We start from the raw sequence: 416,765 nt of genomic DNA, 5'->3' as shown, positions 1-416,765 counted from the left end.
CTGACTCCCTCCCGGTGCCACAGGGCCCCTCCCGAAGCAGATCTCCAAAGGAAAAGTGAGCTAAGGCTGCCCCTCCTGCCCCCGTGCACCTTGCCTACCCACCCCAGCTAATACGCCAGATCCCCAGCACCACAAGCCTGGCAGTGTGCAAGTAGCCCAGACAGGCCACGCCACCCCACAGTGAATCCTGCCCCTAGGAGAGGGGGAGAGAAGGTACACAACAGTCTGACTGTGGCCCCAGCGGTGGGCTGGGGGCAGACTTCAGATCTGACTGCGGCCCCGCCCACCAACACAAGTTATCCAAGACAGCACAGGGGAAGTGCCCCGCAGTCCCACACCACTCCAGGGACAATCCAAAATGACGAAACGGAAGAATTCCCCTCAAAAAAACCTCCAGGAAATAACGACAGCTAACGAACTGATCAAAACCGATTTAAACAATATAACAGAAAGTGAATTTAGAATAATAGTCATAAAATTAATCGCTGGGCTTGAAAACAGTATAAAGGACAGCAGAGAATCTCTTGCTACAGAGATCAAGGGACTAAGGAACAGCCAGGAGGAGCTAAAAAATGCTATTAATGAGCTGCAAAATAAAATGGAGACAACCATGGCTCGGATTGAAGAGACAGAGGAGAGAATAGGTGAACTAGAAGACAAAATTATAGAAAAAGAAGAAGCTGAGAAAAAGAGAGATAAAAAAATCCAGGAGTATGAGGGGAAAATTAGAGAACTAAGTGATGCACTAAAGAGAAATAATCTACCCATAAGTGGTATTCCAGAGGAGGAAGAGAGAGGGAAAGGTGCTGAAGGTGTACTTGAAGAAATAATAGCTGAGAACTTCCCTGATCTGGGGAAGGAAAAAGGCATTGAAATCCAAGAGGCACAGAGAACTCCCTTCAGACGTAACTTGAATAGATCTTCTGCACGACATATCATAGTGAAACTGGCAAAATACAAGGATAAAGAGAAAATTCTGAAAGCAGCTAGAGATAAACGCACTCTAACATATAAAGGGAGACCTATAAGACTCGTGACCGATCTCTCTACTGAAACCTGGCAGGCCAGAAAGGAATGGCAGGAAATCTTCAATGTGAGGAACAGAAAAAAATATGCAGCCGAGAATCCTTTATCCAGCAAGTCTGTCATTTAGAATAGAAGGAGAGATAAGGTCTTCCCAAACAAACAAAAACTGAAGGAATTCGTCACCACTAAAACAGCCCTACAAGAGATCCTAAGGGGGATCCTGTGAGACAAAATATCAGAGACTATACTACAAGCATGAAACCTACGGACATCACAATGACTCTAAACCCATATCTTTCTATAATAATACTGAATGTAAATGGACTAAATGCGCCAACCAAAAGACACAGGGTATCAGAATGGATAAAAAAACAAGACCCATCTATTTGCTGTCTACAAGAGACTCATTTTAGACCTGAGGACACCTTCAGATTGAGAGTGAGGGGATGGAGAACTATTTATCATGCCACTGGAAGTCAGAAGAAAGCTGGAGTAGCCATACTTATATCAGACAAACTAGACTTTAAATTAAAGGCTGTAATAGGGGCGCCTGGGTGGCTCAGTCGGTTAAGCGGCCAACTTCAGCTCAGGTCATGATCTCGCGGTCCGTGAGTTTAAGCCCCGCATCGGGCTCTGTGCTGACAGCTCGGAGCTTGGAGCCTGTTTCGGATTCTGTGTCTCCCGCTCTCTGACCCTACCCCATTCATGCTCTGTCTCTCTCTGTCTCAAAAATAAATAAAAACGTTAAAAAAAAAAAAAAGGCTGTAATAAGAGATGAAGGGCATTATATAATAATCACAGGATCTATCCATCAGGAAGAGCTAACAATTATAAATGTCTATGCGCCGAATACAGGAGCCCCCAAATATATAAAACAATTACTCATAAACATAAGCAACCTTATTGATAAGAATGTGGTAATTGCAGGGGACTTTAACACTCCACTTACAGAAATGGATAGATCATCTAGACACATGGTCAATAAAGAAACAAGGGCCCTGAATGATACATTGGATCAGATGGACTTGACAGATATATTTAGAACTCTGCATCCCAAAGCTACAGAATATACTTTCTTCTCAAGTGCTCATTGAACATTCTCCAAGATAGATCATATACTGGGTCACAAAACAGCCCTTCATAAGTATACAAGAATTGAAATCATACCATGCATAGTTTCAGACCACAATACTATGGAGCTTGAAATCAACCACAGGAAAAAGTCTGGAAAACCTCCAAAAGCATGGAGGTTAAAGAACACCCTACTAAAGAATGAATGGGTCAACCAGGCAATTAGAGAAGAAATTAAAAAATATATGGAAACAAATGAAAATGAAAATACAACAATCCAAACGCTTTGGGATGCAGCGAAGGCAGTCCTGAGAGGAAAATACATTGCAATCCAGGCCTATCTCAAGAAACAAGAAAAATCCCAAATACAAAATCTAGCAGCACACCTAAAGGAAATAGAAGCAGAACAGCAAAGACAGCCTAAACCCAGCAGAAGGAGAGAAATAATAAAGATCAGAGCAGAAAAAACAATATAGAATCTAAAAAAACTGTAGAGCAGATCAACGAAACCAAGAGTTGTTTTTTTGAAAAAATTAACAAAATTGGTAAACCTCTATCCAGACTTCTCAAAAAGAAAAGGGAGATGACCCAAATAGATAAAATCATGAATCAAAATGGAATTATTAAAACCAATCCCTCAGAAATACAAGCAATTATCAGGGAATACTATGAAAAATTATATGCCAACAAACTGGACAACCTGGAAGAAATGGACAAATTCCTGAACACCCACACACTTTCAAAGCTCAATCAAGAGGAAATAGAAAGCTTGAACAGACCCATAACCAGTGAAGAAATTGAATCGGTCATCAAAAATCTCCCAACAAATAAGAGTCCAGGACCAGATGGCTTCCCAGGGGAGTTCTACCAGACGTTTAAAGCAGAGATAATACCTATCCTTCTCAAGCTATTCCAAGAAATAGAAAGGGAAGGAAAACTTCCAGACTCATTCTATGATTCCAGTATTCCAGTATTCCAGTTTGATTCCTAAACCAGACAAAGACCCAATAGAAAAAGAGAACTACAGGCCAATATCCCTGATGAATATGGATGCAAAAATTCTCAATAAGATACTAGCAAATCGAATTCAACAGCATATAAAAAGAATTATTCACCATGATCAAGTGGGATTCATTCCTGGGATGCAGGGCTGGTTCAACATTCGCAAATCAATGTGATACATCACATTAATAAAAGAAAAGATAAAAACCATATGATCCTGTCAATCGATGCAGAAAAGGCATTTGACAAAATTCAGCAACCTTTCTTAGTAAAAACCCTCGAGAAAGTCGGGATAGAAGGAACATACTTAAAGATCATAAAAGCCATTTATGAAAAGCCCACAGCTAACATCATCCTCAATGGGGAAAAACTGAGAGCGTTTTCCTTGAGATCAGGAACACAACAGGGATGTCCACTCTCACCGCTGTTGTTTAACATAGTGTTGGAAGTTCTAGCATCAGCAATCAGACAACAAAAGGAAATCAAAGGCATCAAAATTGGCAAAGATGAAGTTAAGCTTTCACTTTTTGCAGATGACATGATATTATACGTGGAAAACCTGATAGACTCCACCAAAAGTCTGCTAGAACTGGTACATGAATTTAGCAAAGCTGCAGGATACAAAATCAATGTACAGAAATCAGTTGCATTCTTATACTCTAAAAATGAAGCAAGAGAAAGATAAATAAAGAAACTGATCCCGTTCACAATTGCACCAAGAAGCATAAAATACCTAGGAATAAATCTAACCAAAGATGTAAAAGATCTGTATGCTGAAAACTATAGAAAGCTTATGAAGGTAATTGAAGAAGATATAAAGAAATGGAAAAACATTCCATGCTCATGGATTGGAAGAATAAATATTGTCAAAATGTCAATACTACCCAAAGCTATCTACACATTCAATGCAATCCCAATCAAAATTGCACCAGCATTCTTCTCAAAACTAGAACAAGCAATCCTAAAATTCATATGGAACCACAAAAGGCCCCCGATAGCCAAAGTAAATTTGAAGAAGAAGACCAAAGGAGGAGGCATCACAATCCCAGATTTTAGCCTCTACTACAAAGCTGTCATCATCAAGACAGCATGGTATTGGCACAAAAACAGATACACAGACCAATGGAATAGAATAGAAACCCCAGAACTAGACCCACAAACGTATGGCCAACTAATCTTTGACAAAGCAGGAAAGAACATCCAATGGAAAAAAGACAGTCTCTTTAACAAATGGTGCTGGGAGAACTGGACAGCTACTTGCAGAAGATTGAAACTAGACCACTTTCTCACACCATTCACAAAAAATAAACTCAAAATGGATAAAGGACCTGAATGTGAGACAGGAAACCATCAAAACTCTAGAGGAGAAAGCAGGAAAAGACCTCTCTGACCTCAGCCATAGCAATTTTTCTTACTTGACACATCCCCAAAGGCAAGGGGATTAAAAGCAAAAATGAACTACTGGGACCTCATCAAGAAAAAAAGCTTCTGCACAGCAAAGGAAACAACCAACAAAACTAAGAGGCAACCAACGGAATGGGAAAAGATATTTGCAAATGACATATTGGACAAAGGGCTAGTATCCAAAATCTATAAAGAGCTCACCAAACTCCACACCCGAAAAACAAATAACCCAGTGAAGAAATGGGCAGAAAACATGAATAGACACTTCTCTAAAGAAGACATCTGGATGGCCAACAGGCACATGAAAAGATGCTCAACGTCACTCCTCATCAGGGAAATACAAATCAAAACCACACTCAGATACCACCTCACGCCAGTCAGAGTGACCAAAATGAACAAATCAGGAGACTATAGATGCTGGAGAGGATGTGGAGAAACGGGAACCCTCTTGCACTGTTGGTGGGAATGCAAATTGGTGCAGCCACTCTGGAAAACAGTGTGGAAGTTCCTCAAAAAATTGAAAATAGACCTACCCTATGACCCAGCAGTAGCACTGCTAGGAATTTACCCAAGGGATACAGGAGTACTGATGCATAGGGGCACTTGTACCCCAATGTTTATAGCAGCACTCTCAACAATAGCCAAATTATGGAAAGAGCCTAAATGTCCATCAACGGATGAATGGATAAAGAAATTGTGGTTTATATGCACAATGGAGTACTACGTGGCAATGAGAAAGAATGAAATATGGCCCTTTGTAGCAACGTGGATGGAACTGGAGGGTGTGATGCTAAGAGAAAGACAGATACCATATGTTTTCACTCTTAGGTGGATCCTGAGAAACTTAACAAAAACCCATGGGGGAGGGGAAGAAAAAAAAAAGAGGTTAGAGTGGGAGAGAGCCAAAGCATAAGAGACTCTTAAAAACTGAGAAGAAACTGAGGGTTGATGGGGGGTGGGAGGGAGAGGCGGGTGGGTGAGGGGTATTGAGGAGGGCACCTTTTGGGATGAGCACTGGGTGTTGTATGGAAACCAATTTGACAATAAATTTCATATATTGAAAAAAAATAAAAATAAAATAAAATAAAATAAAATAAAATAAAATAAAATAAAATAAAATAAAATAAAAAAAGGATGTATGTACTGTTATAATGTCTAATACAGCTGTGCCGGATACACTGATTTCTCCCCATGCCTCTTCATGGAATCTCTCTGTGAGGTAGCAATTACCTTTCCACCACAGAGCTGGCACAATATTTCTGTTCTCTCTATTCCTCCCACTGGCATAAAACCAATGAACAAGATAATGGAGGAAAGCCACCAATCCACATTCAAAATATTGCCAAGTAACCTGAATCCGTTGGAGTAGCCTAAGCTTGTGGGTGAATATATGCTATTCTTGTTTCCAACAGTGCTTTTTCTTCTAAAATAGATCTGTGAGCTTATTTTGAAGAAGACTTGAATTAAAAAATTTCAGGGGCACCTGGGTGGCTCAGTCGGTTAAGCGGCCGACTGGCTCAGGTCACGATCTCGCGGTCAGTGAGTTCGAGCCCTGCGTCGGGCTCTGTGCTGACAGCTCAGAGCCTGGAGCCTGTTTCAGATTCTGTGTCTCCCTCTCTCTGACCCTCCCCCATTCATGCTCTGTCTCTCTCTGTCTCAAAAATAAATAAACGTTAAAAAAAAATTTTTTTTTTTAAATTTCAAATTATACTATAGAGATAAAAACACAACATGGCAAAATATCCGAAGCTGAACGTATTTACCTGTCCTTGTTCGTACAAACATATCAAGAAGATAGACTATGTCTGATAGGTAATCAAAAATGAGCCAATATTCTAAGTAATCAGACTGAAGTTCATCAAAACATGCTCTGTAAAAGAAAAACATGTAAATAAAATGAACTGGGAGCCAGTTTAAGTAAAAGTCTTCTCTGTATACTTTTTATCATGGTAAGAGGTATAATGCACTAAGGCTGAGAGGGTCCTTAGAGTCCATTTAATCAACCACAGCTTTTCCGAATCTGAATGGTTTGATTTAGTTTTCTCATGCGTCTGAATTCCAACATTCTTTCGATTACACTAGTTCGCTTTGTGGAAACATCAAATAAGAATAAATGGCCTCAAGCTAATGTCAAAATATATTGGCTTATACACATTGATAACCAGGTTCTTATTGACTATCTGTACCCAAAATGCTTCCAGGAATTGTGCTTGGTCCTGGGTTGCTGAGATGTTTACTATCTAAAAGACAGAGAACCATAGACATACCTGAGAAACATACCTTGCTCTAAAACAACCTAAATTTTTTATCTTTTTCCACTCCTGGCAATGTTTTTTTCTTAGGCCACAAAAATAAAGTTTCTCCCAAAATTCTAATAAAACGACTCAGCAATCAAAAGTTTAAAACTATCCCCCCACACTTCATTCCAGTACTGGATTTCCAAGTATACTGGGAACCAATACATCTTCTCCTGATGTCAGGAAAACACATTGAGAATAACATAACCTCTCTTTACAACCTGAGGTGGAGAAAGGATGTATGTCCTGAAGAGCTCTGGACCAAACCATTAAGTCAGTGAATTCAGAAACTAGAAGCAAATTGAGATCCACAAAAATATATAGATACCTTGCAATAATCATAGTCCAGTTGTACATGACAGGTAAAGTGATGCAAAACAGCCAGTTGTAGTATGTGTTTCCTGAGGGATCGATAACTGTGACTTCTTTCTTCTCCCTAGCAGCAATTTGAAATGAAGTAGAAGGTTACCAAGAAACAAGAAAATCTTTATTTCACATATTAAATATGGTTATGTCCATTATCCACAATTAATGAAACAGAACTAAGCTGGAGAAGCTCACCCTCCAGGGAGAAGATTAGCTTGGCATGAGTGTATTAGACATCAGCAATTGCCTAGTGAGGGCTGGATAGATGGTCAAATTATTAGTCTTACATTAAACCTTACATTAGACTTTTATTAAAGCCTTGTTTTACTGCGATGCTGCAGATACTTCCATCAATTCAGCCACTGAAAAGGAATAATGGCACAGATCATGCCAGATTCTGAATATTCCATAGACTTCTTTGGTAGGTTGTAGGTGGTGAGAGAATGGTGGTGTTACCACTTTTCCTACCAGGTAACAAAATAATCAGGAACTACACTGTGAGAGGGAGCTCTCATCTGTGTGGAAAGAAGACTGTAACACAATCTAATAAAAGGTACTTGTTCATAAGCATCTATGAAGGATGAAGAGGCAATAGGAGGTGGAAGGAAGAAGGAAGGAAGGAAGGAAGGAAGGAAGGAAGGAAGGAAGGAAGGAAGGAAGGAAATATATCGTCAAATGGAAAATTTTTTTTAATTGCCTAGTATCAAGCCTCTATTGGGTTTGGGGGGAGGGGTTGGGTTTTTTTTTTTTGTTTTTAAAGATATTATTTTTAAATAATCTCTACACCCAGTGTGGAGCTTGAACTTAACAACCTGAGAGGAAGAGTCGCCCCCTCTACTGACTGAGCCAGCCAGGCACCCCAAGCCTATACTGCAAAGGACTTTTTCCTTTGTAAGAACTTCAATGGCTTTCTAGCAGGCACAAATAAGTGAATATTATCTGGTAAAGAAAAAGAGTTTTCTTTAAGCTTAGAAAACAATTTCCCCTTTAATAAAAAGTAAAAAGATAGTTTTGAAAATATCATTCAGCCTCACCCTTATGAAATTCTAACCCTCAAATGTTTGCTTACAAAAGATCTTGCAAATGGTTGGAGTTTTAATAAGCATTTGTACTGAGCTCAGAATTTTTTTTTAATGTTTCCTTATTTTTGAGAGAGAGAGAAAGACAGAGAGAGAAAGAAACACAGAATCAGAAGCAGGGTCCAGGCTCTGAGCTGTCAGCACAGAACCCAATGCGGGGCTGGAACTCAAAGTCTGCGAGATCATGACCCAAGTGCAAGTCAGACCCTTAACTGACTGAGCCACCCAGGCGCCCTGTCCTGCTCTCAGAATTAAGCATGGCTTTTGCAAGGAGACTAGCTTACTTTGGAGTATTTGCCATACAGTATTTATTACTCAAAAATGTTAGTAAAATTATTAAATTTTTATTTCAATTTAAAAAAATTAATGGTAAGACCCTAGAAACCTAATTCTCTTGAAATCCAAATATCTCCAAATGGTAAATTTATCTTCACCAGGACTTGAGGAAGTCAGTTAACCATAACATTGAAAAGTCTTGATGAGAAAAGTAAGAATAAAACTACCATTGATCACTTTAAGGAAGTAAGAAAAAAAAATTAATTCCCATTAGATAACAATCTATTTAGTCTTTTACACAAGGTTTCATAATTATAAACTTTTAGGAAATTATCCTTGCCTCCAAAATCCATTACAAATTCATTCCTAATTTCAATGCCGGTAAAAACACTTACTCTTCTTTCTTATCTTTGCCTTTCTCCTCTTTCTTTTTCTTCTCTTTTTCCTTTTCTTTCTTCTTTTTCTTCTCTGAGTCCTTTTTATTTACATTTTTATCATCTGACTTGCTGAAAAGTGAGAGATGTAGTCAGTAATAAAATATGAAAATTTTATGGGCCGAAAAATCTGGGATCATTCATGCCAAAGCCTAACTTACCTCTTCTTTTCTTTCTTCTTTTTCTTTTTTTCTTTTGGTTCTCTAAAGAAGAAATAATATCTAAGTCACACAATCAAATTACATCCTGACTTCCATTCTTATTTACTTCCCTCTCTATTGAGCAAGAAATCTGAACCTTGTCTTCAGAGACCTGCCTGCATGCTAAGAACTAGAAATCTGGTCTTCTTATGGAGAGTTATACAAAAACTAGGTGTAGGTCTACACCTAGATAATAAAACAAACAAACAAACATTCCTGGGTTAGTACACATGGAAAATTGAAGACAAGGGAGGTGGATAAAGGCATAAACCCAACAAGGGAAATTTAGAAAACAACAACCCCCAAGAGTGTACTTTCAAAAAGTCTCCATGTGTACAAAAAAAAATTATTATTTAAAATGTAAGCTTCTTGATATCACTTGTATTTATTATTGAGTAAGAGCTTGGAGAATTTCAAGAAAATGCCATCAATTTTCTTTAGAAGGGTAATCCTGACTGAAGCAATTTTTTATGAGTAGTCAAAAAACTCCACACAGTGGAATCCCAATTCTTAGAATCATTCACTGAGTTTGAGATCACCTTTTCTCTATATACAATTTCTTCTGCAGTGGAGATTATGCGATTTGAGGCTCCTTCCTCCAGTTGGTTCTATTAGCTGAAGAATGGATTCTGGAGTCAGGCAGACCTACGGTCAAAACAGGCTGCCATTGTTGGCTCAGATGTCTTGGGAAAGTTTATTATTCAGACATGAATGAACAGGCATTGCACTACCACTAGGGTAGTCAGAGGATGTTAAAGGGAGATAGGGCTAGGCCTCAAAGCATGGGTAAGAGTTGGAGTGGTTGAGAAGAGTGAGGACACTAAAAGGAAGAAAATTTTCAGGTGCAAATGTACAAGTGAATTTAGTCTGCATATCAATAGCCCAGGAAAAGTAGAATGCTGCTATGAAGAGAAATATGAAATAAATTAGATAAAGACGTGGGGCTTGGCACCTAAGACTGTCACGTACAAAGGGGAACAAAACATAAAACTGGACAAGGGAGAATTTATTGCCATGACAGCATATTCTTGTGTTATAGGCTTCAACACCCTAGCCCAGATCCATGGAAATGGTGCCAACACACTGCTGGGATGGCTCTCAGAAGCTCAGAAAAAATGATGATTTGTGCTAAGTGTAATAGAAATTACAAAGTGCCATGACAGACGGTGGAGGAAGGTATCAGGGAGACTGAGAGAAGTGATGTGCTGAAGTGGACATACCAAGTAAGGAAGATAACCCACCAACTGACTATGGTCCCTAAGAGGGCTCAGAGGACACAAAAATGATAAGGAATATGCTGGTGAGAGGTGCACCAGCATCATTAAGAAACTCAGTGGTATTGTCCTCTATAAGCCAGAGCTGGTAGTGGGAGATGCTGAACTGGGTGCAAAACTGGGTTCCCTGAGAGCAACTGAGATGACAGAACCTGGGAATAAGAGATCGGTGGCAGTGCTTACACATCAGAGGAGAGATGGGTCCAATAATTATAATTACCATGAAGGTGAGCATGGTAGCCAGAGGGCTTAACTCATAGACAGCTATAGAAGAAGTTAATTGTATACTGTATTCCTAGATAGATGGGCATCCTTTTGGTTTGTTGGGGGTACTGTTTAATGTATACAATGAAAACATATCAGGTATGGATGATTAAGAGGTTGAAGGCAACTTAACCGGATAAAAAGTCACAACCTTATGAGTAGTTTCTAAACCTGAGCCAGTTCTCAGAAATGAAACCACTGACTGAAGAGGGAGCCAAGCCCCCATAAAGAAAGACTCTGCAAACACCATGACCAGTATACTCAGTAATGATTTCCCCAGTCTTTCCCCAGAGAAAACCCATGGTCACTTACATAGGTGACTATACGCTGGGAGAAGAGGGAGTACCTAGATACATTAAAGACTGTTTGGCAAAAGACCCAAGCTGTTATTGAGACCCAGGGATTGAAGCATCATCATGCCTCCCATTAAAGTGGGGGGCAGCATATGGTGACCTACTAATAACAGAATCCTGTATGATTTACAATTTAGGGGGTTTCCACTGGATCTAAGGACCCCTATTGTGGTCATTTCTCCAGTTCTTCAATGTTAACTGGAATGTAAGTGGATGCATATATTTGGACATTGGCAGAACCCTTATCCCTACTAGTTCCTTAACTTGTAGAGTAAGAGCTATCATAAGGGGGAGGGCCAAGTGAAAGCTCTCAAGCTGCCTCCTACCTGCTGGCCGAAAACAATATTGCATCCTAAACAGGAGGGAAAGAAAATGAGACCCTTAAAGACCTAATGCATGCAGGCGTGGTAGTCCCCACATTTAATTCAATGTCTTGTCCCTACAAAATTCACATGGATACTCATGAATGGCAGTAGACTACTGAAAATCAAGCACATAGCAGCCCCAATTGTGGCTCCTGCGGCAAATGTGAAAAACAATGCATTTGTGCTATCTAAACCATACACCTAAAGTTCTGGGCCAGTCACAGTGACTGTGTTATTTTTTTTTTTATCACTATCAGGGAAGAGGATCTGAAATGGTTATGGGATGGAAAATGGCACATTTATAGTCTCTTCCAGGGCTATGTTATCTGTCCTGCTTAATGTCATGACACAGCCTAGAGGGACCTGGACTATCTGGACATTCCTTGGAGCGTCACATTGGTCCACTATATCAATGGCATCATGTTAGTAGGGCCTTGAAAGAGGACTGACTAACCATGGAACAGAAGATGACTGTTGACCATGAGTTGGATTCTGTCAGAACTAACAAGTCATGAGGTTGTACAGCAATCTATCACATGATGAAGTGGTATATCTGGGATTGAGCAGGTGCTCACTACCCTTCCGTCATGTCATCTACCACCATTGCATCAGCTCCTACTCTTCAACTCTCCACCAGGGCCGTATGTGTGGGTCTTACAGGACAGGTCATCATCAATGATCTGGTCGATGAATGGGTCAGCTTGACATCAGGATACAAGCCAAAATGGGCTATGTCTATACCATAGCCCTCCTTAGAAGTGACCTTGAAAGACAATGGTAAAGTTAATCTTTCTAATGTCACAGCTCCAAGCAGTGCCCAGTCATCCCTTTTGTGTGGAAAAGGAAATGGCCATGCATGGGTCTGGGAACCAAGGAGTTGAAGTAGGAGTGATTCACATAGGAAATGTGTGCTTCTCATCCTCACAACTTTCTGCTCTGTGGATCTAAAGGCTTCCAGATAGGTCACGTGTCTTCCAGGGAACACGGTAGGTGTCCCATTAAACATTAAGCTATGACTGCTCCCCAGTCACTTTAGGCCCCTCATGCAAGGCATGAGGCAAGTTCTTTAATCAGAACTAGATAGTGTTGCTGTGTTAGAGTGGGCGAGGGGGATGTATTTGGCACATAGATGATCCACTCTGGTGCCTTTGGTGTTCTCCAGCCAAGTTTTAGTGGTAAATGGACAAATACGGCAGCTATAACTCAAGAAAGGCACAGTGACAAGGGGCTGAAATCCATCGGGAATAAGGGTGACTATGACTACAGTGTGCATGAGGGTAAAGGCCCGGTCCTACTGCCTAACTATGACACAACTCTGAAGGGCCATCCCTGCTCTAGAGTTTCCCATGGGATCGTATGGCATATCAACTCTATTCTCTGAAGTTCAACTTCTCCCTCTGCCCCGTTCTGCTCCCCTAACTCCCTTCTCAGAGATCGTCTCCTGAGGAATCGACCTAAGGCACACTGGCTCAGAATGGAAAGGATTACTGATATTTCACTTATTTTTGTCCACCAGGTGGGGCAACTGCATTTACACAGGAGACATGGTTTTCTATATGTATTTAAACACACATACATACATAAATACATGCTGCTTTTAATATGGGTAGCCACATTTTTCAGAAGTAAATAACCACATGACAAAATAATAGAATACCATTGCCATTGCATTAAATAGAGTTTTCCTAATAAAGTTCTCCTCTATAGCAGATTCAGATATATTCCTACATTTTACTGGTGTTCTTTAAGAGCAAAGCTTTGGTTTTCTATTGTAAATGTACTTACTGCTCCTTATTGCTGCTGTTGTTAACGTTGAAAAGTGCAATGGCACCAGGCAGGTAGTGCTCCCTGGAAAATGAAAAAGTACAGTGAAATCATAATAGTTACCATCTGCATAATGCCATTAAAGAACAGTCTTTTTTAAAAAATTGTTTTTTTAATGTTTATTTATTTTAAGAGAGAGAGAGAGCATGAGCAGGGGAGGGACAGAGATAGAGGGAGAGAGAGAGAATCCCATGCAGGCTCCATGCCTTCAGTGCAGAGCCTGACGTAGGGCTTGAACTCACAAACCATGAGATCATGACCTGAGCCAAAATCAAGAGTCAGATGCTTAACTGACTGAGCCACCCAGGTGCCCCAAGAAGTCTTAAAGAACAAATTATCAGGGCATCTGGGTGGCTCAGTCAGTGTAGCAGCCGACTTTGGCTCAGGTCATGATCTCTCTGTTCACGATCTTGCAGTTCATGACCTTGCGGTTGGTGGATTCGAGCCCTGTGTTGGGCTCTGTGCACACAGCCCAGAGCCTGGAGCCTGCTTGGGATTCTGCATCTCCCTCTCTCTATGCCCCTCCCCCATTCATGCTCTGTCTCTCTCTCTCTCTCTCAAAAATAAATAAACATTACAAAAATTTTTTTCAAGAACAAATTATCTTCAGTTACTAACTATTGTCTAGACAAATTTTGAAAATATAGAGCCTCCATGAAGCGTGAATTGCTAAATATCAATGCGATGAACCAAAGTGATTAGTAAACACCTATCAATCAATGCTAGCACCAAAAATTAGCATCCTCCATGGCCTCAAGTGAGGCAACTTGGATGCCAGCAAGACATCTAAGACTTAGATTGTCAGAGAAGATTGGAAGAGAAGAAAAGACAAATAAAAAACACTGGGGAAACTGAAGGTTGTTGGTGGAAGCAGAAATAAAGAGAGAGGAAAAAAGGAGGGAGAAAAAGCAAAGAAAAAGTAAATATGTCCCACAATATGGGAACTCCTGATCCACACCAAAATCACATTCGTGCCCACACCCTTAGAGGCACGTGTGTGAAGTTCTCATGAGTGCTTCATTTCCTACCTAAGGATTTTTAGCTTTTCTGTTCTAGCTACTCACTCCTGTGCTCGACTTCCCTGAAAGTAGGGGCAAATGGGATACAGCATTTCAGAGGATGACAGCCAACCCTTCCCACATACCATTGCCTCAGGGCCCTGAAAGAAGGATCAGAAAGGCGGAGGAAGTCAGAGAGGACTGAGGCATCAGGTTCTAAAGGGGCAGAGACCAGTCTCAAGGGAAATGATCAGCAAGAGTGTTTGTGACTCAAAGCCCCGTGGGCATCGATAATCATCAGCCTGTGCTTTCCACGAGAGGAAAAGAATAAGTAGCAAGTTACTCCTGAGATCCTGCACAGTGGCTGGGTAGCAGGAGCATTGCCAAGCCCACTAAATGGAGGATTAGAATACCATTCTTTCCTCTAAATAATAGCTTAGAAAGAGATACGGAGGGATAGATTATACTGCTCACCTCTGTGTTGGTCCCCTTCTGTGTGAGTTATTTCTAAAGGAATCCCCTGCATGGGGGGTTTCATTCTCTGACTCTTCAAACATGGAGGCACTGTCGTCATCATCATCATCATCAGAAAAGGAGCTACAGTCCAATAGGAGGCAGAGGTGAATTAGATCAATGTTTTAAATTATTACGAAGGAATAACGTTTCTCATTAGGAGGACCACTGCCTCATCTTTTCTCCTTCCCTCTCAAATTAACATATGACGCTTTTTCTTTTTTTTTAAGTGGGCCTCACACCCAGCACGGAGCCCAATGTGGGGCTGTATCCCATGACCCTGAAATCAAGACCTGAGCCAAAATCAAGAGTCAGATGCTCAACCAACTGAGTCACCCGAGTGCCCCTACCCCCATTTTAATTAGAGGGAAATGAGAACTTCTAGAATACATGGAATTAGATAGAATATATACATAATTCAGTGCATACTACTGAATTGTAGTTGAGAAACCACTTTCTAGGTCTTCCATATTTCTATTACTTGACGCATTGATTAACGTTAATATTTATCAAATAAAAAGTATGATATCTATGTTTTTAGGTCACATTATACATTTGCATGGACTAACCTGTAATAACATTTCTTTCCACGAAAAATAAATGCAATATATGTGTATAAATGTCTATGCATTCATGGGGTGGCCACTTTAAATTATACTTCTAAAACATTCAGCATATCACACTATTATTTTCACATTCATCTATGGCAATGCCACCCCTTTAGATTTGAAATGTCCCATGAGAAAAGGCCTGGCATAAGTGCTTCTAAATAATCACCACAATAATATCTCTGTTCACTTGTGAGACAAGTTATGCTGTTCCAAAGTATAAACACATTCACAAAATCAAATAAATTACAAAGGGTAAAGTCACAAATTAAAAGTTAAACTGAAATCAAGCCTAGTTAAATTTATTTGCGGTGGCTGGTATTAACAATGCATGGATTTACCTGCATGCTCCATTTTCCATCCTCCTTATTTCCTTTTCAATATCTGGAACAATCACATTGGGAACGTTTATAAAAGAGAACCGTGTATTGATAATATTTTTCTTCATGGTTAGTTGAATATCTGGGGAGAAAAAAGTCTTCTTAGTAGAAAGACTATATATTTACATATACAATCAAAAGTTTCACTCTACCATTCATCTAAGGCTCTCATCATAATTTTATTTCCAGTTATATATAGGACTTATTCTCTAATAGAATATAGATGTGGCCTAAGCCCTTCATTACCACTAGCCAGTTTTTTTGTGTATTTTTTTTTTAATTCAAGAATATATCAGAGGTGTAAACTTTTTTTTCTTAATTTTGGATTTACCACAGCTTTTTCTTTTAATGTTTATTTTTATTTTTGAGAGAGAGACAGAGCACAAGCAGGGGAGGGGCAGAGAGAGAGAGACAGACAGACAGACAGTCAGAATCCGAAGCAGGCCCCAGGCTCTGAGCTGTCAGCACAGAGCCCCCCACACGTGGCTCGAACTCACCACCGGTGAGATCATGACCTGGCTTAATCCACTGAGCCACCCAGGTGCCCCTGAATTTACCCCAGCTTAAAAATATTCAGGCAGTGTCGTCAGAGAACAAAACTATAGGGACCTCACATACACATCAAACAAGTAATAATAAAAAGCAGTAAAATAAAATACCAAAATGAATGTAATCAGCTATGAATTTCTATAAGCATTCCAAAAAAACAGAGCGGGGGCGGGGGGGGGGGGGGGCGGTTCTTGAGCGCTATTTAAACTTCGGAGGAAAAACTGGATGTGACACACTTAGCAAGGCCCCTAAATGATTACATATAGTGCTCGGCTGCTCGTGCAACCATCTCAGGCATCAGGAGAATGCCCAGAACGAAGGGATTCTGAATTCCCCCAGGTACGTCCTACCCTGCGGCAGTTGGCAGTTCGAGACCAACCTCTGGCTCTTGGACAGACGCGATGAATGGAGCGCAGGCGCGCTGCGCATCACCTTCCAGGCGAGGCTCTGCAGTCACCCAGAGACCACGCCACTGCCCTCAGCGACCTCAAACGGTCGTCCGCTGGCCTCCGGTGTGCTGCAACCACGTCGCCTGGAACCTCGGAGAAGTTCCTGGTGGGCACGAATGGTTTGCCTGTGGGGAGATACAGCCGCTGCTTTGCGACCATTGACTTGGAAGCCCAGCCGGGCCACCGGGCCCAGCTGTGCCTGGGGCGCCTCTCCTCCACCCCGCTTGCTTGGCAGTTACCGCGCTGCCCTCTGGGCTTTTCATCCACGATGGTGTTTCCCCCAAATCTGCCTGGAGGCAAATCCCTCGAGATGGGTGCTGGGTGTCCATCCCAGCCTCCCCTCTCCCAGACCAAGTTTCCTCACTCTAAAAGCTCCCAGTGTCGGCAGGAAAAAAAAAAAAAATCAATATCTGGTCACTCCAAGAAAAGTGCCACTGTTGACCGGCTCTTGTATTGAAGGTGTGTGCCATGGTCTGGGGATGAAGACCCAAAAAAGGTCAAGGCGGTGAGAGGAGGACTGTGGGGTGCTAGACAACTTCAATACCTCCCATACCTCTACCTTCCCAAGATGGCGGGTCATCTATCCATCCCCTACACCACAACACACACCTAGCCTGCACTCCCAAGTTTTTATTGCATGACTTGGGGATATTTCCTTTGTTATTTTTCTACCACTGAGTTCTAGGTTTGGGCAGCAAATTTGCCTTTGTTATTAATAACATAGAAAAGCAAAAATAAAAAATAAAAAGAGAGAGAAGGAATCATTTGATATGGGAAAAATGTATGAAACACTTCATTCTTTATAGTAAAATATGTTAAGGAATGATTTGCTTTTTGGGGCGCCTGGGTGGCTCAGCTGGTGAAGCATCGGACTTGATTTCAACCCAGGTGATGATCGTAGGGTTCATGAATTCAAGCCCCACATTAGGGGCTTATTTATTTTGAGAGACACAGAAACAGCATGAGGGGCGAGGGGCAGAGAGACAGGGGGAGAGAGAGAGGTGCAGAGCTGGACATGGGACTCAAACTCACCAAACTATGAGATCATAACCTGAGCGAAACCAAGAGACAGCTGCTTAACTGACTGAGCCACCCAGGTGGCTAATTATCTTGACTAAAAAGTTCCAGAACATAATACGTATCTTGATATCAACATTGTCTTAACAGATACCTAAGTGTGGTTTGAGCTTTATACAAATATTTTTAGCATTGGGGCGCGTGGGTGGCTCAGTGGGTTGAACGACAGACTTCGGCTAAGGTCATGATCTCATGGTTTGTGGGTTCGAGCTCTGCATCGGGCTCTGTGCTGACAGCTCAGAGCCTGGAGCGTGCTTCTGATTCTGTGTCTCCCTCTCTCTCTGCCCCTCCCCAACTCATGCTCTGTCTCTCTCTGTCTCAGAAATAAATAAACATTAAAAAAATTTAAAAAACAAAACAAATATTTTCAGCATTTTACCCTCAAGCATGGTGACAACCCTTGGTTTGAGAGAAATGTTTGATTCGTGTTAAGGAAGTCTCCATTTATTTTTATTTTATCAATTTTTTAAAATTAGAAATAGGAATGAATATTGATTTTTATTAAAGAATCTCTTACTTTTATAGAAATAGTATTTTTCCTTTTAATTTTTTTCTATTAACATGATGAACTATATTAATGAATTATTTTAATAGTTATGAAGTAAACTCTTCTTGATTATGGTAAATTCCTCTTTTCGTATGCTATTGGAACCTAGCTGCTAATACTGTATTTTATTTTGCATTTTTACATTAAAATGTTTTGCATTGTATTAAAACACAAAATTAGTCTGTTGCTTGGGAAAGGGTTTTTAACAGTAAATGTTGACGTTTTTCATATACTTTTCAACTCTTTTTGGTATCATATGATTGTTAAGAAGGCATCTGAAAAGAACGAAAAGATTCTTCTTTTAGAGAATTCATTGCTTTGCTGGTTTTCCCGAATATGAATTTTAAATCAAAATTTGTGAATCAAAGAGAAACAGCTGCTTTTAAAAATAAGTTTCAGGGGTGTCTGTGTGGCTCAGTTGGTTGAGCATCCGACTTCAACTCAGGTCCTGATGTCACAATTCCTGAACCCGAGCCCTGTGTCGGGCTCTGTGCTTTGGATTCTGTGTTTTCTTGTCTCTCTTCCCCTCCCCGAGCCGTACTCTTTCTCCCTTTCAAAAATAAATAAACTTTTTTTTTAACTTTTCAAAAAATAAAGTAAGGTTCAGTTTTCATGTTTAGCTGAATCACAAAAAATTCTCACTTAAATGAGGATGTAAAAACCCGAACAAAGATAAAGCAAAGCAAATGACAGGGAAAATCTTATGGAGAGTTCAGGAAAAATTAATTTGGAATATAAACTATGAATTCCCAGGAAGTCATCTATTCTATTGGTTGACATCAGGCTCTAACTTGGGTTCAAATCCTGACTCCCTCACTAGCTGAATGAACTCAAGTGAGTTTTTTTTAACCTTACTGAACCTCAATTTTATCATCTATAAAATCAGAATAATAAAATCTCTTTTATATCCAATAAAGATGTTGTGAACCCCCAATCTCAAATCCACACATCCAAACATAATTTAGTATGCAGCAGTGATTCTCTAAATTTAGTAGGAAGGATACCTGTGAAACTTGTTTAAAATGCAGATATCACTGCCCTGCTCTCAGAGTACGAATGAAGTATGAATTCGAGTAGACACGAATCTACAATTTCATCAAGCACCATAAGTAATTCTGTTTCAAGGGGTTCCTGAGTCACACTTAAAGGAACATTACTCTATGCTATTGATCTTGGCGCACTACCCCAGTCATATCTGTATTTCTGATTATAGTAGCGAGAGACATGAATTAACTATCAGGAAAGGCTTCAACGTCGCTGTTACTTCCCTGACATTTCAGATCTACAAATCTGAAAACTTTAGAATCAATTCCTGAAGACAAATTTCACAAACAACTATTGTAACAAGAAGTCAATGTCATAACAGAATGTAAAAAATATAGACTTTGATTTGAAAAATGGTCTGTAAAATTCACTATGTTAATAGAAGAAAGATGAGAAAAGTCATATGATAATTTCAACAGATGAAGAAAAGGCATTTGACAAAATTCAACACCTATTCATAATACAAAATCTCAGCAAATTCAGAATAGAAAGGAACTTTCTCAACCCAATAAAGAACATGTACAAAAAACCTATAATTAACAACATACTTAATGATAAAAGACTGAACATGTTCTCCCTAAAGTCAAGAACAAGGCAAGGATATTTTAGAGGTGTTCAACATTGTGCTGTCTCTTGCAACAAGCCCCCCAAAATATTTAAATATAAAAAAATAAAAGATATCCATATAGTGAAGAAATTAAACTATCTTTATTTGCAGATGACATAATAGTGTATTAGACAACCCTAAAGAATCTACAAAAAAGGAAATTGAACAAATTAGTAAACTTGGCAAGGTCTCAGGATAAAAATCAATGTAAAAGTTTCATTTTCTTTCTGTATGTTAGCAATGAATAAGTAGAAAATGAAATGAAACTGAATATGTACATAACAAGCAATTAATGTCTATGTCCAATTCAATAAATAAGTACTGTATACAAAGTTCTCTGCCAGATGCTGTAAAAAAGAAGCCCAAAGAGGGGCACCTGGGTGGCTCAGTTGGTTAAGCGCCCAACTTCAGCTCAGGTCATGATCTCGCTGCTCGTGTGTTTGAGCCCCATATCAGGCTGTGTGCTGACAGTTCAAGCCTGGAGCCTGCTTCAGATTCTGTGTCTCCCTCTGTCTCTGCCTCTCCCCTGCTCATGCTCTCTCTCTCTCTCAAAAATAAATAAACATTAAAAATAATTTTTTAATAAGAAGACACTTCTATATGAACAGGTATTGAAAGTCCTCAAAGATATAATATAGTACCATGTGCAGGGAAAAAGGATATATAATTTCCTGTGTGTGTGTGTGTGTGTGCACGTGCGTGCACATGTGTAGACAGAGGGAGAGATGCCCCAAGAAATTGGTACCAGTGATTACCTTCCTCTAAGAAGGGGAACTATGGATGGGACTAGATGACAGGAGAGGAAGAGGGAATATTTTGTACTTTTTAAATTTTGTATCATATAAATTAGGTACTTAGTGGATACACGTAGTGACCCTTATTTCAAAATGCAAAACAGTACAAAAGTGATATCATCCATAGTTCTACCACCGAGAATTATCATTACCTTTTGCCTTTTGTCAAATTTGCATCCACACCTTTTATGGTAAGTGAAAAACAATAAAACTTTATGCCTAAAGTTACAGCCCTTTAAGAAATTGCCACCTCCCAGTGCTGTTCTTACTGTCCCGTTCCCTACCTCCCAGAAGCAACCACTACTGTAAATTTGGGGTGTGTTCTTCCAGACCATTCTCCTTCCTACCACATGCCTACATATGCATCCATCAGTGTATAGTTTTGGACGTGTTGTTTAAGCATGTAAAGCTTCACCTGTGTATAATTTTGCAACTTGCTTTTTTCACTCAAAATTATGTTTTGAAAAGTATGCTAATATACAGAGCTTTTTCCTTTTATAATATTGTTTGTAAATATTGCAGTCTACGTGTATCGTATTGTGCTCCTTTTCTCTATGTGTATTTCTTCTCTCTAATCACGAAAGATTGGTTCTTTCTAGTGTTTTGCAATTGTGAGCAGCGCTGTAGTAAAATTAAAATTCCTCTGCATGTCTCCTTAGACACATGTGTGAGAGTGGTTCGTATGTACATATCCAAATATGGAATGGCTAGTTCTAGTTTTAGGTTATTAGAGCCAGCCAGATCACTGCCCGAAGTGGAATATCATTTTATGTATCCTGCCAACCCTATACAAATGTGCTATATCCCAACATCCTCACCAACCCTTCCTGCCGCCAAATTTTAAGGTTTTCCCCAATTTGATGAGTAAAAACTTTTTTGATTTGCATTTACTAGTAAAGTGGCAAAAGTCACATGTGTCCATTGGTCATTTGGATTTCTTCTTTGTGAATTAGATGTTCATATTCTTGGCTAATTTTTCTTCAGTTGGATTCTTTCACCCATTCAACATGGAACATGTGTTTAATAAATGGCTGCTAGGCATCAGACATTATTACTATCCCCTAAGTGAATATGCACCCCGATTCTCTATTAATTGTACTTTACTTTGCTAAAATAAACATAAAATTCTGCCATCAACTAATGTCATTTGTGTACTTTACTAATCTGTAAGTCCCTTCAATTACATAGCAATACGTGTTTACCGGTATATGGCTTACAAAGCAAACTGACTCCTCTAATCTCAGTTAACTATTATCTCTACTATGTCGTGATCCATAATGGGCTGTATTATGTCACCCAAGCACTTTTATACCACTTCTGGATAAAATTGAAAACTGACCTGAGAAATTCATTTTGCAAGGCCGGCATAGTACACAGACTTTGAATAATCATCTTTACTTTTCTTTTTTTGAGAGAAAGGAAAAGAGAGCATGTGGGCACACAGGGGCAGAGCAGAGGGAGAGGGAGAGAGAATCTTAAGCAGGCTCCATGACCAGTGTGGAGCCCAACGAGGGGCTTGATCCCATGACCCTGGAATCATGCCCTGAGTCAAAATCAAGAGTCAGATGCTCAACTGACTAAGCACCCCCCCCCCCGGCACCCAAAAACATTATCTTTAAAAGAGGATAGTTACATATTAAGCAGGTCAGAGCACCCACACCACCTAATTATTTGAAGAGGGCCAAGGATGATTCAGCTTGTATAAGGATTGCTGTGTGCTGGTGCTTTCTGGAGTAGATTTCTTTGTGAATGTTCCAAATGATTATCATAAATGATGTGTTTGTTTTTCGGACATTGTTATATTGGCTCTAATAAGTAAAATATGTACCTTCTAAAATAAATGATGTGCCCTTCTCCAACAGGGCAAAGCTTTTCTAAAGAAGGCACTCTCATCTGCCGAGGCAACCAGTAAAATTCAGCCTCATAGAAGAGTGCAGAACTATATGCACTACACTGTAAACAACAGTTTTGGAGCACTCTCTATTGTTCTCTGTATTATTCAAGTTTTATACAATAGGCATGTATTAACTTAATAATAAAAGGATAAATTTTGATATTTTTTTCTCTAAAGAGCATAACGTAACAACTTGTAAAAATGTTCACGCTACTGTGTCAAGCAGGAAAAAACAGATTGTTCAGCAATATTTATAATATCATCCCATTTTATTAAAAATTGTGTATATGTGCATACAAAGGGTAAGCACTTAAATGTTAAACATGTTTTCAGTGGTGAGATCATTAGCGTTTTTACTTTCTTCTTTGCGCGCTTCTGCATTTTCTCCTAATTTTTTTTTATTTATTTTTATTTATTTTTTTTTAATTTTTTTTAATGTTTATTTTATTATTTTTGAGACAGAGAGAGACAGAGCATGAACGGGGGAGGGGCAGAGAGAGAGGGAGACACAGAATCGGAAGCAGGCTTCAGGCTCTGAGCCATCAGCCCAGAGCCGGATGCGGGCTCGAACTCACCAACCGCGAGATCGTGACCTGAGCTGAAGTCGGACGCTTAACCGACTGAGCCACACAAGCGCCCCCTAATTTATTTTTTTAACGGGAAAAAAGGTAGTATTCTTAAATGGAATTTTGTTTCATAACAAGAATAATTAGTGTCAGCACTTTTTCTTTAAAATAATGTTTCCCGGTCCTTGCCCAATCTCAGTATTCAGTTGCAGAGTTAAGGTTGTTGCTTAATATTTAATAATCCTCCCAGAGTTGTGTAACCATCCAGAACAGGCTTTGCTGGCTGTACCAGAGACAGGCAGCCAGTGCCTGGAAACAGCCACTACCTGCTTGGCAAAGATGTTGGTTCTGGCCCCAGCTTTTCCCCAAATTGCCGGTGAGATCTTGGCAGAGAGATCTGAGCTTCAGTCGCCTCTGCTGTAAAGTGGAGATGATAATACCTGCCCTGTCCATGGTAATGATTGATTCTCTATGGGGGGCTAATGAAAAAACTCACATAAATACCTCGAAAGCAATATTGAAGGGCTATATAAATGCAAATTGATGATACTGTTATGTAATCCCCAAGCTCAGAGAAGTGACCATCAACTTTCTCATGGAGACAAAGAGAGTTAAATGATTAAAATAATCTTTCTTTAAACCCTTCCCCCTTGAACTATCACTTTAAGAGGTCAAATTGGTCAGAGCAACTATTTAATAATTATCTTTATAGGATTATAAACAACCTGGAATTCCCATGAAAACGAAAACAGAGCTGGCACAACACTGTTGTTCTATCTGCCTTTAACAAACATTGGGACCCGACAGGCTTGCTAAGTCACTTGTTACCAACTTATGAAGAAAACATGATTCTTTCTCAGGAAGAAACAATTTCACCAAGGAGGCCGTAATTATTACAATCATTACCATCCCCTTCAAAATCCACAAAAAATTTATAGAGTGACCATCATAGAATAAAATCTTGATTGATCAAAAGCCAATGAACAAAACCAGCAAGTAACCAAATAAATACATCTTCCAATATTCCCTTTTTTTTGGCTAAAACATTTTACAAGAAAACACAGTGATAGAGAGTGGTTTAAATGTCAGAAAATGTAAGCGCATTAGAGCAAAAAATTGTGTCTTGTTCACTCCTACATTCCCACTGACTAGAGATCTTTCAAATAAATTTAAAGAATTGATTTTAACTATAAAGTCATATATATTATGACATCGGGGTATTGCAAAACCCTATATCATTGAAGAAAGTTTTCTTTAAAATCAATACATTCTACCGATCAAGGGTAAGAACAAGGAATTTTTTGCAATGGTCGGAGGCTTTAATGTGTTATCTTTCTACTTTCTCCTTTAAATCAGAAAACAGTCAGAATTCTAAAAACTGACCCCCCCCAAAATTAATAAATATATTAATAAATTATGAATTATATATATTATACATAAAGAGAGAGAGAGAGATGAAGAGAGAGAGAGGGAGAGAGAGACAGAGAGAGACTATATATTAAATCATTTCTTTAGCCCCAAGCATTTACTTCTTGGTACGTACATCTATGGTTGCATGTGAATGTCCCACTTTTCCAATATTCTCTAAGCTACTTAAGGACAGAGAACTTCCTTTTTCTCTGTATATGCCCTGGGACAACACAAATACAAACTTTATGGAAATAACAAAAGTGAGGAAACATAAAAGTCAAAAATACTTAGAACTCAGCACTTAAGGTCCCCTGGACTCTAATTATATGGAGATTTTGTCAGTCACAATGAGTATTTGAAATTTAGGATAATTTTTTTCCTGTTTTTTTTACAAATTTATACCTGTACCCAAAAGAAACACCTTAAGACTACTGACATTTTTACTTGCAAACCATTTGCACAGAACGTAATCCAATCTGCACTCAATATTTTTGCTTCTCAACATTTGGTGAGCACAGGCCGTGTAAACAGCAGCACCGCGTAACTCGCTGAGTTGCGAAGGCGAGAAACAAAAGAGGATGGTTGTTGATGAAGACAGGCTTCCGGGCCAAGAAAAGTTAGTAAGAGAACCAGGTACGTAATAAAAATCCAGTGGGACAATTTTGTGCGTGTGCAACACCATACAGCAGGGAGATTCACAAAAAGTTTTCCAAAGCAGGGGATATGCACCTGGATTTTGAAGGATGAGTAGTTTGCCAGACAGGAGAGGAAATGAGCGTTCTTGGCAGAGCAAACAGCATGTGAAAAAGGTAAAGAAAGAAGAAAAGAGTAAATATTTCTAATGGCTGGAAGAAGATGCCTGGGTGTGTGTGGTTCCCCTGAGCACTCAGATAATGGGGAGCACTTATTATCAGAGTGTGGATCTTTTATGATGATCCCTTTACAGAGGTGTCTTTCCCACCAGCCTTGAGAGCAGGTACCAGTGAGCTCTGATTTTTATGTCTGCAGCACTTTATATAATATCTGGCTCATAATAAACAACCAAAAAAATTGTTTTACTTTCGTTACTTATTGTATTGCACAAACACCACATCTACACTACATGTAGAGGTAATAAACACCTACACCCCATCATCATGTTAAAGACTGCACTTAAATAACTATTTCTACGTCACTACAATGTGTACATTTATTATTCCCAGTTGCCTTTAGAATAATGTTCCCTGGAACACAATGTGTTTTAAAAAGATATTTCATTAAATGTATGAACTAATTTTGGGAGAATCAACATGCTTAATATATTAAAACTTTTAAAATTACATGACAAGGGGGGCACTTGGGTGGCTCAGTCAGTTAAGGGGCCAACTTCGGCTCAGGTCACGATCTTGAGGTTTGTGAGTTCAAGCCCTGCATCGGGCTCTGTGCTGACAGCTCAGAGCCTGGAGCCTGCTTCGGATTCTGTGTCTCCCTCTCTCTCTCTCTGCCCCTCCCCTGCTTGCTCTCTGTCTCTCTCTCTCTCTCACTCATAAACATTAAAAAAATAATAAGAAAATAAAATCACATGACAAGGGACATCTCATTTATTGATGGCTTTAAAAATCTACTTTGTAAGTCTTTATAATTTTCTTTCTTTTTTTTAAATTTTATTTTTAAGTAATCTCTACATCCAACATGGGGCTCGAACTCACAACCCTGAGATCAAGAGTATCATGCTTTTCCAACTGAGCTAGCCAAGCGCCCCAAGTCTTTATTATTTCCTTTAAATAAGCATGTACATTTCCTATTAAATGCATTATACATAGTTAAATTTGTATTTGTAAATAAGATCTATTTTTATTGTATTGACTAGGAACTATTAATTTACATATTTATTTTGTAGCCTATTATCTTATTGACATTTTTATTAGTTTTAATAGTCTTAAATTGATCCTTTGGAGTACTCTGAGTAGACAATTGTATCATCCATAGGTAATGATAATTTTATCTCTGAAAACTGTATTTATTTATTTTTCTTGTCTTATTGTGTTGAATACAAGTCACTGAACAATGTTAAATAATAGATACCCTGGCACTCCTTGTTTTATTTCAGACTTTGGAGCTTCTCCTATTTTTGCCCGTTGATTTCGGATAAATTATTTATTATGTTAAAGAGTTTTATTTTATTATTAATTTGCTATCATATCAAAAATAGATGTTGAATTTTATCAGTTACCTTTTTATCAACTAAAACTATATGAATTAAAGCTAAATTTGTGTACCATGGAACGTTTGTTCATGTGAGAACAATTAGGCATAATTATAACTATTTGTCCCACATGTAGAGTGGACAGAGAATGTAGCCTGTATACTTTTTTTGCCTAGATTAGCATAGTTCACAGCATAGTTCAAAATCTTCGCACAACGGTTATCTGCTGAAGGGAAGGTACATTACATTTCTCCTTTAAGGGGATGTAGCTGTGGGAAGTTTGGTTAGTGCCATAGCCAAAACTTAAAATATGCTATCCAAGTTCTTGTGTACTTTTACCTAAGGTGAAAGGTTCTGGCATTATGTGGATTTATTCCTTAGACCTATTGATGAGGACACAGTAAGAAACAAACCAAAGTTTCTGGCTAAGACAATGCCTTTCACATAATAGGTACTAATTAAACATTTGTTGAACAAATTATTGAGTAAAAATTTTTAAGTTACAAGTGGCTTTTTTTTGGAAGAAGTTCTTGGACTCTTTTCACTTTTGCCCATAATTTTTCATCAATTGAATTTTTACTTCCTAAATTCAATGTAGACATTTGTTTTTATAGAAAATAATCTATTTTATCCAGATCTTTTACACATATTAACATCACAGCCTAAAAAATTACCTCCATGAAAAGGAAAATCTATAATTGCTGTTTTTCTATCTTCAATTAAAGAAGTTTTTGATGATTCTTCCCCCACCCCCAAGTTTACCCTCAGTATTTTTTTTTATTCCTATGGGTAGGGTCTTTAATATAAACTTTACTTATTAATTTCTAACTTTGACTGTTGGCAGAGATTATAGCCTGTATGCTTTTTTGCCTTACCGAGATCATTTTGTGACCAATTTATAAACATTCCAAGTGTACAGAAAAGAGGGTGTACCCTCTATGATATATAAAGTGTAATCAATAACTATTAGGTCTTTTATTTACAGTTTCTCTCTGATGCTTCCCCCCCCCCCCACACACACACACCATCCTGTTTCGTTTGCCTGCTTGATCTAACAAAGACATGAGTGAAAGATGTTTATGGAAAGAATGTTAAGCAAAACAATGAATGTAATTAAATGAATCAATTAAGGGTTATATAAATGAAAAAAACCAAAATGTCAGAAGCCGTGTGTTTATTAATAAGAACATTTTAAAAGCTTAGTTTAACAACACCTCGCTTTGTAATACATAATGAAATGACAAGTATTTATAATCTTGTATTCTTGGCACAACAAAAATGATAAAGAGTAGTTTTTAAATTTATAAAAATAAAACATGACAGTAAATAATAATAGTTTTTAAAAGTCTAATTAAAATATACTGACTATCATGGAGAATTAAAAGAAGGCAAGGTGATTTCAGTTCTGTCTCCATCACATGATAGTAATATTTTACTTGAGGAACCCTCTTAATCTCCTTAGAACACTTATTTATCTCTAAAAGGAAGTGTGCAGGTTGCTATAATAATGCTTAGAAGTATCTAACACTTAAGAAGCTCTCAATGAGTTGAAGCTCATGTTTTCAGGAATTAATTTTTTATTAAGATATATACGAATTTAATGGTGCTCAATCTTCAAACATTTTAAAGAGAAAGAAAACCCGGCATAAGACACTTCCTTTGAAAAAAGACACATCTGCCAAAGTTATTGTTTCTGACTTCTAAAAATGAACTTGAAATTTGCAAAAAGCAGGTAGTATTTACTGTTGTGATATTCCGATTAACAGATCATATTACCAGGTATTTATTTATTATTACTTTTAACTAAAAATGTATTTTAGTGTAATATTCATTTATCTGACAAAACTACAGAGAAGTCAATAAAGATACAAGCAATCGTTGCTATAAATAGAAAGCACGTAACAGAAAACAAAGCAAATGCTGATACTTTAATAAATCAAAACAGAGGTGTAAACATATGTGAAAATACAACAGTAATTACTACTGGGTTCTTACCTTTGGTTGCTTAAGCAATGTATCTGTGTCTTCTAGAAACAGAAGTCAGTAGTATATCCAAAACAAACAGGGAGATAGTGCAAATCTTGACATTGTCAAAAGCCAGGTCCTAATTTTTTTTAAATAATAAATATACAGATCTTTTTCCTTTCTTTAAACATGTGAAAACGGCTAGTTTTCTTAATCATTCCCAAAGAAAGAAACAATTCTGTGGCATTGCCAAAGGAGGATTTTCATGAGTCGGTATTGGATTTGCGGATTTATATACGGATGAAAATAACAGCAACCAAATCACCATTATCCTTAGCTGGAGCTGGAGCTCATTAATATGTATAAGAGTGAGGGATAAAAGGGGGTTTCTCAGAACTGCATACACCTCTTAACAAATCTGAAAGTAAAGTTAGCCAAAGGTAATACTGCCTAATGGATTTTATTAAAATGACACTATCAATTCATCCAGGGTGAATTCTTGAAAGAATTGTTTAGGTTTTTACAAAGTATGATTACATTTCTAAATACAGTGTCATCATATTAAAAACTATTAAACTGTAAATAGGGTGCATTTATTTATTCATTGATCTGTTTATTGTGTATTTTGTGAAATAATTGCACGTGTGAAATATACCTGGGCAAGAGATAAAAATAGGGTAAGTCTGAACTTGCCTGAAAGAGTAATTCATACTTCAGCTATGAAAAAACATTAAGATATGCCAGTTAGCATCTAAATGTTATTCTAATGACCCCAAAATAAATTTCCTTAAGAATTTTTAGTGCGACATTTGACAGTTTACACAGTTACAAAACTTTGGCTTTTGACTGAAAATAGAACAGCATGAAATAAATACTGTCTCTATTTAGCAAAACTGCTTTCATTTCAAACTATCAGCTCCAAAAATACATCATTCTTTTTCCAGTGCTTGAACTATTTGTCCTGCTGACTAATTAGCCATCGAACAACCCAGTAATGTTTATTGTTTCAGTTAAATGGCCTCAGCACCCAACGGACTTCAAGGCTCCCAAAAGGGGAAATACCCCACGATGCTTAGCAGAGAAAATGAGTCCAGTACTGAGTACTCTTTTTCTTTTGGAAAGTTGACTTTTGGGTTTCAGGATTTTTTAAATAATATTTAATTTCTAATCATAAAATAACATGTTTCATAAGATTTGGATATTATAGAAAGGAAGAAAAAATACTGAAATATATTCTTACCCTACTCCTATTGTTATCATAATCAATATTAACATTTTCATTTAGACATTCATATAGATAGTTTTTATATAAAATCATTCTGGTTTTCTTTAATATTATATTATTGTCATTTTTATGTTACTAAGTATGTCCTACAGCATCCTTTAGAAGACTGCATAATATTTTATCTTCCATTATTCCATAATTTATTGACTGATTTCCCTTTCATTGGGCATATTTCCTCTAGTCTAAATTTTTCAAAGTGAATGTCTTTATTTTTATTTTATTTTATTTTATTTTATTTCATTTATTTATTTTATTTTATTTTTATTTTATTTTTATTTTTTTATTTTATTTTATTTTTATTTTATTTTATTTTTATTTTATTTATTTTATTTTTTTATTTTATTTTAAAATATTTATATTTTATTTTATTTTATTTTATTTTTATTTTATTTTACTTATTTATTTATTTTTTTAATTTACATCCAAGTTAGTTAGCATATAGTGCAATAATGATTTCAGGAGTAGAATCCAGTAATTCATCCCCTACATACAACACCCACCCCAACAAGTGTCTTCCTTAATGTCCCTTGCCCATTTAGCCCAGCCCTCCAACCACAACCCCTCCAAAAACCCTCAGTTTGTTCTCTATATTTAGGAGTCTTCTATGTTTTGTCCCCCACCCTGTTTTTATATTATTTTTGCTTCCCTTCCCTTATGTTCATTTGTTTTGCATCTTAAATTCCATATATAAGTGAAGTCTTATGACATTTGTCTTTCTCTGACTAATTTCGCATAGCATAACACCCTCTAATCCCATCCACATAGTTGCAAATGGCAAGATTCCATTCTTTTTCATTGCCAAGTAGTACTCCAGTGTGTGTATGTGTGTGTGTGTGTGTATACGTATATATACCACATATTCTTTATCCATTCATCTGTTGAATCTGTTGATGGATGTTTGGGCTCTTTCCATACTTTGGCTATTGTCGATAGCACTGCTATAAACATTGGGGTGCATGTGTCCCTTTGAAACAGCACACTTGTATCCTTTGGATAAATACCTAGTAGTGCAATTGGTAGGTAGTAGGGTAGTTCTATTTTTAATTTTTGAGGAACTTCCATACTGCTTTCCAGAGTGCCTGCACCAGTTTGCATTCCTACCAGCAATGAAAAAGAATCCCTCTTTCTCCGCATCCTCACCAGCATCTGTCGTTGCCTGAGTTGTTAACGTTAGCCATTCTTACTGGTGTGAGGTGGTATCTCATTGTGGTTTTGATTTGTATTTATCTGATGATGAGTGATGTTGAGCATTTCTTCATGTGTCTGTTAGCCATCTGGATGTCTTCTTTGGAAAAGTGTCCATTTGTGTCTTTTGCCCATTTCTTCACTGGATTGTTTATATTTCTTGGTGTTGAATTTGATAAGTTCTTTATAGATTTTGGATACTAGCCTTTTATCTGATATGTCATTTGCAAATATCTTCTCCCATTCCGTTGGTTGCTTTTAGTTTTGCTGATTGTTTCCTTTGCTGTGCAGAAGCTTTTTATCTTGATTAGATCCCAATAGTTCATTTTTGCTTTTGTTTCCCTTGCCTCTGGAGAGGTGTTGAGTAAGAAGTTGCTGTGGGCCAGGTCAAAGAGGTTTTTGCCTGCTTTCTCCTCTAGCATTTTTAAAAAAAATTTTTTAACATTTCTTTATAATTGAGAGACAGAGAGACAGAGCATGAGCAGGGGAGGGGCAGAGAGCAGAGGAGACACAGAATCCAAAGCAGGCTCCAGGCTATGAGCTGTCAGCACAGAGCCAAACACTGGCTCGAACTCACAAACCACGAGACCATGACCTGAGCCGAAGTCGGATGTTCAACCTACTGAGCTACCCAGACACCCTGTCTCCTCTAGTATTTTTATAGTTTCCTGTCTCACAGTTAGGTCTTTCATCCATTTTGAGTGAATGTTTTTATTTTTAAATCATTATATATACTTGTGATTACTATTTTCTTAGAAATGAGATTACTAGATTAAAGTGTATTACCATTCTTATTACTTCCAATTTGTATTGCCAGTATAATTTCCAGAAATCTGTTTACCTGTTTGACCTCACAACATTAAGTAAAAGATTATCATTTGTAATTCGTTGACTTCCTTCAATTTTTCAATCAATGTGTTACCAAATATACTATTTTAACTTACGTGTTTGCCATCTTGTAGTTAAAAACAAACCCTTTAAACTGCTAGAATGGGTGTGTTTGATAAATCCACTCTGTTATAAACTTCCTCCAAACTAATCAATGTAGCCACTTTGGTCACAATTTAGTTTTATGCTAAAATGTTATTGGGTCAGTCTCTTTAAGTAGAGTTATATAATCTCCTTAGGAAAATAAGCCCCTTCTTTGAATAATAAGGCAGTATCTCAAACCCATCTCAGTGAAATTAATTGTAAACATTTCAAAAAGCATGAAATGGTAATAAATGTTAAAATCACCCATATAAAGGATAGTAAGTAATGAAGAGACCCACAAAGGGAAATTCTCAAGACAGAAAGGAATTTAACTTTTCTCAGTGGTAAATAAATGTTTTAAAACTTAACAATCCTGTGGGGTAGGTACTGTATCAACTTCATTTTACAGAGGAAGAAAGGAAGGCTGGGAGGTGAAGTAATTTCCTCAGGGACAAAATAGCTAGTATTGTGTCAGAGTTAGCTGGAATTTACACCCTGATAGGGTTCCCAGATTCAGCAAATAAAAATACAATATAAGTATATCCCACATATTACTTGAGACAGACTTATACTAAAAAATTATTTGATGTTTCTCGGAAATTAGAATTTAACTGGGTGTTCTGTTTTTTATCTGTCAAGCCTGCAGCAAGTCCTATCTGACTCCAGAGCACCACACTGCCCTAATATCTGGAAGGTATGAGCACTAAAATCAAATCAGGTCACCCATATCACCAATGTGTCTCTAACAGCAACAGCGAAAAGCATTGCATATGATAAAACACTATTATTTGCATGCACTGTAAACCCCTTAGCATTTTATCTGCAGGTAAGTGCTCAAAAATTATAGTTTTTAACTATCAGTTTTTGTATTATCGGTCTGCTCTTCACATCTAAGAAATTTTCTCCTTGAAATATTTTAAATGTCTTAATCAGCCAGTTTGGATCTATCATTCAGGAAAGGAGTCAGACCCTTTGTGGACTTTCTTCATATTCTCAGCTAGATCTTACTTCTTGGGACTAAGGGTTTTCAGAAAATTGCTACTCGTTGTCTAATACAGAAGACTCTTTCAGCCTTTTTTTAAAAATTTTTTTAAGGTTTATTCATTTTTCAGAGACAGAGTGTGAGTGGGGGAGGGGCAGAGAGAGAGGGAGACACAGAATCTGAAACAGGCTCCAGGCTCTGAGCTGTCAGCACAGAGCCTGCCCAGGGGCCCGAACTCATGGATGGCGAGATCATGACCTGAGCGGAAGTCCGACGCTTAACTGACTGAGCCACCCAGGCGCCCCAAGACTCTTTCAGTCTTAACGCTAGTGTTGACTTTGCCTCTGCCTGTCTTATGCCAATTATTGTTCCCCCATTTTGGGGGAAGGTGGTTTCTATGACACTGTGCTAGATTTAAGTGCAGAGGATTAGAGTCCCAGGCCTGAGTTTGCATCTCAGCTCCATGGTTCACTAGTTCTGGGACTTGGAGCATGGTAAGTGAACCTTCTGGGCCCCAGTTTCAGTATTCATGGAATGGACATGATAATATCTGATAGATTTGTTATAAGGATTAAAAGGAACTATATTAATATGAAGAATTTGTTTTACAGTCCCAAAAGCATAGTAAACACTTGACAGTGGCTAGTATTCTAATTTTTAAAAGACAAATAGCAGAATTAAGCTTCATTTATAATGAAATAAATTTGCCTGGTTTCGTTATTGTTTAATTAAAAAAAATTTTTTTGAGAGAGAGAGCAAGTGGGGGAGAGGAGCAGGAGGAGAGAGAGAGAGAAACTTAAGCAAGATCCACACTCAGCACTGAGCCTGACAGGGGGCTTGATCCCAAGGCCCTGTGATCATGACTCGAGCCAAAATCAAAAGTCAGACACTCAACCAACTGAGCCACCCAGGTGCCCCTGCCTGGTTTCTTTTAAAAGTTAAAAATGCATGTTTTGGTTAAGAAATATACTAGGTTTAATTAGAGCAATCTTTTTCTAATCCTATCTCACATGTGAAAGACATAATTAAAATAAATATACCTAAAAATAAAACAAGATGACCAGATTGGGAATTTGTTCCCATATATCTCCACAGAATATTCATTTTCTTATGGATTGTTTCTTACTTGAAACTTTATCAAATGACTTAATGAACTAAATAGTTGGAACAATCATTCTAACAAACCTTTCTTCCTCCTGCCAGCTTAACTCCTGGTTGACATCATGAAACTTCATAGAATTTGTTATAATTATAAAATAGCTCTTGCCCCAATGAATCTTAACGTGAGGTCATTGAGGGCAACAATCACAAACAATTCTTGAGACATTTATGGCTCAACTTAGTAAGTTTATTTAAGTAGTACAGGGACAAGACTTTTCGCTGTGTGAGGTTGGTGGTTATATACTTACTTAGTAACCAAAGGGAAGGAGGCATGCAGAGAGTATCAGATTACAAAAATGTCTTCAAATTTCTTTGCATTTCTACTCCTAAAACTACTTTTGTAAGATTCCTCTGGCACTTATCACTCAGTTCAATATTAACTATTGGTGAGGCAGTGGTGAGACCCTTAAAGAATGTAGCAAACAGAACATATTTGATCCTCATCCGAACTATGCAGGCTTTAGGTCAGCCTTCTGGGCAAAGGGTAAACATTTTCCTGCTTCTGTCCTCATCAAATGTCTCTCTCTCTCCCTGTCCCTCTCCCTCTCCTTCTTTCTCCTCTCTCCCTCCCCTTCCCCCCACACAAAATTCTTTACTCTTTGGAATGATTCATTTGTTTTATCTTCAATGCACCTTTCTTTTTACCAACTCTTACACTTCCTTCTTGTACCTTTCCACTCCAAAACTATAATTAAGGATGAAATGAATGTTACTGATTCTTGGGATAATGCGTAGTTGCTGTGTAGAGAAAATGACTTCATCTTTCTGAGCTTCAATTCCCTTATCTGTAAAATGAAAGTGTAATGCCTACTCCATTAGGTTTCTGTGAAGATAAATGGAGCATGGTTATAGCGCATACACCCGTTTGGTATACGCAATAAATGTGTGCTCCCGCTCTCTTTGCCTTTCCTCTAAGCCCTCAGACTGCACCTAAGCGGGAGCTTTGAAGCATTTTGCTTAAGCCTCACCTGTCCTCCATATGTTGTAATGGGACTTCGATAGCAAGGTACACGCAACCATTAAATAACTGCCTTATGTAAAGCTGTAGAACTATTATTTATACCTTCTTTCTAAATAATTTATTATATAATTCTAGTAAGTGTGACCAAATAAGTAATTCATTTTTTTTTAGTTTATTTATTTACTTATTTTGAAAGAGAGATAGAGGGTGAGCAGGGGAGCGGCAGAGAGAGAGAGGGAGACAGAGAATCCCAAGCAGGCTCAACACGGATGCAGGACTTGAACTCACAAACTGTGAGATCATGATCTGAGGCAAAACCAAAAGTCGAACGCTTAACTGACTGAGCCACCCAGGCGCCCCATTCTTTTTTTTTTTTTTTTAATAAAAAAAAAACTGTATTTTATGTGTAGAGCACTTAACAATGTGAAATAATAATCCTTCATAAAGGCATAGAATTTGTCCAAGTGTTTATTCGTTCATTGAACATGTAATTTCTAAGCACCACACTGTGCTGGGCACTGTTCTAAGGTTTGGGAGCATAATAAACAAGCCTTTTTCCTGGAGACAGTACACAGGAGAGAGGCAAAAGAAGAGATGCTTATAATACAAGGTGCTCAGGAGCTGAGGAAGCACTTACAAGGAGCCCTAAGATTTGGGAAGAAAAGGAGCTAGACTGGAAGGCTGCCAGGGGAAAATTATCTCTGCTGAAATTGAAGGTAAGTAGGAATGTTGTTTTCATATATAAAACATACGTACTAGGATATTTTTCCAATTTACTCAGGCTAAAAAGGGTAAGAGTGTGTTTGATTTTATTTTGTTTTGTTTCCCCCTCCAATGTGATTAGCTTGACCTAGTCTATCAATGGATTTCTCTTCCTGGGACCCGCAGTAACCTTGACTGGTGGAAAGAACATAGCCACATTGGATTATCTGTTTTAGTAGGCTACTTTTAGTTTGGTTCCCAGTCTTGCTTTGTCAGCTCCCTCTAATCTTTATAATCCTATTTAAACTGCCTCTAACCACAGCTGCTCATTTGCATGACATTGACTCTGGTATTTTCATCTCAAAAATCATGTGATTTGAGGGATCCTGGCTCTTGACCCCAAATTATTAAATATTTCATAGTCTGTCTTCCAGCACACCAAGACTTTTAGCCAGAGTGGTCAGTGATGTCTCTTCAACGTTTATAACCCTATACATTAAATGTCATGTAATTCATTGTTTAATGTGTGTCTTCCAAGAACTACGAATTCCATGGTGGCAGGCACTGTCTGTGCTTTTCATTACTGTGTGTCTCCTGTCTACCCTCCTTCTATAGTAACTGAAATTACAAGATCCCCACATAAATAATTATGCGATTTAAAATAAAGAAAATGTTTATTTTCTTTATGTTGTGTTTTATCAGCGGAATGGGAGGGATTCTTTTTATCAGGTTATGCTAATTTGAGGTAATCGCATTAAGACTTCCCACAATGTCTGGCATAAATAAGGTCCTCAATTATATAATTATTAAGATTGTTATTATTTTACTGAGAAATAGCTCCTGATGCTCACTATTAATTAGTACTGTCAGTGTCAAGTTTCTAGGTAAATGACATAATTAGATATAGAAAGGCTCAAAGAATTCAGAGTAGGAATGAATCTATTCTGGAAAAGTGAATGGTTGTACCAGAGGATTTTAAGTCTTTTAGGTAAATATGAAAACATTTCATATTTTCTAACTTTGTGCTTTAAATACGTCAGGATTTTTGCAGACTCTACAGTGGAAATATGGTTGCTTATTGCCCTTCCCACAACTGGCTTTGGATTCAGCTTTCTCAGATAAACCAAATCGTCTATATGACACCTAACTTTCTTTTTAAAGTTTTTTTCCTTATTTTATTTTTGAGAGAGAGAGGGAGAGTGTGAGCAGGGGAGGGGCAGAGAGAAAAGGAAACAGAGGATCCGAAGCTGGCTCTGCACTGACAGCAAAGAGCCCGATGTGGGGCTCGAGCCCAGAAACCATGAGACCATGACCTGAGGTGACCTGAGCCGACCTGAGGTGACCAGAGCCGACCTGAGGTGACCCGAGCCGACCTGAGCCAACCTGAGCCCAGTCAGATGCTTAACCATCTGGCTTAAGCCACCCAGGCGCCCCTGGTACCTAACTTTTTTAATTTGGTTGCTTCTCCCACAGGCCCACCACTACCATCAGCAGGACTGAGGAAAGAGAATAGAGGCCTACATACCACATGCCTAAATATCAAGTTAATGAAGTATTAAATAAAATGTGTTTTGTCTTCACCTTGAAAAATATACCTTTGTAACAAAAATCAAATCCATAGGGGCGCCTGGGTAGCTCAGTCGGTTGAGCATCTGACTTCAGCTCAGGTCATGCATGGTCTCATGGTTCATGGGTTCGAGCCCTGCATCGGGTTCTGTGCTGAATGCTTGCTCAGAGCCTGGAGCCTGCTTTAGATTCTGTGTGTCCTTCTCTCTCTGCCCCTCCCCAGCTCGCACTCTGTCTCACTCCCTCAAAAAAATAAATAAATGTAAAAAAATTTTTTTTAATTTGAAAAAAAATCAAATCTATAAAATGATTGTTATAATGTTACTGAAACTTGGCAAAATTTCAAAGACAACTAGATTTTTTTTTTTTTAACGTTTATTTATTTTTTTGGGACAGAGAGAGACAGAGCATGAACGGGGGAGGGTCAGAGAGAGGGAGACACAGAATCTGAAACAGGCTCCAGGCTCTGAGCTGTCAGCACAGAGCCCGATGCAGGGCTCGAACTCATGGACCGCGAGATCATGACCTGAGCCGAAGTCGGCCGCCCAACCGACTGAGCCACCCAGGCGCCCCCAACTAGATTTAATTATTGCACGTGTCTGGGTTGGTCTATTGATGGGCCAGGGATATTCATATCAGTAATAAAATAAAGATACACCTAAATGATAAGTTATTATATATTACACATAATTTATTTTCCTGCCTTTTCAGAAAAATTACTAAGTGCCTTATAACAATCAAGATTTTACATTATTTGTGTTCTATTGACAGTATGGCCAAATGAAATAACACTTTTTTTTTCTTTCTTTCTTACTTTGAGGTATGATGGACAAATCTTACAGGTACACAAGAAAAAGTAAGACATGATTGCAGTGAAAAGTGAAGACAATCTAACCAGAAAGCTTTCAGCTAATGTGGAAGCTGAAGTTCTGAGTGGGACATGCTTCAGGGCTGAAAGGAATGGTAATTAATATTCCTCCCCTTCTTCTTCACTCTCTCCTTCAACAAAATCCACACCCACTTCATAATCCTTCTCAGGGGCAGCCATGTCCTCACAGGTCTCAGAAAACTCTCCTTCCTTCATACTCTCACCCGTATACCACTGAACAAAAGCACGCTTGGCATACATCAGGCCAAACTTGTGGTCCGGACAAGATCAGACCTCAGCAATGGCTGTGATGTTGCTCAGCATGCACACAACTCTCTGTACTTTGGCCAGGTCTCCACCACGTACCACAGGCTGGTAATTAATGCCAACTTGGAAGCCAGTGCTGCACCAGCCCACAAACTGGATGGAATGCTTGGTCTTGATGGTGGCAATGGCAGCATTGACACCTTTGGGAACACATTGCCATGGTACAACAGGCAGAAAGCCATGTAGTTACCATGCCAAAGGGCACATTTCACCTGGTTGGCTGGTTCGAAGCATGCATTGTTGATCTCTGCTACAGAAAACTGTTCATTGTAGGCTTTCTCAGCAGAGATGACAGGAGTATTTGTGGGTAGAGGAAGTGGATGCGAGGATAGGGCACCAGGTTGGTCTGGAATGTTGTCAGATCAACATTCAGGGCTCCATCTAATCTGAGGGAAGCAGTGATGGAAACACACTCTGGCTAATAAGGCAATGAAGTTAGTGTAGGTTGGGTGTTCAATATTGCACTTTCTATGGCAGATGTCATATATGGCCTCATTGTCTACCATGAAGGCACAATCAGAATGCTCCAGGGTAGTATGAGTAGTGAGAATGGAGTTATAGGGCTCAACTACAGCTATGGAAAATTCAGGGGCTGGGTAAATGGAGAAATCCAACTTGAATTTCTTCCCATAATTGACAAACAGATGTTCCATTATCAGGGAGATGAACCCAGAGCCAGTTCCCCCTTCAAAGCTGTGGAAAACCAAGAAGCCTTGAAGACCTGGGCACTGGCCAGCTAATTTACCAATTTGGTCCAAGACAAGGTCAATGTTCTCCTTGTCAGTGGTGTAGTTCCCTTGGGCGTAGCTATAGGCAGCATTATCCTTACCTGTGATGAGCTACTTTGGGTGGAAAACCTGGTGGGAGGTGCCAGTGCAAACTTCATCAATGACTGTGGGTCCCAGGTCTACAAACACTGCCCTGGGCACATGCTTTCCAGCACCTGTCTCACTGCACAAATGTTAAAGGAGTCATCTCCTCCTCCCCACAATGGTCTTGTCACTTAGCATCTGACCATTGAGTTGGATGCTGTGTTCCAGGCAATAGAGCTACCAGCAAGCATTACCAATCTGGACACCAGCCTGACCAATGTCGATGGAAATCTAGTCATGCATAGTGGCTATGGGTTAGCAGGTTCAGGCGACAAGAGCAGATACCAGGTCCCAGTTACAGCCCCCAACAAGCTAAGAGTTGAGGTAAGTAATGCACTCAAGTTAGATAATACTTTTTGAGTCATGGTAGAGTTTAGATCATTTTGTTAATTTCTTATGTGAGCAATCTTTGTACTGTTTGTCAACACAACTCATAATATGATACTTAGATTCAGAAAGAAATAATAAATTTAAATATCATGTTCAAACATTGCATTTGGCTCCTACAAATCACCTATACTATAGATCTTAGTTTTTGCTCATGAAAAAGTTGCTTGACTCCAAACTGGACAAAAGATGTGAGACAACTATCTTCAAAATACTGGGCAACAGGCAGCACAGGAGTGTGATACTTGAGAGAAGTTGTGGGGGGGGGGGGGGGGGAAATGAGTTGAACCCTGCCCAGAGGCAATTTCAGAATTGTGACACGAGAAAAAGGAAATCAGGCACAGCCCAATGCTCTTGTTTAATTGAGGAGTCTGAATTAGGATCTTGGAGACCAAAGTGTCTAGAATATGCAAAACAGAGTACCAGTGAGAAGGAAGTTGTGCAGAGAAAAAGCTCCAGAAATTTGCAAAGGGGTCTTCTCAAGTCTTTGGTAGAATAAAATAAGATGCATCTTTATGTCATTTATAAACAATGTTGTTTGTTTTTTTTTAAGTTTATTTATTTACTTTGAGAAAGAGCACATGCAAGCTGGTGAAGGGACAGGGGGAGAGAGAAAATCTCAAGCAAGCTCTCAAGCAGAATCTCAAGCAGTCACGTTGTCAGTGGGGCTCAATATCACTTAACCCACTGAGCCACCCAGGCACCCTCTAACTTATCTTTATATTTAAAACATTTCTTCGGGCACCTGGGTGGCTCAGTGGGTTAAGTGCCGAAGTCTTGATTTTGGCTGGGGCCATGATCCCAGGGTCATGAGATTGAGCCCCGAGAGGGGTTCCATGCTGACAATGTGGAGCCTGCTTGAGATTCTCTTTCTCCCTCTGCCCCCTCACCCCACCTGCATGCTCTCTCTCTTTCTCTAAATACATACATACATACGTACATACATGCATACATACATACCTCCTCTGAGCTTAGTGTGGAACCTGCTTGAGCTTCTCTCTCTCTCTCTCTCTCTCTCTGCCCCCCGTTCCTCTCTCCCACTCGTACATGTGCGCTCTCTCTCTCTCTCTTAAAAGTTAAAAAAAAATTTTAACAATAAGTTAGAGATAAAGAGGCAGAAAAATATATAACATGTAAATTCTAGTAATAAAACAGATAGTTTAGCTATATTAATATCAGACAAAGTAAATTCAAATCAAAAATATTACTAGAAAAAACTGCTAGAATTGATTCATGAATTCAGCAAAGTTGCAGGACATAAAATTAATGCACAGAAATCGGTTGCATTCTTATACACGAACAGTGAAGCGACAGAAAGAGAAATCAAGGGATCAATCCCATTTACAGTTGCACAAAAAACCATAAAATAACTAGGAATAAATCTAACCAAAGAGGTAAAAATCTATACACTGAAAACTATCAAAAGCTTATGAAAGAAATTGAAGAAGACACAAAAAAATGGAAAAATATTCCATGCTCCTGGATAGGAAGAACAAATATTGTTAGAATGTCGATACTACCCAAAGCAATCTACATATTCAACGCAATCCCTATCAAAACAACACCAGCATTCTTCACAGAGCAAGAACAAGCAATCCTAAAATTTGTATGGAACCAGAAAAGACCCCGAAGAGCCAAAGCAATCTTGAAAAAGAAAACCAAAGCAGGAGGCATCACAATCCTGGACTTCAAGCTATACTACAAAGCTTTGAAGACAGTATGGTATGGGCACAAGAACACACACTCAGATCAATGGAACAGAATAGAGAACCCAGAAATGGACCCACAAACATATGGCCAAATAATCTTTGACACAAAGCAGTTAAGAATATCCAATAGAATAAAGACAGTCTCTTCAACAAGTGGTGCTGGGAAAACTGGACAGTGACATGCAAAAAAATTAACCTGGACCACTTTATTACACCATACACAAAAATAAACTCAAAATGGATGAAAGACCTCAATGCAAGACAGGAAGCCATCAAAATCCTCAATCAGAAAGCAGGCAAAAACCTCTTTGATCTTGGCCACAGCAACTTCTTACTCAACACATCTCTGGAGGCAAGGGAAACAAAAGCAAAAATGAACTACTGGGACCTCATCAAAATTAAAAGCTTCTGCACAGCAAAGGAAACAATCAGCAAAACTAAAAGGCAACTGAAAGAATTGGAGAAGATATTTGCAAATGACATATCAGATGAAGGGTTAGTATCCAAAATCTATAAAGAACTTATCAAACTCAACACCCAAAAAACAAATAATCCAGTGAAGAAATGGACAAAAGATATGAATAGACACTTCTCCAGAGAAGACATCCAGATGGCCAACCGACACATGAAAAAGTGCTCAACATCACTCATCATCAGGGAAATGCAAATCAAAACCACAATGAGATACCACCTTACACCTGTCAGAATGGCTCACATTAACAACTCAGGCAAAAACAGATGTTGGCGAGGATGCAGATAAAGAGGATCTCTTTTGCATTGTTGGTGGGAATGCAAGCTGGTGCAGCCACTCTGGAAAGAGTATGGAGGTTCCCCAAAAAACTAAAAATAGAACTACCCTATGACCCAGCAATTGCACTACTAGGCATTTATCCATGGGATACAGGTGTGCTGTTTCAAAGGGACACATGCACCCGCATGTTTATAGCAGCACTATCGACAATAGCCAAAGTATGGAAAGAGCCCAAATGTCCATCAATGGATGAATGGAGAAAGAAGATGTGGTATATATATATATATATACCAATATATATATTGATATATATATATATACCAATATATATATGTGTATATATATATATATATATCAATATATATATTGGTATATATATATATTGGTATATATAAAATCTCGGCAATCAAAAAGAATGAAATCTTGCCATTTGCAACTACGTGGATGGGACTGGAGGGTATTATGCTAAGTGAAATTAGTCAGTCAGAGAAAGACAAAAATCATATGACTTCACTCATATGAGGACTTTAAGAGACAAAACAGATGAACATAAGGGAAGGGAAACAAAAATAATATAAAAACAGGGAGGGCGACAAAACAGAAGAGACTCATCAATATGGAAAACAAACAGGGTTGCTGGAGGGGTTGTGGGAGGGGGGATGGGCTAAATGGGTAAGGGGCATTAAGGAATCTACTCCTGAAATCATTGTTTCACTATATGCTAATTTGGATGTAAATTTTAAAAAATTAAAAATAAAAATTTAAAAAAGTATTACTAGAAATAAACAAGAACATTTAATAATGATAAAAGTGTCAATTTATTAAGAAAGCATAATAATCCTATATGTGCACCTAATGACAATACTTCAAAAATTCATAAAATAAAAAGTGACATCACTAAATTTATAGCCAAGTTCACAATTACAGGTGGTTTTAACACTTCTTTCTCCGTAATTGATAGAACAAATGTAAAAAGCCATAATAAACTAGATTTTGAGCAACCAATTTAACCTAATTGACATTTATGTAACACTATACCCAACAACTGCAGAATACAAAATCTTTTTTAATTTTACTTGGAACATTTACCAACATAGGCTGTATGCTGAGCCATAAACCAAATCTTAATAAATTTCAGAGGACTGTAAGTATACTGAATATATTCTGTGTCCAAAACAGAATTAAATCAGAAATCAATAATAGAAGGATGTCTGGAAAATCTCCAAATATTTGGAAATCAAGCAACACACTCTTAAATACCCAATGGTCAAAGAAGAAATCACTAGGAAAGTTTTAAAATACTTTGAACTAAAGAGGCACCTGGGTGGTTCAGTTGGTTGAGCCTCTGACTCCTGATTTCAGCTCAGGTCATGATCTCAAGGTTTGTGGGTTTGAGCCACACATTAGGCTTTGAGCTGACGGCCCAGAGCCTGCTTGAGATTCTGTTTCCGTCTCTCTCTGCCTCTTCCCTGCTCTCTCTCTCTCTCTCTCTCAAAAATAAAATAAACATTAAATAAATACATACATACATAATACTTTGAACTAAATGATAAAAACACAACATACCAAAATTTGCTGCATGCAGCTAAACCAGTATTTGGAGGCAAATTAGTTTTAAATGCTTAAATTAGAAGGAATAAAGGTTTAAAATAAACGATCTATGTTTCCACCCTAGAAACTAGGGGAGGAACAGCAGATTAAAGTCAGTGTCGAAGGAAAGAAGTAAAAATAATAAATATATATAATAAACACAATATGAATACATAATAATAATAAAAGCAGAAGCCAATGAATTTTTATTTTTTTTTAATTTTTTTTTTAACGTTTTATTTATTTTTGAGACAGGGAGAGACAGAGCACGAACAGGGGAGGGTCAGAGAGAGGGAGACGCAGAATCTGAAACAGGCTCCAGGCTCTGAGCTGTCAGCACAGAGCCCGACGCGGGGCTCGAACTCACGGACCGTGAGATCATGACCTGAGCCAAAGTCGGCCGCTTAACCAACTGAGCCACCCAGGCGCCCGCCAATGAAATTTTAAAAATCAGTAAAGAAAACCAATAAAAGTAGCAGTTGGTTCTTAGAATGATTAATAAAATTGAAAACTTCCTAGATAGACTAATTGAGAAAAAAAATAAGGGACCACGAATTCTCAGCTGTAGGCTTGGCACAGTGCTAGGCAAGACACAACATTACTGCAGATAGTTGCAAGCCCCCTGCAGGGACACCATTCTTCCGGCCTGTCATGCCTTCCCTGCTCCAGAAACCTCAGATCTCTCCACAGTGTAGCAGCTGAGAGGTTAAAGCTTCACAGGATAGGAACCCTCTCAGCCCCTGCTGCTCACAGAACCTGTGTCCTTGTCCCTGGAAGCCTTGAGGCTCTACTGATGACTCATTATTTTGACCACCACTACTGAGTCTAAGCAACTTAGCACAAAGGTCAGTAACACAGGGGCGCCTGGGTGGCTCAGTCAGTTGAGCGTCCAAATTCTACTCAGGTCATGATCTCCTGGTTTGTTGGTTTGAGCCTCATATCGATCCCCGCATCAGCCCACGCTGACAGCTGGGGGCCTGGAGCCTGCTTCAGATTCTGTGCCTCCCTCTCTGCCCCTCCCCTGCTCACCCTCTGTCTCTGTCTCTGTCTTTCTCTGTCTCTCTCAAAAATAAATAAACATTTAAAAATAGTGGGGTTTTTTTTCCAATTTAAAACAAAAACCAATAACACAGGAGCTGACATTTTAGAGGATCTCATTTTCTTATCTTAAGTTTTGAGTCAGAAAAGGAATTTTCCCAGAGTTGTACAGTGAGCCAGTTGGAGATTTTTTTGATGTTCTTCTTTTGGTTACATAAACACCATGTTTTTTGTTGAGAATAAAAATCCCCAAAGTTAATGTCACTCAGGACAGCCCATGGTGCTGTAACTGCATAAATCCAAAATCATCTGGAAACAGGCAGTGAAGGAAAATATAAAGTTCTGCTAGGCAACAATTAAGCTGAGAAAACAAGGATCTTTAATAAGCTTAAATTTTTTTTTTTCTGAGTGTTTTTCTCCTTATTTTCAGAACTGAAAAGCGAGAAGTACAGCAAAGTGCCTCCTATCTAAAAGAGACCTTAATAAGAAACGAGAGGGGCGCCTGGGTGGTTGAGTTGGCTAGGCATCCAACTCTTGATTTCGACTCAGGTCATAATCTCACAGTTCCGGAGATTGAGCCCGGGGTGGGGCTCTGCACTGACCGCACAGAGCCTGCTTGGGATTCTCTCTTTCCCTATCTCTCTGCCCCTTTCCTGTTCACTCTCTTTCTTAAAATAAATAAATAAATAAACATTTTTTTTTTTTTTAATAAGAAACTGGATTTGATTTTCATAAGAAATCATCTTGGGCACACTTGGGTGGCTCAGTCAGCTGAGGGACCGACTTGATTTCACCTCAGGTCATGATCCCAGGGTCATGGGATCGATACCCATGTCCAGTTTCACGCTGAGCATGGAGCCTACTTAGGATTCTCTCTCTCTCTCTCTCTCTCTCTCTCTCTGTCTCTCTCTCTCTGTCTCCCCCTCTGCCCCTCTCCCTCCCTCACATGATTTCTCTCTCTCTCTCTCTCTCTCTAAAAGAAAAAAAAAAGAAAACTCAATGGTACATTTTTCAGTGTTTTTTTTTTTTTTTTTCAAAAAATATCCAATGAGCAAATGGGTTAAGAGCATAGGTTCTAAAGCCAGACTTCATTAGTTAGCATCTCATCTCTACCACTTATCAGTTACATATCCATAAGCAAGTTATTTAATTTCTATGTGCCTCCCTTTCCTTATCTATAATGTAGGGATTCATAATAGTATCTATGCATTGTGATCATTTAAAAAGCAAATATTTATAAATGCTTAGAATAGTGCTTGTTCACATAAATGCTATATTGGTGCTAGTTAAATAAATAATAATATTCTAGATAACAGTTACTATTATCATCAATAAAGGCAAATTTTTCAGTCTTATGTTCAAACAAAATGTTTAAATTAAAAAAAATTTTTTTAACATTTATTCATTTTTGAGGGCCAGAGCATGAGTGGGGGAGGGGCAGAGAGCGATGGAGACAGAATTCGAAGCAGGCATCAGGCTCTGAGCTGTTAGGTAGTACAGAGCCCAAGGTGGGGCTCAAACTCACAGACCTGGAGATCATGACTTGAGCTGAAGTCAAAAGCTTAACTGACTGAGCCACCCAGGCACCCCCAATACATATAAAACAATACGTTTAAATAGAAATCTAAGCTTTAAGGCTTGTTCTCCAAATTTGGCATAAATGTCCTTCCCTTCCAACTTTCCCCTATTCCCCTCCCTGTGCTATTCCTTCTCCACTAAGCCATCCACATGTGAAAGTGTGGGCCCTGTATTGATAAACTGATTGTTCTTAACTCTTCGTTCATCAGCCTAAGAACAAGAAAAGCAAGATTGAGGCCGCTGCTATAAAAGTCTGAGTCAATAAAAATAATAGTGCTGTTTACACTACCTAGGGCAAAGGCAAGGTGAGCAGACAAAAAGGACTTTTCTTCATTGCTGAAGTCCCCGAGCACAGAGGCACCCCATTTCTGTGGTGAGGGCTCTAGCAGGAATTATATCCATTTAGTGTTGCATAATGACTTGCTACCAAGCCTTCCAGTAACTAGTTGGTTAAGTTACTTAACTTCGCTCTTTGCATCTGATCCCTCATCAGTAAAAACTAGGCATTAATAGATTAGGTTGTGAGATATAATGAGTTAATGTATACACATGCATGGTAAAACAAGATTATCATAAATGTTAGCTATTACTATTTTGTGGGAATAAGTCTTTTCAGTTCGAACATTGCTTCTTCTTTAGCGTTTATTGCAAATAACTACACGACTTAGAAAACGGTGTTGGGGGGACCAGGAGTTTGTAGCCGAGGGACCGCAGGGAGAATTTGATAGCACCACAGGGCAAAATCTACTAGAATCAACTTTAGCATGGTGATTAGAGCAGAATCCCAGTGGCTAGCAACTTCCTTACAAAGCCTCTAACGTCCGAAGCAGGGCCCTCAAGAAGACATTTGTATCGCCTAGGCGGCCAGAAGGGGCCCTCCGCACAGCCTTTTCTCCACTAAATTCCGGGAGAGTTGGCTCGGCGGCCTCCACGCTCCCAGAGACGTCTTTACCCTGTGAGGTGTGTCTGTGCTTCCCGGCTGCGCGGCTCCACCCTCCGACCACAGCGGCAGGTGGCGTTCCCGCCAGCCACAGGGACCAGGATCTGCAAGCTAGGAGCCGGCTCCCAGCCTCATACCTCGGGGGCGTGGCTCGCGAGGAGACTCCAGTCACATCGGCTGAGGCTGCCCGGGGGCGGAGTCAGTGAGCGCCAGTTCCAGACCCTGCAGCTCCGCCCCATCGCGGGTCCAGGGGGAGGAGGAGAGGCCCAGGTGGAGGAGGAGCGACGCCTGCTCCGGGAAGCCCCGTCTGGGGGCCATGGGGGCACAGGTGAGGCTGCCGCCTGGAGAGCCCTGCCGGGAAGGTGAGTGTCTGTCCCCGAGCCGAGGGATCTGGCATCTGGGTAGTGATGAGACCGGGTGGGCGGTCCCGGGTACTTGTGGGGAAGAGACACGAATACACCCGCTCGTAACGCATTCATTCTTGAGTTTAGGCATTCGGTCTTTGAGCCAGTCAGCCAGTCAATAAATATTTATTGGTGCTTATAATAAGCCAGGCTCTGGGAAAGCCTGAGTCGAAAAAGACATAAACTTGGCTCTCCCTCTGGTCCAGGAGGCAGACCCACGTAAATTACAGCGTGCCGAGTGTCGGGACGGGGAAATTCAGGGTGCTGTGGGAAGATTCTCGAGTCTCGTCTGAGAAAGACTCTTCCAGAGTCCGCGGTCGAAGTCACCCGGTGGGCAGAGGGCGTGCCCGGGGACGGGACGGGAGTCTGGTGTGGCGCCCTGCTCTGGCTCCGAGAGGGTCACACACGGTGGAAGGTCAGGCGCCCTGGACCTCGGGGGAGGGCGCCGGACCCGCCTGGGCCGTCCACCTCTCTCCTCTGTCTTCGAGATGAACACTTCTGCAACCCTGCTAGCCTCGCGTCTGGCTCGCTGTGCAGCCACCTCTTGGCTGCATAAGGCGAGAGCCCAACAGAAGAGGAGACCGGGAACCGGGCGCAGTGATTTGTAGGCTTGTTACTGCTGGGGTTTCGGCCCCCACTCGAATCCTGAAAAATCGCTGGGCGAGGACGCCACTTGCCCTTTGCCAGCTGTTTACAACACTGGCAGGCTTTCTGAAGTCTCAGTACAGAAGGCGCGTGTGAGATGGGACAGAAGTAGGGACCGGAATACCTGAGGGCATGCCACAGGACAGGAAGGGTGTGCCTCAACCGACGTGACAGCTTTCAAGGTGTCTAGGGGAACGCGGATTTCTAAATTACCTGGTATGGACAGGAAGGGGGAGGATTGAAGGGCGTGGGAAGAATACCTTCCCAAAGTTGCTGAGCATTTCCCGGTTTTTCTCTCCTCTGGGCTCCTCCGGAGTGAGTATCTTTGATGTGGGAAGTTTGAACTAAAAAGACGTTGGGTGGGGGGAATTGGAGGGGGAGACACTGAGCTAATCAAAACTATGCCCGGCAAGAGAGAGAAGGGACACAAAGAGAAAACGCCTGAACAATTCAGGAATTACTCAAAAGGTGAGATTTTGGAAGTGGTTACTAAAGCAGCTGGATCTGGAATTATTTCCTAGATAGTCAGGTTGTGTGACCTTTGTCTGAATAATTCCTAAACCAGTAAGTCAGACTGTTAATAACACATCCACCCTTGTTTACCCAAGGATCTGTAAGTAAGAAGGGTATGTGAATTACACTTGCTCTAGGAACAGGTGTTTTTCCTGCTTTGCTCATGCCTTTAGTTCCAACAAGAAATACTCAAGCTCAATGCTTAATACCTGTGATGAATTATATTTGTATGGGAAAGACAAGAGAAATCAGAATCCTTGTCAATGGTGGGAAAAGATTAGGCTCTGGCATGAGTCTTCTGCGCTATGACTTAACCTCCTTGAGTCTTCATCAATAAATTGGGAATAATTCATACAGTTTACAGTTGTGAGATTACATAGGAAACACACAGTTCAGGGCCTGAAATGGAGTAGAGTCTCAATTTTTCATTCATTCATTTAGTCAGTCAGTCATCCAAATAACAAAAGTCCCATGTGCCAGGCACTGACCTAGGTGCTGGTACGAAGGGATTCACAAGACAGTCTAGTGCTAGACTCTAGTTATTTTTTTTATGTGTTTATTTATTTATTGTTATTATATGAAATTTATTGTCAAATTAGTTTCCATACAACACCCAGTGCTCATCCCAAAAGATGCCCTCTTCAGTACCCATCACCTACCCTATCCTCCCTCCCACCCCGCATCAACCTTCAGTTTGTTCTCAGTTTTTAAGCCTAGACTCTAGTTAAAGCCTTGCATGCAGCTTACTGTGTACAAGGCTGATACTATGCAAGAAACAAATGAATAAAAAAGGACATTACAAGAGTGGTAAGTGTCATGGATAATGTCTTGAGAGAGTAGGGGGTGTTTAGATTGGGGACTCAGGGAAGACCCCTTAGAAAAAGTTGTATTTGAGCTGAGGCCTGAATGACAAAGAGTCCATCATGAGATCTGAGGTTAGAATATTCCATTTGGACTTCCATGAAGAAAAAGTTGACCCCATGTCTTGGTTTTGACTCTTAAAACCATAGACGCTTCAAAAAACCTTCTAAGCCAAAATTTTCTATAAATAATAAGTAAGTACATAAGTAAATAAATAATACATATGAAGGTTTTTTTTTTATATTTAGGTTTTTGATATTATGTCACATATTCCACAGATCTCAATTTCAGTCCAACAGCCAATAGGGGCTTATTACTATGAAAATATGACACCATGAAAATAGAATGTAAGAAATATACCTGTCACCTATGAAGCACCAACTGCATGAAGATTGTGTACCATGGGACTGTAGAAGGTGATAAAGGAAACAAAGGACAGAAAGACTGGGCTGTAAGGAGGACAAACCATATATTCCAGGGCCTCTGCTTGAGAATTCTGAGCTGGTTTGGCAGTAGGGACAATAAGCTGGAGATAGAGAGGACCCAATGGTTTTCAAAGTTTTTACCAAGTGGACCACTTTTCCAGGGTGCAGCCGGCTAGCAGAATAAAAAAATGACATAGATGGTTTTTAGGGCTAATTCAGTTTGTCATGGTTCTGAGAAGAAGAAATTAAGGAACTGTATTCTTTGAGGACTGGCTGTATCTCTCTTGTACTGATTAGGATATGTCCCGTATTCGTGTATATAATCTCAAATTTTCAAAACAGGTTTGCATAAAGACGTATCAGTTTATCTTCACGCATAATTAAATTCTATGAATTTTATTACGTAGTAATTTTCTCCTTTTTAGAGATACAGAAACCAAGGCCCAGCCAATTGAATAATGTTTCATAATTAGCGATCAAACCAGGCACAAAATTATTTGGGCCTTTGTTTTTCTGCAGGTGCCCGACCCCATTTTCTGGCTCTGTTGGATGCAGTGGTATTCATTTTAATGATTCTGAAATCTTACTCTAAAAAAACTCTATGTTATAAACATTTCTCAAAATTTCACCAAGTGGGGGCGCCTGGGTGTGTCAGTTGGTTAAGCATCCAACTTTGGCTCAGGTCATGATCTCATGGTCCATGAATTCAAGCCCCACGTCGGGCTTTGTGCTGACAGCTGGGAGCCTGGAGCCTGCTTCAGATTCTGTGTCTCCCTCTCTCTGCCCCTCCCCCACTCACATGCTGTCTCTCTCTCTCTCTCTCTCTCTCAAAAATAAACATTTAAACAATTTTTCACAGTGGCTGCACCTGTTTGCATTCCCACCAACAGTACATAAGGGTTTCTTTTTCTCCACATCCTCACCAACACCTGTTGTTGCTTATGTTGTTGATTTTAGCCATTCTGACAGTTCTGATATCTCATTGTAGTTTTAATTTGCATTTCCCTGATGGTAAGTGATAATGAACATCTTTTCATGTATCTGTTGATGATCTGTGTATCTTCTTTGGAGAAGTATCTGTTCATGTCTTCTGCCTGTTTTTTAATTGGATTATTTGTTTGGGGAGTGTTGAGTTTTATAAGTTCTTTATATATTTTGGATACTAGCCCTTAATCAGATATGTCATTGTAAATATCATCCCTCATTCTGTAGGTTGTTCTTTTTTAATGTTTATTTATTTATTTTGAAAGAGAGAGCGTGCATGCTCATGCTGAGTGAGGGAGGGATAGTGAGAGGGAGGGAGAGAGGGAAAGAGAGAGAGAGAATCCCAAGCAGGCTCCATGCTCAGTGTGGAACTCAATGTGGGGCTCCATCTCAGGAGCATGAGATCATGACCTGAGCCTAAATCAAGAGTCAGTTGCTTCAATGACTGAGCCACCCAGGTGCCCTTCTGTAGGTTATCTTTTAGTTTTTTTGACTGTTTATTTTGCTGTGCAGATTTTTATTTTAATGAAGTCCCAATAGTTTATTTTTGCTTTTCTTTCCCTTGCCTCAGAAGACATATCTAGAAAGAACTTTCTATGACCAATGTCAAAGAAGTTACTACTTGTGTTCTTTTCTAAGATTTTTATGGTTTCACAGCTCACATTTGGGGTTTTAATCCATTTTGAATTTATTTTTGTGTATGGGTAAGAAAGTGATCCAGTTTTCCCAACACCATTTGTTGAAGAGACAGTCTTTGTCCCATCGCATATTTTTCCAGGTTTGTCAAAAACTAATTAACTATATAATTGTGCATTTATTTCTGGGTTTCTATTCTGTTCTATTGACTATGTGTCTATTTTTGTGCCAGCACCATACTGTTTTGATCACTATAACTTTGCAGTATAACTTGAAGTCCAGAACTGTGATACCTCTAGCTTTACTTTGCTTTGCTTTGCTTTTTCAAGGTTACTTTGGCTATTTGGGGTCTTTTGTGGTTCCATAAAAATTTTAGGATTGTTCTAGTTCTTAAAAAATGGTGTTGGTATTTTGATAGAGATTGCATTAAATGTGTAGGGTGCTTTGGGTAGGATTGACATTTTAACAATCTTTGTTCTTCTAATCCACGAGCATGCAATGTCTTTCCATTTCTTTGTGTCCTTTTAAATTTCTTTCATCAGTGTTTTACAGTTTTCAGAGTACAGATCTTTCCCCTCTTTGCTTAGGTTTATTCCTGGCATCTTACTATTTTGGTACAATTGTAAATGGGATTCTTTTCTTGATTTCTCTTTTTGCTGCTTCATTATTGGTGTGTAGAAATACAACAGATTTCTGTATGTTGATTTTGTATCCTACGACCTCACTGAATGAATTTGATTATCAGTTCTAGTAGTTTCTTTGGTAGAGTCTTTGGAGCTTTCTAAAAATTTTTTTTTTTCAACGTTTATTGATTTTTGGGACAGAGAGAGACAGAGCATGAACGGGGGAGGGACAGAGAGAGAGGGAGACACAGAATCGGAAACAGGCTCCAGGCTCTGAGCCATCAGCCCAGAGCCTGACGCGGGGCTCGAACTCACGGACCGTGAGATCGTGACCTGGCTGAAGTCAGACGCTTAACCGACTGCGCCACCCAGGCGCCTGGAGCTTTCTATATACAGTATCATGTCATCTGCAAATAGTGAAAGTTTTACTTCTTCCTTACCAATTTGGATGCCTTTTGTTTCCTTTTGCTGTCTGATATAAATGTACCTTATTGCAATATTGTCCTTTAAGTTCCTTTCCTACATCTTCATTCTTTAAGCCTTTTTTTAATTTCTGGAGGATTTTATCTTTAGTGCTTTAGTAACTTTAGTAATATACAGATTGTAAGGTGTGAAAAGAGCAGCGGGTTATGTAGGAGATTTGATGGACAACAGTCCTCCTACAGTACTTGGCTTCCAAACACACCGATGGTGGTAAGATCTCGGTTAATTTTTTTTCTTTCATCAAGAGTGTCTTCTCAATTTTACTTTGGTTAATTGAAATCATGGTCTTTGTACCCAGCCTTAATGGAGTTTATATGTAGATATATTACTATGACTTGCTTTCCATATCTGCACAAAATAATTTCTCATTCTTATTCTGTGCCAAATTTTCTCTAAATTATTTCTCATTCCTATTCTGCTCCCCTTGTTCCTGTCTGATAGTTCTCTCTCACTAAAGTTGTCAGTCAGCTTCAGGGGAACAGAGACCTGTTCACCTGTTTTGTTGATCACTATCTCCCCTGTTCTTAGAGCAGGGCCTGGAACACAGGAATTGCTTAATAAGAATTTGCAAAGTGTTGAATAAATGAATACCTAACATAATGCCTTGCATGGTAGGTGTTCAACAATTATTTTGTTGAGTAAATAGAAAGCGGTGCCTGGATGGCTCAGTCGGTTGAGCATCCCACTCTTGATTTTTTATTCAGGTCATGATTTCATGGTTCATGAGTTTGAGCCCTGCGTCAATCTCCACACCAACAGGGTGGAGTCTGCTTGTGATTCTCTGTCTCCCTCTCTCTCTGCCCCTCCCCTGCTTGCTCACTCGCTCTCTCAAAAATAAATAACATTAAACAAAAAAAGAAATAATTTTTAAAAAAGAAATAGATACATGAATTTACAAGGCTGTTATAAAGCCATAATGAAACTGTGAGAAGAAGTTTGTTTCATGGGCAGTAAGGTGATATGATGGAAAGTGAGAAGTTTCTTTAGAGTGGGTAGGCAGGAAGGCCTTTCTAAGGAAGTCCCATTTTCAAGTAAGAGCTCAATGAGGAGTAGTTAGCTTGCCAGCCACTACCCAGGCTAAGGCACACGTCACAAAGCTTTAAGGTGAGAAGGAATTTAGTTTATGAAAGAAACAGGACCAAAAAAAAAATTGCAGGGAATGTGGTTGGAGAGATAACAGGAGGCAGCATCCTGTACGCCCTGGTAGACTATGGTGGGGATTTTGGAGAAAGGAAGCCATTGTAGAATTTTACAGGGAGAATGACAAGTTTGGACCTACTAATCTAAAGACTCATTTCACCTGATGTTGCCCCCTACCACACTTTCACCTCATCTCTTGCCATCTCCCTTCCGTCATCCCAGTCAGCCTCAAGCATATCACTGCCTCAAGATTGCTGTTGCATTTATACATAGCAGAGAGGTTTGTCCACTTCATTAAAAAAAAAATTCCTTTATGCTAATTTTACTGCTTTCCATGGAACTCAACATATGTAGTTATTAGTTTACTTGTTTGTTTCCCCTCATTAGAATAAACATGAGAGCAGGAATTCTATGTTATTCATCATTGTATCCCCAGCTTCTAGAAAATGCCTCACGGACAGTAGATACTCAATAACTGTTGAATTAATGATTGAAAAGACAGCTAGTGTTATTTCAGAGAATGAATGAGAGAGAGAGATGCAATATAATGTCAGAGCATGTAAAGCTTTTAAAGAGTCCAGGATGAGAAGTTTAGATTTTGTTATAATAACAATGAAAAGTCATGGGGTGGGGGAGGGAAATTAAGCAGAGGAATGACATAATCTGATTCACACTGGCTGATATTTGGAGAATAAATTGTAGGGAATATAAAGAGATTCATTTATTTATTTATTTTTGTATGCTAATAGGAATAGACAAGTGTATCAGTCAGCTATTGCTATGTAATATATAGCCCCAAACTCAACGGCTGAAAACAACAATCATATACTCTTGCCAATGTGTCTGTAGATCAGCTGATGGTTGATTGAACTAACCTGTGTTCACTTGGGTGTCTCTGCATCAGGCTACATGTCCGTGCAGGCTTGGCTCCTTCCTGTGGGATGAACTTAGATCTGCTCCATGTATTTTCATTCTGGGGCTCAGGCTGAAGGGGCAGCCGCTCCTTAGGGAAGCTCTATTCCTGACCAATACAGAGGTAAAAGAGAGTAAACCTAAGCACATAAGTGCATTTGAATCCTGTCTTCATATCACCTCTGCTGTTGTCCCATTGACCACCAACTCACTTTCAGCCTGACCTCAGGGGAAGAATGCTCTGCCCACATCAGGAGGTATGAGGGAGTAAATATTTGCTGAATAATAAGCCAAACTAACACATAATATAGATGGTGAGACAATGATTTCCTCAAACTGGAAATATCTTGTAGTGATTAAAAATGCAGTTTTACGCAATCACTGACTTCTTAGGAACCAACTTCCTACTGTATGTAATAAACTGGACAATTTTAATTATTACTCTCCATAGGCAAATTGTACCTGAAAAAAATTATTCAAAGTATTTCATCTTTGTATAAACATTAATAACTTTCAACTGGCTTTATTTTTACTTTATGTTTTTACTTTTCTGAAATAAGAATACTGGCCTGGAAATTGGCCAGCCAAATACTTGGCTGTGATTTAGGCAATTACATGGCTTTGGCAAGTCACTTAATAATCTTGGCATCGGTTTCTTTAAAATGTCTTTCAACTCCAAGTGCCTGTGAATTTAAAGCTGGTGTATCAGCAACATTTATGAGCCACTGGGATTGTAAGTAAATTACTCTGGGAACAAAGATAGCTTATGATCAAATCACAAATCATAGAAGGCATCTTCAGAATCATTGAGTGAAACTCCCTCATTTTAGAGATGAGGAAATTGAAGTCAAGAGTGAATACTTAACTTGTCCATGTTTATAGATAGCAACAGAGCTCAAGGTGAGGAATGGTATACAATCCTACAGACAATTTAACTTTGTTTTTAAATTTTTAAGTTGTATGTGTATAAGTGAACTTTCACACTTGTACATAGAACATACATATCAAGTTCAACAATATGAAACTGCTATTTTCATGGGGTCAAAAATTGTCAGATATCATTAATTATATGTTTCAACATAACTAAGAACGTTAGCAGTACTCTTTGGAGAGCAAAAATGTTGTACATTACCCAAATGTCCACCAACTGTAAAATAGAAAAACTGTGAGATAATCATACAATGAAATTCAGTACAACTAGGCAAAAACAAACCCTAAAGCCAGGTGCACCAACACTGATAAATCTCAAAAACAAGCAAGTCCCCAAAGAACCTACTGTATGACTATATTTTATAAGGTGCAAGAGGTAAAACTAAATAATTTATTTTTTAAAGATATAGTCATATAAGGGAAATCTTTTTTTTTTTTTTTTTTTGGTAAAGAATAGGGATCTTTTGCAGGAAGTCAGAGATAATGATAGAGATAATGTTTTATTTCTTAAATTGGGTGGTTGACACATTGATGCATATTGAATTATTTTTCTTTATAACTGACACATATTTTCTAAATATTAATTACTCAATATTTACACAAATTAATAATAACAGTACCAAAGAATTAGTGCATGCTCCCTGCTTGTAGGAGTATGAATTGGTTCCATCATTTTAGAGGGTATTATAGTGTCTATTAAAATAAAATATAACGATGGGTGCCTGGGTGGCTCAGTTGATTAAACATCTGACTTTGGCTCAGGTCATGATTCCTCAGTTCGGTTTGTAGGTTCCAGCCCGATGTTGCTGCTCTGTGCTGACAGCTCAGAGCCTGGAGTCTGCTTCAGATTCTGTATCTCCCTCTCTTTCTGTCCCTCCCCCGCTTGCACACGTGTGCTCTCTCTCTCTCTCTCTCTCTCTCACTCCCTCTCACTCTCAAAAATAAACATTTAAAAAATAAAATATAATGAACGTAATAGATTTTCTCTGTGTTGAATAAAGTTTAGATTAAACTTACTTTGTTTACTAGAATCTTCAGAAGCCAACTCAGATATCTGATCCCTCTGAAATACTCCACAGGCTCTCTGCCCACACATTGTACTTCACCCATCTGTCTCCTTCTGCCCTACACCACCACACCCACCAACCCACCCTTCACCCCCCCACTTCCTCCTTCAGTCACATCTGATGTAGGCTCCTCTCATCAACATGCACTCAAAACATAAAGCCATTTCTCGAAGGTCAGAAACTAGACAAGATTTTTATTATTGTTCCTGCCATAAAACTTGCACATTAATATCTACTGTTCACAATAAGAACTTACAAAATACAACAAAGATTATTTGCTTTCCCTTATTGCCTTCTGCCCCCACACCCCCCTAAAATGTCGGAAACATTTTGCTGTGTCAACAGCTTAGAAAGAATATTGTTTCACTGGAATGAGACCTGCCCACACTGTTTTCCCAGATGAAGTTTTGGAATGGTTATGTTAATTACATAGTAAGTAACACCACTGCAGCCATGGAATTCACTGGAAAGTCAAGTCAGATGTTTCCTCTCTCAGGAATTAATGGAATGGAAACTCTTACTATGAAAATCATTTTCTATTCTTGAGGTTTAGATGAGATGAACAGTGACTGGAACAAGATTGCTAAGGGCTAGCTTGTTTGAAAATTTGTAGCAATTCTTATTAAAACAACCTGCCTGAAAATTCCTCAATGTTATAGACTATACCTATAGCCATAGAATTCTTCTTAGAATATTTAGCAATTTTGACTTAGAATTTATGCTGTATCTTTGAAACAGTTTATTCATTTTCAAATGATAAGAAATAAGTGAAATAATAATCATGAAAGGCTTGAATTCAATTATTTTACCTTTTTAAGGCCTGAATTTTATAGTTGTTTCTTAACTTTGTAAGTGGTAAATTCAGATAACTGCATAATGTCAAAGAGGCATTAATACAGTTACCAAAGTTTTATCCCTAAGACATCATTTGGTCAAACTGTTTTGCCTTCTTAAGATTTCTGAGATGTAAAAAAAAAAAAAAAAAAAAAAAATTGAGATGTAAAACTAATTTTTTTCATTGAACTCTAATATTGTAGTTGATTCATTTAGCTTTGCCTTCTTTGTTATAATGGAAAAAATATGCTTTTTAAAGACAAAAATGAAACTAACATAATACTGTATGTTAACGATACTTAAAATAAAATAAAAATAAAAGGAAAAAAGTTAGAAGAGAGTCAGAAAATCTAGTCACAATGTCACTTTGTTCGCAGCTAGCTTTTCAAGTGGAGAACAGATTAAAAGTTTTTTTACAGGGGCAGCTGGGTGGCTCAGACGGTTGGCTGTCCTACTTTGGCTCATGAGTTGGATCCCTACATTGGGCCCTCTGCTGTCAGCCTGGAGCCTGCTTGGGATCCTCTGTCCCCTGTCTCTCCACCCCACCCTCACTCATGTGCAGGTGCTTTCTGTCTCTCTCTCTCTCAAAAACAATCATTTAAAAATAAATAAAAAATAAATAAAAGTTTCTTACATTGTCTATCGTGGGTTCATTTGTGTTTTTGCGTTTAGCTTTCAAATTCCAAGGCACTTCTAATACTGGGTCTGGCTCAGTAGATTTACATGTTTATTTGAATCCCATTCTAAGAAAAGCTTACTGAGGTTTAATTCATTTTTTTATTAGATTCTATTTAATTTAGGAGAAGGGAGAGGAGTAGACCTGAAAAATCATTCTCTTCAGGGAAAGTAGTACAGAACCCTAAACCCACTTTTAAATACATTTTCTGAAAGGCACAGTTCACACCCCACAGAATGGGTTAGCTGCATTTCCTATAACATTCTGACCGATGGATTCCCCTGCCCGTCCCTATGCCCAGGCATCATAAACACTGCTCTCCAGGAGCCATGCTGATCATGAGGAGTGAGGTGCGTGTGGGGGACAGTGATGGATTAATGAGCGCAAGTCATGTTGCTGTTTTGCTAGAACGAAGAACCAAGCAAGTGTTGTCCAGATTCTCCAATTTATAAGATGAAGTCACACTTTCAGGTGAAATCTCTCATTTTTAAATGATGACAACTAAGCAATTTCAAAACATTTTTAAGAACCTGTGTGAGTCAAACGGAACGTGTCCACAGGACTAGGAACCACCTCCCGGAGACTTCCCTTCATGCAGTAAGAAACAGGGTTTCAGTACCATCCACTTGGGTTTCTCTCTCTTTTTACAGAAAAGGGGTAAACATTAATGTATCTCCCTTTTGTGTTTGTTGACATTTCCTTCTTTCCTTTTTTCCAGGCTACATGCTATCTCTCGTCTGTGCAAACTCCTCCCAGGCCTGGTGTGAGATCACAAATGTGTCACGACTGCTGGCTTCTCCTGTCCTCTACAAGGACCTGAATTCCAGCTACAGGGACCTGAATTCCAGCATAAGCAACTTGATCATTTCTGCAAATGTAGAAAACAGATACAGTCTGTATGTAGGCCTAATGCTGGCAGTAAGTTCCAGTATTTTTATTGGCTCCAGCTTCATACTGAAAAAGAAGGGCCTCTTGCAACTGGCAAAGAAGGGCATTACCAGAGCTGGTAAGAAACGGATGCAACTAGAGAATTCAAGTTTCTGCAGAAATAATCCTATTGTAAGACCTTAGTGCTACAGCAGTAATATTTTACTGTCTCTATCTTATTCCCTGTCTCTATGCTTAGCAAATCTCCTCTGTGGTGTCCAGGATTGAGCCTGCTGTGTCTCCTTCAGGGTAAAACTAAAATTCTTGTTTCCAGAGGTTGAGAGTGTGGAATGAATTCTTCTTTCATAGCTGTTGTGTGTGATTTCAGTGTTCAAGGTCAGATGCTGCTTTCCTGCTTAACACATGTCAGTGGCTTTTCTTTGCACTCAGAATAAAATCCAGACACCTTTCCACAGTCTTTGACCTCCTGCGTAAACTGGCCCTTGCAGACTCTGCAGCTTTATCTTCCGCTACTGTCCCTATCCCTTACTTTTCTCTGGTTCCTGGAATAGACCAAGTTCTTTGCCACCTCAAGGTCTTTTCCTTTTGCACGGAACGCTCTTCTCCCTGCTTTTCATTTGGCTGACTCATCCTTCGGACTTCAGCTTAAATATCATCACCTTCCCTGGTCTTCCTCTCTGGGAGATGTCCCTTACCACCTTCATCCCACCCTGTTACTCTCTATCATTGCCCTAAGGGTTTCTTTCATTGTACCTAAAAAATCTGTCACTGTACATTTAATGTTTATTTACTTGTTTATTGATAGTAGATTCACAAGAGCAGGAACCTTCCCTAGCATAGTGTTTGACACCCAATAAGTATTTGTTAAATCAGTAAATGGATAGCAGAATTAGGTTGCTGTTACTATAGTGATATTTCACATGCTAAGTAACTTAGCTTGACTACCCTCCATTAACCATGAATTTCTATTCTTATCAAGAATATCATAGAAGAGCTAAATAATATTCTAAGGTTCATATGGAAAAATGACTACAAATTGCACAAATAAGTTCATAAAAGTACTATTGGAGATTTGCACTATCAGAAATAAAACATACTATAATGTTATAGTAATTAAAACAGTTTGGTACTGGCACTAAAAAAGATAGACAAAAAAATGAAAGATAATTGAAAACTTATAAAGGGACCCAAGTACGTATAACAATTTAATACATGATTTTTTAAAGTGGCATTTCAATTCACTGGAGAAAGGATGACTTATTCAATCAAAAGTGTTAATGGGGCACCTGGAAGGCTCAGTAGATTAAGCATACGACTCACGACTCATGACAACGTCATGATCTCATGGTTAGTGAGACTGAGCCCCGCATCAGGCACTGCACTGACAGCATGCAGAGCCTGCTTGGGATTCTCTCTCTCCCTCTCTTTTTGCCCTACCCCAGCTTGCATGAGAGTGGATGCATGCACTCTCTCCCTCTCTCTCAAAATAAATAAACATTTTTTTAAAAGTGTTGAGACAATCGGCAAAAATTAGAGGAGAAAAATGTAAGAGTTTTACTTCATACTATTCAGCTATTTAAAATGAAATGATTTTTTTCAAAAAACCTAAAAGAAGGTCTTTCTAACCATACAGGTAAAGGAAGAAGCTATTCTATATGAAAGAAGAGATTACCTAAATTGATTTTTTAAAAAATCCTACATGGAAACACCTTAACTGAAACTAAAAACCAAATGACATGGGGGGGGGGGCATGTTTCCAAAATATATGACAGACAAGGGATATTAAGATCCATAATATATAAAGAGTGACTATAGGTGATAAGAAAAAGATTAGTACCCTAAGGTAAAATAGGCAAAGTACATAAATAAGAAACTCACAAAACAAGAAATGCAAGTGGTCAATAAACAGATAGAAGTAAATATTATTTCACTAGTACCCAAAGAGACACCAAGTATATAACAATGAGCTCCTGGGTTGTTGTCTACCATTTTAACAAGATTTCGTTTTTTCGTTAAAAGGCTGGTAAGGGAATTTGGAAAATAAATAGCCTTCCCAAACATTGCTGGAGGCAGCATATATGGGTACAAACTTTCCTAAGAGAAATTTGGTAAAGCTTAAAAATGTTAATGTCTTAAAACCTAATAATTTCACTTCTGGAAATGTAGCCTAAGAAGTGAACAAGAATGACACCTATAGTTACATAACAGGATATTTATTTAAAGGTTTTATGTAATGAGAACAAAACTAGAAACTCGGTGTGTGTGTGTGTGTGTGTGTGTGTGTGTGTAGTTGCACACAGGCTAAGTAAATAATGATATGCCAGATTTTGAAGTAATATTAAGCCATTAAATAAGGACATGAGAAAAATATTTGCAATATATTATTAAGTTTTTTAAAGATAGATTATGAAATCATATTGTAATATTCCAGTTTAATCACTTGCACATTTTATAAGAAGAAAATCCTAAATAAATAAACTACCTTGCAAGATAATCTTCACAGCTAATATACTCTGTTTCATTTAATTGTAACAAAATCAGGTCAAAGACACAGGATTAAGTATGTTGAATTGGTGAGAAAATTCCATTTTCTATAGCAAACATAGCAATGACTTTAGGTCACAGATTACAGTAAAGAAAAGATAACTCTTTGAATATCTCAGGAAAGCTTTTTATCCTTTTCAGTAAACTAGAGAGAAACTCAGTTTCATGATGCCAAGGTAAAGAATAAGGAGAGTCCTACTGGCTAATACTTGTTGTTCTCTGATTGACTATCCAAAATCTCAAAAGCTTGTATGTTAACCATCTTCTTCCCTTCTAGGTCCTCATTAGGTACTGATGTAATTTACAATATACAGTTTCTGTCTTTAATTTTAACTGTGGGTGAAGCAAAGTATTTAGAGTCTATGTCCACCTCTCTGGCAGGCATAAATACACTAAACATAATGATTAAATAAGATTTTCTTGCAAATGTAAAAACTTACTTTTTATAAAAATCAAAAATGACATAATCAAAAGCAATAGAAGATCTTTAGAAGTGACCAAGTAAATAAGCTAAAGACTAGCTATGCTGAGTTGACCTTACATCTTGCCTCTTCCAACCGTTTTCCATTACTTTTCCCAGCAGTCAGTTCTTTCAAACTTCTTCCTCCAGTTCCGAACTAAATTTTAATTGTTCTTATTTTCTTAGGACAAGGTGGACATTCTTACCTCAAGGAATGGCTCTGGTGGGCAGGATTACTCTCAAGTAAGTCCTTACTGCTGAGAATAGTGCATGCTTGTAAAATGATAAATAAATTACATGGGATTGCTCAAAAATGATTAGTTTATCTTCTTGGTAAGGATGGCATAAAAGTCTAGAAATTTTCATGTGGGTATATGTTGTCTTACATACAAAGTAAGTCATATATATTTAGAATTAATTTTTCCTCTTCTCTCCCTGCACCCCCATGTTCTCAATACTGTCATAGAAAAAAGTTAACATCTGAACTACTATATTTTATCACAAGCTTCCCCTTCTGTTATATTTTATTCCCCAGAATAATTGAGGAAAATGCCTTCTTCCCACATTTCCCTGCTCCTAATTCAAATCTGTGACTGTTCTAGCTGCATGTTGACTAACGAATGGCTGCATTTTCCTGGTCAGGCCCAAAACATGGGCAAATTAAAGTCCCTTCTGGGTGCTAAGCATGGAAGGAATGGAAAGAAGATGAAGGCTGTCAGCACTCCCCTCACCCCAGACTTGCTCTGAGGACTACATGAGACTGTTGGATGGGAGAGCACCTTGTAGATGCTCATATGCTGTGCAACTAGAAGGCAGTGTTGATGCTCACAGGCACATTTGCAGATTTCTATCTCCTCCCCTAACCCCTCTGAAATCCCAACCCTAAAACTTCCAAAGATAGGAGCTCATAAACTGTAGTTTCATACCTCCTGCTCGTCATCTCCCTCTGCAGAAAGAAGCCTTAAACTTCCATTTATTAGACCTGGACCGAGAAGATAGCAGTGTAGGAGGACGGTGGGCTCACTGTGTCCTGCTGATCATTTAGATTCCACCCACATCTGCCTAAATAACCCAGAAAACCACCAGACTAGCAGAACGGACTCTCCGGAGCCAAGCGTAGACAAGAGGCCCACGGGAGAGGGTAGGAAGGGTGGAGAGGCAGTGCATGCTACACGGACTGGTGGGGGGGGTGGGGACAGAGGGGCGGCCCGCCCAGCAAGGCAGAGCCCCCAAAGTATGGCTTGCAAAGGCGGAAGGGCCGGACTCCATGAGTTCTGACAGCCAGCAGGACTTAACATGTGGAATGTTAGAAGTGAACAGCTCTGCCCTCGGAGAGCAGCAAGGGCGAGAGGACATCGGGAAAGAGAGTTATTGAGCCCCAGAAGACAGAGCTCAGCTCAGTGGAGAACAAAGGCACTGGCAAGCGCCATCTCTCTCTCTCCCATCCCCCAGCCGAAATCCCAAAGGGAACCAGTTTCTGTCACCGAACTTGCTTGCACTGTGCAAACACCCAACGCTGTGCTTCTGTGGATCCATCCCTCCGACAGGTCTGCCTCCCTCCTGGTGCTGCAGGGCCCCTCCTGCAGGGGACCACCAACAGCAAAGCAAGCTAAGCCTGCCCCTCCCGCCCCTGTGCACCTTGTGGATCCATCCCAGCTAATATGCCAGATCCCATCAAAGCATCACCACAAGCCTGGCAGTGTGCAAGTAGCCCAGACGGGGGCCACACCATCCACAGTAAGTCCTGCCCCTGGGAGAGGGGAAAATAAGGTACACACCAGTCTGACTGTGGCCCCAGCAGTGGGCGGGGGACAGACATCAGGTCTGACTGCAGCCCCGCCCACCAACACAAGTTACTCCAGACAGCACAGGGAAAGTGCCCTGCAGTTCTGCACCACCCAAGGGACTATCCAAAATGACGAAACGAAAGAATTCTCAAAAGAAACTCCAGGAAGTAGCAACAGCTAATGAATCAATCAAAAACGATTTAAGCAATATAACGGAACAAGAATTTAGAATAATAGTCATAAAATTAATTGCTGGGCTTGAAAAAAAGTATAGAGGACAGCAGAGAATCTATTGCTACAGAGATCAAGGGACTAAGAAATAGTCAGGAGGAGCTAAAAAATGCTATAAATGAGGTGCAAAATAAAATGGAGGCGACCACAGCTCAGATTGAAGAGGCAGAGGAGAGAATAGGTGAATTAGAAGATAAAATTATGGAAAAAAAGGAAGCTGAGAAAAAGAGAGATAAAAAAATCCAGGAGTATGAGGGGAGAATTAGAGAATAAGTGATGTAATCAAACGGAACAACATCCATATAATAGAAATTCCAGAAGAGCTGAAGAGAGAAAAAGGGGCTGAAGGTGTACTTGAACAAATCATAGCTGAGAACTTCCCTGATATGGGGAAGGAGAAAGGCATTGAAATCCAAGAGGCACAGAGAACTCAATTCAGACGTACCTTGAATCGATTTTCTGCACGACATATCATACTGAAACTGGAAAAATACAAGGATAAAGAGAGAATTCTGAAAGCAGCTAGGGATAAACATGCTCTAACATATAAAGGGAGACTGATAAGACTAGTGACGGACCTATCTACTGAAACTTGGCAGCCCAGAAAGGAATGGCAGGAAATCTTCAATGTGATGAACAGAAAAAAAAAATATGCAGCCGAGAATCCTTTACCCAGCAAGTCTGTCATTCAGCACAGGAGAGATAAAGGTCTTCCCAAACAAACAAAAACTGAAGGAATTCATCACCACTAAACCAGCCCTACAAGAGATCCTAAGGGGGACTCTGTGAGTGAAATGTTCCAAGGACCACAAAGTACCAGAGACACCACTACAAGCATGAAACTCACAGACATCACAATGACTCCAAACCCATATCTTTCTGTAATAACACTGAATGTAAGTGGACTAAATGCTCCAACCAAAAGACATAGAGTATCAGAATGGATAAAAAAACAAGACCCATCTATTTGCTGTCTACAAGAGACTCATTTTAGACCTGAGAACACCTTCAGATTGAAAGTGAGGAGAACTATCTATCATGCTACTGGAAGTCAAAAGAAAGCTGGAGTAGCCATACTTATATCAGACAAGCTAGACTTTAAATTAAAGGCTGTAACAAGAGATGAAGAAGGGCATTATATAATAATCATAGGGTCTATCCATCAGGAAGAGCTAACAATTATAAATGTCTATGTGCTGCATATGGGAGCCCCCAAATATATAAAACAATTACTCACAAACATAAGCAACCTTATTGATAAGAATGTGGTAATTTCAGGGGCTTTAATACTCCACTTACAACAATGGATAGATCATCTAGACACAGGATCAATAAAGAAACAAGGGCCCTGAATGATACATTGGATCAGATGGACTTGACAGATATATTTAGAACTCTGCATCCCAAAGCAACAGAATATACTTTCTTCTCGAATGCACATGAAACATTCTCCAATATAGATCACAAAACAGCCCTTAATAAGTATAAAAGAATTGAGATCATACCATGTACCCTTTCAGACCACAGTGCTATGAAGCTTGAAATCAACCACAGGAAAAAGTCTGGAAAACCTCCAAAAGCATGGAGGTTAAAGAACACCCTACTAAAGAATGAGTGGGTCAACCAGGCAATTGGAGAAGAAATTAAAAAATATATGGAAACAAATGAAAATGAAAATACAACAATCCAAACACTTTGGGATGCAGTGAAGGCAGTCCTGAGAGGAAAATACATTGTAATCGAGGCCTATCTCAAGAAACAAGAAAAATCCCAAATACAAAATCTGGCATCACACCTAAAGGAAATAGAAGCAGAACAGCAAAGACAGCCTAAACCCAGCAGAAGAAGAGAAATAATAAAGATCAGAGCAGAAATAAACAATATAGAATCTAAAAAAACTGTAGAGCAGATCAACGAAACCAAGAGTTGGTTTTTTGAAAAAATAAACAAAATTGATAAACCTCTATCCAGACTTCTCAAAAAGAAAAGGGAGATGACCCAAATAGATAAAATCATGAATCAAAATGGAATTATTAAAACCAATCCCTCAGAAATGCAAGCAATTATCAGGGAATACTATGAAAAATTATATGCCAACAAACTGGACAACCTGGAAGAAATGGACAAATTCCTAAACACCCACATGCTTCCAAAACTCAAACAGGAAGAAATAGAAAACTTGAACAGACCCATAACCAGCGAAGAAATTGAATCAGTCATCAAAGATCTCCTAACAAATAAGAGTCCAGGATCAGATAGCTTCCCAGGGGAGTTCTACCAGACATTTAAAGCAGAGATAATACCTATCCTTCTCAAGCTGTTCCAAAAAAAATAGAATGGGAAGGAAAACTTCCCGACTCATTCTATGAAGCCAGCATTACTTTGATTCCTAAACCAGACAGAGACCCAGCACAAAAAAAGAGAACTACAGGCCCATATCCCTGATGAATATAGATGCAAAACTTCTCAATAAGATACTAGCAAATCGAATTCAACAGCATATAAAAATAATTATTCACCATGATCAAATGGGATTCATTCCTGGGCTGTAGGGCTAGTTCAACATTTGCAAATCAATCAATGTGATACATCACATTAATAAAAGAGAAGATAAGAACCATATGATCCTGTCAATCGATGCAGAAAAAGCATTTGACAAAATTCAGCATCCTTTCCAAATAAAAAACCCTCGAGAAAGTCAGAATAGAAGGAACATACTTAAACATCATAAAAGCCATTTATGAAAGGCCCACAGCTAATATCATCCTCAATGGGGAAAAACTGAGAGGTTTCTCCCTGAGATCAGGAACACGACTGGGATGTCCACTCTCACCGCTGTTGTTTAACATAGTGTTGGAAGTTCTAGCATCAGCAGTCAGACAACAAAAGGAAATCAAGGCATCAAAATTGGCAGCGATGAAATAACGCATTCACTTTATGCAGGTGACATGATATTATACATGGAAAATCCGATAGACTCCACCAAAAGTCTGCTAGAACTAATACATGAATTCAGCAAAGGCGCATGATACAAAATCAATGTACAGAAATCAGTTGCATTCTTATACAGTAACAATGAAGCAACAGAAAGACAAATAAAGAAACTGATCCCATTCACAATTACACCAAGAAGCATAAAATACCTAGGAATAAACCTAACCAAAGATGTAAAAGATCTGTATGCTGAAAACTATAGAAAGCTTATGAAGGAAATTGAAGACGACACAACGAAATGGAAAAGCATTCCATGCTCATGGATTCAAGAATAAATATTGTTAAAATGTCAATACTACCCAAAGAAATCACATTTAATGAAATCCCAATCAAAATTGCAGCATTCTTCTCAAAGCTAGAACAAGCAATCCTAAAATTTGTATGGAACCACAAAAGGCCCCAAATAGCGAAAGTAATTTTGAAGACGACCAAAGTGGGAGGCATCACAATCCCAGTCTTTAGCCTCTACTACATAGCTATAATCATCAAGACAGCATGGTATTGGCACAAAAACAGACACATAGACCAATGGAATAGAATAGAAACCCCAGAATTAGACCCACAAAAGTATGGCCAACTAATCTTTGACAAAGCAGGAAAGAATATCCAATGGAAAAAAGACAGTCTCTAACAATTGGTGCTGGGAGAGCTGGACAGCAACATGCAGAAGAATGAAACTAGACCACTTTCTTACACCATTCACAAAAATAAACTCAAAATGGATAAAGGACCTGAACGTGAGACAGGAAACCATCAAAACCCTAGAGGAGAAAGCAGGAAAACCATCAAAACCCTCTCTGACCTCAGCAACAGCAATTTCTTACTTGACACATACACAAAGGCAAGGGAATTAAAAGCAAAAATGAACTACTGGGACCTCATCAAGATAAAAATCTTCTGCACTGCAAAGGAAACAATCAACAAAACTAAAAGGCAACCAACGGAATGGGAATAGATATTTGCAAATGATATGTCGGACAAAGGGCTAGTATCCAAAGTCGACAAAGACCTCACCAAACTCCAGACCCAAAAAACAAATAGTCCAGTGAAGAAATGGGCAGAAAACATGAATAGACACTTCTCTAAAGAAGACATCCGGATGGCCAACAGGCACATGAAAAGATGCTCAATGTCGCTCCTCATCAGGGAAATACAAATCAAAACCACACTCAGATACCACCTCACACCAGTCAGAGTGGCTAAAATGAACAAATCAGGAGACTATAGATGCTGGAGAGGATGTGGAGAAACGAGAACCCTCTTGCACTGTTGGTGGGAATGCTAACTGATGCAGCCGCTCTGGAAAACAGTGTGGAGGTTCCTCAAAAAATTAAAAATAGATCTACCCTATGACCCAGCAATAGCACTGCTAAGATTTTACCCAAGGGATACAGGAGGGCTGATGCATAGGGGCACTTGTACCCCAATGTTTATAGCAGCACTCTCAACAATAGCCAAATTATGGAAAAAGCCTAAATGTCCATCAACTGATGAATGGATAAAGAAATTGTGGTTTATATGCACAATGGAGTACTACGTGGCAATGAGAATGAATGATATGTGGCCTTTTGTAGCAATGTGGATGGAACTGGAGAGTGTTATGCTAAGTGAAATAAGTCATACAGAAAGAGACAGATACCATATGTTTTCACTCTTATGTGGATCCTGAGAAACTTAACAGAAGACCGTGGGGGAGGGGAAGAAAAAAAAAAAGAGGTTAGAGAGGGAGGGAGCCAAAAAATAAGAGACTCTTAAAAACTGAGAATAAACTGATGGGTATTGAGAAGGGTACCTGTTGGGATGAGCACTGGGTGTTGTATGGAATCCAATTTGACAATAAATTTCATATTAAAAACAAAAAAACAAAAAAACTTCCATTTATTTTCCAATACCAACCAACACATTTCAGTACTTGTGTGGGCCTCCTATGCAAAGGAATTGGGTAACTTTCCTTTAGTGTTAGAATCTAAAAAGATGATAAATAAAAATCATTTAAATGTGTCTATAGCCCTTTCAGTTCTGTTTTCTTACTTCATTTGAACAAAAGTTGACCAGGACGTACTGGGGAGACTTCAGAGATTTGGATTCTTTTTTTCTCCTTCTCTCTCTCTCCTACTTGTGTCTCCCCACCCCTCTACCCACACAGTAGGATGAAAATATAAGGAGAGTGTTATGTGGCTACATTTACAATTTTATTCTCATCATGTACAAAGTTCATGCTAGTTTTGAAGAGAGAAAAGCAGATGTCTACAACATTAGAGATTTTATCTATTGACAAACATACAGCACTTCAATTATGAAATTAATATTTTCCTGGAAAGCTGTCTATAAGAGATACAAATATAAATAATATCAAGTATTCAAGAAAGCTTAATTTTTGAAGAAAACTGCCATGCCTCTTCCTAGAAGAGCAGTCTCCTAATTTATCTGTTCTGGAATTTTCTATGTGTTTTATGATAGTTTCCCTAAAGCTGAGTACTCCTGAAGTTTTGGCTGGGGTGGAGAGGGGGAAGGCCGGGGACATAGCAGCCAGATGGAAAAATGAAAAGTATTCTGGTGTCTTTTATCTGTTCCAGAAGCTCTGTCTACAATATAAGTGTTTTCTTGGCTTAGTTTGCCCTTGTGAAATACTGGCTTCTGTTGGCAAATGTTCACATGTGACGCATAAGAATAATTTGGCTCCCAGACAAGAGTGTAGTTCTTAGAGGGATTTCCCCTCACTATAGAAATCATTTCACAGAGATCTAGAGTTCCTCAGATGAGAGAAAGATTGCAGGAGCACATCCTTATGACTTTAAAACAGCCCTCTGGATCTCCTCGAGCTTCTAAGATCCTGTTCAAGTGTTTTTGGATCTTGTGCAACTCAGACACCCCTGGCTACCTGGGCCTGTGGTAGGCATTTCCGGCTATCCCCTGCCTGGTCAGTAGATCTCTGCAAAGCACTCTAATTTGCCACATTGCTTTTTGTTCATTTGCGTAACAGTAGGTATTGTTAAACAAATAGAAAAATTCTTTGCTTAGGTTAAAGCTACCTCTAATTAGATTTTATCAGAGTGACCGAATATGTTCTTGGTAGTGACGTAACTAAAATCCCTATTGGAAGTCACTTGAAATGTGTAATCATCTGTTACCACTTTTTGCATTGAGTTCATATCACCAGGTATTTACAGTTTATCTGCATCCCTTAATACCAATCCTCCCCCCAACCTCCATTAAAAAAGTTAAATTGTTCCTTTTAGCTAGATCTGTCAGTACCCTTGGCATAGAAGTCTACCATTTTGTTTGTGTCCTTGGTTTGTCTCTTCTGACAAGTCCATCTCTCATATGAATACTACGGCTTGCTTTCCAGTGGGAGCCGGAGAAGCGGCGAATTTTGCAGCTTATGCTTTTGCACCAGCCACCTTGGTCACCCCGCTGGGTGCTCTGAGTGTGCTCGTAAGGTATGTGAGAAATGAGCTTGGCTTCTGTAGAGATGTCAATAGCATGATGAGCTTAAACCACAAGAAATATATTGCTAGGCATATCTCAAAACAAAATATCACGCAACTAATTTGAGAAGACACAATCCAGCGCAATAGAAATGAGAAATAAATTATGTTATTGTTGTTATTTAGAAAAATATGAGAGGGGACCTAATTTCCTGCTAACATAAAATAATCACGTGTTATGTTTGTGTTTATTCAGTGAAGCCTAGGGGATTTTTTTCTCTCTCTCACCTGAACACATTGCCACGGCCCTTTTAGTCCTTTCTGTTGTCGTAGTGGTTAATGACCACAATTATCAGAGGGTCTAAAAGCAGAGTGTTTGGGTTAAACTTCAACTCTCACTTAAAGTCTTACATTATTTGCAGGATAGTTATGTTTGGAGACCTCTGAGTTTCTTTTAGTAATGGAAATGGGTAATTTTCATGTTCCCAGAATGTCCATCTCATTTTTCTGAGTTGGTCTTTATCATGATCCCAGATGAATGTGCTCAACGGGCACGTGAACTCTTACAGTTAAGCCACAGTTTTGTTGCGCTTGTCTGTTCCTTTTATCTATCCACCTCTAGTCGAAAGCTTATGGCTAGGCCTACCCATTTCTTTTCACCTTCTTTGTAGGACTGTTGTGAGAAGTAAATGAGTCAGTACACAGAGAGCACTAGAACACTGTCTGTGCAAGGAGCGGTAATCAGTAGTAGCAGCAGTGTTTTGGCTGAGGCTGCAGTCCTCACAAGTGGCCACATGACCACGACTCTAAGAAGGCACCGAGTAACGGTGCCACGGTCTCGCGTGCAAATTGGTACAGATACAACCCTGAGGGGAGTGCCAGGGCTTCAAGGGAAGGCTGGTGTGCAGGAATCACAACAGACCTGCTGGTGGAGCATCAGGATCCACTGTGTGGTGTCTGTGGTGAGGCCGACAGGACTTCCGGAGGCCATGACAACCAAAGCAGTGGGACTATTGGATAAGTGGAAGTATCAGGGCGGTAGCAGCCGGTAAGGAAATATTTCAATATTTTGACAACCCATATGGTTGTACTTGTGCATACTAGCCAAACATCAGCCCTGAGCAGAGTGATTCTTCTTTAGGCATGTATCTGTCTTTGAAGCTTTCGTGAGCACAGATCTCCTAAATGTATCAAGCCAGTATGATGTAAAAGATCTTCTATGTTGTTTGGCATTATAGGAGAAGATGGGGAAATTGAAAATGACTTCTCATAGGAAGATTACACGGATGTAGAATGTCTCTGAAAACTCTTTAGGTACAAAAGCAATTAAGCAGATTTGACTGACCATCATTTCTGAGTTTTAAAATTAATCAGGTTTTTCAGCGTCATGTAGCATATTCAGATCAGTTGATTGGTGACTGGGATACAGGGTGCAACATACCACAGTGTGACTTCTGAGCTGCTATGGGATCAAAAGCTAATTGAACGAGTGATTTTGTTTTTCTTCTCCTAACAGTGCAATATTGTCTTCCTATTTTTTAAATGAGCAACTGAACATTCATGGCAAAATAGGCTGCATATTAAGTATATTGGGGTCAACTGTGATGGTTATCCATGCCCCACAAGAAGAGGAAGTCACTTCTTTGCATGAAATGGAAATGAAATTGAGAGACCCAGGTCTGTGATTCAACCAAAAGAAACTCTTACTCAGATTCAGTTCCATTTTCTCTCCTCATCAAGTGAATTTGGGATAATACTGTAAAAGGCTGCAAGCCTCATGGTGGGTTGTGAGATACAGTAAGGTTTGACTGTATTACAAGTCTTCTGTAAAGGTGACACAACTTATTGTTCTGTCCATGCTTCCTCTCTATACCTGAAAGGAGGAGATGGGGATAGGAGAGGCAAAAGGCATATATTCCAACCCCAATTTTGGCTACTTTCCCTCTCTGAAAATAAAAAGTCAGTCAGACAATAGCTGCCATGCCCCATAGTGTTAGCTATGAAATTCAAAAGATATGTTTGTCATAGTCCATTGTAAAATATTGAGAGCCATGCAGTAAAATGTTGTTTTGGTTTTGTTATTTTAATCTCACTTCCCTTTCTGAAACACCTATGCTCCTACACTCCTAACAAGCTTTCATAAAGATATGATCCTATCAGCATTTTCTGAATTCTAATTCTTTTTTTCTTCCAAACAGGATTTATTTCCTTTGCTGTGATCATAACTGTGATCTCGTTGGTGCTGATTTTGATCGTGGCTCCCAGGAAGGGACAGACCAATATATTGGTCTACATTTCAATCTGTTCATTGATTGGAGCATTTTCAGTTTCTTCTGTCAAGGGCCTGGGAATTGCCATTAAGGAACTATTGGAATGGAAGCCGGTTTATAAGCACCCACTGGTCTTTGTTTTGTTAGGTGTACTCGTGCTTTCGGTGACGACACAGATTAACTATCTCAACAAGGCACTGGACACCTTTAACACATCTCTTGTGACTCCCATTTATTATGTGTTCTTCACGTCCATGGTAGTAACTTGCTCCGCCATCTTATTCCAAGAATGGTATGGCATGAAAGCTGGAGATATCATCGGGACCCTGAGTGGGTTCTTCACCATCATCAATGGCATCTTTCTTCTACATGCTTTTAAAAACACTGACATTACCTGGAATGACCTGACATCCACCACACAGAAAGAAGTCCTCTCGCTGAATGGCAGTGAAGACAAATACGTCTTACTGGAGCACACAGAATATTCAACCCCAGGATACAATGATGACATTACTTTGTTTAGCAGGATTGACGATCAAAGTCTCTAGAAACCCCAAACTTTAGCCAATGTAAGACACTTGGAGAGGACAAGAAATACCTAATTCTTAGAAGAACTATTAGGAAAGCTGACGTTTTTAAAGTTCTAACTAATAGTTTAGATGTGAGCCTCCCCCCACCCCCCCAAAAAGCCTCGATTTTAGCCATCAAATTTGAAAACCAAGGTTTGGATCCTCCTCCAGAGGACTTCCAGTGTTTTTCATTTCTACAAACTTGAAACATTCCCTGAGCACAAAAGAAGTTCAAGAGTTACATGGATCTCTGAGTTACTCTTCTGGTCGCAATATATTTGGCTGTGCCAGGTGGCTCTTCATTTCTTTGGCTGCTGTTCGTAGTAATTCATAGATAAACTTAGCTATGTGCTCATAAGCAGAACATCAGCCATCATTCTCTGATGAGTCATCGTTTCAAATTATTAAAACTGAGACGCGAGATCACTGATGCTCCCCCCGCCCCTTCCATACCTTCTTTCTTTCTAAACTAGATGAAGAGGGGAATGCGGAAGAAAAAATAGGCCTGCTTTGGAAATCCGCTCCTTGGTGGGTTAGAATGCACAAGACACAGTCCGTGAAGAGCTTATGAATTGTAATTTATTAGCAGATCATAAAAACTTACTACCAATTCAAAAGGGGAGAATAGAGGAAGGAGAGAAATACTTAAGTGAAACAGTGTTTTCTCTTTTCACAAAAACAAATGCAAACGATTCGTTTCAAGGGTTCTTTTAACTCAAACCTGAACAACGTGAGACAAAATTGAGTTTTTGGAGAAGACCAAATGATTTAAGCTTTGGAGTTCCTTATATTCATGTTGTCCCTTTCTCTTACTATTATCCCAAAGGTCATTTTCCCTGTTGACATAGAGACTTTTGTAAAGTCTATAAATGTGAATTGGCACATTATTTTAATATTATATTGTACACTTAGGTTTTTCTCAACTGTCTGATTCCCAAAGGGTAGGCTTTTGGAAACAACTAGAAAAATCTTTGTAAAAACCTGAATGAGTTATCGTAATTATTCCCTTGAAATTTGGCACTTTCATCCTTATCAAGAAAATTATAATTAGTTACTAATCTTTACAAAAATATACATATCCTACCACAATAAGTGGCAGACTGTCTTTTTCTGTTGAATTTCATCCTGATCATGTTTTCCATACATTTTGTTGACAAGTGTTTTGGGAGACTAGGAAAGGAAGTTAACTTCCTAGAAAACAAAATATTAAGACCTCAGGGACTACTACAGGAAAATACCTTTTGCTTATTAAAACTTACACCCAATTTTCCTGTCTCTAAGCACACAGCAGGAACAACATTTTTGGTAGCCTTTAATGTATATGGACAGGTATCTTATCACTCATTGATTTCATGGGAAAGAAATTACCTATTTCTAGACTAAACTTATTTCCATCCAAAACAAAACAAAAATCCTAACTAAAAAGTTACGATATTAGAGGGGGGAAAAAAAAGAACAAAAACCCTTCAGGTTGATTGGATTTTTCTGTTCCAACAGAATGTTTCATTTGTTCGTAATCTAGGTCAAGTCTACTCTGGGTCATAATGATAAGTTCTATTATTTAGAATTCTATTAGACGGACTTCAGCATTTCCCAGTTCTATTAGCTATGACTAATGTTCCCAGGAATGTCCAGAGAGGACTGCGAAGTTGTAAAGGGCCGTCACCTTCTCTTCAGCACTTTTCAGTGTTGAGTGCAACTCAGTGCGTTCTGATTTTTGAAAACTGATAATCCATGGAAGACACATGGGTTGATACCTCAGATCAAGTACGTGTTTACTCTGTTGATTGCTGTTTCACTTTAAATGTAGATCAGATGTATAAGCTATGAACAGAAGTTCGCAGGAAAAGTATTTTCTGAAAAGGTCGTGTTTAAAAATTGTAAAAATTCTTTTAAAGTTTTTTCCCCCCTGTTGAAAAACTGTATTGGTTTCTCTAGGACACTTTCTTAGTGAGGAAATGAAAGACATCCACCCCGAGGCTATGGTGGTTCTCTGCTCTAGTGAAATTCAGTGTCAGGTATTTCTTAATGCCACCTGTTACAAAGCTTTGCCCTTGGTGTATTGTGCCCAGGCTAAAGATTTTTGGAACGCAAGAACTCACGTGGATCTTGGATTGGAAAATGAACTGGTATTGCACATATACCCAGGAGAAAGGCTGAGAAAGATTTAATAAGTTGAAGTGTGTTGAGAACCATTGAAATATTTTAAAAACTCTTAAATAATCCCTGGTGGGCACTTGCATCAAAAAACTAAAATGTTATTGCCAATCTAAAACTAAGAATAATTTTTCCCAAATAGGAAGATATTGTCTAAGAAGGAATAAAATGCTGGAAGCCTATATTCAGACTATGTTAGTCTTGACTGGTAGTTTCATGTATGTATATATCTTCATATTTATACTTTATCTCACATAGATATCTTAAGATTAATTATATAACTATTGGCACATGGGTCATTAAGGATTACAGAGCTGTCTTCATGCAGCCAAATCGAAAGCTTTCCATAATTCTGAAAATGTAATAGTTTCATTTTATTTTTTGACTCCTAATTTTATTCTTAGGCAATGGTTAGTGACTTTTAGTTCAGATTGCAGAATGTTCATAGGACCCTTTAGATTTAGCAGCATAAAATTAAATTAATGCCTTTGTTTTTTAAGAGTATTAAATGAAATACTTGGAAAGCACTCTGCATTGTGCCTGATGTATGAGGCATTTAATAGAATTTAGTTCTCTCTGAATCAACATTTTGATTGTTGGAGTCGTATTACCAGATAGTTAAGTACCATTCATTGCCAATTCTCATACATTCTTCAACTTTTCTTAATTTGTGTCACATTATCTTGTTCTACATAATCCAAATGAAAATGAATTCCATCATTATACTATCTCAACACCAATACAAAATTATTCCAACAAAAATATTTTTTCTTAGAGCCACTAAAACTGAACTAAGTGCACTGCTCACATTCTAACAAAATTTTGTGGAAAAGTAATTTGTCTGAATATATATGAAATGTTGTCAAATATTTTGAATAAACTCTATAGCCCTGAAATTTTCTATTTTTCAAATGTTTATACGTACTGTTCATTTCAGAAAGTTTACAAATGTTAATGTTTCTGTATATTTTTCATTTGAAATAAAATGCATTTTAATTATGTTTGTTAGACTTCAATTTGTAGTTAATTGAAGTTAAGTGTATGTTAATGGCAAAAATACCCCCATTTAGATTTGAGACTTTTTTTTTTTTTTTTCCAAGTTTTGAGGTTAAAAGAAAAATCTGCACTTAGGTTAACTTTGCTTTCTCATTTTCCTTGAAATTGAAGTCTGTTTTTTAGAAGGCTCTCCATAAAACCATTTCCTGTATAATTGATTTGACACCTGAACCAAAGGTAGGAGAAACTGTCTTATCTTTCAATAACTGTATTGAACAAGATAGGAGTACAAAGCAGTCAGTATAATGAAATTGCTCAGGTCAGCAATTTAAAAGGAGAAAGCATTTTAAAAATACTTAGTAGCATTGCATTATATTAAGTTCACATTTGCAAACTCAGCAAATTAAAGAAACAGAGGAAGAGGGAGAAAGCATTATAAAAATATTTGGTACCATTGCGTTACACTACAAGTTGCATTTACAAACCCTGAGCAAATTTCCTTCTGGCCCCTGTAGGACTAAATCTTCGCTTCACGGGGGTGTCTGGCTGGCTCAGTCCAAAGAGCAAGTAACTCTTGATCCCTGCATCATGAGTTTGAGCCCCAGGTTTGGGATAGAGTTTACTTACAAAAATATTTTTACATGCATTGACCACATCACTATGACTTTATCAATTTGCCCTGTTTGGATTTGAACTCATGTTTGAGGACAACTCTCTCAGTTGTTTCTATGGAAATGAATTGTCTAGGATATAAAAGGCCTCTTTTTACAGTATCCCCTGCCCCCCCCCCTTCCCCGCCATTGTATAAACAAAGAAACAATACGCAATTCCTTAAATCACATGGTTACCAACACCTCAAAGTACTCAATCCACTGACTGTAAGAGATCCTAAGGAGGGCTTGGTGGAGTATGCCATGTATAGAAGCAGAACCCATTTTTCACAGCAAGCTGTGTCTGTGCTTAAACATTTCAGCCTCCTGGCTGCCGTATGCAGGAAGCCTCTAAGAGGTAAGCATAGGTTACAAAGAGGATTAAATTTCATTTATAACAATGAGCAACATATTTTTCCCAACTGAAAGCTTTGATTGGTTGCCAAAAAAACAAAAAAAACAAAAAACAAAAAAAAAACACCAAAAAAGCCTTTTGAGGGAGCTGACTGCCTGAGCCACCCTTTCACCCCTTCAGTTACAAATCATGACAAACCCTTCTTCTGGAGGGAAAACTGAATCTCTATAAATGCCATCGGTACAGGAGAAAATCTTTGAGTTGGAAGGCATTTTAGTTTCTTTTTATGTAGAACATCCCCTGTGGCTGAGAAGAGAGTAGAATTTTTGCAGGCCAAGCTCTACCAGCCTCAAGAGCTTTTTTGGCCCTCAGAAGACGAGTCCTGACACCAGTTTCCTGTACTGGGACACTCATAAGACCATGTGGACCTCCCTCCCACTCAGTCCTGAATAAGCCCCAGGAACTACTTGGGGGAGGCGGCGAGGAAGCAGATAGAGTTGGTAGTATAGATAAAGGAGCCATGGTCTGAACACCCTGTTCCCAGAATCCCCTTCCATTTTCTGCCTTCCGTGATCCAGTCCGTAATTCCTGGCTGCCACTAAACAGCCATCAACTCATCCCGGCCCCAAAGCTCGTGGACTGCTTTGCAAATGCCTTCTCCAGGGACTCACGGACCATAGAAAGCAAATTCGTCCCAATGGAGAAAGCCTCTGGATCTCCCCTAGAAGAGATTCGGGGCAATGACATGCGGCTCCTCCTAGAGTTAAGTGTACTTAACAAACGTCCGGATAGTACACTCAAAGACATCCACAGTCTAAGCTCAATAAAACAGATTGTTTCCTAGACCAGGAATGGGCAAAATAGCCCTCTGACTCAGAAAGTCTCTCCCTCTATCAATTAACTTTTGCCTTTGTTTTTACCACTAACATCTCATCGTATCACTGCAAGAGTTTTAAATAAAAGACATTGGAATAAAAGAGATTACTCTTCTCCTTAACTCATGAAACTATAAAGCTGGGTTATAATGGGCAAGCCTTAGAGGAGACAGAAAAATTCCTATTGGTAGAATTGGGTTTTATTTACCCCTGTCACCTTACTTGAACTTAATTCCTTCTGAGTAGTCTTGCATGCACAGAAAAAAAGGGCAAGTCTGTCCACCAGTTTGGAGAGACTGCTTTCAGGATCATAGTGTGGAGACTTTGTAATGCGGCGATTCAATCTTTCCAGAAAGCTGAGACAGACTCAGCAAAGGGAAGCTGCCGGGTTAAGTTTACACAGGCAGAAAGGAGAGTCAACATCAACGGCACCATGATGTTGTCTTACTGTGAGAACCAAACTGGTTTAGAATCAGACAGACTTAAGGAATTCAATGCAATTTAAGTCACACAGCGCAGGTCCCCTTATGGGGAGGTGCCTGCTGATTGAAGATTAGCCCGAAGCAAAAGGAAAAATAAAAAGCTTGGAGGAACTGGTCAAACAGGATCAAGTGTTACGCTTGTTTTGCCCGCACAGTGCGGAGTAGCTGGGGCTGGCTGAAGCAGGTACCACAATATGAGCACATGATCTATTTTCATAACATCGGGACGATTTACAGTCCAGCAGAATGAGATTAACTAGAGTCCAATGTCTCTGAAAGGCCATAACTCCAGAATGGTGAATGAGACATCAAGGATGAGATCTAATATCTGTAGCCATGCAGAAACACGTTCAATTTTGCTACCAAGCAGACAAGAAAGCCAGGCTTGCTTCAAAGTCAGAGGTAAGCTCAGCTGACTCTCATCTCCGCCATTTAAGGAGCAGGCTCCACAACAAACAACAAACTCCTTTTTAAAATATTCGAGGGGCACCTGGGTGGCTCAGTCGGTTAAGCGGCCGACTTCGGCTCAGGTCGTGATCTCACGGTTCCGTGAGTTCGAGCCCCGCGTCGGGCTCTGTGCTGACGGCTCGGAGCCTGGAGCCTGTTTCCGATTCTATGTCTCCCTCTCTCTGACCCTCCCCCGTTCATGCTCTGTCTCTCTCTGTCTCAAAAATGAATAAAGGTTAAAAAAAATTTTTTTTTAAACTTTCGAACCTCTGGCTCTTTCCTGGGGTTTCATGGAATTCAGCATGTAGGGTGGCCCCCTTCAGGGAGATGTACAGAGGAGAATCCCACCCGTTTCTGGCACCTTTTAAATTCTTCTCCAGCGACCCGCTAGGGTTGAAATCAAGCGAGGAGATGCTACCGAGCTCCCTGCCTTGGGTTTCTGGCTCCTTGTAAAAAGGCACTGTATTTCCTCCACTCTCCTTAGCTATGAATAGCATAGCTATTCTGATGGCTGGCGGGCAGGTTAGCTAAAGCATTTGTCAAGTTAGCAAGGGGACAGCTTAGTCATCAGGCATTGAGGGGACATCTTTGTTCCAACTTTTAAAAAACTTCATAAGAAGCCTTGATGCAGACTGAACGTGTCTACACATACATGAAGTATTTTATCCGTTGCAATGATTTTTGGCCCTGGTTGCACATTACATTCACTGAGGGAGCTTTTTAAAATTATCATGCCTGGGCGCAGCCCCAGACCAATTAAATAAAACTTCTGAGGGTGGATAGAGGCAGCAGTGTTTGTTAAAAGCTCCCCAGATGACTTTAATATGCAGCCAGGGCTGAGCACCACCTAGATCTAAATCTAAGGCCCCACCTATTAGAAGTCACATCCCAATTTCACAGTTGTTTTGTTGTTTGTTTGTTTGTTTGTTTTTTTTGAGTGCTGAAATATAACATCTGCATATTCTATGGTTATTTTCAATTCCTTAGACAGGTTTCAACAATCTTTGCAATAAGTTACATAATCCGTACCTAAGGAGAAGTACATAGTTCAATAGCTGCCAACAGAAGAGTCAGCATCATTTAGGACCGGGCTTGGCTTCAAGTCATTGAACAGCTAATAGTGGCTTAAATAAATGGGGGCTCATTCGTGTCATATAACAAGCAGTCTGGAAGTGGGCCATTCCAAGTTGGAGCAGTAGCCCCACAATCCTAGGAGGGACCCAGGCCATTCTTTCTGCTCCTCGGAGAGGCCCGCCAGATTTAACAGCAACAACAAAAATACAAGACAAGCAGTTAAATTTGAATTTCTGACAAATACATTTAGTATAAGTACGTCGCATGCAATATTTGGAAATACTCACTGCAACAATCTAACTCCAAGTTTGATGCTTGCCAACAGCTTTCAAGGTCCTTTCTGCCCCACACCTGAGCAAGCTGATAAGAAAGGCTGTCTGCTCCCTCCCTGGTACCAGCTGGGAGTTCAAACTCCGCACCCGCAGCCCCCTCATCTCAGCCCTACCCCTCATCACCACGAAACTCCAAGGCAGTCGCCCCATCTGGATCCCCTGGGGATATGCCCAGCAGATGTCTGCAGAAACCCTCATTTTGTGAGTCATAAACCTTTCGTACCTTCTTGCTATGTATTTGGTGTCAACAGTCTCAACCTCTGAGCCAAATTTGGGATGGGTCTCCATCCACTTCTGGGGCTGACGACCACAGGAGCGGTGACCACAGCACTTAACTCTAAAAACTTATTTGTTGCTTACCGGAAATTTAAACTTAACTGGACAGCCTATATTTTATCCAGCAACCCTATCTATGGGCCCTCCTCTTCGTGTCTGTTTCCCTCAGGTCTCAAAGCCACGCTCCAACAGGGAAGAGGAAAAAGAGTTCTCTTTCTGGTGAGTCTCAGCTTTTTATTTGGGAAGGGAAGCTCCCCTCAGGTGCTTCTGGCTGCATTTCATTATGTGAAATTTTCTGCGTACGCACGCTTGCTGCAAGCGAGCCTTGAAAGCTGAGTATTTCAACTTTGCATAAAAAGAAGAACAAAGGATTGTAGCTGCCTTTTGGAAGATTAACCCACAGCATCAACTATGAAGTTGTCTCTTGCCGCATGTCATGGGGATATTTTCAAAATACCTGTACTTACCCACAAGTCAATTTCCTTCTCTCTGAATCCTGTTAGCCTGCTGGGTATGGGGATGCAAAAGTCACCTGGGAGGAAGGATATCTCCAAGGACCTGCACCTTTGACATCAGCTGGGAGCTTTAAAAATGCAGAATGTAAGGTCCCACTTAGGACCTACTGAATCAGAATCTGCATTTTAACAAAGTCTGCAGGCGACTGTATGTACATTAAAGTTTGAGAAGAACGGAGATAGAAGAACACTGAAGAAGTGAAGAACATTTTCTGAGCTATGCTCAGTCCCCTTATGATATGTCTGGGACTCAGAAGTTTCCATATGTGCTCGAGTTGGGAGCGGGAAGAAGCTGAATCAAGCCCCGGAAATGCTGTCATGGCGCCCGCCATATGAGAAGCTGGATGACCGGCTGCACCAGCAGCCCAGCCCAAGGGCAAGTGGAAGCTATGGTGGAGCCTACAGTGCCAGAAAGCCCTGGGGTGAGGTCGAGTCAGCCAGGAAGGGCTTCTGTGCCCTGATCAAGTCGGGAGAGACCAACCCACACAGCCACCAACTTGGTCTGCAAATGCCAGCAGGGTGAGCCAGCCAAGTAGGTTGATAAGAAATACTGTTGAGACCAGAGGTGCCAGGGACCCTGTTCCAATCCAAGCAGCCCTCCCAGTCACGTCACCACTTCAAGGTCACCTTGCAGGGGCTGATGGTCACAGTCTGCATTGGAAGGGTTGGACTGATTACTGCCAGTCAGCTTTTGATTGGTCTGTGCCTGTGCCAAATCAGTTGTTAAATATTTTGAATATCGCCCCTGGATAAAGTCACCCCTCTCCCTTCTATACCCAGATACTACCTTGGCAGAAACAGAGGGATGGAAAGGCAAAATCTGAATGACTACCCTATTTACTTATGAAGAATGTTTTCATTTTTTTGTCCTGGGCAGAAATTACGAGATTAAGCTAAATTGGATTTTCCCAGCATTGGCAAGTGGGAAAACATGAGGAAAATAGGATAGTTACAGAGGAAGTAAATTAGCTACAGGTTGCCTGCATCTGGCAGTAGAGTGGCGAAATGTCCATCCTTGCTATAGACGCAAGGATACTCTACTGCCTCTATTAAACATTTATCTATCTATGTGAATTTATATTTTTCTACGGACTTATTCAGGCATCTTTTTTTCTATTAATATGGTGTCAGTCTTTAACGTGATGTATTTTTCTCTACGTAAGTAGGGAAAGGGAGATATAGAAAATCATGTGTACGTCAAATTTTTCTGGAAAAGGTGAGATCTCTACCAAAAAGAACTGATAACTACCTGAGGTTAGACAATACAACCAGAAGAAAAACAATCCACCATTGTGTGGAAATGTTACTGAAACCCAGGTTCAGAGGCCCACAGCTGGAAAGGGCAATACTCAAGAGACAGGTTTTTTATTAGAAAGGAATATGAGCTTTATTCAGGAGGCTGGCCACCTGGGGAAGAGGTGGAGTCTTGTCCAAAAGCCAACTCCAAGGTTTCTGCCTGGCCCAGAAATTTTTAAAGGGGTTTAATCAGTTAAGGGAGTACAGTGGTCCATGACATTTCTTGATTATGTGCACACTCTCCCTCCCCCTTTCCCCTTTCTACTTCCCCTCTCCCCCTTTCCCCCTCCTCTTCTCCCTTGCCTCCCTTCCCCCTCTTCCTCCTTCTCCTTCTCCTTCTCCTTCTCCTTCTTCTTCTTTTGAGAGAGAGAAAATGAGAATCTTAAGCAGGCTCCAGCCCAGCTCAGAGCCCCAAATGGGGCTCAATCTTGTGAACCGTGAGATCATGACCTGAGCCAAAATTAAGAGTCTGATGCTTAACTGACTGAGCCACCCAGGTTCCCCTCAGCTTCTACTTAAGAGCCTCATATATTGCTAAAGCTCTCTCTTTAATTGTGAGAAAGCTTACTCCAGATCACTTCCAAAACGTTCAGGTGCTGGAGAAAACTGGACCTTAACACAGAAAAATTCCCCAATTTACTAATTATGTTTGAGCTAATCTGCATTAAAGAAGCATGGATCATAGTTGAATGCCTCCAACTGGTTACTAGAAAAGATAGCAGATCACATGCTAAAGGGCCAGAAAGCAAGAGGAATTAGGAAGAGTAGAGCAGTGCATATTTGTTGATTATCATTCCAGCATCTGTTACTACCCTCCCTTCCCTGCCTCTCTAGAGCTCACCATTTCTATTTCCAAGTGGTTGTGGGTAAATGGGTTCCATCCTTGGCTCCTGTGAGAACATGTGACCAAGGCTAAGCCAATCAAAGCATTCCATACCCGAGCCTGCCGAGATTTGTTCAAGGAAGTATGTGGCTCTGATCCAGTAAGAGAGAATATCAGGACTCTGGTACGAATGCTGGGACAAAGATGTCTTCTCCCTTTGGATGATATGAAGTGTCAAGGTGAGGTATGTGGCTACAGCAGCCACTTTTCATCTGAGGATGGAGTGGGAAGGAAGAGGAGGCAGCCTAAGGACCAAGAAAAGGAGCTGGAACTATAATCACAGGGTGAATTTCTGCACCCCTCGACTTAACAGTCATATGGTCCAATAATACCTGATTCAACCTCAGCACTATTGACCTGGGGCTGGATAATTCTTCCCTTGTGAGGGAATGTGCTGTGTATTATAGGATGTTTCCCAACATCATTGGTCCCTAGTCACTAGATGCCAGTAGCACCTCCCTACCAGGGGTGATGGTCAAAAATGTTTATCTGAATTTGGCTTTTTTTTTTTTCTGCCTTCTTGTTTTGGAAGTGGAATGGAGCCACCCTGGCATCCCGCGAGACTTGACTCATCCCCTTCTCTCCCTCCAGCTAGCTAGGTGTGGGAGCTCCGGAGGAGAAGAGAGCCAGGAATACCCATCTGGGGTTGGACTCCATGCAGGTTGGAGGGTCTGATTATCATCCAGCCTCCCTCTCTGCTGCCAAACGTGGGGTCAGACTCATTGCACCCGCATCACACTCACCATGGGGGCAGAAGGTGGGTGAAAGAGAGGCCGTGCAAACCAGAACTGAGGACCATCCCCGGCAATGGGGACCAGCCACAGAGATGGCTCTGAGGATGGAAAGGGCCTGGATGGATCTTCCATTGGAGAATCAGCATTGGCCACACTAAATCCTCAAGGGGTTTCTGTTAATACCACAATAAGCAGCTGTTCATTGGTGTAGTCCAACAAAGACCTTTCCAGATTCAGAAGTTCTGTTCAACATGGAGGTTCTTAATTTTTTTCATGTTACAGATCACTTTGGAAATCTGGTGAAGCCTTTATATACCCCTTCTCAGAATAAGGCCCTTAAATGCATAAAACAAAAATATAGAGAATAAGGTAAGTAATCATCTTGAAAAAAGGTATCAAAATATTTTAAAGACACGTGTGCCTTAAGTAATATGTCTTTTTTTTATTTAGTAAAATGAAAAGATCTAGTGGCAGTTCTAAAAGTTTCATGTCTTTGAAGTAGTGATAAACGTAGATTTTTCTCCCCCAAAAAGCTGAAACAACTGTCACATGATATGAAAATAACAGTTTTTCACAATGCAACAAAGTCACAGAAACTGCTAATATAAAATACTGGATTCTATTGTTTTGTTTTACCTGTATTTGGAATTACAGAATATACTGACTTTTAGTTAAAGATCCATAAAAATAAATGTGTGATTTGTTGTTGTTGTTGCTCAAGTTTATGGATCTCTTTAATCCCAGGTCAAGAAGCTTTTGTAACTAAATCAGTGGTTCTCAACCAAGGGCTATTCTGCCCCCCAGGGGTCATTTGGCAAAGTTCCTGAGACATTTTTTTGTTGTCATACAATTGGGGCTGGGGTGTGCTGCTGGCTTAGTGAGTAGAGGGCAAGGATGCCACTGAATACCCTACCAAGACACAACATATCTTTCTACAATAAAGAATTATCCAGTCCTGGGGCACCTGAGTGGCTCAGGCAGTTAAGTGTCTGACTCTTGATTTCGGCTCGGGTCATGATCTCATAATTCGTGGGTTTGAGCCCTGCTTGGGGTTCTCTGTCCCCTTCTCTCTCTGCCCTTCCTGCCCCTCAATAAATAAACTTAAAAAAAAAAAAAAAGAATTATCCAGCCCAAAATGTCCGTAGCACTGAGACTGAGAAACGCTAAACTAGAGGAAGAATACTGGGTCTAGAAAAACTATGGTCAGGATGAAGAAGACTTTGTAGAGACAGCTGGGAAGTCTGCCCCTTGCCCAAACCACATAGTCCTTAGGAAGCCTGGAAAGTATATCATCCCCCAACTTTATCCTAAGTTCTGTCGTGTTTAGAAGAAGCTTCCCAGGAAACACAATTCAGGGCAGACACAAAGAAAGAGCAGGACAATATGGGCAAGGGAGCAAGGTGGGAAAGGCAACCGACTGGTGTAAGGCATTCATGTTCTGGTTTTGTTTTGGTTGGTTTCCTATAGGAAAGTTCTTGCTCCCCGACTCTCATCCCAGGAGAAAGAGACAGGATTGTGATTCTAAAGGCATGTGCTCCATAGGACACCCAGACTTCCTGGGGTGAAAGTAAATAGCATTTGAGGCTTAGATCCAATGAGGGCCATTATGCCAGATGGAACAAAAGGAGAGGAAGAAGAAGCTGGCCCCTAGAGATGAGGTATGGAAATGGGCTGTTCTGGGACTGAGAGGCTGAATTCCCAACACTGGGGCTAATGTGTTAGGTGGCAACAGAGTTCCTCCTTGACCAAACTTCAGTCCAGCTCCTCTGAGCCCTCTTCTTGTCTAGGCCTCATCATCGGGCCCATCCATGGTCTACCCTTAGTAAGAATCCTGTCAAGCCAGTTTAGCAAGAATCCCCCTACCCCTGATATCTCCATTGGTAACTGTCCATCTACTGAGCCCCTCACTCTGGCTGTACGTCCCAACTGTCTTTGCTGTATTTGGAGTTGAATTCCGTCTCTCTTCCCTATCGCAATAGTCTTGAATAAAGTCTTCCTTACTGTTTTAACACATGTTAAAATATCTTTTCTCAAATAGTCAAGGCCCAAGCTCTGCAGTGCTGAGAATGGGGGAGTGGCCACATGATATGGAGGGAGCTGAGCACTAATGAAAATGGCCCCCGTAGAGAGCGGGGCTGAGGTTCTCTGTGGCCGAGCCCATGTGAGCAGGGAGGACTCCTACAAGGGGAATCCGTATGCCTGACAGAAGCAGAGGACCAGGGACAGCTACAACCTGAAAGAGGAACCACTGAACACGTAGGGCTCAGGACAGCCCTCCCTCCATGCCTACCCCTCATCTCTATTTTCCATGTAGTACATAAGCTTCCACGGTTCCCATACTGCCTTGGGGAGTCAGGCACAGTGTCTTCTCACATAAGACATTTCTCACCAACCACAGCAAGGGAGAGACCCCAAATCAGGCTTAATTTGATTCAGAAAAATAATGTTATGCTTCTTACACTGAGTGTTGGGCAGTGTATTTACAGTGGCTATGTGTGAACATGTGTGTGTGTTATGAGGTCCTCTGTTTAACATCCAGTTCTTCTCTGGGCGTGGCTCAGGGACATGGCTCCGCCCTGGTCCGTACTTTCCTTCTTCCATTGTGTCACTGGCTGATACTCTTCTGTTACACATTCCCTTCTGTTTCCCATACCATTTATATTGGATTTTTCCGCTAACGCAGCTATCAACCAGAGAAGAACTCCTTGATTCTGCCAGTTACCCAGATTGCTATGAAGTCACATGTCTGTAGCCCAGATGTTAGGGGAGGTTCTTTTTATCTTCAAAACCAAGTTAAATCCTCAGTGTAGCTGTTGTACAACTGTACACAACCAAAGTCTTTCCCAAGATTTAGACAAATTCTCTGCAGGCTTATATGCTTAGAGTTTCTTCTGCCTCCCAGTTTCTTCTTCCCAGGCATGTTCCATATGGTCCCTGCCCTGCACCATGCGAAATACACACACACACACACACACACACACACACACACACACACTAAAATCCAAACAGCCTTCATGAGGCCAATTGACTTTAAGGAATAGCTGGGGTTATAGGGATAGGGGTGGGACAAACATAAGAAAACAAATGTTCCTGCTCCCCCAAGTCTCTTACTGCCATCAGGCAATGTCCTCCTCCCTCTAGCTCTTTGATCTGCTTCTCTCCTCCCCTTCTTTTTTCCAGTTTCTCTCCAGGTCAAGCAATGCATCTGGCTCTGATGCCTACACCCAAACTTATTTAGACAAACCTGTGAAATTTCTCATCAAATCATGGACTTCCATTTAATAAGACCCCCACTCCCTGGAAAGAAATGTGTGTGTGTGTGTGTGTGTGTGTGTGTGTACGTATTCATCCCACACATGGTGAGACACCCAGATCTTTCAAAATATCTCCAGATACAAGTTCTTGCTTCTATCAAATTCCCCTTCTCTGCATTTCATCTCTAATATTATCCTTTTGTATCACCCCAAATCACTTCCAGCCTCTCAAATACTATTTACTTTCGGCTGTGCACAGGGCATCCTGCTATGCTGACCACAAAGAGTAGGGGGCTGAGATTACTGCGGCTCAACAAACAAAAGTTAAGAGGAGACGTCCTTGCCCATACAAATCCTTTGGCCGTTGTAATGAGAAAGACAACTCCAAATACCGTTGAGGGTGTGAAGCGACTAGAACGTTCATACACAGCGGCTGGTTGTGTCCTTGGTAATGTGCATTTAGAACGCTGCTTGGCACTATTTCCAAAAGCTGAACATACACATACTTGTTGGTCCTGCAACTCCACCCTTAGGCATCCACAGAACAGATACACATACATATTTTTACCGTAAGACATGTAGGATAATGTTCATAGCAGCACCGACCCTAAGAGCCAAACTGGAAACAACCCAAAAGTCCATCAAGAGTAGAACAAATAATCAGCAGTATAATTATACAGTGGGAGACTATACAGAAATACGAATTGATGAAACACAACTACACACAACATGGATGGGGCAAATGAACATATTGAGTGGAAGAAGCCAGGCACAAGAGAGTACATATCACAGGATTCCATTTACATAAAATTCCGGAAAGCCCCTACCAATCCACGGTGTTGGAAATCAGGATATTGATTACTGCTGGATGAATGACTCGAATAGGGAATGAGAATGGATTCTGAAATTCTGGAATGTACCATTTCTTCATCTGAGTGCTAGTTACACGGATATATTCACTTTATGAAAACTAAGCTATGTACACATGACTTGTGCACCTTATGTATGTGAACAAGGTGTTAACAGCAGACCTGTACTCTTTTTATCCCAGACCTAGATCTGTCTGGATTTTAGGTTTGCGTTCTCCCAGCACTTGGATGGCAAATGAATGGCACAGTGCCTTCAATATGTCCCAAGATACATTTGGAATGTTGGGTCCCAGGGCCAGACATGTGTTTTGTATGCTGCGAAAATCTCTGCTCTGTGAGAAAGCACGTGGGCTGGGAAACCTGAGAATTGTAGGCCTACATGACAGATGGGAAACCGAGATAGAACCTTCTTTGCCTAAGGACAAACTCCACACACCATGGCCTTATCACCAGCAATCATACACACTCTCTAGGTGGGTGAGGAGGGACCCAAGCATCTATGCACACAAGCAGTTGATAGGCCCCCCCTTGAAACAGAAGGGCTGTGGGGCACCTGGGTGGCTCAGTCAGTTAAGCGTCATGATCTCACTGTTCAGGAGTTCAAGCCCCACATCGGGCTCTGTGCTGACAGCTCAGAGCCTGGAGCCTGCTTCGGATTCTGTGTCTCTCTCTCTCTCTGCCCCTCCCCTGCTCATGCTCTGCATGTCTCTCTCTCTCTCTCTCTCTCAAAAATAAATAAGCTTAAAAAAAGAACAAAAGAAACAGAAGGGCTGCGCATGCTCTTCCCTGCCCTTAATCCATCTTAAAAACTGAGCAGACATAGTGCTGAATGAAATGCTATCGGGTCCTGTGAGTTTGATTGTGGGTGGAGCATGTTACCCACACAATAGGACAACCATGTATTGTACTTCAGTAAAAAGTTTACTAAAGCAAACAAAAAAAGCCCTTTGGCTACTCTTGCCCGATGAGTATTTACACTGAACATATTTTGCGCTTGGCCTGCAGATTCCGTCTGTTTCAGAGCTTCCCTCGCTCCTTTGAGCTCCTGTCTTTTCTTGTTTAGGGCTCTCCTCGGCGACCAAGCCCTAACCTGCCTGTTCATTTGTTATGCAGAGTTGTTTGTTGCGCTGTCTCACCCCAAACTAAGCTATCCACAGAGAACTCCTCACAAGAACAAATACTACCATTGTTTACAAAACAGGGTTCCCTTCTAAGAGAAGTTCTGTGACTTCTTTAAAGAAATTTTTTCTTTCTTTTTTTTTTTTTAAGAAATTTTTTCTTTTGCTAGACAAAGAACGATGAATCTCTGTCTAAAAACATTCCAAATTCAGGGCAGCTGGGTGGCTCAGTTGGTTAAGCCTCCCACTTTGGCTCAGGTCACGATCTCATGGTTGGCGAGTTCCAGGCCCACATCGGGCTCTGTGCTGCCAGCTCGGAGCCTGGAGCCTGCCTCGGATTCTGTGTCTCCCTCTCTGCCTGCCCCTCCCCTGCTCACCCACTGTCTCTCCCTTTCTCAAAAGTGAATAAACATTAAAAACAAAAAGACATTCCAAATTCACCCATTATCTGGCACCTCAGTTACATACGTGTTATCTCCAGTTACTTCTGTTTCTGAGTATCTCACGCTCTGATGAAGTGTTAAAAGGAATAGAGCTTGCCTACCACCACCAATGATTGCTCATAGGAGAGCTGGTGGCTGCCATCACACCTCCAGGAAGGACTCCTCTCTGGACTCACTCCGTCTCTGAACTCCGTCTCCCTGCATCGCAGTGATCGTGACGGCGGGATGCCCTGTGGTCAATCCTAACTCTTCAGCATTTGGATGTCCTGTTCTGTTGCCATAACATTAATCTTGCCCCCGGCCTTGGCTTTTGCTGGTTTGATAGTCTCGCGCCCTCTTGCACGTAACGTCTGCGTTATCTTATTTGACCTAAGATCTCAGCAGTGGGAGCCCTGTCTCGCCTCCCAGATCATGAGGAAAAAGGGTCTGATAGTCTCAGAAACACCAGGGGATCTCACACAAGTATTTCCGAGACCACCACTTGAATTACCAAAGTTGGCCATTCTCGCGTTGGATGCTCATCATTTCAGTGCACGGACCAAGTACCACTGACACTCAAATACATCATTCTTGGAACAGGGAACTAGGACTTAAAAGTCACAACTGCTGCCACACGGCAACTTACAATCTACTGGGAATCCTAACGCAGAACCACGACGCAGGGTAGGGCGATATCAGACGACAGACTCCCAGCGCGAAACCTCACGATGACAACACGTGTGCCTTCTGCCACACCCTTCTTCCTACGCTAATTCTGAACCGCTCGCAATGATCAAGACACATTTCCAATCATTCCTACGAACAGCACCCGAGGAATTAAGATTTAATTATGACCGTGGTTATTTTTATCTTGAATCTAAAACCCCGGGCTTCAGAAATAATGGGAGTTGGAGGTGACGCTTGGCTCTCTAGTGTTTGCCTCCTCTTGTTCTTAGGAGAAAAGCAAGCTGTCTTCTAGAGAGGTACTGGAGGAATTTCCTATGACAAAATGAGGTTTCTTACAGAAGCCCTATAAATACAGAGAACAAATGGATGGTTGCTGGAGAGCGGGGGTGGGGGTGGGAGATACAGGCTTCCAGTTGTAGAATAAATAAGTCACAGGAATAAAAGGCGGAGCATATGAAATATTGTCAGTGATATGGTAATAACAATGTATGGTGACAGATGGCAGCCGCACTTGTGCTGAGCACAGCATAACATACAGAGACATTGAATCACTATGCTGTCTACCTGAAACGAATATAATGTCAACTATACACAAAAGAAATTGTTTGAGAATTTAACTCGGAAAAGATATGAAATCTTCAAAATGTGTCACTTTTCTTTACCCAACTGTGCAATAAGCATTCTTTGACACTGTAGGGAAAAGAAAATAGATCTATTACCCGTTGTATTTTATTTTTTTTTCAATATATGAAATTTATTGTCAAATTGGTTTCCATACAACACCCAGTGCTCATCCCAAAAGGTGCCCTCCTCAGTACCCATCACTCAGCATTACCCGTTTTAAAAGGAGGCTTCTTAAGTCGTCCAGTTTCACATGGACAAAGCGTGAAACTGCAGAATTCAAATTCAAGTTCTCAACTGACCCTGACAATGGATATTACTGGAAACAGAAATGTCACCGGGACCTGTTCAAAGAACTTTGCCTTCACAGTGTTTAAAACTGGAATACAAGGAACTGTCTCCAAAATAATCAGGTATGTGCAAAACCAAGTCCTTAAATAACATAGGAGAGATTATAAAAGACAGTTTAAGAATGTTCACATTCATGTGTCTTGTAAAGGTGCATCTTCCACAAAGGTCCGTCCAGCTCAAAAGGGTTGAATTCTGCAGGGGAGGCTCCTTTATTCCATGAGTTGGCAGAGTTTTTCACTCTCAGGGGCTCCCAGGGCTCTTCTCAGGAAGAGCAGCCACTATGAAGACCGCTATGGAGCATTTTCCCCCTCTTCACGTATGGGACACGGAGAACAACACAGAAAAATGAGAGTCGGAAAGTCCCTTTCAAAGACATCCCTGTAGAAAATATGACTGTCAGAGTATTTTTAAATTTTAAAGTTTGAAAAGCCTGTGATCTTTGCACTGTTTCCAACAGTCAGCAACTCTAAAGGAAGGTGTTCATCATCAGTGACCCCGAACAGGATTTCCTTTTGTGATAATTTTGCAAGATGATCCTCTGGGTTGGCCTCCCATTCGTGTCACCAGGTCTCCGCAATCTCTGTGAGAACCTGCAGCAACTCAGTGAACGTCGGGCGGCCTTTGGGTTTCTGGAAAAGGGAAATAAAGATGGTCAGCTCAGCGTAGAATTCACTCAGATACCGGCTCTGGAACGGGCTGGCAGGGACCTGGATCTAGGCTGGTTCTCCACGAATGGAAGAGAATGACACCGTGGCTGATGCAAAGGACAAGACTGGTAGTTGAATGAAGCATGAGTGTGAAAATATAAGAGTAGAGGGCTGCAAAAATAAAATAGCCTGAGCTGCAGACACCAGCCACAGGTGGCTATTTAAATTTAAATTAATTAAAATTAAATATATTTTGGAATTCAATTCTCAGTCACACTAGCCACTTTCCAATTTTTCAAGAGCCAGGTGTGGGTACCATATTGGAGAGGGCAGACATAACACATTTCCACCATCACAGAAAGTCCCACTGGACAGCACTGCCCTAGAGATCTTTTCGGGTGACATGATGTGCACGGGGTAAAAACAAGGGCTGGGAGAGAATGGGCATCCAGAGTACCAGGCTGTTACACTCTGCCCCAGTTATTTACTACATTTGGTCCCCTGTAGAAGGAAAGATTTCAGTCAGAAAGCACAAGCCATGTTTTCATAAAGGACTTTGCAGGTCCTGGGGCCTAGACTGTGCAGTCTTAAGGCTCAGTCAACAAAATCCACGGTCATGGAGACAAGGTCTGGAACATTTTTCCTATTTCACCAGGGGATGTGGTTTGGCTTTGGCTCCACGAGGGTAGAAAAGATGACCCTGTTGGCATCTTTGAAATCCATGGGAAATAGAACTACTCACAGTAGCTACATTCTCACCAAGATCGCTGCCAACTGGGTTCATGGGGAGCCCCCACTCTTACTGGTTTATAAACACATGGCATCGATAAAAAGGGTCAAGCAGAAGGATACATAAGCACACGTTCAAGTCCTCCTGGAGATTCCAGGAATAATTTGTGGAGTTTTTTGAGGAGGCTGACGTTCTGCAGGTAGAAGAGCCTATGAAACAGTTATGTGTGTATCAGTGTGTGTGTATCAGTACAAACATAATCATATTTGAATTTAAAGGGACCTAAGCACTTAGGACCTAAGCACTTAAATTTGAATTTAAAGGGACCTAAGGTGGTATTTAGACCACCTTAAAGAGTTGTGTGTAAATCACCTTTTGCAAACAAGTAAATCAGCATAACTAAAAACGTTGTTTTAATCAATGTTCTGACTACAATTTGAAACTGACATCACTTACGGGGTCCTCCTGCCAGCCTCGGATTTACTCTCCTTTTTCCTCTCCACCGATAAATAAAATCTCAATAAGAGTTATATTTTATGCCATGTACCTGTATATTGTTCCACATACGATATAGGTTTCTGAGCTATTTACATTGTTATTGCAGAGAAGCTCTTAAGGCAGCCATTGGCTACTAATAGCTCATTTAACATTTTCCGATGTTTTTCAAGATTCCTTCCAGAGCAGCTCATCATATGCATAATATTTTCATACACCAAGGATCTTTATAAAACTAATACATCTCTGGAATGTGAACAACATCACTCTTGAAATACTGAGTTTTTCAGTCATCATGGTTTCTCAGCCAGGAGAAAAACTCCTCATTTAGCTGCGGTTTTTCTTGACTAACACTGTCAGCTGGAGACAGAAAGCTGTCAAAAATCACAGAGGAGTCTGATATGAAGGAGAGAGGTGTGTTGAGTCTGTGCCCAGAAAAGATAGAATATGCCTGGTTTTATTTTTAAGCTCAGCATTTCAAGAAAAAGAAAACCTGGACCCCCACCCCCCCAGAGAGAATTTCCTGACTCGAAGTTTCTGACACACTTTCTGTCTTGATTCCTATTCTGGCTTAATCTATCAGGAGTCTTGAGTGCCCAAAAAAGAGCTGAAACCCATTAGCCTGGGGAAAACAAGACAAATTGCAGGAGACTGAAGTAAATAAAAACACCCTCCTTCTCTTTCAATGTGGAAATTTACCAAACCTGATTCACTCTCCGTTTCCACCCACCAGTTCTTAAAGGAGTAAAACACCTCATCGCTTAAGTTCTAGTAGCACCGAGAGCTTCTGCAGGAGCCAATCTGAGAAAAGTAAGACTTGAAAAATGCACTGAATTCTCCAGAGGAAAGACTGTTGCTAAAAACAAATGAACTCGGGGCCCCTGGGTGACTTAGTTGGTTAAGCGTCTGACTTCAGCTCAGGTCATGATCTTGCAGTTCGTGGGTTCGAGCCCTGTGTTGGGCTCTGTACTGACAGCTCAGAGCCTGGAGCCTGCTTCAAGTTCTGTTTCTTCCTCTCTCTGCCCTTCCCTCACTCATGCTCTGTCTCTCTCTCTCTCAAAAATAAACATTAAAAATAATTAAAAAATAATAATAATAAATAAAAACAAAATGGACTAACGATCTTATGGTGGCAGCTTCACATAGAAATAGTACTCCTGGGGGCGCCTGGGTGGCTCAGTCGGTTAAGCGTCCGACTTCAGCTCAGGTCATGATCTCATGGCCCCGCATCGGGCTGTGTGCTGACAGTTCGGATTCTGTGTCTCCCTCTGTCTCTCTGCCCCTCTCCTGCTTGTGTGCTCTCTATTGCTCTCTCTCTCAAAAAGTACAGAAACGTTAAAAATTTTTTTAATTTAAAAAAAAAGAAATAGTACTTCTGGCTCTTAGGGATCATTATCAGGAAACAACCCCTCTTCCTGCCATGCTGGAGTCCTCAGGTAACGCTTGTGACACTCAGGTCTGTTCTCAGATGCTGGGAATGCCAACTTCGTAGGAAAGCAGGGGACACTCACCTCATGCCAGCAGCTGTACATGACTTCATATATGGACATTGGTGCCAGTTGAGGACGGTACAGCCTGAAGCCTTTAGAAATGGCTTCCACAACTTGCAAATTTGACTTATTTTCAAAAGGCATTTTTCCTTCTGTAAAAACTTCCCACATCAAAACTCCTACACATAAAATGCACGTAAACAAGAGGTTACTTGAAACGGCAAGAACTGTTTCCAACCACAAGGCCTCCTTTTCCTCTTCCAGCCTCTGAATTATAATCATCCAGAATGAGAACGGTTCTGTCTAGGAATCAGACTATGTGTACTGGAGTTTTCGAACAGGCTTATCATTTGAAAACATTCCAAGTAAAAACAATGCCTTTCTTTCCCGTTGGTCTTGACTTGCCTCCCTAGTGAAAGCAAGTGCTGCCAGCACTTTTGTTTCTAAGTATTGCTCATGTCTTCACACCCTGAAATCAACATTCTGCCATTCCCTCTGCCATTCCATGGAAAATGACAGAATTGTGGGAGCCTCTGCTGCCTGCTAAGGCCAAGAGTTTCCCGACCAGTAGATGGCGCACGTTCCCCTCTTCCCACTGAAAGATGAGGCTGCTGGGTAGGGCGGAATATCTAGCAGGGGCTTGGTACCTAAGCAGATATTCTATAATCACCGATTGATTGATTGATCAGTGAAACTCCTTCAGTGCTCTCATCTGGACTTCATTTAATTATTCACTTATTCTAAGAATATGTATTGTGCATTGATTAGGGGCCAGGAGTCTGCTAGAGCCATAAGATTCTAAGAACGAGACCAGTCCGTGTGCTCAAGAAGCTCACTGTCCAGTGGGAAGTAGAGACAAGTGGTCAGGTAAAGCTCAGAAATTCTAACTGTTCTGCAGCCACTTGATGAGGTCCTTGTGTTTCTATCCATGAATCTCACAACTTAACTGCTCTCCCGTAGAGCTTAAAATGTCACCTGCCAAGATGACCACAAGGCAGTGGACAGCTAAAGAGATCAATGATACAAGCTTAACCTTACGTGGACAATAAAATTCACACCCTTCTGAGGGTTCAGATGTCTTTCCAAACCCAAGAAGCTATCGGGAGAGGTCTGGGCTAAAGAGAATAGCTTATTGCACATTTATTGCCACTTTTTGAAAACCAACTTGAAGAACAAACTCTACTGGACACGGTCTACAGTGTCTCCTCCTCAGTGAAGAACGTTACACAATATAAACTCCAGGTGACAGTTCCCAAGGAGGCCAACATCTAAATTCCACCAAGTTTGAAGGTAATGGAATAAATGAGGTGGAGTTGCTTCGTAGTCAGACAATGAAGTGTATCAGTTACACTCAAAATTCAGGGACACCTTAAGATTCCTTTTCCTTGCAAGTCTCTGTGGTGTAGGAAAGTTGGCTGAGTTTGTTTTCTAGATCAGTAGACTCTTTGTTATAGTTTTACAGCAAGTGCTCAATGGGAAAGGAAAAGATCCAAAAGTAGACTTCTGTAAGAAGGTGCATGACACAAGTTGCCAAAGACAGCCTGGATGTGTTTAGAACACCTAAGATAGAAGCACAGTTGCAAAAAGACCTTTTTCAAATGCCACATCATATTAAAAAATCAAACCTTAAAAAAGACTGGCCTTGTATTAAATCAGCCACCATCAAAAGAATATCAAATTTACTCACCAAACGACCAGACGTCAGATTTGCTGCTGTACTTGTTGAAGTGGAAAACTTCAGGAGGGGACCACTTGACGGGGAACTTGGCCCCAGAAGAACTGATATACTCATCATCCAAAACGTACCTAAGGTTATTAGATCCAAAGGTTATTAGGTCCAAAACACCTTGTGCTAAATACCTCCAAGTTCAGTTTAGTTTAACCCCCCTTAGTCTACTTCGAGTTCTAAAAGAGAAAGCATTTTACACCAGAAATGTTCCGCATACCTTCTCTTGTTTACCAAAGTGGGAAAGTATCCTATACAGTGATTCCTCCCCAAACCAAGCCTCAATTCTGTTTATTTGGGTTTCAGAAAACCAGAGCAATTCTTCAAAATCGATTGGAATTGGTAGCCCACTGACTACCTTAGTTACGACAAACTCTTAATTCTGCAAAGGAGCATGCTGATGCTCTAATAACCAAAGTTATAAAATGAAAAGTAACAAATAGGGGCGCCTGGGTGACTCAGTTGGCTAAGTGTCCGACTTCAGCTCAGGTCATGATCTCATGGTTTCTGGGTTCGAGCCCCGCATCCGGCTCTGTGCTGACAGCTCAGAGCCTGAAGCCTGCTTCAGATTCTGTGTCTCCCTCTCTCTCTCTGCCCCTCCTCTGCTCATGCTCTCTCTCTCTCTCTCTCTCAAAAAGTAAATAAACATTAAAAAATAATATATATATATATATATATATAGAGAGAGAGAGAGAGAGAGAGAGAGAGCAAAGAACAAATTCAAGGTTAGGTGCCTTATTTTCTTTCCTCATGCATAGATGTTTTGTGAGGCAGAAGAGGGGGAAAATAAAAATATTGAATATAATACATTTGTTGTAAAAAATTGCCAGTGCATTAAAATGGCCCTATATGAAATCAATAATAACTATCACCTCCTTTTAAAAACTACAAAAATATTAAACTTCTCTTTTTTTTTGAGAATTGTAGGCAGGAGCATCCAACTATGGGAACGTGGAGAGAAGAGATGATAACTAGGTCGTGCTGTGTAGCCCCCAGAGTGGGCAGCATAGTATTTTTGAATTATTTATTACTGCTTCCTCGCACTCTCTTTTTTTCCCCACATACCCTACTTCAGCCCACCTTTAAGTGCTTTCTTGAGCCAGAGGTCATTCCACTAAGGGAAAGAGTGGGTAATAGAAAACAAAAGGGAAAGAGCCATTTTTCATAGCTTTGGAGTGTCAAAGTTCTAAGCATTCTGGAGAAGGAGAAGGACTGAGTTGTTAACAAAATATTTGGGAGAATGGCCCATAAATAAGAGTGGTATCTCACCACCACCACCCATCCCTCCAGAAAAAGACCCCTGCAGCTGGGAGGTGGGAGAGAATAAAGGGAAAGGGAAGGCGTATTAGACATTAGGGGGAAGCAGAGACAGGGTCCTGTACCCTCACCCTACAAGGGCTGCCTCGATCACATTGCATGAGAAAAAGGCCCCACTTCCCACAATAGGTTGGTGGGATTCAACAGCAAAACAGAGCCTGGGCCTCTTCCCCAGGTCAAGCCCCAGGAAAAGCAAAAAGATTCCAGAAAATAAAGAGCTGTGGATGTGCTTAGGTAAATAGGGCCTTGGATAGATAGCTCCAGGGGGTTTTCTAATCATGGTGAATTCCAGTATGACAGCATCTTGCAGACAGAAATTTGGGATGAATCGACAGCCACCTGTGCAGATGTTCAGCCAAGGACAAAGCAGGAGGACAGTGGCTGCAAGGACACCAGTGCCAATGGATAACAAGGAGCAGACATGTCCTCTCCAATATATGGCCCCATGAAACATACAGAATTTGAATTTGACCTTGGAATCAGAGAGAAATCCTGAATTCACAGGAATTAAGTTTTTAGCAACCTGAAGGAAAGGGGGCTCAAAATATAAATTGCATTGAGTTGTAGAAAATAAGGTTAGATTTTCTACATTTGACTCGCAGTCTTAAAGTCAACTACTACATTGGATAATAGAAATACATGATGAGGGTGCCTGGGTGGCTCAATGGGTTAAGCACCTGGCTCTTGATTTCGGCGCAGGTCATGATCTCAGAGTTCATGAGTTCAAGCCCACATCAGGCTCTGTGCTGACAGTGCAGAGCCTGCTTGGGATTCTCTCTCTCCCTCTGTCCCTCCCCTGCTGTGTCTCTGGAAAAATAAATAAACTAACAACAACAACAAAAAGAAATGCATGATGAGGACACAGAAAAATCAGAGCTAAACAAATTTATTCTTTTTCTCTTTCAGAAATATACATGTATCAGAAAAGCTTTTTTTTAACCTTTTTATGATGATGAGTAGATTGAGAAATATTATACATTTTAAGATATGCCTGAAAATAACCTGAAAAAATATCAAAATAGTCCAAAATATCCATTTAACTCACAGCTAAAATTGGTTTATGTCCTAAAATTCAAAGCAGGGCAACAGGCCTAACAACCACATCAATACTTTCCTCACAGGAAAAAAAAAAATGCTATTAACATTTTCAGTTTGTCAGTAGACAGATATAAGATTCCCTCGTATGAGTAAACAAACAAACAAAATATATATATATATATATTACGTACCTCGTCATTCCAAAGTCTGATATTTTTACTATACTTGCAGCACTGACCAAACAATTCCTTGCTGCCTATAAAAAGAAGAAAGGAATCCAAGTTTGAAGATAGTTTTTTTCTTTCAAGAGTTTCTACTCTCCTTTTTCTTAGTTTATTTGGACCCCCACACTACTTTCCTGTATGAGCAGCCATTTTATTTTTATGGTGACACCTGTCAATGCCACATATGACTCAATATATCTGCCCTTACGTGATGGATTGTAATGACGCTTCAAAGAAATAACAAAAAGAAAAAGAAAAAGAAATTTTAATACCTTTTCTTCTAAAAGTTTTTAATTATTCGCAAGAAGTATCTTTGATAAATGGGAAGACTAAATCAAAGAGATGTTAAACTATGAATCCTGGCATTAAAATTAATGTGTATTTTTAAATAATGCAGAGACAATGTATTTGATGCCAAAATAATCCATTTTCAGAGAGCTTAGTCAAAGAAAATCACTGATTTGGTATTTAGCCTCATGTAAATCAATAACTGTTTGATCTTTTTTTTCTCTCTTCTAAGCTCCCATGTGGGTCAGTTAGTCCAAAAACAAAGGCAAGGAACTAAAAATGGCAAGCTAGGAGGAGTCAATTTGGAAGAGTTTCACAAATACTAGCAAGGATCTCAAAGCCAAACCACAAGGCAAGCCCTTGACAGGGAAAAGACTCCTGGTTAACTGATACATTTTAACTGGCATGAAGGTAAGTGGAATAGAACACAAAAGAAAGCAATCAAGGAAGAAACCAAGGACAGGAGGACCTGAGAGAATCCACTTTGGAACAAACAGAGTGACTGAGTTTTGAATTCTAATCCCTGTCAGAAAAGACCAACCTGCAGAGACTAGGAAAGTAAGCTAGGTGGAATTCATGCCATATCCATCCATTCCAAAATTTGCTCGATAGCTACTACGTACTGAAGATGGGGAAATGTGCCATGAGGGATACAGAATGATAATGTAGCTCTGGAATAGCAATAGTTAGCATTGCTGAGCTCGCTCTATGCCAGGAGCAGGTGTAAGGGCCTACACATATTAATGCATGTAATTCCCCCAACAAGCCCATAGGAGGAAGCTGCTATAATTAATACCACTGTACTAGTTAATGAGTTTGCCCAATCTCACACAGCTAGTAAGAAACAAAGGTGAGATATTAACCCAGGCAGTCTAGCTCTAGAGCACTGGTTGTGAATCTTGGCTACGCACTGAGCTCACCAGGGAAATTTTCAAAAAATATTTATGGCTAGATTCTACCCCCAGAGAGTCTGACTTAATTGGTCTGGGGCATGGCCTGGGTATCGTGATGTTTTAGAAGTTCCCAGGTGATTCTAAGGCACAGCTAAATCTGAGAAAACTGCTCTGTAATCTGTGTTCTTATCACACAGCTCAGAAGTCTAGGCATTGATATCAGGGAATTTAGAGTCTAATAGTTGTGTAAACAATGTGAACAATTAACTATTATAGGAAGTGGTAAATATTAAATGCCATGAGAATTCTTCGTCACCTGTAAATCCAGCAATAAGTGTGCTAAGGCCAATGAAATTATGCCTCCTTTCTCTCCCCAGAATGCTCTAGCCTGAATGATAGACAATAAAGTCCCCCTGGTCATGGGAGGAAGTACAGGATGACCCCCTCGGTGATGATACCAGTGACATCTCACAGATTCTCAAGTTCTCGTTGGGGTTAATTTTTGGACTTAGAAATGAGACATGGAAAGGCAGAGAAGGAATAGTGTGAACATCATGAATAAATATGGAGGGGATACAAAATGTTTTTCGAGGCAAGGTAGCAAGGCAGGAAAGCAGAGCCATTAGCATTTGGGGCAAGACAAGCTTTAATTTTTTGTTTGCTTGTTTTTTTAGGACATAATGTTCCGAGTATCACAGAACAGAATGATTTGGCATTTCTCGTCCTCCTCAGTCGTGCCGGCAATGCCACTGCGATACTGTGACAACCAAAGCACCTCCACATGGGGGCAGTTTCATCCCTGGCTGTTCTCCAGTGCCCGGCCGCGGGCCTGGCATATACTGCCATTCAATCCGTATTTGATCATTGGTTAAAGGAAGAAAAGTGGAAGCAATGGAAGAAGACAGGGAAGGCGACAGGAAAGAAAAGTAAATTCGCTTTGGTTGGTTGATCAGTGTGGTAGTTCATTAGTTCCAGGCATATTTAGAGTAACACCTTACTTGGCTGCAGCATTAATGAGTAATTAAAAAGAAAGCCACATGTCCCAGAGAATTACATCAATAGGAAAGCATTTAGAAATGAAGCCAAAGGTATTTTACTGAAAATATTCAAAGTACTTGGGGCACCTGGGTGGCTCAGTTGGTTAAGCATCCAACTTTTGATTTCAGGCTCAGGTCATGATCTCAGGGTTCATGGGTTCAAGCCCTTCAGGGCTCTTTGTGCTGACAGTGCGGGGGCTACTTGGGATTCTCTCTCTCCCTCTCTCTCTCTGCCCCCCCCCCCACTAACGTTCTCTCTCTCTCTCTCTCTCTCAAAATAAATAAATACACATTTAAAGATAAATAAGTAAAATTAAATATTGAAAGTCCTCAAGCGTCCTGATCTTCCGAAAGGCAACACGTAAAACATCAGCGAGTTTGCGGGGTGCTTACTAAATCCCGATGAATAAAGCGGCTCCTCTCCAGATACTCCATTCCCTCACAGACATCCTGGCACATGCTCAGCAGCATTTCCTTCCGCAGCGCTCCCCTCCTCTCTCGGAGATAGCTCAGCAGGCAGCCGTTCTCCATGAACTCCGTCACGATGTAGAGGGGCTTCTGCTGAACGCACACTCCGTACAGCTGGACCAGCCTTGAGTGCGATAATTTCCTGATGAGGAAGAGCACACGCGCCCGTGAGCGGATTCGTTTCCGCGATTCGAAGCGCTTAGACTCCGTTGGTGAAATGTACCAACTCTGCATTATTGTCAACAACGAGATACGCGAAAAACCCAGCCCCAGAGAACGTGGAAGTTTCCTTTCCACCGTGCGCGCTGGATAAGTGGGGTCAGGAGTTCAAGCGGTACTGCCCAAGTTCCTACAGAGTATTACGTGCTCCCATAGCGTTTTTTTTTCCTGCTTTCCATCCTGTAAGCCCCTTGTCTCCTCGTTGCTACTTTTCCTTGCTCAGGTCTTCCCAAGAGTTCCTGTTCCTGAGGTTTCAACTTTTCTAACTGCGGCTGCTCAGGCAAAATTTCCATACAGACAGAAGGGAGGAAACAGTGATTGATGCATTTAAGAAAGAAAAGAAAGAAAAGAAAGAAAAGAAAGAAAGAAAGAAAGGGAAAGAAAGAAAGGAAGGAAGGAAGGAAGGAAGGAAAAGAAAGAAAGAAAGAAAGAAAGAAAGAAAGAAAGAAAGAAAGAAAAAAGAAAATTAAATGATAAAGAATAAAGGCATTTAAAAAAAAAATTTCAGACAAAGTTGGAAACTGAAAAATACCTACCAACATGAAACCCTTCTCTGTGTTCAGCAATCCAGTCACCACACACACACACACACACACACACACACACCCTTGAAAGTTACCTATTAAAATACATACAGAAAAAATAAAATAAAATACAGAATTCTTTAGTCATCTAAACTTCAAAAGTTTACTGTTTCTTCTGGAGTATGTAGCATTCAATCGTGGAAAATAATATTCAAGTTAATGTTTATAATTTTAGAAGATGTGTAACAAGCCAATTTCTCTGTCACTCAGAAATAACTTGAAATGTTACCTCTTTTCATTTATAGAGGTAAAATAAAATCAATGACTCGGGAGGATTATTTACCTTAAAATAATGTATGTGAGTGATTGACATCTTACCATATAAGTAGCATGCAAAAACACTTCCAGTCAGTAGAAAAAAGGCATTCAGAGAATCTATACATGATTTTCATCTGTAGATATGTATCTTAAATACGTATATTTTGTCTGATTTATCTTTCTAATTCATAAAGCATACTTTCAGTTAAGGGATGCAATTTACACGTATGCAGAATAATGGCGGGAAAGTCGTTCTTAAAATGGAATATTGACTTGCCATGAGAAAACCACCACACTGATACCCACAGACAAACATCTGAGAATTGAAACATTACGCTATGTTTGTTTAGCAAGATCACTGGAGCAGTGACAAATACATTGATGAACTAACACAGGTGATACAGTAGAAAGCCAATCAAAATGGCAGGGGAGACATCCTGGAGGAGGTGACATTTAAACTACACACTTACAAAAAGGAGGTACTACTATATTACCAAGATGTGTATGCTTCACAGAGCTCAATGCATGTCAGTATGTACTTTTTAAAAGATGACTGTATTTGCAACAGGATGTTAGAAGGAAATTTTTCTGCCTCACTTTCAAAACATCAGGAAAAAACCGACTGTTCAAACCCAACAGTACATTGTGTTCACCTGAACTGACTTAAAAATAAGCCCTTAGCTTCATTCCTGCCTCTGTAAACTTCCTGGAGCTATCGTTATTTCCCCCACTCCATGGATCTTCCACTGTCTTCAAAACATCTTCCCCAGCAACCTGAACCCCAAATGCCCAGTAGGGCTTGAACCTTTCAAGAATCCTCTCAACGTGACATTGGACATCTCTAATTCTTTCATTTCCTAGGAATTCCAGTATAGGCTTCGACTTCCTCTGAACCACATGTCTCCCAGTCTTTCTTTTCTTATCACACCTATCTAATCAACACAGAGGAATATAATGTTTTGTCTCTCCTTTAGATACAGGAAAACTAGGGTCTGATGCCAATGGTATCAGGGAACACATTCCAGACAGATAGCTGCCTGGGATAATCTAGGGGCACGAAATCATCTTTGGGAAGCTGCTATAACTGGAAAATGTGTTTAATATAACTTCTCCTGAAATTAATTTTACTATAAGTGGATGGGAAGAATATTTCGATAGGACACTTGGGGTATGGGTTGAGAGCCCCAAGAGACAGCATTGCTCCGTCTTTAAAGGAGAATGGGTCCAGTTATCGATTCTGGTTTCTTTGTTTGTTTGTTTTCCATTGAGGTCTGCAAGTTTAGAACAGAACATAATTGCTTTGGAGAACAGAATCGAGGTGACACCATCTGGGGTTTTCATTTTTCACCACAATGCTACTCCCCATTGTTGAACAAATACTTTATTTATACCAAATTATCAGCTTGTCCTGATCCAACTCAGATTACAGACGTAAGACACATATTCAACTAAGTCAAAATGCTGATCTGAGAAATCACAGAAGTCAGGAACAGTGTCCAGTGGGCCACAAAGAGTCACTTCTGTTAGAGCTCAGGATTCTTAAATTCTCTGAAAGCAAATACTTTACCCTTATATTACCATTTAGACAAAATCAACATTTTTGCTTCCAGGAAAAGCAAAAAAGAAAGTCCTGTAAAGACTTGTCACTTTCATGGATTATCTCACTTAATTCACATGTTGATGCAGTAACGAAGGTATTGTTATCCCCGTTTTACAGGTGAAGAAACTGAGGCTCGGAAAGGTGAAATAACTCACTCAGGTCACACAGAGATCAAATAATTTTCTCAGGTCACACAACTAGCTTGGGCAGAGTTGTGACACAAATCCAGGTGTAACTGCTCCAAACTCCGTGTTCTTTCCATAACACCAGAATGTTGCATGAAATTGATCTGGGTGTTGCTTATACTTACGTCATCACTTTAGCCTCTTCGATGAAGTCCTCTTCAGACATGGAGCCTTCGCTGATGGCCTTGATAGCTACCTGGATGTGTGCTCGCCATTGCCCTAAATGGACTACCCCAAACTGACCGCTTCCAATCTCCTTCACAAACGCCAACTCAGCGGGATCTATCTCCCACTTTTCTAGAAAAGTAAAACATCCATGTTACAAGTAGGGTAAATTTTTAGAGCTGGAAACGATTTAGGAATTATCTAGACCTATTCTATTCTTTTACAAAGAGGCTAAAAATGTTATAAATGAGTGGAACAGAACAGTAAACATTTTTAATACCCTCACTGTGGTTTTCATGTGTAATTCCAGAATTCGAGCTTAAAGATATAAACTTGACTTACTTAGAGAGGAATTATGGATATCAAAACATACGTTCTCTTTCCAGAGGGACGCAGGATGAAATGCAACACTTTGCCTTTCTAAAACAAACCTACCAAAACTACACCTGGGCCCTAAAATATGTATGTCCCCATCTGGTTTTGTCCTGCTGAGTAAACTTGTGAGGCACAACATTTGGTCCCCCCCACCCGATACCCCCCATTTCACCTCCTTCTGTTGTTCCTCTGCCCACTCCCACCCCCAAAGGGCTTTTCTGCCTTGGTGTTTTCTTCTTAGGAAAAAGTCTAACATTCATCTAATAAGTCCAATGTTTAGGATTCTAACTCACATGTATCTATGTTTGAAGTGAAATTTGTGGTATGGTATATTTGACTTCCATAGAACTAAATGAAGAAAAAAGAACTGTTTTTAAATTAACCCTCTTATGGGTGGTGGGCATTGAGGAGGGCACTTGGGATGAGCACTGGGTGTTATATGTAAGCCAATTTGACAATAAATTATATTTAAAAAAATAAATAAAAATAATCTCAAAAAATTTTAAAAAAATAAAGTGAAGAAAACACACACACACAAATTTCGTTATCAATTAACGAAAAATAAAAATAAAATAACCCTCTTGACAATCCATTTTAGTATCTCCTTTTATATTGCAACACCGCCATCTGCTGGAGCTCTAGAATAATGCAGTTTAAAGAGTTGTAAAGGCCAACTTTGCAAAGTGCTCTCCCTCCGGATAGCAGGTGTTTTAAAAGTAACATGAGAAAAAAAATTTTTTTTTAATAAATAAATAAAAGCAACATGGGAGAATATACTTATGACCTTGATATTGGCAAGAATTTATTCAACATAATATAACCATAAAGGAAAATATTGACAAATTACACTTCGTAAAAATTCTACCAAATACACCCCATTAAGAGAGTGAAAAGGAATGGGGCACCTGGGTGTCTCAGTCAGTTGAGCATCCAACTTCAGCTCAGGTCATGATCTCTCAGTTCCTGAGCTCAAGCCCCTCATCGGCTCTGTGCTGACAGCTCAGAGCCTGGAGCCAACTTCGGATTCTGTGTCTCCCTCTCTCTCTCTGCCTCTGCCCCTGCCCCTCTCTCTCTTAAAAATAAATAAGTATTCAAAAATTTTTTTAAAAGAGAGTGAAAAGGAAAGCCACATATTGGGAGAAGATATTTCTAAAATGCGTAACCAGTAAGGAATTCGTATTCAGAATATGAAAAAAAAAATCAGAAAAAGGCAGATAATTATATTTCTAAGAGTTAAAAAACTTGAATAGAGTATGCTCTCACAAAAGGGTATACCCAAATGGCCACTAAATTGATCAAAATAATTAGTCATCAGGGAAATGCAAATTTAAACCACAATGAAATATGATTACTACACATGCCAGATTGGCTAACGTGAAAACCAAAGAAAAGAATCCACAGGAATGACTAAACATTAGCAAGGGCAAAGGTGTGGAGCACCTGGAACTCCCATACGCTATTGATTGAAGTGTAGTTTGGTATAAGCTGTTTGGAAAACTAACTAAATCTGAATGGGTACACGCTCTATGACCCAGTAATTCCACTCTTAAGTATATATCCAACATTGGTGGAGCTTACATGAGTACTGAACCTCATCAAAAGACATGCAAGAATGTTCATAATGATATTATTTATGTGGTAAAAATTGGTTACAAGCCAAATGGTCCTCTAAAGAAGGATGGGTAAATCCACTGTGGTATAGTCACGCAATGTCATACCACACCACCACGGAGATGAGCCAACCACACCCAACACCATGGGTGAAGAGGAAGAAGCCAGACACAATACACGGTATTGTGTATTATTGTGTATGGTGTCTTATTCCATTTAGATAAAGTAATCAAAACCAGGCAAAGCTAAGTGAGCTATAGAGTTATGAGTTTGTGCACTGTTCTATATGTTAAAAAAAAAATTGAGAAGTTTATTTTTTAAAAATTAAAACTTAACTTAATGCTTAACTTAAATAAATTGCTAATGGCACAGAACTTTTATGTACATTGCATTTAGGGACAGAGAATAACCTAGGCATCCCTAATGCCCTGAAATCACTCTCCCATCCCAATTAAAATAGAGACCCTGGGTCCTGGTTACCCGTTATGTGATATAATTATCTTGCCGGTTTCTCAGTACATTCTGATTCACACTAATGAGAGGAATGTAAGGGAACAAAGGGTCACCAAATTACAAAACAGAATTCGTTGGCTCTTATTTATTCTCAACAGATTTGCAAATACTCATTTGCTAGAAAATGGTTCGAATCAAACTTTCTACAAGTTCTATTTTTAAAAGGGGAAGAGGAGACATTTAGCAGGTCTTTTTAGCAGGTTCTCTTGGGGAGCAGTCATTTCCCAGCCACGCTTGTACCCAGAGAGCAATAACTCAAACACCCAAATAAAAAGAATTCTAATGTACCAAAAGAGCGCCGGCTAATGTACAGTGAAATTTGAAGTAAAATCAAAATGGTTCTTGCCAAAGTTCAAGTTGCTCTTAGGAGATGCATATACTTCACTATCTCAGAAGGAGGATTCCAACTTTGAGAAGAAACCTATCTAGGTATCTCAGAAAAGCTAAGAATTTAAAGAACGCCGAGGGAACTTGGGGGAGATTCTTTCCCAGATTTGAGGCTGCACTTGAGTCCACGTGCATACATTACCATAGCTGAAACCCGCTGTGGCTGGCAAACAGCTGCCCATCAGTCCAACCGGGTAGCGGAGACGGGTCATGAGACCTGGGGAGGAAGAGGAATCAGTATTTCAAGTCTAGTTACTAATATAAAAGAAAAAAAGAAAGCAAATATAGTAGAAGACAGTGCCATTCTTCAAATAAATTAGGCCAAAATAAAAAAGAAAACAGTATTTTACATCGATCTATTTGTTTATTTTCCCCATTTTCATAAAATAATATTTGGACACACATTATACATGATATACCAGAGATACATCATTATCATTCTGGTGAGCACCTTTGCAAAAACCTCCAAATTTGTATTTGAAAGCATATACGCACCCAATGTTTCACAGAAAAGTGAATGTTTTGCTATAAGCTTTTTGCACTCAATATATCATTGATATATATTAATAACTATAAACAGAGCTTAAAGTTATTTCTAAAATTTCACTATTGTAAAAGACGCTGTATGTTTTGAACATAAATTTTTACGTACCTCTCAAATTATCGTCTTAGAATAAATTCCTGAAAATGTGACTTCTTGATCAAAGCATGTATAAAAAAAAAATGCACTAATTCATTCAACCACCAGTAGTATTGAAGTGGACCCATTTCCCAACCCTACTTTTCAAGAATTGTTTTTTTCTAAAAAAAAATGGTAGAGTAAATGAGACTTCTTCTGATTGGGTCCGTGTGTAGTATTCTGTACCATCAATTTCATTTAGTTCAACAAGCATTAATTATTTATTTCTTTCACTAATATTTCTTTGGGGCCTGCTTTGCACCAACCATTAACTAACTGGTAGGAGACAGCAGTGACTAAGACAGTGATGTTCTTTGCTCCCACAGAGCCTACACTGTAGCGGGGGAAGAGAAAATAAACAAATGCATGCACACACAAGAGAAAGCAGAAGATGAGTACACGCAGAGTACCTGCAATAGAGCTTCTATCGAATGGGTGCTCACGGAAGGCCCTTCCGACAAGATGGCAGCTATGCTGACATTCATTGACAAGGAACCATCTTACAAAGATTAGGAGGAAAAACATTCCAGGCAGATGGAACAGCACGTGCAAAGGCTAAAAGAAACAAACTTGGCCAGTATAAGAACAGAAAGAAGTATCACTCAGTCCCTACCATGTGCAAGACACTCTTCTAGGTCGATCTCAAAGACAGACGGTAGCTAGATTTATTGTGGTGATCACTTTGTTATTTATACAAATGTTCAATCACTACATTACATAATCGAATATACTATTGTATGGCAACCACACTTCAATAAAACAAGTTTTCTAATGACTGAGAAGAAAGAGAAGGAGGAGAAGGAGAAGGAAGGGGAGGAGGAGGAGGAGGAGAAAGAGCTATCTATCAAGGAGAATGCAAGCATCTCTTGAGACTCCTATGTTTCCAGCCCCTGTAACGGACAGAATGATGACAGCATCATCTGAGACAGAAAACAGGAAGGGGAGAAGGTTTGGAGGGAAAGCAGTGATTAAGATGAAGAGTTCCATCTCATCACTGAAGTTCAGGGCCTGTGGGATTGCAAGTACCTGGGACTACCAGGCAGAAGAATTCTGCGAAGGTAAATGTCTAGGGTGAGAAGAGAAGTGATTGGGGACAGATCCCTGCAGACACCAATGTTTAAAGAAGAGTAGAATTAAGACTCATTGGGAAGACCCATAAGGAATATCTGAGCTCAAGAACAAGAAAGCGCAGGGTCAAAGTATCTGGGAAGTAGGGAGTTTCAAGGGGTGACACTGCCAAATATAGCAGAGAGGGCTTGAAAATACAAGAACTAAAAAGCATCACCCTATAGGTCAATATGGGGATCACTGGTAAAACATAGGGCAATGGAAGCAGAAGCTACATTGCACGTGTTTAAAAAGCAAATGGAGGGGCACCTGGGTGGCTCAGTCTGTTGAGCGTCCAACTCTTGATTTCGGCTCAGGTCATGATCTCTGGTCATGAGATTGAGCCCCACGTGGGACTTCACCCTGGGTGTGGAGCCCGCTTCACATTGTCTCTCTCCCTCTGCCTTCGGCCCCTCCCCTGCTCACACTCTTGCACTCTCTCTCTCTTTCTCAATCTCTCTCTCTCAAAAAAAAAAAAAATAGCAAATGGAAATGAGCAAGTGGAGACGGTAGATGTGGACATATTTTTCCAAAAAGCATGACTTAGAAGAGTAATGTCTAAAAGAAGAAGAAAGGACCAAGGGAGGGCTTTGGGTTTTTTGCTTTTTGAATAATAAAGCCTTAAGCACGTTTCCAGTCTAAAGGGAGAAGTTCAGAGGAAATGTAAGAGATACAGGAGAGAAAGGAAGGGGAGATGGTGGTTGGTCCCAGCAGGAGAGGAATGGAGGGAACAGGGGCACAGGCTTGTCCCGACCACTCCTGGAGGGAGTGAGGGGAGGAGGGTAAGCCTGAGGGAGCTCCTGTCTGCTGGCTTCAGTTTTCTTAGTGAAGTGGACAGCTAGGGATTTGCTGACAGGGCAGTGGATAATATTGGAGAAGGAGTCTAGAGGAGAATGGTAGAAGTTTGAAGAGAAAGCTGGAAAGGATATTAACCAGTGACTTTGAAGACCTAATTGAGTTTAGAGCCTCATCAAGCTGGGACTCTATAACACATTGTCCAAATAAGGAACATAATGAGGAATTTCTTTGCGATCCTAACACTTCCCTCTAATTTCAAGATGCTTATTTGCTAAACATTTTTATTCTGTGATTTACTACCAGTGGTTTAATGATAGTCTCTCTCTTTGACAGAAAGAAGTCTGTCACTCTCGTGGCATTGTCCCTGCTTCTGGCAAAGAGACGGATTGTCACGAACCAAACTGACCAGAAGTCAACAAGTAGACAGGATAGTCATGGGCTCTGATTCACAGCCTTTTCTGAAACTGGCCCTCCAAAGTACCCTCCAATGGTATGGTTCGTCTCTTTCTGGAGGATACAGCAGTCATTTAGTGCAGACTGTGGAGCCAGGGGGTTCGATGGTTCCAACTGTTTCAAAGATTTTTTTGAGTTCAAATCTCAGCACAATTATTAACTATGCAATCTTGAGTACAACTCATCCTCCGTTTCCTCATCTGTAAGATCGAGATACTAACAGAACCTACTTCATAGGGTTGTTCTGAAGATTAAATAAATAAATATACATGAAAGCACTCAGAACAGGGTCGGGTCCAAATTAAGTCTTCAGTAAATGCCAGCTATTTCTGCGTTCCCAGGGCTTTCCTCTTATCATCCTTCTTTTCTTGTTTTCTTATATCTTTTTTACTTTCTTTTCTCTCTAATAAGCAGCAGCCATAGTTGTAAGTTTTGCTTTTCTTGATGTTTCGCTTGATCTTTTAAAGATGATCTGTGTGGTATTTTATACATTATAAGAATAATTTATGTCCATGCAAACAAAAATACCAAACCTTAAAGCAATCTATACGGCAGAAAATCAAAGCTTCCCTTACCCCCAGTGTCATTCCCCAGAGGTAAGCATTAAGTTCGTAGTCTGTTATAATCTTGTTAGTTTAAAAATTATTACATAAAATTTAACAGACTTTTTCTATGCCTACATATTTTTAAATCTTTTGTTACAAAAGCAGCACTATATTCTCATATACTGCTTTGCACTTTTTTTCTCTTTACTAAACAACTTATCACTAACATCTTCTCATGTCAGCACATCCTGAGCTACCTTAGTATCTTTCTTTTAACCTCACCACCATAACCACTCTGTTTCTCAAATTTTGTCTTTGAAGGGAAGGGAAAGAGGAGTATGAAGAAAAAAACTCAGAACTGATCTCCTTATTCTAAGGGTTTTCGTCTCTAGACACAAATATGTCCTCCCTCGCCCCACTCAGACTCACTGCTACTTCCTCTCTAACCAAACCCCCAATGACCATCTGGAATATCCATGCAGACTCATCCCATAAGTGGATAAAAATTTCCTTGGACTTATTCTTGATATTTAGAACTAGTGTCAAGGAAAAGTGGCCACTTTCCAAAAGGGATTTTTTTTTTTTATTTGTCAACACAACTTTTCATGAGAGAAATCTTAAAAAGTATTGTATGACCAGAAGTCAAAACAACATGACAAGTTACAGTGGTTTCCAAATTCCATAACATTGAGGTAAGAAGATTCCCCCATGAGTTCAAAGTGGTCCAATACAGGTTGGGTGAGGGCTGAAGGCCAGAGCTGTGATTGAAATTGTGGTGGAACTTACTGGAATCCTGTATCTTTCCATTGATGATACGTTTGCAAAAATAACAACTATGGCAAACTACACCTGGGGACCGGGGTTCCATGATGCTTCTGCCTATTTAAGCCACGTTGTAACTTAAAGGCTGCATCCTATATAATTTTTTCTGTTCTCCAAATAAGAAAGAACAGAGAATGAGCTATTTAAGGGTACTTGTCTATACAACTGAAGTAGAGAGCAAACGTATGAGGGCAAAAAGAAGGAAGCATGATTATTTAGGATATTTGAAATTCTATTACATTTAGCCGTATGTAAATTTCAGAAACAAATGCACTGATAATTAAATTGCCTTTTGCTTCTCTGCCATCTATCATTTTTCTAACCTGGCGGAAATGTAAAGAATCAACTTACCTCTTGTCGCCTGACTATAAAAACAAAGAAGCATCAATAAGGAGAATTGTTCAGAATACCGGTTGTATTTCAGGCTCACACATATTTCTCAGGGGCATCCTGTTAAGTGTCTGAGACCACAGATGCATTGCCTGTCTGGGGCCTGGCTCGCTGACTCTCCCAGCCTGTTGCCCCTGACTTACCTGCTGCATTGTGTTGGTGATACCAGATCAACTCGGGGATTGACTGAAAGAGGTGTCTTTCAGCCACATACCACTGTCCTGAGTCGTTCTTTTTAATCTGATAATGTTTGATGGTAGCCTCCATATTTCTACAATCAATAAAATGTGAATTAGTAAATAAGCAAAAGATCCGTTTGGAACGAAGTCAGTTCATTAAGCAACAGGGACTCCGCCTGTAAAGCTCTTATCCTACGAACACTATACACTGCAGAGTGGGTTGGATTCAACAGATGCCTCACTACCCCTGGGTAAATGCCTTAGCTATCTAATTGGGGTCTTAGATTCGAACATAACTTCAGCCAAAGTTGTCTGATTGACAACTCCAATGTCCAAAAAAGTAGAGCCCACTAGGGACACTTATACGCATTTGCTGAATATCAAGTATCAGTTCAATGAATGAATGAACGCACTGTGAGGGATGCAAGGATATAGGAAACAAAGAAAGGGGGAAAGCCGATAGAGGGTGTATTGATGAGCAGGTTTACGATGAGCTCCTAGGGCTCTGGAAAGCTATGAGAGACCGTGGAACACATCTGAGAGTTGCCCCACTGAAGTGCAAAGCAGCTGAGGAGCTTATCTTCCGTTCCTCATTGATAGAGGGGCACTGCTAGGATGCTAACTCTCAGGCACTTCCCGTCTACCCATGGGGACCACGAGTTCCCGCAGCCAGAGAACATCTTCAGGCAGAAAGGCATGGGAGGCGTGCTGAGTACAGAACTCTCTACAGGTAAACGCAAGGTAAACCAGTGGATATGAGGAAAGCATCACCAGTGCCTGCTACAACTAAGCCAACTCCCTCACGGTTGAGAAAAAGAGATGGGAGAAGTCACATAACTTATCCAATGTCATACACAGAGCTGGTTAGGGACGTAACTTGAATAGATTGGTTGTACTAACTTCCAAGCCAGCAAAGCTTCTATACCAAGATTTCACCTTCTCCATGTGACGGTGTCTCCATAAAACAGTGTCCCAAGGACTGTTATCTCTAAAGTGAACAAAATCACACTTGCTTCCCTTCCAGCTCTAGGGTGCCTGGGTGGCTCAGTTGGTGAAGCGTCTGACTCTTGATTTTGGCTCAGATCATGATATCAGAGTTTGTGAGTTTGAGCCCCACATCAGGCTCTGTATTGATAGCACGGAACCTTCTTGGCATTCTCTCTCTCCCTCTCTCTCTGTCCCATCCCCCGCACACATGCATGTGTATGCACTCTCCCCCTCTCTCTCAAAATAAATAATTCAACATCAAACAACAATTGCTTACCTTCTGTCTCTTATAAACACAGAAATCGTGTAGGATCCCAAATGTCTCGAATCTCTGACAATAAATGCACCTTCTTTAGACTGCAAAACAAGACACTGTGTGTACAAATTTATTCCTCACTAAGAAGAAAGACAAACGTACATCTCAGGAACAAAATCCAAACTGTACCGACTTACTATAAGTGGATGAGATTGTTTTCACAAATATATGCAATCTTATCTCCCTTATCTGTGAAGAAGTCACACCTATAAAATAATTTATATTGTATACAAATACATACATCACCCCTATATAATTGGGACAAGAATTTGTAACGTATGAGTATTTTTACAAGTTTGCTCCTGATTGCTCTGAGAAAAATTCTGCATTTGACAACCTTGTACCCCACCATTTAGTTATTTTTTTTTGTTATATTGGTCAAGATAATAGATAAAAATAGCTGATGAATAGGAAGCACTCAAAGACAGATTGACAGGTGGTATTTTGGAAGAAAAAGAACAACATGGCTGATGGGGTGAGGGAAGCAGGGAGAAATACATCTGGAAAGGCAGGGAATGGGCAAAACGAGCAGAATTCATGATAGGGATGGAAAGAGAACAAACTTTGAGGGAGTCTGGAAAGAAGGGCAGGGGAGCCATTTTAGCTGCTGCCAGAGAGAAGCAACTCTCATGGGAGAGATGAGAAGAGAATCAGCAGGAGAGAAGAGTATCGTAAGGTTGATGTTAGGTTATGAATTGGATTCCACCTGACAGACATCCTCGGGGAAATTCCAATACAGCTGTAAATTGGTTTTCAATGACTTTGAATGTTGCACTGTTTGCTTTGGGCTGTTTGTTTGATATCGGGCTGTTTGTTTGATATCATAAAGAGTTTTCACCTTTACCGAGTGTTACCCTGGCGGAGGGGGAAATATCTCAGAAGCTTGCCAAACCTGTGAAAGTTTACACTTATGAAGTGTCAGTAAGTTGCTTGAGACCTGCCCAAACCAAACACTATGGTGTGACCCCAAGGTGAACACAATACATCAAACAGAGTCTTCTCTTCCTTCCAGATGCTTACCAAGGAACAAGTCTCATTTTCTGGCCAAAAGTTTCAAACCAAAACTCTCATAACAATTTAAAATAATCAAAATCTAGGGGCGCCTGGGTGGCTCAGTCAGTTAAGTGTCCGACTTCAGCTCAAGTCATGATCTTATGGTTTGTGAGTTTGAGGCCCGTGTCAGGCTCTGGGCTGACAGCTCAGAGCCTGGAGCCTGCTTCAGATTCTGTGTCTCCTTCTCTCTCTGGGCACTCATGCTCTGTCTCTGTCTCTGTCTCTCTCTCTCTCTCAAAAATAAATCAACATTTAAAAACTTTTTAAATAATAAAAATCTAGCTTTTATTGAATTCCTATCATGTCCAAGGATTGTGTTCCATACCACAGGGGACACAAATGGAAAAGACTAAGAGGTAAAAAGCAAAGTTGTATGTACAGTATATATATATGCATATATAACACGCATATAATAAAGTTGTATATGTAGTGACCTCTTCTTCAAAGTGGAAAGAGAACAAACAGCAACCATGGCAACAAAGCAATAAAAGTAGGAATTCATAACAAGTTCCAAAGGAGAAAGCTACTACTAGGTAAAGTTCTCTTTGATATAACTCAACGAAATCCAAATAAAAATGAAAACATCTAGAAAATAATAAGGGAACGCCACATATCGGAACCTCTGCTATTCAAACAGTACTCAGTCTAATTATTTATATCAATAAATGAAGGAAATACAAAAATAAATTTATCCACCTTAAGAATTTAGGATAAGAACCAAGTAAAGTAAAAGAAGAAAGTGAATAAAGACAGGAGCAGAAAGGAATAAATTATAAAGGCAACAGTGTAATTAAGATAGTAATTAAATACGAAATCTGGTTATATAGGGAAAAACAATGAAATACATAAATTGTTAACCAACCCAACCAATAAATAATGGGGAAAATCTATCAAAAAATAAGCCACAAGGATCCAGAAAAAAAATAAAAATAAAAGAATCATCTTGACTCCACACATTTGAACCTGAATGAAATGAGTAATTAAGTAGCAAAACATAGAATTTATCAAAATTGATTTCAGACTATCTAGAAATGTTAATAGACCTACTGAACGGGAAAACAGATGAGGTTTTAAAAGAGCTGCAATATTAAAAACATCACAGTGACACATTGTAGTATTACACGATCCCAGAGCACGTGGAAAGAAAGACCTCTAAATTTTTATATAAAGTGGGTTTACTATCAACACCAACAACACAGCAAAGACTGTGCACAAAAAGGGGAAATTGCTAACAAGTCTCACTCGTGTCCACACAAAAATCCTAGCCGAATACTAAGAAACTGAGTCCAATCACAGGGGGAAAGAATAACATACCATGACCAAGAGGGATTGCATACAGGAATACAAGAGTACTTGAATATCAGGGATTTTATTCATATAATTCAGCCTATTAATAGATCTGAGGATAAAAATCCCATAAACATCACCGTAGATGTTGAAAGGGCATTTGAAAAATTTCCATTTCTAGTATCAGCTGTCTTTAAATTCTCAGTAAAATAGTAATATATATGTACTTCCTTACCATAGCCCTTATTTACATTAGTCCCAAGTCCAGCATTAAGCTTTCTGTGCAAAATCATTCCAACTAAAATCAGGAAAAAGAAACACCTCACTGTCAGCACTGGTGTTTCATGTTGCTCTGAGATACCAGCTAATGCGATGAAATGAGAGACAAAAAAAGAAAAAAACAGACAAGATATACTGGATTAAATTGTAAAAGAGGAAGGGCACATAGGTGGCTCATTTGGTTGAGCGTCCACCTCTTGATTTCAGCTCAGGTCGTAATCCCAGAATCATGGGAGCAAGCCTTGTGTCAGGCTCAGACCCGAGCGTGTAGCCTGCTTAAGACCCTCTCTCTCTCCTTCTTCCCCTCCCCTGCTCACTCACACACGCTTTCTCCCTCTCAAAAAAAAAAAAAAAAAAAAAAAAAAAAAAAAAAAAAAAAAAAAATTGTTTTAATTAAAGTAAATTGTACAAGAGGGTTTGAAATTATCACTGTTTGCTGTTGATAAGATTCTCTACCTGAAACCCAGGAGAATCAACTAAAAAACTACTACAAACATTTTTTTTGAATTCACCAAAGTCATCAGTTACAAAATTAACACAAAACTCAAGTTTTTTCACAGGTTAAAAAAAAAAAAAAGATACACCCATTTACAGTAGCAACAACAAAAAATACCTTAAAATAAACTTAAAAATTTGCAAGAGCTAAATGAAGAAAAATTTTATTTTATTTAATTTTTTAAATATTTTTATTTATTTTTGACACAGAGAGAGACAGAGCATGAGCAGGGGAGGGGCAGAGAGAGAGGGAGACGCAGAATCCGAAGCAGGCTCCAGGCTCTGAGCTATCAGCACGGAGTCTGACGCGGGGCTCGAACCCACAGACTGTGAGATCATGACCTGCGCTGAAGTCAGATGCCCAACCGACTGAGCCACCCAGGCACCCCAATGAAGAAAAATTTTAAATGCTCCTAAAGAATACAAAGATGTTTCCTCCTCTCATTAGGTTTTCAATCCATCCAAGATTTATTTTTGCTTGAAGTAGGGACCTAGTTTTAATTTTTTCTATATGAATAATTAATATGTGGGTCCCAGAACAAATTGGTCCCCAAACTGCACTGATTTGTAATGCCCAAACAGTTTTCCCTAAATTACTCTGTAAATTTAGTGCACCAGTAGGAAGCTTTTATAAACTGGGCAAAGTAATTGTGAAGTTCATACGTATAAAATGTATCTTCAGAATATTTCTGAAAAAGAATAATGAGGGAGGTGAGCCACACTAAAGAAAGCCTCAGTATTTAAAACAGATAAAGGCATCACATAAATAGACAAGAGGATCAACGAAAGCAAGTAGTAAGTCCAGATGTAGTGCAACATAGGAGTTGTGTTTCTAAGGAAAGTGGCATCTCAAATCAATGGAGAAAAGATAGACACTTGGTAACCATCTAGAAAAACAATAAAATCGGATCCATACCTCACTCTGTGTCAGGAATAACTACAAATTATTCAAACATGCATACATTAAAAATAAGACCACTAAGGCTATCAAGAAACATGGGAAAATTTTTTACAATATTTTTATAGTATTTTTTATATTTTTTATAATTTTTATAATATTTTCTAACTTGACACTAAAGCTTCGCAAAAAATTGTCTGATAAATTCAAACACAAAAAATTCAAGTACCATTCATGGAAAAAGGTAGTATTAGAACTGAAAAATTGGGAAGAGTATTGCCACATATCACAAGAGCTAATTTCCTTAATATAGCTGCAGATGTCCTACAAATTGTGAGGAAAGCATTTTTTAAAAAACCAACTGAAAATTTTGCAAAGGATATGAACAGACAGCTTCCAGAAAAGGAGAGACAAATATATAAAATTTCATATATACAGAGATGCTTAACATTCCCAGGATAAGAGAAATGTAGCTGAGGGGTGCCTGAGTGGCTCAGTCAGTCAAGCGTCTGACTTTCACTCAGGTCATGATCCCATGGTTGACGGGTTTGAGCCCCATGTCGTCCGGCTCTGTGCTGACAGCTCAGGGCCTAGAGCCCGCTTCCAATTCTGTGTCTCCCTCTCTCTCTCTGCCCTTCCCCTGCTCATGCTCTGTCTCTCTCTCAAAAATAAATACATGTTAAAAAAAGTTTTTTAATAAAAATAAGTTTTTAAAAAGAGAAATGTAGCTGAAGCCTACACTGATATGAGATGTCAGAGAGCAAAGATCCATATGCTTCATTAAACACTTGCTGGGAAGGTTGTGGGGAAAATAAGCACTCTCTTACATTTCTAGTAGAAATATTAATTGTACAACTCCTATAGAGGGTACTTTAATGTCTACCAAAATTAGAAATGTACATTCCCTTTGACCCAGAATTTCTATCTTGGGTGATTTATCCTACATATATACTTATAAAAGTAGTATAGTACTTAGATTTCCGTTAAAAATTTTAAATAAATTGTGATACATCCAAAGTAAGAAATACTATGCATGTGTAGAATGAATGAGGACACTTTTTGTGTGCTGATGTGAAAAGATTCCTTCCCAATATATATTGTTAAATGAAACAAGTAATGTACACAAGAGTATATATATTACTATTTGTGTAAAAATAACACTATAAGAAAACATGTTTCTGTTTGTGTATGTATTAAATATTTCTGAAAAAGCACAGAATAAACTAATAATCGAAGTTTGTCTATGGAGAAGGGAATTGGTGGCCTGGAGACAAGGATGAAAGAAAACTTTAGAATCTTTTGATTTTTAAACCATATGAACATACCGACTATTGAAATATGACATAAATAAAATTATAAGATACCTCTATAAAAATGTATGCAATAAATTTGAAAATAAATATAAAATATGCAATTCTCCACATAACTATAAATTATCAAACATCTCAAAAAAGAAAAGGAAATTAAATCAGTAGTCGAATATCTGAAAAAGCAGCATGTCCAAACTATTTCATGAGAGATATGTGCAACTTCAAGAACAAATAACCTGCATTCAATATACACTATTTTCAAGACTGGAAAAAGAGACAAAACCTCACGTCCTACTTCATTTTATGATGCTAGCATAGCCTTTATACTGAAACTAGGCAAAGAGAGTGGGAAATTGGAAGCCAGGCTCCCTTGTGAACATAACAGGACAAATGCTAAATAAAGTATTAGCAAACCCAAACCAGAAATATAAATGTGGTAGGGTCCCCTTCCTAAGGAAAGGAAAAAAAAACCTCAACCTGGCTATATGCATACATGTCAACATCCCTCACGACCTTGTAACATGAGGCCACTTGATCAGACTCCATGTTTGTATGTTGCCGTATATAGGAGACAAAGAATTTTTAAAAATGCATTAAAAAACTACGCCACGTGGTGCTCGGGGCTCAGTTCTTCGGGTACGAACCCAACGGAGCGGTGCCGGCAGGAATAAAGTTGTTTCCAGGAAAGAAAAGCTTCAGTGTCACGACTCTGTGTGAGAATCCTGCCACATATATATTTTTTAAACGCCTCGTGACCGGAGCACCTGGGTGGCTCAGTCAAGCATCCGTCTCTCGGCTTCGTGACTTTGAGCTCCATGTTAGGCTGCTGCTGATGGTGCAAAGCCTACTTGGGATTCTCTCTCTCTCTCTCTCTCTCTCTCTCTCTCTCTCTCTCTCTCTCTGCCTCTATCTCTGCCCCTCCCCTGCTCACCCTGGCTCTGTCTCTCTCAAAATAAATAAATAAACATAAAAAAATTTAAATGCCTCATGACCGTTAGGTTTTAATCCAGGTACTTTAAAAAAATAGAAAATAAAGGGGCGCCTGGGTGGCTCAGTTGGTTAGGCAACTGACTTTTGCTGAGGTCATGATCTCACGGGGCTCTGTGCTGACAGCTTAGAGCCTGGAGCCTGCTTCAAATTCTGTATCCCCCTCTCTCTCTGTCCCTCCCCTGCTCGTTCTCTGTCTCTCTCTGTCTCTCAAAAATAAATAAATGTTAAAAAAATTTTTTTTCATAGAAAATATGTAAATTACAAAAATATTTTAAATACATGGAAAAATGTGTATATATTTTAAAATATCCACACACATAACACACATACACACACATTTTAGATTCAGACCTAAGAATGAAAAGCAAATCTTTAAAGCATTTAAAAGAAAATATAAACTTCCTTTATTACTTCAGAAGAGAGAAGGATTTATTATACTAAAAAAGGAAAAAAGGAGATCATAAAAACTGAAAAATTTGACATTAACATATTTTAAAGTGTAAAATAAGAGCATGAAAAAATTTTAAGCCAGAAATTAGAAGAATATGGTGGTAACCTAAAAGATAGGTTTTCAGAATATACTTTTAAAATACATATTAATCAGTTAAAAAGGCAAACAGCACTGCAATATAGAAAAGTGAGCAAAGGATATTAGCAGTCATGTAACAGCAGAGGAAGCCCAACTCGCCAACACACACATAAAAAGTCATTCCATTGAACTGTTGATCAAGGAAATGCACATTTTAAAATACATGCACAGGGGGCCCCTGGGTGGCTCAGTCGGTTAAGCGTCCAACTTCAGCTCGGGTCATGATCGCGCACAGCTAGTGAGTTCGAGCCCCACGTCTGGCTCTGAGCTGTCAGCACAACTGGAGCCTGCTTCAGATTCTGTGTCTCCCCCTCTCTCTCTGCCCCTCTCCCATTCGCACTCTGTCTCTCTGTCTCTCTCTCTCTCTCTCTCAAAAATAAACAGACATTTTAAAAAATTGTATTAGGAAAATAAAACATATATACAATTTCTCAGTGAATTGAAAAAAAGTATGAAGTTACCAACTGTTGGCAAGAATGTAAGGGGCCAGTTTTCTCATTCGTTGTGAGAGCGTAACTTAGGACAAGCACTTTGAATCATGATTCCAAAATATCTTTAATGTTAAATCCACACGTAGACTCTGATCAGGTCATTTCTGGGTTTAACAAGAAAAATCCTTGCCCTTGGGTACAAGATGACCTGTACAAGAAAGTTCTTGGCAGGCTGTTGGTAATACTAAGAAGTTAGAAACAATTTGAATGTTTATCAATACATTTTGGTATACTCATAATGAAACAGTATACAGCAGTTAAAGGAATGTGCTTGATCTTTATGTACCCATGTGAATAAAACTGAAATACAATGTTTCATTAAAAATTGAGGCTCCTGGGTGGCTCAGTGGGTTAAGCATCTGACTTCAGCTCAGGTCATGACCTCAGTTTGTGAGTTCAAGCCCCACATCAGGCACTGTGCTGACAGCTCAGAGCCTGGAGCCTGCTTCAGATTCTGTCTCCTCTCTCTCTGCCCCTCCCCCACTCATGCTCTGTCTCTGTCTCTCAAAAAAACAAATAATTAAATGTTAAAAAAATTTTTTTAGTCAACATACATATGATCTCCTTATGTGAAATGTTAAAACACATAAAATGCACATATATATGATAAAAATATAAGCACATGGACACAATGGGAACACACCCTTCTATTGTGATTGCCTCTGGAGAATGGGGGGCATGAAACAGATGAGAGAAGGGATAGGTTTCAATTGTATCTGCTGTGTTTTATCTTGTTAAAGAATGTTCCTGCCAAATGTTGCTATTTGTGATATCTGGGTTTTAGGTACATGGGGGGTTGTGCAATTTGCTCTTCTAGTCTTTGTAGGGCGGTGAGCCCCTGGCTCTGTTGTGACTTCCTCTCAGCTGCAGAACCTCTCAGGCTGACCCTGCACAGCCCATGTGATCTTGTGGCCATATCGCCTGTGACTAACTTGCTGGCTATGGGCCTGTTTGAGACCTTGCCTGTTCCAGTTCTGCCTACTTGTCTATTCTAGACCTACTAACATCTCTTTACAGAAGTCCACCTGCTGTCACCATGCCGGATGAATGCTACATTCGCTGCCACACCCCACTTCCTCCTAGCTAGAGAAGCCAGGCCTGACCTCCAACCTCTGTCCCCATCACCAGCTGAGACTGGGTCTGTGTCCCTCAAACTCTATCCCCCTGCTAGTAATTGGACCTTCTCTGTGTCCTGAGCCATTCCTGGCATTGACTTTTTAGTTACAGAACTGATTCTTTTTCGCTCACATTTCTAGATTTCCTCAACATCCGACAGCAGTAGAAAATGACACACACACCTTCCCTAGTTTCTAGGTTTGACTACTTTTACCCACAGTTCACACTTACCGTCCGTTGGAAACTGCATGCAGTTTTGTTTTGTTTTGACCTAAAAGAGCAGTTTTGATCTGACTTTGATATTTTGGTTCCCCCACTCTTCCTTTTGTTCCCAAAGAACAAAGAAAGTGCAGCACTGTGTATTTTTCTGTATTTGTGTTTTTAAGAAGACTTAGCTAAGCTCATAAAGACAGTGTATATTTTACTGCCTGATATGCAGAGGCATATAGGCAATTCAAATATAGACTCTTCTGGCAGAATGCACTTTGGAGTGAATGAGCAGTTTCAGTATGGTGGAATTGAAATCATTTCAGGAAAAAAACATTTCTCAAATGACAGTGAAAGTCCATGAAAAACATGATCTGATACAAATACATCTGCTTTACAACTTATCAGAAAATGTGCAGTAGACATAAAGTTGTAATAATATTTTAGAGCTATAAAGAACAGGAAGAAAAAACTTTCTAGTTGAGTCACGTCTTCATAATGCCCATCTCTCAGAAATTCTGAAAATATTCACAAGTTATTTGTTAATAAATTGAGTTACCTCTTGTCTCAAAATACGTTCTGCCTGATTTCTGGTGATGTTTCTATGGTACCACCTGTAAAAGCAATAAAAATACTTTAAAATTTTTATATTCCATTTTTTTTTTACCGAAAAAAAATCCCTTCATTTCCTTCATTACTAAGAGCTTTACTCCAGAACTGATTTTAGAGAGTTAATTCCAATAAACAACAATGTACTGTTATGTGTCATTGATTTAAGGTAATATAGTTCTACTAATTGTGAGCCAAAATCTAATTTCTTCTATCACATCTTAATTCCACTTTCTGAGGGGTATATGGTTTTGAGTGATTTAATCTCCTGAAAATTTCCATGAAAGGTATGTGATTAAGAAGGCATCATCTTCAATAAACATTTACTGAGCTTTGATAGACAAACTAAAAAATACCCATTTCTTTCTTTGTTCTCAGGAACTTCCTATTTGCACGCTTTTATATGTGCTGTGTTCCCTTTCCCGAATTAAAACTAACTCTGACCCAGTTGTTATGTTAACTGTATGTTAACTCGTAGTGAAGTTAGTGGTTTAATAACATAAACAGAACAAACTAGCATGTTGCCCTATTTCACACACCCTCTTGTTCCCCTCTCATACAAAGATTCGACCACACTGGGACTCTTGCCTTCCTCACCAAGCCCCTTTCTGCCTCCTGTCTTGCTGTTTCCTCTGTATGAAACACTACCACTAAATATATAAGAACCATTCACAGGAACATAATTAAGTAAGAGTATACATTGAGTCACAGTGGGTAGGCCAAATGGTGGCCACATGAAACTCCTATATCTGACCTTGAGGATGGAACCTACCATATCGTGGGACTTCCCCTAACCTGCAGTAATAAAAAGCTGCCACTAAATTAGAATGGTCAGGCATTAAGAATACTAACAGCCTTAAGTTGAAAATGAACTTTAAAAAAGATGAAGCATAGAGAATAGAGGATGATTACAGGTGATTCTAGAGAAAGTAATCGGGCTACTTATCACCAGTGGGAACAAAAGGTAATTGTGATGTTAAACTGTGAATATCATTCAGTACTTTTCAATGAATATTCATATTAGGGGAGGGAATTTCAGGATGAGTCTGAGCCCTCTTTTTGTAGAAAGATGAAATTCTCTCAAAATAAATGAGACAGAGTTAAAGACACAGGGGACTGGTTTAAAGGTGCTCCCACTTGCTAATTCATGAAATTTGGGTGCTAAACAGAAAATAATGATTATCGCTCACTAAAATACATTGAGGCTATGAAGAGCCAAGACTGTGTAATGACACTCCAAAAGGGAAAATTTTATAGAAATTATTTTTTTCTAAGTGTTTCTCACCTGCTATCACATTGGTGTTAATTTTGTTATTTCATACTTATTTATTATAGTGAGAAATATAAGCAAATATATTAATTTTGCTTAAATATAAATTAAAAATCCATCCATGTGTGGATGTCATTAGAATGACTTCAGGGCGCCTGGGTGGCTCAGTCGATTGAGGGTACAATTCAGCTCAGGTCATGATCTTGTGGTTTGTGAGTTCCAGCCCTGCGTCGGGCTCTGTGCTGACAGCTCAGAGCCTGGAGCCTGCTTCAGATCCTATGTTCCTTCTATCTCTACCCCTCCCCCACTTGTGCTCTATCAAAAATAAATAAACCCAATAAAAATTAAAAAAAATAAAAAGAATGACTTCAAAGAGGGGCACATGGGTGGCTCAGTTGGTTAAGCATCTGACTTCAGCTCAGGTCATGATCTTGTGGTTCATGAGTTAAAGCCCTGCATCAGGCTCTGCGCTGACAGCTCAGAGCCTGGAGCCTGCTTCAGATTCTGTGTCTCCCTCTCTCTCTGTCCCTCCCCTACTCACGCTCTGTCTCTCTCTCAATAATAAAATAAAACATTAAATTTTAATTAAAAAAAAAAGAATGACTTCGAAGTAGTAATAGAAGAGCCAGATAGAAGTATATGATGAATTTAAGATCCTTTAAAATAATGCAGAATTTTATCTGTCAGAAAAGAGATTAGATGGATGTGACATAGGAGAAGCAGGGGCGTGGTATTTCAGAATTTCATCTGGTTAAATCAGACAGTGAAACAAGAGTTTTGTGGAGTGTTTTTAATAGGTAAGTTTGCAACTCATATACCAAGACGACACTGATTGTAAAACTCATACTGAATGATGTGGACAGAGAGCTTGGGGTGGGGCTTCTACCAACATACAAAACCCATCCAAAAATAAAAAAATAAAAGCCATCCAGCATGTCCAACTGTTGCTGATTACAAACATCTTGTATACATGTAAGCCTCGTGTACCCCATTCCAATCTCTGATTCAAGTAACAGTGTTGTAGTCTTGAGTTTTCAACCTAGAAACCCTGTTAGACCTAAGAAGGGAAACCTGCTTCTCTTAGTGATTTTTTAACCCTGAGGAGAGTAAGCATTCAGGTTAGAGATAATGAGATAAATCAGACTCATACTTCTGTAAAATTCAGGATAAGCAATATGTTTGATATTTAAAGTACCTATAATTTTAAGGGGTACCTGGGGTGGCTCAGTTGGTTAAGCATCCAACACTTGATTTCAGCCCAGGTCATGATCTCACAGTTCATGAGTTCGAGCCCCACTTTGTCAGGCTCCACACTGATAGCCCGAAGCCTGCTTGGAATTCTCTCTCTCCCTCTGTCTGTCTGCACCTCCCCCACTCGCACATACACACACACACACGACTCTGCCTCTCTCTCAAAGTAAATAAATAAACATTAAAAAAATTTAAAGTATCTATAATTTTAAGAGAATCTGACATTATTAGGTTTTTGCCTCTAGTTTTAAAAGCATAATTAATTTTAAACTTACAATTTGAAATTTATGGGAATTTGACTTTTTAAATGATGTTTGTATGGTTAAGAGAACTTGGCTTACCACATTTAAGTTTAATTTATTAGATTTCCAGGGTCGTATATGGACTTACAAAGGGCTATTAAAAATTGCAAATTTGCCCTGTCTGGCATGTAAAATATTTAATCAGAAAATTGAATTTATTTAGTCTATTAATGCAAGTGAAATCTTTTGGGAAATTTCATTAACTGAACTTATAAAAGGGCTGATTGTTTAAGGACACTGTGTGTTGAGTTTGAATTAAAGTGATTGTTCTTATTGTTTTAGATCTGTAAACAGTATATCAAGACCTGGAAGTTAAATTTGAGGGCTTACTGAAAACCAGGTTTTCACACTGTAATGTTGATAATTTGGATATTAAGTTAAAACCAAAGCAGCCATCAATATTTCAAAGTATAAAGATTCCTGAGATGTCAAAAACCCACACTAACATGAGCATTCCTTCTCCCCTCCACCCCTAAGTACCTCCTACTACCTTTGGACCTCAAGCCACTTCCTTATAAGGTTTTCCCAATCCCACACTCTCATCTAAATTATATCCCCTTTACCACTGATTTCTCCCAGTGTGCATACTGTTCCTTACTAAGACCACAATTTAAAATTTTATACTTATTTGTGAATCTAAGATTGGTTAATGTCCATCTCCCCCACAAAGCTGTAAGTTCTGTGAACACACGGACTGCTTCTCCGTCTTCCATGGGCCTAGAACAGCTAACATCTGGTACATGAGAAGTGTACAATCAGGAAAGATTGAATAGGGTGAAGTGATTCAGGGCCTAAAGTGACTACGAAATGTAGTACATCTGTGATAGCCGGCAACCTGAAAATTCACTTCCTGTCGGCTTCACAGTTCTAGAATGTTTCAAATATTTACTACTCCTGTATGAGATAGGCATTACGGTCCCCAGTTTTCATATCATGTAGAGGTTTATAGATGTTCAGTAACTTTGCCCAGAGGCCAAGCACTAATCAGTGATGATGTCAGTATTTGAGCCGGAATTTCCCCAATTTAATTTCTTTTAACATTTATTCATTTTTGCGAGCAAGCAGGGGAGGGGCAGAGAGAGAGGGAGACACAGACTCTGAAGCAGGCTCCAGGCTCTGAGCTGTCTGCACAGAGCCCAGCCCAACACCAGGCTCAAACCCACGAACCGTGAGATCATGACCTGAGCTGAAGTTGGACACTCAACAGACTGAGCCACCCAGGTGCCCCATAGATTTCTCCAATTTCTCAACCCACACTACATTATTTCAAACAAAAGCAGTAATTTCTACACAGTTATTAGAACAGTGCTTGGCCCTTAGTAAGTAGTTGATATATTTTAATGACTTATATTGATAATTATTATATCTACATTTTAATAAACTCCTTTAAAAAGACACAAATAAAATTAATTTTCTCACAATTGGAGTAATTAAAGAACAAGACTTTTAAAGACACATGAATCAAAGCCAAGAAAATGAGATGACTATTCTAAGTTCAGAGTGGTTTAATTCAAATTACCCAATATCTATAGTATAAACAAGCTGCAGACTCCAAGCCTTGTGTAAACTAAGGAAGCAGCAAGCACATTTGTTAATCATAAAAGGAAGGAAAGTCACATTGTTGGTTACCGAGTGTCCATTCACTAACTATCCATCACTGTGTTAAGTACCTCCACACATAACTCCTTTAATCTCTTGGAAGGTCTGAACTGAGTTTACAATATGGAAAGAAAATCTTATTTTTTCTAATTTTTCTTGACAGGAGATTTACAAACAGAACTTCCCCTGACCTGGCCTTTCAAGAGACCTAATGTGTTGGGACGCTGCCCCCTGAGGGGTAGGCTGGACTGACAGTAGACAGCTGTGGAACTGTTTTCCTAGGACAGGTGTTCTGCCACCTGAGGGCTCTGTCCTACCGAGTGGAGACTAGAATTTCCGCGCAGAGCTACATGACTCAGGTCAAGAGAGGGGGCGTGACAAGCTGAGTGAAGGACGGAGAAGAGAGATCTGTGATGGCAGTAAGGTGGCTGACTTGCGAGAGAGAATAGAAGTAGCTAATAGAGAGGCCTGGTCAAGTCACGTGGATGAGTCATGTGTCCTGTAGTCATCCCTTTCTCCCTCTAATGAAGTCTACGTTGTTCACCAATGTTTTTAGAGTTGGATTTGCTTTAGGGGCGAGAGAGATGCTGGGTCTGGCCTCCAGGTGGGTTTACATTAGTAGCAAGGCAGACACCCTAGGAGCTGGGCGGGGGCTGTCGTTCAATTTATATTTACTGCCCCATTCTTGGAGAAGCACCAGCCTCAATGTCTCAACTCACAACCCCTACCGCCACCTGCTGGAAGCATGTGCTAATTATAAAGTGAGTATCTCGGTTGTGGGGAGGGCAGTCAAGGGTAAAATGCAAACCTGAATTTATAAAAGACCCACACTACTCCTAAGCCCACCACTCTCTACCTGTAAATTCCTTTTGCAACCTCAGTTTCTGATCTGCAGAATGAGGGGCTAGAAAAGTGATTCCTAAGATCTCCATCTTCCAAATCTATCATTGCAACAAAAATAGATTTCTAAGCAGAACCCTAGCGAACACACCACAAGCTTCCCCCCAAACTACAGCATTAGCCTACTTCTCGTCTTCAGCTATTTCTAAAATGTTTCCCAACATGAGCCAAAATGTAGTTATGTGTCTCCAAGTTAGGTTCATTTCACCACTCATTAAACAATTAACGTCATTTTTGAGATCATTATTTTTCCATTTAGGACATATAATAAGAACAAGATGAGTGCTTGCTTTCCATGCTGTCACTGTTAAAACAAACCAAAAAAAGTGGTCATACAAAACAAAACTGAAAAAGAAATTTAGGCAAAATAAGTTTCTCAATCAACCATTAAAAGGATCGAACATCGGGCAATTGGGTGGCTCAATCCGTTAAGTGACCGACTTCAGCTCAGGTCATGATCTCGCAGTTGCATCTGGCTCTGTGCTGACAGCTCAGAGCTTGGAGCCTGCTTTGGATTCTGTGTCTCAGTCTCTCTGCCCCTCCCCCCACTCACACTCTGTCTCTCTCAAAAAATGAATAAACATGAAAAAAAGCTAAAAAAAAAAAAAAAAAAAAAAAAGGCATCAAAGATCTCTCAAGCTAAAAGCAGCCAGATGTGTTCTTTAACTTTTGTAGACCAAAATCAGCATCGATGCTCGTAAACTGCCCAAATGTACCTGATTTTCGTAGATTAACCATAGCGCACATTTTGGAGGAGACTTACTCATATATTTCTAAATTGGTTGGTTTGTTTTCAGTCACATAGTTGCTTGGGATTAAGCCTTCATTCCTACAACAAAAGACAAGGCAACCATCAAAATGCTTGGCACGTGTGTGGCATTATGTGACGACAATCCTTTCAAAACCTCAAGGACACAGGGGGAAATCAAACTTGTTTTACTGATTAAATTGCTAACAGAAAAAAAAAGGGGTTTTCATTTCCACATTCAACCAAAGTCTCTGTATGATAAATACTAGAATTCTGACTTACAATGTAAGTAGTCAGGTGTTTTATGACACAAAAATTCTTCAAAGAGGAAAAGCGGCACTCACGCGACCACTGGGATGTCATATGACTCGATTTAAAACACAGCAATTACAAAGATATCAACTTAATTCTTTTTAATTGCTGCAGAATAGATAGAATGGATATTCCAGTTTAGCCACGTCTGTATCACAACAATGCTGTACAGAAACACATACACATGACTTCTTGTGCACCCGTAAAAGTATTTGTCTAAGACAGATACCAAGCAGGGAAACTGCTGAGTCACCAAGTACGTGCATCTCCCAGTAGATACAGCAAACTGCTGTTGCAAGAAAATATACCCATGTACACACCCATCAGGAGGGCACGGGTTTCTCTTTTTCTATACCTTCACCAAAAAAATGTGAAATTATAAAATTACAAAAAGATCTCCGTGACATTATTGGGAAACACAAGCAATGCGTGGAACAACGCATAAAGCAGGGTAAGGAATTAGGTAAACTGAGTCTGCAAACAATAACATATGTTTCAATATGTGCATGAAAGTGCATTGAAATCATCTGGAAGGGCACTCACTGAGTTAATAATGGTGCTTGGGTTTGGAGGTGTGGCAAAGCAGGAATTTGCCATTATTTATCATGGATGCGTATTATAAAAAACAATATTCACTTATTAAGTTTGAAATTAATTAGTTCATTTTTATTTTTATTTATTTTTTTTAATATAATTCATTGTCACATTGGTTTCCATACAACACCCAGTGCTCATCCCAACGAGTGCCCTCCTCCCTGCCCATCACCCACTTTCTCCTCTCCCCCACCCCCATCTACCCTTAGTTTGCTTTCAGTCCTTAAGAGTCTCTTATGGTTTGCCTCCCTCCCTCTCTGTAATTTTTCCCCCCTCCCCTCCCCCATGGTCTTCTGTTAAGTTTCTCAAGATCCACATATGAGTGAGTCATGCCAATGTCCACCTGCTGGAGGGCTAATTACACTGTCCTGAACCTACTCATACCTTTTTTCCCACTGAAAAGTCTCCATCACATGTTGAGTCTAAACTAAAAACTGGTAAGAGCCAAATCATCAGGAAAATACAATCAGAGCAGAGGTATATAATATAGATATTTCTAATACTTATATACTTATGGTCTCCAAATCATGACAAAGAATAGAATTCAAAGCCAGCACTCTCTCCCAGGCAGCCCAGATACCCCTCAGAATTGTGTACCTCAGACTCCAGTCAGGCATGAACAATCTATGAACCCCCCATGTTCACTGCAGCATTATGTATCATAGTCAAGATATGGAAACAACCTAAGTGTCCAATGACGGATGAATGGATAAAAGAAAATATTATTCAGTCATAAAATAGGAGAAAATCTTGCTATTTGCAACAACATGATGGACCTCAAGAGCATTATGCTAAGTAGAATAAATCAGATGGAAAAAGGCAAATACTGTATAGTCTCACTTATATGTGGAATCTAAAAAAAAATTTAGTTAAAAAAAAACCTCATAGATACAGAGAACAGATTGGTGGTTGCCAGAGGCAGGTGGGTGAAGTAGGTGAAGGGGGTCAAAAGATACAAAGTTTCAGTTATAAGATAAATAAGCCATAGGGATGTATTAAACCACATAGTGACTATAGTTAATAATACTATATTGCATATTTGAAAGTCGCTAAGAGAGTAAATCTTAAAAGTTCTCATCACCAGAAAAAAAAATTTGTAACTATGCATGGTGACAGATGTTAACTACACATATTGTGATCATTCCACAAATAAATGTTGAATTATTATGCTGTACACCTGAGACCAATATAATGTTATATGTCAGTGATACCTTAATTTAAAAAAAAAGGAAGGAAGGAAGGAAGGAAGGAAGGAAGGAAGGAAGGAAGGAAGGAAGGAAGGAAGGAAGGAAAAAAGGTAGGAAAACTCAGAGAGGGTAAGTGATTGCCAAAGGACACACAATAGTAAGTGACAGCGTCGGGATGTGAAGCCAGGCGTATGAAGTGCTGTGACTCTGCCTGAAATCCCAGTGCTGTAATGCTCTCTCATACAGATAAGAGGTGTGGGGACATGTTCTACTTCATGCAGAAGGAAATAAACCTAAAGAAAATGAGCCACAAAACAGTTTTTATGTTTCAGGAGTCTTCAGAGGATAAAAGAAGAATTTGGTAAGGACCATGGCATCAGTCTTACCCCAAACGGTCTCTTGCCTTCCACCAGTGAGGATTATACTTCTCCAATATCACGTACTCCTCTGCTCTCTTTAAGGCTAAATCACACGGCTCTCTGGGCACAAAATCATACAGGGCTTTTACTTGGATCTTCTCTTCAGTAACCTCAGAGGGTGGGAGGGGAGGCAGTGGCTTGCGTTTTGATGGTTGCATGTGGCCTCTGTTGGCCTGCAAAAACCAAGGAGTGATTTGTTGTACTCTTGTTTTAGTCATGTGTACTAAAAAAGAATAGGGCTATAATACTTTTGTGTGCTGCCCCAATTCTCCCAGCCGGTTGCATCAAAGCAAAAACCAGGGTGGGGTAAACATAGGAAATGATTATAAGACAAACTTTAAATCCGGCAACACACTCACCCTTTTGTAAATTTTCAAGATCATAAGTTCTCTTGCCAGGATTGCATTGGATATTTTTCTTTTTTAAAAAATTAGCTCTATGCTCAACATGGGGCTCGAATTCACGACCCTGAAATCAAGAGTCGTGTGCCCTGTGGACCGAACCAGCCAGGCACCCCTGGACATTTTTTAAGCCACAATTCTTAAAATTTGAATTCCACCCCAATAGTTCCACTTTGTTTATGGGTTTTTCTCTCTTGAAAAAAAGAAAAACAGCCCTTCCGTTTCACATGCTATAACCTTGTGTTTGGATTTATCACACTGCTTAAGAACGCTATTTCCCCCAACACCGAACGAAAAATTAATCCTGGGTTCACAAACGGCAGTAGCCAGAACACGTTTTTCCCCATTCACCGTCCAGTTTCAAGCTCTGCCGAAACATAGCTGCGTAGGCTATTTTAACTGGTCTTTTTTCCTTTGGCTTTCTTCTAAGACATTCACTCATGAAGCACTTGTTACGTGCTGAGCACTATACTAGATTCTGGGCATGGCAGCAAACAGTGTCTTGAGGACCATAGACCCTGAAACGCAAGCTTCCTCTCTTCCTTCTCCCTCAGCAAGATGATACTCACTCGCTTCTTACTTGGCAATTCGCTGAACCACAGCCTGCGACGCGGAGTGTATCTTTCTGAAAATTCTTCATCTTTGCTTAGGCTTATTTGTGTTCTTACTTGTCTGAGATTGAAAAACAACCAAGTTACAAATGATTGTTTGCATTCAGGTGATATTCACTAGATTTTTCTCAAAATTAGTAGGAAACTCCAGGTCTTTTTGCAACTTTTTTCTTATTTAGAAGACTTCCCAGCTCCATTTCCATGGGCGAGTGACTACCTCTCAGAACCTCATTTTCCTTATTGAGCTAGAGACGCTAAAAGCAAAAAGAGTTGCTATAGAATAAAACTGAAGAAAGCAGAGTCTGGTGCATATTAAGGACATAAGAAGACAATCGTGATAATGAAAAACTTACTCCGCATCAGGCACAGTGTTTATCATTTTACACGCATTACCTCATTTGATGGTATGCATTGTTCTAAACAGACACGGTGCTATGATTAAGAACAGGAGTTTGGATCCCAGCTTTACCATTTCATAGTGTGGCCTTGGGCAACCAACAGAATCTCTCTAAGCCTCAATTCCCTCATCTGTAAAACGGAGATTGTAAAAACTATAGGTGTTTTGGAGAGTTACTTGAGCTAATAAATGCAAACCTCTTAGCACAGTCTGACATAGAGGACCTCCCGTTAAATGCTAGCTATTACTATTATTAAGCTACCTTAGGTTTATTCTATATAATCATTTGCTGGGCATCAAAGCGTAAGACACCCTGATCATTTTGGGGAGATAGTCAAATAAATAAGACAAGATTCTTGTCCTTAATGTGTAAAAATTACAGAGTGGAACACAGGTATGTAAACAGCATACACAAAATAAATATTCAGTATGGAACCAAGGCATGCTGTGGGAACGCAAGGGAAGGAGCCACTAAAGTCAAAGGGATCCAGGACGGATCATGGAAGACCAAAAACTGGAGTTGTGCCTTTAAATCAGCGGGCACTCAACGGGGAGGAAATGGGAGAGGGGTTTCCCAGGCAAAGGGAACAGCAGATACAAAGAGACAAGGAGACTTAATAGACAATAAAGAAACAGAATGAGTTAATTTCCAAGAAGTTGCTCCCAGAAGTAGACTTACCGCTTCTGCACGGAACAGCAGCAACAGCAACAGAAAATCGACTGGATGGTATTATCTGAAAAGCAGATCATTGTGAGACAGCCCTTAGTCCATGATATTGAATAGATGAGTCAGGTGGAGGAAATTCCCAAGGGCAGGAAGGATATGAATTATTATAATGCATGTGCTAAGTCTTGACTATGCCCTCCTTTACTAGTGGAAGGGTGAGAAACTGTCACTAAAGCAAAAAAGAAGTTACTGGCACCCTGGCCAGTGTGGTTTCCCTTCTCAGGCTCTTCTCCCCGTTCTGGTTTATGCATTTCCTCAGTCTGTGAATGATAAGTGACCACTGTATTCTACTTGATCAGGCTAATGACAGCTAATAAGTGTAAAAAAAGAATGATTCAAAAAGCAGTGTTCTCCTAGAAAATATTAGCAGGGATTTTTCAATCAGATCCATCACATTTCTTTTAAAAATAGTTTTTAATAGTTTATTATTTAATATCTTATGTCCATGGAACCTAAATTTCCCAGTCATCTCCTTCTCACATTGACACCTTAAAATGAAGTATTAAAGAGCAGAATATGTTAGACATGAGTTTTGAGGTTAGACAGACCTGGGTTTGAACCCTCACTGTGGGGCTGATTATATCTGGGATGAGTCCCTTTGTTTACTCTTCTAAGTCTTTGCTTTCCTGTCTGCAAAACCAAGATAATCATACCTAACCCCGTTGAGAAAGCTTACAAGGCAGAGGTTAATCTCTAACTGTGGGTTTGGGGAAGTTACTGAACCGTTCTTTGCTTAAGTTTCCTCATCTGCAAGATGGGAGTAACAGGATACTCCGCATGAAAAACCTACTGTGAGGATTAATTGAATCCATTAATTGAATTGATTGAATTGAATCAATTCATGGAAAGCACCTGGAACAATGCCAGGTATATAGGAAGAGGGTAATCGAGAAGATCTATTATTACTATAGGGTTGTTGAGAAGATTAAAGTAGCCATCATCCTGGGAAAATAGACAAGGGGTACAAACAGAAGACACCCAGTATAGTCTACCCCCCAGCATCTGCTCTGTGCCCCCAGAACAGGGGATGCAATGGGGTCCCATAAGTCATCATGTTATCTCCAGGTGATGTCAGCGCGGTCATATTTCCACCCGAAACTTAGCACGCTAACCATTAGGATTCTTTTTTTTTTTTTTTTAATTTTTTTTAATGTTTATTTTTGAGACAGAGACAGAGAACATAGGTGGGGGAGGGGCAGAGAGAGGGAGACACAGTATCTGAAGAAGGCTCCAAGCTCCGAGCTCTCAGCACAGAGCCCGACAGGGGGCTCAAACCCATAAACCATGAGATCATGACCTGAGCTAAAGTTGGACACTTAACCAACTGAGCTACCCAGGTGCCTCAACCATTAGGACTCTTTAAGTGAGGTAGGGAACAAAATAAGGAGACAAGAACATAAAACATAAAACACAGCTGCTACAATTCCCACATCTATGGTTGTGCTGTCCTAAGTTGATCGTAGATACCCCCTATCACCATCCATTCCATGTTTCCCTTTGCCTCAGTCAACACTTTGGCTGAAATAGGTACTTTATCTGATGGAATAACCCAAATGTTCATTCCTGTGGGACTTGGGTCCTTAGTTGGTCTTGTCTTTATGGGCTGTTATAATTCTCCAATGACCAGGAATACTATGAATATTGGGAAATGACACTAGTAAATTCCTTGAGTTTTGAAGTCCTCTTTGTCTTCTCTGTGAAGCACCAACCCAATTTCTTCCTGGTAGTCAGGATATTCATCTCAGCTACATTGACCCCTTTCTGTGCCTATCAATTCCGTGACACGAGGAATCCCAAAGTGCCAGAGGGCAGTCTCAACTTTCAGGGTTCCCTAAGAAAGAGATGCTTCTCTTGGGCACTGAAATCTCCAAACCCACCAACTCAAGATCACAGATAAAGAGAACAATATTCCAGTGGGTTATTAGGTGAAATGGCGAAAAGGGCCACTCATACCCCCCTCCTTACTTCCCTGACTCATGCATTCTGGCTACACATTTGTTGTGATTTAAGACATTTATTGCACCCTATAGGATACCACTCCAACATTGTAAGATGTTATCTTCCAGATGTCAGAGTAACTGGCCCTTTAGTAGGCCATTCCTCTGTCCCATAAGCCAGCTGCTTCTGAATCATGGGACATGACGCTTAAGAGTATGCAGAGCACCACTGAGCAAACGCAAACAAAACTGACAAAAGGCAGCAGAGTATGTTAGACATGGATCATTTTCTGGACCTCTGATTTTATCTTTCCATTCTGTCCTCATTCCAAGAGTGTCAGCCATAATCCTCTCCCCCAGATCTTGTCACAAATCTCCTGACCTTGTTCTTTCCATGTTCCTGACTAGTTTTCTGCCATTGCCCATTAGTTATTGCAGATCAGTGTCTCATACTATCTCTTCCTAATGAAGTAAACAAATGGATGTACTTTTTGAAGTGCTGGGAGGATTGTATTTCAGCACTATCTTTCAGGAGTCCTCTGAACGTGGCTATAGCACAACAGCTGTTTATTTCCCCTTTCATATATGCTTAGGATGCAGATCTATCTAGAAGTAAGTCTTGATGACTACCTCCTCTAGGGGCCTCTCATGTGATTGAAGGAGAAGCAGAAAGAACAGGTACTATGTAAATATAAGTCATCTGCTCATGAAGCTATCTTGAGCCTTCTGGATCTACTGGGGCCGACTTGCAAATATATCACTTCCATATTATGATGGAATGTGAGGCTATTCATGCCTAACTTTATGGTTCAATGAATCAGATGACACTAAGCTCATGATAGGCAGTTTGAATCACCTAAATATCTCATGATCCATGGTTGACTGTTCAGTCTTCATCAGGAGCAAGCCAGCAGCTATTTTCTTTCTTTTTTAAAAAAAAATTTTATGTTTATTTATTTTTGAGAGAAAGAGAGACAGAGTGCAAGGGGGGAGGTGCAGAGAAAGAGGGAGACACAGAATCTGAAGCAGGCTCCAGGCTTTGAGCTGTCAGCACAGAGCCCGACATGGGGCTTGAACCCACAGACCACGAGATCATGACCAGAGCTGAAGTCAGAAGCTTAATCGACTGAGCCACCCAGGCGCCCCTAGTCAGCAGCTATTTTCAAATTAAAAATCAGCACAGTGTCAAGGCATTGCTCCAAACCCCTGGGGGATTGCTGATTTTCATCCTGAGACTTTACAGAAGCTCCATATAGCTAGCATTTTGCACTGCATTCCAGGCTACTGCCAATGATAATTCAAGTAACTGATAATTGACTTATTTCCCCCAGCTATAAGGCTATCCTTGGACCTCTAAATATATGGCCAAATAAATCTCAGATCCAATTTTGACTCTTTCCTGGAGCCCCTTCTCATATCTATTACTGTATTAGTCAGGTTTCCAATATGAAACATGACATATTTAAATTAGAATAATTTTAGAAGTGTTCATTCACAGTTACTAATTACAAAGGTGTGGATGGGAGTAAGGGAACTATAAAGGATGTACAGGAAACTGGGTCCAACAGTACTGGAACTGTCACCAACCCTAGGTGCAAAAGGACCAGGAAAAGTGAGAGAGATTTAAGTACAACAGAGACCTCTTTGACTGGGGCAATGATCTGCTGTTGAGGGACATATCCAGCTCAAAGCAACCTCACCACAACTTCCTTCCATTAGTGTAATCCAACCAGAAACTGGGGCTTGGAAGCATATTGATCCAACCTCTACAGAATATGTTTCCAGGATAAAGTGCAAGGTGAAGAATGAATACCAAGAAGTTGGGCTCCCTGAGCCATCATAAAAGCTGGCCACCATATTTAATCCCTAGAGATCATCCTTCCAGGGTAATAAGGTGGATAAGAATAAGGATATTCAGTACAGTAATAGGTATATATTAGTCCCTTTCCTTTCACAGAATTTGACCTTCCAAACCTAGATTCATGCATTAGTTGTTTGCCTTTCTCTGATTTGGACATTACCATTACTCAGTCTTTGGGCTCCTGACACTTTGTGGTCCAGTGGTAACCATTTCATTTCACCATGGTGACATAGTTCCAGTCCAAGCCCAGGCAAAAACTCACCTTTGCTCCCACTGCTATTTTATCACTCACTCCCAACTTAATAACTTTCTCTCTTCCTTTGCCTGCACCCAGAAACCATCCATTTTCCAAGGACCATTCCAACGTTCACTTCTAGACACTACAATAAAATAAATTAGTGAGTCCCCCAAATCTGCATTATATTGTGTATTAATAGGATTTTGCATTTCAACTGCTTCTGACTGTCAATTTCCTGGCAGTGTCTGCATGAACAAATGGCCAAAAACACTCCTGAGAAAGAAGGTACTTTAGCACGTGGGGGCTATCTGTCTGTCTGCTGGCAGGACTAGGTCTAATTTACATCCTTGCCAATTGATTCCAGTGTTGTTTTAGAGCCCCATGTAGGTCTATATCTATCTAGGCCAAGAGATGAAAAGTCAAATGTAGCTTATACAAATGAGTGAATAGGTCAGAGTATGGTTTAGAAAGTGGCAAAAACTGTGGTCCCACTTAGAGGTATTCGTTTTCAAAATTTTTAAAATGCTCCTTCCCTCACCTGCATCACCTGTTTCCCCTCCCCACTGGATCACTGCCATTAGCATACAAATATACCATTATTTTCCCCATTAAAAACAAAAGAAATTACCCTTGATCTTCTTTCCTTGACCAGCTTTGCTCCCCATTTACAGTATAATCTAGACATGAGTAGTCTTTACTTATTGCTTTCAATTCTTCTCTCATTTTCTCTTAACCATTCCAACCAATCTTTTGTCCCCACCACCTCCCCAAACCTTCTCTTGTTAGGGTCATGGGACACAGGTGCACACCCCTGTATCCCATGGTTAATTCTATATCCTCTTACTTGGCCTCTCCACAGCATTCAATACTCTTCTCTGGCTTTTCTTTCTTCTCTATTTCACGGTTTTCTTCTCTCCCTCTCCAACCTCTTAGACTGGGGCCAAGGATAGCCTACCCCAAAGCGTTTGATCTCTTCTTTTCTCAGTCTCATCCAATCATTTGATTGATTGTCTCATTCCTTTCTGTGTCTTAAAAACCATCTATCTGCTGATGACATCCAAATGTATACCTCCACCCAGTTCCAGTGAGAATTCCAGACTTGCATACCCAAATGCATTCTCAAATTCTCCATTTGGATGCCTAGTGGACACTTCCAATTCACATGAGGAAATCTGACTTCCTTCTCTTCCTTCCTCCCCAGACTTGCTACACTCATTCTCTCCATCTCGTCAATAGCAATTCCATTTTTCCAGTTGCTCAGGTCAATGATCTTGGAGTTGTCTTTGATTCTTCTCTTTCTCTCACATCCCAGTCCAATTTGTCAGAAAGCATTCTGACTCTGCCTTAAACATGTATCCAAGAGTTTCAGTTTGGGATGATGAAAATGTGCTGGAGATGGACAGTGGGGAGGGATGGTTGTACGATAATTCAAATGCACTTAATGCCACTGGACTGTACACTTACAGTTAAACTCGTAAATTTTATCTTATGTATATTTCACGATGGTTAAAAACTCACTCAGACACACACACACACACACACACACACACACACACACAGAATCTTACTGCTTTCCCCCACCCTTCTGTTACTACCATGGACTAAGCCACCATCATTCATCTAGATTATATCAACAGCCTTCTGACTTCTTCCTGCCTCTACCCAAAACTCCCTATAGTTTCTTCTCAGCATAGCAGCCAGAGTAATTAATTTAAAACCTGAGTTGGGGGCACTTGGGTGGCTCAGTCAGTTAAGCATCCAACTTCAACTCAAGTCATGATCTCACGGTTTGTGAGTTTGAGCCCCACATCAGGCTCTGTGTTGACAGCCCAGAGCCTGGAGCCTGCTTCAGATTCTGTGTCTCCCTCTTTCTTTGCCCCTTCCCCACTTGCATGCTGTCTCTCCCTCTCTCTCAAAAATAAGTAAACATTAAAAAATTTTAAAAAAATTTTTTTAATGTTTATTCATTTTTGAGAGACAGAGATAGACAGAGCATGAGCAGGGGAGGGGCAGAGAGAGAGGGAGACACAGAATCTGAAGCAGGCTCCAGGCTCTGAGCTGTCAGCACAGAGCATGACACGGGGCTCGAACTCACAAACCGTGAGATCATGACCTGAGCTGAAGTTGGACGCTTGTCCGACTGAGCCACCCAGGCGCCCCAAAAACATTTTTAATAAATAAAATAAAACCTGAGTTGGATCATTTTGCTCCTTGTCTCCAAACCCCACAATGGCTCCCCATTTCACCAACAGTGATAGCCAAATTTCTCACACTAGCCTATAAAACCCTCCAAGATCTGGCCTCCTTATTGCCTCTCACTTCTGTCCAATATGCTTTTACACATGTCACCCAGCCACATTGCCCTCCTCACTGTTTCTGAAGCGCACCAGGCCTGCTCTCTCCGTAGCTTCTATGCTTGTGTTTCACTCTCCCCTCCAGGTGTCAACATTCTTTTTTCAAATAATTTTAAAATTGAAGTATAGTTGACATAAAATATTATATTATTTCGGGTATACAATGTAGTGATTCAACAATGACACACATTATGTAATGTTCACCACAATAAGTGTAGTTACCATCCGTCACCATACAAAGGTAGTACAATATTATTGACTATATTCCCTATGGTGTACTTTTTATCCCTGTGACTTATTTCTTTTATAACTGGAAGTTTATACCTCTTAATCCCGTTCACCTGCTTTGCCCATCCCCCCCCCATCTCCCTCCCTTCTGGCAACTAGTATTTTGTTCTCTGTATTTATGAGTCTGTTTCTGTTTTTGTTTGTTCATTTGTTTTTTAGATTCTACCTGTAAGTGAAATCATATGGTATTTGTCTTTTCTGTCTGACTTATATCACTTAGGTCCACCTTCTAGGTCACCCATGTTATTGTGAACACAAAGATTTCATTCTTTCTCATGGCTGAGCAATATTCCATTTTGTATATATATATATTATGTATATATATATATATATACATAATATATATATATATAATACACACACACACACACACACCACATCTTCTTTATCCAGTCACCTATCAATGGACACTTAGGTTGCGTCCATATATTGGCTATTGTAAATAATGCTGCAGTAAACATAGGGGTGCATATATCCTTTCAAATCAGTGGTTTTGTTTTCTATCAGGTAAGTACCCAGAAGTGGAATTACTGGGTCATATGGTCTAAGGAAATGACCAAAAAAAGAAAAAAAAGTAGATCACTGGAACTGTATCAAACTAAAAAGTTTTTTCACAGCAAAGGAAACCATTAACAAAATGAAAAGGTGATCTACCTTTTGAGAGAAGATTATTTGTTAATAATATATTGGATAAGGGGTTAATATCCAAAATATATTAAGAATTCACATACTCAATATCAAAAAAACCCCCCACATAATCCAATTTAAAAATTGGCAGAGGACATGGATAGGCTTTTTTCCAAAGAAAAAACTTTGATATTGAGTATGTGGAAAGTTGCTCAGCATCACTAATCACCATGGAAATGCAAATCAAAACTACAATGACATATCATATCACACCTGTCAGAATGGTTAATATCAAAAAAGACAAGACTGACTTGGGTATTTCTCACTTTATTTTTTTCTTTTCTTTTCTTTCTTTCTTTCTTTTTTTTTTTTGGCATGTCTCACCTTCTAACATACTATGTGATTGACTGATTTTATTATTATTTTTTAATGTCTGTCTCCTCTACTCGAATGTAAACAGGGATCTTTGTCTTTTCTGTTCAGTTATATCTCAAGAGGCTAGAACCGTTGTTGACATATAATATCCACTCAGTAAATATTTGTTGAGTGGATGGTACATGAATAAATTAGTTTGAAGGAGCATCAAATTATAACCTTTCCAGAACACCCACCTGTCTTTATTCAGTCCTAATGGGAAAACAAAAGCTGTATTTGAGAACAGAATAAGCAGGTACAATAGGAAACAGTGAACAATGAGAGTGGTGACGTAGGAATAGATTATGAAAGTCCTTGAAATAAAGGAAGATAAGACCTTGAGTGTCTATGTAGTAGGAGGTCTTATTAAATACCGAAGATGAGAACAATTTGGTCACAGGCCAGAGCAAACTCTGTACTTAGTCTACAAGCCTTCGTAAGATGGTCCAGCAAGGTGAGCAATGACCATCTATGGCCTCATGTTTGTTTGTTTTTTTAATTTTTATTTTAACGTTTATTTATTTTTGAGACAGACAGAGCATGAACGGGGGAGGGTCAGAGAGAGAGGGAGACACAGAATCTGAAACGGGCTCCAGGCTCTGAGCTGTCAGCACAGAGCCCAACGCAGGGCTCGAACTCACGGACCGCGAGATCATGACCTGAACCGAAGTCGGACGCTTAACCTACTGAGCCACCCAGGCGCCCCTGGCCTCATGTTTTAATATAAACTAAAACCGTTTAATATTGTCGAGGCCAAGAAGTGTCTATAATGGTCTCTTTACTCCTTGAATGATCACTAGCATGTTATATTATTCTCTATATTTTTCCAAATGCTGGAAACACATCAAAACTAGAATTTATAGATTAAAAAAAGGAAACCCCCAGAAAATCAGGTAGGCCTGTGGTTAGCTAGTTAAGTGCCTATTCTCGGACTGACAACTTTTTACATGTACCTGATTTTTAGTGAGAGTTGCAAAAGGCTTTTTATTTCTCTGATTCAGCCGCTGACTTCCCTTTTGCCTAACCAGAATTTTTGTCTTCCTCACGAGCCCCAACCTGTCTTCTCGGCACTGGGTGCAGATCTTCTGCCACAGGCCCTCACCCCCTGAAAATTTATGTCTGTGCAAAGCTCATCTCCACCCCCTTCCTAGTCAGGAGCACCGCTCAGCTGTTGAGCAGATCACGGTCTGCAGTGGCACTAAAACCACCGGAGACATGGACAGATGAGAGCCTCAGCAGCTGGGCAGCCCCATGTCCCCTGACCTCGCTTATTTTTAGCTGCAGCTTCCAAACCGGTGCCATTTCAAGGGACACCGACGCAGCAGCCAAGGTCACTGTGGGGCTGGGACTGCCATGGTAGGGGTGGCTGGCCCTGGGGCTGGAATTGGGACTGTGTCTGGGAGCCTCAACATTGGCTAGGCCAACGAAGCAACAGCTCTTCGCCTGTGCCATTCTGGCCTTTGCCCTCTTGGAGGCCATGGGGCTCTTTTGCCTGATGGCAGCCTTTCTCATCCTCTTCACCAGGTGACAGAACCGTCTCGACGTCCCACGGGTCTTTCTCCCATGTCTCGCCTGTCCTGTATGTTCTTTTTCCCATACCTCCCCAGGCAGCCTGAGGAAAGTGGTTGGCTCAGGGTTTGACAGAAGGAAGACAAATAAATACTGTATTAATAAGAAAGAAAGAAAGAAAGAAAGAAAGAAAGAAAGAAAGAAAGAAAGAAAGAAAGAAAGAAAGAAAGAAAGAAAGAAAGAAAACTATCCTATCGGTTCCCCTCTCTAATTTTTCCTTGTCTGTGTATGATTCCACCACAGACATCTTGGATTCTTCCTGAACCCTATCCTTTGTATCCAATCTGCCATTAATCTGTTCAAATTGTTTAGCTTTTTACTGCTTATTTCCCTTGCTACCAATATAGTCCAAGCCCTCATCAGCCCACACCTATATGCCTACAATAACTCCCGTATTCCTCACAACCACCCTATGAAGTAGGTGCCACTTCACAGCTGAAGAATCTGAACCACAGAGGGGGTCCTCCCTGCTGGGAGTCAGAGGGCCTTTAAGTTGAGAGCCAGGATTGGAACGCGGGCAGAGCGACTCCAGAGTCTCTGCTCTCAACCTCTGGGGACCGTGTTCGCTCAGTGATCCAATGAACTGGCCCACGTCCCTGCCTCTGTTCTCTCCTTCAGTCCATCCTCAAAGTTCATTTCCCTAAAAGTCCATCTCAGCCAACTGCTCTCCATCCTCAGCTCCTAAAAAGGCTCTCAGCCACAGATGGCATCAAGATTATCCCCTCCCTCTGTTCATTGCCTTCCATAACTTGGCCAACTCCATGCCAACTCTCCAGGTTCACCACTCGTATTACACCGGCTTCCTCCACTTGCTCTGATGTCACAAACATCCTGAACATTTCTGCCTCCAGCCTGAGAAGGACTTCCACTGCAATCCACCCCCATCCGGTGGTCCTCCGAGCTCCCAGAGCACAAGGGATCTGTCCCGCTCATGGCTCGTAACTGGGCACCATGTTAGATGGCCGTGTGCACGACAACCTTTGTGTAGGCTCCATCTCTCAAAGGGTTTCTCTGTCATACCACAACTGACATTTTAGATTGGGTGATTCTTGGGGGGATGGGGGCACTGTCCTGTGCATTGTAGGACATTTTTAGCCGCACGTCTGTGCACTAGGGGTCAGCAGAAACCCCTCACCCCTTCACATACATCTCCCCTTCTGGGTCAGGAAAACCAAAAACCTTCCAGGCATTGTCAGATATCCCTCCTCACCCACCCGCCCGCCACCGGGAGACACAAAATCACTTGATTTTGAGAACCACTGCGCTATGTTGTAAACTCTTCAATTTCAGGGACTGTGTTTTGCACCTTGTTGTCTTCTTCAGAGCACCCAGTGTCGGTGCCTGGCACACAGCGAGAACTCAATAAATGGGCCTCACCCATACCTACACCCTCACAATACACCTGGGCTCTACTTTTCTGTAATTTGTTCTACTGCGTGATATCTCACACCTCAATGTTGGCTGCACAGAAAGCTAGGTTGACCACAACCTTTTGAATAAGTAGAACAGCAAAGTTGAAGAAAATAGCTTCCGGACCTTCGGCTAGTATTTGTAGGTCGTAAATCTAACCTTCTGTTCCAGATGCATTAAAAAAAAAGAAGTCACGTGTCCAAAATCAAGCGTAAATGCATGAGATGCTAAATGAAATAGTTAAAATCTCTCTGGTGTTCAAATGCTTTACCCATATTAGGACGGCATATGGGGGTTGGGAAGGTTTTAGTGTCAGACCAGCCTGCAGTCGAACCACGGCTCCGTTTTCTTGTGGCAACAATGAGATTCTGGACATTCAGCAGCCTTATCTGGAAAATACAGAAATGAAACCTATCTTCTAGGAAAGGCAGTTCCCCCTCCTACTGACACAGCCCTTACTGGTAACAGACACTCTACTAACATCTTACTATACTAACTTACTCCCTAAACATTGAAATAGGTCCTGTTAGTACCCCATTTTACAGAGTAAAAACACTAACAGAGAGGTTCAGTCATTTGTCCAAAGCCACAGAATTAAAAAGCCACTGAGTCAGCATTTGAGCCTAGAGAGTTTGGCTCAGAGTCCAGGAGCAAAACAAGACTATCGTTATGGATGAGATTAAATACGATAGCAGAAGTGAAGCACCGAGAACATAAAACAGTTACTCATTTCTATTCCCAACTTTCTCCCTCACCCAGTTCCCTAGAACTAACTCAGCAAGTATTTTCTAGGTACTCACAGACTATGTCTAAGGTAAACAGACGTAAGCAGATGTGATTCTCCCTCTGAAGACAAAACAGGGGAATAAAGCCAAGCAAGCAAACCTGATCTTCAGTCCCCCAAGTCCCTTGTCCTGAGCCCATTCTCTACTCCTGACTCAAAGGCAAATGTTCCCTCCATTCCGGGCTCTAAGGGGTTCTCTCCCTATTATCAAGACAGCTCTCAGGAGAGGCTCTGAAACTTATTTTTGGTATAAATGATGTAATAAACGGATATAATAGTAAACATGTAGTACTGCAGTGCTTTTTTTTTTAATGTTTATTTATTTTTGAGAGAGAGTGTGAGCGAGGGAGGGGCAGAGGGAGAGGGAGATACAGAATCCAAAGCAGTCTCCAGGCTCCGAGCTGTCAGCACAGAGCCCGACGTGGGGTTCATGGGATCATGACCTGAGCTGAAGTCAGACACTTAACCAACTGAGCCACCCAGGCACGCCCCCCCCCCTTTTTTTTTTTTCAATGCTTCTTTCAAAGGCATTTCCTTATTTGTAAGCATTCCGCCTCTATTAAGGTGAACAGACAGATTAATTTTTAAGGAATTGGTTCACATGACTGTGGGGACTGGCATGTCCAAAATCTAATGGGGTGGGCTGGCAGGCTGGAAACTCAGAGAAGAGCTGTGTTCAAGTCCAAAGGCAGTCTGCTGGCAGAATGGACTTCAACTGATTAGATAAAGCTCACCTGCATTGTGGACAGTAATCTGTTTTACTCAAAGATCACTGATTTATTGTGTTTAAATTTTTTTAAAAAAACATTTATTTCCTTTTAAGAGAGAGAGAGAGAGAGCATGAGCAGGGGAGGGGCAGAGGGAGAGGGAGACACAGAATCTCCAAAGCAGGTTCCGTGCTCTGGGCTGTCAACACAGAGCCTGACATGGGACTTGAACTCACGAACTGCGAGATCACGACCTGAGCCAAAGTCAGACTCAGTAGGACACAGTTGGTGGCTTAACCGACTGAGCCATCCAGGTACCCCAAAGGCCACCGATTTAAATCTTGATTTAAATCCTCATCCCCCAAACACCTTCACAGAAATATCCAGAATAATATTTAACCAAACATCTGGGCAACATGACCCAGCCAAGTTGACCCATAAAAGTACCTATCATAATACCTTAAATTCAATTACCTTTTCCAGAGGAATTCCGGTATCAGTTAGCAGGCGGGAAAGATATCTGGACACTAGGAAAAGGCCTTCTGCTACTCACTTGAAGGACTACATGCCAGCAGAGTGGATTATAAACCCGACAATACCCCCTGGGTTACCTTTGATGTCTCCCGCAGACTGGGATTTAGGAGGAAGTATTTTCAAAGATACTTATTTTCCCTGAGTCAATAGCAAAGACAATTACCTTCAAAAAAAGGTACGACCTATGCCACCACTGCCTCAAGTGTAATAAAGTTTTTCTTCTCCCCTGAAGAGAAGCCACAGGCAGGCAGGCCCGTTTCCGGCTTGTTTAGGGTTCCATCCCTTCTGCCTGGCGCCACTGCCCGAGAAATAATTGTTGCGCAAATGAAAAACAAATTGTGATCGCCGAGCAGCAGTCCGCTGGTGTTCCCTTGTTTGGCGTGACTTCCCCAGACACCAGGCATCTTTATTTATGGATTGAAATACTGATTCCCTCCAAAGCAGATATCAATGATGATGAGATTTGTGGTCATTTTCAGTTTACAGCATTACAGGTCTTCCAGCGGGTGAACAGATGGTGAGTTGCTCCCACTTGCATTCTGTGATTATAGAAACTATATATTCTCTGATTAACCTGCAGAGAGAAAGTTCTCCCGTGCCTTTGGAAAATTCCCAGCTTAGGCAGAAGCTCGTGCATGTCAAAGGCCTTTGCCAGAGAGACTTAAAATGCCCCAGAGATGGGCCATGACTATTTGCCTGCTGGCAGGGTTGAGGATTATCTCAGGAAGGAGCTTCCTCTCCCAGGCTGATCTTTTCACCTGCTTCTTATTCCCCAGCAAGTATCTTTAATTATATATCAGGCACCAGCAAATCAGGAAAAAGGCACCGTATCCCAGCGTAATCTCCGTGACCTTTAGCCATGGCACGTCTCTCAGGGGGAAGGTTGAACCTCTCATTTTTATTTGGTGTTCATGTTCTTCCCTGGGAACGCCTTCTCCCCTTTCTGTCACCCGCGCAAGGCGCCTGGAGCCCCCAGACGCATGTGGGTGGCCACAGCAGGGCTGCGGGGGAACAGGTTTCCCCAGGGGGCACTGGAAGGGAGTGAATGTAAGAAGCACCACTTCTCGGAGCACCTCTGAGGCCACCTTCCTGCACACAAACACTTGTCAGGTGAAAAGCGGTGGCCCCAGCTGTCTGGGAAGCAAAACTGGTGCCCTTCCCTCCTTTTCTCCTGTTTTGAGGTTTACATCAGCATAACCTCGCAATCATCCCCTGGCATTTCTGATATCAGTGTTTCATTTTGAATCAGAGCCTCAGGTGAAATTCATTCCTTCTGAATTTGGTCATAATAACTGGCAGAGGGCTGCTGACGTGTACTTGAAAACATGCCTTGAACCAAAGACCAGGCTGATCTCCCAACTCACCCATTCCAGGTTGTGGTTTTAAGGCAAGGAATTCTGGTGCCAGCTGTATGTGCAGCTGAAGGGTGTGGAGGCAAACCCTGAAAACTTGGGTGATGGATTGATTAGTGAGTCTCTGCACTCACTACAAGATATGCCTAATTTTTTCCAGAAATTCCCAGAAAAGCCAAATACCCTCATGACTATCATAAATTCCTGCCACTAGATCTATTTCTTAAGGGCCTTTTGAAGACAGGCACGTTGTAACTGACTTAACGGATGTTATCTGGGAGGTGCGACACATAGCTAGCTTTTCTTTAGCATGAAATTCGACCTCTGATCGGGCATCAGAAAAGGCTCTCACCAGTGAGGGTAAGAGAAGGAGAAGGAAGGGGGTACAGAGGGAAAGAGGGAAGGACGGACAGACCCGAATGAGGAAGGGAGGCAGAGAGGGAGGGAAGAAGTAACGCACTGATTTTTCACAGAAATGTGTATTCAATTTAGAAAGCTATCCTTTATTCTGAGTTTATGCTCTTTATATATTTGAGGTGTTAACTTATCGTTTTGTGTATATGCCTTCTTTTGATATTAAAAAGACACTCCTTCTGAGAGGAATGCTACGAGAACACTCCAGTGTGTGTTTCCTCTTGATGGTAAAATGTCCATGCATCTAAGAAATGGTAGCCACCAGAGAGGTCGGTCTTTTTGAATGGATTGACAAAAGAAGTAAACAACCGTGATAAATCCCAAACTGGTTTTTTGACATCATCTTGGTCTTACCTTAAACTAAGTGAAATAACAACTTTAGGGGATGCGTTGGCCCCTAACAGATATCTAACTAATAGATACTTACAGGTATCTAGCTCATGTGACAGGAAACTGATAAATTTGGTGGAGGACAAAAATGGCGCTTGGCCTGGCTGGAGCCTGAAGGGATGCCAGCTGTGGGGAAGGGGTGAAGAGGTTCTAGAAGCCTGAGTAGCTGGATGGGGTACTGGGCACCAGGGGAGATGGTATCCGGGGAGTAAAGGATGCTGTGAGGGAACACAGGCTCCCTGAAGACTGCCCATCACAGCCCTGGCCAGGGCGCACCCCCAGGCACCAGACATTCCTGAAGCCATTGTTTGCTCTACGCAGAAATGCTGATTTCTTCCCAGTAATGAGCTTTGGTGAGTTGGACAGGGCAGTCACCTTGCACACCATTCCTCTCTGCCGCCAGGTCTCAGAGCAGTGTTTCCGAGAAGACTGAGGTCTGTGACCTCAAAATTCATGACGAGCTCACAAAGATCACACCCAAGACATTGAGCCAGCTTGTGACGCGAAGTGTGTGGCCACAAGACCTGCTGGCAGGGCTGACGGTGTGCTGGAAGCCGCGTCCACTGACCCTCGGTGGGCAGGAAGTGCACAGGTGGTGCCGGCCAGGTGGGCTTCGCTGAGGAACAACAAGCCTCCCGGGCAGCGCTACAAATGGCGGTTGCAGTCATCATTATTGTGACAGAGTCTCACAGCTTCTGTGGGGCGGGAGTCCAGGCACAGCTCAGCTGGGTGCCTGCAGCTAGAGGTCAACAAGTTCGCGAAGCTCATGAAAGTGTCGTCAGGTTGCGTTGATCCGCTTCCATGTTCACTTCCACGGCTGTCGGCAGGCCTTGGTGCGTTAGTGCCTCATGATAGGGATTCTCCATTGGCCACCTGAGAATGCTCACGGCATCGCAGCCGGTAATCCAAGAGACAAAGAACCCGAGCGCCCTAAGTCAGAAGCCCCAGTCTTTTTACAACCTAATCTCAGAGATAACACTACTGCTTTTATCATATTCTGCTCATGAGAAGTGAGTTACTGGGTCCAATTCAGACTCAAGGAGAGAGATTGCACAGGGGTGTAAATGCCAGGAGGTGGAGGCCATTGGGGGCCATCTGAGAGGTGGCTATGCAGCTACCCACTTTATCTTTATATTAATAATAACAGTACTGATAGAAGATATTAACTTGATAGGGTTTGGTGTGGAAATCGAATACAAGGTTTGAGAGAGGGCTTTAAAAATAGAGGCCCTACGCCTGGGTGGCTCAGTCGGTTAAGCATCCTACTCTTGGTTTTGGCTCACGTCATGATCTCATGGTCATGGGATGGAGCCCTGCGTCGGGCTCTGTGTTGACGGCATAGAACCTGCTTGGGATTCTCTCTCTCCCTCTCTCTGCCCTTCCCCCACTCACACTTTTTCTCTCTCTCTCCCTCTCAAAATAAATAAACTGGTTTTTAAATTAAAAAAAAAAAAAAAAATAGAAGCCCCAGAAAGGCAATGTGATCAAGTGTCCTTAACTCACCCCCAGATCCAACTATGGAGGTAAGTCTGGAAATCTACATTTTAACCGTATCCCGTGCATACTTCAGGCCCACTAAGACTTAAGAATCACTCATATACGTCATTATATTTTTCCCTTCTACTGTCCAAGTTGGGAAGAAAAGAAAGGCAGAGAAATTAGGTTAAAGTGAGGTGGAGGGGAAGGGAAGAGTTGACTTTTTCAAACCCCTCCTTGGCTCTTCTCCCTGGGCTTTGTCCTCTAAGTGACTTTACTAGGCTGGGTCTGTCCTCGGAGCCACTGCTTGTGGGTAGAAACCTTAGCAATACTCAGTTACATTTCACCAAATGAGTTGCACTCCAGCAGTGCCCTGATACCCCACTCAGTCTCTCCCCACCATTCAGTATGACCAATATCTCACCTTCTACAATTATTTCCTCCTGCCCTACAGCAGCCTATCAGGCCAGACTTCTAAGACAGCTCTTAAAACAACAAACATATTTGGCAAATGCCTCTGGCCTCGCAAATACATACACATATTTTTTGATTAGCAGTAACACACCTGGAGGCATCTCTTGGCTTCCTCTTATCAACAGAAAACGCTTATTGTTTTACCCAGAAGCACATAGAGCCATATCTACACATGGTTTGTGGCAGAAATAAATAGGCGATTTTTACCATCAAACAAGTCACCAGAAGCTGGAAGACGGTGAACGTTCGTCAAATCCATGCCCTTCCAGGCCAGCCAGGATGATCCACAAAATAGCACCACCAACACCCAATCCTGTCTCAACCCTCAGCATTATTTATTTTATATGTCACTAAATCTTTCCTGTTATCATTTATAGCCTTTTCGCTAGTTCTGACCTCAGGAGAAATGAACAACAGATGCTCACATAGCTTTTAATAAAAAGGTTAAGTCACTGCTCATCTTTGTCCTACTGTTGGGGGAGGCGGGGACATAAATTGTTGCCTCTCAGCTCTTTCTGCTTCGCTCCGGTTCATGTGAATTTCTGATAACAAGCAAGCCCCGTTTTGTCTAGGAGTGGATCAAGATGGTAAGTTATATTGGGGTCAGCCCAACTGGAATAGCCTCGTTTACTTTTTACAAATTCTCCCCACGGGGGTTGGGTCCTGTGAGGTGATCTGGTTGCAACAGATGACATGTAAAAACTGCAATCAATCAATTTTTCCCAGTGCCACTTAAGAATCAGAGATGTAAAAACTTCGTTAGCTGCTCTTTGATTGCTTTCCTCTGATAGGACTGAGCTTTGTTAAGACTAGGTTCTATAGTCATTCCGAATGAAAATCAAAGATAGTATTTGCCTTCCTTACTTTTTAATTATTTGCATGAGAAGGCCCTTGTGGAGCTAAATTCATAAGCATTTTCAAAATGCACAACAGTCTTCCAAAGCAACCCCAAAATTAAGATCACGAAGGCCCTGTTATTTTTAGCTGCTGTTTATGAAATCTTGTGGCGAGGTGGGCAGAAGGAGGGTACCATTTTACAGACAGGGACCCAACCTAAGAAGTTGCCAAAGGTGACCCAGCAAAGCTGCAGCAAATCCGGACGCTACAACTTGGTCTCCTGGTCTTCAGCTCTGAGTTCTTGACACGACACATCACTCTAAAAGCAAACACTTTTCAGGAGCGCCTGGGTGGCTCAATCAGTTAAGCGTCTGGCTTCGGCGCAGGTCACGACCTCATGGTTTGTGGGTTTGAGCCCTGCTTTGGGCGCTGTGCTGTCAGCTCGGAGTCTGGAGCCTGCTTCAGATTCTGCGTCTCCCTCTCTACTCTTTGCCCTTCCCCTGCTCATGCTCTCTGTCTCTCACTCTGTCTCAAAAATAAATAAACATTGAAAAAACTTAAAGAAAAAAGAAAACCACTTTTCAAACTGAATTTCCATACATGCATGTAGATTTAAGGCCAGTAGTCGGTTTCCCTTTGCAGTCTCAATGAGTGACCTTTACTCAAGTTACATCACTACGATGGTTATTTAAATAACGCACAAAACCCCATCACAACATCTGGGGACATGATCCTCCAAATTTCACAAGCTTTATGCCATCTGCCAGAGTTCGAGAATAAGTAACACGCCCAGTACAAGCCCTGCTGATGACTGCAAAGCCATCGTACTTACAGGTGGAAAGAATCATGGTTGTACTTCTGCAGGGAGTATACAAAGCAGCATTCAGTTCTTCAGCGGTGGTTCGGTCACAAAAACACATCTTTTAACTGAAATCATAGCTCACCCAAGATGTTTCTCACGAGCAAAGTTAACCCCACCTATTTTCCTGTTCTAAAAACCTCAGAGAAAAGTGTGTGAATGACAACCGAATGGCCTATATACGAAAGTTCAATAATCTACATCCAGATCTCTGAGGGTAGCTGCAACGGGTTCCTCATTCCCAACTGTGTGGGCGATTCCAGAAAACAACATTTTCAAGAAGTCAACAATATTTTTGTAAAAGAGACCTTAAAAAGCATCAAATCAAGCTGCCTTCTCTGGACACAGAAGGAGATGGATGCACAGATAGGACAAGGGACACAGTGGTAGAAAGAGAATTAGATTCTCGGTATCGAAGTATAAAGTCTAGAATGTTCTGTCCTCCCACTCAGTACTGACACCTCAAGGCCCATATTACGAAACTTCATTTTTTTGTGGGGATGGAAAGCCAATTCAATAAGGTACCTAAAAGGTGACTGAGCCATGGCTGAGAAATATAAAAATGATGTCAATAAGAAATGCACTTAGGAATTCTACTTCATCCCCTTGGAAAATATAACCAAGAATTAAAACTAAAAGGAACGATTCTAATGAAGACACAGCATATTCACATTGCCTTTCCTATTTCCTGCTTTATAGATTAAGATCTCGTTAAGCATTCTGGGTGGATTCTTCTATTTTTACTTCACTTTTTGCTTTACTTACGCTTTTATACAAAAACTTTTTTTTTAATTTTTTTTTTTAACGTTTATTTATTTTTGAGACAGAGAGAGACAGAGCATGAATGGGGGAGGGTCAGAGAGAGAGAGGGAGACACAGAATCGGAAACAGGCTCCAGGCTCTGAGCTGTCAGCACAGAGCCCGACACTGGGCTCGAACCCACAGACCGCGAGATCATGACCTGAGCCGAAGTCGGACGCTTAACCGACTGAGCCACCCAGGCGCCCCACAAAAACTTCTTTTAAGTTCCGGTGAAAATTTTGAAGATTGTTGAAGAAAAGGTTCCCAAATGTTGTCAGGTGTTACCCATCTTGTTTTCCACATCAACAGTATACGTAACGATGAGCACAAGGACTATACTCTGTCCTCACTTTCTTCAACACCATCTAGCACTTTGAACATAGCTCCTCCAGGTGAACAGGGAAGTGTGGGAAGGGACAGGGAGGGGTGGGAGGGGTCAAGGTGAAGGAGAAAGGAAGGAGAAAGACAGAAAAACCATACTCAAACCTGAGTATAACAAATATGGTCAACTCCTTGAATGAGCTACAATTCAGTTAAAAGGTACGTATGTGTTTGTGACGGGGGTACAGGTAAACAGGAAGATGAGGAGGAAGGTGGCAAACAGTGACAACACTTAAGATCATTTTTTTTTTTTCCATTATAAGGAGGGTACGGAAGGACAGCTCTCAGTGGATGGACAGACCCAAAGGAAAAGAGATGGCCCCCCAGGGTCTTAGGGAGGCACTACTCAAGACAGCCAGCAACAGTTCTGTGTTCACACAACACCTGTGGCACAGGGGACGCCATGGCAGTCCCCAGAGTGATCAGAACGCCTTAAAGAAGGGCCCTGTGTGTTGGGTGTTTCTCAGCTTTCTACCCCCATAAAACCAAGAAAAATGTATGGGGCAATACATGGCCTCTGCTGCTGATAAGAAACTGTTTCTCTTCCCTGGGCTCGTGAGCGAAAATGAAGTTTCCACCTCAGCTGGTGTCTTAGTCAGAGATTGTTAACAGTCAAAAACCCACTCAAACAAACTTGATCACAGGGTCTACCATGAGGCTATCTCACTGAGATAACTGTCTCACTGAGACAATCTCACTGATCCAGGGATCCAAGTCCAACCAGGTCTCCTGAAAACCATCTGGGAGATGGCTCAATACACCATTCTCTCCATTTTTCCTGGTTTCTCCGCCAGAAGCTGAACTTGCTCCTGGGTCTTGCTTGCAGTGGGGGCAGGCTTTGTTGTGAACATCACATTCTCATCATTCTCCCCCAGAGCCCAGCACCTCCACTTACAGCATCTATGTCCTGGGGCAGATTCTTAAGCCATAAAAAGTGATTGATTACCCCTAGTTCAACTTTTACCTAACCCCTTTTAGTGATAGATACCATGGGCAGGGTCAATCAGCCCAAACATGGGCCTGGTTAGGGGCTTAAATTAGACAGGTACCCCCAAACATGTCTGCCTAAATGGAGAGGGAATATTAATGGCAGAAGGGTCCAGACTTTTTTCTCTTCAATAAGGAATATTTGATCCCTGGGGGAAAAGAAATTGACAGCTGCAAGGCACAGTCCCTAGTCCTAAAAAGGAAAGCTCATGTGTTACAGAATTGAATGTGCTAATTAAAAGACAACTCATGTTTCTTATAAATATATATCTTTATATATTATATATTTACAATATATACAGCATACAAATATTTTTAATGTAATACTAATTGCAGTCTTGAAAACAGAGGTTTTCAAAACAAAAGAAGGGTACTTATCCAAGATGGGTTCCCGATTCTTCCAGAACCCACATTCCAGACAATGCCTCAGGCCCAGATTTCCATAGACATCAAAGGAAAGAGAAGGGTTGCTGGAACAAGGCTCTAATTCCTTATCTCTTCCCAGATATCCTGACCTTCACTGGCACCAGCTAACATGGCCCCATGTACACCCCTAAAAAGGGCAAACCTTGGGGTCTGGGCATGGTACCTAGCACGTGGTAGGCACTCAAATACCTGTGGAATGGATAAAAGTGAGTGCTTTCCATCGCCATCTCTAAGGCAGCATTTCCATAATCTGAAAGGTTCAGTGCCAGAGCTCAGGCTGGTCTAGAAGCAAATGCTTTAGGTGTTTCCACTTTATAAGTAAAACAATCTACACATTCGAGTGCTAAATAAATTAAAAGTTAGCCACAAAGTGCCATTTCTTCCTCATGCTTTGGAATCTGGAAGTCACAGATCACACCATCACTTATCTTCCAAAAGTTTCTTCACATTCGACTAGTTCATCTATTGTGCGCAGCAAATCTTCAAAGGAAGGCCTTCCCTCCGGTTTCTACAATGAAAAATCAAAGAGAAGCTGTGGGTTCCAGAATCCATTCCAAAACTAATTTCTCACTGCTCAAACTCACATAACTGCAAGATACTGATCGTCTGGTACTAGAACATGCAGGCATCTCCAAATGGGACTTCACTATTCTACATATACTATTGCTAGACAAACCTTTCTCCTACACTGCTTTTGTGTTCCCACTCAAGAAGCTAAGAGAGCTCTTTATTGCCTGCAAAATCAAGTCCTGCTAATTCGCAGTGCCCTCTATACCCTTCTCCTCTCCCACCCTCTTGCTACCCAGTTTCATTTCCCACAAAAACTCTCACATGGGCTTTCTACTCTATCAGACCAATCTCTATCCTCAGGTACACACACCACACATTACCACCACCTTACCTTTGCTCATGCTGTCCTCTCCCACCCCCAACAGCCCTTCCTGCCCAGGCCACTCCCATGCCAATCAGTGCTCTTTGGAGGCATCATAGTAAGTGGCCACGAGCATAGGCTCCGCCTCTCTGTAGCAAAGTGGCCTTGGACAAGTGTCAACTTCATGGGCCCTGGTCTTCTCATCCACAAAGTGGTCACAGTAAAAGTCTCTGTACCTCAAAAGGTTATTTTGAGAACTAAATCTAAAACACTTGGTATCGTGCCTAGCACACAATATATGTGAGTTAATATCATCTTTCAAAAGTCATTTTAGTGCCTAATCTCTTCTATGAGGTGACATTTTAATACATGGGGAAGGAACACTTCCAAAGACTATGAGTAAAGAGATCTGGGGAAGTCGAGGTTTGGAGAAAGAAACCCTCTCTCGTGAAAGAGTAATAGTTCAACAGTACAAGAAGTCCGCGGAAAGAAGAGCTACTTCTCCAGGATTATTCCCTGAGTCCCTAACTCAGGCAACTGGGACAGGATTTCTACTTGGGAGTGGGGTGGCAGCCTGCATTTATTATCTTATTTTCATCTTCCATGTCTTCACATTCTTCTTCCCATTACTCAGACCTGATTTGAGAGGGCTGGCTTTCCACCTAGAGTTTGGAATCATACAAAACGTGCACTGACTCACTAGGCTGTGAAGACTATACATTACTAATCTACCAAGCCCAGATCCCTACATGTTTTCAGGATTCAGGAAGAAAGCACACAAAAAATCGTTACCTCCTGCCAACACCTCAGCATCATCTCGTACATGTATTTGGATGCCAACTTCGGCCTATAGAGTCGGTGGCCACGAGTAACCATGGTTACCACTTCATAGTTGGTGTTTTTCTCAAACGGCATTCTGCCTTCGGTGAATATTTCCCACATTAAAACACCTGGAAAAAGAAAGAGAAGGATCACCCACGGATGCACCCACTTCCTCTTCAGAGCAGAGCCGAGGAAAAACAGACCATGTTCTTACCAAATGACCAGACGTCTGATTTGCTGCTAAAGCGGCTGTAATTAAACACCTCCGGTGGACACCACTTCACTGGAAATTTTGCACCAGAAGAACTTGTGTACTGATCATCCAAAACATACCTAAAGTAAGACACGCCATAGGTTTATGCCTCTGAGCTATGATCTACATTTTGTACATGCTCTTCAATTTTTTTTTTCTTTCCTCTTAGAATCAAAAACACAGTTGACTGAAGTCCAACAAGCATCCGGTTGAAGCTAAATGTTTGCCTCAGTGGCCACGCCTGGTGATTTCCATCTTCCTCTGAGCTTCATTTATGTGCTTGAGATGGGCACGTTGTAACATTAGTACCTGCCCTTTTGTGTTTCTGTGTTGTGTTTGTTTTTTATAATAGAGGCAGAACACAATAAAAGAGTTAGCAAACTTTTTTGGGGGGGTTAGCAACTTTGTTCTTTAAACAAAATTTAACCCGAAGGGCCCACACGTAAAACATCTAAAGCAGAGCTGCTCTAAAGGAAGTGGTGCAGAGCATTTGGAGACGCATGTGCTTTTAGCCCCCACAATTCCACAGAGTGCAATTTAAACCTACAGCAAATGAAAACAGCAAATTGCAAAATGACATATGTAAATGGTGGAGTATATATTTATATGCCATGACATCTGTCCCCCCCCCACACACACAATTATACACTGAAAACAATACTATGTAATTTTTGCTATGCAAGCTTACTTATGTTCTTCTGGATAGACACACACAAACTGGTAACTCTGGCTACCTGGGGGGAGGACCTGTGATCGGGGCGGTGAATATGGGGACTTCAGCCCTTTCTGTTGTGTGTTCTGTATGTATTTACAAAAGGAATGCATTTATGTATCACATGAACATATCAAGTTAATTTCCAAAAGCTCCATGAGAAAACATTCACATAATTGCACAAAATTCCTTTGCTGCATGGACAGAGATGGTAACAATGCCCCCATGGGCTGGATCAAATTGTCAATCAGGGGAGTCTGAATTCAGTTTTAATGAGGATTTTAGAGGGGCTGATGCGAAAGCACACATTTTCTGAAAGCCAAACCTGTGAAAATCAAACATGTGAAACTGGAGGACTGCCCCTCAGAGAAAATCTTCATAGAAAGCATATAAAGTGCAGGGGTAAGTACTGCCCTGGCAGGCAGCAGTCCTGTTCTCATTAGGAACTAAACATGGCCTGTATGACCTGTTCCTTCTGTGGCTTCCTACCTGCTCCTTGTGCTAGCCCTGGGCTAACCACCCTGGCCCTCTTTTGATTCCTTCAGCAGGCCAAGCTTGTCCTCAGATTTCAAGCTTTTATATTTGCTGTTTCTTCCACCTGGAATATTTTATCCTCAGATTTCCACCTAATTGGCTATTTCTGCCTTTTTGGTCTCAGTTCAAATATCCTGGTCTCAAAGAGGTCTTGCGACATGAGTAGGCATTTTCCAAAGAAGACATTCAGATGGCTAACAGACACATGAAAAGATGCTCAACATCACTCCTCATCAGGGAAATGCAAATCAAGACCACACTGAGATACCACCTCACACCTCACATCAGAATGGCTGAAATTAACAACACAAGAAACAACAACACAAGAAACAACAGGTGTTGGCGAGGATGCAGAGAAAGGGCAATCCTCTTGCACTGTTGGTGGGAATGCAAACTGGTGTAGCTGCTCTGGGAAACAGGGTGGAGGTTCCTCAAAAAACTGAAAATAGAACTACCCTACTATGATCCAGCAGTTGCACTACTAGGTATTTACCTAAAGGATACAAAAATACAGATTCAAAGGGGTACGTGCACCCCAGCATAGCAAAATTATCAACAATAGCCCAACTAAGGAGACAGCCCAAGCGTCCATTGACTGATAAATGGATAAAGAAGACGTGGTACATATATACAATGGAACATTACTCGGGCATCAAAAAGAATGAAATCTTGCCATTTGCAATGATGTGGATGGAGCTGGAGTATATTATGCTAAGCAAAGTAAGTCAGTCAGAAAAAGACATACCATATGATCTCACTCATACGGCTTAAGAAACAAAACAGATGAACATATGGGGGAGGTGGAGACAGGGAAACAAACGATAAGACACTCTTAATGACAGAGAACAAACAGGGTTGATAGAGGGAGGTGGGTGGGAGATGGGCTACATAGGTGATGGGGATTAAGGAGGATACTTGTGATGAGCACTGGGTATTGTATGTAAATGATGAATCACTGAATTCTGTTCCTGAAACCAATATTGTGCTGTATGTTAACCAGAATGGAAATACAAATGTGAGAAGAAAACAAAAAACAAAAAGAAAAAAACACAAAGAGGTTGTCTTCCAAAGCACCACAGCTACTATGACCCCGCCCCACCCCATCACTCCTCCCACTAGCCCCAAGTGACCTCTATCTTAGGGATGAGCAAACTTCTTCTGTAATGGGTCACGTGATAAATATTTCAGATTTTTCAGGTGATACAGCCTCTGCCACCACTATCCAACTCTGCCTTTGTAGTGTGAAAGCAGCCACAGACAACACATGAGTATTTACGTACACTGACATTTGAATTTCAGATAATTTTCACGTGTCACGAACTTCTTTTAAGTTTTGCCAATCATTTAAAATTTGGAAAACCACTGTTGGCTCACAAGCTGAATAAAGAGGTGTTGGGTCACATCTGGGCCAGAGGCCATGGTGTGCTGATCCCTGCTCTGTCACACCACTGTGTTTTCCCTTCTTCATGATTGTCTCAGGTCTATGTCTCTCTCTCCTCCTGAATATAAGCTGCATGCGGGCAAGGACCCATATGCCTTATTCTCTGCTCTGGTTCAGCCTAACACCCTGGTACACAGTAGGCACCTAATTTCTTTACGGATGGATGTACGGATGAGTGAATGGACAGAGAGGAGGAAAAGAACAAACAGTATGTTTTCAAGGTCTTTTCTAACACACCATTAAAATTACAAAAATTATGAGAATAAAAACACAACAGATTTGGGTATTCTAAGAATTTTACCCCTAAATACATTTTCTGTGAAAACAAAAGATTCTAGAAATCTAACCCAAACCAAGGAAAAAATGAAAGTAACATATTTAACATGCTATACTACCACCTAGTGGAGAGAATTATTAACATTGCAATATACACTTTTTTAATGAATTCATTTATCACAGAACAGTGAACAAGATTTCCTTTCTCCTTCGTCAGTGCAGATTATTCCCATGCTTATTAATTCTACAAGCTAATGTGACTATCACCTGAAGCCACATAATAAAGCATGAAGAAGTCATAATTTCTCAACAATTTGTTGACCTGAGAAAAAGCCCAAGGTAGCAGTAAAATGGATACATTCAGCAAAGAAATTTTTCAAAATACAGATAATCTAATTTATTTTATTTCCTTATATCAAAACACACTAAAAAGCAGAAAAAACAATTAGTCTGCCTATGAAAATGATGAGTACTACAGAGATTTTGCTAACAGAACAAAAGATGTGGTTTAAAAACAGCTCTTAAATAGGCCTCAGAGAAAGAAGCTGACACAGTCAAACTGCAAAGAAAAAGCCAGGCTTTCTGTACCTTCAAAGGTCACCGTCTCATATTAATTTAATCCAAAACTGATAGAAAACGTTCACATAGACTCAGCCTTACCTGGCCATTCCAAAATCCGATACTTTCACAACTCCCGCCTCATTTACTAGACAATTTCTGGCAGCCTGGAAAATAACATTTCAATGGTATAATAGTTACAAAGTTCTACAAAGTAAAAAAATATAAATTTTGTTTATATTAAACTTAATATAGCCCAGTCAACATTTACAGAAGGTGGAAATGTCTCTTTATAAATTGTTTTTATCCCCATGGAATTGTCTCCAACATATATTTGAAAAAATGGGTAGAAAGACAGGTCAGCAGGTCGTATGTGCAATAGGGCATTATTACATGACGTCACCAATTGTCAGACCCAAATGAGGACTAACCAGATCAACCTACTTCCCCCCCTCCCATTCCTATTTTTATTAAACTGTGAGATTTTCTTACTGATAACATCTCTCTTTTTTTAAGTTTATTTATTTTGAGAGAGAGAGAGAGACATTGAGAGAGCGCAAGCATGCATGGGGGGAGGCACATGAATGGGGGAGGGACAGAGAGCGAGAAACCCAAGCAGGCTCTGCACTGTCAGCACCCGAGGTGGGGCTCCATCTCATGAACTGTGAGATCATGACCTGAGCCGAAACTAAGAGTCAGACACCTAACCGACTGAGCCACCCAGGTGCCCTGATAATGACATCTCTCGAAGTCCTTAATCTAGGTTCTCACTAGGTGAGTTTAATGACAAACAACAAAGGTAACTGATAGGTAATTAATCTTTTACCCAATAGTTTTGCTCAATGACTGGTTGTCCTGTTCTCAGTCAAAAAAAAAAACAAAACAAAACCCAGCCATGTGCAACATAGTTTGCCTTGTCATTCATAATGTTTCCAGTATATTGTAGTATGATACATGAAATTGGTCAAAAACAATTCTGGATTATTTAATTTGTATTCTCTTGCCCATTCTTTAAATTTTAAGAAAACGGTTTTGTAAAAAGATAGTACTTCTCTGAAGGAAAACATGGTAACAATATTTTTAATGCCATAACCTGTGGGCTAAGATGCATTTTCTTTTTTGAGAGAAAGGGCACAAGTGAGCGAGCGGCAGAGAGAGAGGGAGAGAGACAGAATCCCATGAGAGCAGAGACAGAGAGAGGGAGAGAGAGAGACACGGGGCTCAAGGTCACCTATGTGGGGCTTGAGCTCACCTGATGGTGAGCAAACCATGAAATCATGACCTGAGCCAAAGTCCAATGCTTAACTGATTGAGCCACCCAGGTGCGCCCAGGTGCATTTTTATTCCTGATACTTCTAGCATTTTATTCTCTGTATGTGGCAGCCACTTATATGAAATTATTCCTGCTGAATGCATTTTAAGAGTCTCTTCTAAAGTTCCCCAGATTTGCCCCATCTTCCTATGGAGATACCTTCTAATGCCTTCACTTCATGGTCAACAGCATTCTTTGCTCAAAAGACAGGAGCATCAGAATCTTCCCTTCAGGGGTGACACAAAACGACCACAGTGATGTCAATATCATAAGCACAAAATTATCAAAATTGCTTTCACCAAGATATGGTCTGTGTGGACAGATGTAGTCTGCCATACTCCTGTAGGCATTCAATTTTCATCAGTTTTGAAAGTACAAAAAAAGAGGAAGGTGCTTAATTCACAACTTTCAATATGACAAAGAGAAGTTCTTTATCATTGCTACGCATAATAAGAACAAGGAATGTTTTATATATATAGATATATATGATATCTATATCTATATCTATATATACATATCACATCTTCTATTTTACGGAGTCCTTTGCCCCAATCATATGTTGTAATCTTGAAAACAGTCTTGTAAAAGAAAAGCCCAGGACCAGAAGGCTTCACTGGTGAGTTTTACAAAACATTTTTTTTTTAATGTTTATTTCTTTTTGAGAGACAGAGGGAGACAGAGCATGAGCGGGAGAGGGGCAGAGAGAGAGAGGGAGACACAGAATCCAAAGCAGGCTCCAGTCTCTGAGCTGTCAGCACAGAGCCCGACACAGGGCTCGAACTCACAGACCGCGAGATCATGACCTGAGCTGAAGTCGGACGCTCAGCCGACTGAGGCACCCAGGCACCCCAAATTTTACAAAACATGTGAAGAAAAACTAACACATATCCTTCTCAAACTCTTCCAAAATATTGAAGAGGAGAGAATACTTCCAAACTCATTTTATGACGTAAGCATTTCCCTGACACCAAAGCCAGACAAGGACACTATAAGAAGAGAAAATAATAGGTCAATATCCCTGATGAATACAGATATTTAAAAGATCATCAACAAAATATTAGCAAACAGAACTCAACAGTACATTAAAAGGATCATAACCATGATCAAAAGGGATTCATCCCCAGGATGCAAGGATGGTTCAACATATGCAAATCAATAAATGTGGTATATGTATATGTATATATCACATCAGAATGAAGGATAAAAATCATATGACTATCTCAACAGATGCAGAAAAAGCATTTGTCAAAAGTTAATATCCATTTATCATAAAGAGTTTTATGATAAAAACTCTCAACAAGTTAGTATAAAAGGAATATACCTCAACATAATAAAGGTCATATATGACCAACCCACAGCTAATATCATACTCAACAATGAAAAGCTAAAAGCTTCTCCTCTAAGATCAGGAACAGACAATGATGTCCACTCACCACATCTATTGAACATAATACTAAAAAACCTAGCCAGGGCAATTAAGCAAGAAAAAGAAAAGGCATTCAAATTGGAAAGCAAAATTAAAATTGTCTTTGTTTGCGGTTGACATGATCTTATATGTAGAAAATTCTAAAAAAAACAAAAACATATTAGCACTACTAAATAATTTCAATAAAGTTGTATCATACAAAATCAATACACAAAAATCAGTTGCATTTCTATACACTGACAATGAAACATCTGAAAGAAATTAAGAAAACAAATGCATTTATAATAACACCAAATACAATAACATAGTTAGGAATAAATAAATAAATTTAACCAAAAAGGCAAAAATCCAAAAACTCATAAACTTTTGATGAAAAAAAAAAAAAAAAACAATACAAACAAATGGAATGCTCTCCCCGTCCATGGGTTGCAAGAATTAATATTGTTTAAAAGTCCATACCACCCAAAGCAATCTACATTTGATGTAATCCCTTTCAAAATTCCGTTGGTACAATTCACAGAAATAGAAAAACAATCCTAAAATTCATATGTAACTACAAAAGACATAAAGTAGCCAAAACAACCTTGAGAAAGAAGAACAAAACTAGAGACACCACATGTTCTGATTTAAAGCTATATTACAAAGCTATAGTAATCAAAACAGTATGATACTAGCACAAAAACAAATATACAGACCAGCGGAAAAGGATATAGAGTCCAGAAATAAATCCATACATATATGGTCAACTAATCTTTGGCAAAGGGGCCAAGAACACACTGTGGGGAAAACACAGTCTCTTTAATAAATGGTGCTGGCAAAATTGGGTATCTATATGCAAAATAATGAAATTGGACCTCTATCTTACACCATACACAAAAACTGACCTGAAATGGATTAAAGACTTAAATGTAAGTCCTGAATCCAGGTCTAGAAGAAAACAGGGGAAAGCCCCTTGACATGATCTTGGCAATGAATTTTTGGATATGGCACCAAAAGCACAAGCAACAAAAGCAGAAATAAATAACTAGGCTACATCAAACTAAAAACCTTTGCATAGCAAGGGAAATAGTCAACAAAATAAAAAGGAAAACTACAGACTGGGAGAAAGTATTTGCAAAACCAGATAACCAATAGATGTTTATATAAAATATATAAAGAAATCATACAACTCAGTACCAAATAAAAGGAAATAATCCAATTTTTTAAAGGGGCAAAGAACCTGAATACACATTAAAAAAAAAAAAAAAACCCATACAAATGGCCAACAGGTATATGAAAGGGGGCTCAACATCATCATTCATCAGGGAAATGCAAATCAAAAGCATAGTAAGATATCATTCCACATCTATCAGGATGGCTAGTATCAAAAACACGAGAGATAACAAAAGTTGGCAAGGAGGAAACAGAGGAGAAAGTGGAACCCTTGTATATGATTCGTGGGAATGTAAATTGGTACGGCCATTATGGAAAACAGTATTGGAGTCTACTCAAAAAATTATAAGTAGAACTACCATATGATCCAGGAATTCCATTTCTAAATATATACAAAAGGAAATGGAATCAGTACTTCAAAGAGATGTCTGTACCCCCATATGCACAGGAGCATTACAATAGCTAAGATATGAAACAATCTAACTGTTCATCAATGGATGAGTGAATAAAGTTGATGTGGGGTGTATGCACACACATACACACACACACACACACACACACACACACACACACACACAGAGGAATATGCCATAAAAAAAGATCTTGTTATTGTGGCAACAGAGATGAACATAGAGGGCATTATCTGAAGTGAAATGAGCCAGACAGAAAGACAAATACTGTATGACATTATTTATATAAGGAATCTTAAGAAAAAATGTGAAACTCATTATGTTCTGAGGATCTCATGTATAGCACGATAACTATAATTAATAACACTGTATTATTTAATTGCAATTTACTAAAAGAATAAATATTAAGCATTCTTAACCACATGTGAGATATGGATATAATTAACTTGACTGTGATAATCATTTCACAAGGTGTACACATATCAAGTCATTATGCTCTATACTTTAAATTTATACAATTTTGTCAATTATACTTCAGTAAAGCTGGGGGTGGGGGTGGAAGCAGTCTTGTGAGCAAACCAGTATTCTAACCCACCCACAATTTACAGATGTAGAAACAGAATCTAAGTCTTCCATATACAAATCTTCAGCTCTTTATTATAACCTAAGACTACAGATGGCATTGCACAGTGGCCACAGTGTGGACTCTAGAGTCAAACTCCCCGGGTTCAAATCCCAACTCCACAGTTTCCTTGATCATTGGTAAGTTATTTTATCCTATTTGCGCCTCAGTTTCCTCACCTGTAAAGTGAGAATAATAATAGTACCTACTTCTTAGAGTTGTTATAATGATTAAATGAGTCAACATGTGTTAAATACCTATTAAAGCAATGCCTGTTTAAGGTGATTGTTAAATTTTTGTAAACGCTTTACTGTTACTCTGGAAGAAATGCATCCATGCTTTATGACAAAAAAGTTAAAACTAAAATGTGAAGGGGCCCTTTACTGGCTCAATTGGTTAAGTTTGCAACTCCTGATCTCAGTTCAAGTCTTGATCTCAGGGTATTGAGTTCAAACCCCACATTGGGCTCTGTGCTGGGCATGAAGCCAGCACTACTTAAAAACAACAACTAAAATATGGAAAAAAGTCCCAGGTGGAAAAATCACATTCTTTTTGGTGAGAGAATCACCTTTAAGGTTTAACAGGAACTGATAGGTCCATCAACAAGCTGAAAATAGATACATTTGAGAAGAATAGGCAGACAAGAAAAAACGAAAGAAGAAATGGAGGAGGTAAGGAGAGAGAGAGAGAGAGAGAAATTAAGAAGTATCTCCATCACAATAATTTAGAACCACTAATAGATTCCTTTTTCTAGTATTTTGAGGAGTTAACATGGGCCTCCATCTTTTCCCAGTGATTTGAGAAATAAGGAAAATAAGGCAAGGATTTCTGTCGTAGCTTCTGTTCTGGCTTACAGTGTATGCGGTGGGAAAGAGCTGGGGATTTAGTGACAGTCAGCCCTTAACTTCCCCACGTTATCACCTTATGCAAGTCATTTCCTGTCTCTCAAGCTAATTTTCTTACATATCAATGACGATCAGAAAGACTAGCTGTCACCTGAGATTCTTACAGGGCTCAAGTACTTAATACATGGTAAGTTGCTTAGAAATAATTACCTATGTAATTACATATTATTTATACAATTGTCTACGTAATTATGTATTAGATGTATTAGATTTAGTAAAGATCTTTCTGTTAAAATTATGAGGCAAGTCAAACTGACCAAGTTTAAAGATAATGATGGGACACTGTTGAGAACAGAAAGTGGGTATTAATACATCATTGCTCATGTGCTGCCCCAGTGTCACAAAGGAACTGGGCCACCGAATGGGAACACAGGTGGTTTCTGATTACCAGATCTCTGTGGATGAAGCTGTTTCTCTCCAGGTACTCCATCCCTTCACACACATCTTGACACATGCTCAGCAGCATATCTCTACTAAAATGACCTTGTCTCTGCCGGAGGAAATTCAGAAGACAGCCCCTTTCCATGAACTCCGTAACAATGTAAATTGGTTTCTGCTGGGTGCATACGCCATAAAGCTGTACCAGCTTCGGGTGTGTGAGCTTCCTGGGAGGGAAGTCATGCGTACATATGGTTACTATAGGAAAAGAAACCAGCAGGGCTATTAGCTGGAGCCAGGCTAAAAGAGCAAGGGAAAGAACAGAGTAACTTACATCATCACTTTAGCTTCTTCTATAAAGTCTTCCTCACACATGGCACCTTCCCTAATAGCTTTGATTGCAACTTTGTATTGAGCTCTCCACTTGCCAAGCCTCACGACTCCAAACAGTCCGCTCCCCAGTTCCCTCATAAAGGTCAGCTCTGAAGGGTTGATCTCCCATTTTTCTGTGAGACAGAGGGAGAAAGTGATAACATTTAATAAGGAGAACACAGCATGAATCCGCGGGAAACAAAGAAGCTACAACCAAGGTCAATGTCAAAGTTACAGGCTCGTACAACTGCCAGTAAAACATACAGCAGACTTGCAATGTGCATCTAAACTACAAAAGGTGGCTTTCCACCCTCTGGGGGATGATGGACTGCCTTCCGAGCCGTCACAATACAAGCAACGTGAACTGCAGAAAGCAAGAAGATGATGAACAATACGCTAATAATAATAGAGCTTAAAGGTGCTTAGGAAAACAAAACAAAACAAAACAAAAAAAAAAAACAAAATCAAATGCTTCCTCCTTTAGCATTCTTCCCCCTCAGTTTCGTTTTTTGGTTTTTTTCCCCCCATTACATCAGGTTGGAAAGAATTTAATCTTCTGTTTAAAAGGCTTTTGTTGGAAGCAACAAAGACCTCAAGTGGATGCCTTCTTTATTACCCCCATCTTTAACTTCCTGTGAGTAACCAACAAGGCTAGTGAGAACCAGGAAAGGATTTGGTTTATTTTAGAAATAACATGGCAGTGCTTATTTTTCACCAACAGGAAGTTTTCTGAATTATGAATAATGATGAAAACAGAAAATCGAGGGTTACCATAGCTATGAGTACAATCATCTAAAAACCCATACTATAAAACTATAAAAACAGTTCTACTATGTGGAATCCTAAACATCTAAACTGGTCTTGCGGTGATGGATTTTTTTCAAGGAAAGTTAGCCAGTGCAACTATGAAATGAGTTACCATAGCTGAATCCTGCAGTGGTTGGTGCGTTCTTCTCCCTCACGCTAACTGGGTACCGCAGCCTTGTGACGAGTCCTGGAGGTCAGAGAGAGCAGTGCAGTTGAATTCATTCTTAATCACTCCGCATGGTAAAGCACAAACCTTAGAAACTCCTGTACAAAGTCTATTCATTTTCCACTAAGTGCTCATCCTCTGTGGGTACATACAGCACTCTGCTATATGCTAGAGAAAAATAAAACCAGAGGAAGGCAGGCAGGAAGAAGATAATCCTATACTTTGAGTTGACCATTCCATATTTTTACAGAACATAAAAAACTTTTAAAGATAGAAATGCTTTTATTCACTCAACAAACACTGCCTTTTAAATATTACCATGTTCTGGGGCACCTGGGTGGCTCAGTTGGTTAAGTGTCCAACTCTTGATTTGGGCTCAGGTCATGATCTCGCGGTTCATGAGTTCGAGTACCGGGTCGGGCTCTGTGCTGACAGTATGGAGCCTGCTTGGGATTCTATCTCTCTTCCTCTCTCTCTGCCCCTCCCTGCCTTACTTTCTCTCAGAATTAAATAAATAAATAAATAAATAAATAAATAAATAAATAAATAAATATTACAGGGTTTATCAAGTTCTCTGCTAGCATATTCGCTTCTCAAACATTTCTGAAAATGTTAAAAGGTTTCTAACAGTTACTATCGATTATTATTTCATGTTGTTTTCCAATGAGATCTGAACTATGAAAGGGATTTAAGGTAGTCTATTAAAAATTAAAGTGATTCACCTTGCTAACTCAATACAAGTAATCTTAGCATAAATAGAGGCTCTAAAATATCAACAACTGGAATAGAAACTACCGGAAGTCAGTGAGGTGGGGTAAACCCTTTAACGTAAGTTGCTTCCAGCACTAAATAAGAAGAAATGGCACAGGTACATTTTCCTCTGTATTTCTTCAGTTACAGCATATCTCATAGTAACTTTAAAGTGTTACATACTTCTCTGTCTCCCCCACCAGACAGTAAGTTCGGAGAGACACAGGGTCAATGACTATCTCTAGTCCACCACAGACTCCCTAGAACCAGGCACAATGCCTGGCACGTAACAGACACTTAATACATGTTTGCTAAATGACTGAATTGAGGTAACGGTTGTTATACAAGGAGATGAAAGAAATAGGGAATGTGATCCCTGAAAAAGAAAGTAACAGAATAAGAGATAAGAAAAAGTTCTTGGGGGATAAATCGATAATGAAAATAGCTCCTCACGTGTTAGACACAGACTTAACATATAACCCAGCAAATTCACTCCTAGGTAAGTAACCAAGAGAAATGAAACCTATTTCCGTGCAAAAACTTGTATACAAATGTTCATAGCAGCATTATTCGTAAAAGCCAAAATGTGGAAACAAGCCAGATGTCCACCCCTGATGAATGACAACAAAATGGATAAACCAAATTAACACAGTGGATTATTATTTGTCAATAAAAAGGAATGGGACACTTATACAGGCTACAACATGGACAAATGTCAAACACATTATGCTAAGTCAAAGAAGCCAGTCATAACAGACCACCTATTGTATGATTCCATTTATATGAAATATCCAGAATAGGCAAATCTGTGGAGACAGAAAGTAGATTAGTGGTTGCCAAGGGCTGGACTGGTAAAAGGGGGGCAGGGGAATTGGGGGGAGAGACAGGTGATGGGCACAATATCTCTTCTGAGGATGATGAAATGTTGTTAGATTACGGTGATAGTTGGCACCGCTCTAAACACTAATGACCACTCAACTGTATACTTAAATGGGCGAATTTTATGATATTTAAATTATCTCTCAATAACTGTTCCTATCATTATCTGAGAAAACGGGCATCAATGTAGTTTCTGGTTCTGGTATTTGGTTTGTTCCCACTCCGGTGGTAAGTATAGCAGAGATTCAGCAAGATGGAAAACTCATTCAGGACACAACTACTCTAGTCTTTAGAAGCCCCTAGCATAGCCCTAAACCCTGGGCTTGTTTGACGGCTTCTGTGACAGCCCTGACGTAGACATATCTTAGGTTTTAGTTTAATACTGTTAAAAAAAAGAAACTATCCAATGACACTTCTAAAGGTGGTAAGGTAGACTTTATTCAGGACCATTGTGATTGGTATAGGAACCACTGCAATATGATTTTAGAGTTCGACAGAGACTGGGTTCAACTCCAAATATAGCATGGACAAGCGGGAATTTACAGCCAAGGAGCAGGGGGGCAGTCAGTGGATGGAAAATTACTAAGAGGAACTCTAGGCAGTGAGGGGGTTGGGATACGCCAATCTAACAGGATCTTGCTGAATATAAGCCAGGGTGACAGAACATCACCCAGTGGGAAATAAGGAACCTGATCAGATACTGAGTGCGAGTGGATATCAAGGGTGGGAGTTCCGGTGAAACTGACTTAGCAGGGTTCTTGCTAAAACTGGATCTTACAAGAAAGTGCATAAATAAATGGGTCTAAAAGATGGTTTAGGAGCCTGACTAATGCTTAGTCAAGCAAGGAGTCTTTGTTAATACCAAGGGTATAAGCGACAGAAATGTGAACATTCATCATATACAATAAGAGTAACTCATGAGCTGAGGTCAAATCAGCTGTTTTTTAAAAAAATTTAAGGTTTATTTATTCTAACAGAGAGAGAGTGGGAGAGCAGGGGAGGGGCAGAGAGAGGAGAGAGAGAATCCCAAGCAGGCTCCAGGCTTTCAGTGCAGAGCCCAACATGGGGCTCGATCCCATGAACTGTGAGATCATGACCCAAGCGGAACCAAGAGTCAGATACTTAACCGACTGAGCCACCCAGACGCCCCAAGACAGCCTTTTACGAGACTTAATATTATTTCCCATTTTTCTTTGTATATATCACATCCTTAATATGCAATAATTTTAAATCAATCACACTCTACAATTAACTACAAACTGAAACTGTTCAAGGAAGAATTCATTACAATGTCTGACCATCGTAATCCCTACCCTATATTTGAAAATGTTTTAACAGATCATTTACCTGCTGCATTGTGCTTATGATATTCAATAATCTCAGGAATTGAACCAAATGCATGTTTTTCTGCGAGATAATACTTCTTTGGGGATGTTGTTGTTTCCTTTATATGATAATGCCTGAAACCCGACGAGCCTTCTCTGAAACAAAAATCAAATTGTGTTAGCACCAAATTGAAATAACGTAACATCACTCTTAAGATGTTTTCTACCAAGAAACCACAGGTCCCTACATATGGCCCCTTCTAGTCTCTGCCAACTTTTCTTTTTTCCCCACGTTCTTCTTAGCTTCACCTGTCACATTAACAGGTGGAAGTTTTTAAAGTGGTCACTGGTAATGTACTTGGCCCTTGCATGAGATTGTGAAAGAGAAAATTTACCAACTCCATTTACCAACACGTAAAAGTCTTAGAATACCTCTTAGCTGGCTACTGTTTTTTGTCCCTGCTATTAATGTAAATGTGCAAATGTCTACAAGACTTATACTTCTGAAAGTGAACCAACCCACTTCTAAAAAATGTATAAATTCTATTTTAGATATCTTTCTAGAACACAGATCTTCTTGAGTCATGTCTTGCTAAAAATTCTTTCAAGAGAATTCCCTCTGCTCTTAAAATAAAGCTCCTTGACACTGACGTGACCTGACCTCTACTTTTATCTCTTAGGGTTCTCTTTCCTCCCTTCACCGCCCCTTCCATTCTGGCTAAAATACTCTTTTGTCAGTTCCTGGAACTCATCATATCCTCCCTCAATTCTGGGTCCAGTTTCCTAAGTCACAAACACTCTTTCCCTTCCCCCCACCTTCTGCCTGCATTACCCACCAGGTCTGTCTAGATGTCCCTAGAAAACACTGGTGACTAACTTGGATGTGTCTGGGCCATGTACTACCCCCCCACCCCCACACATACACACATTGCTCTCCGAGCATAATACTTACTCACATGCTACCACAACTGCCTAGTTGCTTGTCTGAATCCCCCACTAAGCTATAGGAAGGCAGGGTCTGTGTCTACTTTGTTCACTGTGTCATCCTTAGTGCTTAGTGCAGTGCCTGGTACTTACTTCTTGAACGTTGCTAACGTTTCCATAGACATTCTCAATGGATAAATATGGAAAACCATAAGGAAAATTACCAAGTACAGGAAATATGGATATAAAGAAATATGAACACAAAAGATAGGATAGATTTTAGAAATCAAGTGCAGATTTTCTTGTTTCATGCTGAAACGCAGCATATTGTTTGAACATTAGGAACCCATAAAAACTACACGGGAACTTCATATAAAAACTCTTAAAGAGAGAGAGAGAGAGAGCTTGATTGGTTGATTACTTACCCTCCAAACTTTGTATAAAGGGAGACCGTGTACATGCCTGGCTGACTGGAATCTCTTACCATAAAACCACCTTCTTTATCCTAAAATCCAAGTTAAGAAAATGTTTCCACTCTAATAGCAAGTATCAATGCCATAGAGAAGATTCAAGACACCAATCTTGTAATTTCATGTTTATTATCCTTTGCTTAGAAAATCTGCTTTGGAGAAGCACAACTTAAAAAAACAGGGTGTAACTACATGACTTTCCCCTTCACATTACTGGGCTATGAGATTAGTTGAAGAAGTACACTCACAATTCCCCCAATCACAAATCACCACACACAACAGCATGAGATATTTCAACAAGATATCTCAAAGTGTCCTTTCAGAACCGATACACAAGGTTTTGCAATTCCTAGAAGTGCTGGACATATGGGGAAACAGTTACTGAAAAACGTGTTTCTTAATAATTGGGTTTCATAGCATACACTTCTCATATTTGCTAGAAGCTTTGAATCCTGACTCAATATCATCTTCTATCCACACAGCATTTTTCCTGTAAATATCTCAGTGCTCTTTATAAGAACATTCTTTAAGATCCCTAATTCCCCAGGAAATTGCTGTTAAATATCACTGTTCACAAAAGGAGAGCTGCAAGCACAAGTAAATCAGGCAGAGAAAACCAAAAAGCAAAACAATACAGAATGACTAAAAAATAAGTTCTCAAGTTTTCAGCAAAACAGCAAGAAACAGAAGCTAGGAATGTCAAATACCTCTCCGCCGATAACCCCCCCAGTCTCTAGCTTTAAGATGAGAGTGTGTTTAATAGTCAAAAAACAGGCTCTGTGATATTAGCACAGAGCCTGCTTGGGATTCTCTCTCTCCTTTCTCTCTGCCCCTACCCCCGCATGCACACACGCTGTCTCTTTCTTTCAAAAATAAATAAAACTTTAAAAAAATGGAGAACCATTACAAAATAGAATAACTGGATCATAAATGTGGAGAATTGTACAGATCATCTTCTAATCCAACCTTCTTATCTTACAGATGTGCAAAACAGACTAGAGAAGTTACAGCTAGACTCAGGTCTCCTTACTTGGTCTACTGCAGTTCTCTCCATACTACATTTTACCCTTTTGTTTTATTGCTTTTTAAAGTGTAAGAATTTTAGCACACTTATTACTTACTATTATTTGGCTTATTTAGTTCTAAAGGCAACTAAATACTTAATCAAACTTCATTTATGGGGTGCCTGGGTGGCTCAGTCAGTTAAGCATCCGACTTCAGCTCAGGTCATGATCTCGCAGTTCAGGGGTTCCAGCCCCACATCAGGCTCTGTGCTGACAGCTCAGAGCCTGGAGCCTGCTTCAGATTCTGTGTCTCCCTCTCTCTCTGCCCTCCCCCCACCTCTCTCTCTCTCAAAAATAAACATTAAAAAAAATAAAAATAAATAAATAAAAACTTCATTTATAATAGGTATCGTGTAATACTGATATAAATTATTTTAAAACAAATAACTTCAAGCAAAAAGGAAAAACACATTTAAGTACTAAAATCAAGGTAGCAAATAATAAATTAGTGAGAAAGGAAGTAAAGAAAATGTTACCCATGTACTAGTTGTTACCTATTGGTATGGATTTAATTGTCTCCCACTCAAAAAAGATACGTTGGAGTCCTAACCATATTTAGAGATTTACAGAGGGAACTGAATTGAAATGAGATCAATAGACTGGGCCCTAATCCAATATGATGGAGTCCTTATATGAAAGAGAAATTTGGGGGGCACCTGGGTGGCTTAGTTGGTTATGTGTCTGACTTTGGCTCAGGTCATGATCTCATGGCTTATGAGTTTGAGCCCCACATCAGGCTCTGTGCTGACAGCTCAGAGCCTGGAGCCTGCTTCGAATTCTGTGTCTTCCTCTCTCTCTGCCTCTCTCCCACTCACTCTCTCTCTCTGTCAAAAATAGATAAATATTAAAAAAAAAAAAAAGGGGGGGAAATTTGGACACAGAGACGGATATGCGTGAAGGATGGAACAGGGGGAAAAAAAGGTGGAAGGCCTGAAACAGATCCCTCCCTCACAGCCCTCAGAAGGAGCCAACCCTGCTGGCCTCTGGATTCCAGACTTCCATCTAACCTCTAGAACCATGCAACAATGCATTTCTGTTGTTTAAACCACTCAGTCTGTGGTACCTTGTTTTGGTGGCCCCAAGAAACTAACAGTACACAAATACTCAATTTTAAATGATTAAAAAGGACCACTTACATCACAGTATTTTTTAGTCTTTAGAAACAGATACGTGAAATCACTTCTCAGAGATTTGTTACAATTAACTTGTACTGAAACCGAACTCACAAAACAAGTACAAAAACTTACTTCACTTCTAAGGAGTTGCTCTGCTTTGCTTCTATTCGTGTTTCTGCAATACCATCTGAACAGAAAAGAAAGTACATTTAAGGCCTCAGGTTTTTACAATTCTCTACGATTATTCTCTCTAGGCTTAACCAGGTAACACTGCTCATCAATAATAAATACAATAAGTGACAACAAGACATTACTCATAATCTCAATGATATAGACAATCACTAATAACATTTGGGTATATATACCTTCAGACTTTCCCTACTCATGTTATTATGACGATATGTACATATGCCAACACTCATATTTTGTTATTAAAGTGGGATCAAGCTATACTTGCTATATCATAACCAGAACTTTTTATATAATAGTGTATGGACAGACATCTTTGCAAAGCAATATAGTTCTAGGCATCGTGGTATGGCTATGCCGTAATTTATTTAAACCATTCTTCGTTATTTAACATAAAAATCATTTCCAATTTTTCTGTAATAATAACAAGAATGAATTTTACTCCACAGATTCAAACATGCAGGAAACATCATCCTACTTTCACTACTGTATTTAATTCAAATTAAAACTTACCCCAAGCCCCTATCCCACCAATAGGCAGTAGATTTCATTGCAAGTCATAATGGAGGCTCTCCCACTGAATTTCACAAAGGCCCCAAGTGTCAAAAGAAAGACAGCAAAACAGAAGAATAGGCCTCCTGAGTTTTCTAGACTTACTAGTTGTAGCACAGCCCCACACCCTGGCGGTCACCTGAGTCTCTGCCGTAGGAATACTGCTATTGACAAGCAGCGACACCAGCCCTCCCACCAGGTTCTGTCACCACTCTGTGCAACAACCCCAAACCCCTGAAGATCAGTGCCCCTTCTTAACCCCTGGGAAATCTTTCCCAAGGAAAGATGGAAACTGCCATCTCCCACCTCATCCTCTGAGATACTCTCTCCTCTCCCTGCTTCCCCCCAGCCCAATCTCTCCATGAGAGAGGCCAAAGAACATGAACTCAGGCCATTCCTTTGGCGTTTGTTTTTAAACTTTTGTTGTTTGTTTTGATCTGTTTGTTTTAGATGCCCTTCAGTGAGCAGAGAACCCTCCACCACAGTCTTATTTCCTGAGGCTTCTAATGTTATGAAACCAGACAGGCCCCTCTGGACATCTGGATTTTCTACCACTGGTTCAGCTTGATTATAAAAGAACCAGCACCTGCTTTTGACGCAGGAAGTACCCTGAGACAAGTGAACATAAAGGGAAAAATACAGAGACCAAAATATAATATAAGATCCTTTTTTTGGTCTGGATGCTTTTATGCACTCGTAGCAGCCTAACTACAATCTCTGTACAAGCTGATGGCTCTTATTTTATTTGGAGCCTGGGGTGATTAACCAGAATTACGGGCATTAAGATCTCATTGCCGTGGACCCCATTTTATGAACTGAGACCAAGTTTAACGAAATTGCAGTTGTAATCAATCAACTTCCGTAAAGCAATAGAGAGATACAATAAATGAGGAGAACACAATGGATTCTGTCCCTGAGCTTTTCCACTGATATAAGAAACATTCATCAGAATGCCAAAAAAGCCAAAAATTAATTAAGGAAAGGCAACTGGAGTTCTCATGGCATATATTATAAACGAGCAGAACCTGAAAGATTGGAAAAAAATTTTCTTTGTAAATAACAAAGATTCAAACCCACATCTTCACAGCAGGAGTAAGCAATGGAGAGTTAGTCTCACATTCAGATGCAAGAAAACAGTTAAGGCTAACTTGTGGCTCTCAGGAGGAAACAGAGAAAGAAAGAGTCCTTTCTTCATCTAGTACATTCAACTCCTGGGAAGGGAAAAAGGAAATAAGAAAGAAAAGGAATCCATGGTACAAAGGGCAGGCAGGCTTTTTGAAATCCTGCCCTAAGCAGTGCTTTTTCTGGCATTTGCGGATTCCCCAGAAAGGACATTTCTCCTCCCTAGGATGTAAACTCAGACCTTTAAGAATATGTTGAAGGAAGGAAAGGAGGAAGGAGTGAGGAACAAACTGATGAATCAATTAGTGGTATTTCCCAATGGCCCATTGTAGCTTCTCTCTCTCTTCTATGATGCTTATCACCAGGCGAGACAGGAAGGCCACGGATGGCTCTGCTGAACTCATCCTGGCAAGAGGAACTCTGCACATGGGTAAACATGAAGGAGCAAAAGGGCTGGTGCTGGCCCACGTACATCTGTCCTAGCCGGTCACACAAATGTCTCTGTTAAAGGGAGGCGCCTGGTTGGCTCCGCTGGTTAAGCATCCAACTCTTGATTTCAGCTCAGGTCAAGATCTCAACGGTTTGTGAGATGGAGCCCCGTGTCAGCATGGAGCCTTCTCGGGCTTCTCTCTCTCCGTCTCTCTCTGCTGCTCTCCCACTTGTGGTTTCTCTCTCTCTCCCTCTCTCTCTCAAAAAGTAAATAAACAAACTTAACAAAAAGAAAAAAGACAACCAGTGTAAATGATGGAAAACCAGAAACAAACCAACCAGCTATGATTCTTTGCTGGTTCTGTAATTTGACCCTTTTCCCCTGAGCCACCCACTCAAAGCCTTTTATCCTAGACTTTGCCCTATTCTAAGGGCCCTTTCATTTCTATCACCTTCTTCCTTTAACATCCTTCCACCAAGAACTTGTCATAACCATCACCATGAACCCACTTTCTTTCCTGCAGCAGCTCCTTTGACTCTCTCCTCTTCAAACTGTTACCTGGATGTGGAGGTCAGAACTAGGTTCTGCTGGCCCTGGGAGCCTCGGGCCTGGCAATCCTGAGTCCAGCCCCATGGACTGTCTGTTGCCTGGGACTCCTGGGCCCCAAAAAACAGCAGGAGAACTCTTGATTCAAGAGCTGGCAAAAGGCTTTTTTAAACCCTGGGAACATTTGAGATGTGTTACAGCATGGGCTGTAGCAGAGAACAACACAAATCTTGGCGTGGGAAAACAGAGGGAGAAGAGGGGGGATCTCTGATTGTCTACACTGAAAACAGGTTTTGTTCTTGTTGAGCGAGGCATGGCACATGCCATGTGGAATCCTTGACCCAGGGCTGAGGGGATTCCCATACCAGAGACCGTACATGACAAATTCATTTAGTCACACAGAGTAGGAGGAGAGTCCCTTAGAAGAGAGGGCATTTCCAAACTAAGATAAATCCAAAAAATTCATGGCAATGAATCACAACCTTCATAAAATCCTGATTTGTAATCCCAAGAATCAGGGGAGTTCTCACAATTAGACAAGGACTATCTGGCTTCCAAGCATAACCCTCTTCAAATCATCAGTTATGTCTCAGTCAGATCACTTTATTCATTTTTCTAAATATAATTTATTGTCAACTATATACAGTGTGCTCTTGGTTTTGGGGGTAGATTCCTGTGGTCCATCGCTTACATATCACACCCAGTGCCCTCCTCAATGCCCATCACCCACTTTCCCCTCTCCCCTGCCCTCCCCATCAACCCTCAGTTTGTTCTCTGTATTTAAGAGTCTCTTTTGGTTTGCCTCCCTCCCTCTCTGCTTGTAGCTATTTTTTCCCTTTCCCTTCCCCCTTGGTCTTCTGTTAAGTTTCTCGAGTTCCACATATGAGGGAAAACATATGATATCTTTCGCTGACTGTCAGTCAGATCACTTTACAGTAGGGTCCAAGGGTGCCTGGGTGGCTCAGTCGATTAAGCAGCCAACTATTGATTTCGGCTCAAGTCATGATCTCACGATTGGTGGGATGAGGTCCTGCATTGGGCTCTGCACTGTTGGCGCAGAGCCTGCTTGGAATTCTCTAGGATTCTCCCTCTCTCTCTGCCCCTCCCCCACTTGTGCACATGCTCTATCAAAATAAATAAATAAACTTTAAAAAAAAGAAAAAGAAAATAAGGTCCAAGTTTTCACTGTTTAGTACCTTCCCTAATTCTAAAGATTTTGGTATTTTTTCCTAGAATTTATTTAAGAACAGAAACACTATTTATTTTACATATTTTTTATACCTTATCTACTTCTAAAACAACTTTGGGGGATCACACCACCGAGGGCTATTAATCCTTTTCTAGATTTTAAGGTACATCCACCTTACGGGCTCTGGTACGGACAGAGGAGACAGCTTTTTGTTGGTGGTGGTGATGGTGGTGTTTTTAAGTAAGTGAATGAAGCATCAGAATGACCCCCTCAGAATGACGACAGAAGAGTATCTGGTATATATGAGCTTCTCATTAAAACCTGGCCACGCACTGCTAGTGGGCTTATAAATAGTGTGCCCATTGCCTTCTCTGGAAAGCAATTTGACAGCATGCATTAGGAGTCCTAACAAGTTCATCACTACCCTTTAGACCAGTACGTAAATTTTTAGAGACCTCGCTGAAGACAATAAGCAAAAAGAGGTTATCCCAGTTAACGTTACAGAGCAAAGATGCTACACAGCACAGTGCCTTACAAATAAGGCAATGGTTATATAAAATATCACACATCTATGTGGCATGTGCCTCGTTGTATGCGCTAAGGCCTAGCACAGTGCCTCATACATGCTAGGATCTCAGTAAATATCTGATGAATTTGTGACTGAATGAAACATAATGCAGTTATGAAAATGTTTTTGAAGAATACCTAATGGCATGAGGAAAATTCAATTCATAATATACTGTGAAGTGGAACAAAAAGGATACAAAACATACACAGCATGATTCTGCTCCTTAAATAATAGTTAAAAAAAAAAAAAACTGAACGGAAATATGCTAATGTTAACACGGGCCAACTCTAGTTGATTTATGAGTAATTTTTATTAACATTTTTCGTTATTTTAAACATATTGCTCTCATATTGCTATGATCATATTGCTATCATAGCAAGAGAAAAGAAACAAACATGTTTTTTTTTTTTTTAAGGCCACTCTTGGAAACTGTATTCTGATTTCCTGAATGAATGAACAATGATCTGTATTTCAAAGTCAGCTAAGCTGTGATTTGTTTAAAATAAATTCAATTATATTCGCCCGTGTAACTGCATTCATACATAGTACCTTCAGGTAAAGCCTATTTAGAGAAACTAATTCTCACAACATCCACTCTGTACAACTGACTTCAGGAAAGATATCTATTCATCTCCAAAGTGCCTTACATAACTAGGAAAATGAAAACATTTTCTGGTTCTCCACATTCACAAAAAAACCATTTACTTACTCATATTGGTCTAAGTTGTTCGATTTCTTTCCCGTTACATAATTACTTGGGATGTATCCTTCACTCCTGGAAGGAAGGAAAATACTTTTAAGTAAACTGAAATTATTTTACTGAGAAGTTATTAAAAGAAAGATTATTGCCTTTATGAAATCATGAAAGCATTATATTGCCTAAAGCTTCAAGAAAAACTAGCTAACCCCCAATAATTCAATATACCTATAGCATTTGATGCTTTACAAAGTACTTCCTCGTTTGGCCTTCCCTAAAATTGTGAGGTAGGCAGGCACTACTGTACCCACTTCCTGGTGAGGAAAATGAAGCTTAGAAAGATTAAGGGATTTTCTTCAGGTCCCAAAGCTAGTCAGTAACAGGGTCAGAACTTAAAATCTGAGCTTGTGACTAGGTTCAGAGCCCTTCCTAACATTTCACGATGCTTCCCTTGAATTCTTGGGATGTTTTAAAGAAATCTCTATTTCAGAAAAGTTAAAATGTTGGATAAAAACACCCATCTTGTCAATAGTCCCAAACATCTGCGGAGAGCATTGTTTCACAGTAGTCCCTGACCTCTGTATCAACATCACCTGGGCCACTTGTTACAAAGGCAAATTCTTGGGTCATACCCCAAGGGAACTGAATGAGAAGGCCTATGTGAGGCCAAGGAAATTTCAGTTTTACTCCTCATAACTCTTACACATTACAGCTGAAGAAGACCTCATACCTGAAATCTGTTAGAGAAAATCTCAAATGCTCACGAAGAGGTAACTATGTGAGATGATGGGTCTTCTAATTTGATTGTGGAAATCACTTCACAATGCATACATATATTACAACATTGTGTTGTACACCTTAAATATATGTAATTTTCACTTATCAATCATACTTCAATAAAACTGGGAAAATTTTTTTAATTTAAAAAATTTAATTAAAAAAATTTTTAGCCAAAAAAACCCACTCATAATAGGTACACTCTTGGTAGGAGCCCAGATTATCAGTGTAAGATAAAAGGCATACATGTATACAATTTTAAAAATTGAGTAAAACCCTAGTAATCTTAAATTTGAATTCAGGGACGCCTGGGTGGCTCGGTCAGTTAAGCGTCCGACTTCGGCTCAGGTCATGATCTCATGGTCCGTGAGTTCGAGCCCTGCGACGGACTCTGTGCTGACAGCTCAGAGCCCGGAGCCTGTTTCAGATTCTATGTCTCCCTCTCTCTCTGCCCCTTCCCTGTTCATGCTCTGTCTCTCAATAAATAAACGTTAAAAAAAAATTTTTTTTTAATTTGAATTTGAACTATTAGTAAGAACTCATAATACACATACACACACACACACACACACGTAGCTCTGTTGCACTGAAAAGGCCTAGAAACAATGACAATCAAGTAGTAATTAGAATCCTAGCACTCTGATTATTGTCCAAAGATTAACTCACTAAGAGGCAGCATTCCTCAGGAAAATGGCAAATTGCAGGTTTGGCCAGGAAAAATACAAGATGAACTTGAGCTGTTTTATTTTACCCAGAAGGCAAGGAATCTAAGAAAGATTAAAGTGATCCCAACCAGGAGCACCTGGGTGACTCAGTCGGTTGAGCGTCTGACTTCGGCTCAGGTCATGATCTCACAGTTCAGTAGTTTGAGCCCCATGTCGGGCTCTGTGCTGACAGCTCAGAGCCTGGAGCCTGCTTAGGATTCTGTGTCTCCCTCTCTCTCTGCCCCTCCCCTGCTCTCTCTCTCTCAAATATAAAATAAAACATTAAAAAAATTGTTTTAAGTGATCCCAACCCAAAACAGCTACCACTCACCTATGATGGGACAATTCAAGCAAAAAGAATAATGACTGCAATGGTTGCAATATGCATCCATAATAATACTTAAAAAAAATAATTGGGTACCATTGTTATCACTAGAGGAAGCTCAGTTATCAACGCACTAAAATTGGTAAAAGGAAAGAATCAAACATTTCTCTTGCCTTTGCTGCACAAACTAAATGAACTGGCTGATGAGGCAGTTCTTCTTTAGAGAATTAATAAATGTAGATGGAATGACAGAGTCAGAAAATTATCATTTTACAATCCCTAATGAAATAATGGATCTAAGCAGTAATCACTAATGAATGCCAAATCATTAGGTGCAATCGTGATGAGTTTTTTCATCACCTGAACCACTGAGTAATCTTCACATCATTAGAAGTGGGACAACCAGATATCAACTTCTAATGTGATCAAGCCTCTAGATTACAATTTGCAGGAAATACAGGACACAGAGACATATTAGATGACGCCATGTGAAAGCATTTAGTTTAATCTAGATTGTGGCTCATTTCATAGGGTAAATGACCTGGTTTCATCAATAAATCAAAAAAAAAAAAAAAAAAAAAAGGATGGGGGCTGTTGTAGAACAAAAGAGAGACCTATCAGCCCAAATGCAGTATGTGGACCTTGTTTTAGTCTTACTTAAACTGTATAAATACATATTAGAGCTACTCAGGGAAAAATGGAATTACATAATTGGTACTATCCTTAGACCTTGATCAGAGAGGTCCCTGTCGTGGTCTCACACTTCTAAGAGCATGCTAAAGTCCATGCTCCCTCAGTCCTCCTCTAGACCATCATCTGGGTAACTAGGACCCCCAAACTCTCTGTCCATTGCTAAGGCCAACACAGACCTTTCACCTTGCAGACTCTGAAAAGTAAATTATGCTAGTTATGTGCAACTCCTTCAGCCCAGGTCCAAGGGTGGCCAAGTTGGGGAGTGGCTCTTCTAAACTATGTGGACAGAGCTTAGACGTATGGCTGGGAGATCCATATGGTACACGTGAGACAGAACCGAGGTAGAAGGGAAGAGGAAAGGAAGGTACCCCAGGGAGTCAGCCCTCCATGCACTGTCACCTTCTGGCATGGGACTCTTAATTCAAACCTTGCCTCCTTGTCATTTTGAAGGTACGTTTGTCAGGTTAGAGGATAAATGATATTTTATTGACCAGTCTGTCGGCTTGACTTATAACTTCAAAATACTTAGATACATGATATGTGGGCTTTCATTTGTACTCTTCTTTCAGTCCTGAAAATGCTAAGGGAAAGTCTACAGATGGTATTTTTTATTTATTTATTTATTTTTTAATTTTTTTTTTAACGTTTATTTATTTTTGAGACAGAGAGAGACAGAGTATGAACGGGGGAGGGGCAGAGAGAGAGGGAGACACAGAACCGGAAGCAGGCTCCAGGCTCTGAGCCATCAGCCCAGAGCCCGACGCGGGGCTCGAACTCACGGACCGCGAGATCATGACCTGAGCTGAAGTCGGATGCTCAACTGACTGAGCCACCCAGGCGCCCCTACAGATGGTATTTTTTTAAATTATCATTAAGTATGATAACAACATGGTAGTTGTTCAAAAACATCTTTAGCAGTTAGACTTAGGGGTGAAATTGACAAAATGATTTGAATTTACTTTTAAATACTCTAGAAAAAAACAACCAGGAAGATTGGTAAATCAGTCCACAGGTGAAGTGAGGAATAGAGAACTGGAATTGAGAATGGGGCAAGGAGGTGAGAAAGTAGATTTGGAGGGAGGGTATGCTCTGTCCAGAGCAAAAAGTCCTCCTCTTTTTATCCACAAGGACTCAGAATATAAACAGGATTATATTTCAGAGGCAAGCAAAGGATAGAGTTTCCTTAATGAAGCCTAAAGGATGCTCATCCTCTACATTTATCCAGATCTATTCATTACTTACCAATAATAAAGTTGAAAGGACAGTTCCTTTAAATCCAAAATTATCTTGTATAAATAATGCTTGTTTTTAAATTTCTTGCATATGTGTGTATACATGTATTTTATACATACACACATGCATGCACGCACAAGCACACACACACATTCTCCCTCTTAGAAAAATGTAAGATTACTTACGTCAGGGGAGAAAAGCCTAAAATATCATTCCCCCAAGATCAAAGTTATCTAATTAAACACATAATGAATGAGAAAGAGACCAATGTGATGCATTCTAATTTCTGGAAAGAAGTGGTTGATCCATTTACATTTATTGAGTCATTACTGAGACTACATTTTGTTACTGCAAAGTAACGATGTGTACTTCCATTACTTGCTGGCTGAACCAGTCTCATTACATGATTGTTACAGACAATTCTCTTCTTGCTCAGCACTTCACCCCCACCCCGACCCCCCGCTTTGTGTGCCATACACAGAGAGGAAGAACTTACCCGTATTTATCTCTTGCTCTCCACCAATGAACATCATTCTTTTCTAATATAATATACTCTTGGCCTCTCTCTAATCTGAGATCATGTGCTTCTGTCGCTTGGAAATCATACATGGCTACAACGATTTCTTCACTATTATCTTCTTCCTCAGGTGGAATTGGTGGGGGAGGCCTTCGCTAAGAAGAGGAGACAACATCTGAAAATTTAGTCATTCTGCTTGAAACTGGGTACGAAATCAAACACTAAGTGATCCACACAGCACCAGAGGATAAAGCAGAAACCTCAAGTCTACATAATACAACCCGGGGAACCTTCCCATGAATTTAATGATGTTGATGCTACTAGACCTCTCATGAGTTTCAGAATATAGGACACAAGCAAAACCCCTCTGTAAACATCAAACAGCCTCTGCTCGGTGTCAAGGCTGGCCTTCCAGGGAGAGCTAAGGATAATATGGGAGTAGAAACCAAAGGACTAACGGTGGACCCACCATTCAAATGGCCTGCAATGGGGAAAAGGCACACTAGGGAGCGAGTCTTTTACCAGGTATCCTCTCAGTCAGAGGAATTTGCACTTCTTCGTCCCTACTATGTGCAAGGCACGCACTTAGTACCTAACAGACTTTTTCTCCTTTATTCTTAATACTGATCCCATGAAATAAGAGTATAAAATTCCCATTTTACAACTGAGGGAACTTGGTTTAAGGAATCCACCCAAAGTCACTCGTACCAGATTCACATTGGATCAGGTACCGTCTGGGTCCAAAGTACCCCGTATGGGGTTTTCCACCTCACCCACTCTTCAAAAGCATATCATTAAATCACCTCACCCACTCCTCAAAAGCATATCATTAAATCACCTCACCCACTCTTCAAAAGCATATCATTAAATCACTGAAGTCACTTCCTCGGCATAGTACTGTGGTCTTAAGACTGAAATAGTCCTTTAACGTCCCACAGCCCTTATACAAATCTTGAGGCCAAAATAAAAGCAAAATGCCACATGAGGAAGGGTCCCCGATGATAATATCTGATATAATTAAATTAATGTTATTTGACACCAAAAAAATTCAAAAATCCATAGTATATCTGTTTGCGATATGATACTGGGTGGCGGGGGGGGGAGGGGGCAGAGGGGCAGAATCACGTGAATGAATATAAACTTACTTAACAAACTGCAAATGCTTCCAAAAGGCAAAGTCCACCTACCTTCTTTGTTTCTGGTGCTGGAGGTAGTGCTTTTTTTATACCTGCAAATGACAACAACAAAAATAGGTCCAAATGCCATTTACCAACGATTGATAGTTTTAACAAAAAGTGAAGATGAACAGAGACCAGAAATCTACCTGGACTCTCTCACTCTGGTGCATGCGGCTTGTATCACTATTTCCAAAAAGACCTTAAAATGTTATCAGAGCTGGTTTGTTTTTTTGCCTTCCTGAACAGACTACATACATGCCGTAGGGATCGGGGCCATGACTTATTCTTTGTAAACAAGTAAAAATATGACAAGTTAAGAAGCTTCTGCTCAGCAAGGGAGACCATCAACAGAATGAAAGACGGCCTACAGAAGGGGAGACAATGTTTGCAAACCACATATCAGATAAAGGGTTAATATCTAAAATATACAAGGAGCTCCTAGAACTCCATAGCGAAAAAATTCAATTAAAGACGCTACAAAGGACCTGAATAAACATTTGTCTAAAGAAGACATACAGAAGACATACAGGCCAACAGGTACATCTCACATCTGTTAGAATGACTATTATCAAAAACACAAGAGAGAACAAATGCTGGTGAGGGTGTAGAGAAAAGGAAACCCTCGTGCACTGTCGGTGGGAACGCAAACTGGCACAGCCACTCTGGAAAACAGCATGGAGGTTCCTCAAGAAATTAAAAACAGAACTAGCATATGACCCAGCAATCCCACTTCTGGGTACATACACAAAGGGAAGGAAATCAGTACCTTGAAGAGATAGTTGCATTCCCATATTCATAGCAGTGTTATTCACAGTAGCCAAGGTATGAAAACAACCTAAATGTCCAGCAACAGATGAATGGATTTAAAAAAAAAATGTGCTGTGTATGTATGTACGTACACAATGGAACCTTATTCAGCTTTTACAAAGAAGGGAATCTTGCCTTTTGCGACAACATAGATGAACCTGGAGGGCGTTATACTAAGTGAAGTAAGTCCAGACAGGAAAAAAAGACAAATATCATGTGGTATCACTTATATGCGGAATTTTTTTTTTTAAATGTTTTTAACGCTTATTTATTTTTGAGACAGAGAGAGACAGAGCATGAACGGGGGAGGGTCAGAGAGAGGGAGACACAGAATCCGAAGCAGCTCCAGGCTCTGAGCCATCAGCCCAGAGCCCGACGCGGGGCTCGAACTCACAGACCGCGAGATCATGACCTGAGTTGAAGTCGGACACTTAACCGACTGAGCCACCCAGGCGCCCCGCGGAATTTTTTTTAAAAAAAGTCAAACTCATGGTAACAGAGAGTAGAAAAAGTGGTTGCCAGGGGATGAGGGTTGGGGGGAAGGAGATAAGATATTGGTAGAGGGCACATATTTTCACTTAGAAGATAAATAAGGTCTGAGTGTCTAATATATAACATAGGGACTACACTTGATAACACCGTAATGTAGAACTGAAATGTACTAAGAGAGTATGTGCAACTTAAATACTCTCACACATACACATAAAAAGGTATACATGTAAGGTAATAAATGTCTTAATTAACTCGATGGGAAGGATCTATTCATAATGCAGAAGTACATCAGATCATCACACTGTATGCTTTAAATATCTTACAATTTTATTTGCCAATTATACCTCAATAAAGTTGAAGGAAAAAAACCTGGGGCACCTGGGTGGTTCAGTCAGTTAAGCTTCTGACGCTTGATTTCAGCTCAGACCACAGCCCCTGGACAAACTCCATGCTGGGTGTGGAGCCTGCTTAAGATTCTCTCTCTCCTTCTCCCTCTGCCCCTCCCCTGATCATGTTCTCTTTCTCTCTCAAAAGAAAAGGAAAGGAAAGGAAAGGAAAGGAAAGGAAAGGAAAGGAAAGGAAAGGAAAGGAAAAAGAAACAAGAGGGGCGCCTGGGTGGCTCAGTCGGTTGAGCGACCGACTTTGGCTCAAGTCATGATCTCATAGCTCATGAGTTTGAGCCCCACATCAGGCTCTGTGCTGACAGCTCGAAGCCTGGAGCCTGCTTCGGATTCTATGTCTCCCTCTCTCTCTGCCCCTAACCCACTCGCATTCTGTCCCTGTCTCTCTCAAAAATAAATAAACATTAAAAAAAGAAAAAAGAAAAGCTGCTGATGGTGCCACATTAGGCTTATGTTTTTTTTTTTTTTTTAGGCTTATGCTTTTAATAGTCATTTTAAGTAGGCTTCCTTATTATGATAAAAGTTCTCAAAAATAGACCTTTTGATTCCATGACATGGCCTCCCTGCTAACTAAATATAATTATTCTTACAAAATACACTGTGCTAGAAAATGTAAAGGCCATTCAAGATGGCCTTTCCAAAATCAAAATCAAAAATCAAAATCAAGTCACTGTTTCACTATCCCAATAGCATGTACATCCTACATATAATATAATTATAAAATAAAATAAATACTTACTACTCTCAAAAAGATTGTATTTTTCACATCCGGGTGCTAGTTTTTCAGTTTGTCTACAACACTGGTAACTTCCATCTGCCCAAAATTTAGGATGATATTTAATCATAATATTATTGTTGCTCTTTATTTCTGTAATTCATAGACACATTAAATGATCAGTGAAATAAAACAGAGATGATAGAATGTTTTGTAAATAACACTGTTGATCATTCTTTATTTCTCAAATACTATGTTTATTATAAAAACACCTTCACAACATCATACAACCCAGCATTCAGAAAATCCATTTGGTTCTCTTTCACCTTTTTTTTTGGTGAAGCATCCTTGTTAGCAGAAGTGACCTCTGCTATACCATGATGGATAAACACAAAAGTCAGCCCACAACCAAAAGAAGGGATGAGGACTGTCCAGTGTAAATCACACATTTAAACACTGTATTCACAAGTCAATTCATCCATACCAAATGTTGACTAAATAGGCAATTTCTTAGCAAATCAAATCCTGTTATCCTAAAAGCCCAGATGCTTTATCATCTTTAAATGCATTAGGCATTAAATGAAAGTGTGGATGGAATCAGATTATAAAAAAGGAAGCTCTCTTCAACATGAATCACAGTAACAGAATGTCCTTGGAGAAACACTTACTGTAGATTAAAAGACTATAAATGCAAGATACATTAGCTGTATTTCTTTTTTAGTGATAACATCCTAAAATTATTTATAGCTAATATGACATGAGTTTTACCTTCTTTTAACTTCTTCACCCACCGGTCCCTGCTTTGTGCACTAGGTGCAAAAACGTAAAGTGTGTTAGCATCATGAACAACCTAAAATAAAACAAAATGTGGATGAGGTGAGAAATACTTAGGCACAGCACTTCTGCCTAGCACAGAGCCTTTGGTACCACAGGCGCCAATAAATGATTCTGAAATGATCAAATAAAAGTCAATCACTTCGGATCCAAAGAACCCACATTCCTTTCTTACAAAAGCATACCTATTTCTTCATGCCGACATCAAGTGGGACACATATTTTGCAAAGGACTATGTTTTCATGAAGAAAAAATATACGGAGGCCAAGATGCTTCACTAATCTTATTTCTTACAATCTAATTAACTGAAGATCCTGAAGTAAATTTGGTGTCTCGGGGATTATTCTAATCTAGTATTTTTCTGAATAATATTTTACATGAATGGACTACTCTCTCAGTTTCACTCCTATACTTTCTTTTTGCCGCTATGAATAACAGCAGTAGCTAACTTTATTAAATACTACCCCAACTCTATACTATGTGCTTTACAGACATTATTAACTCAATTAATCCGACCATCAAGACATCAGTATTTACATTTTATAGAGGAGGAGACTAAAGGGCTGATCTCCAGACCCTCCACTCCTATGTAACTCCAGGAAGCAATATTCATATAGAACATGTTGCACATGGTGTCCCCCCAGTGTTGTGCTCCTTAACCTACCCATTGCCATTTGGCTAATCATCCAGAAAATCAGGATCTGACTTCAGAGTCCAAACCTTGAACCACAGTGTCTCTTTTACAGGTAACTCCTGGTGAGCAATTAAAAGTCTTATTCTTAATATTTTTAATATAATAATAAAATTCAGCCTGAGAAACTAACCCAAGAATTTTGTCTTTGGTCTGTTGTCACTTTACCCTTGATCACAGTCACAAGGGAAAAACATCTTGATGGGCTACAAATAAATACAAGGCTAGAAATCTCCCTTCCGACACAGAAAAACAAATGCCACATGATCTCACTCTATGCAAAATCTAAAATAGTCAAATTCATAGAAGCAGAGTAGAGGAGTAGTTGTCAGGGACAGGGAGGAGGGGGACATGGGGAGATGTTGGTCAAAGGGTACGAAGTTTCAGTTAAGCAAGATGAATGTTCTGGAAATCTAATGTACAGCATGGTAATTACAGTTAATACTACTGGATGGTTTACCTGAAGTTTGCTAAGGGGGCAGGTCTTAAGTGCTCACATACAAAAGAAAAGAAAAAAGAAAAGAAAAGAAAAGAAAAGAGAAAAGAGAGGGAAGGGAAGAGAAGGGAAGGTAAAGAAAGGAAGGGAAATGGAGGGAAACAAAGGGGAGAGAAGGGAAGTGGAGGGGAGGGGAGGGAAGTGAAAGGAAAGGAAAGGAAAGGAAAGGAAAGGAAAGGAAAGGAAAGGAAAGGAAAGGAAAGGAAAGGAAAGGGAAGGGAAGGGAAGGGAAGGGAAGGGAAGGGAAGGGAAGGGAAGGGAAGGGAAGGGAAGGGAAGGGAAGGAAAGGAAAGGAAAGGAAGAAAATGGTAACTATGTCAAATGATGGATGTTAATTAGTTTGACTGTGATCATTTCACAATGTACACAGACACCAAAACATCAAGTCGTACCCCTTAAATATACACAACTCCTATGTGTCAATTGTCCCTTAAAAAAGCTGAAAAAAATTTGTTTTAATCAACGACCACAGCAATGCCAGGAAACTGTAGTAGTAAGCATGACTAAAAACCCAGAATTACACTTTGGCAAACACATGGCAACTCACCTGAAATGGATATTTGTTTTGGCAGGGAACAACATCATCATCATTCTTCACTATTTCCACACACTTGATTTTTGAAACATCAATAAATCCCTTTCTGTATTTTTTCTGTTGAAAGATAAAAAGGAGGGTGGGGAGGGAGAACCATTACAATTATAAGATACAAGACAATAGGTTAATAGTAATATCTGTTAATGAAATCACTGATTCAAAATATTACTATTTTTGCTACACTTGATCTTAGCCAAAAGGCCGAGAAGCGATACTATTTCCTTAATAATTACCTAAATCAGGGTTCCATTTATTGTCAAAACATTTCAAAATACTAACACTGTGAGAATTGTAATAAAAGTAATTATTTCCATTTATTTCTAAAGATGAAGTTTTCTTATCCTTGCCCCCAACACTCTAGAACACATAAATGGACTCCCCCTGCCTCTTTTTTTTGTCACCCTCCCCTCTCAGACTTAGATCTTTTCAATTTCTTCAGCATCTTGAGGTCAGCACTCCACCCCCACACCCTCACCCTGCCAGAATAGCATCAAAGACCAAATCAAGCAAAACTCCAGGGAGCTGATCACAGATGCAAAACTCCAGCCAGTTCCATTTTCCCCTGCAGCACACAGAACCAGGAGGGTGGGAGGTGGATTTCAGGTATTCCCATAAAGCTTCCATTCTCATTCTATTGTTGGATGGGCTACTTGGCTTCTCTACTGCCCTCTCTCTGCTCACTGCAATTCTGGCTGCAGCAATTAAGTAAGGACATTTCGAGACCTCCCTCCACCCTTATGTTTAGTAACCTCACACCTGAGAATTTGTCAAAGGGGAAAAAAAAAAGAGTACAAAGTAATGTATGCGAACATAAGTTGATATAATACACCCATTAAAAACCACTACAAACTCAATGTAGAAATAAAAAATGTTTCCTGAATGATATTAATAAATGATACACTCCACAGAAAAAGCTGTATTAAGACTAAAAGTTACCTTTGGGAAGAGGAGGGTAGATATTCATATGATGAGGAATAGAAGAAAAAGTAGAGAAATGAAGAACACTGTAATATTTGGGGTGACCTCACCACTCCCTGGCACTGGTCATTCTAAACTGCTTCATTAAATATTCTGGAATTGCCCTCTGGTCACAACCTTTGGGCCCTCTATCCTCCTCCAAGGAATCTGCTCTGCATTTTTACTGTCACCATAAGACTTTTAAGACCTACCCACTGTCCCAGACCACCAGCTCCCATCTGATAGATGACAAGACTCTTCTGGAAGTCATTTCATCATAGTAGCCTCTTTCTCTCTTTCCTCTCTCCCCCAACCCCTGCACACTTGCCATATATCCTTTGGCATTTTTATCAGCCCCCTGTTCTATCCACACCCTCCCTATTCCTTTCTACCTGGCTGCAGAAGGTCAACAATAATCGTAATTTTCCTCTCCATGCCTGCCCAGGCCTTCACTGCTGCTCCTTCCTTCCTCTGTGTGTCTCTAATGGCGAGAACCTGGTGGGCTCCATGACGACCACCGGTCTTATCAGAACTACAAACCCTTCCCACTCCCTTGGTCCTGGGAGACTGCTTTATGGAGAAGACAGCAGCTATCCCATGAGTATACCTTCCAACGTCCTCCCTTTGTAAATCAAAGGCACTCTAAGATTTGTCCTTTTTTTCTTCTCTTTTCTTCCGTCTCTTGGAGACGATGAGGAAAGTACAGCTCAGACAAGTTAAACATATCAATTACCCAAAGACCCCAAAGCCCACTAGACCCTGGGATACCCCACAGTTGCAAACAAGTAACAGCGTTAATGAAGCCAAGTCCCCAGGGGGGGAAACAAGGATTCTGAGCATGGACTGAGCTTTCGCCAGGGTAGAGAGGACATTCTCCCCGGTCGTGCTTTTCTGAGGGTCTTACTTCTACCGATAGACACATTCGGACCTCTCCCATCCACACCAAGAACCCTTCTTCTGGCCCCTGCTACTGACCTCACTTTTCCCTTCCTGAAAGAGATGATGACTACTACACCCTCGGCCCCCATTTCCTTCCCACCCACTCCTCCTGCTTAGCCACTTGCAGTCTACCTCTCACCTCACCACAGCCTGCTCAGCCGGTCTCAAAAACATCACCAAACCCAACAGTCCGTGCTCAACTGCCATCCACTCGGCCCTTTGTAAGGCATTTGCAAGTGCCAACACTCTCTTCTCTCTGAGCAGCCTTGACTTTGGGCTGTCCTGGGTTTTTCCTTCTCTCCCTGCCCTTCAGCATCCTCCAAAACAACACCTGTCCTGTGTCAGCAACTGTGTCAAGAAGTACACAGTCAAGATCAGCGAAGCTCACTCCCTGAGCAGAGAGCTCAAACCCTGTGCCATTTAATCCTCACAGCTACTCTGTGTGGTAAATCTTACTAGACTCATTTTACGGAGGGAGGAAACTAAAATTACGTGACTTGCCCAAGTTTGCCTGTAGGAGAGACAGACACAGTATTTATTATACAATGCTATAATAATTATTACAAAAGATTATCTTCTGTAATAAAAAAGATGCTCAGGGGCACAGAGGAGCTGAGGCTTAAATTCAATGACAATTCTGGAAGAGAAATTCTGATACATGATAGGGAACGAGTAAACAGCACCCACAAAGAAAAACATAATCCAGAATGGGCTCAGTCGTTTCACATGTGAAATGGGAATAATAACAGCTGTGAGAATCAAAGGAGTAGGTATTTCAAAGTGCTTAGAATAGTGTCTGGCCTATGATATGATATCTGGAAGTGTCTGCTACATAAAATAAATAAGTCACAAAAAAAGATCAATGCGGCAGAAGCACAGGGTGCATGAGACAGGACAGAAAGGTGAGCGGGGGCCAGCTTGTATATAGAACCCAGTGCACAAGTGTCAAGAGGTCTGGTCAGACACGGCCACCCATCCTCCTCCTGGGGCCTGGGCCAGTCGATGGGAGGAAGAAATTGCCACGGTACCAGCCTCCTTTTAATAAGTCACACATGCTCAATGTAGAAACTGTAGTAAATGCTAACAGCACAGAGAGAGTCAAATGACCCTTAATCTCCCAACGCTGGAGAAAAATCACCGACATTGCTCACAGGGGTCATTTATCACCTGCCAGCTCTCTCAGCCCTTGAGCGATAGGCTATATATGGTCTGTTTCCAAGACACACAACTCCACCCACCACCTGCCCCTGCTACTAAATACAGCTGTTAAATGCAGGTCAATCTATGCAGGAAAATTTAGGATGGCTTGTATACTGGGTTGACTTGTGCCCCCTCAACTCATACTCTGTGATATATAATAATATATAGATTATACAGATTATATATATTTGCGATCTACAATCTACTCACGTACCGTATTAGTATTTGCGTTTGCAGATAAAGGTTCGAATTTAAGTTGCTCATGCATGATTTTATCTATCCCACCAGAAAACACGGATCAGACACCAAGCACACATCGTGTGCTGCAGGTGCAAAGCTACGGAGGGGGGTAAGGGTCTCCCCGAGAGGAGTTCACAATACTATCTTGGGTGAAAGGAGAAGAGGGGGGTGATTCATAATCAAATAATGAAGAAGTCAAGTGAACGCATGGTGTGTTATGGAATGGGGCAGTGATTGGGCCAGGAGGAGTGAGGAAGTTTCAGGGAGGAAGTACGGCTTTGATTTGGTTTCTAAAGGATAAGTAGGAGTTTTCCTATAGAGAAAGTAGAGAAAAAAGTTCCGAGCAGCAGAAGCAGCAAAGGACTCATTTAGGGAACAGAAAGAAATTCACTGTGGCTCAGAGTGGTTCAGGGGAAGTACAGGAAATGACATCAAAAAGGTTATTTGGGACCAAATTAGGAAGATGTCTATACGCCAGGCTTAAGAGTTTGGAATGAAGAGTGCTATGTTGAGGTTTGTTTTTGAAATACTGATTATTAACGGCAGGGTGACAAATGGATAGACAACAGGGAGGCTAGCCAGGAGCCTGTTACGGTAGTTCAGGTGAGGGATGGCAAGGTCATGAAGCAGTCAATGGCAGTACGTCATGTGAGGAAAGCAGGGACACTGGAGCATTAGAAGATAAAGTCCACGTAACGCTGGCATCAATTAGATGTGGGGATTAAGAGAGGAAGGAGTTAGGAAGCCTCAGCAATTTTGAGTCTGAGTGATGAGCAGACACCAATACCATGAACTGCCATAAGGAACACAGGAGAATCAGGGTTGAAAAGGCAATGTTGGGAAATGTTGCTTGAGTTGACTATTGGACAACCCACTGGAAATGTTTAGAGGGAATTGAAAATATGAGGCTCAGCAGCACCTGGGTGGCTCAGTCGGTTAAGCGTCCGACTTCGGCTCAGGTCATGATCTCGCGGTTTGTGAGTTCAAGCCCTGCGTTGGGCTCTGTGCCATCAGCTGGGAGCCTAGAGCCTGCTTCAGATTTTGCGTCTTCCTCTCTCTGCCCTCCCCTGCTCTCATTCTGCCTCTCTCTCTCTCTCTCAAAAATAAATAAACATTTCAAAAAAGAAAATATGAGGCTCGTACTCATCAATGCTTATCGCTTTCTTTATAGTAAAGAGAATTCTGCTTTTCTCAACACGTATATGGGATATATAGTAGAACCTTATTCTAAACACACCTCAGGGAACCCTAGGAGATTAGGCAAGGTTGAGGAAGAAAAGGTTTGGAAGGATTAAGAGACTTGCTATAGGGATCCCTAAGAGTTACTGAAAGAGCCATGTGCCCTCTTAACACCTGGTCTTTGCACTCTGGTGAACAGAGTCAACACAGAGAAGGCACATACACAGTTTTTTTCTCCATTCAGACTATTTATCATTTCTTCAATAAAAAAAATTACTTCATGACTACTGAAGTATGCTATCCATTATTGTTACTATTGTGGCCCAAGAAGAAATATCCAAGGTCATTCCATTTCTCATGTGAAGTTGCCCTTTTATTTATATGGTCTTCACCCTGCCCACCAGACTGAAAATCATGAAAAAGCTAAGAGAATTTTGAATCATCCAAGCTGAAAAATCTGCCTGGCACTTAGCAGATGTTTATTAAACAGTGTGCTGAGCCAGTCTGTAAAGAAGTATGCATGACACAGTGTGTGTGTGTGTGTGTGTGTGTGTGTGTGTGTGTGTGTGTATGTATACACAGGATATATATATCTCTTCTCTTGCACATCATCTATATATTTTACTGAACTTGAAAATGAGTTATGCAAAAGCCATTTTATACATTTTCAAACCAGCATAAATGGGGAAACTAGACCTAGAGGTGAATGATACTTGCTTAAAACCACACATCAACTGAATGGCAGAACTGGGAGGTAGACGCGAGAGATCCTGTCCCCCAGCAAGTCTTACAAGGTATCCTGTTTTCCTTTAATTTCCAGAATACTCAGTATTTTAAAAATATCAGTATCAATCCTAAATTAACAAAATAAAAAAATTTTTAATGTATACAAGCATCCAGGCCAGCCACAGGTAAATTTGGAAAGTCAGCCATTTATCTTCAGGAGACTATCTCCTCCTTCTGACCCTACTTCACAGGCATCCTGAGTCCCCATTAAGCACTGTGAAAGATCTAGCAGAATTTTCCTCCAATATCACAAATGATCCCTTCCTTTTCCCCCATCACGGCTTTTATTCCTAATGTGGCTATTCCCAGCAGCATGCCGCAGAAGAAATTTGCTGGATGAATCACCCTTGCATTGCAATAGGATCTCAGGTAGAGGGTATGAGCTGTGGAGACTGGGAGACCCTGAGTCACCCCTCTGCTTTGCCACTTAGAAGTCGTATGGCCTAGGGTTAGCTCTGCCCCCTCTCAGTTCCCTTATCTATAGGAATAGGCTTTTATCAGGAATAAAGAGAATGCACATAGGGGCCTAGCACAGGGTCTGGCATACAAAGTCACTCCCTAAACACAGCATTTCCCATCAATTAGTTTTCACAACAACGCTGGGAAGTTGTTATGAAACTGAGCATCTGAGCGGTTACAAGATTGGCTAAGAGGCTGAGCCACAATTGAACCCAGAGTTGTCAAAAACACTAAAGCGTTTACCTGACTCCAGGTCTCTCAAACTGGATATTTTTACAGTCTTATTATAAAAAATAAAATTATCAAAATCGAACAACTGTAGAGCACTCACTATGAATCAGGGACCGTGTTAACCTCTTCACATGGATGACTCAATGACTCTTCACAGCATTATATAAGAACTGTTGTCATCCCATATAACAGATGAAGAAAACAAGGCTTAGAGGGTATAATTAATTGCCACACGTCACACAATAAACCAGGATCTGAACCCTTGTCTAATTCCAATCTTGACTTCTTAAGTGCTACACATACCTGACTAACTTGATATCGTTTGACTAAGCCCAAACATGAAATAAGTGGAAATTTCTTATGCTTATAGCTCATAACCCCTCCGAGACCAAAGCTAGTTCACAAATTAAATAGAAACAAAACTATACTAAAAATACAATTTAAATTAATACTACTTGAATGTGATGGATGGGTGTTCACTGGAGCTGGATGTCTCTCCCAAAGCCAGTTATTTCAGCATCACAGGCTTGCATTCCTTTGGGCCTTATGACAACCAGTTCCAACTTTTCTCTCAATTCCAACTACAGGGAACCTCTGCATGTACACTCACTGCCTTCCTAGCATTAGGCCTCCACTGGGCACTACTAAATTGCTTAGTGTTTGATCAGCCACTGTTCTTTCTCAATAGGCCACAACAATTAAAACATCATCATAGATATAAACTCAAAGATGGGCTGCTGGCAAGGCACATTCAATTGACAAGGGAACCACCCAAAACATACAGACAAAAAGTATATTTTATATACATATATGTATGCGTGTAATATCATATATATGTATGTGCACACATGGTATATTGCTGGGAGAGCTGTATAAAATATTGCCATGGAATTAAGAACACATTTAAAATTCCTAGAACACACAGTCCTCAGCAGACGGGTCACATCAAAATTTACTGTTCATCTTCACTGCATTCCGTCAGGATGATTCCTTCATTCAGCCACAGTCATTAAAGATGGACTCCAGCTTCCTCCTACCACCGGCAAGACACAGATACCAAAGAAACACCATGATGGAGATAAGCAAGTACGAAATTTCTTAGTCTTAAGCAGTTTACAACCAGACATTTGCTAAGGTTAAGGAGAAGAACAGTGATTGTTTATAATGAAAGTTCAGATGGGTCAATACTACACAGCTAAAGAGTTGCAGTCAACTCCTGAAAAGGAAAGAAAGAAAATGACGCATTCTACTAAAAATCTCCAATGAGTCAAAAGGCCTATTCTATTCACAAGGATAGTTCTTCCCCCTTTCCGCTCAGGACAGAGTTCAAAGAATGGGCCTAAGTGCAGCAAGCCACGTTATTCACAAGAAACAAGAAAAACCTCAGGATGGATTTGGCACTTTGTGTGTGTGTGTGTGTGGATACCGAGAGCAATTTTGATGTAGACCATTCTGGCATCAGAAGTAGAACAAATAGAATTTAAAGTCATTTCCCATTTTATAATCCTATGATAAAATGTCCCCTCTTTACCACAGACTGAATTCTAGTGAAAAATGAAAGGAAGTAAAAACAAAAAATTGGCATCTTAACATTCTTTCCTCCCTTTTAACCAACTTATAGTAATAACTGACGTAGGTGCTTTACATTTTATAGAGTGATTTTACACACAAAAAGAGCCATCATCATCAACAACAACAACACCAACACCCCAGCACTTTTACCTAAAGCAGCCAGTCATTACATACATAAGCATGGTTTAATTATGGTTTTGAACATAACATCCAGCATAAAAACAGGATGGTGAAAGACTGCTATAAATTATAAGGAATTTGAAGGCAGAAAGTTCCATTTCTGAATACACAGAATAATCTTCATATAAGATAATGCTGATGTAGGCAATTATAAGGTTTCTAGAGGTACTTTTTCACTGTATTTAAAAAGGTTTTTTTCTTGAGTAGTCATTCCCTCTTAGGACTTTTCTATACTTCTGGCAATTTTCTCCCCAAATCCTCTTTGTGGTCCAAGAGCACTTCTAAAAACTGTGACCAAGTATTTTTATTATAGTTGAAAGCGAAACTTACTAACATGTGTTTTCAAGTAAGTCTAAAAGTGATTTACTTAGTTTAATTCTTAAAATTGGTAAAAATTAGAATGAGTGAGGTAGAGATAAATGTATACGGACCCTTTACTTCATAAATTTCATGTAAACAGACTTCCAAATTCAAGCAATTCCAGACCTAATAAATTCAATCCAAACGTTGAAAATCCCCTGGAGCAGAGAAGATGCCAATGATCTCAGATTGCCACATTTTCTTCTTCTTCCTGGGTGCCCAACTAAAGTGCATTGTCTCATCTTCATGCATTTAGATGAGGGCACAGGACTGAGCTCTGGCCAAGACAGTGTAGGCAGCAGCGATGTAAGACCACTTCCTGTCCTCTAAAACCTTTCATACCATCCTCCATGTTCCGTCTCCTCCTTTGTGCCCCCGTAAGATGAGAAAATCCAGTGGAAGATTCTAAGGACCACAAGACAATGGAGTCTAATGGGTATAAGGTTTCTTTTGTGGGGTGATGAATATGTTCTATAATTGATTGCAGTGACAGTTGCACCACTCTGTGAACATATTAAAAATCACTGAATTACACAATTTAGGTGGGTGAACTATATGGTATGTGAATTATATCTCAATAAAGCTGTTCTCCAAAATAAACAAAAAAGACACAATGGAGTCACTACATGGAAGACACATGGATCCCTGAATCACCAAGTGGAGGGTAGTTTTTATAATGTAAGCAAGAAATAAAATTTCTGTTGTGCCTAGGCATTGGGTTTGGGGGGACTGCGTGTTATAGCAGTTAGCTGCCTTTTACAGTACTTTCTAGAATAAGAAGATCTCACATCTCAGCTACTTAATACTTCAGATTCCGCATCCATAAAGGAAACAAGTGAACTAAGTCAGTGTTTCCCAAAGTATGGCATGGTGGTAACTGAGTTGGTTTTAGGTGGAACTTGGACAAACATTTGTTTTTATTGTTTTTAGTTTCATGGTTACCATTTATTAATGGTTTTCCATTTACTGAGTGATACAGCTGCCTTTCAAAATTAAGTGTATTTAAGGAAAAAGAACACGGAAGTATTTAGAGGAAACATTAAGTCAATAACAGCACTATACAGATGGCACATCTATATGCCAAAATCATGTAAGTAGTAGGCACAATGGCTGAAGTTTGGGCAACACTGGGTTAAATGACCTCTTCACGTCCAATGTTAACGTTCCTCGATTTTTGTTATTTTGTACTTGTCACTGTATTCCTCCAATACCTGGCCTGCCCGGTATACCTCCCATTCCATGAGTTAAGAGTACACTGGGGTTACTGACATGCGTGTGACAAGATTCAATCCACAGGTGTACATTCGGCTAAAACACCATGAATGTGACACATCATAATTCTCGGCTACCTCTCTCCTCAGAGACATGCATTCCTGCACTATTCCCAAATGCCTACTTGTTCCTAGTTCACCAAGTTTCAATATTCCTTACTGATAAGCTACAGAAGATGCACAAATAGAGAATGGGTTTTTAAAGCAACATTTGAATTCTGGGCCAGACTTTCACTTGGACACATTTCCTGCCGAAGGCGCCGTATAGGTAAATGTTTTACTGAAAAATAAGTAGTTATATGAAACTTGGTGTTAGGATTTGGGCTCTGAATCTGGCAGCGTAGGTACAAAATGATGAGACTCCCTGGGTGAATTTAAATATACTAAATCAGAGCATCTGATTTAGTCCATATTTGAATAATAAACACAATAATAGGTTAACACTTACACAGCACCATGTGCCGGGTACTATCCCATGAGTTTACATAAACTGACTCACTTAAGCCTTCTAATAACCATTATATAACTCCATCTCTCCAAAAATGTCAAGAGCAAAAACCTGGAAAATCTGCAACTGGGTCTCAGTGGCAGAAAGGGCCCTCACGTGGCAGATCTGTCAGGGAGGACAGCCCATGGCCAGGATGTAGTATAGGTAATGCCACATGCTCAGCATGCTGAGTTAGATATCATCGGTTTCTGGGTAGTCACAATCACGACCTACCTTAATATTTATGTTTATAAGCACAATATTGTGGAAATACTTCATTTCTCTTGACTATTATAATTTGACTATGTATGTTGATACCTGGAGCTTGGTTCGTATCATCTAAAACAACAGGTGTTTATCAGATTATAAGCATGGATTATAGAGTTCTTAAAACATAAATGAATTCTATTAATTGCTACACCTAAACATTCATCTTTCATGGAGCCTCCTTTGAAAGAGACAGAAGCCCACAGAATCACCTTCTACACTAGATTCTGATTAACTTTGTAACTTTATCACCCTAGGTTTTTATAATTTTTTTATATTTATTTATTTGATAGAGAGAGAGAAAGACAGAGCATGGGGGGGTGGGGGGACAGAGAGAGAGGGAGACATAGAATCCAAAGCAGGCTCCAGGCTCTGAGCTATCAGCACAGGTCCCCATGTGGGGCTTGAACTCACAAACTGCAAGATCATGACCTGAGCTGAAGTTGGACACCCAACTGACTGAGCCACTCAGGCACCCCAATCCCAGGTTTAACAAAGCTATCTTAATCCTCACACATTTACTACAAGCTTCCCAGGTTCACGTGAAATCTTACTGGGAGACAAATTTCTCTGTAACTCTAGGATTTCCACCTAGAGTGATGTCAGATGCCTCTTTAGCAAGAGTTCAGAAATATGGGCTACACTTCCTACCTGCTGAGACCTATAATCTAGGGAGTAAAGAAGACACACACACACACACACACACACACACACACACACACACACACACCCTTTGTTGCCTAACAGGACTAACGAGGGTTCCCAGCCAATACTTATTTTAAATTTGGGGCAAGAAATAGAAGAGTAATCACAGAGAAAGCATTATCTTGGGTCTGCTGGGTCTCCAGGGTGCCAGGCAGTCACAAGTCCAGAGACAATGTGGTGGATCCACTGCTAGAGAAAAGGGCTGAATATTTCTGTCTACCTAAGAACTCTGCCTAAAAGAAGGTGAGATCAGAAATAGACTGACCAATGACAGTGATGAGAAGAGGCTAAAAACTGGCTTTAAATATAGGGGTGCGTGGGTGGCTCAACTGGTTAAGCATCTGACTTCAGGTCAGGTAATGATCTCGTGGTTTGTGAGTTCGAGCCCTCCATTGGGCTGTCTGCGGTCGGCAAGGAGCCCACTTCGGATCCTCTGAATCCCCTGCTCTCTGCCCCTCCCCCGTTTGCGATCTCTCTCCCTCCCTCCCTCTCTCTCTCTCTCTCTCTCAAAAATAAACACTTTTTTAAAGTGACTTTAAATATAAAGTCAGAAATTTTTAGGGAAGAAACCTGCAAGTTGATCAACTTCCAGAAAAATTTATGTGAATTATGCGTGCAACAATTAACAATATTGCTAGAATCTCTTTATTAACTTACTGAACATGCCACAATATTTTGAGTCCTGTTTTAATGTTTGTTTTTATTATTATTATTATTATTTTTTATTTTTTAATATATGAAATTTACTGTCAAATTGGTTTCCATACAACACCCAGTGCTCATCCCAAAAGGTGCTGTTTTAATGTTTTAACATAGCACAGTCGATGCATCATAACAGTGGAGAGCACAGACAGTTTCAGTGTCAGGCAGGCCTGTGTTTAAATGCCAGATCCGTGGTTCTATGCAAGTTAACTGACCTCTTTTGGTCTCCATTTCCTCATCTGTAAAATGGGGATATTAAAATAACCTAACCTAGATTATCATGAGGATTAATTTTGATATGCTCATAAAGCACTCAGCACAATATCTGGCCCATCACCATCACCAATATGTTATTTTAGCATAATTCTTTTTGCCATTAAGAATAAGATTTCTACAATTTTTCAACATTTAAACTTTTCTCCCCCACATATAGTCTCTAATTTTGTTATAGAATTCAATAAGAAAAAAGACTTAACAGAAATCTTTTGAATATTTTATATTATTTCTTTAGGTAACATACCAGTATTTCTTCACTTTCTCCGTTGAGGAATCCATAAATATTCCAAGAACTCAAAAAATAGAGGAGTATGCAATTAAGCTTGACCACAGTGCATAAAATATCACAAAGCACACTAGGAAAAGAGGATAATAGCAGAAATACTTTTTTGCCTTAAGCAAAATCATATTTTAAGTAATTTTAAAAGTAAGTTAATCTTGGGGGCACCTGGGTGGCTCAGTAGGTTGACTGTTTTGACTTCTCAGCTCGGGTCATGATCTCACGGTTCATGAGTTTGAGCCCCACATCGAGCTCACTGCTGTCAGCCTGTCAGTGCAGAGCCTGCTGAGATCCTCTATCCCCCCTCCCTGGCCCTCCTCCACCTGCATTTTCTCGAAATTAAAAAGTAAATATTCAAAAAAATTAAGTTAGTCTTACATATCAATTACTATAAAAATGTAGAAAAAGTCCAGAAACTACTTAGGATAATATTTGCTGAGCATTTACTTACTACATGCTAGATAATGTGTGAAGCACAAGAGATACGGAGATTTAAAAATACGCCATTGTATTTACCCAAGATAAATGAAAGGTATCTGACCATACAGAGACATGTACAAGAATATTCATAGCAGCTTCTTTCTAATAGCTGAAAACTGGAAACAACCCAAATGTACATCAACAGGTGAATGGATACACAAATAGTGATATATCCATACAGTGGAATACTATTCAGTAATAAAAAAAAATACAATATTGATACAACCAAATAGATGTATTTAAAAATAATATGCTAAGTGAAAGAAGCTAGTTTAAAAAAAATACATGCTATATGAGTTTATTCTAGAATACTAGTAAACATGCAAACTAATCTATAGTGCCAAAAATCAGATCAGTGATAACTAGGGATGGTGGGAATGAAAAGGGAGGTATGAATTACAAAAGGGCACGAGGAAGATTTTGGGGGTGATGGATGTGTTCATTTTATCGTAGTGATGGTTTCACTGGTGTGTACACATATCAAAACTCATCAAATAATACAATTTCAATGTATGCAGTTTATTGTGTATTGATTATACCTCAATAAAACTAAAGAAAATATGGCCCCTGCCCTCATGGAACTTGAAATTGATTAGACTTGGAAACTATGAAATTCTTTGCTAATAATTTTGTGTTCTAAATCATAGACTTAAAAAAGAAAAACCAACAAATCCAACAAAAGAGAAAAATAGGTGTAAAGATTAAGCAAAATGGCACCTGAGTGGTTCAGTTGGTTAAGCATCTGACTCTTGATTTTGGTGCAGGTCATGATCTCACAGTTTGTGAGTCTGAGTCCTGCATCTGGCTCTGCGCTGACAGCACGGAGCCTCCTTGGGATTCTGTCTCCCTCTCTCTCTGCCCCTTTCCCATGCTGGCATACACATGCGCTCTTATGCCCTGTCTGATAGATAGATAGATAGATAGATAGATAGATAGATAGATAGATATTTAAATTAAGCAAAACAACTTCACTTTACAAAGGGCCGGAAGTAGGTAATCAATGAGCTCTCATTTCAGTGAAGGTTATACCTTAGTATTTGTCCCAATTTAGAAATAACTCATCCATCCATCCAATTCATCCAGCATTAAATTAATTTCTGGTAGAGAAATAAAATTAATTTTACACCTTCCCCTAAAGTTGGTACCTGCTCCTACCCTCTTCTTTCTTCCGGTCTCATTACTCCCTTTCTCAAGGCAAGCATGATGAAGGCCACCTACTGGAAGCTCAGTGAGGACAGACGTACTGCCTCTCCAGCACCTACAACAGTGCTGGCATGTCATAGCCTGGCACAGGGCAGGTGCTCAATGACTTGGTTGAGTAAGTCAATGAATGGATGAGGACATGCGTGAATAGGAGGGGCTTCGGCTAAATGGACAGGAGGCCTTCCTTAGGTTTAATTTCACATTATCCAGTCAGAGCCACCATGTGACTATTTCAGAGAAGAAGTTGGCTGCTTTTATTTTTGCCATTGCTCTCTCAGACACCTGCCACAACGGTGGGTCCAGGCATGCCAAGAACTGCCAGGATCCAAGAGGAACTCTCAGGATCCAAGAGGCCCTGCTTCCTCGGTCCCCTGTTCAACTGAAGTGTCCTGCCACATGTGAACACCCAACTCACAGAGTAATGGTCATGTTACGAGCCTCTGAGATACTCTGAACTACTGCCAGGGGATCCCTCCTCAACCACAGACGGGAATCATTGGGTCTGACCCTGCAAATCTGTTTGTCTTCTGGTTTTTTTAAGCAGCCAAAGAGAAGGAAGGCCCTCTAACCAAGGGCCTTCAGTTCTTGCATCTCTATGGTTAACACCGACTAGTAGCGCTCTGCTACGGTACCAGGGATTCTGAGAGCCACGTGTAGTGTGTGTGCATGCATGTATGTCCAAGGCTCTCCAGTGGACACGTCATGTGTGCAGGGGTTTTTTAGTGCCACTTTATCTTCAAGAAAGCCGAAATACCTAGAATCACACAAACAAGAGGAACTTGGGAGACATAAACTTTGTGAGTTTCGGGGTGGGTGAGAGTTAGACAGCTAACAGAGCAGGACAGAAAGTGCAATTTCCAGGATGGGTGGTGGGGGGCAGTGTCACGGGTGAGCACACAGCGGCCTGTGCAAGGGACCTACAACTTCAGCACTGGCGGTACAATTCCCACCCCACCCCCAGGAACGCCACCATGGCCAAATGGACTGATGAAATGGTATTGCAGAAAAACAGCAGCCCTGGGAGAGGGAAGCCCCTGTGGCCACCACCCCACAGGCTCCCCCAGGAGGCCAGCCTGTGACCTGGAGGCAGGACTGAGTTTCTGGACAGGCGAAAAGTCGCGGGGCTCACAGGCCCTCAAGAACCTTACCTCCACCTTGCCCACACCTGACCAGTTCCTCCGCTAAGAAAAACCCCTCTCTGCTTATCTGACGTGAGTGGAGGGCAAAGATGCATGCGTGCAAGTATAAACTGTAAATTTGTATTTTCTAAAAATGAATGGAGCTTCGCTAGGATACTGCAAAAGCGGAACATTCACTTGGTCTTTACATAACTGTCTGCAGGACCCCTGTATATTTCTCCAGTTCTCTCTAGTGTTAAGAGGATCACACTGCAGTCTGTTTTCTCAATACCTCCAAAATATTAAGCTGCAAATAATGGCAGCTTCTCCAGACCAGCAAGCTGCCTCCAAGGAAGCAACACCCCCTCCTTTTTTTTCTTCCCCAGTGAAGACAATCAGCCAGCAGTGCTGGGAACAATGCCTTCCTTTTGCTTCTGTTCAAGCCTGTGGGTGGGAAGGAGAGTGAGAGAGGGTGAAGAGATCAAGGAAGATGGGGAAAGGGGAGGGAGAAGGAATCACCACGAGAACACTGGCAAGAAAGACAAAATGTGAGTCTTAACGCAAGGTGTCTAGTAAGAGAAGAGGAATCACCCTTCAGAAGAGGAACTCTCCCCTCAGAAAGATATTCAAACAAAAACACACATATGGCCTCATATGTGTTCCATGGGTTTCTGTGGGTCTGATGGGTACTAATCATTCCTTTACTATGGTTTCTATAGGCATAGCCACTTTGTGTTGCAAATAATCAATGGAAAACTTTTGTAATAAAACCTGTCAACTGGGAAACTTCTATAGATAAAATGATTTTAAAAACAATTTCTTCTGGGGCGCCTGGGCAGCTCAGTTGGTTAAGGTCCGACTTTGGCTCAGGTCACGATCTCACGGTTCATGGGTTCGAGCCCCGCGTCGGGCTCTGTGCTGATAGCTCAGAGCCTGGAGCCTGCTTCAGATTCTTGTCTCCCTCTCTTTCTGTCTCTCTCAAAAATAAATAAATATATATTTTTTAAATTTTTTTTAAAAAAACAAAACAATTTCTTCCAAGTGTGCCTGGGTGGCTCAGTCGGTTAAGCCTCTGACTCTTGATTTCAGCTCAGGTCATGACCTCATGGTTTGTGAGATCAAGCCCCGCATCGGGCTCTGTGCAGAGCATGGAACCTGCTTGGAATTCTCTCTCTCTCTCTCTCTCTCTCTCTCTCTCTCTCTCTCTCTCTGCCTCTCTCCTGTTTGTTCTTTCTTTCTCAAAATAAATAAATAAATATTACAACGAAACAAAACAATTTCTTCTATTGACTGGATGCTTGATGACATCATGGAAGCTCTCTTGATATGTTTAGGGGTGAGAGCATTAAGGTTCTACGTAAGATGAGTACTCCCTGTCTTCTGCAGATGGACGCTAAAGCAACTGTAGAGGAAAGGACAGGACTTCTACTGGGTAACGAGAGTGGGAGGGATTTGCTACACGACCACGGAGGTGGAGGGAAGCGTGAGTCAGGGTTAGGTAGCTGGGTGCTGGGTACATGGAGGTCACCTGACTACCCTCTCTACTCTTGAGTATGTTTGAAACTTTTTGTAATAAAAGGCTAAAAAATACTTCTCTCCATCACATTTTTTTAATGTTTCTTTATTTTTTTTTTTTAAGTTTATTTATTTTGAGAGAGACAGAGACAGCCAAGTGGGGAAGGGGCAGAGGGAGAGAGTCCTAAGCAGGCTCCACGTTACCAGTGCAGAGCCCCACACGGGGCTCGAACTCACGAAACCCTGAGATCATGACCTGAGCCAACACCAAGAGTCGGATGCTGAACTAACTGAGCCACCCAGGTGCCCCTAATGTCTATATATTTTTGAGAGGGGGTGTGTGTGTGGGAGAGAGAGAGAGAGAGAGAGAGAGAGAGAATGAACGAACTACGGGGGAGGGGCAGAGAGAGACAGGGACAGAGGATCTGAAGCAGGCTCCACACTGACAGCAGAGAGCCCAATGTGGAGCTCGAACTCACAAACCATGAGATCATGATCTGAGCTGAAGTCAGATGCTTAACTGAATGAGCCAACCAGGTGCCCCTCTCCATCACATTTTTCAAAATCTTGATCAAAGTTATAGGATCTACCTATAGAAAATTTTTTGTGAGAATATAAGAAGTGTCCATTACAAATTGGAAAAAAAGTAGATTTGATCACTTTATTTAATTGCCACTAAGAAAGCTTTGGCTATACTTGTGGTAATGTCTCCACCAGATTCAGAAGAAGAAACGATCCCAGATGTTAACACAACTGCTCTTAGTGGTCACATTCACACAGCTTCTTGCATCCATCAATCTCAAAGTGCTCAGTAATTAATTACAGAACTGCTGACCCTGTTGAAGTAATGAGTTATTTAGCATCTGCATTTTATAATTGAGTAAATGGAGCACTGAGGTCAAACAACTGACCAAGGGCAAACGAAGATACAGAAGTCCAGGCTGTACTGCTATGCTCTTTATTGGCTATCACAGCTGAGGGCCATAGTGAAACTATTCATCCCCTCTCAGTTTATGATCACTAATGCAATTAACTTTTTAATACTCTGGCAAAAGTTAATCCGTGTTGCAGAATACATTCTAAGAGATGCCCCCAATGCCAAATACAAAATCCCCATGGCCCAGAGAGCAAGGCCACTCCCTGTGAGCCCACCAGCACTTGCAATGGGGACAAGGTCTGTTTGGTTTTCTCTTCCTCATTCCCTCACCTCCCTTCTGGAGGGTGTGATGCTTCACTCCACCTAGACAGCAACCAGCCTTGGAAGGCTTTCGAGGAACATGTAGGAGTTATTGTAGTAAGTACAGTGAGTACATCTGAAACCTCCGTATTACCATGCACAGGCTTTAAAGTGGATTCAGAAAGAGAGGTGGCTTTTTTCATCAATTCACTAAGGTAATATCATGTCAAACCATAAGAAACTGTAAGTCCAAAATGATCAAATATTGGTGATTTCTGATCAACTTAATACATTTTGTATATTTAGCACACTTTCATCCTACTCACACACTTCATACTCTGAAATACAAACCATTTGTACTTTTCCTAACTTCTGCTTAATTATAACCACAGTTATGATTTGTGAGGCTCTTGTTACATAGCCGATGCCTGAAACAGACTGAACATTGCGTGAGAATGGGAATGGTGCCCATTCTCTGGTGTGATTACCAACAGCACCCAGCATGGTCAGAACCCAGTCAACGATTGGTATTGACGACCCAGGAAACTGTTGGAATTTGTATTAGATTTAACTTAACCAAATTTTAAAAATCTGACAGTTGGGACGCATGGGTGGCTCAGTTGGTTAACTGTCTGACTCTTCATTTCAGCTCAGGTCATGATCTCATAGTCGTGAGATCGAGCCCCATGCAAAGCATGGAGCTTGCATGGGATTCTCTCTCTATCTCCCTTTGCCCCTCCCCTGCTTGCACTCTCTCTCTCTCAAAAAAAAAAAAAAAAAATCAGACAGTTAATCTAGAATAATAGCAGCTCTTTTAAATCATACACTATTTTGATCGCTAACTTGATAGCTGTTTTCCTGTTGACAGAGGTTTCCTTGTGAACTTCACAATTTGGAAATTTTTCATTCCTGGTTATGAAAGAAAGCAGGTCACACTGAATAGTTTACGTCCCCAAATCAAAAAGTCTTATATAGTCCATAGACAAGATAACAGACAAGGCTAGGAATTAACTGAAATCTCCTCACGCCTTTCTATCGTCTCTCTCACGCCACCTCAGCCCTTCACTCTTTTAGTCAATATTTCTGCAGCGTCTGCTCTCCTCCCCAGGAATTTCCACCTGAGTGGCAAGAAATGATTACTCATAAGGCAATATGGAAAGTTCTTCACTGAGCAAAACGCAGTGGGACATAAAGGAAGAAGAGGTTAATTCTTCCAGAAAAAGAGTCTGAGAAGGCTGCACAGATGAGCTGCCTCTTCGAGCAGAGCCTTGAATCGCAAATGAGAGTTTTCCCAGCAAAGAAAGGAGAGATGATTTTACATAGGACACCTCACAAGCGAAGGTCGGTCACTACAAAAGAACATGGCAGGGCAAGCCTGGTGGTGTGTAGTGTTTTCCAACGAACGGAGGGACGGGCGGAAGAGGCAGGAGACGAGACTGGGAAGGTGAGTCAGGATCAGGTTATGAATGGCTCTGCATGGAGTGCTGAGGAGTTGCGTCATTAATCTTCCAGGCAATGAGGAACTGTGGCCTCAAGGGATTATATTTTAATATGCAAGGGTTCCCACTGCTGAAGACAGAAAGCTGAGCCTGGTTCTGTCACTTGGTGGGACTGTTCTTCGGGGAAAGAAAAAGTGGGTAGCTTTTTGACAAATAAAAGGATGAACCACTATCCTTTGCTTTATCCCCTTAGACTAAGAGCCAGCAGGATTCCACAACAAAGTTCTTAATGCTCAAGAGCAAAGACGCTGCAGCCAGACTGCCTGAGTTTGGATCCCGGCTCTGCCACTTACTTGCTGTATCCCCTTGAACAAGTCACCTAACTTCTCTGGGCTTCAGTTTCTCTAGCTATACAACGGGATGAGTACTAGCAAACAACTTCATACGGTTGCTGTAAACTTAAAAAGTCAAGTCATATTGGGGCGCCTGGGTGGCTCGGTCGGTTAAGCCTCCAACTTCGGCTCACAGTTTGTGAGTTCGAGCCCCACGTCGGGCTCTAGGTGCTGGCAGCTTGGAGCCTGGAGCCTGCTTCGGGTTCTGCGTCTCCCTCTCTCTCTGCCCCTCCAATGCCCATGCTCTGTCTCTCTCTGTCTCTCAATAATAAATAAACGTTAAAAAAAAAAAAAAAAAGTCAAGTTATATGAAGCTCTTGGAATAAAACTGACAAGTGGTAAGTGCTCAATAAGTTTAGCTATTAATGTTCTTTTTCAAAACCATATTAACCCTTAGGGAAAATAAAAGCAAAAGCCACTAGTTCTATTTAAGAAAAGTCCCTCCTACCTACCTTCTAGACTCCAGAGAATGATGCCAAATTTGACTTATAAAATAAACTGGCATGAATGAGATTCTTCCTTGGGTCTTAACAGCATCAATACCCTAAAATTACAGAGGGACACAATAGAACAGACGAGTGTCTACCCATATCTACTCTCTCCAACCAGAAAAAAAGAGATTAACCTTTTACTTCATGGGTTTTACAACCCATGTTTTTAAATCCTGTTTTGAAAAAGGACGGTTGATGCTTCATGTGACTGTACTATTTTTATTCTTTGAGGCTGTTATTTTAGTTCTGTCTTATAGTATGAAACCAATACTGAATCAGCAAGCAACTAGATTAGCACTTCCTTTTTACGTTAGAAACAGTTAATCTCTGGCAACTCACAGCCTTCACACACAGTAGCAGAGAGCACACTTGGTCAAAATTTGGTCAAAGTCTCTCTTCTTTCAGGGCAGAAGAGTAATGTTACAAAGAACACACTTTTACCAGTCTGTCGGGCTTCCTTAAAGGCTAATTCATGGTCTGGTTAATACAAAGATCAAATACGGGTCTGATCCTTAGGTTAACACACCATTTAGCCAGCCAGAAAGTCTCACAAAATTACCCAGAAGCAGTGCAGCGTAATGGTTCAGAGCTTGAGAATCAGACAGTCTGGGCTGGGATCCTGGCTTTGCCGTGGCTGGCTCTGTAACCTTGAGCAAGCTGTAAAACGGGAATGAAAACGGTATCTTCCTTACAAAGTTAAGAGGATTAAAGTTAATGATTATGAAGCATGTAAGACCTTGCATAATATAAGGTAAGCACTATGGAAGTTTAGTAAATTTAAAAAAGGGCGGGGGGGCACCTGAGTGGTTCAGTCAGTTAAGCATCCTACTTCAGCTCAGGTCATAATCATGCGGTTTGTGGGTTCAAGCCCCACGTCAAGCTCTGTGCTGACAGCTTGGAGCCTGGAGCCTGCTTCAGATTCTGTGTCCCCCTCTCTGTCCCTCGCCCACACATGCTCTGTCTCTCTCAAAAATAAACATTTTAAATAAATAATCGGGGGGGGAGGCTTACAAAAGGTTCCAAAGCCCTTCTGTTCCCGAGACCAAAAAGCAATCTTTATTTTCATTATGCAAAAAGATGTGTACCCAGAATGACCTGGAAGTGACAGAAAGAATGTTCTCCACTGTCTCTGCTTTTAAAGTAGAAATTAGCTTCTTAAGGTGTTTTCTGGCCCATCAGATACAATAATTTGTAATATTCCATTTGCCAGATACTCATAAACAAATAGCCTTGCAGGGTAGGTATTTCCTCCATTTCCAGAGAAAGAAAATGTGACTCAGAGTTTTATTAACTGCCTGATGTCACAGCTGGTAAATGACAGATCAGGATTCAGAGCAGATCTATCTGGCTTCAAAGCCCACTACACAGTCCCTTAGGAAGCGGCCTCCCTAGAAGATAAACAGTCTTCACTGGACTAGATCTGATGATTTCAGATTTACTTCTTACTAATCCCAACTTCTTACTCACACCTGATCCTGAGTATCTGACTACATAGCGAGATACCTGTCTTTATGTCTTTCTTTTATATCTCTCTTTAACATGATTTGGAATAAATCCATCATATACATCCTTGAACCTGGATCCCATTCACTCATTTACTAATCATTTATTATTTGCCACAGGTCGCTAAGCAATGCCCTCACCTGCCTTGTGAAGTTTAGAGATTAGGGAAAGACTGAAAAAATAATTGCACCAATAATTTATTACATAGAGATAGGAGATACAAAGTAAAAGTGAAAGGGGCACATGGGTGGCTCAGTCCGTTAAGCATCTGACTCTTGGTTTAGGTTCAGGTCACGATCTTGAAGTTCATGGGTTCGAGTCCCAAGTCTGGCTTCGTGCTAATAGTGTAGGCCTGCTTGGGATTCTCTCTCCCTCTCTCTCTGCCCCTCCTCTTCCTCTCTCTCTCTCTCTCTCTCTGACTCAAAATAAATAAATAAACTTAAAAAAAGGTAAAAGTGAAAGATGATATTATACAGGGAAAATTAATCTAACCTGGGGGATCAGAGAGTTTGTACTGAGTAAGTGATATTTAAGCTGAAAGCTAAAGGAGATGTTAGCCAGTTAAGGGAGGGAAAATATGGATTCTAGACAGAGGACACAGCAAACGTATAAGCTGTAAAGGTGGAAAGGAGCTGGGTGCTTTCAGGGAACAGAAAGACTGGTGAGCTGGAACGCTAGAGTGAGGAACAGAAGGAATTGCAGATTAATGTAGACAGGCAGGCAGGCTGTTGGACCATAGGCCATACTGAGGATTTTTAAGATTTGAACTGGGGAAACAAGAAGCTCCTGAAGGGCTTGAAGCAGGAGAGGGACATGGCTATATTTGTGTTTTTAAAGATCACTATGGCCTTCAGGTACAACAGACTGGAGAGGGCACAACATGAAAAGAGGAGTATAGTAGAACATGGCAGAGATCCCTAGTTGTCTGCCCACCGTATCCATTTCTCATCAGTAACAGAACCCTGACTTTTACTTGGGTACATTGATACTGAGTCTAAAAGACTATTTCTCAGCACCCTCTGCAGCCAGGTATGGCCATGCGGCTACATTCTAGTCAATGAGATCTAGGTGGAAATCCTATGTGGAGCATAAGGGAAAACTGTTAAAGGGACTTAACTCGGATAGGAAAAGTCCTTTCTTGCTTTTCTGTCTTTCTTCCTTCTTCCAGCCTGCAATGCAGTCAAGATGGCTGGAACTCCAGCAGTCATCTTGGGCCAAAATGAAAGATATAAGCTAAGACAATGGAAGGGAAAGCCAGGATCCAAGGTGCCTGGGTTGGATCCACCACACCCATTCAGGACAGCCTGCTTCCGGTCTTTTTCCACCCCCACATTGAAAAAAAAAAGTTCTGTTTTGTTTAAGCTACTATTACTTAGGTGTCCTATGTGATATATGGCCTAAGTTAATTCTAACTGATACAAGGGCTACTGTATTTATCCAAGAAGAGGCAGTGACAGCTTGGATCCTGGTGGTATAGAGAGAGGGAGAAGGGCAAGACTGAGATATATTTAGAAGGCAGAATCAGCAAACCCTGTTGGGAGTCCAGACATGAGAGAGGGTAAGGGAGAGGGGTAACTTCAGACCAACTCCCAGGTTTCTGGCACCAGCAACTGGGTAGAGCATGGTGCAATTACTGAGCCAGCATGATGGGGACATCCTGAACATCTTTTCATACATTTTGGAGTTGAGATGCCTGAGGAAACTCTTAGACCACAGGATAGACATCAGGCTGGGAAATATAGATTGGAGAAGTCATCAGTAAGCACACAGATGCTAACCGAAGCCACTGGAATGGACAATGCCTTTTAGGGCAAGTACAGAATGGGAAAAAAGGCCCTAGAATAGAACCTCAAGGAATACCAACTCTTGAAGCGGACAAGAACGAGCAGCCAGAAAGGAAGTTCGCATGAGGAAATAAATGCCAATTATTCACTGCATGAACAAGAAGGGCTTGGAGGCTATCACACGGGCAGGGAGGTCACTTCTAGCTGGTGATGTAAGAACAAGTCAGCAGGATCTAAGAGACACAAGCAGGCCACAAGAAGGAAAAGGAAAGAAGAGAAAGGAACAGGGAAACCAGAATGTTCTCAGAGTCCGGCCTGGCAGAAGGAGGCTGTGAGACTCGAGACTTGGACAGGGCTACATTCCAAGGGAAGAAGAGAAGTAGTCTCCTTTCCCCCCAGAAAAACCAAGAGCCCAGTCAGTGGCTGGTCAGCTCTCAAAGTCAGAGTTACAGGCGCATTCCTGGGCTATCTGATTCCAGCATATTCCAGGCTTGTCTTATGGTGAACAGGCTTTTATTCTCCATACTGGAACTTACTTCAAACAGTTATCTTAAATTTCCATTGTTAATTAAATAAAGTTTTAAAGGAGTACGGGGTAGAGGGTAAGGAATTTAATTTACTCAAAGCAGCATAAACAGTCAAAAAGAGAGAACAGAGTTTTACATAGACTGAGGGTTTAACAGTAAGGGCGATATTACGAACTTTTCTTCAAGACTCACTATATGGCAGACTTTGCTTTAAATTCGTTTAGTGCAAGTTTTAGATGCATATCTCAATTGAGTCTCACTACAACCCTATGAGGTAGTAACTACTATAGTCCCTGTTTTACAGATGACAAAACTGAGGTGCAAAGTGGCTAGGTTCACTTTAATCTAGCATCATATAAACTGGTGGGTAACAGAATCTGGGATTTGGACACTAGCCGTCTAACATCATAACCAATGCTTCTTGTTTTATTCAGAAAATTTGCTTTTCTTAACTCTAAATAAAGAACATTTCCAGTCATGACATTAACATAATTAGTGGAAAAATAATTATGCAAAACCATGGGCAGGAAAATCATTTCTACTTCACTTGAAAACTGAGAGAGCAGGCCAAAGAGAAGGTAAGCTTTCTTTTCTTTAACTGGTCTGTCTGGTAACCCAGAAAAAAAGGAACCTGGGTTTTAGTCAGCTCATGGTACCCTGCCCAGCTCTTTCCCAGAACTGTTCCTCTTCGGCAAAGCCCCTTTGAATGTGCTTGAGACAACTGGATAGCACGCAGAAAATTCAGTCAGCCCCTGCTCATGAGAACAAAGCAAGGTGTGACCCCAACACAGGACCCAGACACAGAGGAGATCAGGTGGAGGAAACTGTTCCATTTTTAGTCAAAGTTCACTGATGTAAAAGTGAGTCTGAAGTCTGGGGCCACTGGAACAAAAGAAACAATATTTCCACTCGAGACACGAATGGCAAACCTCAGTATTTCAAACGAAGGTCTTTCAGGAGAGAAAAGCCACCGAGAATTCAGAGTAGGGTGATGAGCTACAGTGAGATGTCTGGGCTAAGCAGTCATAATTAATCATGATTTAGATCAACACAGAACCTTTTAAGCACCGAGGCTTTACAGACAGCACACACGCACGCACACACACACACAGAAGCCGCGTGTCAAAACGAGGATGCGCACAACTCAGTGAGCCATTATTAGAAACCTACCATATATCAATTCTATACAAGCGCTAGGAGGCAAAGGCAGATATAATAAGATACAAGCAGGCATAGTCTCTGGACTTTCTCAATTTTCTCTCCTATTTTTGCATTTAGTTAGTGTGCGGAAAAGAGTTAACAGAGCAGGCTCGAGACTGCTATTCTTAGAAAGGTCTACTTGCCTTTCTACAGCCGGCCACTGGCTGGCTTCTGGGAACCTGGACTTTGGGAAGATCCCACCATGCCCAGCACTGGTAAGAATAGCTCTTTGTGCCTAAACTATTGGTACAAACAATATGGTTTATGCTGAGCACCTGCTTTGCCTTCTGGAGTCTGCAATGTGGTGCATGCTAGACAGAGGGTGCCTATATCCCCAACCAGTCCCCAACAAAAAAAACAAAAACAAAAAAACAAAAAAAGCTTGGGCACTGGGTCTCTAATGAGCTTCCTGGTAGACAACTCACTGAGGGAGTTTTTAAGCAGGTCCTATGGGACTCCACTGAGAAAAGGGGTCCTGCAAGCTTGTGCCTGGTCTCCTCTGGACTTTACCCCATGTGCCTTTTCCTTCTGCTGATTTTGCTTTGTACCCTTTTGCTGTGACAAATGATAGTAATGAGTACAATAATATGCTTTGTACTCAAATGTCAACACTTTGACATTTATTAGCTGTGAATCACTGAGTTCCTTAATGTGTTCTCTAAACCTTGGATTTCTCTGAAAATAAGATAGTAACACCTGCCTCAGAAGACTGTGGTGAACATTCAATAGGTGCTAGACCCTCAATAACATTATATTCTTTCCTCTTCAGGCTAACAGGTGAACGGCAGCCCTCCAGCCGTACAGCAGCCACGTTGCACAATGCCAGGCAGCCCTAAATGAGGCTCCCTTTGCCCACTCTCTCCAGTGTCTACTTCATAAAAAAAAAAAAAAGACAAAAAAAGATGGAGTTCCTGTCAAACAGGTTTTTCTGCCTAACCAAAAACAGCAAGCACATCTGCATTTTAAAAAGAAATAGGCTGCATGAAAAGATGTTCAACACTATTAGCCATAAAGGAAATGCAAATCAAAACCACAACGAGTTACCTCTTCACACTAAGTAGGATGGCTAGAATCAACAACACAGATAATAACAAGTGGCTTAGTGAGGATGTAGAGAAATTAGAACCCCCATACATGCCTGGGGTGCGGGGGGGGTGATATAAAAAAATTGCAGCCCCTTTGGAAAATTGGCTAGCAGTTCCTAAAAATGTTAAACAGAGTTACCCAATGACCCAGCAAGAGAAATGAAAATGTAGGTCTACACAAAAACTTGTAAGTGAATATGCAGAGCAGCTCTATTCACAGTAGCCAAAAGGTGAAAACAACCTAAATATCCATGAACAGATGAATGAATAAACAAAATGTGGTATATCCATATAATAGAATATTATTTAGATATAAAAACGAATGAGGTACTGATACATGCTGCAATATGAATGAACCTAGAAAACATTATGCTAAGTGAAAGAAGCCAGACACAAAAAGTAACATATGATTCCATTTATATGAAATACCCAGAATAGGGGCGCCTGGGTGGCTCAGTCGGTTGGGCGGCCGACTTCGGCTCAGGTCATGATCTCGCGGTCTGTGAGTTCGAGCCCCGAGTCGGGCTCTGTGCTGACAGCTCAGAGCCTGGAGCCTGTTTCAGATTCTGTGTCTCCCTCTCTCTGAACCTCCCCCGTTCATGCTCTGTCTCTCTCTGTCTCAAAAATAAATAAACGTTAAAAAAAAAAAAATAGAAATACCCAGAATAGGTAAATCCATAGAGACAGAAGGCAGGTTACTGGTTGCCAGGGGCTAGGGGTGGGGGTGGGGAGGTGGGGCTGGGAGGGAGGAATCGGGATCTTCCTTCCTTTCTTTCTTTCTTTTTTTCTTTCTTTCTTTCTTTCTTTCTTTCTTTCTTTCTTTCTTTCTCTCTTTTCTTTCTTTCTTTCTTTCTCTCTTTTCTTTCTTTTCTTTCTTTCTTTCTTTCTTTCTTTCTTTCTTTCTTTCTTTCTTTCTCTCTTTCTTTCTTTCTTTCTTTCTTAAGATCCATTGCTTTCCTCTCATGGCCTTCCTTGTATCAGTCTTTAGGGTTCTATGTTTAGTCTAGCTGTTTACACTGACAGCCCTTCCCTTTGAATATTTTAGTGACCCTTTTGATACCTTCCAGCTGCTTTTTTCCCCCTTCTTTTTGTTTTGAGGAATGATCAAAGCTATATACAGTTTTTCAAGTGTTAATTATGTAGTTTTGTGCCATCTGGATTTATTTTTTTTAAGTTTGTTTTTATTTATTTGGAGAGAGAGATAGACAACCAGCAGGGGAGGGGCAGAGAGAGAGGGAGATAGAATGCCAAGCAGGCTCCAAGCTGTCGGCACAGAACCTGATGTGGGGCTTGAACTCAAGAACCGTGAGATCATGACCTGAGCCAAAACCAAGAGCCAGATGCTTAAGCCACCCAGGTGCTTCAGTGCCATCTGGATTTATATGATCTAATACTTTCTGACTTTTCAGATGATCGATAAAGGCAATCAAATGAGCATTAAGTAATAACAATAACTATTTTTTTTAAGATGCAGAATGTTTTCGGGGCGCCTGGGTGGCTCAGTCGGTTGAGCGGCCGACTTCGGCTCAGGTCACGATCTCACACTCCGTGAGTTCGAGCCCCGCGTCGGGCTCTGTGCTGACCTCTCAGAGCCTGGAGCCTGTTTCAGATTCTGTGTCTCCCTCTCTCTCTGACCCTCCCCCGTTCATGCTCTGTCTCTCTCTGTCTCAAAAATAAATAAACGTTAAAAAAATTAAAAAAAAAAAAAGATGCAGAATGTTTTCACTACCATTTTTTAATCAGATTTTCACAACTGTATGAAATAGGTAAGGCAGATACTACTCCCCACCCCCACCCACCCCCTGCCCCTGCCCTTTAGGAACAAGATTAGTAAGGTTCAGAGTAATTACATGACTCCCTGGTCCCAAAGACCAAACCAGCACTAGACCCTAGGTTTGCCAACTCCTTATTCCTACATTCAATAGTCATAGATGGTGTAGAAAATGTTGGGGTTCACAGCCAATAGCCAAGAAAGAATTCCTGTAACATCTTTGGTGCAAAAAGGTGGTTTTATTAAAACCTTGGGACAGGGCCGAAGGGCAGAAAAATCTGCACTGAGGTTGTGACAAGTGACTGATTAAAATACCTTCACGTTGGGAGGGGGTTAGGGATAGCTTAAAGCCATGTTAAGTCTCTAAGGAATTTTGGAAGCAAGGTTTCCAAGACCTTGAGGGGGCTAGCTGCTGTCAGGAAAAGGTCATTTATTACTGTTTAGTAAAGACTCAGTCATGAGACCCTTCAGATGTATATCAGTGGGCCATATGCTTGGAGTATGATTGCCAGCATATATCTTGGGGGAGTAGAGATAAAGGAAGTTTCCAAAGGAATTTTTGGTAGCCTGGAGGGATTGGGCTAAGATTGTCTTTTGCCCTTAGCGAAGTGTCATCACAGAGGCAGCCGAGCTCCTAGGGGAAGGTCCCTCTGGACTTATCTATGGGCTGTTAAGTTGTAAGGAAATTTAATTTTTTCTTTTGCCTTTGTTTCCCACATCAATAGAGACCATCAAAAGCTAAAGACAGAAGTGCAGAATGCTAATGTGTAGAGTTTAGTAATTTAAATTTATGGACTAGAAACTATTAACAAAGAATCTAATTGAACTTCTTTCTAAATAAAAACAAAACAAAAATATTTCTAGCGATGTTTAGGTGTCCATGAAAACTACATGTTGATATGCTAAGGAAGCCTCATTTACTTGCATGTAATGTTTTGAACCTTAATGCTGAGAAAATGTGATTGCAATTTAGGAACCAATGGATTATCTCAGAATGTATAGGAAGCAGCTCATTTTTACTTTCAAAAGATGCTTTAAAGAGTTTTTTTATGTAAAATACGGGAAACTATGAAGTCTAAGTTTTGTTGTGATTTTTTTTTCTTTTGCTGATTACTTTAGTTTTAAACTATTTTAAATATTTTAGCCTCTGCCTCCCTTCACCTTTTCTCCCACCCCAATTCTGGCAACCACTACTCTGTTCTCTATATCCATAAGCTTGGTGTTCTTGTATTGTTGTTGGTGGGGGGGGGGGTTGTTTTGTTTCTGTTGTTTTTGTTTGCTCTTTACATTCCACATAGAAGAGAGCTCAAGCAGTATTTGTCTTGCTGTGACTGATTTATTTCACTTAGCATAATGCCCTTGAGGTCCATCCATGCTGTCACAAATGGCAAGATTTCATTCTTTTTTTATGGCTCAAAAATATTCCACTGTACATACATACAATCCTCTTTATTCATTCATCCATTGATGAATACTTAGGTTGTTTCCTTATCTTAACTATTGTTAATAATGCTGCAATAAACATAGGGACGCATATACCTCTTTGAGTTAGTGTTTTTGTTTCCTTGAGATAAATACCCTGGAATTGCTGGATCATATGGTAGTTCTATTTTTAATGTTGTAAGGAACCTCCATATTATTTTCCGTAGTGTCTGTACCAATTGGCATTCCCACCAACAAAGCACCCCACATCCTCAGCAATGCCTGTTCTTCTTGTCTCTTTGATAACAACCATTCTAACAGGTGTGAAACAGTATCTCATTGTGATTTTGGTTTGCATCTCCCTGAATATTAATGATGTTGAGCATCTTTTCATTTACCTGTTGGCCATCTGTATGTCTTCTTTGGAAAAATATCTATTCAGATATTCTGTCCTTTTTTTTAAATTTATTTATTTAAATCCAAGTTAGTTAACATACAGTGTAACATTGGTTTCAGGAGTAAAACCCAGTGATTCATCACTTACATATAACACCCAGTGCTCATCCCAACAAGTGCCTATCTTAATGCCCATCACCGATTTAGCCCAACCCCTAACCAACTCCCTTCCAGCAACCCTCAGCTTGGTCTCTGCATTTAAGAGTCTCTTATGGTTTGCCTCCCTCTCTGTTTTTATCTTCTTTTTCCTTCCCTTCCTCTATGTTCATCTGCTGTGTTTCTTAAATTCCACATATGAGTGAAATCATATATTTGTCTTTCTCCAACTGACTTATTTCACTTAGCATAATACACTCTAGTTACATCTACATTGGTGTAAATGGCAAGATTCCATTCTTTTTTGATCACCAAGTAGTATTCAATTGTGTATATATATATATATATATGACATCTTCTTTATCCATTCACCAGTCAGTGGACATTTGGACTCTTTCCATAATTTGTATCCTGCCCTTTTTTTAATCAGATTGTTTTTTTGCTATTGACTTGTATGAATTATTTATATATTTTTGGATATTAACCCCTCATTAAATATATGATTTGCAAACATTTTCTCCCATTCAGTAGGTTGCCTTTTCATTTTGTTGATGGCTCCCTTTGATGAGCAAAAGTTCTTTAGTTTGATGTAGTCTCCTTTATTTTTGGTTTTGTTGCATTTACTCGTGGTGTCATATCCAAAAAATCGTCACCAAGCCTATATCAAGGAGATTGCTGCCTACGTTTTCTTCTAGGATTTTTATAGTTTCAGGTCTTATGTTCAAGTCTTTCGTCCATTTTGAGTTAATTTTTGTGTATGGTGTAAGATAGTGGTCCAATTTCATTCTTTTGCATGTGGCTGTCCAGTTTTCCAAACACCATTAAAGAGACTGTCCTTTCCCCATTGTGCATTCTTGGTTCCTTTTCATAAATTAATTGGCCATAGAAGCATAGGTTTATTTTGGGGCTCCTATTCTGCTCTATCAATCTATATGTCTGTTTTTATACTAATACCATACTGTTTTGATTACTATAGCTTTGTAATACAGTTTGGAATCAGGGAGTGTGACATCTCCAACTTTGTTCTTTCTCAAGATTGCTTTCGCTATTTGGAGTCTTTTGGGTTTCCACACAAATTTTAGGATTGTTCCATTTCTGTGAAGAATGCCATCAGAATTTTGATAGGAATTGCACTGAATCTGTAGATCATTTTGGGTAGAATAGGCATTTTAACAATATTAATTCCTCCAATTCATGAGCATGGGATATCTTTCCATTTGTGTCTTCCTCAATTTCTTTTATTAATGTCTTGTAGTTTTTAGCAAAGGTCTTTACCTTTTACAGATCCTTTACCTCCTTGGTGACATTGATTCCTAGGAATTTTATTCTTTTTGATGTAATTTAAATGAGATTGTTTTCTTAATGTCTCTGACAGTTTGCTATTGGTCTGTAGAAATAGAACAGATTGTGTGTGTGTATGTGTGTGTGTGTGTGTGTGTGTGATTTTGTGTCCTACAATTTTACTGAATTCATTTATTAGTTCTAACAGTTTTTTCATGGTCTCTAGAGTTTTTAACATATAATGTATGTCATCTGCAAATAGTGAGTTTTATTTCTTCCTTTCCAATTTGCATGCCTTTTATTTCTTTTTCTTGCTTAACTGATCGGGCTAGGAATTCCAATACCATGTAATAGTGGTGAGAGTGGACATCCTTCCCTTGTTCCTGATCTTAGATGGAAAGCTTTCAGCTTTTCACTATTGAGTATGATGTTAGCTGTGGGCTTGTCATATATAGCTTTTATTATGTTAGGTACATTCCCCATATATTTGCTTTGTTGAGAAGATTTTATCATAAATCGATGTTGAATTCTTTCAAATGCTTTTTCTGTATATATTGAGATGATCATATAATTTTTATCCATCATTTTGTTAATGTAGTATATCACATCAACTGCTTCTCAAATGTTGAGCCATCTTTGAATCCCTAGAATACATTCCACTTGATCATGGTGTATAAAAATTTAATGTATTATTAAATTCAGTGTACTGGTATTTTGTTTAGGATTTTTGCATCTATTTTCATAGGGATATTGCCCTGTAATTTTCTTCTCTTGTGACATTCTTGTCTGGTTTTGGTATCAGGGTAATGCTGGTCTCACAAAATGAGTTTGGAAGAATTCCTTCCTCTTCTATATTTGTAAGAGTTTGAGAAGGATTGGTATTAATTCTTCTTTGAGCATCTGGTAGAATTCACCATTAAAGGCATCTGGTCCTGGGTTTTTGTTTGTTGGCAGGGGTTTGTTTTTGTTTTTAATTTTTTTTTAACATTTATTTATTTTTGAGAGACAGAGAGAGACAGAGCATGAGCAGGGGAAGGGGAGAGAGAGACAGAGAGAGAGAGAGGGAGACACAGAATCCGAAGCAGGCTCCAGGCTCTGAGCTGTTTTTTAGCACAGAGCCCGATGTGGGGCTCGAACTCACGAACTGTGAGACCATGACCTGAGATGAAGTCGGACACTCGACCGACTGAGCCACCCAGGCACCCCTGTTGGCAGGTTTTTGGTTCCAATTCAATCTTCTTGCTAGTAATTGGTCTGTTCAGATTTTTTATTTCATCATGATTCAGTCCTGGTAGGTTGTATGTTTTTAAGAATTTATTAATTTCTTCTAAGTTGCTCAATTTGTTAGTGTATAATTGTTCGTAGTAATTTCTTATGACCCCCTGTATTTCTGTGATATCAGTTTTAACCGCCCTTTTATTTCTGATTTTATTTGAGTCTTCTTTTTCCTTAATGAGTTTAGCTGAAGCTTTGTTGATTTCATTTATGTTTTAAAGAAACAGCTCTTAACTTCATTATCTTTTCTATTGCTTTTTTAGTTTCTATTTCTTTTACTTCTGGTTTAATCTTTGCTACTTCCTTCCTTCTTCTAACTTTGGGCTTCATTTGTTCTTCTTTTTCTAGTTCTTTGAGGTATAAAGTTAGGTTGTTTATTTCAGACCTTTCTTGTTTCTTGAAGTATGCATTTATCACTATGTATTCCCTCTCAGAACTGTTTTTGCTGCATTCCACAGATTTTGGAATTTGTTGTATTTTTATTTTCACTTGTCTGAAGGTGTTTTTTAATTTCTCTTTTGACCCATTGGATGTTCAGTAGCATGTTGTTTTAATCTCCTTATGTTTGTGAATTTTCCCATTTTCTTCACATAACTGATTACTACTTTCATACCACTGTGGTCAGAAAAGGTGCTTGATACAATTTTAATTCTCTTAAATTTATTCAGACTTGTTTCTACCATATGATCCATCCCAGAAGAAAACTTCTCCAAGAAAATAGCTTATACACTCATCTGGAGCCCCAATTTTTGCAACTTCTGCCCAAAGGAAGCCTCCAGATAGCCTGGCTCTGGTGGCCAGTGGGGTTTATGCTTGTGGTCCAAAAGAACTGTATATATTTGCATACTTTTAAAAGTTGTTGTCTATGGGTCTGGCTTCCAACCAGCCTGAATCTAGGTGCTAAGATCTTCTCCCCCTTTGAGATACTGACAGGTCTTGGCATAATCTCAACTACTGGGAGCTATGAAAAATATAATAGGTTGCTTGGAGAAGCACAAACAAGATTTGGGGCAGGGTTGAATGACAAGGTTCATGTCCTATGTGAGGCCACTCCTTCAGAATTGGGGGCAGAGGGGTTCACCTACTGTATAGAAACCAAAACAGAGACCCCCAAAAAATGAAGAAACAGAGGAATTTGTTCCCAATTGCAGAACAAGATAAAACCTAAGAAAAAAGCCTTAATGAAATGGAGATAAGTAATTTACCTGATAAAGAGTTCAGAGTAATGGTCATAAAGATGTTCATTGAACTGGGAACAGAATGGATGAACCCAGTGAGAACCTCAACAAAGAAATAGGAAGCTGGAAGTCACAGAGTTGAAGAATACAATAACTGAACTGAGAAATACACTGAAGGGGTTCAACAGCAGACTAGATGAAGCAGAAGAAAAGATCAGTGAATTCAAAGACAAAAAAGTGGAAGTCACCCTATCAGAGCAGCTAAAAGAAAAAAGAATCTTAAAAAAGTGAAGATAGCTCAAGGGACTTATGGGACAACATCAAACGGACTATCATTCACATTATAGGAATCCCAGAAGGAAAAGAAAGGGAAAAAGGGGCAGAAATCTTATTTAAAGAAATAATGACTGAAAACTCCCCTAATATGGGAAGTGAAACAGAAATCCAGAGCCAGGAAGACCAGAGTTTAATAAGATGAATCCAAAGAGACTAACACCAAGACATATTATAATTAAAATATCAAAAGTTAAAGACAGGGAAAGAATCTCAAAAGCAGCAAAAAAATTTTTTTTGTTTCAGCAGAAACTTTACAGGCCATAAGGAAGTGGCACAATAAAATCAAAGAGCTGAAAGAAAAAAAAAAAATTCCAACCAAGAATATTCTAGCCAACAAAGTTATCATTTACAATTAAAGGAGAGAGAGAGTTTTCCAGATAAACAAAAGCCAAAGGATTTCACCACCACTAACTGGCCCTAGAAATGTTAAAGGATCTTCTTTAAGCTGAAAAGAAAGGACACTAATTAGGAACAAGAAAACATATGAAAGAATAAATCTCACTGGAAAGGAAAATATATAGTAAAGGTAGTGGGTTTATCACTTAACAAAGGTGGTGTATAGATTAAAAGACAAGAGTAGTGAAAGTGACTATGATTACAATTATTAGTAAAGGATATACAAGATTAAGAGTAAAATGTGACATCAAAAACATAAAGCATGGGGGGAGAGTAAAAATGTAGAGTTTTAGAATGTGATCAAACTTAAGTTGTTATCAACTTCAAACAGGCTGTTATAAGCTGTAACATGTAAGCTTCATGATAATCACAATGCAAAAACCTATAGTAAATACATAAAAGATAAAGAGAAAAGAATGTAAATATGCCATTAAAGTCATCAAATCACAAAGAGCAAGAGAAGAAAAAAGGAACAGAAAGGAACTACAAAAACAGCCAGAAAACAATTAACAAAATGGCAATAAGTATGTATCTATCAATGATTACTTTACGTATAAATGAACTAAACTCTCCAATCAAAAGACCCAGAGTGGCTATATGGATAAGGAAAAAAAAAAAAAAAAAAAAAAAGACCCATTTATATGCTGCCTATAAGAGATTCAGTCTTTTTTTTTTTTTTTCTTTTTAGCTCTTTTCAGTTCATTGCATGAAGGAGTAACACTAGTCCAAGTTAAAAGTGGATCCGAAATGGTTACATTACATAAGCTGTGAGATTTTTAAACTGGTGACAAGGGACAGAAGGGAAATTCTACTCATTGTGAGGAAATCCTCACTAAAGCTTCAGTGAGCCAAAAGCACTTACAGCCATGAACCTTCAGCTGGTCGTCCTCAGCCAGTCCAATCTCTATGAATTGGCATACGTCCTTGTGCTGGTCACCCTGTAGCTGAGTTACTTCTCCATGTTCTGGATGCTCAATTATAGTACTATTACAGGCAAATTTCTTCTTAAAGACCTTCACTAGTTTCTTTTTATCATAAGCATCAGCAATCCCCTGGATTTTTCTGCTGCTATTCTCCGATGAATGCTTATGGATATAATCTTTAGCAGGAAACAGATTATCACCCTTACTTGCATCAGCAAAGGGGCCAAAAGAGTGGAGATTCTAGATAACAGACATAAGATACAATCCCTTTTCCTTGGTGGAAACGGCCCACGGAAGGTGGTGGTGAGAGAAGGTTGGCACGCGGGACAGAGCACTGGGAAGCAAGGGGGCTCAAGGGTGGTGCCACTGAGTCCTCAGGGGTGGGTCAGTGACTAGGGCCAAAAGATTCATTTTTTTGTTGTTTATTTATTTATTTTGAGAGAAAGAGAGAGAGAACAGGGGAGGGGCAGAGAGAGAGGGAGAGAGAGAATCCCAAGCAGGCTCCTTGCTGTCAGTGCAGAGCCCAGTGCAAGGCTCGATCCCACAAACCATGAGATCATGACCTGAACAGAAATCAAGAGTCAGATGCTTAACTACACAGGTGCCCTGAGACTCCTTTAGATGTAAAAGGCACAAACAGACTAAAAGTGAAGGAATAGAAAAAGATCTTCCATGCAAATGGAAACCAAAAGAATGTTGGGGTAGCTATACACACATCAGAAAAAATAGACTTTTTTAAAATGTTTATTTATTTTTGAGAGAGAGAGTGCAAGCAGGGCAGGGCAGAGAGATGGGGACAGAGGATCCAAAGCAGGCTCTGTGTTGATAGCAGTGAGCCCGATGTGGGGCCTGAAATCGAGAACTGTGAGATCATGACCTGAGCCAAAGTCAGTCGTTCAATGGATGGAGCCACCCAGGTGCCCCAGAAAAAACAGAGTTTAAAACAAAGACTGTAATAAGAATCAAAAAAGGGCATTACATCATGATAAAGGGGTCATTCCAACAAAAGGATATAACATTTGTAAATATTCATGCACCCAACATAGCGGCACCTAAATATAGAAAGCAAACATTAACAGACCTAAAGGTAGAAATATACAGAAATACAATAATAATAGGGGTCTTTAATACCCTACTTGCATCCGGACAGAAAATCAATAAGAGAACATCAGCCTTAAATAGACCAAATAAACTTAACAGATATTTACAGAACATTCCATCCAAAAGCACCAGAATACACATTCTTCTTAAGTGCACACAGAACTTTCTCAAGGTTCCTGTTAGGGGTGATGAAAAGCTTTGGAACCAGACAGTGGTAATTGTTGCACAACATGACGAATGTACTTACTGCCACTGATCCGTACAATTTACCATGGTTACAATGGTAAATTTTATGTGCATTTTACCACCATAATTAAAAAAAAAAAAAAAGAAAGAAAGACAAGCCACCAAGTACAAACAAGTATCTGCAAAGCATATAGGGACAATGAGTTTGATTCAGAATATATGTATCTTTTAAAAATAAATAAGAAAGGGGCGCCTGGGTGGCTCAGTCGGTTAAGCGTCCGACTTCGGCTCAGGTCACGATCTCGCGGTCCGCGGGTTCGAGCCCCGCGTCAGGCTCTGGGCTGATGGCTCAGAGCCTGGAGCCTGCTTCCGATTCTGTGTTTCCCTCTCTCTCTGCCCCTCCCCCGTTCATGCTGTGTCTCTCTCTGTCTGAAAAATAAATAAACATTAAAAAAAAAAAATTTAAAAAAAAAATAAGAAATTTTTCTAATTGGGGAAAGAAGGAAAAATATCCAAACAGGCACTTCAACAGAGAGTAAATGCCAATGGACAATGTAAATACACAGACTTGCTCATCTACTGTAGTAACCCAAGAAATGCAGGTTGAAAAGACAGTGAAACACCACTATACACACACCTACTCAGAGGCAGGGGTGCAGCTCAGGGGAAAGGCTCAGGGCGGAGACAGGGAAGTTCCAAAGTCTGAGCAGAAAGTGGGAAGGGGAGGGTCTCCTCTTCCCCATAGTCAACAACGGCTGCCAATACATGTGGATGTTTAATAACTATTTTAAGATCTGAGAATCATAATTGGCCATGAAAACGATTCTAGTGAATTACTCACATAATCCAATTTCTTCATTTTAGAGTAGAAACTGGGGCACTGACTGGGTAAATGACCTCCCCAGGGTCAAATGGGCTGGCACAGCCAATTCTCTCTGCCAATTCATGTTCCACTGTGCCCCAGTGTCTTGAAGTACATGAACAGAAGGGCCAAACTTTGTCACTCCCCACTCATAACCCTCCAAAATCTCCCATCACATTAAAAAACAAAAAATCCAAAGTCTTCTCCATGGCCCCCAAAGATCTCTGGCCTCCTCCACCACTACACCCCACTCCATTCCATTTCAGCCCCTTAGCCTCTCTGCTGTTCCCTGAGCACGGAAGCACCACCTGCCTTTCCTGACGCCTTGCAGTCCTGGTTCCCCTCCCCAAGGACTTCCCCTCCCCCCTGCCTGTCTTTTCTTAAGATCTCTATTCCCTGACCACTGACCAAAGAAAGAAAGAAAGAAAGAAAGAAAGAAAGAACAGAAAGAAAGAAAAGAAAAGAAAGAAAACCCACAAGCATGCAAGTCCCCACCCCTCCCATCCTGCTTTGCTTTTTTTCAAGGTGGGAGATATTTATTGGTTTATCTGTATGCTGCCTTTCTCCTCTAGAATGTAAGTTCCATGACAGCAGGACATTTGCTTTGTATATGTTTTTGTGTCCTCAGAGCTTGGAACATTATCCACCAAAATAATTGACTGTAGTAATTTTTTAATTGATTCAAGTAAAAAGAGGCATGTTTTTTTTTTGTTTGTTTGTTTTTGTTTGTTTGTTTGTTTGCTTATTTGGCTAGAAAATTAAGGTAGAGACGTCTGGGGAACTTCTAAGTCAAATGGCCTACGTTTGAATCTTCTTACTCCACCAATTGGTAGTGATTATGAGTTACAAACTCAGACTTCTCTGCTTTTAAATTTTATATTTCAGTCAATTCAGAAAGTTTGCTGTTATTAGTTATGTACATTCCTCCACCATCAATACTTCCCTGAGGCACACAGTTTAAAATTTGCTCAGCAAAGAAATATTTAATCCTACCCTTTTGAGTATTCCTACTTAGAACTGAAAATGCTTTTATTTTTGCTAACTTTTAAAAAATTAGCAAATTTATCCATTATTTGGATTAAATTTAATAGAAAATAATCCTTTTTATAGCAAAGTTGGTATGGAAAATTGTGCCTCTATGAAATATTTAGAAACAGCATGGTATACTGGTAAGTTACAAAATAGATTCATAATGATCAAGAGCTTGGTTATATATTAACAGCACCTAATTACAACAAACATACAATGAAAAATAACTTATTCACAAGAGTAACTATAACCATAATACACTCAGGAATTCATTTAACAAGAAAAGTATGGTACTTCGGGGCACCTGGATGGCTCAGTCAGTTAAGCATCTGACTCTTGATTTTGGCTCAGGTGATGATCCCACGGTTCGTGAGTTTGAGCCCCGTGTCAGGCTCTGTACTGACAGCTAGGAGCCTACTTGGGATTCTCTCTCTCCCTCTGCCCCTCCCCCACTAGCACATTTTCTCTCTCTCTCTCTCAAAATAAATAAACAAACTTAAAAAGAATGTATGGTACTTTAAAAAACAACTCTGAAAGTATTAAAGATAAATTTAACAGATTAAAGTAGATATATAACACTTTGTTCTTGAAAGGAAGACTTCTAAGAACAGAAACCAATTATAGAGGCGATGGTTTACAATGGAGGTGCTTGGGAGTATTTCACTGGCAGAATTGATAGATGGCGTCAGGTATTAGGACAAATAAAGTCTTTACGCTCTGTAGAAACAGATCAAGGTTTTGAGTGGCCTGAAGCTTATACGCTTTAAGAAGAAGACTTTTTTTTTTTTTTAAGTGCAAAATTATGAATACAAAACTGCTAGGGGGCCTCCCGGAACCTCAGAAAGGGCTCTGGAATGAAAAGTCTCTAATGCTTGCTTTTCTATAACTTCATGGCAGACCCACCTCTGGTGTATGAAAATGTCACACTGAAGCAGCACATTTATCACAGCCAGGATCCCATCACGCTCTCCACTCACAAACATCCAGAGGAAAACATTCAGAGCAGACAGTCCCGGTGAGAGCTCTACCAACACAGGCTCAGAGATGCCGGGATGTGAACTAGCCTTACTCTGAGGCATGCATTTCCACCGGTTACCAGAACCCCCAAATGCAGCTGACTTCAAGCAACAGAGATCAATTCAAAGAGTGGATCCCCTGCGATCCTAGGAGAATGACCCAGTTATGCTTAGTGCAAAAACGTCTAGATCTGAGAAAAGCCAGACTCAAGAGCAAAAACCTTGAAATACATATATAACAAAGACAAAAGTGGGTGAGAGTGCAACGTATCTCATGTGTAGAGCCAGAACAGAAACTGCCGGTGCTCATATGGTACCTGCTCTCTGCCAGGAACTGCCCTGGTCACTTCACATACAGCGACCCATTTACTCCTTACCAAAACCTAGGAGGGTAGTCCTACTTTCTCCCCAGTTTGAAGATGAAAAAAATGAGGTGTAGAGATTAAGTAACTTGTCCAAGGTCACACGGCAAAAAGTAACAAATTTAGGATTTGAACCCAGGTAATCTGGCTCCAGAGTCCACAGTGTTAATCTCTCACTCTCTAATGCACAGAAACCCTATTAATTTGGAAATGAGCCTTAGACCACAACTGCAGTTCCTTATAATTAAGTGAGAGCAGACAACTGCTGATAAATTGATTCCAGAACCTCATGGAATACACTATCTTATCCAGTGGATTTGGGTTTTGTGTCCTACAGATGTTTCAGTCATCACGTCCGTCCTTAAAAAGTGATCAAATGGGACATCTGAAAATAAAGAAATGACCCAGTAAAAAAAAATAAAAATAAAACGGGGCACCTGGCTGGCTCAGTCAGAAGAGCATGCGCCTCTCGATCTCGGGTCATGAGTTCAAGCCCCACGTTGGGTGTAGAGATTACTTAAATAAATAAAACTTAAAAATAAAATTCTGGGGTGCCTGGGTGGCTCAGTCGGTTAAGTGTCTGACTCTTGATTGCAGCTCAGATCACGATCACACGGTTCACGAGATCAAGCCCCGCATTGGGCTCTGTGCTGACAGTGTGGTGCCTGCTTGGGACCCTCTCTCTCTCAGAAATAAACATTTTCTTTAAAAAAAGAAAAATTCTGAATTACATATTTGATCTTTAGCATGAAGCTACTCACCTTTTTCCACGACAATTCAAATCTGTACCATTTATTTTGATGTTGTACTATAGTCAATCCTAGTCGGGACTGAATCGACCTAAAACTCCATTTGCTTAACTCATAAAAAATGTTAAACAAACTTAATATACTATGGTAGATTTATAGGGGGTCCTTTCCAGCTGTGACACTGTTCTCTCCTGTTGGGATTGACTATGAGTGATTAAATTCACATTTAATTGAGTTACTTGTGAGTTTTTTCTGTGAAGAATCAAGTATTTATGAAATGAACTGTTTGTTTAACCAAACCCACCTTAAAGTTCTTAAGGGTTACCGTCTAAGCATAACCCTTTTCAACCTCTTTCACACAACCATTCACAGAAATCTTTTCTCTCTGTAGGTCTCTCTTCCACAAACTCTAATTTACTTGTATGCATAGGACTCCCACCTCACAGGGGGGCAGTGAGGAAAAAAAGAAACACAAACCATCAAGGTTGAAAGAAATGCCTTTTGAAGGTCTGATACACAGAGCCAAAGCAGGGAAGGAGGAAGGAAACCATGTATACAGGTGGTCAGTGAAGTTATGTTTAAGGAAGTCAGTCCCCCTTTGCGGTCATTAGCACAATGTGGTTTAACAGACAGCACATTAGCCAGAAAGATAAGACATCTTGGTTCATCTAGTCAGATGGGATGTCAATTCAGAGAAGGTGACCTGGCTTTGTCCCCTAGTTTCTTCACTTGCAAAGTAAATAGTGCAAAAGTTTGTTGGTTATCTGCAGGTACGCTTCACGGAGATGCTAGCGAGTACACAGTATCGCAATATGTATGCAAAACACTTGCGCTTTTGTGAAATCTAAGCCAACTAAAATTTAACAACAGAAGGAAACCTTGAAATCCTGTCTGTGCAACCACCCCCTATCACCCCTGGAAACCCAAGGGCAAGTGAAGTGTAAGAGTCCCAGATACTCCAGAAATACACAGGCGAGGGCAAACAGTGGGGTGTGAGGATGGGAACTCCAGCTTCACAGCCCAGTGGATGCAGTGGAATAAAGTCTGTCATTACGAGCCCGCGAAAGCAGAACTACAACTTAAGCAGCCTGTAAGCTTAACGGAGCCAGAGTCCTGCACCCTTTAATTCCTCCATCCCTAGCACACTGTATGTACTCGAAATCCTTCAAATAATGAGTAAGACAAATGACGTGAGGCCCGTGTAACAAATAAAAGTGTATGGACTGGGGCGCCTGGGTGGCTCAGTCGGCTGAGTGTCCAACTTCGGCTCAGGTCATGACCTCGAGGTCCGTGGGTTCTAGCCCCGCGTCGGGCTCTGTGCTGACAGCTGGGAGCCTGGAGCCTGCTTCAGATTCTGTGTTTCCCTCTCTCTCTGCCCCTCCCCTGCTTGTGCTCTGTCTCTCTCTCTCTCAAAAATAAATAAACACTAAAAAAATTTTTTTTAAAGTGTACGGGCTTATGACCTCTCTTCTGCCAGGAAATTAATTAACATATTAATATAGATTTAATAAGTATATATAATACTTTAAGATTTATACATTCTATAACTTATAAATATACAATTTTATATATATCATTTATAAATAAACAATTATATATAACATATGTGTTCCTCTAAAATGAAAAAAAATTCACATGTTACAATCTCACGAGCAGGGAATTGTAACTTTCATGTTCCTTTTTGCTGTGGCAAATAAAATTAAGGAACAGCTATACCTATGTGATTATGTGGAATAAAGATAGAATGGAAGAAAGTTTTCTCATACGACTAGGATAATTGGGGGGAAGGGGGAATTCCCTTCCCAAAATCTATTAAAAATCACTGAGAGATTTCATTTAAGTCTCTTATTCATTTAGTTTTATTCAACAAACAACTATTTTGGGTGCAATTTTTCATTTTAGGTGTTCAGTAAGGTGGAAGGGTGCAAGTATTATAGACAATTCTCCATGATTAAAAATTTTAAAGGCACCTGGGTGGCTCAGTTGGTTAAGCGTCCGACTTCGGCTCAGGTCATGATCTCGCGGTTTGTGGGTTTGAGCCCCACGTTGGACTCTGTGCTGACAGCTCAGAGCCTGGAGCCTGCTTCAGATCCTGTGTCTCCCCTTATCTGTCCCTCCCTGGGTCGCACGCTGGTTCTCTCTCTCTCTCTCCAAAATAAATAAACATAAAAATTTTTTTTTCAAAACTTAAAAAGGTAAATGAGCTTTAGTAATAAGACTACACCGTTTTCAATTATCTGAAGTAGTAATCGTCAAACTTTAATATTTTATCTCAGAAGTACAGTATATTCACAAAATTCAAAGGCCATTAATGGCAAGAGTTCTAAGAGTCACAGAATGAATTGCTGAACAAGACAGGTGTTTCTAAGCTCCCTTTTATAGATAATTCCCTGTGTGTGCCTGACCAGTTTCAACCATGCTAAGATGCAGCATGTCCTAAACAACCTAGAAACAACTCAAAATGGAGTTTCACTTTCTCAAACTGCTGTATGACTTCTGACAGTTCAGACTCCCATAGTTGAAAATAACGTCCACATTTCAGTTTGGAGAAACGCAGCTTTGTTTCTAAATTAAATAATGTATCTCCTAAAAAAATAAAATGAAACAAAATTGCAAGAGAAATAATTACCACAATGTCTCTAAAGACCTTTTTGCTCCCCCCAAAACACTATCACCATCGTAATTTTTGTCAACAAAACCTTTTTTGAGATCCTAATGGGTGCAAGGCATTGTGTGATAGGTTTCTTCTTTGCCCTCAAGGAGATTATTATGTAGTTTGTGAGGGAAAAGGCTATAATACTACTACTGATTATTATTATAATAACAGTAATTTTAAAAGGGCAAGGCATTTATAACCTTTGAGGGCAGGGGAGGACTAGAGATAAAGGAAAGGAACTATTAGGTGCAAAAAGAGCAAAACTTCAAAGGCAGAGAAGTGATTAGTATTTTTAAGCAAAGGTATCCTAAGAGTCACTAGATAGTGCCCCTTCTGTGTACAAGCTCGTAAGTACTCTCAAGCAACCTACCTGAGCACCCCAAATACTACATCCTTCCCAGAACTAAGATTATACAATCAGAGGCTAACACAGGAACATTCAGGTCTGAGTTTTGGTCCAGGCTTAGCAACTAGCTTACTAGGTGAACTCAAGCAGATCATTTCCTTACCCTCAGTTCCCACAAGTGAAAAATTGGGGGGTCATTCTTTAAAACACCTCTAGGGGCACATGGGTGGCCCAGTCAGCTGAGTGTCCAACTTTGGCTCAGGTCATGATCTCATGGTTCATGAGTTCCAGCCCTGCTTCAGGTGAGCTCAAGCCCCACTCTGGGTTCCGTACTCTCTCTCCCTCTCCCTCTCCCTCTCTGCACATGGTGGGATTCTCTCTCCCTCTCTGTCTCTGCCCACCTCACCCTCACCCACCCATGCTCTCATAAATAAATAAACAAACAAACAAATAAATAAACAAATAAATAAATAAATAAATAAAAATTTTAAAAATGCCTCCCAGCTCTAAAATTGTATAATTATTCTTTCTTACTAACAAATCAATTATCCACATGTACCGGTAATTATCAGTTATATAAATCTATACAGGTCTAGTTGGTTAAACATCCAACTCTTGATTCTGGTTCAGGTCATGATCTCAGGGTCATGAGATCAAGCCCTGAGTTGGGCTTCACTCTGAGAGTGGGTTTCTCTCTCTCTTCTTCTCTCTCTGCCCCTCCCCCATCTCAAAATTTAAAACATTTTTTTTTTTTAAAGCCTATATAGGTCTAGAACAGAACGGTTCCACAAATACAGCAAACCCCCTTCCATGCCCATGGTATCTGCACGTGCTGCCCCCTCTGTACGGAAGGGGCACTCCCTGACCCACGTTGCTCCTACTCCAACCCTTGGCCAAGTGGATGTCTCCAACCCCTCCAACCTCCACCACCCCCCAAAATCCACAGAATCTATACTTTTGCCACCAAACCTTCCTCTGCTCATGTAATTTGATCTCTTCTTTAACGGTCCCTCAGGATAAGTGCTATCATACCTATCTTCATCAACAAACACTTACTAGAAATTACTAATTACAAAAGTAGCTTCAAAGATTTCTAAGAATCCCCAACCCAGTAGGTCATGATGCAACAGGGAAAAATAAAACTCATGTTACAAAAATCATGATGTCAAACATCGTTCTTTAAAAAAAAAAAAATGCAACAAGTTACACACATTTCCAATTAAGAGAAGTTTCTTTCAAGATAAGCAGGTGGGAAAAGAGAGGTGGGGAGAAACACTATATTTATTTCAACTATAATGCCATTTCCAAACATTGTGGGGATTGTTCCTTTCATAATTGCTTTCAGTGCCTATGGCACAGTCTTTTGAATATATTCAGTGGAAAAACTGTTAAAACTTTGAGGGAAATTTGACTTTTTGATATCACTAAAAATTGCTGAGAGCTAAGTCTTACGAATAAGATAAACTGGGTAACCATTTCTGAACAAAAATATTGATTTTCCTTATACTTCTTGTCTCATTGTAATACAAATACTCAAGGGAATGAACCACAGCTATCATAGCCAGATCCTTAGCAACTGTTTAACATGGGAGAATAAAAGTTAAAACTGAAGGTGGGAGGACATGGAAACTGGAATAAGTGATTTTTACTCATCCTAGTGGACCAGGCTACAATAATTTCTTTGGGAGGAGGGGGATCTCCCCACTCCTAATGATGACCATGAGAATGAGAGAAAGGGAATAGACTGCAAAGGTTTTTAAATCTGATTTCACGTATGTAGGCATTCACACACAATCACTGAGCATTCATAGGATAGCTGGCATGTTATAGGCTGTGACAAAAAACAGCATCTCTTCTATACATTTCTCCCCCTCTCACCATGGACATTTAAAAACTTGACATCTTGACCAACAAAATGCAACATGTAACCCAGGATTCTATCCAGGACTTGGCAAGAGGAGGAAGTGGAGAAGTAGCAATGAAGTCATCCGTGGCATGATGAATGAATTTGAGCACGGACTCTGGATTTGATGATAGTATTGTATCAGTGTTAAATGTCCAGACTTTGATCATTATGCTGTGGTTATAAAACAGAATGGACCTAGTTCCTAGACAATACACAAAGACCTTTTAAGTAGTAAAAGGGGCAATGTCTACAACTTTCTCTCAAATGGTTCAGAGAACGACATGCATTTCAAGAGAAAGACAGAGGGACACCAGGGTGGCTCAGTCAGTTAAACGTCAAACTTTGGCTCAGGCCATGATCTCATGGTCCATGAGCTCGAGCCTCTCGTTGGGCTACTGACAGCTCAGAGCCTGGAGCCTGTTTTGGATATTATGTCTCCCTCTCTCTCTGCCTCCCCCTTAAAAATAAATAAACATTAAAAATAAAATAAAATTAAAAAATAAAGAGAAAGACAGCGACCAAGAGAATTATAGAGCAAATGGGGCAACTAGAGACAATTTGTGAATCTGAATAAAGGTTACTTGAGAATCCCTTGTACTATTCTTCCAACTTTTCTGTAAGTTGAAACTACAGCAAAATAAAAAGTTACCCCCCCAAATTTTAGGAATGGTATTCTCCCCCTCTTCTGTCTTAAATAGGTTTCTGCTTCCTAGAGAAAAAAAAAAATGAATATCATTAAATGAAAACAGATTAACTTGGCAAATTAAGGGAATAAATCAGATCGTAGGACTTCAGACCCGGATCTTGGCCCTTTAAAGTGACTAATGATGAGGAAAGTCAGATCCAGGACAGTAGAATAAGAAAACAGATATGAATGAAAAGTGGGAGAAGAGACACAAGAAAGGAAACTGAGACACAAGACATGAAACTGATACAATCTAATTTCCAAAACAAGGAAACTCAACTGCCAACTAGAAAATGAGTTTTCATGGGTTAACATAGTTGAGACCTCTCAGAGCAAAACAAACAAATAAAACCCCTAGGACACTAACCACCGTTCTATCTGTGGAGTATTTACAGCTGTCTCACTATCTTACTTTTTACAAGCTGGTGAACTACACGGTAACCTCTAGAGTCTGATATAAATGCTTCCAATTGACTTGTAAAAGCAACAGTTTTTTCCAGTCCACATCCATTACCCAGAATCCTAACAAGTGCTGAAAATTATACGTGTTCAGGTAGTGATTAGCAGGGCCTTGTGAACCTATGCTTCCCACTGGGAGGTCTACCTAGTCTAAAGATACAACTAAAAGACAAACATCACATCATCTCAGAACCTTAATAGGCTCTTATGTCTATATCACTAAGAGTCTCCAGGTTCCCAGGGGTGGTCAAGAGAACAACCCTATAAGACCCAGAAGACCCTAGAGAAATATGGGAGGCTACCCAGAGTATTCAAGAAACATGCGCCATTATACTTAAGAACTGATTGCTTCACCATCCTGACAATTAACCTGGGTAAAAGATTATAATATCAAGCATCTCATTACAAAGAATGTTGGAATAAAATAAGGAAAGCACCTGTGGCATTATAGGAGGGACTCAAATCCTGGCTCTTCTACATATGAGCAGTGTGACAACCTTTCTGGTTGTTTACGATGTATGTTTAAGATAAACCTGTCCTGCCTGCTTCTGAAGTTTGAGGTCTGCCCATCTCTCCTTTGATCCATGCAGCCATCCAACATGTACTGAATCTTCAACTCTGCACTAGACTTTTGGAAATACAAGATGGAAAAGCTATGAGCCCTGCCCTCAAAGAGCTTAAAGTCCACTGGGGGACACATTTATGCAGTTAAAGCTGGGTAACCAAGGTGCCACCAACAAAGACATGCACAGAGCACAGAGGGCTGGGGTGGGGTGGGGGGGGATTCTACCTTTGGTGGGAGGGATACAGGGAAGGCTTCAGACAAGGTAGGCATTGGGGTGAGTCAGAAAAGATGAGCATTTGCTAGGCACTCAACACATTTTTGATGGATAATATAGAAGGCGGGATGGACAGATGGATCCTCACAGGCTGACAGAGGAATGTATCACACCAAGTAGACTGAAAAAAATTAAGAAAGGCATCATGTGAAAGAGCAGGTAGAAGACGCAGCAGGAGGTGGAAGGAGGAAAGAGGGAAGACAAGGAAAAATGGCATCAAGGACCTTTCATTCCAAGCTCAGGAGTTTTTACTTGATCCTAAAGAAGATACAAAGCTACAGGTTTTAAATATCCCTATGATGGCCGCATAAATAAAAGATTAAGGACCAAGAATAGAATCAAATAGGGCAGTAAATCCACCAAGAGAATGGAGTTGGGAACTGCAATAAGGTTGTGATGAAGGCAAGGAGAATTCATAGCATTTGGTAAAAGATCAAATGCGTGTTGGGTTGAAATAGAGATGACAAAAGAGGAGTTGAGAGCGTAAAGAGATATATGGGTTGAAGAATATTGTTTCATGAAGTCCAATTAGATAGTGGCAGAGCCAGGACAAAAACCCTGACTAGTGCTGACTTCCTTCTACCAAAAAGACGATTTTTAAAAAAAAATCATAACTGAAAGTAGTAAACAAAAATAGTGTCAAAAAGCTTTAACATAGGGGCGCCTGGGTGGCTCAGTCGGTTGGGCGTCCGACTTCAGCTCAGGTCACGATCTCGCGATCTCACGGTCCATGAGTTCGAGCCCCGCGTCAGGCTCTGTGCTGACGGCTCAGAGCCTGGAGCCTGCTTCAGATTCTGTGTCTTCCTCTCTCTCTGCCCCTCCCCCGTTCATGCTCTGTCTCTCTCTGTCTCAAAAATAAATAAACATTAAAAAAAAAATTAAAAAAAAAAAAAGCTTTAACATAAAATTTCATCTGTGTTACAGAGAGATTTAATATATTTTTTTTTTCTAATTTTCCCCAGACTATCAAGGTTCTTTCAAAAATAGGCTTTAAAGAAACAGCCCTGCAACTCATTAGTGTATGACCTCGTACAAGTTTTTAAGCTTTCTAAGCCTCACTCATTTTTTAAGTAGGGGGAACTAATAAAACATCTATTTTGAGGAATAAAGGAAATAATGTAAGTAAAGTACCCAGCACCGTGCCTCGTCTGTATGTGGTACTCAATAATTTGTGTCACTATTACTACTAATGTGCAGAAAAGAGTTAACACAATAGTCCTAGAGACCTAGCAGCTTAGAGAAAGGCCTCTTTACCAGGTTGGCCCTTGGTTGGCATCTGGGAACCTGGACTCTGAGAGGGTCCTACCATTCCCAGCACTGATAAAAATAGCTCATTGTGCCTAAACTGTTTGAACAAACAACATGGTTTAATGCTGAGCACCTACTTTCCTTGCGGAGTCTGGAATTTCGGCACATGCTAGACAAAGGGTGCCTATGTAACCAGCTTCCAATGAAAAGGTGCTAAGTCTCCAATGCGCTTCCCTGGTAGACAACATTTCATTATTGCCACAAGTGAGTGCTAGAAGAATTATGCACACACTTTGAAGACTCCACTGAGAAAAGACTCTTGCAGACTTGTGCCTGGTTTCCTATAGATTTGCCCCAAGTGTCTTTTCCCTTTGATAATTTAGCTCTGTCTCCTTCCACGGTCAAAAATCATAGCCATAAAGCGGTGCCTGGGTGGCTCAGCGAATTAAGTGTCAACTTTGACTCAGATCATGATCTCACAGCTCATGAGTTCGAGCCCCACCTCGGGCTCTGTGCTGACACCTCAGAGCCTGGAGCCTGTGCCACGTTCTGTGTAGGTCTCTCTCTGCCCCTCCCCCACTCACACCCTGTCTCTCTCAAATACATACATTAAAAAAAAATTTTTTTTTAAATCATAGCCATAAGGACAACTATGTGCCAAGTACTGTGTGTTCTCTTAGTGAATCACCAAACCTGGGGACAGCCTTGGGGATCCCTGACACAACCAGTGACCCTACTCTTTGACTTTATAAACTATTTGCCAGTTTCCATAGTGGAACAGTATTACAGACAACAAACCAGCCAAATTAGTACCTTGGTACCAAGGTCCAATTGTAACAAGTTCCTGATGTCTTAGCTAATGATAACTGTAGATTTAGACACTACTTCAATTTTTCTTGTTATTCCAAATCTCAACATCTAGAGATCTCTCCTCCCCTCTTCTCACCAGAGACCTTTTTCCTGTCTAAGCTCCAGCCCTGCTCTTCCTTGAATCCCATCTCAATTCCACATGAAGGCTCCCCTGGCATGTCAGGGGGTCTAACCCATGTGTCATTTGGTTCCGTGACCAGAGAACAAGATCACTTATGAAAACCCCAAGGACCTATGTTTTATGTCATTATGAATAAGAGCAAAGAATATAAATTGCCAAGAAGATCTCTTCTCAGTTCTCTAGAATGCACAGAAACACGAGCTAACTGAGGGCAATGAGAACAAGGGAGGACAAACCAAGGAATAGCCCACAGCAGAAACTGAAATCCAACTCTGCCAATATCAGACTTGGAAGAAACAGCAGGACTGAATTTCTCATCATTCTAGAACAGAATTTCTTAGCATACTTCAAAAAGCACAATAAACTGTATTTAATAGGAAGAAAAGCTTGTTGCCTTCATGTTGGAGGAGCTGGGGTTCACAGACCCAGGGGAAGATGGACACCTGAGTCACATTATGATTAACTGAGGATTTTAATAAAACATTAATGGCCTTTAACTGACATGAAGACACTAGGAATCATAGTGACTAGGTCAATCAAAAGCCTACCCACTGTTTTTCTTTTAAAAACAGAATTATGAACCACTAAAATAAATATCTCTAGGGCTATTTATCCTAACCCCTGAATGGTCCCCATGGTTTTTCTAATTCACCTCTAGTCTTAGATTTTGACTATATATATATATATATATATAATAAATATAATATATATAATATATAATTATTATATAATAATGTATATTATAATATAATTATATCGATATAATCAATAGGTATTAAATATATATATATTTAAATATATAATATTGATACCTATTGATTCTTATGAGTTACCCAAGTCACAGACATTTTTGGATCAGAGCTTCTAGGACTGGGGAGATAGAAACTGGAATATTTATCCATAGAAAACAGAGAACTGAGCACATTAACCGAAACAGGGAAGAAACACAAAAGTGGGGCACTCTTGGGCTTACCTAGAAACCAGGCAGAGAGTTGTCATGCAGAAACTCAGCCCAGTATTGTCAGACTTTTATTTTTACAAAAATTCAGATTCTTCTCTTAAAATTCCCAGCTTTTTAATATGGACAATGATTTATTTTTAACTGTGAGAGGCAAACAAATCTGCAACCATGTTTCAAGCTGAAAGTCCTACATATGCTAGTGAACGTCTGTCCCTGAGAAAAAGAATCCAGGAGGGATTAACATGCCCAGCTCATCAGAGTGGAGGTTAAAGCAGGACTAGGCTCCCTGGACCAGTTAGCAGCCAGAAAGGAGGTGGACCCTGATGTTGAATGCCCAAAGCTGAGTATTTAAGTGTTGTGACAACCTCCTCATTCTGTCCTTTCTGGTTCTCACAGTGGCTGAGGCTGCTCCCAGACAAGACATGGGCCAGGTTCTGAAATAAAAAGGGTTCCACTCTTCTCTTTACTCCACTTAATCTAAAATAATTAGGGCACTTTTAACCTTGTATATTTATCATCTTCAAAGTGACTTAATAATTGCAACATGTTTCAATTGTATCAGTCCATATTTCTAAGCAGATAATACTGGCTCTGAGGCTTTTTTTTTTTGGTTTAAGAAACTACCCTGTTTTACCACTTTCACAGTTCTATTTCTGTTCTTTTTGTAGACTTATTACATTACGTTCAAATTATAACAAGTAATTACTATACAGCAAAAATTTGTTGTTTTCCCTTAAAATCTATTTTAGGGGCACCTGGGTGGCTCAGTCGGTTAAGCGGTGGGACTCTCGATTTCAGCTCAGGTCATGATCTCACAGTTCGTGGGTTCCAGCCCCGTGTCAGGCTCTGCACTGAGAGTGCAGGGCCTGCTTAGATTTCTCTCTCTCCCTCTCTCTCTGCCCCTCCTCTGCTCACTCTCTCTCTCAATATAAATAAATAAACTTTTTTTTTTCAATATATGAAGTTTATTGTCAAATTGGTTTCCATACAACACCCAGTGTAAATAAACTTTTAAAAAAAGGTATATTTAGGGGCGCCTGGGTGGCTCAGTCGGTTAAGCGTCCGACTTCAGCTCAGGTCACGATCTCGCGGTCCGTGAGTCTGAGCCTCGCGTCGGGATTTGGGCTGACAGCTCAGAGCCCGGAGCCTGTTTCAGATTCTGTGTCTCCCTCTCTCTCTGCCCCTCCCCCATTCATGCTCTGTCTCTCTCTGTCTCAAAAATAAACAAACATTAAAAAAATGTTTTTTAAAATAAAATAAATAAAATTAAAAAGGTATATTTAAAAAATCTATTGTAGATTTTAATTTTTTTTTTTTTTTTCAGGGCACCTGGGTGGCTCAGTTAAAGTGACTGATTCTTGATTTCAGCTCAGGTCATGATCTCACTGTTCATGAGTTTGAGCCTGCATCAGGCTCTGCTCTGACAGCCCAGAGGGTGCTTGGGATTCTTCCTTCCTCTCTCTCTGCCCCTCTCCCACTTGTGCTTGGGCATGTGTGCATACTTTCTTTGTCTCAAGATAAATAAATAAGCTTTAAATATAAAAAATAAAATAAAATAAATAAAATAAAATAAAATAAAAATTCTTATTTCTGGTCTTACTTGAAACCCTTTGGAATTGTAAATTTTTCAAATTTAATAAATGAAATATAGCACATATACCATACAGAAATAAAAACATTAATATTTCTGCACACACACACGCAAAAAAAAAAAAAATCACACTAACTAGGACAAACAAAGACTAAAAATAACTTCACCTCAGGCCACGTTTTACCACTAAAAGAGTTTTTCAGGTTTGGGTCTTGAGCATTTCAGGGATTTAAGAAGGTGGATAAAGGACTTTAGTCCTATATTACATGAACCTGCAGAATTCCACAAGTCGCCATGACAAGCCACAACAGAAATTAACAGAGTTAAGGACAACCAGTAAGAAACAATGGCGTTCTCTCTGAATTAGGGGAACAAAAACACAGAGACATCAGTGGGAGTAAACAAACAAACAAACAAACAAAAACACACAAGACAAACAACCAAAAACAGTAAATCAATCAATCTAAGAGAGGCACTCTAGGTGAAAAAGAAGAATTAAATAAAATAAAACCAAACAACAAGATCACCAGCAAACTACTATAACCAACTAGATAACAGATGTGGTCAACAAGGGCAATACGGTCTCCATCCATTTCCTGGAATCCAAGAGTGCTTCTACTAGAGGAGCATGGCTGGACTGGCAGTACTAGATAACGCATTCCCAAGATGCCAGGAGAAAAATGGTCGGCCAGAGGCAACTATACATTCACATGCCTCATCTGGTGGTAAACCCAGAGGCTAAAGCAACTGATAAGACCTCACTATGCCACATGCTCACTGACTAGGTTTTTAGCAAGCCACTTCTCCTTCCTCTCATAAAAGGCACTTTGCAGTAGCTGCTTATCACAAAAAAAAAAGTTGAGCAGTTCTGCTTTAGGTCAACTTCAGCAATATGCTGGATCCACGAAATCACTAACAAGTTTTAAATAATTTCCACTTAATAACGAAGAACTATTCATATAAAGCAAGGGGCAAAGACACGGTGTATACGAGCTAAAGCAGATTTTGAGACACAATACAGTAGGTTATGGGATGGATCCATGAATACAATATATTTAATGGATTTCATAAGGAATAATGTGGTGGGGCGCCTGAGTGGCTTGAGTGGGTTGAGCATCCGACTCTTGATTTCCAGGTCACAATCTCACAGTACGTGGGATCAAGCTCCCCATCAGGCTCCACACTGACAGCACAGAGCCTGCTTGGGATTCTCTCTCTTCCTCTCTCCCTGCCCTTCCCCTGCACATGTGCTTGCATGCGTTCTCTCTCTGTCTCAAAATAAATAAATAAACTTAAAAATATATATATAAAACCATTGTAGAAATGTTTTCTTGAAAGGATTAATACAGTAGGCTGATATGAAAAGTATATCCATATACACGAAACCATAATTAAGACACTTTCTCACCATATTCTAAACTTTATATTCAGATCCAAATGATAAAAAATTATGACTTAAACTTCACTAACCTAAAATGTATTCCATATGATTTTGGGGTGGGGGGAAATAATATTATAAAACATTATCAATGCAGAAAGCAGAATGAATTTTTATTGTCTCCTACCTCTGCTCGACCCTCATAGTACGTTAACATGGACTTCGTTAGCACAAAAAGTCTCTCTTTGTAGTTTAAGGGCGATGTCTTCTTTTTCTGCTGTGACCTTTTAATAAGAATCTCTTCTAGAATAGTGTTAAAATTCATCTCGGGCTTCTGATCACTCTGTCTCCTGCCATTGAAGATCCCAGGATTCTAAAATGAGAAGATAAACAGTTGAAATAAAAGGGGACATCTTAATTTTCCAAAGATGTTCTCATTCCAAATTACCAACATAGCACTTACCCTCACCATGGCTGCAGCCGGTGAACGTTAGTCTATGCACCTGGACTGAAACTACCCAGGGCACAAAAGCTCAACCTCCTCTTCTTCCCCCACCTCCTCCCAGCATTTCATAAGAAAATCTAATCAAGATTTGCCATGATGATGATTCATTCCTTTTGTACCTCCCCAGCATCCCAGAGGTTTCTGGCACATTCTTCTGCTATCTGATTGCAGAGAAACAAATATCTCAGAGGAAAAAGTACATTTCATCACATGCACGGATGATTTAGGCTGGTATTTAAGTTGCCTCAGGATCCTGGTGTACAAAACAGATGAGTACACAGCTCTGGTGGATTTGCAAACAAAATGAATTACCACAGTGATGGATAGGAGTCAATCTCCAGCTCTGATAAGGATGTAATCCTGATTAAACATCCTAGTTACCCCAGCCGTGAGGATGTTCTCCAATGTTTACACCAGGACCCATAGTTCTCTTCCCTATGGCTCCTGTCTCAACCACAAGAGAAAAGGAAATCTACCTGGTCACAGCTAACCTACATCTGGATAAGGTCAGCCCTGTATGTGGATCCCCCACACCTAGACTAAGCCTTCTAAAATTCAATAAAATTTAACTATCTGAAAACCAAAAATACTCAGAAAATACATTAAAATTCTTATTTGATAGAAGTTGAATTGACAACAGCCTTTTATTCCCTTCCCTTCACCACGCATTTATAAAAAGTCATTGCACATCAAACCACAGAGGCAACGGAAGTCAATGTGAAGAACATAAGGAGGTACTTGAGAGCACAGCCAGAGCCTTGACACTGAGTTAGCCACTAGGAATTCTACTACGTCCACATCCAACATGATGCCTTGGAAGAGCCCTTGCAACCCCCTATTACTTCTCTGTCGTCATCCAGTTAGGACCCGCATTTCAGTAAGGTTACTTTACCACAATTTAACCTCTGTATACCAGTTCCTCCATTTACAAAATATTTACAAAATACACCAAGTTTATTGTGAATTTTAATGAGACGTGAGAACAAACTTGCTGATTATGAAAACTCCATACAAATGTTTACTATCATTATTTTTTAAATTCCACTGCCTTTTTCCTAGCTCAGAGCATTATAATCTGGACCATGATGGCAGCTTTCCAACTGGTCTTTCTTTCCACGGGCTCTTGCCTCACTTTGTTCAAATGACATACCCCTCACTCCCATCGGATCCATCTTCAAAGACACCAAGTTCTCATGCCTTTTTATCCACCAGAAGTCCTCAGTGACTCCTCAAAAGCCTTCCTACCACCTGCAGGATAAAGTCAAAATCCCCATAGGGACACCAGACAATCACAACCTGGCTACAACCTAACATCCAATCTGTCCTTCCCACTGCTCTTCAAATAGTCCACACCCAGTCAAAGTAGTTGGTATGAAAACCCCACTGGCTCAAAACTCAGCTCTTCAATGCTTTCCTGATGACTCCAGTTAATTAAATGCCTTCCAATTCATGCACCCATGATCTCTATATCACTCATCATAGACTTCCGTGTTCTGTAGCAATTAATGTATAGTTTTTAACTTTCGCCTAGATTTCAAGCTCCTAAGGAAATAGTTCTCAACCTTAAGCACACATTAAAATCACCTGGGGTCGGGGGGTGCCTGGATGGCTCATTTGGTTAAGCGTCCAACTCTTGATTTCGGCTCAGGTCATGATCTCATGGTTTGTGGGCTCGAGCCCTAAGTCAGGCTCTGCGCTGACAGCATGGAACCTGCCTGGGATTCTCTCTTTCCCTCTCTCTCTGCCCCTCCTCCCTCCTCAAAATAAATAATAAACATTTTTTTTTTAATGCCTAGGAAGATGTTTTTAAATGTCCGGGCCCTACACCCAAATATTTTTATTCAGTTGGTCTGAGGTAGGGCCCAGGGCATCATGATTTAACATGCAGGTAGATTTGAGAGTCACTAGCCTAAAGGAAGAGATTGGGCTCTTACACTAACTACAGCACTCTTGGTGTTTATGGCAGCCTCTCAATAAACAGCTGGGTGATGGATCCAATTAACCCATTAGTTATTCTAAGTTAAGAAGTCAAAGAAAAAGCTCTTGCTCCTTTTGCATCTCAGTTGGTCCTCCTTCTTCTAAAGTAAAATTTTAGTACTCTTGTTTTTTTTCCCTTAGAAACTGTTGACATGTCAACAGCACTTCTTCAGAAATCATCTCTTCATCGTTGGGCAACACATTTTCAATGCAGGGTAAAAATGACAACTTAGGGGTGCCTGGGTGGTTCAGTCAGTTAAGTGTCCAACTCTTGATTTCGGCTCTGGTCATGACCTCACAGTTTGTGAGACTGAGCCCTAAGTTGGGTTCTGCACTGACAGCATGGACCCTGCTTGAGATTCTCTCTCTCTCTGCCCTTCCCCCAGTCATGAGCGTACATGCGCGTGCGCTCTCTCAAAATAAATAAATAAACGTGAAAGAAAGAAAAGAAAATGACAACTTAAACAATGGATTGTAAGGGAAAAGCAGGCTATGCCCTGGAAAACAGGCCATATGCAAACGTATAGTTCCCAGGCTAGTGAGTAATAACATAGTTACCGACTGGAAGGTAGATTTTTGGAAGGCCCAGAAGGATAAATGGGGTGTGGCTCACCTGTAGTTCTAGACACAAAAGGTCTCAACATGGGGGGCAGTAGAAAATATACTATGTTAAATGCATTTTATAGGATTTATAAGGGAGATGTTTTATAGATTTATATGATTTATGGGAGGTATTAATAGCCTTACACAGAAACATACCATTTGAGTTGAAATAAATGCTAGCCGGGGGGTGGGAGGGAAGGGAAAGTGGGTGATGGGCATTGAGGAGGGCACCTGTTGGGATGAGCACTGGGTGTTGTATGGAAACCAATTTGACATTTCATATTAAAAGAAAGAAAGAAAGAAAGAAAGAAAGAAAGAAAGAAAGAGAGAAAGAAATGCTAGCCATCATCTATCTCACTCATTTTACAAATTAAGAAGCTGAGGTTCAGAAAAGTTTAATGACTTGCCCGAAGGCACACAAGCCAAGACTAGAAGAAGTATCCTGACTCCAAGTGAAGGGCTCCCTCCACCATTCCACACCATACAATTAAAAGTTCTCTGTTGTTTCAATACTTCTTGGTTAATGGGAAAGCTTGGCCAAAGAAAACTACTAAAGTTCCACAGAGATACAAACGAAGGAAAATTCTCCTCATGTAGACTTCCAGCTGAGGATAGAATGTAACTCAATGATCTCACGGTTCATGGGTTCGAGCTACACATCGGGCTCCACGCTGGCAGTGCAGAGCCTGCTTGGGATGCTCTCTCTGCCTCTCTCCCACTTGTGTTCTCTCTCTATCTCAAAATAAATAAAACTTAAATAAATAAATAAAGTTTGGAAAACTTAACACATTAGTCTTTGAACACCAATATTCTGAAGTAGGTAACGGAAACTGTCACTGATTCACAAATGAGAAACCCAAACCACTCAGAAGCTACATTCTCTGTCCAGTGTTGCAAATCTGAGTACCAGACTAATCGTACTCTAAGTTTTGAGTACTTTCCTGCTGACCTATTGAAGCTGGACCAATGAGGAATCCAACCATCAAGATACCTAGTAAAGCCATAATCACTTACTACTAATAATATCGAAAGAGAAGGGAAGGGGAGGGGAGGGGAGGGGAGGGAAGGGAAGAAGAGAAGACTTCCTGGGTCAAAGGGCAAAAGTTACAGAGGCCAGCTGACTTGCCTCATCTCTCCTGGTCATGTACGCCCTATCCGAGCCCACTGCCATATGGTGGATGATTAAGGCACTGGACTGGGGGCAAGGGAACCTAGAAATAGACTGAGCAGGGCTGCACTAAGGACACTTGTTTCTGTTTGTCCATGGAACACAGGTATATGCATTGATTTAACATGTACTCTTTAAGACAGGTTTCGGTGTCACACTGTAGGACCCCCTGCGGTATTTGGCTGTGATTGAGGGTGGGGTCTCCCCACTGGTTAAAGAGAGAGAGAGAGAGAGAGAGAGAGAGAGAGAGAGAGAGAGAGAGAGAGAGAGAGAAATGAATGGAGAAAAGTTTTGAGAAAAGCAACCAACCATATGCAATACCTCTAAGCACTGACAAATATAATTACTATCCGGGAGATTCATAAGGACATTCATAGTTCAGTGGTTCTAGAGAGAAGCAAAAGTTGTTGGAACATGAAAATATTCATTAATCACTGATCACATAGGCCTCAATCAAATATTCCTTCCACATTACTGGGTTCTGCTTCTTTGCTGGTCATTCCCTATTGCTGAAAGAGGCAATGCAACAGTCAATAATATGAAACGTTCAAGAGATGAGGGTCTTCAGGAAGTCAGGAATGAGAGTAATGTTGGAGAATTGCTTCAGTCATACTCAGTGCCACTGGTAAATGAGGACCTTGCAGTTTGTAAAAACAATAAAATAACCCAACAGAAGTATCAAAACACGATTTACAACTAAGATGCTAAGATACACTGTGGCTGACTGTTTTTTGCTTCCTCCCTGCCCCCTGACCTGCCCCATCATGCTATCCTTCTTCCTGGACATATGAGCTAGAGATATTTCCCAGCCTTCCCTGTAGTTAGGCGCAGCCATCTAAGTTAAAGCCAAAGGGATGTGTGAAGAAGTGATATGTGGACCATCTTCAATTTAAAGACAAGCTACTTTCCCTGGATTTGGGGCATTTTCCACCTTACTACCAGCTGGAAAGTACACATAACAGACTCAACTTTCCTTATGCATTCAACGTATCACCATGGCCCCTGAAAGACTTCATGGAAAGCTACCCCACCAACCTAGACTCACTAACCTACTTGATGAGAGAGGAATATACTTCTGTTTTATTTTAGAAACTTCATATAATGGTTTCTGTGTTGTAGTGGTTTAGCCTTTATCCTACCAAACAGATACACCTTTGTAGAAACTGATAAAAGCTTTCTAATGCTTTTGGTGGGGGGGGAGACCCTCTTTAGAACTGTGCTTACAAATTCAAATATAGAGTAAAGGCAGTCAATTTTTTTGCCATGCATTTTCATCAGAAAACTTATCTCAAGGAAACAACTAATATTTGGTTCATACTTTAAGAGTTAGCAATTATAATCTAAATGGTGCTATATATGAGATAGAATAAACATGTTTTCACTTTATTTTTCAGGAAAATGTCTGAATCAGGTTTTTTTTTTTTTTTCCTTTCACTACTTACTATGAAATGTAAGTAGATTCACTTTAAGCGATAATATTCTGGCAGTAATTCTCCTCCCATGAGGGATGTGCTGATATCCAGCAAGTATTTCCCTTTCTGCTTCTTGCTCCTTCGGAGGGAAATAATAACTGGCGAAAACAAGACGTGAATAACAAGCTTCTCAAGTGGGTAAATGATTTCTCATCTTTTGCTAGGAGAAAACATGAGAATTTTTTAAAAAGTAATTTGGAAATTATACATAAAATAATCAAATGCCAATATGTGTTCCTAGGCTACAATATTCTAAATTGTTTTTAATATGAAGCCTTCATCTAGGTCCACATATTCTTTTTTTATTGTTTTAAAATAGGAATAAAGAATCCAATTCATCATTGCATTTCTTTTTTTTTTACAGACTGAGAAAGTTTCTTCAAAAAAAGCTTCAAGAACAAAAACAGAGAGAGATTAAGGAGGACCCACTGTCTGTACATTTAAGGTGGTTTGTTACATACCAATAGTAACTGGAACATATAATATACTATATCATTCTTGACCACCCCTTTTTCATTCATCTGTAATCTCTGCCAACCTTTTTCCTTCCCTTCAATGTTTCCTCTTCTGCACTCATCCATCTTTTGACCATTTTCAGTTCATGAGCTAATTTGTCCACAGGAACAGCTTCAGACATTCACGTAACAATGCGCTCTGACATTTATTACATAGCCATAACGCATGAGGAACTATGTATCACAAAGATGAACAGGATATGATCTTTGCTCTAGGGAGGCATGGCAACAAGTAACTTAAAAACAAAGAGCCACAATATAATCTATTAAGAGGCTATAAAAGTGGTATGGGCAAAGTGTTTTGGAACACTAGTAGCCTCTAGAAACTGCTAATATGTGACCACTAAAGAGGAAATAATTACCTCTCTTCAAAGTGTTGTGGACTACTTCAGTGAAGAAATGACATATGAATGGAATTTGACAGATGGCTTAGAGATATACCAACATATTTATAAAAGTTGGTATTAATGTTCTGGCCTTTATAATGACTTCCACATAGGGGCGCCTGGGTGGCTCAGTTGGTTAAGCGTCCGACTTTGGCTCAGATCATGATCTCACGGTCTGTGAGTTCGAGCCCCGCGTCGGGCTCTGTGCTGACGGCTCAGAGCCTGGAGCCTACTTTGGATTCTGTGTCTCCCTCTCTCTCTGCCCCGCCCCCCCCCCCCCCCACACACACACACACACTCATGCTCTGTCTCTCTCTTTCTCAAAAATAAACACTAAAAAAAAATTTAAAATTTATAATGACTTCCACATGTAAAGCATATGAAAATTCTTTCTTAAAAGTTGCTTGACATTAAAGGCACCTGGCTTGCTCGGTCAGTAAAGCATGGTGACTCGATCTTGGGAATGTAGGTTCAAGCCCCATATTGGGTGTAGAGATTACTTTAAAAAAATTTTTTTTAAGTTGTTTGATTTTAATCAGAATTGTAAACAGAAAATAAAAGTTAAAAATGGCATGTGTTCAATATGTCATTTTCAAGTTTTATAGTGGCTCTCCACCATGAGTTTTAATTTTGAGTATTTCATTAGTGTAAAAAAGAAGTTAGACCAGAAAATAGCCTTAGTTATGGAAGAATGACTTTCTTTCTAGGTATAACTGGAACACAATGTTACATTAGTTTTAGGTATACAACATAGTGATTTGACAAGTTTCTACATTATGCTAAATTCACCATAAGTATAGCTACCATCTGTCACCATACATCACTATGACAATATCACTGATTATATTCCTTACACTGAGCCTTTTATTCCTGTGACTAATTCACTCCATAAGTAGAAGCCTGTATCTCCCACCCCCTTTCACCCAGTATGCCCAACCCCCTACTTCTCTCCCCTCTGGCAACCATCAGATTGTTCTCTGTATTTACAAGTCTGATTTGTTTTTTGCTTGTTTATTCAATTTTTTTTATTTTTTAGGGATTTTGCTTTTTTTTTTTTACATTTATCACTGCTTTTTATTTTTTTTTATTTTTTTAATATGAAATTTATTGTCAAATTGGTTTCCATACAACACCCGGTGCTCATCCCAACAGGTGCCCTCCTCAATGCCCATCACCACCTCCACTCCCTCCCAACCCCCATCAACCCTCAGTTTGTTCTCAGCTTTTAAGAGTCTCTTATGCTTTGGCTCTCTCCAACTTTTTTTTTTTCCTTCCCCTCCCCCACGGTCTTCTGTTAAGTGTCTCAGGATCCACATAAGAGTGAAAACATATGGTATCTGTCTTTCTCTGTATGACTTATTTCACTTAGCATAACACTCTCCAGTTCCATCCACGTTGCTACAAAGGGCCATATTTCATTCTTTCTCATTGCCACGTAGTATTCCGTTGTGTATATAAACCACAATTTCTTTATCCATTCGTCAACAGATGGACATTTAGGCTCTTTCCATGATTTTTTAGGGATTTTGCTTTATTTTTTTAAACTAATTTCAATATCCAGTGTGGGGCTCAAACTCACAAACCTGAGATCAAAAGTCATATTTTCCACCAACTGAGCCAGCCAGGCTACCACATTGGTTTTTTGGGGTTTTTTTGTTTTGTTTTGTTTTGTTTTGTTTTGTTTTGTTTTGTTTTGTTTTGTTTTAGGCTCCACTTATGAGTGAAATCGTAGGGTATTTGTCTTTCTCAGCCTGACTTATTTCACTTAGTATAATACCGTCTAGGCCCATCCATGTTAATTCAAATGGCAGGATCTCATCCTTTTTAATGGATGAATAAGGAATGACTCTTTTAATTACACATATTCTTCACTTCACAGACCAGATGCATTCCAAATATATGGCTTAAAGATTAAAATAAAGTTTAACTAGAATTATTTTTCTATTTGTATTCGAAATTAAAGAGCATTTCCATGGGGGAAAAAAAATATTTATTCAGTACACATGGTACAAACCTTTGGAAAGAAAAGAGTAAATGATGTTGGAATCCAGGCCATGCTAAGTGTTAGAGAATTGAGGAATGGTTTCAGAGAACCTCCAGTATTTGTCAGAGGTTTAAACTGAAATTTAGTATTTTATAGAAATTTCACTTCACTATGATCCTACACTGTCCATCACATTCTCCAGAACAAAGAAATGTTTCTCACTCATAAACATCCCCTAACCACACAACGTTTTTCAAGCTAGATACTTCTTTAGGAGCGATACTTAGCAATTAATCTCAATATCATGTTTTGTCAACAGATGATCGTATATTTCAGTGAGCCTGGAAATTCCATTACTTGGGAGATCAAACCTATATAAAAAAAAAAAATCAATGCCTGATTTTTTTCCAGTGCTATATGAAACTCTGCAAATCCAGTTTTCTTCAATAAGCAATACAGACATTTAGATCGCCCCACAACACAATTAGCTAACATGCAGGTGTAAGTATGTACATACAAGTATGTACATACAAGGTATATATACATATGTATCATTCTGTTTAACAGAAATTTCTCAAAAACCTATTTCCAAGTTTTTTTCCCCTCTGAATACTCTTACACAAGTCAAGCACAAGAAAATACAATATTTGGCAAGATCTAGCAACCACGTATTGTATAGTATTCAACATGTATTAGAGGACTTAATGATTTCACTTAATTTAAGCCTTAATGGTATCGACTTCAGAAGCCAAACCTCAAAGGCAATGAAAGGATCTACTTCAGACCTTCCCTGTTTTTAGTCGCCCTTACTGTCACTGGATAGACTTGAAAGAAAAACCTCTTGTATCAAAAGTACATTCATCTGCATTTTAAATCAGCAGGGTCTTAGAATCACAAATCATCATACAACCAACAGGATCCTTTTTTGCTCTGAGATGCTCGTGAGGATTAATTCTGTCCCAATGCAAGAGGTTCTTTTTTTTTTTTCTGCAGGGGCTGACAGCTTAGAGCTCACACATCATGGAGGCCCGGGCCAGAGTCTCATCCATCTGTCATGTGTGAAGTGACAGTGTTTCCAGAAAGCTCTCCTGCTCTTGTCTCTTTAATGTGACAGGTCTTTGTCCATCCCTATCCTGAATCCCGTTAAAATACACGAGTGAGCCTCATAGCATAGAGGAAGTTTCTCTGCCCTAACCAAAAACGGAACTGTGATCAACCTCACACACTGAGGGCCCTGCAACGTCATCTGTAAGATTAATACACTGAAGCTGAGATCTGTAACGTAAGCTGTAACCCTAAAATTATAGTAGTTTCACATTCTAGAAACCCACTTGTTCCCCATATTACTGTCTGAAAAACAGAAAATTCAACCATTTAGAAAGCAGGCCCATACCTTTTGATACATTAAACTACAAAAACTGTAATTTGTCTCCTGACAGAGCTGCAAAAGACATAAATAACGGTTCTTTCAACATTAACCTAAAGATTTCTTTCCCTATGTCAACCTCCACGATCTTATTTCACCAATTACTTAACATTGGAACTCCTGGTTAAGCAGCATGATTTAATAGAAGGAACCTGAACCTACAGTCTGACTGGCCTGGCTCTGAACTGTAGCTTTGCCATTTATTAGCTGTTTAACGTTATGCAAAGTGCTTAACTCCTTGAGACTACTTCTTTATCTGTAAAATAAAGACAATAATAGCAACCTTAAAGGAGTATCATGAGGCATAAATCAGAAAATGCACATAAAATTTCCTACACATAGAAAACACTCAGGAAACAGCTGGTCAGTTGGCTGTTCCCTACCTTTGTTCTGAGCTGATACACATTTATGCATTCAAGAACTGTTAACTGAGAATCTGCTAAGTGCTAGATATGCAATCAGGCTCTGGGACACTGAATAAAGCATAAGACGCAGCCAGTAAGGTGCTCTCAGTCTAGGAGAAGGGACAGATATGACAGAAGCTAACAATTTCATTACCATGTGATAAATCCTATACCGTATATGGATAAAGCTTCAACTCTGCCTGGAGACAGAAGATGGAAAAGTAATCAGAAGATGATGTCTGAGTTGGGCTAAAAGGCTGAGGTAGTTGTCACCCATGGAAGATGGTGGGGCAAGGGCACATCACAGACCAATGGCTCATTCACAAAATGCAAGGTGAATTTGAAGACAAACAGTAAAAACAGCTTCTATTAATTTAAGTGTACGTGACTTCAATAATCCATCCTCTTTCCCACACCCACCCAAATCCACACACATAGTCTGAAAAGGGAGAATGCTATTTTCACTATTAAAAAGAATTAAGACACCAAAATTCTTCAGTTCCAGCCTTGTGTTTACTCATTCTTTCATTTTTCAGTCGTTTATTTGTAATCTACTCGATACCAGGCACTGTGACAGAGATACGACAGTGCAACGGAAAACACAGGCTCTGCCTTCATGACGCGTACATTCCAGTGGGGTTTTGACCTGATGCCTTGAAGAACCTTCCCCTGCAACATGCTTCTTCCCAACTACCACACAGAGGACAGGGGAATGTATCGAATCCGGGTAATGTGATTACAGAAAATGAGGGCTGGGCACTCTAGCAATTAGAGATCACTGGCTCCAAACCTCTCGGTTGAGAGATGGAAAAATTAAAGCCCAAAAAAACTGACTTGACAAATATTACCTCCCTCTCTTTGTTCATTAATAATATTATCAATATCTTACTTTTAAAAAATTAACTGTTCACTGTAGCTATTTTTTGAGAACTATAGGTTAAAATTATGTTTTTTTGGGGGGTGCCTGGATGGCTCAGTTGGTTATGTGGCCGACTTCAGCTCAGGTCATGATCTCATGGTTTGTGGGTTCAAGCCCCACATTGGGCTCTGTGCTGACAGCCTGGAACCTGCTTCGGATTCTGTGTCTCCCTCTCTCTCTGCCCCTCCCCTGCTCACACTCTGTCTCTCTCTCAAAAATAAATAAACATTAAAAAAATCTTTAATAAATGAATAAAATAATAAAAGAAAATTATGTTTTTTCTCCCAAATGTCACTCAAAAGGTAAGATTTCACATACACACACAATCGCACAATCCTTTAACTTTTAAAACTATGCCCCACTCAGTATTTAATTTTACTAAATGAGTTAATAAACATAAAACACACAGAACAGTACCTGGTACACAAGTGCATGTAAGTATTTGCTATTAGCCTTATTACTTTAATTTCCAGAGTGTCTCTATGAATCACTAAGGAATTAAAATGTGAAGGAGCATATGGTCCCTTGGTAGGTACCATTTTAGAAATGAATAAATAAAGCAAAGAGAATGTAACCAAAATAACGATAATAATACATTTGAGACTAGAAATCTAATCTCCTTACTCCCAGACTTCTGGAATAAAAGTAAGGCTACATTAAATACCTAAAGAATTACATTAAAAACATTTTTTGGGGGGTGCCTAGGTATCTCAGTTGGTTAAGCATATGACTCCTGATTTCAGCTCAGGTTATGATCTCACAGTTCATAAGTTCAAGCCCTGCCTCAGGCTTCATGCTGACAGTGCAGACCCTGCTTGGGATTCTCTCTCTCCCTCTCTTTGCCCCTCCTCTGCTTGCTCTCTCTCTCTCTCTCTCTCTCAAAATAAATAAATAAACATTAAAAATTTTTTTAATTATTTTTTATCACTATATAATTGTACTTTGTATACATCCAAAGAGAAACTGAAACATATTACAATAAAAAAATACATGAACAAAATTTACCCAAGAAAGTGTAAGATTTGTGCATTGAAAACTACAAAATATTGTTGAAAGAAATTAAAGACCTAAACAGATAGAAAGATATCCATGTTCATGGATTGAAAGATTTAGCATTGCTAAAATGTCAATCTTTTCCAAATGGATCTACAGATTCAACACAATCTCTATCAAAATCCCAACTGACTTTTTTCTGTAGAAATGGACAAGCTGATCCCAAAATTCATACAGTAATGATAAATAGCCAAATCAATCTTGAAAAAAAAAAAAAAGAACAAAATTGGAGGACTCACACTCCCAATTTCAAAACTTACTACAATATTACAGTAAGTCCAACATGATGCTGCATAAGGGTGGACGTATAGACCAAGAATACAGAATTGAGAGTCCAGGAATAAACCCATATGTCTATGCTCAGTTGATTTTTGATAATGGTGCCAAGACCATTCAATGAGGAAAGAATAGCCTTTCAACAAATGGTGCTGGGACAATTGGATAAGAATGATTTTGGACCCCTACCTCACACCATACACAAAAGTGATCTCAAAATGGATCAAAGACCTAATGTAAGAACTAAAATTATAAAACCCTTAGAAGGAAACATAGCTGTAAATTTTCGTGACCTTAGATTAGAGAATGGTTCCTTACATATGGCATCAAGAGCATAAACAACAAAAGAAAACAGATAAGTTGGACTCCATCAACTTAAAAACCTTTGTATGTTAAAGGACACTATCAAAGAAGTGAACAGATAACCCACAGAATGGGAGAAAATATTTGCAAATGATATATTTGTAAGGGTCTAATATCCAGAATACATAAAGAACATTTACAACTGAACAACAAAAAATGATCCAATTTAAAAATGGGAAAGAACTTAAATAGACATTTCTCCAAAGAAGATGTACAAATGGCCGATAAACACATGAAAAGACGCTTAATATCATTAGTCATTAGGAAAATGTAAATCAAAACCACATGAGATACCACTTCACACATACTAGAATGGCTAGAATTTTTTTTTTTAAAAGGAAAATAAGTATTGGCAAGAATGTGGAGAAATCATAACCCTCATATATTGCTGGCAGGAATGTAAAATGGTATAGCCAGGGGCGCGTGGGTGGCTCCGTCAGTTGGGCGGCCGACTTCAGCTGGGGTCATGATCTTGCAGTCTGTGAGTTCAAGCCCCGCCTCCGGCTCTGTGCTGACAGCTTGGACCCTGGAGCCTGCTTCAGATTCTGTGTCTCCCTCTCTCTCTGCCCCTCCCCCATTCGCGCTCTGTCTCTCTCGCTCTTTCAAAAATGAGTAAATGTTAAAAAAAAATTAAAATGAAATAAAATAAAATGGTATAGCCACTGTGAAGAATGGTTTGGCAGGTACTCAAAAGTTGACATATGACCCAGCATTTCCACTCCTGAGTATATACCCAAGACACCTGAAAACACATAGTCACACAAAAACTCACACATGAATGCTCACAGTGGTATTACTCATTATAGCCAAAAAGTGAAAATAACCAAGATGTCCACCAACTGATGAATGGATACATATATCCATACAATGGAATGTTATTCCACCATAAAAGGGAATGAGGTACTGATACATGCTACACTGTGGATGAACTTTGAAAACTTTATACTAAGTAAAAGAGGCCAGATACAAAAGGCCACATGTAGTGTTAATTCCATATACCTAAAATGTGCAGAATAGGCAAATCCATACAGACACAAAGTAGAGAACTGTTTGGATGGGATGAGGGGACAACTGGGTATATGGAGTTTCTTTTAAGAGTGACAGAAATCTTCTGGAATTTGCGGTGATGGTTGCACAACATTGTAAATATACTAAAAACCGCTGTGCTGTACTCTTTAAAACTGGTTTATGTGGTGAATTTTATTCTTAACAAAAGAAATTTAAGAAGAAACACATGTACAACATGCAAATGATATACAGATAAGAATTAAAAGTAAAAGGAGAAATCAGAAACAAAAAAGCAGGAAAAGGGGTGCCTGGATGGCTCAGTGGGTTAAGCGTCCCACTTCAGCTCAGGTCATAATCTCACAGTTCAAGAGTTCAAGCCCTACATCGGGCTCTGTGCTAACAGCTCAGAGCCTGGAGCCTATTTCGGATTCTGTGTCTCCCTCTCTCTCTGCCCCTCCCCTGCTCTCTCTCTCTCTCTCTCTCTCTCAAAAATAAATAAACATTAAAAACTTTAAAAACAAAAAAAAAAACAAAAGGCAGGAAAAAACCAGAGTAGAAGCAAAGCTTATGTAGGTGTTGATTCTCACATAAGCACATATGGCAATAACTGAATATTGTCAAAATTGGCCTTGACTATTCCACGGAAGACATAGCCACACTGGAGACTGACCCACTGTCTCTGGAGATGTCCTACAGCATCAGTAGAAATGTCTACCAGCCCTGGAAGTTATATCAGTTGCTTTTTTATAGAAAAACAACAACAGCCCAAAAACCCAACTCCATAACTAGTAGCACCAAAACAATAAAAATGTATTATTTCTCATGATTCTGTAGGCTGGGTGGGCAATTCTAACCCAGGTGCCTAGGATGGCCCCTAGGATGGCACATTTCTGGCACTTACAGGCTATCAGCCAGGGCACCTCACTTCCCATTCATATGGCTTTTCGACGAGACAACGTGGGTTATTTGCACGGTTCTCAGGATTCCGTGAGCAGTAAGAGAAAGCAAGCCCCGGTACACAACACATTTCATGTCTCTGAATGCTTTGCCTTTGCTATTGTCTCATCAGCCAAAGCAAGTCACATGGCCAAGTCCAGAGTCAGTGTTACAGGTGACTACACAAGATGGAGTACACATGAGAAGGGGAGTTATAGAGGCCTTTTTGCAAACAATCTAGCACAAAGAAAAATAGATTTGGGGGCTTGGAGTTTAGCATTGGATAAATTAGCTGGTTTGTGTGTGACAATTTGTGTGAAAAAGGGGACAGGTTGGGTGAAAAAGTACTTATCTCTAATTACTGAAATCACCTTCAGCACCACAAATTACTCATGGAAAAACCTTTGCAAACTAAGACAGAGGAGAGAACCATTAGTGCACACATCTTGCAATGCTCACTGAAGAGAATAGAATCATCCACCTTCTTCAAATTGCTTCTTTTCTCTTTCCTTTGTTGGCTCACAGAAAGTTGAATTCTCCTAAGTCAAATGCACATATGCTACACTTCTACCACTGGTAACCAGAACCCTGAGACATTTATGCAATTGTGCATTAAATTAGGAGCTTTTCAAAATCTAGGATGCAAAGAATAACATAATGCCTCGTGGAAGAGTAGTTTTTTATAAGAGATACACCAATCTACTAAAAGAAAAACTTTTCCTGTCATTCAATTCCGAAAAGACACTAGTTTATGACATCATAAAGGATAATGAAAGATGACATATCTTCAATAGAAGTTTGGACAGAAATTATAAAACATTCCTCACCTGACCATTTCTAATATTAACACTTGACAATAGCTTAGTAAATAAATCCTTGTAAAAGCATTTCTTTGTGGGGTGAGCTAACAAGGTTACTTCCTTGTTAACTCAAGAAATAAAAATAAAGTATAGAAACAGGTAAATAAGTAATATGACCCTTGGTCCGTATCTGTTAAATATTATCTTCAGCTCATTTTTAGCAAAAGTTGAATGAAGTTCAGTTTAAAATCTATTCTCTATTATCTGATAGGAATCCAAGTATTATGTCAAGAATAGAATAGAATAGAAACAATATATTTGTTGTAAAATGTTTTTAAGATTAATATATATCTTGCTGATAGGCCAAGTATTTTCAGATGTACCGTCCCGAATGACTCACTATAACAGAAAATACCAACGGTCCCAAAGACATAGCTTCACACTGGGCTCATTTACATTTTGAGATTCCAACTGTATCTGATTTAAGCGCTCCTTCTTGATTCCAGGATATTTCTGTGAACGCTAACATTCCTCATATTGCTATATATAAGAATTATTAAGACCCTGGCAGGTGTCCTTTTCAGTATTTCTGCCAAGTCAGAAAGCTCTAAAAGGCAGAGAGGCAACAGATGTGGTTTGCAGTTCACGATATGAATTTCACAAGTTGATACTAATATTTTAAATGAGTGAAATAGCAAAGCAGATTTCAAGCAACTGAACAAAAATCTTCCAAAGCTGTTAAAGCACTCTAAGACAGGGCAGTGCTCTTTTTCACACCACCATCCTCACCCTCTACACACAGAGCACATACTCTGTTGCTGCTGAAAATAGTTGCTTAAACACCACCAAACGTAGTCTTGAACTTACACAAAATACATTCCAAATTGCCATTTACTTAATACATTTGCTTTACATTACACTTTAAAGTTGAAACTACACTGGCTTAAAAAGCACAAAAAGCAAAATTTCTATCATTCAGCTAGATTCCAGGATGCATGCCTTGTCTATGATCAACTGAACCACATTAGCCAATCGCCCTAAAGTCTGCTGGTTTATGCAAAAATGGTAAGACCTATATTGCTGGGTGTAAAGGGTTCTTTATATTGATCAGAACATCAAGTCATACTGGTAGAAGAACCTGGACGAGGAAGTGACACATTAAGTCACATTCCCTTCTTAGCTCTGCCCAGGACCTGCTTAACTTGCTACCCATCTCAAAATCTAAGGAAGTGAATTGATCAGCTTCACCATCATTATAAGAAACACTGAGCACCACCTACAGAGACAGAATAATTCCAAAGAGGTCTCTCCTCTACAATGGTAGCTGAGTGAGCCTAATACAGAAGCATTTGATCCGCCCGGGGTAACAACACAACTCATACTTCCCTACCCTGGCTGATAGCTGAAACTTTTCCAATAGTAGATATACCTTTCCATTCCAAATCAGAAATAAAATATAGAACCCAAATACCCCTGAAGAAGCTTAACACATGGACTAAAGTTTATTATAATTCTTAATCGCATCTTCTCTTGTCATCTTCAATATTTCTGGGCTGCAGTTACCCGTCTCTGCAGTGAACCTGATCCCCTCTGTGGATCACCCCCTTCGGCCCTGTGGCATCATTTATGTTCCCAAACAGAAGTCATTCCCAAGACCCACATTCACCTCCAACCACCGCATCACTTCTAAGTCCCTTTACAGCAGAAGTTCTTGAAAGATGGTATTAGGATTGCTCTCACATCGTGCACTTACCTCAAACCACTGTAGTTGGGCTTCTGTCTCCATCATTCCACTAAGACTGCATTTGTCAAGATCACCAAGGACCTCCTTGTTACCACACCCAGTGGTCACGTCTCATTTCTTATCTTACCTCTCAGCAGTGTGCAACACAGCTGACCATTCTCTCCTTGAAATGCTTAGTTTCCCTTGGTTCTCTGTAACACCAATGTTTCCTGGACTTTTTTCTCAATCTTAGAGGCTGTACCTTCTCAGTATCCTTTACTGGCTTCTATTTTTCCATTTTACTTCTAGACACTGGTATATACCAGAGCTTGCTTTCCTTCTCCCTCCATATGTTCTCAACAGAGGTGGCCTCATCCAGCTGCGTACCTGAAAGATTGTCTACATGTTGCTAACTCCAGAATCTACATCTTCAAGCCTATCCCCAGGGATCTCAGACTTACTTAGCCAACTGCAAACCTGACGTCCTTATTTGAATATCTAACGGGTATCTCAAACATAACTAAAACAGAACTCTAGATACTCCCCTAAAACTTACTCTTTACCTAGTCTTTACCACCTAAAATAGTAATATAGCAAGATAGTCTTTACTATCTAAGAAAATGGCTTCACCATCTCCCCAGATGCTCAGTCAAAAATCTAAGAGTTATCTTTGATTCATTCCTCTGTCTCATACGTCAAAATTAATCCAGAACCATGTTCTTTGGACTGTACCTCCAAAATACCCTAAATCTGAATATTCAAGTCTTTACCCTTCTCTCATTGGCGCAATCTATTGTACTAATGGCCCCTATTTTTCATCCCTCTCTGTACCTTTTCACACCCCTCTGTATCCCTGCCCTTTGGCAATGTCCTCCCAGACTAACTGTGGGTGTACCCGTGGAAGTTGCCTTGACCAGTGGGACAGTAGCAAACTTGGCACAAGCTAAAGCATAAAAATCTGCTTGCTTGTTTCTACTCCCTTCCGTTTCTTTGCAACCACTATGAGATTATGACAGGGCCAGCCTGAGAATAAGCCCAGGCGAGCCAACTAGAGGGACATAATATGAACACAGGGGAGAGCAGAGTTGTTCCAGCCATCTCTGCTGAGGCCATCCCAGACCGTCGACAGTCAGCTGGCCCTTCCAAACACATCAGGGAACCAAAGTCACACTGCAGAGTTGCCTAGCTGACTCAGCTGATCACAGATCAGCTGAGCCTGACCCACACCAGAACTACCCAGCTATCCAAATCACCTCATGAGCAAAAATAAAACCGTATTCCTGTATGCCACTGAATGTATGGGATGTTTGTTACATGGCATTACTGTGGCAATAACCGACACAGCCACCACCACCCCTTGTCAAGGGTGCTGCAATATCCTCCTACTTCCTTCCATATCTTCTTATAATCCTTTCTCCATTTACCAATCCACACGAACTTTTAAAAAATAATAAAAAATTAAATTAAAAAATAAAGACATAAATCAGTTCATGTCCTCAGTCCTACTTAAAACGCTCCAATGGCTTCCCCACCCTTAAACGAAAAACCCATCTCTTTAACCTAGCTTACCACCTACTTGTCCAACTGCACTGGTACCACTTCCCCCTGACCCACTATTATTCAACCACACGAGCCTTGTTCCTGTTCCTCAAACACAGCAAAATCATGGTGTGGTGGGGTCTTTGCACATGATGTTCCCTCTACCTAGAAAATCATTCCACCTGTTCTCTGTTACTCTCTCCCTAGTCAACGACATCTTATAACTCCAATTTCAGCCTGTATGTCACTTTTTGCAGAAAGGCCTTCCCTTGACCACTCAATCTAAAGTAGATAACCAGTCACTCTCAGGTCTCTATTTTAATGATTTAAATGATTCTTACCATGTTGACTGTGCTCAAATGAACGAATGAGTGAAAAAATAAATAAAACATCACCACATGACATTTTTTTCTTGATTTTTTAAAATTGTGTGCTCTCCCCACTGATTATAAGTTCCATACAAGCAGGAACCTAGTCTGTGTATTCACTACTGGACCCTCAGCATCTAAGACAATTCCTTCACATAGTAGGTACTCATTAAATATGTGATGAATGCTATCTGACTTACAGAAAAAAATGAATGATCAGATCCTTTCTGAGATCATGTTTTTACACAGGAGAAGATAGGGCACTGGGTGGCTCAGTCGGTTAAGCATCTGACTTTGGCTCAGGTCATGATCTCACAGTTTGTGGGTTCAAACCCCACATCTGAGTCTGCTTCAGATTCTGTGTCTCTCTCTTTCTCAGTCAGGTCTCTCTCTCAAAAATAAATAAAACATTTAAAAAATTAAAAAAAAAAAAAGAAACAGATCCATAAATACAGAGAACTAATGGTTGTCAGGTAGGACAGGGGTGGGAAAATGGGCAAAATGGGTGAAGGGGAGTGGGAGGTACAGGCTTCCAGGTATGGAACGAATAAGTTACGGGGATGAAAGGTACAGCACAGGGGACATAGTCAATGGTAATAGTGTCATATGGTAACAGATGATAGCTATACCTGTAGTGAGCAGAGCATAACATATAGAGTTGTCAAATCACTGCATTGTACCCCTGAAACTAATGTAACACTGTGTGTCACCTACACTTTAGTTAAACAAAACATACAAATACATGTATTTAAACCAAAAACAAAACAGAACGTACTATCTTAAGACGTGCTTACCACAGGCTTGTTGAATGAATGAATGAATGAATGAGCGAATATATTTGGGGAAGACTGTATTACACAATATCAAACTGGTTTCTTATGTGCGTTCTTCAGAGCCCTTTCTACACGAACAGGCTCTGTGAATCATACAGAACGCTGGCCTTCCCAGCCTTATTTGATCATAGACCTCACTCTATGTCCCTTAAACCTTAACATCTCCCAGAGTTGGAGTAGTCTATAAAACAGTTTGCGAAACATGTTAAGCTTAGATAATTTCAGTCATTTTCACCATCATAAAAGAGACAAGTTCTCTTACTCTTTACACATTAACGTAATGAAAGGCCAACTAATTTGATTCATATCTGGTCTGAGCTGTTTCCTCCACCTTCAAATCTCGCACCACCAGGCAGGGCCTCCGCTGTCCTGTCATGCAGCACACGTCTTGCATGGTTTCTCTGCCCTGCTCCCTGTCTCCTCATTACCAGTCTGCTCTGCACATCCTTCCAGTTTTTCTTCTACTATCTCTTCTCTCTACATCCCTAGTCTTCTCATGAACTTTCTTCAACTGCTTTAATTACTTCTCTTCCCTTTCTCCAACCAGCCCAACATCTCAGCCTGGTAATTTACAGTATCATACCACTCCTGCAACTTTTCAAAATACTTCTTCTTCCTTTTATAATCAAGGCTGTTCCTTCTCTTATGCTCTCTACACTGGACTCTCTTTAAAGCCATTCCCTAATCTCAAGTAAATATAATCATGTAAGATCCAATCTGGGTTCCCCCTTCCCTTCCTACCATTTATTTCCAAGTGCTTAAGAGAGTAAATACACCTTTTCATATCTCCACGCCTTGGCTTGAGTTGTTCTCTCTGCCTAAAAGAGCACCTGTTGAAACGCTATTAACTTTTTTTTAAGGTCCCGATCACAGGTCATGTCTTTCATGAAGCCTCCCTTATTTTCTACTCCTGCCACAATTAACTACTCCCTTTAACCAGCCCAAGGCAATTGGATAACTCATCGCAGATGTATCAAGTTAGTTGTGTATACGAATGCAGACGTGGCAAGTCTGGAGAGAAGATGGTGAACCAGCTGAATCCATCAGGGGGAATGACCAAGAGGTTGGTGGCAAAAGGAGAGACAGCAGGATATTTGCATGGAGGGCTTTACCTCCAGAGGAGGAAACAGCAAAGGGAAGCCAGAAGGCTACAGCCGAGAGAGCTACAGAGAAGGGAATGTTCTCATCATGTGAGGAGGCTGGGGTGTGGGAGTGTTGATTCACAATGGAACAATGCCCTCAGAGGACTGCCGGAAAGATTGGGAAGGAAGCCAGCAGAAGAATGGAAGTTCAGAATCATAGGGGAGTTGAGAGTATTTAGGAGAGAGCTGATCAGAAAGGCTAGGAGCCAAGAAACTGGGGATAACAGGCAAAGCCTAAGCCTAAGCTGGCTGAGATCCCAGATAGTGTCAGAGGCCAGATGAGTTAAGCATTCAACAATCTTTGATCAGCATTCAAAAGTAGGTTGATGAGTAATTTTGTAATGTCTACGAAGAACAGATTTCTCCAATTCTGTACTCATAGCATAATACTTATCCCTGTGTGTGGGCTCTGCCATGGGGGAAGAGATGGGGCGAGTGGTGAGGAGGGGTTGGGTGTGGCATCTCCCTTCCTAAGGGCAGGGTTCAGAGACCTAAAAGAGAACAAGCAAGCTGAACATGTACAGAGTCTCCAGGGAGCAAAGGTTTCCAGGCAAGATGCAGGCAACAGTAGGCACCAAGGCCCAAGAAGTAGTGGGCTCATCCAAAGGGTAGATACAGAATGGTAATGAGGAATCCAAACCAAAAATATTCCCTTTCTGGAAAGTCTGGATATCAGGCAGGGCTCTTTCAACTGCAAATAACTTGATTTAAGCTGACAACAACAACGCAAGGAATGGACTGGCTCATAAAACCAAACAGTCTTGGGCTGCTTCAGGCACATCTGAATCCTGGGGTTTAAATGGTGCTGTCTGCACTCCCACCACCGCTCAGTGCTATGTCTCAGCATGCTGGCCTCGTTCATTCTCTCCTACTTCAAACAGCTTCCTCCATATAGCAGGAAAAGATGGTCATCAGGAGTTCCAGGTTACATTACACTAGCAGAGGAAAAAAAAAAAAAAACAAACAAGTCCCAGGGGACAAGAATGCCTCCTTTCCTAACTGGAGCAGAAAAGGAGCCTGTCAGGGCAAACTGCGTTAAGCTCTGAACCAATCACTTGGTCAGGTGGAGACACTTCTCAGATTGGCCAAAGCTAAGTCACATGACCGTCCCTGGGGTTAGTGTCCATCCCACCCAAACCACACGAGCTTCCTTCCCCAAAGGAAGGAAATTTGGGCAAATAAGTAGTAAGTCCACTATAATGTAGCCACTTGTCAGGCCCCAGGTACCAAAAGAGAAGCCCTATGCTTACAGCATAGAAGGGCTTTGAAGTCAGACAGAACTGGTTTTAAATTTCAGCTTGGACACTGACTAGCTGTGTGACCTCAGGTAAATTACTTAACTTCTCAGTGCCTCAGTTCCTCCTTATAAAATGGAGATAATGATAGTACCCACCTCCTAGAGATGTGTGGAAAGGGTAAATGAAATAAGGCACATAAATGGCTAGACACAAAGCTTGACACAAAGTGATCAATAAATGGTAGCTTATTAGTAATAATAACAATGATGACAATTATTATTATTATTCAGAACATGACCACATGAATGGTGAGCTGGGACTCGGTGAAAGAGAGAGCCATGTCAGCACTTGGATAAAGCAGCCCTGGGTCAAGGTTCATTAAGGGCAACTCAGGACACAACACAGGGGCCTAAGTGAACACTGAGAAAACAGTTAAAATCAATACATGTCTTGGGCACCTGCTGCATGCAGCGAGGCACGGCAGATACAATCATGAATGAGGCACATATAGCTCCAAGGTAAACTACCATGAAGAGTGACGATAGCTTTGTGGCATTATTTGGGGGCTGGAGAGGTTGACTGAAGCCGCTTCATTACTTTCAGCCACAGGGTGTGGGCACTGGGAAGAGGCTGAGCATACAAAAGAACAACGCCTGGGCCCAACTGTTAGAATGCTAGGAAGGAACAGAACTATAATCACCGCCCCGAAAATGCCTTTGCATGAAAAGACAAAGTGTCTCTTCCTTTAAAAACTTTACTTCCACCCAGGGGCACCTGGGTGGTTCAGTCAGCTAAGCATCCGACTTCGGCTCAGGTCATGATCTCGCAGGTTCAGGAGTTCAAGCCCCACGTCAGGCTCTGTGCTGACAGCTCGGAGCCTGGAGCCTGCTTCAGATTCTGTGTCTCCCTCTCTCTCTGCCACTCCCCTGCTGACACTCTCTCTCTCTCTCTCTCTCTCTCTCTCTCTCAGTCTCTTTCTCAAAAATAAACATTAAAAAAAAATTTTTTTAACTTTACTTCCACCTTCCAAAACCCTGTTACAGTAAATAAAAGAAGCCCACTATATCTACAATGTGAATGCCATCTCAGATTGTACAGTGCATAACTGCACAACTGTACATGACGGCCCTGGGCAGAGGCAAGGAAGCTGAACTGGGGTCAGGATCTAGGGGTGGAGATGGAGGATCCCGGAGTCCCTGGGCCTTTGGAGACAGAGAATAACTTTTGCTGCACCATTCAGTATGGTAGCCATTTGCCACAAATAGCCGTTGAGCCCTTGAAATGTGGCTACTGCAAGTGAGGAACTAACTCTTTAATTGTATTTAATTTTAATTCAAAATTTAAAACAGAAGCAGTATAAAATGTTTCTCCATTAGCCAAAACTTGATTGTTTGGTAGGACATTTTACTTTATCTACTGCACTACATAAGATATTGTATTGCACTGGGGCACCCGTGGCTCAGTCGGTTGAGGGTCCGACTTTGGCTCAGGTCATGATCTCACGGCCCATGAGTTCAAGCCCCGCGTCGGGCTCTGTGCTGACAGCTCGGAGCCCGGAGCCTGCTTTGGATTCTGTATCTTCTTCTCTCTCTGCCCCTAACCCACTTGCATTCTGTCTCCGTCTCTCTCAAAAATAAATAAATATTTTTTTTAATTAAAAAAAAAAAGATACCGTATTGCATTGCAGCGTCCTGCACGTTATTGCTCTTAATCAAGCTCCTGAGTTATTTCTGGTACCTTATTAATAATTAACAATCGTTATGTGATTACATGGTGAAATTATAATGTTTCTTATAGATTGGGCCACATAAAATATACTATTAAAATAAATTTCACCTAGTGTGTTTTGCTTGTTTAATGTAGCCAACAGGAACTTTCGAATTATCTGGCTCACAGAATATTTCCATCCAATGGCGCTGCTATAAAGACATCTTAGGATATTCAGGATTCAGGGGCTTGGAGTGATACCCAGAAGAACTGGTTGCTTTCATTTCGTTTGAAGCAGGCCTTCATGGTTTCTTCTAGGTTGTCCATTTCTCTTTACCAGGACAGAAAGTAACAAGAGGAGAGGAGCGTAGCTCAGCGTGTATACTCAGTAGAGCTATAAAAGTACCCTCTGGAGTCAGACTGCATTGTTCTCATGTCCGGTTCCACCGCTAAAACCACATCTCCCTGAACCTCTGAGCTCCAGGCTCTTCATCTGAAGAATGTTGGGAATGACCTTGCCCAATGGGTTGTAGGCTGGGTTAAATGAGCTAAGACATGTAAAGAGCTCCACATGGAGCCTGGCACATCATCTGTGATCAAAAACATTAACTATTGGGGGCAGGTGGGGTATTATTTGGGAATAAAGAAGGTGCAAATGAATGGCCTCCCTGTATCATCGAGCTATAAGAGGGCATACCCTTGTCCATACATCTCCTCAGCTTTTATCTTTCTCGACCGAAGAAATCAATGGGGATATTTTACTCAATAGTCCGTGCCACCGATAGATACATTTGCTTTTCTCTAGGTGTTATGTCTTTAAGGTACGCTGATGAAACTATCTTAGATGCTGAAAACAGGAAAATGGGTAAAATGACATTTCTGAATTATCTGTAACAACACCTAAGATTTAGTGAGCTTTTTTGTTCCAAGTTGTACACTTAGTGAGTCTCTTCAGTTAAGAGTTTACAGGGGCACCTGGCTGGCTCTGTCGGAACAGCATGCGACTCCTGATCTCAGGGGTCCTGAGTTCTGAATCTCTCTTGAGTAAAAAAACTGGAATGTCCATCTGCATATACACATGGACTCGTTTTACCTAAATGCACTCATCACCACTGCATAGACCTGAGACCAGCAGCTTGGCCTTTTAACGTCCCAATATGTTCATGTTGACTGTAAATTTGGAGTTTACACTGTGTACTCCCTCTTCTACATCATTTATTTTTTAAAAAAAAAATAATAATTAGACTAGTTAACTCACATTTGCGTTCTAGGAAATGTTCACCTACGCCAAGCCTTTATTCTGTCTTTACCGACCCCACCTGTTTTGGGGACAAAACATTTCTCCCAAACTCCCCCTGACTCAATTTATTTAACAGACTGTGTGTGGAGTCTTTTCCACATTACTTTGAAAATCACAGTTTATCCCTAGCTTCCATAATTATTTCATGCTCTTCAAGAACTCCACTGAATGTCAAACACAATTCCCCCTTACAAAGGAGTAGCCTATGCCTGCCCCCACAAAGGTTGTGTTTGCTTAAAAATTGTAATACCCACTTTTCCAACACATACATGCTCATGTAGAATTTATTTTAGACTCCACTAGTTCCACAAAGTCCAAGAAAAATTCTGTAGAAGGTACATTAAATTTACCCTCCGATTCTCAGCAAGCTATTATCCTCTACGAGGCTCACTTTTCTCATCTTTAAAACAGGCATAAATATAGATGCCCTTTGCTAAACAGAGCAAGCCACCTCATCATACATGAATGTGTATAAAACACTCTGAAAAGCTCAAAGTCCTTTATAAGCATTAGGCCATGAATCTTTCTGAAGTAGACTGTTAATTATGTGTCATTATGCTTTGCTTAATAGGTGGAAAACCTGAGGCCTGGGAACATAATGCCAGTTAATAGCTGACTTACAAATCTAGCCCAGGCTTTAGACATTAGACAGGAAGATGTCAAGGGAAAAATCTGAATAGGATTGTCCTCTACCCCGAGTTCTTTACCCAGAAAAGATATTAATGCAAAATTCCCTAATGTTGCTCATTGCCCTGCCCCTCCTACTTCCTCTTGCAGTCCAAGAATGGGGAAATGGGTGGGAGGGTTGGAGCTCCTTATAGGTGTGTAATGCCTTCCCCTGCTTACAGAAAGGTTCATGAACCCTAGACCAGGTACTGAGGACAAATCTTGTTTCACAGATACCATAACAACCTCTCCACCTTTTGTTACTGATCCCTAGACACTTTTCCTACCACATCCAACAAGATCAAAGGAGGCCATAGACATTACCACCCAGAACACAGCCTCTGCAAATGGACCCGTTGGGTTACTCTGGCTTTGTTATCTGACCTACAACCTAGTACATAACATGGCCTCAATAACTCCAGCTAAACCTTGTGTCTTCACACAAAGTAGATACTGTTGATCTAAAAGTTCAAAATAGAGGATAACGGAAACTTTAGATAACTTGATACAGCTAGTGAACTTTTTCACATTATTATTTTGTGTCCTTCTGACAATGATTAACAGAAGCTAGAAATCCTCAATCCCAGAGTGAAATTTCGAGAAATACTCCCCAAGAAAATAATCCCCAAAAGGGGATAGTATAGCAACACTACTTAGAAAAAAAAAAGAAAGAAAACAACCCCAATTGTACAATTGGGAAGTGCTTCAAAATACCGTTGTATATTCACAGGACAGACTATCACCTACTTATTAAAAATGATAATTATTCCTACAAAAATACCTATATGAAATAATGTTACCCAAAGAACTTTATGCCTGAATTATAACCTCATAAATAATTGTATGTATGTGTATGTATGTATATACATGTGTGTATATACGTGTATGTATGCGTATGTATATATGGATATACATACACACACATATATAAAAATTATAGAATTTAGAGTTACATAAACAGTTGCACACAATGCTCCTTAAGTTAATTATTTTCTAGAAAGTTGCTGAAGATCTTTAAAAAGTCAAATGATGATAGAGATGACGAAGGGGTGTTCGCCAAGATTCTGTCTGGAATGGTTTGGGGTCATTTTTAATTTCTTTATAAGCTTCAGCATTGTTTATATTTTTTAACAATGAATATATGAAACTCTATAAAACAAAAAAAAAAAATGTTTAATGATGGCAGGGAGAATCCAAAGAGCATACTGGGAGTTGAGGAATCCCTGTGGCATACAGAGATTTATCCTTAGTCTATGTGAGGCAGGAGGACGCATCACCAGCTGAGCTCAAAAAGCTCTTTCAGCTACAACCCCAGACCCTATGAATAAGAATTCTTTAATGCAAGACTCCTATAACTGATCTAAATATGTGACAAATAAGTTGACAATCTTTTAAAAAAATTAAAAAGCATTCATACTTAAATTCATATGCCTAACTACATTCATAACTCAGTTAAATTGTATTTCTGTTTATCTGCATGGTTAAAGGATCAGGCATTTTTATCAGTCAAGGCAGGAAAATAAAAAGAAAGCCAACTGCCTTCTTTGGACCCAAAATAACCCCAATGGTCAAAACTAACTTTACTGCACACTTAAATTATATCTGCAGAAAAATAAACGTTTAAATCACTCCTTTGTAGGGAAAAGAAAAGCCACAATTTCATTTTGGGGGCAGTCATGTGAAGATTCCACATGTTGTGGTTGAAACATAATATTGGGGGATACATGAGGACATAGAGTTTCCAAGGAAATAGTAACAGGAAGACATTGTTGGAACTCTATTCAGGATAAAGAGAAGCAGCTAAAATCTTATCCTATGCAATCAGGCTAGGGTTTCACAAAAATTAAAGATAAAGGGAGTAGGATATTTGACAGTTCGTTAGAAGTATCTCATACAGTAGAAGACAATTTAAAGTCTGTCACTTTGATAATCTAGAGCTAATCATTTCAAAAGCTTTTAACCTTCAAGGGGCACCTGGGTGGTTCGGTTAGTTAAGCATCTGACTCTTGATTTCGGCTCAGGTCATGGTCTCATGGTCTGTGAGTTCGAGCTCCATGTCAGGTTCTGCACTGACAAGTGTGGAGCCTTCTTGGGATTCTCTCTCTTTCTCTCTCTCTCTTTCTCTCTCTCTCTCTCTCTCTCTTTCTCTCTCTGTCCCTCCCTTGCTCTCCCCCTCAAAACAAATAAATAAACTTAAAAAAAAAAAAGCTTTAACTTTCAAAAACAAATGCCATGTAGTTACGTGTCTCTCAAAATTAAATAAACATTTAAATTTTTTAAAAATGTTTCCAATGAGAACTATTTCTAAATAATACAAAAAACAATACACTTGGGGAAACTTAAATGGAATGCTCTGTTTCAGTCTAGACAGACAGAGTGAAGGGAGAGTCTAATCAAGAATTTAATGGGGCATCTGAGTGGCTCAGTCGGTTAAGTGTCTGACTTCAGCCCAGGTCATGATCTCACAGTTCACGGGTTCCAGCCCCACACTGGGCTCTATGCTGACAGCTAGGAGCTTGGATTCTGCTTTGGATTCTGTGTCTCCCTCTCTGCCCCTCCCCTACTCATGCTCTGTCTCTCAAAAATAAATAAATATTTAAACAAAAATTGTTTTTAAGTTAATGAATTTAGGTTATTGGGTCCAACTTGGATAATTATGACCAAACATCTTTTTTTCTCCCCTAACTGCCAAGTGTCCACAATTATCTGGAAAAAAAAACTCATTTGGTACATTCATCAAGTATTTATTAGGCATTGCACTCTTCCCTAGGAGAGTTTACAAACTAGCTAAGAAGACGAAAAGAAGTTCAGAGAAGCACTTAACACATTAGAGAAAAACTCTACTGCGCGGGAAGAGAGGTTGCAATGGCTTCCAAGGTTCTACTTAGAAAAGGGAAGGATGGCTGTGGAAGCACAGATGGAAGAATGAGCACTGTAGCTATTCCCACTGGCCAAGTTTTCATTCACAGTGGTACCTGGTGGGCTCCAGGTGAATGGTGTTTTCTAACCATCTTATCCTTTACTGTCATCCCCCAGAGAGCAAATCACTCCTGTACCCACTCCAATTAGCAGTTCCAAGCACTGGTATTTTCTGTATTCCCAGTGCAGAGACGCCATCTTGGGAGTACAGAGCTTTGCTTTTTCTGCACAGATAAGATGATCTGGGAATGATGCTCTTCCTCCTTTAGTGGAAGTTGACTCGTCATCGTTCCTCTGTGTTAAGCATAAAGTCATGCTGATGCTGTCAAGCTACTGGGACAGAAGGCTGCACACTGAATTAAAGCCTAAGGAATGACTCAGTTGGTAAAAAGGGGTTAGGGAAGTTGTGACCATCCATGAGGCACTGGACAGATCAGTCATCTCTGATCAGCCCAGCCAGAAACAGGAACTGGGTGTACATTCCAAGAAAGACATGAGCTTTGAAAGAGGAAGTGAGGATGCTTCTGCTAGTAAGGCAACTGTGTGATAAACTGGCCTCCAGAAGGAAATGATGATAACTTCCATCGAGGCCACATGGCCACCAATGACACCAGGCCTGCCTTTCAGATTAAAACATCTGAAGAGGAGTTTCACTGAAAGGTAATCAGAGGCCAAGGGGATAGAATGAGTCCTCAACAAAGTGAATTGGAGAAATGGAAACAAGGGCTTTATGACCAGTACACTATATATCACCCAAGCTAGGTCTAGAGGGAGATTTTGCCTCCCATGACAACTGTGATTAGTTGGTGGTGGATGCTTAGAGTGGCAGAAGAAGAAATCTGAGGTCTAAACGGGGTTCAGTGAAAGAATATAACTGGACTGGTCAAGGAACGTCTACTGTTGGTAAAGGCAGGAAAACAGCAGCATAACGTCATGGCTGAACCACACTAGTCTCTCAGTGGAGATTGGTGAAGGCACCAATGGCAGATTGAACAAGACCTTCCACCTTCTCTCCCTCCTGAAAACTCAATAAAATGACCAAAAAAAAAATGATTTTTTTTTCTTTAATGCATAAACCCACAAAGATGGAGGGAACAGAAGAGAAAATAATAAAACATTTTGGTGTGGTGAAGGGAAGTCAAGAAACAACCCGAATGTACGACAGAATCTTTAAAATGCTACATAATGCAAGGCAGTTAGACCCTCTGCGGGGAGAGAGGTGGGCTAAAATAAAGACAACTGAACTTTAAAAAGCCGTTGGATGTCCCATATCCCTTCAGCCTTTCTGAGCAGTTAGGTGATCTCCGCCTGCTTACCCACCCTTGCAAAAACACCTGGAGTGTCTTCCCCACCTCCTCTCCTAGAGAGGGTAAAAGAGAGGGTCTCTGGAATGGGGTGCATCAGGCATGGCTCAGATGTTCTAGAAACACCAAGGAGGGGTTATATAAATATGTGGATGCTGAGACTTCCAGCCTTCTTCTCCACCTAGTTCCCAGATCACTGGCAGCCAAGCTCTCCATCACTGTCCAGGAAAAGAGTGGAAGACCCTTTTCTGAGGACTCTCAGTGGCCCAAGAGGTAATGACATCAGTTTCTCCAAATAAAACCCCAGCCAGATCACCTGACAGTGAAATTCCCGGTCAACAAGCCCACACACAACTTCAGCTCCTAATCCCCGACTCAAATGTGAGCAGACAATAAAAGGGTATGAGGAATATGAGGAAAGTCTCTAACAGGAAAGACAGAGACTTAAATCAACAGACAAAGGCAACATGGGGAAACTGAGTCTGTGAAGGAAGGAAAAAACTTTCAAAAAAATTAAACTCTGCAGAGAGATAAGACAGATAAGACACTGAAACCATAAAATAAAAGCAAGAAATAGATATGGAAGGGGCCAAGGGCAGGCCACCTCCAAATATGCCACTTTGGCATGTTGATTATTTTAAATAAAAGTTACTTAGGAGACAGCCTATGCAGCAAGAACACCAGACCCTCCTCTGTCCCTTGAAAGCGGGAAATAAATCTCCCAAGTGAAAGGTACCCTCCCTGCACCAGGAGGTAAAAAGACTACCTTAATTCCAGAGATGGGAAATGTAGAGCCCAGAAGGTTCTATAAACAACTCTGGTTACTTTTTACTCATTTACTACCACAGCCCAAATTCTGTTTAGAATTCTTTACTAATTGGAGTTCCCAAATTTTCTTTGTCCTGTTAATTCCTCACAGATTTATTGTCTCTATGTCTAAAAAATATAAAAAACCTGCCTGCCTGCCTCATCATCTCTTTAGGTCTCAATTTCATAATTGGGCCTCTGTGCATATGGAATAAAACTGTTTTTTTTTTCTCTCGTTAATCTGTCTGATTTAAATTTAATTCTTAGCCCAGCTAGAAGATCTTGAGGGTAGAGAAGAATTTTTCCTTCCTTTCAATGTACCACACACACACACACACCCTCAGAAAACAAAGAGCTTTTAATTTAAAATATTAAAAATATGATTATACTTATTAAAAACTCAGTGGAAGGACGAGATGATAAAATTGAAAAAAAAAAATCACCCCAAAAGTAGAACCAAGAAATTAAAAGATACATATTAGGAAAGAAAATTAGAGGCCTAGTCCAAAATATCTAATATATAAACAATAAGAGTTTTTGAAAGACACATCACAGAAAATGGAGAGGAGGAAATTATCAATGAGTTAATTCAAGAAAATTTCCCAAATTGAAGGGTATAAGTTTCAGGATTCAAAGAGCCCAGCACAATGGATGAAAGCAGACCCATACTAAGGAGGAGCATCATGAAATTTCAGGATTATGGAGGCCAAGAGAAAATTCTATGAACTTCCATGAAGGACTCAGTAGGTTTGTAAACTGTACAGCAAATTACAGCAAAAATTAAGGAATCAGAACAGTTCCGAATTTCTCAATAGCAACACCACAACCTAGAAGGCAATGAAACAATGCTTTCAAAATTTCCATCCTAAACTATCAATTGTCAGTAGAAAACAGCTATTTAGAGGCATTCACCATCAAGAAAAAAATACATATCCATCCATCTTTTCCAAGAAGCTCCTTGAGGATGTACTCTATCAAAACAAAGGACTCTACCAAGACAGAGAGGACATGCGCTACAGGTTAAGAGGAGAGAAATGATGGGGGTCCCCAGGATGATGACGAAAGGAAGTCCTCAGGGTGACAACTGTGTCCCATGTGTAGAGGTGAACTGGTCCATATTAGGGCAAGCCAGGAGGCTCAGGGACAACTTCAGGAAAATGAAATTGGCAGAATACCTGATGCATCTGAGGCAAGTTTCAGAAATCTGGCCAAGAGATTTCTTGGCCAGAGAATTAACGATGAAGACGTAAGAAACTAAGTAAATGAACAAACAAAGCAATGATGAACTCCCAAGAAAACAAAAAGCTGTGCTCTGCTTAGCTATGTATATTGATCTAACCAAAATTACTGTTTAACCACTGCAAGGATGGAAAATTAGGGAAGCTGTGGTTGGGTGGGGGTGGGGGGGTGAGAGGAAAAAAGGGAGCCACGTCATCCTTTTCCATAGTGGGAAGTCAACAGATAAAGCCTCAAACTGCAAAACTCAAGAAGTAGCAACTATAAGCAACAAATACCAAAATAACCAGCTCAAAGAATTACATGTGGTTGTTTCTAGAAAGAGAGAAATCTAATTTAGATTAAAAGTTTAAAACTGGGGTGCCTGGGTGGCTCAGTCCAGTTAAGCATCCGACTCTTGATTTCAGCTCAGCTCATGATCTCACTTCGTGGTTCGAGCCTGCATCAGGCTCTGCATTGACAGCATGGCACCTGCTTGGGATTCTCTCTGCCCCTCCCCCACTCATGCTGGCTCGCTCTCTCTGTCTCTCTTTCTCAAAACTAATAAACATTTTTAAAAAGCTTAAATGTATATACATATATACGTATATACATATATACGTATATATGTGTGTGTATATATATGTATGTATATGTATATATGTATATGTATATATGTATATGTATATATGTATATGTATGTATATATACATACATATACACATATATATATTCCATAGATATTCCATAGATATACATGGAATTTGGCAAAATGCCATCCTTGTTTTTCCCAAACAATAGAAAATGTAATTTTCTACATCTAGGCCACAATAGCTGTGGTCATCTGAGCTCTGAGCAACCAAATGCGGTGGGAAAGGTAATAGTTATAATCCAACCACGGAAGGAGTGGTTGATCTAGGGCAGAGACAAAAAGGCAAGTCCAGGTGGAGATAACTAATAAGCCCCCCTCTTCTGGGATTCTTTTCAACAAAGCTATTCTCATGGCATAATCACATAGTACAGGATAATCTTACAATTGCCAACAACCATGAGCTAATTTCACTAAGAGACTCCGATGTCCCCTTTACTACACTAATCTGACCAAGGCAACTGGCCCCTAAAATGATTGATCTGCGTTCAACCTCACTCCTTTTCACCTCTGTAGACTAAATAATAAGAGAGAATAAGGACTCTAAAACAAGTGACGTTGTCCTCAACAGATATTTACTAAACATCCTCGGGGGACCCAGCACTAGGCTGAGGGTCAACACCCCTGTGCAAACTATGTGGACCTAGTCTCTCTGCCCTGAACAATAAGGTAATTCTCCCTAAGGGTAGGAATCCAGGGAGGGGTGGAGTGGGGTGGAAGCATAAAACCAGAAGAGCCAGGCAGGGAGAGGAGGCACCAACCCAGCCAACCTGGAGGAACCTGTAAGCAGAAGTGTACTTAGAGACCCAAGGTTCAGTTCCTAGCACTCTGGATATGCAGAGCAAGGCAGGGAGACCAACAATTCTTCCCCAAACATAACCCTTCCAACCACCCTGTCAAGGGTCAACTTTACAGAGCAAAGGTTACCATTCTCTGAGCTTGACCATGATTTGATAAAACATAGCTCCTGCCCTTGAGTAACCATCTGCTGAAATAACATGATAACTGGCTTAGTACAGAATAAGTAAACAGGTTAAACGTGCTAGAACATACATGAGTATTCTATATTCGTTTCTATTTGGGGAGTTGTGAAAATTTTAGTTCAAAGACCTATGTGGAGCAAAGGTTTTGCCAACTAGAGCACAGCACTGATTTGCATGTGTTTCCAACACTTGCCCTAGACAGTTCCAAAAAGCAAACATACACACCCTTATGGGAAGAATCAAACTCACTAACATAAATACACTGCAGTAAGCATCATGAATTGCCAAGAATAGTGATATATTGATCAGATTAATTGAGGCATGGGGAAAGTATAGGTCTTTCCTAAACCCTGAAAATGTAACTGAACTAAAAAATACTTTCCCGTACATGATGAGAAAATTACAACATACTTTCTTTTCTCCCTATAAATCATGATATTCCATCCCCCATGTGATTCTTGCTGACTAAGGAACTACCAGGGTCACAAACCAACCTGTTACGTCCTAAACTTAATTGGGAAACCCACTGGTTTGTTGAGGTTGTTTTTTCCTCCTCAGCTCTTTAGGGGAGACTCATCTCAAAGAGATTAAATTCTCAGAATTTCCTAAAAGGAAAATGGGCACTCACTGGAAAAATACAGGGTATATGCTCAAAACGCTCAACTATTTTAACCTTCAAACTCACTTAGCCACCAGCCCATCCTGTTCCCAGTTGACACTGAGGTCAACTCTTCTAATCAAATATTCCAGTTTCCAAAGAATGGCAGCAGATGAGAGTGTTTCTGAACCTGGTACACAGAAACACATTATTATTCTTCCTTGAAAAAAAATTTCAGATCAAAAGGAAATTTAGGATCCAAGAAAAGCGCACACTCCCAGGTCAAGATCCTAGTTTTTTCCAATACTTGTAGTCACCGAACCCCTGTTTTCAAGATTCAAACAATTTCCCAGATTAAAAAAAAAAAAAAAAAAAAAAAAAGTGAATTTGGTGGGGTGAGGCACTCGGACACGTACAACTGTGGAATGTCTCCGTCGATGGTGCCAACTTTCAATCGAGGCTGTGCTGCCACCCAGAGAGGACGAACCAACCTGGCTGCGCAGCTGGGAAGCGAACCCAACGCTGAACTTGCCGCAGGGCGGCCTGAGCCCTGGGACCCGAAAAGAAAGGGGGCGGGGGCTCCTCCGGAGAGGCCAGCGCCTGAACTCGAGAGGCCGGGAGGCGCGGGCCGCCGGGAAGGTGCGACTCCGCGGAAGCGCGCACCTGTCCCTTCTTCCCGGACCCAAGGGGACCGGGTCCCTCACCTGGCGTGGCGGGCCCGCGCTCACCACGCCGCGTTAGGGATAAAATCTTCCTCATCCCAGGAAGGCCAGTCTTTGGGCTCGTGGAAGCCACCTCTCGCCTCGCGCCGGTCCCGACCCTTTCCTGCCCGGATCCCCGCAGTCCCGGGGCCGGCCCGGCCAAGCCGCGCGCGCGGCGTCCTTACCTGGCTGGAGCCCGCGGGGTGCGCGGAGCCGCCGGCAGTGTGAAGTCCCGCGGGCGCCGCGGAGTTCGGAGCCCGGCGCCCGCAGGCCCCACCCCCGCCCCGCCCCGCTCGCTCCGCCCCCGCTCGCTTCTGCCCGCAGCAACCGGTTCCCACGAGCCCTGGGGCGGTTTTGAGACTGGAGGCGGGAGTGGGTTGGACGCGCGTCCCGGCTCCTGAGACCCAGCTGGAGTTTCAGGTAAGTCGGAGGAGCGTCCCTTGTGTCCCCAGCGCGGTGCTGGGCTTCCCTAGGCCCAGACTTCCTACCCCGGGAGAAACGCCCCGCGAGGTTTGGGACATCCCCGGCCCCGGGAGAACCCCGAGCAGTGCCACCTGTGGGTGACTGGGGACTCTGTCGGAACTAGGAACCGCACCTCCCCTTCCGCTAAGCGGTGGCGGGCCAGGTGGATGGCACGGTGCAGTGGAGCGAAGCAAGAGTTTTATGAAAAGAGTAAGTCTTTTTCTGTCAAACCTGAGGCATCGGAGCACATCTGATACACTTACAAGGTCACGTGCATTGACTGTTAATGTATTAACACTTGCCTCACTCACTGAAAAGTAGAAAACAGCACCTGTGTAAGACTGACGGTGTGCCAGGCTCTGTTTTGGTACTTTACATGTATTAACATTTCTATAAAGTATATGCTATATCAGAATCCCCCATTTTACATGTGGTGAAAGTGAGGCACAGAGAAGTTACATAACCAACCTCATGTCGCTCAGCATAGTAAGCTGAAAAGCTGGGATCTAAATCCAGATCGTCCTCCTCTGGAGTCTGCCCTCTAAACCACTGCCGTCCTGACACCAGAATCTGAGTGTCCACCGTGTGCAGGGAACTGTTACAGGCCCGGGGAAAACAAGAGGAGGGCTCTGCCCTCAAAGGAGCTTGTATTCTAGTTTGGGGGGAGAAAAGACAAGAAGCAAGTTCAAAATGAAACCAATGCACATATGAGATGTGTTGACTGTAGTCATACAGCAGGGTGGTGGCATTGAGAGTGATGGGGAGAGGGAGGCTACTTTCCACCTGGTCGTCCTGGAGAGTCCTCTGGGAAGGTGACAGTGGAGCTGGGTGCTGAACAAGGGGACAGGCAGTCAACCCTGAAGATGAAGCTAAGGGAAGGCAAGTACATTAATAGTTACAAGCTCATGCTTATCTGGGACTCTCCTGCAAGCATACAATAAACCCTAAGAAGTCTGACAAGATTTCATTTTACAGGGGGAAAAAAAATACAAAAAAAACTAAAGGTTGGGAAGTTTAATAACTCGGCTAAGTCATTAGTTAGGAAAGGGGAGGGATGGGAAGAGAGCACAAAGCCTTCTGGTTCCAATCCTCCCTCCCTCTTGTGGGGGCCTTGAGCATAATGACCTGCACTCAGAATGAATCTAGTAAAATTTCTCTTTTGTGATCCACTGTTTCGTCCCAGCCCCCATCTCTCCTGCCTCTTACCCATTCAGAAACTACTGTTGACTAGTCAACATAATTTCCTCCAGAGCAGGTGTTCTTTGAGGGAGCAGACGTAAGGAACCTTCTGAAATTGTATGCAAAACAAAACAGAACAAAAAAATTGTGTGTGTGTGTGGAAAGAGAGTTATAATTATTTGTTATAGTAATAAAGTTGGTTTTCTCCAATAAAAACTCATATACACACACACACACACACACACACACACTTAACACTTCCATCAAATGGACTGACGCCCAAAGGTAGGAGAGCCACTGTCTTAAGGGGTTAACTGATGTCGTGGTGACCAAACAAACTGATTTCCAAATCACTTTGCCTGTGCTCGCCAGGTGACTCTGGTGGCTCCTATTTCTGACTTAATGGAAATGAGATTTTCAAAGTTGATGAAGTCTGACTGAAAGGGCAACAAACCCAGACCCTTATTACCCCTTCATAAAGTTTAAAAATAAAAAAGACAGTAAAATGTCTATATTACCTGTCTTAATTCTCAAAACCAGGGACAACTGATCTGTGAACAGAATATCCCAGTAACAGAATTCATTATCAGTGATAGTTGGGGTAGTTTCCATAATGTTTTGCTGTTGCCTAAAAGAAGACACTCATTATGTTCTCAATTTAGGTAGGTGACTGCCACAGGTATATCATACCCAAAGCATGTAGTATAGAGTACTGGCAGTTGTTTTCAGTGGAGTGTTGATAAAAAAAAGAAACAGAGATAAAGACAGCAAGAGAGGCTTTTATAGAACTTTAGCTATACTGATGAAAAGGTGTAAAACTGAACTCAGGATGTGGTGGGCTAAAAAAAAAAAAAAGTTTAATCTCTATGATTTCTTATGTGAAAAGTTCAGTAGTTTTAATAGAAAACAGAAAACAAAGTTGAAGCCTATATAACTCAGACTTCCTCCTTCTGTTTCCAAACAGAAGATTCCAACCGCATCATTACTGTCTTCTTTATTTTAAAATAATGCTGAGGTACAGAAAAAAACAAAGGCATTTATGTAGACTTCTTACAGACAAGGACTTCCTTCTTACAAGATATCCCCATGACTTCTATAAAATTTGTATGTTTGGATGACCAGTATCAGGTTGACATAATTTTAGTTCCTTGAGAGAAGAAAATACCTCTTTTTAACTTGCACAAAGATTCCACATTGTGCATTAAAAGACACTGAATTGGAAGGTTTATAAATAAAATGTTTGTATTTGGAGCTCATCACACTTTTTTTTTAAGTCTCTGGCTTTCTTTTGTAACTTTCTTCCTACCCACAAGGGACCTGACCCACCCTACATGAATAACACATGTTTGTTGAATGAATGAATGATGAAAACAATGATGATAATACTATAGACCTTATCAGTTCTTTATCAGGAGTCTGTTCCTACATGAAAATGACTTCACTGTGGTAATATGATATGTCTGCTTCTCTTTCCATCATGTACTGAAAGTAGTTGCTTCTTTGGAATGATGTAGAAGGAAAGAAAGAGTTTTGTGGGGTTTTTGTTTGTATTTTGTATTTAAGTATGCTCCACACCCAACATGGAGCTTGAACTCACAACCCTGAGATCAAGAGTTGCACGCTCTAGCTACTGAGCCATTGAGGCACCTCCTGTAAGAAGGAGTTTTAAGTTTATTTATTAATTTGGGGGGGGAGGGGTGTAGGAGCAGACAGAGAGAGAGAGAGAGAGAGAGAGAGAGAGAGAGAATCCCAAGCAGGCTCCATGCTGTCAGTGCAGAGCCCAACATGGGGCTCCATCTGCCGAACCATGAGATCATGACCTGAGCTGAAATCAAGAGTTGAACACTTAACCAACTGAGCCACTCAGGTGCCCCATGGAGTTTTAAATGTTGGACACAAAATCAAGAATTATACTCCTAGGAACAATTGCTAAATGAATCATTCAAAAGAAAGAAAAAGCATCATATACAAAGCATGATTTTGAGATCGTAACTAAAAATAATACAATAACTAAATGCCCAATAACAAGGAAATGTTTAAGCCAAAACTATCGACAGTATGGAATGTCAGGCTGTCACTAAAAATAGTATCTAGGTTAGGGGCCCCTGGGTGGCTCACTCTGTTAAGTGTCCAACTCTTGGTTTCGGCTCACGTCATGATCTCATGGCTTCGTGGGATCAAGCCCCGCATCGGACTCTGTGCTGGTAGTGCAGAGCCTGCTTGGGATTCTCTCTCTCCCTCTCTCTCCACCCCTCCCTCACTTGTGCTGTCTCTTTCTCTTTCAAAATAAATAAATGGATAAAAAAAATTTTTTTAAGTATCTAAATTAATATAGGAATGTAGAGGAAAACTTATGAACATTAAATGAAAAAAGTAGAATACAGTGCTTTATGTATCCTATGATTGTTTTATGTTTTATTATTGCAATTAAATAAAAATTATGTGCATAGAAAATTGTTGGGTTGAAAATAAGAAAAGTGACTAATAGTTTTTGAGGGGTTCCTGTGTGCCAGGCTCCGTTTTCAGTACATTAGATTAATTCATCGAATTTTCACAACAGCTGTGTGAGGTAGGTACAGTTGTTATTTCTGCTTTACGGATGAGGAGACTGAAGCAGAGACGATCTAAGTAATTTGCCCAAAGTCACACAGCTAGTGAGTGGCAAAGCTAGGAAGTGAATATAAAGCCGTAGGAGTCTGGATTTTGCACGCTTAAACCATGCAAGTATGCCAGAGAAAATAAAGGTTTAATCATGGATCATGGGTTTAAAAACAAAAAACAATTCCTTGTATAATGTTTTTATGTTGACTTAATAGTAAGCAAAAACTTTTTAAATTGCAGAGTCAGAAAAGAAGGCACAGATGTAAAACCAGTTTACATTCAGAAGAAACAGAATCAAAGGTAAAGATGAGAAACATACGGAGTGAAACCCTCAGGGTTTGACCAGTTTGTGTTTGGGATTAGGATCTAAATAGTGTTTCAAATGGGTACAGTATAGGAGCTCCTGGGTGGCTCAGTCAGTTAAGCCTCCAACTTCAGTTCACGGTTCGTGAGTTTGAGCCCCGCGTGGGGCTCTGGGCTGACACCTCAGAGCCTGGGGCCTGCTTCAGATTCTGTGTCTCCCTCTCTCTCTGCCCCTCCCCTGCTCACTCTGTCTCTGTCTCTGTCTCTCTCTCTCTCTCAAAAATAAACATAAAATAATTAAAAATAAATAAACATTTTTAAAAATTTTTAATTTAAAAATGGGTACAGTGTATCCACGACTTGATAGTTCAGGAGAATTGAGATAAAATGAGCTATGTCATATCAAATGTTACATTATTATAAGTATGAATAAAAAGTATACTATGCCCTGATGTCTTGCACTTGCTGTTTCTTCTGCCTAGAATGCTCTCTACCTAGCTGCCTCCTCAACAGTGACAGTCAGGAAAATGTGACCATCACTGCGTTAGCAGAAAGCCGAGAAACCATTGGTGAACCGTCCTGACAAACTCCCTGTTATGGTGGAGCTTACATTCTGGTGAAAAGGTCAGTCATTTAAAATTTTAGTTTTGGGGCGCCTGGGTGGCTCAGTCGGTTGAGCGTCCGACTTCGGCTCAGGTCACGATCTCGCGGTTCTTGAGTTCGAGCCCCGCGTCGGGCTCTGGGCTGACGGCTCAGAGCCTGGAGCCTGCTTCCGATTCTGTGTCTCCCTCTCTCTCTGCCCCTCCCCCGTTCATGCTCTGTCTCTCTCTGTCCCAAAAATAAATAAACGTTAAAAAAAATTTTTTTTTAATTTTAAAATTTTAACTGCAAATTAACAGCATCCCCTCTTGGTAGGTGAATAACGACCCCCAAAGATGTCCACATCTTAAATCCCCAGAACCCAGGAATCTGTTAACCTATATGATAAAAGGAACTTTGTAGATGTGAGTAAGTGAAGGATCTTAAAATAGGTAGATTATTGTGGACTATCCAGATGAGCCCAGTGTAGGACTCACAAGAGTCCTACAAGGGGAAGCAGGAGCTTCAGAGTCAGAAAAGGGGACGTGATGAGAGAAACAGAGGACAGAGAGCAAGGGAGAGGTTGGAAGATGCTACACGGCTTGCTTTGAAGATGCAGGGACTGCAAGCCAAGGAAGGCAGGCAGCTTCGAGAAGCTGACAAAGGCAAGGAAACAGATTCTGCCCTAGAGCCTCCAGAGGGAACCGGCCCTGCTGACAGCTTGATGTTAGCCCAGTGAAACTGCTTTCGGACTGCTGACCTCTAGAGCTGTACAAGAACACATTTGTGTTGTTGTAAAGCGGTAAGTTTGTGATAATATGTTCCAGCAGCAGTAGGAAACTAATAGAGCCCTTAGTAGGAGTTTACTTTTCCCTTGTCTATAAAAAGTCAGTGTCACACTGGCATGATGTCCATAGCGTCCGGGCCCCAGCTCCTTCTGTCTTTTCATGTAGGTGAAACAACCTGGGCAGAAATAGGAATATCTCCAGAGACTCCTGATTTGGGCATCAGGCCATGTCATCACCCACGTCAGTGTTTCTCAAACTGGAGTAGAGTAGAAAGCCCTTATAAACAAAACATTTTTTTTTTTTTTTAACTTTATTTAAGTCCAAGTTAGTTGGGGCACCTGGGTGGCTCAGTCAGTTAAGCGTCTGACTTGGGCTCGGGTCATGATCTCACAGTTCGTGAGTTCAAGCCCCCACATCAGACTCTGTGCAGACAGCTCAGAGCCTGCAGCCTGCTTTGGATTCTGTGTCTCCCTCTCTGCCCCCTCCACCATTCGCGCTCTGTCTCTCAAAAATGAATAAACGTTAATAAATAAATAAATCTAAGTTAGTTAACATATAGGGTAATAATGGTTTCGTGAGTAGAATTTAGTGACTCATCACTTACATATAACATCCAGTGCTCATCACAAGTGCCCTCCTTAGTACCCATCACCCGTTTTGCCCATCCCCCACCCACCGCCCCTCCAAAAACCCTCAGTTTGTTCTCTGCATTCAAAAGTCTCTTATGGTTGCCTCCCTCTCTGTTTTTTTTATCTTATTTTTCCTTCCCTTCCCCTATGTTCATCTGTTTTGTTTCTTAAATTCCACATATGAGTGAAATTATGTGGTATTTATCTTTCTCTGACTGACTTATTTCGCTTAGCATAATATACTCTAGTTCCATCTATGTTGTTGCAAAGGGCAAGATTTCATTCTTTTTCATCTCTGAGTAATATTTCATTGTATATATATATATATATATATATACCACATCTTCTTTATCTATTCATCAGTTGATGGACATTTGGGCTCTGTCCATAATTTGCCTATTGTTGATAGTGCTGCTATAAACATTGGGGTGCCTGGGCCACTTCGAATCAGCATTTTTACATCCTTGGATAAATACCTAGTAGTGCAATTGCTGGGTTGTAGGGTCCTCTATTTTTAATTTTTTGAGGAATCTCCATACTGTTTTCCAGAGTGACTGCACCAGTTTGCATTCCCACCAGCAGTTCAAAAGTGTTCCCCTTTCTCCATATCCTTGCCAACATTATTGTTTCCTGAGCTGTTAATTTTAGCCATTCTGACTGGTGTGAGGTGACATCTCATTTTGGTTTTGATTTGTATTTCCCTGATGATGAGTGATGTTGAGCATCTGTTCATGTTGAGAGTGTTTAATGTTAGCCATCTGGATGTCTTCTATGGAAAAGTGTCTGTTGGGGCACCTGGGTGGCTCAGTTGGTTAAAGCTCAGGTCATGATCTCACAGTTCGTGGGTTTGAGCCCCATGTCAGGCTCTGTGCTGACAGCTCAGAGCCTGGAGCCTGCTTCCGATTCTGTGTCTCCCTCTCTATCTGCCCCTCCCCCATTCATGCTCTGTCTCTCTGTGTCTCAAAAATAAATAAAAACACTTAAAAAGAAAAAGAAACGTGTCTGTTCATGTCTTTGCCCACTTTGTCACTATAAACAAAACATTTTCATCCTAATTTACTTAACTATATGTAAATATAAAACTTGTTATACATTATTCATGTATATAGTATTTTATACATACTTAAAACCAAAATGGGTTTACACAATAAATTCAAACAAGAATACAAAACCAATTATTGGGACCACACATATCCCCACACTGTAGTGTCACTGGAAGTCACGTGGGGAGCAGTAACAGGAAATTCCTATCCCTCTCAGCCAGGGAGGTGTCACTGAAAACCAGGAGAGAACTGGAACTTCCAACCCCACCTAGCAGTAATGGGAAGCACCTCCCTTGATTGTCAATGGAGGAAGAGTGGGAAACCCGAACTTCTAACTCCAACTGGTAGCTGGTAGAGACAGTGCCCCTCCACCTTCCTCTGCCAAAGTAGTGTCAGAAGAAGCCAGATAAAACAAAGGCTTAAATACAATCCAGAATCTCATAACATAATTCCCCAAATGTCCTGGTTTCAATTGAAATAACTTACTATATCAAGAAACAAGATCTCAAACTGAATTTTAAAAAAAGGTAATTAATAGACACCAACACTAAGATTACAGAGAGGTTAGAATTTTGTGAAAAAGATTTTAAAGCAACCATCATAAAACTGATTCAATGAGCAGTTACACACACACTTGAAACAAATATTTTTTTTATATAGAAAATCTCAGCAAAGAAGTAGAAGACCTAAAAATTCACCAAATGGAAATTTTAGAACTGAAAATACAAAACCTAAAGTTTTAAAACTCCATGGATAGACTTCAGAAGGATGCATGAAATATAGGACTTCAGTGAACTGGAGAGAGCAATAGAAGTTACTCAGTCTGAACAAACAAAAACAAAACAAAGCAAATCCATGAACAATCCTCTGGGACCATAACAAAAGATCTTCCACTTGCGTCTTCAGAGTATTAGTAGAGGAGAAAGAGAGCAGGGCTGAAAAAGCACTGAAAAAATAATAGCTGAAAACTTTCCATATTTTACAAAATCTGTAAACCTACAGATCAAGAAGTTAAGCAAACTTCACACCGGATAAAGGCAAAGAAATCCATGCTAAGACACATCATAGTCAAACTTCTTAAAACTAAAGACAAAAAAAAAAATCTTAAAACCAGTGAGTTATAACATCTTACCTATGGAAGGAAAACAATTCGAATGGCAGCTGATTTCTTAACAGAAACCGTGCAGAAGGAAGTAGCACAACAGTTTTCAGTGTTAAAGTAAAATAATGGCCAGCCAGCCTACAATCCTATACCCACCAAAAATATCCTTCAAAAATGAAGGAGAGGGGTGCCTGGCTGGCTCAGTTGGGAGAGCATACAACTCTTGATCTCAGGGTTGTGAGATCGAAACCCATGTTGGGTGTAGAGATTACTAAAAAATAAATAAACAAACTTTAAAAAAAGTGAATCAAGTCATTCTCAGATAGTGGAAAATTAAGATAACTTGTCATCAGCCAACTTACCCTAAAAGAATGGCTAATGGAAGTTCTCCAAACAAAAAGGAATCAGAAAAAGAAGACATCTTGGAATATCAGTGATGAAGAGAGAACACAGTAAGTAAAAATATTGGTAAAGACAATAGATTTTCCCTCTCCTCTTCCTTTTTCTAAATTACAATGGATAGTTGAAGCAAAAATTGTAACATTGTCCAAATGGTTCTAAAAGTATATGAAAGAAATATTTAGGACAATTTTAAATAAAAGAGGGTAAATGTACGTAAAGGGAGCTAAAGTTTATTTTTTTTCTGTTTATTTATTTTGAGAGAGAATGCGTGTGAGAGAGGGGGTAGGGAAGAGAGAAAGGGAGAGAGAATCCCAAGCAGGCTCTGCGCTGTCAGCATGGAGCCTGGTATGGGGCTCGAACTCACAAACTGAGATCATGACCTGAGCCAAAATAAAGAATCAGATGCTTAACCAAATGAACAGCGTCCCAGGGAGATAAAGTTTCTATATTTTCTTCAAATTGATAACATAATGATACCAGTAGAAGCTGGTATGTGTATATATATAAACATATGTGTGTGTGTGTATATATATATATGTGTGTATATACATATACACATAATGTATATATAATGTATGTATATATGTGTATATATACATATATATATAATGTAAAACCTAGAGCACCCACTAAAAAAAAGCTATACAAAGAAATTTATACTCAAAATTACTACATTTTTTAAAATTTTTTATGATAGGTGTTTTTTTTCAAGTTTTATTTATTTAAGTAGTCTTTATACCCAACATGGGGCTCAAACTCAGAACCCTGAGATCAAGAGTTACACGCTCCTCCAACTGAGCCAGCTAGGTGCCCCTCAAAATTACTATATTTAAATTGGAATTGTAAAGACACCTCTTTCTCAACAATTGATAGAACAAGCAGACAGAAAACCAGCAAGGATATAGAAAAATTCCCAACAACACTATCAACCTACAGGATCTAATTGACACTTGGCAGGATTCTCCACCCTATAGTGGAATACACATCCTTTTCAAGTGTCCATGGAACATGTACCAAGGTAGATCATATCCTGGGCCATAAAACAAACTACAACAAATTCAAAATAATTGAATTCATACAGAATATGTTCTGATCACTATAAAATTAAACCAGAAATCAGTATCAGAAAGATACCAGGCAAATCTCCAAACAAACAGGAAACTAAACAATGCATTTGTGAATAATTCATGTATCAAAGAGGAAATCATAAGGGAAAACAGAAAATGATCTAAGTGGAATAAAAATAAACAACATATCAAAATTTGTGGAAAAACATTTCAAAATTTGTGGGACACAGCTAAACAGTGCAGACAGAGAAATTTATAGCAGTAAATGCATCCATTAGAAAATAGGAAAATTCTCAAATCAGTAATCTAAGCTCCCATTTTAAGAACCTAGAAAAAGAAGAGCAATATAAATCCAAAGCAAACGGAAGCAAATAATAAAAATAAAAGTAGAAATCAATGCAATTGAAAACCAAAAACCAATGGAGAAAATCAATGAAAGAGCTGGTTCTTTAGAAAGATTAATAAAATTGACAAACACCTGGGAAAACTCAAAGATAAATAGAAAAGATGGAAGTTACCAGTATCAGGAATGAAACAGGGCAGAATCATTACACACCATTCCAACATCAAAAAGATGGTACCCCACGTCAGGCACCATGCTGTGTGGAGCCTGCTTGGGATTCTCCCTCTCTCTCTCTCTCTCTCTCTCTCTCTCTCTCTCTCTGTGTGTGTGTGTGTGTGTGTGTGCCTCTCTCCCTCTCCTTCTCCTTCTGCCCCTCTCCCCTGTCTCTCTCTCTCAACACAAAATTTTCAAAAAAATTAAAAATTAAAAAATGATGATAAATGAACATTACAAACAAATCTATATGTATAATTTTTAGTTGAAAAATAATTGAATATTAGTTTCAGGTACACAACAGAATGACTCAGTATTTGTACATATTGTAAAATTATCACCACAAAAAGTCTAATTAACATCCATCACCATTACATAATTACAAATTTTTTTTCAACGCACATAAATTTGACAATTTATTTGAAATAGACTAATCCTTAAAAAGTACAAATGACTACAACTCACCCAGTATGAAATAAGTGGGAAAACCTGTAACTGTTAAGGACTGAAGACGTAATTTTAGAACTCCCTGGGGCACCTGGGTGCCTCAGTCATTTAAACATCTGACTTTGGCTGAGGTCATGATCTCAGGTTCCTGAGCACCAGCCCACTTCAGGTGAGCACAAGCCCCACTTTGGATGAGCCCCGCTTTTCTCTCCCTCTCCCTCTCCCTCTCTCTCTCTCTCTCCCCCTCAGGGAATTCTCTCTCTCTCTCTCTCTCTCTCCCTTTCTCTCTTCACCCTCACTTATTGCACTGCCCCCCCCTCTCAAAAATAAGCTAATTAATTAATTAATTAAAAATAAAACTCCCCCAAATGAAATCTTCAGACCAAATGGTTTTGCTGGAAAATTCTAACAAATGTGTAAATAATTAACATTTAATTTTTCACAATGTCCACCAGAAAATAGAAGAAGAAAGGACCCTTCCCAATTCATTTTATAAAGCTAGTATTACCCTAATGCCAAAACCAGAGAACAACAGTACCAGAAAGGAAAACTGCAGACCAATATTCTTCATGAATATAGACATAAAATTTTTTTTAATTTTTTTTTTTTAATTTATTTTGAGAATGAGAGAGACACGGGGTGGAGGGGCAGAGAGAGAGGGAGAGAGAATCCCAAGCAGGCTCTGCACTGCAGCACAGAGCCCATCGTGGGGCTTGAACCCACGAACCATGAGACCATGACCTGAGCCAAAACCAAGAGTTGGATGCTCAACCAACTGAGCCACCAGGTGCCCCTGACATTAAAATTTTAGCAAAATAATATTAAATAGAACTCAGTTAAAAAGAATTATACACTATGACCAAGTGGGGTTTGTTCCAGAACTGTAAGACTGCTTCAGTATTTGAAAAACAAAGACAAAAATTTTGTACTGTGCAAAACATTTTAAAGTTAAAAAGTTGAACATATAATTGAGATATGAGCCAGCAGTTCCACTCCTAGGTGTATACCCCAAAGAATTGAGAACAAGTACTCAAATACATGTCTACAAATGCTCACTGCAGTATTATTCAAATTGCCAAAAAATGAACACCACCAAAATGTCCATCAGCTGATACACAGATAAACAAAATATCATACACACACACACACACACAGACACACACACACACACACACAGTGGATTATTATTCTACCATTAAAAGAAATGAAGTACTGATATACACTACAACATGGATGAACCTTGAAAACATGATGCTAAGTGAAAGAAGCCAGGCACAGAAGGCCACATGCTGTACTCATTTCATTTATATGAAATGTCCAGCATAGGGAAACCCATAGAGACAGAAAAGAGATTAGTGCTTGCCAGGGGATAGAGGGAGGGAGGGAATTTAGGGCTAACTGCTAATAGGAATGGGGTTGCTTTTCGGGGTGATGGAAATGTTGGGGAATTAGATGGTCGTAATGGCTATACAACAATAGTGTATACAATTTTAAAGAACCCTGAAGTCTACAGTTTAAAATGGTGATTTTTTTTTTATTTTATTTTTTTTTAACGTTTATTTATTTTTGAGACAGGGAGAGACAGCGTGAATGGGGAAGGGTCAGAGAGAGAGGGAGACACAGAATCTGAAACAGGCTCCAGGCTCCGAGCTGTCAGCACAGAATCCGACGCGGGGCTTGAACTCACGGACCGCGAGATCATGACCTGAGCCGAAGTCGGATGCTCAACCGACTGAGCCACCCAGGTGCCCCTAAAATGGTGAATTTTAAGTTATGTGAATTATGTCTCAATTAAATAAAACTTCTGCATTGTGAAAGTCCCTGTTAAGAGGATAAAAAGACAGGCTGCAGACTGAGAGAAATTATGTACAAACTATGTATCTGATAAAGACTAGTATCTAGTATCTAGGCTATATAAAGAGCTCTCAAAACTCAACAGCACAACAAAATAAACAATCCAATTAGAAAAATGGAGGGGCGCCTGGGTGGCACAGTGGGTTCAGCGTCCAACTTCTACTCAGGTCATGATGTCGTGGCTCATGCATCAAGCCCTGCATCAGGCTCTATGCTAACAGCTCAGAGTCTGGAGCCTGCGTCAGATTCTGTGTCTCCCTTTCTCTGATCCCGTCTCCTGCTCGTACTCTGTCTCTCCTTAAAAAAGAAAAAATGGGCAAAAGACATGAAGAGATATTTCACTGAACAGCATATACAGATAGCAAATAAACACATGAACAGATCTTCAACATGATTCAATGCTTGGTAAATACAAATAAAAATTACAATGAGATATCACTAAACAACTATCAGAATGGCTGAAATAAAACATAAGACAACATCAAATGCAAGTAACGATGGAGAGAAATTTGATCACTCATATACTGTGATTGGGAATGTAAAATGTTAGAGCTATTCAGGAAAATAGTCTGGCAGCTTCTTTAAAAATCAAACCTTCAACTATCCTATGACCCAACAATTGTTCTTAGGCATTTGTCCTAGAGAAATGAGAACTTAAGTTCACACAAAAACCTATACTCAAAGTTTATAGTAGCTTTCTTTATAATAGTCAAAACCTGGGAAAACCCTATGTCCTTCAGCGGGTAAAAATAGTTAAACTGTAGTTCATCATACTAACAGCAACAAAAAGAAACCAATTATACACTCAACTGATACACCCAACAATCTGGATAAATCTCCAGAAAATTATGCGGAGTGAAAAGAACCAATAAAAATAATTACATAGTATATAATTCCATTTATATAACATTCTAGAAATAACAAAATTGTAGAAATGGAGAACAGATTAGTGATTACTAGGTATTAATAAGGAAGATGGGCAGAACACCATAGATATGGCTATAAAGGGACAATACTAGGAATCCTCATGGAGATGGAAATACTGTATTGATTGTATCAACATCAGAATCCTGCTTGTGATATTTTACTATATAGTTTTGCAAGATGTTACCAATGGAGGAAACTGGGAAATATGAAATCTCTTTATAGTTTTGTCCCATAACTACATGTGAATCTATAATTAACTCAAAATTAAAAGTTGAATTAAAATCTTAATTAACAGCTGATAATGACAGTAGCCAACAATTATTGAGCATTTAATGCTAAGTATGGTTCTAAGCACTCGATCCATTTAATCCTGCCAACAACCCTGTGTTGTAAACATTACTGATCTCAAGAGAGAGGTAAACCCTGACACGCTGACCACTGATGCCACCTCCTGCTGAAATCCCTAGGGAGCCGGACAAGGTGAAAACAGCTCCTGGCTAGATTTGCCAACACTATTGCCGAACAAACTTGGATAAACTCATCACAAGAGATAAATCAAAAGATGAGGGTTTGGAAAAGAGAAAGGGAGAAATTTATTTAGGGTGCCAGCAGCCAAGGGAGGTCGCAGATTCAAGCCTTAGCAACTGACCTCTCGGCCTGCAAGATGGACACCTAGAGTTTTATAGGGAGAAGTTGAAGGGGTACGTGCAAAAGAACACACAGAGACAGGTGATCATGGGTGGGGGGGTGGTATGTGTTCAGCAGTGATCATGGACAGGGAAGGGGGCGTGGTCTTCTAAAGCATTCCGTTGGTGTCAGGACTTTTTTGGCCTGGAGGTTGGAAAGATCCAATCATTGCCAAACCTCTTCAATGCCTCAAGAAAGTGTGATGAGAATTTAGAACAATGGGTTTCAATTAGAGCGTGAGTTAAGCAATCTTGTCTATTTCTGGTTTTAGTTCAATCTTTAGTCCCATTCAAGAGATGAAAAAACTGAGGGTTCAAGAATAGTTGAATAACTTGCCCAAAGTTACGTAGTTAATAACTGGTAGGACTGTGATTCAACTTCAGAGTCTATGATCTTAACCACCACGCTAATAATCAGGCAACTTGGCATATTCCGGCTTCTCAGCTTTCCTTGAAATCACATCCTCATTCCTACTCTGCAACAGTTGCCTGAGATCAGTAGCTGCTGCCCCCTTCAGGCAGATCATTGTTGTGCATTTATCACAATACTCCCTACTCTCTTTTCAATAGACTCCATTTTATTACTCTCAGCTCACTTCACCCATGGATATTACCACCAGGTCCTGTAGACATTTAAGTTTTAGAGGCTGGCATACAGCATTATTCTGTGCCTGCAAAATGAAAAAGCCATGGAAAGAGGGAAAATATAGTAAAATTACATTGATTTAAACCTAACAAAGAAGAACCTTTAGAATTAACATTACGTTTGAATTGTAGAATATTGTTTTCTTTCTTTTTTTTTTTTAATGTTTATTTATTTTTGAAAGAGAGAGCGCGCGAGCAGGGGAGGTGCAGAGAAAGGATCCAAAGCAGGCTCTGTGCTGACAGCAGAGAGCCTGATGTGGGGCTTAAACTCAAAACTGTGAAATCGTGACCTGAGCCAAAGTTAGATGCTTAACCCACTGAGCCACCCAGGTGACCCTGAATTGTAGAATATTTTTAAAGTAACTATAACAAAGCAAATAGAGATAGGTACTGCTAATATTGCAGCATATTTATTGATTTTTTAAAAAAGAAAATCTTTCTCTGGGCCAGTTCCACTGAATTACTTAGTTCACCCCTCTTACAAACTACCTGCTGTCACTCTACTTTCCCTGCCTCACCCCACTGTAGTAGCTGTCAGTGTCCCTCATATATCCCCTGACCTTTCCTCTAGAAGAACAAGGTCACTGTCAGGCACCTTCAGCCTAAGAGCTTTTTCTTGGATCTTCTATAGGGAGCAGGCCAGAAATGCCAGGTCAGTTACCATCCCCAGGGAGCTGCCACCAGCCAGTGATGAATGAGAAGTGGAGGAAAAAATACCCCAGTTCCCCTGCCCTTGGATGGGACAACTCTGGGTCATGTTCACCATGGATCCCAACAGGATTGAGGCCCAGTTACCCTCAGTGATAATCTGCTCACTAATAACTCTTTAGTCATGCAAACTTTCATGCCTCTTTCTTTATGAGTGCTTTCTGGAATCCCCTCCCAAATAAACCATTGGCACTAAAATCTTTGTCTTCAGTCTGATGAATATCCACCCTATCCTACGACACCCATCCCAGGAGGGAAGGAAGGAAGGAAGGAAGGAAGGAAGGAAGGAAGGAAGGAAGGGAGGGAGGAAGGGAGGGAGGGAGGAAGGGAGGAAGGAAAGAAGGAAGATAGGAGGAAGGGAGGAAGGGAGGGGAGGGGGTGAGAAAGGAAAAGAAGGGAAAGGAAAAGATCTTTAAAAACACAGAAAACACAAAATCACTTGGGAGAAAAGTGCAGATTGGCTGTGTTTCTGGCCGGTTGAAAAGGATTCACCTGGCTGGCTTTAGATGGAGAGATATGATCCAGCTTTGAGTTAAGAAGGAAGAAGGTGAAAGCAGAAACCTCTCAGATCTCAGTTCACAGCCTTTCCTCCTCACCTCTGAATTCATCCAAGTCTGAATTCCCAATCCCTTTACACTAACCCCTGGGGCTCCAGTTAACTCCTTCAAGGGCAACTGTTATGGACTAAATTGTGTCTTTTCCTCCTCCCCAAAATTCATAGGTTGGAGTCCTAACCCCCAATGTGACTGTATTTGGAATTAGGGCCTATAAGAAAGTAATTAAGTTTTGGTCATAAATGTCTTTTTTTTTTTTTTTTTTAACATTTATTCACTTTTGAGACTGAGAGACAGAGTGTGAGTGGGGGAGGGGCAGAGAGAGTGGGAGACACAGAATCCGAAGCAGGCTCCAGGCTCTGAGCTGTCAGCCCAGAGCCTGACGCAGGGATTGAACTCACGGATGGCGAGATTATGACCTGAGATGAAGGGATGGCGAGATTATGACCTGAGCTGAAGTCGGACGCTCAACCGACTGAGCCACCCAGGCGCCCCATAAACATAGTCTTAATCCAGTGGGACTGGTGTCCTTGTAAGAAGAGGAAGAAACCAGGAGCATGTGTGCACAGAGAGTAGACCAGATGAACACACAGTGAGAAGGTGCTTGTGGATAAGCCAAGGAGAGAGGCCTCAGGAGAAACCATGCTAACTCTCACCTTGATGTTAGACGTCCAGCCTCCAGAACTGTGAGAAGATATATTTCTGTTGTTTAAGCCACCCAGTCTGTAGTATTTTTTGTCAGCCCAAGTGACTAATAAAGCAACTCTCAACAAATGGGGGACAATATCTGATGTCTATGTGAATTTTTCAACCTCCAATCCTTTGAATGGACAGTGGGAATGAAGTCAATATCCAAGGACTTAAGTATAGGCCTCCTCTCAAAGTGGGGCAGTGTTAGCCTGTGATTCTTGTATGATTCTGTGGAAGGGAGGACAAGGGCTTGAACAGTAGCTGAGATTTGATATCCTGCTAGGTACATGGATGAGAGCTCAAAGCTGATGACATTTGGTTTAGAAAAATAAGGACTATGATGTCTTATGCCCTGGTGTCATGGGGTCCCTAACAGCTGCAACTGGTTATATAAGAAACTGAGATCAAGGCATGTCCTACACCATCTCCCAGAGGTTTCCTCTCAGAGGTGCTCAGCCAAATGAGTTCCACACTAAAAGGATTTTGTACTACACGTATTAATAAAATAGGAGAAACATTTTTGCCTCGTCTGTTCCCTTTTCCCCAAGAACTGGTTTAAATACAGAAATAAAGCAGTTATAAAGAACTCCCTTTTGCTGTACTTGTTTTTCTAACATTGTGTGTTATTTCATAACATTGATAACACAATATGATGACCGAAAACAAGCTAGGCTTTTTCAGTTCAACTTAATTCTTGGCTTCTAAACAATAGCGGGAACAAAGCCCATAGGAAAATTTGGCCAGGCAGGCACATTGTTGTTACTTATTAGGGAGTCTGCTCGAATTGATAGCAGACCTCTTGATCTTTTCTAAGAGGTAAAAGCAAACATCTTTCTCCTTTAAGAGAAATTTCTTTCCTTCTTTGCTAATTTTGAGGTTCTTCATTTTGAAATTTTCAGATACATACTAGAAGCTGTCCCCTGTTTCCTCTTCTTATTTATTGTTATAATGAACATATAACATTATATCAAGGTTTCTTCTTAACTGCTTGCAAGATTAGCACCTACTGTATACCTTCAATTTGCACCTAGCTGGGTGCAAATGGCCAAGCAAGTGAATAAAAAACTTCTCTTGGTGGAAGAAGATGGTTAATGAACTCAGCTCTGTTTTCAAAACTGCCTTCATTCTCAGGCTGTTTTTCTGCCCTTTATAATTTCCTGCATTGTGAACTTTAACAGAAAAAAAAAATCTTTAGTAGAATTCTTGTACCCTTTTTAATTTTTTTAAATGTTTTGTTATTCTTGAGAGAGAGAGAGAGAGAGAGAGAGAGAGAGAGACAGTGTGAGTGGGGGAGGGGCAGAGAGAGGAAGACACAGAATCCGAAGCAGGTTCCAGGTGCTGAGCTGTCAGCACAGAGCCTGATGCAGGACTTGAACGCACGACCAGTGAGATCATAACCTGAGTCGAAGTTGGGCGCTTAACTGACTGAGCCACCCCGGTGCCCCTCTTGTACCCTACGGGAAGTTCTTAAACACCTTTCATAATAATGCAACTGGAGTCCTCAGGGGCTTATAAAAACATTGAAAAGTACAGCTTGGCATACATATTACCAACATATTACCAACTCCTCACACAGGTCCTAAGTGCAGGCACTTTGATTACAAGTCTAAGGAATGCAACTGGAGAATGTGACTGCTGTGTAGATAATGTTAGAGAAAAACAGTGTGGGACAGCCTAGTTAACTAGCTCCTCTCCTTCCTTGAATGGCCCAAAGCTAGCTTCTCCTGATGTGATGGAGATAATGAACCCCATGCTGTATGACATAGAAAAGTTAAGAATTCACAATAAAAACCAGCAAATAATATTATATATATATATATGTATATATATGTGTGTATATATACACACATCTTTGGGCCATTGCTGAAACTACACAAAATTCTGGACTAGAGGCTGAAAAAGCACTTTGCTTGATAATGGATTTCATTTTTTCCTCCTTCTCCAGGTAAATTCTGTTTTTACAATCCAAGATTTCAAAGTTGTTGATTGTCAATGAGCTGCCCTGTAGTATTTCTACCATACTCTAATTCTATTTTATTTCAAGCCATGTGCACAGTCAATATGGAGTGTGAAAAGACTGTTTAAAGCATAGAGCTGTTTTTTTTAAAAATTATCCTTTCTACATGTAAAAATAGACTCCATTCTGTCATGTTGAGCGAGGATTGTTTGGTCACAGAGCTCTGCTGTCTGAATCTGCTCAGCTCTGTTTCCATTGAAAATATAGGTCTGGCCTAACTATGCCAATTCTTTTTTATTTTTTAATATGTTTTTCTTAAAATAAAGGAAACAATATTTAAAAATGAAAAATAACTAGTTTTCAATATTTTGGCATTTATAATCCAATGAGTCATAAAATTGGAGAATTATACATTTTAATAGACGGTGAAAGACTTAGAGGCTGTCCAGGCAAAACCCCTTCTATTGTAGTTGAGGATAATTTTCTTCAAAAATATCTAATGAAAGTCTTGATCTGGATTTTTCCAGAGATTTTTCAAAAATCAAGGTATTTCTGATCATTTATATATATATATATTTTTAATGTTTATTTATTATTGAGAGACAGAGAGAGACAGAGCATGAACATGGGAGGGGCAGAGAGAGGAGGAGACACAGAATCCGAAGCAGGCTCCAGGCTCTGAGCTGTCAGCACAGAGCCCGAGGCGGGGCTGGAACCCACCAACTGTGAGATTATGACCTGAGCTGAAGTCGGACGCCTAACCGACTGAACCACCCAGGTGCCCCCACCCCCAATCATTTTTATTCTGAGGAAATGATCATAATTTAAATTTTTTTTAATTTAATCCATTGATTTAACAATCCTTTGTTGGGAGTCCCTCTTATGTGCTGTAAATCTGGTAGATGCTAAGAACACACAGATAAGTGATTTCATTCCTGCTCACATTTATTCCACTATATTATGATACATTATGACAGAAGTTTACACAGTTTGTAATGTTTTCAATAAACAACGAATAGTTTAACCAACATATTGTTATATATAATACATAAAGATACTTTTCTTTTGTGGTTAACCATGGTGGTAACATTAGCTAAACAACAAACTCCAACTTTATTTTAGCCAGAGACACTATAATAATAATTATAATAATGTACCAGAAGACATTCAATGACAGATAGAAGGAAGACTTCTAACCAAGAAGATTATTAAAACACTACAGTAGCTTACCACAGGAGGATGGGATCTTTATGTATAAATGTAGGTAATTTCTTGATCATGCAAGGTCCATTCAAGGAAATGTACCAGCAAGAAATGAAAGACATTTCTCTATTTGTTTTGGTAAATTTATTTTTTCCTATTTATCAAAGTGATTACAAGCATTTTGGCTAATATAGAGATAAAATCTCATGCGTAATCCCAGGGCTCTAGAGGTAACCAAGATTAGCAATTTAGTATTCCTCATCTTGTCTTATTTCCTATACAGACATTGTAATTTCATATAGCTGTAGTCATGGGGAAAATACATTTTCCTATTATTTTCACTTATTACAACATAACCATTTCATCCTGCAAAACGTAATATTCATGAGCTCTGTGGTGGGATGATTCTGTGAGGTGTTAGTCTATGTATTTTATTCCCCACACCATTACCTACGATCTCTCTCTTCCAAGGGCTGCAAGACAAGAGCCACCTTCTGGAAAGTGTCAAAGCAATGGTCAGTTCTGGATGTGAGAATAAAGATGCTAAATTATAGCTTTCTACGTTTAAAAGGAATGTCCAGATGTGAGCTCCCCACTACCCCACCCAAAAAGTGAATTAGAAAGCAAATGCATTCAGAGAAGCCAGTTCCTTCCCCATCACCAAAATCCAACATAGAAACACTCATCAAACCTAGAGAGGGTGCAGAAAAAGTATAGGAGAATCCATGGAGCTCAGAAGTTGGTCAACCTCCCTCACTCATATTCCAGCTCCTGTGTGTGTTGCATGTAGGGAACAAATATTGGCAATGGAGCTCCCTCCCAGGGAAATTTAAGACCTAGAGTAACGTACAAGGAGACTTAAAGATCCTGCCTGGAATTCTGCTAGTTCCACCCAGACACGGAGGAATTTATGAGAAACTTAAGAGAAGGAGTTTAATTTTGAGAGTTTAAGGGAGGGGATGAGGCAAACCTGTTGGATCCAAGATTTTCACAGGCCTTGAAAATGTTTACTTAAATATTTCCGGGCAAAGGCCCTGAGAAGCATCAGTGGTATCACCTGGCGCAAGCAGGCATTCCAGGTAGAAGGGTCAGCAGGTAGATGGGTCAACCTTCCTGACGCATTCTAAAAAGAGACATGCTCGGGGCGCCTGGGTGGCCCAGTCGGTTAAGCCTCCAACCCTTGATTTTAGCTCAGGTCATGACCTTGTGGCTCTGGGTTGGGGCCCTCTCTGCACTGAGAACATAGGGCCTGCTTGGGATTCTTCTGTCTCTCCCTCTCTCTGCCCTTCCCCCACAGGCAGGCTTGCTCCCTCACGCTCACGCTCACGCTCACTCTCGCTCTCTCTTGCTCAAAATAAACATTTAAAAAGAGACACACCTATGGGGCTCCTGGGGGGCTCAGCCAGTTAAGCATCTGACTTCAGCTCAGGTCATGATCTCGTGGTTTGTGAGTTCGAGCCCACATGGGGCTCTGTGCTGACAGCTCAGGGCCTGGAACCTGCTTTGGATTCTGAGTCCCCCTCTTTCTGCTCCTCCCCTGCTCGCACTCTGTTTCTCTCTCTCTCTCTCTCTCAAAAATAAACAAACATTAAAAAAAAACAAAAAAACTTACCTGTAAGAAAGTAAAAAATAAGGGTTAAAATACTTTGAAATGCATAAATTACGTAAGTTTTAACAGGGGAAATTTTAGAGTGAATATGAAAAGCCCTAAAAATTTGTGTACCATTTGATTGAGCAATTCCATTGTGGGACTAACTTAAAGAAATATTCATGGACCTGCATTGAAAGTTATTAAGAATGAGGGGCGCCTGGGTGGTTCAGTCAGTTAAGCCTCCAACTCTTCATTTCGGTTCAGGTCATGATCTCACGTTTCGTGGGTTCAAGACATCCATCAGGCTCTGTGATGGGGTTTTGTAGTGATAGAGGTTCGGAGCTGATGGCCAAGAAAGAATCCTTGAGCCATCTTTGGTGCAAAAAAAGGTGATTTTATTAAGGCACAGGGAATGGACCTGTGGGCAGTAAGAGCTGCACTGGGGCTGTGAGGAGTGACTGGTTATATACTATGGAGTTGGGGGAGGTAAAGGCAGAAGGGAGGTCTCCAGAAGGACTTTGATATGCTAAAGAAGACTCAAAGGGTGTCAGAGGCCTCCCTAAGGTTATTTTCCCTCAAGTAAGGCATTAACATTATGACAGTATGGGGTTCCTGGAGAAATGTTATGTTCTGTATTTGCTTCAAGTATTTATCAGTGGGCTGCAGGTTGTAAATTTAATTTTACCTGCCATTTCCTTCTTGCCTTTGTCCCTCACATCACTATGCAGGGAAGGTGATGTTGGGGCTCCAGGAAACTGAGTCTATACATTTCTGGAGATTTGGCTATTGATAAGATTGCCTTTTTCTTGTGATTTACCAAGATCTATGTGAACTGATGGAGACTCATGTCCTGCACGACTGTGATCTCTATCAGTTAACCACTTATTTTCTTTCCTTTCCTTTGTTCTTGGGCAGCTAGAAGTGCCTGAGGAATATCATACATATCCCACCTGGGGCGGCGGGGGGCGGGGAGGAGAGGGTGTGGGAGAGGGGGTGCGCTGTTTGCAGGGTATTAATTAGTTTGCCTTATGCTCCCCCATCAGCCCGCATGGGATTCTCTCTCTCCCTCTCTCTCTGCTCCTCCCCCACTCACATGCTCTATCTCTTTCTCAAAGTAAATAAACTTTAAAAACAGTTATTAAAAATGAGCTGCATCAGGGGCACCTGCGTGGCTCAGTTGGTTAGGTGACTGACTTCGGCTCAGGTCATGATCTTGCCGTTTGTGAGTTCGAACCCTGCGTCGGGCTCTCTGCTGACAGCTCAGAGCCTGGAGCCTGCTTCGGATTCTGTGTCTCCCCCTCTCTCTCTGCCCCCTCCCCTGCTCACACTCTGTGTCTCTCTGTCTCTCAATAATAAATAAACATTAGAAAAATTTATAAAAAAAAAAATGAGCTGCATCATCATTCTTAAAACCCATAACATAAAAATAAATGATTGGGTATATTTACATATATTATGACCCAACCCTATGATAGAATATTATTCATATTTTATATGCATATAAGAATGTCTTAAATATGATAATATTTTAGAAGAATATTTAGTAATATAGTAAAATGTTAAACCAAAAAAGAATAGGGAAAAATAAATCGATAAAACAAATGGACTTGATGATCTCATCTTTGGTTAAAATATACAGATATATGCATAGAAAAAAGACTGAAATTATGATATAAAATATTAATAGTTGTTATCTCTGGCTGGTATGCTTGTAGATTTTTATATTCCTTTTTGGTATTTTTTCCATGTTCTATGATTAGTATGTATCCTTTCTATGATCAGCTTTTCAAAGTTATTTTTTTAAAAACTATCCTTGTTAACTCTTTTACTGAATTTAAAGTAATGATTTTACAAAAAATAAAATAAAAACTCAATCGTTTAAGAATAAAAACAGTCCTTAGTACAGGCTAGACAGATTATTGTAAAAAATGAGGAAAGCATCACTTACAAACGTGAAAGAAAGCATTGTAAAGCAGTGATCCTCTCAGCCCCGCCTTTCTGGGGGTTAAATATCTGTGGAGAATCAGTGAAGTAAGGGTATAATTTTTAGTATTGGTGATGATTAATAGGTTGTTCTTTAATTTTGCTTTAAAACAGTTTATATAATGAGGAAAATTCACTGAAGCTTTTAAAACTTGGTTTGATTCACACAACTAGTCTTGGGGAGAAAGTAACTTTTCTAGTTCTCACAGTCAGTAAAAAGGAAGCTATGCTACGTTTTTCTCCCTGGTGGAAAAAAGATAGGCAGTGTATCATCTTTGTATATACATCCTACTATTCAAGTGTTCGGCAAGGCAGAGTTGGGGATGAGTGGAGTTTCATTATGGATAGGAAAAGTAGCTACTCATCTAATCCTTCCAAGAAAGAGATATTCTTAACAAATGGCATAGCATTAGACATCAGGTGTTACAAAATCCCAGCTGTCATCCACAGAACCAGTACCTCACTATGAGAGAGATCTTGGCAACTCCCATGCAGTAATGCGACCAACGACCTCATATTTCTTTGTTAAGTTTTTCTTTCTTTTTTTTTTAATTTTTTTTTTTAACGTTTTATTTATTTTTGAGACAGGGAGAGACAGAGCATGAACGGGGGAGGGTCAGAGAGAGGGAGACACAGAATCTGAAACAGGCTCCAGGCTCTGAGCTGTCAGCACAGAGCCCGACGCGGGGCTCGAACTCACGGACCGCGAGATCATGACCTGAGCTGAAGTCGGCCGCTTAACCGACTGAGCCACCCAGGCGCCCCAAGTTTTTCTTTTTTAAAGAGTAGCATATTCCAGGGTGCCTGGGTGGCTCAGTGGGTTAAGCGTCCAACTTCTACTCAGGGCATGATCTTGCAGTCGTGAGTTCGAGCCCCACCTCAGACTCTGTGCTGACAGCCTGGAGCCTGCCTTCAATTCTGTCTCTCTCTCTCTGCCTCTTCCCTGCTCATGCTCTATCTATCTCTCAAAAAATAAATAAACACTTAAAAAGTTTTTTTTAATAAAGAAAACAAGGAGTATCATATTCCAGATTATTAATACTCCCCATTTGCATTAAAAAATATTTTTTTAGGAATAATGTGAATGATAATCATTGTTAGAGAACAAAAGCCCATCTCTCTGGTTCAGCTCCTGCCCTCCCCAAAACAAAACAAAAGCTGGTACTGTTACCAAGGAGACCCCAAGACCTGACCGTTACTACTCACTTGCTTAAACCCACTGACCTTTGTCCCACATTTTTCCTTAAGCTCTTTTTTCCAGCTTTATCTCTTACTCAGGCAAAAGACCCGACTGGCTTCCCATGGTGGAAACCAAAAATACTCCTCAAACAATAATAACGGCCCAGATGAAGAGCTCCAGCAGCCCAGACCACCCGGACCAGTTTGAGCTTAACTCCTGACTCACACCTGCACAGATGGACCATGGAGTTACCCATGAAATGACGAACAGTACCTTTGCCTCATAATTTTTTACAGATTTTTTTTTAACTGTTTGTCTATTTTTTAGAGAGATAGAGAGAGAGGCAGAGAGGAAGGGAGACACAGAACTCAAAGCAGACTCCAGGCTCCACACGGTCAGCACAGAGCCCAATGCAGGGCTCGTACTCAGCAAGCTGCGAGATCATGACCTGAACCAAAATCAGATGCTTAACCGGCTGAGCCACTCAGGTGCCCCACCTTTACTTCGTTATAATACTAAAATCTCCACCCAAGGAGAAGCACAGGCCTCATTTACGTAACATACAATGTATGTATAGGCATGTTTCCTGAAGGCGTACATGCAACCTTATGCCCGCCTCTACATGCAATGACAAGACTCTCCATTCTAAATATTTATCCTAACCATAAATAAAAATAACCCATTCACCCTTGCTTGGGAGTCACAGCTTTGGAAGTTACTCCCCGTGATCTCCTTAATTTGCTGCAAATAAATTTCCTTTGATATCTCCACCTGGTTTAGTTTCTATCTGTGACTCACCAAGGAGAAAACTCTCATCAGTTCAGTTACGATGTGTACTAAAACTGTGAGTTGGTGAGAACCAACTTCATTTAGTCCAGGGGAGACATTTGCCTAAAGTGCAGCTTCTCATGGCCAGTCTTAAGATTATCAACTAGCTCTGGGGCACCTAGGTGGTTTAGTTGGTTGAGCATCCACCTTCGACTAAGGTCATGATCTCGTGGTTCGTGAGTTCAAGCCCCACATTAGGCTAGCTGCTGTCAGGGCAGAGCCCACTTTGGATCCTCTGTCCCCCTCTGCCCCTTCCCTACTTGAGCTTTCTCAAAAATAAATAAACGTTAAAAAAAATAAAGATTACTATCTTCAAATTCTAAGAATTTTTCTCAGTTTCTTCTATTTCCATAGACATTTAAGGGATATAGAACCAGGGAATGTATAAAACAGACAAACAGGTCTCATCCAGGTAAATTCTGTAAGTACTATGCTAATTGTCTGTTGTTGTTTTTTTAATGTTTGTTTATTTTTGTGAGAGAGAGACAGTGTGAGTGAGGGAGATGCAGAGAGGGAGACACAGTCCGAAGCAGGCCCCAGGCTCTGAGCTCTCAGTGCAGAGCCTGATGCAGGGCTCGAACCCATGGACTGCGAGATCATGACCTGAGCCAAAGTCGGACGCTTAACCGACTGAGCCACCCAGGCGCCAGCAATTGTCTGGTTTTTAAGACACAAAACAAAAGAAATTATATGATTAATAATTTTAGCCACATTAAACTTAAAATCTCTATTTATCTAGAACCTTATAAACAGAGTGACCAATTTTAAAGGAGGGAGAAAGTGTTTGCAAGGCATAGAACAAAGATTAAACTCCATAATAAATAAAGAATTCTTACAAAGAATATGACAACCCAAACGAAAATGAGCAAAGATATAAACAGGTATATTACAGAGAAAGAAGACCCAATAGCAAAAAACATGAAAAGAAGCTCTTCCACCACAAATTAAGAGATGCAAATGGTGCAACCACTGTGGAAAACAGTATGGAGTCCCTTCCAAAAATTGGAAATAGAAATACTATACGATCCAGTAATTCCAATACTACACGATCCAGTAATTCCAATACTACGTTTTTACCCAAGGAAAATGCAAACATTAATTTGAAAAGATATATGCACCTCTGTGTTTTGTAGCATTATTTACAATAGCCAAGGTATGGAAGTAACCCAAGTGTCCACTGGCTGGTGAATGGATAAAGAAGATGGAATGTTACTCAGCCATAGAAAAGAATAAGATCTTGACATTTGCAACAAAATGGATGGATCTAGAGGATATTATGCTAAGTGAAATAAGTCAGACAAAGAAAGATGGATATCATATGCTTTCTCTTATATGTGAAATCTAAAAAACAAACAATTAAAAAACATAGAATCATAAATGCAGAGAGCAAATTGGTGGTTGTCAGAGGGGAAGGGGTTAGGAGGATGGCTGGAATAGGTGGCAGAGATTAAGAGGTACAATAAATAAGTCACTGGGATGAAAAGTACAACATACAGAATGTTATCAATATTGTCATAACATTGTATGGTGACAGGTGGTAACTGTACTTACAGTGAGCTAGAATAATGTATAGAATTGTCAAATCACTATGTTGTAGACCTGGAACTAATAAAACATTATATGTCAACTATACTTCAATTAAAAAAGGGAATGCAAATTTAAGTTATAAAGTGATCATTCTTATCCTTCCAGTTGGAGACAAAGTATAAAATCTGACAACACTAGTGTAGGAAAGGATGTGAGTTGCTGATAAGAGTTTAAATTGGTACAGCCATTTGGAAACCCATTTGGCAATATCTAGTAAAACTCAAGATGTGGTTGCACCATGACTCAGGGCTATTTTTTTGTTTGTTTGTTTACTACAGAGAAACTTGCCCAACATATACACAAAGAACATATCAGGATATTTATTACACCTTTTGAAACAGCAAGAAGTAAAAAAATAAAAACAGTCTAGTTATCAGCTGGGAAATTAATAAAAAATGTTATTATTCACACAGTAGAGTTCCATAAGTAGTTAAAATAAGTAAATCATATCTACATGTATTAAGGTAGATAAATTTCAAAAATATTATTTTAAGTAAAAATGAAAGTAAATAGTGATAGGATATATTTAATATGATACAACTTGCATATAATGTAACATGCAGAAAACAATATTAGGTGTGTATATTTATTATAATTTGACTTTTTTTATTTAAAGAAAAAGCATTCTTAAGCAAAGATGGTAAAATATAAATATTTAAATTGAGAGTGATGACTAAATGGTTGTTTGTAATATTATTTCCTGTATGTTTTAAATATTCAGTAATTAAATAATTTTGCTTAAGTTATCAATAAGGAAAACACTCAAATTTATTTGGACAAATACAAAAGCAAGCCATATGGAAGCAGTCTTACAAGGCTTGAATTCATAAGTAGAGTTAATTTCATCCCTGTGATAAGTTCTTGATGCGACAGTAAGTTCCAGTTAAGCCCACAAACATCCTTTTTCAAGTTTACATTGGGTGGGGAGACCCTTATCATTATGTCCCAAGACATGTCTGACAAAATTTAAAGGGTTTCTCAAGTTCTTTCACCTTACGGTTACTGATCAAAAGACAGGTTTAGGCAATGCGAGACTTGCTTATTCTTACTTCTCATCAGTGTTTGTTATTTGTACAAATTTTTATTTGTCTTTGCCACTTCACAGCCTCTTTGGATTGCTGATTTGAGCTGTGTGATTTTCTCTGGCATTGTATACATTTTATAAGCACGTAAACAAATATATTTTAAAGAAATTCAAACTAAAAAATATCTTTATGCCACCGTTTGTAACCATCACAGTAATATTGGTTCAGTCAAGAATCATGAATGGATGGGGTGCCTGGGTGGCTCAGTTGGTTGAGCGTCCGACTTTGGCTCAGGTCATGATCTCACAGCTCATGAGTTCAAGCCCCGCGTCGGGCTCTGTGCTGACAGCTCAGAGCCTGGAGCCTGCTTCAGATTCTGTGTCTCCCTCTCTCTTTGCTCCTCCCACACTCGCATTCTGTCTCTCTCTCAAAAGTAAATAAAACAAAAAAATTATAAAAAAAAATAATCATCAATGGATGACTGGGTAAATGAAAGTTTGATGAGAAACAAGATACAATCTCAAAATATCTCCCCACAAATTACTTTTTAATTACAAAGAAAAAATACAGTAACTTTACAGTGGAGAAACCATACAGACATTTCCTCAACACAAGAGCTGCAGTTAACATAATGACTACTGGGACACATCAACATATGTGACAGGATGCATTGAGAACACATCACTTCTGTTTTTTTCCTGCTCCAAACACATGACCTGAGTCTAAGCATGAGGGACCATCAGACAAATACAAATTGAGGGACATTCTGTAAAGCAACCAGCCTGGTGCTCCAAAAATGTCAAAGTCTCACACACACACACACACACACACACACACACACACACACAAGCCTGAGGAATTATTCAGATGAAAGAAGAACCAAGTAATGTGGCAACTCAATGCAGTATGAAATCCCAGATTGCACAGGATCCTGGACCAGAAAATTATTTTTCTTTTGCTCTGAATGATATTGTTGGAGAGTTGGTGATTTTGAATAATTTGTTCCATCTTGTTGCTTTTGTTAAGAAGCCTCAGGATGCAAATTTAATATAAAATACTTTAATTATCCGCACCATATAATAAGAATAGAACTGTAAAACCATTGCAGTCACATCTTGCCACTCCATAAGAATGATCCAACTCAAAAAGATAGTTCTCCAGGGGCTCCTGGGTGGCTCAGTCAGTTGAGCATCCAACTTTGGCTCAGGTCATGATCTCATGGTTTGTGAGTTCGAGCCCCCCGTCAGGCTCTGTGCTGACAGCTCAGAGCCTGGAGCTCCCTTCTGACTCTGTGTCTCCCTCTTCCTCTGCCCCTCCCCCACTCATGCTTTGTCTCTCAAAAATAAATAAACATTAAAAATTTTTGTTTTAAAGTAGTTCTTACGCCTGGGTGGCTCAGTCAGTTAAGCATCCGACTCTTGAATTCGGCTCAGGTCATGATCTCAAGGTTCATGAGATCGAGACCCATATTGGGCTCCTTGATGACAAGGAGGATCCTGCTTGGGATTCTCTCTTCTCACGCACTGCCCCTCCCCCGCTCACTCATATATATATATATATATATATATATATATATATATATATGTATATATACACACATATATATGTATATATATATATGTGCACATGTGCACATGTGCTCTCCCTCTCTCTCAAAATAAATAAACATATAAAAAAAAGAATTACAAACAAATCCGTCAAAGTAAGATTGACAGAAAATTTCTAATATTTATAGGGCTTATCTACAGTTTCCAAATCATAAATTTGGGGGCTACTGGCAGGAAGCCCACTAGTTGATCCATTCTGTGAAGCTGAAAACAGAGAAAGATAATGAATGAGGCTGTCAGAACCAAATGACATTGGATTTCACAGCTGCTTTCAGCTGCACATAGAAACACAGCAGCAGTCAGTCCAGTGCCTTGGCTTTGATGCAGTGATTTCCACTTCCTGTATCATTTAAACATGGTGGAATTGTTATGAAGACGTGTGCTATGCATCCCAGTTTCTTGGATAGTGTTCTTCATAGTTTTTATATATTGATTGTAATGTATGAAGTGGATTTTTAGCTTTAGTTAAAAGTGAGCTTAGGGGTGTCTGGCTGGCTCAGTTGGGAGAGCCAACTCTTGATCTCAGGGTCATGAGTTCAAACCCTTCTGAGTTCAAGCCCCACATTGGGCATGGAGCCTATTTAAGTTAAAAAAAAAAAAAAAAAAAGAAATCAAGCAGGGGCACCTGGGTGGCTCAGTGAATTAAGCATCCGACCTCCGTTCAGGTCGTGATCCCACAGTTCATGAGTTGGAGCCCCACGTCGGGCTCTGTGCTGACAGCTCAGAGCCTGGAGCCTGCTTCAGATTCTGTCTCTCCCTCTCTCTCTCAGCCCCTCCCCCACTTGGGCTCTGTCTCTCAAAAATAAATAACAACAAAAAAGTGAGCTGATTTTTCATCCATCATGTGACTTGAAGTTAATTACTTGATTTAAGAGCTTTCATTTGCTAAATGATCCGATCAGAAATTTCTTGCCTCTGAGATTCTTTCCAGTTATGGTTGTGGATTATTCCAATTCTTTAGTTAAAGTGGTATATTTCTGGGGTGCCTGGGTGGCTCAGTTGGATAAGTGTCCAACTCCGGCTCAGGTCATGATCCCACAGTTCATGAGTTCGAGACCCATGTTGGGCTCTGTGCTGACAGCTCAGAGCCTGGAGTCTGCTTCAGATTCTGTATCTCCCTTTCCCTTTACCCCTTGCCCACTCACACTTTGTCTCTCTCTCTCTCTCAAAAACAAACAAACATTAAAAAATTTTTAAGCAGTGTATTTCTTCTAAGATCAAAATAGAAAACCTATTTTCTTTATTTTTTTTAATGTTTATTTACTTTTGAGAGAGAGAGAGAAACAGAGTGCGATCAGGGGATGGGCAAAGAGAGAGGAAGACAGAGAATCAGAAGCAGGGTCCAGGCTCTGAACTGTCAGCACAGAGCCCAATGCGGGGCTGGAACTCCTGGATTGTGAGCCTGATGGGGTGGGGGGCGGCTCAGATCCACAAACCATGAGATCATGACCTGAGCCGAAGTCGGATGCTTAACCAACTGAACCACCCAGGTGCCCCAAAAACATACTTTCTTTAAAAGAAATTTATGTGGTAGCTTATTTTATGAAATATGTTAGATGTGTGAAACGTATAATTAAGAATAGAACAAAATTCCATGTACCCATCATCCAACTAAAATTTAGAACATTACAGTTTTTCATCTATCCTGTTGGCAAAATCCTTAAGTTCGACAAAATCTTATTGGCAAGTCTGCAGGGAAATAGGCATTTTCATACATTGCTGGTGGGAGTGCAGAAATGGTATGAGAATTTAACAATATCTAGCAAAATTACATATGCATTTAACATTAAACAGCATATAACTATAACTGTATCTCAAAGATATATAGGCAGAAATATGAAATGATGTATGCATAAGGTTATTCATTATAGTAGTATTTTTATCATAGCCAAAGTTTCTAAACCATCTAATGTCCATTAATAAGGGATTGGTTTAAGAAATAATGGTACATCCAGGGGCACCTGGTGGCTCAGTTGGTTAAGCGTCTGATTTCAGTTCGGGTCATGATCTCACGGTCTGTGGGTTTGAGCCCCGTGTCGGGCTCTGTGCTGACAGCTCACAGCCTGGAGCCTGCTTTGGATTCTGTGTCTCCCTCTCTCTCTGCACCTCCCCTGCTTGCTCTCTGTTTCTCTCTCTTTCAGAAATAAACATTAAAAATTAAAAAAAAATAATGGTACATCCATATAATGAGATCCTATACCCAGGTTAAAAAAAAAAAACTCTATAAAATGCTATGGAATATGTACAGTATGCTAGCCTCTGTGTAAGAAAGAGGGACTATGAATGTATGTGTGTTATTTTTTAAAGTAACAATAGAAAGATAAACCAAAAGCCAATATAAAATAGTTACCGATAGTAGAAGGAAAAAAATAGGAAGCAGGAGATGTCAAATAAACTTATGAAAAGGTGCTCAACATTATATGTCATAAGAGAATTGCAAATTAAAAACAATCAATTGCCACTACATACACATTAGAATGGCTAACATCCAAAACGCTGATAGTACCCAATATTGGCAAGGATGTGGTATAACAGGAACTCTCCTTCATTTCTCATAGAAATACAAAATGGTGCAAGCCACTTTGGAAAACGGTTTGGCAGTTTCTTACAAAACTAAATGTATTTTTTTACCATATGATCCAGGAATCACACCCCTTGGTACTTACCCAGATGAGTTTAAAACGTATCTGCCCAAACACCTGCACATGGACATCTATAGCAGCTTTATTCATAATTGTTAAAACTTTGAAGCAACAAGATGTCCTTCAGTAGGTGAACGAATAAACAGCTGTGGTCCATCCAGACAGTGGAGTATTATTCAGTTCCATAAAAAGAAGTGAGCTATCAGAGGGCAAAAAGACACAGAGGAATCTTAAATGCATATTGCTAAGTGAAAGAAGCAAATATGGAAAGGCTATATACTGTATGATTCCAACTATATGGCATTCTGGAAAGGGGGGGAAAAACACTATGGAGACAGTAAAGAGACCAGTGATCTCCAGGAGTTCTGAGGGAGGAGGGATGAAAGAAGGGAGGGATGAATAAATGGAGCATAGGGGATTTTTAGGGTTGTGAAACTATTCTGTATCCTATTGTAATGGGGGATACATGTTATCGTATGTATCAAACCCTATAGAATGTACAACACAAAGAATGAACCTTAACATAAAACACAGTCTTTAGTTAATAATAATGTATCAATATTGGCTCATCAATTGTAACAAACATGCCACACTAATGCAAGATGTTAATAAAGCAGAGGGGAACCTGGGTGGTTCAGTCAGTTAAATGTCTGACTCTTTGTTTTTGGCTCAGATCATGATCTCATGATTTCATGTGTTTGAGCCCCATGTCTGGCTCTGTGCTGACAGTGTGGAGCCTGGTTGGGATTCTCTCTCTCCCTTCTCTCTGCCCCTGCCCTGTTCATGCTGTCTCTGTCTCTCTCAAAATAAATAAATAAACTTAAACACATTTTTTAAAAAAAGACATTAATAAAGGGGAAAGTGGGGGGGGGGGGTTGGGGGGTATATGGGAACTCTGTTCTTTCTGTCCATTTTTCTGTAAACCTAAAATTGCCTTCAAACGATAAAATCTATTAAATAAGAGATGGAAATAAACCTTTCGGAATGAAATTTGTCAGGATGGTTTTGATCTGGAACCATGCAGATGTGGTTATAAAATGACTTAAAAACATAAAATTAACTTAAAAAAAATAAAGGAACAAAGCAATGCCTAAAACTCCAAATCAGATTGAAACAATTGAACTCAGTTCTACATCAAGTTGATGGCACTACCAGAGAAGAGCTATTTTAGGTGACTGTGAAAGCGATATTTCGACTACATTTTTTTGTGGGATGTATTCTAAGGACTAAAAGAATGACAAAGAAATCTTAACCTGTATTTAGTCATTTTATTGTTAATTAAAATACTATGATTGCTCTTTGAAACTGTTATTTTAAAATACATATGCACAGGGGTGCCTGGGTGGCTCAGTCGGTTAAGCGTCCAACTTCGGTTCAGGTCATGATTGTGGTTCATGAGTTCGAGCTCTGCGTCGGGCTTTATGCTGACAGCTCAGAGCCTGGTTCCTGCTTCGGATTCTGTGTCTCCCTCTCTTTCTGCCCCTCCCCTGCTTTCTCTCTCTCTCTCTCTCTCTGTCTCAAAAATAGATAAAACATTAAAAAAAGAACATATATACATATATCCTATTGTAAATATTAATTAACCGTGTATTTGCATTTTCCTACCGTGTATGTTTTAATCATGTATTTCGATCCTCCAGGAAAGCAAATATTTATGCTAATGTTATGAAACCAGAATTGTTAGCTTAAGAGAACAGAGATAAAATATAAAATTAAAAATTAGGTGAAATTTCTATCTTTAAATAGAAAATATCAGTATGAACTCATTATTTACTTTTCTCTTTCTAAAAAAATGGTTATTTCCTTGTTCTGCCAACTGGAAAGTTCTGGAAGTAATAATAACTTTACTTATTCATAAGTTAATAACTTAGTAGGGATGCAGTAAGCAACTCTAGTGCCCAGATTGTTGTCTCAAAATACCAAGGAAGCAAATTCTTTATTGAAATAGCTCATTTCAGGGGTGTCTGGGTGGCTCAGCTGGTTAAGCATCCGGCTTCTGCTCAGGTCATGATCTTGCAGTCAATGAGCTCAAGCCCCGCATCGGGCTCTGTGCTGACAGCTCAGAGCCTGGAGCCTGCTTCAGATTCTGTGTCTCCCTATCTCTCTCTGCTCCTCCCCTGCTCGTGCTCTGTCTCTCTCTGTTTCTCAAAAATGAATAAATGTTAAGAAAGAAAGAAAGAAAGAAAGAAAGAAAGAAAGAAAGAAAGAAAGAAAGAAAAAGATAGCTCATTTCAGATCTAGAATAGGAAACATCCTGGTGAATCTGGGGCCTGAAAAACAGGAAGCTATCAAACACTACACGGGGCTATGTTAAAATGACCAAAGAGCCAAACTGAAGAAGCTCCACTGGCTAAAATTGGCAACAATGTGAGCATCGGAAAGAATAATAAGACACCCACCATATGGTCTAATCGAGCAAAGGGATTCAGAGAAATGATTTCATTTTAGGAATTTCTAGAAAAATCAACCCAAATCCATAGTGACAGAAAGCAGATCAGTGGTTGCTTAGTGCCAGGGATGGGGTAGGACTGACTGACTACTTAAAGGGGCACAAAGGAACTGTTTTGATGATGGAAATGTTTTGTACCCTGGTTGTAGTGGTGGTTATTGGGTGTATACATTTTTCAAAACTCATTCAATTGTACTTTTTAAATGGGTGAATTTTATTGTGTATGAGTTATACTTGAAAGGTGATGTATTTTTTAATGTTTATTTATTTTGAGAGAGAGCAAGCATGCATGAGTGTGGGAGGGGCAGAGAGAGAGAGAGAGAGAGAGAGAGAATCCCAAGCAGCTCCCAGCTGTCAGCATAGAGCCTGACTCAGTGCTCAAACTCATGAGCTGTGAGATAATGACCTGAGCCCAAATCAAGAGTTGGAGGCTTAACCCACTGAGCCACCCAAGCACTCCAAAGATAATGTGTTTTTATAGAAATAACCATGGCAATGGATAAAAGCCAAATATATAAAAATGCAGGAGTCCTTAATAATCATCAAAAAAAAAAAAAAAACCATTTTGGTCATCAAATTGCTAGGTTACCCGCTCATTATTTAAAAACTGATAAATGGAAATTATCAAACATATACCTCTTTCCCTTTATGGGCTGGACTTCAAGGGACCTATTCATTGATGAAGGAAAGTTCTTTATAGAATTGCAATTAATAGATGCAGGAATGATAAAGTTAGATTACCATTTTTGAAATGGTGGATCTAAGCAATGATTCTTAATGGTTGCTAAAACCATGAGGTGAAAGGCTGATGAGGGACCTTATTATTACATGTATTGACGGATGAGGTAGGCCACATTTGAACTGATTGCCAATCAGACATTATGTGCCTCTTAATGTGATACAATAGATAGTATATAGCCATCATATGGGAAGAAGTCTTGCCTCAACAAATAAACCTGTGTCTAAAGCAAATCTCTTAATCTAACTTTGTTTACAGGACATACAATTCTATACTCATTAAAATGATAAAGCTTGAAAAGTCTGATCTTAGCAAGCTTGATGAAGATGTGTAACCAAGGGAATTATCACATCCTACTGGTAGGAGGAGTGCAGTTTGGCCCAAGCCCTTTGAGTTTGACAATCTTTTACTCATGGGAGAAAGTCACCTTCCTGCCACTAGATGGTGCTTATTGGCTTTTGAGTAGTTGATTGCCTTGTCTTCTATTACGTTGCTTCATTTCTCTTATTACTTCTGGTGGATCTCTGGAGGAAAAGACTAGAGTCTCACCAAGCAGTTGTAATCTAGATCCAGGCAGCCAGATCAGCCATATCTGCTTTCTGGCTGTTGCACAATGTTGGCCCTGGAGACATATCACTGAGACTTGCTGTCTCCCCAAGACACTTACTTTATTCAGTTCCTTAGCAGTATCTACCTTTAATACCGTGTCGAGAGTATTTTTCTGAAGGATATGTCTTTTCAATATGTTCTTATTATTTGCAATAAGACCGTAATAGGAATAGCTACAGTCCCTATGTTAAGAGCATTTCAAAGTTACAGAAAAGGATACAAAGAAATCCTGTATACTCTTCACCCAGGACCCACGTTCCCTACTTATTAATATTCTACCATTCTCTCCCTGTCCCTTTCTCCCTTCCTTCCCCCTGCCTCCACCTTCTCATTATCTCTCATATATTAATATATAAAATATAATCATATTTAATTTTCTAAACCATTCAAGAGTAACTTGCAGACATGATGCACCATTGGCTTTCTAAACAAGGACACATTCTACAAAATTACAGCATACCTATCAAAATCAGGAAATTAGCATTGATATAGTACTATCTAACCCACAGACCTCATCCATATTTCATCAATTACCCCAACACTGTCCATGATAGCAAACATAAAACAAAACAAGGAAAAAACAAAACAAATAATTTTTTTAAAACCTGCCTATTTCCCCCTTTCCTTTTTGTTCTAGGGCCCAACCCAGAATCATGCACAGCACTGAGTGGTCTTGTGTATTCTTCAGTCGGGCTTTTCTTGTCTTTAAGAGCTTGACATTTCTGAAGGCCAGACATTTTGTATAACCTTCAGTTTATACTTTTCTATTGTTTCCTCATGATTAGATTCAGGTTATAGTTCGGGGGGGGGCAGGAGTATCACAAATGTGATGCTATGTTCTTAATGCATCGTATCTGGAGATATACAATGTCAATTTGTCTTGCAACAGGTAATATGGACTCTTCTTCTTGTGTTTTTCCACCGCAAAGCTAATTAATTAGTTATTAATCTAAAAATCATTTCTAAGTATTTTATGGGGAGATACTTTGGGACTATGTAAATATCCTTTTTCTCATCAAACTTTCACCCACTATTTTGTCTGAATCAATAATTACTAGGGTGCTACCATGTGCTGATTTTCTAATTACATCATTCATTCTGCATTAGTTAGTTGGCATTCTACCATAAGGTGTAACTCTATTCATTTCTTTGTATCAGTGTAAACTTATGGATTCCTATTTTATTCAGTAGTTTATAATCCATTACTAATATTATTTATTTTGATGCTCAGTTATTTATTTTGATGCTCAGTTTCATATTTGGCCGGTGAGAGCCCCTTCAGGTTGAATCCTGTGTCCTTTAACATGTTCTCAATATTTTTTGAGAGCTTCCTTATTTTCTGGAGCAGATTGATGTTTCAGAGTCATCTTGTGTTTTCCTTGGAACAGCCATGGAATTGGCAACTTATGAACCTTCTTTCCTTTAAGGAAGGTGTTTAGAAACCAAGATCTGGGTGCTAAGTTGCTCTTTGCTGTAAGAGTGCCATTGGTTTCAGGCCTCTTGGCTAAAAGAGCCAGGAAATGCTCTATGCCTGTCCAACATTTACATCTACCTATACATCAAAACAACTATGAGTTCACATAGTTGTTTATACATCCAGTCCAATCCCACAGAGTTTATTCCAGTCCTCCCCTTTCTATATTGTACTCCTTCTCCGATGATGAGAACAGTGTCTCCCATCATCAATAATACACTTATTTTCCCTGTAAGTAACCAATATCCAGATCAAGGGAACCATCTCCTCCACCTCCTTGGTTGACGCCACCAGACCAAACCCACAGGCCACCTTCTCAGTCCCATCTTTGCCATACCTGCCAGTTACACTATTTAGTCCCTGTGACCCCAAACAGTCCCCGATCATTTGTGATTCCTCCCACCCCTTCACTGTGCACCCAAGATCAACCCCAAAGCCCTGACTATCCTGCCTCCTAAACATTTCCAGAATCTGTCTCCTTCTGTCAACTCTTTCCACGGATAGCTGGGAAAATTGTACCAACTGCCTAGCAAATCATTGATGTAACTGAGGGAGCTAGTAGATTCTTTCTCCCTCTCCCTCTCCCTCTAATGTTTTTTGGCTGGTGACCAATTATTAAGAGCCTTATTAGCCATTAGGTGGCACCTGGGGGCTCAGTCAATTAAAGAGTCTGACTTCGGCTCAGGTCATGATCTCATGGCTCGTGAGTTCAAGCCCGGCATCGGGCTTTGTGCTGATAGCTCAGAGCCTGGAGCCTGTTTTGGATTCTGTGTCTCCGTCTGTCTCTGCCCCTTCCCTGCTCATGCTCATGCTCTGTCTCTGTCTCTCTCTCTCTCAGAAATAAATAAACATTAAAAAAAAAAAAAAAGCCTTATTAGCCATTAGGAGCAACATGTTCCCAGGCCATGCTTGCGCTCTTCCTGATAATTATTCAGAGCCAGGCATTGGGTGGGAGGAGTTTAGCCTTGGTCCTGGCCCAGTAGGTGGAAAGTTCAGATGGCAGGAAGGATCTGAAGGATGAAGGAAGTGGCAGAAGGTGAGAAGCCATCTCTATTAGTTCAGCCCCACTGGTGGCTTGGTATCTTCTAGCTTCCAACCCTAACCTCTAAAGGGCAAAATCCGAAAGCTCAGCTCTTCTCTGTAATTCTGGCAGGTATGTAATGCAGCATTCATCAGCTACTAACTAATCGCTGAGCCTCTATGGGTAGGTAAGGGCAGCTGAGCTTGAGACACACCCTCTTTTCTGTGAATTTGCTCCAGGAGTAGAGTTGACTCACCTGCCTTTTAACTATCTCACATTGTCACTGACCTTGCCTCATCAGCCCAGAGTTGATCTAAGAGGTGGTGGTGGGGTAGGGTTGGGAAAAATGCCTTTTCTTCTGATTATGAAAGAAATCATTCCTTTCCAAAAACTTGGGGAAGATGAAAAGAAAATAAGGAAAACAAGAGTCATCCATAATCACACAACTATCTGATGTAATCTCTTCCAGTTTTTTCTGTGCTCTTATAAAACAACTTGGTATTACAATAGGTATTCACTTTTATATCTTGTTTTTCCTTAACATTCTATCAGTATTCTTCCATGGTCACTTAAAACCCTTTGAAAGTATTATTAGTGAAAAAATAGATGCATCCTAACAATACCTGAATTTTTACATTGAGGTTGTTTCCAGTTGTTTTACAATCATAAAGATTGCTGGAATAAGCATTTTTGTACATAATTTTGTCCATCGATAATTCTTTTCTTATGTTAGATTACCAGATGTAGAATTATCTGGCCAAAATCTATGAACATAGCTAAGTTCTTGGAACATACTGCTGGTTTGTTTCCCAAAAAGCTTGCTGGATCGTACACTTTCATCAGCCATGTGGGAAAGTGAGTGCTCTTCTCACTCCAACACCACTGCACCATAAAGCATAGAAGAAGAAGTAAGATAGGATGATAAAAAGGAAGATAAATGGAAAAGAGAGATCAAGTAGTCACTTGAGGAAGAACGTTCACACCTGACCTCTATCCTTCTACATTAGGATTTGATGGTGAGATGTAGTCATTCTGATTTTCCTGGGAGCTGTTAGCCTTGTCCTATGTACACATCAAGGGAAAGAGAAGATTCTAAATTGTAAGGTGTTTTGATGGTGCTGGATGTTCAGCTTTATCATTTGGTAGGGAGGTAAAAAAAAACATTGAATTGCCCCAGCTGGACATTTTAGAGCATCCCCTCTCTCCTTTCACATCTGATCAATCAACACCGCCAGTCACTCTGCCTCCTCTGTGTCTCCATATCTTTACCCCATTAGCTTCTCTGGTTCAGGCTGTCATCATTCTTCACCCAAACAAATGCAATGGCCTCCTAACAGATATCTCCCAAATCATCCTTCCCATCTAGCAATCTAAAGCATAAATCTAGCCATCCCATCTTCCTGTGTAAATACCCTCAAGGATGCCTAATTGACTACTGAATAAGGATCAAGCTCTTTTCTCTGAAGACAAGGGTCTTGATTATTCCCCCATCACTATAGCTTCATCTTTTACTGTCTCCTGCCTTGAGCCTTGTACTTCCTTAATAGCATACTATTTATAGTCACTGCCCAAACATCATTCTCTTTCTTGCCTGTACTTTGCTCATTCCCACTACCTAACATACCTTTTTCCCCTCCCTGATAATGGCTGGGATACGCCTTATTTTCAAAAATAGTAATTTCCCCTCCTTGGGATCATATTGCTTTGGCCAGGCTTGGCTCCACGATTCACTTTGGCCATAACATGTGAGCAGAAGTTGTGTTTTTCACCTCCAAGGGCAAACTTAGAGAGTCAGAGTGTGGGTTGCTATGCTCTCCTCCCTGTCCCCACCCGACCTCTGCCACAGTAAGAGCAGCACTGTTCCAAGTCCCATCAACTTGGGACCTAAAGTGAAGATAGTATGAACAATCTTCAGTGGACATGAGGGAGGAATAAACCTTTGCTGCTGTGAGCCACTGAGATTTTGTAGTCACTTGTCACTGCAGCATGATGAATCCTATTTTGACTGATCCAATGGACATCTCCTAATCATCCTTCCCACAGGTACTGTGGCTAGTGAGGTCCCATAGTACGTGTAAGGCTGCATATCTCATGATGCAAATAGACTGCTTACTTGGGAACCATCATTGCGTGACTGTGGGCAGGAGGCAGTTTCTGCCTCTCACCAAGGCAGCCAAAAAGAACCAATACTTGCTCTCCCAGGTTCCTCACAGCTAGGGAATAGGCATGTGACCCAAGGTCAGCCATTTGGAAACTCCCTAGTCAGGACTTTGAGTCTTGATACAAAGAAGTAAGAATGGCATATCACAGTGTTAATTCTGTTGCTGGTGGCAGCATCTGCTGTCCAGTGGAGCGACAGCATTGAGGGCAGAGTTAAGGGGATGCAGAGTCACAGTGAATGTCCAGTAGCGACAAGATAAGCAGACTGTTCCGGTGGTATGACCCAGCTGTATTCCAGGCTGCCTAGTCTCCCTGGCTTCTGCTCACTTTCTGAGCCTGCTTTGTCAGTGTTCCTACCAATTCTTTGATGCACCTAATATGCTTCCAATCAATCAATTTGCTCAAATTATTCAGAGCTGTTTTCCTATTGTCTGCAAGACAACTTGGGGATCCAAGTTGGGGATCCAGCTAATCCCCAGGGCTTGAAGTGACCTAGTCTCCACATGGAGTCACATTTTAAAAGGCCAATCCTGCATCCAAAAAGACCTTTTAAAAAAAGTGCCAATATGTATCTAATTTCTCTGAAGAACGTTAAGAGGAATGCCATTTCTGATTTGTATTCACCCACACTTATTCCTGCTCTTTCCTCACCCACCACCACCCTGAGAGGGTTCTCCCTCTTAGAGCTTCTCTGGAGCCTCAAACTCCCAACCCACCTGCCTCTCCACCTCCGGACTGCCCAACTCTGGGACCTCTTTTCCTCTCGCCATCTGTCTCTCCTGGATCTTTGTTAGCTAGATCATCTTACCTAGTCTGTTTTGGTCCTTTTGTATTTTATTTCACCTCCTAGACCTTTTACCTCTCTACTCATTTTCTCAATTCTGCGTCATCAACTCTGCAAAAACTCTGGGAGTGAAACTGGCCAAGACAAAATTCTCCTTAAAGTAGAGGTGGCAAAATGGCAGCCCCCAAGCCACAACCAGCCCTCCAACAACTTAGTTTCAGAGTGTTGCTCAAGTTGTTCAAGTGCGTTGCTGTTGTCTTTATGGAGTTCGTGGCCCACGTTTAACAGTGGGAGAATTTTTAACAACAAAAAAAAAACCCTGGATTTCCAGGTCTTCTGAAAAATCAAAAGACCTGGCAACATTAGGATCCCATTTTTCCACTGTAAGAGTCAACTGAAATTCGGTAGCAGCTGCCCCCCTTTTACGGAATATCACTCCAGTTCTCCATGACCCGTCCCCAGTCTTCCCCACTCAAATTCTCCTTCTGGATCCTACAAGCATTTGCATTTGCTATCCCTGCTGTATAATTGTCCACCAGGAAGGGCAGGAAGCATCTATGTGATGAAAGAGTGTATTTTCTTTAGGGATGAGGGCTGAGAGTGAAAGGAAAGACAAAAGAAGGGAATATTTTGCATATTGTAAATCCAATCCTGTTTAAAAAAAAAAAAAAAAAAGACTGATGGGAAAAAAAAAATGCACAAGAGAGAATAAGACACCTTCAAGCGAGAACCAGGGGGCCAGGAGGCAAGACAAACGGATTAAGGTGGCTTGCTGGTGAGAACAAAAAAAGTATAATGTTTACAACCTTCCATGAGCTTATGTTTTGTTTTGTTTTCATTTTTTTAATTAAGTTTCTAATTTTAATTCCAGTATAGTTAACATACAGTGCTTATATTAGTTTCAGGTGGACAATACAGTGATTCAACGGTTCCATACAGTACTCAGTGCTCATCATGGTAAGTGTCCTCTTTAATCCCCATCACCTAGTTCACCAATCCTCCCCCCTTGCCCCACCACACTCCTCTGGTAACTATCAGTTTGTTCTCTATGATTAAGAGTTTGTTTCAGGGCACTCAGTCAGTTAAGCATCTGACTTCAGCCCAGGTCATGATCTTGCAGTTCTTGGGTTCAAGCCCCTCTTCGGGCTCTGTGCTGACGGCTCAGAGCCTGGAGCCTGCTTTGAATTCTGTGTCTATCTGTCCCTCTCTGCCCCTCCCCCCGCTTGTGTTCTGTCTCTGTTTCTCTCTCTCAAAAATAAGTAATACATTTTTTAAAAATTTTAAAAAAGAGTCTGTTTCTTATTTTCTTTCTCTCTCTCTCCCTCCCTCCCTCTCTCTTTTCATGACCTTATATTTTGAAGGCTCTCTCTCTCTCTCTCTCTTCCCATCCTCCACCCTACCAACCCCAACCCCTTCTCTATACCTGAAAGGCAGAATCCTTGATGTTCCTCCAAGCTGCAGAGGAAGATATATAGTGCTCATAATTTAGTAGCAAACTACATTTGATTCCATGTTAAACGCAGAGTAACAGTGAATGGAAAGTTTTTGAAAGGAATCAGAAGATCAAATATTTCAAAAGGAATACTTATTTTCCAAAGTTTGCTCATATGTCTTTTAATCCTAATTTACATATGCAGTGTTAGGTTTGTTTAAAGTTAGATGCCTCTAAATTATCAAACAAGTGGCACCAAAATTCCTTGTACCAAGTTTATTGTTTTCTTACAACTTTGTCATAGTTCTTCACTGAAAGAACTTATCTGACATCTGTAGCTCTATGTTATATCTGTATTTATATTTGAAACAGAGTTTCAACTCTTTTATACCCCATGGTTGTGAGTAAAAATAATATAGTAAGGTGCAGGCTGGTAGAGGAGAAACCTATGGTAACATTTAAGGAAGAGAAGGTCAGTGAAATACTGGACTATTAAGGAACTCCGCCTTAACATGATTCACCCTTGTAGAATTCAGGGATTTTAATATTTATAAATAACATATTACATTCATGCTTTTCACGGGAGTTCTGAGAGTTGACTACAGCTTAGAAGGAAAGGAGAAAGAGAGGTAAGTTGGGAGTAGAGAAATGCTGTTTCACGATTGCTGAATATATTTAAAAGAGAGAAGTTGTAAATGGCGGATTTGGGTTAGTTTACTGTTCTGTGTTAGCTTCCGTATCTTGTCACTTTAGTCTCTCGTAACGTTTGGTTATTTCATATATTGTAATCATGGACAGCAGAATTTTTTTTACAAACTGATTCCTTGAAAGTAAAATGAGGTAACCATTTTGGAGAATAGTTGGGAATATCTAGTTAACGTGAAGATACATATACCATGTGAGCCAGAAATTCTTCCTGTAGGATATATACCGGAGAGAAAACTCTTACATCTGTGTGCAAGGAGACCTGTACAAGAATATAGTTGCAGTATTGTTGGATATAATATCGATTAACAGTAGAATGGAGAAAGGAATTGTAACCTATTCATTAAACTGACTACCATACAGTAACAAAAAAGAATGAACTAGGGCTACCTGTATAATTATGGAGGGACCTCACAAATATAATGTTGTGGGGAAAAGCAGACTGCAAGAGAACACAGTACGACAATACAAAAGCATTTAAAACACTGTCTCATGGTCACACAGATGCTCTAGAGTTAGAATGAACTCCAACCCACCGCTGCTACTTACTAATAGTGTGTTCTTAATAAGTCACTTATCTCCACTGGCCTCAGTTTCCTTATCTGTAAAGCAGGGATAATAGCTGTTTGTACTTTGTATGGTTATTGGGAAAGTGAAAATGGTCAGTACTGAAATACTAAGAAAAATACATGGTATTATTTTTCATACAGTGTATATTGAGTCTAAAATCATGTAAAACATTTTTGTATATTATGTACGAATGTATCTATGCTGGTAAAAGTAAATATACATGAAGGAAAATGAAAATACAAATTCCTGATAGTGGTTATCTCCTGGACAGAGAGATGTTTCTTTCTTTTTTTTTTAATGTTTTTATTTATTTTTTTTAATTTTTTTTTAACATTTATTTATTTTTGAGACAGAGAGAGAGAGAGAGAGAGAGAGAGCATGAACAGGGGAGGGTCAGAGGAAGAGGGAGACATAGAATCTGAAACAGGCTCCAGGCTCTGAGCTGTCAGCACAGAGCCCGACGCGGGGCTCGAACCCACGGACTGCCAGATCATGACCTGAGCCGAAGTCGGACGCTTAACCGACTGAGCCCCCCAGGCGCCCCACGTTTTTATTTATTTTTGAGACAGAGAGAGATAGAGCATGAAGGGGGGAGGGGCAGAGAGAGAAGGAGACACAGAATCGGAAGCAGGCTCCAGGCTCTGAGCCATCAGCCCAGAGCCTGACGCGGGGCTCGAACTCACGGACCGCGAGATCGTGACCTGAGCTGAAGTCGGGCACTTAACCGACTGCACCACCCAGGCACCGCGAAAGGTGTTTCTTGAGCTGTGATACCCATCACAGTTGTGATACCCAACAAATACATGAGTACTTGTTACTATACTTCTTATGCCTTTGTGTATGATTGAACTATTTCATGATACAATTTAAGTCAAATGAATGAAATCTACGTTTAAAACTGTGTACACAGTGTACCCAAATTTCTGACAGTTTGGAAAATAGAGGGAAAATCAAATTATACCATCTTAACCTTCAATTTAAAATATTAAGTAGTTCTCTGTTTCCGATTCTGTGTCTCCCTCTCTCTCTGACCCTCCCCTGTTCATGCTCTGTCTCTCTCTGTCCCAAAAATAAATAAAAAACGTTGAAAAAAAAAATTTTTTAAAAAAAGGGGCGCCTGGGTGGCGCAGTCGGTTAAGCGTCCGACTTCAGCCAGGTCACGATCTCGCGGTCCGTGAGTTCGAGCCCCGCGTCAGGCTCTGGGCTGATGGCTCGGAGCCTGGAGCCTGTTTCCGATTCTGTGTCTCCCTCTCTCTCTGACCCTCCCCCGTTCATGCTCTGTCTCTCTCTGTCCCAAAAATAAATAAAAAACGTTGAAAAAAAAATAAAATATTAAGTAGTTCTTTCAACATCTGAGTGATTTGGGTGAATACAACCATTATTTCTGCAATGTTCGTAATAGCCAAAATCAACCCAGATGGCTATCAATGAGAGAATGAATAAACAAAATGTGGTATATCCATACAATGGAAGGAAATTCAACAATAAAAAAGGAATGAAATGATAATATATGACACAACTTGGATGCAGTTCAAAAACTTTAAGCTCAGTAAAAAGAGCCAGACACAGGGGTGCCTGGGTGGCTCAGTCGGTTAAGCGTCCGACTTCAGCTCAGGTCACGATCTCACAGTCTGTGAGTCCGTGAGTTCGAGCCCCACGTCGGGCTCTGGGCTGATGGCTCAGAGCCTGGAGCCTGCTTCCGATTCTGTGTCTCCCTCTCTCTCTGCCCCTCCCCTGTTCATGCTCTATCTCTCTCTGTCTCAAAAATAAATAAATATTAAAAAAAAATTAAAAAAAAAGAGCCAGACACAAAATATCACATGTTGTATAATTTCATTTACATGAAATATCTAGAAAAAGCCAAAAAAAAAAAAGTGCCAAAAATAGATTAGTGGTTACCTAGATTTGCAGGGGAGGGAACAAGGGGTGACTGCAGATGAGCACAAATGTTGTTTAGAGGATGATGGAAATATTCTACAATTTAATGGTGGTGATGGTTGCACAATTTTGTGTATTTACTAAAATTCATCATGGGTAAAATGGTTGAATGTTATGGTATGTAATTTATATGTCAAAAAAGCTGTTTTAAAAAACAGACTTTTGGGGATGCCTGGGTGGCTCAGTCGGTTAAGCGTCCGATTTTGACTCAGGCCATGATCTTGCAGTTCACGGGTTCCAGCCCCACATCAGGCTCTGTGCTGACAGCTCAGAGCCTGGAGCCTGCTTCAGATTCTGTGTCTCCCTCGCTCTCTGCCCCTCCCTGACTCATGCTCTGTCTCTCTCTGTCTCAAAAAAAATTTTTTTAATGTTTATTTATTTATTTTGAGAGAGAGAGAGAGTGAGCAATGGTGGGGGGACAGAGAGAGAGGGAGAGAGAGAAAATCCCAAGCAAGGTCCACACTGTCAGCAGAGAGCCTTATGGAGGGCTTGATTTCATGAACCATGAGATCATGACCTGAGCCAAAATCAAGAGTCAGGTAACTGACTGAGCCACCCAGGCACCCCAACAGTCTCTTTTCTTTTTTTTTCCTTTTTTTTTTTTTTTTTTAAAGACAGAGAGCAGGGGAGAGGGGCAGAGGAAAAAAAGAGAGAGAGAGAATCTCAAACAAGCTGTACACTCAGCGCCAAACCCCATGCAGGACTCCATCTCACAAGTGTAAGATCTTAATCCCAGCCAAAATCAAGAGTCAGACACTTAACCTACTGCACCACCCAGGTGCCCCTAAAAAAATAGTCTTTTATAGAAGAAACAGGTATGCTTGAAGAAGGAGGGAGGGCATGTAATTTCAGTTTATAGACATGGATGTGGTAGAATATAAACCTGAAAAAGGACCCTGAAACCTAGCCCATTAAACTATGTCAGTTGAAACGTTCCAGGTAGGTAAAGGAGGAGACTGAAAGCAAAGCTGCCTTTCAGTCACAGTCTCTGGAAAGAGGCCACCTTGTTGGAAGACCCTTACCAACATGGAACAGCCCTAGCAGAAAAAAAATAGTAATGGTAGCACATTCGGTAGAGAGAAATCTGGAGATGATGCTCCTGATTCTCCATGTTCTCTGGTTTGCCAGGGATTCAGAAGTTCCTGCGTACCCTGAATTGGGGAAGGTGGGCACCACGGCCTGAAAAAGAGAATAAACTGAAAGCTTAGGACCCTGGAACCAAATAGTGTGTACATATTGATGTTCCCCAATATAACTTGGATCTGACATCTAACTCAAGGCTCCCATCTTCAATAGCCAACTTGATATCTACCCTTAGGTACTTCACACAAATATCAAACTAAACATTGCCCTGAATGGCACTTTTGATTTCTAGAGCCCCCCATCTCCCCCCACCCCACCACCCTCCCAGGTTGCCACTCCCACCCACGTCCACCGTCACAGCCTCTTCAGGACACAGAATCCACTGTCCGTATCTCCACTGCCACAACCTGGTCTTGGCCACCATCATTTCTCTCCTGAACAAAGTACCCACCTCTTAACTGGCCTCTCCATTTCCATTTTCACTGTCCTCCAATACAACAGCAAAAACTCTCACTTTTTTTTTTTTTAAGCTTATTTTTTAAAATAATCTCTTCACCCAACGTGTAGCTCAAATCCACGACCCTGAGATCAAGAGTCATAGGCTCTTCTGACTGAGCCAGCCAGACACCCCGTAAAAGTCATTTTTGTAATGTTAACGTGGGTCCTGTCGCTCCAGGGCTTAAAACTCTTCAATAGTTTCCCATTGTACACAGAATAAATCCAAACTCCTTTTGTTGGATGGTTGGGCCCTGAACAATCTGGCTCCTGCCTAAATCCCGCTGCCCACCCCCCCACCATCCCCGTACCACCGGCGTACTCCTCTTACTTGTTGTGCTTATTTGCATTTTTTTTCTCTCAATTTTCACGTTTCCTAAGCTTTTCCCATCTCAAGGCACTTAATGTTTCTTGAGTTTGTACTATCTTCTGCCTTCTTATCTGCCACATTTCAGCTTAACGATGCTCTCTCAAAGTCACCTTCTCCAATGACTCTCTGTGAGTTAGCCTCCCTTTTTACTTTCTGCCTTTGTCCCATTTTGTTTTCTTTATAGCACTTTTCACAATTTGTAATGATTTTCTGTCGGCTTGCTTATATCTGGGCTGCACCTCTTATGAGAATTGGAACTATGAACAATATGTTGCTTACTATTGTAGCCCCAGCATCCAGCACACTATGTGGAATGTTGTAGCAACTCAACAAAGATTAGCTGAATGGAACCACTTAGAAAACTACTTGAATATTTCCTCCTATTGTTCGATTTTCAGAAAGAAACATTTTCTTGGCTGGATCAGGACTGTTTTGATTATAAGGAATGGGAGCCCATTTAAGCCTAAATAAAAGGGAGATTTATTGTGCAGACACAGGGTTCTCTCGGGAAGCTGGAGGGCAAAGGTACGGATGTGTCTTAGGAAAGAACTCAAAGCAGAAACTGGGGTAATGTAGGAAACCTACAGATTTTCCTCTATTAGCAAGTTACCAAGTTAGCCTGCCACTGTTTCATAGATTCTGGCAGAAGACACAAGGTTCTTGCATTAGAGAGAAAGAACAATGTATCATTTATACCAACAATATTGTCCAGAGTATCAGCATTTGCACTGGTTCCAAGCTCTGATTCCTACAGGGTGGGACATGAAGAGAGCCAAGTGATGCTTACATACCCAGCAGGTTGTAGAACAGGTGAAAAACCCCGGCTTAGGGGAGCCAAATTTTTTATAATGGGCAGTATGCATGCCTGACCTTGGCTCTGGGGAGACAACATCTTTATCGTGTTGGATAATAAACAAACCTGCTCTTTGCTCCAGAGAGACACATTATCTCTCTATTCCAAGGCTGCTTGCTGTGTAAACATTCTTGAAAAGATCATCCCAGAACAAGGGCAGCCAGTACCTCACTCACAAGATATGAAGAAATGCAAGAGATCCATGGAGAAATGTCTCCCATCAATCAGGTGGGTGGGGGAACAGGAATAGGATGAGGTAGGCAGAAAAAAATGATGGAATCCTCAATATATACATCTCTGGAATATGGTAGCTTTTAGAATGGTTAAGGGAATAAGTGTAACACTTTTTACAAATGAATTTAGGGAATATTACAAATTTATATCTTACAAAACCTCTATCATTAGATCTATTTTTCTTGAGAAAAAACATTGGTATCTTTTTCTAACAGGCAGTGAATATTTTGAAAACAATATTGTGTTTTCACAACAATTGGTATGGAGGAGAACAATTTAAACTCCTGGCAATGATACATTTGAAATAATTCTTTAAAAATGGTTTCTCTTTTTTTTTAATTTTCTGTTTTGTTATTTAAAGAGCAGATTGTGTCAAAGGGTCAAGGTGGGTATTGTTTCATGTTTTTCCTGCTTAAGGGAATGTGACCTATTTTGATATTGTATGAATAAAAGCAAAACTTCAAACATTTATAACTATCTTTAAAATAAATCCAAGGCAATACTAAGGGAGATAAGTGTTCCCATTTAATTCCCCCTAACCATTTCAGATACTTTTAAATTATATGTGTATATGAATTTAAAATTCTGGTTACCCAGAATTCTTGGATAAAGAAAGTCATATAACCTTGGGAAATGAACCAATAGTCAAGGCTTGCTGCTACCAGAATAATCTTATTCTATGATTTCTCTCTGTTCAATGATCGAAGAGTGGTAGTTTGTATATAACTATGATTTTATTAGTTCTTCACTTACACTGGTCGGTACATTTGTCTTAGATGATGAAACCATAAAAAACTGGGTTTAAATCAGTTTAATTCACAGTATAGATAACTTAGCATAGCAATGAAATGTAAATACGCATTCGCTAAATTAAGAAGATAGTCCTCAAGTCAACTACAGAATCAGGCTTTTAAATCTTTATGAAAGATTAGAAACAGCCTTCCCTCTAATTCAGTGTGAACATTTTCTCTTTCTGTCTCTGAGATTTAAGAAAGGTAACTCCTTCGTCCCCTTGCTTCTTCCATTTCTAATGCAAGAGAAAATCATATCTACTTTAGGCATATTTAGGACTAGAGCTAATCCATAATAGCAAATCTAAATATAACAAATTTACATTGTTTTTCACGTGACGAGAAATGTCCTTAAACTAGGGTAATATTTCAGTCAACAAGGATTCATTAGAAACTACCTGCAGGACACCAACTTAATTAGTGAATGAGGACAGTAAGAACAACAACGTAACCAGATTCTTTACCATGTTCATTCAGAATGTGAAATGCCATTCACCTGCTTTGGTGATTGCAAAATTTAGATACTAATTAAATAAATGAGTGTGCTATTTAAAGTGTGGGACTGTTTGTGACTAGTGCATGGTCAGTACAGAAATGGAGACTAAGCCTTTAGAAACTTATGCAGCAACTTGACAGAGTAATTTTCTGTGTGTTGAATCTAACAGTAAAACATTAGGCTTTAATTCTGTGTATCTTTTTAAATTTAATTTTTTTTAGAATTCGTTTTTCTTATATTTTACAAAAGCATCATTCTCCTACAGAAGGGAAGGAAAAGTAAGTAAACACAGAGGGAGACAAAGCATAAGAGACTCAAATACAGAGAACAAATTGAGGGTTGCTGGGGGGGAGGGCAGAGTGGGCAATGGGTTAAATGGGTGAGGGGCATTAAAGAGGGCGCTTTTCAGGATGAGCACTGGGTGTTATATGTGAGAGACAAATCACTGGGTTCTACTCCTGAAGCCAATACTTACATACATTGTATGTTAACTAATTTGAAAATAAATTAAAAAAAAAAATCTCTCAAGCTAAAAAAAAAAAGTATCATTCTCCTACCATTTGAAAATAAAATAAGAAAACTGCTCCTTACCATAAATAGTTTTAGAAGCTGTTTTAGTATACAGTATTATAAAGTCATCTATTATTACTACCAACCTGACGGGGTAACTGAACACTACATCAGTATGATGTGATTATAGGTTTCGTTTGTCTGTTTGTTTGTTTTTGCTAAATAAACTGGATTTATTGACTGTTACTTATGTACCGAGAACCAAAAGTATTTGAGTTACCTGATGAAGTTGATGTGCTAGCCTATTTACCTCTCTGTGCCTAATCCCTTCTTGGAAATGTTGCAAGATCCCGTTCACCTCTGAGAGCTGGCCTCAGCTTGTTCTACCACAGTGGACTAATATTAGTTAGCCTAAATCATATGTGAGTCTAACATTATGTCACCCAAGAATCTGGAATTGGGACACTGAGAGACTGAGTGATTAGGTCACAGTTGGGCACATGAACTGAAATGTCAACAGTTGTTACAACACCAAACCACATGGAAGCTGATGTTATGAAGGGAACACAGAAGCCATGAGTAAGCAGAAGTTTTGAGACAGAATCAGGGGAATGAGAAACTGGCAAACGTGCAAGAAGCAGAGAAGAGAAGGATCTTATTAAAACGTAAGTCGGGTCACGTCGCTTTTTGGCTCACAATCTCCCCTCTTCCTCTCATTTTACAGTAAAAGTCAGTCCTTATAATTACCTACTAGGTCCTTTGGAATCTTTCCTTCATCTCTCTGACTTTATCTCCCATGATTCGCTCCTTCATTCACTCCAGTTTAGCCACACAGACCTTGTTCTCCTTTGAAGCCAGCACATTATTGCCTCGGAGCCTTTGCACTTGCTGTTCTGCTTGGTATGTTCTTCCCTAGTTACCTGCATGTCTTGCTCTCTCACCTCCTTCAGAACTTTGCTCAAATGTCATCTTCTCAGTGACACTTTCCTTGACCACTCTATTTAAAATTACGATCCCAACCCCACCCACACCCCTAATCCTCTCCCTGATTCATTTTTCTCCATAGCACCATCATCATAAGGCATACTATATATACATTGTACTTATGTGTTTACTGTCTGTCATTCATCACTAAAATGTAAGCTCCATGAGGTCAGGTCTTTTTTCCCTGTTTGGTTCTTCGCTATATGCCCAATTTCTGTGCCTAGTTCCTGGTACGTGGTAAGTGCTCAATAAATATGAGGAATAAATAAATGAATAAATCACTAATGGAAATGGAGGACATTGCATTGGTTCCTTGCTTTGTAGTTCTAGTCCTCAAGTGGTCTTGTCACATTCTGTTACCTATCATCAGATGTTATCATACTACCTTTTAATAACTCTTTTTTTTTTTTAATCTTTGCTTTTGAGAGAGACAGAGACAGAGTGTGAGTGGGGAGGGGCAGAGAGAGGGAGAGACACAGAATCTGAAGCAGGCTCCAGGCTCTGAGCTGTCGGCACAGAGCCCGATGCAAGGCTCAAACTCATGAACTGTGAGATCATGACCTGAGCCAAAGTCAGATGCTTAACTGACTAATCCACACAGGTGCCCCAATTGTACTGTTGTTTTTTTTGTTTTTTTTTTTTTACAAATAAAAGCATATATGTATATATTTTACATTCCTCCCTGCTTCTTACACTAAGCACGGTTCTGCATCAGTTATCCTGGAGACAGGGAGATCTCCCTCTTTTTATTGAGACATAATTCTACATTGTGTGGATGTATTATAATTTTTTCAACTGTTACCATACTGATAACATTTGAGTTGCTCTCAATCTTTTGCTATTACAAATAATGGTGTAGTAAATACCCTTGTGCATAGATCTGTTCATACGTTTGCCGGTTCACTTTTGGCACCCATTCTTAGAAGTGAGAGAGTGGATAACTCCCTCTTTTTATTGAGATGATTCAAGTGGTTTCTCTTCCTTGAAACCAACAAATCAAGATTAAGAGAACTGCCTATCCCTGAAGGCCCATCTTAAATCACGCTCCTTCTGGGAAAAATCTTATTATCCCAGGCAGAAGGAATATATTTCTATTCTCCTAATACTCTCTCAAAAAAAAAAAAAAAAAAGTCATAGGAAAAAAGAACCAGAGGAAAACAATACAAAAAAGCCCTTGGATTCTCTTTTCTGTATGGATCACATGGCACTTTCCCATGCTGCTTTGTATATATAGTTACCTATGTGTACATCTCATCTCCTCAAACAGATGATAAGCTGCAGCAGAACAAGGAGCACATTCCTGAGGATCTTTATCATCTCTGGCCCCAAATTGTGTACCTTGAACTAGTAACAACCAGATGAATAAATGTTAACCTAGTACATGATAGGGCCCTATATAAACATGCCCATTTACAGTCATGCCTCACATAACACACTAGAATAAATCTCAGATGAACTAAAGAGTTGAATGTAAGAATTACAAGAAAATATAAAAAGAAGTGCTATCTGCCATTTGTTTGGAGGTTAGAAAAAGGACTGTCTGAACTTTATGCCTTTAAACTAGACTGACCCAATAAAAATATGCCTGGAGCCCTCTCACGCTTCATTTTGGATCCTTTCACATATTCTCCTACCCATATTCTCTGTTCATGGTACTAATCCTGGCTGGTGCCACTGTTAGGTTGGCCCTGAAAGGGACGATTGAATGCTCTTGCCCACATCTAAGGCTCCAGAGTCAAGCCCATTGCTATAGTCATATGGAAGATCTGGAAACTACGTTATTGTGTTCAGTGAGCACATCAGGTTCTGTGTGAAGGTGGTGGCCTTTCTTAGCCTGTTGACGAAGTGTAGGAGGAGTTGTTTTTTTCTGCTCGTGCTCTCATAGGCGGTGCCCACACTTGGAGGGTGCCTTGTGCAACACTATGATGTAGCTCTGAATGTATCTAAGGTGGAGAAGTAGAAAGGCCTCTCATTTATCCTGCATATCGGAGAGGTTGGAGAAATTCATTGCCTTCCATGCAGCCTGCAATCCCATCTTTGAAAACAGTCAGACTGTCCTACAGTATACACACCCTCACCCTGCCAGGATGATCCCAGTAAACGCCAGGAGCTATCTGCCCTGCTGCCAGCGCACAGCAAAATGTCGGTAGTTTTTCCCAGAGCTGTCTGTAAACGATGCCACATCACACTTTGGGTCCAAGACATAGAGGATGCTTCAGCAGCACTGCTAAACGATCGCTACGTGTGACTGAAAGTTGCCTGAATACCTGGCCGCATCTCCCGACTGACTGACCTGGGCCATGAAAACAAGCAATTCGGGAGCATGGTGTCGTTAGAAAAGAGAAACAAGCCTTCCAGCAATGCTAGTGGACAAGCACGCCAACATCCGGAGCAGCTCTGTTCCAACTGTGAGCCTCCACATTGTGTACAGGTGCCCCATCTGAAGTCGACCGTCCCCGCTGATAACAGGAGCACCACCTGTGCCATGCCCTACTACTCATCTCTTCCCTGCTCTGCCCAACAGCCTGCCCTCCTTTCTCTCGACCAGAGCGCAGATGTGACGTGAGGGGTATCTGGTTTCCAGGACCTTTGGGGAGATGGAATCTGTTTACACACAGACACAATGGTGGACTCTTGTGCATCAGGGAGCTTCGCAGATTGGGCCCTAGTCCAGCATATCTGGTTACCAGTTTGTCCCAAGGCTAGAAACTCACAGTTCTGCCAGACAACAGCATCACTGGCCCTTTAAATGCAACTGTTTCTCCCACATAACTTGCTACAAAGGCCACAGAAAGGCAACTGCTTGAAACCGGTTAGTTTCAGCATTTGCCAAGAATCACTTTCTTATCTACTGTTGAGACCACTGCTCCTTGCTCTTCTCTTTTACCCTGGTTCTGTACTTTTTCTTTTGGAATCTGTTTCAGGACCTGTTCAAATTTTCCTTCTCTCATTTATAGACCTTGGACTCTTGCCACTAAATTCGCTTAAATCTTCATGTTTTGTTGATTTACGTGTACTGCCCTGGGTAGGAGCCTCCCCCTACTAACTACTTCCCCATAAAACCCCTACATGATGGACTACCAGCTTTGTCAATGAGAAGCCCATATGCTGAAGCTTCATCTCAGCAAACTGCTGACTAGGGGGTCTTGAGGACTCCTGCATCTACTTCTCAAGTCCCTGGAGTACCGTCCAAGTAAATGGCCTACTAGGAAGTCTTTTGAGCAAGACATAGAGGAATTGCCTCCCTCTCTAAGGAACAGGTTGTTTCAATGTGTTAAGTCCCAGATGTGCTGAGACTTCAAAGTTGGAAAACTTGCTCTTAAATCAAGAGTATTGAGTCATTGGTTACCATAAAAGCAATAACCCTTGCCCCCAAATCTCACTCTCCCCCCCCCCCCAAGTAGCTGATTGAGATATCAATACTTTTATAAGGAAAGCATGGAGAACCCACTTGGTCATGGACTATTGGAGATTGTAAAGTCAGTCTACCTGAGTTCAATTCCAACTCTACTACTCCCTGGTCATGGACCTTCGGAAATTATTTAGCCTCTCTGTCTCAAGTTCCCTTATTCTGGAACTAGTATCCTTAAAACTAGTATCCTTAAAATGGATACTAATAACAGCTACCTCAAAGGACTATTGTGAGTTTTAAGTGAATTACTACATATCTTTAAAGTGGTCGATGATTGTTAGCTATTATTATTATTATTGGGCCAATTCAGAAAGACCTGGATATTTACAGAATTAATATTCCAGGGTACATACAACTGTGTTTATATATCATTGATGATAAATAAGAAAGTAACCTTCTAGACATACTTGGACAAATTGAATGGTTGATGATGTCTTTCAGTCTGTGTAATATTCCAGGAGTATCACAAAGACTCAGGAATGGAATTCTCTACAACTTCCTAGTAGAAGAGTATATATATATCTCAATGACAGCTTAATTTACTTTAAGACAAACCGTTATTCATAGTCCACTGTCTCCATAACATCTCTAAGTCAGTACTCAGAATAATCTATTTTAGTTCCTAGATCAGATTATATTATCGACTTGGAGATTTGGATGATTCTCAATCAGTTTTCTCCTATCCTTGAATGGTAGGTTTTCTAGATCACAGATATTTAGTAGTTCAAATCCCCCTTTTCTAACTATGCTGTCCTGCTGATATACTACTTAGAGAGGACATAATAAATGTTATTTAGCAATCTTATCTCCTCACTTGCTATCACAAAAAAGGGTGAGAGATAAGGTATTGTTTCATTTGGGGCTAAGATAGCAGGCTCTTGAGAGTTTAAGAACATGTTCATATCTGCCTTGATCATTAACCTCCCCACCCCTGCATCAATATAATACATGCCCCCAACCATGTGATAGGGGGCCACCCTCTGACTAGAGGACCTGTGGAAGGAAGGGATGCCTACTATTATGGCCACTTTTGAGGCATCCCATAATGGTAAGATCTGATCAGTGGGGACTAGAAGAATTCTAGGTTCAAATCTTGGGCTTTTGTTCTTTTTGCCCGAGGATTTTAATTCAGAATCTCTTATATAGTCAGCTTTTGGAGTTCCGGAGCTTCCTTCTTAAATTTGCATGTGCCAAGACAGTGAAGAAGAGACCAGAGAAGGTTCATCTGGGAGAAAGATGCTAGTGAAGACTAAGCGAGAGAGGATACATGGGGAATGACTAGCCAAGCAGGTACCATGTGAGGATAAAATGGGTGTGCCGGATAGTAAAGGTTTCTTCGAAAATTTTGAGCATTTTTTTAAACAAATGCAAATATTTCTCTAAGTGCCTTGCAATTTCTAAACTACTTTTGGGCATGTGCTCAGGGACACACACACGCGCGCATACATATCTTGATTTAGGATTTTAGGACTGCTGAATACCTTTAAGCTACGGAGTAATAGTTTTTCATTCTAAGTACTTATAGTGGTTTGTAATATTTTTCACTTTGTCAGGAGTTTCGGCGGGAGCTAACAGGCAAGTAGGAGCAAGTTCCGGAAAGGGCCACACCTGCTAAGAAAAGGAGCAACTCCTTCATCCGGGAACAAAGCAAGCTTATCATAAAAGACAACATCTGGGGCGCCTGGGTGGCGCAGTCGGTTAAGCGTCTGACTTCAGCCAGGTCACGATCTCGAGGTCTGTGAGTTCGAGCCCCGCGTCAGGCTCTGGGCTGATGGCTCGGAGCCGGAGCCTGCTTCCGATTCTGTGTCTCCCTCTCTCTCTGCCCCTCCCCCGTTCATGCTCTGTCTCTCTGTCCCAAAAATAAATAAAAAACGTTGAAAAAAAATTAAAAAAAAAAAAAAAGACAACATCTGCAAAGCTAGTTGAGGTAACCGTGAGGCATACGGCAGACACCTACCAGCTTTACTTCTCCTATCTCCATAAGAGAGTCACTTTTAGAGGGACTTTTAAAAACCATGCTCTAACACTTCTGAGTCATCAGAGAAGACAGTATTAGAGTTAACCCGAAAGAGAAGAATCCTTGCAACATTTCGGATACAATGGCAATATTCTTGTCCTCATACTTCTAAGTGAGAACCTGAGACTTTCTCTCCTCAGCAATTCTTAAGGGCTGTTGGCACTCAGGAGGTGGGGAATGACCTAGTTTTGAGGATGACATACATAGTGTGACATGTTGCTCTTTTGGAAGAGAAATATATAATTTAAAAAAAAAAAAACCATTCAGGGTGCCTGGGTGGCTTGGTCGGTTAAGCGTCCGACTTTGGCTCAGGTCATGATCTCACGGTCCGTGAGTTCGAGCCCCGCGTCGGGCTCTGTGCTCACAGCTCAGAGCCTGCAGCCTGTTTCAGATTCTGTGTCTCCCTCTCTCTCTGCCCCTCCCCTGTTCATGCTCTGTCTCTCTCTGTCTCAAAAATAAATAAATGTTAAAAAAAATTAAAAAAAATAAAAACCATTCAACATTATCAGGAATTTCCATTTTAATGATTGCAGATATAACAAACACATTTATCTGAAATTCTGTTAGGAGACTTCACTTAACCTAAATCCATCTCCATTCATTTATTGAACACCTACCATATAGTAGGCACCGTTCTAGGCACCAGGAATACTGCAGTGAACGCTGTTTTCACATAGTTCATATTCTACTGGGGAGAGATCGGCAATAAACAAAAAGAAATAGATGATGTGTCAAAGGCAAAGGTGGGGAATGATAGGGATACTATTTTATGAGGGCCGTAATAATGAGGATAGTGAACTTAGGGGGTGATATCTGAGCTGAGACCTGAATGGAGAGAGTAATGTGACAAGGTGGAAGAAAAATGGATCATAGATAGAAGGTACAGCAAGGTACATGCTTGGCATGTTTAAAGAACATGAAAAGACCAGCGTGGCTACAGTGGAGTGATAGAGGGGAAGAGTGGTTCGTAGTCAATGAGATACTTGCACAAGTCGCCAAGTATTCAGTCTCACAGCTAAGAAAAGGACTTCATATTTTAAGTATGTTGACCCGATCTGACTAAACAAAGGATCATCTGGTTGCTGTGTGCATCATAGATTGTAAACAGCAAAGGGGTATAGCCCATTAAGAGAGTACCGCAGTAAGCTAGACAAGACAAGATGGCCACTTGAACTACAGTATTACCAGTGGCGGTGCGAGGAAGTATTCCGATGTATTTTGAACATACAGAGCCAGTATGACTTGCTTCAGGATCAGAGATTAAGGTCAAGCATCACATTCGTGGTATAGCTAGAATCAGCCATCGGGCCTTCTGATTCTCCATTCATTGCTCCATATCACACCCACCTCTTGTTGCCTCCGTGAAATACTAGCATGTAACTTCACAATGTCATACAAACTATTCTTTTCAAGAAATGTGTGTGAAGTGTTCTCATTACAGAACTTGGCTCGTTGGAATCTATTTCACAAACTGTTAAATGCAAGTGAAAAGTGCTATATGTGAAGCAGTCATGATGTTGAACTCTCTGGCAACTAGTTCAGACGCGTCAGAGATAGCTTTGGTACTCAGACATGCATCATACAGATAATGTATATTAGTTCACAGTTATTGTGTTACCAAAGACACCCTTTGACCAGGTATACAGACCTATGAAAATACATATTTATAGGTAGTCAGCAAACTTTGAATTGCTTTTCTTGCTATGAATCAACGTCTCTCTAGTCCTTGATCTGTCAGAATTTACATTCTTCTCAACTTTCAACAAACCAGATATTTCAACAAACCACTGTGTCAGACAGTGGACATGAAAAACACAAATAAATAGTTCCTTGTCATCAGGTATATAGCCAAAACCAACAAAAGAGAAGAAAAAAACTTAAGAGTGTCAACACCTGTTGAAAACTATTGATCAGGTGATGCTAGAGAACAACTAGGTATTTGTGGAACTGTCAGGAAAAGTTTTCCTGGGTAGGTGAGCATGGATTTTAAGAAAGGGAATCAGACTTGGCAGGCAGAATATTCTAGGCAAGGAAAATACAGCACAGAGAGGCGGAAAGATACAAGTAAGCCCTGGCGTATTAGTCCACACCCAGGTGGAATAGGGCTGGATCATTAGTAGCTAAGGGTGGAGGAGGCAATTAGAGGAAAGCTGCAAACAGAAGCCAAGTACACAGCTGACATCTGAAAAATAATGAATGCGATCAAAAGAAAGTATTTAACTGGGTTTTGGTTTGTTTCGCTGTTACTAGTACACATTATAACCGGCCTCACTGAAAAAATTTTACATTCTTACATGTCTCAGCATTCATCGCTATATGTCAACATGTTTATCACGCTCTTTTAATACACTCGTTAGGGGCACCTGGGTGGCTCGGTGGGTTATGTGCTGGACTCTTGATTTTGTCTCAGATCCGGATTTCCCATTTCGTGAGTTCATGTTCCGCATCTGGCTCTATGCTGACAACTCAGATCCTGCTTGGGATTGTCTCTCTGCCCCTCCCCAGCTCCCTATCAAAAATAAATAAACTTAAAAAAATACACTTTTAAAAAATATAAAGTCAAGACACACTATGGCAAAGTTTTTTCCAAGAAACGATCCAAAGAGCAGATTAGGCGTCAATTAATAGACAAAGGGGAGGAGGGGGCGGTTTTATATCCCCGCGTCCAAACCAGTATGCAATAAACTTTTAAGTCGGGAGAACTTTTAATGGATAAGATGCCTTTAAATTGCTTAGTACAGTGTCTGGGCCATACTATGCATTCAGCAACTTGTGGTTATTATTTTGATCTTAGACGTCTCAATGATTTGGGATTGTTTTCTCATTTTCAGAGGAAGAAACAGGTCACCGATGGACCCTGAGGCTCCTGCCAGCCCCGACAATCTCCTATTTCAAGCAGGCATCGAATAAATATTTGCTGAACAAACAGACAAAATAAACTCTCTGTCCAAGGGGCCCGGCCAAGCGCCCACCAGAGAGCCAGCCAGGACACAGGTCACATTCGGGCGCTGGTTCCACACGCCAGTGTTTGGGGGTGGAGAGCACACCACACTCCCCATCCAAGACCAACAGGCACAGCTGAGTGCGAGTGTGAGTTTGCGATCTTAGCTCCTCCCGCAGTCAAGTCCTTATTACTCCTCTCCGGCCTCGGCCAGCTTATCTCTCCTCCCGGGCCCCGCCTGCCGCCGGAATCGCTTGCCCCAGCCAGCCCGGCGGCTTCCCACCTCCACCGGCGCCCGCCACGCCCCTTCCGGCCGAGGCCCCGCCCACCGGCTTCGCCCACGGCCCCGCCCCTCCGCGAGCGCGGCGCGCGGTCCTCTCAGCGCTCGCCGGCGGCCGCGTCCACCCCCGACGCTCTGAGGTCACCGACGGGGCCGGGCTGCGGGGGGCGGAGGGACGGAGGGAAGATGGCGGCCGAGGCCGGATATTGGCGCCGCCTCCCCCAATCCTGGAGCCGGCGCAGATGAGGCGGCTCGGCTGGGGCCAGCGGCGCTTCGGAACCGGAGCTGGGGGGACCCTGGCGGTGGGGCCTGGCCCTGCTGTATGCCGGCGCCTCGGCTAGAGTGAGCGGCGGCGGCGGCGGCGACGCCTCTTTCCCCCCGGCCCTCTCCCCGGCGCTGAGTCTGAGCGGGTGGCAGGCGGCACAGGCGGCGGGGCCGGGATGGAGGACGTTAACTCCAACGTGAATGCGGACCAGGAGGTGCGGAAGCTGCAGGAGCTGGTGAAGAAGCTGGAGAAGCAGAACGAACAGCTGAGGAGCCGCTCGGGGGCCGTGCAGGGCGTCGGCTCCCTCGGGCCCGGCAGCCCGGTTCGGGCCGGCGCGTCCACTCCCTCCTCCGGCACGGCGTCCCCTCGGGGCTTCTCCTTGGGCCTCAACGCCAAGTCGGGCAGCGGGGTCGGGTCGGGCCCGAGGCGGACGAGTAGCGAGGAGCTGCGGGACGCCACCTCCTTGCTGGCCGCGGGCGAGGGCGGCTTGCTGGACGAGGTGGAGCCGCTGCGGCCCGAGGAGCTGGAGCGCCTGTCAGGCTGGGAGGAGGAGGAGGAGAGCTGGTGAGCGCGGGCCGCCTGGCCGGGGCTGGGCGGGGACGGGCCCGGGGGCGGAGAGCGTCTTCCGCGGGTAGCCCTGGTGAGACACCTCGCTTTGTGTAGCGGGATCCGCTCTCGGACGGGGACTCGTGCTTTGCTTGCTTTGGCTGCGGAGAGGTCGACTGGAGTTGGGGGGATTCGAGGCGTGCTGGAGGAACAGGATTTGTAGCTGGTTGTCCCCCTGGCTTGTGCACTCTCTGGGTTCTGGACCCCGTTGCGGGGTCTGTGGTTTGGCACGGCCCGGGAAGGGCTGCTCGCCGTGGGAGGAGTCGGGGGGTGGGAAACCGCTTTGTAAGGAAGGGATCTCGCTTTGTGTGAAATACTGGCTTTCGGAAGGTGGCCTGAGCATTTTGGATGTCGGGGAGGGGTCTATTCGATGAGGTATCGCCGGACGCGGGGTGGGGGTGGGGAGGGCAGACCGAAGCGGTCTCAGCGCGGTGGTCAGTGTTTGGGACCGCTGGGAGATGGGTACGTTTCTGGCGGCGACGGGGAGACCATGTGAATCAGCACTCCCCTTTGGGTAGCGGGGTAAAGCTTGCTTTGTGTGAAGAGGGCAGAGGATGGTACTGCTTTGTGTGGAAAGTCAAGGGGTGGAACAAGAGCCCGGCTCCTATTTTTTAAACAAGAATTGGGGCTGGCAGTTTTCGGAGCTGGGAGGTGACAGTTACCACATCCCTCCTTAATTTTCCATGTCATCCTCGGAGCCGAGAAAAGGAGCCCTATTTAAAAATCTAAACCAAAGCTGTATTCTCACAAGCCACTTCTTGGTAGGATTGTGACCCACACCATAATATCACATAAATAGAAAGGACATCGGAGGCGTTCTCCCTCATTTTTTATTGCAACCCCATAAAGATGTCTATAAGAAATTCTTTTCTTAATTTAAAGTTTTGATGTGTAGCTACAATGTCTCCACTCGGTTGAAATTGAAACTTGTAACTCAGTGAAGTGGAAATTCTTCATGGACTCTGATATTGCAGGGGTGCAACTTTACAGTTACTTAGTTAAGAGCTTTGCTTGGATTCAGGCCCTGGCTCTGCCACACTAGCTGTATGACCTTGGGCAAGTTAACTCTGAGCCTCACTTTCTTCCTCTGTTTGATGGAGAAAAGAATAGTGCTTATTTCTGCGGAGTGGTGAAGATTACATGAGCTAATCCGGGTATACTTTTAGCACTGGGTCTGGCATACAGTAAACTCTCCAAAACTATTACTGTTGAGCCTAGTTATTTAAGTCACAAAGTATTCAGTGAGCTTTTAAGGATTTGTGGGAAAGTCTGAAGATTCTTAATATGTTGATCCCTGTTCATTAAGGCAGTTACAGTCTTGGTGGGAGTCAAGTTTTATGCAGCTGAACAAACTAGGAGATAAACAGTGAGTTGCAAAAAAAAAAAAAAACCAAAAACAAAACAAAAAAAAACCCCAAAACAAAACGAGAGGAGCAGAAATACTGAGAATGCCCAGAAATTGGGAAAAAATAATGGTTCAAAGTAGTTGAGGAAAACTTTGGAGCCTGGGGTGGGGAAAGAGTGGGAAGGGCCTTTTATGCTCTGACAACTGCTAGAGCAGAGTCAGATATTTGTAACTCCCAATTAGGAAGGTTTGAATTACAGAGAAACTCTTGAATATACGATATCAAGCCATTATCTTATTTCCAAGTAATACCAAATATTATTAGAACTGATTATGGTAGTGACAGTTTTTCATATTAGCGTGAGATCATGCCCTCCCAAAGGAATTCTGGGTGTGTGTACACTTTAAAAGAATCCAGAATCATCTATCCTCACTTGCCTCTTCCAAGTGATGATGATAATGATGCTCTTAATAATGAGGGTTAGCTGCACTCATGAGCCCATTTTAGATTATGTATTATTAGAACATTGACTCCTCTTGGAGAAGCTGAATATGTACTCTGCTACTTTGCTTTCTGAGCACAGACTTTGTTCAGGTAAAAGCAAGACATCTTAAATACTATGGCAGACTTTTCTTTTGACCAGATAGTTCCTTACTGCTTTAATCCTGGCAACGTACCTTGATCCTATCCTTTTTCTGAAAAGACTTGTGTGAACTGAAAGTTTTATAAGTTGTACTTAAAGTGCTTTAGAGTATGTTTTTGGAGTATAAGTGGTAAGGGGGCAGGTGTTAGTGGCAGGGGGAGGAAGATTCAAAGAATCGAGAGTCTTTTCTTAGCAAACTGGAAATCTGCTTTCTGTAACTTATACCCATTGTACCTTCTTTTCCATCTAGAGGAATGTTTTCCCTCCTTCATAAAATGCTAGTTATGAAAGTGTTAATAGATACTGTGTGAAAAAATAATGGTGGGTCTAAGGTTAAATATATGTGGGGGAAGAAAGTTTAACAAAAAGAGGCTTCTTTAATATTGGACTTGTTTGATACACTGATGTATATTGAATATAGTACATTTCTAAGTGGTAAATGTTTTTTGAGCTCCCAAGGAACACAATTAGAAAACAGTGCTTCAGAGCAGTGACTTTCAGAGACATTTTTTTTTTTTGGACCCACCTTCATGATAAAGAAAAACATTTTATATCATAGACTAGTACATGTATATATGAATAATTGAAACAAAAGTTTCACAGAACTGTAGTTTTGTGGCAAACTCTAATATTTTCTATTCTATTCTGTTTCTTTAGGGGAAAAATGCTAGTTACAACCCATTAAGCTGATTTTGTGACCCATTAATTAATGAATTAATGGGTTGTTTCTCAGTTTGGAAAGCACTGTTCTAGAACAGATTGGAAAAGTCTAGAGAAGGGAACTAACATCATTGTACATCACAGTGTATCAGGCTATGCCAGGTAGCTTAAAAACATTTTTACATTTAATTTTCATCCATTTGTGAGGTAAGTATCATTTTCTAGGTAAGGAAATGTGGTCTTCCTAAGCATCAAATAACACACAGTTTTAATGTTGGAGTTGGGATTTGAATCCAGGACTTTATGACCTCAAAGCCTATGCTGTTCCCATTGTATTTTGCATTTTCTAAGTATAATACCTTTTCCACATGAATGGCCCCTTAAAATATTTGAAGACCGCTATCATGATCTGGCTGACCTCTTCTACCCACCACACACTGAGCATTCTCCTCTCTTCTGTGGAGCAAAACAATCCCAATTTATTTTATTATTCCTAAGGTAATATCATTCTCTGATCCTTCAACCATGATCATTTTTCTCTTAATGAATTCTAGTTGCTCATTGTCATCAAACATGTTACTCAGAGTTGTACTCAGCATTTTATTTTATTTGAAGATTTTATTTTTTAAAGTACTCTCTACACCCGATGTGGGGCTTGAACTCACAACCCTGAGCTCAAAAGTCACATGCTCTACTGACTGAGCCAGCTAGGCTCCCCTGTACTCAGTATTTTAGACGATATCTGACCAGACAGTGTGGTGGATACACTTTGCTTGAGCTAAATGCTATTGTTTTGACACCAAATATTTCATTAACAGTTTTGGTTTCTGTTATTTATGGTTAATATGAGCCAGTAGTGTCGATTGCACTCAGTATCTTTTATATACAAGTTGTTAAAGTAAATCTCCCTAACCCTGTTTTTGTCTAATGATTTTTTTTTTTTTTTTGGTATTTTTGTGTGTGTCTGTGTGTGTATACATTAGGCTTTTATATTTAAATTAGGCTTTTATATTTCATTTGTTAATCTTGATTTAGGCATTTATTACTTTGTCATTTTCATATTTGGTAGGCATATCTACGTGGTCCTCAAGTTGTTGATAAAAATGTTAAAATGACAGAATAAAGGGCTCTGAAAAGTGCAGCTCAGCTAGAATCCCTTCAGATTAACATCAGTCCATTAATCAACACACATTGTGGTTGTTCGATAACTGTTAGTGTCACTTGTTATTATCAAGCCCATACGCCATTTTGTATGGATATCATGAAACATTTTGCCAAATTGCTTGCTGTAATTAAGTTATACTATACCTACAGGGTTCTTACCTGCACTGAAGTAAACATATGAAAATAGAAATTACATTTTATTTGGTTTGAATTGTCCGTGGTGAATCCTCTGGCTTTTTCCTTTTCTAACTTTACAAACATTTTGTTTAATTCAGTTTTAAATTTTGCAAGGAATTAGTTTGGCCTGGAACTTCTTCTTTTTTTTTTTTTTTTTTTTTTCAATTTTTAATGTTTATTTTTGAGAGAGAGACAGAGCTCAAGCAGAGGAGGGGCAGAGGTAGAGATGGAGACACAGAATCCAAAGCAGGCTTCAGGCTCTGAGCTGTCAGCACAGAGCCCGACATGGGCCTCAAGCCCATGAGCCATGAGATCATGACCTGGGCCAAAGTTGGATGCCTAACCGACTGAGCCACCCAAGCACCCCAGTCTGGAATTTCTAGACCTACTTATTTTTGTCTTTAGAAATTATCATATTTCCTCTTATCCACACTTTGACCCTGACATGTTATTTTTGTTTTCCCTGACATGTCGTTTGATTTTTATTTTTACTTATTTTTAAAGTTTATTTATTTATTTTGAGACAGAGAGTACAAGTTGGGGAGGGACAGAGAGAGAGAAGAGAAGAGAGAGGAGAGAGGAGAGAGGAGAGAGGAGAGAGGAGAGAGGAGAGAGAGAGAGAGAGAGAGAGAGAGAATCTCAAGCAGCCTCTGCACCATCAGCCTGGAGCCCAATGCAGGGCTCACACCCATGAACCACGAGATCGTGACCTGAGCCAAAGTCAGATGCTTAACCTACTGAGCCACCCAGGCACTGCCCCCCCCCCCATTTTTTTATTTTTTAACTTGTACGTCTTTGGAGACAGAGACTGAAAGAGTGCAAGTGCATGGGTATGCAGGAGGGGCAGAGAGAGAGAGAGAAAGAATCTTAAGCAGGCACTGTGCTGACAGCGCAGAACCCAGTGTGGGACTCTATCATGAGATCATGACCAGAGCTGAAATCAAGAGTCAGAGATGCTTAACTAACTGAGCCATCCAGACACCCTGACATGTTATTTTAGATTGATATATTTTGAATCAGTAATAATTCAATGACAGAATTTCAGTTCTTTTACATTATTTAGAGGGGTAGGCCTAAACCTTTTTCAAGCTACATTCTGGCTTACACTCTGGCTTACTGTCTACCACCCTGCCTCATTTGAAAATTCAGTTTCCTTTGAAGAATGTTTATTCAGATTGTGCATTTGAACCAAGTATTGGCAGAAAAACAGAAGGTAAAGAAGAATCTTTCTGCCCACTCTTTGTCATGTAGTAACATTGCATATTTTGCTCTTGTATTATAGGCTATCTCTTTTTTAATATTAATGTTCTTGATATACTTTTTATTCTCCATAAGTATTTGTTGACTATAATTCACATACAATAAAACTTTCCCTTATAAAGTGTGTAATTTGGTGACTTTTTTAGTATATTCACAAAGTTGTGCAGCTGCCACCACTCTCTAATTCCAGAACATTTTCATTAGTACCTTCCTCCCCTAAAAAAAAACAAAACAAAAACAAAAAAACTCTCCAAACCCATGATCAGTCACTTCCCATATCCCCCTCAACCCAGCTCCACTTACATACTTTCTGTGTCTATGGGATTTTCTATTCTGGTCATTTCATATAAATGAAATTATGTAATATGTAGCAGTATGTATGTATGGTTTCTTTCATTTAACATGTTTTCAAGGTTCATGTTGTAACATGTATCAGAACATTTCCCTTTTTTTTTCCATTCCTTTTTATGTCTGAATAATATTACCACATATTGTTTATCCATTCATCAGTTGATGAGAATTTGAGTTGTTTCCACTTTTTGGTATTTATGAAAAGTGTTGCTGTGACCAATTTTTTTTTAACATTTAAGAGAGGGGGAGGGAGAGAGCAAGCAGGGGAGGGATGAGAGGGAGACACAGACTCTGAAGCAGGTCCAGGCTCTGAGCTGACAGCACAGAGCCCGACATGGGGCTCGAACCCACAAACTGCAAGATCATGACCTGAGCCAAAGTTGGAAGCTTAACCAACTGAGCCATCCAGGTGCCCTTGACCAAATTTTTATATGGACATGTTTTCATTTTTTCTTGAGTATATACCTAGGAGTAGAATTACGAGGTCAAATGATAACTCCATGTTTAACTTTTTGAGTAACTGCCAGACTGTTTTCTATGGCTGTACCATTTTACATTTCCATCATCAGTACACAAGAGTTCCAATTTTGCCACATTCTCTCCAACACTTGTTATTGTCTGTCTGTCTTTTTTGTTATATAGCCATTCTACTAGTATCTCATTGTGGTTCTGATTTGCGTTTCCCTAATGACTAATGGCATTGAGCATCTTTTCATCTATTTATTGGCCATTTGGCTATCTTTGGAGATGTCTATTCAAACCATTTACCCATTTTCTAATTGAGTGACTTGTTTTTATATTACGTTGTAAGAATTCTTTAAATATACTGGATACTAATCCTTCATGAGATACATGATTTGCAAATATTTTCTTTCATTCTGTGTTGTTTTTTTTTTTTTACTTTCTTGATGGAGTCCTTTGAAGGATAAAGTTTTTAATGTTGTGAAGTCTTATTTATTCTTTTGTTGCTTGTGCTTTTGATGTCATGTCAAAACTGTGCCTAATCCAAGATTACAAGATTTTTCTTAAAATTTTACTTCTTACATTTATGTCTTTAATACATTTTTTAAATTGTGGTAAAATATACATAATATCAAATTTACCATGTTAAGTATTTTTAAGTGTATAGTTCAGTGACATTAAGTACATTTGTATTGTTGTGCAACCATCACCACCATCCATCTCTAGAACTTTTTGTCTTCCCAAAGTGGAATTAAATACTAATTAAACAGTAACTCCCCTTCCCTCCCCAGCCCCTGACAACCCTTCTTTCTTTCTCAATGAATTTGACTATTCTTTGTAACTAATACATGTGGAGTCATACAATATTTGTGCTTTTGTGACTTTTATTTCACTTACCACAATGTCTTCAAGATTCATTTGTTGTAGAATGCCTCAGAATTTTCTTCCTTTGGGGGAGGGAACATGTCTCTAAAGCTTTATTTAATCTTATAATCCCCAATGGGCAAAAGAAAACAATACTTCCCAAACCTGAGCTTGTGTGATTATTTTCATATTTAAATATGGAGTTTACGTATATGCTATTTTGGGGGACAAAAACCAAAACAAAACCATAAAAGTCAGCCTTCAAACAATTTCCAGGCATCTAGTTCATTATTGTCAACCACATTCACATTGTTGTGCAACAGATCCACAGAATTCTTCCATCCTACATGACTGAAACTACACCCACAGAACAAAAACTCCTTACCTCCCCCAGCTCCTGGCAACCACCATCTTTGTTTCTATGAGTTTAGATGCCTCATAAGTTGAATCATGTCCTCAAGTTTCATTCATGTTGTAGCATGTGATGTGATTTCCTTTTTTTTAAGACTGAATAATATTCTATTGTATGTACCATATTTTCTTTATCCATTCATCTCTCGATGGACATTTGGATCGCCTCCACCTCTTGGCTATTGTGAATAACCCTGCTATGAACATGAGTGCACAAATATCTGCTCAAGTCCTTGCTTTCACTTCTTTTGGGTATATACCCAGAAGTGGAATTGCTGGATCAAATGGTAATTCTGTGTTTAATTTTTTGAGGAGTCACTATACTGTTTTCCATAGTAGCTGCACCATTTTACATTCTGATGAGCATAACAAAAGGATTCCAGTTTTTCTGCTTCCTTGCCAACATTTGCTTTGATCCATTTTGAGTTTTTAAATAGTGGGAGGTAGGGGTCCAACTTCATTCTTTTTTTGTCATTGTACTGTTTGAAGACTTTCCTGTCCCCATTATATTGTCGAAATCAGTTGTCCATAAATGCATGGATTTATTTCTGAACTCTCAGTTCTTTTGGTCTTTGTCCTTATGCCAGTACCAGACAGTAGTGATTACTGTAGCTTTTTAATAAGTTTTGAAGTTGGAAAGTGTGAGCCTTACAATTTTGTTCCTTTTCAAGATTGTTTTGGCTATTCAGGGTCTCCTGTATTTCCATATGAACTTTAGGATCAACTTACACATTTCAAAAAACAGCTGCAATTTTGACAGGGATTATATTGAGTCTATAGATGAATTTGTAGAACAGTGTGTAGATTAATCTGTTTTGAGATTTTAACAGTGTTTATTCTTTCAATCCATGGGCATTGGATGTCTTTCCACTCACTTAGGTCTTTAATTTCTTTCAACTTATGTTTTGTAATTTTCAGGTTATAGGTCTTGCATTTATCCTATTTTATTCCTAGTTATTTTATTCTTCTTGATGCCATTGTAGATGGAATTGTTTTTCTTCATTTCATTTTTGGATTGTTCATTGCTACCGTATAGAAATATCATTGATTTATTTATTTTTATTGATGGCATTGTATTCTGCAGCTTGCTGAAGTAATTTATTAGCTGTAATTGTGTGTGTGTGTGTGTGTGTGTGTGTGTGTGTGTGTGTATTTCTTAGGATTTTTTATATATAAGATCACATCATCTGCTAATAGAGATAACTTTACTACCTCTTTTCCAATCTGAGTGCTGTTTGTATTCTTGCTTAATTGCCCTGACTAGAACATCCAGTGTAATGTTGGATACAGGAGGTGAAAGTGGACATTTTTCAATGTGATTTTTTAAGTTGTTTATTTATTTTGAGAGTGAGCAGGGGAGGGGGAGAGAGAGAATCCCAGGCGGTTTCCATGCTGTCAGCACAGAGACCCACGTGGAGCTTGACTTCACAAACCATGAGATCATGACCTGAGTCAAAATCAAGGGTCAGATGCTTAACCATCTGAGCCACCCAGGCGCCCCCTTCAATGTGACTTTTGTTGCTCTTTTTAAAAATGTTTATTTATTTTGAGAGCAAGAGAGCACGCATACATGCGTGTGTATGCAAATGGGATGGGAGGGGCAGAGAGAGAAGAGAGAGAGAATCCCGAGCTGATGAGCAGGCTCCATGAGCGCAGAGCTGGATGCAGGGCTCAATCCCACAAACCATGAGATCATGACCTGGGCTGAAATCAAGAGTTGGACACCTAGCCACCTGAGCCATCCAGGTGCCCCTTGCTCTTTTATTTTTAATTATAGCTAACAGTTATTTATTGCATTAACATGTGACAGATACTATGTTAAGCACCTTATATTTTATCTTTCCTAATAATCCAATATGGTCTGACTGTTATTATTAGCCCCCATTTTAAAGATTGGGAAATTAAAACTTAAATAATTTGCTTATAGTCACTCAAGTATATGGCTGAGAGAAAGGATTGGAACTCAGTCTGACTCTGTATTTAAAAATTTTCAATCCTTACCCAGTTGTGATTGTCTATATTTTTATGTTATTTTTAATAGATTTATACTGTTATTTAGTTTGGGGTATTACATGTCCTCCCCACTCTGTCTTTTGATCATTTGTCTTTAATAGCTTGAGCTCTGTATACATTTTTAATTTCTTTATATAAGAACCTCTTTTTATACTCATTATTCTAGTGCTGAATTGGCCTTTGGAGCTCTTCGGAGTCAGATGACATAGTAGCTAAGAGTTATGACTCAAACTAGATAGCCTGAGTTGAAATCCCTACTCCCCGTCTTCTTAGCTGTGGGACCTTGAGCAAGTCACTTAGTCTTTGTGCATGAACCTCTTAATTTTTTCCAAAATAGAGATAATTATTATAGCAACCATATAGAATTTAATGTAATGTATGTAAAATGTGAAGAACAGTTCCTGGGACAACTTAAAGAAATAAATGTTAGTTTTCATCATTGTCCTCTTCCTCCTCATTGCTTGTTTTATTATTTTAGTTTCAGATTTGCCTGTCTTTGCATTGAACTTTAAAAAAACAACTTTTTATTTTGGAAAATTTCAAACATGTAGAAAAATAGAGTGAAGAGTAAAATGAACCTCAGCTTATCCATCTTTAACACTTACCAACTCATGGCATTCTTGTTTCATCTATGCCACTCAAACCTCAGCATCCTGGACTATTTTGAAGCAGATTCCATCCAGACACCATATTATTCAATTACTAAATATTTCAATAGAAGATAAGGACTTGTTTAAGCATAAGCACAATACTACTTTCGCTCTCATTAGAAATAATTCTTTGGCATCATCAGATGTGCACTGAATGTTTTTAGATCAAATTTTCTAAAAATTAGTTTGTATATCTATGTTTAGAATTTTCTTTTTATTCTATTATAAATTCTAAAATGAGATGTTCTCTTTTTTCAAGCATTTTGGTCATTTTCATATCCAGTTAATTTATTGGTGATGGTCAGGACAGATAACAGTTCTTATTTCTTTCCCAGCTTTTTGAGAAATTAAATTGTTGAGGCAAATCAAGAATTTCTTAGGTTTTCTGCTGTGTTCAGGTTGAAGTTTTCAGCAGATGTGTAAATACCTGAAGTGGTCCCAAATCTTTTTTTCTTTGTAGTAGAATTGAAATTTGTTTCAAGTAACATTCATATCTTCCCGTGACCTTTTGGCCTATAATCAATTCCCATAATATCATCCCTATTTTTACATGGACAGTTAGTTAACATTTTTATTTATTTTTATTAGAGAGTGTGCAAGTGGGGGAGGGGGGCAGAGGGAGAGAGAGACAGAATCTTAAGCAGGCTCCATGCTAAGCATGGAGGCCCTGATGTGGGCCTTGATCCCACAACCCTGGGATCATTATCTGAGCCAAAATCAAGAGTCAGACTCTCAACTGACTGAGCCATCCAGGTGCTCCTATTTAACATTTTTATTTAATTATAGTTTTAGCATTCCTGTGCTTTAATTCCATGTACCTGTACCTCTTAGGCTCCCACATTTTTATAAAACAAAATAATTTCACTCTAATTCGCCATAAATCCACATTTTCTTCATTAAATTTACTTAGAGTGGTATACCTTTATTGAGGAAAGAAACAGCCATGGGTCTCAAAGAAAGGAGCCTTTACTAATGGTCTTTATTAGAATTTTTAAAGGGCCTCAAATAAAAGAATGAACAAGTACATGTAATATATAAAAATCTTTATTATTTTAAATGTTTATTGTTGGAGCACCTGGGTGGCTCAGTTGGTTGAGCATCCAGCTTTGGCTCAGGTCATGATCTCATGGTTCATGAGTTCAAGCCCCACGTCAGGCTTTGGGCTGATAGTGCCAAGCCTGTTTCAGATTCTCTGTTTCCCTCTATCTCTGCCCTTCCCCCACTCACATGTACCCTTATGTGCACTCTCTTACTCTCTTAAAAAACATTAAAAAAAATTTTTTTTAATATTGTTGAGGAGGAGAGTTAGGAACTACTTTTCCAGCTCTTCAAGTTTCTTAAGATTATTTTCTCCATCCCTACTGTGAATTTTGCTAATTGAAAAGGAATTTATATGTAGGCGAAAGAGGAGTGTAGGTGTGAAATACTTTCTAAAATAAGTTTTAGAGTTTTTATTTACCTACTCTGCTGCACTTCTGTAGATGATCGTTTAATATTGCATATGTATTCATAGTGACTGCATTACCTATTCACTACTTGTTAGTTAAAATTAGTTCTTGGTATCTAGAAGTTTGTCATTATATTATTTTCTCCCTTTTTTCTTTACTTTGAGAATTCTTTTATTATTGACATAAACCCCCTGCATCTGTAGTGGAGAGAACAGATTGAGAATAGAGATGTTAGGGAAAATTGATAAAGTTGCCAGGCTCTTTGCAGGGCCCGTAGGAACTTTGTAGAACATATAATCATAGAAAATGAAATTAAAATGGACTTTGAAATCAGGTGGTCTTGCCTCTTGTTTTTAAGCTGTTTAATATTCAAACTGGTGGAGGCAAATAACTATTTCTTCTTAAAAATGTTTGCGATTGGAAATTGAATAAGTTCTTCATATCCTATTAAATCCATTTTACTTTAAATCAATTTTCCCTCAAGTTTTTGAAGACATTTTAAACTCAGACTGACCTCTCATCAATAAATTGTATTGATGAACTTCCCTAACTTCTAGATAGTAGGTGGTTTTTACTTCCTATATTTTTTTTCTCATAGTCCTTCACATCTAAGAATGAACCTTATTACATGACCTCTTTGTTTTATGTATGCTTTTCGTGGGGGAGACCATTGGTACAATTTGTAATTTCATATGATAAGTCTAGGTTAATAAGGTGGTTTAGTTTGTATAATTATTACTTATCTAAATAGTTTGGCAGTTATTTGCTGATTAACATCCTGAAGTTAGTTTTCTAGACATCTAAATACCATGAAGAGGTTAAAGTAATGCAGCTCGTGTGTGTTTTAAATGAATTAAGAAGTTATGCATAGTGATTTTCCAGTGATACTAATGTGACTGATCTTTTTTTTTTCTTCCAAAAGTTTATTCATTTATTTCGAGAGAAAAAGCGTGAGTTGGGGAGGGAGCCAAGAGAGCATCCCACACAAGCTCTGAGCTGCCTGCACAGAACCCGATTCGGGTCTCAATCGGACTAAGCATGAGGTCATGACCTGAGCCAAAATCAATAGTTGGACACTTACCTGACTGACCCACCCAGGCTTCCCTAGTTTTTTTTTTTTTTATTAATAGAACAAATACTTAGAGTCCCATATATGAACAGCACAGTGTTGGGAACACTGAGAGACAAGATAATGCAGGTTCTTACTTTCTTAAAAAATGGAGTTTGGCCAAGAAGGGCCAAATAATTGGTAAAATATGTTGCAGTCACTATTGTTGAATTATGTTCTGCATACAAAGTATTGTATAAGGCATTTTATGCATGGCAAATCATTTAATCTGTACAATTTTGAGTTATCTCCATTTTTTATTGTGGTAAAATGTACAAAATAAAAAATTTACCATTTTAACCATTTTTAAGTGTACAATTCAGTGGCATATACATTGTTATGCAATCATCACCACCATCCATCTCCGGAAGTTTTTATCTTTCCACATTGACATTCTGTAGAAACAGTAACTTCCCATTTCCCTATTCTCTGTGCTCCTTGGCAACTACCATTCAACTTTCCGTGTCCATGAATTTGACTACCCTAGGTACCTCATATAAGTGAAATCCTATGGTATTTGCCCTTTTCTGTCTGGCTTATTTAATTCAAAGTTCCATCTATGTTGTAGGATGTGTCATGTAACATTTTGCACATAAAACAGTTAAAGTCACATAGCTAATATAATGAATTGCGATTCATGCTAAGCCTGAAAATCATGTCTAATGAGAAACATTTTATCTTGGCTTATTTAACCTACAGGTATTTAGCTTTGGGAAGAGAATGATTTTTAAACATTTTTAGAATGTTTTTGAAGGACTGTAATGAGTATTATTAGATTTATTCTGTATAACTCTGGAGATCATTACTAGAACAATAGGTGTAAGAGGCAGGCAAATTTTTGTTTAATATAAGGTAGAATTTTCAAATAGAGCTGTTTTTAGATGGTACAGGCTGTCTTTAAAAAGTGTAGCGCCCTTCAGGGGCACCTGGCCGGCTCAGTCAGTGGAGCATGAGACTCTTGATCCCAGGGTTGTGAATCTGAGCCCCACACTGAGGATAAAGATTACATTTAATAAAAATCTTTAAAAAACAACAACAACAAAAAACATAAATAACCTTCAACGGCGAAGACTGCTGAATGGTCCTGTGACAAAGGATGTTACAAAGAGGTAAAAATTGGTTGAATTATGTTACTTCTAAGTGTTCTTTTAACTCTGTTTCTGTGATTAAAATATTGCAATCTCTTTGGGAGCATAAGATACCTTTAAGACAAAGTGCTAAGTTTAAATGTGGGAGAGATCTTTAGCAATGGAAGCATCATAGACTTTTCCCCCCCTAAATCTGTGGTACATTTCTCTGAATATCCTCAGTAATGGAAGATTCTTTTCCTCTTGAGGGTAGGTATGAGTTTTGAAAACGGTCGAAAGTCATTATTATGCTAGTGAATAAAAATGGGTTCGCAAGGTATTTGAAGTCCTCAGCAATCCAATTCCAGTTCACCTTTTCCCCATATTTACTTACTGTTGCCAGCAAACTTTATGGACATTCATGCTTGGTGGCATGCTCTGATGTTCATTCTACAGCAGAGCACCTTTTTCTTTCCTTTGTGAAATTCTGAATATCCTGCTTGGTTTACATCCTCTTCAGCGTTACCTGTTTATATATCCTTTTTAGAGCATATGTAACACAACAGCCTTGTACTTTGGTCTCTCTAGTCTAGGTTGTGAGCAGTTTAAGGAGAAGGACTGTATCATATTCATCTTCATGGGCCTGAACAGGCTCTCAGTACCTTGTGTGTAGTAAGAGTTCAGTTACATTAAATTAAATTGAATCAATCTGATTGTCAGTGATGTTAGATTGAAGTGCGGTGCAGCTGTAAAATAATAAGACCAAATTTCTTGGCTGACTCTCATGACCCCTATGCCAGTTTCAGACACATTCTGAATACTGGCAGTATTGAATCCGTACTCTTCCATGATAAACTAAAGAAGGAAGTGCTGTCTAGATACAGTGTCTGTTGTTAAAAATCATTTTTAAAATTAATCAAAATAGTGGTGTCTCTTTGTTAGGATAACAGCACCTTGTTTTAAACTTGTTTGTACTTGTCATTTCTAAATTTCCTGTTACGAACACAAAATGCTTTTATAATTTAAAAAATCCTATTTATAAGATTTAAGTCAGTTTCATTACTTTGTGGTCACATAGGTAGGGATCATAATATAATATGATACATTGAAAAGCCATTGATGCTTTTCTTATTACTTAATGGTAGTAAGATTATATATCAATGATGAAGAAATCTTGGTTCCAATAAGTTTATTTTTGTTTTTTAATGTTGATTTATTTTGAGAGTTGTGGGGAGGGACAAAGAGAGGGAAGGAAAGCGAGAACCCGAAGCAGGCTCTATACCATCATCACAGAGCCTGGTGTGGGGAATGCAGGGCTCGATCTCATAAACCCTAAGATCAAGACCTGAGCTGAAATCAAGAGTCAGACACTTACCAACTGAGCCTTCCAGGCACCCCAGTTCCAGTAAATGTAGACATGTGTTTTTGATAGAACTGGAGCCCAAGTCAGCTGATGTGTATGATTTTATCAACTACTCTTGTTTTTAACTTTGCATTTTAAAAATGAAATTACCTGAGTGTAAATATTAATGTCTGCCAGATTTACCTTTAAATAAAGTATGTAATCTGTTTTTGTTGAGATGTGATTCTTTTTTATTGTCCAGGAATATCAGATAACCCCAAAGCTGTGTGTAGCTCACATCTTGCGAGCCTTCTGGTTAAAGAAATCATATGCCAAACTTCCAGGGAAACTGGTACTGATGCCCTTGTGGCTCAAAAGGGCTTCTTCCCTTTTCCCTCCACTTACCAAGGCTCTTGCCTCCTTGCCCTTTTGCTAGGGACATTTCTAGAACTGTATCTGTAAACTAATTTTGACTTTTTTTTTTAATAAGTGACTTAATGTAAATAGATTGAGTTACGATAATAATATACTGTTCCTTATGGTAAGGAGTCATACTAGCCAAGGCACACTGCATGTTGACTGTTGTGCTAGTTTAGTAGCAAAAATGAACATGTAAAAAGTATGTAAGTTTTAAGACTTTAGGCAATATAAGTTCTTATTTTGCCTGTTCCATTTACTCAAAATCACATCCTCTGGGGTCTTTCATTTAGAAATCTAAATTATGGAGGAAATGGACACCTTTAGGAACAAACTAGCTTATTTAAGAGAAAGGTTTTTAAAAACTAGGCCTTTAAACTAGGTGTGGCTCAAAAAAATGCAAAACATACAGTTGGCTTTGACTTTGAAAAGGCTCAAATGCTGGAATCAAGGTGAAATTTCTTAAAAGTGTTAAAGGACTATAGGTAGGAAAAGAAAAAGTGACTGTATCTCCTTGAAATGTGAAAAATATTAAGAACAAGATAATACCATAATATCAGATTTGAAATTTGTGAACATATTTGGAAAGATAAGGTAAAGAGGGAGATAGTGCTTAGTTAAAAATTAGGGGTTTAGAATTCATGAGGATGAATCAAACCATATCCTACTTCTGTAGTTTACTAGAAGGAAACCCCTCCCACACACAGCCCTCCATTCTAGAGCTTTTGCTGTTTCTCTGTGAGAGAGTGAAAAAGCACCCATTTTCTGTGGCTGTAAAGGGTTGTTTTGTTTGAATTGAAAGGTATGAGTAAGGAGCTGGGGTGGGCCAGGCTAAGTTTGTAAGTGGACTCTAAGTCTGATAACATTGAGGAATGGAATTTAACAGATGTTATTGAGTTAGTGAGGAAGTTTTAAGTATGTATTTAGTGCCTAATTATTACTGTATTTTGTAAATATAATGCAGTTAGAATGTTTGTCTTTATTAATATTAGAAAATTTAGTAACTTCAGGATGTGAATATCTTTTGAGTAGGCCTGCTAATTTCCTCTCTGAGAGGGAGATAATGGGTCTTGTGTTGACTTGTCATAGTAAAATTCTTGTTTGCCACTGGTTATTCTTAGCTAGGGCTGCTCTGGAGAGGATTAAAAAACAAAACAAAACAAAAAAAATTGATGAATCCTAGAAACCTGAGTCTAGAGGTTTGGAACTTGACAAGCAGACATTATAGGCCTCAATGGTTTAGAGCAAATGAATGAGAGAGGCTAGCAAACAGCACTATGTATAATCTAGTCTTGTCCTAATTCATCTTTGAATTCCTGTCTAACACCATGCCTGGCCACTGATGGCCGCTACATTAATATTTGATTAAATGACAAGGTGGAAGTTAATACTAAGCCTTCAAGGTACTTACAGTTTAGCTTGGAGACAGAATGAACTTGGAATTTGGTTCTCTCTGAAACCAACAATGAGAGTTCATAGAAGAAAGGCTTATTATGGCCTTGAATGTGACAGCTGGGACATAGGATTTAGGTACAGGTGGAAGGGTATTTCTTGCTATTCTGTCAGAATCAAAAAGTGCAGGGAAAAGGATGAATGCTATATTTGAGTAGGATAAAGAGAAAGCCTGTGAAGATACTTCAGTGAAGTTTGTTGGGGAACAAGTGAGAAATAAAGTTGAATCATTGGGCTAGAGACCATGTTGTGGGCGTCCCGTGAAATGTAGGAGGAGATTTTTTTGAGTGTTGGAATATTCTTAGCAAAATGGTGTTTCAGAAAGATTAGTACAGAGATAGTATATAGGTGGGAACAGAAGACACAGCTATGCTTAAGGGCTAGAAAACTAAGCCTTTGAGTTTTCTCAACCTCTTGTGCCCAGAAGCACATGGTAAAAACTTAATACTTCAAACCAAAGTATTGAATCGAGTGATATTCTTTCCATTTCATCCCAACTATTTATAACTTCATAAAAATCACCATATCAAACCAAATGATTAAAGATCAGATTTGTTCCTTTTATAAGATATCTACATTGTTTTAAAATAGTATTTTGGTCTAACTAGCTTTCTTCTATGAGGATATTGACATTTTGGGCCAGATAATTCTTTGTTGTGGAGGCTGTCCTGTGCGTTGTAGGGTTTAGCAGACAAAAATGCCTCCAGACATTGCCACATGTCTCCTGGGGCAAAATCACCCCAAGTATTGCCTTACAGCATACTTGTGATAGTGTCAACTTAACCAGGAATATTTAGTGCAGTATTGCAGGAGTAAGTATTTCATTCTGATAACTGTGTTCCGTTTACATTTCTAAATCATAAAATAGTAATGTTTGAAATTTAACAAAACTAAATTGTACAAACCTGGACACTTTGAGAGTCAAGGGAGTGCTGGGATGCCAGAACAACAGGCTTGAGGACTTCCCTGTACAAAGTGGATAAACGATCACCCTTCCAGTTAATCACCAAATATACATTGTATACTTACTATGAGTAGAGTACTGTGTTAAGATGATAAGAAGTAGGGATTAGAACTGTGGTTGTTGGAAAGCCTCATAAAAGAGGCAAGTCTTGAATTGGTCTTTAAGTAAGGCTGAGATTAGATAAGGAAAATGGAAAAAAAATTCTGCACCCTCCCCAGCCCCCATAGTAAAAAGAACTATGAACAAAGACATCTGTGGTTTAACTGTCCAAGATAATGAAGTGAACATTTATTTGGCCAGTTTGGCTGGACAGGAGTGTTTTGTTTTGTTTTGTTTTACTCTTATTTATTTTTTTTTTACTGGAGTATATGGGAGAGAAGATCAGAGGATGTAGTTTTGGATCAGATAAAAGGATCTTGAAAATTAAGCTGGGGGGGCGCCTGGGTGGCTCAGTCGGTTAAGCGGCCGACTTCGGCTCAGGTCATGATCTCACGGTTTGTGGGTTCGAGCCCCGCATCGGGCTCTGTGCTGACAGCTCAGAGCCTGGAGCCTGTTTCAGATTCTGTGTCTCCCTCTCTCTGACCCTCCCCTGTTCATGCTCTGTCTCTCTCTGTCTCAAAAATAAATAAACGTTAAAAAAAAAAAAAAAAAAAAAAAAAAAGAAAATTAAGCTGGGGACTCTAGCCGATGAGGACGTTTTTTGAGCTGCGAAACAATGTTATACTGATCTGTATTTTAGCTAAATGGTAGTGGGTAGAGGATAGCTTGGGAAGTCTAGTAGGTATGGGGAAACCACTTGAGACTATTATAATTGTTCGTGTTGGGTGAGATGAGGGTTTAGGCTTGGGTGAAGTTAGTGGAAATGAAAAGGAAGGGATGGATTTTAGGGGCATTAATGAATGGATAGGAAGTGTTGATTGAACACATTGAATACGGGGAGAGAGAAAATAGTCAAGGTTAGCATAAAATTTTTCATTCGTTGACTGTTGCCGTTTTATGTTTGTTTGGAGGTATTTGATTTGGGGGGATGTTATAGTTAACCTCCAGAGCTCGATGACACCCATGAAAAAAATTAGGACTAGAATTGTTTGAAATTGAAAATGATATATGTCCAAAGAATGATAGTTGGTTATGATGAAACATAAGACTTCTTCAAATTAAAAAAGTATCCAGTAAATATAGAATAAAATAGTAGGAACAAATTTATAGTTGTATCCTCTGAGATGGCAGTTGATAGAATAATAAAAATCCTGTGATGTAGAAAATGTGTGAAGAAATAGAAGAGCTCAGTTTTTACACTTGTAACATGTATTTTCAGACCCTTGTGTCATGACTTCTAGCTTTGGTAGTTAAACTTTAGTAAGTGATACGGGAAAAACTGATGGGAAAAGAAGAAAGTTAAGGGACCGGAGAATAAGTTAAATTTATCCTCTTAAAGACCCTGGGATAATTTGATTACTGCCACTTGGGAGAGATCCTGATTAATTGTTGTGGGTATTTTGAAAGGAACAAATGAGGTGGAATGGACATAAATTGAAATAGAAAGAATTTAGTTCTGCCCCTCCAACAACTGGAGTTACTGAGTGGTACAGTCAAGAATAACTATAGATTCTGTGTATAATTTTTCAAGAAAAAGTGCATTCTTTTTATGCACTTATTATGGATTCTTTATAATTATTTCCTTCATTTCATTCTGCAATATCAAATTCCTTTTTTACTGTGTGCCAGACAGGTTTCTTTGAGGTTGAAGGTAGAGCATAAGAGTTGATGGGAAGTATTATTCCTGCCCTTGAGGTGCTTGGAGTCTCATATGAAAGACAGTTATATAATTATATATAAATTGTATAGACACACAACTACAAATGTTAATAATGGAGGACTAGATTGGGTTTTCTTTCTAGGACAATGCCAGTTCTAAAAACACTGTCCCTCTTGCTTCTCAAAAGTATTTTATGCATTCTAACCATTTCGATATACAGTATATGTCAGGAATTCTCACATACCCACTCTTACCTTTCTTTTTATATAACTCCAAAGAAAAAGAAAAGAGAATGTCTGAGCTGGTCCTAATATTAACTTTAGTTCTATGAACAGAGTACAGTGTACCCTTCTCTCTTACCTCTACTCTGGCATGTAACATAAGAATATTGCCAAGTTTTCTGTAGCACTTCAGTTACCTGTAATTTTAGGCTAACCCAGTGTTGACGATAAACACATATATTTAAATACAAATATTTAAACATATATGTATCTAAATACATGTATTTAGATTCCTCCTATTCGTATTTTCACAAAGTGGTAAAATATTTTAATTTCATAATTTAAGAAACTAAGTTTAGAACCTTTAAGAGCACTGCAAATAGAAAATTCTGATAGAACAGTTGTTTAGTCTTTATTGTATTAATAAACCTGTGTTTCCAGTTTTTTGTGGATTCTAACTTTATGCTCTCATACCTTTTCTCAGATATTTGTGCAGAAACTTTCTTAAGAAAAATATATTAATTTAACATTTTTTAACATTTATTTATTTTGAGAGAGTGAGAGCGAGCATGAGTGGGAGCACAGAGAGAGGGGGGAGAGATCTGAAGCAGGCTCTGCGATAACAGCAGACAGCCCGATGGAGGGCTCGAATTTGTAAACTCTGAGATCATGACCTGAGCTGAAATCAAGAGTTGGACGCTTAGATGATCGAGCCACCCAAGCACCCCTATTAATTTTTAAAACCAAACCTTAATGGACAAACTGCTAAAAGTCATTAGAGTATGCATTATTATCTGGGATTTGAAGGGTATGTCATTGGCTAAAAGTTACGACTTGTTAGCCGTAAGTTGTATGGCTTCTACAGATAAAATTCCTGTTTAAGGCATTTCACCAATAAAGTTAGCTATTAACAAGCAAGGTACTCCAAAAGAATACATGTTGGGGTGCCTGGGTGGCTCAGTCACTTAAGCATCTGACTCTTGGTTTCAGCTCAGGTCACGATCTCATGGTTGGTGAGTTCGAGCCCCCACATCAGGCTCTCTGCTGTCAGCACGGAGCCCACTTCAGATCCTCTTTCCCCCCCTCTCTCTGTCCCTCTCTGGCATTCTCTCTCTTTCTTTCAAAATACATAAATAAAAGTTAAAAAAAAATGTACATGTTTTTTACATATACATGTAACCTACGTATCTGTATGTAAATATGTATAAACCTATAACCATGTATGTTCTCTGTGGACTAAAAAATACTATGAGTAGTAATTGTTATCTATGTATGTGATGGTGGCTGAAAATCTATGTTTAGTCAGTATGCATAAGGATTGTCTTGCTTTACAGCTATTGTCAAAATTTGCACAGTCTGGTGGTATAGTTTGAGACTCCCAGCCTTCCTGATGTCTTTTGTCAAAAACAAAACAAAAAAAACCCAAAAACCAAACAATTCAATTTTTGATTGCGGCACTCTAGGTTGGTCCCACTGTAACTATTGTTCCCAGCAGTATGTGGCTATGCCTCAACAGTAGAAGATTGTCTTTTTAAAGAGGTAATTTCCAGCCTCACTTTTGTAGAATTCCAGGGAATATCAAAATTCTTTTCATTTTCTTAAAAAAACTCTTGCCATACTGGAATGATAATCAAGAGGTTTGTGAAATGAAAATGGAAACGTAGAGTATCACTGTCTAAAACTTTAGAATTCACTACTTTAAAGCTTTTCTTCATTCTTTTCTGTTTGCTTGCTCTGCTTTGTGTTTTGGTAACCATGTTGTATTCTGCTGTCATACCTTCTGTTTATATATGTATCCTACCCTGCAGCTAATGTCACTTCAGTGCTTGTAAACTGCTGTAAGAATTTCTTAATGAATTTGCCTTGCTAATAATTACCATTATTATTAGTAATACTGATGACAGTCCTCTGAAAACCAGAAGAGTATTTTATATTTCTTCATATAAATGTAGTATATACGCCTGCAAGTCAGCTAATGGACTAAATATAATAGTTAATGGCATAATTAATCTCAAATTTCAAAAAGTCCCTTATTACATATATGAAATGAAGATGTTCTTCAGTTGAGTTGTGATTTTTTTTATTGTAATAGTGGGATCGATTACAACTTTATACTTTATGGTTGGTAGGGCTTAGGAAAAGAGAACAGGGAACAGCAGGAACCATTAGAATGACTACTATGTTGAAGTCTTTTTTTTTTTTTTTTCTTCTTTGTTAAGTAAATTCTACCCCCTAATGTGGGTTGAACTCAGGACCCTGAGATCAAGCGTTCCATGCTCTACTGACTGAGCCAGCCAGGGGCCTCCTTAGGCACTAAAGCATAATACTTAAGAGAGTAGGTTCTGGAGTAATCCTAGTTTTGTCACTTAAAAACTATGTCACTTTGGACATTTATATCTCTGTCATTTATCTCATTGTGCCTTGGTGACCTTATCTGTATAATGGGGATTCTGATAGCACCTATTCATGGCTTTGTTGTGAAGATTGAGTTAGTATATTTATTTTTATTTTTTTTAATTTTATTTTTTTAAATTTACATCCAAATTAGTTAGCATATAGTGCAACAATGACTTCAGGAGTAGATTCTTTAGTACCCCTTACCCATTTAGCCTGTCCCCCCTCCCACAACCCCTCCAGTAATCCTCAGTTTGCTCTCCATATTTATGAGTCTCTTCTGTTTTGTCCCCCCTCCCTGTTTTTATATGATTTTTGTTTCCCTTCCCTTATGTTCATCTGTTTTGCCTCTTAAAGTCCTCATGTGAGTGAAGTCATATGATTTTTGTCTTTCTCTGACTAATTTCACTTAGCATAATACCCTCCAGTTCCATCCACGTAGTTGCAAATAGTAAGATTTCATTTCTTTTTGATTGCTGAGTAATACTCCATTATGTGTGTGTGTGTGTGTGTGTGTGTGTGTGTGTGTGTGTGTGTGTGTATACACCACATCTTCTTTATCCATTCATCCATCGATGGACTTTTGGGCTCTTTCCATACTTTGGCTATTGTTGATAGTATGGCTATAAACATGGGGGTGCATGTGTCCCTTTGAAACAGCACACCTGTATCCCATGGATAAATGCCTAGTAGTGCAATTGCTGGGTCGTAGGGTAGTTCTATTTTTAATTTTTTGAGGAACCTCCATACTGTTTTCCAGAGTGGCTGCACCAGCTTACATTCCCAGAGTTAGTATATTTAAAATATTGAAATCATTCCTGGCATGTAATAAACATTTAGTAAAATACAAATAATAATAATAGCACTTATTATTGCCTTACTGATTGAGAAAGCTTAGTAAATCTTTATAAAGCAATGTGTCCTAAGAGTTTAGAATTACTAAATTATTTTTAGTTGTGGGTAAAACCAAAGATACTTCTATTAATGAAAGTTTTACAAAATCATAAAATTATAAAAATAGAAACAAAATTACAATCTCAGAATAGTCACCCTGATCTTACTTTGGTATGTTTCCTTTATCTTTTTTTCATATACATTTTTAAATATTGTAATCATGGTTGTTTTATTCAGTCTTCATTCAGATGCAAGTATTTGGCCATCTCTAAATGTCAGTCACTGTGCCAGGGATTGTGCATTGAAACTGTGAAGACAGGCTCTGTTTTTTTGTTTTTTGGGTTTTTTGTTTTTGTTTTTGTTTTTTGTCTTGAATATGCCATAATAAATAGAGAAGTTTGGTTTTGAGGTATTAAAATCTGATTATTTTTCTTGGCCTGTAGAAAGTTGACTAATTATTAAAGACATAGATTTCAGTAATAATTTTAATATAATTTTATTTTTACCTTAAAATTAAATCTTTGTTGTTCTTAGCTTCACTACTTTGCTTTTAGCTAACTACAGTATGAAAAGTGATTACTGTGGTTACCATAAATTCAGCAAAGTAAACTCCAGTTTCCCTTCCTATCATTTAATTAACTCCAGTTTCCCTTCCTATCATTTAATTATATGTCTATTATACATTCATTGGAAAGTCAGGAGAGACATATTCCAAACTGCAAATAATTTGAGGGGATAGAATTGGTAGGGGGAGGAGGGTTGTTATCACTCCTTACATTTATACATTCTTATATTACTGAAAGTTGTTACATCTTTTAAAAAATAATAAAGTTGCATTCTTAGTTGTTCTTATCATCAGTCATATTATACAGGCATGTGTGGCATATGGGCCAAAATGTGCGTTATTACTGTCAGTTTCATAATATTAATATTCTTATATTCCTACTAGTTCTCTCAGTATTTAACAATATACATAAATTATATTTAATGATTTTTAATTCTTCTGTAATGATCTAAGGGAAAAAGTAATATCTCGAGGGCCAATTTCTTTTTTTTAATGTTCTCGCTCTCTTTTTCTTTTTTAAGTTTATTTATTTTGCGAGAGAGTGCACAAGCTGGGTAGGGTCAGAGGGAGAGGGAGAGTGAGAATCCCAAGCAGGCTCTTTGCTGTCAGTGCAGAGCCTGATGCAGGGCTCAACCCCATGAACCATGAGATCATGGCCTGAGCCGAAATCAAGAGTCAGACACTTAACCAACTAAGCCACCCAGGTGCCCCAAGGGCCAATTAATTTATAAACTATAACTTACATAGTATAAGATTCACCTATTTAAAGTGTACTGTGGTTTTTAGTATTCATTGGTTTCTAGTATATTTACAAAATAGTACAACCATTATCATAGTCTTGTTTCAGAATATTTTTAACATTCCCCAAAGAAACCATGTACCCATTAGCAGTCACTTCCCATTTCTCTTCTCCCTACCCCCTCTCCTATCCCTAGGCAACCATTAATCTACTTTTTGTCTCCTAGTTTGGCCTATCCAGACATTCCATGTAGATGATCTCATATAGTACATGGTCTTTTGTGGCTAGCTACTACTTAGCGTAATGTTTTTGAGGTTCACCCAATGTTTTAGCATTTTTGTCACTAGTACATTTTTTTAAATGTCTTTTTTCAACTTATAAATACCAACTTAAAAACTTCAAAAAGACAAAAATGAACGAAGTATAAAGTTAAGTCTTTTGTAACTAGAGTGGATGTTAGAGGTGGAATTTCCTTTTTAACAAGGCATATTTAGGTGGCTGCAAAGATGCTTTGTTAAAACACCTTGCTTCACTATTTACTACTAGTCGTTTTTTATTTTTGTTTTTTTAGTTTCGTTTATTTATTTTGAAAGAGAGAGAGAGGGAGAGACAGAATCCCAACCAGGCTCTGCACTGACAATGAGGAGCTCGAACTTACAAACCATGAGATCGTGACGTGAGCTAAAATCAAGCAGGTCACTTAACTGACTGAGCTATCCAGGCCAGGCACACCTATAGTACTAGTCTTATGAGAGGTGGTTAGGAAGGTTTCCCTGATTAAGTGACATTTAAGCTGAGACACAGTCAAAAGTAGGAATGGTCTGACCAAGGTTGGGCAAGGGAGGATGAGATAAGCAAAAAGAATTGAGCTTGTTTCAGGCAGAGGGAACAACATGCATGTGTGACCTAGAAGCAAAAGTGTTGGGCTTTCCAGGAATAGAAATTAGTACCATATGGTTGCTATTAAAATTTGGGTGGTGGATGAAAGTGAGAAATGCAGCTTTTTAAAAAAGTACTGCAACAGATTACCGCTGATGCCTGAAAGGGCTGTGGGGGCCTTTTTTTTTTTTTTTTTTTTTTTTTTGGATAAGACTCTATCATAAGGGCAAAAGGAAACTGGCACAGAATTTTTAGCACAGGTATGTTAATACACTCAAATTCATATTTTAGAGAACAACTAAGCGTCATTATATAGAAGGGATCAGAAGAAAGCAAGACCAGAGATTTTCAGGGCTTTTTTTTTTTTTTTTTTTTTAAGGGTTTTTCTTTTTCAAAATTGCTTTGACATTCTTTGCTCTTTACATTTTCATATAACTTTTAGAATTAGCTTGTCAATATCTATAAAAGAGGCCTGCTGAGATTTGTTTTTAGAGATTGTGTTGTGTAGATCAGTTTGGAAATACTGACATCTTGACAATATTGAGTCTTAAGGTCTATGAACATAGTACATCTTTCATTTATTTAAGTTTTCTTTAATTTATCTCAGTGTTTTACTGTTTTTAGTGTACAACTCTTATACTTCATTTGTTATTTCATATTTGAAATAATATATAGATATACAAATGATTGTTTTGCCTGTCAATCCTGTATCCTACAACCTTACTAAATACATTTATTCTAGTTGGGTGTTTTTGGTTTGGTAGATTCCTGCGAAGGCATTTCTATATACAGGATCATGTTGGCTGTGAATAAAGACTGTTTTGCTTCCTTCTTTCATATGATGTCTTTAATTACTTTTCCTTGCCTTGTGAAACTGGTGAGACACTCTAGTGTAGCATTGTATAGAAATGATGAGAGCTTGCATCCTTAACTTTATTCCCAGTCCTAGAAGAATTCATTCTTTCACCATTAGATCTATTTTTCTGAAAGAGTTTGTGTAGGATTTGGTATTATTTTTTCCTTGGTGATGATAACATTAATAGGTAAAGGCATTTGGGCATGCGTTGTTTTTCTTTACAGGAAGATTTCTAATTACTAATTCAATTTCTTTTTGTAAATCTCTTCAGATTCTCTGTTTCTCTGTGAGTCCCATTTGGTAACTTGTATCTTTCTAGGAAGTTGTATATCCTATCTAACCTGTTTGCATAAACTGTTCATAATATTCCCTTATAATCCTGTTTGTAGCAGTGTTCACTCTTTATTTCTAATTTTTGTAATTAGTATTTTCTCACCTTTTTTTTTTTTTGGTAAATCTAAAGATAATGCATTTTTAGAATCTTTTCAAAGAACCATATTTGGTTTCTATTTTTTTCCCTCTATTTTTCTATTTCACTGATTACTACTAATATTTATATTTTCCTCCCTTCTGACGCCTTGGGTTTAATTTGCTCTTATTTTTTATGATTAGATTGTTGATTCGAGACCTCTTTTCTTTCCTAATATGTGCTAAAAATTATAAATTTTCCTCTAAGTACTTCACTGTCTTCATCACATAATTAGTGGTATGTTTTATTTTTGTTTTTTTCAGTTAAAGATATTTTCTAATTTCCCTTGTGATCTATTATTTGACCTGTGGTTATTTTTAAGTGTGTTGTTTAATTTCCAAATATTTGGAATTTACTACATTTCTTTCTGTTGATTTCTAATGTAATTCCATTGTGGTCAGAGAACAAACTTTGAAGAATTTCAGTTATTTTAAATTCAGAAAGACTTTTTCATGGTCAAATTGATCTGACCTGAAGAATGTCCCATGTGTACTTAAAAAGAACATCTGTTCTTTTATTGATGGGTAGAGTGCCCCATAATTGTCAGTTAAGTAAAATTGCTTGATAATGTTCAAGACTTCTAAATTCTTACTGATTTTTCCATGTAGCTCTTTTTTCAGCTCTTAAGAGGGTGCTATTGAAAACTCCAAATAAAATTTCTCAGTTGTCTCTTTTTCTTTTTATTCTATTACTGTTATTAGGTGTCTTTTTATTTGATTGTTATATCTTCCTGATGTATTGATCTCTCTTTGTCTCCAGTAATATTTCTTAAGTTCCAGCTCTTTTATGGTTACTATTCTCATGGTATATCTTCCCGTCTTTTAGTTTCAACCTACTTGTGACTTTGAATCTAAGGTGTTTCTTCTACAGAAAAATATAGTTAGGTCTTGTTTTATTGTTTGTTTTTTCAAAATTTATTTATTTTGAGAGAGAGAGTGTTGGGGGGAGAGAGGGGGAGAGAGAGAAAGAAAGTGCAGAGCCTGATGCGGGGCTCGAACTCATGAGCCATGAAATTATGACCTGAGCCTATGTTGGATGCTTAACCAACTGAGCCATCCAAGCGCCTGGGTCTTTTTTTTTTTTTTTTCTTTTTAATTCAGTCCGACCATCTCTGCCTTTTGAATAGATTGGTTATAGTCTATTCAATTTAGTGTAATTATTGGTGTGGTTGGATTTATGTCTGCCATTTTGGTTTTTGTTTTCAGTTTGACTTCATTGTTTCTGTTCTTCGTCCCAACTTTAACTGTTTTCTTGGTATGGTGAGTGATTTCCAGTTGTATCCCTGATATTCTGTGTATTACATTGTGAAACTCCTAATCATATTTCTTCTTTTTTAGTAAGCAGTTTTGTCTAGGTATAGTGCGTGGGATAGACGTTCAGCTCTCTGCCAGGTCATGCTGACATCATGTCAGCAAGAGTGGGGCCCTGGCTCACACTATCTTCTTCCAGATGGATGGGGTGTAAAATCAACTCTATACTGGGCCCTACTGACATGTAGAGAACTGGTAAAGGGAGATGAGATGCTCACTCCACACTGCCTCCTGCCTTGTTGATGCTGGAGGCTCAGCTCCCCACTGGGCCTCTATGACTTAATTTTAGCCGAATTAGGGTAATGAAGTTACACATTTCAAGTTTTCTTGGCAGGTGAAAACTTGACAAATCCCAACCCTTGTAAGTTGTATTAGCCACCTATGTACTGGCTGTGCCCATCAGAAATAAGTCCCTTTTGATTCAACATTATTAAGTTATTAAATATTATTTAAAAACTTCAAAAGCACCAGTGAGAAAAATGTTTTTAGCTCACGAAATAGTTATTTTGAAGAAGTCTATGTGTTTGTAAGAAACAAACAAAGGAGATGATATGTATTCAAATATTTTTGTTTAGGATTTTCTTTAAAAATTCAGGGACTGAAACATCTTGGTCTTGCTAAAAGAGGATCCAGTTACATGCTACAACCCAGTTCACGTGTCCTCTGTCAGGTTTAGAAATACTTTGAAACCTCAACCAAAGGTTCCTTGACCAAAGAATAATTTTTTGCCAATGCCATTTGGGCCATAGGCCTCCATTTTTAGACTTGAGGGTAGTAATGGGGCACTGAACTAAGAAGATAGAGTGATAAGAGATAGTTGGCATACTCGGGTTATTGAATCAGTCTCCCTCTTTTCATCACTCTAGGAATGTACAGGTTACTACATTAACTTTTATCTGTTAATGGAAGGAAGGTGCATTCTCTGTTGCCAGTTAGGGAAGTAAATATAGGAATGGTGGGGGAAAAGGTAAGTTTGTACATGTAGGATCAGCAACACTTGGTGATAGATTATTGGTGAAGGTAGGAAATAAAACAGATGGAGGAACCCAAAATTTGAGTTTTTAGCTTTTGTAACTGAAGGAATTATGGTGCCATTGACAAAAACAGGAGAGCTACCATTCATAGGGTATAAGAGATATGATGGCTTAGTGTAATTGATTTTGAATTATTGTTCTGGTCATTTAGTTTATAGTACATTCTGTATTTTTAAAGATTCTAAAAGTACCTTATGATTTTTTAATAAAAACTTTATCAGGATATAATTTATATAATATAGAATTTACCCATATCTTTATAATATATATATGCAATAAAATGCATCATAAGATTCAAGAATTTAGTATATTTACAGTCATGACATTGTTACCACAGCCATCACCACCATGTAATTTTAGAACATTTATATCACTCTAAAAGAAATCTCTTCCCCATTCCTACCTCTTCTAGTCCTAGACAATGACTAATCTACTTTCTGGTGTGTCCTTTTCTAGACATTTTGTATAAATGGAATCATACAGTATGTGTGTTTTTTGTGTCTGGTTACTTTGAGCATGTTTTTGAGGCTCATTCCTGATCCTTGAACTTTTTACAGTTAGTTTTACAGCTAACAGTAGAGGAACATACTAAGTACACATGAGTCATGTGATTAAATTGTGTGAAACCAGTAGTGTAGGGAAAAGTTATATGTTGAAAGAGTAATGATCATAAAGTGATTTTGTTAATGTTTATTCATCTATAGTTTTGTTTGCTAAATATTTCTAACCTAAAATACCTATATATGATAGTTATCACAATTAAAATGGAATGCTGAGGTAGAGATTTATTATGAAACATTTGTAGTATTTAAGATGGAAAGAGAATGAACCCCATTGGTTTCGTTTTCTTTTTGAACTGTTATTAAGGTATTTCATAAATTGAGATTTTATTTCATTTTTATCCAAATGAACATGGATTGTTGACTAGAGAAATGATTGTTTACTCTGTTAGTTTTGATTATCTTGATCAGAGCTAACTAGTTGATGTGAGTGACTTAATTTATAGATAGGGGAGATGAGAAAAGGGATGGAAAATGTACATTGGGTCACTAGAAAGTAGTTTGTCAATTCTGGTACTGTAGAGATATATTTAAATGTTTATACCAGAACACATTTTATTTGATTGCCCTAACTTGATTAATATAAAATGTGAAATTACTAACTCCTGGTCTTATGGAGACATTTAACTATGTAGATTAAAGCATACTGTTGTTTACTTCATAAATTCCACTCAAAGTGTCTTAATTTGGAAACCATTCTGATTAGAATTTAAGTAACTTCACATTTTTCATATGGTATCACATTTGAAATAAATTAATATCAATTGACATAATCTGGACCAATCTGAGGAAAAAACTGTGAAGTAGGAAATTCAAGGGTATCACTCTCCTGTCTTCTGCCCACATTGTCTTTTTGTATACCTTCCCCAGGAGCTTATAAAGTGTACTGTCCTATTCTTTTTCCTGAGACTGAAGTAAATTTCATAAATGCATTCATATTAAGTTATTAAGGATTTAAAGTATTGCTTTTTTCTGATGTGTCATGATTTGAAAAGAAGGCTACAAGAGTGGGTACTGCTTAACTAAAGGGAATGGATTGCTAATGGGAGATTTTTGTGTGGTTTGTGGTAGGAAGTGAACTGGCAGGTGGAAAACAAGGTATTTATCTCATACTGTCTTCAAGACAGTACTTAATGATATGGTTATATTAGGGAGTTGATCAAGTACTACTGAAAACAGACCGAACTATTGTAAAGACAGATGTTTCCTCATAGTTTTTGTAATGAGACTAAAAGAAAAATAGGACCTATTTTAGAATTAAGACAGTTGGCTTCATTTGGGTTTATTTAACATTTGAAATATGGGTTAATATTGATGGTCGTAGTGTCATTTTCTTTTTATACACAAAGTAAAATGTAGGTGATTTTAAAGACATTCCATGACACCTACAACACCCCCCTCTTAATTTAAATCTGTCCAGAAGGATCCCTGTCTTATAACTTGTGCTTAATAATGAATGTTAACCTTTTATTTTTGTTTTTGTTTTCTTCTAGGCTGTATTCATCACCAAAGAAAAAACTTACACCAATGCAGAAATCAGTTAGTCCACTAGTTTGGTGCAGGCAAGTTTTGGATTACCCAAGTCCTGATGTCGAATGTGCTAAAAAGTCTCTTATCCACAAACTTGATCAAACTATGTCAGGTATGTCTATAATTTTACTTGTAAGTTCATCTCCTTGCTTTCTTTAATCAAAAAACAGATAGATGTTGAGTTGGTATGTTTTTAGGAAGGCAGTTCTTTGCTTGGTGGTTTCTTAGTCTTGTGCATGCCATCATGGGTTTTTACCATATGCACATAACCTTGTTTACTTAATAGCTTGTTAAATTACATAATACCCTGTTAAATTTACTTAATAGCTTTTTGCCCCAGTCTTCTCATTTTTATTTCACTTCATCCTAAAGAATAATATCCATGAAATAATGGGGTTTATATGATAGGGCTTTTTTTTTCTAATATAAGTTAAAACAAATAACTATTAAAAATATGTTTGGTATCATCTAAAGTTCTCTCACCACCCTTGGGAAATTCTGATGTGGTGGAAACATACAGGCTGGGAACCAAAGAGACCCCATTCTCATTCTAGCACTTAGTTACTCTGTGACTCTGTGCATTAACTTCTGTGAGCTTTTTCCTTGTGTATACTTCTGTGTTACTTTTTCCTTGTGTATAGAGGATCCTTTTTGGAAAAGCAGTAGCCTTTATGCAATTAATTTTTTTTTTTCTGAATATTAAGTGTTTTTAGAATTGGATCCTGGAGCTTGATTTAAATTCTATTCATAAGAGTTTTTTTTAATGTTTGTTTATTTTTGAGAGAGAGAGAGAGAGAGTGCAAGTAGGGGAGGGACAGGCAGAGAGAGAGACACTGAATCTGAAGCAGGCTCCAGGCTCTGAGCTGTCAGCACTGAGCCCGACGTGGGGCTTGAACCCATGAACCACGAGATCATGATCTGAACTAAGGTTAGATAGTTAACTGACTGAACCACTCAGGCGCCTCCAAATTATTAAAAATATCTAGACAAGGTAGTAGACAATTCAGAATAACTGGAAAATTTCTAACTCATTCCAGTTAGGTGATATTATTTAGATGTTTATTAAAAATATCTTTAGGAACAACTTTCCATTACTGTTGTATCTCACCTTAGAAATAAGGTAAGTATATTTTACAGTTAGGAGTTGTCATTATTCAGCAGTATATGTTCATAACCTACTTTGTGCTAGGTGTTGTTCTCAACTCTGAGGATATTGCAATGAATAAGATAGACGAAAAAGTCCCTTACTTCCCAGAGCTTATATTCTAACGGGGGTGGCAGACAGTCAATAAATAAACATATAAACGCATTGGCAAACCTTTTCTGTAAATAGCCAGATAGTAAACATCTTAGGCTTTGTGGGCCATGAGGTCTCTGTTGCAGTTACTCCCCTTTGCCCTTCTTGGACGCAAGCAGCCATAGATAATACGTAAGTGAATGGGCATGGCTGTGTTCCAGGGAAGCTTTATTTACAAAAAGAAGTGGTGGGCTGGAATTGGCTCACAGGCTGCAGTTTACCAAACCTTGGTTTAAAACATCCTAAAAAATAGGAACTATTAGCAATTGGCAATTAGTCAATTGGACTTGGGGAAAACCAAAATAACACCTCAAAAATAGCAATTTGAGTGCAGTAGCTTTTTGCTTTATTATAACAAGGTATTAAAGGTAGTGGGAGTGTGTAAGAGAAACTGTTACTCTTGAACCAAAACTAGGTGTAATCAAGTACTGGATTTGTTTGACAGTGTTTAGATTTTATAGCTATATGCACAGAGCAGTAGGTACAGCTATAAGTGTAATACATAGTCAAAGGAAAAGGGGCACCGGATGGCTCAGTCGGTTAAGCCTCTGATGCTTGATTCCCTCTCAGGTCATGATCTCATGGGTTCGTGAGTTCGAGCCCCACTTCGGGCTCTGTGCTGACAGTGTGGAGCCTGCTTGGGGTCCTCTCCCTCTCTTTCTGCCTCTCTGTGCCTCTCCTTCCCACCCCTCAGTGGATAGATAAACTTAAAAAAAGAAAAAGAAAAAACAACTATTTGGCTATTCCAAATTTCAACCTTAGTCCTAAATCCCCCCTTTTCCAACTTGGTGAGGAGATATTAGATGTATTTCTGTGATAAGTCAGAGCTTCCTGGGAATGCAGCTATTGTATTCTAAGAGAATGGTTTCTGTTCAGTCCCACTCAGCTTCCTTGCCGTGCTCTACTACTTGTCCCGAAGATGTTCTTCTCTTATTGTTTATGATAGTGCATTGTATTTTTTAAAATGTTTTTTTTTTAATATTTATTTTTGAGAGACGGAGCGAGACACAGCACGAGTTGGAGGGGCCGGGCGCAGAGAGTGGGGGAGACACAGAATCCAAAGCAGGCTCCAGGCTTTGAGCTGTCAGCACAGAGCCCAACACGGGGCTTGAACTCAAGAGCCACAAGATCATGACCTGAGCCGAAGTTGGATGCTTAACTGACTGAGCCACCCAGGCGCCCCATGATAGTGCATTGTATTTTTTACCCTGTCTCACCCTCCCTACTGTTTTCTTTGAAGCCGTCTTTGAAGGTTCTTCCTTCTTTGTCCATCTTTTTTTTTTAATTGGAAACTTTACATAGTTTAAAATTTACCACTTTAACCATTTTTAAAAATTGTTTTTTTAAGTGTATTTGAGAGAGAGAATGTGTGCTGCCCGGGTGGGAGAGGGGCAGAGAGAGAGAGGGAGAGAGAATCCTCTTAATCCCATGAACTGGGGATCATGAGCTGAGCCGAAATCAAGAATCAGATGCTTAATTAACTGAGCCACCCAGGCACCCCAACCATTTTTTATTTTTATTTTTTATTTTTTTAACCATTTTTAAAATCTACAGTTCAGTGGCATTGAGTAGTCACATTGCTGTGCAGCCATCACCACTGACCATCTCCAGAACTTTTTCATCATCCCATACTGTACAATTCTGTATCCATTAAATGTCCCGTTTCCCCAATCCCCCATCTGTCCACCTTTTAAGTTTAGGGTGACAGAGGTCTCTTTTGCCTGGCTTCGTCTGTTTTCATTATTTCATCCATTCATATGGTATCCAGCGGCCTCTCTTCAACTTAATCTCATTCATTCATACATATATTCAGTTAATATTTACTGAGAGCCTGATATATTTCAGACTTTGGGGAGAGGGTAGAGGATACATGATAAAAACTAATAGCATACCTGCGCTCATGGAGTTTATCATCTACTAGGGGAGATGTACTAATACAAATAATTTTTATAACTGGTGATACGTAATAAAAGAATGGTACAGAGTGCTTTGCTTTGAGAAATAGGGATTTTACTTCAGGAAACAATGTTTGACCTGAGTCCTAAAGATTTAGAAAAATTTGAGTGGTTTAAGGGGGAAGGCGAAAGAGGGAATAAAGGGTATTCCAGGTAGAGAACACAGTGTGTGCAGAGGCTCTGTGGGAGGCCTGTGCAAGCATGCAGGGAGAGTATGGCACGCACGAGACCTGGAAAAAGCCAAGTTGGTGGCTGGAGAAGAGTAGGGAAGGGAGAGATGTGAGAAAGATATGTAGGAGCCAGACTTTGCAAGCCCTTATAGATTATGCTAAAGGTTTTGGACTTGGGGCACCTGGATGACTCAGTCAGTTAAGCCTCTGACTCTTGGTTTCAGCTCAGGCCATGATCTAAGGGTTTGTGGTGTTGGGCCCCGTGTTGGGCTTGTGTCGGGCTCGGTGCTGACAGGATGGAGACTGCTTGGGATTTCTCTCTCTCCCTCTGCCCCTTCCCTGTTCTCTCTCTTTCTCAAAATAAGTAAATATTTTTTTTTTAAGAAAAGGTTTTGGGCCTTATTCTAAAAGCAATGGAAAGGGGCATCCAGGTGGCTCAGTTGGTTGAGCGTCTGACTCTTGATTTCAGCACAAATCATGATTCTCGGGTTGTGGGATCAAGTCCCACAGTGGGCTCCATGCTGAGCGTGGAGCTTGCTTAAAATTCTCTCTGTCTCTGTCTCCTGCCCCTCTCCCCTGCTCATGCTCGCTCGCTCTCTAAAAAAAAATAAAAATAAAAGCAATAGAAAGATTGGAGGGTGTTGTTCAAGGGTGTGGTATGTATGAGCAGGAAGACGTGATTAGGTTTGCATTTTGGTTAAGGTCATGCTTAGCTGGAGTATGGAGAGTAGATTGGAGAAGGCTAGAAGTGAATGAATGTAGGGTGCTTTTTCGGGGGGGGGGGTTGATAATGATAGCTGGGCAGTGTGTGTTGATGGTAGTGGAGATGAAGAGATGTGGATGGAAAACTGAATGAGCCAAATTTGAGGAAGTAAGGGAGAAGTATCAATGATCTAGGTTTCCAGCTTGTGTGACAGGATGAATGTTACTAATCATTTGAGGTCAGAACCCCAGGAAGAGAGTTAAATTTTAGCAGGAAAATCATGGCTTTGAATGTGGAAATGTTGGCTCTGAGAAGCCAGTGGCTCCATAGAGGAGACATTAAATGGGCAGCACATATGGGACTGAAGCCCAGGAAAACTTGGGACTGGAGATATAAATAATGGGGAGTTTTTGGACTTTGGTAATAACTCATGTGATAGGTATGAATGAGATTTCTTAGGAAAAGGAATATAGTATAGAGTGAGGACATAAAGGGGTGAGGACTTGAAATGCTAGTGATTAAATAAATAACCACTGGGAAGAGAATAAGCTTCAGAGGAGATCAGAAAGTAAAGAGGAAGAAATTAGCACCCCAGTTTCTGCTCAGGTTGGTATTTCTGAGATACTACATTCTAAATATGTTTAAAGTGTGGCATCTTATCTCTTGGGGAATACGGACAAAACTACACTGTCCAACTTACTACATCATCAAACTAAACAGAAAAACAACAAAAAACGTATGTTCTTCCACCCCAAACCATTTCTCTGCCCAGTAGGCAAACCAGAAACTTGAGTCACCTTTTTTTTTTTCTTTTGTAATCCTTCTAGTTTTTAATATCTATCCTTCTTTTTTGTATTTGTCACCTCTACTGCCTAGTTCAGTCTCATCTATTCAACATAAAAATGTCCGTCAATTTTCTTCTGAAACTGATTGGATCACCTTTGCTCAGAATTCACTGATAGTGAATAACGTTCATTCTCCTGAGCACAGTTTCCAGGACTTCCACGACCTGGCCCGGCTATGTCTTCCTGTTTTGTCCCTCACGCATCTGCTTTACCTTTCTACAGCACTCACTCTTATTCCCTGAACCTAATATACATTTTCAAGACCCTGCTTTTGTTCCTGTGATAAACACAGATGGAAGCACACGCTTTCCCCATTCTCAGTGGCCTGTCAGATTGCCGCTCATCCTCTCAGGACTGCTCCAATGCCCCTTTCCAAAAAGCTGTGCCTAGTTTTTCTCATTTGTAATGAATTATCCTGTCTCATCATTCCACAGCCCTTTGCACCTTTATGATAGTGCTCATTTCATTTTGCCCTGAAATCATTGTTTTTTTCCTGCCTGCACTACTTGGTTGTAAGCCCCTTGAGAAATAGTACGATGTCACATTTGTCTGTATGTTCTACACATTGCTTTGCCAATGGTCAGAAATACTGAGTTAAGCTATGGATTTTAGAAGAGTGTAGAAGAAAGAAATACTATTTTAAGTAGTAATTTTTCTCTGCGTATGTACTTGATATCTTAGTTCTACTTTTGTACCGTTTCTATAATCTTACATGCATAGCACATTTTTTCTTCCTTTTTTTGGGCCAGAAGACTGGGGGAAAGGGAGGGAGGCTTTTTTCTTTTTAAAAAGAGAATTCTCACATGTTTGACCTTAACCTGGCCTAAGTAGTCAATATTGCTTTACTTTTACAAAAATCCAAACTTTGGAAAGGCTGTTTTTAAAACTCACTATTTCATACTTTTTTCTCCCCTTTTCTTTGCAGTAAATGTTTGTTATAGAAAAATGAAAAAACACAGGGGCTCCTGGGTGGTTCAGTCAATTAAGCACCCGACTTTGGCTCAGGAGATGATCTCAGGTTCCTGAGTTCAAGCCCCACATCGGGCTCTCTGCTGTCTGTGCAGAGCCTGCTTTGGATCCTCTGTCTCCCCTCACTCTCTGTCCCTCCCCTGCGCTCTCTCACTCGCTCGCTCTCTCTCAAAAATAAATAAACATTTTTTAAAAAAATGAGAAGACACAAATATACTTTTCGTTCATTTTATTTTTTAAGACCATTCAGAGTTAATACAGTTGGAACAGACTTCCCGACAAGATAGAAGTAAATTAATTTAATGGCTAATAATTTGTTGAGAAGATATTCTTCCTATGGTATTATTTTTGATGTTTGGTGTGGCTACTGTTTTATTTGCACAGTGCAATTTAAGATAATGGAACTATTTTGTTGGGATTATTAATGTGTATTTTCTCTTGCTACTCTAAGAATGTTTCTGTATTTAAATTGAGATAATGACTTAATAAATTTCCCAGTAGGAAAAAATTTTGAATGAAGTGTTAACCTTTTCTGTTGATTTCTCCACTTCTCATCAACACAGCTCTCAAGAGGCAGAATTTATATAACAATCCTTTCAACTCCATGAGTTACACAAGTCCTTATAGTCCAAGTGCAAGTAGCCCATACAGCAGTGGTTTCAATTCTCCATCTTCAACCCCAGTGCGACCTCCTATAGTCAAACAGCTAATACTTCCTGGAAATTCAGGTAAGGAGAATTTGAAATGGAATAATTAAGGTATAGTTTTTAACTTACTGCCCTACCTCAGAAAATAACTCAGTCATCCATAGTTCAAGTTCTTGTGCCTATGAGACTTTTAAGTGGTTAAAGAAAATATCAGTGAGGAGCTATTTAGCACCTGGTACTGATAAACCAGGGTACATCTGTAAAGTTTTCTTTAGCATGTACTTGAAAGTTTTTAGATCTGGCTTGATTAGAGTAACAAGCTTGATTCTTTTAACTAATAGATGCTTTCTTTTACTGAATAGATTGATTGGGCTATAAAAGCTAAAAATAAAAGCTCTTATTAAACCACTTAAGCTTTATTTAATAAGCTTTGATATTACACTCAAATAATAGTATAAGCTATATGTGTATGTGCCAAAAGAGTGGAGTCCAAAATGATATGGGAAGGTAGACTGCTGTAAAGTGGGGAAAGAATGTTTTGCTGTGGTTCTGTGACTGAAATAGTTACTCTGTAGCTTACTGTTCTTTAGGATTCACTGTTAACTCTTATTGTTGCTGTTGTTACAGCTAATTATTGTAGCTTCCTTAAAAATTAAGGTTATTGTTAACCACCTCAAATTTTTGACTCCCTAGTCTAATAACTTCTCGCCCCTGCTGTTAGCTTTGTACATAAGTTGTTACTTGCTATTTATGTCACCCATGACTGTCATACTAAAAAGTTTAATCTGCTATATTTGTTTAACAAGAATTTTATTTGGGCACTATTTGAACCTGACCTTGTAGTACTTTTCCTATCATATATACTATGTTCTTCTTGATAATATAAACATCAACTATTTTGCTCTTAATATGCCTTTCACGTGGGAGCTGACTTCTATGGTAAAGAATTCTGGGAAACAAATGTTTCAAATAAGTCTGTATTAGATACATTAGTGACAGTGTTAGGATTTTATTCTTCACTAGGAGTTGATGATCTGATGAAAGGATTTCCTTAGAAACAAGTTAGACTCTTGGATATGTATATCCTTTATTCTTCTGACCTGCCTTCTATCCCCCTTTCTGCTTTCAGCAATGAAATACTTTATCTCATTATTTTCTCTGTTGCATGTTTGTGCTTCACTCCTACACTTCAGAGAACTTCTTGGATCCCTATTACTAGTTTGACAAAGAATTTTGTAAACATGGCATAACGTAGGAAAAATGACCCTAGTGTTCTTTTTTTGGTTTGTTCCTAAATCTCTAAGGAATTTTGATTTTCCTCAAATTATAGTTTTCTTGCTTAGGAAAAGTAGAAGCTTTTATTCAGGGGAAAAGATGATGGTATTGGCTAAGACTGTGAATTTGGGAGGAGAAAACACATTATAAATTCATTTGTTTATGAGGTGTTTCATTGGCTATCTTGTAAAAGTTGGAATCCTCTAACATTTATTGAACACCACCTACTTACCAGGCACCGTGGTGAAAGCTTAATTGTTTCATAAGAGAATAGATAAGTTATGATTGAAATGAAAATGTGATTTGCTTTTATGCCATAACATATGACATAGCCCTCTTTATTCTTAATAAAGTCAATTTTTATTTTCAATATTTGGGAATTTCGTGAACAGAAAAGACAGAACAATGGTGAACTGAATCAAATAATTAATATCAAGTTATTACAACAGATGCTTATTCAGTTTTTGTTATACCAAAGTTCAAATCTTTTTTTTTTTTTTTAAGGTAATTTGAAAAGTTCATCAGACAGAAATCCTCCACTCAGTCCTCAATCCTCTATAGACAGTGAGTTAAGTGCTTCAGAATTAGATGAAGATTCAATTGGATCCAATTATAAGCTAAATGATGTAACTGATGTACAGATTCTAGCTCGGATGCAAGAAGAAAGTAAGTATTTTAAGTGTTCAAGTTGAGTCTAGTTCAGGTATAATTTTGTTGTGGATATTTAATAGATCTTAAGGTGTTGTGGGATAGTAATGTATGAGTAGAAATGTTAAATTTTAGAGGCTTATTCAACATACAGACTTGCTTGTTCATTAACTTGTTTTCAGAGTGCATTTTATGTAAAACAGTTTGCTGTGTGAGGAGCAAAGAAAGGCAGGTAATGACTAGTAACCATGCCCTGCATGTTACTCTGCGCTGGAACTTGCGAGAGTAGTTATTACTCTGTTACACTGTGTTTTCTTAGTAGACCATTGTTTCTCAACCTTTTTTCCATTATTACCCCTTCCCAACCATCTTTTTAGACTTTCTTTCCTTTTTTTGCCTATCACCTCACCATGAAATTTTAATACCACAGATAGACCCTGCATCTCTTTATGTACTGTGAGCATCACAAATTAGTATGGTATCTGGGTTTTTTTCATACCCCAAGAGCCAATTTTCTCCCTATGGGGGCAGATATCACCACTCTTGGAATATGTGGTATAGACTACAGGGAAAAAAAAAAAAAAAAAAAAAAAAGACCTTTATGGGAAAATTGAAATTATGACATTAAATGAGGTGAGCATGCAATATTGCTTTACAGAATGGTCTTTGCAACTTTTTAGGTCACAGATACCTTTGAGAATCCAATAAAAATTATATCCCCTGTCATCCCCAAAGTATACATATGCACAAAATTTGTCATACTGTTTCAAAGGTTTGTGGATGTTCTGGCTCTCTTTGTAAAATGGTGGTGATAGTATTATTCTTGCCTATACTTTTTTTAAAAAATATTTTAATTTGTACTTTTCACATTTGTGCGTAAAATATTTGAAAAAAAACATTTTAGCACATAAAACAAGTACATAAAGAGGAATGAAAACAGTAAGTGAAAATAGGCTAAAAACAGTATCATCCTCAGGAGATCATAAAAGGATTCTCAACCAGAAGAAACAGGAAAATTTGAATATGGAAGTATCCTCACCTAACTATACTGATAATGGTACATATTTTTAAAAGGCTTTTAGAGAGGATGGAAATGTTTTATTAGATATTCAGTAGAGTACTATGGTTTGCCTATACATTTTATCGTAAGATACCACAAGCTTAACTGTGAAGTAAGCAATGTCTCTAAAGTGACCCGTTCAGTCTTTACAATGAAAAGATTCTTGAAGCACACGTTTCAGTCTTGACAATCAGCTGAGGGTAATGGAGCATCAAAATAATTTAGTTTAAAAACTTTCTGTTTTAGGCCCTTTTATGTAGCTATATGGTAGGTTTTATTAAGCTATAACATTTATTAAGAAACTGCAGAATGTTATTCTGAATCATTTCCCATTTTCCAACAGCTTCGCATAGAAAAGTAGAAAGACTTGGTTCTTGCTTTACTTATCTTTAGCTCACGGAACTAACAATATGGTACCCTTTTCTTCTGTAATTTTGTGTAACTCCTCATTGAGACTGTGGTTATTGTCAGCTAGTAAGGAGCTATTGTCAGCTAGTCAGGGATGTGAAAGGAGAATAGAGTGCTTCCTCACTATAACTTAGAGTAAATTCTCTCAGTTCTTTGAACTGTGACTTTTCAGATCCCAGTATTTTGTTAGAAACTCAACCAGCTTTTTGCTGTCATTTTTATATTGTGTTTTGGTAACAAGTAAAAGAAATTCTAGCCTTGCTTTAATAATTCTTTTTAAGCCATCCACATGCACAGATAGGGTCTTTTTCTAGTGAATAAAAAAAAAAAAAAGATGCTAAAAATGTCTGCCTCCTCGAAAATGCCAGTTTTTTTTTTTTAAGAAAATGATTTTTGCTTTAAAACATTGTTTCTTTAATTTTGTTTGTTTTTAACAGAGATGTAGAATTACAGATTTTGGCTGTTTCCTGGTTAAGCCCTCTTATTTCTAATAGGAGAAATACACAATCCCTTGGTGATTGTTGCTTCCTTAGGATCCCCCTAGTACTGCAGGGCCTACTTTGGGATCTGTGTTTTTCTTTGCTAAAACAGTGCTATTCACTGATCTGTTGTCTTTTGTTAGGTGACTTTAGTACTGTGCTGTACCGAGACACTATCTTGTTTGTTACTAGAGTGATTCCGAAACTTGAGTGAAGGGTTAGACAGGCCCCAGGAATCTGTAGTTTTATAGATACCCTGCTATGATTCTCACCCATTACTTTGGGGACCATATCGATAGCACTATCTGTGTATGAGCATATTTTTTAAATTTTTTAATGTTTATTTTTGAGAGAGAGAGCACAAGTGGGGAAGAGGCAGAGAGAGAGGGAGACACAGAATCTGAAGCAGGCTTCAGGCTCTGAGCTGTCAGCACAGAGCCTGACGCAGGTTTCAAACCCACGAACTGTGAGATCATGACCTGAGCCGAAGTCGGATGCTTAACCAACTGAGCCACACAGGCGCCCCAGTAGTAGAGAATTTTTAAACTAGATTGTCAGTAGTTGGCAGGACTTGATCAAAATATTGGCCTAAATTCTGTACTTTTCTTGCATAGTAATTTTATTCTTAATTGAATATATACCAACATTTGTTTTTGTTCTAGAAGTTTTTATACTTTTTGAAGGGCCTAAGTTTGCTTGGATGTTTTTGGAGGTGTCAAGATACATAGGGGACTCCTTTGAAAATTTTTACTTGATAGCTTAGAATTTAAGTTTGTTTTACTGATGAAGTCTCTTGGGTCATGAAGGAACTAAAATTTCATTTATGCCCAAGTATTGAATTCCTGAGGATGGGAAAGAAATTTCCTTCATCAATAAATCAATTCCAAGAATTCAGTATCCAGGGAGTTTATTTATACACTGGTGTATTCTTCTCATTGGTTGAACAATAATTGTTTTCCCTCAGTATTTTTGAAATGTTGATCTCAAATTTGGATTTTTGTCTTTAGGAGTAGAAATATTTTTAAATTTATGGTTCTACCTCTAACACAGATTTCAGAATCATGAAGAAAAATTGGATTGGGCAAAGGTTTATAGAATTTCATTCAATTCAAAAATAATCTTTTAAAATATTTTAGGCATCATTATATGGGAGGATGTCTAAGATGATTCAAGTGGAAAGGGAGTTTTCCTTTACACTTTATACCCTATTGGAATTTCTCAATGATATTCTTTTGCTTTTAAGCCTCAAGAATATATAAATGTTTAAAAATGTAACTAAAGAAATGAAATAACACATTCATTATTGTCAGGTCTCCGGCAAGAATATGCAGCCACCACATCTCGGCGCAGTTCTGGTTCATCTTGCAATTCTACAAGACGGGGTACTTTTAGCGATCAGGAACTTGATGCGCAAAGTTTAGATGATGAAGATGACAATATGCATCATGCAGTATACCCTGCTGTTAACAGGTTTTCACCATCACCACGCAATTCACCTCGACCATCACCTAAGCAGTCACCCAGAAATTCACCTCGTTCACGATCTCCTGCTCGGGGAATAGAATATAGTAGAGTGTCCCCACAGCCTATGATTAGCCGCTTACAACAACCTCGCCTTTCACTTCAAGGTCATCCCGCGGATTTACAGACAAGCAATGTTAAAAATGAAGGTAATTAGGATGATTCTGGCAAAGCAGTTGTCCTTAATATTTCGATATGAAAGTAACATAATTTGTTACCAAGGTTTTGTATTTTAGAAAAGTAGATCAAGAATTTAGGTAGTTTACTGTTTTATTACTAGTGCACCAATACAAAACTAAACGAGAGAGTGAATTTAATTTTACTTGATTATGTTACTACTACTCATGAAGTGGTCCGTATATAGATTTTGATTTAATTAATTTATGGCTCTTTTTAAAGGTTCTCTTCTACTGATTTCTAGGACCTGGGTTAAGTTATTTTTTATAAGACATGTACTTTCTGTTAACTCCTCTAAAATGTAGAATGCTTAAAGAATTTGATTTGTGAATGCCAGTTAATATTTTAATTCTTTATCTAAAAGAATGTTTTGATTTTTTTTTCTTTAAATTCTGTTGTCATAGAAAAACTAAGACGCAGTCTTCCAAACCTGTCCCGAACATCTAATACACAAGTTGACTCAGTGAAAAGCAGCAGAAGTGACTCAAATTTCCAAGTGCCAAATGGAGGAATACCTCGCATGCAACCTCAGGCTTCAGCCAGTAAGTATCCTTTATGTGTCAGTTATTTAAAGGAAAATGAAAATTATAGATAGTAATTTTGTGCTGAATAGCTGTTTTAAGCTATCTATACTAAAATGTAGTGATTGTCGCTTGCTATAAGATAATCATAGCTGTATTAAAATTTAAAATTTGCTCCTATAAGATACCCTATTGTATCAGTACTTGTTTCTGTATGAAACTCTAGTCTCTCCAGATTGAAAAAAAAATTTTAATGTTTATTTTTGAGAGAGACAGAGACAGAATGCGAGTGGGTTAGGGGCAGAGAGAGAGGGAGACACAGAACCCGAAGCAGGCTCCAGGCTCCAGGTCCAAGCTGTCAGCACAGAGCCAGACGCGGGGCTCAAACTCACTAACTATGAGATCATGACCTGAGCCAAAGTCAGATGCTTAACTGACTGAGCCACCCAGGATTCCCTCTCCAGAATTTGTAAATGAGCAAAGTCTACCTATTAATTATACAGATATATATTCATTAAAAACCTCGCATTCTGCAGTACTATACATTAAAAATGACAAGATTTTTGTGGGAAATGGTCCTGAAACAGACAACTTAAAACTCAAGCAACTTTCTTAGTAGAACATTTAAAAAAACAAAACCAAACCAAACCATAATGATCCTGCAAAAAATACTAGCATAATTAAAAGCATGTTAAATTTTCAATGAATAAAATAAATACAACTGGCAAATCTAGGGGAAAAAAAAGTTGAAATTAACTTGATGAAAAGAAAAGATTGAGTCTGTTGAATGAAGGAGAGACAAAGGTAACATAAACAAAGATCAGAAAGAATCATACAGAAAGAACTTCTAAAACAAAGTAGCCAACTGAGCCAAGTAGTGATGTGGGAATAGATGGATACTGTGTACTTCAGTGTACAAGGTGACTGAAAAGGAATTGAACACTTCCCAAAGAGTATTATCTATTAACTAGAGTAGATACAAACATGTAATCAAACCAATTTTAAACAAACTGTCACAGTTATTTCTATAAATTTAGAAGTGCTCAATATGCACCCCTTGTAACCCATGGCTCGCATCAGTCCTGGGGTCTGATCGACTCAGTTTCTTTGTAGCATATTACATCGCCAGTTGAGATGGTGGCCGCGACGTGTTTCTTCATTTCCTTAAAGCTATGAAGAAGCGCCACAAACACAAGGTTACTGATCATTTATGACTTGTTTATTGGGTAATACAACTTTGGAAACATTCGATTGTTTCTTAATTCCCTTGCATTCTTCCTTGGCTCTGTTGTGTTTAGCTGACTTTGTGTATTTTATGTTAAGCTGCTGTTAACTTGGTGGCTCAAAAAGACCAGGAAAAAATACATTTGAACCCAAATGACTTTTGTGATAACAATGATAAATTTCCCTTGCTTTCAGTTGTATGTGATGTTATTTATATTAGAGAGACTCATATTGTGCTTTACCGTCCATGCATGATCCTGTTTAATCTTCAGAACAATTCTATGAAGTAGGTACAATTATTAACACATTTTTCAAATTATGAAATTGAAGCTTTGAATAAATTAACCTACAATCATACATACATAGGTGGCAAGTTAGGATTCAAACCCATGTTGATTCTGCTCAGGAACCCAAGTCCACCTGGAGAGGTCTGTCCTATCTATGGTTTAGTACTAAGATACAAAAATATCCAGAAATATTATTTCTGGTTTTTTTCTAAGATGAGCCATAAAATTTAAGGCACTGTGGAAAATTGTTGCCTAGAGATTTGTGTACCTCATTTATTTAGCTGGATATATGTAACAACATGTTTTTGAACCAAGTTAAATTTTAAATTTAGAATTCCAAGTCTTGCAAACTATGTAATTAAGAGTGCCATTATGATACTCATATGGTGTACTCATAAATGGTATAGAAAGTAGGGAATCACAGAACTTTAAAAATAAAGTTATAATTTGAACTCTAAGCTATCTTGAAATGGTGAATGATAACTTTTGTGCCTTTAAATCTGTAAATTAAGTTCATTTGACCCTTGAAAATACCGTGTTTCTGAGTTTTTTCTCCCTTAGTATATTTTTGCCTGAAAGAATAAGCAATCCACAATGTTAATACAATAGGAAAGAAAATTTTATAGCACTAAGGAGATTAAATAATAAAAATCAGGCATATTATAAGCTGCACATTTATAGCCTATGCACAGATAATCCAAAACATTATTTGTACTTGTGCTTTTATGCTTAGTTTGAAATGAGTTCTGAATTTCTCAATTTTTATATGATTATACCTTCAGACATCTTCCCTGTTCTTTGTTAAAACCAGCTATATCTGTATTCTCTTTATTCCATCATTATCAGTACCAACTTTTTACTCAGGGTTATTTCCTTATGCCCTCATATATGCTCTTTATTTGAACTATTGTAGCACCTCAGAGCTGTATGGAAATGAAAAAGACTCTTGACAAAATTCTAGAAGAAAAAAGAAAAGGTTGAGAATCTATAATAAAAATGTTAATAGAGAAATATATGACCACATCTTAAATTTTGTGATAATTACTTGAGTTCTCTAGTAGAATTAGCATTGTGTAATCACCTGCCGATTCCCTAGAAATTTTTTCTGTAGGTGAATTTTTCTTTTTCCCCAGAAATTGATAATTAAGGAAAATATAAAGAGAAATACAATGAGATTCTAATCACTAATTTACTTTTAAGTGGAAAATATGTATGCATTTGCATAGTGGTCTATCTCGGTATTTGAAAAGTGTATAAGCAAAAGAGAAAGTAAGAGACAGTCCTTTGTATTTTCAATTGTATATACTTGTTTATTTTTATATTTGTAGCTATAGTGAAGCTTATTTGCAATTAAAATGCCACAAACATTTATTTTAGGGTAAAATCACACTAGTCACAAAAAAAGTTTTGAAAAATGGTAAGTCCGGAATATTATCAAGTTTAAAACTTAATAAAGTTTATTTTATAAAAATATTTTAAGCCTTTTGTTTAAGTTAACATGTTTTACTTCGTAATGTATTATCTATTTTCTTAAAATTTTACATGTATCTTTGATCCATAGAAATGTATGTATGTAACTGTTCTTTTAATTACTATGTGTGTGTGTATATATGTGTGTGTGTATATATATATACACACACACATATATATACTGTTTTTATGATAGCCTTTTTATTTTGATATAGAATTATATATAAATATAATAGTAAGTTTTATCTATTTTATACATGAATTAGTATTCTTTATTTTTTGTATAAACCAGTTAGTATAATAGATGTTGCATTTTGTTTTCTTTTAAGTATTTATTTTTCCAGCCCTTAAGTGGTAAAGCTTTGGTTCTTACTTGCTGGTCTGCATGAACCTAACTTTGCAAGGTTGCTATTACTTCCACCTTCGGGACCACTTCTTTTGCCTTGTACTATGCCAATCACTGTTTTTTATATGCTTATTTGCTGTGGCTGCATTATTGTGGATGCTGGCATTCAAAAGTAAATATTATGAGAGTTCTAATATATTTTCATTTTTATAGCTGTTACCAATTTCTGACTTTTATATTTGGAAAATGTGAGTAACTTAAAAAGTTTAAGAAAACCAGAGCATTGCAGAGGTCATGGATATATGCCATTTTCTCTGTTTCTCCAGTTAAAGGAAAGATTGTTTGTCAGGGACAGTTTTTCAGAAGACTAGTGCCTTCTTTCTAAGACTACTAGAGGTTCAGTAGAAAATTTAGTTTTCAGAAAGCTATAGGAATATTGGTTCAGAAATAAGAGGAGGGAGAAAAACCCGAGACAATCTGCTTGTTTAAAAAAATTAAAATAATACTCAGACTCTGGTTAGTATTTTTAAATGTTTACTTTCACATGTATTATATCATTTGAACTTCACAAAAGCCCATTTCTTATTTTTTATAGAGAGGAAGCAGAGATACGTATATATTACATGTGCAATGGCATATAACTAGAAAAGTGCAAAACTACTCCCTCCTTCCGACTCCTCTCTGAGTTTCCTGATTTCCTCCTAATATTTGTTTGCATTACATCATGCTGACCTAACTGCAAATTCTTGGATGACTCTATTGGAGCATAATTGAATTATAAATACTTTGTAGTATTTAGAATTACTTAATTGTAGAATTACTACAAAAGAGTAAGATAACCCAGTGTAATATTTATCCACTTACTTACATTTAGTCAAATAGAGGAATAATTTTGCATGGGATACAGAGTATTCCCGCAGAGAAGAGATGTATGGTCAGTATTTTACTCTGGACTTTTCACTGAAGGGGGTGCGGTATCCAGGGTAGTTATCAGCTTATGCATAACCAGCCTTTCTGAGGCCCATGGGGAAGGAATTCTCATCCAGATACTGTTTAGAACCAAACACTGAAAGATTCTGCTTGAATTTTACATAATTATGAAACATAAATTCAAAGAAATAAGTCATGAATAACCTGTGTAATGGGCTAATATAAGAATGAGTGACATATTTGTAGATTTTTTTTTAATAATAAGGAACATAATGATGAGTCAGTTTTATAATAACAAAGAGGTTTTACAAATGCAGTTTTTCTGGCACTTCTGTAAATTTTGATTGAATACATCTGGGATGGGTACCTGGAATCTATTTTTTTAGAAGTGTCTCACCTGACTCTAGGGCATACTCAAGTTTGAGAACCACTAGATTAGAAGGATCTAGAATGCTTAGTTAAGATCTCTGGGTTTTATCCACTCGTGTTCCTTAGTCATTCAACAGGTATTTGTTGGGTGTATATTATGTTCTAAGCTCTGAGGTTATAAATATAAATGAGACAGCACGTGCCCTTCAGTAGCAGGAAGTGATTGGCAGGAACTTCTGTGGGAACAGAACAAAGGCATTAAACTCAGCAGTGTAAAGAGGTTTTCAGGAAAGATATTGAAGCTATCTCTCAGCTAGCTCAGGAAGAGCTTATGAGACCGCATGAAGAAAAGAAAGACAGGTTTACCCGACAGTACGATTGGTAATGAAGTCTTAAGAATAGCATCCTGATTATAGTGGTTTTGTAGGACTGAAGTGTAGGATGAAAGATAGTTAGTAGATGCAGTGATGTAGGATGGGAGAGATACCTACCAGGGACAGATTGGGAGGTTTTTAATAAGGAATTTGGATTTCATCCTGTAAGTGTAGAGAGCCATGATAGGCTTTTAATCAAGGTTACTACTTCTTAGAAAATCCATTCTGGTAGCAATGTGAAGAATGGATTGAAGTGGAGGAGAGACTAGAAACATTTAGAAGCCTGTTTATTGTATAAACCTGGCAAGAAATGAGTATCTGAACAAAGGCAGTGGTGCAGGAGGTGATAGGATCTGGATGAACTTTAAAAAATGAAGTAGAAGAGATGTAACTTGGTAACACTGAGAAGATGAGAGGTGGGGAGTAAGAGAGGATTGAAGGGTTACTCTAAGAATTTGTAAGCAATAAAAGTTTCAAAACAAACTGTCATTGCAGGGTTAGGGGGAACAGGGGTCATTTTACTTAGCAGTAATTAACATCTTTTATAGTGACTTATGTTTATTTAGTATTTCATACTTGGAGATTATTTTTAGCATCTCCCCATGTGACAAAATTATGTTCAATAATAATTAAATAGAATGAGTTATAATAATAATGGCTGGGGGAAATGCAGGCAATGAAAATATTCTTTTATTGAACTTTATAACTGTTAGTAAATAAATCATAATGTCAGCATTATAATTGAAAAAAAGATAACGGGTTAGTATTTTTTAATCATTTCTAAAGGAAAGTATGTTTTTATGTATTAGTCTTTCACAGTAATGAATATTACAGGTTTAGTTTCTATAAATTTGTCAATAACTGATCTTTGTCAGAATTGATCTTGCATATTGAAGCTCAAAGCAACACTACAGTCAGATTTATCAATTTATCATCACTCATTTTGACTGAAGAATAGTCTTCAATTTTTAAACCTGGGAAGGTTCCCCTCCCCTCACCAGGCAACTGTTGTACAAATAGGGAAATATGCAACATAATGATAAGCATGGCAGAATTTCATAAAATTCCATTTTATAATACATTTCAGAAATTGTCCTCTTGTCTGTGTCTTAGTTCCTTTGGGGATCAAATCTAATGCCTTCACAGTTGAAATATCTTAAATAATACCCAGTCACATACAATGACAATATTGAAGTAACTCATATTCTGTTTCACTGACTTTATAATCACTGTACCATCATTGTTTATTTCTAATCTGTCTAAATATAGGAATGTATTATTGTACCACAGGGAGTTGAAGGCACATTCTGTGCTAAGTGAACTTGATTTCAAATCTCTATGAACTTTTTGAAAGAAACATGTAGTTGAATCCACCTGTTTTAAAGAAGACTATATAATTGGGAGTTCTAATTATTTTTCATGTGAAATGCAATATATATTAAAACATAAGTATTAAAATATGTTCATTTAAATCTTACATATATGCTATTAAAAGGCAACAGTAACTGCAGCAAGTGTTTATAACTTAGGCCAACAAACTGTTTTCTTCAGGGAGGAGCATTTTATTACTGACATTGATTATTAATCCTGGGACATGATGATAATAAAAAAAACAGATCAAGCTGGGATATTTTTGTTGTTGTTGTTCTGAATTCCTCACAGACCATTCACTCACTCACTGCCTACACTGGAGTGGGGGGTGGGACAGCACTTTCACTGTCCTTCCCTCGATGCACATGCACAAAGTGGAGACCCAAAAAGCCACTGTTCTCTTTCAAAAATAGGGTGATGAAGGTCTGAATTAAATGTGTAGGAGACAGTAGAGATGTAAAGGAAGAGATCTACAGAACTGCATGGATGACTAAATGGAAATAAAGTAAGAAAACTTGGAGCTAGAATGACTTGGAAAATGGTGGTGTATGTTTAACACAAATACAGAGGTTTTTGGAACTGGTCAGTGGAGGAAGACTTTAACCTAAATAATGGTAGCATGAGAGAATGATATTTTTACTGTAGCATCTTTACTTTTCGCGGTGGAGTCTTGCTGATTGGAATTATATAAATATTAAGAGAGAAACCAAGGAAATCGTAAGAATTTTTAAACAGCTAACACACTGAATTCTATTATTTTAGAAGGATTTGGAGACTTTCAATTTAACTACTACACTTTGTCATTTAAAAATAATTTTGTCTTTAGAAGACTGATCAAGTTAAGATTGATAATTCAGATAAAAATTTGGTTTTCTTATTTAAGGGTAATACAAGGCTATGTAGTATCTTAGGAAAATCACTCATTTCCTTCTGTCAGATTTGTATCAGACAAATTGAGAGTACACTGCCTGATTCCATTTGCAATCTTATTCTTCAAATTCCCGTTGGATAGTTTTCATGTTGTGACCCATGAAACTTGAGGGATAAATAAAGTTCATTGGAGTTATCATAGCTATTAATTTAAGTATGACCTTTCCAAAACAAATTATAGATTCTATTTGATGTTAAGCCCTCATTTAAAAAATTTCAGTTGTTGATAGGTATTGTGGATTGCCAGCGTAAATACAGTCGGTGACCTTTTGCCCTTATTTACTCTATTCCAATCCTAGTGGCCTACTTCCTGTTCCTGGGCACACTCTTACCTCAGGTACTCTACCATTGCTTTTCCTTCTATCTGCAATGCTTCCCCCAGATATCTATATGGCTTGCTTCCTGCCTTCAGATCTTTGAGCAAATGTCATCTCAGGGAACTCTTTCCTGATCACCCTATTTATGATCACGACTTATATCTCCCATTTCCTCTCTGCCTTCCCTACTTAGTTTTCTCCTTAGCAGCTATCACTATATGACTGTTTGACTCTTTATTTATTATTTATTTCTCCTTTCCTTTCAGAATGTTCCATGAAAGTAGGAATTTTGTCTTTCTAGTTGGCTATTAAATGAATCTATTGTACCTAAAACAGTACCAGAAATAAACTAGATAATTAAATATTTGAAGGAATGAAAAACAGCAGTGAATGAATGAGTAAATGAATGACCCTATGAATGATTGAAAGGATATATGAATAAATATGTAAGAATATTCAATGATGATGGCATCCTGTATTTCTGTGGGGTAGATATGAGGTAATTATAAAACCGACTTTTTTTAAGGTTTGAAGAAATTTTTACTAGTCTTCCTGGGAATATTTAAGCTAAATTGGTGTATTATTTAACTACAGTAACATGTGGAGTGCTGTAAATTTGAAATCACATACATTTTTTACTCTTTAAAAATATTTATTCTCAGACATTAGGGAAACAATAGCTTTTCAGCACTGATAGGGTTAAGCAATAGAGCAAAAGAGAAATTCTCCTTAATTCTCTTTGATGGTATTATCAAGTATTCCCTTATCAACCCAGTGATTGTTTAAATGCTGGCCAGATTTATGGTTGTGGGATCTCTCTCTCTCTCTCTCTCTCTCTCTCTCTCTCTCTCTCTCTCTCTCTCTCTCTCTGGCATATAAATCCCAGAGGTATATGAAGTCCAACTTTCAAATCAGTAGTGACATTTTAGAACCACTTAAATAGGCGACTATACTGGTAGGTTTGGGACTTTTCAGTTCAGTGAAGCTGTAGTGAGCTTTAACTCTGGATGGCTCTGAGCTGCTACTTTTGAGAGTTTCATTACAGTTAATAGATTAGGAGTTTTGAAGAAAGCTTAGAACTTCTCATTGATCACTTTAAGAAGGAGATGCTTTGACTCTTCCAAACCCATCAATCCCACCAACACACACTGTGCAGCCCCCCTCATATGCCCCTCCCCACCCCACATACATATGTGCACAGACCAGATATGTTGCTACCCAAAGTCTAAAGTATAAATTAGTTTTATTCTACAGCAAGATGATGTTAAATGTGTTAAAGCCACTGGATTTTGACTCCCTTGAGTACCTGCCTGGTTCTGAGTTTTCTTCTCCTTTTTGAGTATGGAGATTACTGTTTTATGTTAGGGCAATTCATCTAACAATAACTGCTTCGCCAAAGTCTGCTTTTTTTGCATTGAACAAGTACTACTTTTATTTTATTCTATACTGTGTGCTTGTGTTCATCACTTTTACTTAATTAGCTTTATATTCTTTGCATCCTGTAGCATGTTTGCCGGTGGTTTGTTTTCTCTTTAATATTTTGATTGGCTTACGGTATTGTAGATTTTCTCATCTATAGGAAACTGTTTCTGAAAGTATGCACTTTGCACTAAGATTTCCATCCCTATTTCTTTCCAACTTAATGCGCTAAGCATCACTTTCAGATTCCTCTGCTTCTAGGAGTCTAACATATTTTCACCTTACGGTTTCTGTTCCTTGATAAATTTTCAAGTATGTATTAAAATATTCACGTTTACAGAAGCTATAGCCTTTATCTTGTCCTTTCAGGCAAATATTACAGTTCCTTATTTTTCAACAGCTTCGCAAAGGCTGAAAAATTTGCCTCGTACTTCCCTCAAAGCCAAACAGTTGCTTCAAACTTCATCTACAAAAAGAGGTAACTACGGCCTCTTACTGAGTTTTACATTTCAGCAAATGGTCTAACAGTTAGTTAAATCTCATATCTTTTGGCATACTGAGTCAGTGATGTTTATAGGGCACGTTTTAGTCTTTTTTTTCTTTTTTTTTTTAAATAAACTAATGTGGATTTATTCTCTGTTACTTGGATAAATCCAGAAGAAACTGATTTTCTCCAGAGGTATGTATTGGGTTGCTCTACTGAAAGGAATAAATGATATGTAATATTTTCTATTAGAGAATTTATCATGTTTCTTACCAATCTAAAACTGAAGGTCATTGTTTAACTTAATATAGATGAACTAATATACGCTTAAAATGAACCAAATGCCAGACATTTTGTGTGTAAATTTCTTTCTTCTGACTTCTGAATATACGTATCTGTAGGGTGAAATGGGAATGCTTTCACATTAGAAGTTGGTAAATGTTAAATCACAAGTTGTTGCAGTGAACTGATAATGTTTGAACTGCTTATGGGAGTAGTAGCTTTTTTCGAACTGAGAGTTAAAGGTTGGACACCAAAGCTATCATATTGGTTTGAAGAGATTATTAGATCTATGGGCAGCTAGAAAGAAGTAGAATTGGAGAAATACCGTGGAATTGCATAGACCAGCAGTAATAAAAATGAACAGAAGCCTCAGAGGAAATGGGTCATAACAGATACAAGCAGTGGGGATAGTATTTCCCCTGTCCAGAACATGTAGATTTCCTGACCGCTTCAAAACTCAATAGATAACAAAGATAGATATATGAGGAGGATAAAGTATTAAAGAGGAGGTTTGAGATTTGATTTGTTAAAGAAAAAGATTTGGTTAATATGGGTATTGAAGTACTGAAATAGATATTTTAGCAAGTTCATTAGTGTGTAAGTGGTAATCATTTGGATTAAATATGACTTAAGGAAATCATTTTAGATAATAGAATCTGAAGGAAAGAGAATAGTCAAGTGGAAATGTTGGATATATGAATATTTGTGTTTTGAATACCAGAAGTTGATCAGAGCCCTCCAATATAGATGTCTTTTGGTACTGTCAGATATAACCGACTGGATATTATATGTTCTTTTGATAGAAAAGGTGACTTACTAGGAATCATTATAGAAAAGGGTCTTTATAGAAATTATTTGAGGACCTTATGCTTCTTTGTTTTTGAGACTTCTAGATATTTTTGAGCACTTCTGGGGCGTGAGAAATAGGTGAAAACAGGAGCATGAAAGGGTTGTGGTATCTAAAACAGCACAAATCATTACTATACCATAATAAAACAGAGGATTTTAATTTTGTATAAATTTTGTTTTATGTCTCTCTAAGCTGCTTTATAATTTTGAGGGGCATCAGGTAGATTTAAATAATTTTCGGTTTTTACTTAAGGAGTTTTTGCTATTTATTAGGTTAATAAGATCAAAACTTCTGGCCAATTTTGTTTCTTTTTTGCTTTTGCTCGTGGAGGTTATGTATTTTGTGACTCTAAGCCACCAAACTCTCACCCTCTATGATAAGATGGACAGGAAAACCCAATCTCATAATTCCTGGTGCCTTTACCTACCTAGTTGACTTAGTAAAGGGAAAGTTTGTATGTGTGTGTGTTGGGTTTTGTTGTTTTGTTTCATTTTTTTAAATCTCTTATTTAACTTAATCCAGACTCATATTTTTTGGTTGGTATTATGGCTTTGGGATGATCATTTTATACTACGAGAAATTCTGAATCAATTGAAAAACAGACACAGATATACAATAGGATTTGAAACATTAGGTTAATAGTGCCTAGCTGGCTCAGTTGGTAGAGCATGCGACTCTTGAGTCTTGAGTACAAGCCCCATGAAAAAGAAAATATTAGGTTAATTACTGGAAAAGTTGAATCGGAGAATACCTCCTGGATCCAAGGCCAAGTGGATTTTCTAATTTTTCCTCATACCTAGATTTTGAAAAAGAGGAGTCTGCATTGGACTGTGTGGTATTCTCTATAAGAATAGGGATGTGAGGCAGACGAGATTCAGATACCATATGTTCATAGGTACCTTTGGTACATTAAACCTGGACTAAAGACACATGGACTAGATAGTAAATTGTCACATAAATCAATTGTTCCATCATGGTGATGAGCCTATAACATCTTCTAGAAAGTTGGTGTACTTATTTTAAGGACTCACAGGATCATGGGAAGAGGGAGAAGGTGGTTCCCTTAACGATTGGAAATATGATCACTTTGATTTTAATTGCATTTAGTAGTAGCTGGAGTTTGAATATGGGAAGGGAAGTAAAAGTGTATTGCTTGGCACAAGGAGACACGTCATAAACATTTGTTGAATGAACACAGTCATGCCACTAACTCAAGGAAGCCTGGACACATTCCTCCGCATTTTCTTCTTGCAAGGTTTTTTTGTTTGTTTCTTCAGCCTATTTCTCTCTTTGAAGAAAAGAAAAAATCCATTGTGTATTGTTAAGTCTTCATAGGCATGACTGCTTAAACTGCTTTGACAAAGAGATATTATTCATTCCTCCTTGTTGGGAACACAGCGAAGAGGAAATAAACAAAGTAGAGACTTCACCAAGTCAGAAGGAAAAAGTGAAGACTAGTTAGAAAAAGTGAATGTATAGATCAGGACAAATTCATATGTAGAAACGTACTTTAGAAGGAGAGAGGCAACTAAGGACGGAATGTTGGTTGTCCAGCACGGCTTTAATTCACTATATTTTGAATATTTAAGGTGAAATAAACAGTGTTTATAAGAGGCCATATTGATAGGCGTTTAAAATGCTGTTATCAGACTATCTGAAAATGGAGAACCTAGGAATTTTGCCATTAACTTGGATCCAAAATCTAAAATTTCTTATTCCCTTTTCATCAACTCACAAGTATTTATTGAATCTGTATCATAAACAAGATGTACTCATTATATGCTTTTCTTCCCCCCGTCTTTCTCCTCCTTCTTTACTTTTTTGTCTATTACAGTTGTAGTCAAAGCCAGCCTCTGCTGTACAGAGTTTTTAGATACAGTTAAAATGATAGGAGTAGCTCCCCTTCCCATGATTTTGCTACATAAAATTGAGAGAATGGGAAGAGAGAGGGTGCAGGGCTCCCTCCAAACATACAAATTCCTATTAGTCATTTCATGCTATTTTTGGAATGATAATTGAATAGATTTTACTTATATTTAGAGTTGACAAGTTTTTCTGTGATTTTCCAAGATTATATTTTCTTCTTTAGTTATGTCTTGACTACATGTTTCTTTTGCTGAGAAAACCTAGGTCAGAATTTTCTTTTCTCTGAAATTGTGCCTTTATTTTTCTCATTAAATATTGACTGCATTTTAGAATATTTAAGTTACAGTCTGATTAACCTCATTATATTTTGATTTCTCCTAGCCCCCAAGTTTATAGGTAAGGCAAAAATGCTGCTACCATGAGAGGAAACACTTTTTATAATAGTAAAACTATAACTTATTGCACTTCTTTACTTTCTAGTTTTTCCTCAGGTTATACATTAACCCTTTTAAAATATTTCTCTCCATATTCTGAGATTATAGAACTTTTTGACTTGTCCTTTCATATACTCTAGTACATTTTTCTAAGAACTTAAGATTAATAAATTTAAAAGGATTTCTAATTTACAAATCTGTTTATTTAAATTTGTGCTATTTTAAAGTATAACTCAAATTCAGAAAACCACATAATATATACAGAGTTTAATGAAGTATTATAAGGCAACCCCCTTGTGACCACCATTCATACCAGGAGACTCTAACTTGCTGCTTCAGAAACTGCTTCCAAACACAGTCCTCTCTTGACCCACTCCCCCAGAGTAGCCTTTCTTCTGAATTTTTATAGCAATCACTTCCTTACTTCTCTGTATGATTTTTATCATCCAGTAATGAAACTGTAGTTTTGCATCTTTAATATATGTCTTTTTAAGTTTCTCTTAATTTATAGTTTTCCTCCAACTCTTTACTCCCCCTTGTTAAGTTCATTTGAAGAAGCAGCTAGATCATTTGTCCTAGAGATGTGGATGTAGATACACAGGCTAGATTTTGCTGATATCTTTCCATGTCATTTAGCAGATTTTTCTGTATTTCCTATAAATTGGTAATTGGATTTAGATGCTTAACTGGATTCAGTTTTGCTATTTTAGGGCAAGAGGTGTTGCCCTAAGGTGTTGGTGCTGCTTTAGCCACAGGTGCATAAAGCAAGATCACCTCCTTTTTGTGATATTAGCAGTCATTGATACTTAATGCCAATATCCTTACTTTATTAGGTATTGCAGAATTGGTTTATTTCAATTCTAACATTCCTTTTGTTTTTTTTAATGTATATATAAAGAGAAATTTTTTCTTTGGGCAGTAAGAGAGAATCCTAAGCAGGCCCTGCCCTTAGCACAGCAGTATACTTTCATTAGAAAATTCTGAATAAATGCATATTCTTTCTCACTGTTTTACCAGTTACAAAATAAATTGGCAATTTACCATCTTCCAAAGGTGACCAATATTTTTCTTAAATATTTATCATTATGAACTTACAGATTTAAATATTTTTTATGTGTTTTGATTCATTCTGGATATTTTCCCAACTTTGGTTCTTCAAGTTGGCTCTCAAGTCTTTTTTGACACAGCCCTAGTAGTCTTTGATAAATTCTTGCCAACTGGTATGGCACATTTGTAGATGTCCTGCCATAGACCTGTATTTAGTTGTTTTTCTAAAAACTCCTGATTTCCTTTGGTAGGAAATGGTATTTCAAAACCAAAATTTGAGGGGATATATATATTTTTTGTTTGTTTGTTTTTGTTTTTTTAATGTTTATTTTTGAGAGAGAGAGTGCGAGCAGGGGAGGGCCAGAGAAAGAGGGAGACACAATTCAAAGCAGGCTCCAGGCTCTGAGCTGTCTGCACAGAGCCCAGTGAGGGGCTCGAGCTCACAAACCCGTGAAATCATGACCTGAGCTGAAGTCAGACGCTTAACTGACTGAGCCACCCAGGCACCCCCAAAATTTGAGTTTTTAGCTGTACTAATTGCTACTAGCTTGATCATTGTTTCTAGATCTTTTTAGTTACTAGAGCTAATAAATGTATGTGTTTACCTGTGTTTGCATAGTTTTTAAGATTGAATACCTTCATGAGTCCATGCTAATACTTCATATTCAAATTCAGGGCTTAAGGGTAATTACTTAATCTCTTAATTTACATCTGTATCTTTGTCTTGCCCTGAGAATCCTGTCTCTCATCAACACGTAGAATATCATTTATTCATTCATTCATTCATTTTAGAGAGAGAGCCCACAAGCTGGGGAAAAGGGCAGTAAGAGAGAGAATCCTAAGCAGGCTCTGCCCTTAGCACAGAGCCCCACACGGGGCTCAGTCCCACTACTCTGGGATCATGAGCTGAGTCAAAGTCAAGAGTTGGATGTTCAACCAACTGAGCCACCCAGGTGCCCCTAGAATATCTTTTACCAATTTGTTTTATCCTACATTATACACAAAATCTGGGGAAAATAGTAGCATAGTACCATACCATATGATTACTGAAAATAGTCTATAAAGCCTTTTGCATATGCTCACTCCTTTTTTTTAAATGGCTACACTGTATAACATTATCAAGTTAGTTACTTGTACTCTTTTATGTATCTCATTTAGTCTTAGCTCTACATTTAAATATATATTTGATGCTTACTGCTAGTCTGTACATTATTGTGCCACCAATCATTTTTCTTGTTTGAAACTCATTCTCTAGTAGATTCCTTAAAAAATTATAGGAACAGTATCCACTCCCTCAGTTTTTGTTGATGAAAGTTTGGCTGCCCTTTTTATATTTGAAATTAATGAGCTAGATATGAAATCTTTGGCTCATAATTTCTTTCCTTGAATGTCTTAAATATATTACTCCATTTTTGTCAGGAATAAAAAGTTGTTTCTCTTACATCTATTTGTTTTTGTTTTTGTTTTTGTTTTTTTTCTGGATATCCAAAGGATGTTTTCTTCTCCTTTAAAGTTCAATCATTTATGAGAATAATTCTTAATGTTGGTCATTCTGAGTTGATTTCCCCAGATATGTGGTATATTCTTTCACTATGGAGTTGCACATATATTTAAATTTCAGACATGGTCTTTGAATTATAGTTTTTAATACTCTTTTCTCTTGCATTGGCTTTCTTTTTTGTGGGCACTCTTGTGGACATATGTCGGATGTTCTTTGCCTGTCCTCTGTATCTGTTGCCCTCTCTTGAATCCTTTTCCATCTTTCTTATTTCTCTTGTTCTATAAAAGTTGCTTTTCATTGTCTATTTCTCTTAAAGTATAACCTATCATATATGGTGACTCTTGTGTTCTTACTGTCTTAGACTTCATTTTGGAATGATTTATGTCCAATTCTTTTCTGAGCTGAAGTCAGACACTCAACCCGCTGAGCCACTCAGGCACCCCGAGATATATTATTTATAAAAAATTCTCTGAATATTTATCAAGAAGCTAAAAACAGTACATAGTTTACTCAGTTACTCCCATTCTAAAGTGCCTGTTGTAGTTTTTAAACCTCAGAAGACTTAACATTTTCATTAAATGCTTATTAAAAGACAAAAATGAATGTTTTAAAAATATGAATCCTCACATCACCCACCATTTCATTTTAGAGGTGACTTAAATACCGAGGTTAGCATTCTCAGTCATATGTCAGTTTTATAAATAGAGTTCTAATTCTTGCTCTGAGTAGATAACATGCCTTCTTCATCTGATGCTTTGATTTAAGTATCCAGAATTAGTAAAGAGAAATTATAACCTATTGTCATAATTTGGGCAATAGAGCCTAACTTGACCCCTGTGTTTTAGTTAATTTATAAGGATGGCCTAGGAAACTGTCTTGAGTGGCATTGTTGAGTATCTTTCCAGAGAACTCAGTTGCAACAGGTTGAAAGGCACTAATATTCCTTAGATAAGGAAGGCACAGACATAGTATGCCTTACAGTTTGTGTAATATTTTACATTTTACCAACTATTTATATACCTATTGCTCATTTGATTTTCACAGCTAACCTGTGATATTTGCTGAGATTTCTTTGCTGAGCTTTTTTTAATTATTATTATTTTTATTAGATTTACTCGATAAGTATTTCTTTTTGGGGGGAGCAATGCAAGTGTTACTGCATTTTTAATTTTGATTTCTGTAATTCATTACTGTTACTACATACAGTCAATTATTATATGTTAATCTTCTATTCTGTGACTTTACTGAATTCAGTATTTCTAGAAATTGCGTTTTTTTTGTATATTCCTTGGGATTTTTGATGTAACAGTCATAAAGAATGTTTCTTTCAAACCTATATGCCTTTTATTTTCTTTCCTTGCTTATTGCACTGGCTAGAACTTGCAGCACTATGAATAAGAGTGGTAAGAGCATGTATTTTTGCTTTGTTCCTGATCTTAGAAGGGAAGCAGTCTTTCACCATTAAGTACAGTGGTATTTGTAGATTTTTTGTAAATGCTCTTTATCAGGTTCAAGTTCCCCCATTCCTGTTTTTGTCAGAATTTTTATCATGAATATATATGTGTTGAATTTTGTCAGATGCTTTTTTGCATCAATAGACAGGATCATGTGACTTTCCTTTAGCCTGTTAGTGTGGTGGATTATATTGATTGATTAAACCCCATTTGATCATGGGGTTTGATATATATATATATATATATATATATATATATATCTCAGATATATATATCTGAGATATATATATATATATACAATTTGATATATATATATATACAATTTGATATATATTGATATTGATATATATATATATATATCTATCTCACTGAGTATCACTGATACTATATTTCTAGTTTTGTTTTTTCTGGTTTTACGTCTCTTTCTCTGACACCACTCATGCATTGGTGGATGAGGCTTGGGGGCATTTCATTACAGGTAGGTGGGAATAGAAGCCCAGGTTTTCTACTCAGTGTTTGTTGGCATCCAAGAGGGAGAAGCCAGGTGGGTGGAGGTCGGAGTTCTGGCTCCCCACTCAGTCTCCACTCACACTGTGATGGAGGTAGTCTTGTTACCACTGAGCAATCATCAGAGTCCTGACTCTCCACTGGACCTCCTCTGACTCCTACCCATGAGGAGAGGAGAGAATATCTGGTTACTATCTTGTCTGACACCTTCCTGGAAAAGGTGTTGTGGCACCTTGTTAAACCTCACAAGAAGGTGGAACCTCACAAGAAGATAGAAGTCGAGATCCCTCACCAGCCTTTGCTGATGGGGATGAGAGTAGGCTACAGTTTGTGGTGTTTGGCTGCAGTAGAACAGTTACCATCTAAAAGTTTTCTTTCCCAGTTCTTTGGCTAGAAAGAGTAGGCTTTTATTTTGTCTGTCACATCTGATGGCTTTTCCAGGTTGCCAGCTTTTTCAGCTCCAATCTGGGATATATGAAGCAAAAAGAAAACCCTAGCAACTCATTACCATATCATTCGTCTCATCCCAAAGTCCCAAGGCAATCTTCCTTTTTCCTCTCCACATCACAGTTTTCTTATGGCTGTTCTGTAATATCATGCCCAGGGTTTTAAATTATACTTAAGTGGGAGAAATAGGGAAACATACATCTATCCCATTTTTCCCAAGTGGAAGTCTGAGATTCACATTTTTAAAAAATTTCAGGAAATAATCATTTCCCTGGTATAACTAGTAACAGAAGTTTTGCCAGAGGAAAAGATGCTTTTCACAAAGCCTATTTTCAATATAAGGTTTGGGTAAGACATTCAAAGCATTATAGATGTATTCCAGTGCATACAAGGCTGTCCTGTAGAAATGAAACACTCTTAACTTCATTGTAGCAGTTGCCATTAAGAAGGAAGCCCAGGGGCCCCTGGGTGGCTTGGTTGGTTGGGCATCCGACTTCAGCTCGGGTCATGATCTCACGGTCCGTGAGTTCAAGCCCCGCGTTGGGCTCTGTGCTGACAGCTCAGAGCCTGGAGCCTGTTTCGGATCCTGTGTCTCCCTCTCTCTCTTCTCCTTCCGTGTTCATGCTCTGTCTCTCTCTGTCTCAAAAAAATAAATAAACGTTAAAAAAAAAATTAAAAAAAAAAAAAAAGAAGGAAGCCTAGAACTCTTCAGTCAGCCCTCATTTAACAGATTGTCATTCACAGTGTTTTAGTGCATTTTTTTATCTGACCTCCTTGCCATCCTTCCCCAACTGCTCAGACTTTTCCAGAATGCTCTTTGAAACTTATGATCCTCTGAACTTTATTCTTGCTCCTATCTGAAACCTGCATCCCCACCAAAACAAAACCCTGGTTGAAAGACTCCCAACTATGGGAAAAGCTAGGACTAAAGATGGCTTTTATGGAGTTGGTACTAGGGAGCAGGTCTAGGCCCCATCCTTAGGTAGTGACTAGATGAATTAGATCCTTGGTTACTCAGTAATCCTCCAGGAAGGCACTGAAACAACATGGGTAGAGACTAGTCTGGCAAGGGAGACAAAGGTGGGATTGAAGAGAATGGAACTGAGAAAATGTTTTTATAGTCACTATCTATAGAAAAGGGGAATATGGATTATGTAAAGTAAAAAAAAAAAAAATCTTCTATGAAGATCATGAAATTTGCTGTTCAGGGGTACTCAAGGCCCTGTGGTCATCTTTAGTTTTCTGCCAGAGGAGACTGTAACAGTTGTTGGGGGACCAGGACATGATTGATTCGAGAGACATTCTTCTCAGCTATGCTGTACTATGGAGTCCCTTTTGGAGTTTTTTTAAAGTCAGCTGTATTCAGATGGAATTTTAAACACAAAATTTGAATTTCAGCAAAAATACACATTCATGTAACCACCAGTATTGTAAAGTTCTAGAACATTTCCATCATCCCCAAAAGTTTCCTTGTACTCCTTCCCAGTCACTCCTCCCAACCTCAAGCAAATATCTGATCTGCTGTTACCATAAACTATATTTGCCTTTTCTAGAATTTTATATGAATGGAGTCCTTCAGTGTGTACTGTTTTGTGTCTGGCACTTAATTCACTCAGCATAATTTTTAGAGTCATCCTTTGTATCAGCGGTCTACTCCTTTTCATTGCTGGGTAGTATTTTAATGTGTGGATATACCACAATTTGTTTACTCATTCACCTGCTGATGAATATTTGAACTGTGATCAGTTGAGTAGAGTGTTCTGTAGATGTCAAGCCAGTTCATCTTCTGTGTCCTTTCTGATTTTCTATTTGTTTTATCAGTTACCAAGAGAGTTGTGGTGTTGAAATATCTAACCATAGACTTTTTCCCATCTTTCAGTTATATCTGTTTGTTTCATGTGTTTTGTGCATCTGGTTTTGGATATACACAGAATTTTTATGCTCTCATCTGAATCAACTTTAACGTATGAACTCTATCTCTGATAGTAATCTTTTTTTTGTGATAGTATAGACATTGCAGCTTTTTCATGATCAATTTGATCTGTTGTTATCTTTGTCCTTTTTCTTATAACTTACATTTTTATGTCTAAAATGTGTTTCTTTTTAGAGAGCATGTTGCTCTTTTCTGTGCATACCAACAACAATCATTACTTTTTCATTGGAGTGATTACTATTCATATTTACTGCAGTTAATTATCAATATGGTTGGTGTAAAGTCTCCCGGGGCGCCTGGGTGGTTCAGTCAGTTAAGCATCTGACTTTGGCTCAGGTCATGATCTCACAGTTCGTGAGTTCAAACCCCACATCAGGCTCTGTGCTGACAGCTCAGAGCCTGGAGACTGCTTCAGATTTTGTGTCTCCCTCTCTCTTTGTCCCTCCCCTACACACACACACACACACACACACACTCTCTCTCTCTCTCTCTCTCTCTCTCTCTCTCTCTCTCAAAAACAACCAAACATTTAAAAAACAATAAAAATTTTTAAAAAATCTGTCTCACAATTTGTTTTATCTTTGTCCCTTCAGATCTTTGTTCCTTTATCCCTACTTTGTAATTTTTTTGGAATAGGTAAGTACCTTTTAACATTACACTTTATGGGGCACTGGGTGGCTCAGTCAGTTAAGCGTCCGACTTCGGCTCAGGTCATGATCTCATGGTCCGTGAGTTTGAGCCCTGCGTCGGGCTCTGTGCTGACAGCTCAGAGCCTGGAGCCTGCTTCAGATTCTGTGTCTCCCTCTCTCTGACCCTCCCCCGTTCACGCTCTGTCTCTCTCTGTCTCAAAAATAAATAAACATTAAAAAAAATTTAAACAAAACAAAAAAAAAAAGCATTACACTTTATTTTTATTGTTGGCTTACTTCTCATACATCACTTTTTTGCATATTTAACTTATTACGGTTTATTTTCAGGCAGTATCCCACTTCCTTATAATGTAAGAGTCTTTTTTTTTTTTTTTTTTTTTTTTTTGAAAGAGAGAAAAGAGTATGGGGCAGACAGAGAGGGAGAGAAAAAGAATCCCAAGCAGACTCAGCACTGTCAGTGCAGAGCCTGACACAGGGCTCCAACTCACAAACTGTCATGACCTGATTCAGATGCTTAACCAACTGAGCCACCCAGGCTCCCCATAATGTACTCTTAAAACAGTATATTTTCATTCCTTCCCATTCCTTTTTGCCGCTTTTGTCATTTATTTTAATTCTATGTGTGTATTAAATCCCAGAGTATGTTTTTATTTTTATTTTAAATTGCTATCTTTTAGTGAAACTTAAATATGATTTTTTTAAAGACCTTTATATTTCCCAATGTATTTCCCATTCCTGGCACTATTGCTTTATACAGATCAGGGTTACCATTTGGTATCATTTTTCTTGTACTGAATGTTCCTTTAACATTTCTTTTAGTAAATGGTTGCTGGCAATAACTTTTCTCAACTTCTGTCTTTAAAAGTCTGTGGTTTGACTTTAATTTTGAAAAATAGTTTTGCATACATGCACCCCAATGTTTATAACAGCATTATCTACAGTAGCCAAATTATGGAAACAGCCCAAGTTGTCCATCAGCTGACGAATGAATAAAGAAGGTGTGGTATATGTATACAATGGAGTATTATATGGTCATAATAAAGGATGAAATCTTACCTTTTGCAATGACCTGGATGGAGCTAGAGAGTATTATGCTAAGCAAAATAAGCCAATCAGACAAAGACAAATACCATATGATTTCATTTATGGAATTAAAGAAACAAAACAAATGAGCAAAGGGGGGAAAAAGAGAGAGAGGCAAACCAAGAAATAGACTCTTAACTACAGAGAACAAACTGATGGTTACTGGAGGGGAGGTGGGTGGGGAACGGGTTAAATAGGAAATGGAGATTAAGGAGTGCACTTGTTTTGATGGCACTGGTGCTGTGTGGAAGTGTTGAATTACTATATTGTACACCCGAAACTAATATTACATTGTATGTTAGCTAACTGGAATGTAAGTAAAAATTTTAAAAAGTAATTTTTCTGGATATAGAAGTCTAAATTGACAGGCTTTTAAGCACTTTAAACAATGTTTTTCTGTTGTCTTTTGGCTTACTTCATTTCTTTTGAGAAGTCTGTTATTTTATCTTGGTTCCTCTGTTTTTTTAAAAAAAGTATTCTAATATTTTTAAATTTATTATTCATCTTAGAAACTTGGCAACAATGTTCCTTGATGTGGTGTTCTCTGTTTGCTATGCTTGGAGTGTTTTTGAACATATTCAAATATGTGATATTATAGTTTCCATTAAATTTGAAAGATTTTCAGCCATTCTTCAACTATTTTCCATCCCTCTTATACCCCCCCTCCATTTGGAACCTCAGTTGCGTATGTTAGACTATATAATCTTGACCTGTTGTACACTGAAGGTTTATCATTGTATTTTTTGGAGTCTTTTTATTTTCTGTATGCTTATGTTTAGGTAATTCTTAATTGTATCTTCAGGCACCTCTTCTGTATGATCTAAAATGCTATTGATTCCCATCTAATAAACTTAGCATTTTGGATGTAAGCTTTTCATCTTTAAAAGTTGTCTAATTCTTTTAAAAATCTTTTATTTCTCTTTATATTTCTCTTTATATCTTTAAAAATATATCTGTAATAGTTCTTTAAAATGTTTATGCTGAAAACTTATTTATTTATTTTAATATTCATTTATTTGGGGGGGGAGAGATATAAAGGTGTTTTAAATTATCACATAGTAGAATCGACATTCCAGAAGAATGTACTATTTTTATCCTCTGACTTCATACACATCTTGATATGCCCCTAGATTTAGAACTTCTCTACTTGGTGAAACACACCAATAGAGGCAGTTTTATTTTGCTTTTAATGTTTTATTTCCAAATCTTAAGTTACGCTGTAGGTGATACAGGACTCACTTAATACATGTTTACATGAATGTTTTTTTGAAGGGAGAGTATGTTTCAAATTCTAGCAACCATGTGGAGTCACCTTTTTTTTTTTTTTTTTTTTTTTTCATTTCCAGAATGTGGCCCAGGTTAGCTGCTACAGTGACCTCAAATCCTTCAGTGCCTTTTCTGTTTGGTATTGTGGATTCCTAGCTGGCGTAGTTAAAACACGGTTGTGAAGGACAGTTGCAGTCCTCTGAGAAAGGACTTGGTTGTTTAGGACTTACCAGTTGTTCTGTTAGCCCACAAACATTCTTTATTCCTTGCATTTGTGTCAAGTGAGTTGTTGTGAATACAGATGTACTGATGTTATCAAGTGTAACATAAAGCACTGATTTCACTTACATTTGGTTTCTACTAAAATCATTGATTTTTCTTTGCCATTTTGCAGTACCTTCTCCAGGCAAATTCCGCTCCCCTGCAGCACCGTCTCCTTTGGCTCTCCGGCAACCAGTAAAAGCATTTAGTAACCATGGCTCTGGTTCTCCTGGTAGCCAAGAAACAACACAGCTCACACAAAACACCTCTTCACCTGGGCCGCCCATGGTTCAGAACACAGTCCCAGCAAATCCTCCCCACAATATCAACAGCACTACTTTAACCAGACCTGCAGGGACAACAGCGATGAGAAGCGGCTTGCCCAGACCCAGTGCCCCTTCTGCTGGGGGTATACCAGTGCCTCGCAGCAAACTTGCACAGCCTGTGCGCAGGTAAGCAGCAAATGTTCTGTTCCAGCAGTCTTGAGCATAGGAAAGTGGGTAGACTGGAATCACTCCCCTCGCCGCTTGTGGTAGCAAACGTAGAGTCCTACTAGGTTCCCATTAGAGTCTTTGTAGAATTTGAATAAAACATTACTTTATTGTTTTAAAGAAATCATCACTTAAGACATTGGGGTATCATACCACTTTGGTTCAGATCAGATTTGCTCAGATACCTAACATGATTAGGCATCTCCAAAAACTCCTAGAAAAAAAAATGTTAGAACCACTCAATTTGGTTGTGATATTTGTTCATTTTGAATATATTGTTACTCAGTAAAGATAAAGAAGCATATTAGAGCCTAGAGCGAGATTTAAGACAAAACTTATAGCTACCAAATCTGAGTATAATCCAGGAGGGTGGTTTTCAAACTTTGAAAAGGCTTTCATCTCGTAAGCGTTTAAACTGAGTTACCCACATCTTTGTCACTGTCAGATAAATTACATTTCTGAATTCAGTAGTAGAGTGCAACAGCTACACTGCTAAATAACTTCTATGGACCTTATTGCACTTTTACAATAGCATAAACATTGAACTGTGGCTATCCTTATTTTTCAGAGGAGAATATAGAAATTTAATGAGGTGAAGTAATTTGCCTGAGACTACACAATAAAAAGGCTTTCAGTTCTAAGTATGTCTGACTGAAAAGTCCATTTAAGCACGGTGCCATTTTACCTCTCTAATTATGGTGATGCTAAGTCTCTCCTATCACAGTCATCACTCTGCCCTCCACCCCTTTAATTAATTAATTAAAAGTTGGTGATCCATGCTGTTGGAAGAAATGAGAGTCTTCCTTTCTTTTACTGTAGTGGCTGTGTTAACAAAAAGATGTTCGTGAAGTCACCTGACAGCCAGTAAAACTTGAAAGTTGTAGAAATGCCAAGGGTGGGACTTGCGTGATGCGAATAAGCCGTTTAGACTTTTGACCTCAGTGATCCCCTGGAACAACCTTCGTGGATCAGGGTGCCTCCTGCAAAGTAATTAATATATATGGTAACATTTCATAAAGCCTTTTAAATCACTTAATGAAATTGCTTTATTTCAGATCCTTGCCAGCTCCTAAAACCTATGGTAGCATGAAAGATGACAGTTGGAAAGATGGCTGTTACTGACCAGCAGAGATGAGAATGCAGAGGTCCACAGCTTCATGGATACCCCTTCACCAGGCTAAAAGACAACTTTTATATGCAGACTGTTCAGATAAGACTCTGGGGATTGATAAATCCCAGCCCTCTCTGTCTTAATTAGCACAAACTGACAGAGATGATCAAGCAGCACTTTAATGACATTTAACATCAGATGTGTTTGGTAATCATGCAATCACTCTCCATGGAATCACATTTAGTTTTGTTTAATAGAAACTAAGTTGATTTTTTAATATTTGACAGAGGCCAATATCTGGGCAAAAAACTAACGGATGCCAAAGAGAAATGCCCATTTGTAAATGAGAGAATACCTTTGTGCACAAGAAAATGGTGAATTCAAGCTATCCAAAACTTCACGTTCAACCTAATTTACTGTATAAATAGTATCAATAAATATTTGTGTTAATGAGAACTAATATCCTGACTAATTATGTAAAATGTTTCACTAGTACTCCAAGAAACTAGATTGAGATAGAAGGGAGGGTGGGGGTAGGAAGAAATCTAGGCTAGGGATTTCACACGTGATACCTAAATTTGTGAGAATTCTATAAATTATTTTTTGCAGATTCACTGGAAAAACTGTCATTTTGTTTAACCTTACGTTTTGGATGTAGCTCACGTATCACCACCGCGAGATAATGTTAAACCGTGCATCCACCACGTTGCATTGACACATCGGACTTCTGTGTGTTTGTTTTGATTGCCAAAAGGGCTTAATATCAGTTGTACAATCTTTCTAAACTTTATAGCTCCTGGCTCAGGAAAGATAGCCTTTGCTATTGAAGCCAACTTCTTCACATGCTATTATATCTGTTAGAGAACTAAGAGATCATGTTTTTATTAACAGGTTACCATGATAGGAAAGAGCAAGTAGTATGTGTCTTTATTCTTGATATAAACACCACCGCCTCAGTGCTTACAACCTGGAACAAAACCATACAATGAGAGAGAGGGGGAAAAAAATCTATGCACTTAACTTACAAAATCTCTGGTAATGACAGTTGTGTTGTTACTATTGACACAACGGTCTGTTATGTGGTAGGAAAGTATAGTCCGCTGAATCCTACTTGAGCTGATCCACTTTAAACTAGGTAACTGTATAAAACATCCTTGAAAATACTGTCCCTTTTGACTTAGATTCTGCCTTACGTTAATTTTTACATTTTTGGTAACAAAGGAAACCCACTATATATGACTCTAACCTGTTAAATACTTGCTGTCTAGTGGCCCTTAGGTGTATCCTGGAAATCACTTATTTTGGTTTTCCTAGACAATTACCAGACTAAAACTTTCTTCAGCAGGCATCTCCTTTTTCATGGTGAGGTCTGTTTTGAAATATTTAATTTAAATGGCTCTGAAATATTGGCAGTCAGGTCACCTAAAGGATTTGAGCGATTTGAACGAAAGTTCATTTCCTGTTAGTCAAAGACATTCTGTAAGTTGGCAAAAGATATTGAGAGAGAAATGAGAAACTTGATATTCAGGATAGCGTTGAGGTTGATAGGTTGAGAAATTGATAAAACTTTTAAAACCAAGACCCCCATTCTGCCATGACACCTTGGTATTTTTTATTAGCTTGACCAATAGGGAGTCATTCAGTTAGCCCAGCAGCTGGAGATTGAAACTGCCAGTGCTAATGTATTTTGGTGTACAATGCAAGGAAGAAATTTTATCCTTGACTATGAGGGTGATGGGTGTGGGTCAGGAAAGGATGGCGCCAGAATTCCACATGATGATGTACTAAAAAAATGTTGCTTTTCAGAGGAAGATAAAGAAAGCATCTGCTTCAGGTGGGGGGTATCTCATGTAAAAAATCTTAAGTAAAACGACTAGCCACTGTCTCTTTTTAAAATCATATATACACAAAACAAAATAGGTCTCAGTTTCAGTGCAACATTGCAAAAGAAAAATATGCTGCAATCTAATAATTACAAGGAATTTTAACTCTATTTGAAATACCCATTACATTAAGTTAGATATCTGTTTCAAAAGGAGTATTCAGGTTATTTAACTTTGTTTTTAAATGGCTGCATCAGAAAAAAAAGTCTATTTTTTTTTTTATTAAAATATTTCATCACTTGTTAAAAACGTATTTGGATCTGAGTTGGGTAAAACATTATTTTACCTGCTGTTGTACTACCACAGACTATTGGCTTTTAGGTTCCTAAAGAGAAAAATTGCCTTTTTACTAGAAAGCCTTTGTGTATTGCCAATTTTTCTGTTTGGGAAAATCTAAGGATTCACTGTGGTTAGTCTTACAGAAGAAATGTGGATTTGATAAACTAGTGCCTATGATTTTAACTTATGTTTGATATATAGTAGTAAAGGTTTTATGAATGTTGATTATTTTTCTGTGCCAACAGCCCAGAATTGTCACTTATATGTAAGCAGAAGGCTATGAGCTCTGCTTCCAAAGTTATTTAATTTTCTCAGTGTTTGAATGTTATTTTTTTGTAAGTGTGTTAATAAAAGTGTAAAAAAAATTGGAAAAAAATATAAATATTCTTAACTCGAGCATTTGCTGGATCATTTTTCTACAGAACTTGTTTGTATAATATAAAACACTCTCTGAAGAGTTGACTTTTTTCAGTTTTCATGCCCTGGAAATCACATTTTGTAAAACTGGGGACCATTCATAATTGTCAGATACTTTTTAAAACTATCTCAATACATCACTTTTATAAAAAAAAAAAAAAAAAAAGTTTTTTTGAAAGGAAATTAGATACATATTTGTCCCCAGATATTTGTATAACTCTAGAATGATCTAGACTATGTATGTTTAAATTTTTATTGAATGTACAGACGTCCATTTTTGACATTACGCATGGTCCTTTTTAGATCACATGAAGTTTGATTTGCAAACATTTCTATAGCTGAACTTGTATGTGTGGTTGCCTCCTTAATAAACAGCCTGACCATAATGTTTATTATTAAATTTATACTTGTTTTTTCAAGTGTTTTATTAATTTCTGGATATGGTAAGATTCCCCACCCCCAGTTGCCTACAATTGGTTTTAATAAATTTCTCAGTTGATTTTTTTAAGCACACAGACCCAAGTCATATTTCCCTTTCAAACTTGATCTTCATGAGATGGAATATATCATGTTATAGTTTCCTTGTCCTATTTATTTCATATTTGGATTATTTGGAGTATATTTATAGTTTACTTGAAATTGGTAGCTTCTTAGAACTTTGTCACCTGCTACGAATTGACACCTACTTTCAAAAAGCTAGCATATATAAAATAAGCAAAAAGCTATTATATACGAGTTTCCAAAAGGAAAAAATTAATACATTTTCAAGCCAAATGTATTTATTTAGTTAATCATGTACATTTTTCTTTTATGGAAAATTGGAAAATATCCAAAATTATACAGTTTAATTAGTTCCCCACATTCCTTCTGGAAGTTTTTACTGTCCTTTTTGTTACAATTAGTTTCATTAATACAGCATAGAGAAATGATACCATGTTTGAATTTTTCCTCAAGCCAATCTAAAAACTTCTAAGAACCATTTAAAATGAAATGCCAGTGTACTTGGAAATCAGTGAATGAGAAGTTTACTTAAACTTGTTATATGCCCAGTGCAACAGGAAAACCCACACAGAGGTTCTTATGAAATATTTGCTATATCAAAGGGTAGCTTTGAGTTACAAAAGCAGCAGATTACCTGATACAGAAATTAACTTTGAGGAGAGGTTGTGAATGGGATGTTCACATGAGCATGAAGCTAAAGTTAGCAACCCTAATACATTTTTAATGACCCTAAATATAACTCTGAGTGGACTAAATCGTACTCTGGTTGCTAATCTGAAAATGGAATAGATTTCACTCATGAGCCTTACTTAATACAGCTCAGCTTAAAACTATGTTAAGTGCATGCCAATCTCAAGCCAAATCTTTATTGAAACTGGGTGAACTTAACGTTTTTCTCTTAAAAAAATAAAAACAAAAACAAACAACCTTTATTTGATTTTGAAAGTAATAGAGACTCATTGCTTCAAAAACCGAAAATATTAAGAAATATGAATGATGTGGGGCCTGTGGGTGGCTCAGTCGGTTAAGTGTCCAATTCTTGATCTCTGCTCAGGTCATGATCTCACCATTTGTCAACATTCATGAGATGGAGCTCTGCCCGGGGCTCTGCACTGACAGCAGAGAGACTGCTTGGGATTCTCTCTGCCCCTCCCCCACTTGTACGCATGTGCTCTCTCTCTCAAAAATAAATAAACATTTAAAAATATATATAATAAATGATTCCACATATCACCTTGGGATCCTGCAGTCTCACCATCCAGAAACAAATATTTAAGTGCTCACCTAACATGTTTATAAAATGCGAAAAGGGGGGCACATGGATGGCTCAATCAGTTGAACGTCCGGCTCTTGGTTTTGGTTTGAGTCATGATCTCGTGGTTTGTGAATTCGAGCCTTGTGTCGGGCCCTGCATGGACAGCGCAGAACCCGCTTGAGATTCTCTCTCTCCCTCTCTTTCCTTTCCACTCCCCCGCACACACACACCCTCCCTCCCTCTTTCAAAGAGACACTTTTTTAAAAAGTGCCAAATGGAAGGGTAGAACGTCTTCTGTTTAGGATGGGAAAATATTTTATTTTTATTTTTTTAATTATTTATTGTCAAATTAGCAAACATACAGTGTGTAAAGTGTGCTCTTGGTTTTTGCGGTAGATTCCTATGGTTCATCGCTTACATACAACACCCAGTGCTCATCCCAACAAGTGCCCTCCTCAATGCCCATCACCCATTTTCCCCTCTCCCCCACCCCCTCCATCCACCCTCAGTTTGTTCTCTGTATTTAAGAGTCTTACGGTTTGTCTCCCTCCCTCTCTGTAACTATTTTCCCCCTTCCTTTCCCCCATGGTCTTTTGTTAAGTTAGAATGAGAAAGTATTTTAATAGGAGTTTGCTTTTGAACAGAAGTGTACATTAACTGGTATGGAAAGCTTGACCCACAATTCGCCATTCCTGATTGTAGATGTTCCCTGATGTTAAGAAATCCATCATATATATTTTGTGTGTGCATAACAGTTGGGTGTTCTTACGCAAAATTTTACTATAGAAAACTAGAGAAATAACAAATTATAAAAGAAGAAAAAGCACTTAATTCCATAGGTAAGCAACCACTTAAATTTGAGGATGTTGCCTTTTTTTTTTCTTCTGAGGCTATTGGGATCATATTCATGGTTGATAGTGTAACTTTTTTTTTTAAGTATTTATTTATTTATTTGTTTTTGAGAGAGAGACAGAGTGAGTGGGGGAGGGGCAGAGAGAGGGGGAGAGAGAGAGAATCCCAAGCAGGCTCTGTGCTGTCAGCACGGAGCCCGACACGGGGCTCGAACTCACACACTGAGATTATGACCTGAGCCGAAACCAAGAGTCCGACTCTTAACTGACTGAGCCACCCAGGCGCCCCAATAGTGTAACTTTTTCTTAACGCTACGGTCACTGCCATCATTTAGATACATTCTGCTGGGGGAGGAGTTCCAGGCAGAGTATACAAATACTAATTCCAAAACTTCACCAAACCTGTATTATCATGGCTCTTTCATACAGTAACTTTTATTGACACTTGAACTGCCACCCCCTCGACAGTCTACCAAACTGAATTGACAGTATTGGTTGAGTACCCTTCCAGTTTTAAAATAAAATAGAAATAATAGGCACAAACAAATAATCGAGATAGTCTAGATTCGAGTTCTCAATCTTTGGGATCACCTGATTGGCTGTTAAAACACAGCTTTCTGCACCCTCCCACAGGCGTGCCCATTCCAAATTAGATCTCTGGTCCCAAGAACAAAACTTCTAGGAATAGGATTCCCCAGCACGGTCACGTGCCTCTTACCGGCCTGTGGTCAGGTGATCAGGGTTAATTACAAGCCATGCAGCTCCTATGAAAACATAGATG

At 39.5% G+C, this 416,765-nt stretch overlaps 5 protein-coding genes, 2 long non-coding RNA genes and 4 pseudogenes across 13 annotated transcripts in view; 5 read left to right on the top strand and 6 right to left on the bottom strand.

Moving 5' to 3' along the window:
• Positions 1-15,811, bottom strand: part of CNGA1 (cyclic nucleotide gated channel subunit alpha 1) — a 20,524-nt gene extending 4,713 nt beyond the window's left edge. Inside the window, exons 1-7 of the mRNA XM_007075906.2 lie at positions 15,696-15,811; positions 14,708-14,830; positions 13,197-13,259; positions 9,117-9,158; positions 8,917-9,027; positions 7,129-7,236; positions 6,267-6,373 (exon numbers count right to left, since the gene is read on the bottom strand). Coding sequence (XP_007075968.2) covers positions 6,267-6,373; positions 7,129-7,236; positions 8,917-9,027; positions 9,117-9,158; positions 13,197-13,259; positions 14,708-14,830; positions 15,696-15,802 — 661 coding nt within the window. The 5' untranslated portion in view covers positions 15,803-15,811. The remainder of the gene's footprint in view (positions 1-6,266; positions 6,374-7,128; positions 7,237-8,916; positions 9,028-9,116; positions 9,159-13,196; positions 13,260-14,707; positions 14,831-15,695) is intronic.
• A 22,791-nt stretch (positions 15,812-38,602) lies between these two features.
• LOC102966893 lies at positions 38,603-39,945 on the bottom strand (annotated as a pseudogene).
• Positions 39,946-47,995: 8,050 nt separating this feature from the next.
• Positions 47,996-74,125, top strand: NIPAL1 (NIPA like domain containing 1). Its single transcript, XM_015534758.2, has 6 exons — positions 47,996-48,057; positions 59,547-59,834; positions 62,907-62,963; positions 71,082-71,172; positions 72,677-72,837; positions 73,359-74,125. Exons 1-6 carry the CDS (start codon positions 48,012-48,014, stop codon positions 73,976-73,978), a joined length of 1,263 nt encoding a protein of 420 aa, XP_015390244.1. The 5' UTR covers positions 47,996-48,011; the 3' UTR covers positions 73,979-74,125.
• Positions 74,126-92,191: 18,066 nt separating this feature from the next.
• TXK (TXK tyrosine kinase) lies at positions 92,192-153,582 on the bottom strand. 4 transcript variants are annotated; one of them, XM_042984580.1, is made up of 16 exons: positions 153,460-153,531; positions 145,931-146,048; positions 134,914-134,968; positions 133,796-133,898; positions 132,793-132,998; positions 130,329-130,394; positions 124,194-124,248; positions 114,881-114,960; positions 113,581-113,708; positions 108,786-108,860; positions 105,718-105,889; positions 102,672-102,888; positions 100,028-100,092; positions 97,443-97,561; positions 95,777-95,934; positions 92,192-93,022 (listed from the first exon to the last, which is right to left on the bottom strand). In XM_042984580.1, exons 2-16 carry the CDS (start codon positions 145,932-145,934, stop codon positions 92,954-92,956), a joined length of 1,572 nt encoding a protein of 523 aa, XP_042840514.1. In that variant the 5' UTR covers positions 145,935-146,048; positions 153,460-153,531; the 3' UTR covers positions 92,192-92,953. The 4 variants fall into 4 exon arrangements, with proteins under 4 accessions (XP_042840514.1, XP_042840513.1, XP_007075967.1 ...); XM_042984579.1 differs by lacking the exon at positions 145,931-146,048 and having other exon boundaries at positions 153,460-153,582; XM_007075905.3 differs by lacking the exons at positions 145,931-146,048; positions 153,460-153,531 and having other exon boundaries at positions 134,914-135,420.
• On the top strand, positions 143,122-144,300 carry LOC102951627 (annotated as a pseudogene).
• A 2,385-nt stretch (positions 153,583-155,967) lies between the features above and the next one.
• TEC (tec protein tyrosine kinase) lies at positions 155,968-280,615 on the bottom strand. Of its 3 annotated transcripts, XM_042984577.1 has the most exons (19): positions 251,144-251,314; positions 250,576-250,765; positions 245,068-245,253; positions 191,329-191,433; positions 189,529-189,610; positions 188,785-188,913; positions 186,355-186,395; positions 185,147-185,322; positions 180,931-180,996; positions 175,758-175,812; positions 173,402-173,481; positions 172,075-172,208; positions 169,045-169,119; positions 168,088-168,259; positions 167,764-167,980; positions 161,651-161,715; positions 157,989-158,107; positions 157,745-157,902; positions 155,968-156,589 (listed from the first exon to the last, which is right to left on the bottom strand). In XM_042984577.1, the coding sequence occupies exons 3-19, from the start codon at positions 245,203-245,205 to the stop codon at positions 156,506-156,508; spliced, it is 1,896 nt and encodes a 631-aa protein (XP_042840511.1). In that variant the 5' UTR covers positions 245,206-245,253; positions 250,576-250,765; positions 251,144-251,314; the 3' UTR covers positions 155,968-156,505. The 3 variants fall into 3 exon arrangements, with proteins under 3 accessions (XP_042840511.1, XP_042840512.1, XP_007075966.2); XM_042984578.1 differs by lacking the exons at positions 250,576-250,765; positions 251,144-251,314 and adding an exon at positions 280,553-280,615; XM_007075904.3 differs by lacking the exons at positions 250,576-250,765; positions 251,144-251,314 and adding an exon at positions 245,344-245,368.
• Positions 191,459-191,589, bottom strand: LOC122238302 (annotated as a pseudogene).
• LOC102972707 lies at positions 226,353-226,770 on the bottom strand (annotated as a pseudogene).
• Positions 280,616-280,681: 66 nt separating the features above from the next.
• On the top strand, positions 280,682-296,556 carry LOC107179023. Its single transcript, XR_006216370.1, has 4 exons — positions 280,682-280,787; positions 284,850-284,909; positions 285,395-285,536; positions 296,269-296,556. It is a non-coding gene; the product is annotated as an uncharacterized LOC107179023 (long non-coding RNA).
• A 26,788-nt stretch (positions 296,557-323,344) lies between these two features.
• Positions 323,345-341,383, top strand: LOC122238044. The gene is made up of 4 exons (XR_006217020.1): positions 323,345-323,385; positions 337,448-337,591; positions 337,855-338,035; positions 341,150-341,383. It is a non-coding gene; the product is annotated as an uncharacterized LOC122238044 (long non-coding RNA).
• A 333-nt stretch (positions 341,384-341,716) lies between these two features.
• On the top strand, positions 341,717-413,781 carry SLAIN2 (SLAIN motif family member 2). Of its 2 annotated transcripts, XM_042984575.1 has the most exons (9): positions 341,717-342,368; positions 373,383-373,531; positions 379,922-380,086; positions 381,785-381,946; positions 385,186-385,545; positions 385,978-386,115; positions 395,532-395,609; positions 409,330-409,648; positions 410,743-413,781. In XM_042984575.1, exons 1-9 carry the CDS (start codon positions 341,980-341,982, stop codon positions 410,807-410,809), a joined length of 1,827 nt encoding a protein of 608 aa, XP_042840509.1. In that variant the 5' UTR covers positions 341,717-341,979; the 3' UTR covers positions 410,810-413,781. The 2 variants fall into 2 exon arrangements, with proteins under 2 accessions (XP_042840509.1, XP_042840510.1); XM_042984576.1 differs by lacking the exon at positions 395,532-395,609 and having other exon boundaries at positions 341,719-342,368.
• Positions 413,782-416,765: the final 2,984 nt, after the last annotated feature.

This window comes from Panthera tigris, chromosome B1, assembly GCF_018350195.1.
Source record: "Panthera tigris isolate Pti1 chromosome B1, P.tigris_Pti1_mat1.1, whole genome shotgun sequence".
NCBI classification, from domain to species: Eukaryota; Metazoa; Chordata; class Mammalia; order Carnivora; family Felidae; genus Panthera; species Panthera tigris.
Note: the sequence above shows the minus strand (reverse complement) of the source record. Positions and strands in the feature narration are given on the sequence as shown.

Bases quoted from the DNA above. Each gene is read 5' to 3' on its own strand.
- NIPAL1 (XM_015534758.2), top strand. From the start codon at position 48,012: ATGGGGGCACAGGTGAGGCTGCCGCCTGGAGAGCCCTGCCGGGAAG. The intron at 59,835-62,906 runs GTAAGAAACGGA...TTATTTTCTTAG, and splicing joins GAAGGGCATTACCAGAGCTG to GACAAGGTGGACATTCTTAC. The intron at 72,838-73,358 runs GTCTGTGATTCA...TCTTCCAAACAG, and splicing joins AATGAAATTGAGAGACCCAG to GATTTATTTCCTTTGCTGTG.
- TXK (XM_042984579.1), bottom strand. From the start codon at position 153,547: ATGTGTTTTTGTGACCGAACCACCGCTGAAGAACTGAATGCTGCTTTG. The intron at 133,899-134,913 runs GTAAGTCTACTT...TTTCAATCTCAG, and splicing joins TGCTGTTCCGTGCAGAAGCG to ACAAGTAAGAACACAAATAA. The intron at 95,935-97,442 runs GTGAGTAAATTT...TTTTATGTGTAG, and splicing joins ATCTGACGTCTGGTCGTTTG to GAGTTTTGATGTGGGAAGTT.
- TEC (XM_007075904.3), bottom strand. The intron at 180,997-185,146 runs GTAAGTTCTTCC...CCTTCCTTCCAG, and splicing joins AGAGCAAGAGATAAATACGG to GAGTGAAGGATACATCCCAA. The intron at 156,590-157,744 runs GTAACGATTTTT...TTTTCATTGTAG, and splicing joins TGCTGAGGTGTTGGCAGGAG to AAACCGGAGGGAAGGCCTTC.
- SLAIN2 (XM_042984575.1), top strand. From the start codon at position 341,980: ATGGAGGACGTTAACTCCAACGTGAATGCGGACCAGGAGGTGCGGAAG. The intron at 385,546-385,977 runs GTAATTAGGATG...CTGTTGTCATAG, and splicing joins AAGCAATGTTAAAAATGAAG to AAAAACTAAGACGCAGTCTT. The intron at 409,649-410,742 runs GTAAGCAGCAAA...GCTTTATTTCAG, and splicing joins CTTGCACAGCCTGTGCGCAG to ATCCTTGCCAGCTCCTAAAA.